The following is a 562,841-nucleotide window of genomic DNA, read 5'->3' as shown; positions in this document are numbered from 1 at the left end:
AAAAGTGTTTGTTTTAATTACAAATGACACTATGTAGAGAAGTTGACTGGTACAAATAATTCAATCATAAAAGGCTCATTTTTGTTTTGGGATATGTGGCTAAATGTCATTTATTCTATACTCCTTTGAAAATTTTTAATTAGAAAAATGCGATGTCTGCAAGGTATTACATTTTTAATCTCAAGTTTTATATTTAGTGATTCTCCCTCAAGACCTTATAAAACCACTTTAACCCTCAATGGGATAATATCTAGTACATTGTCATGGGAACTAACCTTATTAAATTACCATGTGTGAAATGCCTGTAACTCAAATAACAGCAGGTGCAAAATAAAGTAGCAGGCGGAATAGTGACAGTAATTTTTAACATCTACACCAGCTGGCAAAAATGACAGGTGCCTAATTCCTCAGTCTTTAAAAATAACTTTTGAGAAGCCTATGCAGCATAAGCAAATATTTTCAAGCTTAGTTTTTAGTTATCTTCAAGTTACCTTTCTGACAAAATGTAATACTATACACAAACTTTTGCTGAAAATTTGAAACTTAAAGAGTGAACAGGAACTTAATTTATTCTCTATGAACAAAATAAACTTATTATATTGGGGAAATAAAATTTAATTTTTAGATTTCACAGGAAAAATTCAAGAAACATTGTCTCACGTGTCCATGTGAAGAGACCCCTAAACAGGCATTGTGTGAGCAACATGGCTGTTTATTTCACCTGGGTGCAGGCAGGCCGAGTCCGAAAAAGGAGTCAGCAAAGGGTGGTGGATTATCATTAGTTCTTATACGTGTTGGGATAGGCGGTGGAGTTTCAAGCAATGTTTTGCAGGCAGGGGATGGATCTCACAAAGTACATTCTCAAAGGTGGGGAGAATTACAAAGAACCTTCTTAAGGATGGGGGAGATGACAAAGTACATTGATCAGTTAGGTTGGGGCAGAAATAAATCACAATGGTGGAATGTCCTCAGTTAAGGCTATTTTCACTTCTTTTGTGGATCTTCAGTTGCTTTAGGCCATCTGGATGTATATGTGCAGGTTACTGGGGATATGATGACTTCACTTGGGCTCAGAGACCTGACAAACATTATAAAGGAAAGAATTCATAATGTGTCTTTCTTGAATTCTATCTACACTTCTTTTCTCGTGGTGACAAATATAACTTGAAATTTAAGAGAACAGAGAAAAAATATCTTCATTTAAGTTCTAAGTCTAGAGGAAGTCCTGAATCTATACATATATTCTGTAAACCACCTCTATATTCCAAAAGGAAAGAGGAGATTAAGCAACAATTATTTGGAGTCCAAAGAATTATGCTCGCTTGAATTATCAAGATAACTGAAGCTAATGAAGAACAAAATGAAGAAATAAATTCAGAAATGATCTTAACTTTACAGTTCCATGAGTGAGCCCCAAGCTAAGAGAAGTCAGTGCAAAAGGGAAGGGTGATGAGGTTCCAAGGACCTGCTGGGAATCTTTTCAGAAATTTCACACCAAGATAGATTTTTTTTTTTAGTTGATCATTAATAATTGGTAAGAAAGAATGCTAGCTATACCTTGCGCTGGCCTTCATCTGCCAGCAATGTGATTATCCAGAGCTACTCTGCCTCCACCATAGCCATGCAAAACCAAAAGGCAGTACCATTCTCAGACAAGGGCAAATGTGGCTGATGCCCTGGATCTTATATTTTAGAGGGAGCCACTCCAGCCACATACCCACAAAGTCAAGGAATCTATGCAGAAATAGAGCATGCTGCTCCAGAGCTGGTGGCCCCGTTTCTAGACCACAATTTGAATTCCCAGGATTCCAGACTACCTTGCTTGAATGGCTGGCTTTAAGCTCTCTTCCAGGACATGGGTGGGATTCTTCTTAGGTCCATCCTCCTAAGGGAAGATTGCCACTAGTGTTTTCAATCCTAAGATCAAGATGTGCCAAAGCCAGCTGTTTTTTTGTTTTGTTTTGTTTAAAGTAAGGATGAGTTGCCTACAAGATCCCTGCAGTGCAGGATGGAGCTAAAGATGGGAAATGAAAGAGGTCAGGCCACTGTATCCTGGGGAAGATGAGCAAGGAGTTCAGAAGTTCTAACCTGGTCATCTAAGTTATTATAAAGCTGTATTTGTCAAGGGAAGACATAAGAGTATTTATTATTTAACAGTTTGATTGATAACAAATATTTAAATTTATGGTGTATATCTCTGTTTGTACTTTTGATAAAGGCCTAATAAATGTAGGGGTGGACCTTCTGGGAAGGAATAAAGTTCAGACTTTTCAGGGACAGATATTGAAATTGCCCAGAAATACTCAATTTCTTTCAATGTTTAAAAACTGATAGCAAATTCCTTAGTCAGTAATCATGCAGTTAGCAAGAGGAATCTTAGTAGCATGAAGGTTAGATTTTTCTTTCCATCCTTGAAAAGACAAAAAAGATTGTCCTTTCCTATTGTCTTCTTTCAACGTGTGCAAGAGAAAAAATCAACTTATCTCATAATAGTCTGTATAAGATGAGAATAAGTACAATGCTATTAGCATAGTAGTAAGTAATCAATAATGCTTGGTGGTACAATAAAAAAGTATAACTTTAATAAGTAAAAGTGTGTTTGGGGAAAAATATTTTTATACTTTTTAAAAACTATGTTAGAGGTTCAACACATGATATTTATGAAAGTATACTTCATGGTAATCATTGGATGACAATTGGTGAAATTCAGTTTGAACTATAATTCAGCAAAAATGTCTAAATGTCAAACATATTTTCTTCTGTTTACTTTTCCACCTTCATCTGTTAGACTTCTTGAGAGGAATCAATGCATGCTGTAAAGAGTGGATGATTCAGGGTCAGGCTTAGGTTTGAATTCTACTGCTATCACTTCTCAGCTGTTTGACCACAGGAAATTACTTGTAGTCAATTTCAAGGTCATCTGTTACAAAATGGAATTTAAAAAAGTTGTTTTGAGAATTAAAATAAATTAAGAATGTAAAGCAAGATGGCTTACTCGAAGACCCTAGCACTCATCCCCCTCATAAAGACAGCCAGAACAACAAATAAACTACATTTAGTGAAAACAACTGAGGGAGAGCACCCAAGTGCATCAGACAAGCAACAGAAATCCTGGTGAGCACAAAAACTCAGGACAGTCACATAGAAAACAGAAGGAAACACCAGGTTTCCACCACCCCATCCCCAACTGCGATCAGCTTGGAACCAGGAGCAACTTCCTACAGAAAGAAGGTAAAGTCTCAGGACCCCAACAACTCCCGTCAACACCTTGGACACCTACAGACCTCACAATTGGGGCCCCCTGCAGCCCTCACAGGCACTAAGCTCCACTGAGAGAGCCAACTGGAGTCCACATAGTTGTGTGCTCCCTCAGAGAAGAAGGTGACACTGTGCTCTATTCCCTATGGCTCAAGTAGCGACTGTGCTACACCATTTTGGAACTGGGACTATGACTGGAGTGTGTCTCGTCCGAGGGGTGAGTAGCTATGGCTCCACTTTATCCCTGAGGCAAAGCCACTACCAAGGCACCAGAGCCAGTGGCCCAACATCACTGAGCTGAGCTGTGCACAGCTCTTACATTCTTTCCCACTGGGGTCATTCGAGGTGGACCTGCTCCACCTACTCCTACCCCCAACCCCTACGGCCAGAGTTGAAGCAGTACCCTGTCTCCTGGTAAAACAGTATTTTGACCATTCAGAATGGTCATGCCTTCCCAGTGCTAAGGGTGAAGCAGTGCCTTGCATCCCACAAAACAGTACCTTGGCCACCCAGAGAGGACATTCACTAGTACCTAAGCTGAAGTGGTACTCCACATCCCAGGGAAATAGTGTTCAAACCACCCAGAACAGTCATGGCCTCCAGGCCTGCGCTGAAGCAGCACATCACCCCTCGGGAATAATTGCCCTGGCCATGTTGAGCATCTGTGCATCCTAGGGCTGAGATGACATAGTACCTCACATCACAGGGAAACAGAGCAGTGGCTTGGCCTATAGTGCAGTATGCCTCAGCCTAACAACTCTAATATCTTGTTTCTCTGGAGCTGGCCACCTAGAGTCTGAGATGCTGAGACACCTCTTTCCCTGTGAAGTGGAATCATTGCTGTGCTGGGTCCTTGTCCCCTGGGGACCCAAAAGACAACTTAGCTCTGCCATTCTGGGGTACTTGCTGCTGATGCTGCATCTGGCTTCATAGGGTCTGAGATACTGCCAAGCCCAACCATCCCAGGGTCATCTCTGAACCAACCTATTGGCTCAGGTGCCTAAATTTCAGTCATACCTTGCTCCGTGGGTACAAATCTCTAGACTACCCTTTCTTCCCCAGAGTTGGGCCAGCACTATGCCTTGCCCTCCAGGGGTAGAGTCATAGCTACAACCTGGCCCTCTGGGCCCAAGCTGCTACGGGGTTCCTAAGTCACAGATCCTGGCTCTGTGGACAACCTCCATTCAACTCTGTCACAGGGTACAAACATGCACCCCAAGACTCAGCTACTACAGTAGACTTGTAAGACCTTGAACCTAGGACCCTATCCCCACAGCCACTCTGAAAACCTGCACCTGGAACCTGATGCCACTACACCTGCCTGTAGGCTGTCTCAGACCTGATACCAAGATGGATTTCCTCAGTTATGTCTCCCCACTGTGGAGAAAATGAGAATAGGAGGTCTCCAAAAACCCTTGACACCTATGACATTAACAATTTATGCTATCACTGCCACTGCCACAAACCTCTACAGCCTAGGCCCCTGTGGCACTCACAGTTATTCCTGATATTGAATGCAACTGAAGCAGCTGCACGGAGACTGGACCACTGCACCTATCCAGAAACAATCACAATACCGTTCTCAACTGGTACAGTAAAACCCACCTACAGATGAAAGCTTTTCTTTATAAAAGTTACTCTAGAAAGTATGACTATATTGTGCTTGTTCCAAATTGTCAGAAGACAAAGAGAAAATTCCAAAAACATCAAGAGAAAAGCATCAAGTCACATATAAGGGAATCCCCATTACACTAACAGCAGATTTCTCCACAGAAATTTTACAGGCCAGGACAGAATGGGATGATATATTCAAAGTGCTGAAAGAAGAAAATTTCTAAACAAGAATATTATATCTAGTAAAGCTATCTTTCAGAAATGAGGAAGAAATAAAGTCTTTCTTAAGCAACTAATGAAGGAATTCATCAACATTAGACTGTCCTTACAAGAAGTGTTCAAGAATGTCCTACATCTGGAAGCAAACAATGATAATTATTATCATGAAAACATGCAAAAGTATGAAACTCACTGGTAGAGTAGATACACAAAGAATAAAGAGAAAAGAATCAAAGTTTGTCACTACAGAAAACCACCCAACGACAATGATAAACAATAAGAAAGGCAGAAACAATGGATATACAAAACAACCAGAAAACTAAATGACAAGACTAAGCCCTCACTTATCCATAATAACCTTGAATGTAAACAAATTAAATTTCCCACTTGAAAAACAGACTGGTTGACTGAATTACAAACATAACCCAACTATATGCTACCTACAAGAAATTCACTTTACCTGTAAAGACTGAGTTGAAAGTGAAGGGATGAAAAAAGGTATTCTATGCACACAGAAACCAAAAGCAAGCATGAGTAGCTATATTTATATTAGATAATATAGTTTACATCAAAAACTTCGGGGAAAAAAAGACAAAAAAGATCATTATATAATAAATGTTCAGCAAAAATAAATAAATAAATAAAAATTATAAATATATATGGACCCAACCCTGGAATATCCAGATACAAAAAGCAATTATTATTAGAGTTAAAGGGAGAGATAGATCCCAATACAATAATACTTAGAAACTTCAACTTCCTTCTCTCATCATTGGACAAATTATATATACAGAAATCAACAAATAAACATTGCATTTAAACTGCAGTTTAGACTAAATGGATCTATCAGACACTTAAAGAACATTTCACCCAATTGTTCAAAATATACATTCTTCTTTCCATCAGCACACAGAATATTTTCAAGGATAGACCACATTATACGACAGAGAACAAGTCTCAACAAATTTAAGAATTAAAATCATATCAATTATCTTTCCTGACCGCAATGGAATATAACTAGAAATCAACAAGTGAAACTTTCAAAATTGTACAGATACATGGAAATTAAACAACATGCTTCTAAATAACCCATGGGTCAATGAAGAATTTAAGAAGAAAATTTAAAATTTCTTGAGGCAAATGAAAATAGAAATACAACATACAAAAACTTATGAGATGCAGCAAAAGCAGTATTAAGAGGATGTTTATAGCAATAAGAACCAAATCGAAAAAGTACAAAGAAGACAGGCATGATGGCTCATGTTTATAATCCCAACACTTTGAGAGGCAAAGGCAGGAGGATCACTTGAGCTCAGGAGTTCAAGACCAGCCTGAGCAACACAGGGACACCTTGTCTCTACTCAAAATTTTAAAAATGCTAGCTGGGAGTGGTGGTGTGCACCTTTAGTCCCAGCTACTTGGAAGGCTGAGGTGGGAGGATCTCTTCAGCCTGAGAGATCAAGGCTGCAGTGAGCTATGATCATGCTGCTGCACTCCAGCCTGGGTTACAGAAAAGGTCCTGTCTCATAAGAAAAAAAAAAAAAAATACAAAGTTTTCAAATAAAAAAAAATCTAACAATGTGTCTCAAATAACTAAAAAAGAATAAACCAAACCCCAAATTAACAGAAGGAAAAAAATAACAAAGATCAGAGCAGAAATAAATGAAATTGAACCTAAAAAAAATACAAATTATCAATAATGTGAAGAGTTTATTTTTTGAAAAGATAAATGAAATCAACAACACATTAGCTGGAGTAAGGTAAAAATATAATTAGAAATGAAGGGAGAGTCTGGGTTCCAAGATGTCCAAATAGGAACAGCTCTGATCTGCAACTCCCAGTGCGATCGACACAGAAGATGGGTGATTTCTCCATTTCCAACTTAGGGACCTGGTTCATCTCACTGGGACTGGTTGAACAGTGGGTGCAGCTCACAAAGGGCAAGCTGAAGCCGAGTGGGAAATCACCTCACCCAGGAAGCACAAGGGGTCAGGGGATTTCCCTTTACTAGCCAAGGGAAGCTGTGACAGACTGTACCGGGAAAATCGGGACATTCCTGTCTTAATACTGTGTTTTTCCAATGGTCTTAGCAAACAGCACACCAGGAGAGTATATCCCGTGCCTGGCTCAGCAGGTCCCACACCCACAGAGCCTTGCTCACTGCTAGTGTGGCAGTCCAAGATTGAACTGTGAGGCAGCAGGCTGGCTGGGGGAGGGGCATCTGCCATTGCTGAGTCTTGAGTAGGTAAACAAAGCAGCCAGGAAGCTCAAACTGGGTGGAGTCCACCGCAGTCCAACGAGGCCTGCCTGCCTGCCTCTGTAGACCCCATCTCTGGAGGCAGGGCATAGCTGAACAAAAGGCAGCAGAAACTTCTGCAGACTTAAACGTCCCTGTCTGACAGCTCTGAAGAGAGAAGTGGTTCTCCCAGCACTGTGTTTGAGATCTGAGAACAGACAGACTGCCTCCTGAAGTGGGTCCCTGACCCCATGTAACCTAATTGGGAGACATTTCCCAGTAGAGGCCAACTGACACCTCATACAGCTGGGTGCCCCTCTGAGAGGAAGCTTCCAGAGGAAGGATCAGGCAGCAATATTTGCTGTTCTACAATATTTGCTGTTCTGCATCCTCTGCTGGTGATACCCAGGCAAACAGGGTCTGGAGTGGACCTCCAACAAATTCCAACAGACCTGCAGCTGAGGGATCTGACTCTTAGAAGGAAAACTAACAAACAGAAAGGAATAACATTAACAACAACAAAAAGGACATCCACACCAAAACCCCATCTGTAGGTCACCGTCATCAAAGACCAAAGGTAGATAAAACCACAAAGATGGGGAGAAACCCGAGGAGAAAAGCTGAAAATTCTAAAAACCAGAGCACCTCTTCTACTCCAAAGGATCGCAGCTCCTCGCCAGCAAGAGAACAAAGCTGGACAGAGAATGACTTTGACGAGTTGACAGAAGTAGGCTTCAGAAAGTCAGTAATAACAAACTTCTCTGAGCTAAAGGAAGATGTTCAAACCCATCGCAAGGAAGCTAAAAACCTTGAAAAAAGATTAGACAAATGGCTAACTAGAATAAACAGTGTAGAGAAGACCTTAAATGACCTGATGAGCTGAAAACCATGGCACAAGAACTATGTGATGCATGCAGAAGCTTCAGTAGCTGATTCGATCAAGTATAAGAAAGGGTATCAGTGATTGAAGACGAAATTAATGAAATGAAGCGAGAAGAGAGGTTTAGAGAAAAAGAGTAAAAAGAAATGAACAAAGCCTCCAAGAAATATGAGACTATGTGAAAAGACTACATCTATGTTCGATTGGTGTACCTTAAAGTGACGGGGAGAATGGAACCAAACTGGAAAACTCTCTTCAGTATATTATCCAGGAGAACTTCCACAACCTAGCAAGGGAGGCCAACATTCAGATTCAGGAAATACAGAGACCACCACAAAGATACTCCCCAAGAAGAGCAACCCCAAGACACGTAATTGTCAGATTCACCAAGGTTAAAATGAAGGAAAAAATGTTAAGGGGCAGCCAGAGAGAAAGGTCAGGTTACCCACAAAGGGAAGCCCATCAGACTAACAATATCTCTCAGCAGAAACTCTACAAGTCAGAAGAGAGTGGGGGCCAATATTCAACATTCTTAAAGAAAAGAATTTTCAACTCAGAATTTCATATCCAGCCAAACTAAGCTTCATAAGCTAAGGAGAGAAAAAAAATCCTTTACAAACAAGCAAATGCTGAGAGATTTTGTCTCCACCAGGCCTGCCTTACAAGAGCTCCTGAAGGAAGCACTAAACATGGAAAGGAACAACCGGTACCAGCCACTGCAAAAACATGCCAAATTGTAAAAACCATCGATGCTAGGAAGTAACTGCATCAACTAATGGGCAAAATAACCAGATAACTTCATAATGACAGGATCAAATTCACACATAAGAATATTAACCTTAAACGTAAATGGGCTAAATGCCCCAATTAAAAGACACAGACTAGCAAATTAGATAAAGAGTCAAGACCCATCAGTGTGCTGTTTCAGGAGACCCATCTCACACACAGAGACACACATAGGCTCAAAATGTGTGAGTAAAAAGAAAAAAAGGATGGAGGAAGATCTACCAAGCAAATGGAAAGCAAAGAAAAATGGGTTGTAACTCTAGTCTCTGATAAAACAGACTTTAAACCAACAAAGATCGAAAGAGACAAAGAAGACCATTACATATGATAAAGGGATCAATTCAACAAGAATAGCTAATCTATCCTAAATATATATGCACCCAATACAGGAGCACCCAGATTCATAAAGCAAGTTCTTAGAGACATACAAAGAAACAGACTCCCACACAATAATAATGAGAGATTTTTTAACACCCCACTGCCAATATTAGACAGATCAATGAGACAGAAGGTTAACAAGGATATCCAGGACTTGAACTCAGTGCTGCACCAAGCAGATCTAATAGACATCTGCAGACCTCTCCACCCCAAATCAAGAGAATATACATTCTTCTCAGCACCACATCGCACTTATTCCAAAATTGACCACATAGTTGGAAGTAAAGCACTCCTCAACTAATGTAAAAGAACAGAAATCACAACAAACTGTCTCTCAGACCACAGTGCAATCAAATTAGAACTCAGGATTAAGAAACTCACTCAAAACCGTACAACTACATGGAAACTAAACAACCTGCTCCTGAATGACTACTGGATAAATAACGAAATGAAGGCAGAAATAAAGATGTTCTTTGAAACCAATGAGAACAAAGACACAGTGTGTCAGAATCTCTGGGACACATTTAAAGCAGGGTGTGGAGAGAAATTTACAGCATTAAATGCCCACAAGAGAAAGCAGGAAAGATCTAAAATCAACACTCTAATATCATAATTAAAAGAACTAGAACAGCAAGAGCAAACAAATTCAAAAGTTAGTAGAAGACAAGAAATAACTAAGATTAGAGCAGAACTCAGAGATAAAAAAAAAAAACAACACCATCAAAAAAAAATATCAATGAATCCAGGAGCTCGTTTTCTTAGAAGATCAACAAAAGAGACCACTAACAAGACTAATAAAGAAGAAAAGAGAAAAGAATCAAATAGATGCAAAAAAAAAAAAATGATAAAGAGGATATCACCACTGATCCCACAGAAATACAAACTCCCATCACAGAATGCTACAAACACCTCTGCACAAATAAACTAGAAAATCTAGAAGAAATGGATAAATTCCTGGACACATATACTCTCCAGGACTGAACCAGGAAGACACTGAATCCCTGAATAGACCAATAACAGGCTCTGAAATTGAGGCAGTAATTAAGAGCTTACCAACCAAAAAATGTCCAGGACCAGATGGATGCACAGCCAAATTCTACCAGAGGTACAAAGAGGAGCTGGTACCATTCCTTCTGAAACTATTCCAATCAATAGAAGAAGGAATCCTCCATAACTCATTTTATGAGGCCAGCATCATCCTGATACCAAGATGTGGCAGAGACACAACAAAAAAAGAGAATTTTAGACCAATATCCCTGATGAACATCGATGCAAAAATTCTCAATAAAATACTGGCAAACCAAATCCAGCAGCACATCAAAATCTTATCCACCAAGATCAAGTCAACTTCATCCCTGGGATGCAAGGCTGGCTCAACATATGCAAATCAATAAACATAATCCATCACATAAACAGAACCAAAGACAAAAATCACATGATTATCTCAATAGATGCAGAAAAGGCCTTTAACAAAATTCAACAGCCCTTCGTGCAAAAAATTCAATAAACTAGGTATTGATGGGGTGTATCTTAAAATAATAAGAGCTATTTATGACAAGCCCACAGCCAATATCATACTGCATGGGCAAAATCTGGAAGCATTCCCTTTGAAAACTGGTACAAGACAGGGATGTCCTCTCTCACCACTGCTATTCAACATAGTGTTGGAAGTTCTGGCCAGGGCAATCAGGTAGGAGAAAGAAAGAAGGTTATTCAATTAGGAAAAGAGAAAGTCAAATTGTCCCTGTTTGCAGATGACATGAATGTATATTTAGAAAACCCCATCGTCTCAGCCCAAAATCTCTTTAAGCCCATAAGCAACTTCAGCAAAGTCTCAGGATACAAAATCAATATGCAAAAACCACAAGCCCTCCTATATACCAATAACAGACAAACAGCCAAATCATGAGTGAACTCCCACTCACAGTTGCTACAAAGAGAATAAAATACCTAGGAATCCAACTTACAAGGCATGTGAAGGACCCTTCAAGGAGAACTACAAACTACTGCTCAAAGAAACAAAAGAGAACACGAACAAATGGAAGAACATTGCATGCTCATGGATAGGAAGAAGAAATATCATGAAAATGGCCATACTGCCCAAGGTAATTTATAGATTCAATGCCATGCTCATCAAGCTACTAATGACTTTCTTCACAGAATAGGAAAAAACTACTTTAAAGTTCATATGGAACCCAAAAAGAGCCCACATTGCCAAGACAATCCTAAGCAAAAAGAACAAAGCTGGAGGCATCACGCTACCTGACTTCAAACTATACTACAAGGCTACAGTAACCAAAACAGCTTGGTACTGGTACCAAAACAGATATATAGACCAATGCAACAGAACAGAGGCCTCAGAAATAACACTACACATCTACAACCATCTGATCTTGCACAAACCTGACAAAAACAGGCAATGGAAAAAGGCCTCCCTATTTAATAAATGGTGCTGGAAAAACTGGCTAGCCATATATAGAAAGCTGAAACTGGATCCCTTCCTTACACCTTATGCAAAAATTAATTCAAGATGGGTTAAAGACTTAAATGTTAGACCTAAAACCATAAAAACCCTAGAAGAAAACCCAGGCAATACCATTCAGGATGTAGGCATGGGCAAGGGCTTCATGACTAAAACACCAAAAGCAATGGCAACAAAGGCCAAAATAGACGAATGGGATCTAATTAAACTAAAGAGCTTCTGCACAGCAAAAGAAACTGCCATCACAGTGAACAGGCAACCTACAGAATGGGAGAAAACTTTTGCTATCTACCCATCTGACAAAGGGCTAATATCCAGAATCTACAAAGAACTTAAATTTACAAGAAAAAAATCAAACAAGCCCATCAAAAAGTGTGTGAAGGATATGAACAGACACTTTTCAAAAGACAACATTTATGCAGCCAACAGACACACAAAAAAATGCTCATCATCACTGGTCATCAGAGAAATGCAAATCAAAACCACAATGAGATAATGTCTCATACCAGTTAGAATGGTGATCATTGAAAAGTAAGAAAACAATAGGTGCTGGAGAGGATGTGGAGAAATAAGAAGGCTTTTACACTGTTAGTGGGAGTATAAACTAGTTCCACCACTGTGGAAGACAGTGTGGTGATTACTCAAGGATCTAGAACTAGAAATACCATTTGACCCAGCAATCCCATTACTGGGTATATACCCAAAGGATTATAAATCATGCTACCATAAAGACATATGCACACATATGTTTACTGCAGCACTATTCACAATAGCAAAAACTTGGAACAAACCCAAATGTCCATCAAAGATAGACTATATAAAGAAAATGTAGCACATATACACCATGGAATACTATGCAGCCATAAAAAGGATGAGTTCATGTCCTTTGTAGGGACATGGATGAACCCTGAAACCATAATTCTGAGCAAACTGTCGCAAGGATGGAAAACCAAACCACCACATGTTCCTCACTCATAGGTGGGAATTGAACAATAAGAACACTTGGACACAGGGCGGGGAACATCACACACTGAGGCCTGTTGTGGGTGGGGAGATGGGGGAGAGATTGCATTAGGAGAAAGACCTAACATAAATGATGAATTAATGGGTGCAGCAAACCAACATGGCACATTTATACATATGTAACAAACCTGCACGTTGTGCACATGTACCCTAGAACTTAAAGTATAATAATAAAAAAAAAGTCAGGAATCAACAGATGCTGGAGAGGATGTAGAGAAATAGGAATGCTTTTACACTGTTGGTGGGAGTGTAAATTAGTTCAACCATTGTGGAGGACAGTGTCCGATTCCTCAACGATCTAGAACTAGAAATACCTTTTGACCCAGCAATCCCATTACTGGGTATATACCCAAAGATTTATAAATCATTCTATTATAAAGACATGTTTATTGCAGCTTGTTCACAATAGCAAAGACTTGGAACCAACCCAAATGCCCATCAATAATAGACTGGATAAAGAAAATGTGGCACATACACTGCATGGAATACTATGCAGCCATAAAAAAGGATGAGTTCATCACCTTTGCAGGGACATGGATGAAGTTGGAAACCACCATTCTCAACAAACTAACACAGGAACAGAAAACCAAACACTGCATGTTCTCACTCATAAGTGGGAGTTGAACAATTAGAACACATGGACACAGGGAGGGGAGCATCACACATCAGAGCCTGTTGGGGGGTCTGGGGGTAGGGGAGGGATAGCATTAGGAGCAATACCCAATGTAAGTAACAGGTTGATGGGTGCAGCAAACCACCATGGCACACGTATACCTATGTAACAAACCTGCACATTCTGCACATGTATCCCAGAACTTAAAAGTATAATAATTTAAAAGAAGGCAATACAAAAAAAAAAAAAAAGAAATGAGAAGGGAGACATTACAGCTGATACCACAGAAATATGGAAGATCATTAGAGACTATTACAAACAACTGTATGCCCACAAATTGGAAAACCTAGAGAAAATGGATAAATTCCTGGACATATGCAACCTACTAATGTTGAACCAAGAAAAAACCTGAACAGATCAATTATTAGTAACAAGATGGAATCTATAATAAAAAGTCTTCCATCAAAGAAAAGCCCAGGATCTAATCATTTCCATGCTGAATTCTATCAAAAATTTAAAGAGGGACTACGACCAATTCTCAAATTCTACCAAAAAATTGAAGAGGAGGGAATTCTTCCAAACTCATTCTATGATGTCAGCAGTACCCTGATACCAAAACCAGACAAGGACACAAGAAAAGAAAACTATAGATCAATATCCCTGATGAACGTGGATCCAAAAATTCTCAAAATACTAGCAAACAAATTTCACCAACACAATACAAAGATTATTCACCATGATCAAGTGGGACAGATCCACTTGAAAATACATACCATTTCAATAGATGCAGAAAAAAGCATTTGATCTAATTCAACATCCTTTCATGACAAAAATTCTCAACAAGTTAGGTATAGAAGAAACATACCTCAACAAAGTAAAGGCCATATATGGCCTTTAGTAAGTTTTATATGTCCAAACCTGCAGCCAATAACACACTGAAAAGGGAAATTTTTAAAGATTTTCCTCTAAGACTTGAAACAAGACAAGGATGCCCACATTCACCACTGTTATTCAACACAGTACTAGAAACCCCAGACAGAGAAATTAAGCAAGAGAAAGAAAGGACATCCAAATTAGAAAAGAGGAAGTCAAATTGTACCTGTTTGCAAACAATATAATCTTATATATATAAAGCCCTAAACGCTCCACTGTAGAACTGATTATGAATTCAGTAAAGTTGCAGGATACAAAAATCAACATGCAAAAATTAGTAGTGTTTCTATATATCAACAAAATAGAAAAAAGAAATCAAGAAAGCAATCCCATTTACAATAGCTACAGAAAACAATACCTAGAAATAAATTTAAGGAGGTGAAATGAAAGATTTCTACAAGGACAAGTATAAAACACTGATGAGAAAAGTTTTAAGAGGATAAAAAAAAATTGAAAGATATTCCAGTTCATGAATTAGAAGAATATTGTGGAAATGACCATACAACCAAAAGTGATCTATAGATTCAATGAAATCCTTGTCAATGACATTCTTCACAGAAACAGGAAAATAATTTTACATTTATGTGGATTCACAAAGACATCAAACAGCCAAGGCAATCCTAAGCAAAAATAACAAAGCTGGAGGCATCACAATATTAGATTTCAAAGTTATATTACACATATATATATATACACACACACACATGTATACACACACACACACACACAAAGCTATATTAGCCAAAATAGCACGCTATTGGAATAAAAACAGACCACCGGAACAGAATAGGAAACCCAGAAGTAAATCCACATATTTACAACCAATCGATTTTTTACAAAGGCACCAAGAAGATTCATTGAGGAAGGAACAGTCTGTTCAATAAATGATGCTGGGAAAACTGAATATTCATATGCAGAGGAATGAAACTAGACCCCTCTCTCTCACCATACATAAAACTCAACCCAAAATGGATTAAAGAAGACTTAAATGTCTATGAAAAACTAGAAGAAACATAGGGAAAATGCTTTAGGACACTGCAAAGATTTAACAGAGAAGACCTCAAAAGCACAGGCAACCAAAACAAAACTAGACAAATGGGATAATATCAAACTAAAAAGTTTCTGCACAGCAATAAATAAATAAATAAGGCTGGCACAGTGGCTCACGCCTGTAATTCCAGCACTTTGGGAGGCCAAGGTAGGCAGATCACAAGGTCCGGAGTTCAAGACCAGCCCGGCCAACATGGTAAAACACCATCTCTACTAAAAATACAAAAATTAGCCAGTCGCAGTGGCAGGCACCTGTAATCCCAGCTACTCAAGAGGCTGAGGCAGGAGAATCGCTTGAACCCATGAAGCAGAAGTTGCAGTGAGCCAAGATCGTGCCATTGCACTCTAGCCTGGGTGACAAGAGAAAGACTCCATCTCAAAAAAAAAAAAAAAAAAAAATTCAACAAAGACAATCTGCAGAATGGGAGAAAATATTTGCAATGTATTCATCTATCAAGAGCTTAATATCCAAAATATACAAAGAACTCAATAGCAAGATTAATTATAATCCAATTTTAAATAGGGCAAATGAGCTCAATCGACATCTCTAGAAAAAAGACATACAAATGGCCAAAAGGTATATGAAGAAAATGTTTCACATCACTAATTAACAGAGAAATGAAAATCAAAACCACGATGAGATTTATTTTACTCCAGTTAAAACAGCTTTTATTTTATTTTTGTCTTTTAAAAAAGACAGGGAATGATGGGTGCTAGAGAGGATATGGGGAAAGTGGAATTCTTGTACACTGTTGGTAGAAATGTAAATTAGGCCAGCCACTGTAGAAAACAGTATGAAAGTTTTTCAGAAAAACTAAAAATAGAACTACTACATGATCCAACAATACCATTACTGGGTATATAACTGATATGGTTTGGCTGTGCCCCTACCCAAATTTTATCTTGATTTGTAGCTCCTATAATTCCCATGTGTAATGGGAGGAACCTGGTAGGAGATAATTGAATCATGGGGGTGGGTTTTTCCTGTGCTGTTCCCATGACAGTGAATAAGTCTCATGAGATCTGATGGTTTCATAAAGGGCAGTTCCCCTGCACATGCTCTCTTGCCTGCCACCATGTAAGATGTTACTTTGCTCCTCCTTTTCCTTCCGCCATGATTGTGAGGCCTCCCTAGCCATGTGGAACTGTGAGTTCATTAAACCTCTTTCTCTTTATAAATTACCCAGCCTGAGGTATGTCTTTATTAGCAGCATAAGAACAGACTAATACAATTGCCAAAGGAAAGGAAATCAGTATATCAAAGGGATATCTGCACTTGCATATTTATCTCAGCACTATTTACAACAGCCAAGATATGGAATAAACCTAAGTGTCCATCAACAAATGGATAGAGAAAATGTGGTATATACACAGAATGGGATTTTAGCCATTCAAAAAAAAATTCTGTCATTCACAGCAACATGGATGAGCTTGGAGGACATCATGTTCAGTGAAACAAGCCAGGCACAGAAAGAGAAACACTGCATCTTCTCACTCATATGTGGAAGCTTTAAAAGTTGATCTCATAGAAGCAGAAAATAGAATAGTGGTTACTAGAGGTAGGGTAGGGCAGGGGTGCAGAAATAATCATAGGTTGGTTAACACATACTACAAAAATACAGCTAGACAGAAGGAATAAGTTCTTGTCTTCTATAGTACTATAGGGTGACTGTAACAATTTATCATATATTTTCAAGGAGCTAGAAGAGTGGATTTCGAATGTTCCCAACACAAAGAAATGATAAATGTTTGACATGATGGATATGCTAATTACTGATATGATCATTACTTTTTATGTACAAGTATCCAACTATCAACATTTTATCCCATAAATGTAATTAGGTTTCAGTTAAAATAATAATTTTAAAATGTGAATTATTTGGCATGTGGGAAGCACTCATATTTTTCTTTTTTTCTGGTACAGTCCTCTGGGTTTATGAATGTGTCACAGTACTGGTTATACTTTATTCATATATTACTCATGCAAAGATCAAGTTCAAACTACAGAGAAATCTAGTCGTTCAAACTAAGCCAGAAATACAGATGGAAATTAACAATGCCCTACCCCAAAACAATGTATTATAGAATTAGCAAGTTCCATTTAGTTTTTCTCCTGTTTTATCTCTCTGAGACATGTAGTATTATTTATCCACTCTCCTTAAAACACTCTGTTCCTTGGTTTATGAGCTCCTGGGATGCTACACTTTTGCTTTTTTCCCTAACTTTCTTGCTGCTTTCTCTGTTCATCTCTTAAATCTTTTTGCTGCTCAGGGTTCTGTCCTCAGCCCTCTTTTCTTCTCACACTATACACTCTTTCTGGGCAATCTCAATCTCTCTATGTCTTACATTCTCATCTATACATTCCTGATTCCAAATCTTTATCTTATACAAGGTAAAGTTTCTCTCATGAGCTTCAAGAGTGTGTATTCAACAACTTCCTGGACATGACCCACTGACATCTCAAAATCATCTTAAAATCAAATATCCAAAAGAGAACTCTCATAATTTCTTCCAACTAATTCACAATGTCATATTTGACTTTACCCTCTACCTCACCCCTGTTCCTCACACTCAATCAATAATTATCTCCTTAATATATTTTTAACCAGTCTAACTCTCTACTTTTTGATTGTCATTGCCTTTGTTCACACAATCATCAACCTCTTCCTGGATGATCACTGCAGCCTACTGTTTTGCAGCCTACTTTGACTCCCATCTTACTACCTTCATCCCCAACTCCATTATAACCTAGTCTCATCATTCAATCAGAATCATCTTTCTAAAATGTAGATCTAATGATGTCACTCTCCTGCTTTAATCACTTTAAGAGCACTATTGGTCCCAGGATAAGTTCCGGATACTCTCCACCCAGCTTGCAAAACTTCTAATGATTGATCTTTTTTTTAAAGTCTTGTTCTGTCACTAGGCTGGATGGAGTGCAGTGACATGATCTCGGCTCACTGCAATCTCCACCTCTGAGTTTGAGCGATTCCCCTGCCTCAGCCTCCCTAGTAGCTGGGATTACAGGTGTGCACCACCATGCCCGGCTAATTTTTTTTTTTTTTTTTTGTATTTTCGTAGAGATGGGGTTTCACTATGTTGGCCATGATGGTCCCGATCTCCTAACCTCATGATCTGCCCGCCTCAGCCTCCCAAAGTGCTAGGATTACAAGTGTGAGCCACCACACCTGGCCATGATTGATCTCTTCATATTCTCCAATTCCCATCTTTCACTATCCCTCACCTATTCTCACACTATACATGTTAACCATGCTGAATTCTTGACAGCTGCCCATACTCCCAACACTTGCTCATTTCTGGAAATTTTCAAATGCTGTAACTTATCTTCAAAGGTATTATACTTCCTCCTTCCACATCTTCATCTGACTAACACCTGCTTAGCCTTCACAGCTCAGCTAAAGTTCTAAAGTCCTGTAGCCTAGGACAAATTGGATACCTCCCCTCTATTTTTCTGTAACATTGTGTTCTAACCCACTATAGCATGTATTATCCTAGATTTTTACTGCCAGGACTTTTTATTATCTATATCCCTTATTAGATATTGAATATAAACATACAATATTAATAGATATGATTAAATTAAATGAGATGCTTGAAGACAGGCATTGAGTCTTGTTCACTGCTTTTCTGGTTTCTACTACTTTTCTTCCTTATTACACCTTTCAAGATAATATTATAGTTGATATTCAATTTTTCATGTCCCAGTAACTCAGCAATGAGAAAACAAAATGTTTACAAATGTTTTATTTCCATAGACAGTGAAACCACTCTTTTAGAAATTATTAATGATCAGGTCTCGGGAAGGGGAACATCACACACCGGGGCCTATCATGGGGAGGGGGGAGGGGGGAGGGATTGCATTGGGAGTTATACCTGATATAAATGACGAATTGATGGGTGCTGACGAGTTGATGGGTGCAGCACACCAACATGGCACAAGTATACATATGTAACAAACCTGCCTGTTATGCACATGTACCCTAGAACTTAAAGTATAATAATAAAAAAAAAAGTAAAGATATTTTTTCAGTTCTCAACCTCTCAGAAATTTTCAGTATGACCTCTTCAAATTCTCTTCTTTGGTCTCTGAGGAAAAGACTGTTTTCCGACTCCATTGCTCTGATTTCTCTTTCTCTGCTTTCCACATGTATTCTTCTTCCTCTGATGTTCCACATGTTCTGTCCTCTGTCCTCTATTCTCATTTGCCACCTTCTTATTCTCTTGCATTACAAATGTAATTCAATGCTGGCAACACTTATATCTGTGTCTTTACCCAGACCCATCTCCAGAGCACTAAATTCAGCTAACTGACCACTGGCAAACAGGTTTGTTGGACATCAAGAGGCATCTCAGTTTGCACACATCCAAAATCAAAGTAATTATCATCTCCAAAAATATGTTTTCTCTTCTTCTCTTACATTTCATATCCTACATCCACCTACTAGCCCGAGTCAGGAATTTGGGAATTACATTTAATATGTACTTCTCCCTCTCTCCACATCCATCCAATCATCAAAAACCTGATGATTCTACCCTGAAGGTTTTCTTCATTTTCACACTTACATAGTTAAACCTCCATCATCTTGCCATCAGACTACCAAAATAACCTATAAACTGGTCTCCTTATTTTCACTTTTACATCCGATCTTTCTAAATATTAAAACTATTTATGTTATTCTTCTAGTTTAAATATTTAATAACACCCTACTGCCTAGAAGTTAATGTCCAAAGGACTTCAATATGTACAAGGCCCTTTGGGAACTTTCTCAGTTTTATCTTCTCGTATTTCTTAATTATTCTTCCCAATCATGCTTAATGGTGTGGTGGTAGATAAGAGGATAGACTTGAGTTTAATATGTTCTAGCACATCCTAAATAGGCAAACTTCATTATTTCATATATTAAATAGAATATTTACAAAGTTCTGCTGTGAAGATTAAATGAGACAACATAGGTAAAGTGCCTGAAATATTGTAGTAGCTAAATAAATGAAAAGGTTGCTATTATTGCAATCATAACTTTTTGAACCAATAACAAAAACCATAAGATTATCTCAATAGATGCAGAAAAGGCCTTCAATAAATTTCAACATCGCTTCATGCAAAAAACTCTCAATAAACTAGGTACTGATGAAATGTATCTCAAAATAATAAAAGCTACATGGTAGATAGACAAAAGCTGGAAGCATTTCCTTTGAAAACTGGCACAAGACAAGGATGCCCTCTCTTACCACTCCTAGTCAACATAGTATTGGAAGTTCTGGCCAGGACAATCAGGCAAGAGAAATAAATAAAGGGTATTCAAACAAGAAGAGAGGAAGTCCAATTGTCTCTTCGTAGATGACATAATTGTGTATTTAGAAAACCCCATTTCCTCAACCCAAAAACTTCTTAGGCTGATAAGCAACTTTGGCAAAGTCCCAGGATACAAAATCAATGTGCAAAAATCACAAGCATTCCTATACACCAATAATAGGCAAGCAGAGTGCCACATCATGAGTGAACTCCCATTCACAATTGCTACAAAGAGAATAAAATACCTAGGAATCCAACTTACAAGGAATGTGAAGGACCTCTTCAAGGAGAACTACAAACCACTGCTCAAGGAAATAAGAGAGAACAAAAACAAGGAAAAAAATATTCCATGCTCATAGATAGGAAGAATCAATATCATGAAAATGGCCGGGGGGCGGAGCAAGATGGCCGAATAGGAACAACTCCAGTCTCCAACTCCCAGCGCGAGCGACACAGAAGACTGGTGATTTCTGCATTTTCAACTGAGGTACTGGGGTCATCTCACTAGGGAGTGCCGGACAATCGGTGCTGGTCAGCTGCTGCAGCCTGACCAGCGAGAGCTGAAGCAGGGCGAGGCATCGCCTCACCTGGAAGCGCAAGGGGGAAGGGGATCCGTTTTCCTAGCCAGGGGAACTGAGACACACAACACCTGGAAAATCGGGTAACTCCCACCCCAATACTGCGCTGTAAGCATACAGGCATTCCAGGAGAATATATCCCACACCTGGCCGGGAGGGTCCCACGCCCACGGAGCCTCCCTCACTGCTAACACAGCAGTCTGCCGCGATCTATCCGCAAGGCAGCAGCGAGGCTGGGGGAGGGGCGCCCGCCATTGCTGAGGCTTAAGTAGGTAAACAAAGCCGCTGGGAAGCTCGAACTGGGTGGAGCTCACAGCAGCTCAAGGAAGCCTGCCTGTCTCTGTAGTCTCCACCTCTGGGGACAGCGCACAGCTGAAGACCAACAGGGGAAGTAGCGGGAGCCGGTGCAGACGCGAACGACTCTGTCTGACAGCTTTGGGGAGAGCCGCGGATCTCCCAACGCGGAGGTTGAGATCTGAGAACGGACAGACTGCCTGCTCAGGTGTGTCCCTGACCCCTGAGTAGCCTAGCTGGGAGAAATCCCCCACTAGGGGCAGTCTGACACCCCACACCTCACAGGGTGGAGTACACCCCTGAGAGGACACTTCCAAAGGAAGAATCAGACAGGTACACTCGCTGTTCAGCAATATTCTATCTTCGGCAACCTCTGCTGCTGATACCCAGGCAAACAGGGTCTGGAGTGGACCTTAAGCAATCTCCAACAGACCAACAGAGAGTCCTTCTGACTGTCAGAAGGAAAACTATCAAACAGGAAGGACACCTATACCAAAACCCCATCAGTTCGTCACCACCATCAAAGACCAGAGACAGATAAAACCACAAAGATGGGGAAGAAGCAGGGCAGAAAAGCTGGAAATTCAAAAAATAAGAGCGCATCTCCCCCTGCAAAGGAGCGCAGCCCATCACCAGCAACGGATCAAAGCTGGTCAGAGAATGACTTGGACGAGAGAGAAGAAGGCTTCAGTCCATCAAACTTATCAGAGCTAAAGGAGGAATTACGTACCCAGCGCAAAGAAACTAAAAATCTTGAAAAAAGAGTGGAAGAATTGACAGCTAGACTAATTAATGCAGAGAAGATCATAAACGAAATGACAGAGATGAAAACCATGACACGAGAAATACGTGACAAATGCACAAGCTTCAGTAACCGACTCGATCAACTGGAAGAAAGAGTATCAGCGATTGAAGATCAAATGAATGAAATGAAGCGAGAAGAGAAACCAAAAGAAAAAAGAAGAAAAAGAAATGAGCAAAGCCTGCAAGAAGTATGGGATTACGTAAAAAGACCAAATCTACGTCTGATTGGGGTGCCTGAAAGTGAGGGGGAAAATGGAACCAAGTTGGAAAACACTCTTCAGGATATCATCCAGGAGAACTTCCCCAACCTAGTAGGGCAGGCCAACATTCAAATTCAGGAAATACAGAGAACGCCACAAAGATACTCCTCCAGAAGAGCAACTCCAAGACACATAATTGCCAGATTCACCAAAGTTGAAATGAAGGAAAAAATCTTAAGGGCAGCCAGAGAGAAAGGTCGGGTCACCCACAAAGGAAAGCCCATCAGACTAACAGCAGATCTCTCGGCAGAAACTCTACAAGCCAGAAGAGAGTGGGGGCCAATATTCAACGTTCTTAAAGAAAAGAATTTTAAACCCAGAATTTCATATCCAGCCAAACTAAGTTTCATAAGTGAAGGAGAAATAAAATCCTTTACAGATAAGCAAATGCTTAGAGATTTTGTCACCACCAGGCCTGCCTTACAAGAGACCCTGAAGGAAGCCCTAAACATGGAAAGGAACAACCGGTACCAGCCATCGCAAAAACTTGGCAAAATGTAAAGACCATCGAGGCTAGGAAGAAACTGCATCAACTAACGAGCAAAATAACCAGTTAATATCATAATGGCAGGATCAAGTTCACACATAACAATATTAACCTTAAATGTTAATGGACTAAATGCTCCAATTAAAAGACACAGACTGGCAAACTGGATAAAGAGTCAAGACCCATCAGTCTGCTGTATTCAGGAGACCCATCTCACATGCAGAGACATACATAGGCTCAAAATAAAGGGATGGAGGAAGATCTACCAAGCAAATGGAGAACAAAAAAAAGCAGGGGTTGCAATCCTAGTCTCTGATAAAACAGACTTTAAACCATCAAAGATCAAAAGAGACAAAGAAGGCCATTACATAATGGTAAAGGGATCAATTCAACAGGAAGAGCTAACTCTCCTAAATATATATGCACCCAATACAGGAGCACCCAGATTCATAAAGCAAGTCCTTAGAGACTTACAAAGAGACTTAGACTCCCATACAATAATAATGGGAGACTTCAACACTCCGCTGTCAACATTAGACAGATCAACGAGACAGAAAGTTAACAAGGATATCCAGGAATTGAACTCATCTCTGCACCAAGCGGACCTAATAGACATCTATAGAACTCTCCACCCCAAATCAACAGAATATACATTCTTCTCAGCACCACATCGCACTTATTCCAAAATTGACCACATAATTGGAAGTAAAGTACTCCTCAGCAAATGTAAAAGAACAGAAATTATAACAAACTGTCTCTCAGACCACAGTGCAATCAAACTAGAACTCAGGACTAAGAAACTCAATCAAAACCGCTCAACTACATGGAAACTGAACAACCTGCTCCTGAATGACTACTGGGTACATAACGAAATGAAAGCGGAAATAAAGATGTTCTTTGAAACCAATGAGAACAAAGATACAACATACCAGAATCTCTGGGACACATTTAAAGCAGTGTGTAGAGGGAAATTTATAGCACTAAATGCCCACAAGAGAAAGCAGGAAAGATCTAAAATTGACACTCTAACATCACAATTAAAAGAACTAGAGAGGCAAGAGCAATCACATTCAAAAGCTAGCAGAAGGCAAGAAATAACTAAGATCAGAGCAGAACTGAAGGAGATAGAGACACAAAAAACCCTCCAAAAAATCAATGAATCCAGGAGTTGGTTTTTGAAAAGATCAACAAAATTGACAGACCGCTAGCAAGGCTAATAAAGAAGAAAAGAGAGAGGAATCAAATAGATGCAATAAAAAATGATAAAGGGGATATCACCACTGACCCCACAGAAATACAAACTACCATCAGAGAATACTATAAACGCCTCTACGCAAATCAACTAGGAAATCTAGAAGAAATGGATAAATTCCTGGACACTTACACTCTCCCAAGGCTAAACCAGGAAGAAGTTGAATCCCTGAATAGACCAATAGCAGGCTCTGAAATTGAGGCAACAATTAATAGCCTACCCACCAAAAAAAGTCCAGGACCAGATGGATTCACAGCTGAATTCTACCAGAGGTACAAGGAGGAGCTGGTACCATTCCTTCTGAAACTATTCCAATCAATAGAAAAAGAGGGAATCCTCCCTAACTCATTTTATGAGGCCAACATCATCCTGATACCAAAGCCTGGCAGAGACACAACAAAAAAAGAGAATTTTAGACCAATATCCCTGATGAACATTGATGCAAAAATCCTCAATAAAATATTGGCAAACCGGATTCAGCAGCACATCAAAAAGCTTATCCACCATGATCAAGTGGGCTTCATCCCTGGGATGCAAGGCTGGTTCAACATTCGCAAATCAATAAACGTAATCCAGCATATAAACAGAACCAAAGACAAGAACCACATGATTGTCTCAATAGATGCAGAAAAGGCTTTTGACAAAATTCAACAGCCCTTCATGCTAAAAACGCTCAATAAATTCGGTATTGATGGAACGTACCTCAAAATAATAAGAGCTATTTATGACAAACCCACAGCTAATATCATACTGAATGGGCAAAAACTGGAAAAATTCCCTTTGAAAACTGGCACAAGACAGGGATGCCCTCTCTCACCACTCCTATTCAACATAGTGTTGGAAGTTCTGGCTAGGGCAATCAGGCAAGAGAAAGAAATCAAGGGTATCCAGTTAGGAAAAGAAGAAGTCAAATTGTCCCTGTTTGCAGATGACATGATTGTATATTTAGAAAACCCCATCGTCTCAGCCCAAAATCTCCTTAAGCTGATAAGCAACTTCAGCAAAGTCTCAGGATACAAAATTAATGTGCAAAAATCACAAGCATTCTTATACACCAGCAACAGACAAGCAGAGAGCCAAATCAGGAATGAACTTCCATTCACAATTGCCTCAAAGAGAATAAAGTACCTAGGAATCCAGCTTACAAGGGATGTAAAGGACCTCTTCAAGGAGAACTACAAACCACTGCTCAGTGAAATCAAAGAGGACACAAACAAATGGAAGAACATACCATGCTCATGGATAGGAAGAATCAATATCGTGAAAATGGCCATACTCCCCAAGGTTATTTATAGATTCAATGCCATCCCCATCAAGCTACCAATGACTTTCTTCACAGAATTGGAAAAAACTGCTTTAAAGTTCATATGGAACCAAAAAAGAGCCCGCATTGCCAAGACAATCCTAAGTCAAAAGGACAAAGCTGGAGGCGTCACGCTACCTGACTTCAAACTATACTACAAGGCTACAGTAACCAAAACAGCATGGTACTGGTACCAAAACAGAGATATAGACCAATGGAACAGAACAGAGTCCTCAGAAATAATACCGCACATCTACAGCCATCTGATCTTTGACAAACCTGAGAGAAACAAGAAATGGGGAAAGGATTCCCTATTTAATAAATGGTGCTGGGAAAATTGGCTAGCCATAAGTAGAAAGCTGAAACTGGATCCTTTCCTTACCCCTTATACGAAGATTAATTCAAGATGGATTAGAGACTTAAATGTTAGACCTAATACCATCAAAACCCTAGAAGAAAATCTAGGTAGTACCATTCAGGACATAGGCATGGGCAAGGACTTCATGTCTAAAACACCAAAAGCAACGGCAGCAAAAGCCAAAATTGACAAATGGGATCTAATTAAACTAAAGAGCTTTTGCACAGCAAAAGAAACTACCATCAGAGTGAACAGGCAACCTACAGAATGGGAGAAAATTTTTGCAACCTACTCATCTGACAAAGGGCTAATATCCAGAATCTACAAAGAACTCAAACAAATATACGAGAAAAAAACAAACAACCCCATCAAAAAGTGGGGAAAGGATATGAACAGACATTTCTCAAAAGAAGATATTCATACAGCCAACAGACACATGAAAAAATGCTCATCATCACTGGCCATCAGAGAAATGCAAATCAAAACCACAATGAGATACCATCTCACACCAGTTAGAATGGCAATCATTAAGAAGTCAGGAAACAACAGGTGTTGGAGAGGATGTGGAGAAATAGGAACACTTTTACACTGTTGGTGGGATTGTAAACTAGTTCAACCATTATGGAAAACAGTATGGCAATTCCTCAAGGATCTAGAACTAGATGTACCATATGACCCAGCCATCCCACTACTGGGTATATACCCAAAGGATTATAAATTAGTCTACTACAAAGACACATGCACACGTATGTTTATTGCGGCACTATTCACAATAGCAAAGACTTGGAATCAACCCAAATGTCCATCTGTGACAGACTGGATTAAGAAAATGTGGCACATATACACCATGGAATACTATGCAGCCATAAAAAAGGATGAGTTTGCGTCCTTTGTAGGGACATGGATGCAGCTGGAAACCATCATTCTTAGCAAACTATCACAAGAAGAGAAAACCAAACACCGCATGTTCTCACTCATAGGTGGGAACTGAACAATGAGATCACTTGGACTCGGGAAGGGGAACATCACACACTGGGGTCTATCATGGGGAGGGGGGAGGAGGGAGGGATTGCATTGGGGAGTTATACATGATATAAATGATGAATTGATGGGTGCTGACGAGTTGATGGGTGCAGCACACCAACATGGCATAAGTATACATATGTAACAAACCTGCACGTTATGCACATGTACCCTAGAACTTAAAGTATAATTAAAAAAAAAAAAAAAAAAAAAAAAAAAGAAAATGGCCATACTGCCCAAAGTATTCCCCCAAGCTACCATTGACTTTCTTTGCAGAATTAGAAAAACTATTTTAAATTTCATATGGAACCATAAAAAAGCCCATATAGCCAAGACAATGCTAAGCAAAAAGAACAAAGCTGGAGGCATCACACTACCTGACTTCAAACTATACTACAAGTCTACAGTAATCAAAACAGCTTGGTACTGGTACCAAAACAGATATATAGACCAATGGAACAGAACAGAGGCCTCAGAAATAACACCATACATGTACAACCATCTGATCTTCAACAAATCTGACAAAAAGAAGAAATAGGGAAAGTATCCCTATTTAATAAATGGGCTGGGAAAACTGGCTAGCCATATGCAGAAAACAGAAACTGGACCCCTCCTTTACATCTTATACAAAAATTAACTCAAGATGGATTAAAGACTTACATGTAAAACCCAAAACCATAAAAAACTAGAAGAAAACCTAGGCAATACCATTCCGGACATAGGCTTGGGCAAAGACTTCATGACTAAAACACAAAAAGCAATGGCAACAAAAGCCAAAATTGACAAATGGGATCTAATTAACCTAAAGAGCTTCTGCACAGCAAAAGAAACTACCATCAGAGTGAACAGGCAACCTACAGAATAGGAGAACATTTTTGCAATCTACTCATCTGACAAAGGTGTAATATCCAGAACCTACAAGGAACTTCAATGTACAAGAAGAAAACAACCCCATCAGAAAGTGGGCAAAGGATACAAACAGACACTTCTCAAAAGACGACATTTATGTGGCCAAAAAACATCAGAAAAACAAGCTCATTACTGGTCATTAGAGATATGCAAATCAAAACCACAATGAGATACCATCTCACACTAGTTAGAATGGCAATTATTAAAAAGTCAGGAAACAACAGATGCTGGAGAGGATGTGGAGAAACAGGAATACCTTTACACTGTTGGTGGGAGTGTAAATTAGTTCAATCATTGTGGAAGTCAGTGGTGATTCCTCAAGGATCTGGAACCAGAAATACCATTTGACTCAGCAATCCCATTACTGGGTATATACCCAAAGGATTATAAATCATTCTACTGTAAAGACACATGCCTATGTGTGTTTATTACAGCACTATTTACAATAGCAAAGACTTGGAACCAACCCAAATGCCCATTAATGATAGACTGGATAAAGAAAATGTGGCACATAACACCATGGAATACTATGCAGCCATAAAAAAGAATGAGTTTATGTCCTTTGCAGGACTTGAATCAAGCTTGAAGCCATCATCCTCAGCAAACTAACACAGGAACAGAAAAGCAAACATCTCATGTTCTCACTCATAAGTGGGAGTTGAACAACAAGAACATATGGGCACAGGGAGGGGAACATCACACACTGGGGCCTGTCGGGGGGTGGGGGACAAGGGGAGGGAAAACATTAGGACAAATACCTAATGCATGTGGGGCTTAAAACCTAGATGACAGGTTGATAAGTGCAACAAACCACCATGACAAATGTATACCTATGTAATTAACCTGCATGTACTGCACATGTACCCCAGAACTTAATGTTAAAAAAAAAAAAACATTCTTTGCACACAAAAAAAGAAATTGTTATAAAAATTTCTATTCAGAGAATGATTTGACATCTTGTAGGTATCATCTCATCAGTTGATCTTTCCTCACTTAAGTAGAGAAACCACTTAAAATAGGTAGAACACTATTTTAACCAGGATTATGTGACTGTGCCCAAGTTCAATAGAAAAGCATGTTGATTAGAATTGAAAGAATTGTGAATATTTTGACATCTGACATAAGATGGGGGGGAAACTAAGGGCATGCATGTCACTAAATTGCTGCTCCTGAGAATCTAGGGAATTCTCTTCATCAGTCTATTAATGTCAAATATTATAAGGACAACATTAAGCTTATCCACATTTTGAAATTATTCATCTGGTTCTGCTCAATTTACACATGTCAATGAATAAAACATTAAAAAACAGCAGCCCTTATCAATTTATACTCTGTTGCTGGGAAATAGATAATTAAATTAGTTATATAGGAAATTATAAAATAATAGTGCTATAGGAAAATATAAAGTAGGGGAGAGAGAATATGGAGTCCAAAAAGAAAGGGACAGCTAGGGGGAAAAAAGAGACCAGTGAAGAGCAAGTTGAGAAAGTTGAGAAGTTGAGAAAAAAATTGAAATAGGTTAACCCAGTTTATTTCACATGATCTTAATTCCAAAAACTGTTTCTTCTGCATACATAAGTAATTCAAAATCATTGGTATATTTCCTTACCAATATATAAGTTCAGAATCTCTGTCAAATTCATTAAGTTGAACATCATATAGAAAAATAAACTTACCAATATTTAATCTAGTAAAACTAGTGCATTTCTGCCATTGATTTTTGTCTCAATAATCCAAATTCAGGTTTCATTACTTTTGGTAAATAAAGTACAATAAAACTTTATGCTACAAAACATAACCACACATTCCAAAAGTGGAGAGACATACCTTGCTATTATTAATGATTATCTATAGACAAGTAAAATAATAAGGTTTTTGTTTGTTTGCATGTTTTCTTTATGTAGGCATTTTTGGCTTTTTTAAAATTTGCGGTGTATTACTTTTGCTGTTAACAAAAACAAAATAAAAGCTGTATTTAATCTTTAAAACTCAATGGAAAAGGAATTGGGTCAAAGGAAGATTCAGTGATGGCTGTTTTCTTTTTGTCGTTGTTTTGGGTTTTTTAAAATTGTTTTTTAGTACTTGCAATGACGACAACAAAAGAATGCAAGGAATTTTAGGTTCTTAAAAAACCTCAAATTAAATAAAAATTAAACAGATATTTAATGAAAAATAAAAATTAAATAGATATTTAATGAAAAATTCCACACAATTACCAAAGTTACCTGGTTTTTATTTAGTTGCTCACAGAGAAAAAATAAAAATAAAAAAACACAGCAATTTTCTCACATGATTTCAAAACACAGGAATGAAGGTATTTCTGTTAGGAATTACTTTGCAAGAACCCTTGAGTTTTCATTTACTTTGGGAAATATAGTGATATGGTTTGACTCTGTCCCCACCCAAATCTCATCTCAAATTGTAATCCCCAGCTGGGTACAGTGGCTCACACCTGTAATCCCAGCACTTTGGGAGGCCCAGATGGGTAGATCACGAGGTCAGGAGTCTGAGACTATCCTGGCCAACATAGTGAAACCCTGTCTCTACTAAAAAAAAAATACAAAAATTAGCCGGGCATGGTGACACATGCCTGTAGTCCCACCTACTCGGGAGGAGGCTGAGGCAAGAGAATCGCTTGAACCTGGGAGGCAGAGGTTCCAGTGAGCCGAGATCATGCCACTGCACTCCAGCCTGGTGACAGAGCAAGACTCTGTCTGGAAAAAAAAAAAAAAAAGGAATAAAAAGGAATCCCCATGTGTCAAGGGAAGGAATTGGTGAGAGGTGATTGGATCATGGGAGCAGTTTCCTCTATGCTGTTCTAGTGATAGTGACGGAGTTCTCAGGAGATCTGATGGTTCAAAAGTGGCATTTTCCCCTGCACTCTCTCTCTCCTGCCACCACGTAAGATGTGCCTTGCTTCCTTTTCACCTTCTACCATGATTATAAATTTCCTGAGGCTTCCCCAGCCATGTAGAACTGTAAGTCGATTAAACCTCTTTCCTCTATAAATTACCCAGTCTCAGGTAGTATCTTTATGGCAGTGTGAGAACAGACTAATACATGTACCTGGACAGTGTTCCTGGTTTACTGATTTCTTTGCTAAGCCTTTGCATTTGTAATGTGATGTGTGTACTATCCACGATGATGGTAAACCAAAGCAGCAGAGTTGGCTTTCAAGTAAAATCATTTGGTTTGCCTTTTGCCTTGGCAGTCAGGATGCTCAGAACCATTTTAATATATTTTATAATTCTCCCCATATAGTTATTTTTTATTTCCTCTACATCTTTTCATCTCAATTTTTACCTTTATTTTGAATTGTCCCATTGAAAATTCTTTTACTGTAAGTCATATGAAATCTGTTTGGAAATATTGGTGGTGTAAATTATAATAAGCATATTGTTAGACTACATGGCTTCATCTTTCTGGATATAAACTTTATTTACTACCCATGAAAATCAACTTCCTGGATCAAATAAAAAAGATAATAAAATGGATCATAAGGTTTCTGGACATCAAGCATTTTCCACCAAATAATGTTTCAACGAGTAATGTATAACTAAATCAGAAATACATTTAATTTCCCTTGAAATTTACATGGCTTTAGATTGAGCCTAGCACCTTATTTGCTGACTTTGCTAACCTAGATAAAAAGGGAATTAACTGAAGTTTTCTAAACCAACAAAATTATAGTTTTTCTGTTCTAACTGAAAAAGGTCAAAATTGAGAACTGTTATAATAACATAATAGAAAATATAAAGACCTGCAAGGAACTAATAATAAAATGAACTCCTTTATTGTGGGTTTCCTTACTTCGGTGACCAAACTTGCATATGAAAACTCCTTCACAATACCTGTATGTAACCATAATTGAAATTAAAATCCCATTCCATTCTTGACTACTGTGCCATCACAGCCTTCTGTGTGTTTTCTGTTGTACTATGCTAAGCTTAAATGCAAACCAAAGAGAATCTGTGCATAACACAAGCCTACCACCAGAATCCTGGACAGGCTCAGAAGTCAATCTTGTCATTTGATGAATTTCTGTCCCAACTTTATTAGAAAGATTGTGGAAAACAGGAAACAAAAGCATACACTAAAGACATTTTTCCCCAATGGCCACTTCTTGATTTTTAAAGAAACAAAAATTAAGTATTTACATTACATGATTTCCCTTCAAGAAACTCTTGCAGAACCAGAAAAAGTTGTCCTAAACCATGGGTTTCTTTCCAATTTCATGACATTGTAAATCTTGTAATAGTTATTTCTCTTTGCCATGATGGTTGCAACTCATTTCTAGCATCTATGCAAGACTCTGTAACATGAATTCCTGTGTATGAGTCTTTGAGGTTTAACTTTTGTACAATTTACTCTTTTGAACACTATTCAATAACATCCTTTAGCCATGTCTCATATACTAAATTAATCTTTTTAAACCTCCAGTCAAATGACTGTTTTCACCTCTCTTGGTGTCATTTCCTACAAAGTAACAGTTCATCTTTGGCCAGCAAAATTATCTGGGTTTGTGCAGTGAATTTACCCTACTGTTGTCTTTCCAGAATCATATTAATGTGATATTGAATTTTGTATATATCCTATAAAAAAGTTCAAAATTGAAAATTAAAGGTGTTTATGGTATGGATAAGAAGTAGATAGTCCATAAACAATGAAAAATAAAATGAGAAAGATAAAAATTAAGTACAATAAAGCATTAAATCTGCCCTAATACATACTCAATGTGTTGGTTGACTGGATATTCAATTATGAAATAAAAGAATACAACTTTAAAATGTGAAATACTGGAAATGTACTATCTAATACTTGAGATTAAAAGTCAAGGAAGATTCTCTTTAGTATAAGTCTTTGGGTCACTTTGCAATACTGTTTTTATAAACACATTATAGTAACTTTATCCCCCTTAATTCATCTAGTTTGCTTTTCTCTTTCGTGTACTACTGAGCTTACTAATGCTTTGATAAGTTTCCTCATCCTTTTTGGAATGAAGAGAAAGATACAATTTTCAGTTAAATGTTTATTGAACAAATGACAGCTCATTTACTGTTTCTTAAAGTACTGAGAAAAGTTACTTGCATTTGTTCTGCTCTTTGAGTACAGTGTTGTGATAGAAGGTTATGGACTAGAAAGCCAGAAAGATTTAGATAAAAAATTATAGGCAGGCCACTTAGTGCCACTGAATGTTTCCTTTTTTATAAAATACTACTTTCCCAGGTATGTGCATTAGGTGAAATAGCCTGCATTTGTCATAGATAGTAGTTATTCTGTGTTAGCTGCTATTCTGATGACCATGTGTAACTTACTGCTCTGTGTTATAAGTTTTGCTTCAGCTACTGTGTGTTCGTGTGTGTGTGTGTGTATCTACATACTGTATATATAGATATATAATAATATAAAACATCTGATTTCTCTGGTTAACTTTAATAAAGGAACTTACATATTTGTGGTTAATTCTCTCACAAAGACCCCTTTGGGATTTAATATAAAAGAAATTGGGAGTAAACTATTAATACTTTGACTCATGGAAATGATTTACCCACTGGTTAGGGAGTCACCTGGTTGTCTATCATTCTAAAAATACATAATACTATGTTGGCATGGATAAAATAATTTTGGGAAGGAAAATACAAGAATTGATCTCTTCACAAATACCTAGAAAGCCCTAAAAATCCGCCTACCTAAAGATAGGAGGCATGCCAGTTAGCCTCTAGTGACTCCCTGTGGCAGAGCCAATAAAGGAGCGCTGAGCTTGCTGGAGGAGCAGCAGGCAGTGCTGAGAACGTCATTATAAGGACTCAAGCGTTTGAAGTTGGGGAAGTGGAATGGGATTAACATGTTTCAAAAAGCAGGAAAAAGTGCTCCTCCTCCAAAGAAAAAGTCTCCATTTACTTTAATTACTGACACTGATCTCACCTTGCAAGCTCTAATTATGTAAAGCAAATGCTTTGGTGGTTTTCTTTTAATGGTGCTATTTTGGTACAGGACAACCATTAAATAATTTATAACTGGAGATGGTCTCTGTCAGCAAGACACCTCTAATCCAACGCATATTCCATCAGACAGAAAACAATGCCAACAAATGAAAGCATTTTTCACAATTTCCAATCTCCGTTTTCATTTAATTCTACCAAGCATGCTTGACTAATAAGACAAAGAAACATATTAGAATAGAACTGTTCTTGGGAATAGTATTGTGTATGGTTTCAAGAAATACTTTAGTGTGCTGCATGTAATATGGAGTCCAATCCCAAAGTTACTGAACTGCCTTCTAAGGAAGGTAGATCCAACTAATTTCAGGTTTTTATTTTTGGTGTTTGTTTTGTTGAGCACAAAGATAAGCATGACATGCAAATTTGGCCCACGTAATAGAACTGCATTAGTTCTATTATAACTTATATCGTCAGAGAGTGTGATAGAGATTGATGGAGGGTGTTGATAGGCAAGAGGGGCTTTCAAAGAGAGTCAGTCTAAAGGGGATTATGAAGCTATTTGCTATAGGATATATAATATAGAGACTCTTTTTGCTTTCTCTATGAAGTCTCCAGAAATTTCTAAATGACTTCCTCATATTACAAGTGGGTTCTTTCAGGACAGTGAAAGAGGCAGATGAGCTGGCAACAGACCTACGCTATGCCTAATGATAACACATACAAGTCTCAATTTTAACACATCCATATTAGAGTGTAGTGGTTAAGAGTGGATTATTGTATCTGCCTGGGTTTAAATCCAAATTCTACTTCTTACTAGTTCTATGAACTTGGGCATGTTACTTAACTTAAACTCAAGTCGAGATTCCTCAGCTGTAATATAGGAATAATAATGAGCACAACAATTTCTACCTAACAGAATTATGATATTTGAGATGGTTCACATGAGGCAGTTAGGATAGTGCTTAGCTGTCACTAGATATTGGTCATTGTTATCATTATAAGGACTACAGAAGATCCAAACTTTTACTTCCATACTTTTGTTCATTTTGTTTCATCCATCAGGTGTGCCCTTTTCCCTCTTCTCTATAGGGAGAAATCCATTTATCCTTCAATATTCAAGTTATTCATGCCCTTTTAGTTGAAGATCTCTGTAACCTACTCCTTCCCCACACCCAAAACATCTCTGTGCTTTTACAGCATTTATGTTGGCAGTGTGTTAGTTTCTGTTCTTCCCCAACATTTTGTGGCGCTTTATAGAACACATATTACATAGTTAACAACAATTGACAATGTAACCCAAAGGTAATGATTAATAAATCTTGGTCAACAGGAATGAACTGATTTACTAAAATAAACTTATTTACTTTTCTGATAGATAATCAGCATGGGGGAAAAATTTTGTCAAAATATTAGTGAGAATTGTTTTTTACTCTATCTCCTTTTCCCTCTTCTACCATCAGATATTTACGAGACATCTCTTATATGTCAAGTATTGGGTCTTGAATCCCAAGGTCAGTAAAATATAGTCTTATGCTTAAGGAGCTCACAGTCTGGATAGGGAAATAGACCCAGACATAAATAATTACAAGGTAAACTGAGTTTCAGGATGTTGTGGGATGTTTTGAGGTTTTGAGTGGTTTAAGAAATTCAGAAAAGTCTTCCTGAAAGATTTGCTGATAAATTTTAGAAAGGAGATTCTCATGGATGTTTATTTATAGAAAAATGCCAGATAAAGCAATTTTTATAATATGCTAGAGAGTATGTAAGTTCTCTAGAACCTGCAATTTTATATGGACAGGAAATTAAAGGCAGGGACTTGTTCAAGTTTGCAAGGCAAGATAAGGCTCAGTACTTGTACATTCTTACTTTGCTTAGGGTTCTCTTTAGCACATCCTTCTGTCTCTGTTATATGGCAATAGTTGTTGAGAGTCTATCTCATGACTAAACTAGTAACATGCTATTTTAGCTAAGATACAGATTCTTGTAAGGCAGAGACAATGTCTATAGAGGATATGGGGGATTTTGACCTTCCAATATCTGTTCCTTCTTCTTAACCATATCCTAATTTTCTTTGAGGAAATACCTCCACCCCCACTGCATTCACTCTTGGTGGGACAGTACACAGAGTTGCCTTCTCCTCTCCCACCAAAGGGGACTTGGGTCCTTCTCTACAGCTTTTCTCCTGTGGTCCAGATAAGATGTGAAGCATGATGTAGCAGTGAGAGTTCTCCCCAGAGAAATAGAGCCAATGGGAGATGTATACCTAGATACCTACACAGACAGATATACACACATTCATTTATCTATCTATCTCTATATGTAGGTAGGTAGGTAGATAGGTAGGTAGGTAGATAGGTAGGTAGGTAGATAGAGAAAGAGAGAAGTTAAGGAGTTGGTTCCTGCAATTGTGGAGACTAGCAAGTCTGAAATGCATAGGGCAAGCCAGGAGGCTGGAGATTTGAGTAAAAGTTGATGCTACAGTTTTGAGTCCAAAGGCTGGAAGTTTAGGCAGAATTTCTATGTTGTAGTCTGAAGGAAGAATTACCTCTTCCACAAGTGTCCTCATTTTTGCTCTTAAGACCTTCAACTTATTGGACAATTCTCACCCACATTACAGGGGTTAATCTGCTTTACTTAAAGGCAACCGATTATAAATGTAAATCACATCTAGAAAACACCTCTTCAGACACATCTAGACTAGTGTTTGACCAAACAACTGTTACCACAGTCTAGCCTAGTTGACACCTAAAGTTAACTATCACAGGTAAGCATGTGACCTCAATACTAACAGGAAAGTTTCTTCTAGTGTCTGAATTCTTCAGCAAAGTGATTCCATGACAGAATAAATTATTAGAGGACATTTGTTCTAGAGCAGCAGTCAGGTAAAAGTGTATCAGGGATAAATGTTCCAGGGATCATCTTCCTTTGGGAATCACCACAATTCTGTTTCAAGCCTGGTCCTCCAGACTTTCCTGTGACCTGGAAGCATCTCCATATTCCTCCATTAATTTTCATTTATCCTAAAGGAAGCCAATCAGATTGGATGGCTTGCAGGTCAAGAAACCTCCAATAGCAACTTTTTTTCTTCTTTTTTAGACTAGTCAAGTGCAATAGTAAAATGGGGGGAAAGAGCAGAACAAGGAATTTGATCTGTAACTGACTGTGACCAATCAACTGAGGTAACTCACTACCTTTGGACCAGCCTAGAAACTTTGAGTATTTGATTTTGGATGAGGCTTTGGTGTCACCAACATATCCAGCTTTTTTTTTTTTTTTTTTTTTTTTTTTTTAAAGAGATGGGGTCTCACCATGTCTACCAGGGTATCTCAAACTTTTGGTCCCAAGCAATCCTCCTGCCTTAGCCTTCCAAAGTGCTAGGATTACAGGTGTGAGCCATCATGCCTGACCGCTACTGTTTTAAAAATAAATAGTTCCAGGCTGGGCGCAGTGGCTCACGACTATAATCCCAACACCTTGGGAGACCACAGCGGGCAGATCACTAGGGCAGGAGTTTGAGACGAGTCTGGCCAACATGGTGAAACCCCATCTCTACTAAAAATACAAAAATTAGCTGGACATGGTGGTAGGTGCCTATAATCCCAGCTACTCGGGAGGCTGAGGCAGGAGAATCATTTGAACCCAGGAAGCAGAGGTTGCAGTGAGCCAAGATCACGCCATTGTACTCCAGCCTGGGTGACAGGGCAAGACTCTGCCTCAAAAAAGTAAATAAATAAATAAAAATAGTTCTAAATAATAACAGAAAAAGCTATAATGTTAATTCACTAAGCAGTTTACATACATTTGGTTGTTTACTCATGAAAATCACCCTATGAGCTACTAATACATAGTATTATTATTTCCATTTTAAATATAAGAAAGTCAAAGCTCAGGGAGATGAACTAACTTATTCAGCATCACACAACTAGGAAATAAAGCTGCAATACCCAGAAAGTCCAGGATGACTCCCACATTCATCCTCTAAACCACCTCAAATGTTTTCAGTTTTTTACATTGTAGCTCTTTTGTATGGAAAAATATTTTTATAAGATACATAAAATATCATTTATATATTTCTCATAAATATATATTATATATAGGTTCTCATATGGATACTCAAAAGGAATAATTGAGGAGAAAATAGAAAAAAAAAAACAAAAAACCACCAAGAGAGAATAAAGTATCCAGGGACTGGCAATAATAGGAAGACATTACTACCTCAGATCCCAAAAGAGAATGCTCCATCTTCTCTTGCTTCCCATATTTCAATTTGCTGCAAGTGTCTTCTGTTCACAAAATCCAACCAGAAGCCAAGAGGCAAGGGAGTGTAGGTATTAGAGTCTGTAAATATTAGATCTCCTGGCCACAGAGCAAAATAGGAAAGGTTAGAGAATGGATTCAGAGAGGCCCACAGAAACTAACTGGGGTACTTTCTTAATAGAATGCTAAACAATGTTTTCTTGAGAACTTACCATCATGATCCTCATCAAATCAACCTTCATTATGACCTCCTATTGTTAACACATATAGAAACCACAGAAACTTCCCTTCTCATGCACAGCATGGTGAGTATCCCACATCCTGCTGCATAGCATCGGAACACCTCTGCAGGACTTGCTATGCCATTATGAAACAGTTCAGCCAGCAGCAATAATTCCCAGTCTCCCAACATAAGTGAGTCTGTGTTGGAAAACGGAGGAGAGTTGTCAGGGTGCGTGCACCCTTCAATCCACTGATATCAAACCAAGTGATAGGACTGGCAAGAGAGCCACTCAAAGAACTAGGCACAGGCCCCTGAAGTTAGGAAATCTTAAGGTCTTCCATCTTAACTCCTGAAAATGTCTGAAGGGACTTAAAAGGCTCTGCCTAGAGATGCATGTAAGGCAGCAAAAGGAAGAGAAAAAGGGTGCATAGAAGGAAATTGTACTTCCTCCTGGGCAGGGCAAGAGGGCAGAGTTTTGCCTTGGGCCAGGTGAACCTGTGGAGGGAATCATCTGGGACCACTCTGAATCCTACTCCAGAGCACTGCCTGGAGGGCCTCTGAGACTCGAAAAGTGCCTGTGTCTGGTAGACTTGGAAGTTCGAGGTTGAGAGCTCAGTAGGATGAGCCAGAGGAGATGGCCATCCACAGGCATCAAATGTGCATTTCCCACAGCCAGAAGGAAACCACTGCTCTACCACACCACACCAGCCACTGAAAGTTGTTTTCCTTTTATCTGAATCCTCTCCCCAACCCACTCCCCAGACCTGTCCATCAAGGCTAAGAAAAAGCAGCTAGGGAGGAGGTCTGTGGGGAGTGAGGAAGATAGGAGAGGCTGAGCCCATTTCTCACTACAGCTGTCCAGGAGTGAGTTGGGGCTAAGGAGACATTTTGCACTGGATTTGGAGTTGTTAAAATAAGTTGGACATTTTAATTACTAAGATAAAATTTTTCTTTTGACTGAAAGTAACAGGAATGGATTTTGGTTTTTTGTTTTGTTTTTAGAGACAGAGTCTCTCGCTCAGGCTGGAAAGCAGCGGCACGATCATAGTTGACTGCAACCTCAAACTCCTGAGCTCAAGTGACCATCTTGCCTCAGTCCCCCAAGTAGCTCAGACCACAGGTTCATGCCACCATATCCAGCTATTTTTAAAAATTTTTTATAGAGACAAGGTCTTCCCATATTGCCCAGGCTAGTCTTGAATTCCTGGGCTCAAGCAATCCTCCCACTTCGGCCTCCCAAAGTGTTGGGATTGTAGGTGTGAGCCACTGCAGTGGGCCCATGAGTGTTTTTTATGGTGTAAGAGTAGAAACTTCACTGTAAATGTTGGAGGATTTTAACGAAGAGGGAAGATGTCAACAGAGAGCAGCTTAAGGGCATTAGTGAGGCTGAATAAAGCTGTTTCTTGGCTTCTACTCCCTCAAGTTCAGCCCACTCAAACAGTTATTTTGAAATACAAGTCCTTTTTATCTTGCCTCTTTCAAAAAAAAAAGGCAATGATGGCTGTGCAGCTATACCACTGTCTTTGTGCTGCATCATACCATCCTCTGCAGAATTATTAAATCAAATGTCAAAAGAACTTTTCTGGCCAGTTATGGTGGCTCACGCCTGAAATCCCAGCACTTTGGGAGGCCGAGGAAGGCAGATCACTTGAGGTCAGGAACTTGAGACCAGCCTGGCCAACATGGTGAAACCCCATCTCTACTAAAAATACAAAAATTAGCCAGGTGTGGTGGCACACGCCTGTAATCCCAACTACTCAGTTGGGCACGATCATAGTTGACTGCAACCTCAAACTCCTGAGCTCAAGTGACCATCTTGCCTCAGTCCCCCAAGTAGCTCAGACCACAGGTTCATGCCACCATATCCAGCTATTTTTAAAAATTTTTTATAGAGACAAGGTCTTCCCATATTGCCCAGGCTAGTCTTGAATTCCTGGGCTCAAGCAATCCTCCCACTTCGGCCTCCCAAAGTGTTGGGATTGTAGGTGTGAGCCAATCCTACAGCCAATCCTACAGCCTCTGAGGAGGCTGTAGGCCTCCTACAGCCTGAGGCACGAGAATCGCTTAAACCCAGGAGGCGGAGGCTGCAGTGAGCAGAGATTGCACCACTGCACTCCAGCCTGGGTGACAGAGTGAGACAGAGTGAGACTGCCTCCAAAATAAAAAATAAAAAAACCTTTTATAAGTGATTTTCTTAACTCCAAAAATGTCATTTTCTTCTTTTGACCAGTTAAATTCTAAAATCCATTATTTGTATAAACCTATGCAATGATCCTCACCCTAATTACCTCCTTGTCAACTTGCACCTGTTCAGCTTTTATTATTTATGGAGGATTATCTCTTTTTATATTAAAAAACATCCTTTTTATATTAAGAATTTATCATAGAACAATTTGGATGTAGGATGATTTGCTACTCTGAAAAAAAAGTAGCAAAAGCCAATCACATTTTATTTCACTTTTTTCTCAAAATCCTTTTAATATTTGACCTTAAACAAAATATGAAGGATGGGCTACATTAAGCAGTTGTGTAACCTGAGCTATTCTAGGCTTCCCCATATTGTGGAAACAGATGGGCTGACAATAACAGCAAAAAGCCAGATTTCACTAATGTTCCGTTTCCCATCCCCAAATTTATTGAGACAAGACATTCAGGCTCTTACATAGGACACTCACTCCCCTCACTCTGCTCCCAGCGTTTCCAAGAATCCCCAGACACTCATGCACATCCTTCCTACCAATCATACTGAGCACCCAATATGAGCCACCATGTGCCTTTGCTTGGTGGCACCTGCTGTATACTACCATATCTGCTGGGTACTTGCCATTTTCCACAGGCATCCATTGGTCACCAGAATATTTATTGGACACCCACAATTTGCCAATGTGCATGTGCTGCATTTGGCCATGTTCTTCAGGCACAACTATCTCCTACCCCTACTGAGCCACTGAAACCTCTTAAGATGTCAAAACAACAGTTTTCTGTTTAGAATAAAAGATAACGCCACTTTATCCTTACATTAAATTCTATTAAAGGGTCCCTACACAATGCTGCTGCTATGATCAATATTTACAGTTTCAAAGAAATTTGTCTCAGTTAAAGTACGATTTTGTACCATGCACGGGACACTATGTAAGGATACACAATTTGTGCCCAGATGAAGAGTTGAACAGGGCCTGTTAGCCAATGTACTGCTGGGTAAGCTATTGGTGAGAGGCTATACCTCCTTGAAAGATGAGACTTGCTTTCCACAAACGATGCATCATCTTGCTAAGCCAGAGTCTTGTGCTCCTGGGGCTGCATCTGCCCAAAGGGGGCATCTTATTCTGGTTTGCACAACAGTGCTACAAGGGGTGGCAGCAGGTTGGGGCACACACATTCATTTAGTGGGGCTGGGGTGGGGACCCAAACCAAGTGACAGCCACGATGTGGTATTTAGAATCATGCTTCTCTCTATTCACCCACCCCCAAGAACCAAGAACTAAGGCTTTCTTACTTCATCAAATATATCGTGCACATCCTCATCTTTTCTTAATAAATTTTCACAGAAGTCTCCTGGTCCTCCTTGCAAAGGAGCTTCTGAAAAGCTCTCTCACCTAATACACCAAATATGATCAAACATAGATTGTATCCCTTAGACTGAAGCTAGACTCCTATCATTAAATAGTTCTGTGCAGTGTCTAAATGCTTGATGTGCTTTTTCATGAAATCATTTCTGTAGTAATATTTTATATTTTGAGGAACACCTTGTTCCATAATCTGAAGTAAATTAACTATACTTCCAGGGTTTACATTCACCTTGGGCTGCACTGTCCTGCCCTTAAGATGTGCAAGTTTTCGATGGAATGATCATAGCAAACGTGGAGATTCAGCATGTTCCTGCACAGGTCTTTAAGCAACATTTGCAGACTTGAGAAGGACTTTTATTTAGTTAAACAAGCACTAAATTTAACATCAGAAGATGTGAGTTCTAATTCTATTATTTCCACTGGCTCTGGCCACAGTCCAATTTTCTAGGCCGCAAAACCAATTCCACTTATTTTACATGATTCTTATGAGTATCAAATCAAAAGAATTGAGGAATTAGAAAAGCACTGGACAAATGTAAGTCATCATTATCATCCGCTAGCCACAAAGACCTAGAAATATTTTTTATCATTAAAAACTCTATATAGTGGTGCCTATTTAAATGTGATATTTTAAAAACACAAACAGAAAATATATTTCTCCCCTTTATTTTATCACATTTTCAAGTACTTTTACTGCCAATTAAATTCCAAGGTATAATTACTCCTTTTATTAAAAATTATTTAACTTGCTAATGTCATCAATCATTTATATGCATACCTCCTCCCCCAACCTCATGATACATGTGGAAGGAGCACTGGACAGGGAATATGGAGCCCTGCACACATTTCTCACTGGCTGTTGAATTTGAGCAGGCTGTGTCTCTTCTAGTATTTCCTTCTGGATCCTATGATTTTAAGAATTTAAATAAACAGAAGCAATTTAACTATTGGAACACAGTCTTGCCTGCAGATAGAATACTACATTCCCTTAAGAAAACCTAGGTTATCGGCCGGGCGCGGTGGCTCAAGCCTGTAATCCCAGCACTTTGGGAGGCCGAGACGGGCGGATCACGAGGTCAGGAGATGGAGACCATCCTGCTAACACAGTGAAACCCCGTCTCTACTAAAAATACAAAAAACTAGCCGGGCGAGGTGGTGGGCGCCTGTAGTCCCAGCTACTCGGGAGGCTGAGGCGAGAGAATGGCGTAAACCCGGGAGGCGGAGCTTTCAGTGAGCCGAGATCCGGCCACTGCACTCCAGCCTGGGCGACAGAGCGAGACTCCGTCTCAAAAAAAAAAAAAAAGAAAACCTAGGTTATTTCCTAGTATCTGCTATAGGTGGTTAGTGAAACTAAAGAGATAGAAATTGTTCTGGAACAGAGGCACTTTGGTAGTTGGAAGAAGGCGGAGCATAAGCAGGCTGCTCTGAGAAACAAATAAGTTGACTGAAGTTAAATGTGCATTAGATGTGGTAATCAAGTCGGGTTCGTTACTGAAACACTGAAACAGAGAGGGCCACAGAAGAACTACAGACAGGCTAAGTGACAGAATACTCTTCTTTTACATCTACATTTTTAAAATCTTTGTCCCATTTACCTACTCAGGTGTGAAAGTAATTGCTTTTGCTTGTGTGTAAATCTTTTTGTATTTTTCTGATTATTAGCTCTGAACTTTCAAAGAGTCAAAGCAAAAATGAAAACAATGGACTGCATCACCATCACTGTTTTCTAAAAGGAAGTATTAGCAATTTGACTACATAGATATATTTAGTTTATGGAACCCATTTCTAAAGGAAATTACGTCAAGAATGTAGCTTTAAAAAAAGCTAACGGGTTAAGACAAATATGTGAACAGTATTAAAAGTAATTTCCTAGTCTGTTAACTGTCGGAAGGTCAATTGGAGTACCAGTCAATGGTGTCAAAGCATTAAAGACAGGAGAGGTTTCTTTGAGTCACTTTTAAATTTCATACTATTTTTCTTCCACAATTGACCATGGCGTTTTAAATTGATGCACAGATTGATTGCTGTGATTTTTGTTTTATTTCTTAGGGTATCTAGTAGGACTTTTTGAAACTTTATTTTTGTAAATTCACAAATTAAAAGAAAACATACAAGAAGTCCCATGAATCTTTCATCCTACCTCCCCCAATATGGACGTCTTGCGTAACTATTGTACAGTAACAAAAGCAAGAATTTGACATCAGTATTAATCCACGGAGCCTATTCAGATGTCACTAGTTACACATACACTCACTTGTACGCGTGTGTATATGTTTGTAGTCCTATGAAATTATATCATATATGTAGCTTTATGCAATTGCCACAATGAAAACATAGAAATATTGCATAACCCCAAGACTCCCTCTTGTTACCTTTTTATAGCCACACACTTCCTCTCAAATCCCTAACCCCTAATTTGTTCTCTATCTCTATAATTGTGTTATTTCAAGAACGTCATCTTATTTCAAGAATTTACATGAACACCTTGCACATGCATTTCTTGTATAAAAATTTAAATGTTAAAAAAAGAATTTCATAAAAACGAGCATTCATGATTGGCTTTTTTTGCATTCAGAACAATTTGCTCAAGGTCCATTCAAGTTGTGTTTATCAAACTGGGTTGTTAAAATCTAAAAAAAATCATTCTTCACATGTCTCATTTGAAAGTCAATCCATGAAACTCTAAATATTCATCCTCATTTGGTGTGAAAGAAAAACTGATTTACTTTTAAGTGAGACAAGTATTTTCGGTAGGATCTCCTACTATTCCTGCCTTAATACTGTTTCTTTGATCAGATAATTATGTTCAGAACATATGACTAACCACAAAAAAAAGATATTGTTCTTCTTCCATCGTTCTAGATTAACTGGTCCAATATATCTTAAATTATACTTCATTAGAGTGTTCTAATAAAATTATTACCAAAAATATGCTTCATAAGGAAAATAGAGATTACTTTATAAGTATTTCATCTCCAGTTAATGTAGCCATGATGGGCAGCAATATTCTTAAATTAGTTTATGGCAGAATAGATCATTGTTAATCTCTTTAAAGGAAAATGCCCCGAACAGTTAAAAAGGGCAGAGAAGAAATAAAAGTGCACCCTGAATCTCTTAAGTTCACTTCATCTTCTTACTTTAACTAAAGTATGGCCTTTCCCTGAGAACTGTTTTCTCTGCAAGTGAAAATGTCTTGCTTCCTATTTTACTGACAGAAGAAACTAGAATAGCCGCCATAAACTCTCTCCATCTCTCTACCCACCTACTTGCATTTCTACCCATACAGTCTGCCTTTCCTCCAGTTACTATGGAATAGCTGACTGCGACCACCTGGTTCACTTGTCCATCTTCTGCTTTCTCAAGAACATAACTTCTGCAATTCTGTCCCCCTCATCCCTCCAAGGAATTGTTAATTGTCCCTCTATTTGATCATTGCTATCAATATACATACTTGTGATATTGCCCATGTTTTAAGAAACCTTAATTCCACTTTCCCCTCTATCTCTTACCCCTGTTCTCTGCTCTCCCTTACAGTAACACTCCTTGAAAACATCTATTGTCTTCAATTCCTCTTTTTGAATCTACTGGGGTTTTATGCCCACCACTCCACCAAAACTGCTCTGATCCAAGCAATATTGTACTCCCGTTTTTTAATTGAATTCTCAGATCTAAACTTAATTGACCTGTCAGTTGCATTTGACAAAACTGATCACTCCCTCCTCCTTGAAATACTGTCTTCAGATCCCTACGCTCTCCTGGTTGTCCTCCTGTCTCCTGAAAGTTCTTTTGCTTTCCTGACTTCAACTATCTGGTTTTTTCTTCACTCACTTCCTAGGGGATCCCATTCAGTCTCATAACTTCAGGTACCCTTTATATGCTGACAACTCTCAAATTAATTCTGTAGCCTAGCTCTCTCCCTGAACTCCAGACTCACATAACAGTGTCTGGTCAACCTCTTCTTTTGGATGTTTCATAGTTATCTCAAGCATGAGATATCCAAAAATGAAATCCCGATTTGCTCTTCCAAAGCCTCCTCCTCAGTTTTTCTCCTTAGTGAAAAACCTTGAAATAATTCCTGATTCAGCAATTTCTCTCATTCCTCACATTCAATCTATTAACAAATCCTTCAACTCTAGCTGCAGAATAGGTGCAAGTTTTGACCATTCTGCATCTTCCTCTACTACCAGCGCTCTGGTTCTCAAGCTACCATAACTCAATTGGATTATAGCAACAGCTTTTAGATTCATCTTCCTACTTCTATCATCATCTGTCTCACAGTCCATCCTCCATAACACAGCCACAATTATTCTTTTAAAATTAAATCAGATTATCTCACTCCTCTGATCAAAACCCTCAGTGCATTTTCTGCTCACTCAGGGTAAAAGCCAAAGACCTTACAATGTTCTACAAGGTCTTACATTATCTAGCTCTCACTACATCTCTCATTTCATCCATTATTCCCCCTCTTTTACATTCTCTTCTTGCTACTCTAGTCTCGCCGCTTCTTGAACATGGTGAGTACACAAGGCCTTTAACCCTGTTATTTTCCTGCCTAGACAGCTTCTCCAAGTTACCCTCTTGGCTCCCTCCCTCAATACCTGAATCTCGGCTCAGATGTAACTTATCATTGACCCTAACCAGCAACTCATCTCATTCTGCTTCATTTATCTTTTTAGACTTTATCACTTTCAGATATGCCATTATTTGTTTATTTAATATCTTCACCACTACTACCACCACCAGCAGAATATAAGCTACATAAGAGCAGAGTCTTTGTATACAGCACCTTGAACAGTGCCTGGCACAAAGTAGGTAGTCAATAAGAATTCTTGGGAAATATTTCTGATACAAAATATAGTTATACTAATTATCTTTAAAAATGAAAACATGTTGTTCTTTTGAATTAGGTTTTTAATGGAAAGAGTTTTAAATCGTTTCTTAATTTTGAGCACCTGAAAGCTTTAAAATTACGTTTATTGATATTCAAGGAAACTTATTTTGGCATTACCCTCAAACCAAACAGTAAAAGATATTTACATCTCATATTTTTAAAATAATTTTTTATGAAACAATTTCGGGCTCACAGAAAAATTGCTAAGTAGTACAAAGAACTTCCATGTATCTTTCACTAAATTCACAACCATTTTTATATGATACAAGTACAATGTTTCCACATTTGCTCTATTGTCCTCTCTCATGTTGTAGGGTCCCCAGCTGATTCTGGCCAAAAATCATGAAGTGCCTTGGCCGCTCTGTGACCCAGTCATCTGCAGGCCTTTCCCAGCAGACTTGAACCAAAACTGGGGCCTTAAACATTCCCAGGTATCTAAGACATCGCCCAAAACACTGAAGCAAACTGTCCCTGCCCTGAGCCAAATTTCTTAAAATCTTTTTTTTTTTTTTTTTTTTTTTTTGAGACGGAGTCTCGCTCTGTCACCCGGGCTGGAGTGCTGTGGCCGGATCTCAGCTCACTGCAAGCTCCGCCTCCCGGGTTCACGCCTTTCTCCTGCCTCAGCCTCCCGAGTAGCTGGGACTACAGGCGCCGCTACCTCGCCCGGCTAGTTTTTTGTATTTTTTAGTAGAGACGGGGTTTCACTGTGTTAGCCAGGATGGTCTCGATCTCCTGACCTCGTGATCCGCCCGCCTCGGCCTCCCAAAGTGCTGGGATTACAGGCTTGAGCCACCGCGCCCGGCCAATGTCTTAAAATCTTAAACAAACTTCATACCCTGACACCCTCACTGGAGACACACTTAGCTAGAACACCTCTTTTCTCTGTCATGAGGATTGCTGCAGCACTCCGTAAGTAACTTCCCCTAATAAACGCTTTGGCCTGATCACCCTGGCATTTAGTGCTTCTTTCTGTGGAATCTCTACCAGCCCCAAATACATGCATATACAAGGGAGTAAGCTGCAGACATCAGGCCCTTTTATTCCTGAATATTTCAATGTAACACTGATTTCTTAATATCTACTAATTTCAAATGGAAATAAGTAATCTAAAATACCATTAGTGAAATATAAGCCCACAATACAATTCTTTCTGATTGCGTTAAGATTAAAATAATGCATATACTAAGTTCTTAGTTGCTTAATGAGTATGGTCTTTACTTTGTTCCTCTCATAAAAGGGCATAGAAACACCTAGTAGTATAACTTGGTGAGCTTGGGCAAAAAAATGACACGTCCTATAGAAAAAGTAGCTTGAATTGGAGCTATCAGTCTTGTGTATTAGTAATATTTCTACCAGAAAAATGAATGCAGATTGTATATGATTGTCATTCTGAACCCCTATTAACCTCAGCAGGGATAGCACCAGTTTTAAAAGGCCAAAGAAGAGACCCAGATCCAGCAAATAAGACATGGGGTTTCATTTGAGAGAACTCACATACCAGGGCAGTCCAACGGCAGCGGTCTGAACAGGAGAACCAGTCACTGCTTACCAAAAAAAAAAAAAAAAAGCACGCAATTTATATAGCACTTTCGGTTAGCAACCACTCCCACCAGCCAGCAACTTCCACGTGGCAATACTTATTTCTTCAGTTAAGTTATTGCTTTCAAGTGTGTCTATTATAAGGATCATTCTCAGGGTATGCTTAATTAAGTGATTGCTGTCACGTAAGTCTACCACACAGCGATAGAGGCAATAGATTATCGCAAAACTCTAGGAATAAAACAAACAAACAAGCCAATGCAACAACAAATCCTTATAGCAATTCCCAGGTAAAGGGGAGTATGTAGAGTGAAGAGAAAGGGGGGTGAAAATGGAGGAAGAATTTGAGCTGAACTGATAAGGGTGACTTGGGTTCCAATGAATAAGAAAAGGAGAGGAGGGGACTATCTTAAGAACCAGGCCAAGAGAAAGACCTAGAGACAAGAATGTGAAATGTGTGCTCCGGGAGCCACAAGGATACTAGTATGGTCAGAGTGGAAACGTACATGTAAGAGAACAGCAGAGAGACTTTAGGCAGAAGTGGCAGGGCCTGATTGTAGAGGACCCTGCGTTTTAGCCTATGGATTTTGAACCCAGTGAAAGTGTTTAAGCAGAGAAGTGAAATGAAACCACTGAAGTTATTTAAATGGAAAAGTAAAGATCTCAAAGTGAGGCTCTAAGAATCTTTTTAGAAAAATAAGAAATTGAAGAGGAACTCAATTGAGCCACTGTGCCCAGTCTAAACCTAGGAAACATTTTTAAAAAATAATTTATGTTCTTTCCTCCAAAAATTCTGATTTAAGAACTCTGGAAGAATATCACAATGATTCAGCTGTATTGAGCCATTGGGAAGACAAAATATAAAGGATTTGTTGAATGAATGAGAAGTCAGTTATCATTTTAAAATTTTAGGCCTAAATATCTAAAATGTAGTGATATTATAATAAATCAAGAACCTCCTTAGAGGGTAATCTTTATGAAAAAGGGGACCACGTCATCTTTATTTGCCAATGAATTCCTTGTGACTAGCACGGTGCTTGGTGGCTGGTGGTCTTTCAGCCAATATTTGTTGAAAATGTGAATGGATTAATTCAGGAGAATAAATGAAAAAATAGTTTAGGACAAAATAAATTTTTGAGAGCATGAAGAGATAATCAGCAGACCACTAGAAATACAGACTGAAAGTTGGGAGATTGTTAAACTGAACTGATCTAACCTCTAAGGGTATTAGAAGCATCAATCTAACATTGGAGGTTTTAAAAATATACTTAGCACTGGGGATTTAAAAAAAAGATACTGTTTTCACTTTCAAGATGCTAAATCCATATTAAGATTGCTTTTCTAGATGAAAGTGATAATTTGATGAGATTTTCAAAAAAGGTGAGCTGGAAAATATTAGCAGAACAAACAGATGTCAGAATGGAGAAGGTTAAGAAATGTGTGGGAAACTGAAGGCATGAAATATAAGTTATCCTTCGAATAAATTTGGAAATGAATGCAAAAATGGGGAAAAGGACAATTAATTTAAGAATCAAAGGAAAGTTATTGTCATTTGGGATATACAAAACTAATATTTTTTTCCAGCATAAAAGGAATTAGATACAGAAAGATTTGGTAATCACCTTCCTTTTTGCGACTTCTATGTTCTTTACATATTTCCTTTGTTGCCCAAATCATACCACAGTATAATTAGGTCTGTATTTCTGTTTCCCTTTCTTGACTCCTCCTTGACTATCTCATTCTCCTTTGTAGTCCTCGTATCTGGCACTTACGAGGTGTTCAATAGTTTGTTAAGCCTGAACTGAAAACTCAAAATGAGAGAGGATAATTGAAGGAACATGATCCTGAAAGAGGTAGGTATGTTTAACGTGGAGGAGAAAGCCTTGGGTAGAGGAGTGTGGTGGTGAAGATGCTTCAGGCTTTGACACAAGGAGAGAGAATTGGATCTGTAAAGCAGAGGCTCATTAGGAAATACAGTGGTAGAAAACTAAGACAATCCCATCAGATGAAGTTGATTTGCTAAAGTAGGGGGTTGTCTTCTGAAAGGTGTGGAAGGGAAGCTGAGGAGAATATTAAATTCACCTAGGAAACTTTTTATTTTTTTGAAATGGAGTCTCTCTCCGTGGTCCAGGCTAGAGTGCAGTAGCAAGATCCCAGCTCACTGCAATCTCTGCCTCCCAGTTCAAGTGATTCTCTTGCCTCATTCTCCCAAGTAGTTGGGATTACAGGCATGGGACACCACGCCCCAGCTAATTTTCTTTTTTCTTTTTCTTTTTCTTTTTTTTTAAGTAGAGACAGGGTTTTGCCACATTGGCCAGGCTGGCTGGTCTCGAACTCCTGACCTCAAATGATCTGCCCATCTCAGTTACCCAAAGTTCTGGTATTACAGTCATGAGCCACTGTGCCCAGCCTATACCTAGGAAACATTTTTTAAAAATAATTTATGTTCCTTCCTCCAGAAATTCTGATTTAAGAGCTCTGGAATGAGACCCTTGGCTTTGACATTTGTAAAACCCTTGGGTGTTACTAACATGGAGCCAGAGATAAGAATTGCTGGCTTGGTAGAACTTTAGTATTCAAATGCAAGTACTTAGCATCAATTACTCATACTGTCTAGATTCCAAAGAGAAAAAATGACAGTAGACCAGGAAATGTCACATCTACTAAGACAGTGAATGCGATCATTCTATGTGCTACTATACTTCGCTGACTCTCATCTCTGCTTCAGCTGGTATAAAAGAAGTTGTCAATTATGGTGCTGGTTTTTCTCTACAAGCTAACAGACTTCTGACAAGGTAAGTTATCCTTAATGATGTTTCTCTCTCTCAAGTTAGAGATTGGAACCCCTTTACTCATCTGAATGCAGTTTTTATTTTATGCAAGTTAAAATGCAAAACTTCATAAACATAACAGTCATGTTCCCGTTGAATACCAGATATCTCGTCGAGCAATAGAAAGATCTCAGTTTATTGATATTTTTAACACCATCGCAGTCACAAATAAGATCACTTCACATAATCCTGCTCTCTAAGTCTCTAACCACATCATCAATAAATGTAAGTGGGCCTGTATTTACTTAAACTGATTAGGGGAGATTGAACACAGAGTGTTAAGGATAATAATAATCTTTGGCAAAGAAAGGGAAACTAAATAAAACACTAGTCTGTTTAGCTCTTATATAAAAGTAGTAGTTGGTTAATATCCACAGTAAATAGAAACTTGCAACCTGCTCCTGGAAATTTTTATCTTTTACTTTGCTTCAATTATTTACTTAACAAACAACAAAAATTCTTCTGAAGCCACTCAGTGGTTAGCCTTCTTTGAAAATTAATACAAAACAAGTTTCTTTCACCCAAATTTAGTGTCAAGAATAATAGCTAACATTTTTTAGCTTTCTATTACTTGTCAGACACTGAGCTAAATGTGTTATTTCATTTAATCCTTGTAATGTCACCACAAGATAACAGCTATTATTATTATCCTAGCTTACAGAAGAGGAAATTGTCAGAAAAACTTGCCCACAGTCACAGATTCTGTAAATGGAAAAACCAGAATTAAACCCAAATCTTTCAGCAAGCACCGGGCGTGGTGGCTCATGCCTGTAATCCCAGCACTTTGGGAGCCCAAAGCAGGTGGAACACCTGAGGTCAGGAGTTCGAGACCAGCCTGACTAACATGGTGAAACGCCATCTCTACTAAAAATACAAAATTAGGTCGGGCACAGTGGCTCATGCCTACAATCCCAGCACTTTGCGAGCCTGAAGTGGGCAGATCACGAGGTCAGGAGATTGAGACCATCCTGGCTAACATGGTGAAACCCCGTCTCTACTAAAAATACAAAAAATTAGCCAGGCATGGTGGCGGGTGCCTGTAGTCCCAGCTACTCGGGAGGCTGAGGCGGGAGAATGGCGTGAACCCAGGAGGCGGAGCTTGCAGTGAGCCGAGACTGCACCACTGCATTCCAGCCTGGGCCACAGAGCGAGATCCATCTCAAAAAAAGAAAAAAAAAAGAAAGAAAAAGAAAAAAAAATACATACATATGGTGGCATATGTATGTAATCCTAGCTACTTGGGAGGCAGAGGCAGGAGAATCACTTGAACTGGGGAGGCAGAGGTTGCAGTGAGCTGAGATCATGCTATTGCACTACAGCCTGGGCAACAAGTGTGAAACTCTGTCTCGAATAAATAAATAAACAAATATTTCAGCAAAAGCTCAAGTACTTAACCACTGTGTTATATTATATATCAGAAATTAGAGCTGAAAGCAATTACATGTCTCCTAATTAAATCTGGGGTGTGGCAATTTCTCTGGACAGTCTTTTTATGTTCTCACAAACATCTTAAATTGAGAACTTACCTGTGTGAGAAGGGCTCCTGCTATTCTTTTGCACACAGCGAGAGAATGCTTATACTATGTGGGGTTTTGTTACTGATTCTTTTTAAGGAAAGTGTATGTTTCAGCCCACTTGCATAATAAGGTATTTATAGGAATTGGAGACAAAGGGTTGGAGTGGTCAATGCAAGTATATTGAAGGACAAAGGCTGTATAAAACTACATCAAGTGCCTGTACTGTTTAGATTTATGTTACTCTATTGCCATCTTCTGGTTTTATTATAAAATGCATTTTATAAATGTTGATCTGGTTTGTACAGATAGGGAAGAAATGTTTTCATAGCATTATATATCACAGAATGTGAACTTTGCATACCTTTGGACTAAGCTCTTTGCTTTATATATAATTTACTCATTTGTTAATTTATGTATTAAACAAATATTAATGAATCTAGGATTGAGCTGACTGCCTGTGGGAGGACAGCCAAGATGTAGCTCATTCCATAGGGAAAACCTAGAGCCTTAAGGAAAGTAAAATGTTTATTCAAAGTCATCCAGATGTTCCACAGACATATGGCAGCCAGAGTTTATCATTACACAAATATATATATATGTGTGTGTGTGTGTATTCCTTAAAGCTATATGAAGCACTTAATTCCTTCAGAATATATGACTCTTTGAACAGTCATGTAAAGTAATACAAGAATACAATATCCGTCCCTTGTCTACACCCTTCCACTCTTACACCCTGCCATTGTTCCCTTTGAACTTAATGTTCAGCATTATTGAAGGTTTGTAGTCAGCTGCACACAAATTGGAGAATGCTGTTCATTAAAACACTATAGCACTGATACAATTTCATAAACCCAAATGTATCTGTAGAACAGGGCAAATACAAAATCAGATGAAATTATCCTAAACTTTTAATGACTTAGAGTTGACATATCGATAGAAGAGGAGGCAGCAAACTGGTAACCCACTAACTGAAGCTAGCTAAATCCCACTTCGTTCAATCTGCATTGTGGATTTCTTTTCAATTACTTACAAACATTCAAATATTAGGGTATTTATGTAACAATCCTAGTTTTTTATTATGCTTGAAAAATTGAAAGATTTACAACTGGATGAGCACTGCTAAATGGTAACAAATGGGCTGGCGCTGAGTAGACTTTGTCCTCTGTGGATGGGGCCTGGATTCTCAGTTTGCCTTAGTCCCCACTGGATATCCTTATATAATCCATTTTTGTATTTAAAATTATTCTCTCTTTAATAGAATATTTCAAGCATAAAAAATTATACAATAATGTAACAACTACCTGAGTACTCACCACAAAGCTTATCAAATATAAGTTTACAAACACAAATGAAGCATTTTGTAAAACTCTCCTCTGATCCCATCCCTGCCCTCCCCATCATGAAGTAATTACTATTCTGATTTAGTTCTTATTATGTTGCAGGAAGTCAGGGACCCTGAATGGAGGGACTGGCTGAAACTGTGGCAGAAGAATATAAATTGTGAAGATTTCATGGACATATATTAGTTCCCAAAATCAATGCTCTTGTAATTTCTTATGCCTGTCTTTACTCTCTTAATCCTGTTAACTGTGTAAGCTGAGGATGTATGTCACCCTGTGATGATTGTGTTAATTGTACAAATTGTTTGTAAAGCATGTGTGTTTGAACAGTATGAAATCTGATTGTAAAACATGGGTGTTTGAACAATATGAAATCAGTGCATCTGAATAGGAGAAATATCGCTGAATTCTTTTCCCAGTAAGGAATAACCCTGGGGAAGGAATGCATTCCCAGGGGTAGGCCTATAGACGACCACTCTGGGAGTGTCTGTCTTACGCAGTTGAGAGAAGGGATGAAATATGCCCTGGTCTCCTGCAGTGCCCTCAGGCTTGCTAGGATTGGGAAATTCCAACCTGGTGAATTCTAGTCAGACCAGTTATCTGCTCTTGAACCCTGTTTCCTGTTAAGATGTTTATCAAGACAATGCATGCCCAGTGGGACATGGACCCTCATCAGTAATTCTAATTTCGCCCTGGCCTTGTAATCTTGTTCTGCCCTTGTGATCTTTTGTTGCCCTTTGAAGCATGTGATCTCTGTGACCTACGACTCCCTATTCATACACCCCTCCCCTTTTAAAATCCCTAATAAAAACTTGCTGGTTTTGCAGCTCAGGTGGGCATCATGGAACCTGCTAATATGTGATGTCACCCCCAGAGGCCCAGCAGTAAAATTTCTCTGTTTGTACTCTTTCTCTTTATTTCTCAGACTGGCCAACACTTAGGGAAAATAGAAAAGAACCTACGTTGAAATATGGAGGGCTGGTTCCCCTGATATTATTATTCATATGCATATTTTATATTTTGATGACAAATGTAAATATTCATAAATATAGTATACTATTTTTTAAACTTTTTATAATGATATGCTTTGGCTGTGTCCCCACCCATCTCATCTTGAATTGTAGCTCCCATAATTCCCATGTGTCATGGGAGGGACCCAGTGGGAGGTAACTGAATCATGGAGGTGGGTCTTCCCTGTGCTATTGTCCTGATAGTGAATAAGTTTCACAAAATCTAATGGTTTTATAAAGGGCAGTTTCCCTGCACACACCCTCTTGCCTGCCAACATGTAAGATGTGACTTTGCTCCTCTTTTGCCTTCCACCATGATTGTGAGGCCTCCCCAGTCATGAGGAACCATGAGTCAATTAAACTTCTTTCCTTTACAAATTACCCAGTCGCAGGTATATCTTTATTAGCAGCATGAGAACAGATTAATACATATAAAGAGTATCTTATTATAGAAAGTCTGTGCCCTGATTTTTTAACTTAGTGTCATATTTTGGTTTTATGTTTTTGCTTTTTGTTTTGAAACTGGGTCTTGCTCTGTCACCCAGGCTGGAGTGCAGTGGTACGATCTTGGCTCACTGCAAACTCTGCCTCCCAGGTTCAAACAATTCTCCTGCCTCAGCCTCCCCCATAGCTGGGATTACAGACACCCACCACCACACCTGGCTAATTTTTGTATTTTTAGTAGAGACAGGGTTTCACCATATTGGCCAGGTTGCTGTTGAACTCCTGACTTCAAGTGATCCACCCACCTTGGCCTCCCAAAGTACTGGGATTACAGGCATGGGCCACCACACCCAGCCAACTTAGTGTTATATTTTTCAGATTTATCCATATCACCATTTTTAATTCCAGTATAGTATTCTATTATAGACTATGACAGAATTTATTTATATATTCTGCCTACTAATAAAGAGTTAGGATATTTCTAATTTGTATATGATTACAAATAATTCTGCAATATACTTATAGATGTCCTTTTGTGGGCAGATGTGTTTTTTTCCTAGACTGATGGTTTCAAACAGTGTGTTTCAGAATCACATGGAGGGCTGGTTAAAACAAAGATGGGGGGTTCCACCCCCAGCTTTTCTAACTCAGTAGATCACAAACATTCAAATAATATATTCATTACAACACAAAGAGTTAATTTTGCTCTTTAATCTAAAAATATTTTGTATATATTTGGTCTTTTGTCATATTTGGATATTTTTCTTATTTTTTTCTAAACCTTTTCACTATGTAGAAGCAATTTTCCTATATCATTCTTTTGTTACCTAAGAAATTTTACACTTTTGTTCCAGTGACAATTTTAGAATGATGTCTTAATATAAAACCCATTGATCTTCTATTAACTCTCTCCTATGAGCAATGATAAAATTAGTCTGGTTTCATTACCTGCCGACTAATCTTTCTCTTTCACCATTCATTTTTGGTGAATAATATTCTTCTAGTTGTTTTCCTTTGTACTATTAAACGTGATTCCCTAATCAAAACTGCATGCAGTCCAACACTCATTCATGATAAGAATTCCCAGCAAACTTAGGAGTAGAAGAGAATTTTCTCCACTTGATAAAGAACACTTACAAAAAAAAACCTACAACTAACATTACACTTACTGTGATAATCTGAAAGCTTTCTTGCTAAGATCAGGAAGAAAGTAAGGATGTCCCTTCTCACCAGTCCTTGTCAACATTTATTGGAAGTCTTAGTTAATACAATAAGAGAAGAAAAAAATCAAAAGTATGTAAATCAGAAGGAAGAAATAAAGCAGCCTTTGTTCACAGATTATGTGGTTAATGTATAAAATCCAAAAGAATCGACAAAATGTCCTGAAACTAATAAGTGATTATAGCAAGATTATAGGATACAAGGTTAACGCACAAAAGTAAATTATTTTCCCATATAGTAAATTGTTTCCCTATATATGAACAATGCATAAGTGGAATTTGGAATTTAAAACATAATACCATTTACATTAGCACCCAAGAAATGAAGCACATGTGTACAAATCTAAAAAAATGTGCAAGATCTATATGAGGAAAAGTATAAAACTCTGATTTCTTTTTATCAAAGAACTAAATAAATGGACAGATATTCCATGATCATTGATAGAAAGACTATGACATTGTCAAAATGTCAGGTTTTCACAATTTGATCAATCGATTCAGCGCAATCCCAATCAAATTCTCAGTAAGTTATTTTGAGATATTAACTAATTGGACTATAAAATCTGCATGGAAAAGCAAAAGACCCAGAATAGCCAACACAGTATTGAAGGAGAAGAACGAAGTCAGAAGTTTGATACTACCTGACTTACTATTAAACTACAGTAATCAAGACAGTGAAAGAGTAGACAAACAGATCAATGAAATAGAACAGAGAATTCAGACCCACAAAAACAGTCAACTAATATTTGGCAAAGGAGCAAAGGCAATGCAATGAAGTGAAGATTCTCAACCAGTGGCGTTACAACAACTACACATCCACATTTTAAAAAATGAATCTAGAAACAGACTTTACACCCTTTACAAAAATTCAAAATAGATCATAGACAGAAATAGAAAATGGAAAGGAACAAAACTGCTAGAAGATGACATCAGAGAAAACCCAGATAACCTTGGTTATCACAATGACTTTTTAGATATAATGCCAAAGGCACAATCCATGAAAGAAACGACTAATAAGCTGGACTTCATTAAAATTTAAAACTTCTGCTCTGCAAAAGGCACAGACTGAGAAAAACACTTGCAAAAAGTGTATCTGATGAGGAACTGTTATCTAAAATATACAAACAATTCTTAAAACTCAGTAAGGAGAAACCAGGTTTAAAACCTGATTTAAAAATGGGCCAAAGACTTTAATAGATCCCTCACAAAAGAAGATAAGCAGATGGAAATAAGCAATGAAAAGATGTTCCACATATGTTATCAGGGAGATGTAAATTAAAACAACAATAAGATACTACTACCCACCGGGAATATTTTTGAATAAACAAAATCCAAAACTCTGACAACACCCAATGCTGACAAGAATGCAGAGCAACAGGAACTCTCATTTCTGATGGGAAAGTAAAAAGATACGGTTACCTTGGAAAACAGCTTGCTGGGTTCTTACAAAACTAAATATGCTCTTACCATATGATCAGCATTCACATTCCTCAGCAGTTATCCCCAATGAATTGAAAACTTATGTCCTACAAAAACCTATACCTGCATGTTTATAGAGGCTTTATTCCTAATTGCTGAAACTTGGAAGCAACCAAGATATTCTTTAGTAGGCGAACAGATAAATAAACAGTGGTACAACCAAACATGAAAGCTACATGCTGTATAAGTCCAATTATATGACATTCTGGAAAAGGCAAAACCATAGCAATAGTGAAAAGACCAGTGGTTGCTTTGTGATGAGCAAGGAGGAGGGAATGAATAGGCAGAGCACAGAGGATTTTTATTCTATTATTTAATTATTTTTATTAGGTATAATACTATAATGCTACACACATATTATTATACGTTTTTCAAAACCCATAGAATGTACAAACACCAAGAGTTGGCTGTAATGTAAACTATGGACTTTGGGTGGTAATGATGTGTCAATACAGGTTCATCATCTTAACAAATGTACCACTCTGGTGCATTGATGTTGATAGTGGGGAGGTATACCTGAGCAGGGCAGGGAACATATGGGAATTCCCTGTACTTTCTGCTCAATTTTGCTTTGAACCTAAAGCAGATAAAAAAAAATAAAGTCTATTTTAAAGATACAAAAACAAAACACACTGTATGTAGGCCTTCTGCCAGCAGTTCAGTTGCCAACCCATGTTTTATTTGTTTTTATTTATTTTGAGATAGAGTTTTGCTCTGTTGCCCAAGCTGGAGTGCAATGGTGTGATCTCAGCTCACTGCAACCTCCACCTCCCAGGTTCAAGTGATTCTTCTGCCTCAGCCTCCCCAGTAGCTGGGATTACAGGCACCTGCTACCACACACAGCTAATCTTTGTATTATTAGTAGAGACGGGGTTTCACCATGTTGGCCAGGCTGGTCTCAAACTCCTGATCTCACGTGATCTGCCCGCCTTGGCCTCCCAAAGTGCTGGGATTACAGGCGTGAGCTACCATGTCTGGTCTGCCAACCCATTTTTTTGTAAATAAATATTGCCTTTGCAATTCAGAGTGAGCCCCTCACCTTTAGAAAGTGTATTTTTTCCTGAACTTTCTGAAAACTGCTGCCACTGGTGCTTTAACCATCCTCTATGCTTTTCACTTTTTCCTGTAGGCTTCTGCTCAATTTCAGCTCTACTCACATCATTTCCCACGTATTTTTGCAAATGCAGGAGAAACTTTGTATATTTAAGGGTGAGTTCCTTACTTTCATGAAGCATATTTTTGTGACTTCTGCCCAGTAGCATCCTGCCCTTGGTGGTTGCAAAGGAGGGTTATGTCTTTTGCATTTTAGGAGAGGCTTTTCCACAAGCGGTTTCTTACATCCATCAATACTGGGCCGTCTCATTGTTCTATGTACTTTTTTTCCACTTCTTTTGAGGTTTTTATCAGTTCTTGGGTGCTTTGTGAAGACTGTATTTATGTTAAACTCTGTAAAATATTCTCATCTCCTAATTCAGGAGAATATTGAGCTTGTAAGTTGTTACAAATGGAGTTTATAAGTTGTAAGTTGTTAGAGTTGCTTTTTAAATAATGTTTATGAGTAGAAAGAGAAAGATGTTGACTCAGGTAGTTAGGTACATATCAAAAGCCTCCTATGAATGCAGAGGTTGTTTATTATACTTTATCTAGTATGTCTATATGTTTCATAATGGAAAGAGCAATAGATGTTATGCACTGGCCAGATTCCCCACTTTGGAAAGGTGGCCCTCATCCCCAGCTCTGGGAGTGTGGTGGGATGACAGCTCCAGCCCAACCTCCAGTGGCAGCCCACATTCAACACCAGGTTAATGCTGGTCTATAAAGGCCTAGCACTCTTGTCTCAATTCACAAATCTGAAGGGTTATCCTATCTTTAGAGCTCCCTGTGGGATTGGCTGAGTCCCTTGTTGCTACAATATTACAGTTTAATTCCTACTTCTGACTAATGCTGTTTTCTTTTATCCTTACAGATACTGATCCTAAGACTACTCCTCAATAAACTTTCTACAGGCACATTTCCATCTCAAAGTCTTCTCTAGGGACCCAGTCTAAGACCACAGGTTCAATGTGTGGACTAAAGAGGCAAATTCTAAAATAAGACTTTTGGAGCTGGATCACATGTCATCACTGGCAATAAGGATGCCATCACTGGAGGTAGAAAGAACATAAATATCCCCCACCAAGCTGTACCAATACAATTGTTAAGACTTTCATGAGCAGTAAGCTCAGGTGAGATGTAGATCAAAGGCAGTGCACTGAAAGGAACCAAATCTGAGGCATTTGAGAAATTCAGAGGAATAAGCAAATATTAGGCCTATGGTATTAGATGACCTTGGGGGATATATTAGTTTGCTAGAATCGCTTTCTCAAACTAGCACAAACAACAATAATTTACTGTCTCAGCTCTGAAGACTAGAAGTCTAAGATCAAAATGTCAGCAGGGTTGTTTCCATCTAAAAACTATGAGAGAACCTGTTCTATGCCTCTCACCTAGTTTCTGGTGGTTTTCCAGTAATGTTTGGTGTTTCCGGGCTTGCAGAAGCACCACCTTCATCTCTGCCTTCACTTGGCATGCTCCCCTCATCTCCAAATTTCTCCTTTTTTTATATGAATACAAATCATGTTGAATTAGGTCAAACACCAATAACCTTATCTTAACTTAGGTGATTACATATGCAATTACCTTATCTCTAAACACAGTCACAACCTGAGGTAGTGGGGTTTAGCACATAAACCTATGGGTTGGGCATGGTGGTTCACACCTGTAATCCCAGCACTTTGGGAGGCTGAGGCAGGCAGATCGTGAGGTCAGGAGTTCGAGATCAGCCTAGTCAACATGGTGAAACCTGTCTCTACTAAAAATACAAAAATTAGCCGGGCATGGTGGTGCATGCCTGTAATCCCAGCTACTCAGGAGGCTGAGGCTACTTGAACCTGGGAGGCAGAGGTTGCAGTGAGCCGAGATCGTGCCATTGCACTCCAGCCTGGGCAACAGAGTGAGACTCCACCCAAAAAAAAAAAAAGGAAGAAGGAAGGAAGGAAGGGAAAGTGAGAGAGAGAGAGAGAGAAAGAAAGAGAGAAAAGAGAGAGAGAGAGAAAGAAAAGAAAAGAGAGAGAGAGACAGAAAGGAAGGAAGGAAGGGAGAGAAAGAAGACATGAATTTTGGGGAACACAATTCAACTCATAACAAAGGTAAGGGAGAGATGTGTTAGGGAAAAAATGAGAGGACAGAAGCATATTAAATTTAATTTAATTCTCAATTAAAGCATAGATGTATAAACTAGGGACATTCTTGAAAACACGTAAAGAGATTCTCATCTCTCTCATTTCAGGCAGAGGAATGGCTGAGGATCATGCCTGGGATTTGATTTCAAAGATATCAGGGCTCCAGGGGAAATTGAATTCTCAATCTTGGCAAGTTTGAGGGTTCACTAATTGGAAAGTACTGAGACCCTAAAACATAGGATGAGGACTTTGGTTTGAGACAATCAAGAATCTCGAATCTCAGGTCCTCCTAAATCCTCAGGGTCTGCAGAGGTGGCCCACTCTTCCCTGTTAAAGACTAGTACTCGCTAATGACTCTCAGGTGAAGAGGCTCTGTCTTGAAAAGCAATATGTACCTCCTTCAAGATCTATTCTCATTCCCTCTTTTCTGGCCACAAGAACAATAACTCAGGTTGTCACAGTATAATCTGGTAGAGGAAGTGCTGAGCCTACTAATATAGGAATAGAATTCTATCCCAAATGAGCTGCAGGAACTAGCCAACATGTACTGGCAGGAGGGATGAGAGTATGTATGAGATTGGATCTTTACGGTGATGGACCAAGAAGAATTGAAAATAAAGTTAAATAAGGAGAGGTGGGCCAGGCATGGTGGCTCATGCCTATAATCCCAGCATTTTGGGAGGCCAAGGTGGGCAGATTACTTGAGGCCAGAAGTTCAAGACCAGCCTGGCCAACATGGCAAAACACCGTGTCTACTAAAAATACAAAAATTAGCCGGGCGTGGCAATACACACCTATAATCCCAACTCCTTGACAGGATGAGGCAAGAGAATTGCTTGAACCCAGAAGGCGGAGGTTACAGGGAGCCAAGAGCATGCATTTCGGCCTGGGCACAGAAAGAGGCTCTGTCTAAAAAAAATAATAAATAAATAAATAAGGAGAGGTTGTCAATATGGGAGCACTCTCCAATGGTACAAGATTTAACACCCAATAAAGGACTTCTGTAAATGGTAATATTATGTTGTAAGGATATTTTCAGACAGCATGGACAAAGCATTTGTCCACAGAAGTGAAATAGAAATGCTAGAACTCACATGACAGTGGGAAAAGGAATCAAAAGACCTTCAGAAGTTGACGTGCTAAAATGGACATATTATGTAAGTCTGAAAAACCCAATAGAGGAGTGTGTTGAAGGACACTCTGTCTGCAAAAATAATACATAAGTAGTTCTAAGAGAGGCATCAGCATCATTAAATTCACTGGTTTCTATCTCCCAGAGGCCATGGTTGACAGCTATTACAGAGCTGAGCTCTTTCATAGGAATTGAGATCATGGGCTCCTAGATTAATAGAGGCCAGATGGGAGCACTTACCAATAAGCAAGATGAGCACAAATATTGTAATAACCAGTAAGGTAGAAGGATTAACCAGAGGGACTTGACCTGCAAAGAGAGAGATCTATGGAGATAATTAATAGATCATAGCATAACCAGGAGCAAAACAGATGGGTAGCCAGCAAGGTATTGCTCAATCTATAAAATCTAAACAAAGCAAGACTGGACGATCAGGAGCTTGAGGGCAGTTGCTACAAGTAAAGTCACAGTGACCTCTTGCTCAATTTTCAGACATGAACTAGTTTTCAGACCCGGAATTCTCTTCAGACTGAAGAGAAACTGGAGAAACAATCCTGAAACACCACAGCAGAAGTACACAATGATAGTTCCCTCATCTTCCCAAAAGGATCTATGGCCATTTACTCAGATGACTGAGAACTGTTAACATACATACTAGAGACCCAAAGTATTATCATGGCACCCATGACAGTGTGGTAATATATGGAATCCAGAAAATAAGTGGAGTCCTAGCCCAGATTTGCTTCACGGTGGATCCACTAGGTCCATGGACACACCACTGGTCATTCCCTAAATGTACAATGGAAACAGACATACATGGACATTTTTCAGAACTCTCACATTTGTATCTTGGCCTATGATATAAGAGCTGTTATAGTGGGTATTGGAGTTTTCTAGGGATACTGTAACAAAGTATCACAAATTGAGTAGCTAAATAAGAGAAATTTACTGTCTCACAGTTCTGGAGCCCAGAAGTCTGAAATAGTGTCAACAGGGTTGGTTCCTTCTGAGGAATATGAGGGCAGAATCTGTTCTGAGCCTTCCTCCTTGGCTTGTAGTTGGCCATTGTTTTCCCTGTCACTTCACATCATCTTCCTTCTATATATGTCTGTCTCCAAATTTTCCCTTCTTATAAGGACACCAGTCATAGTGGATTATGAGTCTACTCTATTCTTAACTGATTGCATCTGAACAACACTCTTTCCAAATAAGAGTCAAGAAAGGAGCCAGGAGCCAAGAAACGGGAGCAACTTCTAGAAAAGAAAAAGACAAGGAAATGGATACTTCCCCAGAGGATCCAAAAGGAACACTTTGATTTTAGCCCAGTGGAACTGATTTCAGACAATAGTTGTCTGCATAAGTTCAATAACAGTTTTTTAAAAAACAGTTGGAGACATTATTTATTTTACCAAGGCTGAATCTAAAATAGCCTCTTTTTAAGTAAAGTTGCAGCAAAACCAACTCGAAAGGAGTCTATATAGCAATCAATTCTTGCTGCATTTTATGCAGACAATAAGGCAAAACTTAATAAGCCTAAAACTTCCCTTGCACACAAGTTGGCCCTGCTGTAATTTTCTCTTTAATAAAAAACAGTGGCTAAAAAAATTGTTTCAAGGGTAAAGTGTAACACTTAATACTAGATTTCAGTCTTTACTTTTTGAGTACAGATTAAATCATTATTTTTTGGCTATAATAATCCTCTAGAAAGTATCAGATGATAATTTTTCTTCATGTTTTTAGCTGATGCCCTAATGGAGTAGGTTCCTTTTTCAGACTCCTGATCTCCAGAACTGTAAGAAAATAAATTAGTGTTCTTATAAGACATCAAAATTGTGGCAATTTGTTACAGCAGCAATAGGAAGTCAATACAGGAAGACAGAATTCTTAAGAGGTGAATGCAGTAAACTAGCAGTTCTCAACTAGGACTCTGCCTTCCAGTCACTGATTCACAAAATCAGATGTGGGAGGAAGTATTTTAAAAATGTTCCTCAGATGACTCCAATATTCACTCACAGTTGGGTGAAAGCTTTCAGCAGGTAAATGAGAGATCAGAATTCAAAATTTCATGCAAGAAATGGGCCTTCTAAGCAAAAACTACACTTCATTACATCTGGCAATTATTTATGATTTTCTCAAGTTATTAAATCTCCCTACTAACTCAAACATTGTAACTAAATAGGTTGGGTACAAAGTCGTAATTGTCAAAAGTACAATTTTGTGAGTAGGTTTTTACCTTCTCACAAATTTACCACTTCATAAATTACAAATAGAGGCACTTTGCTAATATTCTTTAAGACTTTTCAGCATTTTACCTTCTGCACATGCCTAAAACTGTCACCGAATATTTTTTATGTTTTTTGTTTGATATTTAAGAAAAACAAAATCTCCATCTGTATAGGTCCCTCTACACTCTAACTTTGTATGTCTTAAAATCCTTAGGAATCATCTGTCATTTTTGTAATGGCTCACTTACCCATTTGTATCCACTCATCAAATATGTCTGAGTATTTAGCACACATAAGACTCCCCTTGCACATCCTTTGTACTTGTGGGGATACACAGACAAATAAGAGATAGTCCCCACCATCAAGAAACTATTTCATCTGTGCTTCATTAGCAGTTTGTAAATACCTCTATAACTGTGCCTTTTACATCAGCTTATAATGTCTATGCCCATTTCTCTCCCAAGACGGCAAGCTCTTGAGGGCAAAAACCAGGTCATATTCATCTTTGTATCTGTAGAACTCAATAAATGTGTGCTTCTGTGTGTGCCTGATTGACTGAATCAATCTGGATGGGGAATAAAGTAAACACACAAAAAATTCACTCTGCAAATTAAATTTTTAAGATGATCACATGAAAAATGTCACATTATATTCAGAGGATTTTACCAGATGCAGATGACAGATATGGCAGGGTCAAAGCCACATGGTCACCAAGCATTTCTTTCTCCTCCTGAGCATAAAAGAAGACTATATTCTTTAGACCCTTCACATCTAGATGGAGCCAAGGGAGTCCATGTGTGATCACATGATGAGTTATAGCCTATGGCACATAGGTCAAAAGAACATAGGCCACTTCCAGGCCTGGCCACTAAAGTCTCCCTTTGGATTTCAGATCTGCTCACTCTTGCTTTCTTGGCCTCAAGTCCAGGGGAAGAGATTCTCTTTCCAGCCTCAGAATTGAGTTTATTTTCAGAGGACATGATTAACATGTACAGCTCTAAAATAATCACAGTATGCAAGTCACAAACTTTCAGCTGTAAGAATATAGCAGCCCCATTATATCCGTTACCTTTTGCTGCAGTAATGCTGCATAACCCCAGATCACAGAAATTCAATGGACTACAGTGATAAGCATGTATTGCTCACATGCCTAAGTCTGCTGGGATTTTGCTAGGAAGGCTCTGGTTCTTCTCATTGCCTTCTCATGGCGTGGCGGGAACACAAAATAATAATCAGTAACATGCAGCTTCTTGAGGCCTTGGTTCACTTTCACCTAACTCTATTGGCCAAAGAAAATCAAATATGTTGGAGACATAAATTCCAACTTTATGGGAGGAACTCTGAAGGTATACACTAAAGAGTGTGGCACAGAGAAGGCTAAAGAACTGGAACTATTGATGCAGTCTATCACATCCATGGGTAGAGTGGGAGAGTAATGCTTCTCATGGAAAAAGTGGCTGCGGTTAATAGAAAATGTGTAAATAGGCTCTGTTTAGTAAGGCAACAGATGGTCGCTTCTGACTGACAGACTTCAGGAAAAAGCAGGGTATCAGGGTATCTGAAAATAGATGCTGTATTAGTTTCTCAGAGCTACTATAACAAATTACCATAAACTAGGAGTGGCTTAAAACAATAGAAATGTATTCTGTCACAGGTTGAGAGGCCAGAAATCTGAAATCAAAATGTCAACAGGGCAATTATTCCTCCACATTTTGCCTCTTCCAGCTTCTGGCTATAACAAATTAGCATAAACTAGGTGGCTTAAAACAATAGAAATTTATTCTGTCACAGGTTGAGAGGCCAGAAATCTGAAATCAAAGTGTCAACAGGACAATGATTCCTCCACATTTTGCCTCTTCCAGCTTCTGGTGGCCCCAGGCACTCCTTAGCTTGGGCATCAAAAGAAAAACTTGGAAATATAATGTCCCCCACCACCCAATATGGTTTGGCTTTGTGTCCCCACCAAAATCTTATCTCAAATTGTAATCCCCACATGTTGAGGGAGGGACCTGGTGGGAGGTGATTAGATCATGGGGGTGGTTCCCCCATGCTGTTCTCATGATAGTAAGGGAGTTCTCACGAGATCTGATGGTTTTAAAAGTGGCAGATTTTTCCTGCACTCTCACTTCTGTCCCTCCTGCCGCCATGTAAGACGTGCCTTGCTTCCCCTTCAGGTTTCACCATGATTGTAGATTTCCTGAGGCCTCCCCAGCCATGCAGAACAGTGAGTCAATTAAACCTCTTTCCTTTATAAATTACCCAGTCTCAGGTATTTTTTATAGCATGTGAAAATGGACTAATGCAATCCCCAGATTGGGAAGGAGCCTAGAGACTATAGAATGACTTGGGCAAGTCCAGCCTGATGAGTAGGTGAGTTTATTAGGAGTTACATACAGGGCATTCCTAGGTGGTAGCAGGGCAACTCTGGAGATGTGCCCCACACACCCCCTTACCCCCCCCATCTTCAAGCTGCTCTTAAGCTAATTTTCTGGCTTTTCTCCTCTGTGTGTTATGAGTGCTTTTCTTGGTACGTCCCCAGATACTCTCCCAAATGTTTGTGTTCTCAGGGACCCTTGCTCCTTGGCTGAACACCAAGACCTTGGCTTACCACCAAGTCTTCAGGGTTCAAGCAGTGGACGTACACCCTTAAGTAACCTGGTGGAGAACCCGTCACATTACACTTGGGGTTACAGACTCCGGTGTCTGTTACCATCTTCACATGGCTTTTTTCTCTGTGTTTCTCCTCTTCTCTTCCTGTACAGACACTTTTTATTAGATTTAGCATCTACCTGGTCAATCCAGGGTAAGATCTTTAACTTAATTTCATCTGTGAGACTCTTTTCCCAAATAAGTTCACATTCATAGGTACCAGGGTTAAGACTTGGACATATTTTTGGTGGGCCACAACTCAACACACTATAAATGCTATTATAAAAGGTCAGTAGAGGTAAAAGAAAAACTAACACAGAGTTTTTTTCTGGTAGTGGGAATGGACAGAAATGATGTCTGAAATATGTTAGAAGCAGAATCACTGGCATTTGGTGACTTCATGCAGAAGTGGAAGAAATTGGACCAAGAATTCAAGCCTAAGTGGTATAGAGAATAGTAGTACAATAACACGAACAGACTTGGGGAAGTCGCAGAGAAAAGGGAGTAAGGGAAATGGTAAGTTTGGCTTGCATATAGTGTCAATTGGTGACGATGAAAAAAAAATTTAAGCAGAAATGAGACAAATTGATAGCTGATTCTAAAGTACCAAAAACTTGATTTTGAATTCAGATTTTCAGAAGTTATATTTTGAATTTCATGTTGGGTCTGTATAGCCAACTGTTTGTCATACACATCACTTTTATTCCAGGTAAATGGCTCTTGAGAGTTTCTAGAAAAATCCTTAGTATTTTGTTTCTATTAATAGGAACAATTATGCTACCCCAGTAACAGAATTACCTCAAAGTGTTCAATATCATGTAATGTCTTTGGGATAACAGTAAGAAAATAGTAAGTTAAATTCTGGGTTCATGTCATGTTTATTTTGTAAGAGTCCAATTTCTTTTAAATGAGAAATTAGAGTATAGATTCTACTGAATAATTTCTATTAACTAGGATATTTTGTTAACCAGAATATTCCTATCTCATGACCATCAAGAAAAGTGATGATCTGATAATGCCTTTCTAAAGGTAGATGCCTTTAGTTATGGACAGCCTTCTGCATTTCACAGATAGAACTCTGAGCAGTTTCTTGCATCACAGATGTTCTTTTATCTCTTCTACAACCTCAATTATAGCCTGTTCTTTTTATTTCTGCCCTCAAAACAGTGGAGTCAAGTTGCTTCTAGAGAACTTAACCAGCACAACGAATCCAGAGAGATTTCAAAAAACACAGGCTCCTCACAGCGGGATGCACAAACAAGCTGAGACACTTACTAGCTATCTGAACTTAAGGGAAACCACTTATCGTTTCTGTGCTTCCATTTCTGCCTTTTATCTCTCACCAGATGTGTATATAAACCCAGATGCCTTGCTGATTAGCAAAGTAAATATCAGAAATATATTTTCATTGGTAAAATTAGTGACGTGTTCAATAACTTAATCATCAATCAGATCTCACTGGAATAGTAAGTGGTATTCAAGATACACGATTAAACTCAAATATTTCAGAAATGCATTCCATACTTGGCACCTCAAGCTTGATTCTCAAAGAATCCAGTGTCCATCCATTGGATTTCTGATGCCAACTATAAAAGTAATAGAATCTTGACTCTGGACTATTGTTGAACCTGCTTCAAGTCATTAGAGCACTAAAGAGGACAGAGAGCTGGGTTTTTATCTTATTCTATGAACTGTTGTGTACTTGCTTACAAATACATATTTAATACATGCCTATATAGGTGGCAGAATTTGGTCTGATATTGTTATTACAACCTATCATCAACTCAGCGTGTGGGGCAATAGACAACCCCACCGATCTCAAGCTTTTCCACAGTTAGTTCTATTTGCCAAAAAGATAAGAATCTCAGGGTTGTATGTGGTCAAATAAGCTCCCTTCACAACACTTGTTACTTTGAGAAAAACACTTGTTTGAATTAAATAAAAGTAATTAATTCCTACTTTCATAAATCCTAATGTAAGAGACCACGTATAGTACTCCCAAGTAATAACAATTTTGGATGAAGAGCTAATAATATTTGCTGCAATTTTATTAAGAGACTTTATTTGCCAGCAATGTAAATACACTATTTGTGATCAAAGATTAGTATAAACAAGTAGCATAAATTTTCTTGGCTTTTAAGAGTTAAGTAAAGAATGAAGATGTCAGAAGTCACCCCTTGACTGCCCTCCTATTTAAATTAGAAAATCTAGGGTCACAAGAATGAGGCACGAACTTAATAAAACAATGAGTTTTTCACCAGTATCCCCAGGGACCAGGAAAGTTATCCTCTGTAGTAGTAAGAAATTCAAAGGTATAGTGAAGAAATATAAACCTTATTTTTTCCCACTGTAATTCAATTATCAGACTCTAAGGATGTTTATAGTACAGCTCTAATTTTGCAATAGTACACTAGGAGAAAGTCAATCTGTAAAGCAAGTTTCTATGTCATTGGAACAGATCAAGGTCCAAAGTGTCTCTCTCTCTCCTTCTCTCTAATGTTCTTGCTTAATGGAATGCACTTTCAAATGAAATTTAAGCCTTGCTTTATGGATCACAAAGATATGTTGTTAAATATGCCAGATGATAAATACTTATAAATTGTTTATCAACTCTTAGACCATCACCCCAAGAAGAAAATGAGCTAAGATTTTCTTTTTTTTTTTTTTTTTTAGATTTTTGAAGATCTGTTTAGATAAAGAAGACTCACGAAGCATAATTCTGCTTAGTTATCAGGGATCAGAGAATATTGACGTTCATCCAGCTAATCCTCTTATTTTCTAAGTGAGTAAACAGAGCTTTAGCTGCAAAGGTGATTATCTCATCCAGAACTAGCTGGGTGAAAATTCACAAAGCAAATGTTATTGACTACCTATCAGTCTCTGAGTATGAAAACTATTTCCCTCTGAGTAATCAGAGACAATCCCTGAGATTTCTTGTTGCTCTTTTCTGTCTTGCAGACAGGCCTAGTGGTGGAGATTGGGAGGAGGTGGGATTTGCCCTCAATCTGTAGACTCCACCCAATCTGAGGCATGGACTGAGGCAACCAGCCAGCAGAGTCCAGGAAGCTGGCATAACCAGGCCTAACCAGGAAGGATGCAGTGTCTCTTCTGGCTTCTGCAATCTTTGGATCTGCCCTCTTTTATGAAGTTTGCCCTCGGATGGCAGGACTTACCACTCGCATCACAGCAGAAGCTCCCAAGAGATGTTTTTTCACCTATCCTTCTCTCTTTATGCCCGTACCTAGTATCAAAGTCTCTCATGTTTTCTTTCCTTCTTTTGCGCTTAAGAATCCCAAAATTCCTGGGGCTAGGAAGGCCTTGGGCTTGGATCTTCAGGCAGAAGTGGGCTGTTTTCACAACAATCTTTCAGAAAACAATGAAGTCTTTCTCACCCACTCAATATTTGGAGCTCCAGCTCCAATCCCAGACCATATGTTCTGAAAATTCCATCTTGAAAGAGAGGTAGTTGATGGGTCCGAGGTTTTATCCACCTAAAATATAAGAAGGTAAAAAAAATTATTAAGGATAGTAGTGTTTACTATGAGTGGGGTGTTTTACAAACATTTCTTTTATCCTTACAACAATCTTGTGAGGTATCTCCATTTCTCAGTTGAAAAATCTGAGATCTGAGATAAGCAACTCGCTCAGGATTACACTGATATTATCTGGTAGATTGAGCCCATTTACTCTCCCCCCTTTCTACCCCCACCCCAAAATTCCCTTCCTCACTCTCTCTCTCCCTTTGTCTTTTCCTCCCTGTTTCCGACTCTCATTTTCAAGCTCAAACTTCAAAATAATGAAAACAGTGGGTAATTAGCTTATGAATAGATACAGGCTTAGCTCCATTGCACTCTAAGCACCTGATTTATATTTATTTCCTTTTGTCTGTCTCCATAGACAAGTTCCACAGGGTTAACAAATACGCTTTGTTTGAGACCAGCCTGGCCAACATGGTAAAACCCTGTCGCTACTTAAAAAAAAAAAAAAAAAAAAAAAAAAAAAATTAGCCAGGTGTGGTGGCGGGCACCTATAATCCCAGCTACTCAGGAGGCTGAGGGAATGGAGAATTGCTTGGACCCGGCGGGTGGTGGTTGCAGAGAGCCAAGATGGTGCCACTTCACTCCAGCCTGGGCGAAAGAGCGAAACTCTGTCTAAAAAGAAAAAATGCTTTGTTCATTTCTGTTTATAGTATCTGGAAGATCGCCTAGCACATAGACAGGTAAAGGCTTTCAATAAATGTTTGCTGAATGAATCAATGGACAAGGAGATAGTGAAATAGAAAAGTCTGCAAATAGACCTAAATACATAAAGGAATACAAATGATAGAGGTTATATTTTAAATCAAAAATATGGATTATTGCAATGAACTGAATGTTTATGTCCCCCTGAAAATTCACATGTTGAGAAATCCTAACTCCCAATGATACAGAAGGGCTGGACTCCTGAGTAAACCCCACCCTTAAGTGTGAAAACTCAGCCCTAAGTGAAAACAACTGACCCTGTTTTTCTGCCCAAGTGTTGCCTTTTTGGCCTGCCCCTCCCTCTACTTTATGCCCATAAATTAGACTTCAGCTGGCAGGGCAACACAAGTGGCTGAGTGTCAATGATACAAGTGGCTGAGGGGCAAATAGAGAAACAACTGGGAGTCAGAGACTACAGATAGACATGACTAACGTCAGAGCTTGTGGCTTCAGAGAGGGGCCCAGTTGAAGACGGCTGGGCTTCAGGGAATGATCACCTTCCCATCCCCTTTCCAGTTTCCCTTTCCACTGAGAGCCAGCACCACTCAGTCAAGTCTTCCGCATTCATCACCGTTCAAACAGTTCATGTGATCTGATTCTTCCTGGGTGCCGGGCAGAACCCAGGTGCCGAGAGGGCAGGGCTGCCACCCTGACCCTCCACCGAGCTGGTTAGCAATTGGCCATCCTGGATGCAGAGCTGAAAGTCCATTGGTTGAACACGCTTGAATACCACTGCAGGGTTCACATGGAGCCTGCTCCCACCAGACAGAAATGCCCAGCGGATTCCAGCATTCGTTCACTCAAGTTTCCACATTTGTTCACTCGCACACTCTCTCCCACAAGGAGTGGCCAGCGATGGGTTGAATGACACGAACCACTCCAGTTCCTGCCTGCAAAGGGGGTCAAGAGCACTATCCCGTCTCACCAAGGGTATTAAAAGGTGGGGTTGGTCGGGCGCAGTGGCTCACGCCTGTAATCCCAGCACTTTGGGAGGCTAAGGTGGGCGGATCACCTGAGGTCGGGAGTTCGAGACCAGCCTGACCAACATGGAGGAACCCAGTCTCTACTAAAAATACAAAATTAACTGGGTGCATGCCTGTAATCCCAGCTACTCCAGAGGTTGAGGCAGGAGAATCGCTTGAATCCGAGATGTGGAGGTTGCGGTAGGCCAAGATCACGCCATTGCACTCCAGCCTGAGCGACAAGAGCGAAACTCAGTCTCAAAAAAAAAAAGGTGGCGTCCTTAGGAGGTAATTAGGTTATGAAAGCAGAGCCCTCATTATTGGGTTTAGTGTTCTTATAAAAGAGACCCCCAAAGAGATCCCTCTTCTCTTCAGTCATGTAAGGTTACAGTGAGAAGACTGCTTTCTATGAGAAAGTGGCCCCTCACTAGACATCAATCTTCCAGCACCTTGATCTCGGACTTCCCAGCTTCCAGAACTGTGTAAAATACATTTCAGTTGCTTAGAAGCCACCCAGTCTATGGTACTTTGTTATAGCAGCCCAAACCAATTAAGACAATTATTTAATAAATGGTGCTGGGGAAAATGGTTAATTATCAGGGGGAAAAAAGTATCAGTATGCCAAAATAAGTTTCAGACAGACCAAAAATTTACATATAAAAAAGATTTTATAAAAATTCTAAGACTATGTGAGAAATTTTTGGTGGTCACAGATGGTAGAATTCCTATCTGCTTTCACAAACCACTGCGGTTCTTTGTCAATTAATACTGTAGTATTGCACTCTGCTGTTGGAAATGTGGTATAGGTTTATGTGCATTAGGGATAAGAAGGGAGTCAGCTATTAGGTACAGATGTAAGGAGAAAGGGTGGTAATTGTTTGAACAGAGCAGATGCTTTCTCTTGATTGAAAGAAAGGAAGGATGGGCATATAGGTATATTTGAGAGAGGAGATGGGAAGTTGAAAGAGTTTGCAGCAAATTGAGATAAGCACAGGATGGCTAGTTTTGAAAGAAAATAAATAAAAGTCTTGAATTAAAAATGTGATTCATGGCCCACATAGTTTTAGTTCATAAACTGACACTCAACAATACTAACATTAAATTATAGATTAATTTGACTAAATATTTTCCCTTTGATAAAGATACCTATCAACCAAGGAATGTACTTTACAGAAGTAGTAACTTTCAGTTTCGTGTGGAATTTAAGCAAATACATTCAGATTTCTATGGAAATAATGTTAAACCTATGTACTCAAATAAAGCTGAAAGTGTTGTGTTTTGTTTTTCTCTGTCTGTTTGTTTTTGAGACAGGGTCTCACTCTGTCACCCAGGCTGGAGTGCAATGGTGCAATCTCGGCTCACAGCAGCCTTGACCTCCTGGGCTCAGGTGATCTTTGCACCTCAGCCTCCTGAGTAGCTGGGATTATAGGCATAGGCTACCAAGCCTGGCTAACTTTTTGTAGATACAGGGCTTTGCCATGTTTCCCAGAGCCTGGTCTAGAACTTCTGGACTCAAGCAATGCACCTGCCTTGGCCTCCCAAAGTGCTGGGATTATAGGAGTAAGCCACCGTGTCTGGCCTTAAAAGATTGTTAAATGGAGACCAGGTAGAGTTACTATGGCAAAGGACATGTATTGCCAGCAAAATCTTCCCATGAAGGCTTATCTTACCCTAAATACAAATCAGCTATGAAGAGGAATAATTCTGTATTACGCAAGCAAAACAGTTTAGCAATCATCCTTCTGACATTGTCCAAGATCTATATTACAGAATTACAGATGCTTAGATTTCTTTAGTCTAAGACTGTAATGCACTAAAACTTATGCAACACTTCTATACTTGATTAGATCAGTTTTGCTTTGCACCAGAGGACATAAATAATTTTTCTAATGAACTCTGTATACAATGACTATAAAAAAACAGGAGAGCCCTAGAAGATAAATTTTGTAACTCTTATTTTACTTTGAGCAATGATTTTTCCTTATAAATGCGTATGACTAATATTTTGGTCATATTATGTTATAGGTATGGCTCATAGAGAAGCAATTTAGAAGCAGATTAGGGTTTGAAGTTTGAAGTTTAAACAAATCCATTCTTAATCCTGACAATAAAATTTACTGTCAAAATTATGTTGGTTAGAGATACTTAAATAGCTTATCTATTTTTTTAAAGACAATGTTTCAAAACATAAAACAGTAATTAGTTTTGAGACCATTGTCCTCTATAAAGGAAAATAAAATATTTCAGACACATTTAACAAAACAGATGTCAATTTCAGTTTCTCAATATGTCATCAAAGTATTCTTCAAACCAAATATATAGGTATTTCTAATCATTCACTTTTTATACATTTATAAACAGGCAGGTACAGATACTGGCAGATACAGATGCAGATACAGGCAGTTATTTGGGTTAAAGAAGCTGGCATTTTCATGGGGTTTAGAAAGGACCATGTAGCCCATGACATTTACTACCAGGTATCAGAGGAAAAGCATAAGCAGTTCCTTTTCTTGAACATTTGCCTTCTAATTGAACAGGCATTGGAATACACAAAGTAGAGGGGTTTTTTTTTAAGGATTTGCTCTTTCTTTTGTGTACTACAAAACATGAGTATTTCTCAATGATGACAACAATAATCACCATTTATTGAATGTTTATTGTATTCCTGTCTTTGTGCCAACCATCTGACCTCCATTATCTGAAAAATCTTTCCAACAACCCTATGACATACATATTGTTATTCTTCATTTACAGGCGAGTAAATGGAGGTTGAGAGAATTTATGCTGTACCTACCAAATCCATGCCTCCTAGTAGTTGGCCTGTTCAAATCAACCTGTGTATAAAGGAGCCTTCAGAAAAGTCAGGCCATCCAGAATAGTCTCCAGACATTTGGCAAATTCCAGCTGAGCCTTGACCTTGCCCAACCTTCCTTTGCTTCTGCTTTAATTTTTGAGATAATCTCTTAACTTTGATGGACTTCTCGGCTCCACATTCATGAACTTTCCTGCTGTCTGACATGTGGCTCCATCACAGTACATAGTCATCTTTATAGCTAAATGACTATTAAAGCCTCCAAGTATTTGGACAACCTTTCTATATCTTAATTGTCTGAAATTTTATGATCTCCCTTGAAGAATGAATGCTCTAATCTCCAAAAGGTAGAAAAGATAAAAGTCTGACATTTCTAACAATTGCTTATCCTAGACCAGTACAGTTAGCCAAAATTATTACTCAGTTTTAGAAACTAGACAAAACTCTTTTGCACATTAACCTATTTGGTATTAGTTTTTAAAGTCCCCAGTGTTGATTATGAACTCTGGGTAAAAAGATACCAAGGGCAGCATTTTCTTAAATGGTATTAGTAAAGGGGGCTTTGACATTTTCTCTCTTGCTTTCTCTAGAATGGAAAGAACAAGCTATTGAAAGACATGAACAAAGTAGAGACTTAAAGCTAACATTGGTAACCCTTATTCAACCCTGGGATTTGGCCACAACACAAGACACACGCTGTCTTCCATTTTAAATCATCTTACACCAGTCTTATCTTCCTATCTTTATTTCAAACTCTTTGAAAGCAGGAATTTTATCGTGTACAATGTCATACCCTCAACATTAGGAGGAACTTAGTAAGTATTTATTGAAAAAGAGAATGAATAAATTAATTAATTAATACATTTTGCTCTCCTTAGCCTTGGGGACTTTTTAATCTCCTCCCACATCAAATCTAAATTCTTCAGTTTGACAGTCAATAGTAATAAAAAGACTAGCCAAAAATAATTGAATAATTACAATGAAGTCAACACCTATGCTGTACCTTTCACAAGCAATCAATACGCATAATCCCCACAATGACTATAGACAACTGGCAAAAGGCAGAACCAGAAGTCAAATCCAGGTAATCTCATACTTAAATCTGTGCACTAAACCCTATAGCACACTGCCTTACCTACCTACTGAACCTGATTTCCTACTTCTTTTCAATAAACACCTTCCAGTTAGACTCATTTCGTTATCGTCCTTCCTCTTTTCTTCCTCCCTATAATCCTTTCTTAATTTTTTTCTGCGCTCTTCTAGTGTCTTGCTTTTTCTCTCCATTCTGTTCATTCTTAAAGGTCCAAGTTCAACTACATCTGTTGAACAATTACTCTCGCCCTCATTGACATTTCAACTAATAAAAGCATGCCCTGTAGAACTCTCAGGTAAAAGATGTGAAATATCCCTCAAGGGAAACATAAATGGCTCAAAGGGTTCATGAAATCCTGGGTGATTTGCCTAAACTCTCTGGGTACTTTGCTTGACTTTTCGTTTCATTTAATACAGCTAATTCTACATTCATAAACATACTTGTTTTTTTTTTTTTTTTTTTTGAGACGGAGTCTTGCTCTGTCACCCGGGCTGGAGTGCTGTGGCCGGATCTCAGCTCACTGCAAGCTCCGCCTCCCGGGTTCACGCCATTCTCCTGCCTCAGCCTCCCGGGTAGCTGGGACTACAGGCGCCGCTACCTCGCCCGGCTAGTTTTTTTGTAGTTTTTTTAGTAGAGACGGGGTTTCAACGTGTTAGCCAGGATGGTCTCGATCTCCTGACCTCGTGATCCACCCGTCTCGGCCTCCCAAAGTGCTGGGATTACAGGCTTGAGCCACCGCGCCCGGCCAACATACTTGTTCTTATTTCACAAAAGGAAACATAGTAGACAAAAACTGATAAACATCGCGTTAACCAAATGTGATTCAAATTAACTTTGCCATTAATGGAACAAACTAGCATCAGAGTCACCTGTATTGAAAGGGACATCACATTATTTATATACTGTTGGGAAAAAAGCTAAGGGTTGGGAAGAAAACTGAGGCAGAGCTTGCATGACTGACATAATGTCCTCTGGAATGTGTCTAGACTTGCTGGCTCCTTGCTTCTAGCCCTCCTAGGCTCCTATTCCCATTTTCTCAAGTAGCAGAACATGTTTCATATAAATGCTAAACCATCACAGCTGTAGATCATGCACCTGCCCTTTTTGAGCCCCACATTCTCACCACCTGTTTCTCTGTTGGATTACCAATAAATAGCATGGGCTCCCAGAGCTTGGGGCCTTCACAGTCTCCACGATTGTGATGCCCCCCACCCCTCCACCCCTCCACCCCTCCACCCCTCCACCCCTCCACCCCTCCACCCCTCCACCCCTCCACCCCTCCACCCCTCCACCCCTCCACCCCTCCACCCCTCCACCCCACTATCCCACTATCCCACTATCCCACTATCCCACTATCCCACTATCCCACTATCCCACTATCCCACTATCCCACTTCTGTCTCTCAAACTGTCTTTTCTCAATCCTTTGACTCCGCCAGACTTCGTCACCCCTACAACCTGGTGTGGGGCCTGGCCACCCCAACATTCCTGGTTGCTCAACATGGTGTGGCAAAGACCCCCAGTGAAGGAACACCAGAGCATGTGAAAGTGGAGGATGCATCATCAAAGGACACCAGAGGATGTCTAAAAGAAGCTCGGTGGGAAAGCTGAGTGCTCAGAATAACCAGGGTAACAATGGGACAAAGTGAAAGCAGACATTCTGCTTATTTAAATTTCTTAAGGCATTTATTATGAAGAGGGGGAGTGAAAGTTAGTACTCAGAATTTGTTATCACTCTCTAGTGCAGTAAAGCAATTTTGCCCATGGTTCCCGGAACAAAGGACTATGGAATTGGATGAATGGGAGAGAATTGGCAGAGATTTTTTTAAAAAGCATGTAAAGATGGAGCAAAAATTCCAGTCTCGGTTTGGTCAATGTGGGCACTAATAAAAGTAGCTCTTGAGGCATTTCAAACAGATGATGAGGCAGATTCAGATGAGAAAGAGGAGGATGAGTGTAAAAAACTAAATTCAGATTCTGAATGTAAGGAACAGGAAATGGGAGAAATTAAAGAAAGGGATACTGAAAAAAGTATGTCGGCTCCATCTGCTGAACTAAGTGAAAGGTCAACTCTTCTCTCTCCCCTTAATGCGTGAGAAGATGGGTTAGCTACAAAACTTACTGCTCCTGTAGTTGCAACATTAAAACCTGGAGCAATTGGTGGTGCTATACAAAATTCTGTTCAAAAGGCTAGAACTGAGGGAGACCTTGAAGCATGGCAATTTCCCATAACTATAATCCAGCAGGGAGGACAGAATATAGCTAACTGGACTACCTTTCCTTTTAAGCTGTTAAAGGAATTCAAGCAAGCTATTGGTCAATATGGGCCAAATGCTCCTTTTGTGCAAACTTTATTAAAAAATGTTTCTCTTGATAATAGATTAATACCATATGATTGGGATACTTTAACAAAATCTGTTCTCACTCTATCTCAGTACTTGCAGTTTAAAACCTGGTGGGCTGACAAAGCTCAAATTCAGGCAAGGGAACACACACAAGCACAACCACCTGTACCTGTTTCCTTTGAACAGTTAATGGGAGTCAGACCTGATTGGGGTTGACTAGTAAATCAAGCAGTAATGGAGGATGTTGCCATTGCTCAGCTGTGCTCTGGATGCTTACGGGCATGGAAAAAGATAAATGCTACAGGGGAAAAATATCCTTCCTTCAGTTCTGTCCGACTGTGACCTGAGGAATCATATATTGATTTTATTGCTTGGCTCCAAGAGGCTGTGTGTAAAGCTATAACACACAGCTCAGGATGTTGTAATACAGCTTCTTGCATATGATAATGCTAATGCAGAGTGTCAAACTGCTATTAGACCCCTGAGAGGGAAGACTCATTTAGCTGAATATATTAAGGCTTGCGATGGCATTGGAGGTAACTTACATAAGGCTGCTCTTTAAGCTCAGGCTAGGGCTGGATTAAAAGTTAGAAAGAATATGCCCAATTTTTCAGGCTCTTGCTTCAATTGTGGGCAATTTGGACACACAAAAAAGGAATGGAGAAAAGGAAGCCAAAGGCGAAAGCTACTGCCTTCAAACAACAGAAAAACCCTGATGTATGCCCCCGTTGTGAAAACAGCAATCACTGGGCAAGTCAGTGTCGTTCTAAAATTAGCAAAGATGGACAACCTATCTCGGGAAATGGGAAGAGGGGCCTGCCTCTAACCCCTCAACAAACTGAGGCATATCTGGCACAGCCAGTGCCCTTACAAATGTGCAATTGTCCCCTGCCATAGCAGGCAGTACTGTCGTAGACCTCTGCAGCACAATTCCCATCTCCTTGCTTCCCAGAGAGCCACCAAAAAAGGTCCCTACGGGGGTTAGGGGACCCTTACCCTCAGGAACAGTTGGTTTATAACTTGGAAAGTCTAGTCTAAATTTGAAAGGTGTCACTCTGCATATGGGAATAATTGATTCTGATTATATCGGAGAAATTCAATTAGTCATTAGTTCCTCAACTCCGTGGTCTGCCTCCCCAGCAGAGAGAATTGCTCAGTTGTTGCTGTTACCTTACATAAAACTAGGAAGCAGCACAGTGAAAAGAACAGGAGGCTTTGGTAGTACTAATCCAGCAGGAAAGTCTGTATATTGGGTTAATCATGTGTCTGACAAAAGACCTATTTGCACAATAATTATTCAGGGAAAAGATTTTTGAAGGACTAGTTGACACTGGAGCTGATGTCTTATTGCCCCGGCATTGGCCCCATTGGAGCCATTATGGCCCCAGCATTGGCCTAAGCAAAAAGCATCCATTGATATTGTTGGAGGAGGAGCTGCCTTGGAAGTTTTTCAAAGTTTCTTGATTTTACCATGTCAAGGGCTGGATGGCCAGGAAGGGACAATTTAGGCTGTTATTATAGCTATTCCTGTTCATTTATGGAGTAGAGACTTATTGCAGCAATGGGATGCTGAAATATCTATTCCTATGGATCAATGTAGTAGTAATAGTAGACAAATGATGAGAAATATGGGATATTGCCCACGAAAAGGACTAGGAAAAGATAAAAATGGCCAATCGGAACCTTTAGAATTAAAAGGACAAATAGATCAGACCCGATTGGGGTGTCATTTTTAGAAGCAGCCATTGTTGAGCTTTCGGCTCCCATTCCTCTTGTTTGGCTAACTGCCAAACTGGTTTGGGTGGAGCAACGGCCACTGAAATAGGAAAACCTGGGGGCTTTAAAAGAACTGGTACAGAAACAGTTGCAAAAGGGTCATATAGAGCCTACTTTCTCCTCCTTGGAATTCTCCTGTATTTGTTATTAAGAAAAAATCAGGGAAATGGAGAATGTTGACAGATTTAAGGGCTGTTAATGCTGTAATTCAACCCATGGGAGTGCTACAACCAGGGTTACCTTACCCAACAGTGATCCAAAAATACTGGCCTCTCATAGTGATAGATCTAAAGGATTGCTTTGTTACCATTCCCTTAGCTGCCCAAGATTATGAAAAATTTGCTTTTACTGTTCCCTCCATAAATACTAAAGAACCAGCATACAGATACCATTGGAAAGTAGTACCAGAAGGCATGCTAAATAGCCCAACTATTTGCAAACTTATGTTGGGAAAGCTATTAAGCCAGTTAGAGAACAGTTTTAAAAATGTTATATTATCCATTACATGGATGATATTTTGTGTGCAGCTAAAACTAGGGAAGAATCGATGATGTGCTACCAACAGAACAAGCTGTGAATGTGGCAGTGTTGATTGTAGCCCCCAATAAAATCCAAACTTCCACTCCCTTTTAATATCTAGGAATGAAAGTAGAGCAAAGTGCTATTATGCCTCAAAAGGTTCAAATTCAAAGAGATAATAAAAACCTTAAATGGCTTTCAAAAATTATTAGGAGACAATAATTAGATTCATCCAACTTTAGGCATTCCTACCTATGCTATGTCTCACCTCTTTTCTACTTTACAAGGTGATTCTACCCTTAACAGTAAATGCTCCCTGTCCAAAGAAGCATTGGATGAACTTTCATTGAGGAAAAAATTCAGCAAGCACAAGTAGAATGAATTCATCTGATACAGTCCTTACAGTTTTTAGTTTTTCCTACTAAGCATTCACCTACAGGAGTTATAGTTCAACAGGGTGAACTGGTTGAGTGGCTCTTTCTACTTCACAATACAACCAAAACATTCACTATGTAGTTAGGTCAAATTGCTGTGCTAGTAGGACAAGTGAGGCTACACACAGCAAAGCTAATGGGATATGATCCAAATCAGATTATAGTTCTGTTGTGGGAAGTCAGGGACCCCAAACGGAGGGACTGGCTGAAGCCACAGCAGAAGAACATAAATTGTGCAGATTTCATGGACATTTATTAGTTCCCCAAATTAATACCTTTATAATTTCTTATGCCTGTCTTTACTGCAATCTCTGAACATAAATTGTGAAGATTTCATGGACATTTATCACTTCCCCAATCAATACTTTTATAACTTCCTATGCCAGTCTTTAATCTCTTAATCCTGTCATCTTCCTATGCTGAGGATGTATGTCACCTCAGGATCCTGTGATGATTGTGTTATCTGCAAAAATTGTAGAGCATGTGTGTTTGAACAATATGATATCGGGGCACCTAGGAAAGGACCAGGATAACAGCAATTTTCAGGGAACAAGGGAGATAACTATAAAGTCTGACTGCCTGCAGGGCCGGGTGGAACAGTCATATTTCTCTTCTTGCAAAAGCAAATAAGAAAAATATCACTGAATTATTTTTCTTAGCAAGGAACAGCCCTGGGAAAAGAATGCACTCCCGGGGGGGAGGCCTCTAAAATGGCCGCTCTCGGAGTGTCTGTCCCATGCAGTTGTAGATAAGGGATGAAATATGCCCTGGTCTCCTACAGTGCCCCCAGGCTTGTTAGGATTGGGAAATTCCAGCCTGATGAAATTCTAGTCAGACCGGTTCTCTGCTCTTGAATCCTGTCTCCTGTTATGATGTTTATCAATGACAATACATGCACAGCAGGACAGGGAACCTCATCAGTAATTCTAATTTCGCCCTGGCCTTGAGACCTTGCCCTGCCCATTTGCCTTGTGATATTTTATTGCCCTCGAAGCATGTGATCTCTGTGACCCACACCCTATTCGTACACCCCTCCCCTTTTGAAATCCATAATAAAAACTTGCTAGTTTTGTGGCTCAGGGGGCATCACGGAACCTGATGACATGTGATATCACCCCCAGAGACCCAGCTCTAAAATTTTTTTCTTTTGTACTCTTTCTCTTTATTTCTCAGACCGGCCAACACTTAGGGAAAATGGAAAAGAAATTAAAATATTTCTTTATTTTAATTATTAAAATTAGGGGCTGGTTCCCCCAATATCTGGTGCCCAACGTGGGGCTGCCTATTCTCCCAGGAACCAAATGGCCTCCATCTTAAAGTATGCTTACTAGGAAATACCCTGCCTTCCTTAGGAATAAATGCAACTTAAGGAAAAAAGTAAGAGAGCTGAAAAAGCTGGTGCCATTTGGGAAAAAAAAAGGGAAGGAATGAGATTTAACTGGTGCTCAAAGCTTCTCTGATACAAAATATTTGGTCATGTGTTCATAATTTGCTTGAAATTTCAAGCAAAGTGAAGATGGCAATAACAAAAGGAACTTCTTACAAGAGAAGAGAAAGACCCATAGAGCTCTGGAGTTTCGTTGGAACAAGACACTTCTGTTTTGCTTATATGCAGTTAAGTTTGTTAAGCCACATAGTTCTATTAACTAATCAACAAATTCAACAAGCCTATGTTAATTCTCAAGAATGGCAAGTTAATTTGGCAGGTTTTATTGGCATTCTTGATAATCATTATCCTAAATCTAAGATAGTTCAGTTTCTAAAATTAGCATCCTGGATATTTTCTTCTATTACTCAAAAAGCCCCTATTAAAGGGGCCATTACTGTTTTTACTGATGGATCTAGTAGTGGAAAAGCCTCATTTGCAGGACCTCAACAAGTTTTGCAAACTGACTTTGCTTCTGCTCAAAGGGCTGAATTTATGGCTGTGATAACAGTGTTAAAAACTTTTAAACAATCAGTAAACATTGTTTCTGATTCAGCCTATGTAGTGCAAGCCACACAAAATATTGAATTTGCCTTAATTCGAAATGTGACTGATGAACAACTTATTTTTTTTATTTCATTCTTTACCACAAGCAGTAAAACAAAGGCACTCACCTTTCTGTATCACTCATATGAGAGCACATACTGACCTCCCTGGACCTTTAAACTTAATCAAAGGGCAGATGCATTGGTGTCTGCAACTTTTGTTGATGCACAAACATTTCATTCTTTAACCCATCTTAATGCTGTACGCCTTAGAAAAAGACATGGTATATCATGGAAACAAGCTAAATTGTGCAACACTGTTCTGCCTGTCAAGTTCTGCATTAGCCACATCAAGAAAAAGGAGTTAACCCTAGAGGTTTATCTCCCAATTCCATCTGGCTGATGGATGTAACACATATTCCTGCTTTTGTAAAATTGTCTTTTGTTCATGCTTCAGTAGATACCTATTCAAATTTTATCTGGGCCACATGTCAAGTAGGGGAAGGTACAGCTCATGTTAAAAGACATCTTTTATCTTGCTTTTCTGTTATGGGAATTCCAGAAAAAATCAAGACTAATAATGGCCCAGGATACTATAGTAAAGCCATTGCTACATTTTTGCAGCAATGGAATATTGCCCATACTATGGGTATTCCATATAACTCCCAAGGAAAGGACAGGCAATAGTGGAAAGAGCTAATCATACTTTTAAAAACTCAAATACAAAAGCAGAAGGCAGGAGATCAGGAATATAAAACACCGCATATGCAACTGCATCTAGCTTTATTAACATTAATTTTTTTTAATTCGCAAAAAGATCAACCCATAACTGCAGACGAACAACACCTGACAGGGCAAAAGGAAAATAAAAAGATTGGACAAGATATATGGTGGAGGGATGCACATACAAAGAGCTAGGAAAAAGGAAAGATAATTATATGGGGAAGAGGATTTGCTTGTGTCTCTCCAGATGACAATCAGTTGCCTGTGGGGGTGCCCACCAAACATCTGAAGATCTATCATGAGCCACAGCATCTAGTAGACCCACCTGTACAGTGCGAATTGAAAGTTTGAAAAGACTATTTGCTTTCCCCGTGCCTTCTGTTAGAAGGGGCCTGTTTCTCATTATCAGTGGCCTCCTGGCTACAGTCACAAAAGTTTTTGCTTCTGTTTCAGTAGATTTACCAATGTGGGGGTGAGGGGTATGCTTATGTTTTTGCAGGAGATGAATGAACCATGTGGATGCCCTACTGTTCTGTACGACCACAGAACAGGAGACTGGAGGGACCCATGGATCCCAACTATGGACCAGGTTCCCCCAGTACAAGCCATGAGCCAGTTAAATCTGAATGCGAAGATGAAACAAACACAGACTGGAGTCACAATGCTTAATGGACCAATGCTTTCTGACTCAGCTCCTTTCTACCATGAATACAAGAGACCCTAATAGTTATGCACCCTATTCATCACCACTATTCAGCATGAGGAAGTTATAGAAGATGGATCTTTATCCTTCTGCAACCCCTAGGACTAAGGGTCTTGTAAAAGGGAAAGGGGAGATATATGGGAAGCATTCAAACCAGAGCAACTCTAGTAAGAATGATAGCTACTAATGATTATACTAATAATGATACCTTCTCTTTTACAAAAAAAGAGAAATGGGGCATGTTGGGAAAAAAGCTGAGGGTTGGGAAGAAAGCTGAGGCAGGGTTTGCATGACTGACATGTCTTCTGGAATGTGTCTAGACTTGCCTGGCTCCTTGCTTCTAGCCCTCCTAGGCTTCTATTCCCATTATCTCAAGTAGCAGAACATGTTCCATATAAATGCTATAAGGTCACAGCTATCGATCATGTGCTTGCCCTTTTGACCCTCATGTTCTCACCACTTGTTTCTCTGTTGGATTACCAATAAATAGCATGGGCTTCCAGAGCTCAGCCTTCACAGCCTCCATGATTGCAATGGCCCCTGGTCCCACTTCTCTCTCTCAAGCTGTCTTTTCTCAATCCTTTGACTCCGCCAGACTTCATCGCCCCCACGAGCTGGTATTGGGTCTGGCCACTCCAACAATATACCAATTCTGCCACTGAAAAACCTAAAAGCAGACCTGATGTGGTGGCTCACGCCTGTAATCCCAGGACTTTGGGAGGCTGACGTGAGAGGATTTTTGATCCAAGATTGGTTGAATCCTTGGATGTGGAACCTGTGGATTCTGAGGATGGACTGTACTTCCTCTAAAATTAGGAGACTTGGGGTATCTTACATGTATTTCCTAAGGACATTGACAGCAATTCTTAAAGTCTGTAGAAGAATCTTGCCTCTGTCATGTACATGGGCACCCCTGACCCTACTCACAGGCTAGAAACATGGCTACCAACATAATTTGATTTGAGGAGCATCACAAAGGCTGGGGTATCCAGTTATTTCCCCTGCAGTTCTGCTTCAGCACTGTTACTTGATCTGAAAAGTCACGACTAAAGTCAGTTATTTGCTTTGTTTGTTTGTTTTTGTTTGTATGTTTTTTGTTTTCAGACAGTCTTCTCTGTCACCCAGGATGGAATGCAGTGGCACCATCTCGGCTCACTGCAACCTCTGCCTCCAGGTGTCAAATGATTCTTGTTCCTCAGCCTCTGGAGTACCTGGGATTACAGGTGCATGCCACCACACCTGGCTAATTTTTGTGATTTTAGTAGAGACAGGGTTTCATCATGTTGGCCAGGCTGGTCTCGAATTCCTGACCTCAAGTGATCCGCCACCCCCCCAACCAACCACCCTTGGCCTCCCAAAGTGCTGGAATTACAGGTGTGAGTCATGGTGCCTAGCCTAAAGCCAGTATTTGAATTAGAAAAAACAAAAACACAAACAGAAAACCTGATTTTTTCCTAATTGATTATAAAAGGCCATTGTTAAAAGTGACCATCACCTGAAAAGACAGGGAAGGCTTGTGAGTATGTAAGTGGAGAAGAATAAAAACAGCTAACATTTTCTGAGTGTTATGTGCCAAGCCCAGTGCTGTGCATTTACATGAAATATCTTGTTAGTCACTGAAAGCAACTTTAGAAGTGGTCCACACTTCTCACACTTTAGTGTACATGAGTCATCTGTGAGACTTGTTAATAACACAGAATCCTCTACCTCATCAACGGGAATTCTGATTCAACAGGTGCTGTTGCTGATAGTGACTGTCAGAACATACTTAGGCGCACTAACGTGGTTTTTATTATCATCCTCATTTTTTTAGAGGCTCAGCAAGACCATGCAGGAGAAGAGTTCTGTGGTATAATATGAAATATATTTGGTCTTTGTTCCTGGTTCCTGTTACAGAGTTCGTAAAACTCTCGAAATTTCCTGAATGATAGGAATGTCTTTAGTTACTTATAATGAGCCCCAGTCCTAACACTTGAGTTTATGATAATGAGGTGACTTAGGGTGGGCCCCTAGCTAGCCCAGACTGAGGCTAGTCATCAGAAAATTAAGAGGTTAGAAGATTAGAGGGTTGGACTTTACAGCCTCACCCACCAATCTCCAGAAAAGCAGAGGAGGTGGACATTAAGCTCTCTAAAAACGAGATTTTATGAACTTGGAGGCTTTGCAGCCACCACTCCTCCCACCCCCACCCGATACCCTCCTTTATGCATCTCTTCCATATGACTGTTCCTGAGTTGGATCCCTTATAATAAACTGGCAAACATAGTAAAGTGTTTCCCTGAGTTCTGTGAGCCATCCTGGAAAATTATGGAACACACGGAGAAAGCATTGTGGGAACCCTAATTCATAGCTGGTCGGTCAGAAGTAGGGGGCACAACCTGGGACTTGCCATTGGCTTAAGTGGGGGTAATCTTGTGTAATGGAGCCTTTAGCTTGTGGAATCTGACACTACTCCAGGTAGGTGGCATCAGGATTGAATTTAATTGAATTATAGGATATCAAGTTGGTGTCCTCTGGAAAATTTCTTGTTATGTGGAGGAAAAAAATCCCACGTATTTTGGTCACTGAAGTGGAATGTATTGAGTATGAAGAGAGAGAAAAACAGTTTTGTATCCTCCTTTGCAGGTCCCTTATTGCCCCTACACTGGTAGGTTACTTGATCAGCTAATTATTAGCTTGAAAGACCAAGAGTTTTGTTAACAACTGTTGTGAAACCTCCATTCTTGTCTTTGTAGTTTAAGAGAATTTAAACAAGAGACAGGCAGCAAACGAGATTCAGCATAGAGGGATTTATTGCAAAGGAGAAAGAATATTCTGAGGGTTAGGTGCAGAATAGACAGTACACCCTGAGAGATGATTCAGAGAAGTCTTCTGGTGAGGATGAGACAAGGTTGACTGTTACTGGGGAAACTCCCTTTATGGGAGTCTTATGTGATTTTTCATAAAGGGGTGAGAAGTGTCATTAGTAAGCATGTTCTGGGTGGTCCTCTGGGTGCACATGTGCAGTAGCTTAACATGCTTGTTCATGCATCTCATGTCTTATTAGCATCTTAAATCTCCATTCCGGGGTGTGTTTTTTACTATTATAATAAGTAAAAGGGTCAGTCTGAGGACAGGTAAATCAAAAGGCTCATGCTCTCTACAGGGGACATTCTCCACTGGAGATAGTTTTGCTTGAATGAGCTTACTACAGTGCAAATGCAGGGGCTTCTTGTGTTGAAGTTTCGGTTGTCACAGCCACTGCTTTTAGAGGACATGGCTACTTCCTTTCCTACCTATCCTGCCTCTGTTTGGTCCCATGAGCCAGCATCCCCTGTTACACGCTACAGATGGTAGAGTAGGGATGGTAGGTCGTAAGTCCAGAATTCCAGCAAGACTGATGGAGGCTTGTGCTCGAGCCTCTGCCAACTAAAAATATTCACATTCTTCTAATTGTTTATAATATAATTAAATCTTTCTTTTTATTTATTTTATAAAGGTAGGGTCTCCCTGTGTTGCCCAAGCTGGTTTTGAACTTAGAACCTCAAACTATTCTCCTGCCTTGGCCTCCCAAAGTGCTGGGATTACAGGCATGAGCCGCCTGCCTGGTCAAACTTTTTTAAAACTTCCTCTTTGTGTTCTACATTCAGTTAGTTAGTTAGTTGATTTCCAAAGCAAAATGCCTCTTTTTCACTTCTACCATTTCAAGTCCATAGTAACTGTCCTTGATTAGTAAAATGGCCTTAACCTCTTGCTTTACTTCCTTTGAAATTCACTCTGCACATTCTTTAGAGTTCAAAAATCTTCAGGTATTTTCTATTACAAAAAAAAAATTTCAAGAGCTCAGACTTCACTGAAATGAAATGTAGATTATTAAACACCATTGGTGACTTAAGTGAAAAAGTAATAGCAAGATCTGAATTCAAGTCAAGTATTATTGGAAAACTGAACTAACGTGGCAGTTTTTATTTGCATATTACATATATTTTAATTTTTTTCAGCAGGTAGCCACTAATTTTTTTAAGAAAAAAATGAAAAGGGTACAATTCTTTAAAACCAGTATTTATATAGTTGCCTACTTTAAGTAAATCAATTTCCAACGTTACAAAATAAACTTCATGTACTTTTTTCTTTTTTTTTCCTGAGACAGAGTCTTGCTCTGTCGCCCAGGCTGGAGTGGATCTCGGCTCACTGCAAGCTCCGCCTCCCGGGTTCACGCCATTCTCCTGCCTCAGCCTCCCAAGTAGCTGGGACTACAGGCGCCCGCCACCACGCCCAGCTAATTTTTGGTATTTTTAGTAGAAACGGGGTTTCACTGTATTAGCCAGGGTGGTCTCGAACTCCTGACCTCGTCATCCACCCAGCTTGGCCTCCCAAAGTGCTGGGATTACAGGTGTGAGCCGCCGCACGGGCCAACTTCATGTACATTTTTATGATTAGGTATTTGGCGTATGTGGGGGCTCCAGAGCTTTCATCCGTTACTCAAAGCGCTTCAGGACCCTAAAAAGGCTCAGAGTTGCTTCGATAAACAAGAAAGAATGCTGCAAGCAAAGGCAGCAGTGTCGCTGTAAAATCCTATTGTTGACATATGAGAGGGCCGAGTTGCCTCGCTACCAGCCTGTGGCGTTGTTGGGGCTCCGGAAGGGCGCGCGGCGCCTTTATCAGGGCGTGTGCCAGTGTTTATTTGGGAGGACACCACACGTGGACGCTTCAGCCGACCGTCCTCCTTCCCGGGGGCCCTGCCCCGAGTCGCCGAGTAGCCGCAGAGTCGCCTCCGTCGCCCCGCCGCCTTTAGTGTTCTGGCCATGGCCGCGCGCCTTCTCCGAGGGTCCCTACCCTTCCTGGGCGGCCACTGTGCGGCGCGCCCGCTGCCCGCCGTGCGGTGAGTGGCAGCCGGGACTTCCGCGGCTGCAGGCCGGGAGGCTGTGGGGCGAGGCAGCAAGTCCCTCCTGTCGCTGGCTTGAGGCGGGGCGGTGCGCGCGCGGCTGGGAGTGCTCCCCAACTCCGGCGCGGTGCTAGAGCTGGCCTCGTTTCCCAGATCCCGCGGACTGGGTGCAACCAGCTTCGGGGCGGAGGAAAAAGGGGTGTCAGCCGTGCCGCCCAGACAACGGACCACCGAGGCCACGTCGGGGAAAGCCGAAAGATTTCTCCAGAAGCTCATTCCGGAGCCCCATTCCAGCCCGTCTAGTTCAGGGCCTGCAGTGGGACCCGGGAGCCTGCGTTTTGGGAGGAGGTGGTCACCCACTGGGCCCGGCTGCAGGAGCGCGGGATGCGATCTATGTCCCAGTTCGAGCTATGAACCCGTCGTTCCCCACGGCTTAGACTCGCCGCGCGGTAGTGAACTTGGGACCCGGACACAGTGCCCGGGCTGCGGCACGGACCAGAAATGTCCAGGGCAAGCTGGGATAGAAATGACTTGGCGAGGGTTCCATCAAACAAGGAAATTAGATTTAGATTTATCAACAAATCCTTTAAATACAGAGGATTAATGAAGAGAGAGTCTAAGGTCTAAGTGGCTCAGTGATTCTTAAGGTGGTGTTTATAATATGATCAAAAGTTTCAGATACCGTCTGATATATAAAATCTATTCACTGGGTAAACAAATTGAAAGCATGGAGAATTCATTATTTAATAAGGGTGAAGGAACTGGCAAATTTGCGAATGACAGCATTGGTGTAAGGTACTCTAATTTTCTTTGAGAGCTATGAAACAAAATGCCTACTCTTCTTCCTGGGGAGTTTTGGAAAGACTTCACTGAGAAGGTGACTTTTCTTTAGGATACATACTTAACTCTTACCTGGAACATTATATGACAGTGATCCTCAAACTTTTGTTTGTTTTATTTTATTTTATTTTATTTATTTTTGAGACGGAGTCTCACTCTGTCGCCCGGGCTGGAATGCAGTGGCGCGATCTCCACTCAGTGCTGCAACCTCTGCCTCCCGGGTTCAAGCGATTCTCTTGCCTTAGCTTTCCTGAGTAGCTGGGGCTACAGGCGCGCGCCACCAGGCCCGGCTAATTTTTGTTTTTTTTTTAAGTAGAGACGGGGATTTCACCATATTGACTAGGCTGGTCTTGAACTCCTGAGCTCATGATCTGCCTGCCTCAGCCTCCCAAAGTGCTGTCTCAAACTTTATCATAACAGGACTCCTTATGCTCTTAAACTTAGAGGACCTCAAAGGACTTTTGTTTATGTAGGTTATATCTATCTTATGTCGTTATCAAAAGGTGTCTACAAAACTGAGAAACTTTACAAATACTATTTTATTTAAAAGTTACAATAATCTCATTACATGTTAACATACATAACAGTTTTTATGAAAAATAACTTTTCCTAAACAGAAAAAAAGTAAAAGAGTGACATTGTTTTACATTTTTACAACTCCCTTAATGTCTGGCTTAGTAGAAGATAACCAGATAATTATATCCGCTTCTGTATTATCCATTGGCGTAAGTTTGATTGAAGCATGGCAAGAAAATCTACCCTCAAATAGAGAACACTGGAAAAAGGGAGACCTGAGAGACCCTCTGAATGGGCTGGGGAGGGGGGGGGCGCTACAGTTTTGTTGTAACAGCTTTTTGACCTTTAATGTGCAAAGGAATCACTTGGAAATCTTGTTAAAATACAGCTTCTGATTGGGTGGGTCTGGGATGAGACCTGAGATTGTGTCTTTAAAACCAGCTTCCAGGTGTGTGGAAGGTGCTGGTGGAGATTGTCTCCCTTTTAAAATGTAAAGGAGGCTTAAAAAAAATTATAGCCTAGCAAATAAGATTAGTTGCAGTTTATTGCCTTAGAGAAAAAAATGCCAATTTTTCCATTACAGATTTCTTCATCTTTAGATTAAGAAATACACGTTGCAATAAACTTGCTGCCAAGTGTTTTGATTTTCTTCCCTCTGCATATTCTCTCCTGACCACCTTTGACTGACCTGAAAGTCTTTATTGTTTTGGCATTTCTTTTCCTTTCCTGTGTCTTAATGTATTTTCCTTAAAAATATTGCAGATATTTCCTTAACACAGTATAGGCTATTCAATTTTAAGATCCAGTAAGACTGGGTTTTAAATTCTGGCTCTATTATTTACTCATTATGTTGACAAATGATTCGGTGTCTTACGGCCCCAGTTTCCTAATCTCAGCATAGTTTTTTCCTGAGGAAAACTCTCAAGTATGGAAAATCTATATGGACAAATACGTGCTTTATAGTTTTATCTCTACTAGCAAGAAAAAGGAGTCGATCATTTCCATTATAGGGATAAAGTAAATGTTAGTTTATTTGATGCAACAGGACAATGGTCAAGCTCCCCTGCATGTCTTGGTCCCCTGTTATCTCTTCTTCCTAGAATCTCTGATCTCATCTACTCTTCTCAGCCCACTCTGGCTACACTTGTCTTCTTGCTCTTTCTAGAACACATCCGACACGGTTCAGATATACAGCCTTTGCTCTAGTTGTTCTTTTGTCCTAAAATTCTTTTATTCTAGAGGTATGCCTGGCTAACTCTATCATCTTCAAGGGTTTGCTAAATCTCACCTTTCTGGTTTAAGCTACCCTGACTGCAGTATTTTTTTTTCTTTTTTTTTTTTCTTTTTTTTGTTTTGTTTTTAGTGACAAGGGTTCACTATGTTGCCCAGACTGGTTTCAAACTCCTCAGCTCAAGCAATCCTCATGCCTCAGCCTCCCAAAGTGCTGGGATTACAGGTGTGAGCCCCTAAGCCCAGCCTACTACATTATTTCATACAGCAACCTCTGTCTCTGCCTCCCCCCAGGCACGTACTCCTGATACCTTCTCTACTTTTCTTTTTCCATAATACGTATCACCTTCTATGGTATTATATAATTTGCTTATTTATTGTTTATTCAGTCTCCCTTTGTTAGAATGTAAGCTTAAAAGCCAAGATCTTTGTCCTCATCTTAGTCCTTTGTTCATTATTGTATCCCAAGTTACTAGAATAGTGCCTGGCACAGAATTGGCACTCAGTAAATATTTGCTAACTAAATGAATGAATAAGCCACTAAAAACATGATAATTAGGGAAACCTTAGAAATAGGTTGTAATAGCGACTGGGTGCAGTAGCTCATGCCTGTAGTCCCAGCCCTTTGGAGGCCAACATGGGTGTATCAATTGAGATCAGAAATTCAAAACCAACCTGGTCAACGTGGTGAAATTCTACTAAACATGGTGCAACTCTACTAAAAATACAAAAATTAGCTGGGTGTGGTGGCAGCGCCTGCAATCCCAGCTACTCCAGAGGCTGAGGTAGTAGAATGGCTTGAACCAGGAAAGCGAAGGTTGCAGTGAGCCAAGATTGTGCCACTGCATTTCAGCCTGGGCAACAGAGCCAGACTCTGTCTCAAAAAAAAAAAAAAAGGAAAGAAACATGTAATAGTAAAAAGAGTTATTTTTTTAAAAAATGCTTTAAGTCTACTTTAGATCTTTTCTGGATAAGGACTAGAAAAGAAAAGGCAGGGTCCAACTAAGGAAGAAATACACTAAATCGGAATTTAATGCGAAATAGAAAAAGCATCCTTTGGCAAGATTTGAATATATGGTAAGTTTTTTAGATGTGAACTTGAAAATGTACAAAATGATGCATAGATTTTCAAAATTTCTTTCGGGGGGGTACTTCAAGGGAAAAAAAGCTGAAGACCACTGAACTAAAGGAACTACAGAGCAGTCTCATTTTAAGCTCAGTGTGGGAGGGATAGGAGTAGGTCCTAAATCCATTTTACAGAATCTTTATCAGAGATTGATGAATATTTTTATCTCCACCCAGATTGGCTTTGTAATGTGGAAATTACATCAACACAGTTTGCATCTTACACACCTGCAATTTGAAATTGTGTGATTCTGGTTAAAATACTAATTTTGGAAGCTTTGCATTATTTTAAACATTGTACATGATATGAAAATTTATCAGTATTACTCTATTGTACTATTTGAACTTTACATAATGTAATCCATATGTCACGTGACAATACCGCATTTCACCTCAAGTCAGACCTGTGGTTAGTTCTAAGCATCATCTGCTTTAAGGATTTGGAGATGGAGACAGAGTTGAATAATGATAAGGTACTTCTTAATTCTAGCTACATGAGGTAGATCCCATCAAAAATGGTGGCACTCAAATTTGAACCCAGGTTTGTCATAATTCAAACTCTCTACTCGCCTCTCAAGTTTCTCTGTGAAAGAAATCCATGTTGTTCCGTGGTATTAATTTGGATATGAAGAGTAACAATTCACTTACTTTTCCTACTGCATATATTTTTTTAAGATGTTCTCATTCTGGAGGGGAAGAACGTCTAGAAACTCCTTCTGCTAAAAACTTAACAGATATAGGAATTCGAAGAATCTTTTCTTCAGAGCATGACGTTTTCCGGAAAAGTATAAGGAGGTTTTTCCAAGAAGAAGTGATTCCTCATCACTCAGAGTAAGTGGCACATTTTCCTCTAATGAAATGTACACTAGGGGTATGATAGGACCATTTCCTAGAATGCTATATATTACTATACAGAAAACATAGTATGTTCAGGGCTTTATTAACATTTTTACTGCTCTTCACCATAACACTATAAGATCCCAGGATTCTTGGAGCTTTTAAAATGAATTGTAAAATGTACTATACACAAATAAGAAAATTTGAAAATTTGCAACTTAGTCTAAGAGTAGTATTTTTGAAAACCATGGGTAAGTGGCAACAAAATACTAGTCAATTTCTTAGTCTTTCTTTTTCTGCTTCATGAATTAATTAAACTGTAAAAACACAAAAAGTCAGCATAATGCAAACCTTGGTAAGAATTGGTTAGCTCTGGATATTTCTTGATTAACTAATTACTACTATTTTATTGATCAGAAACTTATCATTTCTATTACAATAAGATTTTGCTTCATTTCCAAAATTCACTCAATGCCAGTACAGATGCTCCTTAATGTAGCAGGGGTTACAAGTTGAAAATATCATAAGTCAAAAATGCATTGTTATTATGCTAACACTGTTATTATGTTATAAAAACAAAAAAATTCTCAGCACAGTTATATTAGAAGCAGAAATTAGAAGATTAGTAGAAATGAAGAGAGAAATGGTTCAGGAACATCGTAGGTTTGTGAGGTTTTACACACCTAGCCTACTACACGCCATAGTTGAGGCCAGCCTACATTAAACATGCTCAAAACAATTACATAAACCTACAGTTAGGCAAAATCATCTAACACAATGTCCACTTTGTAATAAAGTATTAAATAGCTCATGTAGTGTATTAAATATTCTAATGAAAGTGAAAAACAAAATGGTTATATGGATACTTGAAGTAAGCATGTTTTTGACTGAATGTGTATTGCTTTTTCACCATCGTAAGTAAAAAAATTGTAAGTTGAACTGTCATAAGTCAGAGACATCTGTATTTTACAACACTTAGAATGGTTTTTAAATAGCATTAAAAGTAACTTCCATTAGGTTTTTACTAATACCTTCTTGGTAAGAATGATCAAAATAAGCTAAACTCAGAAGCCAGAAGCCATAACTAGTCTTTGGTGAAAAGCAACTAGCTTCTGTTTTGGGGGGTTTTGTTTGTTTGTTTGTGTGTGTATGTGTTTTTTAAGACATGGTCTCACTCTCTTGCGGAGATTGGAGTGCAGGGGCGTGATCATAGCTCACTGCAGCCTTGAACTTCTGGGCTCAAGGAATCCTCCTGCCTCAGCCTCCCAAAGTGCTGGGGTTACAGGTGTGAACCACTGCATCAGGCTTCAACTAGCTTCTTGTAGACAAGAGAGACATGGTACACTTGGCTCTGGTACAATCTCTTTTGTTTATTTCTTCACTGCTTTTCAATTTTATTCCAGAAAAAATCTTGCGAAGGCTTTGAAATAAAATAACAGGAGCTGACAAATTTTAAGTCAATAATAAAAATATTTCCAAAGCTACTTTAGGCAACAACTATATTCAAAACACACATGGTAATCCAACTCTTAAAATTTTTTGTAGTGTCTCTAATTACCTTCAATCAATATCTTCAAATACCCCATGTCTCACTATAATCCACTTAAAAATACAAAAATTCTCAGATATTTTTTCACTGTCTCCAGCTAGCCATCTGTTTCCTCATTCTGCCATTCTCATTTTTAAAGAAGAAAAGCTGAGGTTGCCTATCTTACACAAATGTCTAATGTTTTCAGAAGTTCATTTGATATAGAGCTATGGTGCAAGGTGCTTCTGCTCTCCTGTTCTTCCTATTTAAACTGTAATGAGGTTCCCTATTTTGTCAGCTTCTATATGCTTGTCCCATAAGGTCAGCACTTTAAGGAAATATGCCAAGGAGAATTGCCTTTTACAATACAGGTTAGGCAAATTCCCGTGACGACATGCCATAACTAAGCTTGCATGTAAGAGTACTAGCTAGCAAAACTACATCAATGAATATCAGTGGGTATAATTTTCAAGTCCAATAAATAGTCAAGACGGGGAAAGACAATGGCAAATACAAATAAGGGGAGAGTGCTGGGTACAGTGGCTCATACCTGTAATCCTAGCGCTTTGGGAGGCTAAGGTTTGAGGACTGCTTGAGGCCAAGAGTTCACGACCAGCCTGGGCAACATAATAAGACCCCATCTCTACAAAAGAAATTTTTTTTTTGGCCTTGTGGCATGTGCCTGAAGTCTCAGCTGCTCGAGAGGCTGAGGTGGGAAGATTGCTTGAACCCAGAATTTTGAGGCTGCAGTGATCCATGATTGTGCCACTGCACACCAACCTGGGTGACAGCCCTGTCTCAGAAAAAAAAAAAAAAAAAGGCAGAAAAAAGGAGGAAGAGAAGTGATCAAAGAGTCAGAGGCAAATAGAAGCATATGGCTAATGTAAATAATTACCTTAAATTAAGAATGCATTTCTGCACAAAATCATTCATAAGTTCAAAGTTGTAGCCATTTAAATAATATGAAAAAAATCTCTGATTTTAAAATATTCGTTATTTGCAGATGGGAGAAAGCTGGAGAAGTAAGTAGGGAGGTTTGGGAAAAAGCTGGAAAACAAGGACTGCTTGGTGTCAATATTGCAGAGCATCTTGGTGGAATTGGAGGGGATTTGTACTACGCAGCTGTTGTCTGGGAGGAGCAGTAAGTATGGAGACCTTTAAGGCTGAGCCTTGTTTTGTAAACACACCACTCAACTTCCTGAAATGACCAAAAAAAAAATGTTTTCTAATCTTGGAAGATTGAAAATTCAGTGTAAAATGTAAAAGACTATACCACTCATGCACTCTTACACATTTTTTAAATGTGGGATAATAAGAAAATCCTTTTAAGTTGCTGAAATAGGTGCTATTAAAAATTAAAGAGATCTTTTTTTTTTTCCTGCCAATGCTTACGGTTACTTTTCACCCTTAGAAAAGATATTTGAAAGAGAACAGCGGAGTAGAAAAATGTTTCCATCAAATATACTAGAATTTTAATATATAAGAGCAAATAAAGATTGCAGTTGAAAAATGGGCAAAGAATTTGAAGCAATAATTCATCAAAAAAGAAATACAAATAGGTTTTTTTAAATGAGAAAACTTCATCCTTACTAACAAATGCAAATTAAGCTTATCTGGAGGTATCATTTTGAGTATCTGTAAAATTAGTGAAAATGAAAAATCCTAATACCCAGGGCTGACAAGATTGCAGTGAAAGTGACACACTATTGGTGGCATTATAAATTAGAACAATAAATTTTGGGGGGGATTAAAAAGGTGAAAACATATTTAAAAAATATATTCCTGCTCTTTGACATAGAATGCCACTTTGGGGAATTCATTTTAAGGAAATAATTTAATAGGAAAAATAGATGCTGTGTTCAGAAATCATTGTCATGTTAGGTCACAGTTCTCCAAATGTTGAAGCAATCTAAATGTCCAGCAGTGGGAGAATGGATAAGTAAATTATGGTACATAAACAACTTGGAATATTTTGCAGCTATTTCAGATTAAAATCTACATAAGAAAAAATAGGATTTTGTTGTGTCATAGAATTCATTTTTAAATTTTAAATTTTTCTTTGTGTGTGTATGTGTGTCATACTTTTAAAAGAAAGTAGCAAAGTACACAATTCACTCCATGACTCCATGTCTTGTTTTGTTTTGTTTTTCTTTTTTTCGCTTTTTTATTTTTGTTCTTTTGTTTCTTTGTTTTACCAAGACTCCATCTTATTAGAATATACCCTCATGGCAAAGGTCATTAGAGGAATACAGTTATTATTCCACTGTGTTAGAGGAATACAACTGCAGGTGATTCATATTTTAAAATATTTTATCTCTCAATTAAATAAGTGTTCATTGAACTCTGTTTAGCACTGTTATTGTATTGAAACCAGAAATTTTAAAATTAGTAAAAAAAAAAAAAAAAAAAAGAGAACACACTCAGGAATGTCATAGGTTTGTGATGAGACAGGCCACTACCAAACAGTTTGATAGGACCTTTAATACGTTGTTGTTATAATAGTCATTTTTTAATTGTTATTTTATGCTCTAATTTTTCTTCTTTTTTCATTCTAAGAGCTTACTCAAATTGTTCGGGCCCAGGTTTTAGTGTTCATTCAGGTATTGTCATGCCCTATATTACAAACTATGGCTCAGAAGATCAGATTAAGCACTTTATTCCCCAGATGACTGCAGGCAAATGTATTGGTGCAATAGCAATGACAGAGCCTGGAGCTGGAAGGTAAGTTAATATTTAGTTGGCTTTGGATTCTTGGAAGCAGTGCCTTGACATTTTCTTAGTACTTGGTTAATACATAGACTGAGCTATGTGCTAGGAGGAATGCAAAGATGAACACAGGATAATTCATGACCTCAAGTAGGAAAATAACAATAAAGCAGATTATAATGTATGCTATGTTTGAGATATTAACACAGTTTTATGCAAAGAAAATGGTAGTGTATAAGTCGAATTTTCACCATAATGAATTTTACTTGTAGGGTGAGATTCACATGTAAATGTCAAGCAGTTTGTTACAAAGTTGTATCTGGAATTCTGGAGACAAGGATGGAGTAGCAATAGGTTTTAAAAGTCTTTCATTTATAAGAGTTGATACAATAGGAATGAATAAGATCATGCATTCAGTTATTTCCTGGTTATTTTGTAAATGTCTTCAGTGTGCCAGGTGATAGTAGTGAACAAAACAGATGTGGCCTCTGTGCTTAATGAAGAGAAAGGCAAGAAATAAGCAAGTATATATATTTGTAATTATAAATTATGATAAGTACTATGAAGGAAATGTACTGTGCTATAGACTAATGGTATGTTTGTGTTTGGTGGGATACAGAAAAACAAATTTAGATATGAATGCTAACAAAGGCCTATAAAAAGTGGTTGTATTTAAACTGAGATTTGACAAATGGGAAGGAACCAGTTTTGTAAGAATGGGGGAAAGAGCTTCCACAGAGTGGGACCTGATCCTCAAGAGGAAAAATGAAAGACAAAAAAGGGACAAAAGAGGAAAATCTGGGCATTATGTTTCATTTGGAACTGTACAAAAAAAGATGGAGCAAGAGAGACAGAAGGATTGAGAGTTTTAAAGAAATCCAGACATGAATAGGAAGAGAAGTCAGTTAGAAAGACTGTAGGAAAGGAGAAAGAAGTTAGTAATGTGAAGGCCACCATGATGTTGAGAATGGAGAAGAGGTTCTGGCAGACCTGATGATCCTTTGTGATTTCAGTAGGCTGGAGGGGCAGAAGTTACTTTTTATGAGAGTGAGGTGGTTGAGAAAACAGAGGCAGAGGACACAAAGTAATCTTTATCAGAGCTGAGTGGTAAACAGAAATGTAAAGAGAGGGCAGTGGTTTGAGGCAAACTGGTAGGGGAAATGATATATGTTAAAGACAGTAGCAACTTGTGGGTCAACAGAAAGTGAACAGTGCAAAGGAAGAACTTAAAATGCCAAAGAAATGGCAAGTGAAAATCCAGGAATTGTTTTTGCAGAAGTCAGGCCCTCCTTTTTTATTGTAAAATTTTCTTTTCCAACAGTGTTATTTATTTTTAAATATCTTAATATTCTATAGTGTGACTTGCAATATGTTTACATTGTATTTATCTTTTTAAGATATAAATCCCTAATTATAGGTCAATATTAACACTTAATTTTGTCAAAGATTAAAGGTTTCTGTTCACTTCTGTTGCCTAGAAGTGTGATCTAAACAAGTAGAAATTTAACCTTCTTCCTTAAAATTTGCTTTTAATTTCATTCTCTAAAATAACTACCTGGCTGACTGCCAATATTCAGATTGAGTTGTATTAGCTCTGTGGTTAGCATGTTCCACTTCCAGCTCATTGCATGTTAGCACTCACAAAGAGGCTATAGAATAAATGAGATCTTGATTTATCTCTAATTTATACATGCAAACAAAGGTTCATGTGATTTTTGATTTTGGTTTAAAGTCTCTGGCCTTATCTGTGGTTAAGTGTATATAATTAAGAAGGAAATCTAAGAATGAAGATGGAGAAAATAAGCAGATTTCTTTCTTTCTTTCTTTCTTTCTTTCTTTCTTCTTTCTTTCTTTCTTTCGAAAGTCATTGAAAGTCATGAGAGGATAGTAAATAAGTCAGGTATTTAGAGAGATGAGCAAAGAGTCCATGTGGGTAAGAGAATATAAGAACAGAGAAAAGCCACAGATGAAGAAGAGTAATAGAGTGTTGAGGAATTATGGAATTATGGTGTGAAATTGGCATGAAATAGGGAAAAACACATGGGAAGAAAAGATAGAAGATGGAATGTGGTTCATTTTGACTGCCCTCAGAGATGAATTGAGCACTGTCTGTATTTTTGGTTTGATTTGGCCTCCACAGAAAAAAAGGTTGCAATTGCTGAAAAACATCCAGAGTTTCACTGGCCCTTTCCCCTTCCATGGAGAAACACTTCATTATATATAATTATGTATCTTTGTATGTTGTATTACTTTAGCATTTTATAAATGCTTTCATATTGATTTTATTTTATTATTTTTTAAAGAAGTGGAGATGGGGTCTCGCTATGTTGCCCAGGCTGGTCTCAAACTCCTGGACTCAAGCAATCCTCCTGCCTCAGCCACTCCAAGTACTAAGATTATAGGTGTCAGCCACTGCACCTGACCTCATGTTAATTTTATTATATGGCTATTATAATGAGATATATGGAATATAAAGATATGATTTCTATATAAGAAGAAAACAGAAAATAATAAATGAAGTATTTTGACCAAGTTCATAGAACAAATTGTTGACAGCATTGGAGCCAGAGTGTTCTGACACCAGCTGTGTGATCTTGGGTAAAAATCTCTGAGCTTCAATGTCTCTATCAGTGAAATTGAGATAATGATACTTAAGAAGATTATTGTGAGAGTCTAAACTGTTGTCTTTACTAAGTAGTATACTTTTTCATTTTTAATATTTCATATATAACATTCAAAAACTTAGGAAAAATTTACAAACTGAACTATGCCATTACCTTTATTTCCTTTGATGTGTCCCTGTATAGGAAGATTTTTTTTTTTTTTGAGATAGAGTCTAGCTCTTGTCACCCAGGCTAGAGCTCCATGGTGCGATCTCGGCTCACTGCAACCTCCGCCTCCCAGGCTCAAGCTATTCTCCTGCCTCAGCCCCCGAAGTAGCTGGGATTACAGACACTTGCCACCACATCCAGCTAATTTTTGTATTTTTAGTAGAGACAGGGACTCATCAGGTTGGCCAGGCTGGTCTTGAACTCCTGACCTCAGGTGATTCGCCCACGTCAGCCTCCCAAAGCACTGGGATTACAAGCATGAGCCACCACGCCCAGCCTTAGAAGAATTGTTTTTTTTTTTTGAGACGGAGTGCCGCTCTGTCGCCCCGGCTAGAGTGCAGTGGCTGGATCTCAGCTCACTGCAAGCTCCGCCTCCCGGGGTTCACGCCATTCTCCTGCCTCAGCCTCCCGAGTAGCTGGGACCACAGGTGCCCGCCACCTCGCCCAGCTAGTTTTTTTTTTGTATTTTTTAGTAGAGACGGGGTTTCACCGTGTTAGCCAGGATGGTCTCGATCTACTGACCTCGTGATCCACCCGTCTCGGCCTCCCAAAGTGCTGGGATTACAGGCTTGAGCCACCGCGCCCGGCCAGAAGAATTGTTTTAATAAACTATGTACAGACATTAGTTACTGATACTTTATACATACTTATGATGAAAAATATGATGTTAGAATACAATAGTATTCAGGCCAGGCACAGTGGCTCATGCCTGTAATCCTAGCACTTTGAGAGGCCAAGGTAGTGGATCACCTGAGGTCAGGAGTTCAAGACCACCCTGGCCAACATAGCAGAACTCCGTCTCTACTAAAAATACAAAAATTGACTGGGTGTGAGTAGTGTGCACCTGTAATCCAGCTACTTGGGAGGCTGAGGCAGGAGAATTGCTTGAACCCAGGAGCTGGAGGTTGCAGTGAGCCGAGATCGTGCCACTGCACTTCAGCCTCAGTGACAAAGTGACACTCCATCTCAAAAAAAACAACAAAAAAGAATACAATAGCATTCAGCTTTAATGTTCACAATCTGCATCCACCCTTTTGATGGTAATCAGACTACAGATTGGTTCACATACCTGTGCCATTTAACCTATGTTTCAGATAGGTGGCTCTGTATTATACAATCTCTTTCTGAAACTTACTGTGATATTTGAAGTGATTAGATGTGTAATGGATAAGCCTTGAATTCGTGTGTTGGGGGTCCCCAAGACTACCCCCAGGTTCAAATGATTTGCTAAGAGGACTCGCAAGACTCAGCATATATTTTTTTTTTTTTTTTTTTTTTTTGAGGCGGAGTCTTGCTCTGTCGCCCGGACTGGAGTGCAGTGGCCGGATCTCAGCTCACTGCAAGCTCCGCCTCCCGGGTTTGCGCCATTCTCCCGCCTCAGCCTCCCGAGTAGCTGGGACTACAGGCGCCCGCCACCTCGCCCGGCTAGTTTTTGTATTTTTAGTAGAGACGGGGTTTCACTGTGTTAGCCAGGATGGTCTCGATCTCCTGACCTCGTGATCCGCCCGTCTCGGCCTCCCAAAGTGCTGGGATTACAGGCTTGAGCCACCGCGCCCGGCCGACTCAGCATATATTGTACCCATGGCTACAATTTATTATAGTAAAGGATACAAAGCAAAATCAGCCAAGAGAAAGTCTCATGGGCAAAGTCCCTAGAAAGCCAATAGCAGCTTCTAGGAGTTCTCTCCCAATGAGGTCATACAGGACATAATTCCTTCAGCAAGTTGTGACATGTGTGAAATGTTGTGTGCCAAGGTGTAGCTCATTAGAGACTTGGTGCCCAAGGATTTTATTAGAGGTCGGTCATATAGGCACCCTCTGCCTGGCATGTACCAAAAGTTCAGATCCCCAGAAGGAAAGCAGGTATTCAGCATAAGCCTAATTGTTTGCGCAAAGAGTTTATACAGTAAGCCACTCTTATGGGTACTGGGAATGGTGAGAACTCTCCTGAAATCCAGATTCTCAGATGCTAGCCACAGACAATGTTGTAACAGGCCTTTCTAAGGATAGCAGTCTCAGGCCTGCTATATTAATTCTTTTCTGTATACTTGGCATTTTAATAATATAGTTTAACAAGTGTTTATTGAGTGCCTGTTATGTACAAAGCAGCATGCTAGGCACAGAGCATGTAAATATGATCTTGATACACCACATGTTTTCAAAAAACTTGAGTCAGATAAGTGCAGTAGGTGGGAAGGATAATTCCTGTTTATTATAATTGTAATTCAAAGTCAATGCTCTAAGAGAGTATATTTGTTGCCTGATGGCATCTGTGACAAATTATCACAGACTTGGTGGCTTCAGACAATAGAAATTTATTCTCTTACAGTTCTGAAGGCTAGAAGTCCAGAATCAGCATTGCTGAGCCCAAATCAGGGTACCAGCAGGGCCACACTTCCTCCAGAGGTTATAGGGGAGGATCCACTCCTTTCCTCTTCTATCTCTTGATGTCTGTTGACATTCCTTGCCTTGTTGCCTCATCACTGCAGTCTTTGCCTTTGTGGTCACATTGTCTTCTCTTCTGTCTATGAAATCTCTCTTTACCGCTCTCTTATGAGGACATTTCTGATTGCATTTAGGGCTCATCTAGATCATTCATGATAATCTCTCTATCACAACATCCTTAAATTAATCACATCTGCAAGACTGTTTTTCCATGTAAGGTAGCACAGCCTCTAGGGTATAGGACCTGATATCTTTGGGATCATTATTCAGCCTAATACAGAGAGTGATTTAAAAAAAATGCAACTGGGTGCGGTGGCTCACGACTATAATCCCAACACTTTGGGAGGCCGAGGTGTGCGGATCACCTGAGGTCAGGAGTTCAAGACCAGCCTGGCCAACATGGTGAAACCACGTCTCTACTAATAACACAAAAAATTAGCCTTGGCATGGTGGCCTACACCTGTAATCCCAGATACTGAGGTGGCTGAGGCAGGAGAATCGCTTGAACCAGGAAGCCAGAGGTTGCAGTGAGCCGAGATTGTGTCATTGCACTCCAGCCTGGGCAACAAGAGGGAAACTCGGTCTCAAAAAAAAAAAAAAAAAATGCCGAGGGGCGTAAAATATAAACACCACTGTATTGCTCTGTTTTTGCGTTGCTATAAAAAAAACCTGAAACTGGGTAATTTATAAAGAAAAGAGGTTTAAGTGGCTCACAGTTCCACTGGCTATATAGGAAGCATAGCTGGGGAGGCCTCAGGAAAATTACAATCATTGCCAAAGGCATAGGGGAAGCAGACATGTCCTACACGGCCAGAGAAGGAGGAAGAGAGAGAAGAGGGATGTGCTACACACTTTTAAACAAGCAAATCTCGTGATAAGTAACTCACTATCACAAGAACAGCAAGGGGAAAGTCCATCCCTACGATCCAATCACCCCACCAGGCCCCCTCCTCCAACACTGAAGATCATAGTTGAACATGAGATTTGGGTGGGGACACAGAGCCAAACCATATCACGCACATAAAGAAGAATAATTGGAAAAATTACACAAGTAATGTGGACTATTTATATACTGTGCTGTTTATTGTAGGATATTTAGATTTTGGGACCTAAGTGTTTTAACAATAGGGGATTATTTTTTAAAATTATGGTAAATCCATGATGATGCTCTGTTCAGCTAATAAGAAGTCATTAGATATTGTTAACAGATCAAAATCATATTATATGGTTCCAGTTTTATAAAAATGCATATATATGTATAGTTATATCCATAGAAAAATATTGGAAAGATATACCTTTAAAATGTTCATTCCAGGAGATAAAATAGTTTTTAAAATTATTTTTCTCCTTTGGAATGCTGTCTATATTCTTAATATTTTCTTTAATAATATTTGCTTCTTTTATATTTAGAAAAATAATCTGTTCTACGCTTAGAGCAGGTTTGTTAGAAAAAAAATGGCATTTGAGACGTGCTCTTTTTTTTTTAAGACAAATTCTCAGTGTGTTACCCAGACTAGAGTGCAGTGGCATGATCATGCCTCACTGCGGCTTCAACTTCCCAGGCCCAAGTGATCCTCTCACTTCAGCCTCTGAAGTAGCTGAGACCACAGGCATGTGCCACCACACCCAACTAATTTTTTAACTTTTCGTAGAGATAGAGTCTAGCTTTGTTTCCCAGGCTGGTCTCAAACTCCTGGGCTCAAGCAGTCCTCCTGCCTCAGTCTCCCAAGGTGCTGGGATTATAAGCATGAGCCACCACGCCCTGCCTAATAGCTAAATTTTTATCAATAGAGATAGGGGAAGGAACCAAGGTGTTTAAAGGCAGCAAAGTACATGGTGACACGTAATCTCAGGGATACAGTGAGGCTTGAAATGTTATGTGAGTTCCATTGGGGTCTTGAATGTTAGTTGGGTTTCGTTATACTACTGTATAAAATCTGGCTAGTTTATATGATAAATCTTAATCATATATTCATTTGTGTAAGTGCTTTAGAATATAATAGATCAGCATGGTTTTTCAGTGCAATTGTGTGAACATTCTTAATATTCAGCAATTTTAAAATGGTGTAGCCAGTTTGAATAATCTACTTTACATACATACTTATATAATTTGCATAATTCAATTTTTATTATTTGATGAATTGTTTATCCTTTCTTTCAATTACAGTGACTTACAAGGAATAAAAACAAATGCTAAAAAGGATGGAAGTGATTGGATTCTCAACGGAAGCAAGGTGTGTAGAGAGGGACTTCTATAGCCCTTCTTTTCAGAGTCATGCCATGGGTAACAATGTCTCAGAGACAACTCATTAATTCTGTTAAATCTAGGGACTCATGCAGGAATTGAATTTACCTAAGTTGTTTTGGAGACATGCAAATTTACAACAAATATTACTTAAGATCTGTGGTAGCTTCTATGTTTCATTTTGCATGCCCCCTCACTAATATGGCAAAGGTTGTTTTAGCTTCCAAACAGCCCTTATCAAACCAGAAAAAGACAAGGTGAGGCTCACATTGCTCAAATGTGGGACAAATATTAATAATACTTAAACTTTATGTTGATAAAAGATTGGGGAGAAGGCTTTCTCATATAGATCAAGAAGAATTTCAAAAGATTCTAGGAGAAGGCCAGGCACAGTGGCTCACACCTGTAATCCCAGCACTTTGGGAGGCTGAAGCAAGAGATTGCTTGAGCCCAGAAGTTTGAGACCAGCCTAGGCAGCAAAGTGAGACCCTGTCTCTACAAAAGTAAAAATTAAAAAAATTAGCTGGGCATGGTGGTGTGCTCTTTGGTCCCAGTTACTCACTCGGGAGGCTGAAGAGGGAGAATCACTTGAGCCAAGGAGGTTGAGATAGAGTAAGACCCCCCCCTCAAAGAAAAGAAAAAAAAGATCCTAGGAGAAAAAGATATCAGTGATACAGTGATAGAATTTGAGAACCATTCAGTTCTACTAAATCAATCAACTCACTGATAGAAATGGAGAGTGCTTCCAATTAAGGTTACAAATGGGCTCAGGATCCCTGATATCAATGAGGGCAAATGCATTTGATATCACCGAGGACAAGTGATATTGCCCACCTAAAATAGTATCTGGTATATACTCAGTAAATATTTGTTGTTGACTGAGTGTTACGTGAAGGAAAGATGTTCATTTTATTTACTGTTATAAAACAGTCTTTCTGAAAATATGTGCCAAGGTCTGTTGAAGAATTAGTTTTTATATGTTTGTTTGGGCTAATAGCTCTGTATTTACAAAACTGAATCATTGGTGTTCTTCAAATATACTTTAATAAATATTTGTCTAAATAATTTATCCTAAGAATTATAATTAAACAGATGATAGCTCCAATATATAATCAGTTAACTCCTGGCATATAGAAGGCTTGTTTTGAAAGAGAGTGGGATATTTGGTTCGAAGTGAAATGGGGACCACATTCTCTTATACCTCTAGCTCTCTAAGCAGGCCTCATCTGCTCAGCCATAGTGTTTTGTGGGAACCACACAGGAAAAGTACCATTGACTCTGTTTCAAAAACTCTATTAGAAATAACAAAAAATTGAAAGCAAGTAAAAGTAAAGGAATGGGTAAGCAAATACAGTGCATCTGAACGAATGTGCAGCCATTAACATTAGCAACACAAAGTTTTTAACAGTACAGGAAATAATTATACATTAAGTGAAAAAACAGGATATAGAATGCAAGTACAGAAACATTTTTACTATATTAAAATTAAAAATATGAGAAAGGAAATTATGAATGATAGTTGTATTATATACTTATGGAGGATTATATTTTCCCTTTTCTTTAGAATTTTACATTCTCTATATAATATCTGCAATGAGTTTCTGTTATTTTATAAGCATTTAATATCCTCCCACCACCCCAAAATGTTGACCCTCGTTAGAGGTAATGTCAGCCCTATTCAAACTTTTGAGTGTCATAGTTAGGAAACAAACTGAGAAAACCCACTCCAAGGAAAATTCTCATATAACTCTGTGAGGAAGGGGGATCCACCATGGTGTTAAAATTCACATTAGGGCACACTGTTGTAGAAATGGTTCAGATTTTATTGATCCTTTGCTGTAATTACTTCCAATAAGACCTTCTGGAGAACACCACTTGATTTACCAAATTGAGCTCAGCGTATTAAAACGAATAGTTTTTGCCCAGTGAATTGCTCCTCCCTTCCTTTCCATTCCATTGTTTATTATCTGTAGTTAAAACATGTATGAGACCATTTTAGAGCATATCATAGATACTAATTCCTGGATGCTGTGTGATGCAAAACAAACAAAAAGCACTCATAGCATTTCAACTGTGGCAGATACACAGATGTTAGGAACTACACAGAAAGGTAGGAACTTGGTAGACTTTTAAGGTTTTTGAGCAAGGGAGTGGTGTAATGGAGCAATACTGTTGAAAAAATATTTTTGCCAAGATGTATAGAATTTTTTTTGAGGAACATCTTTTTCAAAATATATTTTTAAAACATCCTTTGGGGCCGGGCACAGTGGCTCAAGCCTGTAATCCCAGCACTTTGGGAGGCCGAGACGGGCGGATCACGAGGTCAGGAGATCGAGACCATCCTGGCTAACCTGGTGAAACCCCGTCTCTACTAAAAAATACAAAAACTAGCCGGGCGAGGTGGCGGGCGCCTGTAGTCCCAGCTACTCGGGAGGCTGAGGCAGGAGAATGGCGTAAACCCGGGAGGCGGAGCTTGCAGTGAGCTGAGATCCAGCCATTGCACTCCAGCCTGGGCGACAGAGCGAGACTCCGTCTCAAAAAAAAAAAAAAAAAAAAAAACATCCTTTGGCCTCCTCTGTGCCAAAAAGAATTCTAAGCACTTAAGATAGATATATGAATAGGAAATGGCTAGGAGCTCCTAGTAAGGAGGCATGTTGATGATCTTTTATTACTGTGTCACCTATAACCATACTGCCACCACTATCTTCATTTGCTGTTGTGTAGACAACACTAACATTATTTGCCCATTTTTCATTATTTGTATGTTTCAGTGCTGTGCATTTTAGGTGATGGGAGTAACCAACATCATTTTATACCCCTACTATTTCAAAGGGAGAGAGATTAAAAACAGATCATTTTGGTAAATTTGAGGTGTTGTAGGAATGCTTAACCCAGACTAGAGAATTTGAGACCTTTTGGCCAGTCTGATGTCTAAACCGTCCAGGATGAGTACAATTCATTGTAGCAGATTTGGGAAAGGGCCTTTCCCAAGTAGCAGAAACAAGATTTTCAAAGACTCAAAGGTCAGCAAGATCTCGCAATGTGATGGACAGCAAATAATTTAGTAGCTGACTCAAGAACAGGAAATTGGGGAGAGTGGGACAAGCAATAAGGCAGGTAAGGAGAGGTAAGCTAGTGCCAGTTTGTGATAAATTTTCTATTTCCTGCTAAGGGTTTTGAATTTACCCTGAAGCCTATTAGGAGCTATTCAAAAATGTTTAAGTGTAAAGGCAATATGATCAGATTGCATTTAGAAAAATCTCTCTGACATCATGATAAATGATACAGCTGTAGAGAGATCAGTTGTAGGAACTTAAGAAATGATGAGGGCTGGAAATAAGGTAATTACAATAGAATTGAAAGGAAGTAAATAAATTCCAAAAGTATTAAGATGGGTTAGAAAAAACTAGATGCTGAATTGAATATGAAGCAGGATGACAGTGTAATCTACTGAAGCATTCATTGAGATAGGGAAATAGGTTGATAATCAGGATTAGATAGGAGTAGTGGTGGGAAGGAATATGTCCCACCCATGAGTCGTCAAGTGGAAATGTCCAGAAGCAAGTACATATTCAGGTCCAGGTCCTATCAAGAAATGTGGCTTACCAGGAATTCGAGGCTGCAGTGAGCTATGATCACACCACTGCACTCCAGCCTGGGTGAGAGAGACCCTGTCTCTAAAAAAAAAAGAAAGGAAACATGGCATAGATAAATATTTGGAGTCATCAGCATGTACAGGGTGACTCAAGCCATGAAAATGATTGAGATGAACCAGGAAAGAGGCAGAATGAGAAGATAATTATTAATATTTGCTCGGAGTATATTTTGTTTTCTGAATCAATATCATCTGATAATCCCTCTCATTTGGCTTGTCATTTTTCCCTCCTTAATCATAGTTTCCTATTTAGGCCATTTTAAAGGAGGCAGGATATCAATTACAAAAATCAAAAATAGTCCTTTTCAAAAACTGATACATCTGAGAATAAATAATATAGCGCCATTTACAGCAGATTTTCTTTCTTTTTATTTTTCTTTTCTTTTTTTTTTCTAGAGACAGGGTCTCACTCTATCACCCAGTTTGGCGTGCAGTGGTACAATCATAACTCATTGCAACCTCAGACTCCTAGGCTCAAGCAATCCTCCTGCCTCAGCTTCCTAAGTAGCTTGGACTATATATAGGTACACACTACCACATCAGCTAATTTTTAATTTTTTTGTCTCTGCTATTTTGGCAAGGCTGGTCTTAACTCCTTAGCACAAATGATCCTCTTGCCTCAGCCTCCCAAAGTGCTGGGCTTCCAGGTGTAAGCCAGCAGACCCGGCCAGATTTTCTTTTCTTACCAGTTTCTTCCTTCTAAAATACAATTTATCATCATAATAGACAATTTGGTTTCATTTTTAAAGAACATAATAATCTCTGCTTATTATTATTGTGTATAATATTAATAGTGAAAAGAAGATCTATAGGTTTCATTCTTTGAAGTATTAAGTAATTTTTCCCCGATCCTTGATAACACCATGTGTGAATAATCAGCTCGGCAGATATTTGGGTAAGATACCAAGAGAGGTATCGAGCGTGTCTTGTCTGTTTTAGTTTTCTGGAATGTGCTTTCTCCCAATCATAACTTGCACATAGACTTGAATTATCATGGTGCATTACTAGTGTACTTGGGGTTTTACAGGTGTTCATCAGTAATGGGTGGTTAAGTGATGTTGTGATTGTAGTTGCGGTCACAAATCATGAAGCTGCTTCCCCTGCCCGTGGTATTAGCCTTTTTCTAGTGGAAAATGGAATGAAAGGATTTATCAAGGGACGAAAGCTACATAAAATGGGATTAAAAGCACAGGTGAGTGATAATGTAAATCATATTCAGATACTAATTGAGTTTACTATTAATCAGATAGGAGACTTATATAGAGGATTACATGTGGCACAATTTTATTTCCTACGCTGAATTCCTAAAATACGCTTTTCTGATGTGGTAATGAGATTTATTCCCATTTATACCTCTCTATCTCTTTCTGATGACCAGCAATAGAAATGAATCAAGGTATTTTGAATATCTGCTTTAGAAATGGCAGAATTAACTGCATGGTAACAAGCCATCTATTTGTAAAATGTATTAAAGAAAAATATGAAGTAAAAATAGAAAGTGTGACCAGGCACGGTGGCTCACACCTGTAATCCGAGCACTTTGGGAGGCTGAGGCCGGTGGATCACCTGAAGTCAGGAGTTTGAGACCAGCCTGGACAACGTGGTGAAACCCCGTCTCTACTAATAATAAAAAAATTAGCTGGGTGTGGTGGCAGGCGCCTGTAGTCCCAGCTACTCTGGAGGCTGAGGCAGGAGAATCACTTGAACCCAGGAGGTGGAGGTTGCAAGTGAGCCGAGATCACACCACTGTACTCCAGCCTGGGCGACAGAGTAAGACTCCCTCTCAAAAAAAAATAAATAAATAAAACAAACAAACAAAAAACCAGAAAATGTTCTTTCTATACATTACCGAAAACACATGTTTTGCTTAATATGTATTAGAAATCCTTAGTTCCAAGTACCTTAAGAACTGGACAATATTAGAGCTGGAATGATAGTGTGTTGCAGTAGGAAAGCCACAAGTTTTGGAATCAGATGGCTGTGAGTTCAAATCCCTGGTTTACCACTTACTAGTTATGTTCATTAACCACTCCAGCTTGGCTTCCAATTTGCTTTTTGTTTTTTTGCAAAAAATAATATTCACTCCAATATTCACTGGGTTATTGGAAGATTTAAATGAGATCACTCTCTACATTTATTGTATGGTCTTTTAGGATACTGCAGAACTATTCTTTGAAGATGTACGGTTGCCAGCTAGTGCCCTACTTGGAGAAGAGAATAAAGGCTTCTATTACATCATGAAAGAGCTTCCACAGGTCAGAAGTGTTTAAAGATTCCATCTTTTGACTAAATAATGAATTGGAATAGAATAATATAGAAACATGCTATTTCTATATTATGCATGCAGATTTATACATGCAAAACTTGTGAAATCATTTGAGTATTAAAGTTGTAATAAAAGTATGAGTTTTATAGGGTAGATAAGTAAATAACTGAACTCAGTAATATCCAATCAAAGCTTATAAAGTGAGTAGGAAAGCCTGGGCGCGGTGGCTCATGCCTGTAATCCCAGCACTTTGGGAGGCCAAGGCAGGCAGATCACAAGGTCAGGAGATCGAGACCATCCTGGCTAATACAGTGAAACCCCGTCTCTACTAAAGATACAAAAAAATTGGCTGGGCGAGGTGGCGGGCGCCTGTAGTCCCAGCTACTCGGGAGACTGAGGCAGGAGAATGGCATGAACCCAGGAGGCGGAACTTGCAATGAGCCGAGATCCCGCCACTGCACTCCAGCCTGGGCGACAGAGCGAGACTCCATCTCAAAAAAAAAAAGTGAGTAGGAAAAACAGATATTTCAGTTCTGTGATTCCTTCTTAGGATGATTTTAGCTTCTTAACTACAATTCAGAAACTTAGCTCTTTGTAAGGAAATGTCATGCAAAACATTTGATAGTTTGCCAGTTTTTAAATAATAACTGTGAATCAAAGGGAAAAGTGTAAAATTCAGACTGAAAAGTTTTAGCCACATAGGGTCAGTCCCTAAACAGCTATGGTTTTAAAGTATGGTTGACAAGTGATTATTGAGCCTCAGATGCCAGTGTAAGGGGGTACTCCTGCCTGGTGACTGCCATGAAAATCACCAGCATGATGGATTTAAACTAAGACTACTTTTACATTAATAGGTAGAATTTAACTTATGTGCTGTAAGATGTTTATTTCCACAGATCTATTGAGTCATACAGTGTGCAGAGATTAATAACTTGAAATAAGCAACTAGGAACTAGGGATTGTTTTTAACTCATATGTAAATAAAGAGAAGAAAAAATTAAATAAATTGCATATATATAATGAAGACAGTCATTCGTGGGCATGGTGTTATGCGCCTGTTGTCCCAGCTACTCGGGAGGCTGAGATGGGAGGATCACTTGAGCCCAGGAATTACAGGATGTAGTGAACTGTGATTGTGCAACTGTACTCCAGTTTTAGCAACAGAGTGAGACTTCAACCCTTAAAAAATTAAGATTTTTTAAAAAAGCAGTCATTCATAAAAATAAAGGATTTGCTTTAGAAAGTGACTAGAGATATGTCAAAAGAATCTCATAAATCTGTTTTCTTATAAAGAGTTAAGACATAAATTAATCTTTATGAGTTTATTATAAAGTTAATTTATAGGATTCATCTACATAAAATGGGATTAAAAGCTACAGGTGAGTGATAATGTAAATTGAAATTGTGTAATTTCAATTACACAATAATGTAATTGAAATTGTGTGAAAATCACTTGCATAAGACCTAATTTTTGTGTTATAGGAAAGGCTGTTAATTGCTGATATGGCAATTTCAGCTAGTGAGTTCATGTTTGAAGAAACCAGGAACTATGTTAAACAAAGAAAAGCTTTTGGCAAAACAGTTGCCCACCTACAGGTAAGCTTGTCATTGTGGTTTAGTATTAGATGATATCAATTTACTCATCTGGAATGGCCTGGGGTAAACAGAAGTTTGGGGTTATTTTCATGTAAGGTGATATTAGAAACCATGGAAGTGGATGAGATCACTAAGGGAGAGATAGTAGAGAGTAAGACAGGAAGTGATCTTAGGACACAGTCCTTGAGGAAGACTACAAGATTTAAAGGTAGAATTCATATTTGGAATTCATATTGTCTGAATAGGAGGAGCCTGTAAGATGACTGATAATGAATGAACAGTTAGAAAGTAGAAAGCAAATCAGGAGAACTTTGTCACAGAAGCTGGAAGGAAAGAGGATTTCATGGAGTAGGGAGTAGGATCAAATGCTGCTTAGGGGAAAAATAAGATGAAGAGCAAAGAGTGCTCATTGAATACAATGATATGGAGATTATTTAGTAAGAGCCATTAATGGAGGTGGAGGGTGACAGACCCGAGTGATGAGACAGAAATGATGAAGTGAAACAATACTGATGGTAAGCAGCTCTTTCTTGAGTTTGGCTGTGAATGGTAGTTGAGCGAAAGGGTGGTGTGGGAAGAGGGGAGGGGAAGGAGATTTGAGAGTCAAGGGAGATATTTGAGAGTTATTAATTTTTTGTCATTATTTTTAGGATGGGGATGTGGGTGCATAGTTTAATACCTACATATAAAGAAAGGATTTAATAAACGGGGAAAGTTTGTAGATAGGAAGGAAATAATCAACTGCATAAGGTCTTTGAGAAAGGGTGAGTTTGTGGATGCTGACACATGGAAAGATAGGCTTTCCCATCAACAGGAGGGGGATTCCTTCATTTGCACAGGAAGAAAGGAGCAAAGGACATCTATGAGTTCAGACAGATACATCACTCTGTTGGTAGAAAACCGCAAAAGTTATTTATAGAAGACTTCTCTTTCTGTAAATAACGTGGCCAGGCACAGCGACTCACGCCTGTAATCTCAGCACTTTGGGAAGCTGAGGCAGGCAGGATCACTGGAGGTCAGGAGTTCGAGACCAGCCTGGCCAACATGGTGAAACCCTGTCTCTACTAAAACTACAAAAATTAGCCAGACATGGTGGTGCACGCCTCTAATCCCAGCTACTTGGGAGGCTGAGGCAGGAGAATCACTTGAACCTGGGAGGTGGAGGTTGCAGTGAGCCGAGATCGTACCACTGCACTCCATCCAGCCTGGGCTACAGAGCAAGACGCCATCTCAAAAATAAACAAACAGATAAATAAATAAATAAATAACAATAGGGAAAGTTAGTCCTTGAAAGACAGGTGAGTGAAGGAGGCGTGGAGATGTTGGAGAAGGGTGAGGGAGGTACGAAATACCTTCTTGAGAATGAGAAACTGAACTACTTTCTGCTTTTTGTGTATCAATCAGCTTTATGATAAGAGTTTAGCTTCCCAGGTACAATCATAGAGAAAAGACAGATGATTGTGTTTACCTAGGGTTGAGTTTCCCCAGGAACTTGAGGGGTTTTGCAAAAGAACTCAGTATATGGTGGCCACAGTCACTAAATATGCTAATTAAATTTTAGACCCTATAGTTTCTTTTTAAAGTGAAGGAATAGTTTATAATTCCTTCATGCAGTCATCAAACGGGTGAAACATTTCACCAGCAAAAAACCTGGAGTTGGGATTTGACTTAAAAATTTTTCAGTAGAATGACTGTCTGAAAGGCTTTGTGAAGGGGAAGGTAGAAATGAAACAACTTGGTGGCTTTCCAGGACCAGCATTCTAGAAATTATGTTCAAGTGTGGTTTATGTCCTAACCCAGCTACTTGAATCTCTGTAGTCTAGGCATGTTCTCTCTCTCAAAAATAGTTTCCTATTTGTAAATTTATAAAATGTGTTTGATTTGCAAAATTGTAAAATCTTATGACTATAAATCTTTAAAATTTATAACGTTTGTAAATATTTATAAAATATTTTCCTATTTGTGAATATCAGAGATTGCCTCATAGCGTTGTTGTGAGGATTATGTTGTAAAAAAAACTGGGTTCCTGTCACATGACCAGGATAATTTAGGCACGCAGACACATTGTAGGTTGACTAGGGTAGGATTTATTAAATGAAAAGGAAAAAGGAACTCTCAGCAAAGCGAGACAAAGTCCTGCTAGGAGGTTTCCCACCTTACAGATTGAATCCTAGGTCAGCACACAGGAACAAGAGAAGCTAGGCTCCTCTCCTCTGCAAGGGTTGTGAACTTCCCAAGGCTCCACCCCATCTTCCCAGTGCACAGGTAGGCAATATTCAGAAAGGATCAGTTGGGAAAGGGCAGCCTTCATCTGGGACCAGCAGTCGGGGTTTTCAGCCTTTAGGCTGTTTAGGCTTGAAGGCAGGGTTTTGCCAGAGACCCTTGGCTGTCACCAGTCTCTATCAGTTAGATAGGGTAATATACATAAAGCACTTGAAATATTGCCTGGCAAAGTAAGCCCTCATTAAAAATTTGCTGTTACCCTTATTTTATTTCTTACATAATGCCTTGCTCCATTTTGTTTCAATATGGGAGAACTTTTTATCATCTACTTCCTCTTGCTCTTGATCTAGACCCTCTCTATGTCGTTTTGGGAACTATTTGCTACCTGTATTGTCATCAAATTAACTTTTTCCATCCTGAATAAAAGTATTTACATCCTAACTTTTCTTATTGACATAACAAACCTAAAACAGTTGTTCTGAATCTATAAAAATGAGGTACACATTCAATCAAGAAAACATTTAACAAAACAATATGACTTATCTAAATTGTGATTTCCTTAAGAGCAAGGATGTTATACTTTATATTCTCTTTCCTTTATGGATCACTGATTTACATGTATCAGTGGTTCTCAGTGAATGCCCTTTCCTCCAGGTGTTTAGAAGTGTCAGGAATGGGGTGGGGGTGGGTGTGCACAATTGGCTGGAGGTATAACTTGTATGGTGCCCTGGAGGACAGTGTTGTTCAATGTCCTATAATGCACATTTGGATTACAACTAATTGCGTCACTCCAAATATCAATAATTTCCCATTGGGAAACACTGACATTTATGATATATTACTTTTTGCTTCACCGAACATATATATATATATATATTGATTGCCTCTTAAGGTAATGTGTTCAACTGTAATTTGATGGATGTGACTCGCAAAACACATACTACGCGCCTGGCAATATGAAGGAAGTGTTACCACTTGATATCACTCTGATTTTCTCAACTGTCCCCAAAGTGGAATGAGTATCATTTGCTTCTGATATCCAACCACCACCACTTAAACATCAAAAATGTTTACTAAAACCCTTATACCAAGGCCAGGCGTAGTGGCTCACACCTGTAATCCCAGCATGTTGGGAGGCCTAGGCAGGCAGACTGCTTGAACGCAGGACTTTGAGACCAGCCTGGGCAACACTGCAAAACCTCATCTCTACAAAAGATACAAAAATTAACCAGGTGTGGTGGTGTGTGCCTGTAGTCCCAGCTACTCAGGAGGCTAAGGTGGGAGGATCGCTTGAGCCCTGGAGTCAAAAGGTTGCAGTGAGCTGAGATCGCACCATTGTACTCTAGCCTGAGTGACATAGCAAGACCCTGTCTCCCTGCTACCCACAAAAACAAATAAAAAAACAAAAATATACCTTTAGCCTTATTTTGGCTTCATACTGCATGACAAGGATGACTATAATATTACCCAGATTGCGTGAATGACTCAGAAAGCATGTAATTTGACATTTAACCATGAAGAAAATAGAAAAGTTGTCCATATTGTTTGTTATAGGGGAAAAAGATTTTTTTAAAATATACATTTATTGTATTTTAATAGCAAAAAATAAATAATTTTAATCATTCCTTTTCAAAGAAGTGTCATTTTATTGTTGCCTTCTTTCAAAGTTAGTTCCCTAAACTTTCAGTAGGTGGCAGTAGCATTCTACTTCCACAGGTCACATTATTGATAGCTAGTAGTAGTGTTTTCCAAGTAAGTGTATACGTTCTGGGATTTCTGAGATATATCTTGTGATCTTCCTATTTTATCTAAATAAATATATTTGAATAATATTTTCATATTTCAAGCTAGGAATATATTCAGAGACGATGAATAACCAATACTGTACATAGCTATACCTAGTATTCGAGAGCTGGGTACACTATGGTTCTAGTTATTCAATTGAAATAGAAGAGCTTTAAATGTTACAATATACTTGGCCACATGTCATTTTATAACTATATAACTATTCAGTTTCCATTCTCTTTGTTATCCTTGAATTTTGAACATTTTGGGGCTTTCTGACCAGTTGAAATGCATGTCACAAAATTTATTTTCTTTTTAGAACAGAAACCTACTATATGGATGTAGCAATAATTATTGGGCTTTTTAAAATCTATACTCTCCATAGTTTATGTCAGTCTTATGATTTTTCATGGAATAGACAATAAAACAGTAAAATCCAGATGTTAAATAGTAATGATGGATATTATTGCTTGACTGCTCCCTATCTGCCAGACACTGCTAAGTGAATTGCCTCATTCTTTCTCTTCACAAATCTATATCATAAGTATTTTAATTATTTTTATTTTACATTTAAGGAAATTGAGGTATAGAGAGGTTAAGTAACTTGCCCAAATTACACATATATTCTAATTCCAGAACCTACACTCTTCACTTATATACTGTTATGACTGCCCAGAAGTGCAAAGCAGATGAGCCTTTTTTCTTTTCCTATTTCCTTCACTCAGTGGACAATGAAGTGAAAATGGAATGTTTTTTCTAATCTAATGAGAGCTCTTGGTTAGTCATTTCCTATGTGGTATGTGTTCTTAATTCTAAGGGCATAAAGAATTAGGCAAAGGAATAGAGAGGAAAAAATATTAATACTTCTTCTTCACATGTCTCTAAAACGGGAGTATCCAGTTCTTAAGACCTTGAGCATGAGATTAATTAACTATCAAATAGCAAACCTAGTGTGTTTTATTTTATATTTTAACCACAATATATTAGAGCAACTGCTGCTGTTGTTTAAGGGAGTACTGGGCTAGATAACCTCTCCAAAGTGTTTTCCAGTTCCGTAATTTTATGATTCTAAGAATTCTGTCATTCAGAACTCTGAAAAAGACTATCCAGCCCACTCAGTAACTTCATAATAATTTTTTAATGCTAACTGTAGTATTATTTATTAACAAATATAAATGACTTAAAAATACTGCTATGAGCTTGTCAATCATTCACAAAGAGTACTTAGCTAATAATGTGTGGTCCAATTTTTAGTGCCTTTGATTAGAGGATGATTTCAGAAAGCATAATGCAGTGTCTGCAGTGAAAAAGAAAGACCAAATCTGTTTAGTAATGCTCAACCCAATGGCAAGAATACGTATTTAATCTTTTTATCCCCAGAGAGTAAATTATATACTCTTGGAGACATTATTCTCAGACCTCTGAACTTCACTGAATGCACTGATGCAAGAATTCTAAATCATTCCATTCTGGTTTGAAGTTTTACTTCAGCTTCTAGAAGTTTCCAGCATTTACATTTACAAAGGAACAACTCTTGTATGAGAGAATCAGGCTTAGATATCTTTACCCTTTCATATTGTAAAGACAGTGCATAAATTCCCAAATGTGGCATCACGTAGGCAAAAAAAAAAAAAAATTTTGAGACTTGTTGGATCCACTCTTATTTTCCAAATAAAGTGTCATGCATAGTGTCATTGAACTAAACTAGGAGTAGACTTAGAAACCATCTTCAGGGATTTTCATGGAATACTCATCCGTTTTTGATATATAGGTTATTTCCCTATTTTTTTCTTTCTTTTTCTTTTTTTTTTTTTTTTTTTTGTTCCATCTTTAGATTGTCTATGAGTAAACTTGAATGTGTGGGTTGGCAGTGGGAAACTTTGTGCTGATTAAAGGGTAGATATTTGACCTAAATAAATATATAATGAATAGAAGTGGAGATAGAAAAAGTAAGGGAAACAACAAGAGGGGAAGAAAGTTTTGATGTGGCCCAGCATGTTCAGAATTAGAGGCCAGAATACAGAGATGGAAGGAGTGGGGTGCCAGCCTTCCCACTGCTTAGTTTTGGAGTCATTCAATGCCAGTTACATTCTCTGTTTGTAGAACAGGGTAAAATAAAACCAAGGGAAAGACAGTTGGAGTGTTCATCAGCACAGTAGTTATGTTGATATACCTGTAAGGAATCTACCCCTCACAGCTTCTACTCCACGTGATACACCCTGGTCTTGGTTGGTCCTGGGTCTTTTTACACTCCCATTCTACTCTTTTCCAGAAATGGTAAGTATCAAAACTGTCCCAACCAACAATGACACTGAAAAAAATCAGTTTTATAATTTTAGAACTGCTGTAGCCAGCATTAAAAGCAGACCCTGCATCTTCTGAGAATCTGGCCCACCACCCTCCTTTGAGTACACAGCTGTGGCTTTGGACTTGACAGTGTGTGTTTAACTTCTAGTTTGAGTTTCACTGCACCACCTTTGCCGGTAACTTTCCATGTGTATGCTTTCTATAAGCCACAGTGAAGTTCTTACTCATTTAACGGCAGAATGATCAGAACTCTGTTTCTATCTGTATTTTCACAAAGAAGATAGGGCCAGCTGACCATATCTGGGCCTGGGACCTAAGAAATCAACTAGAATGGGGTATACTTTTGGAGGCTACCCAAAGTGGGAACCCAGTATTTCAAGTTCAAGCCAATTTCCTGAGGGAGGCTCAAGAGTCAGTGCCAGAGAGAACAGATATAAACTCCAAGTTCAGAGTGTGAGAGCCTAGAGTCAGGAATGAAATAAAGCTTGACTGAAGCAAGGACAGTCAGGAACAATTGACAATGGTCTAAATAGAATGCTTTCCAAAAATGCTAATGGGTTGTCCATGGCCAGCAGGAGGAGGTAGGTACATAGCTGTATTAACACTGATAATCCCAGACCATTCAGTCCAAGCTAGAGACTGCTAAACAAGCTATTGGGAGGTATGGGAGGTGTATTTATCCATTTTCATACTGCTATGAAGAAATACCTGAGACTGGGTAATTTTTTTTTTTAAAAAAGGAGGGTGTTTAAAAGACTCACAGTTCCACATAGTTGGGGAGGCCTCATAATCATGGTGGAAGGTGAAGGAGGAACAACAGCACATCTTACATGATGGCAGGCAAAAGAGTGTGTGCAGGGGAACTGCTCTTTATAAAACCATCAGATCTCATGAGACTTACTATCACAAAAACAGCATGGGACAAACCCGCCCTCATGATTCAATTATCTCCCACCAGGTCCCTCCCACAACATGTGGGGATTATGGGAGCTAAAATTCACGATGAGATTTGGGTGGGGACACAGCCAAACCATATCAAGAGGGATCATGTGAATGGATGAAAGAGGATGAGGGTACTGGACTTTGATTTCTTTAGTACTCTGATTTTATTATATTGATTTCTACAGATCTAGATTAAATACCGTGCAATATTAAATAATACCTTATAAATATTTTGATGTGTTTATGAACATATATAGAACCCCCTTATCCCTCCAGATGTTAAGAGCAGAGCAGGAAAATCTGCATACTTAATTTCATTAATAAAGAAAAATCTTCAAGGATTTAGTCTCTGGAGGAAAATACAATAGGTGTTTTCGACAGCTGTACCTAAATAACTGTACCACAAGATGGTGCTCACACATTAAAGTAATGCTGTTTTTCAAGAAGTTTGCCTCATCTAAATTTTAGAATCTGAAACAAGACATTTATGTTTTAAACTATTTGCACATCTTTTAGTACAAATTTCCTTAGCACTGAAATATAGTGAGTTTTAAATTTAAGCTGATTTGCTAACAAATGCCCTCTTTATGGAGGAAAAAAACAACAATTCCACTTTTGTTTGCCCTAAAGATCTTTTATTGTATAATTTCTGATATGTTAAGTGGGTTAAAGTTTATATTTCTCACTTTGGGAGGCCGAGGCGGGCGGATCACAAGGTCAGGAGATCGAGACCATCCTGGCTAACATGGTGAAACTCCGTCTCTACTAAAAATACAAAAAAAATTTAGCTGGGCGTGGTGGCGGGCGCCTGTAGTCCCAGCTAAATGGGAGGCTGAGGCAGGAGAATGACGTCAACCCAGAAGGCGGAGCTTGCAGTGAGCCGAGATCACGCCACTGCACTCCAGCCGGGGCGACAGAGCAAGACTCCGTCTCAAAAAAAAAAAAAAAAAGAAGTTTATATTTCTACCAGGCTCACTTTTTTCTTTTATTTCCTTTAAATTCAAGACAGTGCAACATAAATTAGCAGAATTAAAAACACATATATGTGTAACCAGAGCATTTGTGGACAACTGTCTCCAGCTGCATGAAGCAAAACGTTTGGACTCTGCCACTGCTTGCATGGCGAAATACTGGTATGCATGCTACAGTAATTAGAGTGTGGTGTGTGCTCAGACTGTGATGGAATTCTGCCAATTTTAAGCTCAACCTTGAGGGTCTTAAAGGAGGAAATCGGTGAAATGAAAAATAAAAGTAAGACTCAACTTAAAAAAAAAACGCTAAAATGTTCCATTAAGCATACGTATAATGTGCTAAAAATTATTCAGGTTGGTATTTAATTGTTTTATCCTAATAGGCAAGCAAAGTTAGTATTTAATTATTAACTTGCTATTGAAAATAAAATATTAAGAGTGGGATAATGAAGAGTGATATTGTTAGGATGATGAATTCGTTCATTCAAGTAATAGTTTAATTTCAAATTATCTGAAGAGCGACAGTATAGTGAGTATGAAAGGGAACAGTAAAACTTAGGAGTCTTGAGATAGAGTCCCAATTCTTTTATTAAATAACTGTAACTAAACTTAATTCCATCCAGGAAAATGTTTTTGTCATCTGTGAAATGGCTAAGTTGGACACGATTTTTCTATTTAAGGTGCTTTCCAAATGTAAGAAAAAATTCACGAAGAACTGGCTGTCCAATCAAAGTTTCACAGGCTCTATTAAGTGAAAGAAAAATAAAAATCCTGTTAAGTTTAGAAAGACTTCGATTTGAATTAAAGATTATTAGCAATGGTGTTAAAGATGAGTTGATTGAAAAAACATCCCTGTATGTCAGACTTTTGTATATTTTAAGATTTTGGAATATATGGTCTAAATCAGATTCTGGAAGTAGATTCAGTTTCTTGTTTTTAAAAACAAACATTCTCACATATCATTAGCCCAAGAGTAACCTAGATTAAATTCCTGTCATTATTCATTAACTTGTGTTCAGTTCAGTCACAAGTAGAACAAGGGAAATATTTTGTGCTTTATGTAATGATCCCATAATAATAAAATTGCCAGATTGAAAAGTAATGTGGAATTACTTTTCAGAAACTTGCACTTTTGAAGAGGCTTTTTATATTTACATTTACAACAAGTTCTTTGACTAGTGGCAAAAAGTGTAAAAAAAATTTACATATTTTTGGGAAAAGAAGTTCGGATAGCCATTGACCTTGTTATTTGAAAACCTCAGGTTTATACACATGCTGGTATTTCACATTGAAGCACAGGAGGCAGCTAGTTATAGCCCAGTAAATATTTCACAAAAATACTTGCCAAACATAAAAAAACTATCAAATTCCAACTATTATTGTCCCCAAAGTCTTGTCTATTAATAATTATATTGTTAATATATTGCTTAGAAATATCCTCACCTGTTGTATGGTTTGAGTTTAAAATTATTGTAAATTTAAAAAAGTATATATCTTTATTTTTGCTTTATGCTTCCCACCATTGAAAAATAAGTAGTGGGGTGCTGTACCTTGCCACTGTAGTAACTCCTACTGGAGAAGCTGAGGTGGGAGGATCCTTTGAGCCCAGGAGTTCAAGACTCTAATGAGCTATGATTGTGCCGCTGTACCCCAACCTGGGCCATAGAGTGAGTGAGACTCCATCACTAAAACAAACACACAAACAAACAAAAGAAAGAAAAGACAAATAAGTAGAAAAAAGTTTTGAACTAACATATTTTTATGTTAAGGTGAATAAAATCTCTATCATGAATTTTAATGATAGAATTGTGATATTATCAGAAAAGAATTTTTCTCAAGCACTGCATGTTTATATATACAAACATTATATATAATACTAATATACACACTTCAGGAATAATAATCTGTATGTCATTTTCTAATGTTTCCTATATGATAGCATATACTTTGTTAGTGTGCCCTCTCAGGTTTTCACTGTTATCTTCAATTTATTTCTGAAAAGTCAGAACCCTAAAAAATTGCTTTTTTATACTGAAATTCAGAATCATGATCTTCAAGTAGAAAGTGACATCATTGGAGAAAAAATGCATATTACAAGGTCAAAAAGAACTAGGTGGCTGAGTAATTTAGATCATATAGAGAATCCAAATAAATTAGAATATATTCAAGTTTTTACTGTAACTTTTTCTAGCCTGAAATAGCCAAAACCTAATCATCTGAGCTTTCTACCTTTTGTTTCTAGGCTAGCAAAAACCTAGCAAGAAAGGTAATTGATGAAAAAGGTATTCTTATATGAAAATTCTCTTGAAATTTATTTCATATGTAATTTTTATCATCTTCTTTGCTTGGCTAATATACTGTTCTAATCGCTTAATAAATGTGCACATTTCAACAATTGTAAATAATTAATTTTCTGGTTTTGAAGCACCTCGTGAAAATCCATTTCAAACATTTCTTTTCTGACTTTTATTTTGGTCATTTAGGGCATCTGAGTTACAAAATAGTGTGGCTTATGACTGTGTACAGCTCCATGGAGGTTGGGGATACATGTGGGAGTACCCAATTGCAAAGTAAGTATAGTTTTCTGATATACTCCTCTTTATGATGTGAAGAAAAAGGAAAATTTCTTTACTTTGTACATCAAATGTAGAGGGAAAGGAGGTGTGCAATCTTTTGAATTTTTCAGCTGAATACAGACAAAATGTTTTCAAGCAAATGGAAACAGCTTTTTTTTTTTTTATTTTTTATCAACTCCCTACTAGGATTTTATCTTTCTTAAAGTAAAGACACCAGTATACAAAAGCTTGATCCTTGGCTTTATTTGAATCATTATGTAGAAGGACAAATAGTATTTTCAAAAATTTTTTTAATTTTTAATTTTTAATTTTATTTTATTTTGAGACAGTTTCACTCTGTCACCCAGGTTGGAGTACAGTGGCATGATCTGGACTCACTGCAACATCTGCCTTCCAGGTTCAAATAATTCTTGTGCCTCAGTCTCCAGAGTAGCTGGAATTAACAGGTGCGTGCCATGACACCTGGCTAATTTTTTTGTATTTTTGGTAGAGGTGTGGTTTTGCCATGTTGGCCAGGCTGGTCTCAAATCCCTGGCCTCAAGTGATCCACCTGCCTTGGCCTCCCAAAGTGCTGGGATTACCGGCGTGAGCCACTGCGTCTGGCCAAATACTACTTTTTTTTAAAAACTGAAAAAAAGGCCGGGCGCGGTGGCTCAAGCCTATAATCCCAGCACTTTGGGAGGCCGAGACGGGCGGATCACGAGGTCAGGAGATCGAGACCATCCTGGCTAACACGGTGAAACCCCGTCTCTACTAAAAACTACAAAAAACTAGCCGGGCGAGGTGGCGGGTGCCTGTAGTCCCAGCTACTCGGGAGGCTGAGGCAGGAGAATGGCGTGAACCCGGGAGGCGGAGCTTGCAGTGAGCTGAGATCCGGCCACTGCACTCCAGCCTGGGTGACAGAGCGAGACTCCGTCTCAAAAAAAAAAAAAAAAACTGAAAAAAAAAAAAAAGCAATACAGAAAATTTAACTGGCCTATGAAAAGGATCTAAGTTGTCACATATCTTAAATATCTGATTATTTGTTTTGTTCTAAAAAATAAATTTAAAATCTTTATTTTTTCTAAATAGATTTTTTATTTCCTTCAAATTGAAAATAATCAAATATATCTTTTTATCATATATGAATATTCTTATCAGTTTGAAGCAGTACTAATTTATAAATAGGCAGTGTCCTCATCCATATTTTTTCCTCAATCTCCAGAATTTCCTTTTCTCTTAACATAGTATTTCACCTCAGAAGTCTCCCCATAGCTTTTCTCCTTATCACCTTAGAAAATATATTTTTCTTATTATTTAGCAATGATTTTGGTTTAGAAAAATTTTCCCAAGGAAATTTTTGGTTTATACAAAAAAGTACAATTTGTTCTGAATCTGAGAGTAAGAATGCTATAGACTTCTAAAAACGTTTTAAGATTTTTATCTTAATATAAAGTATCTAAAGGAAAAAATTATGAAACCCACATTCAAACTGACAGCCTAATGATTTCAAATTTATCTTTTTGAAAAGTATAATTGGAAACACTTAATATGCTTATAGTCCTTAGTGAGAAAAAATATTTTACTAAAATTACATTAAGAGCAGAAGCTATGTAGTGGCTCAATATTTGTGTGGTTTAGTTCACATTTAAGAAAGGCCTATTAGGTGGGGAGAAGGCAATCATCTAAATGGCTTAGGATTGGAGTGTGCCATAAGCCTTGGTCTCTGTTTTCTCGGAGACCAAGTTGATACCAAGCAAACATTGTAGCTTGATGGCTTATTTGAAATCTCTGGTTGATACCAAGTTGATACCAAGCAAACATTGTAGCTTGATGGCTTATTTGAAATCTCTGGTTTTAGTCTGAGACTTATATTCCCTTTAAGAAACAATAATAACCTTTCTTGGCCAGTTTGTTCAAAGATTGTATGAATTTCTAAACTAGACTTCTATTTCTCTTCCCATGTATCGCCTAATATCAAAAAAGCCACTTAGGCCAGGCGCGGTGGCTCACTCCTGCTATCCTAGCACTTTGGAAGGCCAAGGCGGGTGGATCACCTGAGGTCAGGAGTTCAATACCAGCCTGGGCAACATGGCGAAATACCATTTCTACTAAAAATACAAAAAAAATAGCTAGGCGTGGTGCGGGCGCCTGTAGTCCCAGCTACTCCGGAGGCACAAGAATTGCTTGAACCTGGGAGGTGGAGGTTGCAGTGAGTCGAGATTGTACCACTGCACTCCAGCCTGGGCGACAGAGTGAGACTCTGTCTCAAAAAAACAAACAAACAAAACAAAAAAAACACGTAGACACATTCGGCAATATGTGGATGTAATGTAGAGACTTTGACTTGATTAAAAAAAGTTATTCTAATTGTGTTTCTTATATCCCCCAGACTAAACTACATTAGTTTATATATATATGTTGCTGAGTGTTGGTTTCATAGATAAGAGGTGCTTTCTCTGCTTTTTTATTTTGTTTTTTTGTTTTTGTCTTTTTAAACAACTGGTCTTCAGCATGTGTGTTTATTTAAGTCTTACTCATTAGACTCGAGCCTGTGAGGAGTGAGATTTAAGCCTTGCCATTTGAAGATTTCTCTGCCATGCTAGGAAGAGCAGCCTTAGATGTAGAACTTCATTGCAGTGTGGTTAAACATTTCTGCTGCTGCCTTTCACTGTTAATTTTAGTTGATGACTAAATTTAATTAGTAACATATCAAAGGTCTACTAATCTCTGCTTTATCTACTCCATTGGAACTTCTTTAATGTAAAAAGAAGCCTAGCCTATTTAAAAATATATATATATCTAAACACAGTGCGATTGCTGAAGTAGGTTTACAATAGGTAAGTGCTCAAAATGCAGGTGCTAGATTTTGTAGAGAACAGCAAAATCTGTTCAGAAAAAAAGTTTGAAAATATAAATATCTCAAGCTTTTAAAGTTTTCAGCCAAAAGTTCTGAGATTCTAAATTTCCTTTGTAATACAGTAAATCATATCAGTAAATATTTACTGAGTGCCCATTTCTTTGTAAGGAACCCTGATGAATATGGAGAAGAGTAAGTCCAAAAATGGTATGTTCCTAGAGCTGGCACATTTAATTTGTCTTAAAAATCAAATTTAAACAAAACAAAACACCAAGATTATACTTGAGAAAAAAAAGAAAAAAGAAAAAAAGCCTTTGAGTGGGTCTACCAGGAAAGTCCAAAGTTCAATAACTAGCTCTAAGTTCTTTGGCCAATGAAAGTGTTGCGATATACAAAAAAAAAATTTGAAAAAGAGGCAGAATACCAACATCCTCATTCCAGCCTGCCAATGATGTGTTGTTAGTGATCATTAAACAGCAACCATTAATTAGGAAATGTATTAACTTCTCTCTACCTTAGTTCCTTTACCAGGAAAACAGTACTAACATTTATCCCTCCCCAATCCCAGAGCTGAGAGGATAAAGTGAGATGAGAAAAGACAAAAACAACTGCACAGTGGCATGATTGTTGTCATGACTATCAGAAATGAATTTCTGATGATATTTGTTTTTGGTTTTTTTTTCGGGGGGTGGGTATGGCAATGCACTCAGCCACTTTGTATTTTAACTCCACACATCACTGAAGTGACTATTAACCATTTCCAAAAACCAGGTTACTTGTTAACTTTCTGGGAAATAATATTTGCTAAAGCATCAGTTTATATTCCTAATAGTGATAGTAGTTGTGGGAATACTAGAAAATATGAATCTTTTTTCTTTCGTTTTCTATAAAACCAGTGGATTTCAACTTTTTTAGGAAATGTTAAAGATAAAAAGAAACTAAGACATTCTGTCCTTTTCCTAATCTAAAAGACTTTTTAAGAGTGTTATCATATGTGCTGAATTTTACAAAATTAAATCAGCTGATATATACTTACTATTTTTATTTTGAATTTGTAATCTCTTTAATCAAATTAATACAAAGCTATACATATTATTAATGTCTTAATAGTTTTTTTACTATTACTCCAATATAGGATGAATGCCATATTGAAAAAATTAGTAATTCGTGAAGGACTTTTATTGTTTGTACTTCATTAAATTAATAGTTTAAGAGTTACCTGGTAAGACAAAATTTACAGTTTCTAAAATATTTTATTTATTCATTCAATCATCTTCTGATTTATCCAGAGCTTATGTAGATGCCAGAGTTCAGCCAATCTATGGTGGTACAAATGAAATAATGAAGGAGCTGATTGCAAGAGAGATCGTCTTTGACAAGTAGACATCTGCCCACATCCTGGAATCCTATTACAGCTAATCTGGTTTTAAATCTGCTCAAGATAAAATGTAACTTAGAAAGCGAAGAACACTAAACATGTTTTTACCTGCTCTCTCTGTAGAGAAGGAAATAAAATATAAATATAAGATTAACACAGTGGAAGGACAAATCTTTGAAGCCAAAATTCTAGTTTTCCAATATAAGGTTTAACTTACAGTTTTTTATGTAGCCAAAGGTAAAAGATTTTCTGAATCTAGATGCCTAGGTATTTCATTTATCTCTAAAATTCTAAAAAGCATAAATTGTTCAAATCTTCAAACTGAGGCAGAAATAATTTTATGTCTTTATAATATGAAAACATTAATAAGATAGCACATTGACTTTTAAAGGGAAAAGTAAATATACTTAGAATGTAAACTCATTTCGGCTACCATTTGCTCCAAATTCCCTAGAACAGTGGTTTTTACCACTGTACTCCAACCAGCTGTTTTTAAGCAATGGAACTCTTTCTTCAAACAAAAGCTTATGCAGAACATCTCTGTGAAAAGCAGTGAGAACTGCTTTGATTGAAGCCGGAAGCCGTAATACCTTACTGCCTTGAAACCCCCAGGACTCAGCTAAGTATTTGCCTAACCCTGACCAGGGAATGCCTTGGTTCTGTCAATTGCTGACACCTGATAACACGGAATAATCCATCATTCTTTAATTTCAAGATATTGGTACGTTTTATAGGTATCAAAGCAATGGCTTTTTTCCAACAGTTAATGTGTTTAGTAACTTAATGATTACTTTATGTCTTCTATAAACCAAAATGTTAATACAATGATGACAAACAAAACTGACAAGATCACTAAAAAATAAGTGAATAAACAAATAAGTAGTAAAATAAGGTAAGAAGTAAATATGTAAAGGAGATAATTTCAAGCATAAGTGCAATGTAAATAATTAAGCATTTAAAATTCAAAAGTGAGGAAATGACATTTGATTTGAGACTTAAAAGTAATTACAAAAAATAAACCATTAATTTAAAGTGGCTTTAAAATGGAAATAGATGTATTCTTACTCAACTTAGAACACAAACATTTTGTTTGGTATTGTTGATATTAAACATTGTTTTTTAATACAACCATTACAGCTGGAGAGAGGAGAGGGAAGAAAAAATATTTTGATACCATTCTTTTTTTTTTATTTTTTTTTTATAATTTTTTTTTTAAAGATGGAGTCTCGCTTTATCATCCAGGCTGGAGTGCAATGGTGTGACCTCTGCTCACAGCAACCTCCGCCTCCCGGGTTCAAGCGATTCTCCTGCCTCAGCCTCCTGAGTAGCTGGGATTGCAGGCACATACCACCACACCTGGCTAATTTTTGTATTTTTACTAGAGACGGGGTTTCACCATGTTGGTCAGTGGTCTCGAACTCCTGGCCTCATGTTCTGCCTGCCTCAGCCTCCCAAAGTACTGTGATTACAGGTGTGAGCTACCACACCTGGCCTTTTTATTATACTTGAAGTTCTGGGATATATGTGCAGAACATGCAGGTTTGTTACATAGGTATACACACGCCATGGTGGTTTCCTGCACCCATCAACCTGTCATCTACATTAGGTATTTCTCCTAATGCTATCCCTCCCCTACCCGCCTATCTTCCACAGGCCCTGGTGTGTGATGTTCCCCTTCCTGTGTCCATGTGTTCTCATTTTTCAACTCCCACTTATGAATGAGAGCATGTGGTGTTTGGTTTTCTGTTTCTGTGTTAGTTTGCTGAGAATGATGGTTTCCAGCTTCATCCATATCCCTGCAAAGGACATGAACACATCCTTTTTTTATGGCTGCATAGTATTCCATGGTGTATATGTGCCACATTTTCTTTATCCAGTCTATCATTGATGGGCATTTGGGTTGGTTCCAAGTCTTTGCTATTGTGAACAGTGCTGCAATAAACATATGTGTGCATGTGTCTTTATAGTAGAGTGATTTATAATCCTTTGGGTATATACCCAGTAATGAGATTGCTGGGTCAAATGGTATTTCTGGTTCTAGATCCTTGAGGAATCGCCACACTATCTTCCACAATGGTCGAACTAATTTCCACCCCCACCAACAGTGTAAAATTGTTCCTATTTCTTGACATCCTCTCCAGCATCTATTGTTTTCTGACTTTTTAATGATTGGCATTCTAACTGGCATGAGATGGTATCTTATTGTGGTTTAGATTTGCATTTCTCTAATGACCAGTGATGATGAGCTTTTTTTCATATGTTCGTTGGCCACATAAATGTCTTCTTTTGAGAAGTGTCTCTTCATCTCCTTCACCCACTTTTTGTTGGAGTTGTTTTTTTCTTCTAAATTTGTTTAAGTTCCTTGTATACTCTGGATATTAGCCCTTTATCAGATGGATAGATTGCAAAAATGTTCTCCCATTCTGTTGGTTGCCTGTTCACACCGATAGTTTCTTTTGCTGTGCAGAAGCTCTTTAGTTTAATTATATTCCATTTGTCAACTTTGGCTTTGTTGCAATTGGTTTTGGTGTTTTAGTCATGAAATCTTGGCCCATGCCTATGTCCTGAATGGTATTGCCTAGGTTTTCTTCTAGGGTTTTTATGGTTTTTAGGTCTTACATTTAAGTCTTTAATCCATCTTGAGTTAATTTTTGTATAAGGTGTAAGGAGGGGGTCCAGTTTCAATTTTCTGCGTATGGCTAGCCAGTTTTCCCAACACTATTTATTAAATAGGGAATCATTTCCCCATTGCTTGTTTTTGTCAGGTTTGTCAAAGATCAGATGGTTGTAGATGTGTGGCATTATTTCTGAGGCCTCTGTTCTATTACATTGGTCTATATATCCATTTTGGTACCAGTACCATGCTGTTTTGGTTACTGTAGCCTTGTAGTATAGTTTGAAGTCAGGTAGCATGATGCCTCTAGCTTTGTTCTTTTAGCTCAAGATTTTCTTGGCTATGTGGTCTCTTTTTTGGTTCCATATGAAATTTAAAGTAGTTTTTTCTAATTCTGTGAAGAAAGTCAATGGTAGCTTGATGGGAATAGCATTGAATCTATAAATTACTTTGGGCACTATAGCCATTTTCACTATATTGATTCTTCCTATCCGTGAGCATGTAATGTTTTTCCATTTGTTTGTGTCCTCTCTGATTTCCTTGAGCAGCAGTTTGTACTTCTCCTTGAAGAGGTCCTTCACATCCCTTGTAAGCTGGATTCCTAGGTATTTTATTCTCTTTTTAGCAACTGTGAATGGGAGTTCACTCATGATTTGGCTGTTTGTCTATTACTGGTCTATAAGAATGCTTGTGGTTTTTGCACATTGATTTTGTATCCTGAGACTTTGCTGAAGTTACTTATCAGCTTAAGGAGATTTTTGGCTGAGATGATGGGGTTTTCCAAATATACAACCATGTCATCTGCAAACAGAGACAATTTGACTTCCTCTCTTACTGTTTGAATACCTATATTTCTTTCTCTTGCCTGACTGCCTGGGCCAGAACTTCCAATACTATGTTGAATAGGAGTGGTAAGAGAGGGCATCCTTGTCTTGTGCTGGTTTTCAAAGGGAGTGCTTCCAGTTTTTGCCCATTCAGTATGATACTGGCTATGGGTTTGTCATAAATAGCTCCTATTATTTTGAGATACATTCCATCAATACCTAGTTTATTGTGAAGGGGTGCTGATTTATATCGGAGGCCTTTTCTGCATCTGTTGAGATAGTCACGTGGTTTTTGTCATTGGTTCTGTTTATGTGATGGGTTAAGTTTATTCATTTGTGTATGTTGAACCAGCCTTGCATTCCAGGGATGAAGTCAACTTGATCATGGTGGATAAACTTTTCAGTGTGCTGCTGGATATGGTTTGCCAGTATTTTATTGAGGATTTTTGAATCGATGTTCATCAGGGATATTGGCCTGAAATTTTCTTTCTTTTTTCTTTTGTTGTGTCTCTGCCAGGTTTTGGTATCAGGGTGATGCTGGCCTCATGAAATGAGTTAGAGAGGAGTCTCTCTTTTTTTATTGTTTGGGATAGTTTCAGAAGGAATGGTACCAGCTCCTCTTTGTACCTCCAACAGAAGATGGCTGTGGATCCATCTGGTCCTGGGGGTTTTTTTTGGTTGGTAAGCTATTAATTCCTGCCTCAATTTCAGAGCCTATTATTGGTCTATTCAGGGATTGGACTTCTTCCTTGTTTAGTCTTGGGAGGGTGTATGTGTCCAGGAATTTATCTATTCTAGATTTTCTAATTTATTTGTGTAGAGGTGTTTATGGTATTCTCTGGTAGTAGTTTGTATTTTTGTGGAATCAGTGGTGATATCCACTTTATCAGTTTTTTATTGTGTCTTTTTTATTCTTCTCTCATTTCTTCTTTATTAGTCTGACTATAGGTCTATCTATTTTGTTAATCTTTTCAAAAAACCAGCCTCTGGATTCATTGATTTTTTTTTTTTTTTTTTTGAGAGAGAGTCTCGCTCTGTCACCCAGGCTGGAGTGCAGTGGCCAGATCTCAGCTCACTGCAAGCTCCGCCTCCCGGTTTTACACCATTCTCCTGCCTCAGCCTCCTCCCCTAACTGGGACTACAGGCGCCCGCCACCTTGCCCGGCTAGTTTTTTTTATTTTTTATTTTTTAGTAGAGACGGGGTTTCACCATGTTAGCCAGGATGGTCTCGATCTCCTGACCTCGTGATCCGCCCGTCTCGGCCTCCCAAAGTGCTGGGATTACAGGCTTGAGCCACCGCGCCCAGCCTATTCATTGATTTTTTGAAGGCTTTTTCATGTTTCTGACTCCTTCAGTTCTGCTCTGATCTTAGATATTTCTTGTCTTCTGGTAGCTTTTGAATTTGTTTGCTCTTGCTGTTCTAGTTCCTTTAATTGTGATGTTAGGGTGGTGATTTTAGATCTTTCCTGCTTTCTCCTGTGGGCATTTAGTGCTATTTGTTTCCCTCCAAATACTGCTTTAGCTGAGTCCCAGAGATTCTGGTATGTTGTCTCTTTGTTCTCATTCATTTCAAAGAACTTCTTGATTTCTGCCTTAATTTCGTTATTTACCCAGTAGTCATTCAGGAGTAGGTGGTGTTCAGTATCCATGTAGTTGTGCAGTTTTGAGTGAGTTTCTTAATCCTGAGTTCTAATTTGATTGTACTGTGGTCTGAGAGACTGTTGTGGTTTCTGTTATTTTGCATTTGCTGAGGAGTGTTTTACGTCCAATTATGTGGTCAATTTCAGAATAAGTGCAATGTGGTGCTGAGAAGAATGTATATTCTGTTGATTTGGGGTGGAGAGTTCTGTAGATGTCTATTAGGCTCACTTGGTCCACAGCTGAGTTCAAATCCTGAATATCTTCTTAATTTTCTGTCTCATTGATCTAATATTGACAGTGGGGTGTTAAAGTCTCCCACTATTATTGTGTGGGAGTCTAAGTCTCTTTGTAGGCCTCTAAGAACTTTCTTTATGAATCTGGGTGCTTCTGTATTGGGTGCATATATATTTAGGATAGTTAGCGTTTCTTGTTGCATTGATCCCTGTAATGCCCTCCTTTGTCTTTTTTGATCTTTGTTGGTTTAAAGTCTGTTTTAGAGAGACTAGGATTGCAACCCCTGATTTTTTTGGCTCTCCATTTGCTTGGTAGATATTCTGCCATCCCTTTTTCTTGAGCCTATGTGTGTTTTGCACATGAGATAGGTCTCCTGAATACAGTACACCAATGGGTCTTGACTGTTTATCCAATTTGCCAATCTGTATCTTTTAATTGGGGCATTTAGGCCATTTACATTTAAGGTTAATATTGTTATGTCTGAATTTGATTCTGTCATTATGAGGCTAGCTGGTTATTTTGCCCATTAGTTGATGCATTTTCTTCAGTGTCAATGGTCTTTACAATTTGGTACATTTTTGCAGTGGCTGGTACTGGTTTTTCCTTTCCATATTTAGTGCTTCCTTCAGGAGCTCTTGTAATGCAGGCCTGGTGGTGACAAAATCTCTCAGCATTTGCTTGTCGGTAATAGATTTTATTTCTCCTTTGTTTATGAAGCTTAGTTTGACTGGATATGAAATTCTGGGTGGAAAATTCTTTTCCTTAAAAATGTTGAATATTGGCCCCCATTCTTTTCTGGCTAGTAGCATTTCTGCAGAGAGATCTGCTGTTAATCTGATGGGCTTCCCTTTGTGGGTAAACCGACCTTTCTCTCTGGCTGCCCTTAACATTTTTTCATTCATTTCAACCTTGATGATTCTGATGATTATGTGTCTTGGGGTTGCTCTTCTTGAGAAGTATCTTTGTGGTGTTCTCTGTATTTTCTGAATTTGAATGTTGGCTTATCTTGCTAGGTTGGGGAAATTCTCCTGGATAATATCCTGAAGAGTATTTTCCAGCTTGGTTCTGTTCTCCCCATCATTTTCAGGTACACCAGTCAAATGTAGATTTGGTCCTTTCACATAGTCCCATATTTCTTGGAGGCTTTGTTCATTCCTTTTCATTCCTTTTTCGCTAATCTTGTCTTCATGCTTTATTTCATTAAGTTCATCTTTAATCTCTGATATCCTTTCTTCTGCTTGATTGATTTGGCTATTGATACTTGTGTATGCTTCACGAAGGTCTCCTGCTGTGTTTTTCAGCTCCATCAGGCTATTTATGATCTTCTCTAAACTGGTTATTCTAGTTAGCAATGCCTCTAACCTTTTTTTCAGATTCTTAGCTTCCTTGCATTGGGTTAGAACATGTTCCTTTAGCTCGGAGGAGTTTGTTATTACCCACCTTCTGAAGCCTACTTTTGTCAATTCGTAAAACTCATTCTCTGTCCAGTTTTGTTCCCTTGCTGGCAAGGAGTTGTGATCCTTTGGAGGAGAATTGGCATTCTGGTGTTTGGAATTTTCAGCCTTTTTGTGCTGGTTTTTCCTCATCTTCATGGATTTATCTGCCTTTGGTCTTTGATGTTGTTGTCCTTAGGATGGGTTTTCTGTGTGGATGTCCTTGTGTTGATGTTGATGCTATTCCTTTTCGTTTGTTAGTTTTCCTTCTAACAGACCCCTCTGCTGCAGGTCTTCTGGAGTTTGCTGGAGGTCCACTCCAGACCCTTTTGCCTGGGTATCACCAGCAGAGGGTGCAGCACAGCAAAGATTGCTGCCTGTTCCTTCCTCTGGAAGCTTTGTCCCAGAGGGGCACCCACCAGATACCAGCTGGCGCTCTCCTGTATGAGGTGTTTGTCGACCCCTGCTAGGGGGTTTCTCCCAGTCAGGAGGCAGGGGAGTCAGGTACCTACTTGAGGAGGCAGTCTGTCCCTTAGCAGAGCTTGAGCACTGTGCTAGGTGATTCGCTGTTCTCTTAAGAGCCAGCAGGCAGGCATATTTAAGTCTGCTGAAGCTGTGCCCACAGCCACCCCTTCCTCCAGGTGCTCTGTCACAGGTAGATGGGAGTTTTATCTATAAGCCCCTGACTGGGGCTGCTGCTTTTCTTTCAGAGATGCCCTGCCCAGAGAGGAGGAATCTAGGGAGGCAGTCTGGCTACAGCAGCTTTGCAGAGCTGCGGTTGGCTCTGCCCAGTTCAAACTTCCAGGTGGCTTTGTTTACACTGTGAGGGGAAAACCACCTACTCAAGCCTCAGTAATGGCAGATGCCCCTTCCCCCACCAAGCTCGAGCATCCCAGGTTGACTTCAGACTGCTGTGCCTGGAGCAAGAATTTCAAGCCAGTGGATCTTAGCTTGCTGGGCTCTGTGGGGGTGGGATCTGCTGAGCTAGACCACTTGGCTTCCTGGCTTCAGCCCCTTTTCCAGGGGGAGTGAATGGTTCTGTCTTGCTGGTGTTTCAGGCACCACTGGTGTATGAAAAAAAAAAAAAAACTCCTGCAGATAGCTCAGTGTCTGCCCAAATGGCTGCTCAGTTTTGTGCTTGAAACCCAGGGCCCCAGTGGTGTAGGCACCCGAGGGAATCTTCCGGTCTGTGGGTTGCAAAGACCGTGGGAAAAATGTAGTATCTGGGCCATAATGCACAGTTCCTCACAGTACAGTCCTCATGGCTTACCTTGGCTAAGGAAGGGAGTTCCCTGACCCCTTGCACTTCCTGGGTGAGGCAACACCCCAACCTGTTTCGGCTCATCCTCCGTGGGCTGCACCTGCTGTCTAATGAGTCCCAGTGAGATGAGTTGGGTACCTCAGTTGGAAATGCAGAAATCACCCTATACCTACACCATTCTTTTCTAGAACTATATAGCTTTGATTTGCTCTTAGGCAGAAGTTTGTATAGTTGCTAGCTTAGGATCTTTATCATATGCAAAGTGGATTAAAATAATTTTTTATTAGATTTTACTGTATTTGTGGCTTTCACTTTTCTCCTACTGCCAGAAAGTGATATAGGACTAGACGGACCCCTTCCACACTGCCCCACTTCACTGCAGCCTCTTTTCCTTCCATTCCCAATCTTGAAGAAAATTAGATTTTAGGAATGAAATATCTGTAGGTTAAAAAAGTAAATTAGCACAGTAGGAAAAGTCTATTGTGTAGAGATGGACAGAGTTAGGTTTGAATGACTACCATTTAGGAGCCACTCAACCTCCGGTATGTTGTTTACCTTCCCAGGATTTTGTCAGGTGCAAATGACAAAAGAAACCCAGTTGAAACCACCCTAGGCAAAAACTTAAGTTTAGTTGCTTAAAAGTATTGCAGAGCAGCTCATATAAAGGCCTACAGGAAATGGAGTTTCAAGGGCCTGATCCTGGAGCTGAGAACTCCCAGCATTTATGCTATATCCATTTATTTATACTTTTCTTTGCAAATTGGCCTAATGAACCCTGTAGAAGACCTTCATTATGAACCCTGTAAAAATGATCTTGTGCTGCTTCAGGCCTGCATCCATCATTGTAAGGTAGGGGAGAAATGGACTATGATTGACAGTTCCATCAGGAATATGTGGACTGGGAGAAGCAGTCTCTGAAGCAGTGTGGTATTATCAAAAGGAACAAAAAAGGCTACTGGGCAGACCTAAATCTCTCTCCTTCTCTTCCTCTTTCTCACACACACACGTGCACACATACATAGTGATTACATTCCTCTAGAGCTAGGAATAGGTTCTAGTAATTTATGTACAGCAGAAAGTGAAAAGATTTCTAAGGTAGGATATTTTTTTGCAATGATCTCTGGTATATTTTCTATTCTAAGCCAGTGGCTTTCTTTATCTTAACAGCTACAGTCTTGTTTTACACCCCCAAAAGAAGCATGTTTTGTATCATGGGCTTAAAGCTGAACCAAACAAAAAAAGAGAATTCACAATGTGCTTCTTAATCTTTCATTTGGTTTTTATTTCTTAAACAGCTTCTCTTTATGTTTTGCTTGTGTGGCTTTGATTGTTGTCCCCTAGGGAGGGAACTTATCATCTGTATCTCATGCGGTGCTGAGTGCTCAAGAAACGATAAATAATAATAATGCTCAAAAGAACAGCCTGGACCAACACAGCAAGAAAGAAACATTGTGTAAATATAAATGAGAGTTTAGAAGCCTGAGTAATTTTGTTTTTTGGCTAAGAGTTTTAGGATCATGATTGCTTTAAAATTACTCGACCTTTCTTTCTTTGATGGTGTCATTGAAAACTGTTTTGATTTGCTATTTTAAAATCTAACGCTTCAAATTTTTACTAATCTAGTAATTCTAGTAGTTTATTACTCAAGGTATAAGATTTCTAGCAAACTGTTTTTCTCATGTCAGTATTATTTTTGGCACACATAGCATTTATTTATTTGGAGTCACTGGAAAGATTTGACATTGAGATTGAAACCAACTGTAGGTCTAAGTCTGTTGCTTTACAATAAATGAGGAAAAGAAGTTCTACTATAGTTTTTAAAATGTCATTTTTAAGAAAAAACGTATGGAAAACGTAAAACTTACTAAAAAATAGAGTACAATATAATGAACCTCCAGCTTCAACATTTGCCAATCCCCCCCAGTTTTTTCCTCTCGTATTATAGGACAAATTCCAGACTTAATGTTACTTCACAAACACAAATGCATTTCAGAATATGTATCTAACAGGTGAAGATATTTTTACGTAACCACAAGGTTATTATCATACTTTAAAAAACTTAAATTTAACACGTAATTCCAAGTTCACATTAAATTTTCCTTGACTGCATCAAAAATGCCTTTTGTAGTTAGTTTATTGAAATCAGGATCTGAACAAGGTCCTCAAATTGTATTTGGTCTCTCTCTCCTTTTTAAAATAGCAGTCCTCCCTTTTCTCTTTTTCCTTTCTCTTTATACATTTTATTTTGAAAGTTAACATATAGCATATTTTCCCTTTTTTGGTATTCATACATAACAGTAAAATTGCCTTTTTTGGTTCTCTGAATTTTAGCTTTTATAGATTGATGTGATCACCACCACAATTAGGATATACAGAACAGTCTTATCATCCCCAAAAAACTCCCTCAACAGTCTTTTCACCTCAAAAAATTCTGCCCTTTATATTCATACCCTCTCCACACCTATTACTGTTGGCACTCACTGATCTAACTCTGTCTTTACAGTTTTGTCATTTTGAGATGGTCATATAAATGGAATCATATAGCATATTATCTTTCGAGAATGATTTATTTCTCTTAGCAAAATATATTTATGATCCATCCATGTTGCATGAGTCAATAACTTGTTCCTTTTTTGGTGCTAACTGTAGGCATGTACCACAGTTTATTCATTCACCTGTTTACAGACACATTGGTTAAGATTAAATCTTACCATCTTGTTAAGGTTAAATATCCAGGAGAGGACTTACTGTGTCACATGGTAAGTGTGTGTTTAAACTTGTAAGAAACTGTTTTTCCAAAGTGCCACTTTACTGACCAACTAGCAATGTAAGAGTTCCAGTTACTTTGAATCTTCTCCAGCACTTCGTTTTCTTAATTTTTGCCATTATAATAGGTGTGTAGAAGTATGTCACCATGGTTTTAATTTGAATTTATGTCTAATCATGCAGAATAATATATCATGTGCTTACTTGCCTTTCACATATTACCTTTCTTTTGCCCATTTTTTAATTGTGTTGTTTGTTTTCTTTATGTTGAGTTTTGAAAATTCTTTATATATTCTGGATACTGTCAAGTACAAGGCAAAGGTAGGCTAACAGATTCAGCTGCAAAAAACCAAGACCTTTTTAGACCCAGTTTATTGCTTACATAGAGAGTAAAAAGAAGAGTAGCTAAAGGAGCCAGCTCTTCATTACCTTTGTATAGGGAGATAGTGAAACAAAAGAAGGCAGATGACCACAGCAAGGATGATAGGATACCCTGTTGCTGAGGAGCCCATTCCATAATACTGCTAAGCAGTTTTTTTATAGCTGCATTTGTGCCTTAAGCGTAGCAAGACAGAAACCCTTGTACCTCATCAGAAACCATGAGATAATGACAAAGGGTCTTTGGCAGCCTTCTTGGTATAGAGGGAAGCCAGTAAGCAATGGCATGTAGCAGTACCTCACAAGCCCCCATGCTTTCCTATTCCAGGAGGATCACAAAGCATTCTGCCAAGATTCAGCTGCCATTCAAGCTGTGCCTATGTGGCCTATGCAAGGTTGTCAGCCGCTGCGGAGCTGTTCTTCTATAGATACAATTCTGTTGTTAGATACGTGGTTTGCAAATATTTTCTCACTGTAGCTAGTTCGTTCTCTTAACAGTTCATTTCTCAGAACAAAAGTTTTTAATTTTGATGAATTTCAGTTTACCATTTTTTTTTACTTCGTGGGTCATGAATTTGGTGTCATGTCTAAGAACTCTTTACCCAAACCCAAATCATAAGGTTTTCTTTCTATGTTTTCTTCTAAAAAGGTTATATTGTATGTTGTTCACTTAGATCTATATTCCCTTTAGTAACTTTTTAATAAAGCATGAAGTTTCATGTTAAGGCTCACTTTTTTTGCACATAAATGTCTAACTGTTCCAACATTACTTATTGAAAAGAGTATCTTTTTAGACTGGATAAAGAAAATGTGGTACATATACACCATGGAATACTATGCAATTATAAAAAAATGAAATGTCCATTGCATGTCCATTGGAAGGACATGGATGGATCTGGAGGCCATTATCCTTAGCAGACTAACTCAGGAACAGAAAACCAAATACTGCATGTTCTCACTTACAAGTGGTAGCTAAATGATGAGAAAACATGAACACATAAAGGGGAGCAACACACACTGGGGCCTTTTGGAGGATGGAGGGTGGGAGGAGGGAGAGGATCAGGGAAAACAACTAATGGGTACTAGGCTTAATACCTGACTGATGAAATAATCTGAACGCAAACCCCTGTGACACAAGTTTACCTATGTAACACACCTGCACTTGTACCCCTGAACTTAAAATATTTAAAAAGAAGAAGAAATAAAACTTTTTCGGGGCAATTTGTAAAAATAGCAAAAGAAATAAATGGCATCCACATTGGAAAGGAAGAATTATCCTTGTTTGTACATGATATGATCTTATGTTTGGAAAAACCTAGAGACTCCACCAAAAAAACTATTAACACTGATAAATAAATGCAGTAAGTTGCAGGTTACAAAATCAATATACAAAAATCAGTAGCATTTCTGTATGCCAACAGCATACAATCTAGAGAAGAAATCAAGAAAGTAAACCCATTTACAATAGCTACAAGTAAAATAAAATATTAACTTATCCACTTGATGAAGTTGTAGAATTGTTGAGAGGGACTCAGGAGAGTCACTTTAAAGGCCCTGTTTGCTTTCCTGCTCTTCTTTCTGCCCGCTGCCTGGGAAATGGATAGTTATGATTGGGGTTCCAGCAGCCATCTGGGACCAGGAGATTGCTTTGAAAATGGAAGCCAGGGCTGAGAATGGAAGAGATAAAATAATAGAAAGGAGCCTGGGTCTCTGGTGACTTTGTGGAGCTGTTATAACAGTTCTGGGATAATTAACCTGTGGGCTAATTTTACTGCATTTCATTGATTCTTAAGATGCACTATTTATGTATCATTAAAAAAAAAAACACTGCCAATCAAACTCATACAATACTTTCTTACTGCATGAACTGTGAAGTTATTCTGATCTCTGAAATGTTAAAGTATGGAAAAATGTCTTAGAATTAATAAAATATGTTAAAGGATTAACCCCTCTGTTTTAAAGCTATCATTATTTTGAGTTTTCTCATACATTATATACAGCCTATCTTCCTAGTTTTTAATTTTTCTGCCTGTCTACATTTTAGACTGAGAACTTCTTGTGGTTTCTTAGTCCACTTTCATTAGAGAGTTCCCATTTTAAGTATATTTTGATGAGTTTTGACAAATGCATGCACCCATTTGACTTCCACCATGGTCAAGATATAGAACTTTTTTGTCATCCTTTAATCCCATCCCAGTCAGTTCTCCCAACCTCAGCCCTAAGAAACTACTGATTTGTTTTCTGTCATTATTGATTAGATTTGTCTTTCTCTAGAGCTTTATATACATGGAATCATAGAATATTTATGATTTTGTCTGGCTTCTTTCAGCATACTGTTTGAGACTCATCCTTGTTGTTTTATATATCAGTAGTTTCTTCTTTTTATTTCTGAGTAGTATTCCATTATATAAATGTGCTGTAATTTATTTATCCCAGAGTGCAATGGCATGATCTCCGCTCACTGCACCCTCTGCCCCCTTGGGTTCAAGTGATTATCCTGCCTCAGCCTCCCAAGTAGCTGGGATTTATAGGCATGTACCACCATGCCCGGGTAATTTTGAATTTTTAGTAGAGACGGGATTTCACCATGTTGGTCAGGATGATCTGGAAATCCTGACTTCGGGTGATCTGCCCACCTCGGCCTCCCAAAGTGTTGGGATTACAGGTGTGAGTCACTGTGCCCAGCTCTTTATCCTTTCAAAGGTGATGGATCTTAGGGCTATTTCCAGTTTGAGGCTGTTGTGAATAAAAGTGCCATGGATATTCGTATACACAGGGAGTCATTTTGTTCCCCTGTAGTCATGGGCCAGTTCTGTTCTCTGTTGTACTTAGCCCTGGTTTGAAGATTCTTATAGGTCTTGCTACCTACCTCTACCCTTTGCTTGTCTATAGATACTGGTTAAAGCTAAATCTGTCCTGAGTAGGGATTATAATGTTTAACCCTTCTGCTTCTTCTGTTTCCCTTTCTTTTTTTTTTTTTTTTTTTTTTTTTTTGAGACGGAGTCTCACTGTGTGGCTCAGGCTGGAGTGCAGTGGGGCGATCTTGGCTCACTGCAAGCTCCGCCTCCCGGGTTCTCGCCATTCTCCTGCCTCAGCCTCCGAGTAGCTGGGACTACAGGCGCCCGCCACCACGCCCGGCTAGTTTTTTGTATTTTTAGTAGAGACGAGGTTTCACCGTGTTAGCCAGGATGGTCTCGATCTCCTGACCTCGTGATCCGCCCGCCTCGGCCTCCCAAAGTGCTGGGATTACAGGCGTGAGCCACCGCGCCCGGTCTTCTGTTTCCCTTTCTAAACCTGATCATACAAAAAGAATTAAATATACTGAAATATAACAGTGGGGGACAGTTTCTCAGGGCATAGAAATATAGAGAAATAAATAGTACAAGCTCCCATAGGACAGGACAGGACAGGACAGGACAGGACAGGACAGGACAGGACAGAACAGAACAGAACAGCTTTCTGTTCTGTGAGAGGTAGTGAGGAAAGAACTGTGGCTTTGGAGCCAGTCAGGTCTGTCTTCAAAATGGGCCATTTATTAGCGTAAGAATCTAGGAACACTAATCTCACTGAGTTTCATATATTTTTTTTTTTACCTGGAAAATGAATATAACATTCACTTTGCGGGATGTGAAAATTAATTTATCCAGTCAATAAATATGCGTTGAGAATCCACATGTGTCAGGCCCTGTCCTAGGCTCTGGGGATACAGCAATGAGCAAACCAGCAAAAGTGCCTGACTTCATGGAGCTTATGGTCTAATTTAGGGCGATAGACAACAAAAGTAAAAAAATCAAAATCTATGTTACATTAGATGGTGATAAGTGCTATGGAGAAAAAGTCACGAAGGGGGATAGAAAAGCCTCTTCTTGGTTGTGAGTTGCTTGAAATTAAAGATTGATCTTTCTCCTTTATCTCTAGCATTTATCACAGCGTCAGCTATACTAAGTGTTGCATGAATGTTTCTTGAGTGAAAGGAATGACTGAATAAAAACCAGTGTTGAAGAGAGAAGTTTATCTCATGAAATCATTGTAATACTGCTTACCTGGACATTTTTACAAGCTTCCAGATAGGTAATTATTATGTCAGCAAGAATGGTGCCCTTTACTTCTCCTTGTTCTTGCTGGATTTTAAAGTGTTCTATTCTTACCACTGTTATATTTTTTTCTTGGAAATCAGAATGCTTTTAATGTACCTTCTAAATAATATGTCCTTGATTTAAAAAAAATATTAGCTACATGCACTTTTCAGGCTGTTGCTGAGTAATACAGAAAATAATTTGACAAATGATTCAGTATGTCAATTTTTGTAATAAGGAGAACTGATATTCTATAGTGCCTGGAAAACTGGCATGTGTATGCTACATATAATAAAATCATGCTTTAGAACAATATTCAGTGTCAAGGGATAGTGTGCTTAATATGTAGCTAAATGGAATAAAAAACAGTATGCACAGTGTCATACATATAAAATACAGCAGGCTTTGCACATGATTGTGGTTTTCTTCTTTGTGCTTTCCTATATATTTTATATCAAACCCATATTATTTTGTTAATCATCTCTCCACATTCCTATTAAACTGAATATAAAAGGAATAGGGAAAATGTACATGTATGACAGCTTGATAGATTGAAATATTTATTTAAGGTCTGTAACATTTGGCAAGCAGCAGGGCTGACTGGAAGATAAAAGAATTAATCTGGAGTGGCCGGGTGCAGTGGCTCACACCTGTAATCCCAGCACTTTGGGAGGACAAGGTGGGCGGATCACCAGGTCAGGAGATCTAGAGCATCCTGGTTAACATGGTGAAACTCCGTCTCTACTACGAATACAAAAAAAAAAAAAAAAAAAAAAAAACCCAGGCATGGTGGAGGGCACCTGCAGTCCCAGCTACTCGGGAGGCTGAGGCAGGAGAAAAGCGTGAACCCGGGAGGCGGAGCTTGCAGTCAGCTGAGATGGCGCCACTACACTCCGGCCTGGGCGACAGTGTGAAACTCCATCTCAAAAAAAAAAAAAAAAAAAAAAGAATTAATCTAGAGTATTGGAAACAGCCTACCTCCCATGGCTATGTGATGATCAAATTAGAAAATATATGTAGAAATGCTGTATGAATTACTATTTGTGTAATTACAAAACTTAATACCTTTGTCATACCCTATAAGCTCCATGAGGACAGGGAATTTGTTTACTAATATATCTTTATTAGCCATCACAAAACATGTGTTCAATAAACATTTGACAAATATATATTTTGTTTGGTAACAAAAAATTATTTCACAGGAGAAAACTGTACCATCAAATGATTTGATGTCTCTACAGTTCCCTCAGGTTAAAATGTGAATTCCTGTCATTCAAGATTTACTCAATCTAGTTGACAGTGTACTTTTCTACCCCCCAAATATTCACAAAATATCTCCTCAAATCACCCAAGGACACTATCTCCTGAACTATTGATGCCTTCCTCCCCTCTCTATTTTAAACATCCAACTCAAATCCAGAATCTTCCTTTGATCTATCTTAACACATGCTTATTAGACGTCTCGAACTGTTAATTAAAAAAACAAAACTTTAAAAAATTCTTTATTCATTTTTGCATTTCTGTCCCCAGGGACTAGGACAGTCCTTTGAATATGGTAAATATCCAATAAATACTTGCTGATTTAATTATTTTTCACAACACATCATTAGCTTACAATTTTTATTACAATGAAAGTAAATCAATTTCCTAAAATTCTTCCCTTGCCCCATATTGAGGTGCAATTATTCAGTAATTTTTTAAAAATTATCTCCAATAAATGCAGCTGGTCATAAAAATTATTTCAGTAATATCACAAACTACTAGAAGAACCAGGAACAAGTAGCTAATTTTGCAATTCCAGTTATCTATGTTACGGATTACGCTTTGTTATGACTGCAGTTCCTTGGATTTCTCCCCTCTCCCGCCCCAGGGATCTTACCCAATTGATAAGGTTAAAATAATGGCAATCATCCTTCTGGCTTAAAAAGCCTATTGCTCTTCGTTCCTTAAATCATTTCATGCGTAAATTAGGTGCTTAGGAAAGGCTGTGATACAACATCCAAGAAGCTACATTTAGAGTTCAGTTTTAAAAAAAATCTAGTTCGTGGCTGGGGAAGTGCCCGGGTGCAGGTTTGTTTTGTGGTGAGTGGAGCGCGGGGCCAGGTGCGAGACGCTCAGAAGTGTTTTTGGGGGTCGCTGGCCAACTATCGCCACATAAACTCCGTTTATTTATTTGACAGTGTTACTACAGAGGAAAGTCCAGCGCCATTCAAACCAGATTTGTAGAGACTTAAAAATGCTTTCTCTGGTGTTTTTTTAAATCATAAAACCACCCTATTGGATCCAAGGCAAATTTGTCACCTACTTCAGGTGAGGTCAGAAAGAATTATGAGTGGATTTGAGCGCACGGCCCAAATAAAAGCAAACGCACGGAGACTTGCGGACTTGACAATTGTGAGAAATCTCTTAAAACTCGTCCTTGGAACGGCGGGCGAAAGCCGCAGACGCCCAGAGTAGTCGAGGCCCCGGCGCGGGCGGCAGGGAGTGAAGTCGACTGATTTTTCTCCAGCATTTTGTTTTCCTGTCACGGAGGCACAAAAATAGCAAACCAGGGGTGGAAAGTCTGCCGGCCGTGTTTTTTTTTTTTTTTTCCCTTTCCCCCGGGCTGGCACTGGGAAAGAGAAAGGAGGAAGCGGGAGATGCGTGGAACCCGCCCGAGGGAGCCGAGGTAAGCCCTGCACCAGAGTTAAGGGCGTTGTGCTGCCACTTCCAGAACACTCCGAGCCGCTTCCGCAGGCCCCACCCCCTGCCGGGGTTTCCCCGTCACCCGCTTTATTTGCATGGCGCTGCCCCTCCCCCGTTGCCATTGGCCGGCGCCAGGCCCCGCCCACTGATCCCAGACCGCAGCCGGGTTCCGTCCCCCCGAGCCGCACGGAGCTGCGGGCATCTGGCTGACTGTTAAACCGCGGCGGCAGCGGCGGCCGGGGCGGGAGCAGGGCGCGCTCTGGAGACGAGACAGCGGCGCCCCGGGTGGGGGAGGCGGGCGGGCAGCTAGAGATCACCTCAGCAGCCCCCACCACGGCCGGACCGAAGGTGCGGCGGCGGAGGGGAGCCAGGGCGCCCCAGCAGGCGAGTGGCCGGCGTCTCAGCGGCGGGATGACGGGGGTGGGTCTCCCCTCTTGGGGAAGGCGGCAGCGCGGGGAGGGGAGAAGACTGCCGGGTGGACTTGCGGGTCAGGCGACCGACCGGCAGCCCCTTCGCCCCCCGAATCCTCTGGGCTGCTGGACTCTGGTCTCGGCACGGGATCGCGCTCTAGGGCAGGGGTCCGACCACAGCCAAATTTAAACGGCTAAACCTAACAGCCTTGGCAGCTGGGGAGGGAAGGGGGTCTAGGGAGGGGTGGGGGCGGTCCTAGACGGCGGTCACGTGGGGGGGGGGTGGGGCTTGGCAGACCTCCCTTTTGTTTTGGCTGGCGCGTGCGCGGAAGGCAGAACACGTGGTTTCCTGGACCCGCCCCTTGCCTTTTCGGCTGAGCTTCACCCATTGCGGGTGTGGCGACAGGTTCTTTTGAGGCAGCTGTGAGGCGGAGCAGACTGGATTTGATGAGACCCCTGTTTTATTTATTTCACACTTTCAGGAAAACTTAGATTTGGGCTTTAGAGTTAGATGGGATAGAGCAGAATCTAGGGCATTATTGAGGGATGGTGCTTCAAGTTTGTGTCACTTCGGTGTGCTGAGGAAGGGACCGGTCTTGCTGGAAAAAGTGAGACTGCGTGGTGTTTGGTAGCAAGAAATACCAGGCGGTATCCTGGCCGTTTCAGAAACCGCAGGGAAAGAAAGAGCCTGGCTTTGCAGCCGGGAGGGCAGGCACTGGATGGACGTTCTTGTAATGTTTTCTTACATTTGGGAGAGTCCGTTTTTGTTTGCACTGTGGTAAGCACATTGCGTTTTTGATTCCCCAAACTTCAGGACAGTCATGTTCTGGCGACGTTTAAGAGACAAACTTCCTTCGTCTTTAGCCGGTTTGCTTAACTTCATCTGAGTTTGGGTCAGTAATATTTTAAAATATTGCTGCATGGGGCAGGTTTGTTAGCCACAAAACCCAAGTGAAATGTTTGTGAGCACTGAAGACAAAACTGCCAATTTCTGACTAGGAAAAAAGTGGCTCTAAAAATAATTCAGTATTGAGAAAGAGGCTTAGCAGTGAGTGGTCTCTGCCTTTCCCGTTCTTAATAACTAGCCATTTCTTTGGGTTAGTCACCTCTCTGATGTCAAATTTGTTTCCTTTTTGTAAAGTTTCATAATATGGTTTCTGTCTTAAGAGTTGTAAGAAAGAAGAAATCCCTTGGGTTAGGAAAAGTGATTCCTAATCTCTACCAATTGAAAGTAGTGTTATTTTTATAACAGAACTCCAAATTTTTAAAAGCCCGCATGTTGGGGAAATTAAACAATGAATTAGTCATGAAATAGAATATATTTGATCATCTTTAAAATCTGTTGTAACTATTATCTTTGGTTCTCCCTCAGTTTCCACCTACTTACTCAGATCAGTGTCAGCGTCTGCAACCATTTCCTCATGGTTTTAATCTACATAGATTATTCTCTCCCGCAAACTGGAGTAATTTGTTATGTGAAACTTCTTAATCCAGGCCAATTCTGTCACATTGACTTTTAACATTTACATTTTAATTTCGTTTCATGATGTGCATTTACAAATAGTAATTGATTATTTTGTTAAATATTATTTATTATAAAGTAACTTGGAAAACAGATGAGTGCAAATAAGAAAAATAAAAATATTTTGTACTTTATTTCTGTATGCATATATGTGTATTTTTCGTAAAACTGAGATCATATGGTATTTGCATTTAACTCAGACATTCCCATGTCATTAAATATTCTTTGAAAAAATATTTTTAATAGCTGCCTAACATTTCACCATGTAACTATCGTATTTTAAATTTTTTCTATTGGCACATATGTGAGATGTTTCAGGTTTTGCTAGTGTATATATCACTACAGACAATATCCTTTTACATAAATCTTTGAGATTTCCCCCCCTTAGATTTGTAGAAGAGAAATTACTGGGCCCAAGAGTCTGTTTTTGTTGTTTGTTTGTATGTGTGTTTTTTAAGGCCCTTGTGTCATCACCAAATTACTTTACAGAATGTGGTATTGATTTACACTGATCTAGTGGTTTGTGTGTGCCTCCCATTATGTTTTTGTTTATCACCTAGTATTAGGCTTTAAAACTAAAAACCTTGCTTTAATTTGCATTTAAAATTTTTCACTCTAATCTGTAATATATCTATTTTATTTTTTAAATTATTGTAAAGTGCTTGAGAGAAAAATGTATTTCATGTTTGACATGCATGGTCACTTAGTGGGTGCTCAATAAATACTTGCCAGTTGGTTAATATTTATCTTTTTTGTCTGTGGAAGATCAGGAAATTGTCTTTTGCTTTTTGTTTTACTCAGTTTACTAGTACATTGTTAGTAGTATACTATTATTGTTGGATTCATAACTTTTACTACTTTTTCATTCAGGTGTGGCGTCAGTGATCTGATCACAGTTGTCTACTAAAAGGTCAATTAACTTCTCATAGCCCAGCTGCTGCATTATCCGAGCGCTTCATCCAGTTTTGATGTCTTTATCATGATACCTTAGATTATTTAATTTCCTTTACTCATTCATCTGTCTTCTATGGAATGAACATAAAGTTTCACTGATCAATGTAGTTTCTCTTGTAGCTTTTACTGTGTTTGGCAAAAAACGATGCCTACTGTCTAAAGTTCCTTTATTATTGAGATTGTTCTTGGTATCTCACCTATTATTGCCGATAGCATCCGTTATGCCCTTTAATCTACCACGTAAATCTTATAAATACTACGTAATCCTTGTTTTCATGATGTTTTTCATGTATTCGGATAATCTCTCCATACCCTTATTTTGTCTATGTAGTATTAGATGGTAGTTGGAGGAGGCAGAGAACTGCTTTCTTCAGGTATAGAATTGTGCTTAGGGTTGTTTACTGATTGGGTTCATCAAGATACAAACAAAAGATTGGGGCTGCTTGCAACAGGAGTGACAGTTATTGGGCAATTAGGAACTAATTTACTAATTTTAAAGCATATCTCTTGTATCTCTATCCTTAAAGCTGATACTGCATTACAGTACTTTAATGGAATAATTTACATCATGATGACCCTGAATCATAAATACAATCTTACATTACTTTTAGCATGTTCCGTTTAGAAAGGCAAGGAAGATACATAATTTCCAGGAGATTTCTACCTTTCTTTTTCTTTTAAATGTTGTTTTATAGGGACTTTTCACTGAATTGTACTCCTTATTCCCTAATCGTGGGATAAACACCCAGCAAATGTTAATAAAAATGGTACTATTAAACTTGCCAGTAGATAGTCTATAATAAAAATCCAAAGACTATTCATAATGGAAATTTTAAATACTTAATGTTATTTTTAGGTTCCTAGAAACATTTCTTTATGGACATGAAAATTCAATAATATTGAGACTTTGTTAATATTTTAAAAATATTTATGAACTTTTTGTTTATATAATATTGAGGCTTTGTTTTCAGTCCAAGACAATTCTCAAGTGTGTTATTTTTATTTAAACAATTCTTTATTCGGCAGTAGGTCATTAATCAGTGTTTATTCATGTGAAGTTAAATTGAAGCCAAAGTATATAGACCGAGTAAATGTGATAGGGTACTTCTACATGTAGATTTTTGGATCCAAATTGATACAGAAAAAAAGGACTTCATTTATATTCCTATGAGTCATGCACTTACAAGTGAAAAGTAATAATTCTGCTTGAAGTATGATCTGTTTGATGTGTTATGTAGCCACCCAAGTGGCTTTATCTTTAATTAAATTCCTTTAGTCTTCAAAGAGATTTCCTTTTTAGGCATAGTTTTCAAAGTGGAAGAAGTTCTTGCTTATAAAACATCATTGAATATAAAGTATTAAGCTGACTGAATCCTAGTCATGCCAATTACTGCAATGTTTTCTGCAGTAAATTGAGAATTCTTATAAAGTGGCATGAAGAAATCTTGAAAACAACACTGTATTTTGTATTCCTACCTTCCATTAATTCCTGTATTTTTGAGGAATGAAACTGTACCAGTGTGAGGTCATTCTTTTTTTGTTTGTTTGTTTAATTGGACTTTTCCCTGCTACAATTCAGAAACTTTGAATCCTCCTGTATTTTTTATTTATTTATTTTTAAATTTTTGTAGAGACAGTGTCTCTCTGTCACCCAGGCTGGAATGCAGTGGCACGACTGCACACCTCTAGTCCCCTTACAGTGTAGTGATAATGTTTAAAAACTTCTCATATTTTGCTAAAAGAATTTGTCTTTTTTCTGCTCTTTCTTTCTGTGATTAGCCTAGGTTAGCTATATGAAACATTTAGGTTACAAGTGTGGAAATAATTTATTATTTGACCCTACTTCAGGGTTCTCCCCCCTCTCAAAATACTGTTGGTAGTCTTTTCACTTTATTGTAGTGTTAAGTATAAATCTGCTGTCTTTCTGATATTGTTTTCCTAGTTTGTTTCTTTGCTCTGCATTTAAGAGAGCTGGGATTATCCAGATTCTAGTTAAAAGAATAAATTTAATGTTCGGGGCAGATTTGGATAGTGTATTTTCCATGGCATATATGGAATGTATGTATGCATTCTAGAATATAAATCAGAATCTGGAGCAATATTTTTGGGGATAGGAATTCAGATTTGGCCTTTAATCTTTAATGTACATTCTCAGGAGGAAGAGTGGTTCTTATATAGATTAACAGTTTCAACTCTGAGCGTTGAGATTAGATTAGCGAATTTTTTATTTTTCTTTAGGAAGTTTGTCAAAAAGTATTTGAAATATGTGACCTATGTATTAATTTGTAAAGCTCTGATTATTAACTGTCTACACCAACTCAGCAACTATTGACTTGGTAATTATCTCACTGTGCACATGCACCTTTTGAGGATGATGGCATTTACTGTATTTCATGATGTCCAAGGGATCAGATTGCATTTAATTAATGCAAAATTTATAAATAGGTATGGTTTGTAAATCTTTAAAAATACAGATTAAGCTCCTAATGGAAAGTCTGGAGACAACAGGGCAAGACCTTTTATTTGTAGTACAGTAGTCCATCTTTATTTTTGGGGTATATGTTTCCAGATCCCCAGTGGTACCTGAAATCTCAGATAGTACTTAACCCTGTATATATTTTTTTGTAACCATACATACATATGATCCAGTTTAATTTATAAATTAGGCATAGTAAAAGATTAGCAACAACAGTAGTAGAACAATTGTAACTATACATAAAAGTTGTGTGAATGTGCTCTTCTTGCTCACTCTCAAAATATCTTACTGTACTGTATTCACCTGTTTTTGGACTGCAGTTGACCACAGGTTACTGGAGCCATGGAAGTGAAACTGCTGATGAGGGGAGACTATTGTAATACAATTTCAGAACAATTAATAGTAACTCATGCTTTCCTTAATTCACAATGAACGTTTTTGGATTAAATTGTAGACCCCAAATTAGAATTTTTGGTATAGATTTAATTTTATAGTCTACCCATTGTTTTTATCAGATTAATTTAATTTTATTTATAATAATTTCAGAGCAACCAATAGGAACTAATGCCTTAATTAACAGTGATTGTTCTTTTGATTAAATTGTAGTCTAAAAATGTTAATTTATGGTATAGATTTAACTTTACAATGCCCCCTTGTTTTTTATCAGATTGATTTTATTTATAACAAATTTAACCAAAAACCATTCTTCCTACTTTTAAAAAATATTTATTATTTAAAGACATAAGCTTTGTCTTGTCTTACTGAAATTCTCTCTGGTGTTTTTTAATAAGATACAAAAAAAACCAAAAAACGGAGATACACTGAGATTGGAATTGCTTACTGGAGGATTATTTACTTGATAGACTCTCTGTAATAGTTTTATAACAGACTAGTTTTTGTTTATTTGTTTTGTTTTGCCATCCATAACATTTCTGGGCTGCTGATGTGCTAAGGAAGTTTTCTTTTTTTTTTTTTTTTTTAAGTAAAATTGGAATGTAAGTTGAAAATTCTGTTGTAAAAACGTAAAAGTATCCCAGCACTTTGGGAAGCCAAGGCGGGTGGATCACGAGGTCAGGAGTTCGAGACCAGCCTGGCCAACATGGTGAAATTCCGTCTTTACTAAAGATACAAAAAATTAGCTGGGCATGGTGGCACGCATCTGTAATTGCAGCTACTTGGGAGGCTGGGGCAGGAGAATCACTTGAACCCAGGAGGCGGAGGTTGCAGTGAGCTGAGATTGTGCCATTGCACTCCAGCCTCGGTGGCGAGACTCCGTCTCAAATAAATAAATAAATAAATAAATAAATAAATAAATAAATAGATGTAAAATTTATACCCAAGAAACATAATTGGTTTTTGGATTATCTAGAACTGTTGCCTATTGACAGAATCGAGATTATGTATCTAGTTGCTCTCTTTGAAAGAGTACTGATATATTTTCATAACTTAAGTTTTGCTTCTTAAATTCTGTAAACTTGATATTTTAGTTTCTCTGTGTTTTGACAAAAAGTTTAATTCTTTCCAGTTTTCTTCCTTCTAGGTTCTTTGAACTTCTGCATCATTAGACTAAATTCTTTTAGAAAAGGGACCTATTGTGCCTAAGTATCCTGGGTGTATATGAAAGAAATAATCATCAAAGATGACGGTGGTGCCTAGAGTAATATAATAAAGTATTTTAGTAGTCATAAAGACATTTCTTAGATTTAGCAAGGATCCAAATACTCCTGCCCAGTTATGTGTGTAATTGGAAACCTAAATAATTAGAAACTGAATATTTATAGGAAGATCAAGGTGCTTTTTAGAAAGCTATTTGAGGATTTATTTTCCATAAACTTTCCATATAGCCTAGAATACTATAGGTGCCTGAAAATATTAAGCAATATATTTGGCCAAAAAATTGGGGGACTGAAATACAACAGTCGATAATTGATCCCTGGTTACAAGACTTGGCACAAATACAGAGGAATAGAAAATATCAAGATGTTTATGTATTGATTGCATGTTGACATATGATATTTTATATATAGGATGAAATTTAAATTTTTCATGTTTCTTTTAAAAATATGTCTAGTAGTAGCAAGTTTAAAATTACATGTGTAGCCACATCATATATCTATTGGACAGTTACATTCTATACAATTGTTTCCTAATTTTTTTGCCTTGAGACTCCTTCACAATAAAATATCTCATGAACCTTCTTCCTTGAAACTTTAAAATAATTTTACCATTTTGGGTGGTATTTATTTAAGAAATATTTATTATGAGCCTGCTGTGTGCCATAAACTATTCTAGAATACCATGACGAGTGAACACATAACACCTGCCTTCATGTAGCTTTTGATCTATTTGGGGAAAATATGTGATGAAGTAATTTCTAGTAAAATTTTTTAAATGGACTATTTGTTGTAAGAATACTATTGTATATAAATTTCAGCTAATATGATTTTATATAGTGCTTCATTTATTAAGTGATAGTTTGGTGTTCTCTGAGCTTCCTGGATATGTGGTTTGGTGTCTGACATTAATTTGGAGAAATTCTTAGTCATTATTGTTTCAAGTATTTTTTTCTTTTGTTTTTCTCTTCCCTTCTGGTATTCCCATTATGCATATGTTACACCATTTGTAATTGTCCCGCAGTTCTTAGTTGGATATTCTCTTCTTCCTCAACCCCCCTGCCATCTTTTTTCTCTTCCCTTTTTAGTTTTGGAGGTTTCATCTCTTCAAGCTTAGTGCTACTTTCTTCCACCACATTCAGTCTACTACTAAGCCCATCAAAGGCGTTATTTCTGTTGCAGTGTTTTTGATTTCTAGCATTTCATTTTTATTCTTTTTTAGAATTTCTATCTTTCTTCTTACATTACCTGTCATTTGTTGCATATTGGCTTTTTTTTTTCTATTAGAGGCCTGAGCATATTAATCATAGTTGTCTTAAATTCTTGGTCTGGTAATTCCAACATCCCTGCCGTATCTAATCTGGTTCTGATGCTTGCTGTTTCTTCAAACTATGTTGTTTGCCTTTTAGTATGCCTTGTAGTTTTCTCTTGAAAGCTGAACATGATGTGCTGAGTAAAAGGAACTCTAGTAAATAGGCTTTTAATAAGATGTAAGGGTAGAAAAGATGTTCTGTATGCCAATGGTAAGGTCTCTCTCTCAGTGAGCTTGTGCCCTGGGCTGTGAACTTCACTTGTGCTTCTTAGTTTTTCCTCCACTTAAGTAGGATAGAATGGCTAGAGGCTGCTGGAGTTGGATATTTGGTTGATATGTAACTTTTTAAAAGCAAGACTTCTCAATACATTCCTTAAAAAGTAATATTGGCTTTGCTGTCTTCACCTTGCTTGACCTCTTTAGCATTTGACAGAACCGACCACGTTATACACTTATAAAAACACGTTAATATCTTGATTTCATACACTTCTGGATTTCTTCCTATCTCACTGATGATCTTTTCAGTTTTCTTTTAGGGCTCTTCCTCTTTATAGCTCCCCCTCCTTTGCTCAAGTAAATGTTAGTAAACCCCCACGTTTTGTCCTGGGCTCCTTTCTCTTCTTTATATCCACTCCCTAGGGTAAATACTATTTATATGCCAGTGACTCTGCAAAATAATCTAATTATTGAATTCTTGCTTGAACTCCAGACTTGTTTTTATAGCTGTTTCCACTTGAATGTTTAATAGACACTTAAAAAGTAACATATCCAAAACAGAAATTTTTATGTTTTTCTTCTTCAACTCTCTTTCTCCCTGAGTCCGCCCCCTTTCAGAAAATAGCACAACTGACCTGACCACGCAGTCGCTCAGGCCAAAAACCTAGGAGTCATCCTTGATTCCTTCCTTTCCCTTAATTCCTGTTAAGTCTTTGTCAAACGTTGTTGACTGTCTTGAATTTAATTTTCAAATTTTTATTTATACATATATAAAATATATATACCTGAGCCACTGAATTTGGGGGTAATATATTACACAGTAATAAATAATGAATACACTTGGATATGAACACCAATTCTTCATATCTATTAGATATATACAATTAGTCTTGGATAAAAATATATGTATATATATATTTTTAAAAATAGAGACAGGGTCTCACCATATTGCGCAGGCTGGTCTCAAACTCCTGGGCTCAAGTGATCCCCCCGCCTTGGCCTTCCACCCTACTAGGATCACAGGCGTGAGCCACCATGCACACCCATCGTCTACCTCATAAATATATACACCTTCTTTGTACCCACAAAAATTATTTTTTTTTATTTTTTATTTTTTTTGAGACGGAGTCTCGCTCTGTCGCCCAGGCTGGAGTGCAGTGGCGCGATCCCAGCTCACTGCAAGCTCCGCCTCCCGGGTTTAAGCCATTCTCCTGCTGCAGCCTCCGGAGCAGCTGGGACCACAGGCGCCCGCCGCGGCGCCCGGCTTGTTTTTTGTGTTTTTTAGTAGAGACGGGGTTTCACCATATTAGCCAGTAAGGTCTCGATCTCCTGACCTCGTGATCCGCCCGTCTCGGCCTCCCAAAGTGCTGGGATTACAGGCTTGAGCCACCGCGCCCAGCCTGTACCCACAAAAATTAAAACAAATTTTTTAAAAGACTTGTTATGCTTTTCAAATCAGTATTCCTCCTTACTCATTTTGCCTTTAACAAATTGTCTATCTGTATAAATGAAATAATACCTAGAAAAAATAAAATTTAAAACTATATCATGGTCAAAACCACCATTCAGCGTTAATCTGCATGATAAACTCAGTGACTTTCAGTTATATGCACATCTGATTTCTACTAACTCTTGAACACATTATTTTCTGAATATATATGTCAGAGGTTCCCAGCAGTACTATTTTAAATAATTATTTAAAAAAGTTTAGTATTTAATTTTTAGGAAGTCCAGTTTAGCAGCTTTTTGTGAATAATGCTTTTGGTATCATATCTAAAAAAATATTTGCCTAAAGCAGTGTCACAAACATTTTTTCTAATTTTTTTTCTAGAAGTTGTACGGAGTCTCGCTCTGTCGACCAGGCTGGAGTCCAGTACCGCGATTTCCGCTCACTGCAAGCTCCGCCTCCCGGGTTCACGCCATTCTCCTGCCTCAGCCTCCTGTAGCTGGGACAACAGGCACCCGCCACTACGCCCGGCTAATTTTTTGTATTTTTTTTTAGTAGAGACGGGGTTTCACTGTGTTAGTCAGGATGGTCTCGATCTCCTGACCTAGTGATCCGGCTGCCTCGGCCTCCCAGATTGTTGGGATTACAGGCGTGAGCCACCGCGCCAGGCCAATAGGTCTGACCATTTTTATATAAGGTAGAAATATGTATTCAGTTTCCTTTTTTTTTTTTGCCTATGGATGTCCAGTTAGTCTAGAGTGATATGATTTAAGAAACAAGGCTTTCTACATTTAATTGCCTTGGTATCTTTGTCAAAATAATCAGGCCAGGCGCAGTGGCTCATGCCTGTAATCCCAGCACTTTGGGAGGCTGAGGTGGGCGGATCACCTGAGGTCAGGAGTTTAAGACCAGCCTGGCCAACATGGTGCAACCCCATCTCTACAAAAATACAAAAATTAGCCGGGCGTGATGGCGGCTACCTGTAATCCCAGCTACTCGGGAGGCTAAGGCGGGAGAATCACTTGAACCTGTGAGGCGGAGGGTGCAGCAAGCCGAGATCACTCCATTGCACTCCAGCCTGGGCGACAGTCTCAAAAAAAAAAAAATTGGCTATATGTGCGTGGGTCTGTTCCTGAACTCTGTTCTTTCCATTTGTGTGTTCATCCTTTTGCTAATGCCACACTGTCTTGGCTACTATAAATTGGAAAGTAGTGTGAATCCCTCAACTTTGTTCTTTTCCAACTTGTTTTGGCTATTCTGGTTCCTTTAACTTTCATATAAATCTTTGAATTAGCTTGTAGTTATCAGCAAAATGTCCTGCCAAGATTTTGTGCCTAAACTTGTAAATCAGTTTGAGAAGAATTCACATCATAACAATATTGAATAGTTTTATCTGTGAACATAGTGTAATGCACTATTTAGGTCTTGATATTTTTATGGGTGTTTTGTATTTTTCAGTATAAAGATCATGTGCATCATCTTTTATTTAGATTTATACCAAAGCATTTTTGCAGGTGTTGGAATTATGACTGTTTAAAAATTTCTATTTCTAGTTTTTCATTTCTAGCATATAGAAATATAAATGAGTTTTGTATGTCGACCTTGCGTTTGCTGCCTTATTAAATTCATTAGTCGAGGAGTTTGATTCCTTGGGATTTTCTATGTAGAAAATCATGTCATCTGTGAATAGAGATGATTTTACTTACTTTATAATCTGTACGCTTTTTATTTCTTTTTTTTTCTTGCCCTACAGTACTAACTAGGTCTTCCACTACAGTATTGAATATGAGTGGTGAGAAATGTCTACCTTGCCTCATTCCCAGTCTTACGGCAGAAACATTCAGTCTTTCAGCATTAATTATGATGTGAGCTATAGGCATTTGTGTAGATGCTTTTTATCAGATTAAATGAATTCCCTCTCCTTGCTCATTTGCTGAGTTTTTCTAATGAATGAATATTGAATTTTGTCAAATGCTTTTTCTCCATTTATTGACATCATATCATATGGTTTCTCTTTAGTCTTTTGATATGGTGAATTTTAGTTATTGTTTTCTTTTCTTTTTTTTTTTTTTTTTTTGAGAGAGTCTTGCTCTGTCGCCTAGGCTGGAGTGCAGCGGTGAGATCTCGGCTTACTAAGCAAGCTCTGCCTCCCAGGTTCACGCCATTCTCCTGCCTCAGCCTCCTGAGTAGCTGGGACTACTGGTGCCTGCCACCACACCTGGCTAATTTTTTGTATTTTTAGTAGAGATAGGGTTTCACCATGTTAGCCAGGATGGTCTCGATCTCCTGACCTTGTGATCCGCCCGCCTCGGCCTTCCAAAGTGCTGGGATTACAGGCGTGAGCCACTGTGCCCGGCCTATTGTTTTCTTTAATGTTGAACCAGCCTTGTATTGATGAAATAAGCCATACTTGAACATAGTATCCTTTCTATATATTTTTGTTTTGTACATTTAAAAAATAGTAATTGAAATAGGTGTTGTTACTACTTGTGAGTACCAGAATCCATTGAAATGCCTTTAAATATCATGATCAATTTCATTTATGGATTTAGTCAACAAATACATGATAATTACTGTGTGCCAGGCATTATTCTAGTGCTGGAGATTAGAACATTGAGTTCTTGCACTTAAACTACGTTCTTTCCTAGATTGTGATATAATGTCAGGTAGCTATGAAGAGCAATAAAGCAGTGTAAGGGAATGGAGAATCATGAACCAAGAGGCCTGAAGCTATTTTAAATATGTTGGTCAGGGAAGGACCCTAATGAGGTGACCTTAGAAGAGAAACCAATGAAGTGAGGGAGCCAGCCATCTTATTTGGAAAAAAATTTTTCAGGCTGAGAGAATAGCAAACACAAAGTCCCTGTGTCAGAGACTTGCTTGGTGTGTTTCAAATATAGCATAGAGGCCAGTGTTTCTGGAGTGTAGTAATTCATGGAAAGAGTTGTAGAAGGCAAAGTAGTCAGGAACCTGATAATACCAATTTTGTAGGCTGTAGTAAGGACAACTTTGGATTTTAAATATACTGGCAACCACTCATTTTCTCACCAGGTATTTGTTGGGCATCTTCTGTGTGTCAGATAGATTTGCATGTTGAGGATACAGTAGTTAATAAAACTGTTCAAAAATCCAAGCCTTTATAGAGCTTAGAAGTGTTAGTGGTAAGTGTAGTTGTTTATATAATATGAAGGTCATCAGAAGTGGTAGTTTAGAATATTCAGTTGGGAAACATTGTTATATAAAATGATTATATATCTAGATAATTTAAATAATTGGAAGAAATGTACTTATATTTTATGGTAAAACCATACTGAACATAATTTAATCTTTTTTATTTATAGGAGGCATAGCTATTTTCATTAGTTTCTTTTGGTTGCAAAGTAGAGAGACTTATTTAGGCTAGGTTAGGCTAGGTTTGGAAATCGCAGAATAAGAGCTATGATATGTCCAGGTCTTTCATAGACTAGAACTTAAAAGACTTCATATCCAAGTGTATTCATTATTTATTACTATGTAATATATTACCCCCAAATTTAGTGGCTTAAATTACATACTATTTCATAATTTCTGTGGGTTGAGAATCTAGGCATGTAAGCTTAGCTGGGTGCCTCTGGCTCAAGGTCTCCATAAGGCTGTTGTTAATCAAGGTATTGGCTAGAGCAACAGTCATCTCAAGGCATTACTGGGAAGGATCTGTTTCTCAGATCACTCACATTGCTGTTAGCAGGCCTCAGATTCTTTGCTTTATGTTGGTTGAAGACATCGTTTCTTTACCATGTTGGTCTTTCCAGTTCATAACATGGCAGCTGGCTTTCCTGAATAAGCGAGGTGGCCAGATGGAAGCCAGTCTCTTTGTAACCTAATCTCAGAAGTCATCTCATCACCTCTGCTACGTTTTCATTAAAAGTGAGTCACTAAATCCAGTCCTTATTCTAGGAGAGGATTAAACAAGGGCATGAACACTAAGAGGGTGGGGATTATTAAGGTCATTTTGGAAGCTACTTATCCTACCAGTAAGGCCTAGAAATCTCACCAGAGATTTTGTGTATATGTTTTTTTTCTAGTTCTCTACCATAAATGGGCCTTAGTCACTTTTAATCTTTGCATTTTTCCCCTTTCTCTTTTTGCTACGAATTGTATTTCTTAAATACTAATCTGCTTTTTTTTTTTTTTTTTGACAGGGTCTTGCTCTGTCACTCAAGCTGGAGTGCAGTGGCACTATCATTCTTTTTGTAGAGCCTGGATTTCACCATGTTGCCTAGGTTGGTCTCGAAGTCCTGGGCTCAAATGATCCACCTCTTTGGCCTCCCAAAGTGCTGGGATTATAGGCATGAGCCACTGTGCCCAGCCATGTGCATTTTTTTTTTTTTTTTCTGAGACAGTGTCTTGCTCTGTTGCTCAGGCTGAAGGGCAGTGGTATAATCACAGCTCACTGCAGCTTCAACGTCCAGGCTCAAGTGATCTTCCTGCCTTAGCCTCTCAAGTAGCTGGTACCACTGGCACATGTCACCATACCTAGGACATTTTTTAGTATTTGTAGAGAAGAGGTCTCCCTATGTCATCCAGGCTGATCTCGAACTCCTGGGCTCAAGCAATCCTTCACCTTGACTTCCCAAAGTGCTCAGATTACAGGCATGAGCAACTGCACCCACCCTTTTTTCTCTACTTGTTATATTTAGCTTTTCCGTATCTTTATCCAGGGACTAAGATGAATTCTCCTGCCTTGTGATATTTCACCTTCTGTCCCTGCTGCTAGCTAGTTTGATTATATTCATAGTACTCTGTTCAGATTTTTGAGAGGGACAGGTGTGTGGTGTGGGAGATAAAGTTTAGTATCTTTTGAATATTGCTGTAACATCAACAAGAACTGTGATTAAAGCAGTTTGCCTCAGAGAACAATGTAGACACAATACTATTGTGGGTGTTTATTGATTAGAAGATACAGGTCTTTGAGTTGGTCACAGAACAACTTGAATCTTGGAAGACAGTTCCTAATGCTAGCTTGTTTTAGAATTGTTTTTCTATTTCCATAAAAGAAGAGTATAAACTGAAAAAAAAAATCTTTTTTTCTTTTTTCTTTTTTCTTTTTTTTTCATTTAGGATAAATGGGAATCTATTTGCTTATTTTCAAGGCATTATATAAAAGTGTATAAATTTTGAGACATACTGAATTTGGGGAAAACTCATAGAAATTACATTTTTTGAGACATACAATAAAGTATACATAAAAAAGTCTATGATTTTTTTCACTCAGTATTAACAACTATTAACATTTTTTCATTTTGCATTTAGTCTTTTCCTTTCAAGTAGTAAGATTTTGTAAGTTAAAATGCAAATCCCCTTAAACTATTACTTTTAGTTCTGTTTTATGGAACCTAACTTGATGCAACTACTGGTACAAGTTTGGTAGATATTTTTCTGGTTCACTTTTTATTTTTGCAGACAGACGTGAATGTATACATATATATGGTAAGGTTTTGTGTTTGTATTATATTTATATGGTACTATACTATATGTATTTTACAGTGTTCTTTTTTCTTTTTAACTTGATATTGTTTTTAAGGTCTTTCCGTGTTGATGCTTTAAGTCATTCCTTTTTAACTGCAATATAATATTCCATTACATTTTTTAAAATCTATTTTGTTATTGTTAGACATCTAGATTGTTTTGAAAGGATGTTTTGCCATTACAAGCATTACTCTTTGGTACCTGTGACAAACACATTTTCTACATTGTGGTCAAATTACTGAACCAATTTATGATCCCGATAGATATGAGAAGTCTTACATCTCATGATATGTATGTGATGTTTTCAGAAAAAAAAATCTGTATCGGTTTGGTGATTAGAAGACTGGGCTCTTGTTTTGTTAATCTATATTCCCCTGATTACTAGTATGATTAAGTCTGTGTTTAGTGACCATTTGGATGTCGTCATCTGTGAAGTGCCTGACTGCTCTATCTTTTGCTCATTTGTAGCAATTCCTCCTATAATCTGGATACTAGTATTTGTCTGATATATATGTTGCAAATATTTTCTCCTACTCTGTCATTTTGCTAGTAACCCCCCTTTTTTTTTGTTAATAGACATTGTTGTGCTTTTATTTTCTTCTTGATCATTTTTGTTGGACTTTGTAAAGAATCAGCTTTTGGTTTTGTGTTTTTAAGTAGGAATAAAGGAAGTAGAGTTATAACTAGCATTTGGGAACAGAAACAGTGCGAGTGTGTACATTTAAATGACTATCAACTATTATGTGTTGAAACAAAAATTATGGCATATCAAGGTTACAAAATACCAGGTATCTTTAAAAGGTTATAATTGTTGATGATGTACAATTATTTTACTAACTATTCAGGCTTCATAATGTTTAATGGTACTGGGTTGCCTTTTTCTGTGAATCAATATATGGATTTATACTTTTGATAATATGCAATGAAATTTGTTTAATTATGGGATAAATCTTTAGCGGTTATCTGACACTGTCTCCACTATTTTCTAGGCAGGAGTAATGCCTTCTGGTGCATATTCATTTGTGAAAAGGGTAAAATTGCAGATATTTTTAGAGGAAACATTGCATTAGGCAAGTTTTTACTATTACATATTTTTAACAGCTATGAAGTTATATGTTTTTAGTTCTGTTCACTTAGGTTGTCTTCTTCTTTTTTTTTTTTTTTTGAGTCTCACTCTGTTGCACAGGCTGGAGTGCATTGGCGTGATCTCTGCTTACTTCAACCTCTGCCTCCCGGGTTCAAGCGATTCTCCTGCCTCAGCCTCCCAAGTAGCTGGGATTACAGTTGCCCACCACCATGCCTGGCTAATTTTTATGTTTTTAGTAGAGACAGAGTTTTGCCACGTTGGCCGTGCTGAACTCCAACTCCTGATCTCAGGTGATCCGCCCACCTCAGCCCCCCAGAGTACTGGGATTACAGGGGTGAGCCACCACATCCGGCCTCACTTAGGTCTTCTTACACATTATTTATTGTATTTTAATTCTTGCTATTAATACCGTTCAGGCTGTGATGTTTAAATTCAGGAATAGAACTTTAGAGCAGTTTATTATATTTTATAAAGATAAGTAATTCGTATTTTTGAGTGAAAGTGTGCAATTGAGTCACATTTTCAATTGCTATTATCAGATTCTAGGCTGGAATTTTTTTTCTTTTGACTGTAACTAAATGTTGTTAAAAAATGGAATTCTGAGATGTAATTACATCCACAAATACTTGTTGGACACCTATTGTGTACTAGCAATGTGTAGCTTTAATTGGAGCTTTAGCTATTAGGCCCCCAGTCAGAGGGAAGAATAGCTTAATCTTTGTTGAAATAATGTTGAGAGTTGGGAGATGAAGGAGGAGTTTTGTTCCTTCATGTTTTAATCAGAAATATCGAACATGTTGCCCTTAGAAAAAAGTATAAGCATAAAATTTTTTTCTAGATATTTGACCATTTATTTTTACATTATTTTAGGTTTCCAGTACTTATCTACAGGAATCGCCATGACCCCAGCTCTGAGGGAGGCAACAGCAAAGGGTATCGGCTTTTCATCTTTGCCAAGTACCATGGAGTCTGACAAGATGCTCTACATGGAAAGTCCAAGAACTGTAGATGAAAAGCTAAAGGGAGACACCTTTTCTCAGATGCTTGGATTTCCAACTCCCGAATCTACTCTTAATACTAATTTTGTGAATTTAAAACATTTTGGCTCCCCTCAGTCTTCAAAACATTACCAGACTGTTTTTTTAATGAGATCTAATTCTACATTAAATAAATACAATGAGAATTATAAACAAAAGAAATTAGGGGAGCCCAGTTGCAATAAGCTGAAAAACATACTCTATAATGGCAGCAACATTCAGCTCAGTAAAATCTGTCTTTCTCATTCTGAAGAGTTCATCAAAAAGGAATCTTTATCAGATACCACGAGCCAGTGCATGAAAGATGTACAGATTATTTTGGATTCAAATATAACCAAAGACACTAATGTAGATAAAGTACAACTACAGAACTGTAAATGGTATCAAGAGAATGCACTTTTGGATAAAGTTACTGATGCTGAGATTAAAAAGGGTTTATTGCACTGTGCTCAAAAGAAAATTGTAGCTGGCCACTCAAATGTGTCTATTAGTTCTTCAGCTGCTGAAACAGAGGAGGAAGTAAATGCTCGTTTACTTCATTGTGTAAGCAAACAGAAAATTTTACTTAGCCAGGCTAGAAGAACTCAGAAACATTTGCAGATGCTCCTGGCAAAGCATGTTGTTAAGCACTATGGTCAGCAGATGAAATTGTCTATGAAACACCAACTCCCCAAAATGAAGACGTTTCATGAACCTACCACAATTTTGGGTAACAGTTTACCTAAATGCACTGAAATTAAGCCAGAAGTTAACACATTGACTGCAGAGAATAAATTGTGGGATGATGCAAAAAATGGCTTTGCACGGTGTACAGCTGCGGAAATCCAAAGATTTGCGTTGTCTGCTACAGGGCTGTTGTCTCATGTTGAAGAGGGTTTGGATTCCGATGCAACTGATAGCAGCTCTGATGACGATTTGGATGAATATACCCTTAGAAAAAATATGGCAGTGTAAGTGCAAAATTATTATTAGACTATTTTCTGTTCCATATATAGCAGCAATTATGTTAGTTTCCAGGTATGTTGACAAGAAATGGATTTTCTAAAATCTTGATGCTATACTCTTTTTTTTTTTTAATTTTTATTTTTGAGATGGAGTCTCGCTCTGTCACCCAGGCTGGAGTGTAGTGGTGCAATCCTGCTCATGGCAACTTCCGCCTCCTGAGTTCAAACAATTCTCCTGCTTTAGCCTCCTGAGTAGCTGGGGTTACAGGTGTGTGCCACCATACCCAGCTAATTTTTGTATTTTTAGTAGAGGCAGGGTTTCACCATGTTGGTTAGGCTGGTCTCGAACTCCTGACCTTGTGATCCACTCGCCTCGGCCTCCCAAAGTGCTGGGATTACAGGTGTGAGCCACCACACCCAGCCACCATAATCTTTTATGTTATAAAACTTTTGGTGAATTTTTAAAATGTTTTATTTGTTAAATTATTGTATGTGAGTATATACATACTATTTAAAAATAACTTTACCAAACTAGGAAAAACCCATACAGGAATAATGAAATTATTGAGCTATAAATAAGCATTTTTTCTATTCTTGAATAGGCTGTGGACAAGGCCTAATCTTTGTTTAAGTGATCTAGTTAATATGTGTATCTAACTGAAAAACCTTAGTCCGTACATACGGAGCCCTCATTGTCTTTGGGAGCGTATCAGTTGAGAGCACATGTGTGTTGACTTACTACTTTTTTTCCTTAACTCTCTACTCGTTGTACTCATAGCTTTCAGAACTGGCCTTTACCAACTCAGTTTTTGCTAGCTTAGTATAACTAAAAGAAAACTATAATGTCAGCTGTAAGATATCTATTGAATGCTTATAATGTGCTAGACACTAAGATTCAGTTGTGAGCAACATGTTCACAACCTCTGCCTTTTGGGGCATGTACTTGGGAGACAGGTATCACGATATTAAAAAATAAAAAGCAGAGAAAAGTAGTTTCAATTGTCACACCATGATAACACTACAGACCAGCTCTGTCCAATAGAAACTTCTGAGATGATGGATCTTTTATATGTATGCTATCCAATAGGCACTAGCCTTATGTGGATATTAAACACTTAAGATTTGGCCAGTGATACTAAGGAAATGAGTTTTTTATTTTACTTAATTGACTAAATTTTAATTGAAATGTTCAGATAAAGCATAATTTTTAATCTAGTTTTCAGGGAATCTATTACTGTTCCCAAATTAATATAAATTACTGTTGGTATATATGGCATTTTGGGCGAAAGAAGTCTGTCACGCATGGATACATACAGGGGAACAACACTTACTGGGGCCTTTTAAAGGGTGCAGGGTGGGAGGAGGGAGAGGATCAGGAATAATTAACTAATGAGCATTAGGGTTAAAACCTGGGTGATGAAATAATCTGTATAACAAACCCACATGACACAAGTTTATCTATGTAACAAACCTGCACTTGTACCCCAAACTTAAAAGTTAAAAAAAAACTTTTTCAAATTCTCAAAAATAAATGAGAATTACAGAATTGGAAACCAAACACATTGATGTTTACTAAGAAATGGAAGGTCAGTATATTAGTTTTTATAGTGAGAAATAAAATATAAAGCAAAGTGGGCATTCTAGTCTTCTAGTGTTCTGATATCCTGTAGTTGAAATTTGTTTGCATGTGGAATTTATAGTAGTTAATAAGCACAGATTATTTTTCTGGCTGGCATTGTGCTAGTTATTTAACATACGATATCTCATTTAATTCTTTCGACAACCCTAGCAGGTAGTTGTTATCCTTATTTCACTTAAGAAGAAACAGACTCAGCATGGGTTAAGTAACTTACCCATGGTTAAAAAGCCAAGTAAGTGGCAGAAACAGGATTTTGCTCACATATATGACTCTAAACACATGCTTATTTTCTTGTAACATGCTGTTTTCTCAACATTGCATCACTGATACTTATAGCTACAAGAATTATTAGGTACATGTGTTCTGAAAGAAGTCTGAAAGTTTACCAATACTTTTGAAGTATTTAAATATAATTTAGTGGGCACATTCAGTAAATTAAGTATTTTTTGTTGTTGAGAAGAACTAATGGAACAATTTGTCTTTTTTAAGCTAGAAACAAGAATAAGAAACTTTTGGTCAGGGTGTGGTGGCTCACGCCTATAATCCCAGCACTTTGGGAGGCCCAGGTGGCCAGATTGCTTGAACCCAGAAGTTCGAGACCAGCCTGGGCAACGTAGCAAAACCTCATCTATACAAAAAATACAATATAAAAATTAGCCCAGCATGGTGGTGTGCGCCTGTAGTCCCAGCTACCTGGGAGGCTAAGGCAGGAGAATTGCTTGAACCCAGGAGTTGGAGGTTGCAGTGAGTCCATATCACCTCCTTGCACTCCAGTCTGTGTTACGGGAGTAAAACCCATATCAAAAAACGAAAGAAAATTTTGTTTTCTCAGACCGTTTTGAACTATAATGTTATTTTCATTAGTAGTCCCTTCATTGATTTCCTATAGTGCTTAGTCTGCCATACAATTTGTCATTAAATTGTGTTTTGTCCTATACAGTTTGCTAATATATCTGTTAGTCTTAACCAATCCCTATTAAGGGTAGATACCACACTTTTTACTTTCTGATAATTTCTTTTTTTCTTTTTCTTTTTCTCTTTTTTTTTTGAGATGGAGTTTCGCTCTTGTTGCCCAGGCTGGAGTGCAATGGCGCGATCTTGGCTCACCGCAACCTCCGCCTCCTGGGTTCAAGCGATTCTCCTGCTTCAGCCTCCCAAGTAGCTGGGATTACAGGCATGCACCACCATGCCCAGGTAATTTTGTATTTTTAGTAGAGATAAGATTTCTCCATGTTGGTCAGGCTGGTCTCAAGCTCCTGACCTTAGGTAATCCGCCGACCTTGGCCTCCCAAAGTGCTGGGATTACAGGCGTGAGCCACTGTGCCCGGCCAACTTTCTGATAATTTCTTACCAAAGGCATATAAATTTTTATTTTTCAAAACATTTTGAGATTTACATTTATTTCTTGAATTTAGTGAGGCAACACTAAGTTTAGACATTTGTGTAAAACATACACAGAAATGGTGAAATTCAAATGATAGAAAAACTTTTATTTACAAAATAATGTACCTCCTATTTTTCACCAACTCTGCCAGTTTATTAGGTAAACTGAAGGAAAGTAACCTGGAAAAAATTGGGTTCTGGTTTGAAAAGTTTATTTCTCCTACTCTCTTTCTTTTTCCCATATTCAGCTAGAGGGGATTCAGAGACTCTAGACATAAATTTTAAGAAAATAATGAATCTAAGAAATTTAATATCAGTTCATTAAGGTAGGATTCTGGCCTCTTGCATTATTGGCCTCTTGATATTATGATTAATGTCTTGGTTGTTAAAGACCCACCTGAATTTTTAGAGGTCAAATAAACTTTGCTTTAAGGTTAAACTCATCTGATCTATACAAATCAATACTACTAAATTTATGTAACAGCTCTTTATATTTTTTATATCACTGAATTATTTGATACTTTTTTTGTTTTTGTTTTTTGGGTTTTCTTTAATACTTGAAATCTATTCAACATTTCTTGATTTCATATATCTTCCCATACATTAAATACAAAATTTTGTTTTGAATATTTTTGCTAACACTAGTAGATTTCTTGTGGGAAAGACTGTACTCAACATTATATTAATTTTGAAGTTGACTAAATATTAAGAACAAATGACATAACTTTATTTGTATCTCTTGGTGTGAATATAAAAGCAGTTTCTGTTTTTTAAAGTTGGAATTAATCAGTTCTATCTCAGGTCATTAAATTCATATTTAAATATAAAATATCCTTATAAGTTTATTTTTGTTATTTTCTTCTCTACGTTTGTGAAGAGTTTTCAAATCTACATGAGTATTTTTAATGTATAAAGTTCAGAGTGAAACTTTAAACATAAAATACTAAGTAAACAGATGCATTTTGTGGTTCTAAATTTTTAAGTGAGTGCTAACACAAATTTTCATTGTCTTTATTGAATATGTTGATTTCTTAACTTAAATTATAAGATCCAGAGTGATAAATACTAAAGTTGACTTCAACTTAATTTTAAGCAGCTTGAGTGTTAGTACTACTCTTTCATCGTATAGCCTAGTATTGTCTTCTGTTTAATGATTGCTTGGTATTTGTTGAGTGAATGAATGACTATTTCTGTATTTGTATATGTAGTTGTAAAGACATAAACATTGAGGCTGGCAATCTGAAATTTCTCTCTTCTATATATGGTTTTTAAAAATTTCATTGTGGAGTTGCATTGTGTTTACTTAATGTTTTTTCCATTCCTTCCTTTGTTTCTAATATTAAACTGGCCACAGGATGTTTCTTGTACAGCATAGACCTTCCCATGAATGTTCAATGACTGAATAAATGAAATATACCAAAATATGAGCATTTAAAAGTAATGATTTTATTACAATATTCAATGTTTGCAATTTTTAAAGTTGATAAGTAAAATGCATTTATTTACCTTAAAAATTTTAGATTATATTAATATTATATGCCTTCTATTTTTCTTTGAGTCAGTAGCCCTAATAGGAAAAATTGATCAGGAAGTTAGCTGTGAAGGAATATAATTGTTTTAGAAAATTGGATACTATTCACATTAGTCATTACAATTACCTTTTTTTTTTTTAAATATATATTTGGCTTGACTTTTTTACTTTTCCTTCAAAAATGTAGTAGGCAATAAATTAGTTCATAATAATATTACTAATGGACTTTAATTCATAATGATGTTACTAATTGACTTTAATAGTAACTTTTGGTTGAGAGGCCAGTATGCATTCGAAGTAAAAGAAAGTCACTTTCCTTTGGAAAGCATAGTAGGGAGACTTTGTTTTTTGTAGGTTTAAGATATAGTCCTTCCATTGTAATATGAATGGATTTTTGCCTCCAATGTTCTTTTTATTTGTCCAGTAAGGTCCATGAGCACTGAACTGGTTAAATGTGAGAGGATGTGGGTGAGTCACTGACAAAAGTTGGCTGCGATTATGTTATTTCTCATCTGATGGTAGAACCATAGAATTCTAGCATTTCTTTTCTTTTTTTCCTGGGGAATGAGGATCAGTTACATTTTTCCAGGCTGCATTTTGGGGAAGCACAGATTTTGACACAGGCATGTTTTAATTTTCCAAGGGTTGTGGAAAATGAAGAAATAATGCTGCTTGTCTTATTCCAGGAAACTTACCAATATCTTCCAAATCACACAATTGTTTCAAATGTTGGGAAAAAAAAATCCCACTCTTTCCCTAAATTGGTCACCATATATTCAAATTTTCTTAAAGTTTTTACTTAGATATGTAAATAAGCAGACTTGATTAAGGGAATTCTTTTCAACAGATTTAGGCATTCACCAAAGAAGAAAGTGGAATTGTTGATGTTTAGTAAGAGCTGTTGGGAGACTCTTTCCAGATTAAAAAATAGAAAATAATTAATTTTTTGCAGACCCATAGAAATGAATACTCATGGTTTTGTTCTTGCTTTCCTGCTTTGCTAATGGAAAGGAAAAGAACTGAAAAGCAAGATGATCCAGTATTTCCCTTTGAGGAATTGGATAAATAGGAGTAGAAACTCAGTGCCAAGATTCAAAGGGCAAAGAGACTGATAACATTTCATTATTAATTGTAAACAAGAGTAACTTTGTATTTGTATAATGTGGAGTTTATAGGTTTTTTTTGTGTTTGTTATCTTTTTTTTTTTTTTTTTTTTTGAGACGGAGCCTCGCTCTGTCGCCCAGGCTGGAGTGCAGTGGCCGGATCTCAGCTCACTGCAAGCTCCGCCTCCCGGGTTTACGCCATTCTCCTGCCTCAGCCTCTGGAGTAGCTGGGACTACAGGTGCCCACCACCTCGCCCGGCTAGTTTTTTTGTATTTTTTAGTAGAGACGGGGTTTCACCATGTTAGCCAGGATGGTCTCGATCTCCTGACCTCGTGATCCGCCCGTCTCAGCCTCCCAAAGTGCTGGGATTACAGGCTTGAACCACCACGCCCGGCCTGTATTTGTTATCTTTTTTTATTCCCTGCATGTCTGACAGATGGGAGAAGTTGAATTTTGTTTTATTTTGTTTATAAGGAAAACAAAAAGTTGAGTGAATTCTAGGGAATTTGCAAATGATACTTAAATGAAAGAATCTTTTCCTTTCTGTGGGAGAAGTGGAAGGGAAGTAAAGGGCAGAAATTCAAAAGTGTAATTGTGAATGGACTAGTAGCTAAAAATGGGAAAGAAATATTTTATTTATTTTTGTTTTTATTTTTAGAGACAAGGTCTCAACTCTGTTGCCCAGGCTGGAGTACAGTGGCGTAGTCATAGCTCACTGCAGTCTGAACTCTTCAGCTCAAGGGATCCTCCTGCCTGAGTAGCTAGGACTACAGATGTGTGCCATCATGACTGGCTAAATATTAAAAATTTTTTTATAGAGACAAGGTTTAGCTATGTTGCCCAGGATGGTCTTGAATTCCTGGCCTTAAGCTGTCTTCCTGCCTTGGCCTCCCAAATTGCTGGTATCATAGCATGAGCTACCATGCCCAAGCAAGAAATATTGTCTACTGTGGCATGTGGACATCTTTGAGGGAAGTAGTACTTCAATTAAAATAAGCTCATTTGTTTTTAAAAAGGTTTTTTTTTTTTTTTTTTTTTTTTTTTTTTTTTTTGCAACGTGATGTTTAAAAGACTACATGTATACTAGATTTTCTCTCAGTGTTGCTAGTTAGTTAATGGCAAAGCTGGGATTTTCGCCTGGATCCTTTAACTCCCATTTAAGGCTGTACTTCTATATCTATAGACTTTAGCTGGCTTAGGCCAAAGTTAAATTGACTGAGTCATTTTCAACATCCACGTAATGAAAAGCAAAAAAAAGTGTTTTGTTTTCAAAGGAAAATTAAGATATTACTATAAAGTTGAAGTTTTTGATGAAATAAAGCATCAGATTGCTTGTATATATATGAATTTCTTTAAATCTTCCTATAAATCAGTGACTCACAATCCTCTCGTCTTCACCCCAACACATGTGAGGATGACCAAGTAAATAACTGTTTTGATTGCCTTGATTCTCACAGGCTGGGGAGAGGTGGAGAAACTCATCCTCTTGGACCATATTGCTTAGAAAAGTCTACAGGTGATCATAACATAATTTTCTTTGAGACTTCTATATAATATGTATCACTTAAATGTTCTATATACCTTTATTTAAAAATAAACCACCTTCATAGATGAAACAAAATGGCATTTATGTCCTGTATGGAGAAAGCAGACTAGTAAAGCCCGTTTGCAGAAGTTATACAAGTGTTAATTGTATTTGTCATCGGAAGTGATCACCTTTGTTTCCCTAATTTTGACAAGAAAGCATAGCTCAGCTGAGTTATATAAGCAAGATAGTCGAATAGGAGATACCAGTCTTCATTCCCAAACAAAAAACAAGAAGTATCTTTCCGTGATTGAAAGTAACCTTGGGAGGGCTCAAATGTTTAAGTACGAATCTGCAGCAACATAGTGGAGTGAACAAACAAACAAAAATCCGGAGGATAACTGCACAGAAAGGATAGCTGGGGAGACTGGCATACCTGAGACATCTGGAGATGGCTAGAAACAAAGAAGGGTGGGGGCTATCAGTATCAGGCACTTGGTGGGTGCTACCATAGTCACCACTGGCCACAACATCAGTATCTTTTGCCATTGAGGTGATCAACAGCCATCACCACTGTGGATCCCTAGAGAGGAAGATGTGGTTGCACCCCCTACCCCCACCACCGCCTCCAAGAAGGAGCTGCGTTTCCAGAATTGGGACCACCACCCTCCCAATCCTAACATGAGCCCCAGACTCTAGAGCTTCAACTGCCCCATGCATGCCCACACACCAGACCTTGGCTCCATGACCACATATCCACATTCCAGACTCTGTCCCACTGTGCACACTCTCACTTCAAACACAAGAGCCATCATGGCTGTAGACTAGCCTCAATCCAAGCCTTGGAGCCCAGGTTGCTTTGCTATGAACGTTGGCTCCATTGCCACTCTTTCAACATCTGTGCCTCTGACATCTGAGCCATCATCACATTGTACTAGCCTAATCCTTGGACCCCAGAACCTTTGTAATTCCCTGTATGCCCATGCCTCAGAAACAAGAACCACTGCCTTTATGGAATAATCTGTACCCTGGGCCCTGGAGCTGTGGTTTCTCTGTCTATGAAACTACTACTACCACAGTGAGTGAGTCCATGCCCCAGACCCCGGAAACACTGTGGCTCTGTGTGTGCTGCTGCTTTGGATCTCAGCCCCCTGGCAGCTCCAAAAGCAGTCACATCTTGCTAACATGAGAATGGGGGAAACTGCACTCTGGATATGGGTGCCATCTCAGCCCTAGACCCTGGGGCCGTGGTTCCTACACATGCCCATGCTCCAGAATCCAAATTGTTGGCTGTTTCATGGATGCCTCATACGAGATACCATTGCTGCCACCACTGCAAATGCACCTGCAAGTTAGACCCAGTGCCAAGAGGGATTCCACTGGCCACAACTTTCCTGGTAGGAGAAAAAGAGATCACGAGGACTGACCCCACCAGTCTTCATGACTGGAGCACCCAATAGCCCTTGCTGCTGCTGTAGACAGTGGCATGCTGAGGATCCCTGTGATCTTTGGCAGTGCTAACATCAGTTGATAGAGCTGTACAGAGATTATGCTGCTATGCCCTTAGTGGAGTCAGAAGTGTCACATTGCACCCAGCTGTTGTCCTCACACCCACTTGAAGTCGAGTTTTTTTCCCCACTGAAACCAGTATATGAAGTCAGAAGGAGGTGACTGCTTCATCAACTATGCAGACATTAATTCAAAGTAACAAGCAACATGAAAAGCCAAAGAAGCATAACACCACCAAAGAACATGATAATTTTGCAGGAACTAACCCTAAAGAAATAGAAGATCTATGAATATCTTGGCAGATAATTCAAAATGATTCTTTTAAGGTGGCTCAGTAAAATACCAGAGAACACAGAGGAGCAATTCAACAAAATCAGGAAAACAATACAGAAATAAAACGAGAAGTTTAACAGAATGATTGAAATTATTTAAAAAAAAAAAAGGTAACTAGGCAAAATTCTGGAGCTGAATATAAACTGAAGAAAGTGAAAAATGCAACAGCATCAGCAGCAGAATTGATCAAGCAGAATAAAGAATCTGTGAACTCAAATACAGGTTATTTGAAAATATCCAGTCAGAGAAGGAAAAATAATGAAAAGGAGTGAAGAAAGCCTGTGCAATTTATGGGAAATCCTCAAGAGAGCTAATGTTCACATTATAGCAATTAAGGAAGGAGAAGAGAGAAGGGGTAGAAAGTATTTGTAAAGATATAATGACTGAAAACATCACAAATCTAGGGAGAGATACCACATTGAGGTAAAGGAGGGTCAAAGGTCTCCAGTCATTTTCAAACCAAAGACCACATGTAGCATATTATCGTCAAACTCAAAAATCACAGACTATTGAAAATAGCAAGAGAAAATCTTCACATACAAGGGAGCCCTCAGGAAGTTATCTGCACATTTCTAAGCAGAAACTTTGTAAGCCCGGAAAGTGTGGGATGATATATTCAAAGTGTTGGGGGGGGGGGGGACCTGCCAACCAGGAACACTTTACCCAACAAAACTGTCCTTCAGAAAGGGAGAAAGATGACTTTCCCAGACAAACAAAATCTGAGAAAGTTCATCATCACTAGACCTGCCTTACAAGAAATGGTAAAGAGAATTCTTCAGGCTGAAAAAAACAGAATGCTAATTAGGAACATGAAAACATATGAAAGTGTAAAACTCACTGGTGATAGTGAGGAAATAGTCAATTCAGAATACTCTAATGTAATGGTGGTATATAAATCACTTACGTTTTTATAATTAAAAGACAAAGCTATTAAAAATAGCTACAATAATTTGTCATAGGATGTACAATATGAAAAGATGTAAATTGTGATATCAAAAGCTAGAATAGGAATAAAATTATAGAGATTTAGTATATGAAATTGAAGTTATTATCAGCTTGAAATAGACTCCTAATAACTATGAATTGTTCTCAAGCCTCATTGTAACCACAAAGCAAAAACCTATAGTAGATATACAAAAGATGAAGAGAAAGGAATCCAGGCATATAATTACAGAAAATCACCAAATCACAAAGGAAGACAGCAAGAGAGGAAGAAAGGAACAAAGAATCTGATTTAAAAAAAACAGGCCAGGTGCGGTGGCTCACTCCTGTAATCCTAGCACTTTGGAAGGCTGAGGCGGGCGGATCATGAGGTCAGGAGATCAAGACCATCCCAGCTCACACAGTGAAACCCCGTCTTTGCTAAAAATACAAAAAAATTAGCCGGGCATAGTGGCGGGCGCCTGTAGTCCCAGTTACTCTGGTGGCTGAGGCAGGAGAATGGCGTGAACCCAGGAGGTGGAGCTTGCAGTGAGCGGAGATTGCGCCACTGCATTCCAGCCTGGGCAACAGAGCCGGACTCTGTCTAACAACAACAACAAAAAATTTAAAAAAATTGTGAACACAAAGGCAATAATAAACCTTTACCTATCAACAATTGCCTTAGATATAAATGTATTAAATTATCCAATTTAAAAACATATTGTCAGTGAATGGATTTTTTTTAACACCCAGCTAGCTATATGTGCCCTGTAAGAGGCTCACTTCAAGTATAAGGACACACCCAGACGAAAAGTGAAGGAATAAAATATGGTATTCCATGCAAATGGAAACCGAAAGAGAGCAGGGGTGGCTACATGTATATCAGAAAAAATACACTTTAGGTCAAAACATGTAAAAAGAGACAAAAAGGTAAGTATATATTGATAAAGATGCCAGTTTGTTAAGAGGATAGTACAGTATAAACGTATGTAACCAATATCAAATAATCTAAATATATAAAGCAAATATTAATCGATCTGAAGGAAGAAATAGACTGCAATACAATAATAGTAGGAGACTTTAATACCCCACTTTGAACAATGAATAAATCATCCAGACAGAAAATCAAAAGGAAGCATTGGGCTGGAACTATAGTTTATGCCAAATGGACCTAACAGACATATATAGAATATTTCATCCAACATCATAAGACACATTGTTTTCAAGTGCATGTGGAACATTCTTCAGGATTGATCATATCTTAAGCCCCAGAACAAATCTTAACCAACATGATTGAAATCATATCAAGTATTTTTTCCAACCAAAATGGTATGAAATTAGAAATAAGTAACAGGAGGAATTTTGGAAAATTCACGAATATGTGGAAATTAAGCAAAATGTTTCTGAAAAGCCAGTGGATTAATGAGTAAATTTAAAGAGAAATTTTAAAATAGCTTGAGAGAAACGAAAATGGAAACACAGGGTACAAAACTATGGGATGCAGCAAAAGGAGTTCTAATAAGGAAATTTTGTAACAATAAACACCTACATTAAAAAAGTCATCTCAAACAACATTATACTTCAAGGAAGCAGAAAAGGAAGAACAAACTAATCCCAAAATTAGTACAAAGAAGGAAATAGATCAAAGCAGAAGATATTAGAAAAACAATAGAAAAGATCGATGAAACCAAGAATTGATTTTTTTGTAAAGATAAGCAGAATTGACAAACCTTAGCTACAGTAAGAAATGAAAAAAGACCCAAATATATAACATCAGAAATGAAAAAGAAGACATTACAGCTGATACCACAGAAATATAATGGATCATAAGAGACTATTACGGAACATATCTATGCCAACAAATTGCATAACCTATAAATGCATAAATTCCTAGACACATAGACTCTAACATGAATCATGAAGAAACAGAAAATTGGAACTAACCAATAGGAAATAAAGAAATGAAAACGTAATAAAGACCCCCGTCAAAGGAAAGCCCAGTACCCGATGACTTCAGTGTACTCAAAAAAAATTTAAAGAGGAGGGAATACTTTCAAACTCATTTTATGAGGCCAGCATTACTCTGATACCAAACCCAGAAAAGGACACTGTGAGAAAAAAACAAACAAACAAAAAAAAAAAACAAACAAAAGAAAAAGCAGATTATAGGCCAGTGTCCTTTGTGACTATCCTTGCCGAAATACTAACAAACTGAATTTAACTATACATTAAAAGGATCATTCACCACAGTCAAGTGGAATTTATTCCTGGGATGCAAGGATGGTTCCACATATACAAATCAATAAATAGGATACACCACATTGATAGAATGAAGGACAAAAAACATATTCTTATCTCAATACATTTGCAGCAAAAGGATTTGACAGAATTCAGACTTTCACCAAATTAGGTATTGAAGGAATGTACCTCTACCAATAAAGGCCATATATGATATGAATTGGGTTAACATTCAATTTAGTGGCAAAAACTTGAAACCTTTTCCTCTAAGACCATTTCAGTCTGCTTGGGCTGCTATAAGAAAATACCTTAGACTCAGTAACTTATTAACAACAGAATTTTTTTACAGTCTGGAGGCTGGGAAGTCCAAGACCAAATTGTCAGCAGATTCAGTGTCAGGTGAGGGCTTGTTCTTTACTTCATGTTGGCATCTTCTGCCTCTCTTCTTACATGGTGGACAGGGAAAAGAAGCTTCCTCAGGCCTTTTTTATAAGGGTATTAATCTCATGATAAAGGTGGAGCCTAATCACCTAATCGTTTCCAAAGGCCCAACCTCTTAAGGCCGCCACACTGGGAACTGGGTTTTAACACATGAATTTTGAGGACACAGTGTTCAGATCATACCACCTACTCTGACCATTCTATTCAAGATATACTGGAATTGCTAGATAGGTTCGTTAGGCATAAAAATAAATAAGAGAGAAAAAGAAAGGAAAGAAAAGAAGAAAGGAAGAAAAGAAAGACAAACGAGAAAGAAAGAAAAGGAAGAGGAAGGGAGGGAGGGAAGGAAGAAAGAAAAAGGAAGAAAAAGGAAAGAAGAGGAAGGGAGAAGGGAAAGAGAGGAAGAGAGAGGAAAGAAAAGAAAAAAGCATCCAAATCAGGGAAAGGAAGAAGTTAAATTTTCTTTGCAGATGACATCTTAGAGATAGAAAACTGTAAAGACCCCATCAAAACAATGTTAGAAATACATTAATTAGAGTTTCAGGATATAAAATCAATCTACAAAGATATGTATTATTTCTATACACTAATATTAAGCTGTCCAAAAGAAACCATCCTACTTAAAATGGTAAAATACTTAGGAATAAATTTAACCATAGTGGTGAAAGATCTGTACACCAACAACTAAACATTGATGAAAAAATGGAAAAAGAGACAAATGGAAAAACATCCTGTGTTCATGGATTGGAAGAATTGTTAAAATGTCCATACCACCCAAAGCGATCTACAAATTCTATATAATTACTATCAAAATTCCACTGGTATTTTCCATAGAAATGGGAAAAAAATTCTAAAATTTATGTAAAACCAAGCAAGACCCCACGAACCAAAGCAACCTTGAGCAAAAAGAACAAAGCTGGAGACACCTTATTACCTGACTTCAAAATACGTTAAGAAAACTATAATAATCAAAACAGCATGCTACTGGAATTAAAAGCACACATATACCTATGAAACAGAAGAGAGAGCCTAGAAATAAATCCATGCATTTATGGCCAATTATTCTTTAACCAAGATGCTATGAGCACACAATGAGGAAGGGATAGCCTTTTCAACAGTGTTGGGAAAATTGGTTATCTACATATCAGAGAATGAAATTGGACCCTTATCTTGCCCTGAATTCACACATCAACTTGAGGTGATGGAAGACTTCAACATAAGACCTGAAACTGTAAAACTACTAGAATAAAACAGAGAAAAAGCTTCTCGACATTGGTGTTGGCAAATATTTTTTGGATATGCACTCCAAAGCACAGGTAACAAAAGCAAAAGTAGACAAATGAAATTGCATCAAACTAAAAGAGTTTGACACAGCAAAAGAAACAGCAGAGTGAAGAGACAACCTATGAATGGGAGAAAATATTTGCAAACTATACATCTGAAAAGGGGGGATTTCCAAAGTACATATGGAAGTTAAACTACTCCATAGTTAGAAAACAAATAACCTGATTAAAAAATGGGCAAAGGGGCCAAGGAGGCGTAGGCTGGTGGATTGCTTGAGCTCAGGAATTTGAGACCAACTTGGGTAACATGTCAAAACCCCATCTTTACAAAGAAATACAAAAATAGCCAGGCATGGTGGTGTGCACCTGCAGTTCCAGCTACTCAGGAGACTGAGATGGGAAGATCACTTGAGCCCAGGAGGTTGAGGTTGCAGTGAGCCAAGATCGCGCCACTGCACTCCATCCTGGGTGACAGAGTGAGACCCTGAATAAAAAATAAAAAATAAAAAAAGTATACAAATGACCAAGACATAGCTGAGAAAGTGCTCAACATCACGAATCATCAGGGAAATACCAATTAAAACTACAATGAGATACCGTCTCACACCTATTAAAATGGGTATTACAAGAAAGACAAAGAATAACAAATGTTGGAGAGGATACAGATAAAAGGAAACTCTTGTACACTGTGGGAATGTAAATAAGCACAGATATTACAGAAAATGGTAAGGAGGTTTCTCTGGAAATTTAAAATAGAATTACCATATGACCCAATAATCCTACCTCTGAGTATATATCAAAAGGAAATTAAATCAGTATGTTGAATTGACACCTGCACTCTCATGTTAATACTCATTTACAGTGGCCAAAATATGCAATCAAACTGTGACCACTGACAGATGAATATATAAGGAAAATGTAGTGTGTGTAGGTGTGGATGTCAGGAGGAATAAGTTCTGGAGATTGTCAGCATGGTGACTGTAGTTAATAATAACATACTGTATTGAGTCCCTGACTTATGATGGCTCAACTTACAATTTTTCAACTTGAAGTTGAGTTTATTGAGACATAATTGAATGCATTTCTTTTCTTTTTGTTTTGTTTGGAGATGGAGTCTTGCTTTGTCACCCAGGCTGGAGTCCAGTGGTGCGATCTTGGCTCCCTGCAACCTCTACCTCCCAGGTTCAAGCAATTCTTCTGCTTCAGCCTCCCCAGTAGCTGGGATTACAGGCACCTGCCACCGCACCTGGCTAGTTTTTATATTTTTAGTAGAGACGGGGTTTCACCATGTTCTCCAGGCTGGTCTTGAACTCCTGACCTTAGGTGATCCACCTGCCTTGGCCTCCCAAAGTGCTGGGATTACAGGCATGAGCCACTGCGCCTGACCAATTCAATGCATTTTGACTTACAATATTTTCAATGTTCTTACCATAAAAAATGTTAAATGTTCCTACCATAGAAAAATGGTTATTTACCATTTTTATATGGTTAATAACCATTTTATATGGTTATTTATTAACCATATAAAATGGTTAATTAGCATGGTTTAATCTTATACAATGTGTACATATAGGACAGCATCATGTTAATATATAAATATGTACACCATAAATATGTAATATTTTTGTCATTTGAATCTTAATAAAGCTAAAAATGATTTTTAAAAAGCATGAATCCCAATGTTAAGCTTCCTTAGACAAATCTAAATACTACAAATATTGTTTGTTTCTAAAAGTTTTTTTACAGAATTCATATTAACTTTTTAAAATACTTCTATCTTTTATTTTAGATTTATGGGGTACATATGCAGGCTTGTTACATGTGTATATTCCATGATACTGAAGTTTGGGGTCTGATTGATCCCATCGTCCAGGTAGTGAGCATAATACACAACAGTTAGCTTTTCAACCCTTACCCACCCCCCTTCCTCTCCCCTCCATTAGTCCCTAGTGTCTATTGTTGCCATCTTTATGTCTATGTTTAATATTTAGCCCCCACTTATAAGTGAGAACATGCAGTATTTGGTTTTCTGTTACTGTGATTAGCACTGTTTTTAAAAATAAATTTTCATAGTTGTAAAAAAAAAAAATCACAACTCATGAAAATGTGTACTTTCGATGTAACATGCTTCTTGGATTCCAAAATGCACCTTTTTATCACATTTTAATGTTTCTAATAGTGAGATACACAGTTATGTACAATTTCTTTTTTTGAGTCAGGGTCTTGCTGTGTTGCCCAGGGTGGAGTGCAGTGGCACAATCACGGCTCACTGCAGCCTCAACCTCCTGGGCTCAAGTGATTTTTTCAACTCAGCTTCTATCTGGGACTACAGGTATGCACCACCATGCCTGGCTAATTTTTCTATTTTTTGTAGAGATAGGTTTTTGCTGTGCTGCTTAGTCTGGTCTCAAACTCCTTAGCTCAAATGATCTGCTTGCCTTGGCCTACCAAAGTGCTAGTATTACAGGCGTGAGCCACTGTGCCTGGCCAGATGTATACAATTAATATCATATTATTTTCCCACTTCAGGGAATTATGTTATGAAATTGATGGTATTTAAAATTTATGTCATCTTTAGCACTGAGGAAATGCAATATTTCAAATTTATGCATGTAAGCATCAGGATCATTTAAAATAACATTGCATAATATTAAGATTGTCAGAAATATTTTTCATTTAATGTCTAGTGATATTTTAAAAATGTAATGCGTTCTGTTACAGCATTTTAAAATGTAAATTTGTGTGTATATTTGGCATTTACGGGAATGATGTCAATATAATGTAGATTTTTACACACTTTGTGTGTATATCCACAATGTGGGTTGTTTCCAGATTACTTCAAACATACTAGTGTTTTGAAATGATGAAGATCAAGCTTTTCTCAACTAAAGAGGAATTCTTAGCAGTATCTGAAGATCTAAACAAAATGCTAAAAATCCTGTAGAAATATCTTCCTGTAGCTCAATAAGTTGCTGGTTTATTGGCTATATGTTTTTCTGTGTTTACTAACGTTAAAGATATTTTGCTTGTGTTAAAAAGAAATTGATTAATGAAAAATGCTGTCTCTAGAAGATATTTTTAATTTTTGTTAAACTGGTTTCTATTAGAACTAATGTCTTCAAGGATGCACATCAAAAAAAGAAGCATGAGACCCGGAATATAAAGCTTTAAATGTGGGCTGCTTTATTTTAGGTACAAATGCCAGTTTGGAAACTTTCAATTTTTATAATAATCATTATTGTTTTGTTAGGGCTCAGATTTAAAAGTTCCTTAGGTATTGTGTGGTCTGCCACTAACTATCTTCACAATAAGTCTAGCTGTTTTTATTTTGCAGAACATGAAGTTATACAGAAGCACCTATAATGTGTTAAGAGTAAGAATGCCTGTACTTGATTCTGGCTTGGTGGTAATCGTCTTTTTGATTAATAAAGGTAGTTTTAATTTTTATCCTGTTTCTTTTCAAGGCCCATTATAGTGTTTGGCAGGCCCATCGCTAGCTCATTTGTGTGCATTAGGAAAATATTTTCCTTCCACTGAGCAGATGTAGGTTTGTAATGGCAGGGTTTGGAATACAAAACTCTTGTTGGATTTTACTTGCCCCTTCATCCAGGCCCATGTACAGTTTAGTTTGAAAACACTACATGGTTGCCTGGCTTCCTGAACAAAAGTGACACATGCACATACTTACACATAATGCTCATTAAACAGTGAAATTGTTTCTTTAGCAAACAAATGTTTTGATTAGTTTAACATTTATTTACAGTATTTCCTTTTAAAAAATATGTCCTTATTTGTCAATGTTTGTTGTTACACAAAGATTTTACAAACATATTTAAGACTGTTTTACAGGCTATAACTTTCAAAATTCTTTCCATACAAGAGAAGAGGTGTGGTAGCGATAGAGTGCATAAATATTTCCCAATCTCTCCTTTTTTTTCTTTTTTTCTTTGGGGGGTGGGAGGATAGTTAATAAGAGAACAAGACTAAATTTGCCCATCCCTTGCATTAATTTCTTTTAATTAATACTGAAAATTTCAGTTTAGGCAGTTGACACTAGGTTCTGCCAGAGTTCTAGGCAGAATTGCATAAGATCTCAAGATGTGTTTACTCCATTTATTGTTCCTTTTTGGAACCCTTTTTAAGTTCCAATCTCAGATAGTACTGGGACATCCTCAACTGTACCTTTTAATGTGGTTTATTTTCATGCCAGAATTCCTAGAGGTCACAACTGTATAGTTATTTTTTTGTTTTTGTTTGTTGTTTGCTTCATGAATGTGTGCATATATGTGTCTATATTGTGTGTGTACAACTTGATGATAGAGTATGTAAGTTATTAACATATGTCAATAAGGCTCATCTTAAAGACAATGAACATTTTAAATGAGAGCTTGTTAACCCAAATCATCCTAATAGTATGAAATATTTTTGAGGGAGGAATATGTTATTTAAGGTATATGTTAAGCTGTTATAACAAGGAAAACTCAACATAAATATACAGAATTTATTTTTCTCTCATTTAACAGTCAAGAATTAGATATGCTTTACAGGATTTAGCAGAGACCTTTTGGCTTTGCTGTTCCTTAGGATGCTGCCCTTGCCTGCATTGTTGAGAGTCACTGGTACTTCATTTCATTTCCATATTCAGTCATTTTTAATGGCAAACCCAATCATTGATAATGGCCAGACCTAGAAGTTGTGCACATAATTTTGGCTCACGTTCTATTTTCAAGGACTTTGTTGTATAGTCAGACCTAACTGCAAGTAAGGCTGGGAAATAAGGTCTCTAAGCTGAGCTGCTGAGGGCTCAGCTGAAACCCAAGGAGCTCTATTATCCAAAAAGTATAGGAGGATGGATATTAGGGGAAAACAAGAAGTCTGTTCAGTTTGCCTCTTTGGCTACCCAAATGTCCATGTACCTCTTTCTCGTTCATAAAACATACCATCTTCTTAAGGATGATAACCCAAAGTCACATTCATTGGGTAAAGTCCTCTATATCAGGTTTGTATGTGGTTCATCTTGATGTGGTAACCAATGAACTAATAGACAAGTTTCCTAATTTTCTTGACCTCTTGCTTGTATGATGGTATAGGAACAAGGAAAATTCCCACTGGGAAAAAAAAGAATGGGCCATATATGATAGTTCCTATTCCTTACAATAATACACTTCTTGCTCTGGCGGTGGAGTAAGGTCTTGCTAGGACCTTAATTTTGCTTTCTGAGATAAGCTCCCTTGTCATTTGTCCTTCATAGTCCCTGACCTTGCTCTTTGGGAATTACTCTTTGTCCATGATTCTTTGTGACTGTATCTAACATGGATGTTAGTGTACTCTTATTGGAGACACCACTGCATTTTCACTCTGCTTTCTATTGGTGCAGATTTGGTTCCCAGGGATAGTCTCTGTTAGGCCTGTGGTGGTATTTTGCTAGTCGAGTTCCCTCTGAAATGCAGGTTTCCATTCTCTTTTCTTCCTGTCAGTTATATGTGAAAATATCACAGCCAAAGATCTCATTTGGTCATAGTTGTTAAACCTACACACTTACTAATTTACTAGTTATATTCCTTAGACTATCCACCTCTCCCTCAATTTGATAACTGCCTTAGTGTAATGGCTACTCTACACATGCTCTAACAAAGCTTTAAAGTAAGCTGAAGTTTAAGAAGTTGAACAGCAAGTAATATAATAACCTGTCAGAACAGAATTGATCACTCTTTAAGGAAGACCACAAAATCCACACATTCAACAACATAATATTCATAGTACCCTTAATATGTATATTTATATAAAACCTACTAGATGTGTGTGTATGTATGTGCATATGTGTGTATTCAACTATTAGGCATGCAAAGAAGCAGAGAAAAAGCATTAATGGAAACTGACCTGGAAATGATAGTGATCATGAAATTAGTTGGGAAAGAGCTTAAAATATCTATTGTAAATATGCTCAAGGACTTAAGAGGAAAATGTGAACATAATGAAATAAATCGAACATATAAAGAACCATTGAACTTTCTTTTTTTTTTTTTTTTTTTTTTTTTTTGAGACGGAGTCTTGCTCTGCCACCCGGGCTGGAGTGCAGTGGCCGGATCTCAGCTCACTGCAAGCTCCGCCTCCCGGGTTTACGCCATTCTCCTGCCTCAGCCTCCCAAGTAGCTGGGACTACAGGTGCCCGCCTCGTCGCCCGGCTAGTTTTTTGTATTTTTTTAGTAGAGACAGGGTTTCACCGTATTAGCCAGGATGGTCTCGATCTCCTGACCTTGTGATCCGCCCGTCTCGGCCTCCCAAAGTGCTGGGATTACAGGCTTGAGCCACCGCGCCCGGCCAGAACCATTGAACTTTCAAAAGCTAAAAATATCTGAAATGAAAACGACTTCAGCTAACAAGAGAATATTCAGAAGAAGTGGTTAATAAAAATCACTGCTGACTTCTCACTAGAAGGTATGTAAGCCAGAAAAATGGAATGATATATTTAAAATGCTGAAAGGTGGGAAAAAAATGTCGGTCTAAAATTCTCTGCCCAGTGAAATATTTTAAAAAACAGACACAAAATGACATTTCCAGATAAGTAAAAATAAAAGTTGTCAGTATACATGCACTAAAGAAATTTTAAAAGATCTTCAGGATGAAGGAAAATCATACTGGGTAAAAACTGAGATTTACATAAAGGAAAAAAGAAATGTTAAGAAATGGTAAATATGTGGGTCTGAAATATGTAGATTTTAAATCACACATGTCCACATAACTCGTGGATGAAGAAGTCACAAGAGAAGCTATAAAATGTTTTGAACTGAATAATATTAGAAACATGACATATCAAATTTGAGGGATGCAGGGACTAAATTATTGAAGCAGTGCTGTATGGCTGTACATGTTTGTATTAGGAAAGGAGAATAGTGTAGTCTGTGGTCTAAGTCTCCTACTTAAGAAGCAATAAAAATAATACTAAATTAAACCCAAAGCAAATAGAAGGAAAAGATGATAAAATATGGATATTCACAGATTATAAAACATAAAAACAATGGAGAGAATTATAAACTGCTAGCAAGATTATTTAGGAAAATACTAACAACAGGAAGAAGGAAAAATATCACTATAGGTGTTCCGGCATTGTAGAATAATTGGGGAATACAAACCATTCTCTGTATTCCCAAGCTCTGTATCTGTGTATCAACTAACTATGAATGGAAATAGTCAAGAAAAATATAAAATAATGCAATAATAAAAAATAAGAATTAAAAAGAGTATAACAACTGTTTGTATTAGGTATTATAAGCAATATTTACATTGTATTAGATATAAGCAATCTAGAAATCAAAGTATACAATAGAGTGTATGTAGCTTATATGCACATGTACGTCACTTTATGTAAGGGACTTGACCATTTCCACAGATTTTGGTATCCTCAGGGGATCGTGGAACCAATCCTCCATGGATTCTAAGGGATCACTGTATAATGAACAACTACATGCCAATAAATTCAACAATTTAAGCTAAATAGGCTAATCGCTTAAAAGACACAAATGACCAAACTGACACAATGAGAAATAGAAAACCTGAAAAACCTTGCATTAAAAAGAAAAATTAATAATTATAAACTTTCCCACATAGAAAACTTGTGACCCAGATGGCTTCACTGATTAATTTTATTGAAAGTCAAGGAATAAATCATTCCAGTCCTACATAAACTCCTTCAGAAAATCAAGGAGGAAGGAATACTTCTCATTTTATGAGGGTAGCATTAGCTTGATTCCAAAACCAAATATGACAAGAAAACAGCAGATCCATATCTTCTTTGACTATAGATGCAAAGAAAAATCCTAAATGAAGTAACAAATAGGGTCTAGCAAACTGTAAAAATTCATCATGACCAAATGAGTTCATACCAGGAGGTCAAAACAAAGATGTAAGTTTGTGATGTTGACAAGTAGTTAGTACCAAGAGAAATTACATTCAAAACCACTTAAGTTTAGATAGCTTGTACTTATTTCTTTTAGCAAGGTTAAGTGGTGGCTGAAAGTAAGCAAGGATGGGAATTGAAGTCGTAATGCTACCTTTCTGGGGAATGAGTGATCTCTCACTGACCAGTTGGTCTCCACTCACCAATGTCTTTGATCTTTACTAGAGACAGGGACCCCACATTATGGTCAGCATGTGGTGGTCTGGGATCAGTTTTGCACACTCCAGAAAGATTCAGGGAGTTAATGGCAGACCAGGCTTATATGCTAACTGAGGAGTTGGGACACTCTGAATATGCTGGTGCATTAGTTATATGCTAATTGGTTACACTGTAAGTTATGTAAACCATTAACATTGATTATATAAGTTGTTTACATAAAATGTTTGACTTTGGGGTATAACATGTTGATCTTGTTTGAGCAAGTTAGCCATATATTTATCTGTAACATCTTAATTATTAACAATCTTACTTTTTTTAGAAAAACATGTTTTCTAGGAAGGAAACATTTTTGTTTACCACTTATAAGCATAGCAAACATGTTTTATTCCTCTTATTAAAATGTAGGATAAGTTACCCTCTACAGAAAATTTATTTCAGGCTGGGCTTGCTGGCTCATGCCTGTAATCCCAGCACTTTGGGGGCTGAGGCGGGTAGATCACTTGAGGACAGGAGTTGAAGCCCAGCTTAGCCAATGTAGTGAAACCCTGTGTCTACTAAAAATACAAACAATTAGCTGGGTATGGTGGTACATACCTGTAATCTCAGCTACGCAGGAGGCTGAGGCACAAGAATCACTTGAACCTGGGAGGTGGAGGTTGCAGTGAGGAGAGATCGCACCACTGCACTCCAGCCAGGGCGACAGAGCAAAACTCTGTCTCAAAAAAAAAAGAAAATTTATTTCATATATCACAAAGCGTCCGATGTGATTTGGTTTACTTAAATTTAATCTGGTATTGCTATTTTTCTATATTAGTATAATTTAGTGTAGTATATGAACATAACAATGATTTTTGTAATCCTAACTTGAGTATCAGAATATCTTTACCAGAAATACAATAATATGAGTTCTGTGACATTTTTTCTGTTATATTTCATTATTCACTAATTATAAATATTACAGCCAAACCAAATTGCATATTATAGGGGAATTTTCCTACTGGAGCAAAACTTAATGTTTAAGATCATCTTTGATTGCCCTATGCTTGCTTCTAGGCCATACTTCTGCAAGTCCTATCAACTTTAAAATGAACCATGAATCCATCCTTTTATCTACATATCTTTGTCGCCCCTCCCCTTCCCAGTCAAAGCCATTTTTATATTCAGTGTTTTAGTCAGAATAGTCTATATTTAGTGTTACAAATTAGCATCCTAATCTTAGTGGTTTCACACAGCAGAGGTGTACTGCAGCTTACATAAAGTCCAGTGTGATCTAGGCTATTCTCTTCCTCCATTTTGTAGCTATATTATCTGCACTCGTGGTTTTGAAGATCCTCAGGTGAACTGGAAATGACAATGTCACTTTTGCTTACAGCCCATTTGGTCAGAACTAGTCAAATGGCTCCAACGTAAATGCATATGCCTGGGAAATGTAGGGTGGCACGTGAAATATTTGGAGATCACAATGATCTGTACCACACCCAGATTATTATAGGTAATATCTTAGTAGTTTTCCTTACTTTCTTTCATTTCCTACCAGAGTGCTTTCTCCACCTAGTAGCCAAAGTTCTTGGAAAACAAAAAAGATTGTTACCACCTTGCCAGTAGTTTCCACTTTGTTTTAAAATCCAAACATTTTATCCTCACCTGTGCAAAATACTACGTGCTAGGGCACTTGCCTTCTCTAATTTCATGATTGGCATTTAGTGTTGCTAACTGTTATCTATGAATAGTGTATTTTGAATAGGCATTTTATTTTGTCCACAGTTATGAAAATGTGATTTTTAAGTGTCAAATTTATGAAACCACAGTAATGACTATGAACAATAAATAATAATACCAAGAGAAATCGTCAATCATATGGTGTCTTTAATCACATTGTATGCAATTAGAATCCTTAAAAACAGCAACCTTTCAGAAACATTGATATAATGTAAAATCCTGTTATAGTGAATGAATTCTATATAGCAAAGCCATAATAATTGTGTTCTGTTTATCTGACAGCAAATGATCTCTTAGAATAAATATTTTCTCTGATTAAAAATTATTTAAAAGATTCCATTATGGTCCAGTGCATTTTAAAAAATTAATAAACTATTTTTTAGAGCAGTTTTAGGTTCACAGCAAAGCTGAGTGGGAAATACAAAGAGTTCCCACATATTCCCTGTTCCCACATACTACAAACTGCACAACCTTTCCCACTGTTAATATCCCACACCAGGGTGGTGTATTTGTTACAATTGATGAACCTATATTAACACATCATTGTCACCCAGAGGTCATTATTTACATTAGTCTTCACTCTTGGTGTTCTACAGTCAGTGGGTTTTGACAATAAATGAATTTTCAGATAAGTTTTTTATAAAGTTTATATGTTGTCATTAAGTCATTGTTCAGTTTCTGTCAGGTTTTTTTTTTTTTTTTTTTTTTTTTTTTTTGGCAATCTGCATCTCCTAATTAAATATCACACACATATACCACCCATAATCCCCAATAATTTTTCTCTAGCTGTAGTGCTCTTGCCAAATGACAGAGGTACTAGGAGGAGCTAGGAATCAACCCTTATTTTTAAATATGCATGAAAGAAAGGCTTTATATAAATTCTTTGTTATTTCTAGGTTGTGAATCCTAAGAATCAGATTTTTAATGAACTGTTTATCTTAACAAATATTTTAAGGTCTGTATATTTGGTATGCTTATTTGAAATGTAGCAGAGCATTTATATTTTTTATAATTTTTGATGGCTTTTAAAAAATGATTTAAGTAATTAGCTAATAATGATGCCTATTTTAGCAAATAAAAATTACTTATAGTAAAATTGAATATGTTGCAGTTTATTACATGGATTTAGATTTAGCACCATTCAAATGGATTGTCTGGTACTTGACATCTACTTACATATAAGTTTTATGTAACAGTTTTTACATGGTGTTTGCATTGTCATTCACGTTTCCTTTTCTTTGCTGATTTATTCCTGTTTAAGACCTTCTGCATTGATAAAGAATTGAGTAGCAGAGGAATTATCCTACTACAGGGTATGTAATATTGAATGAAAACAGGTGTTTGTGGGGTGGAAAGGTAAGAAAATTAAATCTTTTTCTTTGATAAGAAGTCAATCTGCCATTCTCTCTTCCTGTAATTACATGTTGTAGCAAGGAAATTTGCTTTTCTGATGGGAGTTAAGGAATTATTAAGCAGCGTCTGTGAAACTTGATTGCCTTTGTGCTTTGAGTAACAGTGTTTGTTTTGTTCACAGTAACTGTAGTACTGAATGGAAGTGGCTTGTAGACAGAGCACGAGTTGGCAGCCGATGGACTTGGCTTCAAGCCCAGATTTCAGACCTAGAATGCAAAATCCAACAACTAACAGACATTCACAGGCAAATTCGTGCCTCCAAGGTATTGTCTGTCTGTGTTCTTCTACTTTTGTTAAAAATTGTTAATGTTTTCATTCCTTCTCATTTCATCACAAAAATAATTGTTACAAGGTTTTATAAGAATGTAGCCAGTTTATGTCAAAATGTTTGGTATATTAGTTATTATAAATTGAAGCTATCTTTGTAATGCCTTTTTGTATTTAAGATCATTTTATCATACTTTTTGAGCAATTCAGAACTTCCTTATTGGATTCCAGTTAATGTAAGTGATAAACTTGTTTTCAAATTTCTAAATCATAAAATGCATATAACAAAAACCTTACCATCTTAACCATTTTTGAGTATATAGTTGTGTTATTAAATACATTTCTAATGTTATTCATGTGTCACTATCCATCTCCATAACTCTTTTTACCTTTTAGAACTGAAGCTCTATACCCATTAAATAATAACTACCCACTTTCCTCTCTCCTCAACCCCTGGCAACTATGTTTGTCTCTTATGATTTTGACTATTTTAAGTACCTCATATAAGCAGAATCATAACAGTTTTTGTCTTTTTGTGGCTAGCTTATTTCACTAGCATAATGTTCTCAAGTTTCATAAATATTGTAGCATATATTAGAATTTCTTTCCTTTTTAAGAGTAATAATTTATTGTATGTATATACCACATTTTGCTTATTCAGTCATCCGTTGATGGACACTTGGGTTACTTCTAGTTTTTAGCTATTGTGAGTATGCTATGAACATGGATATTAAAATATCTCTTTGAGACAGCTGTTTTCAATTCTTTGGGGTAAACACCCACAAGTGGAATTGCTGGATCATATGGTAACTCTAGTTTTAATTTTTTTGTAAATCTACCATACTGTTTTTTATAGTGGCTATACCAGTTAACATTTCCACCAGCAGTACACAAGGTTCAAATTTCTCCAGATTCTTGCTAACATTTATTTTCTGTTTATTTTATAGCAACCATCCTAATGAGTGTGAGATGGTATCTCATTTTACTTTTGATTTGCATTTGCCTAATGATTAGTGATGTTGAACATCATTTCATGTGTTACTGGCTTGGCTTTTGGATATCTTCTTTGGAGAAGTACTTATTCAAGTCCTTTGTCCATTTTTGAATGGGGTTGCTTGCTTGTTTTTTTTCTTATTGCATTTTAATTCTATATGTATATTAATTTCTTATCAGATATATGATTTATAAATATGTTTCCTATTCTGTGTGTTGCTTTTTTTTTTTTTTTTTTTTTTTTGAGGCAGAGTCTTGTTCTGTCACCCAGGATGGAGTGCAGTAGTGTGATCACTGCTCACTGCAGCCTTGACCTCCCGGGCTCAAGCAATCCTTCCACCTCAGACTCCCAAGTAGCTGAGACTAGAGGCTTGTGCCACCATGATTGGCTAGGTTTTTGATTTTTTGTAGAGATGGGATCTCCCTCTGTTGCCCAGGCTGGTCTTGAACTCTAGACTCAAATGATCCCCAAACCTCGGTCTCTCAAAAAGTGCTGGTATAACAAATGTGAGCTCCGGTGCTCAGCCTTGTTCATTGCATTTTTACTCTGTTGATATTACCTTTTCCTGCCCAAATTTTCAAAATTTTTCTGAAGTCCCATTTGTCTACTTTTTCTTTTATTACCTGTGCCTTTGATGTCATATCTAAGAAATCATTGCTAAATCTAATGTCATGAAGCACTTACCCTATATTTCTTCTTAGGGTTTTATAGTTTTAGGTTTTACATTGAGGTCTTTGATCTGTTTTGTGTTAATTTTTGTGTATGGTGTTAGGTAAGGGTCCAGTTTCATTTGTTTTCATTCAGATATTCAGTTTTACCTGGTTGAAAAGACTGTTTTTCCATTGAATGGCCTTGGATTGGAACCTTTGTCAAAAAACATTTGACCATATATGTTAGGATTTATTTCCGGGTTGTCTATTCTATCCCATCGGGATATAGGTCTGTCTTTATGCCATTACCACATGGGTTTTTTTGTTTTTGGTTTTTAATTTCTTTTCTTCTTTTTCTTTTTTAAATAGAGACAGAGTTTCCCTATATTCAAGACCAGGCTGGTCTTAAACTCCTGGGTTCAAGCCATCCTCTTCACCTCAGCCTCCTAAAGTGCTAGGATTATAGGCATGAGCCACCATGCCTGGCCAGTATCACATTGTTTTGATTTCTGTAGTTTTGTAGTAATTTTTGAAATCAGGACATGTGAGTCTTCCAGATTTGTTATTTGTTTATATATATTTTTGAGATAGAGTCTCAGTATGTTGCCAAGGCTGGAGTGCAATGGCATGACATCAGCTCATTTCAACCTCCACCTTCCAGGTTCAAGTGATTTTCATGCCTCAGCCTCCTGAGTAGCTGGGATTACAGGCATGCGCCACCATACCCAGCTAATTTTTGTATTTTTAGTAGAGATGGGATTTTGCCATGTTGGCCAGGCTAGTCTTGAACTCCTGGCCTCAAAGTGATCTGCCTGCCTCAGCCTCCCAAAGTGCTGGGATTACAGGCGTGAGCCACTGAGCCCAACTCTAGATTTGTTTTTTTGTTTGTTTGTTTGTTTTTGTTTTTGTTTTTTTGATATTGTGTTGGCTTTGAGGTCTCATGAGATTTTGTATGACCTTTAGGATAAGTTTTTTCTGTCTATAAAAAGAGTCGTGGAGATTTAGATAGGGATGCACTGAAACTCTAGATTGCTTTGAGTATTTTTGACATCTTAACAACATTAAGTCTTTCAATCCATGAATGTGGGTTGTGTTTCCATTTATTTATATCTTCTTTAATTTCTTTCAGCAATGTTTTGTAGTTTGTACAAGTCTATCAACTCCTTGGTTATTTATTATATTCTGAAGTGTTTTATTCTTTTTGATTCTCTTGTAAATATAATGGTTTTTGTGACTTTCTTTACAGATTGTTCATTGTTAGTATATAGAAATGCACCTGACTTCTGTGTGATCTGGCTACTTTGCTGAATTAATTTATTAATTCGAACATATTTTTGAAGGAATTTTTAGTGTTTTCTACATATGATTATATCATCTTAAAACAAATAATTTAACTTCTTCTTTTACAATTTGGATGCCATTTATTTCTTTTTCTTGCTTAATTGCTTTGTCTAGAACTTCCAATACTATGTTGAATAGAAGTGGTGAAAGTGAGCATTTTTGCCTTGTTCCTGATCTTAGAGGAGAAATGGTTCAGTCTTTAGCCCTTGAGTATGATATTCAGGAGGTTTTCATATGTGGCTTTTATTATGTTTAGGTAGTTTTCTTCGATTCCTACCTTGCTGACTGTTTTTATCATGAAAAGATGTACAATTTTTTCAAATGCCTTCTCTTCATCAATTAAAATGATGATAGGGTTTTCTTTCTCCTTCATTCTGTTAATGTTGTATATTACATTGATTAGTTAAAATACTGAACCATCCTTTCATTCTAAGAATAAATCTCACTTGGAATAAATCTCACTCGGTCATGGATTATTATCCTGTTAATATAGTGATGAATTTGGCTTCCTAATTTTTGGTTGATCACTTCTGTATCAGTCTGTACAAGGGATATTGATCTGTAGTTTATTTTCTTGTGGTGTCTTTGCCTGGCTTTGGCATCAGGATAATGGTGTCCCCACAGAATGAATTAAGAAGTGTTCCTTTCTCTTTGATTTTTTGGAAAAGTTTGAGAAGGATTGCTATTTGATCTTCTTTAAAAATTTGGTAGAATTCAGCATTGAAGTCATCAGATTCAGGGCTTTACTTTGTCAAGAGATTTTTGATTACTAATTTAATTTCCATACTAGTTATATAGGCCTATTCAAATTTTCTTTTCTTTTGAGATGGAGTTTCGCTCTTGTTGCCCAGGCTGGAATGCCATGGCACGATCTTGGCTCACTGCAACCTCTGCCTCCTGGGTTCAAGCAAGTCTCCTGCCTCAGCCCCCTGAGTAGCTGGGATTTCAGACATCCGCCACCACATCCAGCTAATTTTTGTATTTTTAGTAGAGACAGGGTTTCACCATGTTATCCAGGCTGGTCTCAAACTCTTCACCTCAGGTGTTCAACCTGCCTCAGCCTCCCTAAGTGCTGGCATTACAGGCGTGAGCCACCACACCCGACCCAAATTTTCTATTTCTTTGAGATTTAGTCTTGTTGTGTTGTGTTTCTAGGAATTTGTTCATGTAATCTAGGTTATTTAATTTGTTGGTGTACTATTATTAATAATACTCTCTTGTCATCCGTTTTATTTCTTTACATTCAGCAATAGCATCCCCAGCTTTATTTCTGATTTTAGTATTTTTAGTCTTTTTTCTTTGTTTTCTTAGTTCACCTAGCTAAAGGTTTGTCGATTTTGTTGATGCTTTCAAAGAACCAACTTGTAGTTTCAATAATTCTTCTAGTTTTTCTATCCTCATATTTGTTTTAGCTCTACTCTAATCTTTATTATTTCCTCTTGTCTGCTAGCTTTTGGTTTAGATTGTTCTTCTTTTTCTAGTTTCTTAATTTGTAAAATTAGGTTGTTAATTTGAGATCTTTTTTGTTTTTGTTTTTTAAATGTTAAGCATTTATAACTATAAACTCCCCCCTTAGCACTGCCTTCACTGCATCTCATAAATTTTGGTGTGTTTTGTTTTCGTTTTCATTCATTTTTAACTGTTTTCTAATTGTTCTTGTGATTTCTACTTTGATCTATTGGTTGTTTTAAAGTGTATTAATTTACACAAATGTGTGCATTTTCCAGTTTTCTGTTAATGATTTCTTCATTTCATTGTGGTTGGAAAAGATACTTTTTATATCTTTCTTTTTGTATCTGTTGAGATACAATATTTGGCCTAACATATGGTCCATCTGGGAAAATGCTCCATGTACACCTGAGAAAAATTTGTATGTGGTTGTTGTTGGGTAGAATGTTATTTAGATATCTGTTAAATCTATTTGGTTTATTATGTAGTTTGTCTGTTTCCTTACTTACCTTCCATCTAGTTGTTGTGTCCCTTAACAAGAGTGAGTTATAGAAGAATCCAACTATTATTGTAGAATTATTGATTTTTCTTTGCATTTCCATCAGTTTTTGCTTCATATGTTTTGATTGTCTCTTATTAGACGTGAAAATGTTGCCTGATGCATTAGAAACCAATACTATGACACTGAGTTTTTTGAAAGAAGAAAAGCTTTATGTTGCAAGTTGACTGACAAGGAGACTGGAGAGTCAAGCTCCAATACTGTCTCCTTGTCAGACAGATAGTTTGCAAATATTTTTTCCTATTCTGTGGGTTGTGTCTTCACTTTGTTGATTATTTCTTTTGCTATGCAGAGGCTTTTTAACATGATGTTTTTTTAACATGAGTTAACTTGATTTGTCCATTTTTTCTTTGGTTGCCTGTGCTTGTGGAGTATTACTTAAGAAATCTTTGCTCAGTCCAATGTCCCGGAGAGTTTTTCCAATGTTTTCTTTTAGTAGTTTCATAGTTTGAGGTCTTAGATTTAAGTCTTTAATATATTTTGATTTGATTTTTGTATATGGCAAGAAATGGGGGTCTAGTTTTATTCTTCTGCATCTGGATAGACAGTCTTTCCAGCACAATCCTTTTTCTCCACAATCTTGACAACATCTGTTATTTTTTGACTTTTTAATAGTAGCCATCTGACTGGAGTTAGATGGTATCTCATTGTGGTTTTGATTTGCATTTCTCTAATGATCAGTGATCAATGATGTTGAGCTTTTTTTCATATGATTGTTGGCCACGTGTATGTTGTCTATTGAAAAATGTCTTTTCATGTCCTTTGCCCACTTTTTTATGTGGTTATTTCTTGTAAATTTGTTTAAGTTCCTTTTAGAGGCTGAATATTAGACCTTTGTCAGATGCACAGTTTGCAAAAATTTTCTCCCATTCTTTAGATTGTTTGTTTACTCTGTCGATAGTTTTTTTCTCTGTGCAGAAACTCTCTAGTTAGTTTACATTTGTCAGTTTTTGCTTTTGTTGCAATTGCTTTTGGCATCTTTGTCATGAAATCTTTGCCTGCGCCTGTGTCCTGGATGGTATTGCTTAGGTTGTCTTCCAGCATTTTTATAATTTTGGGTTTTACATTTAAGGCTTTAATCCATCTTGAATTAATTTTTGTATGTGGTATAAAGAAGGGGTCCAGTTTCAATCTTTGCATATGGCTTGCCAGTTATCCCAGCACCACTGTTTTATTTTTATTTTTTTTCTTTGGAGACGGAGTCTCACTCTGTCACCCAGGCTGGAGTACAGTGGCGCAATCTTGGCTCACTGCAACCTCTGCCTTCCGGGTTCAGGCAATTCTTCTGCCTCAGCCTCCTGAGTAGCTGGGACTACAGGTGCACAGCACCATGCCTGGCTAATTTTTTTTTTTGTATTTTAGTAGAGATGGGATTTCACTGTGTTGCCCAGGCTGGTGTCGAACTCCTGAGCTCAGGCAATTCACCCACCTCAGCCTTCCAAAGTGCTAGGATTACAGGTGTGAGCCACCGTACCCAGCCAGTACCACTTACTGAATAGGGAATTCTTTCCCCAGTGCTTATTTTTTCCAGGTTTGTTGAAGATCAGACAGTTGTAGGTGTGTGGTCTCATTTCTGGGTTCTCTTTCCTATTTTATTGGTCCATGTGTCTTTCTTGTTCGAGTACCATGCTGTTTTGGTTTCAGTAGCCCTGTAAGTATAGTTTGAAGTTGGGTAGCCTGATGCAGATACTTTGTTCTTTGTGCTTAGGATTTCTTTGGCTATTCAGGGATGCCTTCTATTTCTTTTTCTTGTCTAATGCTCTTCCAGCATTATGTTGAATGACAGTGGTAAAAGTGGGCATCCTTGTTATGTTCTAGATTTCAGTTTTCTCTCCCATTCATTAAGATACTAGCTGTGGGTCTGTCATAGATGGCTTTTATCGTGTTGAGGTAAGTTCCTTTATACCCAATTTATTGAAGGTTTTTATCATGAAGGATGTTGAATTTTATTCAAAGCTTTTTCAGCATCAATTGAAAAGACCATACAGATTTTGTCCTTCGTTCCGTTGATATGATCTATCAGATTGATTAATTTGCGTATGTTGAACTATCTTTCCATGCCCGGGATGCATCCTACTTGATTATGACAAATGATATTTTTAATGTGTTGTTACTTGGTTTGTGCTAATTTTTTGTTAAGGACTTCCACATCAATGTAATCAGGGATATTTGGCTGTAGTTTTCTCTTTTTTTAAAATGTGGTTTTGGTTAGTTTTAATATCAGAGTAATACTGTCCTTGTAGAATGCGTTTGAAAGTATTTCCTTCCCCTCTATTTTTCAGACTAGTTAGAGTAGGATTGATGTTACTTCTTCTTTAAGTGTTTGGTAAAATTAATCAGTGAAGCCATTGGGTACAGGGCTTTTCTTTCTTTTTTCCTTTTTTTTCGAGATGGAGCCTTGCTCTGTCGCTAGGCTGGAGTGCAGTGGTGTGATCTCAGCTCACTGCAACCTCCGCCTCCCAGGTTCAAGAGGTTCTCCTGCCTCAGCCTCCCGAGTAGCTATGACTACAGTTGCACGCCACCATGCCCAGCTAATTTTTACATTTTTAGTAGAGACGGGGTTTCACCATGTTAGGGTTTCACCATGTTGGCCAGGACGGTCTTGATCTCTTGACCTCGTGATCTGCCTGCCTCGTCCTCCCTAAGTGTTGGGATTACAGGCATGAACCACTGCGCCCGGCTCTGGGCTTTTCTTTAATAGAGGACCTTTTTTTTTTTTTTTTCTCTTGAGACAGGGCCTTGCTCTGTTGTCCAACCTAGAGTGGAGTGGCACAATTTTGTTTCACTGCAGCCTCAACCTCCTCGGCTCAAGCAATCCTTCCACCTCAGCCTGTTTGGTAACTGGGACCACAGGCACACACCACCACATGTAGCTAAGTTTTGTATTTTCTGTAGAGATAGGGTTTTGCCATATACCCAGGCTGGACTCAAACTCCTGAGCTCAAGCAATCTCCCTGCCTTGACCTTCCAACGAGCTGGGATTACAGGTGTGAGCTACTATGCTTGGTATAATGGAAGACTTATTAGAGATTTAATCTCCTTACTCATTTTTGGTTTGTTAAAATTTTCTATATTTTCTTGTGTTTTTCTTTTTGTTTGTTTGTTTTTTGAGATGGAGTTTCTTGTTGCCCTGGCTGGAGTGCAATGGCACAATCTGAGCTCACAGTGCAACCTTCGCCTCCCGTTTCAAGTAATTCTCCTGCCTCAGCCTCCCGAGTAGCTGGGATTACTGGCATGTTACCACCACGCCTGGCTAATTTTGTATTTTTAATAGAGACAGGGTTTCTCCATGTTGGTCAGGCTAGTCTTGAACTCCTGACCTCAGGTGATCCACCCGCCTCGGCCTCCCAAAGTGCAGGGATTACAGGTGTAAGCCACTGCACCCACCCTTTTTTTTTTTTTTTTTTTTTTTTTTGAGACAGAGTTTCGCTCTGGTTGCCCAGGCTGGAGTACAATGGCGTGATCTCAACTCACTGCCACCTCTGCCTCCAGGGTTCAAGTGATTCTCCTGCCTCAGCCTCCTGAGTAACTGGGATTACAGGCATGCACCACCACACCTGGCTAATTTTTTGTTTTTTTTTTTTTTGAGACGGAGTCTCGCCCTGTCGCCCAGCCTGGAGTGCAGTGGTGCGATCTCGGCTCGCTGCAAGCTCCGCCTCCCGGGTTTACGCCATTCTCCTGCCTCAGCCTCCCGAGTAGCTGGGACTACAGGCGCCCGCCACCTCGCCTGGCTAGTTTTTCGTATTTTTAGTAGAGACGGGGTTTCACCATGTTAACCAGGATGGTCTCGATCTTCTGACTTCGTGATCTGCCCGTCTCAGCCTCCCAAAGTGCTGGGATTACAGGCTTGAGCCATCGTGCCCAGCCAAAATTTTCTATTTTTTCATAATGCAGTCTTGCTAGGCTATATGATTCAAGAGATTTGTTTATTGATTTTAGATTGTTCAACTTGTTGGTTTATACTTTTTCGTAATAGTCTCTTATAATCCTTAGTATTTCTGTTTTATCAGTTGTAATGTCTCCTTTTTTATTTCCAATTTTATTTGAATCTTCTCTATTTTTTTCTAAGTCTAGTGAAAAGTTCATCTTGAAGGATATATTTGCTGGATATACTATTCTAGGATAAAAGTTTTTTTTCTTTCAACACTTTAAATATGTCATGCCACTCACTCCTGACCTGTAAAGTTTCCCACTGAGAAGTCTGCTACCAGACATATTGGAGCTCCTTTGTATATTGTTTCTTTTCTTGCTGCTTTTTGAATCCTTCCTTTATTCCTTCCCTTTGGGAGTTTGATTATTAAAACTACTTGAGGTAGTTTTCTTTGGATTAAATTTTCTTGGTGCCCTATAACCTTCTTGTACTTGAATATTGATATCTTACTCTAGATTTGGGAAGTTCTTTGTTATTATCCATTTGAATATATTTTCTACGCTGATCTCTTTCTCTTCCTCCTCTTTAAGGCCAGTATCTTAGGTTTGCCCTTTTGAGGGTATTTTTTGGATCTGGTAGGTGTGCTTTATTATTTTTTATTCTTTTTTCCTTTGTCTCTTCTGATGGTATATTTTCACATATCCTGTCTTCAAGCTCACTAATTTTCTTCTTTTTGGTTAATCCTGTTGTTAAGAGACTGTATCTAGTGCAGTCTTCAGAATGTCAAGTGCATTTGTCAGCTCCAGAATTTCTGCTTGTTTCTTTTCAACTGTTTCAGTTTCTTTATTAAATTTATCTGATAGGATTCTGAATTCCTTCTCATGTTACCTTAGATTTCATTGAGCTTTCTCAAAACAGCTATTTTCAGTTCTCTGTCTGAAAGATCACATATCCCTGTCTCTCTGGCATTGGTCTTTGGTGCCCTATTTAGTCCATTTGATGATGCCATGTGTTCCTGGGTGTTCTTTATACTCATAGATCGATGTTCATCTGTGTCTGGACATTGAAAAGTTAGGTATTTATTAGTCTTTGCAGTGTACACTAATTTGTACCAGTGCTTCTTGAGAATGCTTTCCAGATATTCAAACAGGCTTGGGTGTTGTGATCTAAGTCATCGGTCACTGCAGTCATATCCCCAACTTTAGTAACGCTGCATCTTTTGTAGACCCATAGAGGTACTACCTCAGTAGTCTTGGGTAAGATCCAAAAGCATTCTCTGGATTACCAGTCAGAGACTCTTGTTCTCTTCCCTTACTTTCCCCCAGGGAAACATAGTCTCACCCTCTGTACTGAGCTGCTTGGAGCTAGGAGAGGCATGACACAAGGACCACTGGGACTGCACAGGGTCAGATCTGAAGACAGCACAGCACGGGTCTCACCTAAGGCCCACAATGACCAGTACCTGGCTATCGTCTGTGTCGCCTCAAGGCCCAAAGGTTCTACCATCAGCAGGTGGCAAATCCACTCAGGCTTGTATCCTTCCCTTAAGGGTGGCAAGTTCTCCCCAGCCCCAGGTGGGTCTAGAGATGCCATCTTGGGCCTCCACCTGGTGCTGTATTCTACTGCAGCTGAACTGACACCCAAGTCACAAGACAAAGTCCTCCCTACCCTTCCTTCCTCTTTCCTCAAGGAGAGCAGTCCCTCCCCGTGGCCACCACTGCCCCAGGACCACTGCAAGTACTGCCTCTCTATGGCCAGTGTTTACTAAAGGCCCAAGACTTCTTCATTCAGCTTTTGGTGAATGCTGCCAGTCCTGAGTCTCTCCCTTCAGGACAGTGGGTTCCCCTCTGGACCAGGGTAGGTCCAGAAATGCTTGGTGCTTTACCCCACTGTGGCCAAGCTGGTAACCAAGCTGACTTTTAGTTCTTACAAAGATGCTCTTTTATGTGGCTAGTGTTCAGTTTGGTGTTCCTATGTTGGGAGGTAGTGGGGGTACAATTGCTGGAGTCTTCTATTCAGCCATCTTGTTCTGCCTCCCCTCTCTCATGCTATTTTTATGGCAACATTTCTATTAGAATAGATTTGGGGGTAGATATTGGGATTAACAGGTGATTGGTAGAAGGAAAGGAGAGTTTTGGAAAGTTCTTGGGCATGTGCAGTTATCGTTTCATGCTAACTCATGGATTGCATCGGGGGAGTTAATATGAAACATGCAGTGGAAATTTAGGCTGTGATGTCAGTAAGGTCATTCTGTGCAGTTTTAACATTGTTAAAGTTTATTCTTGTTCTCACAAGGTTAGAGAGTTTTGGCGTCTTAGTGGGTTATGTCTTTAATTATCTGCTATCCTACAAACTCAAGAATTTTTGCTAGTTATTGACTTCTTACTCCTTGGGTTATACTTTGAGTTTCAGTATCTCAACAAGTTGTTTCTTTTCTTATCTGTTATCCCATAAACATAGGAATTTAGACTGATTTTCTTAACTCTTTGTGGCATGGTTTCATAAATGTTTATGATTGTTTTATCTTGTTATACTGAGTCTTATTAATATATAATGTCCTTATCTCTTGTAACTTTTTTTAATTTACAGTCTCTTTTGTCTGATATTGCATATGATTTTAAAAAATCCTTCCACTTTCAACTTATTTGTGTCATTGGACTTAAGTTGAATCTCTTGTAGACAGTATAGAGTTGGATTCTGTGTTTTTATCTATTCTAATTTCTGTGTTTTGGAGAGTTTAATCCATTTACACTTAATGTAATTACTAAGAAGGATAGACTTCTGTCATTTTACTATTTTCTATATATCTTATACCTTTTTTTGTTTTTCATTTCCTGAACTATTGTCTTCTGTTGTGTTTAGCTGATTTTTTTTGACCCTGAAATGTTTAAATTTCTTTCTTATTTCCTTTTGTATATATTTAGTAGATATTTTCTTTGTGGTTGCCCATGGGGATTATATTTAACCTCATAAAGTTATTACATTATAATTTTAATTTATTCCAGTTTAACTTTAGTAACATATAAAAACTCATTGCCTTTACAGCTTTGTTCCCACCTCTTTTGGTTGTTGATGTCACAAAATTATATCCTTATACTAATGTGTCCCAAAGCATAAATTAATAATTATTTTAAATATATTAGTTTCTTAAATTATGTAGAAAACAAAATGTGGAGTTACAAACCAAAGTTACCACAAGCGTAGCTTTGGAACTAATATTTTTTTTTAATGTACTAGTTATTTAAATCATGTAGAAAGCAAGGAGTTACAAACTGTTGTTACAATAATACTAGCTGTTATAATTATGAGTGTATTTAACTTCATTGAGATTTTTATTTCATCAACAGCTTTAAGTTACTATCTGAATCTAACCTTGCAGGACTTCCTTAAGTATTTTCTGCAGAGTAGGTCTAGTGGTAAATGACTCCCTCAGCTTTTGTTTACTTGAGAGTGTCTTAATTTTTTTTTTACCTTTGAAGGATTATTTTCCCAAATATAATAGGATTTTGGATTGGCCAGGATTTTTGTTGTTGTTGTTGTTATTTTGTTTGTTTTCTACTTTGAATATATTGACCTAACTGCCTTTGGACCTCCGAAGTTTATCATAAGAGGCTACTGATAGTATTATGGAGGATCCCTTGCCTATGCTTCTCTCTTGCCACTTTCAAGATTCTTTTTGTCATTCAATAGTTTGATTATAATGTTTATTTATAGTACTTTTAGATTCACCTTATTTGGAGCTCATTCAGCTTCTGATATTTGTAATCGTGTCTTTCATCATATTTGGGAAGTTTTTAGCCATAATTTCTTCAAATATTCTCTCTGCCTCTCTCTTCTTTTTCTGGAACTCCCACATTTATATGTTGGGCCACTTATTAGTGTTCCAACTGTCCCTTACACTTTGTTCACTTCTCTTTAATCTGTTTTCTTTTTATGCTTTACACTTGATTATTTTTACTGTCCTGGCTTCAAGTTCATTGGTGTTTTTCCTGCCTGTTCACATTTGCCTTTGAATACCTCTAGTAAATTTTTCATTTCAGTTATTATACTTTTCAGCTCTAGAATTTCTGTTTGGTTTCCTTTCAGGTTTTCTATCTCCATACTGATGTTTGCATTTTGTTCATAACATCTTTTTCTTGACTTTTTTCACATCCTTTTTTTAGCCTTTTGAGCATCTTTAAAACGGTTGTTTTAAAGTCTTGGTCTAATAGGTCTTCCATCCTGTTTTCAGGGACAATTTCTGTTTGTTTTTTTTTTTCTTTGAATGCTCCCTTTTTTCCTGTTTCATTGTATGCTTTTTGTTTGTTTGTTTTCGAAAACTGCACATTTGAATCTAATAATGTGTTAACTCTGGAAATCAGATTCTTTCTCTTTCTGCAGGACTTTTAAAATCATTTTTGTTTATTATTTTGATTCTCTCTGTTGTTGTTGGTTGTCGGTGTGGCAAGAATAAGCCTGAAGGGTATAGTTAAAATCTCATTTTTTTCTGAGTCTGCACTTTTTCTTGGAAATGCCCAGTTGCTTTCTAATTTTCCCCATTGATGCAGTTGTTTTAAAATGTCCTGCTTTTAATATCTGGCTCCCAAAAGGGGAAAAGAGAAAAATGAAGAGAGGATTTATTTGTTTTAAGGGTGCTGGCCCTTTAAATCCCCAGGAAGACCTTCAGCCAGAAGGGGAGGGAATTGCAATAAAAGGAGGGAGGTACTACAACAATGGTTGTTTGCCTCTTTGTCTGTACCTCTGTGATCAAAGGTTACAATCAGTGATCAGAACACAGATCCCTAATATTTGCAGAGCAGAGTCCTCTTCCTCTACCCTGGCTTATGCAGGCTGTATGTAGATTGCTTCCGAAATATATGAATGTTTCCCTGCCATGGGACTAGGAGTGGGGATTGGTAGCTGCTATTGTGCTAAGAGCTAAAATTGATAAAAATTAACTGCACGTTTACTGTCCAAACCTGCCCCTTGAACTTGCAAGTCTTCAGTAACTCCAGATTTTTGAAATAATGACATTAGACAGATTCTGCCAATGCAGGTGGTGTCTAGGTGGGGAGACAGATTCCTGGTGCTTCCTGTTCCAACACATAGAAGTGATAAATATTTGTGGTGATGGATATGCTAATTACCCTGATCTGATCACTATACATTATATGTATTGAAATATCATTATATATACCATAAATATGTACAATTATTATTTGTCAATTAAAAAATAAAGTAGAAATAAGAGACATGCATTGATAGGAGTTTTTGACATTTGGGTCTCTGGTCACTTAAACTTTGTGTCTTTGTACATCTCAGAATATATTCATTTTACCCTCACTCTTAAATGGTATTTTAGTTTGGTGTTAAATTTTAGTTTGACAGTTATTTTCCTTTAGCACTTTAAAGATTTGTTTTATTGTTTTGTTTGATACTGAGGAGTCTACTGTCAATGTGATTGTTTTTCTTTTTTGAGTACTGTCTTTTCTAACTGATAACTTTTAAGATGTTCTTGTTTAGTTGATGTTCTACATCCTTACTAACAGGTATCAAAGGATTGTCTTTATGTTGCTTGGTACTCAGAGTACACATTTTTAACTGTACAGTTCACTGAATTTTGACAAATATTTACTCTTGTAACCGTCATCATGATCATAATGTAGGACATTTCTATAACCTTCAAAAATTTCACTCCTTCCTCTTCGCAGTCAGACTCTTTCCTTCAGGCTCTTTTCTCTGGCAACCACTAATCTGTTTTCTCTTGCTATAGTTTTGCCTTTTCCAGCATTTCATGTAAGTCAAATAATAAAACATGTAATCTCTGTTTTGCTCTTCCACTTAGCATAATGCTTTTGAAGTTCATCTGTGTTGCCGTATGCATAAGTAATTTTTTCTTTTTTATTGTTGAGCAGTATTCCATTGTAGGGTTGTACTATATATAATTTGTTTATCTGTTTCCTAGGTCATGGGAATTTAGGTTGTTTTAGTTTTTGGCTATTATGAATAATGTTGCTGTATATATTCATGTATAAGTCTTTGTGTAGACATGTTTTTTTTTTTTTTTCAGAGTCCACGTTTGTTTGTTTTAATTTCTTTTATATTTTTGAGACAGGGTCTTGCTCTGTTGCCCAGCTTGGAGTGCAGTGGCATGATTACGGCTCACCGCAGCCTTGACCTCCCAGGCTCAAGCGATCCTCCCGCCTCAGCTTCCTGGGTAGCTGGGACTACAAGAATGCACCACCGCAGCTGGCTAATTTTTGTATATTTGGTGGGGGTGGGGTTTCGCCACGTTGCCCAGGCTGGTCTCGAACTCCTGGGCTCAAGCTATCCACCTGCCTCAGCCTCTTAAATTGCTGGGATTACAGGTATGAGCCACTGCAGCCAGCCCAGAGTCCATGTTTAGTCCAAGGTGTTACATCTTTCTTCAATTCTAGCATATTCTCTGCTACTATTATCCAAATAATGCATGTTTGTCAGTTTTTTTCTCTTCCATTTTTGTGAAATTCTCATAGGTTGAGAGGTTCAAACAAATTTTTCATGTCTCTTAAGCACTCTTTAATGTTTTAATCTCATTTGTCTCTCTGTACCACAAGGAATTCTTTACTGTCTTTTAATTTGCTAATTCTGTCTTTGACCATATTCTGCTTAGACTTTGTCCTGTATATTGGCTTTTATATTGGCTTTTACTTTGTGATAATGCTTTTTATTGATAATTTCTAATTAGGTCGTTTTCAAACCTGTTTAAAAACATGAATGAAAAGGAATAGGTTTCTAGAAATTGAAGGCCTTATGAAGTTAGCAAAACTGCCTCTCTCTGCACTTTATATGATAAGAGATAGGATTGAGAAAACCTTTGAATAATAAAGGACAAAAGTGATTTGGAGCTAAAGATCAAACTAAGGATACCATTCTCTGCAAAACCTTTGAGCTGGATAAAATTACACTCAGGGCAGTGGAGGAAGATTAAGAATGTGGATTTTCCATCAGAACTTAATAGCTTATGAGACCCCCCACAAGGAAGCAGAGAAAGAGGGACAGGAGGAAGGAATATATAGGTAGGTACAGGGGTTAGAGGGTGAAAGAAATATCCTTTGAGAATGCATCAGAGAACTGTGGGTGTGATTGTCAGTACATGGAACTGCCTGAAAACAGATAGATGGGAAGCCTTCTGAGTTTCTGAGTGAGTTGTACCAAAGAAATTATAAGCTTGACCTATAAAAAGCATTTTACTGGCCAAAACTTAAACCAGTCCTTAGGATGCCAACCTTCTATGAACAAGAAGCAGGTTAAGAGCTTTGCAGTTCCTAAAGAAGTCATAAACATTTACTGATATTGCCAAGGAAGGTAATAGAAAAGAAAGAAGCTTTATATTTATATTTTTATTACCAATATAAATTTTAAATTTATATTACCAAGGAAGGTAATATAAAAGAAAGAAGCTGGCTGATTCAGGAGCCATAGAGAACAGTGAATAGAAAGAATCCTTTAATAGGAAGCACAAATCAGGGCCTAATTAAGCCATGCCCCTAGGGTAAGAAGCTCCCACAATATTGGTCCAGCAGAGTGTTAACATTAATATAGACCAATAGCTGACATATATTTTTTGTTCTTTACCTTTCCAAGTGGGAATGTTCATTGTGGTCTGTTTTCCCAAAGAATCAACAATGCAAATGAGTTCTTATGCATTCTAAATACTGCTAAATATTTATTTGTAACTTTGTTTTTGTGGGAAACAGTATTCTATATGGTCATACTGTAGACATCCTGGAGATAATCTAATATTGAAGGTTGATAGGGATAGGCGTCGAAAGAAAAAGCTGAGAAGGGAAGGGATCAGAGTCCTTGAACCATGTAGTTTGCCTAGCCCCACCTTGGGGTCTGCACGTCCACAAAGTTTAATACATTTTAGGCTCCATCTATCATGAGTTTATGTTCTGGTAAGGGAGATAAGACATATAATCGTTTCAGTATATGTAATATATTCAGTAATACCTGTTTTTTAAAAATTATACTTCAAGTAGAATACATGTTTTTATAAGATATTTGGAGTGCCGTAGAGAGAATACTTATGGGTAAGAGGGTCAGAGGAAACATTAAGAGAAGAAAGTGACATCTCAGTATGACTTTGGGGGATGAATAGTAATTTTTTGATGAATCAGTGGAACTAGAGAAAGGCATTTTTTACAGGTTTGAAGGTATGAAACAACATGATCATTTTCAGGAATGACAAAGCAGTATGGTATTTAAAGGAGCAGAAAGTATGTGTTATACAAGAAGAGGAAAAGAAGCTAGGAAGTGATGAAGTATGTTTAACACCTTGTAGGAATTAGTGGTGTGGCATCTGTAGGAAGGTAGAAGAAGGACAGACATAAAACCTTAGGCTTACTAGTTCTGTGAGATTCGAGGGAACCACATTCACTAAGTGTTTCCTGATGAAAGTTTCATGTTACATTAGTTACTTTTTCTCATTGTTCACTGTTATCTTTACAGGAGCCTTCAGTTTTAGTAATTTCCCAGTCCTTTCAAGATCACCACATAATCTCTCTTCTTTGATCGTTTTCCTTAAAGGATATAATTTCACACCTGTTTTTTATAGCAAATAGAGTTCTAAGAATGAGTCAGGTGTAAAACAGTTTAGGTATTTCCAGGAAAGTGGGTTTGCAGTTAAATTGATGAATAAGATTTATATTTCAATCTAGACAGTCTGATTCATAATCCTTTAACTTGAGAAAGGCTATTTTAATATTCTCTATTTTCTAAGCAGTACTGTATACTTCTTGGTTAAACTTTTTTGAAAGTTTGATTGCATGTTTTATATAACATCTACTGGAATAAATTATTTTAAGGAAAGCCGTCTAAACTTCCCTGTAGTAATTTATATGGCCTTACCTTCTTCTTAATTCAGGATAAATGTGTATCTGGCCCTTTGTTCCCTTAATAATAGCATTATGTTTATTTTATGGAAAATGCCACAAAATTATGCTATTAGAATACAATGTTTTGGTTATTTTAGTAGTTTCTCATTACATTTATTAGGAATTAAAGTGTTTTGTTGTTTATTTATATGCAGCTTAGTTGAGAAGTTATTATGTAAGAAAAACATCACTTTCCTTGCTCTTACAGCTTCTTGAGTTATTGTAAGAAAAAAATTGAGAAGGATGGCCAGTACTGTCTTGAAACAGAACTTTCTGTTTAATGTATTTTAAATGTAAAAAAAAAAATTGTTCTCAGTTAAATTAGAGATAAAGGGAAATGAAAGAGATTGAGGGATGCTGTTTTGTAAATATCCTGTTTAAATAAGTGCTAGTTTGTGCCTTAAGTCAGAAAACACATGATTTGCCCCTTTACCAATTCTTCATATGGTCTAAACTTTGCTTAAATGTTTTGAGAAGAAAGCAGTTATTAGCAACATCCTTTGGTGGTTCTTGCGACAGCTTTGTCAACATATTACAGATTCCTGTATTTCCTCTTCTCCCCACTTCAAACTTTCTAATAAGACAACAGATTCTTCTCACACTCAGAAAAAAATTGAAATATTTTTCTTGGGAGAACACTGGCTATATCAAATGGTTTCTCTCAGATTTCTTTTGTTATCCTGCAGTAGGGGCTTCCACATTTTAAATTGTACCTTTTGTGTGTTTCAAATTTTTTATTTAAAGTTTTACTTAAAATTAACTTTGGTGAATTTATGTGAATAATAGAGATGTTGCTGAAGCAGTTTTTTTTTTCACACAGTATTTTCTCTGTGAAGACCCTGCGTTGTCAAGAGTTGTCTTCTCAGAAACAGTTGATTGGCTTTCATTTTATGCTAGAGTTTTCACTTGTTTCAGTTGTTGTAACTCATTTTTCTAAAAATATTTCATGTCTTTCTTATCTATGTTGTTTTACGTATGAGAATATCATTTTACTGATTTTTAAGAACAGAAACTCTCTGCTGTGTCCCCAGAGGATTAAATATTCAACCCTTTCCTCTCCATTCTTGGCAGTGGTGGATCAGAATGGGCCACTGTCCTCACACTCCAAGAGTTTTGTGCAGGGTAGTAGTTTATGGCAGAAGAAGCAGATTATGAAGTTGACTATGAAGGTCTCCCTGGTTGAATTCTAATTTTTTTTTTTTTTTTAAACAGAGTCTCTGTCACCCAGGCTGGAGTGCAGTGGTGCGATCTTGGCTCACTGCAACCTCTGCCTCCTGGGTTCAAGCAATTCTTTTGCCTCAGCCTCCCACGTAGCTGGGACCAAACGCGTGTGCCATGATGCCCGGCTAATTTTTGTACTTTTAGTAGAGACAGGGTTTTGCTATGTTGGCCAGGCTGGTGTTGAACTCCTGGCCTCAAGTGATTCACCTGCCTCAGCCTCCCAAAGTGCTGGGATTACAGGCGTAAACCACCATGCCCTGCCTCCCTGGTTGAATTTTAAAAATATAGTTCTATATTAAACTAACTATAGCAGGCTTTCTACTTAAAGAAAGGTAGTATTCTAAAGGTTTGGAAATAGAACTTTGAAATTCAGAATAGAATTTTCCCATAGATGCAGATTTATAAATATGGATTATGAAATCAGACTAATGTATACAGACTGAAATCAGACTAATCTATACAGACTGGCCCATAATATAAACTGGAATCAAACCAAAGACAACTTAAGTTAAATTGATAAGGTGGAAACTTGTGTTTCTTTTACATGCAGGTACTTGTGAAGAAACCTAGTGAGAGACTTGTAGAAATTTTGAATGGATACTCTGAAGAGTTTTTCAGATTGATGATACCATATCTATTATATCTAATTTAATTTTGAAAATACCAAACGAAATAAGAACTTTTGAGCATGTTTCTTCAGATTTCTTGACAGCCATATTTGTTCATTCTAAGAAAACAGTAATTGGGATCAAGTGGATCCCCTTCTCCTTGGAAAAGTCAGCATGTTAGCACTATTCAAAATATAGATTTTTTAAAAAGTGCATTTAGTACTTTTACAGAAAATGTTTCTACAAAATAATAAAATACACATATAATACCATAACTGAATATGTGCATTCTAAAGTTATATATTCTGTAAATTATATAGTGCAAACTAAAACTCATATATAACACATTATTACCTATAGGCAATTTCCATCTTATAAATAAGACTTACACATGATATAGATGGCCTACAGCAATCATTTAATTCATTCCATTTTTGAAATAATGAACACTAATATTAATATGTTAGTTATTTTTTATTACAAGAATATAGTATTTTAGCCACATGAGGAGTGTAATACTTTTCCAACTAGCCTATCAGAATTTATTAGCATTTTTCTAATATATAATATATATTTGAAAAATATATTTGAAAAAAATGTATATTTTTATTTGAAAAAATGTGTATTTTTGAAATATATTTTGTATATATTTTGAAAATATATATATTACATATATATTATATTTCAAATATATATTATATATTATTTTTCAAATATATATCTTATATGTGTAAAACCTGTGTGTATATATAATATATAATATATGTAATATCAGTATATATATAACAATATCTGTGTATGTTTAATATTATATTATACAGTATATATTACTGTATTATTTTCAGGAGGAAGGGTGGTAGAAGGGATAGGAAGGAAAGAAATTTTACAATGAGAACTGACTTAATGAAACCATGAAGATCATTCCTTTGCACTCCTTTTTTCTCTTTCTCTGTTGTCTCCACTGCCTCTGAGGAACCTAAAGTTGAGAACAGTTGGAGTGAGGAAGCTGGGGAATGGAGGAGAAAGCCGAGCAAACCAGTTGAGGAATAAGTATGTTTGTGAGTAGGAGGCAGGGAGTACAGAGACAACTTAATCCCTATTCATTCCCCTAGTTCCTTACATTTCAGAATATACCCCATCAAAGTTGAAAGCTTGTGTCTTTATTATTAACACAGCTACCCTGAAAGCAGTGGGAACTTTGGCCTAGAGAGTACTCTTTCTCAGTGGTACAATCCTATCCCTGGTTGCTGGCTGACAGCAACAGGGGCAGGGCTCCTTAGGGTGCTCTGAAAGGAGTTAGGATAGAGTTAGATTGTTGTTTGGATGTTTGTAAATTTGGTATTTTAATTTATAAAATTGGGAGTGCTCAAATGTAAGGCACAAATAGAAATGCTAGTGACCAAAATATCAGAAGATTCTATCAGGAAATATTCTGGATTTCAATCTGAAATGTCCATATTCTGTGTATAATACGCCTTTAATTTTATTTTAATGTCACGCTTTTAATGCCAATAATTAAAACCAATTAGAAGAAAACTGCACGTATTTAAGTTAAGAAAATATTTTACAAGTCCAGCCTATCAGCCATGTATGTTATTTTAGCTGCACATGTTTTAAACCAGCCAGTTCTTTACAGAGTTAAACTATACTTTCAAGTTTATATTTTCTGAATTCCAAGGGATAAGAGGAAGCATAGATTCAAGTGCATTGTAGCATTAAAGGTGGTTTAATAATCAGTTTGTTTTCATTTCAACTTTCTCATTGTTTTTTGTCTAGGGGATAGTGGTCCTAGAAGAATGTCAACTTCCAAAAGACATTTTGAAAAAACAAACGCAATTTGCAGACCAAGCAGCTTCACTAAACATTCTAGGGAATCCTCAGGTTCCCCAAGAGTGTCAAGATCCTGTACCGGAACAAGATTTTGAAATGTCACCAAGCAGCCCTACTTTACTTCTTCGAAACATCGAAAAACAGGTAAAGTCAAAGTAAGGATATCAGTGGTATGAAATGACTTTTCATCGATTTTATAAACTATTCAAATAAACATCATTATATGTGTATCTTCCTGGCATATGGGTTATTAAACTAGGCCATTTGGCATTAAATACAATTAAAATATTTGCCATATGACTAGTCTCCATTATAATACCAATATAATTAAAATTAAATATGATATGTAAAGTAATGGTATTGTTATGGCTATAGGATGATAATTTATTTTTACAGGGATTGGAAAATCTTTTTTCTAACAAAATTGTTTATCCTTGGATTTTTTTCAAGGAGAGAGAACAGTGGTACCAGTTAATACATCTTAATTGGTGTTTGACTAATTTATTGATCAAGATTTTTAGTGAAAGGTAATATTGGAATATGTATTTCTTCATAAAAAATGATTATGTAAATGGAAAGTCAAAAAAGCTCCTAACAATTACTTTGATTCCAAAACCTTCCTTGATATCTAAATTCTATTGTGGATAACTCCACAAGCTTAATTATTCTGGCCAGTATATCCTGTATCTGTCCTTGGAAATTGAACAATTTATTTTGATTTAGACGTTAGTGGCTCTTAAACAAACTCGGTTTCTAGGACTTTTTTACCTTAAGGCTGAGCCATTCTTCACCATAGTTGCATCATTACATTGTTTCTCTGGGAAATGATAAAGATTCATGCCTGCCTGCATCTGAGTTTTTCTGACATACCAGGAAATAACTAAATACAGGTTACTGTCTTGTTCCTAGTAAACCAAAATATGGTATAATTTCTTCCACCCTGTATTTGTTAAATTTATAATTGCCCAGAGTTTTTCCTAATTGGAATGTATAATCAAGGCACTTATGAATATTTTGTAATTTAGAAAGCTGTTTGGTAATTATCTGATGTCAAATTATAATGCACTTGACCATATAGGCAGTGATTTAAATTAGTTTTTGTTATATTTCTATATTCCCACTTTCCTCTTTCTTTTCCCTCCCCTCATTCAGTAGGATCAAGTTGTTTTGATCCTAGTTCAGTTTGATCCTAGTTGTTTCACATTCTAGAGTAATTTATTTGCTTACTCAGTCAAATCTACTTTCACCATCTTTAGGTCCCTACTTATTCATTGGAAATTGTAATCTGATTAAATTAATTCTAAGATATTTTCATTTCTAAAAGATTTCTTGTACTTTTTCCCTTCTCCTTGGTATCCCCAGTTTTTTTAGGTTGGACCTGAGATGACATCAGAACTGCCTAATTTGCGGATCCTAGTTCAAAATGAAATTGTGGAGCCCTTTGTTAAAAAGTTATGAATTTAAAGACAGTGACAGTAGAGCACTAAGCAAGCATAGCCCCCATCTGCGCTCAGCCTGGTGCACAGGTTGCATGCCCATGAAGCTGGCCCTGGGTAGCATTTTAGGTCTTATTGCTGATGAACTGTCAGGGGGCTTTGATAGTATAGGGAACGAAGAGTTGTGAGAGCAGTAATGGCTCCATGTAAGGAGAGCAGAAGGAAAAGATTCAGAAAGGGCAGCAGCAATTACTTGTAGAGGTTGTTAATAACTTGCCTATGAACAAGTCATTTGTTCTTGAAATGTGGTAATAATGATTTTTATAGGCCAAGTTTTAAAAGCTTAAGTTGCTTTTAAATACTTGTTGGCCGGGCATGGTAGCTCATGCCTGTAATCCCAGCACTTTGGGAGGCCAAGGTGGGCAGATCACTTGAACCCAAGAGTTTGAGACCAGGCTGGGCAACACAGGGAGACCCCGTCTCTACCAAAAATACGAAAATTAGCTGGCCTTGGTGGCACACACCTGTAGTCCCAGCTACTCAGAAGGCTGAGGTAGAAGGATCACTTGAGCCCAGGTGGCAGAGATTGCAGAAAGCCAGATGGCACCACTGCACTCTAACCTGGACGACAGAACTAGACACTATCTGAAGCAAACAAAAAAACTTGTTGCAGAAGATAGTCTAGGAGTGAGTTAAGTGGTAGGGATGGCAAGCCCATTATTATGCATGGTTTTCTTAGGATAATCTACTGATACATAACTGTTCACTCATAATCTTTCAACTTGACTAAAGTAGTTTTGTTAGAGTTGGAAGTTAAAATATAAAGGCAATATTGAGTTGTAGACCATCATTTAAAAAATAACATTGATTCATAGTATTAATACATGCTCACATTGTTAGATAATATATAGTTCATAAATTGAAAAGTATTAATACCTTATTTTTAGTACTTTAGGTCAGCTGTTCGCAGCATTTTTGGCATGAGGGACTGGTTTTGTGGAAGACAATTTTTCCACAGTGTGGGGGTGGGGGGATGGTTTTGAGATGAAACTGTTCCGCCTCAGATCATCAGGCATTAGAGTCTTATAAGGAGCAGCAACCTAGATCCCTTGCATGTGGACTTCACAATATGGTTCGAGCTCCTGTGAGAATCTAATGCTGTGGGTGGTCTGACAGGAGGCGGAGCTCAGGTGGTAACTCTTGCTGGCCCTCTGCCCACCTCCTGCTGTGCAGCCTGGTTTCTAACAGGCCATGGACAGGTACCCATCAGTAGCCTGGGAGTTGGGGACTTCTGCTTTAGGTGATTTAAAATGAATTTGCTACTGGTGTATTTACATTATAAATCTTGTTATGAGTAGCTTAGTGTTTTAACTTACAGTTGATTAGTTTTTGTTTTCAGAGTTCAAATTATGCTTCTCTTAATTTTACTTTTCTCATTCACATTTTCTCTGTGACTTTTCTATTCCCTGTATTGCCCATATGACTCAGGTATGCGAGATTTTGTTGGGCCAGAGTAGGCTGGTTCTTAGGGTAAAGATAGGGATTGTAATTTTCCCCTTCCTGGTCCATTATTCACATATATCCAACTAGCGACTTCCAGTGGCTTAAAAGATTTTAGATGATGTTTTTTGGAGGTAGAACAATCACAGGAGTGTTTTAGTGTTTCCAGTCAGAAGATATGAGATACTTCAGAATTTATTTGTGTGACTAAACTAATGATTACTTTCTAAATGGATGAAGAATCCATTTCTGTTGGTGATTTTAAAAATGAGCTTTAATCTAAAAACTGAGTAATAATTTTTAAAATGACATCATTAGGTGCATATTATCTTGAAAATAAATGATGAAAACATTTCAAGGTCTTTCTCATGAAAGACTTTTTGGAGGGATAAAATATTAGTCTTTATTATATTATTTAGTCTCATTTCTAATAGCATGTTATTAGTTTCATACAAATGAAGCATTCTAAACTAATTATTCCATATACCCCTTTATTTCACAATAGAGTATCTTGCAGTATTGAAAATGTTGAACTACGTCTGTATGTTTTAAAAAGTTAGTCAGTCACACTATATTAAGTAGGAAAACTAGGTTTTAAAAAACTGATGTAGCCTGATTTAATTAAAAGTATATGTGTGCATGTTGAATGTACACTCATGTTTACATATACTCAGGAAACTTAGTCTGGAGGGAGAAATATATACCTAAATGTTAGCTCTGGTTTTCTCTTTGAAGTATGATTACAGGTGACTCTCTTTTCATTTTTAAAATGTCTGTATATTTTCCAATTCTTCTATGATGAATTACGGGTGTAATGAAAATAGTTGTCATTCTTTTGTAGAAATGTACTATTTCTTTTTATGTGGCCTTTGCTTATTATAATTGTGATCGTTTGAGTATAATATTTATACATATTATAATAATTTAATATTTATTACATATATTTAAGTTTGGGACAAATGTCAGTGAAATCTTAGGTGCTAAAAAAAAACCCTGATATTTTTGAATTAGGAAAAATATTGAGAAACTGTGTGCTGTTAGATTTAGGCCTGAATTTGAATCCTAGTTCTGTTTCATACCAACTTTATAGCCCTTGATCAAGCTACTTAATCTTTTTTTCTTTGCTAGAATTTACTCATCTGTACTGGTATTAATAATAGTAATGTCAATACCTCTAATACTATCTTCTTTGCTGGTTAGTTGTAAAGATTAGAAATATTCTATGTGTGGTGCCTGATATAATGCCTGGCACATAGTAGGCACTTAATAAATTGTATTTGTGATTTTTAATTATTAATTTTCGTGCCTCAAGGGAAATATTATATAAAGGCTGTTAGCTGGGTTCAAATGTGTTAGATGATGGGATGGGTAGATGAAGGAACTATAATAAAAAAAGGATATGGAAAAGAATGCGTAATTAAAGTATAGATTTATTTGTAATAAATGGAAAAATCAGTTGTATAAATTGTCTTATCTAATAAAATGTTTACTGAAATAAAAATGTGTGTCATGAGACGTTAAGCGTTAATTGGCACTATACGTGTGAGCTTTTAACTCACATTTCTTGCTTAGCAGTAGTAAAAGGTTGACTGTTTCCTTGCAGAGTGCACAGTTGACTGAGATCATCAACAGTTTGATTGCCCCTCTCAACTTGTCCCCAACTTCATCACCCCTCTCTTCCAAATCCTGTAGCCATAAATGTCTGGCTAATGGCATTTGCAGGAGGTAGGTATCAATGGGATAGCTTAGCTTTTAAATTTGACTTTGCCTATTTTATCTTATTTTGATTTTGTTTTGACATTTTAAGTATTATAGCTACTTTTTAAAATACATTAGGGACTACTAGAGTACAATTAGTATACCATGGATACATTTTTTGATAATATTAAATTTACACAATTAAGGTAATGATAAATCTAGGAATGAGGGAGAAAGATTTCTGGGAAGTTTCATAATGTTTCTTAAAAAAAGAATAGCAGTGATAACATTTGCTGTAGAAGTACTGCCTTATTTACGATACCTTCCATTTTGTAGCTTTTGTATTCTTGAGCTCCATGCTGTCCTTGCAATGCATTTTGAAGAAAAAAGACCCTAGACATAGTTTAGGCATAGAAGATTGGTAGGTGTCACACATTAGATTCAGCTTAAGTTTTCATCATTTTGTATTTTAGCTTTATATAAGGTAAATTTTTATCTGACTATAATTAATAACTCCGATAATTATTAGCAATTTATCTGTGTTATATTAGCAAAAATTTATATTTTATGAATCCTAATCCTTTTTTGGGAACAGCATTTGTTCTACTTTATTTTGTTTCCTTTTCTCTTAGAACTTTTCCTTTTGAAGATAAAATTAGAAGACATACTAATAGAATATCATTTTATGTGTGCATTGTTTAATTTTTTTCAGGTAAAATTGGAATGTTGGCTTCTTTGCTTTGATTACCATAGAGAATTAAGTGTAATTTTATATTGGGAAATATTTGTATTAAAATTATATAATTTATTATTTTAATAACTTTCTAATATAGCATAAAATGAAAATTTATACCATGGTGAAAATTATGCTAAGTAGCCATCAAATTCTTTGTGAGATTAGTGGATATAAACAAAGTCTTAAAATAAAAAGCTGAGGTGGGCAGATTACGTGAGCTCAGGAGTTCGAGATCAGCCTGGCCAACGTGGAGAAACCCCGTCTCTACTAAAAATACAAAAAATTAGCCAGGTGTGGTGGTGCGCTCCTGTAGTCCCAGCTACTCAAGAGCCTGAGGCACAAGAATCACTTGAACCTGGGAGATGGAGGCTGCAGTGAGCCAAGATCGCGCTACTGCACTCCAGCCTGGGCAACAGAGCAAGACTCTGTTTCCAAAAAATAAATAAATAAATAATAATAAATAAAAAGCTGACATTTGATTTTTATTTCTAATTGGTTATTTTGAACATCTAATCTTTAATTTACTGTTTTATTTATGTTGAGTTATGTATCCATTGTTCTATCGTGGGAACAGTTCTATTGGTTTTGCTTTATTTTTTCTCGACTTTATATTCCTTCCTCATATCAGTGATAAAACATGTTGAAAGTAAAGATTCTCTCATATTGTATGGGATAACTATGATCTTTTCATTTATGAGAACATATCCTAATTAGGAAAGTCAGAATGTAGGTAAATGAATTTTAAGCTGACCCATAAAACACATCAAATTGGTGTGTAAGCATTATGATTCGGGGCTAATCCCATTTTAGATAATACTTTGTTTACCTAATCAAGTAGTACAGGGTTGCACACATAGTTACCTGTGTGTGTTCATGTGTTTGTGAATTTTCATTTTAATATACTTGACTGTATTTCTGGTCATTTGCAGAACATTGATTGCATAACTATTTATTGTATGCCACATAGTCAAAGTCCTAGGGACACAAATATGAAGACAGAAGTCTTCACTTGTGAATAACTGAGTCTGGTTGGTGAAACATGTAACTACTTAATAAAATACTATGTAATAAAAATGGTATTGTGTGTAGTTGTTTGAATACTGGCTTTTAATAACTGTTACACTTGAAAAAGATACCTCATAAAGATATGTAGATCCAAATGAAAGAAATGGAAAATTGGCCATGGTTACTAAATTACGTTTTTTTAATTATGTCTACTAGCAGTTGAAAGGTTTTTGTTGAAATCAGCTACTGAATACTGTCTTTCCTCATGTCAATTAGTTGTTGCTGCAGACTAATCGAAAAGATTTGCTTTTGAAAGTTTTAACAAGTTCAAAACCTATGAAAATGTTTTGATAGATTTAAAAGCAGATAAAAATTTTGTTTTTCATATTTCTGAAGTGTGCTGATATGTTTTAATTAATGACATTTTTGGTAACAATGAACTCTTTTTAAAATAGTTGCTACATAATGTGTATTTCAAAAAGCATTTATTTTCTCATTTTTTGTCAAAATATCATATTTTCCTTGCAGGAAAGGTATTTATTTTCTAACATTTGCTCGATAATGTAATACTTTATCTACTTTTTATCAAAGAGAAAGTGATCAAATTTAGAACAATTGAGAGTTATCTAAAATGCATAGTTTATCTTTAAGTTTAATAGTTCTTTATAAATGCTTTGTTACCAGATAACCAGCAAACTACCATGTAAGACAAAAGATTTTGGGGGATACTGCTGACTCCTGATTTCATTCAAATGTTTTGTAAAGATTCCACAAATTGTGATAATATGTATAAAAAAGTCTACAAATCTATTTAACCAGAAACATAGAAACTAGACTATATTGCAGATAAGAAGAATAATAACACTGAAGGAAAAGTAGCAAATTTTGAGGAAATGTGGTCTATTGTTTCATTTGCCAAAGAGAGTACTGAAAATATCTGTTGGTTTTGTCAGTAATGAGTTGAGACTTTGGCAAGAGAGACTTTGACAAGAGCAGGATGGAGAAAGAGGTAAGAATGAATTAATAAGAGAATTGGAGAAGAAGTGGAGAGAGGGAGTCAAGATTACCCTTCAAGGCCACTGATTTTAAAGACCATAATAAAAAGGACATACAAAGTCACAGAAAATATTTTTGTTTTTAAGATGGGGGAAATTTAAGCATCTTTATTAAAATAAAGGGAAAGGAAGGAGCCACAGGTGAGAAATGTAGAAACACCTTATCACAAAGTTATGGAGGGATCTTATTACAGAATATAATATGCCTGTTCTTTAAAAGTAGCATGAAATAATTAAGATAGGTGTGGATGCATTTGTTTCTAAGGTGATTATAGACTAGTTAAGAGTGGTAAAGGGAGCCTGAGGAGCTTTGACAAGCAAAACATTTTTCCTTTTCCCTTCTTCCTTCTCATTTTCTCTCCCCTCCTCTCCTGTCCCCTTCTTTATTTTTGGACCCTGAGTAACCACCCTTAGGAAAGGGTGTTAGTGGTTTATAAGAAGTTTTTTTTTTAATCCCTTAACTATAAATATGTTTATAATGAAAAGTACTTAATTGATGCTTATACAACTAGTTAAGAATTCAACTTTTAAAGTATTCTCTAATTGAACTTTTTATAAAATAAATACATAGTAGTGAAATTCTACAAATCTGAGTTTTTAAATATTATTCATGTTTGAGAATATTACTATAGATTTTTAAAATTAATTGGAGATACAATTTTATATTATAGCATTATATGAAATAGCTTTGATTCAAAGATCTCTGGATTGAAGTAATGTGAAATGTATCTCTATGAGCCTTTTGACACTGGGAGTAGAATATCAAATGAGGCCTAATTTTATTTCTTATGTCTTGCTATTTTCCAATACCTTTGTTATTTTTCCTTCACATAGTTCTGTATGAAGAAAATATCTTTCAGATTCAAAGGTTTATATGAGTAAGGGCTTAGTCTATTTAATGGTATTTCAGACTTGACAGTTAAACCACAAAGCACTTTCTGAAGACGTCCTTGTTAAGCGTATAAATACTTCTCAGAAGCATATAAATACTATTAATGTGTTTATGTATTTATAATAAATGGGTAGGTAAGAAAACTCATAAATATTTTTCAAAATTATAAAACATATGTAACAGAAACTTACCATTTTGACTATTTTTAAATGTAAGTTTAATGGCATTAAATACAATCAAAATGTTGTGTAATCATCACCACCATCCATCTTCAGAACTTTTTTTATCTTCTCAAACTGAAACTCTGTACCCACTAAACAATAACTTCCCATTCTTCTTTGCTCTCAGCTTCTGGCAACTCCAACTTTACCTTCTATATGAATTTGACTACTCTAGGTACCTTATAAGTGGATCACACAGTGTTTGTCCTTTTGTGACAAACTTATTTTACTTACCATAATATCAGAATTTATCTACGTTGTAGCCTGTGTGTCAAAATTCCCTTTTTAAGGCTGAATAGTGCTCTCTTTTTATATAGACAACATTTGATCTGTGGATAGATATTTGATTGCCTCTGTCTCTTGGCTATTATGAACAAGGCTGCTATTAACATGGATGAACAAATATCTGTTTGAGTCCCTGCTTTTAATTGTTTTGGGTACTCTAGAAGTGAAATTGCTGGATTATGTGATAATTCTGTTTTTAAATTTTGTTTATTTCAAAAATGAGAAATTAGCAAATGTTAATTGCCAAGCCAAAAGCTAAGAGAAAGCCAGAGCTCAAAAAGTAAGCAAAGCACAGCAGTCTGCTTTTTTTGAGGCTAAATTTAGAAAAAATTAAATCGAAGTTTTGATATATTTTGGGGGAAGGGAGGAGAGAAACTAAAACTAAATCCAGCAAAATCAAGCTGAAGTTTTAATAGATTAAAGATAAATCAGGCTGGTTGAGATGGCTGATGCCTGTAATCCCAGCACTTTGGGAGGCCAAAATGGGCAAATGGCTTGAGGCCAGGAGTTCAAGACTAGCCTGGCCAACGTGGCAAAACCCCGCCTCTACTAAAAATACAAAAATTAGCCAGATGTGGTGATGCATGCCTGTAGTCCCAGCTACTTGGGAGGCTGAGGCCGAGAATCTCTTGAATCCAGGAGGCAGAGGTTGCAGTGAGCCAAGATTGTGCCACTGCCCTTCAGCCTGGGTGACAGAGTGTCTCAAAATAAATAAATAAATAACCTAGGTCGAAGCCCTTGGCTCTGCCCATGGCAGGAAGATGAAATAAAATCCTTGTATTTAGTAGGGACCATTCTCTTTCAGGGGCTATGCCATTACAGTAAAGGTAAATTAGAAGTAAAACTGTTTCCCTTTCTCCACCACTAGGGACCATAGGGAGATTTGCCTTGGGGCTAAGCAGAGCAGAAGATTAAAAAAAAAAAAAAGCCTATCTTTGAGATGTTCTGATCATGGTGGAGACTTTTTACATGGATTTTTCAGTCCAAATTTGCATCAATGAGTGATCCAAGAGATCGCTAGTTTTAAATGGTTCTGGAATGGCAGAGGCAAATGCAGATTTCCTCTGGAGGAAGGCACCTTTTTTTTAGCCTTGGGAAATTCTCGTGAATAATTTGCCAAGGGCAGGGATTAACAAACAGTCAAATATAATCAAACATATAAGGAGACAGAGCAAGAAGAGTAAGAATAAGGAGCACATAACAGACAGCAGAAAAAGATCATAAAATTTTCAGATATTAGAATTATCAAACACTGATCACTTTAAAATGGTAGCCTGATTATAGAAATAAAAGATAGGCTTAAAATACCAGCAGGGAACAAACTATATCAAGTGACATAAGCATATTTGGAAAAAGGCTAAGTAAGATTTCTTAAAAATACTGAATATCATAACTAAGTGGTTTCTGCAGCAGACTGGACACAATTGAAGAGAGAATGTGTGACATAGAAGAAGTACCAGAAGAAAAGTTCCAAAATGTAGCAAAAGATATGAAACAATGGAAAATACAGAAGAGTCATTTTAAAATGTAGAGAATATAGTGAGAAGGCCTAATATGACACTTAGTTGGAGATGTGGAAGAAACACTAGAGAATGAAATAGAAGAAATATTTGAAGAGAGAGTGACTGAAAAATTACTTGAACTGATGAAAGACACCACATTCAGGAAGCCAAACACAGATTTTGGATCAGGACAACTAAAAAGAAATCTACCTCTGGACATAGAGGAAATGTGAAAAAACAAAGATAAATGCAGTGTCCAGAAGCAACCAGAAGTGGGAGAAAGACATAATCTTTCTCCCATAGAAACATAGACTGACAGCTGACTTCTCAATGGTAACAATAGGAGCCAGAGTACAGTGGAGTGGTACCATTAGTATGTTGAAAGAAAATAACCATTTACCTAGAAACTCTATACACAGAGAAATCATCTTTCAAATCTGAGTGTGAAGGACAAACATTTTGAGACATACCAAGGCTGAGAGAGTAGATTAGTAGACTAAACATAAAGGATATACTTTGGGTAGTAGTATATTATCTGGATGGAAAATTTGAGATGAAGAAGGGTTGAAGAACAGAATGGTAAGTAACCATATGGGCATGTGTAAGTGAACAGTAGTAAAATAAGTCTAGTGGGGCTAAAAAGAGTCTATAACAGCAACAACCTAGAGGTCAGAAGGAGGAAATGGATTCAAATTGTACTGAGGTGCTTGAATTATTCAGAATCTCAGTAAAAAGTACTGATTTGGCTTTCATTATTCCTAAATTAGGTATAATAGAAGAGCTTCACATAAGAGGGGCATTTCCTGAATGCTAATAGTGTTCTGTTTCTTGACCTTTGAGTGGTGGTTATGGGAAAGTGGAAGAGTAAGGGGAGTTATTGCTTCATATTTACAAGCTAAACATGAGATAAATGCTTTAAGTACTTATGCATATGTATCTTATATTTTGTATTTTTTAAAAGGTTAAGAAAAATAGGATATAAACTATATACTTCAAAAAGGATAAATAGAAAATAGTCACATAGGAAGTCACATTTGCCTTCATAGTTTTGAAAAAATACTTAAATGACATTGTTCATCCTAAACCTATGAACAAAATTTGACTAGTCCCACAGGAATGTGGTATTTAGTTTGTTGGTATGGAAACAAAGAACTAAATCTTGTTTCATGTTACCTTAAAATTTGGTGATGGGGACTGATCTAGTTGTTGAGTTTATAATCCTTACCCTTTATCTGTCAAATCTGTCTTAATCTCAGATGTCTGTTCTGTCTTTCCTGAAAAAAGTCATCTTACATACTTTTGGAAGGCAATGAAAAATGTCTAAAGGAAAGGACCGATAGCTACAGTTATTTTAATTGACCTCTGTGACCTGAAAAGCACTCTTAAATTTAGTTATGAATTTTGAGGTACACACCGAGCTGAAATGTGTAAATTAATACAAACATTAGATATTATAGTAGCAATATAAGAGGAAGTTGCAGAATGTTTATAGATACAGGTAAATAGGTATATTTAAAAATAACATGGCTGGGCATGGTGGCTCATGCCTGTAATCCCAAGACTTTGGGAGGCTGAGGCAGGAGAATGGCTTGAGCCCAGGAGTTTGACACCAGCCTGGACAATATAGTGAGACCCCATCTCTACAAAAATTTTTTAAAATTAGCTGGGCATGGTGGTGCACACCTGTAGTCCCAGCTATTTAGGAAGCTGAGGTGGGAGGATCTGTTGAGCCAGGACAGTTGAGGCTGTAGTGAGCCATGATCATGCCATTGCACTCCAGCCTTGGTGACAGAGTGAGACCCTATCTCAAAAAATCCCAAAAAACAACAAAGCAGGACATTTGGTAATTTACCGTGATAATATATACTTTGTTTTACATAATCTTAAAATTATTATGGTGCCTAAATACTTATATTCTCTGTTCCAAAAAATTTATAAAGTCTTAATCCACATTTGTCAATCACTCAGTGTCCCCTCTAATCCAATTTCTACAGTAATATTATCTTGAAGGGTAAATGCTGGGCCTGTTAAAATGTAGTATGCTACTCAACAGATCACTGACCAAGAGTTCAAATGTATGGCTTACAGTAAACATACCAGATATTGGGAAACAGTATATGGTTGTGTGAGAAGTAAATGAAATAGCATTTATAAAAACTCAGAACAAAACCTGGCATGTAAGAAACAGCCTAATAATGTTAGCCGTTGATATTTTAATGTGAGGACATAAAGTATATTAAACTCTTAGATATAGTCTTATTTATTTCTTATCTTAGATAGTATACTAGTCATTGATTCAGCTATTCTTACTCTTTAAAAACAAGTGCCTCAATGTGGACCTGAATTAGGGTAAGGATTTGGGGGCATTTGTAGGTATCCCTTTGCACACAACTGTGTAGATGGCACAGTAGGCCAGCTGTTACTAAAGACATTCATTATAGAGTTACTAGGAGGCACTGAGGCACGATCTATTTTTCCATCATCTCTTGGGAAGTTGTTTTCTTTCTTGCCTTTGGTCTACTTCATTTGTATGGGACTCTGTAACTAAATCAAGCTCTCTAAAAATCAGCATAAAAACACTGTTGGGTTTTATTCTCATACAAAATCTGTCTCCTCAAAAGACCATCTTGAGACTTTTAATCTCCCCTGCACCCCTCCCCCAAAAAAGATTTTAACTTTTTATTTTTAATCAGTTGTAATGTTTTTATAGTTTAGTGGCTTGAGGGCAAAGTAGTTATGAGAATACACAGCTTTTATGTATTTTGTTTGCTTTAGACATTTTGTGACCTTGGGCAGGTGTGTTAATTTTACACCTCACTTCTTTATTTTAAATTTAATGGAGCATATTTTCTAAAGTAGTTACTAGTGTTAATATTCTTCCATTTTAAATATTTATTTTAAAGAATTCTATTTTTTCAAACAATTACACTAAAAACATAAAGGTTCCAATCCAACCTGACGTATATATCTTTATAACATCACTGTTGTGCTCTTTTGTATGTAATAATTTTATGTTAGCCTAAATCGAGAATTGGTAAATATAGAGAAATTACTGTACTCAATGTGCCTTAATGACTTTAAACCCTACCCTAGAAACTGTATGGAAAGAGGTATCCATGGCAGTAAGAGGATTGTGGATTCCACTTAAGTTCCAAAACCTTTTTCAATTAAACTGGGAAAAATTGTTTAAAATGTCTTACACATTGCCTTTTTTGGGTGGTACTGAACTTAATTTTCTCCCCAAAATGTATCAGTCATTTAATGAGATTCTGCGTGAGAAATTTAGGACACCCATTTGTGAGGGTAGATTCCGTTTATCAGGGCAAACACAGATTGCAGGTAGCCCTGGAACTGAGGAATAGCTTTGATTTTTGGTAACATTTGCAAGTCCACAGCTTCCTGATCAACCTTACACTACTCTGTAATTTCATATGTCTCTTTTTTGGTGTTGAAAACCCCACCTTCCTGATGTCTGGGTTTCCACAGCTGCTGCTTCTTAAAGTAAGCATCAGTAAGATGTTTGGGGATTTCTATTGCTGAGAGCAATTTTTGTGGGGGTGGCGTTGGCAAATTTCTGGTGTGTTCCTTGTAGAGGAACTCAATTGAGGACTAGAGATCCAGTTACAAGTAACAAGCCAATGCCCACCTGCTTCAGGAAAACCACCTTCTTGCCTCTGTGGCGTCCAGTGAGGGTGATCAGAATGCTCCTGGGAGCTGGCTTGCAGTTTTCTCACATACTAACTGGCTTGCAGTTATTTGCTGTGGCTCAACAGCTTTCAAGGCACGTCTTCCCTAAGATAGTATCAAGGCAATTTGTGAAGTTTAACCATCTGGGTACCACTATTCTTGTCACCACCAACTGATTTTCTAATGGCTGCAAGAACCTTCTCCTTTCTGTTTTCGATCTTGGATTTAGTGGGTGAGTATTTCCTTTTATACATGTCTTTTCCTAGTATACATAGCAGATTGGGAATATCTGCCAATTCTTCTGACAAGGACAGGATTTCGGCCTTTGGATTTTTAGCCTTGAAGTTACCCCTTTTCACCTTGCCACTAGTGTCAGCCTTCTTGCCTTCAGGTTTCTTCTTAGTATCCGGCTTCTCAACTTTTTCACCTGCCATCTTGCAAGATGGGAAAGAGCTGAACTTAAGTTTTTTGATAACTCAGGTTCATCACCATGATCACATTCTCAGGGGCTACTGAGAGAAATAGCTGTATATCTATAAAACAATTCACTGAATAATCAACAAGTACCTACTGAATGACTTCTGTGTGCCAGGCATTTGGATTGGGTACCAGGTATATGGTAATGAACAAAACCAAATGGAATTTCTGTCCTTGTAATATAAAGTCTAGTTGTGAAAAAAAATGACACGACCTAAATGATTACACAAATGTATAATTTTAAACCTTGATCAAGTGCTATGAAGAAAATTTTCATTGTTAAGAATATTACTTTGGAATTAGATCACAGTTCAATCCCAAATTGACCAATTGGTAGTATTGTGATCCTGCACAGCAATCTGAATCACAGATAGAATGAGAACAGCCTGTTTTCTGGGTTGTGTTGTGAAGATCAAATGAGGTAACAAATGTGATATTATTTTGTTAATTTTTTACTTGCTTATTTGTCTTTCTGGACTTGAATGTAAGCTTCAGGAAAGTAAGAATTTTTTGATCTATCTTACTTAACTGTTATTTTCCTTAGCACTTGGATCAGAGAGTCACATCATGGGCATGAATTAACATTTGTTGAATGAATGAAATGTTCATGATTTTTTGCCTGTACTCAGCATTCATAAGGAATATTTTGTACTTAACATATTTTTTCTTCCCTATCATCAGATTGATATTCTATTTGTTGCTCAGATTGATATTCTATTTGTTGTCTCCTGTAGTTCTGCTTCTCTTCATAATTTGACTCTGGACTAGAAAATCAGATAACCAATGTGATAGATGACATAGATGTCTCTGTAATAAGAGACATTTAAAAAAATCTGCAAGTAAGAGAGAAGGCCTCTCTTCAAAGTAACAGGAGGATGGCCAGGCATGATGGCTCATGCCTGTTAATCCCAATAATTTGAGAGGCTGATGCAGGAGGATCACCAGGAGTTCAAATCCAGCTTGGGCAACATAGGAAGACTCCATCCCTACAAAAAAAAAAAAAGTGAGCCAGATGTGTTGATGCGTGGAGTCTCAGCTGCTTGGGATGCTGAGGTGGGAGGATTGCTTGGTCCCAGGAGGTCAGGGCTGCAGGGAGCCATGACCATGCCACTGCACTGCAGCCTAAGTGACAGAGCAAGACCCTGTCTCAAAAAAAAAAAGAAAAGAAAGAAACAGGAGTGAACTTTCATGCATAGACTTACTGAGTTCTCTTTTTGTTATTTAAAGGCCTTTAAAAAATTTCAGCTACGTTCTATATATATAGTTGATGTTGCCAGATAAGTAACCTCATAAATGAAATGTTACAGTTCTTCTAATAAAGCATGCTTATTATAGCTTTATATCACATTGTATCATAATTTTTGTATATAATTAGAAGACATTTAAATTTTTAATTTTTAAAGGTTAGCCTCATTCGGTTTGTTTACTAATTTTTGTGGATCATATAGAACTTCTGTTTGATATAATTATCTTAAGTATTTAAGTGTTCATACTTAAATATGAATTCTTCATAATTTAAGTATTAATTGTAATGATCTGTCCTCACAGTGCATTTAAAGTAAACTTACCTGGTTACTTATTTCCCAGGGCATGTTTGCACACTTGCTATTTATTGATTACTATTATCTTTTAATAACAATATCTCCTAGAAAAATATCAGAGTTTTTTTTTTTTTAGCTTTATTAATCTTGGCAGTATGGTCTCAGATGACTCACCAGGAACTGTGCAACTAAGAAGATTGAGTCTTTAAACAAATGAAGCATCACATTTTATTATCATAGGGATAGTTTTTGGTTTTCAGATCTCATACTCTAAAATGAAGATAAAATGTTATAAATTAATCCTTGTTTATCCCATGGGGTATTATCTTTCAGAAAGTGAATTCCTACTTGAAATAGTGTCTAGATTTTTGTCATTGTTTTGTTTTTGCTTTAATGAGTCCCAGAATATGACATGAAATTAAATTCCAATGAATTATTGCCATGCTATTTATTTCTACTAATAATAATTATCTTCTGTGAAATGCAACTATCCTTTCTTAACTGGATATCATAATTGAAAAACTGCAGTTAGGCTGGCAGACTAATTACATAAAAAGTAATTTTTTTACCCTCAATATTTTCAATAGTCACTTCTCAATTATGAGATAACATTGTTTGTTAGAAGTATATTCTAAGTTGATGTTTTCAGTATAATTTTGGATTCCTGTGAATGACAATATTATATATAATAATGATTAATATTTAATTATGATACATATTATATACATAGTTTACTTTTTCCTTTATACTCCTAATAATATAAGCCTAAAACCTAATCTTATATAAGAGAATATATTAACAAATTGTGGTACAACCACTAGATCTAATATCATGTAACTGTACAAAATTATGTATGTAGAAAATATATAATCGTATGGAAACATGCTTATATTGGAATGTTAAGTGGAAAAATCAGGACATTAAAATTGTAGTACAATATGATTTTATAGAAAAAAGATTTGAAGGGTATAAATGAAAACTATATTTCTGTTGAGAAGATGGGATTTTGAAAAATATTTTAGCTTTTATTCAAGTTTTTGGGTTTTTGTTTTCCTTAAAATATAAAATAGTAATTATCTGTAAGTGTCTCAGATCAGACAAATATTTGACAAACTTTATGTCTCAATTATCAGGTAGAAAAGTATGGCTATCATATTGGTTTCCTCATCTTTTTGCCTTTGTGTATTAAAAAGTCCCACTTCAAGTTAAGAGCCAGAGATAAGAATGACAGGTAGTTCTATAATAATTGGCCTTTTCTCCATCTACTTTTATTGTGGAAAACTTCAGACGTATAGAAAGCATAGTAAAGTGAACCCACATATTCTCAGCTTTAACAGTTTTCAAAATTTTGCTAATTCTTTTATTCCTTTTCCTGACACACTTTGTTTTTCTAGGCATTTGTAAAGCAGTTTCTAGTGATTGTTATTTTAACTGTAAATAGTTATTTATATTTCATTGATAAGCCTTTTAACATATTTACCACTTTATTATCAGATTTAATACTGTTAACCATAATTTGTTAGTTTTGAAATTCTCTATCCATATTCAAATTTCTGCAGTTGTCTCAAAATTATCTTTTTACGATTAATTTGTTAAAACCAGTATCCAAAGTCCATAAATTACATTTGGTTACTATGTCTCCTAAGTCTCTTATTTTCAAAAGCCATTTCAAAATGTATTAGACATCCTAATAAAAGAGAAAAAAAAGGCTGGGCCTGGTGGCTTATGCCTGTAATCTCAGAACTTTGGGAGAGAGGAGGGAGGAGGGAAGAAGAGGAGAAGAGGGGAGGAGGGAGGAGGAGTGAAGGGAAGAGGAGGGGAGGGAGGAGAGGAGGACAGGTGGGTGGATCATGAGGTGAAGAGATCGAGACCATCCTGGCCAACATGGTGAAACCGTGTCTCTACTAAAAAATACAAAAATTATCTGGGCATGGTGGCACACACCTGTAGTCCCAGCTACTTGGGGAGGAGAATCGCTTGAACCCGGGAGGCGGAGGTTGCAGTTATCCTAGATCATCACTGCACTCCAGCCTGGCGACAAAGCAAGACTGTGTCTCAAAAAAGAGAAAAGGAAAAAAAAAAAAAAAAAAGAAATCACTATATTGCTCAGAGTGTATTTTCTTGCCATCTTTTTAATATAGCCTTTTCATAGTTGAGATCTATTAGAAGTAATTTTAACCTTTTTCAGTTAATATTATATCTGAAGCTTTTTATACTTAAAATACATATTTCCCACTTTAGTCCCTACAATAAGATGCATCTCAAATTTTCTTTTTGAGATGGAGTCTCGCTGTTGTTGCCCAGACTGGAGTACAGTGGTGCGATCTCAGCTCACTGCATCCTCGGTCTCCTGGATTCAAGTGATTTCCCTGCTTCAGCTAGGATTACAGGTGCCTGCCATCACACCTGGCTAAATTTTGTATTTTTAGTAGAGACAGGATTTCACCATGCTGGCCAGGCTGGTCTCGAATTCCTGACCCCAGGAGATCTGCTTGCCTTGGCCTCCCAAAGTGCTGGGATTACAGGCATGAGCCACTGCACCCGGCCTTAATTTTCTTAGATACCACATCTTACTTGTAAAGAATGTCATTTTACAGTGTGTACTGCAACACATTTTCTTATTGTTAGAGTTGAAGAGACTTGCATTTTTGAGTAAGAGGTGTAGTTTCTCTACTTATTACCCGGAGTAAGGGAAATGGTCTAGACACTGTTTTCTCTATACCAGGCATGCCTGATCTTGATCTATATGATCATTGGAGAGAGGTATTTACTTTTGGCAATTGGAGGATAAGTAATGCTCTTATTAAGTTTAAGTCTTATTTTTTATTAGTTTCTTTCTTTTTTTTTCTTTTTGAGATGGAGTCTCGTTCTGTCGCCCAGGCTGGAGTGCAGTGGCACAATTTGGCTCACTGCAAGATCCGTCTCCCGGGTTCATGCCATTCTACTGCCTCAGCCTCCCAAGTAGCTGGGACTACAGATGCCCGCCACCTCACCTGGCTAATTTTTTTGTATGTTTAGTAGAGACGGGGTTTCACCATGATAGGATAGTCTCGATCTCTTAACCTTGTGATCCACCCAAATTTGATTACTGCCATCCTAAATGCCATTGGGTTATCTGAATATGTGATGCATTCGTATCTCCCAGTACTATCAAGGATAAAAGAGGTGATAAATTCAGATATTGGAAGGACTTTGTGTAGCAGGGAAAGTATGGAAAAAGTTGCTGTCTACCTCAGTTACAGTAGGTTGAATTCATCAAAGAACTTCCAACTGGAAAAGGAGAAACTTGAAATAGAGATTACAAGTCATGCAAACACGTTGATTCTTAAGTGCATGCGTTTATGGATATATTAGTTTCCTAGGGCCGCTGTAGTTTAAGCCACTAATTTGTGGCTTAAAATAACAGATGTTTCTTATGACACAGTTCTGGAGGCTAGAAGTTCAAAATTAAGGTGTCAAGACCATGCTCCCTGTGAAGGTTCTAGGGAATCCTTCTTTGCCTCTTCCTAGCTTCTAGTGGTTGCCTGCAGTCCTTGACTTTCCTTGTAGGACATACACACATCACTCCAAACTCTGCCTGTATCTTTACATGGTGTTCTTTCTTTGTGTGTCTCTTCTTGTAAGGAAATCACTGATTTGATTTAGAGCTCATCCTCATCCAGTGTGTCCTTATCTTAACTAATCACATTTGCAAAGTATTTCCAAATAATGTTACATTCTGAGATTCTGGGTAGACATGAACTTTGAGGAGACACTATACAACCCAGTATAGTGGGTGTGGGTATTTGTGTATATGTGTATGGGTGGAGGGGGGCACCTAGGAATGCACATTCTAATTATTTTATTCAGAGTTTATTTCTACTTAAGTAGTTTAATTTGAGAAAGATGTGAATGTGGAGGAAATGTTAGAAACCACTGACTTAAAACAATAGTTTCAAATTATATGTTGAATAAGTCCTTATTTGCTGCTATTCCTTGAACTTACTTTCCTTGGCTCCATAGTGTATTTTAAAGCAAAGGGCAGGACATATACAACGTGAAGTCGTAATATGGAAAGATGGAGGCCATTAGTTTAGCATGTGCTGGTATTGGTCTGTTTTTCCATAAAGTGTAAGTCTTCAGTTAATCATTGTCCTGGTATACAAGGGAAGTCTTTAGTTATGACCACCTTACTGTGAGTAATTCCTGGCTTTTGAGGATATCTTAAGGATATGGATCTTTCACACTCCTATGCTGAAGATTCTTGAATTTTCTTTTCCTGTACTTGACATTGAGTGCTGAATGTAGTTTAGTACACGTCTTTGATTCCAAATGTCTAAAACACTTTTATCACATACCATTAAGTAACAGCATTTTCCAAAGCAGTCATCTATCATGTTGTAATCTTTCTGATTGAATGGTAAATGCATCCTTAGAAATTATCAGCATTAAAGTATTTCATCAAACATGGAATATGCACTTTGGGAGGCCGAGGCAGAAGGATCGCTTGAGCCCAGGAGTTCCAAACCATCCAAGAAACTTGACAAGACTCTGTCTGTATGGAATGTAAAAAATTAGCTAGGCATGGTGGCATGCACCTGTAGTCCCAGCTACTTGGAGGCCTGAGGCAGGAGTATCACTTGAGCCAAGGAGGTTGACACCGCAGTGAGCTATGTTCATACCAGATGCACTCCAGCCTAGGAGACAGAATGAGATTCTGTCTGAAAAACAAAGAACCCTAACTTTTGTAAACCAAAGAGTCAGATTTAGAAGGAAACTTCAAGACAGTGTAAATATATATCTTTTTTTAAAGTTGTCTTGTAGCCTTCTATTTAGAGCTTTTTTGGGTCTTAAAATGTTCAACATTTACTCATTCACCAAACTATTAAGGTGTAGTATGTGTTATGCATATGCTGTACTAAACCTGGTTTATATGATAAACCTGATAACATATATGTATGTATAGTATTTCTTCATTCCCTCAACAAATAATCATTGTGTATCTGCTATATGCAAGGCATAATATCAGGAATTTCTGATGCAAGGATAAACAAAATAGACACAATCTCTGCACTACTGACAGTCTAAAGAGGAAGACAAGAGAGTCATCAGATAATCATGCAAATAAATATAAAATTATCACTATGAAAATGCTGGGAAGGAGAGGTGAACAGTGAGTGGTCACCTTCCAGAGCTCGTAGGGAATTTGACTTAGTCTTTGGAGGGAGACCATGCAGGAGCTCAAAGAAAACTTCCCCAAGAAACTGCCTTTGGAACTGAGTTAGATGATTATTGGAAATTATGTAGTGAAGAGGATGTGTGAAGATTCTAGGAAGCAAAAATAACATGTAGATCTTGTACAGTATGAAGTATGAATTATTTATAAAGAAAGGAAGCAGTGTGGTTGGAAATGTCAACCTAAGGAAAGAAAATGAGGCAAAATTAATAAAGAGACTTTATTTCGGTCAAGGTTGAGGACTGCAGCCTGGGAAACATTGGGAAGTGCCCCATTTGGCCTTTGTTACAAGCAGGGTTTTTTTTGTTTGTTTGTTTCTTTTTGAGACAGAGTCTTACTCTGTTGCCCAGGCTGGAGTGCAGTGGCACAGTCTTGGCTCACTGCAACCTTCACCTCCCGGGTTCACGTGATTCTCATGCCTCAGGCTCCCGAGTAACTGGGGCTGCAGGCGTGCACCACCACGCCTGACTGATTTTTGTATTTTTGGTACAGACAGGGTTTCACCATGTTGGCCAGGCTGGTCTCAAACTCCTGGCCTCAAGTGATCCACCTGCTTCAGCCTCCCAAAGTGCTGGGATTACAGGCATGAGCCACCGTGCCCAGCCACAAGCAGATTTTTAAAGGCAAAAAGGGACAAGGGACTTTGTCTAAGCCCACAAAAGGGGTTGATACAAATTTTTGTTTGACATGAATTCTTATTGGCTTACAAAAGTAACATTGATTATTGATTGGCTATATGTTGTTGAACTATAGTTTGTTAAGGTGTCTAGTGTATGGTATGTTATGGCTACTTGGTGTCAGTTAGTCTAGAGCCCACATAGCAAGTGACTTCAAGAGTTAAGTATTTAGCTCAAGCGGGGAGCAAGACACGACTGCTGTCACATTTTTGTTTGTTTATTTTTGTAGAGACAGAGTCTCGCTTTGTTGCCCAGGTTGGATTCAGACTTCTAGGCTCAAGAGATCCTCCTGCCTCAGCCTGCTGAGTAGCCGGGACTATAGGCATGCCATGTCACATTTTAATGCTTCTCTGGGCCTGGTAATTTAAAGGGACTTGCATTTCTCAGATTAAAGGCTTGTTTTCTTTCTCAGAACACAGAGAACAAGGGAAAGCATCATGCAAGATGAGGCAAGACCTATCAGGGCCTTTTAAAAGATTAAGGATTTAAGTCTTTCAAGAGCAATGGGAGGATGCTGGAAGATTTTAAGCAGTGTGTGTGTGTGTTTGTGTGGCAGAGTGGCAGGGCAGGTATGACAGGATCAGATTGTTCTTTCCAAATAATTGGTATAGAAGGGACTAGAGGGGATGGACAGTTCCAAAGTCCGTTCCTTGGGGAAGTTTTCTTTGAACTCCTGCATGGTCTCCCTCCAAAGACTAGATCAAATTCCCTGTGAGCTCTGAAAGGTGAGCACTCACTGTTCACCTCTCCTTCCTAGCATTTTCATAGTGATAATTTTTTATTTATTTGCATGATTATCTGATTCATCTCTGTCTTCCTCTCTAGACTGTCAGCACTGCAGAGACTGTGTCTATTGGACTAGATGGATGAGGGAGACCAGTTACAAGGTTATTGAGTAACCCTGGTACAAGATAGCTTGGATTAGGGAGGAGGCCAGGGAAATATAGAAAGGTATAAGCCTGAAACCCACTGTCACTCCTTCTCCATCCTCAATTATTTAATTCCTTTTCAGACCAAGTTATGTTATATGCCTGCAACCCAAAGGATCTAAACTATATCATTTGGAAGATTTTTATTATTCTCCAGCTTCTAGTTGGAAATCTGAAAAAAAAAAAGTAATTTATTGCTTCGCCTGGTTCTCTCCCACTTGTAAGCTTGCTCTTTCAGAAGTACAATGATAACTATATATATATATATAGTTTGAGACAGAGTCTTACTCTGTTGCCCAGGCTCCAGGGGCTCAATCTCAGCTCACTGCAACCTCTGCCTCCCAGGTTCAAGTGATTCTCCTACCTCAGCCTCCAGAGTAGCTAGGATTATAGGTATGTGCCACCAGGTCCGGCTAATTTTTCTATTTTTAGTAGAGACAGGGTTTAACTATGTTGGCCAGGCCAGTCTTGAACTCCTGACCTCAAGTGATCCACCCACCTTGGCCTCCCAAAGTCCTGGGATTACAGGTGTGAGCCACTGTGCCCAGCCAATAATTGTGTTTTGATAATTATTCTATAACAATATTTGATGGTGGCCTATTGCATCCTCAGTTTCTAGGGTTTCATAGGTACAGTTTAATCTCAGTGGGAACACTAAGCCTTATCATTTATTGAAATATTCTTTTTCTTCTGGACCTTCTCTTCTTCTTATTGTGACTTTAAAAAAATTTTTTAAAGACTGTCATTTAGCCAGGTGTTGTGGTGCACACCTGTAGTCCTAGCTACTCAGAAAGCTGAGAAAGGAGGATCCCTTGAGCCCAGGAGTTTGAGGCTGAAGTGAGCTATAATTGTACTACTGCCTTTCAGCCTGGGCAACAGAAGGAAACTCTGTCTGTAAAAAATAAAGAAAGATTTTAAAAAAGCAATAAACCTTATTTTTTTTGAAAAAGAATGTCGTGATGATGGTGTCTTATATTGATTTATTAATGATATCCTTGTCTTACAGATATCATTAAGTTCCTATTTTAGTCAATACTTAATTACCTGAATCATCATCTCCTAGGGAAAAAGCTTTAGATTACAGAGGCACAGGATCAGGCTTGTGTTGTCTTCCTCAAAATTTTCTCAGGATTTTCCTCATATTTTGCTTTCAGTGAGGTTCATTGATTGGACTGTCTCATTATTGTTAATGTGTGAAATAAGTGAATTTATCAGTGGTTTACAATAAACATTTACAATAACCTTCATTTATGGAAATGATTTTGTACTACATTAGCTTTGATGAGAATATGCAGTTTGCACATTGATTAGTAGTGAAATAAATGTATTTCACATCTTTAAATTTTCATGCATTCCTTCATTTATTTGAGGGTAGATGTTGATACTTTGCAAGAATCCTTATTAATTAGAAAGTGTTAGAATCTAAAGATAAATTGCCTGCAGTTGGGAACATAAGGAAAAGAATAAAACTGAACTTTTTTTTCTCTGATAATATGTCAGCGCCCTTAGAAATTTAAAAATTATATACTGTAATGCACCACATAATGATGTTTCTAGTCAACGAAGGACCACATATATAACAGTAGTCCCATAAGATTATAATGAAGCTGAAAAATTTCTATTCATCTGGTGACATTGTAACCATGATAATGTTGTAGAGCAATGCATTACTTTTTCTGTGTTTAGATACACTAATACATACCATGTCTATCATGTTACAGTTGCCTGCAGCATTCAGTATGGTAACATGTTTTACAGGTTTGTAGCCTATGGAGCAAGAGACTATACCATATAGTCTAGGTGTGTAGTAGGCTCTACCAACTAGGTGTGTGTAAGTACACTCAGTGGTGTTCACACAAATGCAAAATCACCTAATGACGCATTTCTCAGAAGGTATCCCCATTGCTAAGTGACACATGACTGTATAACATTTAGTGACACAAATAATAAGCTTTCCAATTATCTTTAAGCCAGCCTATGAGCCTCTAGCCAGTTCTGAAGTTGTGTCCTTTCATTTCATAAGATGTGGGCTCATCTTCTTTGGGCTAAGCCTTCTGTGGGGAGGGGAAAGCTGATATCTCATTAATAGCTAGAGTTGTAAATAGAAATAAAAGTTAAGTAGGTCTCAGACTCTGGAATAAGCTTTTAATTTTCCCTAGACACTTCCAGAGCAATGTCTTTTAAGAGCCAGTGTAAGTTCTGCCTAAAGGTGCTTCTGACTTGCTGGACAAAGAACCTCTTTTGGTGCTGGATCTACTCCTAACTTCCTGGATCCTACGTCTCCTGACTTAACTGCCTCTAATGCCAGCTACCTACTGAAATCTGTCTTCTTCTTGACCTTGACTCCCTTCTATGCTAGCCAGTTAGCCTGTTCAGTGCCTAACTTCATACTGGGTCTCCTGTATGCCTTCTGCTCCCCCTAGATATGACAGAAAATAAAATCTAGTTGTGAGATTGGGCCTGTTAATTTGAGAGAAGCATTATATCCTAAATCTTTCTTAGCCATCAACATGATGAAAGATTTTTAGAACCTTTTATTTTCCGAGACTTAAAGCATTCTTGCTAGCGCTCTCTGGAGACTTAATATTTTAAAAGTAAAATAGTTGTCATCAACTCTTTTTTTCTATACTGGTCTGGCCAGTAGTACATAATCAATTATGTATTTGTTGAATGTATGATAGTCACCAAATACCATGTTTAATTATTCTGTTTAGTGTTATCAACATAAGCCATTCAGACACCTTTATTTCTGGTTTCTCATTACTATGTAAAGCATTCTTGAATTATTTACTTTATCCACAAGCTAATATAATATTTTATAGTAGCCATAAATATGATTCAAACACAATACTGCTATAGAAAAACCATATTTTATATTTACTGGTAAACACCAATTCTACCAAATAGCATATTTAGAACTTACATATTGAACAGCAGTATCACATAATAGCAGATTCATTTGTTAATATTGGAATACTAAATTGACTAGCTTTTATCTACATAACTAAGGCTGAAATTGGTACCTTGTAGGGCCTGAAAAGCTTAATTATTGTATATATAATATAATAATGTAAATGAAGTTAAATTTATGTGGCAATGAGGGTTATCCTCTTGATGTTCTGATATTATAAAATATTTGAAATATTTAAATATGTTCAAAAATATATAAAGAATAAATATAAAATTATTATGCTCTTTTCATGTGTAGCTTAGGTGATCTGTTTCATTATTTTATAGTTTTTTCTGTAGCATTGGAAATTTTTTTTTAAATCCTAAAATATAGTAGGGTTACAGCTCTGTTTCAAAATTCACTGAAATGTTATTAATATATAGTGCTTATATAAGAGCAACTAATAGCCGGGCACACTGACTCATGGCTGTAATCCCAGCACTTTGGGAGGCCAAGGTGGGTGGATCACCTGAGGTCAGGAGTTCAAGAGCAGCCTGGCCAGCATGGTGAAACCCCATCTCTACTAAAATACAGAAACTAGCAGGCATGATGGCGGGTGCCTGTAATCCTAGCTACTTGGGAGGCTGAGACAGGAGAATCTCTTGAAACCAGGAGACGGTGGTTGCAGTGAGCCGAGATCGCACCACTGCACTCCAGCCTGGGGGACTGAGTGAGACTCCATCTCAAAAAAGAAAAAGAGAAACTGATAACGGAGTGATGACTTTAGCCCTTTTAAATACCTGTAATCTATGTATTTTCATCATACACAAAAAGAATTTTGTGTAGTTAAAACACTGTAATTGACATGAATTATTGATTTACAATGAGCAATTACGTCACACTAGTAAACTTGTGAGCATTTTCTAACTTATGGGATATTTGTTTTGCAGGAGAAAATAGATGTAAAAATGGTTTTCATGACTTGCATATGTAATTTCCCATTAATACAAAATATTTTACCAATTGTTAGCACAAAATTGGTTAAAATTAATACTCTTCTGTCATAATAGATCAAGGCAATTTACATTTAGTTTTCTTTGTCTTTTTTGTTTGTTTGTTTTGTTTTGTTTTATTCCCTTCCCATCCCCTAATTATTTCGTGGCATTTCAGTGCATCAGAGAACTTAGATGAGCTGTCTTCCTCCAGTAGCTGGTTACTTAACCAGAAGCACAGTAAGAAAAAGAGAAAAGACAGGACAAGACTGAAATCTTCATCCTTGACTTTCATGAGTACATCAGCCCGAACAAGGCCACTTCAGAGTTTCCACAAACGAAAACTCTACAGATTGAGCCCTACTTTTTACTGGACTCCACAGGTAAGGCTGCCTTTGGGAAGAAAACATGATCAAAGATTTACCATCAGCATATTTCATGTGTGAGAAGATGTAGATTGTTATTTAGAATAACACTTATTTTGAATAATTACATGTATAAAAAGTACAAATATAGTTTATAAATGATATAGTAGATGTTAATAATACTAAAGTGGGCTTTAGTAATTTTTTAAACATTGCAAGCAGTGTACTCTGAAACTTCTCACATCCCCAGTTAAAAAAAAAATCTATTATGCCTAAGCTAATTTGAGAGATAATGAAATGTCAAGATGATTTTTAAAATGTACTGGCAAAGATAAGAAGGTAAACACAAATGTACTACATATTTGTCTCATAAATATTTGCTCAGAAGAAGAAAATCTGCACAGCTTCAGTTATTTTGGAAGAAGTAACATTGCTTTCCTTTTTAGGTTTAATATTTACTAATTTTGTTGAGTGTTCCTTTTCCTTCTTCTAGAATATAAGCAATACAATTTTAGATGTTCATGCTTACAGTTTTTACAAATTAAGTATACTTCATTAGAAACATTCATTTTGAGAAACATATTTTTCATGTGTGAACAAAATAATGGGGATACTTCCGTTAGTGTACTTCTAAACCAGCTGTGATGAAAGGAAAAATAAGTTATCTCTAGTTCTTGCTGGATATGCTTCCCCCTCCACAATTATTTTAGATTTCTTAATATATCAAAGGAAAGAAATTATTGATACTACTATTTAATAGTTTCTGATTATCATTACATTATCTATTTAAATATGTTTGTATTAAAGATGCTTTGTTTTATTAGGAACCAATTGTAAACTCTTTTATCAGGGTCCAGTTATAAATAGAAATGTGGATTCTGACAAATTGGCTTTTATTAAAAGACTTTTCCTGCTGGGCATGGTGGCTCATGCCTGTAATCCCAGTACTTTAGGAGGCCAAGGCAGACGGATCACTTGAGGTCAAAAGTTCGAGCCCAGCCTGGCCAACATGGCGAAACCCCATCTCTACTAGAAATACAAAAATTAGCCCAGCGTGAAAAATACAAAAATTTGCCCAGTATGGTAGCGGGTGCCTGTAATCCCATCCACTGGGGAGGCTGAGGTAGTAAATCTGATTCCAAGCCCATGTTCTTTTTATAAACATTTATAGCAACAAGAATAAACCAAATCTTTTGTGGGCCTGAAATCAGTAAAGAGTATATTTCAGGGTTTGTAAGGTTAGAGGTATTAGGAAATATATAGAAAAGATGGGTTTTGAAAGATAAGCAGAGTTTTGAAGGTTATGGTGAAGAGAAAGGATTTTAAGTGAATAATTGGAACAAAGATGAAAAAAGTAATGGAGAATAGCAAATTCTGTTACCCTCAGCTTGTCTCCCATATTGTCAACCCAATAATTATTTACCTTTCTAAACTTAATTTAAATGTCATTTCTCTCAGGAAGCCTTCCTTGACGTCCCCAGAATGGTATATATATTATCATATATATATACTATACATATATATATTTTGTTTTAACCTTGCTAAGTTGGAATTTATTATACTATTTTATAATCATTTCTGACTTTTCAGAAAAAAGGTATGGTATGTTTTCAGAGAATAGGGGCTGTATCTTTTTATTTCCAGATCTACAGGGCCTTGAAGAGTACCTGTCTGATAGAATGTGCTCAATAAATAATCGTTTAATGTGTTAAAGAATTAATGAATTGGAACATAGGAAAATATTTAAAAGGCAATAGAGAATGGGAACTCAAAGTGTGTGTGTGTGTGTGTGTGTGTGTGTGTCCTAGATTTGCCTACTGCGATGGTCTAGAATGGTGATATTCCATATCCCATAGAACTTACTTTTTTTTTCTTTATGGAAAGTCTTGAGAAGCGTAGAACTTTATGTAATGATTCAAATGCTCTATAAATCTATACTGTCCAGTATCGTAGCTCCTAGACACATGTAGCTATTGAGCACATGAAACATGGCTTATGTAATTGAGGAACTGAGTTTTTTTTTTTTTTTTTTTCATTTTTTTTTTTTTTAGAAGTTTCACTATGTTGCCCAAGCTGGTTTTGAACTCCTGGGCTCAAGTGATCCTCCTGCCTTAGCCTCCCAAAGTGCTGGGATTACAGGTGTGAGCTACTGTGCCCATCCAGAATTTTTAATTTATTTTGTTTTTATTAATTTTAATTTAAGTAGCTACATGTGGGTAATGGCTACCAAATTGGACAGCACAGATCTAGACTCAGACTTATCCTGATAAGTAATCAGTATGTCCGGAACTCATATTATGTTTTCTAATACCATTTCCTACTAAAAGGAATCGGGGATTTCTGGAGAAATGGCTGGTCTCCAGGGCTGGGGAAGAAAAGGTATGATCATCTTGGAACATCGTAATATTAACAGAAAGCAAGGAAGTGTTTTAAAAAATGATAAAGGCCTGTTGAAAGAACATAGAAGCTAGCTTGACGAGGCCCCTACTGGCCAAATCTAGGACTATTTGCTATCAAAATAAATAAGGACAATATTGAACCACTGAAAAAATAGGAACTCATGAGTCCTTACTGATGATAGATAAATTGGTGAAAAGGAAGACTTTACCATATGCTAGGATGCTGATTAATAAATGTGGAATAAACAGTCAAATTAGAGAATCATTTTGCAATCATCATAGTAAAGATTGATTGGACAAGAATCATTAATGGGTATAAATCTGGGGTCAGGATTGAGGAGAGGTTTGATGAGGAACAAGATATTTGCATGATCTTAAAGCAGGTGTCGCCAGTCCCCAGGCCACAGACCAGTACTGGTCCGTGGCATGTTAGAAATGGACCACACAGCAGGAGGTGAGCAGCAGGTGAGCGAGCATTGCCGCCTGAGCTCTGCCTCCTGTCAGATCAGTGGCAGGAACACACGGGAACTCAAATCCTATTGTAAACTGTGCATCTGAGGCATGTAGGTTGTGTGCTCCTTAGGAGAATCTAAAGCTTCCTGATCTGAGGTGGAACAGTTTCATCCTGAAACCATCTCCCCATCTCCTACACCCCCAATCTCCTGTCTGTGGAAAAATTGCTTTACGTGAAACTGGTCCCTGTTGCCAAAAAAGTTGGGGACTGCTGTCTTAAAGTGCCTCCTGCCAGTTGCCAGGGGGCATATAGTAACTATATAGAGAGAAACAAACATACTTTGGCCTGAGTGATCAAAACTACTGTCACCTGTGAGAGAGGATATAATAACGCTGTATAGTATTCTGACCAGAAATGTATAACCTGAATTTAATCATGAGTAAATATCAGACAAAGCCAAAATCAGACATACAGTATTAAAAAACAACAACTGGCCAGTATTCTTTTAAAAATGTCAATGTCATGAAAGCCAGGAAAGGCTAAGGACTTGTTCTAGATTGAAAGAGACACTAAAAAGATACATGACAACTAAATGAATATGAGATTTAGAGCAGAATTCTTTTCAAGGGAAAAAATTACTGGGACAATTGAGGAAACTAGACTATTGATGGTAGATGAGACAAAATATTTTATTAACGTTGAATTCCCTGAATATTACTGTTTTTGCAGTTATGTAAGAAAATAGCCTTATTCTCTGAAATACACATTGAAATATTAAGGGTAAAGTGGCTAAGGCATCCATTGTATATAATAAATAAACTTCCCTTCTGGAATGGTACCAGCCATGTGCAACCAAAAAGAGAGGGGAGTGAAATATTTAAAAGATTTAAAAACAAAAGCAAATGCTGTAGTGGGCAGAACTGTGTCTCCCCCCCTCCGCCCGCCCCACACACACACACACACCCTGAAAGATATGTCTATGTCCTAACTCCTGGTTCCTAGGAATATAACTGTTACGGGTTGAACTGTGTCCCTAAGAACTTTTATATTAAAGTTCTAACAGCTAGCACCTCAGAATATGACCTAATTTGGAAATTTGGTCGTTAAAGATGTAATTAGTTAAGGTAATCAGAGTGGGCCCTAATCCAATATGACTGATGTCCTTATAAAAAAGGGTAATTTTGGTCGGGCATGGCAGCTCATGCCTATAATCTCAACACTTTGGGAGGCCAAGGCGAGTGGGTCACCTGAGGTCAGGAGTTTGCAACCAGCTTGGCCAACATGGCGAAATCCCGTCTCTACTAAAAAATACAAAAATTAGCCAGGCATCGTGGTTTGTGCCTGTAGTCCCAGCTACTCAGGAGGCTGAAGCATGAGAATCGCTTGAACCTGAGAGGTGGAGGTTGCAGCGAGCTGAGATCATACCACTGCACTCCAGCCTGGATGACAGAGTGAGACTCTGTCTCTAAATAATTTAAAAAATAAAAATAAAAAAGGGGGAATTTAGACACAGATGCATGCATACAGGGTGAATGCCACATAAACATGAAAGTTGAGGTCAGAATGACACTTCTACAAACCAAGAAACACCAAAGATTGGCAGCAAACACCAGAAGATAGAGGATACGCCTAACAGAGTCTTCGGCTTAGTCCTCAAAGGAAACCAATCCTGCTGACATCTTGATTTGACTTCTAACCTCCAGAACTGTTATTTAAGCCACTCAGTTGTGGTATTTTGTTAAAATACACCTAGCAAACTAATACAGTGGATGTTTTTGTTAGTAAGGTCTTTGTAGTTGCAATTAAGGATCTTGAGATGAGATCATTTTGAGTTTAGAATGGGTCCTAAATCCAGTGATTGTTGTCCTTGTAAGAGAAAGGAGAGGGCCAGGCGCGGTGGCTCTGCCTGTAATCCCAGCACTTCAGGAGGCCAAGGCGAGTGGATCACAAGGTCAGGAGACCAAGACCATCCTGGCTAACACAGTGAAACCCCATCTCTACTAAAAATACAAAAAATTAGCCAGGCGTTGTGGCGGGCGCTTGTAGTCCCAGCTACTCGGGAGGCCGAGGCAGGAGAATGACATGAACCCAGGAGGCAGAGCTTGCAGTGAGCCGAGATCGCGCCACTGCACTCCAGCCTGGGCGACCGAGTGAGACTCTGTCTCAAAAAAAAAAAAAGAAAAAAAAGAGAAAGAGATTTGAGACACAGAGAAGGCTATATGAAGGTGAAGGCAGAGATTTGAGTTATGCTTCCACAGATTAAAGAATGTCAGGCGCCAGGCCAGGCACTGTGGCTCACGCCTGTAATCTCAGCACTTTGGGAGGCTGAGGCGGGCAGATCATTTGAGGTCAGGAGTTCCAAACCAGCCTGACCAACATGATGAAACCCTGTCTCTACTAAAAATAAAAAAATTAGCCAGGTGTGGTGGCAGGTGCCTGTAATCCTAGCTACTCGGGAGGCTGAGACAGGAGAATTGCTTGAACCCGGAAAGCAGAGGTTACAGTAAGCAGGGATCCTACCACTGCACTCCAGCCTGGGTAACAGAGTGAGACTCTGTCTCAAAAAAAAAAAAAAAAAAAAAAAAGGAATGTCAGGGGCAAAAAATTAATTAATAATTTAAATTAAAATTAAGGTGTTGGCAGAAAAAGTAAAATTTAAATTTAATTTTGGAAGAAGAATGCCAGGAGCCACAGAAGCTGAATGAGTCAAGAAAGGATTCTCCCCTAGAGCCATCAGAGGGAGTGTAGCCCCACCAACACATCAATTTCAGACTTTTGTCCTTCACAACTATGAGAGAATTAATTTCTGTTGATTTAAATCACCCGTCTTATGGTAATTTATTATGGCAGCCCTAGGAAACTTTTATACAGAGTTTGGTGCCAGGAAGTAAGCTGCTGATGTAACAAATACTTAATGGTGGAAGTGGCTTTGGAACCGGGTAATGAGCAAAGGCTGGAAGAATTTTAAGGTGCATGATAGGGAAAAGCCTAGGTTTTGTGAGAGCTCAGAAGGAAATGAGGAAAATAAAAGACAAATCTGCTCTTATCTTAGAGAATACATATGTCATCATGAACAGAATTTGCTAGAATTCTGAGTGAATAACAGAATGAATGTTAAAGGTGCGTTTGGTGAAGTTTCAGAAGGAAATGAGGGACACGTTATTAGAAACTGGAGGGAAGGCTATCCTTGTTATATAGTGGCAGAAAACTTGGCTGAATTATATTCTACTGTGAGGTGGAAAACAGAACTTGTAAACCATTTACTTGGATATTTAGCTGAGGAAATTTTCATGTACAGTGTGGGATTTGTTATCTGGTTTCTCCTTGCTTCTTCTTGTAGAATATGAGAGGAAAGAGATAAAGTAAGTAAGGAGCTGTTAGGTTAAAAGCAACCAGAAATTGATGATTTGGAAAATTCTCAGGCTATTACAAAAAGTGATATAGCTTGCTCTGGGGATTACCCAGAGCAGAGACAAACTTTTGCTGGGAAGGTTAGGTATATAACTCATGGATCCAATCAATCATCTAAGCAGAAGCCAGGAACAGAGATAGGGTTATCCAGAAAGAATTTTGAGAGAACACTCCTGTCTTAATGCCATGGATTCCCTTGACATATGTGGGAATCCCACAAGGATTTTGAGAATTTTATACCAGAAGCAACACTACCAGCTTAAACCAAAAGGGGCAAAGACGAGATAAAATGAAAAAAGGTTATCAGACCCCCAAAATTTTACAGGCAGGAAATGCACTGATAGAACAACTCAGTTGCAAACACTTATTACCCACCAATAAAAAGGAAGGTAAATCAGACCTAAATGTGAAAGGAAAACAATAAAACTTCTAGAAGAAAACACAGGAGAATGTCTTCATGTCCTCGGGGTGGTTGACTTCTTAAACAGGATACAAATTTCACTAATCAGAAAAGATTGCTAATTTGGACTTTGTTAATTATGAATTAATTTTCATCAAAGACAGCATTAAGACAATACAGTACACACTGAGCAAAGACATCTGCATTGTCTGTGTGTATGTGTGTATATATTCAACATAGATTTTATATCCTGAATATATGTGTATATTTTAAAATGGCTAAAAAAACAAGAATAAAAGAGATAAACAACCTAATTAAAAATAGGCATAAACACAGTTACATACTTTAAAATAGTAAAGTGATAACTTTTGTTATATGTATTTTACCACAATAAAAATTTTTTTTAATAAAAAATATGCAGCCAGGCGCGATGGCTCACGCCTGTAATCCCAGCCTTTGGGAGACCGAGGCAGGTGGATCATGAGGTCAGGAGTTTGAGACCAGCCTGGCCAACATGGTGAAACCCCATCTCTACTAAAAATGCAAAAATTAGCCAGGTGTGGTGGCAGGCGCCTGTAATCTCAGCTACTTGGAAGGCTGAGGCAGGAAAATTGCTTGAACCCAAGAGGCGGAGGTTGCAGTGAGCTGAGATTGCACCACTGCACTCCAGCCTGGGCAACAGAGCAAGACTCCATCTCAAAATAAGTAAATAAATAAATAAAAGTAAAATTAAAATTAAAATTAAAATATGCATAAGACTTGAACAGATCTTTTGTAAAAGAGGATATCCAAATGGCCAATAAACATATGAAAATACGTTTAAAATCATTGCTTATCAAGGAAATGCAATTAATACTACATCTATTCTTTTTTGTTGTTGTTTTTTTTGGAGACAGGGTCTCACTCTTTCACCCAGGCTGAAGTGCAGTGAAGTGATCTCAGCTCACTGCAGCCTCAACCTCCAGGGCTCAAGCTCTCAAACATTCCTCCCACCTCAGTCTCTGGAGTAGCTGAGACGACTGGCACATGCCACCATGCCCGGCCAATTTTTCCTTTGTATTTTTTACAGATATGAGGTTTCGTCATATTGCCCAGACTGGTCTCAAACTTCTGAGCTCAAGTATCTGCCCACCTTGGCCTCTCAAAGTGCTGGGATTACAGGCATGTACCCCTGCACCCAGACTAACATACATGTATTCTTATAACCCAGCAATTCCACTCTTAGGAACTCACTCAGGAATAATGAATACATATACACACAAAGGCCCTCTGGAGAAAGAGAGCAATAGAATATATATAGATATATAAGAGAAGATTTATTATGGGAATTGGCTCACATGATTATGGAGACCAAGAAGTTTCATAATATGCTGTCTGCCAGCTTGAGAACTAGGAAAACCAGTGGTATAATTCAGTCCAAGGCCAGAGCCCTAGAACCAGGAGGAGGAGGATGCCTCATATTAAGTACTGGAGTCTAAAGGCCACAGATCCAGGAACACTGATGTCTGACTGAGGGCAGGAGAAGATGAATGTCCCAGCTTAAGAAGAAAGGGAATTTGCCCTTCCTCTGCCTTTTTGTTTTATTCGTGCTGTCATCAGATTAGGTGAGGGTGGTCTTTACTCAGTCTACTGATTCAAATGTTAATCTGTTTTGAAAACACCCTCACAGACACACCTAGAAATAATATTTTACCAGCTTTCTGGGCTTCCATTCACTTAGTCAACTTGACACATAAAATTAACCATCACAGGGCTCATAACGGCTTTACTCATTAAAGCCTCAAGCACAAAGCAATCTAAATGCCCACCAACAGAATTGTGGTATATTTATACAGCAATAAAAAGGATGGACTACTGATAAAACAACAAAGATGTATCTCCCAGACAATTATGTTGAGTGAAAGAAGAGAGAACAGGCCTGGTATGGTGGCCAATGCCTATAATCCCAACACTTTGGGAAGGCTGATGGGGGAGGATCACTTGAACCCAGGAGTTCAAGACCACCCTAGGCAACAAAGTGACACCCTGTCTGTACCAAAAAAAAAAAAAAAAAAAAAAAAAAATAGCCAGGTGTGGTGGTTAGGGCCTGTGGTCTCAGCCACACAGAAGGCTGAGGCAGGAACTTGCTTGAAGGAAGTTGAGGCTGCAGTGAAGCATATCTGTGCCACTGCACTCCAGTCGAGGTGACAGAGTCAGACCCTGTCTCAAACAAAACAAAACAAAACAAAACATACTCTGATAAATACAAATAAAACTTATGGTGATGATAGAAATGAGAACTGTAGGTACTTCAGTGGAGCATGGGGGAGAGTGTAGAAGTTGACCAGGAAAGGGCACAATCTAGGTTTTTGAATTGAAAATGTGTCATACCCTTGCTGATGGTTACCAGGGCATATACCTATGTAAAAATTCATTATGCTATATACCTTTGCCATAGAAGTGGGCATGTGCCCCATGCTGCACATTCAGAGTAGCCTATCCCTGTTGTTTTGGCCATCTATTGTTGCATAACAAACTATCCCCAAATGTAGTGATTTAAAATCATTTTCTATTATCTTTCATGATTCTGTGGATTACCTAAGTAGTTATTCTTCAGCTTTGCCTAGGGTCTCTCATATAGTTGTAGTAAGATTGTGACTGGGGTTAGCCATCTGGATGCTTGGATGGGCTGGAATAGCTGGGATTCTTTCACTCTCTGTGGCTCCCAGAAATGCAAATATAGAAGCTAGCAGTTCTTCTTAAGACTGAATCGTAGAACTAACACAGTGTTTTTCTGTTTAATTTATTAGTTAAAGTGACTCAGTGTAGGATTTAATATAGGAGGGACTATACAAGGGCAAGAATACTGGGAGTCATGGTTCATTAGGGCTATAATTGAAAACTACTACAGTCCATCCTCTGGTTCCCTCTTTCATATGTAAAAACCATTTAACCCCTTCTTCCAAGACTGCTGATATCTCAACCCATTATGGCATTAGGCTCAGGCTTGAAGTCTTGGAACTCATCATGAAGAATCATGTCCATGGCTGGGCGGAGTGGCTCAAATGCCTGTTATCCCAGCACTTTGGGAGGCTGAGGCGGGTGGATCACCTAAGGTCAGGAGTTTGAGACCAGCCTGGCCAACGTGGTGAAACCCTGACTCTTCTAAAAATACAAAAATTAGCCGGGCGTGGTGGTGCATGCCTGTAATCCCAGCTACTTGGGAGACTGAGGCAGGAGAATCCCTTGAACCTGGGAGGCAGGGGTTGCAGTTATTGGGAGAACCCCACCCCAATATTCAACATGTGTTCTTTTCTGTTTCCCTAAGTGTCAGCTGGTCTGAGAAATAAAGGGAAAGAGTGCAAAAGAGAGAAATTTTAAAGATGGGTGTCTGGGGGAGACATCACATGTCAGCAGGTTCTGTGATCTCCCTGAGCCGTAAAACCAGCAAGTTTTTATTAGCGATTTTCAAAAGGGGAGGGAGTGTATGAATAGGTTGTGGGTCACAAAGATCACATACTTCACAAGGTAATAAAATATCACAAAGCAAATGGCAGGGCAAGATCACAGGACCACAGGATGGGGTGAAATTAAAATTGCTAATGAAGTTTCAGGCACGCATTGTCATTGATAACATCTGGAGACAGGGTTTGAGAGCAGACAACCGGTCTGACCAAAATTTATTAGGTGGGAATTTCCTCATCCTAATAAGCCTGGGAACGCTACGGGAGACCAGGGCTTATTTTATCCCTTTGTCTCCGACCATAAAAGACAGCTGCCCCCAAAGCAGCCATTTTAGATGCCTACTCTCAGGGACACATTCTCTTTCTTAGGGATGTTCCTTGCTGAGAAAAATAATTCAGTGATATTTCTCCTATTTGCTTTTGAAAGAAGAGAAATATGGCTCTGTTCCACCCGGCTCACTGGCAGTCAGAGTTGAAGGTTATCTCCCTTGTTCCCTGAACATTGCTGTTATCCTGTTCTTTTTTCAAGGTGCCCAGATTTCATATTATTCAAGCACACCTGCTCTACAAACAGTTTGTGCAGTTAACGCAATCATCACAGGGCTCTGAGGTGACATACATCCTCCTCAGCTTACGAAGATGACGGGATTCAGATTAAAGTAAAGACAGGCATAGGAAATCACAAGGGTATTGACTGGGGAAGTGATAATTTTCCATGAAATCTTCACAATTTATGTTCAGAGATTGCAGTAAAGACAGGTGTAAGAAATTTTAAAAGTATTAATTTGGGGAACTAATAAATGTCCATGAAATCTTCACAATTTATGTTATTTTGCCATGGCTTCAGCCAGTCCCTCTGTTCAGGGTCCCTGACTTCCTGCAACAGCAGTGAGCCGAGATCGTGCCACTGCACTCTAGCCTGGATGACGGGCAAAACTGTATCAAAAAAAAAAAAAAAGAGTCATGTCCAGGCACCTCAATTGAGAGGCAGGCAAACCTTTCTGAGGTGTTAATAAAGGGTCTTACAGTCTCATCCTTACATCTTGACATTGAGGCCACAGTTTTACTGGCAGTTCCCTGGATTTGATCTTCTACTGTTACCGTATCTAACTGTGAGAACCTTTTAGTGTGTGGAGTAGCTGGAAATGAGAAACACTCTTATTTTTTAACTGGAAAGTACTGGCTGTATTTTCTCTAACTTCTGTTTGAAAATGTAACAGATGCTTTTTTCTTTTCTTTTTTTTTGGGGGGGACAGAATCATGCTCTGTCATCCAGGCTGGCATACAGTGGTGTGCGATCTTGGCTCACTGCAACCTCCACCTCCCAGGTCAAGTGTTTTTCCTGCCTCAGCCTCCCCAGTAGCTAGGATTACAGGCACCACCACCACACCGGGCTAATTTTTGTATTTTTAGTAGAGACGCGGTTTCACCATGTTGGCCAGGCTGGTCTCGAACTCCTAACCTCAAGTGATCCACCTACCCAAAGTGCTGGGATTATAGGCATAAGCCACCATGCTTGGCCTAACAGCTTCTTTTTAAGATCATCCTACACCATCCATACTTTATCATAGGCAATTAAACGAAACTATTTGGCCCTTTGCACATTCTGCCTAGAAACCTTAGCTAACTCTATGAGTTCATAATGTACTCCTTTTATACTCTACATTTTTGTAAGGAAGTGTTACACTAATTTTTTTTATTATTATTTTTGGTGGGGGAGGGATGAGGTCTCACTCTGTCACACAGCCTGGAGTATAGTGGTACGATCATAGCTCACTGCAGCCTTGACCTCCCAGACTTAAGCAGTCCTCCCACCTCAGCCTCCCAAGTAGCTGGTACAAGCATGTATTACCACACCCAACTAATTTTTAATATTTTGTAGAGACAAGGTCTCTCTATGTTGCCTAGGCTTCTCTGGAACTCCTGGGCTCAAAAAATGATCCTCCTGCATTAGCCTCCCAAAGTGCTAGGATTACAGGCATGAGCCACTGCCCCAGCCTAATTTTTCTACTAGAGCAATAAGATGCAAGAGATAGAGGTATATTGATAGGCATAATTATTTAGAATAATTATTTGCAGAGGTTATGATTCCTTTGCTAGACAGGATTAATAAAAAGCATAAATTGTTATGCATTTTTTTACTTGACTTTGCTCATTTTACAACACTAATGATAATGTCAAATAATAATAGCTAATATTCATTAAGCAAGTATGTGTCAGGCATCATTTTAATTTCTGTATTAGTCCATATTCATGCCACTGATAAAGACATCCCTGAAACTCGGTAATTTATACAGGAAAAAGGATTTAATGTACTTACAATTCTACATGGCTGGGGACACCTTGCAATCATGGTGGAAGGCAAGGAGGAGCAAGTCATGTCTTACATAGATGGCAGTAGGCAGATAGAGAGAGAACTTGTGCAGGGGAACTCCTCTTTTTAAAACTATCATATCTCGTGAGACTTACTCACTATCACAAGAACAGCAAGGGAAAGCCTTGCCCCCATGATTCAATTACCTCCCACCGATCCCTCCCACAACATGTGGGAATTCAAGATGAGATTTGAGTGAGGACACAGCCAAACCATATTATTCCACCCCGATCCCTCCCAAATCTCATGTCCTCACATTTCAAAACCAATCATGCCTTCCCAACAGTCCCCCAGAGTTTTAACTCATTTCAGCATTAACTCAGAAGTCCACAGTCCAAAGTCTCATTCGAAATAAGGCAAGTCCCTTTCGCCTGTGAGCCTGTAAAATCAAAAGCAGGTTGGTTACTTCCTAGATACAATGAGGGTACAGTAATTGGGTAAATATGGCCATTCCAAATGGGAGAAATTGGCCCAAAAAAGGGGGGCTACAGGCCCCATACAAGTCCAAAATCCAGCAGGGCAGTCAAATATTAAAGCTCCAAAATGATCTCTATGACTCCGTGTCTCACACCTAGGTCACACTGATGCAAGAGGTGAGCTCCCGTGGCCGTGGGCTCCTGTGGCTTTGCAGAGTATAGCCCCCTCCTGGCTGCTTTCACAGTCTGGCATTGAGTGTCTGTGGCTTTTCCAGGTACACAGTACAAGCTGTCTGTAGATCTACCATTCTGGAGTCTGAAGGAGAGTGGCCATCTTCTCACAGCTCCACTAGATGGTGCCCCAGTAGGGGCTATTTATGGGGGCTCTGACCCCACATTTCCCTTCTGCACTCCCCTAGCAGAGGTTCCCCATGAGCACCCCACTCCTGCAGCAAATTTCTGCCTGGATATCCAGGTGTTTCCATACATCTTCTGAAATCTAGACAGAGGTCCCAAACCTCTTGACTTCTGTGCACTTGCAGGCTCAACACCACGTGGAAACTGCCAAGGTTTGGGCTTGCACCCTCTGAAGCCACAGCCTGAGCTCTACATTGACTCCTTTCAGCTATGGCTGGCAGCTGGGACACAGGGCACCAAGTTCCTAGGCTGCACACAGCACAGCGACCCTGGGCCCAGCCCATAAAATCACTTTTTCTTCCTAGCCAGTGATGGGAGAGGGCTGCTATGAAGACCTCTGACATGCAGTGGAGACATCTTCCCCATTGTCTTGGGAATTAACATTTGGCCCCTCATTACTTACTCATCTTTCTGCAGCCAGCTTGAATTTCTCCTCAGAAAACAGGATTTTTCTATTGTATTGTCAGGCTGCAAAGTTTCCAAACTTTTTTGCTGTTTCCCTTTTAAAACTGAATGCCTTTAACAGCACCCAAGTCACCTCTTGAATGCTTTGCTGGTTAGAAATTTCTTCCGCCAGATACCCTAAATCATCTCTCTCAAGTTCAAAGTTCTACAGATCTCTAGGGCAGGGACAAAATGCCACCAGTCTCTTTGCTAAAACATAATGAGTCACCTTTGCTCCAGTTCCCAACAAGTTCCTTATCTCCATCTGAGACTACCTAAGCCTGGATTTCATTGTCCATATTATTATTAGTATTTTGGTCAAAGTCATTCAACAAATCTCTAGGGAGTTCCAAACTTTCCCACATTTTTCTGTTTTCTGAGCCTTCCAAGCTGTTCCAGTCTCCCAGTTCCAAAGGCGCTTCCACATTTTTGGGTATCTTCTCAGCAGCGCTCCACTCTATTGGTGCGAATTTACTGTATTAGTCCGTTTTCATGATGCTGATAAAAACATACCCGAGACTAGGAGGAAAAGAGACTTAATAGAGTTACGGTTCCATGTGGCTGGTGATGCCTCTCAATCACGGCACAAGGTGAAAGGCGTATCTCACATGGCGGCAGACAAGAGAAGACAGCTTGTACAGGGTCTCTTTTTAAAACCATCAGATCTCATGAGACTTACTATCACAAGAACAGCACAGGAAGGACCCACCCCCGTGATTCGATTACCTCTCCCCAGTCCCTCCCACAACACATGGGAATTCAAGATGAGATTTGGGTGGGGACACAACTAAACCATATCAACTTCTAAATGCTTTAAATATATTTTTAATTTGATATTCATACCCCATTTTACTTAGAGAAACCGAAGTACAAAGTGGAATGAGAAGATACACATATTTAGCGCTATTTAAATGAATATGAATACAGATGTGGTCGTTTTAAGTGTTAATGCCGAATCTTAACACTACTTGTTTCATAAGCTTGATTTCTACATCTGATTTGAATCTTTTATGAGTTTTTCAGACTGTTTCTTTCTATGACTAGCCCATATAATCAATTGTTAAAACGTCACATAGTTTCTAAGGCTGTTTAAGAATGTTTGGCTGTCTTATTCTAAGAGAATCACATCTTTTGCTGTCTAAGCCAGTTTATTCATTACTGGTACACTTTAGTTTATGCTTGGAGAATCTATGCTTTTTTTGTGCTTGATAATGTTGCTTAATCTACCTAAAATATAGATGTATCTTTAGACCCAGAAAATACACTGGTAGGCATAGCTAGATGTGAACATGTTCTTCAGAATAATACTCTAATATAATTCTTAAAATATAAATGTGGCTAATAGCATTCTTTAAAATTTCACTTGCAATTTTGCACTTGCATAGGAGACAGATAAAAGATCTGCACTTGCATAGGAGACAGATAAAAGATCACAGACGAACAAATTAAAATAGGAATAGTTCTGCCTTATTTCATAAAGGTTATAATATTCATTAATTTTACTTCAATTTATACATGTTTAGCCCATCACAGGCTAGGAAGAAAAGTGATTTTGCAATCAATAATTTAAAAATGTTTATCTGATCATAATATGCTTCTTCAGCTCCTTCTTGATAGTATTTACACCCAGTTACCATGCAACCCTAGGCCCTATACTGTTGATGTCTCAGCCGTAGATAACAGAAGGCACCCTGATTAACTCCTGGCAAAGAAAGTTCTCTTTCCCACTGGGAAAAGTGAACACAGGCCTCTGGCATCCAAGGTTAGAATTCCTAATACCATTTCTATAGAAGCAGATTGTAGGTGATTGGACATACAAATTGTTTATATAGGAAGCTAACAGTTACAATAATTATATTTTGAGTTAGGGCAGTCTACTTATTGTATTATAAGATTTTAGTTAATAAACCTAAATGTTTGAGCAAGGATAAGTCAAGAAGTGTATTCAGTAACTTAGATCAGAGGTTATTTTATATGAAATTAATAAAAGTAGAGATGGTTGGTTGAAAGTAGGGAAAAGCCCAGAGTTTTATTTGGTCATGCTCCCAATCACCTTCCTCCATACTGGGGGTGGGGAGTAGCAGTGGTGATTACTTCTTCTCTATTAATACTTGCAGCCCTTGAGCAATAATAAATCAATATGATGTAAATATCAGAAACATGACCTGGAAGGAAGTTTTAAATAAATGAAACTTTATTTGCAGGACCCTCACTCACTTATATTATCCCCCTCATGGTGGTTCCCACCCCTCTGGTATCTAGTGATGTTATGTATGCTTCCTGTTTGCTCATGGTATTCTTTAAATTACCCAACTCTTTTCTTTTCCTCTTATTTCTGTACAAATATAACTGGACTGTTTTGTCACTAGTTGACCTGCTAATCTCTGGTAAGCTGTTTACCAATGATACTGTTACTCTGAAGAATGCTATTTGCATATTGAGATGCTGGTCTTGCAGAAGTAGTAAATTAAATTCAAAATGGTCACATTATTAGATTATGGAATGTTGGGTGGGAAACTATTTTGAGCAGGATAATTTTTTCATTTTTTATGAATTTTAGCATGTAATTCACAAGCCATTTCATATTTATGAAAACAGCTGTAGTGACCTAACATGTATAAATTGAAGTAAAATTAATGAATATTATAACCTTTATGAAATAAGGCAGAACTATTCCTATTTTAATTTGTTCATCTGTGATCTTTTATCTGTCTCCTATGGCAGATTTGCAGTAGTGTTTGTAGTCTGTATCATCGTTATTTCATAGATTCTCAAATCATAATGCCGAGTGGTTTAATAAGATAATCCAGTGGTATGAATTAAGGTATATATAATAATTTCATTTGAAAGTTTCATTTCCTTTTTAAAATGTGAATGATTAGGTTTGTAAACTATGTGAATGCAGGCCACTTTTTTGAACAAATAATAGAAGATTTTAAAGAAAAATAAAGATATCATCTCATAGAAATTTAAATTCTTACTGGAAGCTGGGCATGATAGCTCAGGCCTGTAATCCTAGCATTTTGGGAGGCTGAGGTGGGTGGATCACCTGAGGTCAGGAATTCGAGACCAACCTGGCTAACTTGGTGAAACCCCGTTTCTACTAAAAATACAAAAAATTAGCCAGGCATGGTGACACACGCCTGTAATCCCAGCTACTCGGGAGGCTGAGGCAGGAGAATCGCTTGAACCCAGGAAGTGGAGGTTGCAGTCAGCCGAGATCATGCCATTACACTCCAGCTATCTCAAAAAAAAAAAAAAAAGTTACTTAAGTAGTATTTTTATGCTGCTGGGAAGCCAACTCTTTCTTTGGTGCCACACCTACTGCAGCATCTGCTTTAGAAAATGGGAATTATCTTAGTTGAGGATTTCCTTACCTTGCTGTAACAATTCTGTACTCCAGGGACTTCTATGGGTTGACTTGGAGATACAAATTTATAGCATGTATATTTCTGTGAGAAAATATGCTTTATATAATTGTAGATAAATTTGAAAGGTACCAAATTAAAAAGAGTCTAAAAGTTACTTTTTGTAGGGAAGCAGCACATTTTGGTGGTTTCATACATAAGTTCTAGAAGACACACTGGATTGCAGTCCTTGTTCTACTTCTTAATAGTGTGTAGTACTGTGCAAATTACTTACTACTTTGTTTTCCTCATCCATAAAAATAGGGCTACCTTCATATGGCTACATTCAGCTGGAGGGCCAGCTGTGCTGGAGGAAGTGGGACTCACTTGCTTTTCTGGCAGGTGATGCTAGCTGTTGGTTGGGGCAACTCAGTTCTCATTGTGGCCTCTCATGCTGCATTAGCTAGAATGGCTTCCTTCCATGGCACCTCAGGACAGAGCTCCAATATGACAAGGAGGAAGTTACATGCCTCTTGAAGCCTAGGCTCCAGATCTTTTTTTTTTTTTTTTGAGACAGAGTCTCGCTCTGTCACCTAGGCTGGAGTGCAGTGGCGTGGTCTCAGCTCACTGCAAGCTCCACCTCCTGGGTTCATGCCATTCTCCTGCCTCAGCCTCCTGAGTAGCTGGGACTACAGGTGCCTGCCGCCACGCCTGGCTAATGTTTTTGTATTTTTAGTAGAGACAGGGATTCACTGTGTTAGCCGGGATGGTCTCGATCTGACCTCGTGATCCACCTGTCTCAGCCTGCCAAAGTGCTGGGATTACAGGCGTGAGCCACCGCGCCCAGCCCTTTTGTTTTTTTGAGAAAGACTCTCACTTTCTCTCCGAGGCTGGAGTGCAGTGTCAACAATTTCAGCTCACTGCAACCTCTGCCTCCAGGGTTCAAGTGATTCTCATGCCTCAGCCTCTCGAGTAGCTGGGATTGCAGGCGGGTGCCACCATGCCCAGCTAATTTTTGTATTTTTAGTTGAGATGTGATTTTACCATGTTGGCCAGGCTGGTCTTGAATTCCTGGCCTCAAGTGATCTGCCCACCTTGGCCTCAAAGAATACTGGGATTACAGGTGTGAAATACCACATCCAGCCCAACAGATCTTAAACAACATAATTTCCACTGCAATCTATAGGACAAAGCAAGTGACTTGGTCAGCCTAGATTCAAAGGGATGGAGAAATAGGGGCATACATACAGGGATGGAAGAAATTTGTGACCTTAATATTAAACAATCTTTGCCTTGGCCTCTGCTTTGGGACACAAGGACAACTCGCTGAATCAGCAATGAAGAAAAAAAAAGGCTACCTTCTGGAGGTGTGTTGATATTAAATAAGAAAATACATTTGAAAGATACTTAGCTCAGCCCTGGCATGATGGCTCATGCCTGTAATCCAAGCTTTGGGAGGCTGAGGCAGGCAGATCACTTGAGGTTAGGAGTTCAAGACTAGCCTGGCCAACATGGTGAAACTGTCTCTACTAAAAATATAAAAATTAGCTGGACATGGTGGCGCATGCCTGTAATCCCAGCTACTTGGGAGGCTGAGACACAAGAATTGCTTGAACCAGGGATGCAGAGACTGCAGTGAACTGAGATTGCACCACTGCACTCCAGCCTGGGTGACACAGCAAGGCTGTCTCAAAACAAAAAAAAAAAGCTATTTAGCTCAGTGCCTGGCATATAAATCCTCATCAAATGTGAATGATGTTGATGATGATAATGATTCAATGATTGGCACAACATCAGGGAATCAGTGATGGTTTTGGTGTGGAGGAGTGAAATGATAAAAGTATTACTTTTGAAAGATTAATTTGGTTCCTTGGACAGTACAATTTGCAGTGGGTGGAGAATGGAGGAACAGAAATTAGCTAAGAGAGGCTGTGCGCAATGGCTAGGTGAAGGTTCCCAAACCTCAGTTCTTGACTTCTGCACAGGTTCAACACCACATGCTCAACACCACATATAAGCTGCCAAGGCTTGGGGCTTGCACCCTCTGAAGTAATGGCCTGAGCTGCACCTTGGCTCCTTTTAGCCATGGCTGGAACTGAAGCAGCTGGGATGCAGGCACCATGTCCCAAGGCTGCAATGAGCAGGGTGGCCCTGGGCCCAGCCCACAAAACCATTTTTCCTCCTAGGTCTCCAGGCCTGTGATGGGAGGGGCTGCCGTAAATGTTGCTGACATGCCATGGAAACATTTTCCCCATTGTCTTGGTGATTAACATTCTGTTCCTTGTTACTTACGCAAATTTCTGCAGCAGGCTTGAATTTTTTTCTGGTAAATGGGTTGTTCTTTTCTACTGCATTGTCAGGCTGCAAATTTTCCAAACTTTTATGCTCCGTTTCCTCTTGAATGCTTTGTCACTTAAAAATCTTTTCCACCGGATACTCGAAATCATCTTTCTCAAGTTCAAAGTTCCACAGATCTCTAGGGCAGGGGTAAATGCTGCCAGTCTCTTTTCTAACACAGGGCAAGAATCACCTTTATTCCAGTTCCCAACAAGTTCCTCATCTCCATCTGAGATCACCTCAGCCTGGACTTCACTGTCCATATCTCTATCAGCATTTTCATGAAAGTCATTCAGCAATTCTCTGGGAAGTTCCAGACTTTCCCACATGTACCTGTCTTGTGAGCCTCCAAGCCTCTAGGAAGTTCCAAACTTACCCACATTTTTCTGTTCTCTTCTGGGCCCTCTAAACTGTTCCAGTCTGTTCTGTTACCCAGTTCCAAAGTTGCTTCTACATTTTCCAGTATCCTGATAGCAGCACCTCACTCTTTGCGGTACCAATTTACTGTGTTAGTCCGTTCTCACGCTGATGTAAGGACATATCCAAGACTGGGTTTTTTAAAAAGGAAAGAGGTTTGATTCACAGTTCAGCATGGATGGGGAGGCTTCAGGAAACTTACATTCATGGAAGAAGGGGAAGCAAACATGTACTTCTTCACATGGTGGCAGGAAGAAGTACCGAGCAAAGGGGAAAAAGCCCCTTATAAAACCATCTCATGAGAACTCACTATCACAAGAACAGCAGCATGGGGGTAACCACCCCTATGATTCAATTGCCTCCCACTGGGTCCCTCCCATGACATGTGGGGATTATGGGAACTACAATTCAAGATGAGATTTGAGTGGGGACACAGCCAAACCATATTACTGATATATAGAAAAGAAATACAACTGATTTTTATGTATTGATTTTGTACTCTGCAATTTTTCTGAATTCATTTAATAGCTGTAGTAACTTTGTTCTTCGGGGTTTTCTATATCTAGGAACATGTCATCTACAAATAGGAAGTATTTTCTTTCTTTCTTCTTTGTCTTTCTCCTTTTTTGTCTTTCCCTTTCCCATTTCCCTTCCTTTCCCCCTTCCCTTCTTTTCCCCCTTCCCTTCCTTTCCCTTTCCCCTCCTCTTCCCCTTTCCTACCCTTCCTTCTTCCCTTTTTATTTCTTTTTCTTGCCTAATTGCTTTGGCTAGAACTTCTAGTGCAATGTTGAATATCAGTACCAGATCTTAGAGGGAGAGCTTTTAGTCCTCACCACTGAGTATGATATAAACTGTGAGTTTTTCATGCCCTTTATCATGTTGAGGAAGTTCAGTCTACATGTTTGTGAGTATGTCTCTTAGAATCCCAGAAGTTGAATTGCTGGGACAAAGAGTATGTACATTTATACATTTTAATTTTTTTTTTTGCCAAATTGCCGTCAATAGAATTGAACCAAATTACATTCCCACCAGCAATACATGAGACTGCCTGTTTGCCAACATATGTATAACACAGTAAATTATTAAAATTTTGGGCTTTTTTGCCAATGCAATAGGTAGAAAATGGTGTTATAGTCTAGTTTCAATTTTTTTTTTTTTTTGAGACGGAGTCTTGCTCTGTCACACAGACTGGAGTACCATGGTGCGATCTCGGCTCACTGCAAGCTTTGCCTCCCTAGTTCACACCATTCTCCTGCCTTAGACTCCTGAATAGCTGGGACTACAGGCACCTGCCACCATGCCTGGCTAATTTTTTGTTTTTTTTTTTTTTTTTTTTTTTTTTGTAGAGATGGGGTTTCACCTTGTTAGCCAGGATGGTCTCAATCTCCTGACCTCATGATCCACCCACCTCGGCCTCCCAAAGTGCTGGGATTACAGGAGTGAGCCATCATGCCTGGCCATCTAGTTTCAATTTACATTTATTTTAATATGAGTTAGATTGACCATTCTTTGCATATGTTTAAGAGCCATTATATTTTCTTTCATTTATATAATATAAACTGATTATATCATTTGCTCATTTTTCTGTTGAGGATTTGTTGCCTTTTTCATATGGATTTGTAGGAGCTCTTTATCTATATTAGGAAAATTGTATTTTATTATATTTTTTTCTGATATATACATACATATTAAGGAAATTTGCCCTTTGTTTTTTATGACTTTTTTTCACAGTCTTTTCTCTTTAATAAATGTTTTCTTTCTATGCAGAAGTTATTTTTTTTTAATGTGATCAACATTTTCATTATACTTTTTGGGTTTTGAGTCAGAATTCAAAATTTTTCTTGAGTTACAAAATAATTATCTTGTATTTTTTTTCTGTTTATTTGTGTTGATATGAATCTTGGTTTGTTTCCCACGCTGAAGTGCAATGGTGTGATCTCGGCTCACTGTAGCCTTCACCTCCCAGGTTCAAGCAATTCTCCTGCCTCAGCCCCCCAAGTAGCTGAGATTACAGGTGCCTGCCAAAACGTCTAGCTTATTTTTGTATTTTTAGTAGAGACGAGGTCTCACCATGTTGGCCAGGCTGGTCTTGAACTCCTGATCTCAAATGATCTGGCCACCTCAGCCTCCCAAAGTTGGGATGTTGGGATTACAGGCATGAGCCACCACGTCTGGCCCGTTTGTTGATTATTTTATTGCCCAATGTTAATTGTTCGGGAGAAGTTTGGAAGGACTAAACAGTCCATTGTAATCCAAATGATACTTCACCTATGACCAAAGAAAATGAACCATTATCTTCCCTTCAGGCCTTTAAATAAACTTGAAGTTACCTGATAAAAAGCATTAAACACATTGCATTTAAATGGCTATAGTTCTTAATATGCTCTCATTCATGCTGCCCTTTCATATTGATGAGCATAAGGTTAGTTAGCATCTGCTTAACATCAATGAGACTTGAGAGATGCAGAATTCCACTAGGTTACGCCTGCCAGGTTGACAAGTCCCATTCATATATGCAAAGCCGACGTATACAAAATTTAATTGTCTTTCCATTTAGGAAGGACTCCTATTGAGGAAACAAACCCTCATGTACAATAGCAGAGGCATATACAACTATTTAGAATAACCTACTTACTATGTCTTTCCTTCTCTCTTTTCTTCCTTCCCTCCTCCTGTCTTCTAGTAAAGAAATATTAAGTACCTACTGTGTGCCACACAGTGCCTAGGCATTGGAGATATTGTGGTGAGCATGATAGAAAGGGTTCCTACCTTCACAGAGCTTATATTTAATTGAGGGAAAAAGTGTAAATGTTAACTAATGCTGTGCTTTGGGGAAAAAAATAGAACTAAAGTAAGGAGATAGAAAATTCTAGGAGAAAGGAGTTTATTTCAGATAGGAGAGTCATAAGTACTTTCTAGAATAACTGACGTTTGCTTAGATACTTGATTGAAGTGAGGAGGGAACACACCACACAGAGATCTAGAGTTAAAGCATTTCCAGTATTTCTGAGTCATTAAACATATGAGGAAAAGCCATCAGCAAGAAGGAGAATATAGCTGACCTTGGAAGAAATTAATAATTCAAAGAACAGAAAATAACTTCCACGGCAGCTTGTTGTACTAAAGAAACAATCATGAAACAAAACAAAAAAAAAAAGTGCCTTTAGAAATTTAAAATAAGGCCTGGTGTGGTGGCTTAGGCCTGTAACCCCAGCACTTTGGGAGGCTGAGGTAGGAGGATCTCTTAAGCCCAGGAATTAAAACCAGCCTAGGCCACATAATGAGATACTGTCTCTACAGAAAATTTAAAAATGATCCAGGTATGGTGGTGTCCACCTCTAGTCCCAGCCACTCTGGAGGATAAGGTGGGAGGACTGCTTGAGCCAGGCAGTGGAGGCTGCAGTGAGCCTTGATAGATCGTGCCACTACACTCCACCCTGGATGACAGCAATACCTTGTCTCAAAAAAAAAAAAAAAAAAAAAAAGGAAGTATGAAAGAAATTTAAAATAAAATAGCTAGAATTAAAATTTTAGCATAAGAACTAGAAAATAGAGTCAAATAAATCTCCCAGAACACAATAAAAATTATACATGACTATTTCCACAGCTAAAATGAAGGCATGAAGTCTACAGTTTGATAAGGCCCACAAACTTTTGAGCATTGTGAATTAAATAAACAGCCCACACTTAAACAGATTCTCATGAAATTTCTGAATATCTAGAACATAAGATGTTAAAGCTTCTGAAGGGAAAACAGCTAACAAAAGCAAATTATGACCTATAATGGGTAGGAATGAAACTGCGTTTGAAATTCTCATTAATGACTCCAGATGCTAGATGAAAATAGAAAATTGTCTTTAAAGTTCTGAAGGAAAATTTTTTTGATTGTAGGGGTGAAATAAAACTGTCATTATTTTTACATGAAGCAATTTCATAGAAAATCCAATAGAATCAAAAAATTATTAGAACTATTTTTCCACATTAGTAATAACCAGTTAAAAATATATTAAAAAACAAGTTACATTCCCAAAAGCATACTGTCAATTTTCTAAGAATTGACTGTATATATATGACTACTATGGAAACAAATATAAAGCTTTTATATAAGATATAAAGACTTAAAAGTGGGAGACATTCGGTTTCCTGAATTTAAGGTAATCTTAGTCAAAATACCAGCTGTCTATTTTGGAAACTTAACATTCAAAAGTGAAGATGGACAAATAAAGGTCCATGAAGAGAAGGGGAGGAGGGTGGACAGGATTACCAGATACTCTTACAGTAATACAGTATGTGGGAACTAGCTCAAGTATAAACAAATGGGCCCAGAATGAGTTCTCCATAGCAATACTATTAATGTAATTTAAATATTAAAATACGTTAAAGGCTCAAGTGATCCTCCTGCCATGGAGTGTTCATCATGTACATTCCATGCACACTTGAAAAGAGTGTATGGGCTGGATATGGTGGCTCATTCTTGTAATCCCAGCACTTTGGGCTGGGATCAGGAGTTTCAGACCAGCCTGGGAAACACGGGGAAACCCTCTCTCTACAGAAAAATACAAAAATTACCTGGGCATGGTGGTGTGCACCTATAGTCCCAGCTATTCGGGAAGCTGAGGTGGAAGGATCACTTGAGCCCTGGAGTGGAGTGTGGCACAATCACAGTTCCCTGCAGCCTCAACCTCCTGGGCTCAAGTGATCCTGCACCTCTGCCTCCCAAGTACCTAGGACTATAGGTGTGTGCCACTGTGCCCAGCTAATTTTTTTTTTTTTTTTTTTTTTCTGTAGAGAGGGTCTCACTATGTTGCCCCAGGCTGGTATTGAACTCCTTGGGCTCAAGCTATCCTCCTGCTGTGGCCTCTCAAAATGCTGGGATTATAGGTGTGAGCCACTGCACCTGTCACTCTTTAAAGTTTTAGGCATCCACTATAAGGGAGACTACTATATTTATATAGCTGCTTCAGCAGTCTACTGGCTAGCGCTTGAGTGGTATGTCTGCTCTATACTTTTGCTTTTTACCTATTACTTTTTTAAAGTGGTTTTCTTGTGGATGTTATATATTTGGGTGTGGCTTTTTTTATCCAATCTGAAGTTTCTGCCTTTTAATTAGAAGTGCTTAGACCATTTATACTTGATGTAATTTTGATAGGGTTGGGTTTAAATTGATCATCTTGCCATTTGTTTTTTATTTTTCCCATGTTTTGTGTTCTTCTCTTATGCTTTTTTTCCACCCCCTGGAATTAATTGTTTTTAAATTTGTCTGGTGTTGTTTCACTCTATGCATACATAGATTATTATTTAGGAAAAGATTAAAAGATACCCTATGAGGATTTCTGGAGCCTTTCTCTGCTTCTTTTCTGGCATTCTATTCTGCAAATTACAGCTGCCTTGTTCTTCCCCAACTCAAATATCTGTCTCTGCCAGTCAGCTAGACTGCTACTTCCTACCTGAGCCACCTTGTTTGTGCCAAAGTCTGGGAATATACCACCATGCAACAAACTGGTAGATACACAGGATTGCCTCATTTGTTGTTCATTTCCCAGAGATACCACTCATGTGTTGCCTATGGTCCAAGTTCTGAAAACAGTTGTTTGATATCAGTCCTATAGCTGTTCTTCATGGGCAGAAATGAAAATGCCTTTTCTACTGTCAAAACTGATTTTTTAATAGCAACTCCAATTGTAGCTATTGCTTAATATCTTTTCTCCACAAGTTTGAAAGTGTCTGTGATCATCTCTTGTCACACATTGCATTCCTTGAGAAGCACTATAATGTCTAGTTTCTTATTTTAGCTTCTGATTTCCTACTATTGTATGCCAGCCAACAAAATCATTTTATCGAAAGAAAATTTTTCTTTTAAAGATAGGGTCTCACTATGTTGCCCATATTGGACTCAAACTCCTGCGCTCTAGTGATCCTCCCAGCCTCCCTGAAACAATTTTTTAAAGGTCAGAGTGACCTTTCAGTTGCTAGGTCCAATTCTGCACTTCTGACTCCAGTAATATGGTAGGAACGTTACCGTAGAAAAACCTCCAGGTACCACAAAATAGAATGTAAAATATAAAGAATATTTTGTACAATACAGAAATCATCTGGTTAAAAAAAAAATGCTCAGAATAAGAGAAAGGGAGAAGAAAGAGAAGTGTGGTGGGGCGGGGGGGGCAGAAGAGAAACATACTAAGAATCCAGAGAAAGAAGTGACACATTGAAGTCTGAAGCTTTCTTATGAGTATTTTCCAATTAAACTCCATAGAAGTTTTTATTTGATATTCCTGAGAGTGACTGGAGGCAAAAACCTGGAAGATGTGAGGAATCATTTTAGAAATTCTGCATAAAGCCAAGAGTCTCCAATGGCAGGCTATAGACTTTGTGAATGGGTGAACCAGAACTCAGATCTACTGCACAGAGATGCAGAGAATTTGCTTTTCTTAGCCTTGGGCTGTGGTTGAAAAGGGAAAATACAGTGGCTATGTAGAATTTAAAAGAAGAAGTCAGGCCTCTTTTGTTTTTGAAGTTTGAAATCATGCTACTCAAGTGTTTTTGTTTTTGTTTTAAAGATAAGAATTGGGTTTTAAAATAGGTTAGAACAGTAGTTCTAGATGACTGGCTCAGACAATAGACATCCTTTCTAGGGGAATAAACTCTCAACAGAAGCTTCCAAATATCCCATGAACAAAGTTTCAACAAAAATGAATTCCCAATAAGAAAAAAAAAAAAAAATCACAGAACACACAACACTAGGGCCACATGAGAGTCAGAAGAAATGAACAAACAAAAAACCATACACATATGTGTTAATATATGCATGCAAATGTATGAATATATAAAATCTCTTAAAATGTTTGTGTATATGTATGTGTATATACACATATACACAAACATTTTAGAGATATTGTATAAATATGTATACATATATATACACACATATACACACACATATTCCTACAAAATAACTTGAAATATTAGAATTATCCTATACAAAATGTAAAAATAAGTAATTTTTTCAAGGAAAATACATCAGAAAATTGCTAGTATGATTAAAAAGTGTATAGACAGAGCTAAAGAGAGAATTGAGTTGAAAGATTGAGCTCAATAAAATTACACAAAAGAGAGCACAGAGAGAAATCATAAATGGACATATGAAAAAAGAATTAATAAAAATAAAGGTTAGAGGAGAAAGTCTAACTTAGGTCTCCAGAAGCTGGCTTCTGCATGCAACCACTATTACCCTGAAGCTCTGGCAGGAAGTTTCAGATTTGATGCAAATGCCAGTAATGATAGTTATGGGGGATGCTTTTGGTGATGTTTTAGGAGGCGTGAAGCACATGGCCAGTTTTCACTTCAGAGCATTTTTGACCAATGTTTTCCTCAGAACATTTGCTGAATACTGAGGCTGCACAGAGCAGGATGCTTAAAACATAAATGGCAAAAGTCCCCTGTAAGCAGGGTGGCATTGTTCAGTATACTCTTAAGATTAGAGGTCTGGATGACTGGGGATAATTCTATAAAATAAATATTCGGTTGAAAACTTTTGAGTGGCAAATCATATTTATGAATCATACTAGGGCTGCAACCTAGATTAAACTACTCATACTCTCAGATTAAGGAGAGAAGTCTCTATTTTATCCAGCTAATAGTGGGGAGAGAGAACCCCCACTAGAGAAAGATCACATCTTTTGGAACCTATGTGGTTTTTAAAACACACCATCTGTCATTCAATCAAAGATTAGTAGGCATGGTGAAAAGAACTACATGACCAAAATTCAAAAGGAAAACAGACAATAGAGACAGATACTCAAGTGAGTCTGATACTAGATTTAGCTGGCAAAAACTTTTAAATGATTATTTAAAAGGAATGCCTTTAAATGCATTTTATTTAGAGAATGCCTAAATAATCCTGAACACAGTGTTAGTAGAAATACGGACATTAAAGCCACTCTGATAAAACCTCAGATGGAAATGAGGAACATGTTATTGGAAACTAGAGGAAAAGTGCTCCTTGTTATAAAGTGGTAAAGAGCTTGGCTAAATTGTGTTCATATAATTCATATGTTTAAAAAAAATAGAGAACAGGTAGAAGAAAACACATGATTTCACCAGATAATTAGAATCCTTTTTTAAAAAAAGAATTATATAAACATTCTCAAACTGAAAATACAACATGAGGAATTAATGCCTCACCAGATAAATTTAACTACAAATTAGGTGGAGCAGAAGATAAAATTAGTGTACTGAAAGACTAATTAATAGAAAACACTAAAATGGAAGCACAGAGATAAAGAAAAAATACAGAAAAATAGAGAAATGTATGACTAGATTAAAAAACATCCATATATGTTATTGGAGCCTAGAAAAAAGGAGAAAGAATAAGGCAGAAGTAACATTTGAAAAATAATAATATCCCTCAAATAAAGGTCATCTACCCATAAACTCAAGAAGTTCTGTGAACCTCCAAGAGAACAAATGCATGGAAATTACATCAAGGCATATGTGATGGTTAATTTTATGTGTCAATTTGACTGGGATAAGGGATGGTCAGATAGGTAGTAAAACAGTATTTCTGTGTGTGTATGTGAGGGTGTTTCCAGAGGAGATTAGCATTTGAATTTTTAGGCTAAATAAAGATTATCTTCATCAATGCAAGTGACCACGATTCAATCTATTGAGGGGATGACTAGAACAAAAAGGTGGAGAAAGGCTGAATTTGCCATCTCTACTTGAGCTGGTGTATCTTCTCCTGCCCTTGGACATTGGCACTCCTGGTTCTCAGGCCTTTGGACTTGATTGGTCATTGGTCTCCTGATTTTCAGGCATTTGAACTCAGACTGGGATTTACACCATTAGCTCCTCTGATTCTCAGGCCTTTCGATTCCGAGTTGCACTATCAGTTTTCCTGCAGATGGCAGATGATGGGACTTCTTGACCTACATAATTGTATGTGCCAATTCCTATCATAAATTTTTTTCTTTCTCTCAGTTCTGTTTTTCTGGAAAGTCATGACTAACACAGATTTTGGTACTGAGAAGTGGGAGTGCTGCTGTAATGAATGCCTGAAAATGTGGAAGTAGCTTTGGAACTGGGTAATGGATAGAGGCTGGAAGAGTTTTGAGGTGCATGCTAGAAACACCCGTATTGTTGTGACCAGATCTTTAAAAGTGATTCTAATGAGGGCTCAGAAAGAAAAGAGGAGCACTTTGGAGAAAGCCTCCATCTTCTTAGAGAATGCCTAAATAATCCTGAACAGAATGTTGGTAGACATATGGATATTAAGGCCATTCAGATAAAACCTCAGATAGAAATGAGGAACATGTTACTGGAAACTCGAGGAAAAGTAATCCTTGTTATAAAGTGGCAAAGAGCTTGGCGAAATTGTATTCATGTTCTAGTGTTTTGTGGAAGGTAGAAATTGCAAGCGATGAAATTGGTTATTTGGCTGAAAAAAATCTCTTAGAAAACTGCTGAAGGACTGACCTGGTTCCTCCTTCTGACCGCTTATGATAGAATGCCAGAAGAAATGACTACAAGAGGAATTGTTGATCAAAAAGGAAGCAGAACTTAAAGATTTGGAAAAGTCTTAGCCTATTCATATCATAAAGAAAGAGAAAGCCAGCTTTGGAGAAAACACTAAGGGTGTGGCCAAGGGGCCTTTTGATAGAGATTAGTATGGATCAGCCCTCTCTGCAGAAGCCAGGAGATACTCTCCAAGACAACGGAAGACAATAGAAGAATGACCCTGAAGGCAATATAGAGATAATGGAGGCTGCCCCTCCCAGCATAGGACCAGAGTGCAAAGTCCCTTGGGGCAAAGAAGTTTCAAATATGGAGCCACCTGAGCCTGAGACCTCAGCATGCACTGCCCAATAGAACCTTACATTATGGGTTCTGCTCCCCACCACTGGCTTCTCTAGTGTGGCTCTGGTGGGCCTGGTATAGTGTAGGCTGTGATGGCCAACCCTGTAGGCGGCACAGGTGGTAGATTTTGGTGGCATCTACAGTCTCTGCCAACACTTAGGGAGCCATGGCTTAGGCTATGCATGGTAAAGCCACTGGTGCATGATTCTAGCCTAGGAGAGCCACAGGCCCCTGACCCCAAGTTAGCTTCAATGACAGAGGCAGAATAACTACCTGGAAGAGCCACAAACTTGGGACTCCAGCCAATAGCTGTGGAGATGGGACCATAACCTACTGAGTCTGGAAGGCAGAGCATCAAGCAGAAGGTTATTCTGGAACCTTCAGGTTTAATGGAATTTTTCCCTGTTGGGTTGGTTTGCTCAGAACCTGTCATTTCTTTCTTCTTTCCTATTCCTTTATTTTGGAATAGGAGTATCTATCCTATGCCTTTCCCACCATGGTATTTTGGAAGCACATAACATGTTGGTTTTAGAGGTTCACAGTTGGAAAGCAATCTGCCTCAGGATGAATTGTATACCTTGAGTCTCACCCATATCTGATTTAGATGGTATTAGGTGAGATTCTGGACTTTGGATTTTTCAGTTGAGGCTGGAATGAGTTAAGATTTTTGGGCTGCTGGGATGGAATGAAATATTCCGCATGTGAGAAGGACGTGTATTTTGGGGGGCTTGGGTGCAGTGCTATAGACTGAATGTGTCTCCCCCAAAACTCATATGTAGAAACCTAATTTCCAATGTGATGTTATTTGGATAGGGCCTTTGGGAAGTTATTAGGTCATGAAGTCATTAATGGAATTAGTGCCCTTATAAAAGAAACCCCAGAAAGCTCTTCCTTCCATCATGTGAGGTTACAGCCATCTATCAGTGAGAAAGTAGACCCTTGTCAGACACTAAATCTGCCAGCACTTTGATCTAGTACTTTTTAGTCCCCAGAACTGTGAGAAGTCAATTTCTATTATTTACCTAGTCTATGGTATTTTGTTATAGCAGTCTGAATGGACCAAGACAGAACTCTTATGGTAAGCCTGCTAAAAAAAGTAAAGACACACAGAAAATATTAAAAGCAGCCAGAGCAAAAAAGGCACATTACTTTCAAATGGGGGCAATAAAAAAACCTATAGCTAACTAATCACCAGAAATAATGAGAACCAGAAGAATGAAAGTATCCGTAAAGTACTGGAAAAAAAAAAAAAAGCCAACCCAGAATTCTGTATCCACAAAAATATTAAAAATGGTAAGATGAAAATGTTTCATACAAGTAAAAACTGAGAGAATTCGGAGAAAGCAAACCTATACTATGATAATAGCAAAGGGAGAATATGATCCCACATGGAAGTAGGGAATTGTACGAAGGCGCTACAAGCAATGAGACAACATAAATATATGGGTGTTATGCATGAATGTTGATGATACAAACAATAATAGCAGTATATTGTGGGGTCATAAATATATGTAGAATTAAAATGCCTAACAATGATAATGCAAAAACAGGAGAGTAAATGGAGTTCTAAAGTCCTAGTATTTTCAGGGAAATGGTAAAAGGAATAATTTGTATTATACTGTAAAGCCAACTGGCTAAGGATGCACATTGTAATCTCTATGGAAACCACTAAAATAAAGTAAAAGAATGAATAAAAATTAAGAGATGGGAAACATTTAAGAAAATATTTGATTAATCTTAAAGCAAAGTAGGAATCAATGAAATATAAAACATGCATACAATATAGAAAGTGAACAAGTCCAGTTACTGGCTCGTTGAAGAGGTTAACAAACTTGATAAACTCCTAGCAGGATTCTTCAAGAATAATCTTACTTTGGTTTGACATTTTAAAACTCGGTTAATGTGGCCGGGTGGGGTGACTCACGCCTGTAATCCCCAGCACTTTGTGAGACTGAGGCAGGCTGGATCACTTGAGGTCAGGAGTTCGAGACCAGCCTGGCCAACTGGTGAAGCCCTGTCTCCACTAAAAATACAAAAAGTAACTGGGCACGGTGGTGTGTGCCTGTAATCCCAGCTACTCAGGAGGCTGAGACAGGAGAATCACTTGAACCCGGGAGGCAGAGGTTGCAGTGAGCCAAAATCCTGCCACTGCACTCTAGTCTGAGCAACAGAGCGAGACTCTGTCTCAAAAAAAAATAAATAAATAAAAAATAAAATATGTTAATGCAATTTGTCACTTTGATAAAGTCATGTTATCATTTTATTAGGTTCAGAAAAAGCATATGATTAAATTCAACATTAACACATTTTTTTTCAAGTTCTTTTGGCAAGCTAGGAATATATTCTGATAACCATACCCCCCAAAAAAAACAAAACCCTGCAATTCATATCATTCTTATTCTGATAAATTAAAAGCATTCCCATTACCATCAGGAACAAAACACAGATGTCTCCTTTGATCATTTTTATTCATTATTAAATTGGTGAACCCATCCAGCATGGTTGGAACTCTCTAAAAATAAAACTAGTAGGATCGAAAGAAAAAATATTACAGTTATTTCCAGCTAGTATGTTTAGATAATCAAAGACTAGAAGAAGCTATATATTATTAGAAAAAGAAAGTTTATAGCAAAGTTGTAGAATACTTCAATATATAAAAGTTAATTGTATTTTTAAATCCCTTTTATGATTGAATAAATAAATATTAAAGTTAATTAGGAATACATCTAGCAAAATATTTGTAAAACTTTTGTAGAATTGGAAAATTTTATTTAAAGATAACCTAAATAAATGTAGAGATATGCCATTATTTATGGATGCTTTGGCTGTGATATTCTAATATGGTTTTTCCTTGCAGACTTTGCCTTCAAAAGAAACATTTTTAAACACTACCCAAATGCCTTGCCTGCAATCAGCTTCAACTTGGAGTAGCTATGAACGCAATTCAGAGTCTTACCTATTAAGAGACCATGTATCAGAGTTAGATTCCTCTTTCCATTCTGTTCTATCATTGCCATCAGGTAAGCCTCCTTGTAACAATTTCTAAGTAACGATATTTTCTATACTGAAATCTAATCCTCTAGATACAGAGAATCTAATATAATCTTATCAATTTTTTTCAGTAGATATTAGAACTAAGCAATGCCTTGATAACTAAATTTGTTATAGAGGAATTAATCTAGTCACATGCACTGTTAATGTTCTATCTGTGTAAGCTGATTCTTTAACTCCTTCTAAACGAACTTGATTTACTTTGGGAAATTACTAGGTTTTTTTCTTGTTAAATTTTGAGCATTTTATTGGTAACACAGCTGCGCTGTTGAAATGTTTCTGAGTAACGGTAATTCAGTGTTCTTTTTCTTTTTCTTTTTTTTTTTTTTTTTTTTTGAGACGGAGTCTTGCTCTGTCGCCCAGGCTGGAGTGCAGTGGCCGGATCTCAGCTCACTGCAAGCTCCGTCTCCCGGGTTTACGCCATTCTCCTGCCTCAGCCTCCCGAGTAGCTGGGACTACAGGCGCCCGCCACCTCGCCCGGCTAGTTTTTTGTATTTTTAGTAGAGACGGGGTTTCACCGTGTTAGCCAGGATGGTCTCAATCTCCTGACCTCGTGATCCGCCCGTCTCAGCCTCCCAAAGTGCTGGGATTACAGGCTTGAGCCACCGCGCCCGGCTCAGTGTTCTTTTTCTAACATACTGTTATACATGGAGGTTTCCCTGCCATAAAATATTTCTCCATTTATAATCTGCATTGAATTTCTCAATGCAGAGGGAAAACTGCATACCTATAAGTATAGTCAACCTCAAGAGTATCTGTATTCTGTAACTGAGTAAATGAGCCTTATACATCCTTACATCTCTAAAGTGTTTGTTTATTTATTTATTTATTTATTTTGGGACAGGGTCTTGCTACTGTTACCCAGGCTGGAGTACAGTGGTATGATCATAGCTTACTGCAGCCTTGACCTCCTGGGCTCAAGCAATCCTCCCACCTCAGCCTCCCAAGTAGCTGGAACTACTTGGGTGCATAACACCACACCAGCTAATTTTTTAATTTTTTTGTAGAGATGGGGTCTCACTATATTGCCCAGGCTGGTCTTGAACTTCTAGCCTCAAGTGATCCTCCCACCTCAACCTCCCAAAAATGCTAGGATTACTCTAGGTGGTTTTCAATTTTCAGTTCTTGATTTTTGTGGAACCTTTTACACTCTTGTCTATATTGGAACTAAAGTAAATATTTAGGGGAGAAAGAAAATATCCCTCACATTGGTTATCTCAGGTTCTTCTCTTTATTGGGGGATATCTCAACTTGGCTTTTGTTCCATTTTCTGCTTATAGTTCTAATGGTCTTTTAAATTCTCAAAATCAAGGGACTGATCCTATTTGTAAAGCTCTGTGTTTTGAACCTGTCCCCCTGCCCTGAATCTCAATTTAGTTTTTATCAGTAGTAGAGTGACTTCTTAGCTACACCATTACCTTGATTTAAGTTTCTAACAAGAACTATTTCTTTCTATATTTAAGGAAACCTTAATAATATGATGAAATAATCCATATAACAATAATAATGTAGCTAATATTTAGTATTAGCACATACTGAGCCGTGTATATATTAAGCACATTACATTTTCTTGTTTAATTCTCACAACTCCATGAGAATAGGTATCTTTGTTCTGCTCATCTTACATATGAGAAAACTAAGCTTCATGATATTACTCATCCAAGATTACTTGGCTAATAAATGATGAGCCAGGATTTGAGGTAGTCATTCTCCAGAACCAAACTCCTCACCATTACTTTACTGCCTGTTTTCTTATTAGCAAATATATTTCTCTGATGACATAACCCTGAGAGCTGGTATAAATACTCTTTATCCTAAGACTCTTATGCCCCCTCTAATAAGATTAGATTGTTTATCTACTATTTCGTTATATCCATTCCTTCTTACATTCAATAAAAATCTCAATACCTACTATATGTAAGTACTAAATAAATGCTAGGAGTATAAATACAAATAAATCCCTCAAGGTACTTGCATTCCAGTTTAAAACAACTGAAAGGTACACTAATAAGTACAATAAAAGGCAATGAAAGATTTTTACAAAAGCTGACAGGTCACGTGTGGGTATTAAGAAAGGAATATAGACGGAACAACGACCTTTTCTTGTTAGATCATGTTTTCGCACAAATCACGAACAGTGGTAGAATTGGTGATACTCTCCTTGTAATACTGCTTTGGAGAAACAAATGCAACAAACTTATGTTTAGGTAATTGGAAAATATCAGAATCCTGAAATGTTTAAGGAGCATTTTAAAGGAGAATATTTAATTTTTATTCCCATTTTCATTTTGTCATCTAATTTTCATATGATCATAATACCAAGATTCAAACTCATCTTACATCTGTCCCTTGGAACAAATTCCATGATGATACTCATGAACTAATTTTTGTTTTGCATATTTTTCCACACTTGAGTATGGATCTGCCACTAAGATACATCATTTGAAGAAGAGAGAATTTTTTTCTGTTTAAAATCCAGACCCAGCCAGGTGGGCACAGTGGTTCATGCCTGTAATCCCAACCCTTTGGGAGGCTGAGGTGGGAGGATTGCTTGAGCTCAAGAATTCAAGACCAGACTGGGAACACAGTAAGACTTTGTCTCTAAAGAAAAAAAAATTTTTTAATTAGCCAGGCATGGAGGTGTGCACCTGTAGTCTCAGCTACTTGAGAGGCTGAGGTGGGAGGACTGCTTGAGCCCAGGAGGTTGAGAATGTAGTGGGCCAGAATCATGCTACCGCACTCCAGCCTGGGCAACAGAGCCAGCACCTGTCTCAAGAATAAAACAAATAAAAAAATCCAGGCCCTTCCTGGGTCTATGTTCATTTATGTATTCAAATTAGTGTCCTTACAGTACCTTCTTTCAATAGCCAAATTTTCATTATTAACTGAGTTATAAAATACGTTCTCAAGGAAAAGTTAAGTGTCTCTTAATAAATACTTTTTAAGATGATTTTGTTTTTTCATTCTTGGTTGAAAGAAAAAACCTTTAGTAAATGTGAAGCATAACTACTACATTGCTTAACTCCTCTTTGGTTGTGAGAGTACAGAATACAAACATAGTGAATTGAAAGTCTCCAAGCCTCTATTTAGAAACAAAACTAGGTTGTCAACAGGTTTTAATCTTTATAAAAGTAGATTCATTGTGATATATAATATAGTAAAATAAGGGAATGTGAACTTTGATGTTTTCATAAAAGGTTGCATCTGACTTATAGTGGTTTTCTCCCAAGAAGTTAAAAGTATGTAATTTTTCGGAAATTTCATTATTTCAAATGCGAAGTTTGTAGGGATGGGATGGGAATGGATTTAGCGGGTGTAGGTTTTCTTAAAGACTTCTTGGGTATATTTGTTTCCATTCATCTGTGAATAGTATTTATTAATATTTAGAAGTACTGTTCATCTTATGTACTATTTCAGGAAGCTCATGAAGTTGTTTCTCTGTTAGCTTTTTAATTTGTTGATTAAGTGCACCTAACCAGTAATTTCTAAAATACTGCTACCACATGCTTGGAAAGAGTATTTTGTCAATTCTGATAGTTGTTACATTTCAAACTTTTGCTTATTTTCTTAAGCTTATGTGCTATTTGCAGAAAGAAAGCAATTTTAATGTTACAATCTGTAATCCTAGTATTACAAAGAGTGGTATATTGAAAATACCTTTTTTACTTTATTTTTCCAGATGTGCCTCTTCATTTTCACTTTGAAACACTGTTAAAAAGGACTGAAATAAAAGGCAATCTTGCTGAAAATAAATTTGTAGATGAATATATCATATCTCCATCACCTGGTATGTCACATTTACAGTTCTTGTACTTTATATGCCTTTTTATGTCTTTATACTTACTATTTTTGCATTCTAAGGAAATAAAATTTAACAAAAGAATAAATGAAAATCCTTAATTTTTAATACTCACTTTTTACAAATCATGTACACATAAAATACAAGAACAATCTTAACATGATATGTGCAATACCTATTGAATGATAATTATGAACTATTACTGATAAATATAATAAAAATTTAAATAAATATGGAGAAACAGTATTTCTGTATGGTAAGATCAATAAAGATATAAATTCTTCCTAATAGTTCATATGATTAATGTAATATAACTTGAAGTTCTCACAGAATTTGTTTAACTTAAAATAATTCTAAAGCACAATGGGAAGACTAAACAGGGGAAAATATAAAAGGAATTACTATAAAAGTTTAGAGAAAATCTAGCCAACCCACAAATGGAAACATAACAAAAATCTATAATAATGTAGATTCTATTTTGCTCCTATTTAAGAAAATAGATCAATGAAGTAAACTCTATAGTTGATTATATATCAGGGAAGAATTGTATATCAGTGGGAAAGTGAAGAACCATTGGTTCTCATGTAGAGAACCAATAACATTTCTCATGGAGAAAATATTACTGTTAGTCTTTCCCAGTAGAATTCTTTTACATAGTCATTTAATGCTATTAATCAGAATAATTTCTAGTTAATTCCAAGACTTGTACTTAAAACGTTAAAACTACAAAATAAAACTTGTAATTATAACGAAATTATAACGAAATGTTTATGAGTTCTGTGAATGTGGGTGAATTCTATGCTTGGAAGCAATTAGAAGAAAGAAAACAACATATTTTGATTATTCACAAAGTTAAAATCTAAACATCAGGAAAGTCTTATAAATTTAATATAAATTATTTCTATATGAAATAATCTACCTCAAAAACTCAAGTCAAATGAATACCTGTTAGAACTGGGGTCTTATTATAAAATAAATTTATAAAAATCAACAGCTTTTATAAGTACCAATAGTAACTAGATAGCCTATGTAAAGGAATAAAATATGTTAGACACATTGACAATGAAAATATAAAGTATTTTTCATCAAACTTAACAAGTACCTACATGAGGACTACTTCAAAAGTTTAGTGAGAAACATGAGGACATTCCTAGATGGAGAGAAATATCCTCTTCCTGTCAGAAGACAGTATCATAACTGAAGTTGTCAATTTTCCCCAAATTAATCTACAAGTAGAATATAATCCTAATCAGAATCAGAGGTATTATTGGAACAAAGTTATTCTGAATTTTATCTCAGACAGAAAATGTTGAATAGCCAATTAAATGTTTAGAAGATTAATAGCAGGACTATGAAGTTATAATCATGAAAACATGGTTCTGATAGAAGGCAGATCAAGGGAGCTTAAAAAAGTCTAGAGACAGAAGTTGGTATTTCCTACTATGTTGAAAAAATGACTTAGTCAATAAATAATGATGACAACAACAACAAATTCTTATGAAGCATCATTTATATGTCAGCACTGGTTGAAGGGCTTTATATTACTTATTTAAGTCTGTATAACTCTGTGAGGTAGGTATTATTATTCTCTTTGACTAATCTTCCCCAAATTACAGTTGAGTAATAGAAGAGCCAGAATTCAAACCCAAGCAGTCTGGCTTGGAGCTATGCTCTATATAACCAAGTTTCCTTTGTAATCAAAGGCATTATATAATGACTCTTTGGAAGAATTAAAAAGTGAGATCACTAACTCACAAAGTGCATTAAAACAAATTTAAGTTGGATGGACATTAAAATACATTTCAGATGGATTAAAACGTTCAATGTTAAAAATGAATGTCTTAAAAGAATAACAAGAAAAAGTGTACTTGATGATAATGAAAATAATAATATTAACTGAGCTTATAGTCAGACACTATGCGAAAGTTTACTACTTTTGCCTATAACATTAATGATTTTAAACATAATCATCAAGTTTGGCACAACTGTAGTAAAAATAGCGCCCTCAAATATCTTGGATAGTAAGAATTGATACAAGCCTTTTGGGGAGCTCTGTGAAATGCATTACAAGGCCTTTAAACTATGTATTTTTTTATAAGTTCAGTGTGGCTTAAAAACTCCCTTGTTTACTTTTGCACCTATTCCCCATAAATGTTTACTGACTGTTAACCCTATATTCTGACCCAATTATTCCATTTCCAAGAATCTAGTCTAATCCTAAATATGAAACCTTTATTCACAACTATATTCATCTTCTCATGTTTTTGTGATAATGAAAAATTAGCGACAACTTGAAGAGCACAATAGGGATATGGTTAAATATACTACAGTGGAATATACAGCCTTAAAAAATATCTTAAAAGTTCATATAAGGATGGAAACATACTCATCAAAGAATGTTGTGATATAAGAGGATGAAAATATTTTACTTCTGTGTCTGGTACAATTATAGCCATGTAGAAATATTTATTCTTATATCAACCAAATGCAATGTGTGGACCTTACTGAGATTGATTTGAATAAACCTGCTGTTTATATACACACACATAATTTTTGAAATGAGAAATTTGAACATGGACCAGCTGTTAGATATTAATGAATTATTGTTAATTTTGCTACTTGTAATAATGCATTGTGGTTACATAAACCCAGATGCACTTTTTCAGTTTGTTAGAGATTCACACTAACATATATGTAGATGAAAAGATATGTCTGGGATTTGCTTTTGAATACTCTAGCAAAAATGTTGGTGGGAGAGATGAAACAAGATTCATTGTAAGTTGTTCACTGCTGAGACTGAAGGATAGGTATATGGGAGTTCATTATTCTAGTTTCCTTTTGTGTTTACCTGAAATTTTTCCACAGCAAAAATTAAAGAGAAAAAAGATGAAGGCACCAAGGATGAAAAACAATTATCTATGCTAAGGGGAAAAAGCCTAAAATACAGAAAAATATAAGTAATATGTGCAGTTACCTTTTAATGATGCGAGTTCACTTGTTGGAATTTGTCCTAAGACTAGATTTTTTCAAAAGGGAAAAAAATGTATCCATGAAGATGATTATTTTAAGAATGTCTTTAATAGCATTATCATTATGATGATAAGTATCATGGTCAACAGCTAGGAAATAGCTAAAGAACATTGTTTCTAATCAGAGGAATGTTATACAGCCATCTGAAAAAATAAGAGTGATAAAAATATAAGTATACATCTAATTAAAATTATGATTTCATATTTGATATACATATGAAATATAAAACATGTATTATTGACTGAAAGAGTATTCAAATATGAAAATATATGCTATTAGAGATTAATTATGTTTCTTTTAATGTTGTTCTACTATTTGATTTAAAAAAATAAGGCAGGTCGGGCATGGTGGCCCACACCTGTAATCCCAGCACTTAGGGAGGCTGAGGCAGGAGGATCACTTGGGCCCAGAGTTCAAGACCAGCCTCGGAAATATAGTGAAATCTCATCTCCACAAAAAATACAAAAATTAGCTGGGCATGGTGGTGTGCACCTGTGGTCCTAGCTACTTGGGAGGCTGAGGCAGGAGGATGACTCAAGCCTGGGAGGTTGAGGCTCCCACTGAGCCATAATTACACCACTGCACCCCAGGATGGGTGACAAAGTGAGACCCTGTTTCTAAAAAAATAAAAAACAAAAAATAAGGCAGTTAAACGTGTTAGGCACACAATTAAGGGGAATGCATGAATAATGTAATGAGAAATTTCATCCTATATATCTGTCTTAAATAGCTGGTCATTAATTTTTCTTTTGCTGTTAGTGATTAGAGTTCAGAATTTATTAAGCACTTAGTGCCAGGCAGACTATTAAGTGCTGAAGAATCAAAGGTGAATTACAGGAAGTCAAAATTGTAATGGAGGAAGACACAAATAACTGTTATATAGTATAATGGGGATAAACACATTTGAAGGCTGAGTGTGGTGGCTCATGCTTGTAATGAGAGGCTGAGGTAGGGGGATTGCTTAAGCCCAGGAGTTCAAGAACAGCCTGGGCAACATGGCAAAACCCTGTCTACAAAAAATATAAAAATTAGGCAGGGCATGGTGGTGCATGCCTGTAGTACCAGTGACTTAGGAGGCTAAGGCAGGATTGCTTGAGCCCAGGAACTCGAGGCTGCAATGAGCAATGATCACACCACTGCACTCCAGCTTGGGTGACAGAGTGAGACTCTATCTTAAAAAGAAATTATGTAAGATATAAATAAGAAGGAGTATGTAACTCTGCTTAGAAGGCAGAAAAAGAGAGGTTAAGGGAGATGAGAAATGGGCAAGGAGAGGAACTCTAGAAAGATGGTGATGCCAAGTGCAGCTTCAACTACTGAATTGGAATTTACAGAGAAAGAAGGATGAAGTGTTCCCGATTAGTGCTTCTCAAACTTTAAAATGTAAACAAGTTACTTTGGGGATATTGTTAGAATGCAGATTTTGATTTAATAAATCTGGAATGGGACCTGAAATTCTGCATTTCTAACGAGGTCCCAAGTGATTCAGATGCTGTTGGTCCATACTGAGTAACAAGTCTTTAAAGAACAAAAACAAACATATGTCTTGTCATGGAGAAATGACACAGTATGATATATTCAAATATCTATAAATAAGGACAGGTGCAGTGGCTCATGCCTGTAATCCTACCACTTTGGGAGGCTGAGGCGGGTGGATCACCTGAGATCAGGAGTTTAAGACCAGCCTGGGCAACATAGTGAAACCCCATCTGTACTAAAAATACAAAGACTAGCCAAGGGTGGTGGTGCACGCCTGTGGTCCCAGCTACTTGGGGGGGCTGAGGCATGAGAATCACTTGAACTCAGGAGACGGAGGTGCAGTGAGCTGAGATGGCACCATTGCACTCCGGCCTGGGCAGCAGAGCAAGACTTGATCTCAAAACAAACAACAAATATCTATAAATAACTTGGCATTCCGGTAGGGCAAATTGCGTGAAGGCAGTAGACAGATCTTTGCTTGGATTTATCCTGTATGGTCCATTAGATTTGGCAGTTTACAATGGAATTGCTGATTTCAGGCAACAAGCAGAGAAAAGCCAAACTGTAGTGGGATGAAGAGTGAATGATGACTAGTTTAATCATGAGGAGTATGAGACAAAACCAATTTAAGAGTTTATACTTATCAAAATATTCAAAGTTATGAAAGTTATGGAAGACAGTGGAACTGTTTCAGATATAAGACCTTAATGAGATCTGACAACTGCAATGCCATCTGCAATGAATAGTTGAAATCATCTGTAAATAACATTATAGAGATATTGGTGAAATCTGAATAAAGTCTATAGATTAGCTAATGGCACTGAACTGCATGGCTACATAAGAAAATGTCCTGTTTTCAGAAATACATTGATGTTTTTAGGGCTAAAGGGGCATCATGTCAGCAACTAAATTTCATTTGTGGTCTGAAAGAAGGAGGTAAAGCAAATGTGATACGATGTTAACATTTGGGGGATTTCAGAAAAGGGTATACAGAAATTCTATTTCAAGTTTTCTGTAATTCTAAAATTATGTCTCAGATAGATGGAAGAGGAGGAACAATAGCACCATAACCCACACAAGCCAGCCAGAAACATAAAGCTCAGTTTTTGTCACCTACACTTCCTCCTGTCTAAACCAATTGCCAAGTTGTCAATATGATGTGTTTCCTTTCTTGCCTTCGACTACTCTCACAGTCCACCATGATCTCTTATCTATACTTCTGAAATGGACTTTTAATCCATGTTTCCCCTCTAATCACTGTAGGCGGTGATCTCTTCAAAATGCAAATCTAATGTCACACCTGCTCCCCACACCATCCCGTTAAAACATTCGAGAAGGAATATTCTTAACACCTTAAAGCCCTATCTACATAGACTGGCCCCTCCCTCATGATTCTTTCTCACCATGCTTCCTTACTCTACACTACATAGCTGTTCAGTTCCCAAATTTGTCCTGTTCCCTTGGGCCATTGTACATGCTATTCTCCTCCTTCCCCTAGCTATCAGCTATTTCTGTTCATATTTAAAATCTATGACTTCGTCTGGGGAAGCCTTTCCCAGAGCTCTTACTAGTACTCTCATACATTCTCAGTAACATCATGTAGTTTCACAACTGAAATGCATATTTTTCTATCACGTTACGATTGCATTCCTTGAAATAACACCTGTAAACTACAAGGGCTGCTACAAATCCTAGTTTTGCTTACCTAGGGCTTAGAATAGTGCTTGCCATGTAGTTGGATCTCTGTAAAGTTGTTGGATGAATAAAAGGGAAGGAAGTAAAGACACGATATATGAGAAATGCTATCAAAGTGTGATCTTAGGATGAACCCCAAGAGAGGATTGGGAGAGCAAGAACTGAAAGGCTGGGAGGTTTATCAATAGAACAGGTGAAGAGGATGTGTAGAATTGTCATACATTTCCTACTGTTTCAAGGGTCCATGAAAATCTTACAAGACAATAATGAATTAGAAGGAAAATGATAAATGTGAAGAAAACATTTGAATACAATTTAATTTAAAAATCAACTTCTGTGAAAGTTAAGATTCCTTCACAAAGTTTGATGTTTTCAGAAGAGTGGAGAATTGCTTGTAGAAAATAAGAGAAACGTTAATTGTCTACAGTTTGCTTAAATGCTACAGCAAAATGTTATTAAAAGAATGGACACTTTTAATACCTACATACATTTTAACATATACATTTTAAAATCCACCTCTCACAATTCTAGTTACCATTTTAGTAAGTTTAGATTACTCCTGCCATGCTGTTTTCTTGTATTAGTAACTTTCAGGGTATCATCATCTGTGATGCACTTACGATTTAACTTTCATTTGCTGTTTGACATTCAGGTGCATCATTGAAATCTTAGGGTGTAATATTGATTCTAGAAAACACTTTATCCTTTCTTCAACTATTCCCTCCTTTTCATTCTCTCTAGTCTCATCTGTTACCCCATTCTGGTCTTTTTCCCTCCATATTTTCTATCACTCTATTCCATCAAGATATGGAATTCCTCTTCCAGACCTTGATTTTGATTTTCAGCTTGATTTTGTTACTTAGCCTAGTGATGATTTTAACATTTGAACAATTATATTTTCTCTTTCTGACACTTCTCCAGAGGGGCTCTTACCTGTTTCTGTTGGCAATATTAACTGTTGAAATTGAGTTGCTAATATGTATTCCATGAATGCTCCATTATTTCTTGAGATGGTTCTTCCACTTGTGGTTTGTACCTGTTTTTTGATTTAGTGTTGGTATTCAGATTTTTGGAGTTTTCTATACTCATCATTGAAGCTGTGATACTCAGTTAAAACTGTTCTACCACTGCTGTTTATGGGACACTTCGGATGGGAAGGGAATTTATACTACATTTGAAATTTTCACACCAATTTGGGGATGGGCCGGGCATTTCAAAGCGGGGCACTTTGGCATTGCTTTATCTCTCCAACCATTCATTTATCTGCCTAAAGCTGATTTTGTTAGTCTGACTGAGATATTGACATGTGCAGTCAATATCCAGATAGTTGTCCTGCTTCCAATTTTCCTTTCTTGTGAGTCTAGACCACCTTTGGTGGCATCGCACCTCTTTGTGGCAGTACTTCACTGTGTGCTTCTGCTCTGGGTTTCCTCTTCAAATTCCATACAGTATTAGTCTTTCAGATTCCTCAGAAATTCTGCCTTAGAAGTTCCACTTTTTGCTTGCAAATATGGATTTATATGTGCATATCTGTGCATATACCTATGTAAAAAGTATTTGTCTATCATATTTAGGGTCATTTGCCATCTTGAAACCAGACACTCCTTGTCAGCTGGTAGGCCATGCCCTTTTATTTCAATAGTGTGAGTTTGGCACTTCAGCTTACATATTTCTTTTTCCACTCCTTTCCACATCTCCAAACCTTTCAAAAAAGGAAGCCAATTTGGTTATTAGACCAAGGCTGGAAATAAGGGGGTTCAGATATACAATCATGGTAACGCTAACATTGACTGAACACTTATCACATCAGATGCTTTTACTTACCGCTACAGGAATAAACTCAAGTAATCATTATAAACCCAAGGTCGCTATTATTCCTATTTTACAGATGATGCAACTAAGGCATCAGAGATGTTAAATGATTCAGGTTCTTGCTCGCACAGTCTAGTCTGACCATGTTGAATCTTACTTGGTCCCAAATGATTTCCAGATTTAGGGTAAGCAAGAACTTAAAGATTCTGACAATCATCAGGATTTATGTATCTGAGCCAATCCTCATTCTATAAAGTTTCTGTAATTTGGAAGACTTTGAGAACAGATCATCTTCCCTTTTCATTCCCCTCAAAAAAATGAAGAAAATACAAGAAACTGGAAATTCCTGGGGATGTTTTTAGTTGGAGTTGTCTGTCTTGGTATTTAAGGTTATATTTATCTGTAATTTTGAAATGGTATCTTAAAATTCTGCAGTTACAAATAAAAACAGATTAACATGTTCACTGTGTTAAGGAACTAAAACCTAAAATTTCCTTTTCATTTGTTTTAGTACATAGTACTTCTCTGAATCAATGGAGAAATGGATATTCACCTATACGTAAGCCCGAAATAAGGTCAGAATCTTCTGCCCAACTGTTACAGGGAAGAAAGAAAAGACATTTGAGTGAAACAGCATTAGGTAGGTTAAAGTGAGGATATAAGCAGTAGTGATGTTAAAAATAAAAAATTCTGATTTTAAAATAACCTGTCTCATGGGAGTTTATAATCCAGAACAGCCACTAATTACATAAAACATCTATGACTCTACAAACATGAAAGAGCATATCCGTAGTTAATTTAGAATTATTTGTGGACTGGTATCTACCCACTTTATGGCAATTATTTCCCTCCTATTTCCCTGACTAGTTGTCTTCTACCAATCACTCCCTGGATGGGATTTAATCTTCAAAGTTGTGTTCTAGGCTCAAAATAGGCTAGTGTAAAGTTGCCTTACAGAAACTGTTAACCATTTATGGTACCTACTGTGGAGATGTTGATGCACTGCAGATTCCTCAGGATTTTGAGAAAGTGAACAAGCCTCAAGTGAAATGCTAAACTACCTTGTTCAATTCTCCTTACGAGCCTGTAGAGTTCCAAGATGATCAAGAGATACCTTTGGAAACTAGAACTCTTCTAGTAATACAAAGGGATTCATTTTGGAGATCTGGGACAAGACAGTTGCCACAGTTAATTGCAAATGATAAAAAATAAAAATTAACTGGCAAGATAAATCAGAAACTAATTACACCCAAGATGTACTAATTATACAGAATGGATTTAATCTGTTTATCTCTGGTGTCTTCAGATATCCCACGATAAAAGACCTACCTAGTCACTACCTGATAACTACCTGATCAGCTACAGTGTAGCAAAAAGTAAACACATTCCCACACATGTTCAGAGCTGGTTTAATTACGCTCTTTAGTGTCTCACTCTAAGAACAACCAAGTATCACCTAGCTTTTGAGGCAACTTTCATATATACATACCAAAACATAACTAAGCTTTAAAAAAAAAATCTAATAAGATGCAACATGAAGTATACATTACCTAAGGTATAAAATGTTTCTCTTAAATTGACTGATACTTTAGCTCTAACTTCAAGTTTGATGTACATACAGGAATAAAACAAAGAAATGTCATACTACACAGAAATAACTAGATAATTCCAAAAGGATAGGACATCTGGTCCAGCCTGTCACGTCAATGTAATGAAAAATGATTTACTCTAGACTATAAGAAACCTAGGAGACAATGGCCAATTTTAATATGTAGATCCTTATCTGAAGAAACTAGCTATAAAGGACGTTTGTTAACAAACGGAGAAATGTAAATATGGACTGGGTATTAGATTTTATATTATACAGGAAAATATTCTCATTTTAAAAGATCTGTACTAAAATAAGGGCAATAAGTAAATGCATACATATATATATTTACTGTACACACACACACAACAGGGAACCAAAACAGGGAAAAAAAGGAACTTGGAAAAAATACAGAAAATACTAATAGAAGTAAACTTCTAATCGGTATCCTGAGAGAAATGAGAAATTTCATCTACGAAACAAGAACAGGATGCTATTTTAAAAAAGAGTACTAGAGAACAAGTACTTTTGGAAATATGTAGTTTAATAGCAGAATTTTTTTCAAAAAATTAAGAGTGTTCAGAAGACCAAGGACAGACACCTCACAGAAACTAGAATAAAAAGTCAAATATGAAAAATGAGACTAGATAAGAAAACTAAGATAGTTCTGGTGGTTCAACCACAAATAGGAGTCACAGGAAACAAGAATAAAGGGATGAGATGAAGGATTATTCAGGGAACAATATGGAATATATTGGAAAAAACTGCCAAAACCCCAGAAAATGGAGATAACTTATGGCATGACTGTAAGACTCCTCTTTTTTCATTTCCTTTTTTTGTTTTCTAATACACGAATTAAAAAAACAAAAACAAAAAAAACAAGGAATCAATCACCTGTCATCTAATTAGGAAAGTAATTCTAATTATACCTATTAGTCATGTTTAATGTGTGACATTCAATGGCTCTTTCCATGGCAGGAGAAAGAATTAAACTTGAAGAATCTGATTTTCAACACACAGAATCAGGATCCCATAGCAATTTTACAGCTGTTTCTAATGTCAACGTTTTATCAAGAATCCAGAATTCATCATCACGAGTAGGTTTTTCTCTATGTTGAACTCTAAAATTGCTTTAAAAATAAAAACACCTGATTTTGAAAATAATTTATATTTTGCTAATCTATAACAGCCTTATTTACTAGCACATATTAACAGACATAACTATCTTGTTAGAAAATAAATTTGATTTATACAACTATGAAGCTAAAAGTTCATTAATATTTGGTTATAGCTTCTTTTTATGTGTTAAAAATTTAGATTATTATGACCATCTCTATTCCTTAACATATGAAGCTAAATAAAATCTTACTAATGAGAATTCAGGACTTGTCTTGTTCTTATCCTGCTTTTGTGGTTATCTGGCCAGGGTACAGAGAGGTCAAAAGGTGGGAGTGTTTAGAAATGAACAGTCTGAAGCTCAGGAACCAGGAACGCATAAATGAAGAGTATACTGAAGGGCTGACCAAAAATATTTCACTGCCTTTCCTAATAAAAAGTGGGTTACTGATCATTTCATTGACATTTAGGGTGATGTATGTTAGTCTTTTCTGATAAAGAGTTTTGCATTTAAGACTTTTTTTTATGGTCTTAAAAATAAGCTTGTATGCTTGCACACATAAATACATTACACATCTACCAAGAGATTGTTCTGATTTACAAAATACAGAAATATTTTCTTACTTGGTTTTCTTAACATGTTTTAGACTTTATAACAATGTATTTACAAAAATTATGTAATGTATACTGCCATATTTATATAACTGATGAAAGGAGGGTATCATTACAAGTAACTAGACAGTACTATAAATCTACTGTAATCCTGCTTTGCAGAATACTGCACGACGGAGATTGAGAAGTGAGAGCTCTTATGACATAGATAACATTGTGATTCCCATGTCATTAGTAGCCCCAGCTAAATTAGAGAAACTCCAATATAAGGAAATACTTACTCCAAGGTACGTATACTCACATCTTCATATTTTTCCTTCTTCCTTCCTTCCTTAATAAACTTAAATTTTCAAAGTGAAGTTCGAATTTTAATTAAAGGAGGATTCTTCTCCCAGTTCTTTCATAGCCATGGAGGGGAAACGGTGAGAAAAAAAAAATTACTCATGCCTTTAGAAAAAGTGTTATATAGTATCACAGTTTATTTCTGAGTTTTTATTAAGATTTGGGAATTCCTAGACTACTTTAGCATTCTTAGTCTTTATTATTCAGTGTCATTTAGTTATCTACTATGTATATGACACTAAAAGGCACTTTAGTGACATAAAAGCTATAGCAACAAATAATCCTTGCCCTTAAAGATACAGGTGTGACATAAGTTGCAAAGAGTTCTGCCTTTTCATGGGGTATTCACATTGTAAGACAGTAATACCTGTGACCAAAAAAAAAAAAAAAAAACTGTGATGTATTGCCAAGTCAGCAATAAACACATTCAAAAGATGAGTGGGAATGTCTGGGAAGTCACCCATGAAGGAATGGGAAGGTGGAGAGGGTATTTACATAGCGATACCACAACAAAGGCACAGGACAAGTGTGTAAGGTTTAGCCAGATACTGTTTTGTGCAGGTTGATAATGGGAGGCTAAAAACAAAGTTAGGTCCAGATCGTGGAGGTCCCTGAATGCCATATGCAGATCTGCTCCCTACTGGCAGTAAAGTTAGCCCAACTTTTTAGAAATGATGAGTGCAGTTTCTTAAGAATATAAATATGACACCAGGAAGTAGAGACAGAAAAGGTTGCAAACACAGACAGGTGGGTGACAATTTCAATTAATTGTTATACATCTCTATTCTAATTTCATAATTTCTTTTATTCATAATTACCTTGAGGTATCAAGAACTCTAATATTCTATAAGAGTTCTACTATGAGAACTCCTATAATCTGTGGATACTTGTTGCATAAGTAATGAATAACATTTGTGGCTATGATGTTCTATAGCAAAAATATACTTCAACTTGCAATGGTAGGCTGGAACTAGCTGGCTGAGTAGACAGTTAAATATAGAAGACTTCTGTGAGCCAGTTATTAAACTACTGATGACTCAAAAGGGGCTATGGTAGGTATTTTCACACCAAAGAAACTGGCAAACATACAAACCAGGGTTTTTTTCCTTCTGTTACTTTTTGGCCAGGCCAGGTTTATCAACATACCACTAACTTCAGTCAGTACATAATTATTATGTATAAAATGCAGCTATACAGAACAGACTATTCACCATAAAGCCAAAAGTCAAGTCTCATTTTCTCTTTTATCCTTTACTCAATAATACAAATATTTTTCTTTTAAAAAAATTATTAAACAACAATTTGAACCATGGAAGTGCCAAGGAAAGAAAATACTAATACATTTTGCTGTGCTTAGAGTATAAAATTGCCACATTTAGATAAATAACAGCTGTTTAAAATTGGTTTTTATCTTCAACAGCTGGAGGATGGTTGTTCTTCAGCCTTTGGATGAATATAATTTAGGTGAAGAAGAGGTAAGCTGCCTTTCATTTAATGGGATAATTATACATTATGTATAATGAAACCTGCTTACTTTGACATTCAGGGAACTAAAGGAATATATAAACCCTTTAACTTACACTGATTTTTTTTTCTTTTCACTTATGAAAAGGAAATTCTTTTAAAAGAATATTCGAAAAATGTTTTGTGCAAATTTGACTACCAGCATTATACACAAATACACAATTTAAAAAGCCAAAAAAAAAAATAGCATTTGAGTTTTTGAGATACTGAATTTACATGAATATCCACATTCATTGTCAGTATTGTATTTTTCTGCATGAGATTAGTCTCACTCATTATTTTAAAGTTTAAATGCCATTTTCAGAATCTTAGGACCAATTTGCTCTTCAGTTTGGAAAATTTTGGACTTTAAAAAAGTAACATGGTATATACGTCATGTAATACCTGTAGAGTCTAGGGTGTAAGAGGAATCAGACATTAATGTTTCTGTAGTGAAATATTCATAGTTGAGTTGGATAAACACTAAAAATAGCCTCACATCATTACAGATCAGGCTATGTCACCAAATGAATTCTGAAAAATTTGTTTTTGCAGATTTTTGGATTTTGGAATTGCAGGTAAGGGGTTGTGAATATGTATGGATAAAATTTTATCAAGATAAGATTATAGGGAAAAATACTTTATAACCAAACTAATTCCAAAGTGATGGTCTCTAGAAGACACTGTTGAAGACACTTAGTTTCTGTCAAGTAACAATCTTTCTATGTCCAGTGGTCATGTTTTTCAACTACCAAAATTTACCTTTTAATGCCCTTTCCTCTTCTAATGTATTCTTCCTCATTTCTCAATGATCCTAGCCAAGAAACCCAAATTCTTAAATACCATAACCAAGGTAGTACTCCAGGTTCGAAACCTAGATAAGTCATTCATTAAATTAATTCTGATTTAAGCTAGTTTTATACTTTTCTTTGATATTAACATCTTAGAATAGTGTGTCCTCCACAATCCATAAAAGCTCTTGAATGAACAATAAGACTACTGGTACTAAGCTATGGCAAACGGAAAGCACTATGAACTCATCTGTAGTCTACCAAAGTCTTCAAATATGAACCAATAGTAAACAAGTATTTTTAAGTTTTTTGAGGTGGGAGGATCGCTTGAGCCCAGAAGTTCGAGGCTGCAGTGAGCTATGATTGCACGACTGCACTCACTACAGCCTGGGCAACAGAGACCCGTGTCTAAAAATAACAATAATAAAATAATTTTAAAACATTTTTGACTCCCCTTTTATAGGAATTTGAAGTTCATCTGATAACATTTGTTCTCTCAACTTACAGAGATAGCATTTTAGTTTGCTTCCTACTGTTTTCTACATGAGAAACTCTTTGAAAACTTGAAACTCGATCTTGTATTTCTTTTTTGGGACCAGCGTCTTACCCTGTCACCCAGGCTGGAGTGCAGTGTCACGATCTTGGCTCACTGCAACCTCCGCCTTCTGGGTTCAGGCAGTTCTCTGCCTCAGCCTCCCAAGTAGCTGTGATTTCAGGCACCCATCACCACGCCCAACTAATTTTTGTATTTTTAGTAGAGACAGGGTTTCACCATCTTGGCCAGGTTGGTCTTGAACTCCTGACCTTGTGATCCACCCACTTTGGCCTCCCAAAGTTCTAGGATTACAGGCGTGAGCCACCGTGCCCAGCCTGATCTTACATTTCAAAATGTTTCTGATTAAAGCAAAAATATTTATTTCTAATTCCAGATAGAAGATCTTTCTGATGAAGTCTTCTCCCTAAGGCACAAAAAATATGAAGAGAGAGAGCAAGCCAGGTGGTCACTATGGGAGCAAAGCAAGTGGCACAGAAGAAACAGCAGGCAGGTTATAAATTTAAAACCCCAAACCATAGAATTCATGTGAAATGAACAAAACCTCTCCATGAGTTTTCGGTGAGACCACTAAAAAGGAAACCATGATGTTGTAACATCAGCTATTTGTGCACCAGAAGTAAAATACTACACAGAATGAGCTTGTATTCAAAATATATTTGAGCTAATTCTATAATGATGAAATGAGTTTCTGTATTTCACTGTTTCTTACGTTGTCAGCCTCAGGAATAGATTTAACTAACAAATAATGTGAAAATTCTCTGTATATATGAAGTAGTTCATTTCAATCTACTTTAATAATGGACCTCACACTGGGGACTGGAGTTTAGGTAATCCATTTTAACATCACTACTTCCAAAATATGTTTTTCTTTAAAAAATAAAAAATTTCTCAAGAAACCTGTTTAGTCTAAAATGCAAAAAAGCCTAAAATACTTTTAGAAACACAAATGAGCTTTGAGGGAAGGGGAAGTAAATCAGACATAATTATTATGTGAGAAAATACCTGCTATTTTATATTTATTATATATTTGATCATTTTTAAAAGATCCAAAACTCAAAAAGCAAGATTGTGTGAAGTCTGGTAGTCGTTTTAGTTAAGGAGTATCTTTTGTTTAATTAGTCAGACAAAAGACAAAAACAAACCAAATAAACAACAAGAACACCCCTCCCCCTATTGTAATTCAGTAAAATATTTCATAAAGTACTATTTCATCCTCTGAGTACGAAAGTAATAAATAGCACCAGAGGAATTTTTAAAAATCTTTGGGCAAAACTGTTTAAAGTTACCAAGTTAACTTGACTCAGTGATACCTTGGTTGTCCATAAATTTTGAGGTCCAAGACCTCAAAAAATAACGAATAATTGTGTTTTCCTGATTTTCTTGCTAGAGCTTACAGTAAAAATGTTGAAGGACATGACTTGCTTTTGAAAGAATACCCTAATAACTTTAGTAGCAGTCAGCAATGTGCTGCTGCAAGTCCTCCTGAGCTTCCTTCAGAGAACCAGGATCTGTGTGCATATGGCTTACCTTCTTTAAAGCAAAGCCAAGAAACCAAGGTAAGTGCAATATATATGATTAAACTTCCCATTTCTTGCCTTTTAACTACTTGTTTGTAGAAACTACTTGAAAAAATTAATTTTCTTTATTACATCATTACATAACAAATTCAATAAGATAGTTAGGTAGAGAAGATCTGTATTCCAGCATTTTATGTCCACTACTAACTACAGTCACTTTGTGTAACAAGTCAATGTGAACTTCCAAGTACTCATTCATCTATTAGAGAATGGAGGTACTATCAAAGTTTCATTACAAAACAAACCTGATTAATGAAGAATAGCACCTGCTATATGGCCAAAGTTAGCTGCTATTTCTTTCTCCTCATATCTTAAGATTTTTACATGCCTCACCCCAGACCCAGTTCCTACCTTAAAGGTACTGCTTTCTAACACTGCATCCGTAAAATTCTTACACCTTTCTTCATAAATAGACACTGAAAAAGAACTAGATCTAGAATGGAATGGAGATTACAGAATTAATAGGCAAGTTGCAGAAAGCTCAGGAAAGAAAAAGTTAATAGGTACCTTTAATAATGAAAATGAAGACATTGTAGAAGTATATCAAACCTGAGAACACTTTCCCAAAGTGCTCTTAGGTTGGAAATGAAGACCACTGCCTGTGGCAGCATTTCCTCTTCTTGGCAGAGGCAAAGTAAAGAAATAAATACCAAAAGTCACTCAAGAATTCTCAGTATATTCCCTTTTGAGTTGCTATTTAAGTTGAAATGAAAATTTGTACATTTATGTGCTAAAAGAACAGAACAATAATTATTACAATATAGACATGTACAGATTACTTGTTAGATGAATTTAAACAAAACAAATTAGTTGAAACTTAACTGAAAATGTTTCCCCTTTCAGTCTTTGTGGTGGGAACGACGGGCTTTTCCACTGAAGGGTGAAGACATGGCAGCCTTATTATGTGAAGATGAAAAAAAGGATCAGGTTGAATGGTCAAGCACAGCTTTCCATGGTGAAATCTTCGGTACCAGTGTACCAGAGAATGGCCACCATCCAAAAAAGCAGTCAGATGGAATGGAAGAATACAAAACCTTTGATCTAGAACTTACTAATGTTAAAAAAAATAGGTGACAGGGAACAGGTTAAGAAAACTATGTAAATGTAGGAAAGATGGGAGGAAATAAAGCACTGTTCAGGATCCCCCATCCCCTCCAGAATAAGCGCATGTTCTGCATGTATTAATCTTTTATGCTGTTTATGAAACAGGCAAGATAAGTCTGTTTTTCCTTCTGGAACCACCAGGGTAACCAGGTTTTCATCTACATACAAGTGGTAGTCATTTGTGTTTATCATGCAACTTACAAACACCAAGATATTAATTGCTGTAACTTGATGTCAAATCACCTTACTGGGTAATTTTTAAGACTATGTACCCACACCATACATATATACACATATATACACATACATACAAACCTGTGCGCCAAGTGACAGCTATTTTTTTATATACATGGTAATTCATTAAAATTGCCTTAATAATATATTAGAATATACAAATATGTGTGTATAAAACATACACACACACATCCCCCTATGTAGTTTCTGAAACACTGGCAATGACCCACTCCCCTTGGAAATGCATGTATGAACTACCCTATGAAACATAAGCTGCAGTATAGATAAAACACAGGTTTCCACTGATAAAAGACATCTGAACATCCTGAATATAGAGATTAAGTTTTTTGTTGTTTTTTTGTTCAACATGTTTAACCAACAGTAGAAGTTATTTACAGAAATTTATATACCAGATAACACAAAACTCCTTTATTCAAAATCATTGATACCTTTGGACACAGGCTACTTTCTGTTTACTCCTAACAAAATAAAGCAAGCAAATTTGAGTTAAATATTGGTGCAGTTTAATACTATCACATCTCTGAAAACTCAATTTGAGTTTTACCAATTAATGTGTCTCATGAAGACACCAATTTAAAATGAGCCACAAACAGTGAAGTCCTATCAGTATAAAATTTGAAAAAAAAAAAAAGATTGTATTTCTAGATTAGCAAGAAATTAGTAATTCTGGCTGATTTCTATTTCTAGCTAATTTGGTCATTCTTTGCCATAGCTTACTCTATTCAAATAAACATATATTCTTGCTTGCATCCTAGATTGGGAATTAAACATTTTCAAAAAACAAAGCTTCAATATTTGGATACTAAAGAGTATATATGAAAGAAAATTCCTTTTGAAGCTATAAAACCATTTTTTCTATGTGAAAGTTGAGAACAATTTATATACATCACTTTTTGTCATGTAAAAAGGTTATTCAAGTTGTACTACCCACATAACTGAAAATATTGGCCATTTGGCCTAATCTGTGAGATTTGACACTAAGTTTTTGTTAGAGATTGGAAATTATACTAGTCCTTTTAAGGGGTAAAAAAATCTAAATTCAATACTGACAAACTTTGCTTGTAGTTTTACTGTACATTTATTTTTAAAGAAAAATAAAACAAAAGCCAGACAAACCCAAGTTGTCCAGGCAGATGAACTCAAATCTTTGTCACATCTGATATTATAATCTTCTATATGTTTTTTAATTAAAGTTATTTCTATATACCTTGTGTTGCTTGTTATTAAATGCGACCTATTCGTGGCACAAAGCTTTCCTAAGCTGAAATTAAAAACAAACATTAACAAATTTTTACCTTGTAATGCAGGAAGAAACCCAAGCAAGCTCTAGTCTAAGCTTAACTGTTAGCATTCTTACTTTTTGAACCTTATTTCTCAAAACTTATAGTAGCCTCAAGAAGTCTATTGATACTGGTCCTGATATTTCTTGCCATATTTATAACACAGCAAGAGTATTTACAGGAATGAAATAGCTGACACATATTTTTAGACTCTCTATAATTCAGAACAGTTATAAATATTTAGTTTATGGATTGACTCTGCATCCTGTCATCTTTTCGCCTACCTGATCTTTCTTGGAATAAAATAATATATCCTTGGGGTCAAGATCCATAGTTCCAGAATATTCTCAGCCATCTGGTTCTGCTACAGTGTAAAATTAGACTGGAAATAAGACAATGTTAAGTAAAAAGCTTTTTACCTAACCGACCTCCCAAGGGCTCCATCTGTAAAAGTACAGACCAGAAATTCTACCACTTCCCAGATCCTTTCAGGGTACCATCCTACTACTGAGCATTAATTTCTTCATTTTTTAAATGGGGACAAAATATCTGCTTTATTATTGCCACTTACTTATAGAGGTGATTTACAGATTTAATGAGAATATATCAAAGTACTTTATAACTCACGAAATATAAACTTATATAATGCTATCTACTTTGTATTGAGCATATTCTAAATTCTGGGACTAGTACTGGAAACTTTAGGTATACAGTGTTACCTCTTAATTCTCAACACAACCCCACAGTTGTTATAATTACATTTAATGTATAAATGAGTTAGGAGAAACGCAAAAAAGATTAGGTGATTTGTTAAAGGTCCAGCTAGAAAGGGGCGGTCAGAATTCAACCCAATATTACTTCCAGAGGTTTTACTTTTTCCCTTCTACTCAGAGCTAACACAACAGCATTATTTAACGTCCTTAAGAATGGTGGGGAGGAATCACTGAATAACCTGCTTTGACAAAACACCCTGAAAAAATCTATGCTTGTATTTTAGAACCCCTGGGTTTCATACATTGTTTTTATAGTTTTCACACATCAAGTGTAAGGTTAAAAGTGATAGATTTTAAGAACCAAGAATATGGTATGCCATCCCACCCAAACTTATAAACAAATCACAAATAACATGAAATAGAAAAAAACCATAAAGACTTCCTTTGCTTTTGGAAAACAGCTGAGAAACAACAAAATTCTTTTCAGAAGTACAGACAAAATTTGTTTTTGTAGTGTAGTCAATATGCCCTCCTTAAGCATTAAGACACTTTTCTGTTTGTAACCTTAATACAGCCGTATTTTTACTCTTTATAAAAATCAAGTCTCTCAATAAAAACAGTATCTTACTCACTAATCATTAAGCTGCATTACTAAAAATGTAGTTATACACACCAATTTCTAACCTCTTAGAATATTCTGCACAATCAGTTTTAATCACTGGAATGAATAACTGCTCAAAAAAGCAGTGCAGCTTCAATTGCATTATGATTTGGTAGTCAATATTCCTGTTTTCCAGTAAAAGAGAGATTTCATGAACAGAAACATTGGGCTCCTTATGGTTTCATCGATCAAGAGAACGTTTCTGAGCAGCTTCTGAGCAAACATTTCTTAATAGGTTGATCACAGATCTGGGGTCTTCACTCCTCATAATAGCACTGCCAGACACAATCATGTTAGCTCCTGCCTGGAAGAAGTAAACAGTTAGGTTATGCCTCAGAGGAAAATGGAGAAAAACCTAAAACAGAATTCCTGGACTAGAGTGTCTACCCTTGCATCTGTCAACATTTCAATCATATGAGAGCCACTTTGAGATTAAGCAGATTTAAGCAATCTAGTTCAATAAGAAAAACTTAAAATGTTCACAAATGAGGATGTGAGATTATTTTTAAATGTGTCTAAGAAATCATTGACCTTTCTGGTAAACCAACTCTTAATAATCTACATGGTATCTTTACTACTCTTTAGATAAGGTTTAAAAGCCTTTACTCCTCAAGCCCACTAAGGTTTTTCCCAATATGCACCAATGCTTCTATTAGTTACTAAAAAAAAAAAAAAAAAAAAAAAAAAAACTTTTATTCTTAATTTGTGAGTGTTCCTGAAAGGACAATTATTGCTAAAATGTGAAATTATCCATAAACTACGGCAAAATTAAAGTGATTGCTCATTTTTATGTCAAAAAATGGAATGAATGTCTCTCTTTATACTTAAGTCATTGCATTCCAGAATGGTTTTGAAGTGGCTTTAAAAAAGTTTTTAACATATGTTTAAATATGGAAGCAAAGAAATGAAAAAAGAAAAGCTAAAAAATTGGGTCCAAATTTAACTCTGAGCTTCCTAGGATTTGATTTGAGGATGGAAACCCAATCTGTTTTGTGATTCGCTGCTAGAACAAAGAGGGAGAAGTGGGAGAACCACAGGCTGAGGAAAATTTTTCCAGACAGTGTCACTTTATGTATGAGCATTTCTAACAATATTCCTCATAGAAATTATAAAGGTGAGTTTTATAGGGTTAACACTGCAAATATCTCTTCAGTTAACCCATTTATGCCTAGTGTTCCATTACTGGAATGCTAAGCTTGTGGGAGTTCTTCATATCCTGCTGTTTAAGATCATCACCAAGGTCTGATTTTTCACAAAAAAATTTGGCAACCTCTGGCATAAAAGCAGGAGTAGTATATTGGCAAAGCACAGTTTGTACAAAGCAATTCCACAAGCAGTCAAAAGGATATGAGCTCAGTCATCATCTGCCCAGCCCCTCCTGCATAAGTATTTACTACTGTCAAGCTTTTGATGGGTCTATATCAAGCAGAAAAGTGTGACAGTTATACAAGAACCTGGAAGTAGATACACCACACTGTGAAAGAAAAGCAGGTCATGTGAGTTTTATTTTAATCACTTGTGGTGCTACCAGGAGGGCTGGCATCCTCAGGAGCCTGACTATGCTAGATTAGCTATCTGAAAAAAAAGTTAAAAAAAAGTTTTTATTTGTATACAGATAGCCAAAGAGGTATACAGAGACAGCCAAAGGGGTATCAGGCCTAAATTTTAATCAAAAATGGTTCTAGCAAGTTCTTACAAGGAACAACTAAGTAATATATAGGTTCTAAAGAATAATGTAATAATTAGGTCAATTAGATTTCTCTACTTTCATCCCCCTTGGAGAGGAGGTATCTTTTAATTCCCTATTTTGGAAAAATTTCTCACTTCCAAGGCCCTGGAACTTAATGATCTTCCAAAGGGCTGAAATTCAACATATTATTTTTTAAAAAAGAACTTTCTTCAGCCTTCCTGAGACAACCAGGATTTACTATTTAACAATTTATGTGATTTTAGAATATCCACTTATGGGCCAGCCTCAGTGGCTCACATCTGTAATCCCAACACTTTGGGAGGCCGAGGCAGGCAGATCACTTGAGGTCAGGAGTTCGAGACCAGCCTGGCCAACATGGTGAAACGCTGTCTCTACTAAAAATAAAAAAAATTAGCCAGGCACAGTGGCAGGTACCTGTAATCCCAGCTACTCAGGAGGCTGAGGCAGGATCGCTTGAACCCTGGAGGCAGAGATTGCAGTGAGCAGAGATCACACGACTGCACTCCAACCTGGGCCACAAAGACAGACCGTCTCAGAAAAAGAAAAAAAAAAAAAAAATTCACTTATGCTGTTTATTTTCCTAGTTGCACATGTGAACAAAAAATACTTTTCCAAGAAAGAAAGTCAACTTAGGAACCATAGAGGGAATCGCTGGCCCATGAGACAATGTCCTGGAGACATACTTGACAGGAAATTGGTCTAGTCAGAGTTGAAGAGCAATCTCACCTCTGCACACTTATGGACAGTGTCAGGACCTACTCCACCATCGACCTCTATATCCAAAGATGGGAACTGGGTCCTCAACCAGTGAACCTAGATATATACATGAGGAATAAGTAACTCCTAAAGTGGATATGTTGGTGGGGGTGGGGGGGTAGACAACCAAATAAACAAAAAAATCCAACAGCCAAAATTAGCAATTAAAACTCCCAACTGTCTCACACAATAACTATACCAATACAACATATTACTGGGGAATACTTGGTTTTTAATAGCAGGCTTTGTTCTATTTGGCAAACAGCAATCTGTAATGTCTTTACAGAGACTGTGTGTCATGGAAAGAAGAGAGACAAATCCTCAATAGTCAATGACAACTTCCAAGAGATTTAAAAGTTACAGAGATAACAATTTCAAAAGAAAATTTCAAGACTCCTAGGCGTGGTGACTGACGCCTCTAATCCCAGCACTTTGGCAGACCAAGCCTGGAGGATAGCTTAAGCCCAGGAGTTCAAGACCAGCCTGGGTACACAGTGAGACCTCCCCTCTATTAAAATATGTAAGAATTAGCTGGGCATGGTGGTGTGCACCTGTAGTCCCAGCTACTCAGGGTGCTGAGGCAGGAGGATCTCTTGAGTCCACGAGGTCGAGGCTGCAATGAACCCTAATTGCATCACTGCATTCCAGCCCAGGTGACAGAGCAAGACTTTGTCTCAAAGAAAGAGAAAATTTCAAGATAAAGATGTAATACTTCTCTGATTTCCAAATCAGAAATCTATTACAGCATCTATTATATACTGTATTAGAATGATCTGGAAGCATCCCCATCTCCCCCCTTCAGAACACGTTATGCCTAAATATATAAGCCTTTCAATAAATGCTTACTGAATGAACACACGGTAACAGCCTCACCCCAAAATCAAATACTTCTTTTACCTTTGGCATCATATCTTCCATGAATTTCTGCCCTCCAAACCCCGGTTCCACCGTCATAACCAAGGCCATATCTATTTGATTAGCCCATGGTGCCAAATACTCAACTGAGGTTCCTGGTTTGATGGCAAGGCCAACCTGTAACAGACACAAATATGCTATATCACACTGACATTTACAATTCCCTCTGTATTACATTATTGTGGCATAGCAGGCCCAGTAGAAATATCTGTTCTTATTTTTCAAAAGTTAACAAGACTATTAAATGTAAGTATTTCCAACAAGCAGTAGCTTTCAGAAAATATTAGTGGAATATATAAATGCTATTTGACAAAGAAGTTAAATCCTGGCATCATAGCTGAAGAACAGCTGCTTAAGTAGGCAATGGACCCTGACTGTGCCACTGCAATTCAGCCTGGACGACAGAGCAAGACTCTGTCTCAAAAAAAGAGAAAATTTCCTGTTTCCAGCAAATCTTCCCAACTGAGAGTGAATGTTACAAAACACTCATCACTGGTTTCTTACCTTCATTCCATTCTCCCGAATATCTTTAATCAAAGCCCCTGGGTTCTCAGTAGCCTCGAGATGAAAGGTGTACTGATTGGCTCCTGCTACAGCCATTGGCTTTACCCACTGTTCTGGCTTGGACACCATCATGTGCATGTCTAGAAAGAAAAGACACTTCAAAATATTACTGAAAAATACCTGGTTCATGCTATTGGAAGCCAATCTGTATGCAGTTTTTGCCACTTCGGATATGAACTCTTTGGGCATCACACAAATCATTATTTCCATAGTTATAATTCAGTATAGGTAGTTTCCTCTTATTTTGAAGACAAGGATTTATTTAAATTCATTTACAAAAACCCTTTTCCCACAAAAACCATACAGTGCTGTATATAAAAAGTTAACATCTAAAAATCAGGAAATCTAGGTCCAGGTCCAGGAAATGCCACTCTACGAAACTTAAAGAATATGTCATATTATCCGTACAGACTAGTTTCCTCTAGGAAGATTAAGTGATTCTTTTCATTTCTTCTTTCAATTTATTGAGCAATTACTGTACTATTAATTATTCTAGGTCCTAGGGTTAGAGCAAAAACACGAAACTCTCCTGTCACAGGGATTACATTCTTAATGGGACAAACAATAAACAAAATAAGGAAGTAAAATGCACACTAGGTAGGCAGTTAATATGGCTGGTGTGCCTGGGGAAGGAGATACACCAGTCAGAGGTCAGGGAAGCACGTGGTGAGGAAAAACCCTATGGCATTCTGCAGGCCATTGGGAGAAACCACCACAGTGAAGTGACAAGATACTATCCACCGAGGAAGCTACGATAGCAATAACCCAGGTGAAAAATGATGGCAGCAATTCAGGATGGATGTGTTCTGAAATAAGAGCAAAGACAGCTGTGGATGGATGAGATGTGGAGGGCGAGAAGATCCTCCATGGATAGACAGATGAGAGGAAAATAAAATGGCATCAAGGATTTTGGACTTATTAACTAGAAGAATGGAACTGCCATTAATTGAGAGGCAAAAGACTACAAGAACAAATTTAGGGGGAAGGATATGTTGACTAAAAGAAACCTGATATTCATCCTAATGCTAAAGCTTGATCCATATAAACATATAAGGTGAAAATGGGCATGGCATGCTTAAAGATCTTGACTTAAAACATAATGCATTTCATGAGAAGGAGAGGATAGCTTAAAACAAGCTAAACCAAGAAATAACACTGTGAAGAATCCTGTGTTTGATAAATGGTAGTGAGGAGAGGTTTTGAGTTTTTTATTTTGCTAGAGGAAGCACATTTCTGATACAGCCAAGCTATACTTAAGAAAAAAAAATTCTAACATTCCAGAACAATTATGAAATACAGCAAAGCCTTTAAAAAAAAAGTCAGAAAAAGAGAGTATAAAGCTTGACGAATAAAGTCAAGATTAACATTTGTATTTCTAATCCACCAAAAGTAATTGTATGAGAACTTTTTTTTTTTTTGTTTAAAATAGAGAAGAAGTTTCGCTTAACTCCTGGCCACAAGTGATCCTCTCATGTTGGCTTCCCAAAGTGCAGGGATCATAGGCATGGGCCACCACACCCGGCCTAAATTAGAACATATTTTAACAGGTAAAACTTTATTTTTTAAAAAAGGTATTAAATCTGGTGTTTCTTATTCTTTGAATTATAAACAAGGAAAATTCAAGCTGGTTGAAAATACCTACTCTATTCATTCCGTAAGTTACCAGACTGCTAGCTATGTCATCCTTACTCAATCTCTAACATCCAGTAACCACTAGCAACCCTCAATGGAGAATTTCTATGGTGTTCAGGGAGTCAGTAGTTCAGCAAATCTGTGTACAGTTAACATTAGATCAGCAATTCTCAAACATTCTATTATCATTCTATTATCTATTACAATCATAATCTATTATTCATAAAATTGGTCAACAATATGCTGATTAAAAAGAATCTAAGTGCTATTAAATTCTAAGTTACATTAAAAAAAAATTCACTATATATGGCTAGGTGTGGTGGCTCAAGCCTGTAATCCTAGCACTTTGGGAGGCCAAGGCAAGTGGATTGCTTGAGCCCAGGAGTTCACACTCTTAAAAATTAATAAGGACCCCAAGAAACTTCTGTTGATATGGGTTATATTTATAGATATTTAATGTATAAGAAATTGAAACTAAGACATTTTAAAGCATGTAATTTTTGGCAGGTACGGTGGCTCACACCTATAATCTTAGGAGGCTGAGGAGGGAGGATGGCTTGAGCCCAGTTTGAGACCATCCTGGGCAACGTAGTAAGACTCCTTCTCAACAACAACAGAATAATTAGCTAGGCATGGTAGTGTGATCCTGCAGTCCCAGCTAGTAGAGGGGAGGAGTGAGGTGGGAGGGCTGCTTGAGCCCAGGAAGACTGAGGCTTCAATGAGGTATGAAGGCTACAACTGCACTCTAGCCTGGGCGACAGAGCAAGACTGTCTCAAAAAAGATAACTCTATTACACATTAATTAAGAGTGGTATTGTTTGTTTTACATGTTTGCAAGTCTTCGGTGTCTGGCTTAATAGAAGACACCTATATTCTCACATCTGTTTCGTATCCAATCTGTTGTAACACAGATGTTCTATGACTTACAATGGGGTTACATCCCAATTAACTCATCCTGAATTGAAAATACTGTTATGTCTAACTGCATTTAATATACCTAACATACCAAACGTCATAGCTTAGCCTAGCCTACCTTAAATGTGCTGAGTGGTCATTTTATAAAGGTGAGCTGCAATGTGCACTCTGTAAACCCTATCAATAAGCTTTTCAATCTTTGGTACATTAAAACCCATTGTTTGTCTTGTATTTTGAATGGGTATTAAGTACTGATTTACTGAGTTACACACATCTTACAAATAGTGACAGATTTCATTCCATAGTACCCCAAAATTACATTTGTTAAAATAACTACAGATCTCATCAGAAAAGCTTGTTAACTGTTGGGACGCTATCAAATCCACAGTGGTAAGATACACAAGTTCTTCAAAATTCTAATTTTGGGAACAAAAACTGACAAGGTATCTTTCCTTGAAGACTCAGCCTCATTAACTTTTTTAAAAAGTCATTAAAATAGCCAGGTCTGAAAAACCATAGTTCATCTGTCAGTTGCTCTTTCAAAAAAACATAGTGTTCTGGAGGAAAGCAGCTAGTTCAGATCATACCTCTATGGTACAAGTAGTTTTCCTTGAGAAAACCATTATGTTCCAATATGCAGCAATGCAGCACAAGTGCTTTATAAGCACTTCCTACTTTGTCACACAAAATGTTAAAAAGGCATGTATTCAAGGACCAAGATTTATTAATTTGTACTGCTTCATCAAGGATATTTATTGCAAATGCATGATGATGAATATAACAATTCCTGATATAGTCCCTGCCTTGAGTTGGTTAAGGCACAAGCAAACTAACTCATCAATGTTTTTGTACCATCAGTAGAAATAATGGCAAATAATTTCCTAGTGTTATGAAAATAGTTTTGATATACTCTCACGGATGACCTGCAAGGGTCTTAAGGAATTGTGTGAGTCCTTATACAAAGTACTTGAGGATCATTGATTTAGACAATAACAGGAACAGACTTTTCCCTATCACTTTATTTCTTAGACATTTATTTCTACTCAATATGAAAACTGAAGAGTTAAGAATGTTAGCGTTACATATACAACACAACATGTAATCTTGGTCCTAGAATACATTCATGTATCAATTATCCAACAACCAAAATCCAAGAATTAAACAAATGTTTCTTAATATAAAAAACAAAGGTAGCTGGGCCCAGTGACTTACACCTACAATCACAACACTTTGGGAGGCCAAAGCAGGAGGATGGCTTAAGCCCAAGTGTTCAAGATCAGCCTGGGCAATACAGGGAGATCCCATCTTTACAAAAAGTAAAAAAATAAAAATAAAAATAAAAATAGCCAGGTGTGGTGGCACACACCTGTAGTCCTAGCTATAGTTGCGGCGGGAGGACTGCTTGAGCCCAGGAGTTCAAGGATGCAGCGAGCTATGATTGTATCACTGTACTCCTGCCTGGGTAATAGACGGAGTCTGTCTCTTAAAGCAACAACAACAACAACAACAGAAAGCCAAAAACCAAAAAACAAGGGTCATAAAACCCAAACATTAAAGTAAATGGAGTTCATTTATCTTTCAGACAAAATTCTAGAAATATTAATTAGCAAGTTTATCAACAAATTAAAAACAACAAGAAAAAGCAGATTGTGTGTGGTGGCAGCAACACAGGATTGTTAAAAGGAAAGGCACTGACAGGAAATGATATAGACAAGAGTATGGTGTGACAATGGGAGCCCAAATAAAAGGGAGCAAAAAGGAAAAAAAAAGAAAGCATTAAAAAAATTCACACAAGAAAGCCAGAAGTGAGGATTCTGGCCATTGATTGTACAGTGGAAGCAAACAATGCTATGTATTTCATCCACCTCTCATGGTCATGAGAACAACCTTAATTCATAGGAAAAGTCATGGTATCTGCTATATAAGCTAACTGTGGCTTAAGAAAAAGTTTAGATAATCAGAGGACTATATCCCATTATCTGGAAATTTCAAAATGGTGAACATATTGGTGGAACATTGTTTCCTCATGCCACATAAATGAGGTAATAATGTACATTTTCTTTGGTGTACTCAAAGTAGATGGATCCTATGCAGAGGCTGAAGACTGTATCCAACTGAATTTTCTGTGATATTGGAAACGTCCCATAGCTGCACTGCACAATATGTGACTGCTGAAGACTTGCAATGCGATTAATGTGAATAAGAAACTGAATTTTTAAGTTTATGTAATTTAATTAAAAAAAAAAAATTTTTTTTTGACATGTAGTCTCACACTGTCACTCAGGCTGGAGTGCAGTGGAATGATCTCAGCTCACTACAATCTCCACCTCCCAGGTTCAAGAGCTTCTCATGCCTCAGCCTCCTGAGTAGCTGGGATTACAGGAGTGCGCCACCATGCCTGGCTAATTTTTGTATTTTTAGTAGAGACGGGGTTTCACCATGTTGGCCATTCTGGTCATGAACTTAAGTTTATTTAATTTTAGTAGCTACATGTGGCTTATGACTACCATAGTGAACAGCACAGAGTCCTTCATAAAACTGGTCAACAATATGCTGATTAAAAAGAATCTAAGTTCTACTAAATTCTAAGTTACATTTAAAAAACTATTTAGGCTAGGCGTGGTGGCTCAAGTCTGTAATCTTAGCATTTTGGGAGGCCAAGGCAGGTGGATTGCTTGAGCCCAGGAGTTTGAGACTAGCCTGGGCAACATGGCAAAACTCAGTCTCTTTTTTTAAAAAAAGAAAAAAAATAAATAACACTACTTAAAAAAAGTGTACAATTTCTCATGTTTAAGAGATCTGACAGGTGAGACATTGCTAACTTAATATAAATCACTTGTAGGCCACTAAGTAATCTTAAAAATCTTAATTTACATTGTACTATGACATTGGAGTGAATATTTAGGCACCACTTGTAGAAAGCTCCAATTTGCACAAAACAAATGGCTTCTGGACCATAAATCAACTGATTCATAAACTCATTTAACAATTACACTGAGCCCTGATCATGTCTATGCTTAGCTTGAGGAAAACCACAGTAAATAAAGTGGATTCAATCCCTGCCCTCAGAGTTTACAGTCTAATAAAAGTCATCGCAGATCAAAGGAAGTTCTCAGAGGAAAATCAACAGGTGATAAGATAATTGGATAAAGGTTAACTTGGGAGAGGGCGCTCAAAAAGGCCTCTCTGAGGAACTGACAAATGACTTGAGGCCCAAAGATGTGGCAGCCAGCCAAGCTACTACCTTTCCACGCAGATGAGCCAAGGCCCAGAGGCAGGAAGAAGTTTGGCTTGTTACTGGAGTCAGGCCAATGAAGACCCAGCATAGGGAAGTTGGGGAAAGGGTGCCAGATGAACTTGGAAGTTAAAAAAATCAACCATCCAGTTTTCCTTTACTTGAGCAACACATCCAGCTTCAGATGGTATAACACCCACTTACCAAAGAAAGGGTCCTGGCCTAGCTGCTTTCGAAGGCTTTCTACCACAGGGTGACCAAAGGTGATGTTGGGAACAAAATGCCTACAAGACAAACAAAATCTACTCTGAAAATGTTTTCAATTCAGTTTCTGTATCTCTCTCAATATGAATTCTGACACGGGTTGAGGGGATTGTGTGCAATGTTTTTCAATTTAATACTTAATCATCAGTATTAAATAATACTAAAAATACTGGGTCATTTTGGTTTTACTAGGTAATGTCTTGACATTTCAACAAATCATGTCACATATATTTTCATAATGATTTGACTCTGTAATTCATAACCCATGACAGGTAGAAATGGAGAGATGACAAAATCAGAAACCCTCAGGCTTTATGACTTGCCCAAGTCACACACTAGTTAGTAAGTTCTGGACTCTTAACATTGATCTGAATCCTAGTCTGTCTCAGGAGGCCTGTGGCTACTTCTAATCACTTCTATCACAGGGCATTAAATGACAGTTTCTTTGAACTTTCTTAAAGATGACTAATAAAGAAACGTGATGTGTTTATTAATAATGACCACCTTTCACTGAGGGTTTACTACATGCCAAGCATTGTAACTTACTTCACTTCATCTTCACGACAGCCTTATAGAGTAGATGCTATTATTATCCCCTTTGAAGAGCACAAGATAAATAAAATCCTTAAGTAACTCAGTTAATAATTTGTGAAGTGGATTCAAATTAAGTCTACCAGCTGGGTGCAGTGGCTCATTCCTGTAACCCCAATACTTTAGGAGGCTGAGGCAGGCAGATCACTTGAGGTCAGGAGTTCAAACCAGCCTGGCCAACGTAGTGAAACCCTGTCTCTACTAAAAATACAAAAATTAGCTGGGAGTGGTGGCATGCACCTGTAATCCCAGCTACTCAGCAGGCTGAGGCAGGAGAATCGTTTGAACCTGGAAGACGGAGAGTGCAGTGAGCCAAGATTGTGCCACTGTATTCCAGCCTGGGCGACAAAGCGAGACTTATCTCAAAAACAAAAACAAAAACAAATCAAGTCTACCAGACCCACGGTACTTATCCTTTACCTTACTCCAGTTAATCTTTTTGTTCTATCACTAGTTCACTTAAATATTTAACAAAACCAGGGCCAGGCACAGTGGCTCACACCTGTAATCCCAGCACTTTGGGAGAATGAGGTGGGCGGATCACAAGGGCAGGTGTTCAAGACCAGCCTGGCCAACATGGTGAAACTCCATCTCTACTAAAAATATAAAAATTTGCTGGGCATGGTGGCGTGCATCTGTAATCCCAGACACTCGGGAGGCTGAGGCAGGAGAATCGCTTGTACCCAGGAGGTGGAGATTGCAGTGAGCCGAGATTGCGCCACTGCGTTCCAGCCTGGGCAACAGAACAAGACTCCATCTCAAAAAATAAAAAATAAAAACAATAATAATAATAATAAAATCTCCTATATGCAAGTACCATACTAGGTGCTTCAGAATACTATTTTGTAAAGAAATATGCTCCAGTTCCTGTTTTTCCTAGGAGCTTACCATCTCACTGGCAAGAGATGACAGAGATTGACAGCTAATGACTCACCAGAATTCACAACCCTACTGCTATCGTATAGTTGTCAGTGGGATATCAACTGAGTCAAACCTTCTTTCTCATGCCTAGTTCCCTTTACATTCAAGCGACCCATGTGACTTTACATCCCAGTTCCCAGTTCCCTTTACATCTAAGTGGCTTATGTGACTAACTCTCACCACCGGACTGTGAGTACAAGTAATGTGTGTCACTGCAGAGTCCGGTAGGTTAAGGAGAATTCCTTTCCTATTGCCACTTTACCTTTCTGCCAACAAAGCCCTTACAGAATGGAAGAGACACAGAATGGAAGAACACTCACACTGAACTCTTACATGAAGGAGAAACTAGAACTAAGCTACTGAAATCTGGGCTTTGTTAAAGCAGCAGGTATTATCCTATATGAGGATTACAAGAAAAGCTATACAATAACAGGCAGGTAACATGTCATTATAGACAAAATATACATAAAATAAGAGCAAGTATTAGAGAACATTAAGAAAGAAGTTCATGAGATTTACAAAATAGGATTTATAAACATGGGAAAAGAAACAAACCCTGAAAATGAAGCAAAAGCAGAAACAAGCAAGTTATAGTCAAAGACGTGGAGAGTGGTATTGACCAACTTTGGCCAGTGTAAAAAAAAAGATGGGAGGTGGGTAGTAGCACATTAAAGGCATCAAAGGCCAAGCTCATTGTCTGGATTTTTGTCCTGCTGGAAATATGAAGTAAGATCTTAGAGCAAGAAATATTAATAAATAAGACAGAATGGGAAAAACATTACAAGACAGTGGGTAGTTGCAACTGCCACTTGGTAAGCGGCAAGGAACACTAAGAATGACAAGACAGGCAAAACTGATCGGATCTGTTAAATGATTAGGTGTGTGGGAGGGGAGTTAAAATACAAACTATGTTTAAGGTCTTACAGTTAAGATGACAGGTAGAATGAGTGTTAATAAAAACCAAACTTATACATGAACCACACACAATTCTAAAGACTTTCTATATATTAAATCATTAAAACCTCACAACAACCCTATGAGGTGGGTACTTTTATTAACTGTATTTTACAGATGAGGAACAGAGGCCCAAGGTCACACAACCAGTAAGCACTGGGGGCAGGAGTTACACATAGGCACCATGGCTACCAAGTCCAGGCTCTTAACTACTATGCTCATCTGTCCCTATAACAACAACTAACAAAACAAACGGGGAACAAGTCTAGCGGAGAAGAGACTGAAGAGAGAGAGGTAAGGATTCAGGACACATCGGAGAGGGACAGGTAAGGTGGAGGGGTACAGACACTTTCACTCATTACACCTTGGTCTTTGGAGGTTTAATTTCTATCATTAAAAAAGTGATTCTACCATTTGCCTGAGCAATGATTGTCAGGGCTGTGGATAAGATGTTATGTGTTTACTTAAAACTTGAAATAAGGGTCAAAGAAGCAGGCAGTAAGGCCTATTGAATGTTTTACAACTCTGGAATTAAAGATCTGAATTTCACATACTGTTCTTTTATTATGCTGTGTAGTCTGGGAAATAGTTTTGTTGTCTTAACAGTAGGTTTCATTTATCATGAAAATAAAAGCATAACATCCACCTCTTGAGTAAACACGAGAACCAAAAAAAAAAAAAATACACTTCTACTTTTTTGGGAAAACCTAAACAAAACGTATAAAAATACTATCCCCACAGTTATGTGACTTAATTTGTGCTTTTGAAAATCAATTAAATGCTAGGTTCACAAAGTATACTGGAAGAACAAAAATGCAACAGTAGTCTCAAAAAAACCCAAAGGCTATGCTGAGCCATAACAAAAAAGGGCTACAATCCTAAGCATGAAGTCAGGGTGTCCCAAATTTACCAAACAGTAACGATGAGAGCAGTTCTAATGTATTTACAGTCTCTACCTCAGCCTACTGACTCCAAAGAGGACCAGGAATCTGACTTTTTAACAAATGCCAGAGGGAGTTAACAGACCAGCTTGGAAAACACTTAATTATTTCACTTTAATGGAGAGAAACTTCATTAAAAATTATGCTTCATCATTATCTTATTCTGCCTCTTTTTCCTTTATTTTCTGGAGTCAGTTAACTGTGAAAGAAATAAAATACAATAAAAAGGTATTCCTTTCTCCCAGGGACTCACTGGAATTACACTATAATTTTTTGTAATACAACCAAACAATTTGCTCTCTCACATTCCATCATCACTCCTAAGCTTTACTTACATAATTCTAACACAATCTACTGCAGACAGATCAAGCCATTTACCCTATCTCCTAACAAGGCAAAGATGGTAAGAGGAGGATTAGAGTCGCTATAAAAGGTACAGGACTGTAACTAGAAAACAATCTTCCTGTGAATCAGGAATCACAAACTCAAATGCTGCTGGGGGTTAGTAGATAACATCAAAGAGCAAAACAGAGCAGATAGGGAAAGGCGTCAAATGAAGTACATTCCGGGTGACTAAAGGTGACGCTGCCCCTGTCAGCTCCAGCGCGTGTCACCTTGTAAGACTGAGGACCCAGTGCTGGAAGTCTTTGTTTTTTTGTTTGTTTTTTTCCCCCAAAAGTGAGAAATGCAGCGAAAGTCAGAAATGTGAAATCGTCCCAGTTTTAAATCCTGGTAGCTAATTTAGAAGTTAGTTTGCTAATTTAGAAATTCTTTGCTCTGTTCCCATGGTTAGGATGAACACATTCTAGTCACTGTCCTGTCATGATGTATTTTTGTGTTTTCTAGTTTTTTTTTTCCCCAGAGAATCCATTTGTCCTTTGTTTCACATATCCAATCATGCCAGTGCTCCATCTTCCACAGTACTCCCCAAACCGGTTTCTGACTTTCTAAATGAAGAAATTCAGTTGTAATCAGGGGAGAAATTGGAGGTCTTGGTGGGGAGGAGACTAGAAAACAACAAGCACATCCAAAGTGTAATGTTGGATGAGATTTTTAAAAGGGGCCAGGAAAAAAAACCACGAAGGCAGTCCTGGGAGGGAAGGGACATTGTGGCTGCACTTTCATAGCCCTAGCCTAGTAGACACCACAGCACATCACGTAGGGGCCCTGGCACCAGCTCTGCCAGCCTCTGCTGAATCTGGTGAGACATCAGGGAAGAAGCTGAACCTCCCTACACTGGTTTCCTTCTTTGCAAAAGGGGAATAAAAACAGCTCTTAACTCAGAAAGTAGAGAAGATTAAAAGAGAAATAATTAAAAATTGTGTATGCAGAATTCAGTTTTTCCAAACCAAAGTACCTCCTGCCAAAGGGAAAGAGCAATAAATAAAAAACAAATACTTATTTTTTATTTTTTTGTTTCCAAAACTCTGATCCATAGTAAATACTTTATCTTATTGAGCTCAGTCTGCCATAGAGCTGTGAGGGGACAAAAGTGACTCCTGAGAGACTCCTCCTATTATGATTAAGTCATTCATTCATTCAGCCAATGATAACTAAGCTCCTTATGGTGCTTTTCCAGCAAAGAACACATAGGTGAGCAAAAAGAAAAAAAACTTGGCTTTCAGGAAGCTTATAGGGGAGCAGGAGAGACATGAAATAAGTTAACAACAATAAGTATACAGTTAACAAAAATAAGTATACAAATTATTAGTTGCTTTTTTGAGGCCAAAGAATGTCTTAATCATTCCCTGTAAGCCTAGGACCCACAGGAAGCATTTAATTTGAGACAACACAAGTTGCTGCATTGCTTCCAACCCTGGCTCCACTATTTTCTAGTTACGAGACCACTGTCAGATGATTTAACCTCTCTGTGCCCAACTCCTCGCTGTCAAATGCTGGTGGTAATAACATCAATTTCAAACGGCTGGGTGAGTTAATTCACACACAAAAAACGCCAGAACAGAAATAGTCAAGTGCTCATAAACACTGCTATTATGGTTATCATTAATCCTGACTGGTGAACTGAAACAATTACTTTCACCAACCATTAACTTACTCAAACACAGTTTAATTAAAACCAAATTGCTTTCTGTGTCAAACAGATTCACAAATATATATGTAGCTTATTCCATCCTGGGACCCTTCAGGTGTTTACTCTGGCATAAAAATGTAGCTACTTATCTTTGAGGTACACACTCAGGATATTACCTGTGACAGTTTAAGGCTTTCAAACAAAGGTGTCAAAAATGAAGTAAATAAGTACAATTACATATAATGGCCAACTAAAGGCCAACCTTTGTGAGAGATAATATTTACTAAACTTCTTACACATTTGGACTATTCTTAGTACTCTACGGTCAAAGTTCTGTCATTATCAGTTGGGTGGACTCCTAAGGTAACTGGGTAAAATGCAAAAGAGAAACAATACATTTAACCACATAGAGCAATGGAAGATAAAACTCTTCAAAGTCAGATTAACATTAAAAAGAAAAGGAAATCATCACCTTTTGAAAATAACACCAATTTGCAAATTGAATGAGGAAACACAGAGTTTTTACCTATTTAAAATAAATTTATTTTTCCATCCCCACTCAAGATATGATTTTTATAGTCAGTTAACAGTGGGGCTCAGAGAACTACTTCGCAAACCCAGGAAGGGCGAAGCTGCAAGTCTGTCACAATCTTCTGTAATCTTGAGGGAGTCTTACTATTTTCTGTGGGGTTGTTTCCTCATTCTATCACCAACTTCAGAAACTAATATCCTGATTCCAAACAATATTATGTGCTGTATCTACAGTGCTTAAAAATTACTTACAAAAAACTGACCTCCCTGAAGAGCAGGGTGCCTGAAGAGAAAATAGGAAATCAGACTTTTAATAATGATGTAACTAACAATTACAGAGAACTTAATATACGCCAGGCACTGTAAACCTTACATGTACTCGCTCATTTCATCTTCCAAAGATGCCTAAGCGGTAGGTTCTATTAGTAGTTCCATTTTTCAAATTATGAAACTGAAGCTCAATGAGGTTAGTGGCTTGTCCAAGGTAACCCAGCAAGTGGCAGAACTCGGGAACCTCGCTGCAGGTGCCAACTTTAATCGTTACAGAAGTCTGTCTCCCCAGCTTTGCCACTAACTAGCTACATGAGCTTGGGCAAGTCATGCTTCTCCCCTTGGGCCTCAGTTTCTATAGCTGAAAGTGAAGAAACGTCCTAAAGATTTAGGTCGCTTCCGGGTCCTAAGTGATGGAAGACTACACGTTACGTGGGGGGGAGGGGAGGAATTGAGGTTTGGGATCCGGCCGCAACCCAGGACGCCGCGACAGTTCTGCTCCTGCCAGAGCCTCCAGGGTTCCTACCCAACTCCCCTTCTAGCATCGCGTTCAGAGTGAGGCGCTCGGTGGCACAGGGACGCGGTACATCCAACAGGCACTCAATAAAGGTGCGCTGATCCCGCCCCCCGCGCGGCAAGCCCGACCGGAGCCCGGAGGAGTTACCCGTCCATTACATCCAGGTGCAGATAATCGGCCCCAGAGTCTAGCATCCGGAGGCACTCGGCCCCTAAATTGGCCAGGTCGCTGTTGAGGATGGAAGGGCCAATCTTGCAGCCCGACGCCATACCGCTGGCTCCCCAAAGCAAGTTACCCCACGAGTACCCCGGCAAGACTAGAGCGTCACTCCGATTGGGCGGTCAGTTTTTGCCCCGCCCCTTCTCCGTACAGGCTTCCGGACTGTACCGGAAGCAGCGATTCTGCGGTGAGGAAGTTCCGCTTCCTCCTGGCGTGAGGCGGTCCCTGCCGTCCGCCTGGGGCGGGGCGTGACACATGGGTGTTGTCTTCCTAGTTCTGACCTTCTTATGCGGTTTGGATTTTAAAGTCCTCGCAGTACTCAAGGAGTTTCTTAACTTTTTTTCGCTTTGCTTCCCCTGCAGTTCCTTCTCCTCGGCTCTTGACTTCACATCACTTTTTGTTTCTCCACCCTTTGCATATGCGTTCCTTTCCTCTCCAGCGCCTATGCTGGCCCTTTAAAACAACAATTAAAAACCTTCTTCCCTCGTATTTCTCTTAGAGCTCTTCTTTTGAGCTGGAGGAACCCTGGCTCTGCCAGATACTAGCTGGATGACCTGGCAAGTCACTTCTTACTTAAGTTTTCTCATCTGTAAAGACAGTGCCCAGCTTTAGGGTTGTATTAAATGAGTGAAGCCAGGTAATGCGTGCAGCAGGATGCCTGGTGCTCAGTACAAAATGGTAGTTATTATTACCCTCTTTTTCTGCCTCTGCACTTCCTCCTTCTTGTCTTTTTTGTTTTTCCCTCTGTTGAGGCTCAGAAAATAATAGCCCAAAGTGAAGGCCTCAGACGCAAGTGTTTCTCTGACTTCCTTTCCTGCTGTCTTCTCAATCTCATTCTCCCAGGAGGCAGGTCATAGAAACTAGAGCCCCTCTTCCCTAAGAAGAGTCATTGAAACCAGAACCCCCTTTTCCTGAAGCCAGCCATAAAACCCAAAAGCATTACTCTAACTTTCCTCCACCTTTCTGTGTAAAAACTGGCCAAAAATTATTTGACCTACCTCAATTGTAGGTTATAAAACTCCTCTTCTAGAGAAGGTTCTATCCCATATCCAGGAGAAGGGAATGCTGCACAGAGAGGCCAGGACTCCAAAGTAGACCGGCCAAGGCCGGGTCAGACTATTAGCATTAGATCGCCTATTTTGTCCAATCGTATTTCTACATGGCTGTCCATACTTTGTTGAACCTAAGTATAAAAATGGTAATCACCCCTGTACCTTTGGGTCTTCATTCTGAAGACTCCAGTGTCAGGTAAAACTATGATCAAATAAGTTGTTATGCCTTTTATCCTGCTAATCTTCTTTTTGTCAGTGATGTTCAGGAAACCTTTGGAGGGTGAAGGGGAAGTTTTCCCTTGACCCCTACACCTCTCCAGTGCTCATTCACAAATTGTGATAGGTTTGTGTGCTGTTCACAGTTCAGAAATGGATAAGAGTATCCTGATGCTAAATGTGCCTAGGGTCAGAAAGAGAGACAGAAGTAAAACCACATGAGGGGGAAAAAATGGACTTAGCAAGAGCAATCGTTAAGGGGTCAGAATAGAGCACTTTGTACTCTGTATAAAAGACGGAAGTGGTAACTTGGACCACGTGGTGTTTCTGGCCACGTTGTGAGGACAACCAGATCTTTAACAATCCCACTGGGAAATCTACCAGTTACTCCAGTAGGTCAAAGCCTGGGCAGAGAAGTTTATTTTTATTTTGAAAGGTAGATTTAGAAAGCATGAGTAGAGTAGAGCTCAGTTTGTTGGGAGGGGTGACAGGGAGTGTATTGGAGGTGTCTAACTGGATGGTGACCTCAGGCCAGACTGGGGAGGTTGAGGATGGACAGCAAGGCATTAACAAAGGCACACCCCAGGGATCCAAAATGAACATCTTCCTGAATGAGTCAACCTATTCCCTACATTAAGAAATGAAACAGGCATCTTAAATGTTTTTAGATGTATTTTATTATATGTGCATACCTAAACACAGAAGTCTTAATATCTTTCATAAATATCTTTCATAAACATTTCAGTATTTATTCATATGTATTTTTTCCATGTTCTTTGGTCATTCAATGCTCATAATAGACTTTATAGTTATCTGAGGGAAGTCGGCTGTGTAGTCAATCTTTTGTTTTAACCTATAAAATGGCTAATACAGGATTTTCATCCTGTGGTCACAGTGACTATTCAAAGATTTATGGAGGTAAATTGATCGGTAATCCTAAATGATCATAAAATAATATAAGTAAATTTGTCTTAAGCTTTTCCAAATACATTCTGCCCTCAACTTGTTTTTATTCTCCTGAGTGTCAAACCAAAATTTGTTTCTAAAATGCTGCAGTTGAAACCCACTAAAGTAAAAGAAATGGGACTTTTTACTCCCTAGCAAGACAAGGTCATGGAATTGGAAGTGTGAGGTCATAGGGCAACAGCATGACTTGGTGTGATAGCAGCAAATTCTGGAGACTGCTCTATTAAAGTATCCTTTATAACTTGAGGAAGGATTATTTAATTCATGTTTTGGACTACAATTCTATTCATTTATGACCCTTTCTTCCCTGTATTCTCATCTTCGATACTCTCAGAGGTGGGCAGCAGAGTGGAGAAAGTTCTTTGTTGACTAAAGGAATATAATGCTAAAGAAGAGAGGAGCTATCACCTTAAGGTACTCTTGGAGGCTTGAAAGAGCAAACCAGTTACTCCCAGCCTGTGCAACAAGCCCTAACCAGATAACTAGTACCACAGATTTTTCCACCAGCACTGCCATGCCCATTTATGCCTTTTGATTTTGACACTGTAGCTCTCAGTGCCTTGTCTTAATGCACTCAATAACTCAGTTTCTTTTTCAGAAAAATGACACAGCTTATCTAATAGAAATCTAGAAAGCAGCAAATACTGAAAAATAAAAGTAAAATGTTTTGCTATAAGAGATCCTATATCCAGGATTTAAACTGTTTTAATTGGATCTGAGTCATACTATCATGGATAACACATGGTTTATTCCAAAGTCTCTCAAAAGTTAATTTCAGAAGAAGCAACTTCTTTGTTGAGTCTAATTTTTCTACATGGGAAGTGGGTACCTTTTTTGTTTTTCCTCTGAATAAGATAAATATCATTAAGCATCATGGCTTTTTTTTTTTTTTTGAGACAGAGTCTCGCTCTGTCACCCAGGCTGGAGTGCAGTGGCCGGATCTCAGCTCACTGCTAGCTCCGCCGCCCGGGTTTACGCCATTCTCCTGCCTCAGCCTCCCGAGTAGCTGGGACCACAGGCGCCCGCCACCTCGCCCGGCTAGTTTTTTTTGTATTTTTTAGTAGAGACGAGGTTTCACCATATTAGCCAGGATGGTCTCAATCTCCTGACCTCGTGATCCACCCGTCTCGGCCTCCCAAAGTGCTGGGATTACAGGCTTGAGCCACCGCGCCCGGCCAGCATCATGGCTTAAAAGAAATGATCTACTATTACCAACACCGTATTTATCATATGTAGTAATTAGCTTTTAGTCATGTACTTAATAATATTTTGAATATTTATCTTGAACTTTTTTCTAATCTTCCCCAACTTTTTTTTAATAGTTATTCCTTTCAAACTCCAGGTAACAGTATTCCTGAGAATACATCTTGTGACAGTTTTATGCACATACATATAGATACTTTAGTCATTACACATAAACATTCAACACATTACATTCAACACATTTAAGGGCACCTTAAATGGAACAGATGCACACATCTGCAAAATTTCAGTAGTCCCAGTATGAAAACATTCCTACTCTGTAAGGCCCTGTTTCTCAGAGTGGAGGCTTTTTTGCAAGATACAACATTGCTTAGCTTATTGAAAGTTTCTAATAGACTTCCACACACAAGAGTGAAGGAGTCAGGCTAAAAGGCAGACAGACCAGCATAATCATGTCCAAAACAGCCCGATAGTTTTTAAATACATATAAAGGTATTTATGATACTTGTTGGATATTTAACAATCTTCTTTGACTTCTTTGCTATTTAAATATTTCATACAATTATACATAGATAATTTGAATCAAGAAACTGGAACAAAGCACACACATACATAGAGACGCACAATAGCCCAGACACTTGTAATTACCAAACATAAGGCCTCTAATGCTAATTGAGCAGCATAATTTTTAACAGGTGAAATATATCAGCTTGGAATCATAAAACCACTTAACATTTATATTCCTGCACTTGAGAATTATTTCAGCATTAACTGTAAATAACATGAAAATATTGTAAAACATAAAAGAGGTCATTTACTGCCTCCATTTTCTGAATTGTTAGATTTGAAATTTTTAGTTTTGTTCTTATATCTTTAACTCATGGATATCTTTCATTCTCTTACTGAATAGGACCATAACCCCATATTATATTTGAAATTATAAACCACAATATAAACAATGCCTATTTAATAAGTGATTCTAACAAAAAATAATTTTCCTTTATGATTAAGGTGGGTTTAGTAGGTATCTTCTTTATATACGTATACATTTCACAGCCAACACACTCAAAGTTTAAGCATACAGAATGTGTTTTAAATTCATTGCAGGGTAATCAAAGTCTATATTTAACTTCATCTTGAGGACTAAAACACATACACACACGCACGCACACATACACCACCATACCAATTTAAGTATGTATATGAGTTTGTATATGCTTAGTTATTAGGTAACAGTTTTCTAATGTAAACTGCTAAAATTTTGAAATTCAATTGTGAACCACATGATGCACAGCCCTGCTATAGGATCAGTAACACACTAGGTGTTGGCCTCACAAGCCTTCTAAGTGTTACACTTTTCTTGAAGTAACTGAACTTCAAGTTAAAGGCCTATTTGTAAAATATATAAACTGGAGGTGTCTATGAAGAAATTGCTTACTTTATACGTTTTTCCTTATAAACTTAGATGTTCCAAGTATCATAAGAATATTGTTTCTATTAAGAAAATGTTATTTTATTAAACCGATTCTAACAACACTAACCTTAATATTTGAAAATATGCCCTCCAGGGCAGGCACAGGATACTGTAAGGAAAAGTATTACTAATCACATTTTCCAGTATCTTCTAATCTTGGTATTGATGTAGTCAGGGCTAGGAATAGGAATACCATCTCTTTTAAGTGATTATATTTACATTTGGTTTTTATAATTGTATAGGCTGTTCAGGTTCTTAACTCAGAATTATTTCTGATGATTTCTAGAATATTCTCTAATATTCTAATGTGATATATTATGAAATGGGATGATCTTATGCCATTTGCATTTTGATTTACAACAGGCAATGAAAATGGTAGTTGAAAAATAAATATCTAAAAGTCCACAGCTCTCTATATAGTATTTTTTTCTTCATCTAAATGGCTGTATTGTTAATCAAAACAAAAATGGCTGCAGGCTTATTTGTTATTTAGTCTCCCCAAAGTAATATTTTTCTTATTTCTTTAATGTAAATTGCTACTTATATAGCCAACCTGAATTAATATTTTTAAAACTATAAAAATAAATATTTGCATGAGATGTATAATGTGAGTAATCTCAAAAAATTGCATTCTATTTTTAGATCCTATTATTAATATTTCTCTGAAAGCAGTGCTGAATAGTATATATTTTTAACTGCTGAAGGCTTCTTGAATCATAAACAATGTACAGTGAAATGGCTCTTTCCCCTTATTCCTCCCTGGTTTTATGATTTTTGCACAACTAAATCCTTTTAGCCATTGACTTTTAAGATGTTTATGAAACATGTGTATTGGCAGCAAAACCTATTCAGATTTGTGCCACCCATTAAAAGTAAAGTGCTATTTTGTAATTAATCTTTTTCAAGCAAAAGTATTGAACTTGTAGTAGAGAGATCACGTTCATGTCTTCTCTATACCTGCAGAGCTTACAAGATACAGAATTAAACATGAGACTCATCTAAGACTGCATCCGTTTTCCCCAGCTCAGTGGGAGTAAAGGTGAACTGGCTAGACAGTAGTGGGTTCTCCATGCCATTTTCCTCACTGATGTGAAGGACAGTGTCTCCATGCTGTAGGAGGCTGGATGTCTCAAGGCCTGTGAAGTCATCAGGGTCAGAGAGTTGGGTAGAAAGTGGACTGTGTGCAGTAGCACCTTGTGCTTCTGTGTCCTCCTTCTTTTCTCCTTCTTCAGTGGGGAAGTTCTCACTCTGTGATCGAAAGGATCATAACATTATGGAAAGATAGGATGGGTACCAGAGAAGAACATCAAAAAATGTTGTTGTCTAGTGGTAATGGGAAAAGGAATCAGATGGCTAGTCCCAGTTCCAGCCTTTGTAATAGGTAGGATATTATGTAAGCCCTTCCATCTTTTTAACCCTCAGTTTTTGAACCTGGAGCATGAGCACAATTTTTTGTCTTGCTTATCTTGTAGACTGTGAGGATCAAATGAGATAATAAAGCTTAGTGTTAAAATGTTTTCTAACCATTAAAGACTATACAAATGTATACAGTAACAATGCCCTTTAGTTTTCCTTAAATACCACACGAGAAGAATGTAAAAGTCTAAGAATTCATTTATAAAAATGAAAAAAAAAAATATACCAAAACAAGAAAAATATCAGCGGGAAAAATAGCAAAACAATGAGGAAAAAGATTAAAACGAAAAGTTCATTTCATCTTATAGGACATAGAGGTTCTATATTTAAAGGCTTTATCTAAACTGGTAACTTTATTTTTTTTAATTGAACTATCTTTCAGCTATCCTTTATCTGAAATGCTTGGAACCACAAGTGCTTTGGATTCTGATTTTGGAATATTTGCATTATATACTTACCTGGTTGAGCATCCTTAATCCAAAAATCTGAAATCCAAAATGCTCCAATAAGCATTTTCTTCGAGCATGAACTTCGAATGTTATATCAGCACTTAAAAAGTTTCAAATTTTGGAGCATTTCAGGTTTCAGATTTTTGTATTATGGATGCTCAACCTGTATAAACTTGTTGTAAATAGCTGTTTTAGCTGCAAAGTATTTTCTCTTAGGTTTTTCATTAAGTAAAAATACCAAGGCTTTCCTTGGTCCTTCTTAAGTAGATATATTCCTGGCTACACTTTATATAGATTTTCTCTTTCATGATGGCAAGAGCAGTATCTGTTTGGATAACAAAGCATTGCAGACCTGGACTTAATTATATGGAATAAATGTGCATATCCAAGTGGCTGCTAGAAGTAAGTACACAGGGAGCAAGCCTTGCCTGTTCCTCTAGTGCCCTCACCTGCTTGGGAGACAGGCTGTGGAGATCCGCAACAACTATGGCGGGAGAAGATGTAAGGACTGGTTCGTCCATTGCTTCTGGTTTCCTAGATGGGGCTGGGCTGCAGCCCTGTAGTTGGCCTGTTGCAGGAAGTGCATCTGTTCGGGCAGCTGCTGGCTCTGGCTGAGCTTCAATGAAGGTCACAGATCGTTTCTGATCCGCTGCAGGTAGAAGTGAAACAGTAAATTGGGGAGAAGTTGGCAGAAATGAACTGTCAATGCTTAACAGTTGATTGTAACCAGTGTTTCCTGGGGATTTTTTTTTTTAATAAAAACATTGCTGGTTTATTAATAAATGAGAGCATGTTTGAACATTTTGCGCATGTTTGATTTTATCTTCTTACAAAGAGTAAGACTTAGGTAGAAAAAACATTTTCACATAAATGGCCTAAAATGACATTTGTATAGAGCGTTAGTTGAAGTTGATCATTCCTCATAACAACAGCCAACAGTCCCTATTATTCATCATAGCTTTACCTTCAATGACACATATAGCAAGCCCAGTTCTTGGCTTCAGTAAAGAAACCACATCCTTTTATAGTCAAATTTCCCAGTATCAATGGTTTACCTTGGGCTCTTTCATTTTTTCTAGGTTCATGGGGTAGAGACAGGGATTGGGGATGGCAAGAAGAAAAAAAAGACACTATAGTTTTCTGGGAAACTCCTTCCCTTCTGTTAGCACCTCCCCAAAGGTGTGCTTATCTCCATCAGCTTGGTTTTTGTAAGCCTTCCTGGCTGAGTTGCATGGCATCATGTCAATGGTATAGTCAGAAGGGACACAGGAGGCCTCACCAGTCGGCTTCGTTTTAGGTTGAATGCTCCTGCGAGTGGTTGACAGCCGAGCCCCATGGCGATTTCTGGGTTCAGTCTGAGTTTTCTGACGTGACAGTAGAGGACGTCTTAGCTAAAGAGAATAGGCAGAATAAAACTTACAAGAGGGTCTAACGACTTAGGAGGAAATTGTTTGTTTCTTTATTTATATGTTTCTGTGAATTCTTATGGTTGTTCCTTATATTTATAGCTGATAAATTTATTTCTGCATATTTAACTATAAGTATTTTCTTCTGACATCCCCTTTAGCTAGTTCATCTCCCAATTATTACTCCTTTATATATGCCAAGAACATTGACTAACACAATTTAGATCATAAACTTGAGAATTTCAGTAATTTTAGGATGCAAAATGAATAACTATTGCTTACTGATTAACCTTTGCTCATTGCTCATTTAAAACTTATAGTTGAACATATGCTTTCAAAGGGGAGGTTTATTTTTAAAACCTCAGATGCTGGCCAAGTGCCTGGTACCTCAATCAATAATGGGAAGCTCCTGTGGAAGCAACAGTGATAAGCCGCTTTCAGATTTTTATTTAGCAAGTGATGTAAAAGAACTCCATCTAAGGAAATCTGTAAAGATGATCTTTACTTCAGTTTGCTTTAAATTAAATAATCTTGAAATGAGAAAGAAAGGACTTGTTTTTCTTTGCCTTTATGCAGAAACAGGCCTTAACTATATAACAAATCTTCCTCTATCAGTAAGTTTGGCTGGTAAAGAAGGTTTCTGGGTAAGGAACAAACAGAATTATAGCCCCACTTACTTTACCACATAATCAGCTTTGCTAATGAGAACATTCAGAGCTAAAAGAGAAGATGGAAACACTTGGCTTGCCTAAGTACTTACCATGTTTTAAAGTTGCTCTGTGCTGCTTATTTTCGGTAGGGTGAATGCAAAATGTAAATTTTTTAAAAAATACATTGTTTTATTTAGTTAGTTTTTAAGAGACAGAGTCTTACTATGTTGCCCAGGCTGGACTCTAACTCCTGGGCTCAAGCAATCCTCCCACATCAGCCTCCCCAGTAACTGGGATTCCGGGCACACCCAGCAGCAAAATATCTTAATATAAATGGACTTTAAAAATCACACAGAGCTTCCAATTCATAGGATGGTTCTCTTGTGCTTTAAGGGTCTACTTACCTGCCTCAGGCCCCTCTTCCTCCCCAGCGGCTGCTGAACAAGGAGGTTCTGTTGACCAGGTTCACTCTGTATACTTGCCACCCTGCCAAGCATCAACAGTGTTAGTGTACCCCAGAGAGAGTACAGGAGACTGTCCTCTGGTGGGTGTTAGCCAAAACCACTTGTATGATACAGTCACTTCAAAGATACCATTATCTTTGAAGGATGGTTGGGAGAGTCCCTGGGATGGGCGTTTTCAAAGATTTGGGAGGGAGGACAAGGCCTGTAGCCCCAAGCTGCCAAAATTGAGATTCTGTTTTCAATCACTGATGCCATATCTATCATTCAGAAAACATTGGTTTGATCACACCCCTGGTTTGGAAGCCACCAAAAGGTATAAGATGTCATATTCTAATCTCAATTTTTTTTTCCAAGGGGAAGGGAAACGGTGGTGACAAACAAACACAAACAACTCTATCACATGGATGGGAACACCTTTTTAAAATTTCAATTTAAATGAAAATAAGATGGACAAATATCGAACACATCAGACACAGAATTTATTTGGGTGAAGGGGCACATTCAACACATGTTTGCAGCCTGAAGTCTCTGTGACTACCGAGTAAATGAATAGTCACATGGGTAAACAAATTTTTTTAAAAAATGGTTTTAGATTTAAAAGGCTGGCAAAGTATAGCTATAGTTAAGCTATCATTACAACTCAGGAGCTTTAAAATCGAGTAACTGCACTCAAACATACCATGCAGTTTATAAAAGCAACAACCTGCTCCCCCCAAATTTACTGTGTATGTGTGTCTTTTGTATGCAAAAATGACTGGAAATAGTTGCTCTTTTAGTGTTGAGTGAAGCTGAAAATACTGACATGGGCCCATGGTCCTTTTTCATTCTGCATGCATGTATAAAAGGTATTTATAATGGGAGTGGGGGTGAAGAAAAGAAGTATCCTGTGCCCCAGAGAATATTACAATTCTGTGGATGATGCCAATGTGATTCTTTGGTTAATGGTTAATTAATTTCTGCTTTGCCTTTGCAAAAGGAGAGTTATCTACAGATAGTTTGTAAGAGTATAATATTCCACAGAGGAATCCAGAGTCAGCAACTGTCCAGGGAAAAGAAAGACTATATCTGTTCATTTCCATTTTTTTTCTTTTTTGAAGAGCTACTTAAATACCCAGCTGCAGTAGTAAGGAGAGAAATTGGTGGCAAGACAGGCAATCAGATGTTTCCCCTTTTGTGTTAATAATTGGTTAATCATCACAAAGTTGACACAGTCACATTTGTCATTTTTTAAAAGTCTTACGTTTCCACTAAAAAATCAATGTGATTCCCAAATAGGGTTTATCACAGTTTTTATGAAATAAGGATGTAATTACACCATTTGGGGTTCACCATAACAAAATTCATAAAGGGTACCAAAACAGGTGCTTTTTAAACTTTCTCGTTCTCCTGAATGTCAACTTCAAAAAGATCAATGTGCATTATCCTTACACTTATATAATGTTGAAACAGATATGACCTTTCCATGAAGATAGAAAATTACCCCAGAGGAACAATGCAATAAATTCTGATAAGCAATCCAGACTAAGTTGCTGGCATGTTTGAAATGACATCTCCTTATTAATTATACACGTTAACGTGTCTGTTAAGTTGGAAAGAGTATTCAAGAACCATATGCACAAAAGTAGAAACAAGTTTCTCCTAATACTAAGCAAAGCTTTCATTGGAATGGATTCTTCATTGACATCTAAATGTTACCTCAGTTCCCTTGGCCATTAAGAGGAGGTTAATACTTACCAACTACCTCCCATTAAGGTAGAGAAAAGAAGTTAGTTGATGTACAATGGTGTGAACATGAAAAGTGATGTACATAGCATGCTTTCTTGTTTTACATTTGATGTTGTAATGAGTTTATTGCTTCTAGAATACTAAAAGGAAGCAGGTAATAAAATGTTTTGAAAATAATAGGGCAGAGAAAATGAAATCGAGGCAGTCCACTTGTCTCATTTTTATTCAGGAATCTGTGATTGTGAGAAAAAAATGGTGTAAGAAAAGAAAAGAAATTCACGTTACTTAGGGAGTGTTAAATGTCAAAACATAATGGTAATTTCATGATGATTATTCCAGGAGAGGATCATAAGCACTGAAATTTTCTCTATGGATAGAGAGGCTTGTATCTAAGAGATGTATCAAGTTTATAGCTTTAGTATTTAGCTGTTCTGTAAATGACATAGCATTTCATCATGGAATGCACCCATCAAAGATGAAATTACAAAATATATCCTTGGAAATATCCCAGCTTATGAATTATACTCACTCTAAAAATGTGATTGCTAACATGTTTATATTTGGAATACTGAAGGCTGGCTTAACTCTGTACAGTTAGGAATAAGCATCCAAAAAAGTTCACAACGATAATTTATACAGATCATGTTTCTTTTTCTGGGGTTTATATCAAATTGAAGTTGCATATAAAAAGTTTCAATTTAGCTTCTCTCCACATCATGTAATATTTCAGTCATCTGCAGGATTTGTGATATATGACTATAAGATGTGCAATACTAGAATGAACCAGGAGAAGACTAAGGGGTTTTCACTAAGCACCTCTCTATGTTATGTCCAATTTTTATTTAAATTGTTTGAAACAGTCCCATCATAGTCCCTACCTACTACAACTGCAGTAATCAAAATTATTTTTCCCTTTAGGGAAATACAAGGTTTTTTTTTGTTTTTTTTTTTTTTTTGAGACGGAGTCTCACTCTGCCACCCAGGCTGGAGTGGAGTGGCGCGATCTCGGCTCACTGCAAGCTCCGCCTCCCGGGTTCACGCCATTCTCCTGTCTTAGCCTCCCCAGTAGCTGGGACTACAGGCGCCCGCCACTACACCCAGCTAATTTTTTTTGTATTTTTGGTAGAGACGGGGTTTCACTGTGTTAGCCAGGATGGTCTCGATCTCCTGACTTCGTGATCCGCCCGCCTCGGCCTCCCGAAGTGCTGGGATTACAGGCGTGAGCCACCGCGCCGGGCCTTAGGGAAATACAATGTTATATTTGATAATCAAATTTTAAAATATTATATTGTATTTTATGGTCACAAAATATCATACTCCAATAGACAACTGAATCCTTTCAGACACGTGAAATATTTATTTCAGGCTCTGAAAAGTTGAGACTATCTGCCGAAATATGCCAGACTAGTGGGACAACTTCTTAAAACTGTCCAACAGAGAAAACTGGTTTCCTAAATTTTTCTTTTTTTTTTTTGAAACAGAGTCTTGCTCTGTTGCCCAGGCTGGAGTGCAGTGGTGCTATCTTGGCTCACTGCATCTTCCACCTCCTGCATTCAAGCAATTTTCATGCCTCAGCCTCCTAAGAAGCTGAGATTACAGACGTGTGCTACCACACCTAATTTTTTTTTTTTTTTTTTTTTGTATTTTTAGTAGAGACAGGGTTTCACCTTGTTGCCCAGGCTGGTCTCAAACTCCTGGCCTCAAGCAATCTTCCTGCCTCAGCCTCCCAAAGTGCTGGAATTACAGGCATAAGCCATGGTGCCCAGCCAGGTTTCCTAAAATTTTTAATCTTGGGAATGAGATATGACTGATTTCCACAGTTTTGGCCAGGTAATAGGGTGGAACAATAAGGATATAAGCAAATAAAGTTTTCTAAATTGAAGCTAACATCTTACAATATATTTAGGAGTAAATTATCTCTTATATTTTTGAGTCCATGAAAAATATCACTATGGCAAACCATATAATCTAGGTCTTAGAGAAGTAAATGCAACTGGGGTTCAGCAGAACTGTTGTGACCAATATTATCTACAAAAACCAAAAGCATCTTTTTTGAAATGTAAGGAAGTAATTTATAAGCTAGGGAAGGAAATTCAGAGAATGTTAGGAAGACAAATCTGACATAGATGACCTCTTCTCTCCTATATCAGTATAATGCCCTGGATTGCAGTATATAAATATGTATGCTTCTCCTAATGGAATATATACCTAATACTATGGAGGTATATAGTGCATAAAGCATATATTTTATAAAGTATATCTTTTATGCACTATATACACTTTATCCTTTATAAAGGATGCACTTTATAAATAAGGTATAAAGGATAGGTAAACAAGGGCCATTCACTAATGCAATAAAAATTCATATCACTCATTTCAAAATTATAAAAAAATTATAGATTGAAATATATTTCCCATAAATTAAAAATTTAAGTAGAAGCACTAGGTGAGACCAGCACAGGGAAAATTGAATTCATATTTTCATTGCTTTTATCTGTGCTTTTGGTTTCAATTTTAACATGATTAGAGAAATTTAGAGGTGGCACAAAAGACATGCAGCATCATCGTTTACCCTGAGTGATTGCCTTGTGACAGGAATGCATGAAGCCAGCCCTTCATGGGAGCAATAAGGCATCTGTAGAGAGCAGGGAAATACACAGTAAAATAAATCCTACTCCCCCTTTTCTCAATAAAAGATTATTGTTTAAAATTTACTTAACCTCAGCAACATCTGAGAAACTGTATCTTAAGTGCCACATAATTTAGAGATTACAGGCTAAAACCACATTGAAAGAGGGAATAATCTGGATCTTAGATATACTGTGAGAACTGAATTAGCAATGGCAAAGTAGATATCTGTGTATCACAACACATTTTCTTAGTCATTAATTCTCAGCTACTTAAAAAGGTTTTTTTTGTTTGTTTGTTTTTTTGGTTTTTTGTACTTTAAGAGTTCTTGCCAAGTTTTTATGCTTCGAAAGTGTGTATAATCATGAGATGGGTTCCACTATAGAGGTTATTTTTCTTTCTTTTCACCTAGACTACATAGTCTTGTTTAAATGTTTTTATTTTTCACTGTGATTAAAAGTATCCTTGCAAAATCAAATAGCATTATAACCTTTTTTTTTTTTTTTTTAAATTAAGAGTTGACTGTCAATTCCTGCCTTTCAAAATGTTCTAACATGTCTAACCAAAATCTAATTCTTTGCTGTAAACATCTGGCCATAAGTTCTTGAATAGCTTCTGTATGTCTCTATTCTTCTGGAGAGAAAACATGTCCATGGATATGTGTGTATGTTTCATGGTAGAGACAGAGAAGGAACATCTACAGTGAATTTCTGTATCTCTAAGAGCAACACTCTCTAGAGAAGAGAATTCTCCCATGGAATATTATTTCAGTTTATTAATTTCCAATACAAAGAATCTTTTCTGCAGAGCATAGCTGTTTCTAATAGGCTATTTCTGGGGATGAATCTAAAAGAAACCAGTTGGTACATTTAAAAAAAATCCTAGAAGCAATTTTCGAAAGGTATGGAAAATTTTTATTGATTTCCACCTATTTATCAGGTTATCTAGGTCTCTTCCTCATTTAGCCCACTCCATCCAACTTACCCCTTTTGTCTAAAACAAATGTACTTTCAAAACCAAATTCTCATGCAAGTTTGGTAAAATGTTATAAGAGGGTGAGAGCAGCAGAGTTTATTATTTTCCTGATATTCTCTAAGCTTTAAGGCCAGATTTTCATTAGGACTACTTGGGTGTATTTTAGGTCCTCAGTGTTGGAGTGTATGCTAAGTGTAATTACGTGGTTAATGCCTTACTACTTCAGGATTTAAAGAGTCTGCAGCTTAAAGGAAGTTCATGACAAAAATAAGAAAATCTGGAAGTAAAAGTATATCTCCTATTTTATAAACCAACCTCCTAGTAAATGCCAAAAGTTCCTCTCCTCCAAAGAGAACCTGGTGACATGATGTAGTTCAAGAGATACAATTTACAGGGTATGGCAAAAGTGGATGTGCTACTGGTTGGTAGAAAGCCTCTGTGCTATTAGAATTATTTCAGAAGCCAAAGTGAATGCCTCATCTTCCCATTTCTTAATGACCACAACTGGGTCTGGGTGACTCACACCCAGAACTAAAACACAATGGTCACAGAAAACAATGGATCAACAGTGGATGATGTAAGACAGTCATCAAAGTACTACCATGACTGACTAATTCAGTTGTAGGCAAATCAATAGCTTCGGCTCTGAACCAGTCTCACCTAGCAAAAACTTTGTGTTTATTTCCATTGACACTGGAACCAGGACACACTGAATTGGTTTAGAAAACTACAAATAGGTCCTTTGAAACCTGAGCCTACCAGAGAGGGCCAAATACTTGGGAGAGTTCATAAAAATAATCTCAAACTCCTGCCTTCTTTCACCAACCCTGTACTAGTCCTTACTCATCAAGAGTAGAATTTGGCCTAATTAGAAAAGCCCCAGCACAAAGCTAGCTAAGCGTAAGTCTGATTTAATACTCTCTACTCTCAGTAGGACACTGAAATTGTCTTCTAATCAAGGTTCCCATCCCACATGTAATTTTAAACATTAAATACCTGCTTTCTTTGAAAGCAATGACCATCCTTGCTAGACTTGGTTCAGATCTCTTCCAACACCGTGAACAAAAAAGGGAAGTCCTCTTGAGGACCGTTTTGTTTCTCAACTTCCTCCTTGCCCCCAAAGCTCCTGCTAATGGAATTAAGTCTTCACTCTGCAGCACTTCCACATTTACCACCAATAAGAGACTGATCTGTCAAGGCGAGGGCTGGCAAACACGAATGTCATGAATTATGGGTCTGGTTAAAAAAAAAAATACACCCGATGATGGACTAAATTTCCCATTTTCAATTGCAAAAGAAAATGTGAAATCTGAACAAGATGCAAAGAAAACAAAAGACAACCTTTCACAGGAACAGCCTCTCAACATTTCCTCATCTTTGTGATAAAGCAATAAACATGGATGTATTGTACTCACTATATAGTGCAAACCTGAAAGGGAATGTTATCTCTTGAGATGGCACAAAGATACTCTAAGGATGAACAAGAAGTCTCACCCCTAATGAGGATTAGTTGAGAGGTGTGAATCAACAGCACAAGATTAGGAATGTTTGACGTGGTTTATCTGAGTGTTAAAGGTGCAGTCCCCTTTTCTGAAGCTTTAAACCAGTAGCCAAGACATTATATTATTTGCATCATAAGACTTCTCTTACTTACCAAGAAATGTTTGTGTCTGACATTTCATGCAAGCTTTGGAGTCACCTTTGTGCTAGAACAGACATTCTTTATATAAGTGTTGCTGGAACAAGCTACTATAGAAGTCTGCCCAATAGCATGCATCAAAGAGAAGGAATTATAGTATATAAATTGTATCCACATTACTATTATTTTATAACATCATTGTCTGTTTTCTTACCATCCATGGTATTAGTTAAAAGACCTGTCTTGATTTAATAAGGGGCTTCTTGATGATGGGCCTCTGAAAAACAATTCTCAATAAATATCAGTGTGGGAAGGAATAATTAGATGGGATAAATTTAACATTTGGCATACCAAACTTTTTAGACATCCATGGGAAACGCCCCATAAAGAATTCTATAAATTTCTTTAAAGTAAGCTTTTCAGGCTTACTTCATTGAGATTGAGCTCTGAAGCTGAAAATGAAGGAGGGTTTGCTACACCTTTGACTTCCAGGCTCATATGTTCATGAACAACAAAGGGCAAGGAATGGAAATAGATATTAAGACGGGGCGAGAAGAGACAGAGAAGACAGAGAGACAGAGAAGACAGGGAACAGCTAGTTTCCCAGCACAGACACCAATAGACAGGTAGCATTGACACTGTACCTAGAGAGGCTGCCCTCGGCGGCCAGGCCCTGGGAGTCATCGAGGACATTAGGCTCACTGCAGGAGGGGTAGGGAGATGAAGCATTTAGGGAAAGAAAATGAAAAAAAAGAAAAAAGAAAAAAGGCATGCAATTTTCTGCTTCCAAGAACCAAAAATAAATAGATTTAACAGAACAAGGAAGGAAAAGGAGACAGTCAACCATTTCACCTTGTGCTGGGTTTGTCAAGACATAGGACTCAAGGCAATGGGGAAGGAAGGGCTTTGGATGGATACAACTCTCAGAGGAGTAACCTATTTATTGGTCAAGAGTTAAAATGAACTCCAAATGGGCCCATAGGCTCTGAAACACATTGCAGAATGAATCTGTAGAAGATGAAACTATCACTTCCTTTGGTAACCATTTGACTAGGTGGTGATTATTTTTAACCTGTCTTATGTACATGGTGTTTCATTGACCAGGACCCTGCTTCTTTCTTGTGCATTCTAATGTTAGCACACAGAAACCACTTACCATGAACTGCCATAACCAAGCTCTTGGAACTGATGCCATTAAGAAAAGCAAAGAAAGAACACAACTTTCCCTGCTAATTTTGCAGTGAAAATGCAAGTAAACAAACAGAAGGAAGATATCTTGGAAAATTCACATGGAACTCGCATTTACCTCCTTACTCTCCATCCTCTAGTGACTGAATTGTAAATGCCAAAAGAAGAAACCTGTCAGGTTGGTGAGAGAATAATTAAATTGTTTATCGATTGATATGTATGTAGCTGAACTGAGATTTGTGAACAGAAACTGTCATGCTTTATCTGTCCTTCCTTCAGCACCTCGCATTGAGCTAAGCATCTGTGAGGCACTCAATAAATACTTGTTAAATTGGAGAGAACTAAACCATTTAGAAAACTGGAGTGCCTGGCCCCAAAGAATTGAGGCTCACCTAAAAGCACACCATAAAAACAGCCTCTGTCCCTAGGAAGAGACTCACTTCTCTTATGTACAGACACAGTATTATTACCTTCGCTAGTCTTCCAAAATATGAATGAAGCCCAAACTATTTAACTATATTATTTTTTCTTGATTTCTAGAAAACAAGAAAATGTACAATCAAGATATGTATGATAGGACAAATTTTCTCCCTGCAATCAACTTGACCCCTTAATGAATATGTAAAAAGGAAATTGATGGCCTGGTTATTTTAGGTAAATAACAACAAACAACCTCTATGAAATTTCTACAATTCTATAATTTAAATAAAACTTTCAAATAATTGATTTTTTAAAATAGTCTTCATAGAACCATTCACATTGCTAGCAATTAAAAACACACTGATAGCTACCAATGTTAGCTGCTTGTGTGGCTTTATATCTTTTTTTGGACATGTTATTGTTTGGCTTTGATTTTGTTCACACTTTTTGTTTATAAGACTTTCTTTTCAAAGGAAAATTGCCAAATAGTAGGTAAAACAATTTCTTACAATGATACAAACCTTTACATAGCATTAATCTTTGTAATAATTAAATGGTACTTACATAAAACATTGCCTTCTTAAAAAGTACACAACTTGCTTATTAATGATTTATCATTTTACCCTATTCTTTGATACTCTCCAAACTTGGCCTTTATTTCACAAATTTTATTTCATCTGTGTAGTCCATGAACCATTTGCTAAAGGATTTGGGTACAGGATAATTATTCCTACACATAAACTGGTTTTATGTGAACATCACAATATGCCCTGAATTTTATTATTTTCCATGTGTGAATTGTACTACAATGAATCTATAGGTATTAAAAATAAGCAACACACTAAAATCACATAAGGTCAATTCCTTGAAAAACTCAGTCCTGAAGTGAAAATATCATCGGTTCCAAAACATTTATCTACTGAAGATAAATGTTTTGACTCACGTCAGATCATTTTCATTATACTTTTATTGTATATACATATCTTGGATTTTTTTTTACTTACATTCTTAAAAGACAGGACACACAAATAAAATATTCAAAGGGGTTTTGTCATGGAATCACAGAACTATAGATGGAGAAGTTACCTTAAAGGTCATTTTAGCAAACCTCTTCATTTTACGAAGGGAAGAACTGGATTACAGTTAAATGGCCTGCCCGAGGTCACACGCAGCGGCACAGATCCTTTTCTGCTTGGTTAAGCGTCACTACCTATAACTGAATCCTAATAATATATCAGAAGCCTAAACTTTACCAAATACATAAAGATGGTCCTAACTCTTGCCAAGTACCCATCATTAGCTTAGCTAATGATAAATCTGAAATACAAGAATGTCATTTGACAACAGAAAGAAAACCATGTGTCTATGGAAAATTTTTAAGGAGAGACAATACTTGGATGAGAAACTGGGATCCCTTCTACTAGTTTGGCTTAGAAAACTGCAAAGTGTTGCCTGCAGGAACCTAGCGGACAAATCCTTTGTGGCATGATCTGTCTAAAAGCATTACCATTGCTGGCTTCTCTTTCGGTTTTTGTAGAATAACAGGAGTGTATTTTCAGAATTTATAACTTTGCCCCCAAATGCAGAGTATAATATAACCATAGCTCTTTACCTCTGGCTGGGTAGCATGCCCACCTCAGCCTGAGGTGCAGACATGCTGGAGACATGGCTGGAGAATCGCCTCCTTCCGATGGCACTCAGGAGGTAAGCTTCTTGTTCACTTACCACGCTGGGCATGCTTATAGAGTCATCTAAAAGGGGCAAAGCAATAGAGTGTTACAAAAACTATGACACTGATCAGAAAAACCCAACCAAAACTGTACTTGGGTTCTGTCCTTGGCTTGTATACAACTTACGGCTGTCTGTAAAGCGAAATTATCACTGATCCCTTCATACAGATAAAAAAAGCTTAGACCTTTGGGGGTAATAATAATTCTTCACATCTATACATCTCCCACCCTTCTCCACTAGAACATCCTTCATGAAATAAATGTAAATTTTTACAAGTAGGCTATTTGTGAAAGTCAACAGGCATCAGCAAATTTAAGATTTGAGAAAAGCTAGCACATAATTTTTTAAAAACATTCCATAAATACTTCAGGGGACTTTGTTACTGAATGAGTCAAATACATTTCCTTGACATTCAAAAACTGCATTCAGTACAGTTACTAATTTCTAGACTGCTGAGGGAAAGACAATTTCAGATATTTTTAGGAAAAATATTTGAAAGCTATAAAATTAAGAAATAAATGCTTATTTTAACTAAATTTTTAAAATTTAAGTATGTGATCTTGTTTTCTACATAGAAGCAGATGTTTCTTTTTTGGTTTTGGTTTGTTTTTTGTTTTTGAGACACAGACTCGCTCTGTTGCCCAGGCTGGAGGGCACTGGCTCTATTTTGGCTCACTGCAACCTCCGCTTCCCAGGTTCAAGTGGTTCCCATGCCTCAGCCTCCAGAGTAGCTGGGACTAATGGCGCACAACACCACGCTTGGCTAGTTTTTTTATTTTTAGTAGAGATGGGGTTTCATCATGTTGGCCAGGCTAGTCTCGAACTCCTGACATCAGGTGATCCACACGCCTCAGTCTCCCAAAGTGCTGGGATTACAGGTGTGAGCCACTGTGCCCAGCCAGAAGCAGAAATTAATGTACTCAAATTCATATGAAAATTAGCTTTAGCACAGTATTTACGACAAAGTGACCTAATTCTAAAAGAGCTAATGTTGTTTGTTGATGAACACTAACATTCTTTGATAAACATATTGAGTTTTGGAGAACGTGTGCTACCATATAAGATCATCTGATACTATTTATTTAAAATACCAAAGTAATCATATTTCTCATTGAACTTATTTCTTTTTTTTTTTTTTTTTTTTTTGAGGCGGAGTCTCGCTCTGTCGCCCAGACTGGAGTGCAGTGGCGCAATCTCGGCTCACTGCAAGCTCCGCCTCCCGGGTTCACGCCATTCTCCTGCCTCAGCCTCCCGAGTAGCTGGGACTACAGGCGCCTGCCACCTCACCCGGCTAGTTTTTTGTATTTTTAGTAGAGACGGGGTTTCACCATGTTAGCCAGGATGGTCTTGATCTCCTGACCTCGTGATCCGCCTGTCTCGGCCTCCCATGAACTTATTTCAAATCAAACCATGAATATAAAAAGTGCTAGCAATTTTAATTTGCTATATAATCACTGACTTACAATTGATTCTTGTTATAGAATGATATTTTTTTTTTACATGTGTCCACAGGGAAGAGAATAAACAAATGTGCCTTAAAAATATAAAAAAAGTGGTAGGATAGATTGAGCTTTTCTACAAAGGCCTTTCCCAAATCCTATTGATTATTCCCCCTTATTTGTACTCACATATCACTTAACACTTATGTCCCCAGTATTTGTTTGGTGATTAATCATGTGCTGTCTTCCACTAACTCTTTTGTTCAGTGTTCTTTTTTGTAAATGTCTCTCATCTCCTCTACATAACTATATCTATTATAAGGTCTTAGAAAGCAGAGAACGTATCTTTCTCATACTTCCTTCTTCCTTATCTTATACCTGATAGGCCTTAATACAAGTCTGATTATTGAATGTAAGGAAGTTTAATTCAAAACAATGAACTGGTTTTCATACCTCTCCCTGTTTAAATTAATACACACCCATATCACAAAGACACGATACCATTTGTTAGCAATCTTGCTTTCATTGGGATCGTTGTGATGTCTGTGATCAGAGATATAAGCAAAAAATTGCATGGCTCCCCAATCCGCCTGCTGCCTCATCAGTATGTTAGTGTTGGCTTTTGGCCAGTGATATCCCTGTTTAAGTCTTACTTACTTTTCTTCCCTTGCTCCTTCCTACGGCTTAGGTCATCCATTATTTATAAGGTTACCTGCAAAATATATTTAGCTCTACAAAAATAGGTGATATCATTTCCTATAATTAATAAGAATTGCTGGGAGAGGCTACTTCAAGCATTAAAGAAAAAATTGATTTTCTTTAAGTTTTACCCATACTTAATGGATATTTAAACTGCTGATCCTTTTCTCTTTCATGGTGTTTTCTCAGTCAAGATTTCCCTAATTACAACTTTAGCTGTATTTTCATGAGCAGTCACCAGGGTGATTTAGACACAAATGTGTCTATAGGCCAGCCGCAGGACAACATGATTTTTCCTTTGATCAATGCTGAAGCTAAATCTGCAAATATTACTGGTAAGTACTGACAAAGCATTTATTTTTTCTCTTCTCTTACATTCCCAACTGTCGTAGCATATTAAAACACTTTCATTCATCTTAATTAAAATTCTAACCTCAACTCTCATTTCTTCTATTTAATTTAGTTCAGAGTAGAGCTTTTTGTTGTTGTTTGGTATGGAGAGCCTCTGAGTGAAGATCTAAACTTTGTTCTCATTCATATGGCATTGACAACACAACTTTGCTATAAACGTTATATCAGAGTATCTTAACATACAAGTGGAAAATAATTTATGCAATTTCAAGACTCCTGAAATGACAGTAGCATTTAATGGAATCTTTCACCCTAATTTTACTTTTTATAACCTCCTATGAAGCATATACATGTAGTATTTCTCCTCATGTCATAACACCAAATCTCTAGCACATGCCTTAGAAGTGTCTGGGCTGACCTAGTCACTGGGGACTCTCTTAACTCAAATTTGGAGTACTTTCCCTCAAGACAGCCTGCTGGTTTACATACTGGCTGGCAGAGCCAACTGGTCTTTTCTGAGTCCTAGGCATATACATGGCTCACTTTTCCTTGCCTAATGATGTCATTTAGGTGCCGATCAACCCTCTAAGCAAGATGTCCAGGGAAAATGAGAGTAAGTGCTTTTCTTGGTTAGTTATCCACAATTTAAATGGGAGTTAGTGGAAAAAGTTGACTATACAGGTTTAAAGAAACTTTAGGAGTCACTAACGATTTACTTTTTTCCTGAATTCTTTTTAAATGACCAAAGGATATCAAGAAATGTATAGAAAAACAGGCATTAGGAGTCATGGAATCAGTCATTTTCCCTAGAACTCCTTCTGTAAAAATGACTGGGGGATCAGAAGTGGAAAAGGTCAGAGGGCAGTAATCCTTCCCAAGCCCCTGCTCCTATGGCCAAGCCGTGTCTTCCACCCAGATTCTTGGGAATGACCTACTTTCCTCATCTTCCTCATCAGTCCGACTCAGGGTGTCCTGCGAAGCTTGCTGGGATGGCTCACTATCCTGCTCCCAGACAGTGCCCGTGCCTGTGTTAGAGCGGGACATGGTGGCCAAGCTCAGGCGGTAAGCAGAGGTGGAGGTGCCCACGGTACTGATGGATGTCTTGCCTTGGTAGGCTAGAGGATTCGAGAGACCAAAGGAAATGCATGGTGAGAATCTTAAATGTCCGCTTCAAAGTCCTCCCTGATCACTTGTAATTTTTAGGAAAGGTTTGTTAAATAATGTGTCCCAGACAAATGATCTTTATAACAAAGTTGCAAGTGAAAGTGGGGAATTTTTATTTTAAAGAATCAATATTGGCCACTGATATAATTAAATAGTTCCCTTGCCAGAGCATAACATCTGTAACAATATTAAATGCTTTGACATTGTTGCCTTTCTTATTGGTTTTCTATTTTATTTTCCAGGGTTGGTAGGATGCAAATTAACTTTGACCTGAATTGTAACTTCCAACTTGGCAATTTTTACTAAGAAATATATCTTATCTGACACAAACATATCAAAGTAATAAATAAGTTGTCTGATGTGAACCCCACCATCAGAATGCATAATCAAAACTGTTCTCATTCTCATTTTCTGGAAATTACAACCTATAAAATACCCCTCATTTCTATGTCAGGTTATTTTATTACAAAGTAAAATATTTGAATGATAATGTGTAAACTTCACCAGGATTATACTTGTCATTTTTTTGTTTTTACCACATTGTCTGCAAAGAACAATAAAAGCTTTCAAAAGAAAAGAAATAACCCTTCCCTCCCACAAAAAAGAAAACCTATCACATGTTACATTTTACTTGTGGATAATGACTGCCCTCTAATGGCAAATAATGATTTATGTTCCTCCCTCAGTAATCTGAGGATATAAGAAAGAAAGCAATGTAGTCTCAAAGAATATCTGTAGAATAATGCAAAATAATGTAAAGAAAGTACCTCCTAGTTAGCCAGCTCTGAGGGAATCAATCCTTCCCCTTCCGATGTGTGAAAAGTTAAAGTTAAAGGCTTTATAAATCAATCATACCGATCTGGTTGAAAAATCCCTTTACAATAATCATTTTCTATGCAATAGTAGTAAGTTATTTACTTGTAAATTATTTACCTATTTTCTACTGTGTCTGTTTCCTCATTCTTTACAGGGACTTTCAATTATACACCTTGAAGGTATTTGTATAGCTTAAAGGAAATAATCTACCATTAAATAGAAGTTCAATAAATGAATGTCCCCCTTCTCTTTTTCAAAAAGGAAATAAAGATAATAATTTAAACCATTTTTTTCTCCAATTAAATATTCAAGAAAGAGATTAACTACTAAAATGAAGATTAAAAAATATATAGAAAAGGAAGAAAACTAAATTCTTATGATATCCTTTTAATTTCTATTTCGTTACTGACAAAAGAGGAAGTCAAATCTAGTAGTGGTCAGATGGCTAACTTATTAGAAATCGTCAAATCTAGTAGTGTACCAAAATGGCTAACGTATTCATAGTTCCAAAAAGTGTGGTGACCTGGATGGAGGGATTCTTTGTAGGCTGTGAGTTCCATTAGTCAAAACAAATTCACAACACTCTCAGGCACACTCACCCGATCCACTATGAACTGCCTCTTTCAGAATTTTTAGTTCACTGTTGAACTCAGCAATGAGCGAGCTCTTACACAAAGGGCGTGGTATGAAGCGCCGCTCCAGCTGGTCAGCAATATGCTGGCGGGCAGAAAGCTCTTCATGATTCTCTGCTGGTTGGGCCAGCAGCTGAAAGGAAGGCATAACATTCTCAGGGCCTCAATTTTCCATCAGTAAAATGGGCTAATTGCTGTACCCATTGTTGCGAGGAATAAATAAGGTAATGCATGTGATGTTCCTAGAATGGCACTTTACACAGGAAGTGCTTAATAATTACATTGTTTTAAATCACTACCCTAAGAAATTGGGGCATGGAAAGAACAAACATAGATGGGTACTGGGGGTCTTGGAGGAAAAACATACGTTAAGTATCCTATGTTTTTCATATGTTTATTTAAAATCAGATCTCAGTCATGCCACTGAAGATAGAAGATTCTCCAAACTATTCCACTGGACCAATCTTTTGGGTGGGTAGAGTGGGGGATGATTAGTAGGGAGTGGGCAAAGTTTTACAGACTCCAATAAAGCTCTTACTGTGAAGGCATTTCTAGTGTGAAATTTTATCCTCTGGAATATATTTTTGGGTGATTTTCTCATCAAGCATGGTATTAACCGGCCCTAATAACTGGCAACGGTAGGTACTATGAGCACTCCTGCCATATTCCTGCCTCAGTAGAGAGCCACACATTTATTCGAGCTTGCCACTTTCAGGAGGAGAAGCACACACCACACCTTGCACTGGATGAAAGGGCGCAAAAGCACAAAGATGGGTATTCGGGTCCGCACGATGAAGTCGAGGAAGTCCCAAAGGGCCAGGCCTCCCACCTTCCGCAGAGCCATTTCCTTCACCTGGAGGCTCAGCCAGTACCACTGGCTTCCGAGCTGCCTCTCAAAGCAGACGAGAATCACCTTCAGCGCTTCACACCGGGAAAAGAGAAAAGTGAACCTGTGGACCTGTGCTTCAGAGGAACCCAACCTACATCCAGAGCCCTTTTTGCACCTTTAGAAATTTTCTAAATTTCTAAACTCTCTCCATGTTTCTAAAAACTTCATATGTATTCCCGAGCAAGAGTATTCTGAACATTGAAACAAAAACGTGTATGTTAAGTGTTTTGATTCTGATGAAGAGTACCTAAGTATCTTTCTTAAGTGCATCTTAAGAACTACTATTTTGGAAAATATAGAGCAATGTGGTCCACTGAATTGAAAGGAAAATATTTTATAAATACGATGTGTGGCTAATGTTTTACCTTCCAAAAGGTTTGTCATAATAACTTCATGGTAATACGGACATATCACTCACATTCTTAGCTAAAATATGGATCTTAAAAATCTTTTCCTTTTTTCTTTTAACCATAAAAATAAATATTTGTGTTACTAAAAGTAAAATAAAACCATGAAGAAGTGCACAAAGTTAAAAAAATTAAGTCCTTTTCCTTCCTAGTTCCCTTCCTGACCCCACACTAAACTGCTCCTCAGAGGTAACCAGTAAATGCGTTCAGTGTATCTTTCCAAAAATAAAAAACACCTCCTTCCTTCATTGCACCCTATGTCTATTACTAAACCCTACTAGATTTATTTGTCTGCATCTCTTTCCTCTCAGATTCTGGCAGCCCTTCACAATCTACATTTATTTTTATTTTTCAGGAAGCAGATATCCCAAACCATGTCAGGACAACCCAGAGTATTGTGAAGACGTCAAAGATGATGACGGGAGCTCCCTCTGCCACTACAGCTTGTACCATGGAGTCTGCCATGGGGCAGTCAAGTGACCTGAGCCTTCTGGACCATTCTTAACGCCCATCAATCTCAGCACCTAAACAATGTGTATACTAAACACATTTTGATTCTAATTTGGAAAACACAAAAATCTTTCTTAAGGGCATTCAGTGACTAAATGCACAAAGAAATCCAATTCTCTAAAATTCTCAAGAGTCACATATGCCTTTACCATCTTTAGGATGTTTCCAGGAAAGAACCATGCCATGTAATACAGTGAGAGATTGCAAGATTCTTTCTTACCTGTATTCCTCCTCAAAATCTCACTTTTCACAGCAATTGCTCATCTCAATTCTTTTCCCTCAACTAAACAAACAAACAAACAAAAAACAACACTCCTCTTTCTCTACCCTAATTCTGATGATGTTTTCACTGTTACTAAGCCTGTTGGCTCTCTGCCACTCTACTTTCCACCTAAACTTCCATCAGCCTAACACACAGCAGTGTATAAAAGGGGCTCAAGAACAGAGACTCATTCTAGCTTTGTCACTTATTAAGATATATGCCTTCAGGCAAGTTATTCAACCTTTCTGGGCCCCAGGCTCTTCACTCCTAAAATGAGAATAACACTAACTTCTTAGAGTTATTGAGAGGATGAGAGGATTCTATGTGGTAATAGTGTAAAGCACAGAAAACTGCTTGGTGCACAGTAAGTGCTCAAAATAAATGTAAAAACAAACTTAAAATACAGGTTCAGTAGCCTGGCCATGTAACAAAGTAAAAAGAACTCTTCACTGAAAAGGCAGACAGTGGAGAGGATGGCAGCTCATCAAGTGTCTTCTCATATCCTTCCTGTACATGGTAAACCTCTTTTCTCCATCATCCTCTGTGCAATCCTAAACTTCATGTAGGGCTCTATGATAGAGCCTAGATTTGAATTCTACTTTTGTATGCTTTGGCCAACTGAGCATCCATATGGTTTGGTCCTGGGTACATGCATTCCTTGTGTCTTTTTCTTCTTTTTAATTTTCATTGTCAATCCCCTCATTTTCAAACACATCCCATTATAATGCAGTTCAAACATCCCCCATACTCCAAACTCCAAGGACTCATTTTCATCAGTGTGTTTGTATTCATCTTATACTTCCCACCAATATCTGCTTTGGTGAATTGAAAAATGTCAGGCAACACTTTCTCATTTTGAAATTCCCCACTGCCAGTGCCCCTTGTTCTCAGTGCTATGGCAAGAGTAGTCTTTTCCTGTTGGCCCAGTTCATTCAGGGCCAAAGGGTGGCTTTCCATTGCTCCATGGGTCAGGACCAGGTTAAAGGCAGCATGGGATAATGGGAAAGTAGGAGTCAAAGAGGGAAAGGGATTGGGAAGCCTATGGGAGCAGGACTGGATTGGCCTCACTAGAGTAATGATCAAGGTGGAGATTAAAGACATTTTAAGGGAGGAAAAATAGCTAGTAGGGGGCATAACATATTGCAAAGTCACCAAATCTTGCTGCACAGGATGTAGACTACCCAACTCCAGAACCCCATTTATATAGGTGACAGACCAATAAGCCCCACGTGTTGTGCAATGCTGTGTCTTTGTATACTAGACTGAGTTTAGATCTCATAGCAGCTACTGAATCTCACTAGTGAACTTGTACTTAATCAGCATGGAAGAATCTTTACTGCAGATGCCTTCCTTACAAACCCAGACACTCTTATATAAAACAGCCAAGTAATTTAGGCATGGCAGATGTGAAACCACGTTGTTTTTTGGCATATGTTTACTGAAGGAAACCAGACTCTTTTGCAAGGGTAATGTTTCTTGTTCAAGTGGCTTCTTTAAATACATTCTGGATTGAGGTTTCTTTAAATATATTCTGGTTTAAGGTCTCTCCAAATTCTTTCTGAGTTAAGTTGGAACTTACCTAAGTACATCTATTTATTTATCTATCTAGCTATCTACACATATGTTTTCACATATATATACATACACATGCACAAACAGAGAGATAGAGAAAGTACCAACCCAAGTATGCTGCTTGGCTGGTGGACTCAGCCAGCCCTTCCCTGCGCAAGTCTTTCCCTGCATCCCCAGGGGTGGAGCAGTGGGCTGGGGAGCTCTCTAACATGAAATTCTTGCTCCTAGATGTGCTGATGATCCGCGGTGGCAGGAGCACATTGATGACCGTCTGCAGCAGCAGCTGCACCTCAGGCTGCTCCAGCCAGGGACTATCTGAGGGGCAGAATTTGGAAGAGGGAAGTGGAAAGAAAAACATCACAAGGTAGACTGTCCACATTAGATACAGAAAAACTCAGCTCTTTCCAAGTCCAAACTACAACACCCTAGAAATTCAGGTGTTTCCCATCAAGTACAGCTTCACCAATGGACAGAAACAGTGTTCCTGGCATCTGAGTATTTTCTCCATAGTGGGTACCCAAAACCTTGTGGTCTTAGCCAAATGTCTTGCTTACCATTTCAATCTCCTTTCTTTTTGCGAATACTCATGATGCACTGTACTTACATTTGAGATAAACTTTTTCTAAAAGAATCCCTCTACCCCTAAGAAGAAAGAGTAATGAAAATACATTGGAATTTAATGACAGTGGCAGGATTTCTGCTAAACTCAGTGTCCTGTAGATTGTACAAGTTTGTTCACCTGTCAATTCTTACTCAATGAATACCATTTTCTCAACTGAATTGAACCACTGTTCCCTGATTTTTGCTGTACTGAAATGTCTTTAAATAGGATGTATCTTCTAAGAAGTACAGCAGAGAAACTCTGGTCCCAGGTAGCTAAACTGAAAAGAAAGAAAAACTCTTATTCCCTGAGATGACCCTATTTAAATCATTCAGATTGACTTCAGTGATAGCCTTCATGGGAACAGGAAAAAGAAATAACAGCCTGACATTTAAGAAAACACAACGACAATGATAAATTTCCTTTAGTTAAATTAATCAGACCTTTGCTTCCAGATCCTACTGTGAGCACAAATGGGATGAGCAGATTTAAAAGCATCCCCTCCCTTCGCTCTTGATTGGTGAATGGGGAGATCACATGGCTTAAAGGAAAATCTTCTTTTAAAGCCTGTGCAGCAATAATAGAAAAAAAGATTAATTGACCACCACACCCATTTAGTATGTTTGTTTTTACACAGTATGATGGAGACGGTGACTCCCTGCTGGCTGCTCCTGTAAACTATGAGTTCAATTGTCATCTGCAGAGCATACAAGCTTCACCCAAAACTGATACTTTACCATTGTCTTGATATAATTGAGAGCTATATACCTAAAAAGATAGTAACATCTTGAATATTAAATGAAAAATTAAAATACTTATGGTCAGGTACAAAAACAACTTCATGTCCCCATTAATTTTCTCTATTTTTCTACCAATAAATATTTTAACAACAAAGGAGAAGGAAGAAAATCAGAACTTCTCACTTGCTCCATTTTGGAGTTATTCCTCTGGCACCTGCCATGAAAGGCCTTCTTCAAGCCAGGAAACAATATGCAATATAGAAAGAAATATGTGATCTTTGTACACAAGCTATTAAAGTGTATCACTTTAAGGATGTCACTCTTCTGCACAGTAGCCATAGCTCTTACTTGATCTCTTTTCTATCATCTACCCATTCTCTGGTTGATGAGCCATCAAGCTTGGTTGTCAAACAATGGATGGGTCAGTTATCCACTTACATCAGTTGTGTACTTTCCATTGATTATAGAGCTTTCCAGTGATTTTTCATTCTCTAAAACTGGGTGACACACAGAAATAAGAGAGTTGGGATTCTGCAGTTCTGTTTTTTTTTTTTTTTTTTTTGCCTTGGGAATGATTATTTTAATTTTAAGAAATAAATTAAGGGGGAGAATTTTCTTTAAAAAAGCACACATAATATTCAACCCACAATCATTAAAGAAAATTAAGATATTCAAAGTCTAGCGATAACATTTGAAAGAATTTTACATTGCAATTCTTTCTGAAAATAATTTAAAACCAGACTGTGAATATTACTGCCTCTTTTAATTAACAATTGTGAGCTGATTATCTGTGAACCATTATTTTGCACACATTTTAAATGACTGAAGTGGTTCCTGAAGTTGTGGCAGGACTAAATGACTCTGCTATATTTGAGATCTCAAGAAGAATTACAGAAGCACAACTTAGGGCCAAGCTCAGGGCTGAAGCTCCAAATCTATAAAAGTTTGGAGATGTTTACACTTTTGTTTCACAGATTTTGCCCAGCCTTTGCAGAAAAAAACGAGAACACCATGATCTGGTGCCTCAACCAGCAACTTAATGAGCGTGACAAACAGGTAAGGCAGTCACACCTGTATCTGCAACGCTACAAGCCGGACAACAGCTGTGCTGAAGGGTAGAGGTGGTGAGAGATAAGGGCTGAGATGAAGAAGGGGTAATCCATCAGCAACACTGGAAGGTCCTACCACTCCCATGACCTGAAATACAAACAGAGCACATGACCAGCCTTGACTATTGCAACTTCATGCAACTGTAGTAAGGGAGTCTCAATGATGATGATAATAAAAATAATAAATTGAAGGTTGGGCATGTTACTTTCAATCATTTCTTTCTTGATGCCTTCTGAAGGCATGTAATGTCTGGAGTCAGATCGAACATTACACTGAATTCAGCCAAGGTTTTGTAGAATGTTGTTTATAGTTAACTATGTAAATAATGAGAGATGAATCAAAAAGCTATTCTAATCAGGAGATTGGACACTTACTTGTGAATTCAAAGGAATGCAGTCAACATTCCTTGATGGAGCAAATACTGACAACAATGATGATGGCAACAGCTCTATTTGCACTAGGCATTCCAACTACAGAGTTATTGCTCAGCTAGTGAAGCAGCAGGTCCTATTTAATGAGATGCTCTAACATGGTTTCCATACATTTTACAAGACCTTGTCAGGACCAGACTCTAGATATTACATAAACAATTAAAAAATTTTTTTTTCTTCACATAAATCCTAGACTGGCCAACTCATAGTGTCATTTTGCACCATAAAAGAAAAAAATCCTCTTTGCATTTTAAGTTCCCCCATCCCAGACTACCTCAACTTCTAGCCAATTGTGCAGGCTCCACCACCCCACTCTCCAACTGGCAGCCCTCAACTCTCAGCGCAACTTGAAGAGGTGAATTGTCAAAGTAGTGCATGGGAAGCAGCACACCAAAATCCCTTCTGTGTAGGGATGGGTTCCTGGATCTCCCCACACACCACCTTGAAATGTACCTCACTATTTTCAGTGTCACCTGAGCCATCTGTTTTCATGGGCAGATAGGGGCGCAAAGTGGTTGACCTGTAAATCTTCAATTCAGAGAAGTCAATAGCAGAGTTACATTGTGCAAAGTTTCATAAGATTGCCACTTGGCTACTCACCAGATTGACACAGACATTGATCAGTGACCTAAGGTGAGGCAGGAAGGATATGATTGGCTGCCTCTGAAGTGTCAAACAAACCCCTTCAATCAAATTGCTGGCAGGCTCCCACTCAACCTGTCGCCTGGAATACAATATAGGTGCCATTAGCGGCTTGGCTCCCTTCTGGAGAGTCTGAAACAAGTGAATGAGACAGTGATTCTGACGCCATCTAAGACAGGATGTGTCTCTGGGATGAAGTTTACCCATATTGTTCCAAAAGCACAGAGCACACTGGGAGGGGAAGAAGATACTGAAAACGTAGCAGAGGCAGGCCTGCCCCATTCGACTAAATCTATTGAAGAAAAAACAAAGATGATGAACGGGTTGCATTTTAATTTCCCTGGTTTTAGCTTTGATAGAGGGTCCTACGACTACCATTGTAGAAAACTGATCACAGGGGTAATTACTCCCAATAAAACTAATCTGACCCCAGCTACATTTCTGAAACCTGTTTATCAGACTACACATGCCCATCAGTTTTTATACCAGACTACCACTGATTTGATTTATATAGCTTAACTCCTGCCAAGAAGATCACATTAGAAGAAAATAGTTTACTTAAACAATATTCTTTCTTGGCCTCCCAAGAAATGATATGTATTTTTTGGCTACTTTTTATGGTAGTATAAATGGTGTTACTGTATACATAACCCAATTAAATGAATACAGAATTTTCTGTAATAAAAGTAAATCCATTTCATAATTATCCTAGTACTGAAAGATTCATCCCTATGGCCCCAAAATAAACAACTTGGGCTTTACTGATATTAACAGTATTTCCTTATATTTTTCTGGCAATATTTTCTAAGCTTATATTTCCTAGCAAAATGGGATCTGCAACGACAAATGGAAACATATCCATAAATGAGGCTGTGTGACATCTCCGACACTGAAGGTAATGTGCAGATCAGGTTCAGCCAACATTTATTGTGTTGAACTGAGATCACCTAATGAATTTAAATCCAAGCCAACTCTATATTCATAGCATATCTCTCAAGAAAACTGCCTACAACTGACCAACACCGTGTACTAATCCAGAAATCTACTTTTGGGAAGCATGATGTTCTTTATAGTGGGCTTAATTGTATGAGAAATGGGTCATTTTTGGAGATGTTTAACATCTTTAGATACGAAGTATTTAAGAAAGGAATTTATTTCAACACACCCTTGTGAGACAGTTATAAATCTTTGATAAGCCATTTGCTGATAGACACAAATGTTCTATTGGGATCACTACAGAAACAGTGTTTTAAAACAGGCATTTCCATGCCATTGAAATACATAACCTTGAAATAATGTATAGGCAGTCATCGCCACGGTATAAAAGAATATAAAAACAAATAATCAATTATTATAATAAAAATTTTCAATTTGCTTTAATGACTCCTGAAGGCTGGATTAGTGTGGAGGAGATGATGGACTAATATCTGAAAAATTCTGATGAATTGAACATTAAGTGCTATAAATTCTTGGGAGGGAGTTGCACTGATTTTTGGGTTTAGTTTAAAAGGACAGAAAATGTTCTCACTAACCCAAACTTGAAATTTCTGAGTAAGTGGGTTTACCAGTATTAACCTGTTGAACTATCTGCTCACTATCACTATAGTTTCCAAACTCGGTTCACATCTCTGACTGGTTCAAAAACATCTGCTAATATGTAGGCTACCAATGAATATTTCCCAGGTCACTGAACAAAGATCAAGTGTTAATAGTGTTCATTAGCACCACACTGAATTAGGTTAAAAAGTGAAAATTAGGTGTTTGTTTTCAATCCTGCGAATTTTTAAGCTGCTGCGTGGCGATTATTGTAAAGCTTGGAATTTCTCTAAACTGGTACCTAAATATGTTAACTAACTACGTTAAATATAGTATTTTGAACATAAAATTCATTTTCTTTTCTCATTAGTTATTTCATTTATAACGCCTACCCTCCCTTATTTTAAAAGGGATTAAAGGGTACTAATTGAAATTTTTATTTGTGTCAGATGGGGAGCGTGACAGCTAAGAAATGGATAGATTTTTCAAGATAAGCACATATACTTTTAAAGAAAATGTTATTTTTCTCAAAATGTAGGCTTTGCTACTTAGGCATTCATAGACCCTGTTAACCATGTACATATACCAAAGAAAACTTTCAAGTCATTCATTCAACTCCAGAATGATCCACCATCTTAAAAAATGAGAAATCTTAACTTTGACATTTGTGATAGCAACAGCTAACTAGGAGGCATTCTCACCTCAAAGTAGGCATCTTATGAATTTTGTTGAACATTCTATCCAATCTTTTTAAAATGAGGATGAGGGCCGGCCTCACTGCCTCAGCTGTCCAGTCGGTAATGGGTAGCATCTCCATGATGTAGCGCCGAAGCCCACGACTCTCCATTGTCTGAGTGTCATATGGTGCCAGCTTCAGAAGGGAGTGTGCAATTTCTGCCAACCTAAAATATATACATGCATATATATGAATATATAAAATAAGCGTAGAATTACACAATGGGAATTTTTCTACACAGCATCATATTAATCACCCCTTCCAGACCACCTACTCCCTGAACTAAGAACATTCTTCCCAACATCCTCTATCCCTCTGCTCTCCCATATACCGGAACAGTGATACCTACACATCCATATTAATAGAGAATCATAGAATGTTTCAGAAACGACATGTAAAGAGCATCTGATAAAGAAACTACAATCCAGAGATTAAGGATAGGCCAAATATATTTAGGGAATGTCACTTCTGAGGATGTACATGTATATTATATATATGACATATATGCATATAAAAGAGAACCTAACTTTAATGAACAATAAAATCACTACTATCAAATGTCCTTGGAAATTTCACAGCTTCAGAACTCCCTCAGTACCCATAGTCAAGGTCAAAGCCACCTAATAAAAAATGCTCCTGGTTTTTGTTGCAACCCAAGGAGTTCTTCAGGCTCCATTTCCATTCCTCTCCTTTAAAGCCTCCTCCTCTCTGTTGGTCTTATACATGGATCCTTTCTCTCTGTTGAGATTCTTTATATAATAGACCCAGTTGTACTGTCTGAATGACATTGGTTTTGGTCATCTTCTTCTTAGAAATCTACTTCTTAGATTTCCCAACTCGGTTCCATACAGAAACTGCCAGAGGGAAAGTTGTGCTTCCCTCAGGGTTGGCCAACGCTTGTAGTCACCAGACCCAAGTGTTGATGTTCTAAGTGTTAGATTTTCTGAAGGAGAATTGGCCAAATAGATTAATTGGGCAAATAAAGTTTCTAGTAAATGTAACAGTTAACGAAATAATCTTCAGAACTAGATATGGATTACCAATTTCCAAATAATAGATAATACAAATATAAAGATGTACATAGCCTTAAAGCCAACTTAATTTAATTTTGTATGAAGGAGAAAGTATTTAAACACTTTACAGTGGCTCCTGATAAAATATATTGAGTAGATCCAGAATGTGTACAAGATAATATTAAGAGGTAATGTATACTCATTAATAAAAATATCTTACAACATGCTGTATGATTTGAGCTTGATTTTTTTTTCCTCAAAAAAAGCTTATATTCTAAAAAATACACCTAAGACACAGTGGCTGAAATGTTCATATTCTTTGTCAAGATACTGAAAATTCATTTGAATACAAATTTCTTCAGGAAGGGTAATACATTAAGTTACTACCACCCATTATTTGAATCTTTGGCTTCAATCAGTACATGCTGAGTTAGTCAGGCAAAGGATTCTATGGAACTGGAATGTAGGACAGAGGATTCCTGATGGAGGAGGGGAGCAGAGAGGCATAATGTTACCTAGGAATGCATGTGTGGATGGCATCAGCAGGAGCAGCCATACCATACATGGACATTTTTCAGGATTGTTACTAAAGAGAGGAGGAGATTTGAGATAAACGGAAAAATAACGTTTGTTTGTTTGTTTGTTTTGACAAGTTTGTACTGGAAAAGCTCTGAAAATAATCTTCCCTGAGTCATGGAATCTTAGGGTTGAAAAAGCTCATAATAGTCATAATATCCTGTAGGCAGTCAGGTTCACACTGGCACCTCTTATTTATTTTTATTTTTATTTTTTTTAAACACAGATTAAAAGGAAAATGAAAAAAATATAATTTCCCAGGACTTCCAATAATCTCATAAATAAGAACTTCTGACTGGGCGTGGTGGCTCACGCCTGTAATCCTAGCACTTTGGGAGGCCGAGGCCGGTGGATCATGAGGTCAGGAGTTCAAGACCAACCTGGCCAAGATGGTGAAACCCTGTCTCTACTAAAAATACAAAAATTAGCTGGGCGTGGTGGTGGGTGCCCATAATCCCAACTACTTGGGAGGCTGAGGAGATTGTGCCACTGCACTCTAGCCTGGGTGACAGAGCAAGACTCCATCTAAAAAAAAAAAAGAACTTCTAAGGTCTGGGCCCAGAAATCTGTATATTTTTAACTTTTATTTTGGAAAATCTCAAACATATAAAAAGGTAGAGAGATGAGCATATAGTAAGCCCCCAATATACCCATCACTCAACCTCAGTCTCCCAGGTAGCTGGGACTACAGGTGCACAGCTCCATGCCCCGCTTATTTTTATAGTTTTTGTAGAGATGGGGTTTTGCTATGTTAACCAGGCTGGTTTTGAGCTCCTGGATTCAAGCAATCTGCCTGCCTTAGCCTCCCAAAAGTGCTGGGATTACAAGTGTGAGCCACTGTACTCGGCCTACAGTGACTCTTGTTTTACTTATACCCTCAAACACTCCCCCTTTCCCCACCCTAGACTATTTTAAAGTAAATCCCAAGCATCATATCATTTACCCAGACATATTTCAGTATGTGTCTCCAAATTATGGACTCAAGAAAAATTAAACACAACACAATATGACATTTAACAAATTAAAAATAATTCTTCTTTTTGAAAAATTCCAAATATCCAGTCAGTTTTCAATATTCACACACTATCTCATACTTTTTTTTTTTTTTTTTTTAGAAATTAGGAAAAAATAAGGCTCATAAATTTCAATTTGTTGATGTCTTTAAGTCTCTTTTAATATGTAGATTTCCCCCTCCTCTGTACTTTTTTGCTATCTTGACTTTTTTTTTTGAGACGGAGTCTCACTCTGTTGCTAGGCTGGAGTTCAGTGGTGCGATCTCGGCTCACTGCAACCTCTGCCTCCCAGGTACAAGTGATTCTCCTGCCTCAGCCTCCTGAGTAGCTGGGACTACAGGTTCGTGCCACCACGCCCAGCTAATTTTTGTATTTTTAGTAGAGACGAAGGTTTCACTATATTGGCCAGGATGGTCTTGATCTCTTGACCTCGTGATCTGCCCACCTCGGCCTCCCAAAGTGCTGGGATTACAGGCGTGAACCACCGCGCCTGGCCTTATCTTGTTATTTATTAAAGAAATTCTCTGTAGCAACACTCTGAATTTTGCTGATTGAATCTCCACGGTGTAATTTAATCTATCCTACTGCCTTTGTATTTAATTCAATTGGAAGTTAAATCCAGGGCCTACATCTGCAGACTCAGTTTTGATTTTTTGGCAAGAGTACTTAGCAGGTGGTGGGTGTGGTGTGTACTTCTGCCAGGAGGTACAGGATTCCTAGTTGTCACTCGTTTTATGATATTAGCTGTTCTTAGTCACTGCACAGATCCACTGATGCATTAGGAGTAGTGCAGTGGTAATATCATATAATTCTTTATCTCACATATTAACTATAGCATTGTAATAAAGAGAAATGGTGATTACTCCAAGAGAACAAAAGACTGAATAACTGTTTGAAAGGATCTAGAGGGTAAGAGCTTCTCAGTTGATTTTGATAGACATCCTGGTTTACAAATCACAGCCAAGGCCATTACCTCTCTAATTATTTAGATTGTTCTACAATTGCTTTATGTGACTAGCTCCATGGATAGAAAATTCACTACTGTACAAGGCAACTTATTTCATCTTTGGAGGTCCACACTGTGAGAGGTTACTTTCATGTTAGGCCTCAAAATTCCCTTTAATTTCTTCCTACTAGGCTTAATTCTGAAAGCATAAATCCAATCCATCTTCTCCATCATGACCCTTCATTATCAAGAAATAGTTATTGTCTCCTAATTCCCACTGTCTTCTCTCCAAACTGAACATATTCACATTGTCCTGGAATTGTGTGTGAATGTGAGTGCTTTAAAGAAATCATTTTAAACGCTTATACATTCTTTCGTTTATCTCTTTCTCATGAATTTGATATACAGAAAATAATTCTTTACTTCTCAGGTTATTTGTGTGACAAATAAGAGTATATCTATATGCACTTATTTCTTTTCTCTTATTATTTTAAAGATAACATTGAGAAGTGCTTGTGAAATAATCAATCTGTCTATTTTAAGTTTCCAAAGAATACTTAAAGCTGAATTTAAGCGCCATTTTATGGATTACTACCTGAATTTCTCTAATTCCTGGTCACGTGACAAAATAAATTTGTTTTGCACATAAAACAAAATTTCCCTTTCCCACAGTCTTTGCTGTACTATCACATGCATAATCAAAACACTTTCCTATGGTTCTTTCCCAGTGGGAACACAAGAGATTTTCCCATTGAGAGGGTGAGGGAGAGAGGAAAAGAGAAAGAAAGAAAATGAGAGAGATAGAGACTGCACATGAGAGAGAGAGAGAGAGAGAGAGAGAGAGAGAGAGAGAATTTGCAGATTCTGTTATCCAGCTGCTTTGGCAGCACTAGGTTGGACAAATGAAGCAATACATTTCTGTAGGGCAGAGACTCTATCTAATCAAGAATATTTTCGTCAAGAGCCTTGTAATCAACCATACATTCTGCAAATTCAGAAGTACAGATTGCCTTAGCAATGCTTCTTAACTTGTTGGTTTGATTCGAATTATTTCGGCAAACATTTGTATTTTTTATATCATCCCATTTCTCTTTCTCTTTTTAAAAATCAACTTTTCATCCTTGGGTTACATTATCTATTCTTATAATTTAAGAACGATTTAATACTACCCTCAATTCACAAATTTATATATTAAGCTCTGACTTCTACATATATTCAAGGGCGCACTTAATTTATAAGAGGAGACTTAATTACATCCTTTGCTTAGTGTAAGTTCAAAGCATCTGGATCCGCCCCTACTCAGCAACACAGAATATCTCTATTTGGTCAGAGACTATGGCAGGCCTGTCTTTTTCAAAAGCTTGTTGTGAGAAATGGCATTAATAAAGGCATTTAGTCTAAACATTTCCTGGGCAATAAAAATGTTGCCCTCCTATCGACCCAGGCCATGGAATAGCTGTGCTCTTGAATGACATTATCCTGGCTTCAGATCAATTGCTTTTGCTGAACTGCATTATGACATTGTGCCAACTTTATATACTAACAGGCATCCAGCCATGTACAACCAGCACTTTATCTACTATAGGGATGTTGTTGAGGACTCTGTTCTTACCACTCTTTCCTTTTAACAAACACCAACCAGGAGACTGTTGAAGCTCAGAAGGCAATACCCCAAAATGAAGACCTCAGAACTTAAAGTGTTTCACTGATCTTCTCCTGCCCTCCTCTCTGTGGCCTCTCATTCTTTTCCAAGGCTAGCCATGGAAACTGGAGACCCTTTTCCTCAAAGCAGGTCATTGAAACCAGAACCCTTTTTCCTGAAGCCAGCCATAAAACTTAAAGATATTACACTAATTTTCCCCTATCTTTCTGTGTAAAAACTAACCATACAGAAACTGTCTGACCCATCTTGTTTGACTGTAGGTCATAAGAACGCCCCCTTTCCAGAAAGGGTCTTGCCCCATTCCCAGAAGGAAGGAATGCTAACCAGAAAGGCCAAAAAGAATCTAAAAACACAGGCCATGCTGGATTTCCTCACTTGGTCTAATGAGATCATACACTTTTTGTCCAATCATATTTATTCAAGGCTATCCATACTTTGTTAAACAAAAATGGAGAGCTTCCTCTGTATTTTTGGGTCTTCATCCTGAAGGCTCCTGTGTCAGGTAAAACTATGATCAAATACATTTTCATGCTTTTTGATTATGATCTGCCTTTTATCAGTTGATTTTCAGCAAACCTTCAGAGAGTCAAGGGGAAGATTTCCCTTGGCCCCTACAAGATTTTTCTTGTTCTTCGTATTTTAAAAAAGTATTGTTTCACCAAGCAACTGTTTTGTTTTTAACTTATTTATATTATGATTTTGTAATTAATCTTTTTTTCACTCATTGCTTTGATAACTAAGAAAGTCAAATTTATGGTTCATGAATAAAATCTAATATGATCTTATATTGATTTCCTGTGCTAATATTATCATAAAGATAATTAACTCCTTGAAAATCTTTCACATTATCCTGACTCTATAATTTGTATATACTCTCCCTTCATATATTTGCTGAGTTGCCTCAAATCCTTTACATAATACTACATAAATGCCTATGCGATTATAGTACTTGCAACTTTGTATTACAGTTATTTTCTTATGTGCCTCTTGCATTGAGCCGTGATAATCTTGAAGACTAGGACCTTAGTTTACATCCCCAGTGTTTAACATAGTATTTGGACCATTCTCATTAGCATTAGTATCTATTGTGTCCAGATCAGTGCCAGGCACGGAGCTAAATCATTTCTAGTTCATTTAACCTTTAATAGGTATTGGCCTCTAGAGGGAGCTCCAGGCCTCTCTTGCTGTCCCCTCCCTCCAAATGCCCTAAGGAAGACCGTCAGGTTATGGGACAGTCACTGTCTCATAGTCTCTCTCTCTCTCTCTCTCTCTCTCTCTCTCTCTCTCTCTCTCTCTCTCTCTCACACACACACACACACACACACACACACACACACACACACACACATCCATCTTTTAGGAATATTTTTCCCTTTCTCTCACAAAATGGCCATTGGTCATAGTGATTTTCTGACTCTGGGAATGTGATGTTTCTCTGTTCACAGAATCGCTTAGGTCAGCTAGAGAAGACCAGTGGAAAAGGAAGTGGAGGGGCTTAATAGATCCCTAGGTTGCTATGACAGCAGGACCTTAACACTCCAAATGTCCCTCCCCTTTCTCTGAAGTCTCCCTTCTAGGAGCTGAACTTTTCAGTGTGAAATAAGCTCTTCCTCATTACTGCACAGCAGGGAGTGTGAACTCCAATGAGGCTCTGGGGTTCTCCAGGGCAGTGCTGGGTGTGTGTCTGCAATTCAAAGAATGTGAAATTACACTGGAAGAAAAAGAACCTGCGTTCACTATACATTTCTGTCTTCTCATTTTCCTTCATTGAGTACTTCCTAAATTAAAAAAAAGGCAATAACCAGGAAACTGTGAGTTTTGCCAAATTGCAACATTATTTGGAAGTGGCTGGACCTAACTCTACCTTAACCTTTATAGATACATTAAACTTTCCAAGTGAATCTTTTGATATCCATGACATTTTCTTTGAAGGGATTTTCATCACCCTTAACAAACGATTACAAATCTGAATAGAAGGTCTTCTGGAATCACGTTCCTTTTGAAACACAAATACAGCCATTAGCATGAATTTCAAGTGAAATAGCAACTCTGTAGGAAGATGAAATATGAGTGCACAGGGATGCAATTCTGGGGCCTTTCCCTAGCACAGTAAGAGCAAAACATGTAAATGACAACTGGCCTCATCTGGTTCAGAATTCTTACCAGGACACATTTTTTTAACGGTTGGAAGGCTGTTTATATAAAGGGGATATATATAAACAAGTTGGCTGAGATAAAACTGCTTACTTCCCTGCAGGGTTCATTACAGGCTTTTTAGGGACCCTAGAAGCAGAAAGCAGTTGTACATTCCTCATGTAAAATAACAGAGAAGAAACAATCAATTCTTGTGAAAAATTAGAATCTGGGCAGTAAATACTTTTCTAAGATTTCAGGTGATAAAATTTCCCTTTCTCTTTTATTGAGAAGCGAACATATAAACTATGCTTTTCTGTCTTAAGAACATTTTCCCCTTGTCCACCCTAAGATCCTGTTTGATGGACTTAATGCACACTTGACCAGAGGGTTCTGTATCATGTGTACCTAAGTCACAGGAAACAAATCTTTCTATCTTAAGTGTTTTTCCTGGAGGACGCCCACTCTCAACCCAACACACACATTCAGACATGTGGGCCAAGCTGTGTTCACACTTGTGGCAGGGAAAGCGAGGCCAGTACCTCATGTGAGACTTCACATCCAGCAATTCCAGGGCAGTGACCCGAGGCTCCCCAGCCAGATTTTGCAAGATCTTCAGCCGCGGCCCACAGTGCTTATAGAACTCTGTGCAAATATTCAGTAAGGACTCCCGGGGTCTTCTGAACTCTTCCCGAGCAATTCGTTCATCCAGTTCCTCTCTGGGAAGGCCTTGCCCTTCCTCCAGTAAATGAAGGTTTTCCCTGGGAAATTGTAAAAGATTAACTAGGGGTCTCAAAATGTATTCACGTGGCAGTTGTGAGAAGAGGGTATCACACTGAAGAAAAATATAAGAATCCTAATGAGTTAATGAATCAGTAGGATGAGGCCAAGGAGAACCTCATCCGAAGGATAAAGAAAACTTCTCAGCCTAGAAGAGATTGTCATCCCAAATTGTATTAAAGCTACTTTTTGGGGTTTACCCGGAAATAGTATGTTATTCGTCAAACGAAATCTAACAGAGCCATAAACCAGTTTAAAAGGCAATCATCTCAAGATGTCAGAATTGGTATGAAATTAGAGCAAGTTTTTCTGTACCTGATAAAGTGCAGTTTGGCTCCTTGTTCCTGGTACCTGGGAGTTAGAGAAACAGTCTACATAACTATTAGAGCAAGAACGGGGTCCTTTGGTTGGGGCTTCTTATAGACTTCTTCATAGGACAAGTCCTTGAAGCTATATATTTTGATAAGCTCACAAATATACATATATTACTCCTAAAGTATAAAAGCTTTATCTTTCATTTGGCTACCACATATACTGCAATTACAGCTGCTACAAAAGCTGTTTTATTGTTGTGTGATTTGGGTAAAGACAACTATTATAAAAATATATACAAACTCATGAATATAGCCAAATGAGATTAATTTTTGGACATTTTGAAATTTAAGTTATAGTTTTAATACCATGTGCTCTGTCTTAAGTGATGGGAAGGAGAATCATGGCTGACTTCCTTTCAGTTCTGGAGATTTACTGCTTTGTGATTCATGGATATTAAGACTTTAGAAGCCCTCTTTCTTCTTTAGAAGCCCTCATTTAACCCAGTGAGCCTAGAGAAGTCCCTAAATATCATTTAAACTACAGCATATCATTTTCCCTTAATATAGGAAATTGAGGCATGAGTTAACCATCGCACCAGGCAATTTATAGCTGAATTTGGAATTTATTTTTGTTTTATTTTTAATATGAATATATATGATGAGCAGGGAATTAACTTTACATGAATAATGATACACACTTAAAAATAGGCTTCAGAGAGAGTGAAAATTTATTGAATTTCTCCTTATGATTTCCAGCCAACTACTTCATACTGGGAAAAGAGAACTTTTTCTTAAGCTGATTTTTGGTTTGCCCTATCTTACATCTTCCTTGTAGGAGGAAACTAATTAGGCTTTTTGTGTATTTCAGAATATTTAAAGCTAACACAGATGGAATGAAACGGGTAAAATATTAACTAGTATAGCCAGTAGCTGAGTTACACCAAAACAAGAGAAGGCGGTTAAGTTAACAACCATGAAAAGCATCATCTGAGGGCATATGTCAAAGTTTGGATGAAATGTCTGCAGAAAATCTGTCCAGATGAAGGTAAGTTGACTCTTAGTGCCCTGGGAATGAGAAACCACCTCCTGATTATTATTGTTTATTTGCCTTTTGTTGAAGGCAAATGAAACAACACTGGACTAGTTCAAAGACCACCCAGGAGGCAGAGAACATCTAGCAGGCTCAAGCAAACAAAACAGCACAAATGCCTATTTATGAAGTTGGTTTAGATTTCTCTGGCAATTTCAAAAGAAGCCTTGGTATTTTCTTGTAACTCTAAACTCTCACCTTCTTTTCTTTTCCTTGGAGGTTTTCACACTCAATATTGACTATTTTCAGGATTCCTTTCATTTGCAACAGCTGACATTCGGGTTGTATGAAATTGAGAGACCACAGAAGAATAAGGGCCAGTGAATTACCTGGTGTTCACCCCAGACGACATGGTGTGATTGGCTGTGGTGGTTCCCTTATGACCTTGGTCACACCTGCTCATCTGTGGGGCTGTCATGGGCCTGAAACAATGACAGTAATCACCACAGCAAAATAATAACAACAACAGAAGTGGAAACATTTATTAAATCCTCAAGTTACTGAAGCACACATAAGTTTTAAGTTAGTTTTAGAGTCTTCAAAAGACAGGCTGTCTAGCTTTGGCTTTTCTGTTTGTTCTGAGAGGCACTTTAAAGGAACATTGATTCCCAGGGGTTTATAAGCTCATCATGATTTAATTTCTTCCACTTCTTGGTTCTGAGTAATAAACTAATCAAAATGACTCTTCCAACAAAACATTTATGAAATATCTACTTAGAAATATCTTCTAAGTCTGTACCAGTTGAGAGTTAAGAGCTCATTCTTCAGTTTTACTGGGTAGTTCACCACTCTAGATGATAAGTGAAAGGCAAGGATGTATGTACCACTTTGGCCACCTACACTACAACTACATTATCTACATTAACTACACCTACATTATCGACTACTCTATTTTTTCTGAGAAACTATCAAAGAATAAAAGAATTCTCCTAGTCACATCACACCTAACGCTACCCAGGAAAGTGAGTAAATTAGTATATATTGTAAGTCAGTAATTTAGATGGTTAGTAATAGATTTGAATTGTCTCATTTTATATCTGCCGGATTTACTTTAAATAATAGGTAAAATTTGCCTCTGTATTGGCATCTAGGACGAAAAAGGCATAATGTAGTTTTTTAAAGCAACTGCTTTTATGAAATCATCAAGGCTTGCTTCTTTGTTGTTTACTTTCTGTCTGCTGGGGATGGCTAGAAAGTAAGATTTAACAATCACACCAGATCTCCTTGTCCTGTGCCTGTTGTGATAGACACAATTTAGAGATGGCTCCCAATATCTTTGCCCCTTGGTGTTACTCTAGTGATTATGTTACATTATATGGCCAAAAGGGGGCGTGTCTGCATAGGCCTAATCTAATCATACCAATCCTTCAAAAGCAGAGAGTCTTCTCTGGCTGGGGGCAGAGAGATTTGAAGCATAAGAATTCAAGGTGCTATTGCTGGCTGGAAGGTAGAGTGAGAATGTGAGAAGAAATGCAGGTGCCTTCTCAATGCAGAGTGGGGCCTGGCTGACAGCCAGCCAGGAAATGGGACCTCAGACCTAAAGCTGCATGGAACGAGACTCCGCCAAAAAATTGAATGAGCTTGGAAGTGCATTCTTCCCCAGTGCCTTCAAATAAAAGTTCAGACTAGCTGACAACTTGACTTCCACCTTGAGAAACCCTGAGCAGAGAATCCAGCTGAGCCTGCCTGGACTCCTGGCCTACACAACTGTGAGACAATAAATGGGTTTTGCTTAAAGGCTGTAAGTTTGTAGTAACATGTTATACAACAGTTAAAACTAATGCACTTGCGATATATTTATGTAATACTACCTATATAATTGTTAAATTTCTTTTGTCATGAGATTAAAAAAACTAGGAATGTGGAGAAATTAGGGGATTCTTATCTTCTTTTTGTAAATACAGTGAAGCCAATTTTGGTTTGAGTAACTACTACCAACGAATGAGGCTAGTCTTCTCTGCCAAAAGAATATTAAATGCACTGGAATATTTAAAGCCACAGAATTTTAAATGCCAGAGCTCCATCCATAACTCTTTGTGACATTTTGAGTAAGTCAGTTTTGGATAAGTTAATTGACTTATCCTTATAAAAAAGTATAGAAATGAGGAAAGTTTTAACATTATGTAATATGAGGAGAAATAGGCTGACCATGGTGGCTCACACCTGTAATCCCAGCACTCTGGGAGGCCAAGGTGGGCGGATCACTTGAGGCCAGCAGTTCAAGACCAGGCTGGCCAACATGGGGAAACCCCGTCTCTACTAAAAATACAAAAATTATCCGGGCGTGTTGGCACATGCCTATAATCCCAGCTTTTTGGGGGGGCTGAGGCATGAGAATTGCTTAAACCTGGGAGGCGGAGGGTGCAGTGAGCCAAGATCATGCCAGTGAACTCCAGCCTGGGTGACAGAGTGAGTCTCTCTCTTTCTCTCTCTCTCTGTCTATAGATAGATAGATAGATAGATAGATAGATAGATAGATAGATAGAGATATATAGATATAGATAACTATATATTTGTATTTATACATATAGATATAGATATATAATAGAAATACAGTGGCACTTGGGAACTACTGACTGCTTTTCTTTCCTCTAGTTGTAGGAAAAAGCTAGTTACATAACCAGATGGGTACAGAAGGAAGAGTGCAAGTCTTTCCTTCCTCTTTAGGATATTCTTCTGGGACTTTCATGAAACCATCAGCAATAGCATAGAAAACTATCTCTCCTTGGAGGAGGCAATTTGTTATGGCTTTCTGCGCCAACTCTTCCCATTTCCTTAGATTAGGTGCATATGAACATTTCAGGATGATAGTCTATAGAAGGCTTTTGGGCAATATTCTGCTTGTCTAGTTTGGCAATGTAGCTCATGATTAGAAACTAAACATCTGTTGATGTTAATGAATTACAATCCCACTCCCTGTCTTTCTTGCTGATGCATGCTGAACAAGTCCTTCTTGGACTAAAGGGCTTCCCCCTTATCAACACAGCAAGATGGGGCTGGGGGAGTTGGTGCCTTTTGGTGGAGGCATAGACAATTTCACACTAAGGATCTGGAACTTTAGATTGGACACACAGCATGGCAGAATGGAATGGAGGAGCAAAGGTAAAAGGTTTCCCCATCCCTATCCTGGGGAAGGATAATTCCTGGCAGCTAATTTAGATGGGAATGGAGCAGGAAAGCCCATCATATGTGTAGTGTCCTGCATCCACCTTCCCCACTCAGATTTTATTATTTTTGTCTCATCCAGGCTCCCTGCCTGCCCCTTTCCTGCCATATGGCAGTTTAGTGACTCTGCTTCTGTACCCAAGCATCTTGCGACAGGACTAACTGCTTGAACTTTGTTTAGGGCTGAACTTTGGTGCCAATTTATCTTACCTTTCCCAAATTTCTCAACTCCCAGCATTGTTTAGTTCTGTCCCACAGAGAATCTATTAATTCTAATGGTAGGACAACATTCTGCTGTTTATATTGGTTATGTAGTTTCTGAAATTATAGTTAAAAAACACAACACTTCACAAACAGTAAAATAATAAAAGAATACTTAGTTGGAATTGTAGGCATTCCATGTCTCATAAAATAATATAATAACTAATAAAAATGTAGATTACCTCTTTAAATTCACTAAATTGGCCCTCTTACACAAGACGTGTCTACCACTGGGTTATAACTGCTGGAGAAGCTCAGCAAGCTATATGCAAATGTGTGTTTAGCAATGATAGTAAGAACATTATTACTATTATTACTACTACTACTAATCAGAGTGCTTAACATTATTTATTCAAAAAACTCAGGAACTGTTCACAATTATAAGGCATAAAGGGCTGAGTTTAGGAGATATCTGTAAATAAAGATTGGGTTTTAGATTTTTACCCATCACATTTTTTTTTCCCCCAGTGGATACATATGATGTAAGGCTGCAGCTATTTCTGCCAATGGGATTACCTGGTGAGGACCTCTACACTGTATAAAAGGGCCTGTAGGGACGTCGCAAGAGCAGCAGTGGCCGCAATCTCCTCCCGGGCAGCAGGTACTGTCTCCACCTGTGATGTCTGCCTCTTTAGCTTTTGTAGGTAACATGGTACTAAGGCTTCCAAGACCATCAGCATCTGAAGACTTTAAGCGGCAGAAAGAAAACCGAGTCACCTTTTACATTCTACTTTTGTTGGTTGTGTCACATTTAGGAGCATAGAACAATGAAAAGCATCTAGAGATATAATGAATTCTAAGCCCCCTTGCCACTCCTAATCAAAAGCAGTTAAAGCTGCTGGAAGTGTTGACCAACAATTATTAATTCACTAACCACCTGCTAAAAGGCGATGAATTTGCCTTAAGGAAACATGTGATCTAGTCGGGGTAATTAGCCATATATACAGATAAACGGTTGAAAGAATAACAGAATGATAATAGGTGGAGCTATATAGTCCATCTAGAGAAACAGGCTTCAGAACAAAACTTCAATTCAGGAGTTTGCTGAGAGTGATTTTCCAGCTGCAACAATTTTGAGACAACATACAACTCTTTCATGTGAGGCTGGCTTCCTAAGCTTAAGGAATTAAATAGCAAAAAATGTTGGAAACAGCCATTATGATGAGGTCTGACAATGCCTGCTTACCAACGTGAGTGAACACCACTCACTGGATAGGGCCCACACTCAATTTAGTATTGGGGTGTCAGAAACACCTTGAAGGGGAAATGGAGATTAAGTAGTTATTATGCAAAGTGGGTTTTCCCCTCTAAAGTTGTAAAGTGTATAACACCACCAATATAATTTTTTTTTTTTTTTTGAGACAAAGTCTCACTCTGTCAGTCGCCCAGACTGCAGTGCAGTGGCATGATTTCGGCTCACTGCAACCTGTGCCTGGGTTCAAGTGATTCTCCTGCCTCAGCCTCCCCAGTAGCTGGGATTATAGGTATGCACTATGGTCCCCGGATAATTTTTGTATTTTTGGTAGAGACAGGGTTTCACCATGTTGGCCACGCTGGTCTCAAACTGTTGGCCTCAAGCAATCTTCCTGCCTTGGCCTCCCAAAGATCTGGGATTACAGGCATGAACCACCGCACCCAGCCATCTTTTGTTTAGAGATTCCCCAATTATGTTAAAGTTTACAAATTGTGGGTTCTAGAAAACAGCAGGGATCAGTTGATATCCCAGAGAATCTGAAATCAAGTTTCTTTGATCCAATCTTTTCCCTACAGATACCAATGAGTTTTTGCTATGCTCTTTAAAATACTGAATACTGGTTTCTGGTAATATAATTTTGCCTATAATGTGTGCTCTACAAGCAGGATATGGCAATTATCAGAATTTGAATGGGTATGGAGAAAGAGCTATGATACTTTTTTGAGTTCTCCTATTTTTTGGCAACTTAAAAAAGGAGGCAAGAAGTCGGTTCTGCTTTCTGTAATAATAAAAAGTACCTTTCTGCAGACTAATTGTCTTACTAGAAAGGGTGGACAAAATTTTTAAAACATATTGAAGGTATCAGGTAGAGCTAAGGCTAGCAGATATCTTTTGCAGGTACCGGACTTCTGGGGGAAAGAAAGCTTCTTCAGTTCATCCAGACACTGTGCAGCACTCTTTTTTTCTAGGCATTTTGCTAGTTTGTAAATTGCTTAGGGCCAAAAGGCTAAGGAAAAATCCAGGCAGAAATGTCAGCTAAGAGCTATGAAGCTAAGCAGAATTTTCAGTAGCCTCATAATGGCGAAGAAATATATATTGGAGCTCAGGGACTTCCAAAGAGGAGTCTAGGATACAGGAAGGCTGTATCCTAGGAGTGTGAAATAAATAGAACAGCCCTTACAAAGACTGAAACCCAACTTTAAATCAAATGAATCACAGACTGAATTAAAATGATCTGCCCTACCACAATTCCTAGTCAGAGAGTAAAATGAATCATTTTTGGAGGAAGATAACATCGGGTAGATCCTCAAAGCATTTCCAACTTTTTAAAATGCAATACTCAGTAGTCAAAATTACCCAGTCCTGCTAAAACCAAATGATCAAAATCCAAGGAAAGGAACAGACAATACAAACAGAGCCACAAGTGATCTATGTATTAAAGTTATCAGAGACAGATTTTTATAAAATAATGATTAAAATGTTAAATAAGAGAAATAACAAAATGGATAATTTCATCAAAATTCTGAAATCTATTAAAAAAGTGGAAATTCTACAACTGAAGACTGAAATATTTGAAATTAAAAGCCTGAAAGATAAGTGTTAATGATAGATTAGATACAGGAAGAGATGAGTGTGAACTGTAATAAAGGACAATGGAAAACATCAAGACAGAAGAACAGAGGGGAGAAATGATAGAAAACACAGGAAAGAACATAAGAGACATATACAGAGTACAGGGTTAAGGAGGAAAAAATATATATATACATAAATGGAGAGGGCAGAGAAAATGCGATAAAGGTAATATTTGAAGAGTTATTTGTCAAATTTTCTAAAATTGTTGAAAGCTATCAAGCTTTATATTCAGGAAACACTATGAACCCCAAGAAGTATAAATACAAAGAAAAATCACAACTAGGCACACCACAGTCAAACTGCTTAAAACCCAAGGCAAACAGAAAATGTTAAAAGTAGCCAGAGAAAAAGACACATTAGGGTGGGGCACGGTGGCTCACGCCTGTAATCCCAACACTTTGGGAGGCTGAGGTGGGCAGATCACGAGGTCAGGAGTTTGGGATCAGTCTGGCCAACATGGTGAAACCTCGTCTCTACTAAAAATATAAAAATTTAGCAGGGTGTGGTGGTGCATGACTGCAGTCCCAGCTACTTGGGAGGCTGAGGCACCAGAATCACTTGAATCCAGGAGGCGGAGGTTGTGGTGAGCTGAGATCCTGCCACTGCACTCCAGCCTGGGCGACAGAGCAAGATTCCATCTCAAAAGAGGAAAAAACAAAAAGAAAAAAAGAAAAGGACACATTAAATTCAAATGTGCAATAAGATCTAATGCTGATTTTTCAACAGATATAAGTCAGTAGAAAATGGAATATCTTCTTTTTTATTTTATTAGTTAATTAATTTATTTTTTGAGGCAAGGTCTTGCTCTGTTGACCAGGTTGGAATGCAGTGGTGCAATCTCAGCTCACTGCAGCCTTATCCTGGGCTCAAGCAATCCTTCCACCTTAGCCTCTTGAGTAGCTGGGACCATAGACATGCACCACCATGTCCCGCTCATTTTTGTATTTTTTATAGAGATGGAGTTTTGCCACGTTGCCCAGGTTGATCTCAAATTCCCAAACTCATGCACTCTGCCTGCTTTGGCCTCCCAATGTGCTGGGATTACAGGCATGAGCCACCGCACCTGGCCTGAATATTTTCTTTAAATTAAAAAAAAAAAAAAAAAAAAAAAAAAAATGCCTGCCGGGCCCGGTGGCTCATGCCTGTAATCCCAGCACTTTGGGAGGCCGAGATGGGTGGATCACCTGAGGTCAGGAGTTCGAGACCAACCTGACCAACATGGAGAAACTGTCTCTCTACTAAAAATACAAAATTAGCTGAGTGTGGTGGCACATGCCTGTAATCCCAGCTACTCAGGGGGCTGAGGCAGGAGAATCGCTTGAATCTGGGAGGTGGAGGTTGCGGTGAGCCAAGATTGCGCCGTTGCACTCTAGCCTGGGCAACAAGAACAAAAACTCCATCAAAAAACAAAACCAAAAAAAAAAAAAAGTCAAAGGTAGAAAATAATAAAGATAAAAAAGGAAAGAAAAGGCAGACAATAAAACTACAATAGCAAAAATCAACAAAGCCCCAAATACTGATTATTTGTAAAGGGAAAGCTATTGATAAACTCCTGGAAAGAATAATAATAAAATAAGGGAGGGAGCAAACATTCCCAGTATTAGAAATAAAAAAGTGAACACAATAAAAACCCCATAGTTGTTAAAAGTTAAAAAAGAGAGAATATCAGGAACAAATTTATGCCAATAAATTCAGGTACTTAAATTAAATAGAAAAATTCTTAGAAAAATGTGACTTACCAAAGCCACCACCAGGATAAACAATCTTAATTTTAAAATGTTCCACAAGAAACGACATTACTTACAGTTTTGTGTATAAATTCTACTCAATATTTTGGAAAGACAAAATGCTCATCTGAGGCAGGCACAGTTGCTCTTCCTATAATCCCAGCACTTTGGGAGGCTGAGGTGGGAGGAGCACCAGGCTGGGCAACACAGTAAGACTTTCTTTATCTCTCAAAAAATCAAAAAAATTAGCAGGGTGTGAAGGCACCCACCTGTAACGCCTGGTACTTGGAAGGCTGAGGTGGGAGGATTGCTCGAGCCTGGGAGATCAAGGCTGCAGTGGGCCATGATCGTGATACTAAACTCCAACCTTGGCAACAGAATGAGACTCTGTTTCAAAAATTAAAAAAACCTAATCCATACCAAATTTCTACAGAGAATAGGAATTTAAAAAAAAAGGAGTGGGGGGTTGGGCGCGGTGGCTCATGCCTGTAATCCCAGCACTTTGGGAGGCCTAGGCGGGCGGATCACCTGAGGTCAGGAGTTTGAGACCAGCCTGGTCAACACGGTGAAACCCCCTGTCTACTAAAAATACAAAAATTAGCTAGGTGTGGTGGCAGCCGCTTATAATCCCAGCTACTTGGGAGGCTGAGGCAGGAGAATTGCTTGAACCCAAGAGGCAGATGTTGCAGTGAGCCAAGATTGTGCCATTGCACTCCAGCCTGGGCAACAAGAGCGAGACTCTGTCTCAAAAATAAAAGAAAATAAAAAGGGGGGGGGGCGTTGGGGGAGACACTTTCCAATTTATTTTATGAGTCCAGCTTAATCTTAATATCCTTGATACTACAGCCTATAGTATAGTCAGGCTATAGTATTATTACAAGGACTTTATAATAATGGAGGGTTACAAATAAACCTGCTAAAATTTTACCAGTGGGTAGTTAATAAAGTAGTAGCTAAGCAAGACATCCTTTTTGTTTAAGCACTTGTAACTTTTTTAAGTATCCAGAATTGGTTTATCTTGAATAACATAGAACTACCTAGAATATCTCTTCTACTCCTAACTTCCCTGTGATCCTAGCAATAAAATTCATTAGAAAATACCTTTTTAAAAAATAAAAATTACAGATATAGCTCTCATTAACATAGTTGTAAAAATGCTAAAAAAATTGCAAACCAAATCTGGCAATTCTGAAAAATGATAATTATAATATACAATCCAAATACAGTTTATTTTTAAGGAGGCAGGAAAGTTTTAATTTTGAAAATAAATCAGTGTAACCTATAACACTTAGAAAATAAAGAATATGAATCATATAATCATCTCTATAAATAGGAACATTTAGTAATATTCATTGTCCATCAATAAGAAAACTCAACTAGGAACAGAAGACAGATTCCTTAATAATTAATTTCTTAATGAGTAATAAAATTACTTCCTTAATCTTTACTGGTATTATTACAACAAAATCCTTTAGCAAATATTATTCTTAGTGATGAAATATTGGAAATCCCCTCCATACCCCGAGATCAGAAATGAGACAAAGATCCCACCATCATCACCATCATCACTTATTTTTATTTTTATTTTTTGAGACGGAGTCTCACTCTGTCGCCCAGGCTGGAGTGCAGTGGTGCGATCTCGGTTCACTGCAAGCTCCGCCTTCCGGGTTCACGTCACTCTCCTGCCTCAGCCTCCCAAGTAGCTGGGACTATAGGCACCCGCCACCACGCCTAGCTAATTTTTTGTATTTTTTAGTAAAGACGGGGTTTCATCGTGTTAGCTAGGATGGTCTTGATCTCCTGACTTCGTGATCCGCCCACCTTGGCTTCCCAAAGTGCTGGGATTACAGGCATGAGCCACCGCGCCCAGCCTCCATCATCGCTTCTATTCCATTTTGTATTAAGGTTCTAGCCAGTGCATTAAGGACAGAGAAAGGAATAACGTGTACAAATAAGAATTTGAAAGGATAAAATATAACTCTCATGATTTGCAGATAACATAATTAATTAAATAGAAAACACTAAGAAATCACACATAAAAAATAAAAAATACTGATAACTTCATTTGAAAATGGGCAGAAGACTTCAGTAGGCACTTTGCAGAAACAGATGTCCAAATTTCAATAAACATTTATCTGAAAAGCTTCCAAACCTTTTAATTTGCAAGAGGAAAATGGAAATTAAAATGATAATGAATGTCACTACAACTCAAATAAAAAGACAGAAGATAACAAGTGTTGATGAGGCCATAAAGTACTAGAACATTTACATACTGTTGGTGGGAATGAAAATTGAAACCACTTTTTGGTAGTATCTACTAAAGCAAAAAATACTCATATTCTATGACTTAGCCTAGCATTTCCATCCATAGAAATGCATACATATTTGTGTACAAATGTTTTTGTGTACAAAAACATTCATTGTAGCATTATTTATAATACCTTCAAACCAGATACAACACAAATGCCTGATAACAAGAGAAGAAATAAATAAATTGTAGCATAGTCATACAATGAACTATTATAAGTGAATGAAAAAGAATCAACTGCTGTTACATACATTTATATGAACGAATCTCATGAAATAATACTGAATCACAGAAGTCAGCCATTAAAGAGTAGCTACTATACTATTTCAGTTAAAAAGATTTCAGAAATAGGTAAAACTGATTTATCATATTAGAAATCAGGATAGTAGTGCCTCTATCTGATTTTTCTATCCAAGTGGTAGGTAGATGTGATAACATTATGAACACTTATGGAACTGTAAAATTGTGATTTTTAAATGTTTTATGTGAATGTTTCACTTAAATAAAACACTTTTTAAAAAAAAATTAAGTGCAACAGAGACTTGCTATTTATTACAAATGTTGAAGTCCTGTAAGTATGTTACTTATTCCCATGAGAGACATCCCAGGGAAACACTGCTTAAGAAACCCTGACCTTACTGAGACATCAAGGTGTCATCTGGTTTAAACTGACAGAATGGAAAATTAGGGAGGATTTAAAAAAATTCTAATTTAACTTAACAATATTAGACTGGCCTTCAACTCACAATGAAAAGCGAATTTGTGAACTCTCATACCTTTTGACTTCAATGTGTTTGAATTTTAACGTGAAAGATAATTTTATGACTTAATGGAAATTTGGGAAAATTTGAAATGGAGAATTTTTTAGTCAAACTTAGGTGTTCCCTATGTTGTGGGAATTTTAATATTGGAGAATCTATATGCATTTTATTATTGTAGTATCTCAATTGCAGTATCTCTGACATATCCAGTTAACAATGTAGCTGGACACACTTGGAATGGAAAATAGAGCAGAGAGAAGATGTTTATAATCGTCTATAGAATGGATTTGGAGTTAACTTAATGCAGGATTCGATCCATTCTGGAACTTTTTCTAGATCTATAGTATTACAGGAAGAGCAGGAAAGTGGGAGTAGGACCATCCTGCAGCTTTGCTCTCCTGAGGGCCACAGCCACATCGGTGCCTGACCACAGGCATACTGTTTTTCTCCCCATTGCTCAAGAAGACAAAAATTCGAGAATTTTGGGGAAAACATTTCTTACTCATTCTTCATGTTTTCTTCCAGTAAAAAAGAGTTCAATTAATATAAATCCTGGCTCTTCTTGGCCCTTATTCATTCTCTTATGGGAGAGAGAAACAGGCTGAAGGTGCAGGGAAAATGTATAAAGATATATTCGGCATAATCAGCCTGGCTCCTTCCTTCTTCCTGGAAGAGCCTGTCAACAGAGTACAACTTTTAATAGATCAGATTTAAATCTCAGACCAGAGCCAACAACTTTGAATTGGGATGATTCACTCTTCATGTGAGTCTTTTGAATTCTCTGCACTTGGCAAAATGAAAGCAAGATTGATATTCTTGCCCCTTGTGTTACAGAAATTCTTATTGCCCCTTGAAAGGAGTTTTCTTAAATAAATATGTTATGACATTTTGTTTGCTACTAATTTATATTACTTGTGAGGAAAAATATTTTCTAACAAGACTAAATACCTTAGCATCTGCACAAGATCCAAATTAAGGGATTTCAAATGAATGAAGATTTACTATTGTTTTCCAGAACCTATGCTATGTTTCCTAAACTTAGTTTGTTTCTTCTTTTCTTTTTTCTCTTTTTTTCTTTTTTTTTTTTTCTGACAGTCTTATTCTGTTGCCTAGGCTAGAGTGCAGAGGTACAATCACAGCTCACTGCAACCTTGACCTCCCTGGATTAAGTAATCCTTCTGCCTCAGCCTCCCAAAAAGTTGGGACTACAGGTGTGCACCACCACACCTGGCTAATTTTTAATTTTTTTAATTTTTTGTAGATACAGAGTCTCACTATGTTGCCCAGACTAGCCTTGAACTCCTGGGCTAAAGGAATCTTCTTGCCCCAGCCTTCCAAAGTGCTGGGATTATAGGTGTGAGCCACCACATCTGGCCTAAATTTGCGTTGTGAAAGTTTACTTGTCAGAATGTTACAGACTGATATTAATCAGCATAACCTTTGTATTCATTCAATTTTATCTTCTTTGCCGTATTTACTTATGACAAGGCACAGAATAAAGGGCTGCAGATACCTTCTGAATGATTCGGGAGCATATGCCACCACGGTGACACAGAGCTTAATGGCTTCACTGATAGAAAATGTCAGATCTTCGTTTCCATAGCAGAAATCTGAAGGAACAAAAAGCAAAGGCACACCATCAGAGTGGATTCAGCAGGAGATAAAGAAGCACCTATTACTCCTAATGTTATAATTCCAGTACATACTGTAGCTTTTTCTTGTTAAATTTTATTCCTACACTGTGAAAACTACTAATTTCTTCATCTAAAGGGAATGAAATTCTGTTTTCTAGTTTTGAACAATCCGATGTAAAATAAAAGTACTTTTTTGGTGTGTTTAAGAAGATCTCAGATAATAGAAGACACTGAAGGGCATTTAAATTGTCTAAGGTTGAGGCTTTATCCTTGAGTTGTCTCTGGTTTTACACATTCCATGATAATAAAAGACCATTTTGAAGGGTTATTCACTTAAGAGTTACCCAAGATAACCCAACTTTCTGAAAACTGCAGTGCTAGAGCAGTGGTCTACTGAGCATCATTTTAATATAGTTTTCATGGCAGGTAATTTCCTACTTTTTAGGATTCATAAGAAATTTAAGAAAAAAAAATGTACTCATTCAATTTCTACTACTGTTCCATTTATTTTTGCTACTTTGATTTAGCTATATATATACACACATATAAGTATATGTATATGTGTGTATAATATATATATATATATTTATATTTAACAACTGCAATGAGAGAAAGAATGTCGAAGCAAGTTTTGCTTTTACCTAATGACTTAAGAGGCTTCTCAGCTTTGACCAGCTCTAAGATGTCTAATATGTCGGTGGTCTCTCCCTCTAGGGACTGCAGCAAGTCAAACAGGCACTGAGCTGACACACCTTTGCTGGGCCCATTATTGGCAGCATCCTGATAAAGAAAAACAATTTTAGTTTATTGACTCCCACCACAGTACAACTATAGCTTGACAGGAATTCAAATTTTATAAATGCTATTACCAGTAACAACTACAACATCTACCTGGAATTCAGTTTACATAATTCTGCATCCAGCAATGCTGTGATTTTGGAGTGGTACACCTGACTTTTAAGGGATCTATCAAATTCTAATCTAGAACAAGAGAGATATTTGTAAAAGCTCATAAAAATACAGCAATACATGAACTTCCAAAAAGTTCATATCAATGATTCCTTTAATCGAAGATGGTAGAACTAAGGAAATTTCTATAATTGATTGGCTGAATACTACAAATATGTTTGAGGAACATATGCTTATTTTAACTAACAACCCTGGGAATTTCACAGGTCTTCTTTGATCATGTATCTCCACAGGGAGATACTTACAATTTCAAATCTATTTAAAATGGCTTCAAATAATTCATTGAAACAACAAATCCTTATGAAGTTCTTCTGTGTCCGGCACCACGCTACGCACTGAAGTTATAGAAAACCAAAACCAAAATGCAAATAAAACAACAATACAACAATAACTAAAACCAAACGAGCAAAGACAAAAACATACAAAAGTCTTGCTTTCATGAAGATTAAATTCTGTTGGTTGAGTGTGGTAGAAATTCATGTTAATGAAACAAATACATATAATGTGATATGGTGGTGAAATCTCTGAAGAAAAAGAAAAACAAAGCAAGGTAGGTGGTAGAGAGTGACAAAAAGGAATGAAAATTGGCAAACCTTCCTTTTACCATTTTCTATTTTCCATCTCTTTTATGAATTGAATATTTAAAAAACTGTAGAGTTGGTCTATTTATGTGTTAGGAGCTGAGATGAAAGCTGAAGAGGACTGTTGAAGAGAAATGATATGCTTGTTGAAAGAAAACTTATTTATGGTATGCATGTCTCATTGGTTAAAGAAAGAGAGCTGAGAGACTGAATATACAAGCTGTCAATGACTAGATCATATATAAAAATAGAACTTTGACCCACAACCTGCAGCAACCTTCTCAGGAAACCAACCCATTGTCTACAATAACCAGCCCAGGAAGCCAGCCTAAGTCAGGCTTGTAGGAAGTCAGGCTACTAGCTCCAGTGGTGATCAAACAATAACCTCTGTAACAATTGACCCAAAGTAACCAGGACTTGCATAATAACTGAGAACTTTCGTAATTTTTGTCCCTGCTTCCAACTTAGGACCAACCAGAGAAAGCCCAATATACACCTCTAACCCATCATTTATAAGATGCCCCACTTCTAGTTAGTTCACTTGTAGCTTCCCCAGGCCAATAGCTCCAATCAGGACATACCTGAAGCTTCCCCTTTTTTTCAGTATACAGCTTTCCCACTCCTCTGCCTACCTTTGTATCTCTGCCAAAACACAAGTGATGGTAGCCAACTCCTTTGCCATAGTAAGCTCTAATAAATAACGTTGTTTTTCTAATCTTGTTGGTCTTCATTTTTTTTCCCACAGAGCTTACTCACAGGAAATTCCAGGAGAGGGGCCACACTAGCAAACAGCTGGAGCACAAAGGGCTTCCGGTGTAGAATATAGAACTGGTGACAGGCAAATTCGATGGCTTGACGCAGCTGGGGATTGCTTTCATAGTCAGAGTACACCTATGGAGAAATGCCAGATATTCAAAAAATGCCGTAATAAAGTATCAAAGTTGTATTCGCTTTTAAAACTCATGGTCATAGGAAGCTTGGAGGGAAATAGCTAACTTCGTAAACTGGTAGAGAGGAATGTAAAATGGTATAAACTTTCTCTAGATAAATTTAGTAATACACCTCAAAATGCTAAAAATCTAAACATACGTCTTTTCCAGGAAGTTTGTGACTAGGAATTTATCTCAAGGAAAGGACTAGACACTTGTATAAGCATGTATATATAAGAATGCCTGCTGCAAGACTGGTTGTAACAGTGGAAAACTTGAAACAAATTATTCATAAATATCACTTGCTTAAGTGAATTATGGTATATACAAACCATAGTATACTGTGTAGTAATTTTAAAAATGCTGTAAGGCTAAATGTAGCTATATAAAATGCCTACGATATTCCTAGTGCTATACGAAAAAACTAGGTTACAAACTTGAAAATATATAATTCTGTGGTGTGTGTGTGTGTGTGTGTGTGTGTGTGTGTGTAGGAAAGAGTGCTAGGATTTGGAAGTATAAACAATGATTACCTGACAGAAAGGATTTTAAGTGGTCCTTATTTTTGCTTTAAACTTTCTTCATCTTTTCAATTTTGTAATGAACGTTCTTGCTTTTGGTAATCAGTAAAAAAATACTTACTAAAAAAAATAGAGAAAATTGCAACTATCTAAAAATGGGGAAGAGAGTCATTTTGTGACGAATCCCTGGGGGGATTTCGTCACAAAAGAAGATAATAACTCCATCATTAAAAAGTTTCAGTATTGATCTAGTTGAACAGCTAGATATGAGCAGTACTCATGTTAATTTTCTGGTTAGGAGAGGACGTTCTGGGCACCTGCAGCATGGTGGGGAGAATCCACTGGTAGCCGCTGAGAGAGAAGAGGTGGTTGAAGTGCACCGCGGTATTGATGACGGTGGCAGCATACTGCCTGAGCAGGGCACTGTCTTCTGGGTGGAGGATCAGAGCCCCGTTAAAAACATTGAGGAAAAGCATGATTTCATCACCCCATGGAAACTCGCTCGGCATGCCCAGGAACATTTCCTCCAGGAGCTGGATCCACAAGCTTTTCTGAAGAGTGTCGAGGCCAAACAGTTCCTTTCCAGCTGTGAGAACATGAAACAGCAGAGACAGAATTAGCCCCACACCAATCCTGTCAGCCTAGGAGGTGATCAAACCCAAGGCGCTGCTGTTCTCCGTTTATTCCAGCTCCAGGATGTGAAGATCTACTGCTGAAATGTTTTGCAGCACAATATTACTGGGCTTAATACAGCACTTCCTGTTTCTCCGTGGACTTTCATCATCACCTCTTAACTAACTGTGGGTAAGGCAGAGCAGGCATTGGCAGCGTTTTACTGCTAAATAAGCTGTCAGTTGGAGAAAAATAAATTATTAAGGTTGAAAATGGCAGGGATGGGACTACTGCTTGGTCTTTTAATTAATGGTCAGAGGCTACAGCTCTATCTACTCCTGCTGAAGCTGAAGCTTTTTTTTTTTTTTTTTTTTTTTGGAGATGGAGTCTCACTCTGTCACCCAGTGTGGAGTGCAGTGGCGCAAATCTTGGCTCACTGCAACCTCCATCTCCTGGGTTCATGTGATTCTCATGCTTCAGATCCCTGAGTAGCTGGGATTACAGGCGCCCGCCACCATACCCAGCTAATTTATTTTTTTGTATTTTTAGTAGACACAGGGTTTCGCCATGTTGGCCAGGCTAGTCTCGAACTCCTGACCACAAGTGATCTGCCCGCCTGGGCCTCCCAAAGGCCTGGGATTACAGGCATGAGTCACTTTGCCCAGCCTGTCTGAACCTTCTGGATGAGGGCGATAAAGCATAGGGATGCTAATTTAATTGTCTCAGATTAATAACCGAGTAACAGAGTGAGGCTCCAAAGTGGGTCTCTTTCTGTGTCTATGTCTCTTTCTCTCAATTGAGGCATTATTTAGAGTAAAGTGCACAGATTTTAAATGTGGAGTTCATTGAATTTTGACAAAAATAGGCACTATGCACTCATGTAAGCAACATTCAATCAACATACAGACAATTTTCATCACCCTTCTGCCCCTTTCCAGGAAATTCATTTCCTCCAAATCCAGAGGCAACCACCATTCTGATTTCTGTCATTCCAGATGAGTTTTGCCTCTTTTTGAACTTCACACAAATACCTGGTCCTTGTTTAGTCAAGTATTCTCCTACCCTAACAACACCATCCTACCCACGCTTCAACTGCTGATGATTAGCTTAGAGCAGTGGTTCTCAAAATTTGGTGCTTGGGATAGCAGCATTAGCATCACCTGAGAACTTATTAGAAATGCAAACTCTTGGGCCCCATCCTGAAACCTGGAGGTGGAGGGCGGGGCCCAGAAATCTGTGTTTCAACAAGTCCTCCAGGGGTCTCTTGTGCACACTCAGGTCTGAGAACCACTGGTTTTACAGTACCCTCTGCTGATTCAGATGCTCTCCATTTGAGAACAAAACAAGTGCGTTAAAAAAAGCCCCAGAGAGTCAGTGTTTCTTTGTTTGATACCTTGAGGATCACTGAAGAGTGAAAACTCAGCATCAATAGCACTTCGAGGGAATGAGGGCAGGCGGAGGAGGTCTTCCTGAAGCATGGAGACATGGGACTGTTTGTGGGCTGTGGGGATCTTCTGGGTTAGGGAGATGAGAAACAATACCCGCCCTACTTCTTCCAGCTTCCGGGTGAACACCTGGAGAAAATAAAAGCAGGAGCAGACAAAAAGGAGGATTAGAAACTCCAGATTTATAGAGTGAAGAAATTGAAGGAAAAACCTTTAATGGCAAACTGGGTCGATAAAGTGGGAAAAGGGGAAAAGTGAAATGAGGGAGACATGTGTTTTTTTTCCTTTATCAGAAGAAAGAGCAAACAATACTTAATTGCCTTTCACTTCCTTCTGCCTGCTTTACAGAAGGAAATGTAGGAAATGTTCCTTACGGAGTTTTAGGCTGGAGAGGAGCATAAGGCAAGCATTGTCAAGAATAGTTCAATATTAAATAGAGCCCATTTGTTTGGATGCTATAATATGGAAGACCTTCACTAACAGGGAGCCCGTCAGTCAGTTCCAATTGCTTCTACCATTGCCACCAATGCCTTAAGCTGTTTCCTGGGAGTTCCGGGTTTGTCTTTTAAAAAAACAAAGACTGGTGTGAGATCCAGGAAAAACCTATCTTGGGACAGAAGCTCATGGGTCCTTGATTGGTGCTTCGAGTTTAAAGGGCATACACATGGGGCTCTTGGTTCTCAGGTCCTTTTCTCTTGATGATTAGGAAGTTTATATGCAGTGAGTAGCTACTGAGGAAACTTCTGAGCCAGACTCAGAGGCCTCCATATTATAATCTCCCTGAGGAACTTAGAAGTCTAAAGGCTCTAACTTGAAGTGTACATCAGAGCAAGAACTCCATTTGATGGCATTCTTTGACAACTTGTTCTTAAACATGATGAACACACACACACACGGAGACAGAGAGAGAGACTAGGGAAGCACCATTATTGATTAGGGTTTTAATTATCTTATCCTAAAATCATGGGCTGGGGTAATTTGGGGAGAATTGTTTTAGAAATTGTTTATATTTAAGATCTAACAGTTTTGCCCAACATCTCAGACCTTGCAACACATTCAGTATTTTCTTTCTTTTAAATAGAATGTAGGTAGTTAATGGTAGCCATATTTTTAATTACTTAAGTGGTCTAATTCTATGCCATTCTCACTCATTTCTTTTTTTTTTTTTTTTTTTTTTTTTTTGTTGAGACGGAGTCTCGCTCTGTCGCCCAGGCTGGAGTGCAGTGGCCGGATCTCAGCTCACTGCAAGCTCCGCCTCCCGGGTTTACGCCATTCTCCTGCCTCAGCCTCCGGAGTAGCTGGGACCACAGGTGCCCGCCACCTCGCCCGGCTAGTTTTTTTTTGTATTTTTAGTAGAGATGGGGTTTCACCGTGTTAGCCAGGATGGTCTCGATCTCCTGACCTCGTGATCCGCCCGTCTCGGCCTCCCAAAGTGCTGGGATTACAGGCTTGAGCCACCGCGCCCGGCCCTCACTCATTTCATGAAGATATTTTTGGATATTTTGATGCCAAATTATCCTTGATATGTACAGAAAATTGAAATGATCAAGTATCCTGAAATTCTTTAAAGATTTTATTTAAACAATGAATGCAATAAATATGCAATATTAAAATTGTATCATTTTTAGAATTGTGTACTAAAGCTGTATTTTGCATGCAGAATAGTGACTTTCCTTAAGCTCAAAGTCTGATCTGAGATTAGATGTGAATATTATTCTGTTCTTCAACCTTAAACTTAAGTACAGCTACTAGACTATATCTCTTCCTGTTTCAAGATAAATTAATAACATGCCCAAGGTCAGATCCCTGGTCAGAGGCAGAACTGGGATGAAGTCCAAATCTTTGAACTTTAGTTTAATGCTTTTTTTTTTCAGGCATACTAGAGTGACCCCTTTTACTTTGTAGCCAGCTAGTGTAAACCACTGGGATAACTTACATAACTACATTATGTGTATTTCCAATCCAATTTTATAGAATGTGAAATGAAATTCTACATTTAGAAAATAATAGGTAAATAAATTAGAATATTTCTATTATTTATACTCAATAATTCATCATTACACTACTCCAAGTGAGTGTTTCTTAACACCTTTAAGCAATGATCCAATTTGTAAATCTTATACTATTTGGGGGAACAATTTATTGAGTAAGGGCCAACTATGGTCTCCAGAGAGGGTCATAATGGAATCATAGAATCTCAAAGTTGGCAATATATGAACAGATATCTACTCCAACAACATGACAAAACCATGGAATAAAACTGACGTGGTCAGACACCTGTTTCTGAATGAGTTCCTGTCCCTTCTCTGGATGCATATGTACAAGGTTCAGCTGGGGAGATACCGACCTCCGGAAAGGATAAATATCTCGAACATAGGTCTGTGTGGATTACACAAAGAGAAAAAAAAAAAGAGTTCAAAAGATTAAACATTTATTCTCATTTCTTCTTTACCCAAAGGTCTAAGTACTAGGATGCTATGCCAGGAAAAAAGCAGCTAAAGGCAATGTACTAAACAACACTTTGGAAGATCACTGTAAAGTGATGTCAGCAAGCATCCTGAGGCCCCTTCTGCTCATTTAATCAGGTCAGCATGGTCATGTTTAACATGGTAGAACAGAGATGCAAAACAGCATTCAAATTCCAAATAGACACACACAGGTATTATATGGGCAAGGCAATTTTTCATGTAATAATGATCAATAACTAAGTGTCTTGTCTAGCTTATCTCATTTAACGATTACAAATGCTCTAGCATGGATACCATTATCATTACCTTCATTTTACACAAAAGAAAACCGAAGGGTAGAAAGGTGAAGTTGCCAGTCGAAAGCCCCACTGATAGTAAGATGGTGTGACCCAGGTGGTAATACTATTACCTTCTAAACAGCGATGCCTCCCTGATTATGAGCCACCCTCAGGTAGGCATGATAAGTCTTTGGCACAACTCAACAGGGATGTCATTACTGGTGTCTCACCTTATTGTAGTGAATAAGGTTCCATCGTTTATCCATAAGAAAATAATGTGTTGACTGGGATTCTGGGATGTTAAAAAACTCCAGACACTCCTAGAACAATAGCAACAAATTTTACTAAACGTTTACCAGGAAGATATTATGTCCTAGGTAGTAAGCTGACAGATACAAATTTCGAAAAAACAAGGTAACCTCTTACGAGGATTATATATATATTGATGTCTTACATAAATTGTATACATTAGATATGTGTGTGTCTTATATAAACTGTATGCACTAGATATGTGTGTGTGTATATGTGTATACACACACACACATACACACACACACACACACACACCATGGCTGCATATATACCCACACAGTGTTATCCAAAGAATGGTACCATAAAGACTGATAATGTGATATAAACCATCTGCTCTCATAGTGTCCAAGATGTACAATTATAAATCAGACTGAGTGATGGACTGTGGAGGAACAGTGGCACCTACTGGTCTCAGCATCAGGAAGAAAGTGTGTTTAGAGAAACATTTAGGAATAATATAAAACTATCATGCATTGTGCACATTATATAGTATATACTAGGTATAGATAACTTGTATAACCTGAACCAGTATCTCAGTACTGTTGAAAATGAAACTGAGACAAGAGAAGTCCTATCACTTGATTTAGGTCACACTGGTTGTGGTGAAGGCAGCGTTTGAATGTACTCTGTTTGCCTTCCTGCTATCCCACCATTCATCATGAGTATAGAAATGGAGTAGTTGTTGAAGTTGGGCCTTAGAAATTCTCTGGAGATGTCTGAGTGAAGCCAAAAGGAGCAGTAATGACCCGTTCCACTGAAATAAGATGCACGAGTTTGGAAAAGTTGATTTTTTTTCCAGAGGTCTCTTCTACTTACATCTTGGTCCAGAACTGTGTTCCTGAAAATCAGATTACTGACAGTTTACTGACTAAAGTCAGTAGAAGTGGGGAAAATTATGGAAGGAAATAGCAAAAGGGAATAATAGTGGGGCAGATTTTAGAAGAGTAAAGAAATGCATACATCCATTGAAAGACAGAAAAATGCCATTTTATTCTAAAATGACTCTTCAATGAGGTGGCCATAGCATTGTCCTTAAAAAAATTATTTCTGTTAAAAGTCATTCCTACCTTCAACAGGGCTTCAAATTGAGTGTCTTCATGGACTGGTAACTGGGTTGGGATATCGCACTCATTCTGTCCATGAACTACCAAGGTTTTAGTACCTACGAAAGATAAAAAGAACAATAAACTGACTTTTGCTATAGGAAAATTTGCATTTTAAAGCATAAAGCATTAAAATATTAACAATAATCTCATGCTTTTACTGTTAATTACAATACTTAATTCATAGTTACATATTTTTTAATTTATTTTTAATCTGGAAGTTTAATATTAATACATATATATTTTAAATATATTCACTTATTAAAAGTGATAGGTATGGAGTTCTCAATACTTTTTAAAAAGTTTTATTTTTAGTAGAGACAGGGTTTCGCCATGTTGCCCACGCTGGTCTCAAACTGCTGACCTCAAGCAATTCACCAGCCTCAGCCTCCCAAAGTGCGGGGATTACAGGAGTGAACCACCGCGCTCGGCCAAGTTCCCAATACTTCTACCTGTCTTTTACATGCATAATTGTATTTAAATCTCACAGCAACCCCATGATGTGGGTATTATGATTTTTATCTTACAAATGAGGAAAAAGAGAAATGGAATAACTTAAGAGACATATTTATTTAGTGGAAGAGTTAGACTTCAAACCTCAAGCATTGCAACAAGTAATACATCCCTGTTTTCTAGTGAGGTGACCAGGCAATAAAGGTTAAGAAAATATAGACAGAGATATTAGCAAAACCAAAACAAGTACTTGAAATGTAGCTTAAAACTACATTTTCTGTATTCTTCTTGACTGATTGAGACAATATTTATTCTACTTCATTCATTAATTACAAATCTTTGTGAACATTATGATATACATTGACTTTTAGTGAGTTGTCTTTAAGTATGTTAAAAATAGGAGTTTCTTCGCTATAATAAAAACTGATCACTTTTTTTGGATAATCTACAGAACGTATACATACACAATTATCATTTATTGAATGTTTATCATAAGCCAGGTATGGCAGCAAGTATTTCACATATCTCAACTCATTTATTCCTCACAATCGTGAAGTATGAATTATATCCCTATTTTATACACAAGGAAAGAAAGCTTTGAGAAATGATGTACTTCTTCACAGTTAATACTAGTTACGTGACTAATAAATGACAGTGCTATGATTTAAACACAGGCTTCTTTGCTGCAAGAACCTGTGTTCTCATCTCTACATAATTCTGTCTTTCACTTTTATTTCAATACATGTATCATTTCAAATTTTCTTAGTCACTGCACAAGGATAAAGGGATTGTCAAAATCTTTGTCTTAAGGCAAAACAAGCTATCTGAAGTGAAAAGGAACCATATCTTGAGTTTACATCACGCTTCATGTTCTTTTGTAATGCTCCTTCTTCCTGCTTTCCCCTTTTCCAATTTTTCATAAAGCCTTCTCTCATGGAGTTTACAAAGAACTGGAGTCCATGCCATACAAACAATATTATTCTCCTTGCACTGCCAAAAATTCACTCAAAAAAGCTTTCAGTTCAGCTGGCTCTCTGCGATAGACTTAAATAAATCTTCAACCTTGGCAGCCCTTCAAGGACTGATTCATGCGGATCTCAGTTCTGAGTCTCCCTTTTCAGCTGGCAACCGCTGACTTTTTAAAGGGTCTATTGTATTTCCTCTGATTATATTAAACAAAAATTCTTTGAAGCACTCAATACTGGGGGCTAGGACTCTGAAAATTTTCTCATGAATGAACGAGCCTCTTAGTCTTTCAAAGGACTATTTATAATTTTTTTTTTTAAGTTATGTTACTAAAAAGTACTAGTGGCTTACCTGGCATTGAAGCGGTCACCAGGAGCTTCACCTCGCACTGCTCCTTCTTCATTGTCTGCTTGAGATCCTTGAAGAAGAGGCCCTCCACGTAACCCACCACCTCCCACAGGAACGTCAGGGTGGCTGAAATGGCATCCATCCCCCACTCGCAGGGAGTCCGCACAAAGTACATGATTAATCCTACCTAGAAGTCAGGATAAGAAGAATTCACAAAGCCACAATAATCCTGAGCTCACATTCTCATTTCCTTAGCTTTTCTTGTTTTAAACTTGATCTTCTGTGCCTTCGTATTCTCCGTTCAAATGCTTCTGTAACACTTTCAACGTTACCAGGAGAGGGCATAACTGGAAAACTGACCACACAGGCTGCTGCACATTTTCATATATCACTAAAATGGCGAATTCTTAAGAAAAAAGCAGACCATTCCCCCCGCCCCCCACCCAGGTATCATGTCACTTGGTAGCTAGGTACTTAGGCCATCCAAAATTCATCTGTATACGAAGTTTGCCCAAGCACTATTAGCAGCTTGGATTATGTCTAATAGTCTCAAAGCTAAGAGCACTCTGCTTGGCTGAGTTGGTGAACTTCAACATTTTTGTGTGTCTTTTTGTTTTTTTTTAAATTTAGGGGTACATGTGCAGGTTTGTTACATAGGTAAATATGTCATGAGGTTTGTTGTGCACATTATTTTACCAGCTGGGTTGTTTGCATATCTTCTAATATAATTTTGAAAAACTGTGTGCCCTTTTGCACCTTTTAAAGTTGACATCTAACATGCCTCATTCGAAATTTATTTTTTATTAATAGGAGGTAGAATATGTTCAGCATTCTATACATTGAAATAAGATGAGGATTGACTATAATTGGAATACTTGATGAAATAAGTTTCAATTATCTTATTCAATAATGTGCAAATATTCAGAAAGAAATAGTGTAAATTTTTTTTTTCTTGTGTGTTTTAGCCACTGTTTCTTCAAAAATTTTGTAGTCCTGGAAAACTTTCTAGTTATGTTGAAAGAATCAGAGTTGCAAACCTAATTTGTTTTGATGTTCTAAATGCTGGACACCCTAAGGAGGGCCAACTCTCACCCTTAATAGAAATTTATAAAACACAGGACCAGAGAGAAAGTCCTATGGGTTAAAGTGCATTGATCAATCAGAAAAGTCAATTTCTTAAAACTATTAATAACATAGAATTCAGATTCTTTCTCCAACCTACATGCCTGTCAGTGCAGCCTGGTAATCTCTGGGATGATGGGGTGGGTCTTCCTTGTGTGCGCTAGAATAATGGTTGAGATGGCAGATTTACTCAACAAGTGTTAGTGCGTATCTGTAAGTTGAGCATTTGGAGATTTTTTTAAATCATTTGGAGATTTGGAGCATTTGGAGATTCTTTTAAAACTATCTGGGCATCAAGCTCTTTTAAAAATATTTTTGTTGCGGAGCTAAAGGATGGAGGAGAGCAAGCATTTCTCCTATTCAGTGACCTGGGGGAAGAGGCAGGTATACGGACAAGCGAAAGAAACACTGAAAGCACTCTCGCCTCCAGTTCCTGTTTGGGCTCTTTCCATACCAACCTGGATGCACTGTAAATTTATCAGGGCACGCACTTAAACTAAGGGAGGCCCTAACATTTCGCTTTCCAAATCCACCTTTGGTTTTTGTATGGTGTAGACAGAACCCAGAAGTAGTGGATGTTTGGCTGGAAAGCTTTCCAGATAGAACGGCCATAGGCTGTTACTGAGCGGGTTGCTGTAGCTAGTGGACTTCCTATGTTATAGCCATATGGGACACATGGCAAGAACTCAGGGGGTCTAAAGCACCGAAAGAAGCTGAGGGGAGGTTGAGTCTCCCGGCAAACACTTCCAGTAGCAGGCAGGCTTTGAGTGATAGTAGCCATGGGCTTGAGTTTGTGCCCATCCAGCAACCAGCCAAAGAACATGGTCTCACAAACGAACGACCCAGATAAAATGCAAGGGGTAAGATGTGGAACAAAGGTCTTTTTTCTCCCCAACTCCACATAGCTATAGAGACAAAAGCAGTGGGAAGGAGAGAGAATTCCTAGAGACTATGCATTTTTATCCAAGAGAGACTGAAAACCACCAAAAAGTACTGTTTATGTTTTGGTACCGGTCTGAACTTAAATCTGGATTGGACATTTATTCATATTTTTTCCCTTGGCAACCAGCAAGTAGACACTCAGGAGGAAGGTGACCAAATTAGTCTTAGACAAGAGAAAGGAATTACAAATGTTCTCTGCACATGGGGGTTGTGGTGTGAGTTAAATTTATCACCCTGCTAGGGATGCATATGCATATGGATAACTGAAGGAGTATGCCCAGCACAGACACTAATTTGGCTATTGGTCTGCCTGGATTAAGGGGCAGTTTCAAGGAGTAGTCATCAGGTTCTAATCCCCAAACTGCATATTCATTTGGGGTTTACAAAAAGAACGTGAAGAAATTGGTCTCTGAGGATCAGGAAAGAACAGCCAGGGCAGTTAAAACTGTCACAGACAGTTGCCATGAAAAAATACATACACAGAAACTTTCCATCTAGGACAACAGTTGCATCTGTGTGTGTGTGTGTGTGTGTGTTGTGTGTGTGTGTTGAAACACAGATAGGAAAAGAGGAAAAAATACTAAAAGAACACATGTTTTCTCAACAGAAAACCAAAATAAAGAACAAACATAAGGAAGTTAGATATTGCTAAAGGAAGACAGAGAGGAAACTGACATTTATATTGACCGCCCTCCATATGCCAAAGAGTATGCCAGGCAGGGGCTTCCCTACACAGAAAGTATAGGGAAGCGTAGGTGAATTTAGTTGACCAGAATTCGCCTTTAGTGATGTAATTAATGGAAATTTATTGAAAAAAAAATCTCCTAAGACCTTTTCATCATGGTGCTGCTTCATAATTGGAAATGAACATTTATAACTCACCAAATAGTTGAATAGGATGTGAGATGTCTGAGCAGGAAAGTCTCCAATATTCAAGAGAAGTTTGCGCAGCATGTACATTAACTCATCCTGAAAGAAGAACGGAATTTTTAATGTTTCCTTCAGCTGCCATGCTGTAGAAAATAAAATTAACTTCTTGAAAATTCGGGATTGGGGGAGGGATTTTTCTTACTTTTGCCCACATATTGATTTTAATTATGTTCAAGATTTTCATATAGCATAGGTGATACTTGTTAAGTAGTATTTAAACCATCTGGAACACCTTTCTCCTAGGAGCTAACACATAAAAATCACTGAGCAGTAAACGACTTTGTCCTTTTTAAATTGACACTGTGTGTGTAGGTCACAGGCAAGTCACAGGAAAGTTGTATATTTAGTTAACTCTATTGGCCATGGTAGCCTGATATGATGGGAATGTGAGGAGGACCTATGTTGAAAAATTATTAAACAAATCAGGTTTTTGTGAACTTCCTAATTCTGCTTTCTAGATTTTGAGTCAAAGAGAAAGGGAGACGTTACGAGAGGATAGATTGAAATGTCTGTAATTAACATTACCTTTCAGAAACTAAACTTAACCTTCCAGTGAATATGACTGTAGCATATAAATGAACAAATAATTTTTAATCATCGCTGTATTTTGCCATTGCTTGAAAAACTACTTTTATTTGGCATGATCTTCTTACAGGGTGGTCTGACAAATCAGGATTTTGGTTAATGAAAAATTTTAACATATTCTAATAATCATACCTGTATCAGATTGCCAAGCAATCAGAATTCAATGAAGGTACTCAATAGTAAGAACATTATACTTAATTTAATCTTGCAGTATTTTAGGATCCTCACTAGCAATGTAACATACATATATAGAAACATGAGTTAATGGAGAAATTAAAAAGAAAACAGCAATTAAGTATTGCTCATCATTATCATTATTTAAAAAGTACTTATTGGCTGTGTATTGGAGGGCACTGAGTTGCATGCACTGCACTATAAAGTTCTTTGCATGATTTTAACAGTGTTCACACTTGTAGCCACAGAGCTACACTAAAAAGGAAGAGGAATTTACTTGTCTATTGCTGATGGTCAGTTTTTCCAGAAAATGTCGAAGAACTGTTGATGGATCTTCAATTAGACAGTTCCATAAGACTTGTTGAGCCACAGCACTCACTTCAGAAGAGAAAGAAAGTTGAACATTTGTCTTAAATGGAGATAAGTCTGTGAGATAAAGTATTCGACAATTTACAAGCTTTAGTCTCTCCTTTTTGCCTTAAAAAGGCTCTGTGAACTCTTTTCTCTTTTGAAAGGTAGGTATTTGTTCTCTTCGTTGTTGTCTCTGAACATTTTCATATGTAAAGAACAGGTTACCAAAAAGTGTAGGAGTTGTCTTCTGGTATCAGCAATGCTTTTGCAAAGAATATCTCTGTGAATATATGCAATTGTCTTTGTTGTGGAAATCACCCCAATAATAGCAGTAGTAAGCACTTATTAAATTGCAGTCATATTTTATTGTTTATTTTATGGAGAAACTGTGAAGGACTATTTGGTTTTTGAAAATATGTTTTGGTTTAGAATGCATATGAATTAGGGATTTTTTTTTTCTGTCCACATGAATACTTCAAACAGTACCTCCTTCAGCAAGATAAAGTAGTTGAGCCAGTAACAATTAGGTTCTCACTTCTAATGAGGAAGTCTTAAGAATAAATAATTAATCCTAATGAGAAAGAAAGTGCTATTTCCATGGGGAAAGTGGTCAGGCTAAGATTGTCTAGAAGTGCCCAGACTAAGAAAGCAGATGGGTAAAAAAGAGGGCCAGTAAACACCGAATGGTCTTTAGTTTGAACGTGTTTCCCAAATCCATTGGTTTTCAAAAGTAGGAATACAGAATTTAGCATAAATTTATTTCAAATAAATGATACCAATTTTTGATTCAGAAACAAAACATGCAATTAAAGTTAAAGGACATATAAATAATATTAACAAAAATATAAATCCAGAGCTGTAGCTTTCATGTGTCTCTATAACTAATTAAAATAGGTGTGAGTTTTTCTCAGGTTGAAATTGATTGCAAAAATACCTTTACATGTGAAATAAGCCAGGCACAGAAAAATAAATACTGCATGTTTTCACTCTTTGTAGAAGCTAAATAAGTTGATCTCTCAGAAGTAGAGAGTAGAACAGTGCTAACTAGAGGCTAGGAAGGGGAGGCAGGAGGGAGGCATCGGAAAGGTTGCTCAATGGATAAGAAATTACAGCTAGATAGCAGGAATAAGTTCCAGCGTTCTTTAGCACTGGAGGGTGACTATAGGTAACAGTAATTTATTCTATATTCTCAAATAGCTAGAAGAGAGAATTGTGAGTGTTCCTAACACAAAGAAATGCTATTTGAGGTGAAGGATATGCTAATTACCATGATTTGATCATTACACATTGTATACAGGTATTGAAATATCACTGTACCCCATAAATATGTACAATTACTATGTATCAATTAAAACTTTAAAATGTTCATATTATTTTTATTTTCATTGCTTAAGTAAGGCAGTTTCATGCTTAAAACATGAAAAATACAAAAAAATGCAAAGAGAAAAATAAGACTGGGAAGTCCACTCACCACAGAAACAATTATTAACAGTTTGGAGTACGTCCTTTCACATACATGAAACATATACTTACATGCATTATTTTATTTTATTTTTTTGAGATGGAGTCTCGCTCTGTTGCCCAGGCTGAAGTGCAGTGGTGCGATTTCGGCTCACTGCAATCTCCACCTTCCAGGTTCAAGCAGTTCACCTGCCTCAGCCTCATGAGTAGCTGGGATTACAGGCATGTGCCACCGCGCTTGGCTAGTTTTTGTATTTTTAGCAGAGACAGGGTTTTGCCATGTTGGCCAGGCTGGTCTCGAACTCCTGGTCTCAAGCGATTCACCTGCCTGGGCCTCCCAAAGTTCTGGGATTACAAGCATGAGCCACCATTCCCACTCTACTTACATGTATTTTAAAATAGTACTATATATAGAAAATATTCGTTGGTATTTGGTTTTTTACTTAGCAATATATTAACACTTTTTATATTAATATTCATCTAGAATGCAATTCCAGTGTTCACTGAATGTTATCATATGGAGGTACTATGATTAACTATGATTAGGGATTTATAGTCTTTCTCAATTATTTTTTAATTTTAAATAATGATCAATGTACAACGTCCTTTATATAGCCCTCATGAATGTCAGGAAATTGCTAGAAGCCAGATCTGTGTCAAAAGTTTTTCACACTTTTAAGGTTTTTGATACATATCATGAAACTCTGTTATAGAATGCTTGTACAGAGTTTTATACTTCATCAGCAAAGTATGAGGATGCTCTTTCCCTTGCTTTTTCGCCAGCAATAGATATTTTCATTTAAAATAATCTTTGCCAACTTTGTAGCCGAAATGTAAGATTTAGTTATTGTTTTAAACAACAATGTTGTTTCCAGGTGTTACTGGCCATTGGATTGCCTGCTTATATCCTTTGCCCATTTTTCTAATGGGGTTTTTAAAAATTATGAATGAGTTATAAGAGCTTTTCTAAATGTAACGTTAAGAAATTAATCTTTGTCGTCACAAATCATGTTTTCCCTTAGTTTATTGTTTCATTTTGCAATTATTCTTTTTAGGTAGTTAGTACATCTGGAAAGGTAATCACATAAGAGAGATGGTATTAGTGGTGTCAAGTTAATAGCTAAAAGTGACTGTTTGATTTCTATGTGGCCAAATTAGTGTTCTGTTCTCTGGTCACAAACAATGCTCCTGGACCCAACTACCTATTTTAAATGCAATTTTTTTGGCCATAAAAGTAGAGGGAGAAGGAAGTGGAGAGAGTGATAGTGTTAGCACAGTATGTTGCAAATCTGTAATTATACGCATAAAACAGATAATGTGTTTAAGAGCAACCTACTGTCTTCTATTAGATAAACAGCTTAAGAATATCACTGATGATCCAACTGTTCAAAACTGTACCTGCTACTCCATCTTCCCGCACCTCACCATCCTCCATCAGATGAACAATGGGAAGTACTGCTGCACAGATGCATGCTGGGAACACTGCTTGTGGCGGCTGAGGCACATGGTGGTTTGGCGTGTGTTCAGTGGTATGTTCCTCATCTAAAATGGAACACAAAATCAGGGTGTTTTTCTCAGTAATGTAATTCTTTGTTGTTATTGTTGCTTTGAGACAGAGTCTCACTCTGTCACCCAGGCTGGAGTGCAGTGGCATGATCACCGCTCACTGCAGCCTCGACTTCTTGGGCTCAAGAGATCCTCCTGTCTCAGCCTCCAGAGTAGCTGGGACCATACAGGTGTGCCACCACATGTAATTTTTTTATTTTTTGTAGAGATGAGTCCTCACTATGTTGCCCAGGTCAGTCTTGAACTCCTGGGCTCAAGCAATCCTCCCACCTGCACCTCCCAAAGTACTGAAATTACAGGCATAAGCCACTGCATCTGGCCTCAGTAATGTAATTTTAATGCAGTATTTCTCAGTTCAAGGCCTACTTATTTAACAGCATAATCCTACCAATGAGAAAATGCCAACATTTTAAAAAAGATGACATTACACAAAGTGTGTCTTCATTTTATAACAAACAAAAAAAACCAGCCCACTTTCCAAGTACCACTATTCTTGTTTGGTAGAGAAGCAAAGCACAGACATTCTGGGACATGTGGATCAGCTCACAATGTTAAATCAATGAAGATAAAATTCTAAGCAGAGACTAAGACATTTTTCATAGATGCAACTGGTTGTGTGCATGTGAGTGTGTGCAAGATGGTAAGCAGTAATATAGGGTAGAAGAAAACACACACGCATTTAGGATAAGAATGATATAGCCCACTCATATTGTTTTCATCCTCATTGATAAATACAACAACAAATTAATAATAAATATAATTGCACATAGGAATAAAGGAAAAAGTTTAGATTTAGTAGGCGAGGAAGGTAGAAAAGGTATTTAACAGCTTATTAATATGAAAATACACATGTCATTTTTCTAAAGCACTAAAGAACTGTGAGTGTTTGATTCTCATATTAAAACTTACATGACTATTTGGGATTTTAGAAGGCCTATGGACTAGAGGGGAAGAGACTTATACTGTCATTCTCAGTTCTGGCTTTGAGAGGTGAAGCCAGCTGAACTTCTGGGTTGGATGGGGACTTAGAGAACTTTTGTGTCTAGCTAAAGGATTGTAAATGCACCAATCAGCACTCTGTACAATTGCACCAATCAGCACTCTGTGTCTAGCTAAAGGATTGTAAACATACCAATCAGCACTCTGTAAAATCGCACCAATCAGCACTCTGTGTCTAGCTAAAGGATTGTAAATGCACCAATCAGCACTCTGTAAAATGGACCAATCAGCACTCTGTAAAATGGACCAATCAGTGCTCTGTAAAATGGACCAATGGATGTGGGTGGGGCCAAATAAGGGAATAAAAGCTGGAATAAAGTAAAATAAGGGAATAAAAGCTGGCCACCTGAGCCAGCAGCGGCAACCCACTGGGGTCCCCTTCCACACTGTGGAAGCTTTGTTCTTTCACTCTTCCCAATAAATCTTGCTGCTGCTCACTCTTCGAGTCTGCACTACCTTTATGAGCTGTACTCACTGTGAAGGTCTGCGGCTTCATTCTTGAAGTCAGCAAGACCAAGAACCCACCAGAAGGAATAAATTCCAGACACAGCCTCACAGTAGATGCATATGGAAATCTTTAAAAATGTATATAGATATAGTGGGCCAAGCACTTCTAGAACAGTGGAGTATAGATCCCTGAAATCTGTTCCTCCATAAAAACAATGAGAACACTGTGAAATACACTTTTTTTTCGGAGCTTTCAAAATTAACCAAAAGCTTGGAACTATTTGAGGAGCATGTATTAAAAAAACAAAAAAAAAAAGGAAAAAGAAAGGTAAACTCTCGGTAAGACCAGTAGTATTTCTGGCATTTTAACTTTCCCTACTCATCTCTCCCTCTTCCTAGGTCCTTAGGAACCTTGAAAATTGACAACCTTGCAACCATTGTAGCTGTGAAAACCAGCAGCCTAGTAGCCACAGGATGGGCAGAGCAGTTTTGGGGCTCCCTAAAAGCCTCAACACCAGAGAATTGTCACTACTTGACCTATCTAGAACCCCATGGAAAATCCTTATTCACAGGATTTGTCTTTATTTAGCTTGACTCAAAGCTTACTTAGTGCAAATAGCTTTATCCCCAGGGCATTTACAAAAAAAAGAGAAAAAATCAGCAACAATTACTTAACATCGTAGCTGTCTGAGGTGTTCATAACAGTTGGGAGAAGCTGGAGACTGACAAAAAACTTAAAAGGGAAATCTAGGGAATGAGATTTATAGGGGGCTTGCAAATCACTGACATATTCCTGGGTATCTAGATGGCTGTACATATGTACAAGGTTGTGCACATGCCCAGGAAAGACCTGAGAAATTCCTGATCTCTCATGTTTGGCTAACCTTGAAGCTCTACACAAACAGAAAGTATGAAAATGAAGGCTAAGGCAGAGTTTTAAACTACTGGAACACTGAAGATGTGCCTCAACACATCCAAAGTGGTCCTCAGTAAAGGTTGGAAGACCTGGAAGACTTATTAGTTCGAGGCACTTAAAATCTCTTTCTAATCATTACCTGACCACTAATGCAACGCAGTGGGGATTTCAGCACTCATACTCAACAAAGCTTAGGGACTTTACAAAATTAGTCAAGGAAAGTTACTAAACAAACAAATGGCAACACAATAGCAACAAAAAACCCTCATGAGGAAAGGGGGACATTTGATTTGCAGAGTTGCCACATTATATAATTTAAATTGTCCATTTTTCACTAAAAGTTATGAGACATATAAGAAACCAGGAAAATATTGCCTATATACAGAAATAAAAGCAGTCAACATAAACTAACCCTGAGGAAGCTTAAATGTTGGACTTACTAGACAAAGATTTTGTCAGCTATTATAAATATGTTTTATATTAATATAATGTTATACATTTTATATAAAACATATCATCTTATAAAGTTATAAGATAAAGGTATAAATAAAACTATGTCTTTCACATGGCATATCTTATATATTAAAATGGCAGACATAAATCTTACCTTATCCAAAACTGCAATAAATGTAAACTGACTAAATAAACAAAAGGCAAAATTAGCAGAATGGATAAAAACAAACATGAATCAACTGTTATGTTCTAAGAGACATAAGTTAGTTTTAAAGACACAAATAAGATGAAAGAAAAGGATGAAAGAAGATATGCCATACAGACAGCAATAAAAAATGATGTGGAGTATCTATGTTAACATTAGAAAAAGTATACTGTAAGTGAAAAATTTTTACCACAGGCAAAACAGAGCATGTTATAATGATAAAATAATCAATCAGAAAGACATAACAATTATACAAATATCTGCATATCAAGATTTCATGGTATTGAGAGAAGGACTGACATACAGATCAATAAAACAGAAATGAAAGACCGTAAATATACTACTACATTCATGTTCAATTGATTTTTGACAAAGGTGCCAAGAAAATTCAAGGGAGAATAGTCTTTTATATAAATAGTGCTGGGACAACTAGCTATCTAAATGCAAAATTCTAACTCATAACATAACAAATATTAACTCAAAGTTGATCACACACCTGAATATAAATGCTAAAACTCTTAGGAGAAAACATAGGAGTAAATCTTTGCGACCTTGGATTAGACAATTGTTTCTTAGATGTGATACTAAAAGCACAAATGACAAAAGAAAAAACACACACATTGGACTTAACTAAAATAAAAAACTTGTGTGCCTCAAAGTTACCTTTAAGAAAGTAAAAAAGACACTTGCTTCTCAGCCTTTTGGCTAAGATCAAGTGAAGAAAGTAGAAAGACAAACTACGAAATGGGAGAAAATATTTGCAAATCATATATCTGATAAGTGACTTATATACAGAATGTATAAATAGTTCTTATAATTTAACAGTTAAAAGACAAATTGCTGGGCCAGGCGCGGTGGCTCAAGCCTGTAATCCCAGCACTTTGGGAGGCTGAGGCGGGTGGATTACGAGGTCAGGAGATTGAGACCATCCTGGCTAACACGGTGAAACCCCATCTCTACTAAAAGTACAAAAAAATTAGCCAGGTGTGGTGGCGGGTGCCTGTAGTCCCAGCTACTTGGGAGGCTGAGGCAGGAGAATGGTGTGAACCCAGGCAGCGGAGTTTGCAGTGAGCCGAGATTGCGCCGCTGCACACTAGCCTGGGCGACAGAGCGAGACTCCGTCTCAAAAAAAAAAAAAAAAAAAAAAAAAAAGACAAATTGCCCAATTTAAAGTGGACAAAAGATCGAATGAACACTTTCATAAAGAAGATACACATATGGTCAATAAGCACATGAAAAGATGCTCCATATTGTTTGTCATTAGGGAGGTGCAAATAAAAATCACATTGAGTTACCACTTTACACCCACAGGGATGGTTAAAATTAAAACAAAAACAAAAACTAGGGACACACACTGAAATCAGTTGAGGAGGTTTTAAAAACATTGATGGGTCTTACCCTCAGAGATTTTGATTTGGTCTTAGGTATGGTTGGAACTTTTTTGTAAGCTTCTCAGTTGGCTGTAATATACAGCTAGGTGGAAAACTATTAACTATCTAGAATAATGTATTCTGAACCCTCAGCAATATGATTACATGCAATGTAATTAAAATAGAGCCAACTTAAAAATGACATTGCTGAGGTGAATCAACAATTTTTTTTAAAGAATGCCATGCTAATTTTTTTAGAATGTCAAGTCATGAGACAAGTTATTTAATGAAGACAGTGTAATCAAGTGAGATAATGATATTAACTAGGAAGTGTTTCAAACCACGTAAGTCAGGAGAAATAAAACGTATGCATGAGGACACACCTTCAGCACTGACGGCTGAACGCACTGACCAGACTGACCCGCGGCGGAAGGAATAATTCCTGTGGGAAGTGCTGGAGGTGCAGGATGGACTCACAGACAGTCGACGGGATGCCAGATTGGTGACTTCTTCTACTGGCAAACAAAATGGGGAATGTGAACTTTGGCTTTATAACAAAACAGTTATCATTATCACATTGCTCTTGTATCACAAATGCTTACTGCTCCCAGTAAGCTTAAATAATGTTGAGTGTACTTAGAAAAGGAAAAATAAAAATTAAAAAAGCTCTACAGAGGAAAGACAGAAAATATCCCCTGAAGTTTTTACAAAAGCAGGGCAGAGAATCACTCAATTCAGAATGATTAATTAATCATTTTTTGATACCAACTGACAAACTGCACTTGTGAAGGTTGAAAGATGGGTTGTATTCACTTTAATACACCTATTGGATTCAGCAGTTCCTCGAGTCATTTATTTAATGTAACTAATGTCCACCTCTGCAAATGGCTAACTCTAAACTTCAGAAAGTTTGGTTAGTGTCAGGAAGTGAGAGAGAGATGGAAGGGGGCATATCACCTCATGTCACATAAAATTGTCAATGTTAATTTCAGAGCACGTTATTTCCCTGAGACTCAGCCCCCCCAAGAAGTCCTGTGTGCAGAGGGCACCTTCTTCTTCCGGCTCTGAGCTGGGCGTGCATGTGGGCTCATAGCAAGCCTCCTGGGTGATGGGGATGGCGGTGATGAGGCTGGCTTCTCGACCAAGACGTTTCTTTTCTTCCTCCTGCTGCAAGTTCTTTAAGATGTGTTCCGCCCTTTGATGGGAGCGGGACACAGCCCGGGCTGAAAAGGATTTCTGTGGAGACAGAAAGGCAAGTTCACTTAATAGCAATTCTTCTGCAAGGTCACAGGCATAAAGAGTGTTCGAATGAATCACACAAATGTAGTAGTTTGTCCTCAGGAAATGTTAGGATACCCATGATCCAGTTTCAAGGATATTTGTCTTTTTACCAAATTTCCAAGCTGCGTATAGTTAAGCTATTTTTTTTTTTCATTCAATCAGAATGATTCTTCAAGAACATCTATAATTTCTGGAAAGAATCCTATTTCATCTTAGGATTTGGGGGGATATCAATGATTTCCTGTTTAAATATTAAGATCAAATAAAATTTATAAGGACTCTATTTCTTTCTAGAATTTTTTGATCTGTTTTTAAAAGGACATATATTTTAGGCTGGATGTGGTAGCTCACGTCTGTAATCCTAGCACTTTGGAAGGCTGAGGTGGGTGAATTACTTGAGGTGAGGAGTTCGAGACCAGCCTGGGGAACATGGTGAAACCCCGTCTCTACTAAAAATACAAAAATTAGCTGGGCATGGTGGCACATGCCTGTAATCCCAGCCGCTCAGAAGGCTGAGGCATGAGAACTGCTTGAACACAGGAGGTGGAGATCACACTACTGCACTCCAGCCTGGGCAACAGAGTGAGACCCTGTCTCAAAAAAAAAAAAAAAAAAAAGAGGGACATTTATTTCATAAGGTTAATAAAATTGAAAGTCAGAACCATGGAAAGGAGGAAGAAAGAGATCTCTCATATAAGCCAGTTAGTTATATGGCTTATTTCATTTCTGTAGCTCAAGTATCTGTCACACTATAAACACTTAACAATATTTGTAGAAACAAAGTTATGGAATGAAAATTATGAGAGCTGATAGTGTTACTAAGGTTGAATATAAAATCTGACTCTAACAGTAGCTAAGGCATACTGGAAAAATATTAAGAAAAACTCACTCCTCCATAGATGAAGGATCAGGAACAATGAAGAAAAGAAGATTCACTGTAAAACAGCTATTCTATTCATGTCTTAATCATGACGCTTGTGCCCAGACAAGCTCCAAGAGCTCTAAGAGCTTTGAAGACAGAGTCAGTGGTCTCTGAGCAGAGAAATGATCACTGGAGTTCTTCTCTAACCTCTTGAAGTAATGTTTATACACAATGGCAATTCCACATCTCTTTGTTGGCTTATAGTTACACGGTGTTTAAGAGACAGGCAGGGGATGTTGATCACTCTTCTACAGGGCTGCATTTGTAGACAATCCCTTTATGGAGGATCTTAACGTAAGACTAAAGGTTTCCTATGTTGAATGACAGAGTAGCAATTGAGAGCATTTTTATTTTACTTTTTATTTTTTATTTTTTTGAGATGGAGTTTCGCTCTTGTCGCCCAGACTGGAGTGCAATGGCACAACCTCAGCTCACTGCAACCTCCACCTCCTGGGTTCAAGCAATTCTCCTGTCTCAGCCTCCCAAGTAGCTGGGATTACAAGTACCCGCCACCATGCCCAGCTAATTTTTGTATTTTTAATACAATCCATTTTCAGAGCCAGGTATCTAAGCTAGTTTATTATATTAAGGCATAAGGTAAGAACTGTGGAATGAGAAAGATAACTGGATATAAAATCAAGGGACTTGATTTCAAATCTGCAGTGAGCTTGGGATACAGACTGTGGCTGGCTCAGATGAACCCATCACCTCTTCAGGAGAAAAATCAAAGATCTTTATGTTAGTGGTTCAGATGCTGAAATTACTGCCCATGTGGGAGAAGAACCAGGTGTGTATTTCCCTTCGACAAGGTACCATCAGATATGAAGGTAGAATTAAAATAAAATAGGCATACTGTGATGGGAAAGAGTTTAAAAAACAGTTCTCCAAAGAAAGCTACAAATGCCTAGAAATGCTATGAGTAATATGGAAAGATGTTCAAACTAATTTCCTATATTCAACTAACCTTTTCAAAGAAGTGTAAATAAAATAAACAGTAAGTTGTTTTTGGCCAAAGTAGCAATTAAAATAATAACACTAGTTAATAAGATACTTTTCAATTCTACTCTAGAAGGACAAAGTGATATGACTTTTCTGGGGATATTTTGTGAGAAGCATCAAAAACCTTTAACGGTTATTATTTTATTATTGCCATAAATCCCATAGGAATTTATGCAAGGAAATAATGATAGATTTGTGCAAAGAGGTGTTCTTTTTTCTATTTTTGCTTTATTTTCCAAATTTTCTACATTACTCTTGTAATTTAGAAAAATACTATTAAACAGGTGAAAAAGGCATATTTTGAAGATCAGTGTTTTCAAAAGGTGCATATTCTTGTTTTTTGTCTATAAATGGACTGTGTTCTAAATCTGACCATTTATGAGTTATAGTTAAGAGCAGGGGTCTCAGAGTGATCAGTCTGTGATGATGATACTGATGATCGACAAAATGAAGAATAAACTAAGGTTCAAACAAGGAAATAGCTGCCAACTCTCTTCTTTTTCTTATTTTTTCAGGGCTAATGTCGTTAACTTGGCTTACATATTATTGGTTAAATGAGTATGTTCGTTATGTAATAAACAGAGGCAAAAGGGCTACCTTTGGCCAAGAAATCAACGCCTAATGCTTTTAGTAGCTTTAAAAGGTGGTTTCTGCTTTGATTACAAAACAAGACTTTTTTTTTTTTAGATCTGCAAGTGCTCACTACTGGATATTATTCCCTCTATTATATTCACAAGGAGAAAGACTTTTTGTGCTAAGTTTCTGTGTTATCATTACATTCTTATGATGAGAATGAACAAATTACCGCAAACATGAATTGTTCTCTTTTACATGTACACCATGGAACCTGGAGATATTGAAATGTGTGTTACTCACAGACTGGTCTTCATTAATGGGGTCCTGGACACTCCCGCTGCACTGAGGAACCCAGGGAGGGTCAAACATTGGGACAGATGGCATTCCAAGTACCGGCGAGGGAAGGGTGAAATTGATACTGGGAGGAGGAATCTGTTAGTTGACATCAGAAAAATTAGGTGAGAGGGAATATAAGCTAGAATGAGACTGAAGTATAATAATGACACAATCTGTCTTAGGAAGTGTTAAGGATCCAAGTGACTTCGCACAGAATGTGCAAGAATTTTAGAAAAGGGCTATTTGCCAAGATTTTCTGTTACAGAGCACAGGATGAACCTGTCTGGGCCTCAGTTTACTAATTCATTAAAGGCTTTCAATCAAATGATCTCTATTTGAGTTTATCACCCATCCTCCAAAACATACCTGTAAGTTTATATATAGCAAAATGATTAGAAGATAATTCCCCAGACTTTCATATGCTTACCTCTGGGAATGCTGGTGAGATTTTGAGGTTTACAGAGACTTGATTTTCTTACTCTATATTCTTCTGTGTTTTAATTTTTTAACAGTAGGAATACATTCATGTATGTTAGGTTTACTTATATAATCAGAGAGAAAATATTAGAATATCTTTGGCCACACACTGTGACTCTGAGGTTCAAGGGTTTAAATAAACCATGGTTTGGGTTTGCTAATGTAACTCCTCTGTGAGAAGTATCCCTCACCTTAAAAATCTGCTGTGCTCCTTCCTCCATCCGGGGCCAGACCTGGTAGCGAAACCTCCAGAGCGTGTGGAACTTGAGGACAGCATTCAGCCTCTGCACGGTCTCTGGGTGGTGGAACTCTGACATCAGCATGTCGGATACGGCCTCAGGCACCTTCACTGCACACAGCAGGAACATGGCAGCTGGAGACAGTCAATATTTCATCAGCTATGCTTTTAAAATGCTGCTTAGTTCCCGGGGTTGGGGAGAAGTGGAAACTGCTTCTATCTTGTGAAAATGACTCCTGAGCTATATGGAGCTCGGCTACCAGCACTGGCAAAAGCAAACCTTTGTACCACCCACAGGCTTCCAATAGCTGGTGCGAGGGCAGCAACAACATGACATTTCAGTGGAATCACTCACGCTAAGCAAAGTTTCCTTTGACTCACAGTGAAAAGCGAATGCCAGAGGAAGCAAATGAAATAAGAAAAGTACATCTTGAAGCATGATTTTTAGGAGATGGCTAGAGTCATCTCTTAGTAACCCAAGGACAATAAATAAAGTTATCCTTTAAAAACTACCTCAGTTATATTGGCTACATTTTAAAAATTCCACATCATAGACTCTATTAGAAACATATATCCTTCCCAGAGATAGAAGAGGTTGAGAAGCCAAAAGAGATTTAATGAGTCATAATACCATGAAAATTTTTTGTGAAAAGCCAAATATCAGTAAGTGAAAGGCCAAGTTCCATGATAAGTTATAAAGCTAATGAATAATGAGCTTTATAAATAAACTTTATAATACAGATAGAGGAGCCAGTGGCAGTTATAAAAACATGATCTACATGATTATGTCATGAATCTCTCATGTTCTCTTTCACAGAGCGTAACAATGTGCTTAGGCAGCTGTGTCAGAAGCAGTGGGGTTAAATCCTAGTAGTTCTGATACTTCCCTGCCAAAAGATCTTGGGCAATCCTCTTAACTTCTCTTTGCTTCCAATTTTCTTTATTGGTAAACCTCCCAGAAGAACAATAGTGATAATGATAATACTAATACCTTTTAGAACAATAATAATACTAATACCTGCTTCCAAAGTTGTTTTTAGAAGAAAATAAAAGAATATATAAGAAAGTGTTTTGTGTAAAGTACAACACATTTCTAAAGCATGTTGTTTTTTAAAAATAGAGACAATATAGCTGTAATGGGAAGGGCATCTATCTCTGCAGTCAGAAAATCTGGGTTTGCTGTCCTTGCCCTTTGAGCTGTGCGAACTTAGATACGTCCTTTCAATTCTCTGACTCAAGTTGGTTCATCTATAGAATGGTTTACCAATAAGATAATGAATATGATCCAGTTCTATAACAAATGCAAGTTATTGTAATCACTATCTTTTGATAATACTTTTCTTTACCCTACTAGGTGCTTAAATCTCCACTCTTTCTCCTTTCTTTGCTTTTCTTTAAAATGTACTCTACCCTGCCTCAATTTTTAAACACTAGGCTCATTCTTTAAGTCACTGCAGAGTTCCATCTTAATCTCATGAAAAAGTTTTCTTGTAATGCTCACGAATCCTCAGATCCAAAGGTATTTTTATAGCAATTGTTTCCTTTCAGTTTTTAATACCTTCATAACAATATCCTTGAAGAACTATTTTCCTTTGCTTCCACAGCTTGAGATTATTTGAGTTGTGTAATTTTCTCATCACTTTTTCTAGCTGGGCTTCTTCCTTTGGTCCTCTAGACGTGGAGAAGACCAGTGGCTTAGTGGGCATTCCTCATCTCTTTCTTCTCTACTGACCCTCTCCCAGAGAGCCCATCTACTCTCATTATTTCAGCTGTCATGTATATCAACTTGTTCCCCAAGTTTACCTCTAACTTTGGCCTTCCTCTTTAGTTTCAGTGTCATGTCACCAACCACATATTACCAACTCTCCTTCATCTAAAAATTACTATTTCTTTTTGAAAAAATTTAAAAAATTTATTTTACAAATATGTACATAATATTTGTACACATAGAGTACATGTGGTAATTTCATTATATGCACAGATTGTAATGATCAAGTCAGAGTATTTAAAATATCCACCACCTTGAGTATTTACTGTTTCCATGTGTTGGAAACATTTCAAGTCCTGTCTTCTAGCTATTTTGAAATATACAATACTTTGTTGTTAATGATAGTCACACTACTGATAGTCACACTAGTATGCTTTTGAACATTAGGACTTATTCCTAACTGTACGTTTGTACCCATTAGCCAACTTCTCTTCATCCTTCCTCTACAACAAAACACTATTTTTAAAACCAAAGTATTCCACATATTGCTGCAGTATCAAACTTAGTAACAATTCACACTCTGTATACAAGATTGCTCTATGGCTCAGAAACCACGACTGGTTTTTCACAATTCAGTGCAAGGTCCACAGTCATAAGCCTGATATTCAAAGCCGATTACAAGCTGAGTCCCACTCACCTTTCTAATATTATGCACCCGTGACCCCTCTACAAAAGCCATGCTAGTCTTCAGTCTCCTCAGGCTTTCCAAAAAGCCCAGTGCACTTCCACATTCACCCAGTTTTGCACCCACCATTTTCCCCGCCTGGCTAACTTCTAGGTTTTCTTTAAAGCCCAGCCCACCTGTTTATATTTTCCATTGAAGTTTCCATGACTATCCCACATTTGGGAAGTGTGCCATTCCCTGAACTCCCATAGCGCTCTCTGAGAAGCAAAAACCTAAGCTTTAATGTGAACAAAGATATTTTACCAAGATATTTATTGCAGTGTGGTATAAAAGAGCAAAGGGCTGGACTCCACCTAAATTTTCATCAATAGGTCTTGGTTAAATAAATTATGATATGTCTATTCATTCAGTGGAATATTTTTTAGCCATTAAAAAGAGGTAAAACTATAAACTGATATTTAAAAACAGTCTCCTAGATATAAATGAAAAAATTCAAAGTGCACTTACAGCATGTCCCATTTGCATGAAAAACAAAACATGCAACATATAACTTACATATATACGTACATATATGTGTGTGAGTGTATGTGTGTGTGTGTATATATATCTACACATAGTTTACCCTAGAAGGATTCCTGAGAAACTTAAAAATTGTTGCCTCTGGGGAAAGGAATGGCAGGGGAAGGGGCAAGGGGACTGGGGAATGGGGAGAGCGGAGCGGGTCATAGGAGAGAGGGCAATACTTTTAACTTCATACAATTTTGTATTACTTGAATTTTTATCATGTGTATTTTGAAATTAAAATAACCACATACAAATTTAGGGATCTGTACAAAAAGTAGAAAAGTGAAGAATACACATTTTGCCTCTACCACTATCTAACTATGTGGCCTTGGACAAATCACTTAAATTTTAACACATTTGCTTCGATATTACCTTTTGGACACAACATTACTCACATAAGATTTGATAAAGTTAATTATGGTAGTGCATGTTAAATCTAGGAGAGGACACAAAAAATAATTTTGTCTCTTGTGAAATACAGTGAAAGTGCAGGATCTGGGGAAAATCATTCTCTATAATTTGGTAACACCCTGAGAGAAACATATGCTTTGGTGCAGACCATATGGTGAAATTGGAAGGGAGCACACAAACCCTGGGTCTACCTTCCTATAGCACACAGCTCTAGAGTCTACAGTTACAGCAACTGCCATTAACTTGACCTAGGAGCAAAAATAGAATGAAAGCGCCTCTCTGTTATTTAAACACTTGGATCAGTAATGGCAGTGATAGCAGGCGCAGGGTTCCAGGTGGTCTTTATTTACCTGCTGCCCCTGCCATGTGCTCATCCATGCTGAGCAGGAGCTCCCAGGCAGCTGGCTGGATGTCTCCATACATCTCCTCTGTCAGAATTGGTGCTGCCTTGATTAACAGAGATAAGGGAGCAGGCGACAAGCTCATCACCTGGGAAAAGATGGAAATCATGTTTAAAAATTTTTTAAGACAGTGAATACTGCACTTCTCTTGAAACTTAAAAGCCACTTCCCCTCTCTCTGCTTGCCTAAAATGACCTTAAAATACTTTCTAAAATGGGAGCATATTTAGCTGACAGCGCATATGATAAGCTTTATACCTTATGAACTGAAGCATAATTAGAAAAAAAAAACACTAATTTTATGATGTTTTCACCAAAAAATTGCTTTGCAACCATCAAGGAGTAAACCATAGATTGAGTACAACCCTACGAGAAAAGAAAGAACCCAGGAAATACATCTTTGTGTTAAAAGTCTTGATAGATTTTTAAAGGCTCCTCTTTTCATTCCTAATAGTAGATTTCCACTGAAAACTATAAGCAGCCTGTAACTCATGAAAAAGCCCATTTGGAAAGTTAACTGAGCCAGTGTGAACATGCGTGACATTTCCCTTCGCAATACACTGGTTATTGCCCCAGATTAACCCACAAAATCCTATTTAATCCATTATTTCTGACAATTTAGGTTCCAGACAAGTCATCATCATTTCACATTCCAGGAAAATATAAACAGTTTTTTGTGGGGGGGGGGAAGATAATGATTTAGCATTTATGTTGTAATAATAACATAACAATGTGTCAAGCACTGGATAAGTTGGTACATGTACCATTTTATTTAATCCATGCAGTAATTCCTTGGGACAGGTCTAGTGTTGTAACCCCCATTTTATAAACAAGGTGACTAAGACCAAGAGAAATTAAATAACTTGCCCAAGGTCCCAGAGCCAGAGCAGCAGACATGGGATATGAACCCTGACTGTCTCATTCCAAAACCCGTAAGTGTCACTGTTACACACACGTGGGAAGTTAGCTCTCCTGCACTGAGGACAGTGGGGAGAGCTGTGGTTCGAACCAAAGTTCCCAAGCCTTGCCTGTGGAAGCTGGTTATCTAGCAAGAAGAGATTTTTTTTCTTGCACACTTGGTGGCACTCTTGCTCACCAACTGAAGGGGCTTTATGCCAACACTGTACCAACTGACGCTGTATGTCCCAAACATTAGTAATTAGGCTGTCTGGAGTCCCCTCCCTTTTAAAAGTTCCATGAATCCTTCTGATCCAGGTGCCAATACCTGAAGTCTGATGTACTTCAGCATTCCGGAATCTTTTTTTCCTTCCAGATTGGCATCTGAAACTCTCTTCTTTAGAGAAGGTGTCCTCAGGCATGACTTATCTGAGCACTGAAAAGAACAGGGATATGTAAAGAAGAGTGGTGTGTTTTCTAAAAACCCAACAGTGCTGTATGTCTCCGCAGTTCTCCAGGCAACCATCTTCTAGTGGAAGGGATAATTAAAGGCCTTTTGATGGGTCTACATGTTCTAAAATTTATAAAAGTAGTTTATTTATAAAAGCAGTTAATTTTATAATAAAAAAAATAGCTTAGAGATATTGAGTAAGGAAGTCCTCTTTGACCTTTGAGGAAACTGGGATCCGGAGAGGTGGAGAACTTGACTGAATTACAAAGCTAGTTATTAGCAGAAAAGGGAAAGGACAAGGACCTCCCCATTTCCATTTCAGGGCTAATTATATTTCATCAAGAAAAACACAAATCTTTTAAAATATTAAATGAGACAAAATCCACTCTATCCAATAGTCCCTTCACAGGGTTAGATGCTACAAGTTGAATGACTTGGTCATAAAAGAGAGAAAATATTTCACAGAGAAGTGTTAGGAAGTTAAAGGTCAAATACAGGACTCGTCAAGGAAGTATGAGTTCATAGTATCCATTATCAAGGACCTAGTTGTACAGGTAAAATGATTTCTTTTCAAAAACCATACTCTTCTGTAAGAGGCAACAGCTCTTCTTAGAAATTGTCTCCTCAACCAGGTGATTCACCTACATAAGAATGGATAAGACAATTTCTTCCTCTAATTCCCTCAATGCCAAGAGATGGATTGAACAGTGCAGCTGGGAGAAGGATTGAACCTAACGAAGGCAGGCTTATTTATCCTGAACCCCGATTCTTCCTATTTTTGCACTCCAGGCTGTGCAAAGAGGGAATGGTTCTCCTCACATGGAATAAATGCTCATTTGTTTTTCCAGAGCCATGTCAATGAAACACTTCTCCCTCTAGCCAAGGAAAAAAAAACTGAACTTCTTAAGAATTTTTGAACAGAGCTTCATAGTGTTATGGATAAAGATATTTTGAAAGAAAAGGCAAATCTAAAAGTGCATGAATATTCCAAGAAAGTCTTTCAAAACTCTGACAAAAAGACCCAAGAAAATGCATCTATTATGTGACAAGTATAGAATCAACTTTTAAAATGAATCTACTTGAAAACAAGTGCATCAGAGCTCCTGCTGTGCTTTCTAAAGGAAAAATCATGGAGGTGCAGACGTGGGAACACATATTATTTGGAGAGATAACTATTGCTTTGCTTTTTTCCCCGTGAATGTGAATGCAATATATAGCATAAATAGCATGCCCATTTTATATAATTTGAAAACTGTTCTAAAATCATATATAGCAATAGTTTTCCGTACTGATGTACAGGCGTATCTGACCCTTGCAAAAGAGTCAAGATACTAAAAACTGGTATCTCTCTGTTTTATTCTTTATACTTATAAAATAATAAATGTACATTGGAGCATATCTGGAAAAGAAAGAAAAATTATGAAGAAAACAAAAGTCTCAGTAATTTCTGATGTGGTTTAGCTGTGTCCCCGCCCAAATCTCATCAGTTCCCATAATCCCCATGTGCCATGGAAGAAACCCGGTGGGAAGTAATTGGATCATGGGGGTGTTTCCTCCTCTACTGTTTTTGTGATAATGAGTGTGTCTCATGAAAGTTGATGATGTTTTGTTTTGTTTTTGTTTTTGTTTGTTTGTTTGTTTTTGAGATGGAGTCTTGCTTTGTCGACCAGGCCGGAGTGCAGTGGCATGATCTCGGCTCACTGCAACCTCTGCCTCCTGAGTTCAAGCAATTCTCCTGCCTCAGCCTCCTGAGTAGCTGGGACTCCAGGCACCACCATCACACCTGGCTAATTTTTGTATTTTTAGAGATGGGGTTTCACCATATTGGCCTGGCTGGTGTCGAACTCCTGACCTTGTGATCTGCCCGCCTCAGCCTCCCAAAGTGCTGGGATTACAGGAGTGAGCCACCATGCCCATCTGAGCTGATGATTTTATAAGCTTCTGGCATTCCCCCTGCTTGCACTCATTCTCTCTCCTGCTGCCCTGTGAAGGGCTGCCTTCCACCATGATTGTTAAGTTTCCTGAGGCCTTCCCAGCCATGAGGAACTGTGAGTCAATTAAGCCTCTTTCCATTATAAATTACCCAGACTAGGGTATTTCTTCATAGCAGCATGAGAACAGACTAATACAATCCACAACCCAATGATAGCCATTACTAGTTTCCTTTCAGCCTTTTCCCCCATGCATCTTAGCACAACTGTGATGATGCTATGTGTGGCACATAATTTTAAATGATTCATTTTACTATGATTTTATAATGAGTATTTTTTCATTACAATTATTTAAAAATATAATTCTTAAAATTTGCAAATATTTTACCACTTTCTCTTTTGGTTGGACATTTTGTCTCCAGGAATTCTTTTGAACAATACTTCTTGATTAAATTACAGGAATTTTAACCAGGTAGATACAGGAAAATAGCACACACACACACACACACACACACAAATACACACACAAAGATGAGCATTTATATTTGTCCCTGATACTCTGTGCTTCTGCCTACCAGGAACAGAAAGTATAAGTCAAGTTCCTCAAGTATTTAATATCCTACCGTGTTGTCTTAGGAAGCATGGTGTGTTCTGGTGGCCTCATGATACTTAGGGTGCTTGTTTTAGTGGAAAAGGAAGGAAGCTGGAAGGGCTTTCACATCAAGGCGATATGCTGGTAACTCTTTTTTAATGACTTGATTAGAAGATAGATATCACAGAGATGGGGGTACATGTGTGATGGGTACTTGGGTACACTCTTGTAAAGGTCTTAAAGTCCCTCTATTGGTGTGACTCCTAACTCAGACTACTGGAAGGAGTAGGAGACTAGTTCCAAAGGCATCTGCCAGTGGTCCTTTGAAAAGTTAGAGATTTCACTGGACTATAAGATGCACCTAGTGGTTGAAATGACACATCAAGCAGGGATCTGTAGAGAAACTCAAGACTAGCAATCCAAGACCAAAGGACAGAATAGAGATAAATTCTGGAAACAATAGTGACAAATTCTGTCCTTTGGTCTTGGGTTGCTAGTCTTGAGTTTCTCTACAGTTCCCTGCTTGATGTGTCATTTCAACCACTATGTGCATCTTGCAGTTCAGTGAAATCTCAAATTCTTCAAAGGACCACTAGTAGATGCCTCTATTAGCAATAAATAGAGATTAGTGATAAATTCTGTCCTTTGGTGTTGATAAATTAGTGATGAATTCCTCTACTCAGTCATTGTTGAGGTGGTTCTACCGGAGGGAGCTGTGTTCAGTGGGAGGCAGTTATGCAGCCTCATGATCTATCAGGGATACTTGGGAATCCTTGCTATGGGATAGTGTAAAACTTGGACCAATGCCATTTTTTCCTATGTATCTGTCTTAGAAAAATCCATCCTAGTTGACTCTGTGACTCCTCTCCGCACCCTGACCACTTTTGATTAGATTACCAATGCAAAACCAATTTTTTGACTGGCTAAGGATTTATCACTTGTGGTGGTTGGCCTAAAAGAGGAGGAGATGGCCCCCTCAAATTCCTGTCCTAGGGAATTAAGAGGAACAGAGTCTGAATCATTTAGTGATGGTTGCTGTGCAGAAAAATAATGATGCCATCTTGAAATTTTCAGTCTACATAAAAGATGAATACAGCAACAGGAGCGGCCAGGGGATAGAATGTTAGTGCAGATGGAGACGATGCAGAAAGAAGCTGAGATGAAAGACTATGTTCACCCTGAAATGGACAGCAGCTTTGGTTCTCATTGCCCTGAGGCTTAGCTGATTCTTTTTCTGTCCCTAGTTTCATGAGATTCTACTGTATCCTTTGAAGAATCTCCCTAATTGTTTGAACAAGCTCAATCTTTTGTTCCTTACAACAAGGCTATTGACTAGAGAGGAATAATAATGGTTTTAAATAAAATCTTGCCTATTCTCTGGATAATTCAAGAACATTTTTTGATTTAACCATATGCCAGGAACTAGACTAACTTCTGGAGTAGGTACCTGCACTCCTAGAGAAGTGTAGGAAAGACAGATGACAAACAAGTAAACAAATGAAAAGTCAAGATAAATAGAAAAGGAAATGCATGCATGAAGGAGGACTCAGTGTAGAAATAACAAAGTATTTATATATTTCTTCTTTTTTTTAATTCTAAAATAATTGTAACACTATAACAAAGTGTTTAAAATTTGGGGAAATTGAAGTCAGCCTACTGGGCTCTCTGAGAAAGGAATTTCCTCATGTTTCTGGGAAGAAGGTTATGCCAACAGAAATGCAATATTTCCCAAAAGGTAACCTAGACTCTTTGTGCCTCATACACCTTTAACACATGAATTACGTAAGTTATGGTGGACAGTCATCCTGGCCCATTAAATTAAGACCCAGGGCCTGGTCCTGGCCTTACAATAATGTTGTTCATAGATAGCTTTAGGAAAAATGTTGGTTCTGCAGGAAGTCAGTTGACCTCTTGACATTGGCACTGGAGTTTGCTTTATGGAATTTACCCACACTGTGTCCTTTATTTTTGTGAGCATGTATCACAATTTGTTCCCCTCTCCTTTTTGGTTGAAAGGCAAAAAAATTAATCTGCTCCTTTTTTAAATTAGCAAGCATTAATTAAATATTTACTTATAACATAGCTTTGGACAAAGTACAGACATAGAGGAAAAATCTCAGAATTCGTTGGTAAAGGTGATATATACATGTAGAATGACAGTTTATTTTTTTAAAACCCTCAAGTTTGGAAGTACACTAAAATAGACTAACAGATTGTACAGTCCCTGAGCGTTGAAATGTAGATTAGCAAATCGATCAGAATTAGATGGGTTACAAAATGTACTAGCTGCCACAAATATACTCTGCCATAAAAAACCAATTAAAAAGAAAACAGGAATGAAATACCAATTGCTCATAAGACACAATTCTAATCAGAATACTGCTTTTACTCTTGCTTTATTGCCTACGCTGTTTTCATTTCTCATCTGGGAATGTGGGCATTGTTCATTTATCTGGCAGATTCACAACAGGCAAATGAAAAGTGCCATGACAGAAAGCAAAGAGCTTGTGGAGGAGGCTAGCATTTTCGAAATAAAATGTTTATCACAGAGGAGTCAATTCATCTTTTCAGCTCTCTACCTGAATGACTAATTTCAAAGTGTTAAAGTTAGAAGCCACTTATTCATGCCTTACTTTCCCTTTCCTTTTCAGAAATGTAAGCAATAGCAGAAAGTTGGTAAGTCTTTTCTACTGCTTCAGGCCAGTGGCCTGGTTGAGGCAGAGTGGAGGGCACTCATGAAACACCCTAGGACTATAGCTCTACTCACTCACTTAATATTAATGACCACTCTATTATTATATAAGTGAGTACTCTGTCAGGTTATCATGCAGGATACAAAATGTGAAAGACTTCCTCAGTTCTCAAAAAGCTTATTAAGTGGAAGAACATGCCACTGCTCACAGGATAAAATGAAAGCCTTCCCACCATCCCACAAAGTCTGGTCTCGAGCTGCCTGTGCAGCTTCATCATGCACCACAGTTCTCTGTGCTCCAGTCATGGCCCTTCATACTCACCTCTTCTCTCTGGTTGGAAAATCTGTATCCAGTTAACATCTATCCATCCTTTAGTCAAAGCTCACCTGTCACTTTATTGGAAAGGCTGTCTTTTATTTTTCCCTACAAGACCAAAGCCTCATTCATAAGCTCTCTCAGCATGGGGTAGCTGTCCATTATTTCACTTATTGCAGATGTAATTTTACATCACTTTGGGAAGTTTATTTGATCAATGTCTGTCTTGGACTAGATTATGTGCAGTATATGAGAGTACAAACTGTATTTTTTTTTTTTTTTGTCCATTATTGTACCCAGTGCAAAGTCTGGGCTCAGTATGATCTACACGTTCTTTAAAAGTTTGTTGAATAGATGAATGGCTGGCTGGCTGGATGGATGGCTGGATGGATGATTGAAAGAATGAGAAAACATGAGTAAAATACCACTATAATTTAGTTGAAGAAGGAAGTAAGGAAAATAACATTAAGTGTCCATCTGCAGTAGGCCCTGTGCTTAACACTTGAAGACTCAAAAAAGGTTTCATGGAGGAGATGGCATTTGAGTTGGATCAAAGAATGTTTGGGTTGGGCTATGTTAGATTAGAGGCCCAGTTCCAGCAAAAAACATAGCAGTAAGAAATTCCGAAGTGTTGGCCGGGCGCGGTGGCTCAAGCCTGTAATCCCAGCACTTTGGGAGGCCGGGACGGGTGGATCACGAGGTCAGGAGATTGAGACCATCCTGGCTAACATGGTGAAACCCCATCTCTACTAAAAAATACAAAAAACTAGCCGGGCGAGGTGGCGGGTGCCTGTAGTCCCAGCTACTCGGGAGGCTGAGGCAGGAGAATGGCGTGAACCCGGGAGGCGGAGCTTGCAGTGAGCTGAGATCCGGCCACTGCACTCCAGCCTGGGCGACAGAGCGAGACTCCCTCTCAAAAAAAAAAAAAAAAAAAAAAGAAATTCTGAAGTGTTTATGGAGAACAATGATCAATAATTTAGGCTCATGTATTTTTGAAACTTTCAACGTATATGGTTTTAACCTAAAGCTAAGGGAGTTTTTTATAGTAACAAAGAATTTACATAAATAAAAATAGATTTTCTTTAAATGCAGTGTCATTTACATTTGAAATATATATATGATTTATATACATATACATGTATGCACACACAAACATATTTACTTCTTTTCTTTTTATGTCATTATTTAGTAGTTTATTTGTACTCCACACTGGTCTACTCTCCACCTTCATTCCCCTCAGAATTTGTATTATTTGAATAACATGAAATGCAAGAGAGTCTAGTTTAAAAAGCCCTGATTCTGATGTTTCATATTTCTAAGGTTAAAGTCTAGCTAAATACATTATAGATATAAACTGTGAATAATCCCAACTTTCTGAGCCCCCACAGTTGAAAAACCTGTAAAATGGGGATAAAATAACTCTTGCAATGGTTTTTAAGAATCAAAAGGCACTTGCCAATGAAATGTACTTACTTTATACCCTCATACATACATTTAGAAAAAATACTAAAAGATCACACTCCATAGGATGAACTTGCACACTTACAAGGTATATCAGATATGTAATTTTAAGAGTATTTTGTATTATTAAAAATTTCTTCAATGAACATGTATTGCTTTCATAATAAAAAAGTTGTAATTAAAAAAAGCCCTTAGTGAGTGCTAAGGTACAAAAAACTGCTACACAACTCTACTGTGGATTTTTGTTGTTATTGCTCATATCCTCTCATTGTTTGATGTATATATTATTGCTTACCCCCTCCCCAATCCAAACCTGGTTTGCAAATTCCTTAGAAAGATTTTCTGCTTCTAGGTTTTATTTTTTCTTACCAGAATATCTAGCCTAATACTGTGCCAACAGAGGGCACATAATAAATGCCTGCTGAAATGAATAGGTGTTATATAAAAATCTCTTTGCAAAACCACTTGGGAAAAGCAGCTGCAGGGGCGGCCCCAACATTCAGTCAGGCATCTTGGCTGTGATGCCTGTTCAGGGGCAGGTGGAAAATTCAGGCCTTCCCTGGCAGGAGCACAGCAGCCCTGGTCACTGTCTTCATCTCCTGCCAGCTCAGCTGCTCAGGGTAGTTTTCAGAAAAGGGCAGCTGAATACTTGAAAAATGTAATAGTTTCTTGAAGGAATCTCCTTTAGTCTGATTTGACCTAGATGACTCTTTTACTTGGCTGGGAATAGTGGGCCCATTTATGCATATTTTTTAGTATATAGTTGTGTTAGTTTCCTGTTGCTGCTGTAACAAGTGACCACAATCTTCATAGCTTAAAATGACACAAATTTATTATCTTAACAATTCTGGAGGGCAGAATTCTAAAACAGATTGGCAGGGCTGTGATTGCTTCTGAAGGTTCTAGGAGATAATCCATTTCCTTGTCTTCTCTAGCTTCTAGAGGCTGCCAGCAATCCTTGGCTCATGGCCCTGCATCGCACTGACCTCTGCTTTTCTCACGACATTTCCTTCTCTGCCTCTGACCCTCCTGACTCCTTTTTCCACTTATAAGGACCCTTATGATGACACCTGAGCACAGCTGGATAATTTAGGACAAGCTGCCCATTGTAAAATTTTCAATCACATCTGCAAAATCTCTTCTGCCATGTGAAGATATTCACAATTTCTAGAGATTAGGATGTGAGTATCTCTGTGGGAGAGGCATTATTCTACCTACCACAGTAACTTGTTCATCATCATCATCATCCCTATGCATTCATATTTATTTACAGACAAAACCTGAGGAAAGATTCCATGTTTACTCATGGACAAAAAGACAAAACATTTGTCTTTCTTGTACATATCTTCTGCTTTTGTTTAGATGCACACAGACCTGATTGTTACAATTGCATTTGCTTGAAATTTCTTATTTCCAGAGTAGAAATTGTTAGGACATCATGTTCCCTAGTATTGGAATATCACTCAGTGGTCGTTTACTTACTTCTTTCTGTTTCTTGCCCCGGAGAGCCACATTGCTGATGTTGCTGCTTTCCCTCAGGGAGTCCACACTGTCTCCATAGAGCAGCTTAATGGCTCTGACCAGTCGGGCACAGGAGCGGCTGTGGTGCAGGTAGCAGTGGGGATGGCAGTAGTCAACGTGAGTGCAGATGAAACTCTGCTGATTGCACAGCAAGATCATCACCTGGAATACAAACATTCCTGAGACTCAGCCAGGCAACCCGGGTACAGACAAACTGAACATATATATGGGGTGGAAGCTGGGAAGTCAGAATGTCAGCTTCCCTGGATGTGTCTTGAAATCGCAATGATCCAATAATTCCCAAAGGAGAACAGAAGTTCTTTATTCACTTAATCTTTTCTTCTCCCTCCATTCCTACTTGATAGAAGGATCTCTTTGAAACATTAAAAGATTAATAGGTCTTCGAAAACTTAAAACAATTATTGTGGAGTGTATGGTTTCCAAATATTCTCAAATGGAGATTCTGAACTTAAAACTAATTTTTTTTTTCCAGTTCTTATGTTGGGAAAGGAACCAGACGGAAGGGCACGGACTGGTGAGAAATTCTGTCCCAGAGGATCTGGCTGGCCTTTGACAGCTGTGGGACACCTTTAATGCCAGCCCACCCACGTGGAACTTGAAAACATTTCCACTTCTTCTCCTCTGGCCAATAATCTTCAACTAGAACTTGAACCTTACTGTACAGTCTCATTTCCACTCTCTGCAAAGTGCTATTTTTCCTCTGGCTTTTAGAACATTCTAGCTCTTCTCTTGTAGCTAAATCCAAATCAAATCCTCACATCTCCTATAATTCTCCCATTAAAATTACAGAAAGAAATTCAGTTGATTTAAAAGATATGGGTTATTTTAAGATAAAGAATAAAGGTCCTTGCATTTAGAACTTCTTAAGGAGCTTTTCTTAAAAGGCAATAGCATACACAGAGCCACAAGATGAGTCAATATTGTGCACAGTATCTTCTGAATGCTTCCATCCTTCATGAATCTATAATAGTTCCCACCTTGACAACTAACTGGTGAGGGACTGTGTGCCATATTGAACACAAAGAGAGCACAAAACAAGATGATGTGGGCAAGGCCAATACATTGATTGCAGCCACGTGAGAGATCCTAAAGCAGAGGACCTAACTAAGCCGTGCCAGCATTCCTGACCCATAAAAACTATAAGATAATAAATGTGTATTGTTTTAAGCCACTAAGTTTGTGGTAATTTGTATGCAGTACTAGAAAATTAATACATTCCCCCTCTAACCATGTGTATATATATATATAGTATATGTATATATATTGTGTGTGTGTGTATATACATATATACACACACACAATTTCCTGCAGGAAGTCCACACTGTCCACACACACATATATATGTTATATAATATATATATTATACACACACACACACACCCCCCCACACACACAAGTCAGTTCTCCATATCCATGGTTTCTGTATCCGTGGATTCAACCAACTGCAGATCAAAAATATTCCAAAATATCTCCCCCAAAATTGTGTTTTTACTAAATATATGCACAGACATTTTTGGGAATCATTATCAATACAGTATAATAACTACTTACATGGAATTTACATTGTATTAGGTATTATAAGTAATCTGGAGGTGATTTGGAGTATGTGGGAGGATGTGCATAGTTTATATGCAAATACTATACCATTTTATATCAGGGGCTTGCTCATCTGTATATCCTGGCATTCATGGGAGGCCCTGGAACTAATTCCCATGGATATCAAGGGATGACTATACACACACACACACACATATACAGGCATACCTTGGAGATATTGCGAGTTCAGTTCCAGACCACCATAATAAAGCAAATGTTGCACTTAAGTGAGTCACACAACTTTTTCTATTTCCCAGTGCATATAAAAGTCATATCTACACTATACCATAGTCTATTAGGTGTGCAATAGCATCATGTCTGAAAAACCAATGTACATACCTTAATTAAAAATTCTTTATTGCTAAAATATGCTAACAATCACTTGAGCCTTTGGCAAGTTGTAATTTTTTTTTTTTTTTTTTGCTGGTGGAGGGTCTTGATATTGAGAGCTGCTGACTGATGAGAGAGATAAGTGGTTGCTGAAGGTTGGGGTGGTTGTGGCAATTTCTTAAATTAGACAGTGAAGAAGTTTGGCCCATTAATTGACTGTTCTTTTCATGAAAGGTTTTTCTCTAGCATGTGATACTGTTTGATAGCATTTTACTCACAGTAGAACTTCTTTCAAAATTGCGATCAACCCTCTACAACCCTGCTGCTGCCTTATCAACTTAATTTATGTAATATTCTAAATTCTCTGTTGTCACTGCAATAACGTTCATAACATCTTTACCAGGAGTAGATTCCATCTCAAGAAATTACTTTCTTTGCTCATCTATAGAGGTACTTCCTCACCCATTCAGGTTTTATCACGAGATTGCAGCAATTTAGTCACATCTTCAGGCTCTACTTCTAATTCTAGTTCTCTTGCTAGTTCCACCTTATCTGCAGTTACTTCCTCCACTGAAGTCTTGAATTCCTCAAAGTCATCCATTAAGGATGGCATCAACTACTTCCAAATTCCTGTTAATGTCTGTATTTGATCTCCTCTTGTGAATCACAAATGTTCTTAATGACATCCAGAATGGTGAGTCATTTCCAGAAGCTTTCAATTTATTTTGCCAAGATCCATCACAGGAATCCCTATCACTGTCTGTGGCAGCTATACCCCTGCAAAATGTACTTTTTTTTTTTTTTTGAGACAGAGTCTCACTCTGTTGCCCAGGTTGGAGTGCAGTGGCACAATCTCAGCTTACTGCAAGCTCCGCCTCCTGGGTTCACGCCATTCTCCTGCCTCAGCCTCCGGAGTAGCTGGGACTACAGGCACCCGCCACCATGCCCAGCTGACTTTTTTTTTTTGTATTTTTAGTAGAGATGGGGTTTCACCGTGTTAGCCAGGATGGTCTTGATCTCCTGACCTCGTGACCCGCCTGTCTCAGCCTCCCAAAGTGCTGGGATTACAGGCGTGAAACACCGCACCCGGCCACAAAATGTACTTCTTAAATCATAAGACTTGAAAGTCAAAATAACTCCTGATCTGTGGGCTGCAGAATGGATGTTGCGTTAGCAGGCATGAAAACAACATTAATCTTCTTGCATACTTCCATCAGAGCTCTTGAGTGACCAGCTACATTGTCAATAAGCAGTAATCTTTTGAAAGAAATCTTTTTTTTTTTTTTTTTCCCCTGAACAGTAGATCTCAACAGTGGACTTCACATGCTCAGGAAACCATGCTGTGCAACAGATGGGCTGTCATCCAGGCTTTATTTTTCCATTTATAGAGCTCAGGAAGAGTAAATTTAGCATAATTCTTAAGGGCTCTAGAATTTTAGAATGGCAAATGAGCACTGACTGAAACTTCAAGCTGCCAGATGCATTAACCCCTAATAAGAGAATCAACCTGTTCTTTTAAGTTTTGAAGCCAGGTATTGACTTCTCTCTAGCTACGAAAATCCCAGATGGCATTTTCTTCCAACAAAAGGCTCTTCTACATTAAATATCGTTTTATAGTATAGCCATCTTCATCAATGATCCTGGTTAGATCTTCTGCATAACTTGCTGCAACTTCTACATCAGTACTTGCTGCTTCACCTTGCACTTTTATGTTATGGAGGTGGCTTCTTTCTTTCAACCTCATGAAGCAACCTCTGTTAACTTCAGACTTTTCTTCTACAGCTTCTTCACCTTTCTCAGCCCTCACAGAACTGAAAAGAGTTAAAACCTTTCTCTCAATTGGGCTTTGGGTTTACGAGAATATTGTGACTGGTTTGATCTTCTGTCCAGACCACTAAAACTTCCTCCATGTCAGCAATTACACTGTTTCACTTTCTTATTGTTCGTGTGTTCACCGGAGTAGCACTTTTGATTTCCTTCAAGAACTTGTCCTTTGAAATCACAACTTTGGCTGTTTGGTACAAGAGGCCTAACTTTGAGCAGATCTTGGCTTTCAACATGCCTTCCTCACTAAGCTTAGTAATTTCTAGCATTTGATTTAAAGTGAGAGACATACAACTCTTCCTTCACTTAAACACTTAGAGGGCATTGTAGGGTTATCAATCAGCCTAATTTCAATGCTGCTGTGTCTCAGGGAATAGGGAGACCCTAGAAGAGGGAGAGAGACAAGAAGCAGCTGGTCTATAGAGCAATGAGAACACACATTTATTGATTAAGTTCAACATCAATATGGGTGTAGTTCATGGTGTCCGAAAACAATGACAATAATATCATCAAGGATCACCGATCACAGATCACCATAAAATTGATAATCATGAAAAAGCCTGAAATATTGTGAGAACTACCAAAATGTGCCACAGAGACACAAAGTGGGCACATGCTCTTAGAAAAACAGCACCAACACACTTGCTCAATGCAGGGTTGCCACAAACCTATAGTCTGTAAAAAATGCGACATCTACAAAGCACAGTAGAGTGAAGTACAATAAAATGAGGCATACCTGTATACACACAGACATGATACACAAATATACATATTTGAATGCATAGGACAGTGAGGCAGTCAGGATGAAGGGTATGATGTGGAGAGAAAGGATATTCGCTGAGGTGGGGACAATATGAGGACACACCACATTTTCCTTGAGGCATTTGCTACATCTTAGGCACAAGTGGCCAAGAAGCTAGGCAGAGCCTTAGGCAATCTCATGGGGGCTAGGAGGTAAAAATTAGAATTTAGAATTACCAAAGAAGGGAGAAACTGAATAGTCTAGATCCTGTAGAGAAATGAGGTCCAAGTAAGTCAGACTGACACTGGGTGACAGTTTTCCCTTCTAGGCATTGACTGATTGAGCAGCTAAGAAGAGAAGCAAAGACCAGGTGACAAACAGAGTAGAGACTCTGGCAATTTCATTGTGATGGGGAAACAAAAATTGTAGTTCCTGACTCATCAAGAATGAGAGGCCCTGTGACACACCCCAGACTCTCACTGGGAGTCTTGGACATCTTCATATTAAAAGATGTGCATAGGGGGTGTGGAAGGACAGGCTAGAAATAGTCCAAGTCCAGCTAGTGTAGTCCCTGGACTGGACTGAAGTGATCTGCTTCTTTGTTGTCTGCCAGAGGACAGGGTGAATCCTCTCTGGAAAGAAAAAACATCAACTAGAGCTTCCGTGCTTTTTTTAAATTAGTAAACTTTATGTTTTAGAGCAGTTTTGGCTTCACATCAGAATTGAGCAGAAAGTACAGGGAGTTCCCACATATACACTGTCCACATACACGACAACCTCTCCTACTATCAACATTTTGCTTCACAGTGGTACATTTATTATAATCAATGAACTTATATTGACACAGCATTACCACCCAAAGTCAACAGTTTACATTAGGGTCCATGTTTTGCTTTGTACATTCTATGAATTTTAACAAAAGTATAATGACATGTATCTACCACTGCACCTCTATAATTTTTTTTATACACCATGTTTAGTCAATATAATTACAACATAATTTTAAGAGCAGGACCAAGAAGAGTAAAGAAAATAGATTCATATATTGAAGTTATTAGCTATGGACCTGATCAAAATTTCTGCACTCCCATGTTTGTTGTGGCACTGTTCACAATAACTAATACTTGGAAGCAACCAAAATGTCCATCAGCAGATGAATGAACAAAGAAAACGTGGTATATATACACAATGGAGTACTACTCAGCCATAAAAAAGAATGAGATCCTGTCATTTGCAACAACATGGATAGAACTAGAGATCATTATGTTAAGTGAATAAGCCAGGCACAGAAAGACAAACATCACATGTTCTCACTTATTTGTGGGATCCAAAAATCAAAACAATCGAACTCATGGACATAGAGAGTAGAAGGATGGCTACCAGAGGCAGGCAAGGGTAACAGAGGGTTGAGGGAGAGGTGGGGAAAGTTAATGAGTACAAAAAATAGAATGAGTAAGACTTACTATTTGATAGCACAATAGGATGACTATAGTCAATAATAACTGTACATTTCAAAATAACTAAAAGAATGTAATTGGATTGTCTGTAACAAAAAGGATAAATGCTTGAGGAGATGGATACCCCATTCTTCTTGATGTGATTATTTCACATTACATGCCTGTATCAAAACACCTCATGTAGCCCACAAATATACACACCTACTATGTACCCACAAAAATTAAGAATAATTTTTTTTTAAAAAAATCTGTGATCAATTACGAATACATCACAACGGAAATTTTAAAATATTTTAACTGGATGATAATGAACATATATCAAAGCTTGTATGATGCAGCTAAAACTGTTTCTAGATAATATTTATAGCTTTAAATTCATATGTTAGCAAAGTGGTTGCAAATCAATTATCTGAGTATCTGTGTTAAGAAGTTAAGGAAAAAAAAACAAATTAAACTCAAAGAAAAGTAGAAGAAAGTAATAAAGATACCAGAAAATATTAGTAAAACAAAAATTCAACATTCTAAAAATGACAAAATGAAAATCTGGTTCTGGTTCTTTCAAAAGACAAAATAGACAAACTCTTAGAAAGACACTACTAATAAAAGAAGAGAAGACAATCCTCCAACATCAAAAACAATAAATATAAATCACTGTAGATCCTAGAGAATTTAAAATACTCTTAAGAGAATATTTTAAACAATCTTTTTGTTAATAAATTTGAATATTCATATTAAATGAAAAAAACTCAGCAAAAAATATTAGTTTACCTGAATTGCTCCCAGAAGAAATATAAAATCTAAATGGTCTTAGCTGTATTACATAAATTGAATTTGTAATTTAAAACTCTCCCATAAAGAAATTTTTAGGTTTAAAAGGTGTGATCAGTGATTTCTTCCAAATATTTAAAGAAGAAACAGCACTGCTCTTACACAACGCTTCCAGAGGTGTTTATTTATGGAACACTACACACAAAACTAAAAGGCATTATTGAAAGACATTTAAAGAGGCTCTAAATAAATGGAGAAACAGACATTAGTGGAGTGACCATTTTAAACTTTGGAAGATTCAATATCATAAAGATATGATTTATTTAAATTCATCTATGTATTACACTCAAGGCTGCTTTGGAAGTTTTTTTTTTTTAATTATTTAAAATAGGGTGATTCTAAATGAATGTGAATCTAGCCAAGAATAGACCAGGCCATTGTGAAGAAGAAGAACAACAAAATTGGAGGACCTACATTTATATGAGGAAAAGGAACCAGACACAACAGAGTAGTAGTATATGATGCCAATTACATGTATTTCAAAAACAGACAAAATGAATCTATGGCGTTAGAAGGTAGAACGGTGGTTACTGTCAGGGGAGAGTAGCGTCTGGTAGAAGACCTGTGTAGGATTTCTTAGGTGTTGATAATGTTTTCTCAACCTGGCAGTGGTTACACAGGTGTATTTACTTCATAAAAATGTACTGAGCTGTATACATAGGTTTTGTATGCTTTTCAGTGGGTAGGTTAGAGTTCAATAAAAAGTTTACTTTAAAACACAGCTGCCTCAGAGATTCTCAAATCAGTCAATTCTGGGGACTGCTTCCATAGTGAAGGTGAGCCACCACATACCCAAGGACCATTACACACCAGCTAGAGCTCATCTGACTGTCCCAGGAAGTCAGATTAAAATTAGGGTGAACGGTGACCCCAGTGATGATCCTGGGGATACCCTACCACTTATATAACCGAGCTTACATTTCCTTACCATTCTCCTTACTTTTTTTTTTTTTTTTTTTTTTCGAGATGGGGTCTTGCTCTGTCCCCCAGTCTGGAGTGCAGTGGCACGATCTCGGCTCACTGCAAGCTCCGCCTCCCAGGTTCATGCCATTCTCCTGCCTCAGCCTCCCAAGTAGCTGGGACTACAGGTGCCTGCCACCACGCCTGGCTAATTTTTTGTATTTTTAGTAGAGACGGGGTTTCACCGTGTTAGCCAGGATGGTCTCGATCTCCTGACCTTGTGATCTGCCCGCCTCGGCCTCCCAAAGTGCTGGGATTATGAACCACCGCGCCCGGCCCCTTTCTCCTTAACTTCTTTCTTCATGCTCAGCTCGAGTCTTGAACTCCACCCCATGCCCACAGTTTCCTAGGGATCACCTCCTGCCTGTGCCCTCTGGCTCACCCTTGGACACAAGGCATTCACCATCTTAGAGTGTCCTTGCCCCAGTTTAAAATTTGATCTAATACATACCAAGAGCAACACCATGACCTTTCTCAGAATTCGCAGTAACCGGTATAAAACTGATGGTGACACCTACGCTGTGTCACTCAGGTCATACTGACCACCAAACTGGCCTCATGATTTTCCCTTTCTTATGGTGACCCACAAGCCAGCCATAACAAAAAAAGCTTGGTCTGAGTTAAGCTTAAGATGAGTACAGTTCAGCAGAATACCAATCCTAGAGAGTGTTGAGATATTCAGCTAAAACATAAGCCCCTGCTTTTTCTTCGAGGCTAGATTGGATTGATGATTTAGTATAATCTCTTGTCCTCCCTCCTCGGATCTTTCCCAGGGTCTAAAGAAATTGATCTCAGGGCTCTTTCTGAGATTCCTACTTACATGAAGCCATGACATGTTTCTGTGGTAATTCTCCTCCGCGCCGGCATTACTCATTCCCTCTGGCTCAATGCTGGGCTCGCTTGCACTCCAAGGACTCCCTTCTTCAAAAAAAAAAAAAAAATACCAAGAAAGGTTTCAGTGTTCGGTCTTCCTGGAGAGCATGTTGGTATGGTACAGTTGCCCATGCTTCTGAATCCAAGGGCAGACTACCATGGCCCAGTGGGTTACAGGGCATAGCACTGACTTGGAGGAATATTAACAGGAGCTGTCCCCTTCATCACCAGCTGAACTGGCAATTTCAAAGACATTTATGATCTCTGTTATGGTGGCTTCCATTTTGAGAGATGGGAGCAGAGAAAAAAAACAGAGTCAAGTCCTTGAATTGCTGAGATGAGCCAGTTATTGATTGAGTGTGCCCAAATCCATTCCAGACTGACCAGACCTTGCAGGTATATTTAAGGAGGGACAGCAACTAACCTGCCTCACAGTGACTGCTGTCTCCATTGTTCTGTGACTGCAGCTAGTGCTATTACTCTAGCCACCAGGCTTTGCTACCAGAGCTATGTCAAAGATGGGCAGGTACCTATGAAAAACTAAGGGAATTTGGAAGCAATTATGTCCAACTGTGGACAGCCCTTGTGTCCAAACTCCTCTCTATGGCAAAGTATAAAGGAGATATCTCTCAAGAATTCCCTACTTGGTACACTACATAACAAAGCTTTCCCCTCAAATCTACAAACTTTTATGGATCTTTTTAATTACAAAACAATGTCTTCAACCTGGCTATTTTGACTCAATTGGTCAGGATAAATAGATCAATTTAAATAATTAATTGCAATAATTTTGCCCCAAATTAACTGATGATAATGCTCTAGCTTCAGACTTATAACAAAAGAAGTCATACATACTTTTTAAAAAATGTCTCCTTAGGAAATAAGCTGAATCTTAAGTAATGCATAAATCAGCTATTTTCAAAGGCGAGGGTGGGTGGATACAGAAGCATTTTCTATTTTAAACCTTCTTTGATGAAATATACTCAGCTTTTATTTCAGCAGACTTGATCGATAATTTATCCACACTTCTTGCTGACTTTTGAAACTACTTACCTAGTAAGGAGAGCTTTCTATTTTGCCTTGCATACAGAGACTGAATGGCAAAGTGAATGTGCTTCAACTTTTACCTAATATTTAATGTTAGGCAGCTGGTGAGTTCTATTTTCATGCCTACTGTATCTTTTGCTTGTCTATTAAGATACTAATTAGGGCCCATATTTTGGGCTGCTGTATTTTGGTGTTTGGAATTTCTTTAGAGCCTACAATGACCATCTATAACTCTCAGGCTTTGACTGTATATTAAGTTCATTCTCAGGTGTTTGACACATTGTATGGTCATCTTCTAATTTATCTTTACAGCATCCTTGCATTGTAGGCAAGAATTTTTCTCACTGTGTAGTCAAAGAAAACAAATCCCTAAGAAGCTAAATGACTTGTTGAGGATCACTCATTGTCAGGTCTAGACTATCTTAACTCTCTGATATTTTGGTTGTTCATATTGTTAAATAGAGACTTTAAAATATAGAGAATCTTTAGGTATCCCTCCCCAAGAGAATTACTACATTTGACATTGAAGGTTCTGATCAAAAGAATGAATACACAAGTATCTGAATTTCAAAGACTGTCCTTGTCATTACAGTGTTTTCTTTCTCTAACGTATACTCCACATCCTTGCTGCTCAAAGTGTGGTCCTTGAATCAGCAGCATCGGCTCCACGAGAAAGCTTGTTAAACATGTAGAATCTCAGATCCCCACCCCAGATCTGCTGAATCAGAATCTGCATTTTAACAAGCCTCTCCAGTGACGTGTATGCACATCAAGGCTTCAGCTGCCTTGCTCTAGCAAGGGTAGTATGGTTTTCAGGCTGAATAGCTTGTCTACCCTATGGCTCTGCCCTCCATCTATTTATGTGTGAGAAAATGGACTTAGCTTGTTTCAGGACTTGGGCCCTGTCTTCCTACCCCCCACGTCCCTGCACACCCCACTCCTCTATGTTACCTAGGTCAGTGACAGTGTCCCTGCTCTGGGACAGCTGCAGCTCCTCAGCCTCAGACTCTGAGTCCTGCCGTGATAACTTGCTGCTCTTTAAGCTGCCGACCCGGCGAATGCTGGACAAGGAACCCCCCTTCTTCACCTGGAAACTGCGGGTTCCTTTAATCTGGAGCAGACGAGAACCTCCTATCCTGATCTTCCTGCTGGGAACTGTATTAAAAGAATAAAATAGGGCTTTTTCCCCCTTAGTGTTCCCCAGCCAGTGTTATATCCATCTCTCCCCAACTTGTCCCTGATCAGCCGCCTCTGCTGGCCTGGATGAGCACTCTGAACAAGGAACTTCTCCCAAGCCCCCAGTCCTGCAGGACCCACCAGGAAGGGCTGGTGCAGCTTCTTTCTTGGACACAAAGCTCATCAGAACTGGGAACGACCTGCTCTCTTTCTGGCCCGGGTTTCACAAGCATGAGTGTGCCTTTGGGGCAGCATCAACTAGGACTATTAGTACACTTGTATCACAAGATTCCTTGATTCAAGAGAACCACAAACCATTTGTTTTTGCTTTCCTTTCAAAATGGGACTTACAGACTTCTGTAAGCTGTCACATAAACCCCTTCATTTTGGAATACCTCATTCAGAAATAAGAACCAAAGGTGCTTCTCTCTGCAATAGTCAGCAGTGGCTTCCACTCTGCTCCTCAGAAAAGGCACTAAACAATCTGTTTTCACTGGGGTGCTTCGGGTGAGCATGAGTGTGAAATGGCTCTATTTTCAATGTACCTAATGATTTCCTACTATCCTCCTCTCAGTCAAAAGGCTGGGTGAAATGTGATTCCAAATGGTGCAAACCCCTGAGCCAATCTTATAACAGTCTATGCATACCAAGAAGAATATGCATTATTCATCTTTAGTCTTCTGGAAGAAATAGTAATTAGTGAGGAAAATAAAAGAGTAAAAGAAATGCATTTAAACTTGGAGCCTATCTTTATTTAAATCAACAGTATCCTTATTTCCCATAGTCATATACATACCTTCCTTTTCTTTTGAAGATTTGGTGTTGTCAAACATTGATTTTATAAGGGTTGGATAAAGTAAGTTTTAGGGCTTAAAGTCCATTATCAGGAAGGAGCCAGTTTTATAAGCTTAGCTTCTTAAGACATGAACAAGATTTCTTACTAATTGTTTAAGGCACAGTTACTAATATTTTAAAAGTACCAATCAGAAAGTTTGCATGTTAGTTTCAGGTTTCTCATTCATGAGAGAGTTAATATGTGACTGTGATAGAACTTGTATAACTAAAATGTTAGCTAAATGTATGCTTTTAACGCCATTTAAAGGAGGTCAGAAGACTTTCTCCTGAACAATGTGAAAGTTCTGATTTACTGTTGTGATGGAGAAAGAATAAAATTATCACCATGCAGCTGGTAAAGGCCCCATGGAGCTCCCTGAACACATCTGAGTAGAATTTCACATCTGGATGGAATTTCTTGCAGCACAGTTAGACAAATCCCACAAAGATTATGAACCATAATGCTGCATTTTAATTATGGCACAAAGCACACACTATATTTTTCAATATTATTTTTATGTTTAGTTGAGACTTTATCACCTATCTGAAATACGTTTGAAACAGAATATAATTAAAATTTTTTAATGACTACAAGTGCAATTTCATGTCTAAGTAGATTCGGAAGTACAGAAAATATTAAACAGATAATTCTTAGATTTTTACAGAGGTACACACTAATATTCTTTGCCCAATTTTATGACACTTTTTGGCCTACACATGCAGCAAAATAAACCCAAATTAATGTAATCAGAAAGAAATTTAATTTTGAGAGCTTGTTCCACCAAAAAGGATAGTTGGAGATATCCTATAGCACTGAAAAATTACAGTTCAGAATTGTGGCATTGGTTATTTACAAGGGGCACAGCAGTTAGAATTTATATTTGGTATTGTACATGAAAAACATCAGTTGAGATTGTGCAGCATTGAATTGTAGCATTTATCTCCATGACAACAAGAACTAGTACAAAAGTGAAACAAATCCATCTAAATTGGATAAAACATCTTTGGCCTTTTCTTTCACCTCACATTGTATCAATTAGCAAGTCCTGTTGGCTGTATATCTCAAAATATAGGATTTTGATAGCTCCATCCCCTTTTCCCTGGACTAATGTAACTACCTAACTGCTTCACCTTTCCCTCTACTCCATAGATTGAGTCATCTTTTAAATGCATAAATCATAAATACACACCTTATATCACATTTCTGGTAAAACCTACCAACAACTCTGACGCACTTAAAATGGAATTAAATTTCTAACCACATCTACCAGACCCTGTTTGCCCTTTGCATTACATTTCTGACCCATCTCCTACTATTCTAAATAATTATTTCACTTGAATTTTTCCTGGTAGAATCTGAATTGTCCTCAGGGTGTTTATTTCAAGAACTGGCATTTTCAGGTTTTATAAAACCAAATGGTATAAAATTTTAAAAACTGTAATTAGCAGTGTCTCTATTGTCTTCATTTTCACATAGGCTTCAGTAGCTGACAGCTTGTCAAATGGATTAAGGAATATTTAGGAATCTTTGGGAAGATTTTTGCCAACTGATTAAGGACATTTTATGGAGATACATATATAATAGCTCCAGTTTTCCATTCTTTATTAAACAACTTTCATATATTAACATAACCATTCTGTGAGTAGAAAAAATATTGAGCATTTGAGTGTTGAAATATTAAAGCCAATTTACATAAATAATAATCATCAAAGTGTTCTTAAAATTAATCAGATATTTTATTTTATAAAATGATATAAAATTTACTCTGCTGAAGTTTAATCATGTAATATTAGTAATTATCTACTATCTTACATACAATTAGCATAATAACTTTGAATGACAAAAGACTGCCTTCTAAATTAAAATCTCTTTGGGATATGTTTAAAAGAGAGAAGCTTCTCATCACATGCAGAATAATTGTCTGAAGTAAGTAACATTTGAAAAAAATACTGATTTGAAACTTCTTCATCCTCAAAAATTGCTCAAGATTTGACTTATCCTTCCTGCAACATGGCCTCTTTGGGCCATAAATTCAATAGAATATGATATATGATTACCTGTATTTTAAGAATGTCATGACATTTTGATCTTGAACTATTCAAACTTTTCCCAATGTATATCTATTCCCTTTTAAATATTTTGTGTTTTCTCTATACAGGGCTATTCCTTCTAGGAATCATTCAGTCGTTGTTATCCAAAATTTATTGACTCATTGTCTGTAGGATGCTAGAAAACACTTCAACACATAAAATAATCTTTGACTCTTCTAGCAAATGTGCAGATGTTCTTTTAACTGAAATTCATGGAAGGGCAATGGAATTTTTAAAATGGCAAAATCAAATAGTGAAGTTGTTAGTTTAAAGGAGGCCCTAGAGGGCAACTTAAAACTTTGCAATCTTTAGTTCATAGTTAGGATTTTCTATGTGGGTTCTAATCTAGATGCTCACGATGTATATTTAAAAACCCAACAATAGCTATTTATTGTGTACCTACAATTCACCAGGTATTAAGTTTACACTTCACTTGCATCATCTTATTAAAAGTTTTCAACATCACAATGCAGTAGGTGTTAACCCAGTTTTACAGAAAAGAGAACTGTGTCTTAGAAGGTAAATAACTTGGACAAGGCCACATAGTGAGTTACTATATTTTACCCATTTTAAGTTATTCACATTTTAACATATCTGGAAATCAGTATTTGACATGCAAGAGATGACATCTTATGATCACTTGCGCCAGGTAGCAGTTGTGACACCTTTGTTATTGCTTGTCTGTGTGAAAAATGTAAAACACAAGCAAAAAGATAAACAGAAAGAGTGACAGTATCTTTTAACCCTAAGGAACAAAGTGATAGTGAGGGGTAGGTGGGTGTGTGAGGTGGTAAGTCAGATGTGTTTAGCAACGTTCCTGAAGAGCGACTAAAGGTGGGCTAACTTCATATGGGTGCAAGTTGGCTTAAGTAATTAGCACAAAAAGCTTTACTTCTTTTGTGAATCCGTCTAAGAAACGATGCATCACTAACATTGTGATGGCACAGAGGACATTATCATATATAGAAACATAGACATTAGATAACTGTGAGTTGAAAAGTAATTAAGAGATTTAAACTCTGAGTTGACGATGGTTTACAAAAACTTTAACCAGTTTATTTTATTTATATAGATAGATAGATAGATAGATAGATAGATAGATAGATAGATAGATAGATAGATAGATAGGATTGCACAAGAATGATATATAGTGATAATAATAATAATAAACAACATCTAATTAGGTCTGAAAGTCCTTTTTCAATAAGAATAAAAGACAAGCAGCTGGGTGTGGTGGCTCATACCTTTAATTCCAACACTTTGGGAGGCCAAGGCGGGTGGATCACCTGAGGTCAGGAGTTTGAGACCAGCCTGGCCAACATGGTGAAACCTTGTCTCTACTAACAATATAAAAATTAAGAAAATGTGGCACATATACACCATGGAACACTATGCAGCCATAAAAAAGGATGAGATCATGTTCTTTGCAGGGCCATGGATGAAGCTGGAAACCGTCATTCTCAGCAAACTAACACAGGAACAGAAAACCAAACACTGCAAGTTCTCACTCATAAGTGAGAGTTGAGCAATGAGAAACATGAACATAGGGAGGGGAACATCACTCACCAGGCCCTGCCACGGGGTGGGAGGCTAGGGGAGGGATAGCATTAGGAGAAACACCTAATGTAGATGACAGGTTGATGGGTGCAGCAAACCAGCATGACACGTGTATACCTATGAAACAAACCTGCACGTTCTGCACGTGTATCCCAGAACTTAAAGTATTAAAAAAAGACTTACGGACAGAGGGACAAAAACATGCAAGACCAAATTAGGCCAAGGTGTGTATGTGCATGCAAGTGGGTGAATTTAAGTTAATTATAATGGAAATGATATGTACAGATGGAAAATACTGAACTATTTTTAAAATACCACTGTCTAGAAAACATTCTTAGCCAGGCCAAAAGAAATTCTGTAAACGCTGTAACACTTTTTTCTTAAATAACATGGTTCCATAAATAACTTTTCTAGGTCATTCTTATCTACTGAAAAAATTACAAGCAACCTGTAGGCTGACTATATTACTAGAAGACTTATAAGGTAGTCTCCCATTTAAAAAATCAAATATAAAACCTTCACATCTGGTTAATATCTGGTCTATTGCATGGTTATAGAACTTGTTCTAATGTGCATTTAGCAATGCAGAAAGACCGTAGCTGTTCTTTCTCTCTTCATAGTTTCATAAAAATGATTAAATAAGCCTAGTGCTTTATTAATTGATGAGATTAGCCCTACAAATGTTTAGCAGAGGTGTAGTTTTTAAAACGAGATTCTGTTTACCAAATTAGTTTTACATTAAGTAATGGTCCCCAAGAATTTGGTACGAATGGATGCCATTGATGTTAAGATAATTGAGAAATATAATATTATTTTTTCTCTTTTTATTATGTTTTACATTTTAACAAAAGCATATTAGGAAATTTTTAAAAAATACAAAAATTAGCCGGACGTGGTGGTGGGCACCTGTAATCCCAGCTACTCGGGAGGCTGAGGAGAATCACTTGAACCCAGGAGGCGGAAGTTGCAGTGAGCCGAGATTGTGCCACTGCACTCCAGCCTGGGGGACAGAGTGAGACTCTGTCTCAAAAACAAACAAAAAAACAATAAAAGACAAGCTAAGTGATAAGAGAGTATTATGTAAAAGTTCAATTGGGAGTATTTTTCTTTTCTTATTGGTAAATAAAATAAGGGTTCATCTTACAGCTTTAATGGAATAAGGAGAGTTTCTGAGCTGGAATTGGAAGCCAGGCTTCTCTGACTGCCGAGACCAACTTTTAACAAGCATGATTTTCCATCATAAAGCCTACATAGTCAGTACTGTAGGGAGTTAACAATTTGGGGACATAATTTTGTAGTTTAGACCCCAGTGCAAATATCCTATGAGAAACCCTGAAACATGAAGGAGTCTTTGTGTTTCCATACCTTTCTTCTCCTCGACTCCTGCATCTGATTTGAGAGTGTGGCTGCTGCTGTGGAGAGAATCTTTTGAGTCTTCGTTTTCGTCCAGGACCCCAGCAAAACTGATCTTCCTCTCATATCTGTGCCGATCCAACTCGGGATCCAAACGAAGTCTGCAGCTCTCTAAGTCCTAAAATGCCAGTGAGGAGCACATGAGTACTGGCATCTCCCCAGCACTGCTTTGCTCTTACGGCAAGCCTCCCTCCATTTTGAATTATACGCAACTGCGCTTAAACAGCCAGATTCTTTATCTGATGCTAATTTTAGATTGTGACCATGCAAAGCTATTCTTGACTTTAAAAATAAATAAAATATTTCCTAATTCATAGTATTTTTCCCCTTTTCCTCACATGCTTTACCTTCCAAAAGCATAGGCCTTGATCCAAATCCACAACTATCTTCCTTACCTTCTAACTCTTTGTCCACAGTTTTGGCTGCATCTTTGGCCTTTATCTTTTATTTAAAAATCATGCATCAAGCATGGATATGTTAGGTACTGAAGGATAAATAAGGAATTTTTTTAAATCTCTAAAGGAGCTCAGAATCCCAAGATAGAAACTAAGAAGGCAAACAAGTGATAAATTTTAAGACTGAGAGTAGGAGCTTAGAAATCAGGCTCGGAACCGTGCTCGACAGAATAATAGCTCCCCAAAGATGCCCTAATCCCTGACACCTGTGAATATGTTGCCTCACATGGCAACAAGGATTTTGTAGATGTGATTAAGGCTGAGAACCTTAAGATTGGGAGATTATTCTGGGCTAGCTAAATGGGCCCAATCACAAATCCTTAAAAGTGGAGAGCCTTTCCAGGCTGCAGTCAGCGGAAGCTGTGGCTATGAAAGGAAGATGAGAGAGATACCATGTTTCTAGCTATAAAGATGGGGGGCCAGGCGCGGTGGCTCACGCCTGTAATCCCAGCACTTTGGGAGTCCGAGGCAGGCGAATCACGAGGTCAGGAGATAGAGACTATCCTGGCTCCAACGGTGAAACCCCATCTCTACTGAAAGTACAAAAACTTAGCTGGGTGCGGTGGCACACGCCTGTAGTCCCAGCTACTCGGGAGGCTGAGGCAGGAGAATGGCGCGAACCCGGGAGGCGGAGCTTACAGTGTGCCGAGATCGCGCCACTACTCTCACGCCTGGGCGACACAGCAAGACTCCATCTCAAAAAAAAAAAAAAAAAAAAAAAAAGGAGGAGAGGAGGTAGATTGTGGATTGTAAAATTTGCTTAAATGGTAACACATAGATTGTTTACGTAATGATTGCTCTGGGAGAGTGCCATAAGTCTTATGTGAACCGAGAAAGGAAAAAAATGAGTTAGTCCAGTTCCTCAACTCCAGCTGGATGATGCCTATGATGACAGAACCACTGGAAACGTGGTGCCCCTTAGGGAACTAGGAGTGAAGGAAAATTGGCTCCAAGGTGTGCCCCGTGCCACACACTCTGTGAACGCGCCTGGTTCTTGGGTAGTATTTATATTTATATCATTGGTTAAACAAATCAGGCCCTCATGGTACACCACACGAGTGTATATGCATGCACACACATGCATGCACACACACACTCATGGTCTTATTTCTGTCTATCCATAATCTACAGGAAATGCTACAGAAATAACAATGTACGTTTGGGGATGTTTAGACACTAAATACTGGAGTACTTTCAACCATAACTTAAATGAGAACACTCATTAAGAAGCAAATTTCTATACAGATTTATGAGCAGTTGGTATAAAAAATTTGTTGGTGAGTTCTGGAAAATATTAGCCATAAAACTCCTCATATTTTCAGAGTAAAGGAAGCTAAAAGCTCCTAGATATTCCCAGTATAATTGATAATGATCAATGAAACACTGTATCCAGTAGGACAACCTTCACTGATTTCTAGATCAACTTTGGAGTTATTATTATTTGTAATGAGGAAAAGAGTATTTCTTTTTATGTTTCAAAATCCCTTGGTTGAATTTTTAAAATTATGTGATACACTAGCCATGGAACATTTAAGAAAACTGTGAATCTTGGAAACCCAGACACACGCCTGGCCTCTCCAAGTAACCTGATTATTAACATGCATGCTTTAACTTACCACCAGAGGCTCAGTGCGAGGTCTGGGCAGGCAAGAAAAGGTCTCTCGCAGGAAGGTGGTAATCTCCAGAAGAAGTTGACATGCTGCCATCTTCAAGGCAAAGGGGCAACCGCATTTAGAGGGGTTCACAGTACCTGTGAAATGAAAGTGTTCTTTCATAAGGAGACGAATCAACAAAAAATACAGAAATGCATAGTTTGATGGACATAGCTACAATGTGTAAAATCAAATTGCATATGAGAATGTTACCTATGTATATCCAACATCCAATTACATATGAAGACTTCATCTATATCTATGTAAGTTCAATTTACCTATTCCCTTTAGCATGATTTATGCACTACCATAAGCATCTCTCTTCCTCCATTTTGCAAATTCTACAGAATGCTTCAGTATTAAAATATTGAACAAGCAGAACTAAATTATTTTCCTTAAAGCATCATAGAGTAACAAAATGCAGCTCGAACTAAACTAGAATAGCTTTTAATGAAAACAGAAATGGGAAGTAATCTCGCAAGATTTCTACGCTGCTATTCAATCAGATTTAGACTATGTATATGGCAGTGAACTAGATTTGGAGCTACAAAAATTCTGCCAGCTCATTTTATGAGGGATGTCTGTCTTGCTGTTCTGAGGGCAGTGAAGTTGTTTCAGCTGTAGTTCAAATGTGTTTCTGCAACACAGACAAGACAAACTTACTGGATCACACATATCATACAGTTTGTGCAAGCTAGCCTGTCAAATTAAGGCATAGCTATACTAGAAATGTACAAATATTCTCTTTTGCTCTGAAGAATATTGACCTTTGAATTAGTAAAGCATTGTATCCACTAGAAGCCAACTAATAGTTTTTGCTCTAAAGATAGATAATGGCCACGGTAACACCATAGTGATTTTTCAAATTCTCAGAGTTAGTTCTCAGATATGTGTCATCACAACCAATGACACAGGATGATGCAGAAATATATTGATTATTTAAATGTTCAGAAAAAATCAAAGCCATGTAGAATTCCTTCTCTTATAAAAGAAAGGAAATGGTTGTCTATTTTAAATGAATCAAGTCATCAAGCAATCACAATATCATTACATATGAACAGTCCTAAAAATATCTCTAAAATGTTTCCTGGATGTTAAGCTTTCTTAATTGAATAGAATACAAACTTCATGATTTCATTCGAAAATAGGTGGAAATTATGGTCTTTCTGTAGATATTTAAGCTATTGTTTTCTCAGGAAAACCATTTTCTCTCCCGAGTTAATTTGTTGCTGGGGACTTTGCCTGTCATCAAGAATGGAAAAGACAAGCTTCTGTAGAATTTCCAGCCTGAAAGTTGCTTGCACCACAATTAGCCTTTAAATGCAAGATGAGCTGTGTATTGACGTGAAAGTGGAAGTAAAAATCAGACATATCAATCTTATATATGCCTTATAGGGGCTATTTGACTAAATATTGTCTGGATATGCAACACTTTTAAAAAAATAATTGAACAGCAGACATTCAGTATAGACTTTTGGGTCTGTCTTTTCACTCCTAAGGTTATCATCCAGGCTTTTCTTACCAGTCCTGCAGACAATGAGCTTAGTCTTAGTCTAGGCTCTTTCATGGCTATCATAATAAATATCCTGTTTTAATAAACAAGGATTGAGTTCTACCTAGTCTCAACAAAAAGCTAATATTCTAGGCATAACATACTGGTAAACGACACTTATGCAGTCTAATGGGGATTCAAGTTGTTTTTGGCCTATAAGGATGCATGCGTTTAATGTTGCTTCAGCTTCTCTCTGTTCTGAACGGCCCCCTGGAAGTTCCAGGGTGGTTTAGAATGCCCTCTGGCTAGACGGGTCTTATGGTGGGCCTTCCCTAGGTTCTGTGATTGCTGGATAAACCTCATTCTAAGATAGTTTAGGCTATTGTAGATATTTTTGGGGCCAACCTTCATTATTAGGCTGAAAGACTGACATAATAATTTGGTGTTTTGTCAATGGCTACGTCAAGAAGATTTGCTCTGATTTGATAAGGTCTTAGAAGGGGCAACATGATTAAAAAATGCAAAAAAAAAAAAAAAAAAAACTTTGGAAGGAATGTGGAAGGGAAGATCATAAGAGTTTTCTTTGATTATTATTCAGTCCTGCCTAATGTTACACTCCATCTATTCTTTTACATTTCATGACTGCAACGATGCAGTAGGTCTGAATCACCTAATGAAGGACAACTCTTAACATGTAGTCAGGGAACTTGAATTTCAAACCACAGGGGAAGGTCAGAAGGAAGATATCTCAATACGTTCACCATATAAAGATACGAATTCCATAACTATAACTGGAATTTTGTATTCCATAAAAGGCAGTGGTACATATATACAAAAGCTTGTATGGTATAGAACACATGTATGCACAAAATGATGTTGAAGAAGAATATAATAGGAATCCTTTTGTCTCTACTTGTCTATGATGAGTTTCAATTCCAAATTTAATAAATAGGTACAGTACAGCCGACATTCATAGTTCTAGCAACCTCTGAATATTTTAATATTTCAGTGTCATGTTAAATACTATAATATACTTGTTTAAAATTTTCAGTATTTTACTGATTTGGAAAATATTTCATATTCAATTTTATTTTGTCTGATTTTGTTTCCTGGAGCAACAACAACAACAACAAAAACACACAAAAAACACAAAAGAAACACAAAACCTGAAAAAATCTCTTCTAGGACAGTAAATTTTCCACAACTGTAGTCTCTCAGAGATGTTTTCTCAGAGAAGTCTAATACCAATATTTGTGTAATAGCAAGAGTCAAAGACGAAAAAGTAATAAATGTTCCATCTTGCCTGCACCTCCTTGCCCCTGTCTGTCTGCTCTTTCTGGTTCTTGCCTTGTCTCTGTGTGGCTTTATGCACATACATGCACAGGGAAAAGGGGATAAGGCGCAGTGGGAAGACATGGGGAGGTGGTAAGAATATGAAGGAGAAAAGAGAAGTATTAAGTGCTCCTAAAGCAGAGGTTCTTACAAGCAGGGGTTCTTGTAGTAAAGGGAGTCTCCTTACTGTCATCTAAAAAGTCTTCCTCCTCATCCTCCTTTCTAAGTCTCCTCTTGGTCTCCTCATCGTAAATGAGACCCAGAAGGTTGGCTGGGCTCTCACTTTCCCCATGGCACAGCTCATTCAATCGGACGCCAATTGCCTACAATGGGAAGGAAAACAATGAAACAGCACAAACTAAGTCAAACTCTAAAATAGGCTCTCACATTACACCAGACATAAGTAACCAATTAATGAGAATTATTTCCAGCATGAGCCTCTTCTGTATGCTACAGTGTTGTTTCCACCATATTTGCCAGTATGGAAACCAGAAATGGAAGAAATGACTATCCCCAAGGTCATTCAGTTTAAAGATTTGTAAAAACTAGGATGACACCTTTGTATCTTTGTACAAAAGTTTTTCTGAAAATATTTCCATTTACTCAAAGGTTATTTATTTTACAGATATGATAAAAGGGAGTACACAGTTGCTTTTAATGGAGGATTTTGTTGCAGTAAAACATCAGAACGCACAGTTCCTCAGAGTGCTTCTGATTATGCTATTTTTAATGAGAATGTCACTGTCACGCTAATGAGTTTAGAAGTTGGCCAGAATTCTGTTGCTGATTTTTTTTCTGTATGTCATTATATATGTACTTATTGGCTTCTTTTATAGACTTTGTTCCTCTTTCCATAATACTCTATGAATTAGTAAGAAATGCTAAGTTTTCTTTTGGTAGGCTGCCCAACAACATTAGAAATATGACTTTTAATAACTCAGCACATGGACAATATTGGTTTTTACATGGTATTCTTAGAACTAACATCCTTGCTATCTGTTATTGAATCATCAGGCACTACTGTCTGGTTTATCAAAGGAATTTTCCACAAGAAGAGACAAAAAACACTATCTCCATCTAATTTATTTTATTTCCAATTATATAGTGCATGCAACAATGAAAGAGATGCAGGCTCAGGAGTGAGAGAAAAAGTTAAACAGATCACTGAACTTGGGGTTTGACAGTTTGGACACTCTCTGTTTAAGTAAGAGCAAAATTCCAGCTAACTTTCTTCTTTCTTTCTGTATCATACTTTGCAAATATTTAGAAAAGTTACTAAATTCTCAGCAAGTAAGAAAATACACTTACTACTGAAAACCAACATGCTCAAGCTCTCTAAGTGAAGATTATCCTCATAACTCTTTAAATGAAAAGACATTTTTGAATGTTGTGGATATCTGGAAACAAAAAGGTCTCCCTAAACTCTGGAATTAAGTGAGGAGCTAAAAACCAGGAAGCAAAAACCATACCAAGGAGAAAGCAGTATAGAAAGCAGTATGTGGGATTCTAAAATTTTAGCTGCTAACTGGGTAAGTTTTAAGCAAACAAAACAAATTGTAAAAACAAAACCACCACCACAACAAAAAGCCTTATCCTATTTTGGAGATCCTCTGTTAAGGAGGAGACATGCAGTTATGAGTCTGGAATGGAGCCAACAAACTAAATAGTGAGACTCAAAGAGGAAAAATGTCTACATTGACCATTCCAGGACGTTGTAACTAAGCAACTTAAATTAAATCCACCGTTTATAAAGCTTAAAGGGCTGCTCAAAAAATGAACTTTTCTGGTATAATATTATACGTCTAAATAACAATTTATATCTCTATTTCTCATCCAAAGCTAGAAAAATGCCTCAGGGCTATGTTTTTTCGTCTCTTCCTTCATTCATCAAATATTTATTAAGTGAGGTAATTTGTTAGGTATTAAATAGAACATAAAGTTGAGTAAGTTGTTATAGTACACTAGTACCTTTGTTTAATGTGTCCTGGTAAATTATAAGCCCACATAGGAAAGATTACTATTTGGCAAATAGGAAAGTTAGAAGGGCTGGGAGGTTTGCCCAAGGTTGCTCAGCAGGATTCAAATATAGGATGTCTGACTATCTATGCCTGTGTTCTTTCTTTCTTTCTCTCAATGAGCTTATAGTCTATTGAGGGATGTAATAACATAACAAAACAACTAATTAAGTGGCTAAAGATACTGGAAACACTTTATTAGCTCATAAGATAGATTAAATTCATTTCAGAGAGGGAGAGGGTCGGGGAGCTGTGGGACTGGAAAACTACATTTTGGGTACAACGTGCACTACTCGGGTGATGGATGCATTAAAATCTCAGAATTCACTGCTGTAAAATTAATCCATCTATGTGGTCAAAAACTGCTTGTATCCCAAAAGTCATTGAAATAAAAAAAATAAAGAAATAAAGATAAAATTTAGTTCAGAGAACCACAGAAAATCTCACAGAAGGTCTCAAAGTTTGTAGCCTTTGACAAATTGGTGTTTTGACTGATGGAGAATGGGGAGAGTAGACATTCGAGGATACGGTCCTGAAAGATGTATGTTCATGGAAATGCAACATGTGCTCAGAGACTGCCAGAGGGGCCACTTAATTGAAGTTCAATTTTGTGAGAGGAAATAATGTACAGAAAGGCTGAAAAGGTAGATTTGGATCAGATCCTACAGTTCTTGAAGTTGAACTTCATTTTACATTCTTGAGAAAGATGAAAGGTAGTTTCTGAGTGGGGGAAGTAACCTGATCTCTCATTCCAGGGACATTGTACTAGCTACCCAGGAATGCTGAGACAAGTATGGACTCTGCTTTCAAAAATTCATGTCAGAACCTATTATTATTGAACATATATTAGGAGGAAAGTATTTAAATACATATTCTTTGGGTACATTGACTCATTTGAGTTATTAACCCATAATCTTGGAATGGTTTGAGTGAAAGTCATGGAGAGGGCAGTGATGCCAGGCTAAGCAGTTTGGGTTTTATCCCGAGGGAAAAGGAGGGCCACTGAAAGCATTTTAAGTGAATCAGAAACACACTCTAATTTGCATTGCAGCCTAATCACTCTGGGAGCAGTTTGGAGAATGAATTAGAGGGGGCAAATCTGGAGGCTGGGAGATCAGAATGAATGTCATATCTTGGGTGGGCTGGGCTATAGGAAGAACTTTTCACTGACAGTGTGTAGGATGCATTAAATGAGAGGAGACTGTGAGGAGAAGACCAAATAGGAAAAAAGTTTAATCATCCAGATGAGAAGTCATGGAATCTGACCTAAGGGGTTTCAGTGACACGAAAGAGGTGGGATCAATGGCGGGGAGATGGGGATATGCTCAAAGGTTGGCATCTCAGATGACGGTGGTGCCAATAAGAATAGAAAGCTCAGAAGGGTTGTAGGTGGCAATGTGTTTACTTGAGGAGAAGGGTTTTATTTTGGAAGATTGAGTTCTAGGATATTAACTGAATGTTTCCAAAGTGCAGCTGGCAATGTGGGCCTGGGATCTGAAAATTGCTATGGTTAGGGAAGTCTGTACTTACGGGTTATAGTTGGAAATATAAAAATAAATGTAACCCTAAAGTAAGTTATATAGGAAGAAATTAAAAGAAATCCTGGAGAATATCTGTTTATGAGGAGAGAGGAGACAGAGGACTAGGAAAGGACACAGAGAATTAGGCACAGAGATGCAAGGAAACTCTGGAGCATAATGGTTTCAAAAAGACAAAGGTATGTGCAGTTGGCAGTGTCAAATGCTGCAAGAAAGTCAGAAGACACTTCTCCTGAAAACACCTGTTTGTGAAATCTCTTGGTCACAATCTCCCTATAAACCTGAAACTCTCAAATGCGCAGCACTTCGTGGTTTTCTCCTCCTGTAGGAAGCCAATGGGATTATCAATTGTGACTGCTGCTTCAGAGAAGCCTCTCAATAAGACCTTCCTTGAATGAGATAGGTAATAAATGGGGGGCTGAAACATCTCTCCACATTAAAGAGATTATTGGTGCCTCTATGTATCTCATGATATGCATTTCATTGACACTGCTTGACTTGTATAAACTCTTGTGCTGTTAAAACTAAATTAAATGCAGGATAAGTACAATGGAATCACATAATAACTTAGCTCAATTATTTACAAAAATAGATATTACATAGGAGAAAGTGTGTCTTCTCATCTATATAATGTGCAATAGAAGCCTGAAAAGGGCAGTGCTAAGTCTTGATCATCGACATTAGCATTAATGAAGTGTTCTACTCCATCGTATCATATGTATATATAAATATATATATACACACACATATATATACATATATATATACACACACACACTCATGTATCCTTTTAAACAGGATGTCTTTATATAGGAAAGAAAATCCAAAGAACAGCAAATGAAGTAAAGACTGATACACTTATAGAAAGACTGCACATATACTGAATACAATTCATGCCTTTTGAATAACTCAGGCACTTCACAAAAAAGATGTGAGTAAAACTGGAGGAAGAATACCCTTAGCTGGTAGGCACATTGGTAGACACATTCAGCTGAATTATTAATCGAAATTATAACAGTTATTCCAAGTAATCTTTAAGAAAAGAGGAATATATGGAACCTCTTTATGTGTGTTTATGTTCAGCTCTGTCTAAACTTAGCAGAAACAACTTGGTCCTCTTGAATTTCTTTTTATTCGTCACCTTTTTTCCTTCTATGGTAAAGAAGTTGGAGTTATTTTAAGGGTCTTTTTTGTTAGAATTCCTAAAGAAGTTTCATTCATTCACTTTTAAATTTATTCACTTATTCATATGCATACATACATATGTGTGTATGTGTGTGTGCAATTTCCAAAAGCTTTCAGACAACTTAAAGGAGGCACATCAACAAAAGAGAAAATTTCATTAAGAAATTAGAAAAAATTATGTCCTACAAAACATAAATTAGAATAGAATCCAAAATAAGGGTGTATTTTACAATTATAACAACAACTATCAAAAAGACAATTCTTGATGAATACAGCAACTAGAAGCAAGGCTTTGAAATCTAATCTGGGAGATGGAATATTGGTTCCTCTACTTACTATTAATATACATGTAAACTTTGGTAGGTTGTTTGACCTGTATAAACTTCAGTTTTCTTAACTGTGAAACAGAGAGAGTAATTTCTGACCTCATAGATTTATTGGGACGATTAAATGAGTTGTTTATTTTTCCCCAAAGGGTTCCCTTCAGTACCTGGTACATATCAAACACTCAACAAATTGTCTTCAAAACCAACACAACCAATCAAAAAATGACTCCACTTCACTCAAGCATCCTAATTGTTATAGAAGAAAACCGAAAGCTCACGTCTCCCCATTGGTAGAAGAGCTTGGCCGCATTCCACTGCAGCTTCTGGTTTCGCTTGTTGCCCACAATGGGAGAGCGTCCCCGGGAAAGGCCTTTCTTGGTGATGTTCACATGGTGCCCTTTCATCCACTCTGGCCAGTTGCCACGGTTGCAGCGGTGAACAAAACGAGCACATTCCAGGAACAAGGCTGCTCTGGCCACCACAGGGGCTTCCTGAGGAGGGTTGTTCAGGAAAGAATAATGTACGATTAATGAACAATAACTTTAAATTGGTCTTAAAGGGAATGACTGTGTACTTTTAGTTTATTTTCCTCTTCATGTTTTGATTTAGTTTGACTATATTTCCTAGGGTTATGTCTGTACAGCCAAGACAGTAGTGAGAAATCTGGAAAGTCAAATCCCTGAAGAAAATGTGGCTCTTGAAGAATTAGACATTTTAAGTAGGTTTCTGTGTTGCTTTCTCCTTCTTCTCAAGAATCTCAAGTAATTACATGTCTCCAACTTTGTATATTTAAGGGTGGCAGTGATTTGAGTGTAAAGTGAAAGAGCTTTTAGTGAGGTCTTAAATATGAACCTTTTTTTGCACCCTAAAATTTTACATGAAGCAAACAAATATTCCATTTCTAGAATTAGTCTTATTTTAACCAAGGGCATCAGAAGTAATTTTGTACCAGCAATAGTCTTTTGTCTATAACCATCCATATGCTCCAAAGAGGTAAAATTGCTTCTGCACATTTTGGCTATAAAAAAAAGGAGTTCAAGACCAACCTGGCCAACATGATGAAACCTCATCTCTACTAAAAATACAAAAAATTAGCCAGGCGTGGTGGAGTGCACCTGTAGTCCCAGCTACACAGGAGGCTGAGGCTTGAACCCGGGAGGTGGAAGTTGCGGTTAGCCAACATCGTGCCACTGCACTCCAGCCTGGGAGACAGAGTGAGGCTCCATCTCAAAAAACAAAAAAGAAAAGGAAGCTCAGTCTTGTTGAGTTAGTTTTTTTTTTTTTTTTTCCTTTTGTCATAAATAACCGCCTGGATTATACTTAAATAGGCATGGTTTTCATTGAAAATATTTGATAAAGAGGAGATTAATTGATAAATGATAGAGCATTTCTTCAGAAAAATATCACTCCACCTTGTCATGTCAAGATGTGCTTGAAAAAAAAGGAAAAAAGAAGAAACATCTTTTAGTTGATATCCAGAATCTGGTAAGAATCAAATACTCTACTGAAATCTTTGAAAGTTTTTTTTTTTTTTTTTTAAGTTAGGGAAAGAAGTAATGAGAAGTTTTCCATAGAAGGTCAATAGATCATAAGAAAATATGTATCAACTACTCATGTGTATTTTGACTTGTGTCAGTTTTTTAAAAAATACATCACAATATTATTTATCATTTTAGGGTTACTCCGTAACCACAGATTTTCAAATTGAAATAAATTTTAATAACCATTGTAAGCAGTAGTATTCTTAACAATGTATCCATAAAGTTAAAATAGAGGCTAATACAGAGTGTCAATTACATGTCAGTTAACTTTTAGAATTATAATATACAACATCCCTGTGATCTATGAATAATGTCCCTCATTTAGGATTTTTAAAAATGAGGTATAATTTTTCACTATCATATAGCATGAAAGGGGTGAATATAGGAACATAGGATTCAACCCAGATCTCACTGATGCCGGTCCTATGCTAGTTTCTCTTTGGCATTTACATTGTCTTAATTTATACTCCCATAAATCTTAGTAAAAGATAATTTCTAGAGTGCAAGTAGAAATTAACTATTAATATTTAAAGTGGGACATTAGTTCCATGTACTATTGTTTTCAAAAACGTAAATACATAAACATATCATTTCCCCATTTGAGATCTATTACAGGCTCCATCCACCTCAACCATAAAACAAAGATATCCAAGCTTTGTGATTTGGGTCATCTCCTTTTCTATGCCCATCCCAAGTGCTTTATGATCCAATTATGTCAACTTAGTTGCTGTCTCCCAAATATGACATCTTCTACCATTCCACATGTTGTCTCATGGCTTGCAGAGCCTTGAAACTCCTTTTCTACCCAGAAAATTCCCATTTTTAAGATTCAGGATTCAGTTAATTACCTCCTCTGAGAAGCCTTCTTAAATCCCTTCCCTGGTCAGGCAGAGCTGGTTACTTTACATTTTTGGGTACCAAAGTATCCCAAACACACTGGATGATTCAAGTAAGTTAGTTCCTTAAGCCTTTCTTCATGGTATATGTCTTAAATGCAGCCATCAAAAATTACAATGAAAATATATTTATGTAGGTACTTAATTTTACAAAGAATATTATGTATTGCTACAACATGAAAAATTAACCTATGTGAAAGACAGAATGCAAGATGAACACTAATGGTGAGAATCTATCCTTAACAAAAGCTGGATACTAATGATGAGAGTCTATCTCATCAACTGCATGGGGTCAAGACTAGGAAGCAGGTCACAGGGATAGAAAAACTTGAGATTGCAAGGAGTCAGATGACCTTCTGCATTAAACCCAATAGTATTGCAGTGCCATACCATATAGACTAAATATCTATATTCTTTCTTGTATTAGGTATTCATTTCACTAAACAGTTCAGATATGCAAATCTGTGTCTGGTAAAGGTTGGAACATTTGTCTCTAAAACAGAATGTCAGTTTAGAGGTCAGGCAAGTGATGCAAGTTTATTCTTAGCCTGTCACAATATGACACATTCCCAATATAAAGCAATGTGGATTCAAAGCTTAATGACAGGAAGACATAAGTAACACTGCTGAAATAGCATTATATTGTGAACCCTGGCTCCTTCAGGATTAACAAGGGTGAAACTTAACGTGGACAGTATGTATGGGGTAGAAGATCATTTTATTGCCTCTAAGTGTTAGATGGCAACTGAGAGGATTAACAATAGATGAATGAACAATCTAAATAGTGATATGTGAGGCTTCCTATATAGATTAGTTTGCCTACTTTAGATAAAATAATTCTTAAAAAATATTGCTTAAAAATTATTTTAGCTGCTTAAGAAGCCCAAGGCATTTTTGAATCTAAACCAACTTCAATTCTCCTGCTCTCAAAAACTTCTCATGATAAAACTGAGATATTATGAGTTACAGGCTGTGGGAAATTCGAATCCAAGTTTGGAAATGAAATTGAAATTAACATAAAAATAATTCTCATTAACTATATGGTAAAATATTAAGGGGGAGGTTGGTTATTGTCTGATGAATTTTATGCATGTAAATAGCCAAACCCATTAATGTTTGGAAATGTCACTGTTTGCATCAAGGAAGATGACAGAGTCATTCAAATATTGCCTTTTTATTACAATCATTATTAGCCTAGTGGATGATGGTAGTCTTAGAAATTCTATATTCAAGATGGCAGTAAATAATACTAATTTATGGGGCATTTTAGTATATATATTACTATACTGAAAATTGAGGGTGGTGCTAAGGTTCAAAGCCAAGGGCACTGATGTCCATGATCATTAGTCAGCAGCAGCTAATTAAGTTTGCTGAATTTGCAATGTGTGTGCAACAGCATTCAAGGAATTCTGGTGTGAGTGTGGCTATGAGGAATCATTTTCATTCAGTTACTTTTAAAATGTAGTTTAGAAAGTATTGATTTCAGGGGCAGGGTTATGGAATACCTTGGACAAAGGATTCCTCCTGAGCATAAAGGAAAGTCAGTTTTCCCTCTTTTGATGGAGCTTACCTCTTATGGCTCAGTGCAATCTGAAGAAGCAGCAAAAGATGGAGGCATGACATAATGGATAGGGATGGATTCACATCACAGAGAAAAACAGCACAAATGGAGAAAAATGAATCGGAAGAATGCTGCATAGCTGAAAAGAACCACAGAGTATCAGAGGCACAGTTACAGGTGAACATCTAAACAAAATTTGACACCATTGGCATACCACAGAGAATTTGCTGGTGGTCCTAAAAGAAAAGTAAGCGTATTTAAATTTCTTCTTTCTTATTAACATGTCTGCCCAGATCTCTTTTTATGCTCCATAATATCACAGAAAGGCTTCTATTCCATTATATTATAACTTTGTAGTTTCCAGACAAGCAAGAATCGATTTTAACTGAGAAGGCAAAATATTAGATTGAACCTATGAAATTTCTAAATTTGAAGGTCAGAAATAGTCATATCAGCAATTTCATATAGTTCAATCTTGTATGAGGTGTTCTCTGCATGGGTTACAGGCTAGTGCAGTTGAAATTACAAAAAGTTAATGAATGTCAATGCACAGCATGGGGGTCTCTAACAGTCTCCAGCTAGAAAATGTCAAGAGTCTGGCTACTTTCCTTGACTTCTTTGCCATTTTTTCCTTGAATTTTATAAGATCATTATGTATATTGAATACTTCCTTTATGGAAGTGAGGCAGAGAATTGAGATACTAATTTCGACAGCTGTGCTTTATTTTGCCTGCGGACCTAAAAAATATTGTTGCCAAGATATGATGGTTAATTGAAGCTTATAATTGCAATACATTTCTTTCTCTGGAGAACTATATCTGAGCTTATGATGTGCAAAGAAACCTTGACTGCTCCTGAAAACTCATATAACACTGGATAGAAACTGTTTTTAAAGACTAAATATTTTATGTGGGTCCCTAGGGAATTACATATTTTTTTTATTGCCTTACAAAATAAAATATAAAGCTGTTGCTGGTGCAGGATACCTGTTTATCTACAACCAATGGGAATCAGCAGTTATTTTGGGTCTTAGTAAGCATTGGAAAGTTCTTTGCTAGGGGACATATACTTCTGAGTCAGTATTTATTACTTAGTTTGTATTGAATTATCTGCCTGACTTGGATCAATAAATAACTGACCCGCTAGCTAACAGGCTGCCTCCATCCCTGCCCATTTCTACAGTAGCTGTGGGTAGGCTGAAGACCAACATTACAGGTTAGCACAAGATCTGGAAGGCTAGTCATTTTAGCACTTACTCAGATCATGCTAATATTTGGGGTATTTTAAAAACCAAATGAGGACTTCTGTTTCTGACAATATGATGAATTAAGAGTGAAGAATTCATTTGACTTAGAACACCTGAAATGGTGGGTAAAATATCAAAAAATGTCTATTTTTATTTTGCTTTTATTTCTAAAGTGAGATTGAAGACAACTGGAAAGTAGAAATTACAAGAAAGTGCAATTCTGGAGGTGAGGGTAGGGATAAACTAGATAGAAATATTTGTCCTGAAGGTTTCTGCTGACTGTAGAAAGACCAGATGGGTTTCCAATGGGCTACAAGTTAAAAGTTGGCACAAGTGGGTTGGTGGTCAGATCATGTACTCATCTGACATAAAGCCAGGATCTCAGGTAGGAGCCACCCACAGTGGATGAATAAGAAAAAAATCTGCCCCCAAAAAGTTGGTTTGCCTGACAAGGTTTGGCTCTGGGTAGGACAGAGGAGGGAAATAAAAGGAAAAAGTCTTTCATGAGAATGCTTAACAAAATCCCACATTCTCGTACAAGTTTGGTGCACCAGGAATGGGCTAATTCCATTTCCCCCCCAACCCCCAAAAACAATTTTTAAAAATGTTCTTAGATTGATAATGTTTCCAGGTGTCTGATTCATAAAACAAGTTCTTAGAGACCTACAAAGAGACTTAGACTCCCAAACAATAATAGTGGGAGACTTTAACACACCACTGTCAATATTAGACAGATCAATGAGACAGAAAATTAACAAGGATATTCAGGACTTGAACTCAGCTCTGGACCAAGCAGACCTAATAGACACCTACAGAACTCTCCATCCCAAATCAACAGAATATACATTCTTCTCAGCACTACATAGCAAGAGGTTCTTTGAAACCAGCAAGAACTAAGAGACGATATACCAGAATCTCTGGGACACAGCTAAAGCAGTGTTAAGAGGGACATTTATAGCACTAAATGCCTACATCAGAAAGCTAGGAAGATCTCAAATCAACACTTTAACATCACAATGAAAAGAGTTAGAGAGACAAGAAGAAATTAATCCAAAAGTTAGCAGAAGAAAAGAAATAAGTAAAGTCAGAGAATAATTGAAGGCGATAAAGACACGAAAAATGCTCCAAAAAAAATCAGTGAATCCAGGAGCTGGTGTTTTGAAAAAATAAGCAAAATAGATCACTGGCTAGACTAATAAAGAAGAAGAAGACAGAAGAATCAAATAGACACAATACAAAATGATAAAGGGGATATCACCACTGACCCCACAGAAATACAAACTACCATCAGAGAATACTATAAACCCCTCTATGCAAATAAACTAGAAAATCTAGAAGAAATGGATACATTCCTGGACTAACACACCCTCCCAAGACTAAACCACGAAGAAGTTGAATCCCTGTATAGAACGATAACAAGTTCTGAAATTGTAGCAGTATTAATAGCCTACCAACCAAAAAAAGCCCAGGACCAGTTGGATTCACAGCTGAATTCTACCAGAAATACAAAGAGGAGCTGGTACCATTTCTTCTGAAACTATTCCAAAAAATTGAGAAGGAGGGACTTCTCCCTAACTCATTTTATGAAGCCAGCATCATCCTGATACCAAAACCTGGAAGAGACAATATAAAAAGAATGTGCCTGATGAACATCAGTGCGAAAATCCTCAATAAAATACTGGCAAACCAAAGCCAGCAGCACATCAAAAAACTTATCCATCACGATCAAGTCTGCTTCATCCCTGGGATGCAAGGCTGGTTAAACATACACAAATCAATAAATGTAATCCATCACATAAGCAGAACCAAAGACCAAAACCACATGATTATCTCAACAGACGCAGAAAAGGCCTTTGATAAAATTCATCATCCCTTTATGTTAGAAACTCTCAATAAACTAGGTATTGAAGGAACACATCTCAAAATAATAAGAGTTATCGATGACAAACCCACAGCCAATGTCATATTTAATGGGCAAAAGCTGGAAGCATTCCCTTTGAAAACCAGTACAAGACAGGGATGCCCTCTCTCACCACTCCTAGCTAACACAGAAATTCTGGCCAGGGCAATCAGGCAAATAAAGAAATAAGGGGTATTAGGCCGGGCGCGGTGGCTCAAGCCTGTAATCCCAGCACTTTGGGAGGCTGAGACGGGTGGATCACGAGGTCAGGAGATCGAGACCATCCTGGCGAACACGGTGAAACTCCGTCTTTACTAAAAAATACAAAAAACTAGCCAGGCGAGATGGCGGGCGCCTGTACTCCCAGCTACTCGGGAGGCTGAGCCAGGAGAATGGTGTGAACCTGGGAGGCGGAGCTTGCAGTGAGCTGAGATCCGGCCACTGCACTCCAGTCTGGGAGACAGAGCGAGACTCCGTCTCAAAAAAATAAATAAATAAATAAAAATTTAATAAAAGAAATAAGGGGTATTAAAATAGGAAAAGAGGAAGTCAACTTGTCTTTGTTTGACGACATGATTTTATATATAGAAAACACCATCAACTCAGCACCAAAACTCCTTAAACTGACAAGCTATTTCAGTAAAGTCTCAGGATAGAAAATCAATGTGCAAAAATCACAAACATTCCTTTAGAGCAATGATAGTCAAGCGGAGAGCCAAATCATGAATGAACTCCCATTCACAATCACTACAAAGAGAATAAAATACCTAGGAATACAGCTAACAAGGGATGTGAAGGACCTCTTCAAGGAGAACTACAAACCACTGCTCAAGGAAATAAGAGAGGACACAAACAAATGGAAAAACATTCTAGCCTCATGCACAGGAAGAATCAATGTCGTGAAAATGGCCATACTGCCCAAAATGATTTATAGATTCAGTGCTATTCCCATCAAATGACCATTGACATTCTTCACAGAATTAGAAAAACTATTCTAAATTTTATATGGAATCAAAGGAGACCCCATACAGCCAAGACAATCCTAAGCAAAAAGAACAAAACTGGAGGCATCATGCTACCTGACTTCAAACTACAAGGCTGACTGACTTCAAACTACAAAGCTACAATAACCAAAACAGCATGGTACTGGTACTAAAACAGACTTATAGACCAATGGAGCAGAGCAGAGACCTCGGAAATAACAACACACATCTACAACCATATAATCTTCGACAAACCTGCTGAAAACAAGCAACGGGTAAAGGATTTCCTATTCAGTAAATGGTGCTGGGAAAACTGGCTAGCCATATGCAGAAAACTGAAACTGGACCCCTTCCTTACACCTTACACAAAAATTAACTCAAGATGGATTAAAGACTTAAATGTAAAACCCCAAACCATAAAAACTCTAGAAGAAAATCTAGGCAATACCATTCAGGACACAGGCTTCATGACAAAAAAATACTTCATGACAAAAATGCCAAAAGCAATTGCAATGAAAGCAAAAATTGACAAATGGGATCTAATTAAACTAAAGAGCTTCTGCACAGCAAAAGAAACTATCATCAGAGTGAACAAGCCACCTACAGAATGGGAGAAAACTTTTGCAATCTACCCAGTTGACAAAGGTCTAATTTTCAGAATTTACAAGGAACTTAAACAAATTTACAGGAAAAAAACAACCCCATCAAAAAGTGAGAAAAGAATATGAACAGACACTTCTCAAAAGGAGACACTATACAGGCAACAAACATGAAATAAAGCTCAACATCACTGATCATCAGAGAAATGCAAATCAAAACCACAATGAGATACCATCTCATGCTGGTCAGAGTGGAGATTATTAAAAAGTCAGGAAACAATAGATGCTGGCAAGGCTGTGGAGAAATAGGAACACTTTTACACTATTGATGGGAATGTAAATTAGTTCAACAATTGTGGAAGACAGTAAGGCGATTCCTCAAGGATCTAGAACCAGAAATATCATTTGACCCAGGATTCAAATTACTGGGTATATACCCAAAGGAATATAAATCATTCTACTATAAAGACACATGCACACGTATATTTATTGCAGCACTATTTACAATAGCAAAGACATGGAACCAACCCAAATGCCCATCACTGATAGATTGGATAAAGAAAATGTGGTACATATACACCACGGAATAGTATATAGCCATAAAAAATGAGATAATGTCCTTTGCAGGTATATAGATGAAGCTGGAAGCCATCATCCTCAGCAAACTAACACTGAACAGATAATCAAACACTGCACATTCTCACTTATAAGTGGGAGTTGAACAATGAAGACACATGGGCACAGAGAGGTAAGCAGCACACACCAGAGCCTGCTGGGGGATGGGGGGTGAGGGGAGGAAACTTAGAGGATGAGTCAATAGGTGCAGCAAACCACCATGGCACACATATACCTATGTAACACACCTGTATGTTCTGCACATGTATCCCTTTTTTTTAAAGAAAAAAATTAAAAAAAGAAATTCGTTGATTTTAGACTTTTAGTTAAATATGTATGTGATTTCTATAAACACAAAAGGAATATAATAATCTACAAACTAGTAAGGGAAAATGACTTTTAAAATGTGAAACTATACCAAAGCAAGAGAAATAAACCCTAACACAATCTAAAAGAAGGCATGAAATTGAAACAAACACACACACGCACACACAACGACATAACAAAAAGTACAATAAATAAGCAAAAATGACAGAAGTGAATCTATATACATCAGGAATCACAATCTGTACAAATAGAGTAAATTTTCTAGAAAAAATTGTTTAAATGGTGAACAAAATTAAATACAATCTTTCTTTCCTCCTTCCTTCCTTCCTTCCTTCCTTCCTTCCTTCCTTCCTTCCTTCCTTCCTTCCTTCCTTCCTTCCTTTCCTCCTTCCTTCCTTCCTTCCTCTCTCTCTCTCAAGTGATCTGCCCACCTTGGCCTCCCAAAGTGCTGTGATTACAGGTGTGAGCCACCATGCCGAGCCCAAATATTTCCTTTTAATAAGACATACACCTAAGTAACAAACAGAAAAGTTGAAAGCAAAGGACTGACAAAAAGACATGCCAGGCCAATACTAACCTAATGAAATTGTTGTAGCTATATTAGCATTGTAGAAAAACATATCTTAAGGTAGAAAGTATTACTAAAAATCAGCATGCCACTTGATGATAATAAAAGGTTCAAATCATTAGAAACTTGTCATATATCTAGATCTGTTTGCTTCCATATAAATAGAACAAAAAATGTCATCACTGTAAATGTAAATGAACACATTTGCCATCATTGTGAGGGATTTCAGCACAACTAACAGTAATTCACAGATCAAACAGTGATAAAACCATAAGGATATAGATTCAAATAACCCAATTAACAAGTTTTATCATATGTATAGCAATCACTGTGTTCTACAACTGGAGAATACAAATTCTTTTTGACAACACATGGAACATTTATAAAAACTGATAATATTCTAGGTCATAAAGGAAGTCTAAATTAGTTCTAAAGAATCAGTAACTTAGAAATTAATAACACAAATTGATTTCTAACAAAACCCTGGATTTTATAAATTAAAACACACACACATCTAGATACCTATGAGTCAAAAAGAAAACAATTAAAGAAATTAGAAAATACTTAAAAGTAAATTAAAACAAAAATACTGCTTATCAAAATTTATGGTATGCAGTTAAAGTAGTACTTAGAGGAAAATTAATAGCTAAGTTCTTAGTTTACAACAGAGAAAAGAATATCAATGAACTAAGTAATCAACTTAGCCAAAGAATAATGCAATTAGCCCAAAGCATGAGAGAAAATAATAAAAATAAGAGCAAGCATTAATAAATTACAGAACAAACATACAATAGAAAGATTAAAAAAGAATAATGAAATAGACAAATGACTGGTACATCTTGTTAAAAAAACTGGAAACAATTTTAGAAATAAAAATAGATAACTACAGATACTGCAAGGATTACAACTATTAAGAATGTATTCTAATTAATTTTATGCCAACAAACCTTAAAATATAGATTAAATTGATAAACTACTGAAAAAAATAAAATTACTTATACTATCACAGGAAGAAATAGAACTTTTGAATAATCATTTCAGATCTGAATTTCAATCATCTCTAAATATATCCGTGGACTCAAGGCAATTCCAAGAATAAATCAAAGGATTTTTCATGGACTCTGATAAGCTAATTATAAAATTCATGGGAAAGAATGAAGAGCCACGACTAGCCTAAGTGATGTTTAAAGTTCTAACTATTAATACAGAGTAGGTTGACTCAGGATACATAGAAAATGGAACAAAACAAAACCCAGGCCAGGCGCGGTGGCTCACGCCTGTAATCCCAGAACTTTGGGGGTCAAGGTGGAGGGATCACCTAAGGTCAGGAGTTCTCGACCAGCCTGACCAACATGGTGAAACCCCGTCTCTACTAAAAATACAAAAATTAACTGGGCGTGATGGTGGGTGCCTGTAGTCCCAGCTACTTGGGAGGCTTAGACAGGAGAATTACTTGAACCCAGGAGGTGGAGGTTGCAGTGAGCTGAGATCACGCCACTGAACTCAAGCCTGGGCAACAAAGCAAGCCTCCATCTCAAAAACAAACAAACAAACAAACAAAAACCCCCAGAATTACATCATGCTTGTAAGGACACTTGACATTTGATTAAGATGGAAATGCACATCTGAGAAGAATGCATTAACTAGTCAACATATTGTGCTAGGATAGTTATTTTTCCACAGGAATGAAAGAAAATAAAGAAAATGAATTCCTATCTTATACTATTCACATAGAACATTTTCATTAAAGGCTTAACTGTGAAAGTTAATCTTTAATACTTTTAGAGAAAAATATAAGAATGTCTTTGCTACCTTGGAATTTCAAGACAGAAGTGTTAGTCATGAAGGATAATTTTTATGAATTATATTAAATTAAAATTTCCCTTCATTACAATATACGAAAAAAATTGAAGATGAAAACAAGTTGAACACTGGAAGATGATGCAATGCAAAGAAGAGAAAAAATATTAATATTGACATCACCTATAATCTTCTAAAAATTAGCAATAAAAGATAAATAATCTTCCAATAAGAGAATGAACAAAAGACACAAATGAAATCTTTTACCAAAGCAGAAACAGAAATGGTAAATAAACTGATGACAAGACTTCTCAAGCTTTAGGTTAAAATATAGATTACAGGTTATTACTTTAAAGCACCACATTGTTAAAAATAAAAATGTTGGGCAATACAGTGTTGGCAAGAACACAGAGAAACAGGAGTTTTCGTTATACCGTTGGCACTTATTTGGAATTTTTGCAACTACTTTGAAATACAATTTGGTATCATGTAGTAAAAGTGTGAGTCAATAATTTTACTCATAGGTTTATTTAGGAAACTATATATGAATCGAGACCCATACACAAAAATACTTATAAAGATATTGCTAAAATTAGCCAGAATTTTGAAAAAATTAAAATGTCCACCTAACATAGAGTGGATATATAAATTGTGGTATGTTCAAACAAATGAATACCATTCATGAGTAAACATTAACATATTAACACTAAATGCATTGACAAGGAGGAACTCAAACACAATGTTAAACAAATAAGAAAACGGATAGCATGACTTCCTATAAATTAATTTCAAAACCAGACAAAACAAAGCAAAACAAAACAAAATAATATGTTCTCTAAAGACACACACCAATGTGATAAAATAAGTAAAGCACAAGAAAGATATTAAAATAAAGTTCAGAAGAAGAGTGTCTTCTCAGCGGTAAGGGTGTGTGATTAGGTAAGGGAACACAGAAACTGGAAATGTTTTATTTGTGTCATGGATATGTGACTTTTAGATTTTTTTCTTTAAATTCTATCTATTTATGATACATATTCATTTTGTTTCATTTTATTTTATTTTATAAGTTCTGGGGTACATGCCCGGGATGTACAGGTTTGTTACATAGGTAAACTTGTGCCATGGTGGCTTGCTACACCTATCAACTCATCACCTAGGTACTAAGTCCAGCATGCATTAGCTATTTGTCCTGATGCTCTCCCTTCCCCTGACCCGCTAACCCTGCTGACAGGCCCCAATGTGTGTTGTTCCCATGTGTCCATGTGTACATACGTTCTCATTGTTCAGCTCCCATTTATGAATGAGAACATGTGGTGTTTGGTTTTCTGTTCCTGCATTAGTTTGCTGAGGAAAATGGCTTCCAGCTCCATTCATGTCCCTGCAAAAGACACGATCTCATTCCTTTTTATGGCTGCATAGTATTCCATGTTATATATGTACCACATTTTCTTTATCCAGTCTATTATTGATGGGCATTTGGGTTGATTCCATATCTTTGCTATTGTAAATAGTGCTGTAATAAACATACATGTGCATGTGTTTTTATAGTAGAATGACTTATAGTCCTTTGGGTATATATGTAGTAATGGGATTGCGGGGTCAAATGGTATTTCTGATTCTAGGTCTTTAAGGAATCACCACACTGTCTTCCACAATAGTTGAACTAATTTGCATTCCCACCAACAATGTAAAAGCATTCCTATTTCTCTGCAGCCTCACCAGCATCTGTTGTTCCTTGACTTTTTAATAATCACCATTTTGACTGGCGTGAGATGGTATCTCACTGTAGTTTTGATTTTTATTTCTCTGATGATCAGTGACGTTGAGCTTTTTTTCATATGTTTGTTGGCCACATAAATGTTTTCTTTTTTTGTTTTGTTTTGTTTTGTTTTTTGAGACGGAATCTCACCGTGTCACCCAGGCTGGAGTGCAGTGGAGTGATCTCAGCTCACTGCAAGCTCCGCCTCCTGGATTCACACCATTCTCCTGCCTCAGCCTCCCAAATAGCTGGGACCACAGGTGTTTGCCACCACACCCCACTAATTTTTTGTATTTTTTAGTAGAGACAGGGTTTCACCATGTTAGCCAGGATGGTCTCAATCTCCTGACCTCGTGATCTGCCTACCTTGACCTCCCAAAGTGCTGGGATTACAGGCATGAACCACTGCCCCTGGCCTAAATGTTTTCTTTTGAGAAGGGTCCATTTATGTCCTTTGCCCACTTTTTAATGTTTTTTTTTTTCTTGTAAATTTGTTTAAGTTCCTTGTAGATTCTGGATATTAGACTTTTGTCATATGGATAGACTGCAAAAATTTTCTCCCGTTCGGTAGGTTGTCTGTTCATTCTGATGATAGTTTCTTTTGCTGTATTTCATTTTTAAAATCTATACTCTCGGCCGGGCGCGGTGGCTCAAGCCTGTAATCCCAGCACTTTGGGAGGCCGAGACGGGCGGATCACGAGGTCAGGAGATCGAGACCATCCTGGCGAACACGGTGAAACCCCGTCTCTACTAAAAATACAAAAACTAGCCGGGCGAGGTGGCGGGCGCCTGTAGTCCCAGCTACTTGGGAGGCTGAGGCAGGAGAATGGCGTAAACCCGGGAGGCGGAGCTTGCAGTGAGCTGAGATCCGGCCACTGCACTCCAGTCTGGGCGACAGAGCGAGACTCCACCTCAAAAAAAAAAAAAAAAACTATACTCTCATGTCCATTGCAGCACCATTCGCAATAGCCAAGACATAGATTCAACTCAAGTATCGATCAACAGGTGAATGAATAAAGAAAATACAGCACATTCAGGCAGTTCCAAGATGGTCAAATAGCAACAGCTCCAGTCTACAACTCCCAGCGTGAGCAACGCAGAAGATGGGTGATTTCTGCATTTCCAACTGAGGTACCGGGTTCATCTCACTGGGGCGTGTGGGACAGTGGGTACCGAACAGTGGGTGCAGCCCACTGAGCATGAGTCGAAGCAGGGCGAGGCATCGCCTCACCTGGGAAGCTCAAGTGGTCAGGCAATTCCCTTTCCTAGCCAAGGGAAGCTGTGACAGACAACACCTGGAAAATTGGGTCACTCCCACCCTAATACTGTACTTTTCCAATGGTCTCAGCAAACAGCATAACAGAACATTATATCCTGCACCTGGCTCAGAGGGTTGCATGGCCACAGAGCCTCACTCATTGATAGCACAGCAGTCTGAGATTGAACTGCAAGGGGGCAGTGAAGCTGGGGGAGGGGCGCTTGCCATTGCTGAGGCTTGAGTAGGTAAACAAGGAAGCCAGGAAACTCGAACTGGGTGGAGCCCACCACAACTCAAGGAGGCCTGCTTGCCTCTGTAGACTCCACCTCTGGGTGCAGGGTATAGCCAAACAAAAGGCAGCAGAAACCTCTGCAGACTTAAATGTCCCTGTCTGACAGCTTTGAAGAGAGTAGTGGTTTTCCCAGCATGGAGTTTGAGATCTGAGAACGGAAAGACTGCCTCCTCAAGTGGGTCCCTGACCCCCAAGTAGCCTAACTGGGAGGTACCCCTCAGTAGGGGCAGACTGACACCTCACATGGCTGGGTACCCCTCTGAGACGAAGTTTCCAGAGGAATGATCAGGCAGCAACATTTGCTGTTCAGCAATATTCACTGTTCTGCAGCCTCCGCTGCTGATAACCAGGCAAACAGGGTCTAGAGTGGACCTCCAGAAACTCCAACAGACCTGCAGCTGAGGGTCCTGACTGTTAGAAGGAAAACTAACAAGCAGAAAGGACATCCACACCAAAACCCCAACTGTACGTCACCATCATCAAAGACCAAAGGTAGATAAAACCACAAAGATGGGGAAAAAAACAAAGCAGAAGAGCTGAAAATTCTAAAATTCAGAGCGCCTCTCCCCCTCCAAAGGAATACAGCTCCTTGACAGCAACAGAACAAAGCTGGATGGAGAATGACTTTGATGAGTTGAGAGAAGAAGGCTTCAGACGATCAAACTTCTCCAAGCTAAAGGAGGAAGTTCGAACCCACCGCAAAGAAGCTAAAAACCTTGAAAAACGATTAGACAAATGGCTAACTAGAATAAGCAGTGTAGAGAAGTCCTTAAATGACCTGATGGAGCTGAAAACCATGGCATGAGAACTACGTGATGAATGCACAAGCTTCAGTACCGATTCGATCAACTGGAAGAAAGGGTATCAGTGATTGAAGATCAAATGAATGAAATGAAGCGAGAAGAGAAGTTTAGAGAAAAAAGAATAAAAAGAAATGAACAAAGCCTCCAAGAAAGATGGGACTATGTGAAAAGACCAAATCTACGTCTGATTGGTGTATCTGAAAGTGACAGGGACAATGGAACCAAGTTGGAAGACACTCTGCAGGACACTATGCAAGAGAACTTCCCCAACCTAGCAATGCAGGCCAACATTAAAATTCAGGAAATACAGAGAACACCACAAAGAAACTCCTTGAGAATAGCAACTCCAAGATACATAATTATCAGATTCACCAAAGTTGAAATAAAGGAAAAAAGGTTAAGGGCAGCCAGAGAGAAAGGTTGGGTTGCACACAAAGGGAAGCCAATCAGACTAACAGTGGCTCTCTCAACAGAAACTCTACAAGTCAGAAGAGAATGGGGGCCAATATTCAACATTCTTAAAGAAAAGAATTTTCAACCCAGAATTTCATATCAAGCTAAACTAAGCTTCATAAATTAAGGAGAAATAAAATCCTTTACAGACAAGCAAATGCTGAGAGATTTTGTCATCACCAGGCCTGCCCTGCAAGAGATCGTGAAGGAAGCACTAAACATGGAAAGGAAAAACCGCTACCAGCCACTGCAAAAACATGGCAAATTGTAAAGACCATCGATGTGAGGAAGAATGTACATCAACTAACGAGAAAAATAACCAGCTAACATCATAATGACAGGATCAAATTCACACATAAAAATATTAACCTTAAATGTAAATGGGCTAAATGCTACAAATAAAAGACACAGACTGGCAAATTGGATAAAGAGTCAAGACTCATCAGTGTGCTGTATTCAGGAGACCCATCTCATGTGCAGAGACACGCAGAGGCTCAAAATAAAGGGATGGAGGAAGATCTACCAAGCAAATGGATAACAAAAAAAGGCAGAGGTTGCAATCCTAGTCTCTGATAAAACAGACTTTAAACCAACAAAATGGCCTTCTTTGTCAAAAGAGACAAAGAAGGCCATTACATAATGGTAAAGGGATCAATTCAACAGGAAGAGCTAACTATCCTAAATATACATGCACCCAATACAGGAGCAAGGAGATTCATAAAGCAAGTCCTTAGAGACCTACAAAGAGACTTAGACTCCCATACAATAATGATGGGAGATTTTAACACCCCACTGTCAACATTAGACAGATCAACAAGACAGAAAGTTAACAAGGATATCCAGGAATTGAACTCAGCTCTGCACCAAGTGGACCTAATAGACATATACAGAACTCTCCACCCCAAATCAACAGAATATACTTTCTTCTCAGCACCACATCACACTTATTCCAAAATTGACCACATAGTTGGAAGTAAAGCACTCCTCAGCAAATGTAAAAGAACAGAAATTATAACAAACTATCTCTCAGACCACAGTGCAATCAAACTAGAACTCAGGATTAAGAAACTCAAAACCGCTCAATTACATGGAATCTGAACAACCTGCTCCTGAATGACGACTGGGTACATAATGAAATGAAGGCAGAAATAAAGATGTTCTTTGAAACAAATGAGAACAAAGACACAACATAGCAGAATCTCTGGGACACATTTAAAGCAGTGTGTAGAGGGAAATTTATAGCACTAAATGCCCACAGGAGAAAGCAGGAAAGATCTCAAACTGACACCCTATCATCACAATTAAAAGAACTAGAGAAGCAAGAACAAACACATTCAAAAGCTAGCAGGAGGCAAGAAATAACTAAATCAGAGCAGAACTGAAGGAGATAGAGACACAAAAATCCCTTCAAAAAATCAATGCACCCAGGAGCTGGTTTATTGAAATGATCAACAAAATTGATAGACCGCTAGCAAGGCTAATAAAGAAGAAAAGAGAGAAGAATCAGAAAGATGCAATAAAAATGATAAAGGGGATATCACCACTGACCCCACAGAAATACAAACTACCATCAGAGAATACTACAAACACCTCTACGCAAATAAACTAGAAAATTGGCCGGGCGCGGTGGCTCAAGCCTGTAATCCCAGCACTTTGGGAGGCCGAGACGGGCGGATCACGAGGTCAGGAGATCGAGACCATCATGGCTAACACGATGAAACCCCGTCTCTACTAAAAAATACAAAAAGCTAGCCGGGCGAGGTGACGGGCGCCTGTAGTCCCAGCTACTCGGGAGGCTGAGGCAGGAGAATGGCGGAAACCCGGAGGTGGAGCTTGCAGTGAGCTGAGATCCGGCCACTGCACTCCAGCCCAGGCAACAGAGCGAGACTCCGTCGCAAAAAATATAAATAAATAAAATAAAAATAAACTAGAAAATCTAGAAGAAATGGATAAATTCCTGGACGCATACTCCCTCCCAAGACTAAACCAGGAAGAAGTTGAATCCCTGAATAGCCCAATAACAGGCTCTGAAATTGAGGCAATAATTAATAGCCTACCAACCAAACAAAAGTCCAGGACCAGACCAGGACTCACAGCTGAATTCTACCAGAGGTACAAGGAGGAGCTGGTACCATTCCTTCTGAAACTATTGCAATCAATAGAAAAAGAGGGACTCCTCCCTAACTCATTTTATGAGGCCAGCATCATCCTGATATCAAAGCCTGGCAGAGAAACAACAAAAAAAGAGAATTTTAGACCAATATCCCTGATGAACATTGATGCAAAAATCCTCAGTAAAATACTGGCAAACCAAATCCAGCAGCACATCAAAAAGCTTATCCACCGTGACCAAGTGGGCTTCATCCCTGGGATGCAAGGCTGGTTCAACATATGCAAATCAATGAATGTAATCCAGCATATAAACAGAACCAAAGACAAAAACCATATGATTATCTCAATAGATGCAGAAAAGGCCTTTGACAAAATTCAACAGCCCTTCATGCTGATAAATTAGGTATTGATGGAACGTATCTCAAAATAATAAGAGCTATTTATGGCAAACCCACAGCCAATATCACACTGAATGAGCAAAAACTGGAAACATTCCCTTTGAAAAGTGGCACAAGACAGGGATGCCCTCTCTCACCACTCCTATTCAACACAATGTTGGAAGTTCTAGCCAGGGCAATCAGGCAGGAGAAAGAAATAAAGGGTATTCAATTAGGAAAAGTGGAAGTCAAATTGTCCGTATTTGCAGATGACATGACTGTATATTTAGAAAACCCCATCGCCTCAGCCCAAAATCTCCTTAAGCTGATAAGCAACTTCAACAAAGTCTCAGGATACAAAATCGATGTTCAAAAATCACAAGCATTCTTATACACCAATAACAGACAAACAGAGTGAACTCCCACTCACAATTGCTTCAAAGAGAATAAAATACCTAGGAATCCAACTTACTAGGGGTGTGACAGACCTCTTCAGGGAGAACTACAAACCACACTTCAATGAAATAAAATAAGACACGAACAAATGGAAGAACATTCCAAGCTCATGGATAGGAAGAATCAGTATCGTGAAAATGGCCATACTGCCCAAGGTAATTTATAGATTTAATGCCATACCCATCAAGCTACCAAAGATTTTCTTCACAGAATTGGAAAAAACTACTTTAAAGTTCAAATGGAACCAAAAAAGAGCCCACATTGTCAAGTCAACCCTAAGTCAAAAGAACAAAGCTGGAGGCATCACGCTACCTGACTTTAAACTATACTACGAGGCTTCAGTAACCAAAAGAGCATGGTACTGGTGCCAAACAGAGATATAGACCAATGGAACAGAACAGAACCCTCAGAAATAATACCACACATCTACAACCATCTGATCTTTGACAAACCTGACAAAAACAAGAAATGGGGAAAGAGTTCCCTATTTAATAAATGGTGCTGGGAAAACTGGCTTGCCATATGTAGAAAGCTGAAACTGGATCCCTTCCTTACACCTTATACAAAAATTAATTCAAGATGGATTAAAGACTTAAATGTTAGACCTAAAACCATAAAAACCCTAGAAGAAAACCTAGACAATACCATTCAGGACATAGGCATGGTCAAGGACTTCATGTCTAAAACACCAAAAGCAATGGCAACAAAAGCCAAAACTGACAAATGAGATCTAATTAAACTAAAGAGCTTCTGCACAGCAAAAGAAACTACCATCAGAGTGAACAGGCAACCTACAGAATGGGAGAAAATTTTTGCAATCTACTCATCTGACAAAGGGCTAATATCCAGATTCTACAAAGAACTCAAACAAATTTACACACAAAAAAAGAAAAAAAACCAACCCCATCAAAAAGTGGGCAAAGGATATGAGCAGACACTTCTCAAAAGAAGACATTTATGCAGCCAACAGACACATGAAAAAATGCTCATCATCACTGGCCATCAGAGAAATGCAAATCAAAACCACAATGAGATACCATCTCACACCAGTTAGAATGGCGATCACTAAAAAGTCAGGAAACATCAGGTGCTGGAGAGGATGTGAAGAAATGGGAACACTTTTACACTGTTGGTGGGACTGTAAACTAATTCAACCATTGTGGAAGACAGTGTGGCGATTCCTCAAGGATCTAGAACTAGAAATACCATTTGACCTAGCCATCCTATTACTGGGTATATACCCAAAGGATTATAAATCATGCTGCTATAAAGACACATGCACACGTATGTTTATTGCGGCACTATTCACAATAGCAAAGACTTGGGACCAACCCAAATGTCCATCAATGATAGACTGGATTAAGAAAATGTGGCACATATATACCACGGAATACTATGCAGTCATAAAAAATGATGATTCACGTCCTTTTTAGGGACGTGGATGAAGCTGGAAACCATCATTCTCAGCAAACTATCGCAAGGACAAAAAACCAAACACCACATGTTCTCACTCATAAGTGGAAATTGAACAATGAGAACACTTGGACACAGGAAGGGGAACATCACACACCTGTCGTGGGGTGGGGGGAGAGGGGAAGGATAGCATTAGGAAATATACCTAATGTAAATGACGAGTTAATGGGTGCAGCACACCAACATGGCACATGTATACATGTGTAACAAACCTGCACGTTGTGTACATGTACCCTAAAACTTAAAGTATAATAAAAAAATTATTTTATTGTAAAAATAAAAAGAAAACGTGGCACATACAACATTCATTACCACTAGATTAAGAGGATAATTTGATAGTTTAGTTTTGTTATTACTAAATTATTTCTAATTTTCTTATGATTCAAAAGAGAATCATAAGATATTTCCTTTCATGCATTCCTGTCTCCTTGAAAGGACCTAATTTGCATTGATTATTAAATATATTGGATGTTAAGCCCCAATATGAATTATACTTCATGCAATAAGCCTGGAAGTAAGTGTGAATTAGACCTATGGTAACTGAAGGTCTTTTCCTAGGAGAGTCCCATTTTATGTCTGTTTTCCTCACATAATTATTGAAAACTCTTTCACTCTTGAAAGTGTCCTATTTTGAAAAAGAATTATATATTCACTTCTTCTAAAGCTGTCTATTTATGGGGCTAAACAATTTAACATTAGATTTCCTCCATCCACAGACTAGGGAGAATTCTATGATCTTATGGATAGTCTTATATTTATGGAATTGTTCTTAAAGCAAACTGGCATTATTATTAGTGTTTTTCATGCTAATAAATTACCAGTAAATTAGAAATCACTGCTTGTGCATGTTACAAATTCACCTGGATAAATAAGGATAGACTATTTCACTTGAAAAATAAAGGAAATGGAAATACTTTTTGCTTGAACTGTTTAATTTTTCTTTTTATTTTTGTTTTAGTTTTGTATTTGTAGATTATATAAACCTAGAGATGAAATGAATCCTTTCTAAAACATGTCTTTTAAAAAATGCCTTACAGTTGCATCTGCTAAATTAACCCTAAAGAGAAAGATTATGAGAAAAAGCTGTGTTGGACTTAAAATTGAATCAATTATCCCTACATTTAGTGGTCGTAGCAATAATAAAAGTAGTATTGTTTAGAACCAACAGAAAAACAGGTCAGCAAAACTTTGAACACTAACATTTCCAGTATTTATTCCGTCTAATAATACTTTTTAATTCTGAAGAAAATTACAATCTTAAAAAATCACATTTAAATTCTATTATTAAGGACATAAAACAATGAAACTATTGTAACATAAAAATTATGTCAAAATGCAAAAATTATATTTAAGCTGCACTTAAAAATAAATATAACAAAGCAAAACAATAAAAGAGAGGTTGGAGAAAATGCAGGATTGAAATATGATGATAAATTGAGCACATTTATTTTTCCCCTCCTCCTCCAAATTCTATTTGATGAAATGGTGGAATCTATAATATGTTTCTATCTATCTCTATATATCTATATCTATCTGTATCTGTATCTGTGCCTATATCTAGATCCACATCTGTTCCTCATTTACATATCTACCTAGCATATCTACATCTGTGTTTATTTCTATGTTTATATCTATTTATATTATATACATATATCTACATGAAACCACAATACATTGGAAAACACATAAAACATACTTAAAAACTAGGCATTCGTGAAAGATTGGAAGCAGGTGAATCAGATATTGGATGAAACCAAATATAGAGGAAACAAAAGCTAAAAATACCTTTAGCAGAAAACATCAGTGAAAGTTAGCATAACCCTGAGGAACTCCTAACCCATATCAATAGGTACGAGCAATTGCAGTTGTCACATCTGTACAAATGACAGTAAACACCAAATGCTACTTTGATTCAAGCACATACAACATGGAGCTGCGTTACTTTCCTCTCAGTCTGTCAGAATTCACCAGCCCCTTTAGTTCCTTCACTTTCCATAGCTGAGAAACTGATTGTAAGAGTGTCCTTATTTGGGGTTCATCTCTTGGCTTAATCCTTTTGCTCTCATACCAACAAATAAGATAATGAATGTGAAGGTGCTTTATAAACCATCAAGCATAATGAAAATGTTACGATTATTATTCTCTACCAACACCTCTGCCAACCACCACCACCACCATCATCACCTATGCCTTTTATCCAACCAATCATGTCTACCCAGATTCTCTCTCTTTTTGCCTCATAATGGAAACTACTGAGCTCCTTTAACCCTTGATTGATTCTGACCTCTGGAATTTTGACCTCTGAATGCTACACACAGCTTGACCTTGACCTCGAATCAAAGACTGTCAGGTATGAAAGGAACTCCTACTACCCACATACTGCTTGATCCTCCTGTACATTCACCCCCACTGGATCCAGTCTAGTGACAAAGACCTCAGTATTTCCAGACGCAGGCTACTCAATCAGTGGACATGTATGTTAATCAGAAAATGCCTCTTTACTTGATGGCTCAAAAGACACTGCTTATAAGCTCCAGTGCTCCTTCATTTTCTTTCTTACCATGAGACTTAGGAGATCGAGAAGGCCAAGCAGGGCCAGAATAGCTTCCACAGGAAAGGAAGAAAGAAGAATCTAGTGGTGTGGTAACCATCTAGTTATAGCCTTATTTTGGTGAAGTTAAAAAGAAATTTAAGTTTTCTACATGATCCAGCCCAATTTAATGGTAGAAGTCAAGCCTCAGTCAGAAACAGAGTGTACTTAGAGCTGGGAACTCTGGTATGACATCATATCACAAACTCTAAGCAGTATAGCAGTTGGATATCAGATAGGTATAAAATCGTTTGATGAGAGGGAATGAAGTCCTGATACCCAAGATACCTGATTATCAAACTGTTCATCAATATTCTTCTTAAAATAACCCCCATAAAGCCAGTATTAATTTGTTTTATTGGGATTATTTTTTAAATCTCTAAGTGTGTTGCTCTCTTTATGACAAGGCTTTTGTTTCTCCCATGTTCATATATCTTACATAAAGTCTAAAAGCTTTCCATGTAGGAAGTAATTATGACAGGTTTCCTTCTGTTTCTATACCACCAATGAATATTTATAAAGTAATTTCCATTACTTAATGAAAGAGTCTCTTTTTGACAGTGATCATGCATTCATTGAGGTTGAATTCTCAATATTTTTGGGTTCATGGGTGGGTTTTGGGGGACTCCATAAACTTTCTAATATTATAAATTAAATTTTGTCTATAAATGTACTTTTCTTGAGAGAATTTCCATAACTTTATCCAATTTTGAAAGAATCTATGTCCCTAAATGTTAAGAGTCACCAGTTTAGAGAAGTGAATGTGTGGTATGAATCTTTAAGGTTGAAAATCTTACATTTTTCTATTATTAATTCATCATGTGTTCATATGATAAGGAGCACTTTTAAGGATTCAAATGCTTTGTGATCATTAAAAGTCATTCACAATCTTTTTTATTATAGGAGGCCATATACATTTAAGCACATTTTCAGTATGTCAAAGAGATACCCATTCTGATTTATTCAAATCATCTTTTTTTACAGTGATAGCATATGGCATTGCTAAAAGAGTCCTGAATGGAAGCAGAAGAATCTGCTCTGATGCCAGTTTTTGCAACAACTAATTCATGTGACCTTGAGCAAACTCACCTCAGCTCTTGGGGCTTTTGTTCCCTCATATGGAAAACAAGCAAATGAAAAGTCCACTTCATAGAGCCCCTAACATGGCATGATCCATATTTATGCAGAAATTTCAGCTCAGGACCTCTGAAAGAATGCGAGGCCTAGACCTTTCCAGTGAATGAAGGACAATCTGTCAACTCTCATCAGGTGCTTATGTTACTTTATAAATGGTCAAGTATAATGAAAATTACTTGACCTGTTATTACTATTATTATCCTCTACTATTATTCCATCATTTTCCAATTTCTACAGCAAGCTGTGCCTATATATTTCACTCAGTTTTTCAACAAGTTGAAATAAGATGACTTGTTACAATTGTCCTTAATTTCATTAGTCAGTTACCTGAACATTCTGACGCCTCACTTGTCTAAAAATTTTCCAAAAGTAGCTGTGACTTTAGGATTGAGACAACGATGGACATGATAGTACCCTTGGAGCACTTCAGCTTCAACCATCTGTAAAGTGGCAAATATTACTGTGTATTGAATAATTGTTCAATCAGCTTCTGTCACCTTCACTTTCCTAACCACATTTAAGCTATTGGGTATAAAATACGGAATTTATTATTGTTGCATGCTTTAAAGTAAGTGGTCTCACATAATATTTTAATAAGAGAGTCAGTATGGTAGAATACAAAATAGAAGGGCTTGGAAGATAGACCCAGGTTCCAATCTGGCTCCATCCTTTGCTGACTTAGTAGCCCTGCCTATTAATCGGTCTTTCTGCGCTTCAGTTTTTCCCTTTGGCAACAGGGTGGGCATACAATAAATACCAACCATTCATTAATCAACCTTAGAATGCTGTAGACTAAGACGTCTGGAAAAAAGATCACTATACAAACACAATCTTCATTGGAAAAAGTGAAAAATAGGTGCAGTCCTCCAGTTGAGTTTTGTTGTGTTATCATTAACAGAACGATGCCTGGCACATACGAATCCCTCAGAAGACATTTGCTGAGTTAATTAATTATTATATGGTGAGTATCTTATAACTCACATTGACTCTGGGCTTTTTAATACCACCACCCTTTCCATTTGGTGTATTTGGTATGTAAAGAGCTACTAACTCTTCCTGCCTGACTATATACAGTCCAAAATTACTTACTACTCACAGAGGAGTTGAGGAGTGCTCCACTCACCATCACTGCTCTCATTATCACCCAGTTAGTCCAATAATTCCTTCTGTTCCCTAATCAAATCCTGCTGCTTACACCACTACTGACCCTGCATGTGGTGTTTGATATTTTCTACTCATATCAGCACTTTCAAATCATTGCCAACCTGAGGGTTATAAAGTAGGAATCTTGGATATTTTAATAGGCATTTCTTTTACTTTTTTTTAAACTTGTAAATTAACAGAGCATTTCTTAAGTTCAAGTAAGATGAGGTATAGTTAACTGACTATTAGTATTTTTGGTGACTGGCTGTTCATACACTTTTCCATTGTTTAAGAGTTTGATTGTTTGTTCTTTTCTAATGAATTTGTTGCATTTATTTATTTCAATCTGCTCCTTAGGGAACAGAGCAAGATGTGATTAAGACAAACCATGCATGACTCAAAAGAGTGACAGCTAAGCTTCCACTGTCCCACCTAGAAAACAAGGGATTGGCTCCTTGCCTTGTTAAGCTCTCCTGCTTTAGGCAGACATCTCACTGTACTTTGATTGTTTAATTGCCACAAACCTCAGCTCTCCTGGAGACCTGTGATTCTCTACATTTTACAGTCACCATGGCACATATCAATACACATTGAACATGCTGCAATTTTTAAAAAAATCTCAAAGGTCGCTACCCAATAATGAGAAACTGACTGAAAAAAACATCTTTTTTTTTTTTTTTTTTTTTTTTTTTTGAGACAGAGTCTTGCTCTGTCACCCAGACTGAAGTGCAGTGGTGCGATCTTGGCTCACTGCAAGCTCCGCCTCCCGGGTTCACGCCATTCTCCTACCTCAGCCTCCCGAGTAGCTGGGACTACAGGCACCCACCACCTCACCCGGCTAATTTTTTGTATTTTTAATAGAGACCGGGTTTCACCGTGTTAGCCAGGATGGTCTCGATCTCCTGATCTCGTGATCTGCCCACCTCAGCCTCCCAAAGTGCTGGGATTGCAGGCATGAGCCACCACACCCAGCCTGAAAAAATCTTATATAATGGAAAGCAATCATTTTGGATGATTGTAAGTGGTACTAATGTTTCAGCCTTAAGTGAAGCCACATACCTTGCTGGTCACTAAATATCCTGAGAGCAAAAGCTGCAAATGTCACAGAGAAATTTTATGAATTACATTATAAGGTTTGTATTATTTTCCAAAGTAAAATACGAGTGACCACTGGTCACTCATTTGTGTGTCATAAAACGTGAAAAAAAAGATCATTTATTGGCAGGCTTAAAGTTTTTTGTTCTAATAAAAATCTATTTCAGTTTGTCTTTTTAAAAGGTTAAAATAAAATACTTTTATTTATTGATGTTTACTTGGTATTTTGTACCATGTTTATGCAGCATATGAAGACTTTATAAATAAAGATAAATAAATTGAGAGGCTGAGTTCAAAATTCACATGTGGGCCTAATTTACCTGACAAAAACACTTTCTAACCAAGATCTACTTCATACTCTTTAATCCCTTACATGTGTATAATACCATACAATGTTCAACGTGCTTTTGTGCAATTCATTTCAATTGATCCTTGCTTCATATTTTTCCTCCAATTGATGGATAATGAAAACAAGGCTTGGTGAGTTCAAAGGACTAATACATGGCAGACATAGGACCAATAATATAATAATAATGGCCCACTTTATTGTGTAGTTCCTATATTTCAGGCACTGTGACGAGGGCTTTATATCTAATACCTCGTTTAGTTTTCACACTAGCCCTAGAAGGTAGCTATAGTATTGTTATTGCTCTTACACTCATTTTACAGAGGTTCAGGTGGTAAATGTCAGAGTGATTTTAACTCAGTCAGTCTGACTCCAGAGCCCTCACATATTTAGACAGTCTATTTCCAAGGGCATATTAATTAGGATGTTTCTCCCTTTCTTTTCTCTCACCTCACCATCTTTCTTCCCCCTTTTATCACTAATTCTGAAAAAGCAAACAAATCACTAAATCAGCAAACAAATCACTAATTCTGAAAAGCAAACAGGAGGATTACAATTGGGGATTCATGCTTACCTCTGTTAATAGTATTACTTGGGATGCGGGGTAGGGTGGGAAAATTCTTTCACCAACTTACTAGATCCAAGGCGGCTGCTAGGATGGAGGCATCAGGAATGGTCCCTGGCTCACAGCAGTTCAAGAGAAATTGGAAGCGTTTCATGCCTTGTCGGATTGCTCCAAGATTCACCACGTTTTTGCTTTTTCCACCATCTTGGTTGGGAGAGAGATGATCATCAAAACTGTGGCAACCTATAGGAGTGGTGCCATGGTGGAGGAACGAAAGAGAGAGAATGTAATGGATCACAGGTTTAAAAAGAGTTTCAAAGATACAACAGTGTGTTTACTACAGTGTTGGCCAGAAAACTTTCTCCTTCACTCCACTTCCTTGCTCTCTACCCTAATGTTTGATTTAAACACATCCTGACTTTTGGGAATCTGGTAACATGTGATATATGAAAATGTAAGATTTTACCTAAATATTTAAATATAGTGTTTGATCATTTTACTTGCAGGTCTTCTTTTGAATACTAGCAAGAGCTTTTGGTGTATTTAAAATTATTCTTCCTGTAATCAACAACTTGTTTTTATGGAAGTTGCAGTCACTGTGCAATTTCCAATCTGTTACAACAAATTGATACAGCATTGGTACAGCATTGCATATAATGTGTACATTGTGTACAGCATGCTGTACAAATTGGTACATTTTGGTGTGGTGAAAGCATTGTAATGAAAGGAAAAACCTTTTATCAGTTACAGTGCAAAGAATCACTGGCTACTGGAGGTCCAGAATTAGGGTTACCACTCTAACAATTTGCATTCATAGTAGATAAAAGGGGGTGTTTACAGTTATGGGCCTGGGTTTACCATGACAGTGCACCACACGCAAGGATGTCAGCCACCATATCCACTAATGGAAAAATGCGGGAACCTACTCTATCAGGGAACACATCATTTGGAAGCAGTTTAAGTCTGGGACACAGATTCACTTAGACTTTATTATCACCAGATTTAAAAATTATGGCAAGGCATAAAAATAATTACCAGCCTTGGTCTACAACTTTCACAGTAACTCAAACATATTGACCTATGTCAGTATGAAATAACATGATGTCTGGGATTTGTTTTACAATACATTTAAAAGAGCATGAAAGATAGATGAAGCAAATATGGCAATTTCTAAAGTATTTTTGCCAGTGGGTGGTGAATATTTTGGATCCATTGAACCATTCTCTTTACTTTTTGCCTATTTTCATAAGCTCAAAAATGGCTCAGAAGATAAAATATCATTAGTGAAATTTCCTATATTTCATTCTTTATGGGTATGTTTCTTTTTCAGATACAAATATTCCAAATTCAAAAATTCAAAATTCAATACCTTCAGTGTTTTTTTGCCAGTTAGTATAGCATTTTTTTATCATATGCAAAAAGAACTACCATGAGAAGAATTTGATGGTGGAAAAAATTCAAAAGACAAAATCTCAAATGATACAAAGAAGAGAAGCTATAGATGAGGAACAAACAATTCCAGGAGAGCCCTGTTTTCAGGCAGCTCCCTTTCAAAATGCTACTCTATTTCCTCACCAGACATCACCAAAGTTACTAGAACAGGTATATTCCTGTTATTTTTTATAACTATATGTCACTTCATTAATCATTTATATATACCCCTTTAATAGTATATAAAGTATACTAATATGTATACCAAAGGATTCTCATCTGTTAAAAAGTATAAACAGTCCCTTAAACTTTGAATTGAAGAGACATCCCAAATAATAAGATTTTTCTTTTTTGTGAATCCAGTTGTTTTATTATTTGTTACTATAATTAAGATTTAAAATACATCAGATAATAACTACCTAAAATTTGCAATGGAATTAATACATAAGACCAGATAGATGATCAATGAAGTTATTCTTATTTATCAAATTTATTAAGAACAGTTGCCATCATTTTATTTAAGGAAGCATTAAGAATATGTATTTCACAGTTCTCTTCAACTTTTATTTGACAAGATTACTAATTTCAAAAGACTTGTATTCAATATTGCTAAAAGAAGTGCCATTTTAATTGCAAGAATTTCAAAAATAATGCAGTTAAGGAACGTAAGTAAAATAATGAAGACAGAAATCATCAAAACACTCACTGACAGCAAGAACCTATATTCTTTGCTTCACAGAATAATATATATTTATTACAGGTGAGAAGATAAGCAGAATCCTATAAGCACAGGACGTAAGTCATGTTATTAATAAAAGCTAATTATAATGGAAATTTTCCATTGTATTTATATAGCATTAATAGATAATAATATATTTTTGATGTAATTTTGGTACTGTTTTGAGCACTTAGTAGATACCAAGTACTATATGAAATGTTTTATAATTAATTTTCTTTATTTTTTGCAATAGCCCTGTAAGATAAGTTTTTACAAATGATTTTAAAAGAGAATGTATTTTTGGGATGTATGGGTCTGTTGGCGAGGAGAGAGTGGTGGACAGAGACAGAGAGATAAAGAAGGAACAGGTGAAGGAACAGGTTAAGCAGCCCAATCTGTTTATACAATGGACAGTTATAAAGGCAAGATTTAAATCCAGATCTACTGACGACAAACCTGCACTCTTACCACTATGCCACAATGTAATCTCTAAAATACCAAATGTTTATATGAAAGAAGTTCAGACTTTTATACTCTGCTGAAGGTAGTGATCATGTTAGAAAAACTTAATGTGAGAAATAATTCCTCATTGTACATGTTATATTTCTTGGGTTTTCGCCTGTATCTTTAATGATAAACTGATGATAAAATTGTATCCTGCTGGCATTCCATATTGTACTACTAAAAGAAATGTCAAAAAGTAATTTGGCTGCAAAATGTACTTTTTATCAATTTTTTATAGCAATACACTAGGATGTAAGAATGCCTCTTGGCTTCCTTAGACATAATGATTACTTTTTTAGCCTCAGTATATTTTAGTTGCATTTGTTTAATATCTATTTTTTATGTTGAAGTGTATATTGAGGTGTAATTATAATTCTATTTACATAGAATGCATTTTTATAAGCTTTTAAATCCAAGAAGGGATGTATAAAAATATCCTACTTGTTTTTTAATATTATTTTTAATTGGCAAATCATTATCATATACATTTATGGGTACGAAGTTGCAGACATATAAAATCTAGTATTTCTTTAAGTAGCATTTCCCATTGTGTTGATGGCACAGCTGAGAACATAGAAGATATGCAGTAAACGTGTTGATTAGTTGAAAAAATTTGTTTTAATTAAACACCTTCCCTCAAATAGAGACAACATGATTTTTAAAATGAATTAATTTCAGTGAATATGAAAACACAAAAGAAAAAGATAGCTGATTTCTGAATGTAATTTCAATTCTATTTCACGTTCACCAGATACAGTTTTCATTTATTGAATAACTTTTAAATTTTAAAGAAATTCTATTGGCATTTCATTTCAAATCACTGAAGTTGAAGTAATGCATTTAAACCGAGGGTAAGAAGGTTTGATGTTTGTTCTCTTTAACAACTTTAAAGAAAGAAACAAATTCTGTAATTAAGAGAACTTAGATGAGAAAAGACAACACATCTATCATGGTTGGGTACAAATCATTTATACACATAGATCGCAAAAGAAAGAAAGAAAAAGAAGGAAAGAAGGGAAGAAAGAAAAGAAAGAAAGAAGGGAGAGAGCAAGAAAGAAAGCAAGAGAAAGAAAAGAGAAGGAAAGAAAGGAAGGAAGGAGAAAAGGAAGTAAGGAAAAAAGCAGGCTCAAAAATAGAATGATGTTTGCACGATTAAGGGAAGTAGTTGTTGCAAAATACGATGTACTTAGATTAGCAGATAATGTTGTTTAAGCTGGAGATTCTCATTTTCTGCAAGCAATTCCAAAGGAATCATCTCACAGCATATGTTTTATAATTTTTAACAAGCAAGAGAACATAGGCAAAGAATAGTGATATATAAGCTATATTCTCTTGCCAGCCCAAAGCACATACAATATTCCAGATAACAATCTCAAATACTATGGCTTTGTTTTCTAGACATGCAAAAATAAACTGCCAATATTTCAGGTATTGTTGACACAAACTCATTGTAGAATCTGGCTCTATGAATATTCCATATCAGATCTTTTGAATCTGTGAATGGAATACAAAGAATATACGAAGCAATGGCTAAAATCCACAGGAATCATGGTAAGAAAAACACAAAGTCCAGAATGAACTAATGTTTGTAAGAAATGCTAATGATAACATGTTTGGAACATGAATAAGAAGAGAATGTAAGAGAATTAGAAGGAGAATGTAAACAAGTCAATTACGCTTTTATCTTTTCCACCAAGAAGAAAAATCTACAAATGGGGAAGTATAGTGCTGTAATCAGTTAGGTCAGCTATAAGGAAATGCCATAGACTGGGTGACTTAAAACAACAAACATTTATTTCTCACGGTTCTGAAGTCTGGAAGTCTGAGATCAGGGTGTCCTCATGGTCAGGTTCTTGGTGATGGCTCTCTTCCTGATTATGTCCTCACGTGGCTTTTCCTTGGTGTATGCATGCAGAGAGACCTTATGTCTCCTCTTTTTTCTTTTTTTTTTTTTAATAAGGGCATTAAAATCCCATCACAAGTGGCCCCCTTATGATCTTATCTAAACCTAATCACCTCCCAAAGCCTCCACCTCTAAATGCTATCACTTTGGGGATTAGAACTTTGAGACAAATTTTTTGGGGATATACACATTCAGTTCACAGTAGACAGAAAAAGTTCACTTAAGAAGAAATATTTGGGCAGGCATGGTGGTTCGTGCCTGTAATCCCAGCACTTTGGGAAGCTGAGGTAGGAGGACCACTTGAGGCCAAGAGTTCAAGACCAGCCTGGGCAACATAGCAAGACACCCCACCCCCCACCCATCTCTACAAAAAATGTAAAACAAATTTAGTGGGGCATGGTGGTGCATGTCCATAATCCTAGCTATTTGCAAGGTTGAGGCAGGAGTATCATTTGAGCCTGGGAGTTTGAGGCTGCGGTGAACTATGATTGTACCATTGCACTCCAGCATGGGTGACAGGGGAAGACCCTGTCTCAAAAAGAAAGAAGGAAGAAAGGAAAGAAAGAAAGAGAGGAAAGAAAGAAAAGAAAGAAAGAGAGAGAGAAAGAGAAGAAAGAAGGGAGGATGGGAGGAAGGGAGGGAGGAAGGGAAGGAGAAAGGGAGGGAGGGAGAGGGAGGGAGGGAGGAGGAAGGAAGGAAGGAAGGAAGGAAGGAAGGAAGGAAGGAAGGAAGGAAGGAAGGAAGGAAGGAAGGAAGGAAGGAAGGAAGGAAGGGAGGAAGGAATTTTGAAAAAAGAAGAAATATTCACCAAATGTGAGAGACCCTACATTCTTTGAGTTTAAGCCTCAGTTATACTTTAGTGCATAAAGAGAACTTAAAGATGTGATTGCAGCTCCAGTCAAATGACATCCAGTTAGCATGACACATACCTGGAGAACACACTTTAGCTCCACACTTCATTCTCAAAAAAGCACAACAAAAATTTATTTATAATACTGATGTCTGAACATGAGACATATTGTCTCCAAAATATTGTGAGGAGTGGAAAGAGTGTAAAAGGATTGAAAATTATGAATGTCCTGGTTATTAGGAAGATTCTTAAAACCACAGAGACTAATAAACTTGATGTTTGCCCTATCCAAATTCTATAAGACATAATTAAATAGATAGGAACATTTTCAAAAGAGAAGTAATCATAGGAGTCACTGTAACTTCATTATGCTGAACTAAGTCACGTTCTTTTTGATAGAGTTGTAAGGATATCATAGGCATGTTCTGGAAAATTCTGATGATGTTTCTGTAGTGATATGGGAAAGTTCTCTGATCACTAGAAAATTACGTGCATGGTTCACTAAAAATCTGTACCCACAAATTATTAATTAATCAAAGTCAAGTAGAAGTATTCTTAGAGTTATATCTTTGCATTTGTCCTGTTCAGAAATAGTATGAACAACTTGGACTGAGAACAGGGAAATGTGCATGTCTTTGCAGACAGATCTTTATTGTACAAAGAAGAAAAGACAGAGTTCGATTTAGTTTTGATTCTCTTTCCATTCATTTGCTTATTTATTTATATTTTAATCTCAAATATTATGGATTATAAAGAGTGGAAAGAGTATAAGAGGATTGAAAATGGATACTTCTCAAAATTATGGATTCTGTCTCTTAATTTCCTTCCTGGGGAAGTGACTTAACTACCTCCTAAATTAATGCAATAATAAATTTTCATCATTTTTGCAATGAAGAACAAATAATGGCTACATCAAAATATACCATGATATTCATCCATGCGAAAAAAAGCTAGCAAAAAATTAATCAATACAAACCAATTACGTAATGTGAAAATAGAAAATGTAATATTAAATTGTGTTCATATACTTCCTGTGGTCCTCAAGCTTAATAGTTACACTATCCACTATACTAATTAATTTTAAATATGGCATACTGCATTCCATCCTAAGTTCCACATTTTGTAAAAAAGCATATCATCTAACTAAAATACATAATAAAAAGGAATCAGAATGGTGACGGATCTAGAGACACTTCCACATAAAGAAAAGTAAAGAAATCAAAGTTAAACAACTAAACAGCTAGCAGCAGTGAGATCAAAAGAGAGAACATAAAATGGATAACATATGGAGCTTGCATGGTATGTGTGTGTGAGAGTGTATGTGATGTGTATGTGTGTGCATCTTGGTACAGACGTCATAACTAGGACAAATGAAGCAAATTTGTGGATAAGTATGTCTTCAGAATGTAAAGAAAAATTCTCTAATAATTAAGGCTGTCTTGCTCTGGAACAGGTTGCTTTGTAAAGTTATAAACTCCCCCTCAGTGAAAGTGTGCAGAGGGTGGCTGGCCACCTGTCAGGGATATACTGAGCAGAATTTGTAAGTAGATAGGTGGGTGGATAAAAGGATCTCTGGCAGTTTTGTAAAGTTCTCAGATTTTAATAAAGGATAGAACAGCAGAAGAGACTGGATCTTACTCTTTGCAAACCCAGTGCCCATCACAGAGTGAGGAACATAGTAAGGCTTCCATAAATGTCTGTTGAATCAAATTGCAAAAAGAGAAGCTATAGATAGTGATAGAAGGCATGTATGAGAAAGAAATGAATGAAAAACCAATGAAAATAAAAAAATGGAACACTTAATCTAATCAAGTTTTTGTTCTGTTTGATGAAAGTTGAATAGAATTCTTAGGATGCATGACATTTACCAAGACGCTTGAAGAAATTCTCCTCTTCATCTCTTCCATTTTCCATTCCACTTCCTGGCCCACCTTCAGAAAGCTTCACAGCACTGGTGAATTTGACCTGAAAAAAAAAAAAAAAAAAAAAGAAAGAAAGTAGAGAGATAACAAGATTCAAAGGTAAATCTTTGTGGTTAGATCAATCCTTGACTTGAAAATGAGTTGTTTACTCATTTTTATATGATTACTTTGTTATTCTGGGTTCCACATCTGGTTAGTTTAGTCATCAGTATAGTTCATTCCCATGTGCCAAAAAAGACATCACTGTAACTACAAGAAGGAACCAGGTCCCAGATAACTAAAGCTAAATAATCTGGTGCTATAAAAATAATCGAGATATTCTTAGAGTTTAAATCTGGTAAAGTCCAAACTGAAATGAATGAGTAGCAAGACATAGTCATTCTTTACAAATACCGCCATTGAGAATCAGACCAAAGTGAAAGATAGCCAGAGAGAATACTTTAAATCTCTGAAATAATCAGTATAAATTAATTTATAGAGTGCATTATAATGAAAATGTAATCACATGTTTCTCTTTCTAAGAATTAAAATATGTTCTTCATCTTGCTTTTAGTACTCAAAATTTTTCGCACAGCAAGGAAGCTATGGGCCACACAAACTCAAATATTTGACTTATGCTTTTTTAGCAAATAGAAGGTAAGGAAGGAATGATACATATATTTTCCAAATATCCAATAGTCTTGCACATTATTTGTATAATTTCAAAATATCACTTTTAAAACAGACTAGATAAAAGAAAATGGTTTGGCTGGGCACGGTGGCTCACGCCTGTAATCCTAGCACTTTGGGAGGTTGAGGCACGCGGATCACGAGGTCAAGAGATCGAGACCATCCTGGTCAACATGGTGAAACCCCGTCTCTACTAAAAATACAAAAATTAGCTGAGTATGGTGGCACACACTAGCAGCAGCTACTTGGGAGGGTGAGGCAGGAGAATCGCTTGAACCCGGGAGGTGGAGGTTGCAGTGAGCCAAGATCACCTATTGCACTCCAGCCTGGCGACAGATAGAGTCTCTGTCAAAAAGAAAACAAAAACAAAAACAACAGCAACAACAACAAAAAACCCACAACAAACAAAACAAAACAAAAACCCTGGTTTTAGTGAGATTAGAAAACACAAGAATGTAAGCAAATAATTTGTATACATATAAGGAAACACAACTCTTACATATGCTGAAAATTAGGCATACAAATGACCAGGCCATGGAGCATCCACAGAGAAGACTCTTGGAAGAAATCTTACGCTACTCCAATGCTTCACAGTATTACAAAGGAGGAGTGTAGTGAAAACAGTCATCCTGAGTTTTTTTCTTCTTTTCAATACAGAAAATGGTTCATATGGTGCCAAAAGTAGTGGAGAAAGAATGGATTATGTGTGTCTTAATATGTAAAAGGAATCACTATAAAATTACCAGATTCTTGGATAGGAGTTTGAAATGTCAGTCATTTCACAGGTGTGTCAAAAGTTAAAAACGGCTGGGAAAAATGTCTATATACATCTCCATATCTGCATTATAATTTTACATAATTTTTGACTACACTTTTCCTTTTTCCTTTCCTATGATAGCCTACTACTTAAACATTTTAGTTTCCATTGCTTATCTAAGTTTCCAAAGTTAGTTCACCTGGAGAGTTTCTTCAGCTTTTCCTTATTTGGTTCCTGCAGGTGTTTGCTATTTCTCAGCCTTCACATGTTTCTATCAGCGACTTCAACATTCACTTACACAAGTTATGTCCTGTTTACCTTGGAGCTTTGTCTGATGAAAGAGAGTCGGTCCACAGAGCTAATGTCTAGGAGGTCCTCCACACCATCTGCCAGGCCTGAGAGGGATGATCTTTTCAGCCAGTTCCCTATTTAATAGTTAAATCATTTAGATCAATGTAGCATTTTCTACCCAATCAATTAAACAGAAATATCAACAAAAGCCCAACAAGCGATGAAAGTTACACGACTTGGTACAAATAGAAAAACAAAGTGTTTTCAATGTACACGCTTTGAATAAAAATGTTCAGTGTTAGACTATAAAATTACATGAGCATGTGGGGCCAGGACAAAAAGAATCTGGGTTGAGATGAAACCATCATCTCTCCAGCTTCACATCTCTCATTAAAGATAGTGAATTTTACCTCCTAAATATTTCTCAAATGTGTTCATTTATCTCTGCCTACATGGCCACTACCCAGTTCAAGCTTCCATTTACTTATACCTAACCTACTAGCTAATTTTCCATCTGGTTTCCCTTATCTACTCATGCTCCCTCCAGTATGATTTCCATGCAGTGATGTTTTGGAAAAAGTTTACGTGCTTGAGTTATTCTCCTGTTCAACATCCCATCTTGGCTATCCAGGGATCTAGAATGAGAAGTCAACCTGACCTGTCCTCTATCATTCTACTATAGTCATACAGCCACTTGTCCCCTTGTTTCAGTTCCTTCACTTCCCTCCGGCCTCCTAATATCTTTGCATATAATGGCTACCTGGAGTGCTCTCGTTCCTTCTCCCAAGTATCCTGGAGATCTTAATACCACTATCACTAGGAAGCCTTCCCTGATTTCTGCCTCCTCCCCCACATTTGGGTCAGGTCTCATTGTTGCATGCTTTCATAGAACTATGTATATTCCTTCATAAAATTCATAGTTTGCAGTTATACTTAGTTGTATGATTATCTGCTTTAATTACTGGGGCTCCTACTATACTGCAAGTTTAGCAAAGTTGGGAGGCTGTGTGTATTTGCTGGCTATTTAATGCTTGATGGCTAGTGTAGTGACTGCGCACAGAAGAGGCATATACTAGGGCATTAAAAAATACATGTGGAAAAAAATAAATGAATGAATGAATGAAGTCAGTTTAGGTCTTATGATGTGAAGATCTTCTTTTTCAGCCCTACTATGCATTACTGAATTGATCTGAGGACATGGTTGGTAATAAGATAATCCATAAACAAATACAGACATACTTTTACCTATGGGGAGTTTAAGCTTCTTCCGGAGGGAAATTCTGCGGGATCGTGAGCGGGCACGTCGGTCAGAGGTGGTCCCTGAGTGGGCAGTGGTGCATTCTGAAGTGTCCTGCTCAGACTGGCTGCTGGTGTCACTTGCTGCACTCTGGGACTTGAACATCTTACGCCAGAAATCTTTCCGCCCCAGGTTGGCTCCTTGCATTTGCTCATCACTGTAAGCAAGCAGAGGATAGGGTTAAACTTCTGACAACACTTGAGAAATTCTCCTAAATTTCTTTCAACTTCCTGTCAATGATATTTAGGCAAATCATGCAAAACGATCTTTGATGGACTGAAATGTGGGAAGAGTGGGCATTGAAGTGGGAGGAAAGAGATCAAGGTTGACCTTCTGAGCTCTTCCCGAAAATAGTCATGTCTCAGCTATAACTTGAGGTGGTCGGTTTTTTTCAACTTTAATAAAAACATTAAATATTGCTTCAGGTATTCATCTGCAAGTGTGAGTCATAATACCAGAAGCACTTACAATTTCAGTAAATATTTAACTTTTTTTTTTTTAAGACAGAGTCTTGCTCTATCGCCCGGGCTGGAGTGCGGTGGCACAATCTCGGCTCACTGCAACCTCCGCCTCCTGGATTCAAGTGATTCTCCTGCCTCAGCCTCCTGAGTAGCTGGGACTGCAGGCACCCACCACCACGCCCAGCTAATTTTTTGTATTTTTAGTACAGATGGGATTTCACTGTGTTAGCCAGGATGGTCTCGATCTCCTGACCTCATGATTCCCCCCGCCTCAGCCTCCCAAAGTGCTGGGATTACAGGCGTGAGCCACCATGCCCGGCCAATATTTAACTTTTTATTAGAGACCCCTGAGGTTTGTGCAGTACTGTTCCTCATTCCCCACCCATCACCCCAGTATAGTATCATACTTGAACACCAAATAAACTTACAAAAAATAGTTAAATGAATGGAATGCCATCACACCATACCCAGGAAATGCATCATCCTACAACCAGTAAGTGAAGGAAACTTAGGTAGGGCTTGAAAGTAAAAAATAAGTACAACTCAGTAGGGCAAACAGGAACACCTGCAAGGGGATTTTTGATTAGGGCATTCCACAATAGGAGAAAGACCAGTGGTCAATAACATGCAGAATTTAATCTCACGAGAAATTAAAAAACAGGTAGCTGAAGTAAGATCTTTATTTTTACTCAATAAATTAGCAATGATTAAGAGAGTTCATGGGGCGGGGGCGGTGGTGGGGAGGAGAGAAAGCAATAGTTACTATCATACTCCCAGTGGGGAGGTAAAATGATCCAACCTTTCTTTAAAGTAATTTGGCAATACGTTATCCGATGCTTATATCACTGCCCTTAACAGAGAAATTCAATTTCCAGAAAGTAATCGCATGGAAATTATGGGACAACATACTAAGATGTAGGTACTAGAAGGTCAAATACTCACTGAGTTATTATTGGTCAACTTAAAAAAGGAGGAAACAATCTAAATGTTCAACACCAGGAAAACAGTCGAATAGATTATGGGATTTCCATATGGTGGTATACTCTGTAGTCATTATACTTTTTTTTAGAGGACTATTAATATGAAAAATGTTCACTATATACTGCAAAGTGAAAAGGCAACAATCAAATGGTTTTAAAATAACATCATCAGGTTAATTGAGAAAGAAAATACACAAGTGACCACGTGTCTGAGTGTGGTTTTGTGTGCACACATGCTCAAAAATGTCTCCAACATAATACACAAAGAGTTTACAGAGGTTATCTCTAGTTGGTGGTATTTCCGTTTTTAAACTACTTTCCTTTTATGTTTTTCTGTGTTTTCTACATTTGTCAGCTTGAGCAACATATATTACTCCAGTAATTTGGAAAGGAAAAGGTATAGAAAATACATAATGAAACTTATTTATGGGGTTTTACACATTGATTTTCTTACAAGCTTTGGGGCTGAATCAACCCTGTACAGCAATTCTTTTCTACAGATATTTATATGGGTATCCAGAATTTCTTAAAATCTCATCAGAGTACTAAATATTTTTAAATTCTTTTTTTAAAAATAGGGCATTCTGTTTACCAAATATGGTATGAATTTAAATTAGTTTTCTAAAATTTGATTTCTCAGTTACTTTTTATCAAACAATCACAGGGTATGAAGCATTTCTGACTTTTGGTAAATGCATGGCATAATGATATGTGTATGACTATGTGGTCTGGCTATAAAAATATCTGGGGAGGTTATAATTTCTCAGTTTCCTCAATAAAATGTTACATTGGCTTTGTCCAATGGTGTGTATCAATATTGAGTTTTAGAGAAATGAGTACATAAAACTGCTTTAATATGACTCAGGGAATGTGACTATTATTTAAGAAGGAAGAAGACACAGGACCACAAGGGGAGAGAAGGAAACAGAAAGAGAAGCTAGAGGAGGAGCCAGTGTCATCTGAAGTAACCACCCATCTTTCTCCAGTGCTAACTAGGGGACATTTGACATGGTTACCTTTTGGGCCTATTGGGATCATGAAAATTTCCATGTTTGACATTTTATGACATCACTCTAAGTGGAAATATTTATGTAGAGGCATATTAAAACATGTATCTTCACATAAGAAGAAAGAATAGATGTGCTAAGTGCTAAGAAATTAGGTGGTATTTACAGAACACTGAACAAAGAGAATATTTTGGAATCTAGAAAACTTAATAACCTAGAAATATACAGTCGATGGCTTTATTTTTTCAATCCAATTTGCCTAGTTGATCATTCTCATTGATCAGATTACCTCAATAGTTGCTGGTGTTATCTGAAAAGAAAATCATCTCTTCTTTTTTGGGCAGACTTTCTGTGTATAAAGCCTTTTAACTAGTCTCATGGCTATTCAGTCACAGAACTTTGTCTTTCACTTTAATTTTTTTTTCCTTAGAGCTTCTGTTTGATTTTTTACCATGTCCTTAAAGGTTACCTTAAAGGGAAAACTAAAACTGAATTTTAAGAAAGGAAGATTAAGAAAACAAAAGCTTAATAATAATCTGACACTTTTATCCTTTCATTGATTGATTGAATCATTCATTCATTCAATCATGAACTATAGATTAAGTGCCTACTATGAGCAAGCCCAGTCTCCACACTGGGGCTATAGCCATATGCAAAAACTCACATGTTCCGTGAATCCATGGACTTGATCTACTTGAACACTAAATAAACACAAAACTGTGTTTATCACAAATTTGTGTTTACTACAAAATCTCTAAGATTTTGAAGTGCTCCAGGAACTGCATGGGCATTTTTTCTTTGAAGATTTTGTTCACTTGCTATAGATTACTAAGGTCCTATCTGATGGCTGTTTGCTTCTCACTTTGATTTCCCTGACTGTGAAGAAAGGATACCATAAAACCTAGAATATACTGTAGGATCCCTAGAAGAAAAATCACTTAATATTGACTAAGGTTTTGGGAAGCAGAATGGTATACCTTAAACGAAGTACATGTTTTCACTCCACTTGTGGATTAGTAGTTCTCAGAAAGAGAAAAAATACAAATAAAACTTGCATAGAACTAGGCTGTACAATTAGTGTCCTACAGTAACCCTTATATTTTCCGGGGACACTAATTTAAAGATTTTTTTTAATTTTTCCATTACGAAAAGTGTAGATTAACTGATGTCAGAGGACACTGGAATAGATCTCAAGAGAGGACCAAGGTACAATGGGGTACAGTCTATGCTTCACTAAACGTGAGCATTGGAGAAGTTTTTGTTACTTCTTTTGAGAAAAGCTTCATTAAGTATATTGACAGCCATTCATGCATTTAATTTTTTAAAAAAGTATAAGTGATTTTAAGCAAGAAACTGGAGGACACTCCCAGCCCACCTGGTATATATACCATTTTTCAAGGTGTATCTTCAGTAGTGTGCATGAAAAGCAGAAGCGAGGGAGAGACTGGAGATGGGAAATGTAGTTAGGGAGGCTTCTCATAGGTACAGACTGGTTATTTGTGATTTGGCCTGGAGAGGTTAGTGGCATTGGGAATGAAATGTAAAGGGTAGAAACAAGGCAAAGTTCAAAGGAGATGAAAAACAAAGAAATAGCAGTTTGGAAAACAGAAATTCTTTCAGAGTGAAGTGCATAGCCCTCTGCAATGGAGATAAAGCCAACACTACTTACTGCTCTGGAGTCTGTGAGGGGCGACCAGACATGAAGCTGCGACATTCCTCAGGTGCAGAGGATACCTGGCCTTTATCCACAATGCTTCCCGCCTCTGACCTATGCAAATGGTGCATTCCAACAATTACAGCAGAGCAGGATAGCAACTGTTAATATTTCATGCACTTCATAAACAAAAACATTCTGTTGTAGACAACTTTGCCGCTTGTGAACTTTATGTCACCAGGAATCTATGTTGTTTAGAATTTATACCACACCATTAACTCATGACTTAGCAGCCTTTTGCTTCACAATATCACCATTATTGCAAACAGAGTCATTAACTGCAAGCAGGATTTTAAGTTTAGGAGTTTATTTTAATTTTTAGGTAGGAGTTAATATACAATAGGCATAAAATAAATATGTTTACTAGAAGGAAAAACAACAGGCTATTACTTAGCCATTTGTCTTTTGCCACATTTAGAATAGAATTTACTGAACAGGATCATATGGTATCAGTAATTGCTTTTCCTTTCTGAATAAAAGTGTAAATTATGTACAGAAGAGACTAAAACAGGTAGCATTTTACCATTTAATTAAGAGCTATGACGTGAAGTTCAAGTATATGAAAATTCAAGAACAACTGAGCTCTAATTCATATTACAGGCGGCATTTATTTGACAGTGAATTCATTCACTTTCTAAGCTGCAGCTGCAGCACACCAGTGAAACCACTTATGCAAGAGAATTTTATCATTCCTATACTGAAGTTTCACCACAGGAGCCACACAGACAGTAGTACAACAGCAGATTCTATTCTACTGACATAAGGCAAACACTCATACTCAGAGAGTTCAAGCTTCCAACCTTTTACTGCCTGCAGGCTTAGATTCCTGTTCATTCTCCTCCACCTTTTTCCCTGGTGCTAACTTCTCCGCACTATCAAGCAAAGCGCTGAGGGCCACTCTCCTGAAGACATTCCCGTGAGCCTCTTTGATAAACTGGACCAGCTGACGAATGTCACAATACAGTCCCTGTTTGGAGGCAAGAAGGAAGTTGGGGAAAGAAAGATAGCTGTGCGATTAAATAGTTTTTCCAGGTAGAGAGGAAGAAAGTAATTCCTTAGGCTTAGATGAGCATTGGAATCATTAAGACAGGACAGTTTACTACTGGTGAAGCTGGTGATACACTCCCTCTACAATGTTCCTATAGAAGAACATTACCAAGGCCTTTGCTGGTCATCCTTGGTATGAAAAAGGATGGTTATCACGCTTCATTCAGAAAGTTGGCTGCATCATTAGAAATACATTAATTTACATTTTAAACCATTGGATTCCCAAGCTTTAATTTTCTCTTTTAATTATAACTTCTGAAGAGATGCCTGCAAAGAAAAAGGTAGTCAAAAATTTGTTTACATGAGAGATTTTGGTCCCTGTTCAGCTTCTCCAAATTTTCTGCACCATTGTGATAAAATATATTAAGTCCTTTAGACACTTCTACCAAAGACAGATTATTCAACAGATGATGCGTTTCGCTGGACAGATTTAGCAAATTACATATATGTTGTAGCCCATTTGAACATGAACTTGACTACAAACTCAAGGTGATGCAGGGCTATTAAAACCAATATATTGGTGAATCAATATTTTAAAACATATGCTGGACTTTTACTTGAGAAATTAAGCTTTGCATCCAGCATTTCTCCTCTCTCTCTCTGCTCATTAAGAAGGCAGTTACTGTATTTTTTTGCCTTAGGAAAAGTTCATGGCAAGGCAGAATGCAGAAGCCTAAAGAACACTTACCTCGATAGTTTTGGTTTTCAAAACCTAAGACCACTGGGACAATTATGTCCATAAGTTTTAGGAAAGTAGAAGGTAGGACCCTTGGGGAAAACATGGATGAAGAACCCTTTGGGTTCGGTGGGAAGCAGGGCCCTGTGCCCCTCACTCTGCTCTGCAGTAGTTCCTCTAGGAATGGGGCAAGACTCCAAAAAGGAAAGATTCCAAACTCACCAGAGGGTGCACAGCCCTAAGCACATAGCGAAGAGTACTATATGAAATCAGAGGTGTAGACTAATAATTGAGACCTGTGGAACCTCCCCAGGCTCTAGATGCTACCTAAGACTTGGGGGTCTTTACACAACACTGTGAAGTGGGAAACCCCTAGAATGACAGAAGTTTGATGTCCCACTGTTCTTACGGGATGGGAGTTCAAAGTCAAACTTAAGAAGATTCCTTTTTTAAAAAATTAAGAAATACAGTATTATCCCAGCACTTTGGGAGGCCGAGACGGGTGGATCACGAGGTCAGGAGATCGAGACCATCCTGGCTAATACGGTGAAACCCCGTCTCTACTAAAAGAAAATACAAAAAACAGCGGCGACGAGGGGGCCTGTATTTCTACGAGGCTGAGACAGAGAATTCGTAAAGCGGGCTGCAAAAGAACTGCACTGTGGCGACAGAGCGAGATCCGTCTCAAAAAAAAAAAAAAAAGAAATACAGTATTTTTCTATACATGAGTGTCGTAAAAAAAAAGATGTATAAGCAGTCATGTATATCATAATCAACCTGTTAAATTACTTTTGCTATGACCAAATTGCATGCATGGATGGTACCTGTGTTACACTCAAGCTCCAAGAAACTTGCTGGGTTGGCTTTGGCTGTCAGCAAAGTTCAATTCCTTTAGTTTGGGATTTTATCTTGTTTATCTCAAGTTAAATGAATTGTTTCAATAGTTATAATAGCTTAAAATAATTCCCTTGATTTGGGTACATTAGCTGATAGGGTCCACATGTGCAAATGGGCTGATTTTTACATAGGAGTCATAATATTTAACAGACTGGTAGGATAGAGAAATGCTACTTTGCCTCCCAAAGATACCTGAATTCACCTGTTCATGTCAGGTTTTTCAGTCCTAATCTACATTTTAGTATCCCAAACCACAATCTTCTTGGTGGTAATTAAGCACTAGCCTTTTAATTTTTTTATTTCTATAGGTTTTGGGGAATAGATGGTATTTGGTTACACGAGTAAGTTCGTTACTGGTGATTTGTGAGATTTTAGTGCACCCATCCCCCAAGCAGTAAAAACTGAACTAGATTTGTAGTCTTTTACCCCTCAACTCCTTCCCACCCTCCCCCTGAATCCCCAAAGCCTACTGTGTCATTCTTATGCCTTTAGTGCTAGCCTTTTATAACCTGGTTCTTCCCTATCCTATTGTGACTTTAGTGGTTTAATTAACAGTCTTTCAAGACAAGTAGCTAAAAGATTACAGACAGTGCTTAATAAAAGAAAACAAAATCAATTTCAGCAACATATTTGCATTAATATTTAAAGTAAATATGGTTTCAAATAATGCTTGGGATAACATTCTTCAGTATTTTATGAGTCAACAAACTGTGCTCTAGAACCTTCTTTCTAAAGGGCTCAACATACTTCACAATTATTTCACCAAACACTCCATAACCTTTGAGATGGGAGAGGAAAATAGGTTAATTTACAAATAGGATAATGAGTAACAAGGAGAAGAAAAGTGTTGTTATGGCTCCATTATGACTTACTGGTGACACTAGGGAAAATAGATATTTAAACTTTAAGGTGTAGACTTTTAGATTTCAACTTCTCTTACTCATGGCCATGACAATGACTACTTTTCTCAGGGCAGAGACTGAGACCTCCTGTGGGAAGAGAGGAGAGCTTCTCACCAGATTCTCAGGGCTGTGCAATTCATGTGTGGTTGAAGCGCAGCGTGTGATGAGGGATTTAAACATGGCGCTGACGATAATGCCTTCCACATTTTGGGCTGTGGATTTGTTGTCCACTGTGGTGAAGTTATTTCCAAACCCAGCCTTGTCTGAAATGCAAAGGCACAAATTAAAGACAATGTTTCCTTTAAGCTACACAATGGGTAGGAGTAAGGCAGTGCTTGACACCCAGGAATTAGTGAAGTGCTACATGAAATACAGAAACAAGGAATTAAAAGATGACCCTGGTTTAATAATCTATAGGCAGACCTGGAAATGAATTAATCACAGTCTCCTTCAGAGCCTTTACTATGATACAACCAATTGCATTTCCAGAATGGTGTTGTTGATAAATCTTAGCAAAGGAAAGGAAACCAACTCTTAACTTTAGGAAAGACTTTTAGGCTCAGAGTAGTTTTTAAATAGGTGATTACTTACAAAAAAAAAAAAAGCTCCTAAATGACCCATCAATGGAGAGTTCATTTTCAAGCTTTCTGGTGGTGAGAAATGTTACTTTCTCAATGGAAATTGTTCAGTCTGTCTGAAGTGGAATAAGGTGGGGCCAACCAGGTAGCTGGCAAGGGAGAAGGAAGAGTCAGGCGGGAGCCCTGCAGGGAAGCTCACATAGGCCCTGGGAAAGACAGAGTCCTGCCAAGAATTTCAGAGTTCTTCCAGAGATTTCTTGGGCAGGTGGAGAGGGGAAATCTCCCACCTTTCTCAGAGCCACCTCCTTCTTGCTCACACACGTGTGAAATGCCCGTGAATGGAAGCCTTCGACCTCCATGGCATTTTATGCCCGTTTTTCACAGAAAACTGGATCTTTCATAGGCAACACGTAAGTATCCAGTGCCCGTGCCAGAGGATTTCTCATGGCCTGTGAACCACCATTGAAATGTGACGAAGAGTATGGGCAGCTCCAAGATTCACCAGATGGGGACCTATGTCTGCCTGGCTGATTCACTGTGATCCACTCCCACGTCTCAAGCAACGCAGGAGGAATTTATCACCTTAAAGTAATATACTTTATTACCAACCTCTCACTGTCTATGCCAATTGACAGGGGATGATCTCTAGATTTCACATTGCTGAAGGATTTCTTTTAGTCTATGCTTATAATTTCTGTCTCAAATAGTTTAAAAAGGAGAAAAAAATCATTTGTAATCAAGAATTTCTCTTGCATTGTCTCAACTACCATGCTAATTTATTGTCTTTTTAATTTATATTGTGTTTGGTTTAAAACAACTCTGCTAATAGATTGTTTTAGGGGGTTCTGTAGAGGAGCAATATTTTATTTTAATATGAAACCAAACAATATTCCTGGGTTACAACCAGGAAAACTGCTTCTAAATCTAGCAAATATATTTTCATTATAAACTAATCAACTACCATCATACATTTGTTATATAAACAATAAAAGCCTATACTACAATGCTATCCTTCCCAAATGCTAATTAAAATGTGTATTTTGAATAAAATAAAACTGAGGCTTCATGCATTATTTTCATTGCATTGCTGCATTTGCATTCACATTGGACTGGCGGTCTTTGGTTTACTATAAATGCAAGTGACATTTATTGGTCTCCCCCTGTAACTTAGGTCTTCATACTAGAGTTTTCTGAAAACCATTAAGTTGTAAAATAGCTTGTAGGTTTATCTCTGGATCCATTTGCCTTTTTAAAAAAATTAAGTACGTGTGTGTCAAAATTGTGTTACTACTATGTTTACTGCAATCAAAAGGTTTGTCTCCCATACTACTCTGTGAAAAAATTGTCAAGCACTGTGCCACTATAATGCCTGTACGTTATAGACACTCACTTCACATCTGTTGAACTAATGAATATGTTCACTGCCTCAGAGACCATACAACAGAAGGTTATATGAGAGAGAGGAGTCCCATAAGGGGTAGTATAAACATTGAGGGGCTAGATGAGAACTCCACAAGCTTTACCAAACTTTCATTTACTGTGGTAAGGTGTCCTCAGAGAGCCTCCAAAATGTGTCATCAGAGATAATGTGCAAGCTTTTCTTGTTTATACGCTATACACACACCCACACACATGCATGGACACAAACATATCTTTTCCTCTAAATTCTACCTCCACAAATTTAGTGTCCCCTTGAAACACTACCTGCTTCACCTCACAACGACTTCTCCTAGAACTTCGGTGCAGCTTTACTTACTGTCAGTGACTGGCTCCATACAAAATCCTAGCAAAGCATGCAAGAAGTCCACTACATTATTGAGAGAGTCCTTGTTCACATAGTCCCTCATGGTTTGTCGGAACTGCATCTTATCTAGCTTGTATAGCTTAGTGAGGCAGTTCTGGGCCTGCAATGAAGGAAGAAAAGTGAAAAAGTCACAAGTACCAGCTTAAGCTATGGATACTGGTAATCTGAGACAGAAGCCTTCAGAAGGCAAGGGTTTCCAACCATCCCCACTGGCCGGTGACAGGCAACTCTGCTAGCCCCTCTTGTCTGAGTAAGATGTGAGCAGAGACAGACTGAGAAGTCTGAGGGTGTTTACATTGAGAACAACTGCTCCATAGGAAAAACCTCAAAGCTCAAAACTAAGGTCTAATGCTGGTCCCAGAAATATTTCAGTATTTTCACCAAGATCGAGATTTTAAGATCTTAATGATAAAAACCTCAAAGTTTGAAATTTAGGTAAGTGATAGAATTGACAAGCCATGTTTAGAAAACCTCAAAGGCTTTGTGCAATGGGAAGATGTGTGCCACACTACATCTGAATAAAAGAGATAGAAGAATGTCTATACAATGGAATGAAATGGGGCAATGACCGAAGTCTCTGGGTTGAGGGGAAAAGGGATAAGGATCAAGAAAGAAGGGGTGGCTTAGTGAGGGCCACCTTAATTACGGATGGAGAACTTTGGACAACCAGGCACAGGCACTGAAGTCAGATTAGGGAAAGCAATTTCTGAGAATTGGGATTTTATTAGTGCCCTTAAGTGTGGTCCAGAAGAAAATTTAGTTCTATCATCATTTTGACAAATCAAGGCCCAGGAAAAAGTCTTGGAAATTTTGAGAGAGAAAAAAAAGATTATAAAAGACTGAAATTTGGAATTAGCAATAGGCTTCTTGGTATAACCTTGTTATAATCTCTCCATCTGCATTGCAAAGTCAGAAGGATTGATATGTTTTTCACTTTTCCTTTATTATGTTCTAGATTTGAAATTAGGTATTTTTATTCCCAGGGAGTTTACAAGTTTCCAGATAATGAACAAACTCATTTTTTATTGCAAAATAAATGCTGCTAGCTATAAAATGAAGTTTGCAAAGCACTTAGGTAAAATATATTTTGCATGAAGAGGTATTTAATTGTCATTCCATAAAGAATTTGTGAAGATGTTTATTGTAGCATTTATAAAGCTCTTTAAAACCCTGAGTTGGCAGGCCCTGAAGTACAAATTATTCTGTGTTTTCTACAAAATACACCAAAAAAGGCATAATTTCAGATCTTCTCTTTAGAGGATATTAAAATGTTTGTATGGTCTGTATGAGTTCAGTCAGAAGTTTAAGCAAGCATAAGAATATCAGACTTCAAATACTTAAATTCTGAAAGAATATCCTGAATTTCTTCAAAAGATATAAAACTTTTAAGAAATGAATTCCTTTTCAATAATTGGGGACTACCAGCTAATGATTAGATTAATACTCTAAGATACGTTGAGGCATCATATGATGAAATTGCTGGGCACTTTGAAGAATATCGTTAGAATAACCTTCTGTTTCTTGGAAGAAAAAAGGCTAGGGAGAGGACCTTGTCTGGTAAAGGTGAGAAATATTCTTAGTATCTTAAAAGCTAAGTAGTTTCTGAAAGGCCAATGGTAGAGAAATCTGAAAATATTTAGCTTCTGGAACTGGACATTTCTCAAGGAAAATTTCCCAAATTTCTATCTTTTGGACAATGTGTTTGCTGAACATAAATAAGCAAATATAATATCAATAATGAGCATTTAACAGAATAAGATAATAGAGGAATTGTCCCATAAGTCAAATCAATTAGACAGGTAGAACACTGGCTGGATGTCCTCATAGGAAGTGTTCAGGGGAGGAAAGTATGATGAACTACGTGATAACAACAACTCCTCAAATGGCTTCTGATCCAACTCACCCTGCTTTCTGTGAATCCAGAAAGACAGATTTTGGATATCAGAGCCAGTTTATACTTCCAACTAAAGCACGACACTTTTTATTATGTTTATTTATTATGTTTTAGTGTTTCATGTCATGAAATTGGTCTTCTGCATGGAGAGTAATGTGGTTTATTTGTCTTTGAAGGCATTTATTCATACTATAATAGAATTTAAAATCAAAGATAAAAAATCATATACACATGTGCAAAGATGGGGAAGATGCCAGCTTTCTATAGCCTTATTAATTATTATTTTCCATTTTTGGCCTCAAAATCTAGATCTTGGTCAAAATTTTCAAGTTTCAAAATTTAGAAGCTAATAGTGCAAATATAACCCCCATATACACATAATAAATGAAAATAACACAACATAACATAATATAAAAGAGCAAAACAGAAAAGGATAGATAGATGCATAGATGAGAGATGATACATTAAGCAAGAAAGTCAGCATGCTAATATTGTGTGAACATTTCATGACAAAACCTAATATCAAGGAAAAACGGGCTGGCATTAGATTTTGACATGATCCTAAAACTCTGCCAAGATATACCAAAGGATTTCCAGGACTCAAATTTGCATCAAACTCTCATTTTTAAGAGAATATTTTCTTATGATTTTAATTCAAACATACATATGAAGCAACCATCCCAGCTCAGACTGTGGAAGTAGGTTATTGTTCAAATTGAAAAAGAAAATTAACAGTCAGCAGAGGCAAATAAAAATGAGCTGGAAGACCATTTCCAGTACAGAATTACGTTTGGCACACACAAATGCAGAGTTTCAGGTTTCACACAGTTGACAAGGACATGATCTCAAATATTCAGAAAGCAAGGTTCATTCTCAAATAAAGCAGCCAGAAAATGACTGGCTACTTTTACAGTCCTGTTTTGTCCCAATAAGGGCCATTTTCCATGTCTTAGGAAGGACAACAAACCAGGTCCTAAAACTTTGACCCCTTTCTCCAATATGCAATATGCTTCTACAGTACGCTGGCAGATGATTAAAAAGTCATTTGTTACAGGCCATCAAAAGCTTGCTAAATAGTGTTCATCTGCGCAAAAGTTCTTTCAAGCTGCAATTCACACATTCCAATTATATATACTTTCACTAATTGGGATTTGGTCTGCCCTAGGCAGGAAGCAGAAATGTTTTCCCAATTAAACTTTCCTAAGCCTGGGTTTTAGATATCTTGAGATATCTCATGAGAATCTCCTCACACCAAAACAGCATTAATTACCCCTACAAAATATAATATTTTTCAGGGAACACTGACCCTCATTGTCAAAGGACTCATTCTTAAACAGAAGGGAAGGAAGAGGGAGAGGAAATGGAGTCTACTTTAATTCTCTTACATTCTCTCGGAATACCTGGTGTCTCAGACGGTCTCCAGAGAGCCCTCGATGTCCTTCTCCACAACCATAGGCACATCCCAAAGACTTCACTATTTTGATGAGCATTGTTAGAGCAAGCCTATGGTTGCTTACAGGTGTACTTTCATCCTGGTACCCACGAGTAAGAAAGAAAGAAAAGTCTGTTTACTTTGTCACTGAGGTCCTTTCACTAAGATTCTATTGTATGATTAAATCAAGTTTATATGTTTTACAGGGAGCACCTGCAATTCGGAAAACAGAATTGTAATGGGCTCAACAAACACGCTCCATTTTCTAAAATTTAGCATATGATTTAAAAGAAAAAATATCTATGTATTTTGAACACCCCCTGTTGCTAGAGAATATCAGTAGAGACCTCTTTGTTAGAAGACATGCTTTTTATATCCTTGACTGCTGTCAGACAACCACCTAAAGAGAGACAGTGAAGACTATCAGTGATGAAAGCAATTAAGTTTTATTAGAAACTATCCTCATCGGTAGGCTTCTCATACACCAGGCAAGGATTACTGCCAAGTTTCTGGAACTGATCAAAGTCTGGAACTTTGAAATTTCATGGTAACTTCTGACATTTTTGAGGGCTTTTTTTTTCTAATTGTATACTTTACTGTATTATAATACACATGCACAAGCAAAGTGAGAATACACAGAACTTTATAAACACTTTCAGCTTGATTCTTCCCTTGAGGATAAATAGGAAGACTCCCTGAGACAAGTCATGAGAATTGATATCATCCTCTCTTTTGCCCAATTTAATCTTTGTTGTTAGTGGAGAACATGGCTTCCATAAAAGGAACTTCCTTGGATTATTTCCAAAGAAGTATAAGGAAGCAGTTGCCAAGGAATGATGCAGAGCCCAGTGTGGAAGAGTCACTTTCTTTAGGAAGCTGCAGCCTGTCTCAGTCCTTCTACCACATTCTATCATCAGCATGTACACCATAAACCTGGATTCCAGCACTTGGTCCTTAACTGCACGTGATGTTAGATAAGTTAACTAATCTCTTTGTGTTTTTGTTTCCTTACCTATGAATTAAGGATTCTAATAGCTGCCTTTCCTACTTCATAGGTTTACAATGCAGAGCAAATTAAATAATGGATGAGAATTGTTTTGCAAATTATAAGGGACTTTTCCATAGCCACATGATTGGGTTGACGCATAAACTTTAGAACCAGATATAAGTACTCAAACGTGCGTGTGGTATGGAAGGAATAGGGGTTTATCTATACATTAGCATGGGCTTTACTATGATAAGGTTGACTTTCTCCTTCCCTAATGTTATCCAGTTGGTCCCCCTTTTCTTATCTGTAAGCTTCTGTAGTGGAGGTGGTACTGAACTCCAGATATTCCCCTTGGCACTGCAGCATTCATTCTCTGAGCTGTTCCAAGTTCTGATGGCTGACTGCCCTCAGATGAGTGCCTCTGAAGGCCACAGCTAGAGAGCTGCCTCACCCAACATTATACTCTCTTCCTGGAGGCAGTCTACCTCTAATGACTGGACAGGGCCATAAAGGGACCCCAGATGTGTTTGCTAAAAAGGTCTCTTTGCATCACCTGGGGACTACTTAAAGAGCCATCCCAGCTTCAGAACTCTCTGTGATTAGCTTAGGCCTCTATTACAACTACACTGCAGTTCAATTTCTCCCTATGCCCCATCCTGCTTCTTCATATCTAACAGAAGTTAATCCTGTGAGGACACTCCCGTAAATTGCCCGCACACATGTCTTCATGTTGGAGTCTGTTTCCAGGGAGCCCTACTTCAGACAGCTTAGAAGGTTGCAAATAGAAGACTCAAACGTATCAACAGAACTGTATGTATATACGTTGACTATCCTTATTCAAAATGCTTAGACTAGAAATATTTTGGATTTCAGATTTTTTCAGATTTTGGAATATTTGCATATATATAATGAGATGGGAATAGGACTCAAGTCTAAACACAAAATTCATTTATGCTTCACATAGGCCTTATATACACAAGCTGAAGATAATTTTGTAAAATTTAATAATTTTGTGCATGAAATAAAGTTTTGACTGCATTTTATCTGTGACTTGTCACATGAGGTCAGGTATGGAGTTTTCTACTTGTGGCTTTATGTTGGAGCTCAAAAAGTTTCAGATCTTGGAGCATTTTAGATTTCAGATTTTTGGATTTTTAGTTTGAATTCTGATTTTAGTTTCAACATTTACTAACTATATAACCTTGGACAAACTACTTAACCTACCTGTGACTTACAAAATCGGAATCATAATATCTGTTTCATAGAGTTGTGAGAATTTGAGTCAAAACATGAAAGACACATAATAGCAAAACTAATTATTATTAATGATTAATAATAGCAAAACTAATTATTAATTAAAAATAATATTATTTTAATGAATGATATTAATATCATTTTAATATTAATATTATTTTAATAAATAACATTAATTAAAAATAATAATAAAAGTGTGGGGCACTGCTTTCCTCTGGAGCACCTTTATGCAAATTAGAAAAGGCACCCCTCTAGGTGGAGAATTAGAAGATGAGCCCTCTGAATGGATGCAATCCTTTGGTGAGTGGTTCCAAAAGCGGAGGTTGGACTGGATTTCAATCCTCACTGGCCTCCTTAGTCAAGGGACTTTGTGTACGGGGCTCTGTACAGGCTACAAAGCCTTACGCAGCAGTGCCTCAGAAAAGGTCATCCTGAGCAAGGGCTTATTTGGAAGACTGATTTACACATATTTTAAAATTATTACAAGCTCCTTTAAAAATTTTCTAGCTCTAAAAGCTCTTTGTAAATATCCATTCAGGTTTTTATTTCTTTAGACCTTCAGATGTCCTTGGGATTCAGATTGCTTTCATAGGAGACATTCAGAAAGACGTAGCAACTTACAGGCAAAAAAACTGAAGATATTAAATAACATTCCAAGCACTCAGTACAAGTTGTGGCAAATATAGAAATGGAGATTAGATCTTCCTTTCTGTCTTAATAAATTCCTATGCTTCTGTTATTATTAAGTTGCAAAATTAGATAAAACTTCTGATTCCACTGAAGATAACAGATGGGTTTGGGGCAGAACAGACCTTTGTGAATCACAAACAGAAGGCACTTGACCCACCATCAGGTTTTATTTTATAAACTATTTGTACTAAAAAGAATATTATTTTGGGAACTAACTATGAAACATATATATCTTGGTGGCTGTATTGGAGACCACATAATCTGACTTTAAAAATCCCATACTGATGAAAAGTGATAACTTTGGTCAGAATAACATCTATTACATCAAGCTATAGATTCTAGATAATATATAGGTTCTAAATAGTCAAGGTACTTGTAGGTTTTCAATAAACATGTGGTTAAAATGCCACTTGGATAAAATTTCAAAACTAATAAAGGAAAAGCACAAACGAAAACGAAACACTAATTATGAACCTCAGAGATCCTTAGCATACATACAAAACCTCATCAGTTTAGTCGGAACATCTAAGCTTTGCTGATAAAAGCTTATCAATATTTCATAATATTCTCTTTTTTTCTTTTTAATTTCCCTTGAATATTATAATGGGCAAAATACCATTTCTAATTTCTTTGTCGAGACAGAGTTGATAGGTAAAGAACGGAAATTCGGTAGAAATCTCACCAGTTTCTGTGTTAGTAAATTTGGTTCTTATAACTTGTATTTGTTTGCTAATTCCTAAGTAATTGATCACTGAATGATTCTTTAGATCTTAGCATCTCCAATCAAATCTCTTGTGATCTGTACCGTTATTTAGATAATTTTCATTTACAGTCAGATCTGAGGTTCCTCGCATTGTCCTCAGTGATGGATAAGGTGCTAAGGTATTGGGAAACTTAAAAACCAATAAAGTTTATTAGAATTGCCTTATGATTAATATGATTAAGGCAGGAGAAGAAAATCCTAAAGAAATGGTTCAACAACCAAGATTATCGGAGCAAGAATATTTGGATCAGAGTCCATGAATATTGGGAAGACAGGAGTAAACAACAAAATGAAGAAACCAGATGATAAATGCATATTAAACATGTGTCAAGTGGGACTCGAAAGAAATGAGGAAGAAATTGTGAAAGAGGAAGTAGTATTGCAACGCTTGCTCAGATGTGAAAATCTGATCGCATGTAAGAAAAATGGACAATTTATAGTTTATACAATATATATCTAGAGGGTATATATCTAGAACTCTACACAGTATAACTTCACATGTGTAAACACTTGACATGATGTGTACAGTATTTGTTAGAGATTAAAATCTCATGTTGATTTCAATTTCTGAATATCATTTTCTAGCTAAAACCACAAATTGAGATTAGTGTAAGTTATATGAATTTAAGCTGTAGTAATTTGTATTTAAAATTAAAGAAGAAAACCAATTATTGATGTTAAGAAATCATATACCAGATGTTGACAAGGCAGAGGGAATTAAATTTAGGAACAATTAATAATAGAAAGACTAAAGCCACCAGGATGTGCCACATTGAGACATGAGAGGACTGAGTGAGACTAAGAGAGTTATTCCCACTTCAAACCAACACCAACTAATCAAGCAAAATTCTTCCCTTGCTTTCTCCTTAACTGTGGTTGAAGCTGGCTGCCATAAATGTGTTACTTAAAAGAAAAAACTTTGTATTGAGGAAAAATTATACTGCTTGTTATGGGCTGAATATTTGTGCATTCACAAAATTTACATGTTGAAGCTGTAACCCCTCAAACTGATGGTATTTGAAGATGAGTCTTTGGGAGGTAATTAGGGTTAAGTGAGGTCATGATGGTGAGGCCTGGTCTAGTGGGATTGGGCCCATATAAGAAGAGACACAAGAAAGCTTTTTTTTTTTTTTTTTGAGACGGAGTCTCGCTCTGTCACCCAGGCTGGAGTGCAGTGGCCAGATCTCAGCTCACTACAAGCTCTGCCTCCCGGGTTCACGCCATTCTCCTGCCTCAGCCTCCCAAGTAGCTGGGACTACAGGCGCCGCCACCTCGCCCGGCTAGTTTTTGTATTTTTAGTAGAGACGGGGTTTCACTGTGTTAGCCAGGATGGTCTCGATCTCCTGACCTTGTGATCCGCCCGTCTCGGCCTCCCAAAGTGCTGGGATTACAGGCTTGAGCCACCGCGCCCGGCCAAGAAAGCTCTTTTGCTCTCTCTCTTTTGCTTTCTCTGTATGCACAAAGAAGAGGCCATGTGAGCACACAATAAGACAGTGGTCACCTCTAAAGCAAGAGAAGAAGCTTCAGAATAAAATTAAACCTGACAGCACTTGGACTTCCCAGCCTCCAGAACCATAAGAAAGAAATTTCTACTGTTTAAGTCACTCAGTCTATGGTATTTTGTTATGGCAGCTTGAGAAAACTAAGACATTCCTCAATTAGGTCAGAGTCTAAAAGTTTTGAGAAAGGTTATACTTGATGTCAGACTGACAATTATGGCAATATAGCATAACTGAAATGTTCTCTTGCAGAAATAACATGACTAGAGAATTAGCTCTAACACTGCTTGGATTGCAATAGATATTGGATTTAGAGTACAGTTTCATCTAACTGTTTCTACTAATGCCTACTGAGAACCTAATGAAGAGATTTCTCCACTCTCCACTTTTTTGCTCTAGTGACTAGGTGCTGTTCAGCAAGCAACAAACTGCTGGCAAGCAAGCTTTAGAAAGAAATTAGGATGACATTTCATGAGGACACATAAGGCGGTTCAGTCATACCTTCTCTTGGTTCTTCTCATTCTTCTCATAAGGGCCGCCTCCACCTCCTCCACCTCCTCCTCCATCACCTCCTCCGCCTCCTCCATCTCCACCTCCTCCTTCTTCTCCTCCACCATCTCCAGCTCCACTAACAGCAGGGCCTCCAAATCCACAGGTGGAACTTCCAGATACTCCTTTGAATTGGAAAGCTCCCTCACTTGGTCTCTTTTCCAAAGTCTCATTTTCCTTGTTTTCACTCTTCTTTCTATTCTTTTCTACACAGGGCACCACACCAAGTTGAAGCAAGCATTCCACAATGTTTAGCGCCACGTCACAGATACGAGAGCTGATGTCATGATTAAGGACAAGATAAACAGCCTTCAGAACTACCTGAGGAAGACAATATAAACACGGCATGATTAAGTTACCTGCACTCCCTCTTCCTAAAGAGATTTGGTTATTATGTTTAATCCATTTCCTTAGGCTAGTCTATGAAATTGGGTAGCAATAATTTAGACAATTGTCAAATTTTCCTATAAAAGTTGCCATGGAATCTTGTGTATTTTCTTAATAGAGAGTATAAGTCACCCAAAGTATTAAAAATATATACATCTATTATCTCATATAAACTTTCCAAAACATGCTATGATATCAACAATTAATGAGGATATTGAAGCATAGTGAGTTAATGGGAGAGTAATTATTTGTCCAAATGGAAATTTGTTCTATTGATTTTTTAAAATAAAAGTGTTTTAATCCCCTGCTTTTCATTCATTACTAATAATGGATAAAGAACAGTGATTTCCTTTTGCTTGTTCATGACTGTATCATTATTCATACTTCATTTAAAGTACAAAATATTTGCATGTTTAAATTATGTTCCTTTATTGGTTTTAATACTGTAAATTATTTGCTAAGCCAGGATTCCTAATGTGCAATAAAAATTTTGTGAAATATAATTGTAAAATATAACAACCCCTTCATTTGCTAATAACTATACTCAAGACAGACACTCTTGAGACTGCAAGCTTAAATCTTTTAAGAACTTTTATTCATTTTCTTCTGGCTACACAGGAGGTTTGTAGTCCTGTTGAAATCAAAATAAAATAAGTGAATAATTTTTTGCCCTCATTCTAGACAAAAGAGACTTATTAAACACACACATGTATGTGTATTTATACATGTATATTCAGGATTCACTAACGGTTTTGGATTATAAAAATATTCTGAGATCTGATCAAATGTAATGCAATGCTTGAAAAAAAAGTAAGGTGCACCTATGATGGTTGACACACTGGTGAATTTTTTCAATGGGTGGCTTTTTCATTTCAGGGTTTGATAATTTCTAAGAATCTATATGCCCATTTTATATAATGTTGCAAAAATGCACCAAATAATTAATATCTGTCTAACTTTGGTAAGAAAAATTCTTGCTTCTTACAGAAAGATCAAGCATTCCATTCTTGTGGACAAAGTTATTGGTCCCATCAATATGTTCTGTGTCCTCTAGGTAGCTGTAGTTTATGCAGGAGTCTGTAAGGCTTCGAGGTAGGTTAGCACATGCCAGAGGTTCATGTGGCATCTCCGGGATAGGCACCTGGTTGCAGAGTTTCCTCATGTGCTCATTGAAAAAGTCTGCGTAGCCTACGTTAAATGACGCCAAAGTGGTATTGAAGGTCGCAACTGTGATAGTGGAGATCTGAGATCGCACTAATAAAATGAAAGCAATGTCTTAGTTCTTCCTACATTAACCTACAATATCAGTTAGACATTTATACTATTACTTCAATCATGACCACAATAACAGCTGAGTTTTTGAAAATATTTAACTTATAGTCTCAAAGTTATTCTCAACTCTCATGGGACTACTGAAGCTACTAAGGCCATATGATGTGTGGAAAATATTAAAGGTTGTAGAAAAATGTGAATTATAACTAGCTTCCTTAAGGTTGAGATTAGGATTTAACTTCTGCTAACACTGACTTAGTTTAGTTGATCAGAATAGATGAATTTTACCCACTGTTAGATGATAGATCATACTGATATAAACTATTTGTTTATAGCATTTTTATCTAGTATATTAAGGAACAACAAACATGAATAATTTTTTTCTCCTTTGGCTAAAAGTAACTGAATATAAATTTGTCATGGTAACTAACAGATGTCATTGAATACTTGAAATACAGTGCAGATCAAAGAGGGACTAAATTTATGCTTCCATGAGAACATAAGAAAAAAATCAATTATTCTGTTAAAAGTACAGAATGTGAACCTGTCTTGGATTACACCCAGAGACACATGTTTGTTCCACATAAAACACACAAGAACTTATCTAAAATAGAAGCTGTCTGGAAAAAAAAAAATTGGTGGCCTTGGAAGGCAGTGACTTTCCTCCTGCTGAAGGTATACAAGCCCTTCAGAGGGATCTCATAGACGTGATTGAAGCACCGAATCTAGATGTCTTCCAAGGTCTCTTTCAGCCCTGTGGGTCTATGATCTTTTGAAAACAAATATGAATGGCTTGTCCTTGCTATCCCTCTGAGAGGTATGGTGTTTACAGTGTGGTGTTAAATAGTTCTTGCTACTAAGGATATGCTAAGAATGGCTAACAAGTAAATTACCAAGCAATACAGCACAAGAATGCCAGTTTTCAGAAAACACAGGAAGTGGACTACAATGGGAAAGTAACATGGTGTAAGGACAGAAAACAAGAAAAGAAATCTGAACTTCTGCCCGTAGGCCTCACCTCCTACCCACCTTCCTTGACGGTGTTTTCTCCATGGCTGTTGGAGGGGTCCGGCAGGTCGCTTACCAGGGTGTGATGGGAGTGGGAATGCCTGGCGCTCAGACTCTCCATCTCAGTGGCTGCATCTGAACTGCCTCGCCGGGTCAATTTCCCTGGGATGAATAAGAGCACCCCACAAGAGAGTTTTAAAATCTGAAAGGTTTTCTGCCAAGATATTGTCTTTCCCAAGGACAGCAGGGAGAGTGCGGGGCAGTTAGGAAAAGTGTGAAACACAGACAACAAAGCAAGAACTGAACTTGCCATGGGATATTCAGGGTCAGGATGATTGATGAAGCTGCCTGTGATAAAGGTCAGCCCCAATCTCAGCCAAATGTCAGAAAACATCTGTTGCGGCCCAGCTAGCTGTCAGCTCCCAACTTTAAACTGGCCTATTTAATATGCAATCCAGAAAGGAAAAAAAAAGATATATATATATATATATATATATATATCTTTGCTGCTTTTTTGAAAAAATAAAATCCAAGTTTAATAAACATCTGCTGTCTAGATTCACAATGGAAATCAATGCACAGAGCACCCTAAGACCATGTTTCTTTGTCTAGAACGATACAAGAAATAAGATTGTTACCTGTCTAATTTCACAGAACTCTTGCATAATTACTTCAATTATCTGGATTTATTTGGCTGTGAAAACACAGCATTATTTTGGTACTGGAGAACCTGCATTTGAGCCCCAAATTTCTTGGCTGAACTGTTCAAGAAAGATTCAAATTTGCCCAGGAGCCCTAGATCCAGTTCTAAATAGGCCACTTAAACTCTGCCCTATTTTGGAAGGCCTCGTGGTCACCTAAAATGGTGGTTTGCCAGCCTCCTTTCTCAATTCCTCGCCTGTCTTCTCCCAGCCCAGAGAAACTTCCAAAGGAGAATGCGCTGCGCGTGGGGGACACATCCAGGTGGTCCTCGTGAAGCAAGAAGGGCACTCCCATTCTCCGTGGCCTCCTCTTGCCTGTGTGGTGGAATGGAATGGAGCCTTTCCTCTCTCGGTCTTCTTTGCGGCTCTTGAACTACAGTGATGAAAGGTGTAGAATTAGGGACAGGGCAAAGAAAACGTTACAATCTGCTTCCCAAGGGGCTCCATGATCTGCAATAAAATATAAGAAATGTTCCAGGAAGAGGAGACCCAGAAAGTCACTGAACATCATCCAATAGAAATTGGAGAAATTTCACATTAAAAGAGTCAAAGAAACCAAGTAAAAGGTCACTTATTCCATGGGTCTTTCTCCTGGGTTGGGTTAGACTAGTGGTTTGCAAAGTGTGGTCCCTGGACCAGCAGCATCAGAATCACTTGGGAACTTATTAGAAATGCAAATTCTCAGACATATTGTATCAGACCCTCAGCAGCTGAGGTCCAGCAATGTGTGTTTTAACAGGCCTGGTAGGTAATTCTGATGCACACTAAAGTTTGCAAATCACACGGTTAGAGTCACTACTTGAACCAGCCTGTATTTTTCTGTTCCATTTTTCATGATAGTGATCCATTGTTCCAGTTAGCCAACTTTAAATGTGTGCCACTGTTCGTAATTTCTCCTCATTTTGCAGGTAAGAAATTGACCCTTAGAAATTTTAGGTAGTTTGCCCAAGATTGAGTCCAAACTCAAAAGTAGGTCTTCTAGTTAAATACTTCATATTTTTCTGCCATTACTCTGCCTCTCTTTTTTGTAAGTATATGGAGATAAACAGCAAATAATATGTGTAGACCTATGTATATGTGTATATATAGTGGTTTGCTTTCTCTTTTCCAAAACTGTTAGTTTAATAACAGAAACTAACTAATAAAGAGTCAAAGAAGATACAGACCATACATTGCCACAAACTCATTATTCCTACCAAACAAGTTCAAAACCAAGTGCAACTAAAAGTTTAGAACTGCTAGGGAAGCTTTTAAAATATAACAATTCCTTAGCCTACCTTCAGCAATTCTGGCTTAATTGGTCTGGGATTGAGCCTGAAGATTTTTTAAAGCTCCTTAAAAATTATCATATGCAGCCAGTAATGAAAACTACTTTTTCCTTTCAAATAATCAATGTTTTAAGAAAATTGATGGCCATTGTCTTTCGTTGCATCATTAACAAAGGCAGGAAACTGCTTACTTAGCAACACTTTCAGCTCATAATAGGTCAATATCGTGTTATTTGTTCTTCGTCGGCATAATTAAAGTAACAGTTTTGGAAAAGAGAAAGCAAACCACTATATATATACATATACATAGGTCTACACATATTATTTTCTGTTTATCTCAGTATACTTACAAAAAAGAGGCAGAGTAATGGCAGAAAAATATGAAGTATTTAACTAGAAGACCTACTTTTGAGTTTGGACTCAATCTTGGGCAAGCTACCTAAAATTTCTAAGGGTCAATTTCTTACCTGCAAATGAAGAGAATAAGGATGTCATTGGATTAAATGAGAACTATTTATATAAAGTGCTTGATAAAAATGAGTTGAACCATACAAATGAAAGTTACCATCAATGTTACCACAATTATTTCCACCACCACACTGCTTTACACTGCTTTATGCATATGATCAGGATTGAGCTTCACGACAACCCTGTGGAGCATTTAGAATAGGAAGTTCACTCATACACACAGAGGGACTTGCACAGGGGTATGCTGCAAGTCAGTGTTACATCTAGGAGCTGACTTCGGTTCCTAAGGTCCCTTTCCCACCCCACTCCATACCGCAGTATGATCAGAAACATCTCATGTCCCACTGACATTTTTTATTTACCAAAATATCAAAGAGCATAAGCATTTCTACTCACCTTTTTAAAAATATTCATGCCCAGGTCTGAAGAAAGATCTGGGACTGCAGACCTACGCAGATTGGTCAGTGAAACCTTGGAAAAGGCCTCAGAGCTAAGAGATTTTTCCTCCTCATTACACTTCATGGTGAGATCCTTAATAAAGGAAGACAATGATCAAGGACTTAGGACTTTACATCCAAATACTTGTCTTATTGAAATGTCACATTTTTAATAGGGATGCGCTACTGCTTTGATACCTTTGAACAATTGAACTTGTATGTCTGGACTTCTGGAATCCAAATTCTGCTAGTGAGAATATGTATTTCATATTAATTGTAATTCCTGTTTGGAGTTTTCGGCAGTGAGGTCATGTAGCCCCAGATCTAGAATGCTAAGAAAATAGAGAGAAGATGGATCTCTCTCTCTCTCTCTCTCTTTTTTTTTTTTTTTAATTAAAAAGAGTGTTTTTTTTCCATTGAATGATTCAGTAAAGCAGATATCCACCTAGGCAGAATATCTACTACTAAACAGATTGTATTTCTTTTTAACTCTGCTATTGCTCACATTTGTTTTCAGAAATATGCAGAAACAAATTTCAGACTCAGCCAATTCACATTTAAGTAAATCCAAACAACTGGGACACACTACAAGTCACATTTTTCTCTATATTTTCAACACCTGGTGTTGATGAGAAAGAGGGCAAGAACAAGTGTTCAAGCTGATAGTAGGTCATTCATTTATCAAAAAGCAATTGTCATGAAGATATCACCATATCAGTACACATTCAGTTTACTTCTCCAAACATTTATAATAAATAGCAAGACTATCAAAATGCAGTATTCCTAATGATGACATTAAGACACTAAAAAATGTTGAGTTATGCAAAAGAGGTTACATCATGTTTAGTAAAATCCTATGTCACAGATTTTATGATATTGGTAATCAACAGATTAAATGTCAGAACTCTGTTAATTACTACTTTGATTATTCATTAGACCCAATTTTCCACTATTCTAGATAAACAAAGACTTATACTAAATTAGCATGTGTAAGAGGTGCACTTCTTCAAATGATTAAGTGCTAAAGGGCAGCAAAGGGTCAAGCATGCAAGATGGAAGGGAAAAGATAATAGCAACAGTGTAACCCACCAACCAAAAAGTCAGCACTAGAGTACATAAGAGCTGGATGCACAGAGAAAAAAGGAATCCATTATGGCAAAGTTGCTGGTTTGAATGACAACGAACTGAGTTTTTCTTACTTGCGTTTTGTGGGTGTTCACTAGTGAGGGAGCTGCCGCCACCATGGAGCTACTCCTGGGTCTGGGCAGGAGAGGAATATCTGGCTCTGGAGGCTTTTCTGGCTTCTCTTCCAACATATGTCGCAGCCTTTGTAGATAGTACATCAGAGACCACTGAGTGCCTTCCTCAGACCAATGGGGCTGAAGTAGGCAGCGCAGAACAGCAACGTCAAAGTAGGTGGCATAGCGGGACCTTTGGCATGGAGGTATCACAAGAGAGGCCCTGTTCCCAATGGCAGAAAGAAGATAATTATACTGGCAATCAAGCTTTCAGAGGGGCAGCACAGCATGGCTTATAGCTCTACTTTTCTCATTTGTTTAGTTATTCATTTACTTGTTTCTTATGTGGTTTACTCTAATATCCTTCCAACTGGTCTCTCTCATTCCATTTTCACTAAACATCTCCTGAAAGTAGAGATATTGAGAGAATTTTGAAGGATGGATAGGAATTAGCCAGGCAAAGTTGAGGTTTGGGCAGGAGGGAGGATTGGCATTTCTGTCAGAGGGAACATTGCTTACAAAGGGATGAATTTTTAAAATCATGAGTTTGATTACCTAAGTAATTGGTGAGTAATCTGGGTGATGGACAATGATGAGAGGGAGAGCTATAGAAATAGATGAGGTTCAGATTACAATGCTTCCTTTATGCTAAGATCAGGTATGACTTTTACCCCGATAGAAATAGAAATGATATTTGCCTTGCCTATTTCATTGAGCTATTTTAATTTCAGTTTTGAAAATACTACGTAAAATAACTAAAGAAAAGCTACAAAATGATAAGAAACAGAAGTTTTTCTATGAAGAAAATAAATAAAATAATTTTGAGAATTCTAAAGTTATATATCCTTGCAAGAGAGCAAGACTAATTTTTTTAAAATCTCAAGTTCCTGGGATTCTATTATTCAATTTAAACACATAATATATTCACTACCTAGTGTTCAATTTAATTCTACTACAGAGTAGTTTTAAGAAATTACTCAGATTAATACATCATCCTATGTATCTTAGGTGCAACAAATTGAAAATTTGTGTCCCAAAAAATTCAGATTTAAAGGTAAGTTTAACTTCCTCACCTTGAAGAACATATGGTCTGGTGAGAAAGACAGGAAATAAATAAGAAAATATAAACTTAGAACTTCTGGGATCCAAGATGGTATCCTAAATCTAAAATCTAAACTTAAGTCCCAAGCAAAATTTCCTTCTGATTTAGGTGATGCAAAAGAGAGATGTTTGTACCCTCCCATAAACTAGCAAATGATGCTACCCAAACACAAAGTGCTCTCACAAAAGACGCAGCCACGGAGAGTGAGTAGGGATTTTCCTAAACTTCTTAGGCTCATATTTTTTTTAATTAAAAAGTCTACGGCTCACTAGTAGTTCAACAAAATAATTCCATAGGACACAGCTACTATTTTAACCTATTAACTAGAATAAAAACTATGGAGTAAGGACTTGGATGTTTGGTGAAACTTTTGTCTCACTTGATACGTTTGTTATGAGTCATTGATAAAATACATTTCTGACTGTGGGTTTCAGTAAAAAGTTCAAAAATACAAACCCAAACCATATCTGTGCCTTGCAAATTATTTTTACAGCTTTTCCACTTCCCTATTGAAGCACATACCATACTTTATTATTGTTTTTCTCTTGTTAATAGCATTGTCTGATGGGTTGAGGTGCAATTGCCTACGTACACAATGGTTTTGAATTTCAAAGCTATCTTACAATCTAATATTCTTGAATATTTTGACAAGTAGGAAATAAATATAAATTGAAGTATAAACACAAGAGTGAATTGGCAGTTATATGAAAAGAAGCCTTCTACAATCCCTAAATTCCCATACGTGCTATGCCAGAGTTTATCCTTTTTCCAGAGACCTAGAATATTCTTTGGACATCAGTTTTGTGACAACTTTTAATCTATCATAAAGTCTCATAGAATCTCCTTCCAACCACTTCTCATCAGTTCCACAGACACCACCCTAATCCTAGCCACTAACATCTCTCTCTCATCAGGCTTAATGCAATTACTTCCTACTAATCTACTAGCTTCTCCTCTTATTCCTCCACTCCCTGGCTCAAACCCTTTCAATACATTATTCAATCCCCTTAGAATAAAATGCAAGCTCCCTTACAGCAGTGAACCAGGCCTGAACAGTCTGGCTGGGTTTACCACTCCAAACTCATTCTCTGTTATGCTTGCCCTGGTGTGCCAGTTATTGATTTACTGCCTCTCAGCCCCAAATACATTTTTTGGTAAAAAGTCCTGTTTTAATATTTTCTCAAATTGTCCAGTATGCCACTTGTTTACTCCTGAGACCCTGAGTGCCACTTCTTTACTCCTGTGATCCAGTTTGAAGGAAACTAAAAACCTTTTCATTTCTACCCATTTCCTAAAAGGCTTTCACTGCTCTTCCCTTCCCCCACCCATCCTATTTCTCCTTAAAGATTCATGACACAACCCACTCCTCTCAGCCTATCATTTATACCTCAGATGATAGGATTTCTTTCCCCCCACCCCCATGCTGTAATCTTGGATTTATAAACAAAAGACAAAGTATAGGGTTGGCTGGCTACCAGCTGGGTAATTTTAGGTCCTCAAGGCTTTGTGACAATCATTTGGTTTATTATAAGAGCCTGTGAAACTGTTGTTTTCTTGACTAGGCTGCTATGGTTAAGACAGTTATTACTAGTTCAACCAAATTATTTCCTCCCCACTGGAATAGCTGGCAGTTATACTTCACCCGTTACCCTCTGCCCCACACTTTAAAGTCCCCAAATGTTTCTAGTTAGTAAAATTAGATCAGGGAGTTCCATAAATTACTTCAAATCCCTAGAGCAGTGCTCCACACAAGATGACCATGAACCACATTCATGAGAATCCTTCCTTCCAAGAAGGATACGAAGGAGGGAGGTTGTTAAAAATGCAGGCACCAGGTCTTGCCCAACTTCCTAAACCAGAATTTCAGAGGACATGGTCCTGGAATCTTTATTTTAAACAACATTCTCAGGTACTCTTTGAATACTTTTTTTAAAAAATACATAAATTGCTTTATTGGATATCAATAAACAGCACACATAACTATACAAAACATTTCCTTGATACAAAATGTGTGAAATATAAGTACCAATGCACCTTTAAAAATGTAAACATCTTCCTCCCAGGCCTACCTGTTGGGATCCCAAAATAGTTTTGGGAGATACATCGGGCAGACCAGAGCACCCCACTTAGGCCACCGACAAGTGACAACCATTACTCACAGTCCCTTTTGAGACATTGTTAAATTGCCTGGGAAACAGGTGCCAACCACGCCAAACAGGAAGCTGAAATGGCTGTCCGGGCTCAGGGCATCTCAGGCTCTAGACACGTCCTGGTGTCAGTCACCGCCTTCAAAGGCCCCGTGGCTGAAGCTGGGGGTGGATTATTGCATAGTCACACCTAGTGGAGAGTGGCCTGAGGAATCCTTCGAGGAGGGAGTGGGGAGGGTCCCCTGACTGGGGTGGATACTTCCCAGTCAGTCTGTCAGCTCTTGTCCTGTAGCTGAAACAGCTGCATCCAAACAGTTCTGAATACACAAACACATGCAGAAAAGCCAATTCAAGAATGCCCCCGAGCTGGGGCTGCCAGCTGCCCTCCCACCAGCCATCCACAGACATGGCCACGGGAAGGCCTCTTTCAGAGTCCACTGAGGGATCCAGGCAGAGGAAACAGAACCAGAAAATGGTTTTCATCAAAGTCTCGTGCGACTGATGCATCCAGAAATGGGGGCGCTCAAGAGGGAATTCTGTGGCATGAGGACATGGTGTCCTCCTTCCTTCTGAAGCTTGGGGAGGTTGTTGGTTGGCGCGGGATGGGGTGTCAGGTATGGAGAGGAAGTGGGAGCCTCTAGGGTCAGCAGGAGCCCCCTGAGCAGCCCGACTCTTGGTGCTTGTGGAGCAGGGCCATTCGGGAGAAGGTTCTAGTGCACGCCTGGCACTGATACTTCTTGATGTCCAAGTGGGTCTGGAGGTGGGCCCGCAGGTTGGAGCGGTCGGCGAAGGCACGGCTGCAGTGGGGACAGGAGAAGGGCTTCTCACCGGTGTGGGTCCGGACATGGCCCCGCAGCAGCCAGGGTCTGGAGAAGGCCTTCCCGCAGGTTCCGCAGACGAAGGGCAGCGTGTGGCTTCGGATGTGTCTCTTGAGGACACCCAGGCTGACGCATTCCTTATTGCAGTATTGGCAGTTGAAGGCTTTTTGAAACTGGGAATCTTTGGCCTCAGAGACCTGGGCCAGCTGCTTGGGCACTTGGCCCAAGCCTGGGGAGGTGGCATCGGCCTCCGCCTCCAAGGAAGAAGCTGAAGTGGAGGAGAAAGACGAAGGAGCCTGTGAGGGTGGGCTGGGGGACTGGGAGCCTTTCCCGCTGTCCTCATCTGACAGCGAGGTCAATTCTGCCACCTTGGGACTCCCCTGGGAGAGTCCCAGTTGGAGGGAGGCCCTGGAAGTTGGTTGGGCTTGGAGCGCCAGGAAAGCGTCCCAGATGAGTGCTGGCGGCGAAGCAGAGGGGTTAAGGATCTCCGAACGTGGGATGGCTGCCAGCAGGTGGGCCCGGTGGTAGGGCTGCTGGAAGGTAAACTCTGGATTAGAGTCCGGTAGTTCGCTGTAGTTAGGCTTCCGATCAGGGTCAGAGGGCCTCCTGACGAGGAAAGAGCGCGGCATGGTGGCCGAGGCACCGGGGTCGCTGAGTAGCACAGATATAGTGCAGGCGACCCACTCGCTAAGCGGAGTTTTGGAGCAATGAGCGCAGCTGCCCCGCCAAGTCCCTTAAGTACTCCAGAGGCGAGCAGGGCGGAACCTTTCCGGCCACGCCTTTTTATCACTTTCGCGCCAATTGGAGGCGCGCCTCCGCCGAAGGCCGCGCTCTGGGCCGGGCCTGGCTGGGCTCGCACCCGAGCAGCCCGTGCCCTCCTTAAATACTTTTTTTTTTTTTTCAGTGGCGCAGTCTCGGCTCACTACAACCTCCCCTTCCGGGTTCCAGCGATTCTCCTGCCTCAGTCTCCTGAGTAGCTGAGATTACAGGTGCCCGCCACCATGCCTAGCTAACTTTTGTATTTTTAGTAGAGATGAGGTTTCTCCATGTTGGCCAGGCTAGTCTCGAACTCCTGACTTCAGGTGACCCACCCGCCTCGGCCTCCCAAAGTGCTAGGATTACAGGCGTAAGGCACTGCGCCCCGCCTTGAATACTCTTAATAATCCTATAGGGAGGTGCTGTAACTGAGAAGATGTGCTGACGGTGTTGTCCCTGAGGGCAATAGATGACTAAATTGGTATCTTTCTCTATATACAGAATTTATTGACTGAAAGTAATTAACAATTGTACTGTTGAGTCCCATAAGCATTAACTATTTTCTAACAGGGCATGTTAGTTCAGCAAATGATGGGCTGCAGAACAGCAAGAATCCAACAACGTAAGGTTGTGATCAGAGAGTAGAAACGTATCCGTATCTTATGTAATCAAAATTTGTTAAGTAAAATCACATTTCAATTGCTTGATATTGAAAGATACTCCATTTGAAAATATTAATAAATTAATAAGACGTTTGGTAGCAAATATTTGAATACCTCGCTTTAAGGTGTTATTCAGTCACTAGTTTATTTGACTTAATGTGTGAGCTGTGCTGCACTTAATATTCAATAAAAAGCAAGAACTATCAATAAATATTTTTATTTCATTTAAGACAGCATTATCAGGTACGATCAAAGTATCACCATCCAATAAAAGTCATTTTAATTAACCAGCAGACTAACATGTGAGAAATACATTTTCACAAGTGGATAAAAATGACGTGAAGGAGGCCGGGCGAGGGGGCTGCTGCCTGTAATCCCAGCACTTTGGGAGGCCAAGGCAGGCAGATCACGAGGTCAGGAGATTGAGACCATCGTGGCTATCACGGTGAAACCCTGACTCTACTGAAAATACAAAAAATAGCCAGGCATGGTGGCAGGCACCTCTAGTCCCAGTTACTTGGGAGGCTGAGGCAGGAGAATGGTGTGAACCTGGGAGATGGAGCTTGCAGTGAGCTGAGATAGTGCCACTGCACTCCAGCCTGGGCAACAGAGCAAGACTCCGTCTCAAAAAAAAAAAAAAAAAAATTGACATGAGGGAAGCTTCTTAGATCATGTGATAGAAAAGTTATTTTCAACTCTAATATTCTCTGAATCTAAAAGTTATTTCCTGGAAAAAAATTTAAAATGAAAATGTTATAAAAGAATATGAACACAACTTTTCTTCTAAATGATATATGTAAAAATAATGAAGAAAAGCACATATATAAAAAGTTAATAATGTTTATAGCTACCTGATGGCTCATGGATGATTTTCACTTATTTTAAAAATATTTTATATATTTACATTTTTTTCTGTAATTGATTCTATACAAAAATTACATGCATAGAATAAACAACATATTATGACAGAAAAGAATTTCAAAACTGGCAAGAATTTCTTTAGTCTATTTTCCAAGCAACTATGGCTTTGGAAAGTCAAGTTACGGTTAATTAGGGTTGAGATCTGATAGCAGAAAGTATTGAAGGCAGATAAGCACTTGGGAAATACCAATCTATGGAAGCAAAGAACTGTCAGTCTTGACTCTATGCAGTATTTACTGAAGGATAAATTAACTCTCTGCATATAGTAATTAAAGATGAAATCTAACATTAATTTAAAAACTAGCTACCTGTTTACTTATTGTAGAGTGCAGAGAAGACTGATGTGTAGTTCATTCAAGTTCAGAGCAAAAGAGATAATGAATTGTATTTGATACAAGCAGACAGCTTTTGTTACTAGGATATTTGCATTGCTTTGTTATTAAAGTTCTCTTCTTTACTGATCAATACATGAGCTCTTCCAATAAAGACACATTAACATTTGTATTTTCTGAAAGTTCTACTTTGTGCATCGTTTCCATGGCAACCAACCACTACAGCTGGGCAGAGAGAAAAAACCTAACTCATTTTTCCAAAGTGCCGCTGATTCATGTCTAATTAACACACATGAGTGTATGTTGCTGTGGGTGACTATGCACATATATGTGTCAGAGAGTGCATATATATATATATATAGTGCTTGAGTGTAGACATATCAGAGAATAAGAAAAAAATGTTCACAAATAGTAGTCTTAAACATAGCTGGCTTTGTTTTTACTGGCAAATCAGAATGGAACCATTAACACTTGATTTTGACAGAGAAAAGAAACATCATTTACTGTCTATATGTCTATATTTCTAAATTTCTATGCTTACTATGGATGAGAAAAATTATGTAAGAAATATTAGCTAATGAATACTTTTATGACCTCAGGATTTTACACTGATCTTGGTTTTTATATGTTTGAAAGTCAGACAGAGGCATAGTGTTTGAAGTAAAAGATTACTTACTCTTATTTGAAATTAAGTTAAACTTTTTGGAATTTGTATAAAATACAATTAGTGGAGGAGGAATGCTCAAGAATCGAAGTGAAAAAAATACGTACAGAAATAGCCATAAACATTTTAATATATTAAATGATGGTGACATTATCATTATTATAGCCAGCCTCCAACATAGCGCCCAGTGATCCCTGCCTCCTGGTATTCACATTTTAGTGTGGTCCCCTCCCACACTGCACTAAAGTTAGTTGGTGTGATCCAAAGAGTGTAGCAGAAGTGATGGCATGCCATTTCAGAGATTAGGTTATAAAAGATTAGGTTATAGAAGATGAGGTTATGAAAGATTAGGTTATAAAAGCGTCCATTTTGGATGCTCCCTTTCTTTCTTGAATAATTTGTTTTGGGGAAACCAGCTTCTATGTTACGAGCAGCCCTATGGAGAGACACAGATTGTGAGGAATTATGTCCTCTGGCCAACGGCCGTCTGAGTGAGCTTGAAAGCAAAGCCTCCAAACCAGTCAAGCCTTCAGATTCTGCAGGCCTGGCCAACAGCTTGAGAGACTCTGCGCCACAATCACTCAACTAAGCTGTTTCAGCATTCATGATCCTCAGAAACTATGCAAAAAAATAAATGTCCTTTGTTTTAAACTGCTAGGATTTGGGATAATTTGTTATATAGAAATTGACAACTAATACAGATTTTGGAACCGAGATAAAACCCTAATTTTGAAAATGGTTTCTTAACAAGAAGTAAGGGGTGTACTACTGGGAAATGGAGAAGGAGAATCCTTGTTATGTATTAACAGAAAGTTGCTTAGCTGTGATGTGGAAAGTTAAAAAATAAGTGCCTAACCAACTGGGTGATCTAACAAAGGAGACTTCCAAATAAAGTGTTGAAGGTGCCTTCTAATTTCTTCTTGCTGCTTATAGTAAGTTGAGGGAGAAAAGTTATGAACTAAAGGAAGAACTGTTAAAGACTAATGAGCTGGAACTTGATTTTGAAAAATCTCAGCTTCTCCAGATGGCAAATAATGCTATAATTAAATGGCTTCCAATAAAATATCAGATATAAAGAACTTTTGGAAAAATGTGGTCTAAAGATGAAGCCAAGGGTGGGAGTTGTACAGTCGTTTCTTAAGGCTTCAGAATGATCCTAGACCATACCCAAGAATGCCGTTCCATTAGATCAAAGGCCCTCTCAGAGCTTGCAGTGAGCCAAGACCGCGCCACTGCACTCCAGCCTGGGCGACAGAGCCAGACTCCGTCTCAAAAAAAAAAAAAAAAGGGGGGGCCGGAGCAAGATGGCCGAATAGGAACAGCTCCAGTCTCCAACTCCCAGCGCGAGCGACACAGAAGACCGGTGATTTCTGCATTTTCAACTGAGGTACTGGGGTCATCTCACTAGGGAGTGCCGGACAATCGGTGCTGGTCAGCTGCTGCAGCCTGACCAGCGAGAGCTGAAGCAGGGCGAGGCATCGCCTCACCTGGAAGCGCAAGGGGGAAGGGGATCCGTTTTCCTAGCCAGGGGAACTGAGACACACAACACCTGGAAAATCGGGTAACTCCCACCCCAATACTGCGCTGTAAGCATACAGGCATTCCAGGAGAATATATCCCACACCTGGCCGGGAGGGTCCCACGCCCACGAAGCCTCCCTCACTGCTAACACAGCAGTCTGCCGCGATCTATCGGCAAGGCAGCAGCGAGGCTGGGGGAGGGGCGCCCGCCATTGCTGAGGCTTAAGTAGGTAAACAAAGCCGCTGGGAAGCTCGAACTGGGTGGAGCTCACAGCAGCTCAAGGAAGCCTGCCTGTCTCTGTAGTCTCCACCTCTGGGGACAGCGCACAGCTGAAGACCAACAGGGGAAGTAGCGGGAGCCGGTGCAGACGCGAACGACTCTGTCTGACAGCTTTGGGGAAAGCCGCGGATCTCCCAACACGGAGGTTGAGATCTGAGAACGGACAGACTGCCTGCTCAGGTGTGTCCCTGACCCCTGAGTAGCCTAGCTGGGAGAAATCCCCCACTAGGGGCAGTCTGACACCCCACACCTCACAGGGTGGAGTACACCCCTGAGAGGACACTTCCAAAGGAAGAATCAGACAGGTACACTCGCTGTTCAGCAATATTCTATCTTCGGCAACCTCTGCTGCTGATACCCAGGCAAACAGGGTCTGGAGTGGACCTCAAGCAATCTCCAACAGACCAACAGAGAGTCCTTCTGACTGTCAGAAGGAAAACTATCAAACAGGAAGGACACCTATACCAAAACCCCATCAGTACGTCACCACCATCAAAGACCAGAGACAGATAAAACCACAAAGATGGGGAAGAAGCAGGGCAGAAAAGCTGGAAATTCAAAAAATAAGAGCGCATCTCCCCCTGCAAAGGAGCGCAGCCCATCACCAGCAACGGATCAAAGCTGGTCAGAGAATGACTTGGACGAGAGGAGAGAAGAAGGCTTCAGTCCATCAAACTTATCAGAGCTAAAGGAGGAATTACGTACCCAGCGCAAAGAAACTAAAAATCTTGAAAAAAGAGTGGAAGAATTGACAGCTAGACTCATTAATGCAGAGAAGATCATAAACGAAATGACAGAGATGAAAACCATGACACGAGAAATACGTGACAAATGCACAAGCTTCAGTAACCGACTCGATCAACTGGAAGAAAGAGTATCAGCGATTGAAGATCAAATGAATGAAATGAAGCGAGAAGAGAAACCAAAAGAAAAAAGAAGAAAAAGAAATGAGCAAAGCCTGCAAGAAGTATGGGATTACGTAAAAAGACCAAATCTACGTCTGATTGGGGTGCCTGAAAGTGAGGGGGAAAATGGAACCAAGTTGGAAAACACTCTTCAGGATATCATCCAGGAGAACTTCCCCAACCTAGTAGGGCAGGCCAACATTCAAATTCAGGAAATACAGAGAACGCCACAAAGATACTCCTCAGAAGAGCAACTCCAAGACACATAATTGCCAGATTCACCAAAGTTGAAATGAAGGAAAAAATCTTAAGGGCAGCCAGAGAGAAAGGTCGGGTCACCCACAAAGGGAAGCCCATCAGACTAACAGCAGATCTCTCGGCAGAAACTCTACAAGCCAGAAGAGAGTGGGGGCCAATATTCAACGTTCTTAAAGAAAAGAATTTTAAACCCAGAATTTCATATCCAGCCAAACTAAGTTTCATAAGTGAAGGAGAAATAAAATCCTTTACAGATAAGCAAATGCTTAGAGATTTTGTCACCACCAGGCCTGCCTTACAAGAGACCCTGAAGGAAGCCCTAAACATGGAAAGGAACAACCGGTACCAGCCATCGCAAAAACATGGCAAAATGTAAAGACCATCGAGGCTAGGAAGAAACTGCATCAACTAACGAGCAAAATAACCAGTTAATATCATAATGGCAGGATCAAGTTCACACATAACAATATTAACCTTAAATGTTAATGGACTAAATGCTCCAATTAAAAGACACAGACTGGCAAACTGGATAAAGAGTCAAGACCCATCAGTCTGCTGTATTCAGGAGACCCATCTCACATGCAGAGACATACATAGGCTCAAAATAAAGGGATGGAGGAAGATCTACCAAGCAAATGGAGAACAAAAAAAAGCAGGGGTTGCAATCCTAGTCTCTGATAAAACAGACTTTAAACCATCAAAGATCAAAAGAGACAAAGAAGGCCATTACATAATGGTAAAGGGATCAATTCAACACGAAGAGCTAACTCTCCTAAATATATATGCACCCAATAAAGGAGCACCCAGATTCATAAAGCAAGTCCTTAGAGACTTACAAAGAGACTTAGACTCCCATACAATAATAATGGGAGACTTCAACACTCCGCTGTCAACATTAGACAGATCAACGAGACAGAAAGTTAACAAGGATATCCAGGAATTGAACTCATCTCTGCACCAAGCGGACCTAATAGACATCTATAGAACTCTCCACCCCAAATCAACAGAATATACATTCTTCTCAGCACCACATCACACTTATTCCAAAATTGACCACATAATTGGAAGTAAAGTACTCCTCAGCAAATGTAAAAGAACAGAAATTATAACAAACTGTCTCTCAGACCACAGTGCAATCAAACTAGAACTCAGGACTAAGAAACTCAATCAAAACCGCTCAACTACATGGAAACTGAACAACCTGCTCCTGAATGACTACTGGGTACATAACGAAATGAAAGCGGAAATAAAGATGTTCTTTGAAACCAATGAGAACAAAGATACAACATACCAGAATCTCTGGGACACATTTAAAGCAGTGTGTAGAGGGAAATTTATAGCACTAAATGCCCACAAGAGAAAACAGGAAAGATCTAAAATTGACACTCTAACATCACAATTAAAAGAACTAGAGAGGCAAGAGCAATCACATTCAAAAGCTAGCAGAAGGCAAGAAATAACTAAGATCAGAGCAGAACTGAAGGAGATAGAGACACAAAAAACCCTCCAAAAAATCAATGAATCCAGGAGTTGGTTTTTTGAAAAGATCAACAAAATTGACAGACCACTAGCAAGGCTAATAAAGAAAAAAAGAGAGAGGAATCAAATCGATGCAATAAAAAATGATAAAGGGGATATCACCACTGACCCCACAGAAATACAAACTACCATCAGAGAATACTATAAACGCCTCTACGCAAATCAACTAGAAAATCTAGAAGAAATGGATAATTTCCTGGACACTTACACTCTCCCAAGGCTAAACCAGGAAGAAGTTGAATCCCTGAATAGACCAATAGCAGGCTCTGAAATTGAGGCAACAATTAATAGCCTACCCACCAAAAAAAGTCCAGGACCAGATGGATTCACAGCTGAATTCTACCAGAGGTACAAGGAGGAGCTGGTACCATTCCTTCTGAAACTATTCCAATCAATAGAAAAAGAGGGAATCCTCCCTAACTCATTTTATGAGGCCAACATCATCCTGATACCAAAGCCTGGCAGAGACACAACAAAAAAAGAGAATTTTAGACCAATATCCCTGATGAACATTGATGCAAAAATCCTCAATAAAATACTGGCAAACCGGATTCAGCAGCACATCAAAAAGCTTATCCACCATGATCAAGTGGGCTTCATCCCTGGGATGCAAGGCTGGTTCAACATTCGCAAATCAATAAACGTAATCCAGCATATAAACAGAACCAAAGACAAGAACCACATGATCATCTCAATAGATGCAGAAAAGGCTTTTGACAAAATTCAACAGCCCTTCATGCTAAAAACGCTCAATAAATTCGGTATTGATGGAACGTACCTCAAAATAATAAGAGCTATTTATGACAAACCCACAGCTAATATCATACTGAATGGGCAAAAACTGGAAAAATTCCCTTTGAAAACTGGCACAAGACAGGGATGCCCTCTCTCACCACTCCTATTCAACATAGTGTTGGAAGTTCTGGCTAGGGCAATCAGGCAAGAGAAAGAAATCAAGGGTATCCAGTTAGGAAAAGAAGAAGTCAAATTGTCCCTGTTTGCAGATGACATGATTGTATATTTAGAAAACCCCATCGTCTCAGCCCAAAATCTCCTTAAGCTGATAAGCAACTTCAGCAAAGTCTCAGGATACAAAATTAATGTGCAAAAATCACAAGCATTCTTATACACCAGCAACAGACAAGCAGAGAGCCAAATCAGGAATGAACTTCCATTCACAATTGCTTCAAAGAGAATAAAATACCTAGGAATCCAGCTTACAAGGGATGTAAAGGACCTCTTCAAGGAGAACTACAAACCACTGCTCAGTGAAATCAAAGAGGACACAAACAAATGGAAGAACATACCATGCTCATGGATAGGAAGAATCAATATCGTGAAAATGGCCATACTCCCCAAGGTTATTTATAGATTCAATGCCATCCCCATCAAGCTACCAATGAGTTTCTTCACAGAATTGGAAAAAACTGCTTTAAAGTTCATATGGAACCAAAAAAGAGCCCGCATTGCCAAGACAATCCTAAGTCAAAAGGACAAAGCTGGAGGCGTCACGCTACCTGACTTCAAACTATACTACAAGGCTACAGTAACCAAAACAGCATGGTACTGGTACCAAAACAGAGATATAGACCAATGGAACAGAACAGAGTCCTCAGAAATAATACCGCACATCTACAGCCATCTGATCTTTGACAAACCTGAGAGAAACAAGAAATGGGGAAAGGATTCCCTATTTAATAAATGGTGCTGGGAAAATTGGCTAGCCATAAGTAGAAAGCTGAAACTGGATCCTTTCCTTACCCCTTATACGAAGATTAATTCAAGATGGATTAGAGACTTAAATGTTAGACCTAATACCATAAAAACCCTAGAAGAAAATCTACGTAGTACCATTCAGGACATAGGCATGGTCAAGGACTTCATGTCTAAAACACCAAAAGCAACGGCAGCAAAAGCCAAAATTGACAAATGGGATCTAATTAAACTAAAGAGCTTTTGCACAGCATAAGAAACTACCATCAGAGTGAACAGGCAACCTACAGAATGGGAGAAAATTTTTGCAACCTACTCATCTGACAAAGGGCTAATATCCAGAATCTACAAAGAACTCAAACAAATATACGAGAAAAAAACAAACAACCCCATCAAAAAGTGGGGAAAGGATATGAACAGACATTTCTCAAAAGAAGATATTCATACAGCCAACAGACACATGAAAAAATGCTCATCATCACTGGCCATCAGAGAAATGCAAATCAAAACCACAATGAGATACCATCTCACACCAGTTAGAATGGCAATCATTAAGAAGTCAGGAAACAACAGGTGTTGGAGAGGATGTGGAGAAATAGGAACACTTTTACACTGTTGGTGGGATTGTAAACTAGTTCAACCATTATGGAAAACAGTATGGCAATTCCTCAAGGATCTAGAACTAGATGTACCATATGACCCAGCCATCCCACTACTGGGTATATACCCAAAGGATTATAAATTAGTCTACTACAAAGACACATGCACACGTATGTTTATTGCGGCACTATTCACAATAGCAAAGACTTGGAATCAACCCAAATGTCCATCTGTGACAGACTGGATTAAGAAAATGTGGCACATATACACCATGGAATACTATGCAGCCATAAAAAAGGATGAGTTTGCGTCCTTTGTAGGGACATGGATGCAGCTGGAAACCATCATTCTTAGCAAACTATCACAAGAAGAGAAAACCAAACACCGCATGTTCTCACTCATAGGTGGGAACTGAACAATGAGATCACTTGGACTCGGGAAGGGGAACATCACACACTGGGGTCTATCATGGGGAGGGGGGAGGGGGGAGGAGGGAGGGATTGCATTGGGGAGTTATACATGATATAAATGATGAATTGATGGGTGCTGACGAGTTGATGGGTGCAGCACACCAACATGGCATAAGTATACATATGTAACAAACCTGCACGTTATGCACATGTACCCTAGAACTTAAAGTATAATAAAAAAAAAAAAAAAAAAAAAGCCCTCTAAATTAAACGTTAAGAGTGTGATTCAAATCCAAATAGTTATCACTTCTTTTACATATATATCATACATATATAACTTTTAAGAAACTTAAGTGCCCTTAAGTTTCTTAGAGGTTCAACAGAAGCACAAAATAGAAATGAGATTATCTCAAAGAGATTTGTAGATGTGGATTTTTTCCATTCTAGTGGACTGTAAAAATATTCACAGTGAACCCACAACGTTTTTTTTTTTGTTTTTTTTTTTTATACTTTAAGTTCTAGGGTACATGTGCATAATGTGCAGGTTTGTTACATATGTATACTTGTGCCATGTTGGTGTGCTGCACCCATCAACTCGTCTGCACCCATCAATTCATCATTTATATCAGGTACAACTCCCAATGCAATCTCTCCCCCCTCCCTCCTCCCCATGATAGGCCCCGGTGTGTGATGTTCCCCTTCCCGAGTCCAAGTGATCTCATTGTTCAGTTCCCACCTATGAGTGAGAACATGCGGTGTTTGGTTTTCTCTTCTTGTGATAGTTTGCTAAGAATGATGGTTTCCAGCTGCATCCATGTCCCTACAAAGGATGCAAACTCATCCTTTTTTATGGCTGCATAGTATTAAAAATAATTATATCAGCAAAAACACTTCCAGAGACAGTACAAGAGGAAAAAAGAGGCTATTAGACTCCCAAAACTTTACTGGCAGGACGCAAGCTGAGGAAACTACTCAGGTGTAAACACATGCTATCTTTTTTGAAAAAGGAAAGCTGATTTGGAAGATAGAATTAATAGCCCAGAGGGTGGAGCCAAGAGCCATGGGCAAGAATAGCACTGAGTTTTAATCAAGGACCTTCCAACATTTTTCCACCTTAATTTCAAAGCTAATAAGGACCAGTGTCTCTCATTTTCTCTCTTTGAATAGACATGTTCAGAGCAGGTATCCTATGCCTATTTTACCATTGTATATTGGGCGTGTTTGGTGCAGATAACTGTATCTCCTTAGTCCACAAGTATTTTAAATCACTTTGGTAACATCTCATAGGTAATAGATGAGTAGGAAGTAATGATTAATGTAGAAATACTTGTTTGGAAGCAGTTGTAGAAATCTAAGTAAAGGCTGGGTATGGCGGCTCACATCTGTAATCCCAGCACTGTGAAAGGCTGAGACAGGAGGATCACTTGAGGCCAGGAGTTCAAGACCAGTCTGGGCAACATAGAAAGACCATGTTTCTACAAAAAAAAAATGTTTTTAAAAATAGTGGGACTTGGTGGTGCACATTATCTACTTGGGAGGCTGTGGCAGGAGGATTGTTTAAGCCTAGGAGTCTGAGGTTACAGTGAGCTATGATCATGCCATTGCACTCCAGTCTGAGTGACAGAGTGAGACCCTATCCCTAAAAAGTTAAATGAAAAAAAGAAATCCAAGTGAGACATGATAAGGATATGAACTAAGCCAGTGACTATGAGGTTGGAGAAAAAAAGATTTGACAGACATTAAGAAGGCAGAATGTAAAGGACTTGGTGTGGAGTGAACCTCACATTTTTTACTAGAATATCTAGGCCAATAGTGGTGGCATATACTGACATAGAAATAAATGAGTATATGAATATTTAAATAATACAATAAATGTAAAGACTTTAGCACAATTTTGCACACATAGATATCCAAAAAGGTAGTTCTTATTGTTATTCTCTTAGTCTGTGTCCTAAGTAACTACCTTTCCCCAAATCTGATTTAATTATGTCACTGATAACTTTGTTGTCATCAAATAAAATGAAACCCTTGTGGAGGTGGTGGTGGTCATAATGCTTACTTTTAAATCAGTGGAAGGCTAATATGGGAAGAGTTTGTACATCTTCAAAAGCACTGTGTAGCCAGATTTTAGGAGAGACACGCTTGATTCCCATCTGATGGTGTTCACACCCTTTATCATCTTCTCTTGAGTGTAGGCAGGACCTGTGACTTATTTATGACCAATAAAATATGGAAAAGGCAAAGGGATGTTACTCCCATAATTAGGTTACCTTATATGACAAAGGTAATGAGACATCACTCCTGTGGTTATGTCATATTATAAACACTGTATTAGCAGACTGGAATTAAAGAGGATTTCTCTCCCTCGCTGGTTTTCAACAAATCAGCTGCCATATTTTGAGTTAGCTTATGAAGAGGGCCACATGGAAAATAACCATGGGCAGGCTTCAGAAACTAAGACCAGTCACCAGCCAATATCCAGCAAGAAAATAAGGATCTTAGTCCTAGAACTGCAAGGAAATGAATTCTGTCAACAACCAGAGAGAAACCATAAGTGGATATTTCCCCAGTTAAGCTTGTGAGGCAACTGCAGTCCATGCCAACACCTTGAAGCAGAGAACCCAACTAAGTTGGGCCTGGGTTTTTTCCTACAATTGAAAGATAATAAATGTGTGCAGTTTCATTTACTAAGCTTGTTGTAATTTGTTATACAGCAGTAAAAACAAATGCAAAAATCATAGAAACTACAGAAAAGCAAATTTTGGTCACCTATAAGAACATTCCACTAAATAGAGCTACCTAAAAATAAAACAAGCTTCATAAGGGAGCACTAAGTTGATCATTGCTTAAAGTTGTTAGTACATCAGCTAAGTTATAGGAGACTGGATTGGCTATCCTCACAGAGTTCCTTTCCTATTACTTCTAATATTTTTGACTTTCAAATTTTTGTTTTAAGCTGATGGATAATATTACATATTTATGAAGTACAATGTGATGTTTTAATATATGTTTATATTGTGGCATGATTAACTCAAACTAAGTTACAGATTCATCATCATCTCACATACGATTTTGTGGTAAAAATATTTAAAACCTGCTCTTTCAGTAACTTTGAAATACACAATGCTTTATTGTTTATTATAGTCACCACTCTGTGCACCAGATCACTAAAGCTTCTTCTTCTCATCTAACTGAAATTTTATACCCTTTGATCAACATCTCCCTTTCCCCACCCATCCCTCCTCCCAGCTTCTGAAACTACCATTCTACTCTACTTCTGTGAGTTCAACACTTTTTAAGATTTCATGTATAATTTTAAATGCTTATCACCATGGACCTGGGACAGTGAATCAGTGGATAAATACAAACAACCCTGTTTATACAACCAAAATTGATATCAAAGTTGCATATTCTCTACCAGCAGAAGATTATTCAACTGGGCCACTTGCTTTTAAGATCCAAAGAAAGACACAAAGACATATACATTATTTATATATTATTTTTTAAAGTATAAGATAGTAGTAATTTGGTTAAAAATTGTGTTAATATGACTGTGCTTTCAACAATTCTAAGAAATCTTTCAAAAACAATGCACCCATGTAGCCTGATTCCAGTGCCAGTTGGAGGTAGATCATTTAAAAATTATCAAAGCCAGATACTAGGAGGAAATATCTGTGAACCCTTTTTTTTTTTTTTTTTTTTTGATAAAGGACCGGTATCCAGAATATACAAAACATTCTTAAAAATTTAATAATAAGACAACTCAGTTAAAAAGGGGCAAAATATTTGAATAGACATTTCATCAAAGAAGATATTCAAATAGCTAATAATCACATGAAAATATATTTATCATTACTCATTAGGGAAAAGTAAATTAAAACCACAATTGGATCCCACTTCATAATCACTAGAATGGCTATAATAAGAAAGATAGACAATAACAAGTGTTTTTGAGGATATAAAGGAATACACCCTCATATATCGCTAGAGGGAATGTAAAATGGTACAGCCATTTTGGAAAACAGGTTGGTAATTTCTTAAAAAATTAAACCTGAATGTGCCATGCACCCCGCCAATTCTACTCATAGGTATCTACCAACGGAATTGAACACCTATGTCCACGGAAAAATTCATAAGTGCTCACTTTTAGCAGCATCATTCATAACAGATAAAAAGTGGATATAACCCAAATATCTATCGACAGATGAGTGGATAAAAAATAAGATAGATCCATAAAATATAATATTATTTAAAAACAATATGGGCCAAAATGACTGACTAGAAGCCGTGGTGCTCAGAGGCTCCCATTGAAAAAAAACCGTAATAAGCGTGTGAATCCTTCACTGGAAACCAAGGTATCCAGGCTCTCTCATCAAAATTGACTAGAAGGTTGGCATCACTCATGGAAAGAAGGAAGAACAGTGTGGTGCAGCAGCCCACCTGAGAGCCACATGGGGAAGTTCCAGAACTCCCTCCCCGCAGCCAAGGGAGGCGGTGAGTGAACTTGCTACCCAGCCAGGGAGACAGTGCTTTTTCCGTGTAACTGTGTAACACACGGATCTGAAGATCCCATTCACGAACCCATGCCACTGGGGCCTGAGCGTCCTAACCCCAGAACACTCAGATACAGCCTCTCAGCTGGAATCTGCTTAAGTCTATGGAACTCCTGGGGAGAGGGGCAACCAGCACAGCTGTGGCAGCCTGCTGTCTAAGCCATTTGAGTTCCTTGCAGGAGGGGCAGCAGCCAGCACTTGGACTTGCAAATGCCTAACACACTAAGCTGCCTGAGCAGGGAAAGGGAGGCACCCATTTCTGTAGCTCCAGGCTGTGCTTTTTCCCTGCTGCAGCCAGGGTGGCTGGACGGCTTGGTCCCAAGACTTGTCCCCATAGCCTAACACACTGGCTGTGGCAGTCTGCAGCCAAGAGTGCCTCTTCAGAGGCACTAAACCTGACCCATCCATCCTCATTGGGTGGGGGTTCCCTGCAGGATCTCCAATAATTCTAGACAGAGGCTCAAGGACAGAATTCAGATCTCCCTAGGCAGAAAAGCCCCTAGGGGGAGTGGTGGCCACAGTCTCTGTGGACCAGCAGATTTAGCCTCTCCTCCTGGTAGTTCTGAGAAATCTGGGAATTCCAGAAGAGTGAGTTTCTCCCCAGTGAAACACACCCTCTCCACCAAGGGACAAAGTCCTTTGTTAAAGAGGTCCTGCACCCTGTGCCATCCAACTGGGTGGGATCCTCCAACAGGATTTTCAGACATCCTGTACAGGAGCGATCCTATTGGCATCATGTTGGTACCCCTTGAGGTCAGAGGTCCCAGAAGAAGAAGCAGGCACCCATCTTTGCTGCTCTCTAGGCTCTTTGAATGACATTTCCAGGCACGGAAGCAAATCAGATGAACAGAGCCTGAAGTGAACCCCCAGCAAACTGCAGCAGCCCTACAGAAGAGGGACGGGAACGGACTATTGAAGAAGAAAAAGAAACAAGCAGAAAGCAACAACAGCATCAACAAGAACAACAACAAAAACCCCATCCAAGGGTCAGCAGCCTCAAAGACGGAAACTAGACAAACTCACGAAGATGAGAAAGAATCAACCAAAAAATGCTGAAAACCCAAAAAGCCAGAGTGCCTCGTCTCCTCCAAATGATCACAACATCTCTCCATCAAGGGCACAGAACTGGATGGAGGATCAAATGGTTGAATTGACAGAAGTAGGCTTCAGAAGATGGGTAATAAAAAAATACACTGAGCTAAAGGAGCATGTTCTAATGCAATGCAAAGAAGCAAAGAACCTTGATAAAAGGTTGGAGGAATTGCTAACTAGAATAACCACTTTAGAGAGGAACATAAACAACCTGATGGAACTCAAAAACACAAAATGAGAACCTCATGAAGCACACACAAGTATCAACAGCCGAATCGACAAAGTGGAAGAAATGATATCAGAGTTTGAAGACTACCTTACTGAAATAAGACATGCAGACAAGAATAGAGAAAAAAGAATGAAAAGGAATGAACAAAGCCTCCAAGAAATGCGAGACTTCATAAAAAGACTGAACTTAATGATTGATTGGAGTACCAGAAGGAGATGGGGAGAATGGAAACAAGCTGGAAAACATACTTCGGGATACTATCCAGGAGAACTTCCCCAACCTAGCAAGAGAGGCCAACATGCAAATTCAGGAAATGCAGAGAACACCATTAAGATCTTCCATGAGAAGATCAACCCCAAGACACATCATCAGATACCCCAAGGTCAAAATGAAGGAAAAACTGTTGAGGGCAGCCAGAGAGAAAGGCCAGTTCACCTACAAAGGGAGGCCCATCAGACTAACAGCGGACCTCTCAGTAGAAACCCTACAAGACAGAAGAGATCAGGGCAAATACTCGACATTCTTAAAAGAATTTTCAACCCCAAATTTCATATCCAGCCAAACTAAGCATAATAAGCGAAGAAGAAATAAAATCTTTTCCAGACAAGCAAATGCTGAGGGATTTAGTTACCACCAGGCCTGACCTGCAAGAGCTCCTGAGAGAAGCACTAAATATGGAAAGGAAAAACCGGTACCAGCCACTGAAAAAACACACCAAAATATAAAAATCAATGACACTACAAAGAAACTGCATCAACTAATGTGCAAAATAAACAAGTACCATCACGATCACAAGATCAAATTCACACATAACAATACGAACCTTAAATGTAAATGGGCTATATGCCCCAATTAAAAGACACAGACTGGCAAATTGGATAAGAAGTCAAGACCCACATCTGTGTTGTATTCAAGAGACCCATCCCACATGCAAGACACACATAGGCTCAAAATACAGGGTTGGAGGAAAATTTACTAAGCAAATGGAAAGTAAAAAATAAATAAATAAATAAAAATTTTTTAAAAAAAAAAAAGCAGGAGTTGGCCAGGCATGGTGGATCACACCTGTAATCCCAGCACTTTGGGAGGTCAAGGTGGGCAGATCACAAGGTTTGGAGTTCAAGACCAGCCTGGCCAACATGGTGAAACCCCGTCTCTACTAAAAATACAAAAATTAGTCAGGCATGGTGGGGGGCACCTGTAATCACAGCTACTTGGGAGGCTGAGGCAGGAGAATTGCTTGAATCCAAAAGTCAGAGATTGCAGTGAGCCGAGATTATGCCACCGCACTCCAGCCTGGACAACAGAGGAAGATTCTGTCAAAGAAAGAAAAAAAAAAGCAGGGGTTGCAATCCTAATCTCTGACAAAACAGACTTTAAACCAACAAAGGTCAACAAAGCCAAAGAAGGGCATTACATAATGGTAAAAGGAACAATTCAACAGGTAGAGCTATTTTAAATACATATGCACCCAATACAGGAGCACCCCAGATTCATAAAACAAGTTCTTAGAGACTTACAAAGAGACTTAGACTCCCAAACAATAACAGTGGGAGACTTTAACACCCCAATGTCAGTATTAGACAGATCAATGAGATAGAAAATTAACAAGGATATTCAGGGCTTGAACTAAACTCTAAATCAAGTGGACCTAGTAGACGTCTACGGAACTCTCTACCCCAAATCAACAGAATATACATTCTTCTCAGTGCCACATGGCACTCATTCTAAAATCAACTACATAATTAGAAGTAAAATACTCCCCAGCAAATGCAATAGAAATGAAATCATAACAAACAGTCTCACAGACCACAGTGTAATCAAATTAGGAATTGGGATTAAGAAACTCACTCACAACCACATGATTTCATGAAAACTGAACATTGAAAATTGCTCCTGAATGACTCCTGGGTAAATAATGAAATTAAGGCAGAAATCAAGAAGTTATTTGAAACCAATGAGAACAAAGAGACAACGTACCAGAATCTCTGGGACACAGCTAAAGCAGTGTTAAGAGGGAAATTTATAGCACTAAATATCCACTTCAGAAAGCTAAAAAGATCTCAAATCGACATGCTAACATCACAATTAAAAGTGCTAGAAAGGCAAGAACAAACTAATCCAAAAGCTAGCAGAAGACAAGAAATAACTAAGATCAGGGAAGAACTGAAGGAGATAAGGACATGAAAAACTCTCCAAAAGAAATTGATAAATCCAGGAGCTTTTTTTTTTTAATTAACAAAACAAATAGATCACTAACTAGACTAATAAAGAAGAAGAGAGATAAGAATCAAATAGACACAGTAAAAAATGATAAAGGGGATATCACCAATGACCCCACAGAAATGCAAACTACCATCAGAGAATACTGTAAACACATCTATGCAAATAAATTAGAAAATACAGAAGAAAGGGATAAATTCCTGGATGCATATACCCTACCAAGACTAAACCAGGAAGAAGCTGAATCCCTGAATAGGCCAATAACAATCTCTGAAATTGAGGCAGTAATTAATAGCCTACCAACCAAAAAAAGCCCAGGACCAGATGGATTCACAGCTGAATTCTGCCAGAAATACAAAGAAGAGCTGGTACCATTCTTTCTGAAATTATTCCAAACAATTAAAAAGGAGGGATTCCTCCCTAACTCATTTTATGAAGCCAGCATCATCCTGATACCAATACCAGGAAGAGACACAACAACAACAAAAAATATCAGGCCAATATCCCTGATGAACATTGATGCAAAAATCCTCAATAAAATACTGGCAAACCAAATCCAGCAGCACATCAAAAAAGGTATCCACCATGACCAAGTTGGCTTCATCCCTGGAAAGCAAGGTTGGTTCAACATATGCAAATCAATAAACATAATTTATCACATAAACAGAACTAAAGACAAAAAGCACGTGATTATCTGAATAGCCACAGAAAAGACCTTTGATAAAACCCAACATCCCTTCATGTTAAAAATTCTCAATACCTAGGTATTAATGGAATATGTGTCAAAATAATAAGAGCTGTTTATGACAAACCCATAGCCAATATCCTATTGAATGGGCAAAAGCTGGAAGCATTCTCTTTGAAAACCGGTACAAGATAAGGATGCCCTCTCTCACCACTCCTATTCAACATAGTATTGGAAGTTACAGCCAGGGCAATAAGGCAAGAGAAAGAAATAAAGGATATTAAAATAGGAAGACAGGAAGTCAAGTTGTCTCAAATTTATAGACAACATGATTGTTATGTAGAAAACCCCGTCATCTCAGCCCGAAAACTTCTTGAACTGATAAGCAACTTCAGCAAAGTCTCAGTTTACAAAATCAATGTGCAAAAATGACAAGCATTCCTTTACACCAACAATAGGCAAGCAGAGAGTCAAATCATGAATGAACTCCCATTCACAATTGCTACAAAGATAATAAAATACCTAGAAATACAGCTAACAAGGGATGTGAAGGACCTTTTCAAGGAGAACTACAAACCACTGCTCAGGGAAATAAAAGAGGACACAAACAAGTGGAAAAACATTCCATCCTCCTGAATAGGAAGAATCGATATCATGAAAATGGCCATACTACCTAAAGTAATTTATAGATTCAATGCTATTCCCATCAAACTACCATTGACGTTCTTCACAGAATTAGAAAAAAAAAAAAAACTTAATTTATTTTTTTAAAATAAAATAATGAGTTTACAATAAATTAAATTTAAAATTTATTTTAAATTTTATATGGTATCAAAGAAGCATCAAAGGAGACCCGTATAGCCAAGACAATCTTGTGCAAAAACAACAAAGCTGGAGGCATCACACTACCTGACTTCAAACTATACTACAAGGTTACAGTAACCAAAAGAGCATGGAACAAAACAGACATATAGAGCAATGGAGCAGAACAGAGACCTCAGAAATAACATCACATATCTACAACCATCTGATCTTCAACAAACCTTATAAAAACAAGCTGTGGGGAAAGGATCTCCTATTTAGTAAATAGTGCTGGCAAAACTGGCTAGCCAAATGTAGAAAACTGCAACTGGACTCCTTTCTTGTACCTTATACAAAAATTAACTCAAGATTGATTAAAGACTTAAATGTAAAACCCAAAACCATAAAAACCCTAGAAGAAAACCTAGGCAGTACCATTTGGGACACACGCATGGGCAACTAATTCATGACTAAAATGCCAAAAGCAATTGCAACAAAAGCCAATATTGACAAATGGGATCTAATTAAACTAAAGGGCTTCTGCATAGCCAAAGAAACTATCATCAGAGTGAACAGGCAACCTACAGAATGGGAGAAAATTTTTCCAGTCAATCCACCTAACAAAAGTCTAATATCCAGAATTTACAAGGAAGTTAAACATATTTACAAGAAAAAAAAAAAACAAACAAGTCCATCAAAAAGTGGGCAAAGGGCCGGGCGCGGTGGCTCAAGCCTGTAATCCCAGCACTTTGGGAGGCCGAGACGGGTGGATCGCGAGGTCAGGAGATCGAGACCAACCTAGCTAACACGGCGAAACCCCGTCTCTACTAAAAAATACAAAAAACTAGCCGGGCGAGTTGGCGGGCGCCTGTAGTCCCAGCTACTTGGGAGGCTGAGGCAGGAGAATGGTGTAAACCCGAGAGGCGGAGCTTGCAGTGAGCTGAGATCCGGCCACTGCACTCCAGCCTGGGCGACAGCGCGAGACTCTGTCTCAAAAAAAAAAAAAAAAAAAAAAAAAAAGTGGGCAAAGGATATGAACAGACATTTCTCAAAAGAAGACATTTACACAGCTGACAATCATATGAAAAAAAGCTCAACATCACTGATCATCATCAGAGAAATGCAAATCAAAACCACAATGAGATACCATATCATGCCAGTCAGAAAGGCAATTATCAAAAAGTCAGGAAACAATAGATGCTGGTGAGGCTGTGGAGAAATAGGAATGCTTTTACACTGTTGGTAAGAATGTAAATTAGTTTGACCATTGTGGAAGATAGCATGGTGATTCCTCAAAGATCTAGAACCAGAAATACCATTTGACCAAGCAATCCCATTACTGGGTATATACCCAGAGGAAGATAAAGACACATGCACATATATGTTTATTGCAGCACTATTTACAATAGCAAAGACATGGAACTAACCCAAATGCCCATCAATGATAGACTGGATAAAGAAAATGTGGTACATATATACCATAGAATACTATGCAGCCATAAAAAGGAAAGAGATCATATGCTTTGCAGAGACATGGATGAAGCTGGAAGCCATCATCCTCAGCAAACTAACACAGGAACAGAAAACCAAACACCACATGTTCTCATTCATAAGTGGGAGTTGAACATTGAGAACACATGGACACAGAGGAGGAACAACACACACCAGGGCCTGTTGTGGGATTGGGGATGAGGTGAGGGAACTTAGGGGACAGGTCAACAGGTGCAGCAAACCATCATGGCACTCATATAGCTATGTAACAAACCTGCACATTCTGCACATGTGTCTGGTTTTTTATTTTTTTATTTTTTAGAAGAAATAAAGAAAAAAAAGAATAGTATTTAACAATAGAAAGGAATGAATTACTAATACATGCTATAATGTGGGTAAATCTCAAAAACGTTATGCTAAGTGAAAGAAGCCAGATTCAAAAGGCCACAGAATGTATGAATCCATTTATATGAAATGTCTAGAAATGCAATCCAATAGAAATAAAAAGTATATTAGTAGTTACCTGGGGCTGGGTGTGGGAATGGGAGTGACACCAGGGATGGGCACAAGGGACATTTTTGGGTGATGAAAATGTTCTTAAATTGTAGTGGTAGTTGCACGATTCTGTAAATTTACTAAAAGTCAGTAAACTGTATATTAGTTTGTTTTCATGCTGTTGATAAAGAAATATCTGAAACTGGGAATACAAAGAGGTTTAATTGGACTTACAGTTCCACATGGCTGGGGAGGCCTCAGAATCATGGCAGGATGTGAAAGGCACTTCTTACATGGTGGCAGCAAGAGAAAAATGAAGAAGCAGCAAAAGCGGAAACCACTGATAAACCCATCAGATCTCGTGAGACTTATTCACTGAGACTTATTATGAGAATAGCATGGGAAAAACCGGCCCTCATGATTCGATTATCTCCCCATGGGTCTCTCCCACAATATATGGGAATTCTGGGAGATACAATTCAAGTTGAGATTTAGTGGGGACACAGCCAAACCATATAATTCCACCCCTGGCCCCTCTGAGTCTCATGTCCTCACATTTCAAAAACAACCATGCCTTCCCAATAGTCCCCCAGAGTCTTAACTCATTTCAGCATTAACCCAAAAGTCCACAGTCCAAAGTCTCATCTGAGACAAGGCAAGTCCCTTCCATTTATGAGCCTATAAAATCAAAAGCAAGTTAGTTACTTCCTCGATACAATGGAGGTACAGGTATTGGGTAAATATAGCCATTTCAAATGGGAGAAATTGGCCAAAACAAAGGGGCTACAGGGGGCATGCAAGTCCAAAGTCCAGCGGGACTGTCAAACTTCAAAGCTCCAAAATGATCTCCTTTAACTCCAGGCCTCACATCCAGGTTATGCTGATGCAAGAGGTGGGTTCCCATGGTCTTGGGTAGCTACACCCCTGTGGCTTTGCAGGGTACAGCCTCCCTCCTGGCTGCTTTCACAGGCTGGTATTGAGTGTCTGTGGCTTTTTCAGGCGCATGATCCAAGCTGTCAGTGGATCTACCATTCTGGGGTCTGGAGGACGGTGGCCCTCTTCTCACAGCTCCACCTGGCAGCACTCCACTAGGGACTCTGTGTGGGGCCTCTCACCCCACATTTCCCTTCCACACTGTGCTAGCAGAGGTTCTCCATGACGGCCCTGGACCTGCAGCAAACTTTCACCTGGGCATCCAGGTGTTTCTGTATATCTTCTGAAATCTAGATGGAGGTTCCCAAACCTCAATTCTTGACTTCTGTGCACCTGCAGGCTCAATACCATATGGAAGCTGCCAAGACTTAGGGCTTCCACCCTCTGAAGTCACATCTTGAGCTCACATTGGCCCCTTTCAGCCACAGCTGGAGCAGCTGGGACCCACGGCACCAGGTTCCTCGGCTGCACACAGCACGAGAACCCTGGGCCCAGCCCACGCGACTACTTTTTCCTCCTGGGCCTCTGGGCCTGTGATAGGAGGGGCTGCTGTGAAGGTCTCTGACATAACTTGGAGACATTTTCCGCATGGTCTTGGGGATTAACATTAGGCTCCTTGCTCCTTACTTATGCAAATTTCTGCAGTTGGCTTGAATTTCTCCCCATAAAATGGGTTTTTCTTTTCTGTTGCATAGTCAAGTTGCACATTTTCTGAACTTTTATGCTCTGTTTCCCTTTTAAAACTGAATGCCTTTTACAGTACCCAAGTCACCTCTTGAATGCTTTGCTGCTGAGAAATTTCTTCCACCAGATAGCCTAAATCATCTCTCTCAAGTTCAAAGTTCCATAAATCTCTAGGGCAGGGGCAAAATGCCACCAGTCTCTGCTAAAACATAACAAGAGTCACTTTTGCTCCAGTGCCCTACAAGTTCCTCGTCTCCATCTGAGACCACCTCAGCCTGGTTTTATTGTCTATGTCGCTATCAGCATTTTGGGCAAAGCCATTCAACAAGTCTCTAGGAAGTTCCAAACTTTCCCACATTTCCCTGTCTTCTTCTGAGCCCTTCAAACTGTTCCATCTCCACCTGTTACCCAGTTCCAAAGTTGCTTCCACATTTTTGGGTATCTTTTCAGCAATGCCCCACTCTACTGGTACTAATTTACTATATTAGTTTGTTTTCATGCTGCTGATAAATACCCAAAACTGGGAACATAAATAGGTTTAATTGGAGTTACCGTTCCACATGATTGGAAAGGCCTCAGAATCATGGTGGGAGGTGAAAGGCACTTCTTACATAGTGGTGGCAAAAGAAAAATGAAGAAGAGGCAAAAACGGAAACCCCTGATAAACCTATCAGATCTCGTGAGACTTACTCACTATCATGAGAACAGCATGGGAAAGACCAGCCCCCATGATTCGATTACCTCCCCCTGGGTCCCTCCCACAACACATGGGAATTCTGGGAGATACAATTCAAGTTGAGATTTAGTGGGGCACAGCCAAACCATATCAAACTGTAAACTTAAAATAGGTTAATTTTATAGTATATAAGTTACATCTCAATAAAACTAGTCTTAAAAATGTTCCTTTTTAAAATACTATACATTACTAGGCTATAATTTTATTTGAAAGTAGGGATATACAAATGGTCCTAGGAGCTCTTGCCCCATAGGTGGAGTGTCAAACCTCATGACTCCAGGTGTCCGTAATTTCAACAGGGAACAAGAATAAATAGACTATTTCTTGTTTCTGGGGAAGGTGTTTGTAAGCAAATTCACTATGTACACCAAATAACAGGGGTAGGGTTAGAATATTTACAAAGAATAGACTTTTAAATTCCTATGTAATTTAGAAGCACTAATTTTAATACAAGGATCTAGCGGTATAAAATATCCTTATACATTAAAACAGATCCTTTAACATCTCTGCAACATAATCTTCTGATAAAATCATTTGAGTTCTGCACTTAAACATTTTAACTAATATCTAATTCAGACAGCTCATTAAATTAGAAGCTTCTTTCCACTTTTGCCCTAGTTTGTTTAAAAGGGAGCCATTCATAGCATATTTCTACAATTATTAATTATACCTTGACCAAGAATATGTATACACATATTATGCAAATACATATTGTAAGGAACAGAGGCTATAAAAGTAGTTAAAAATGCATATTTGATTTTTGGTGACCAGTGACACATTTTGTCCCTAACATTGCAATCAGGTACCTGGAATGTGATGGGCCTCTTTCCTGGGAAGTTTGGGAAGACAGACTTCCATCAAAGGAGTTTCCTCGGTGGCAGCCTGAAATGGTGGCCTTGGGTGAGATGGAATCTGACTGGAATGTTTCACAAACCACCTGGAGTCCCTTTTGGAGGTAGAGATAGCAGATTAGGTTTTGTTTTTATGTTGTTGTTGTTTTTTTTGTTTTCCCTGTAGCTGTATCCTCTAGAATTAGCTACCATACTACAACATGGTTCCATATATGGGTTTTTTTCACCATAGTTAATTATGATATTATGGGTCAAGGGATTTTGATTTTGTCTCAGAGAGAATAGAAACAGACTTCTAGGGATCACCTGTGTCATTTCAAGCATCAGGCAAAGTAATTTCATATATTTTGTTTCATTTTGTTCTTAATTATTTTCTTTTTCATCTCCATACCCAGTATGTACAGGAGAGTTACACATCAAGAATTCATCATACTAAGGTGAACTGAATGGAAGCATGAGGCTAAAATAGAAGCACTAGGTTAGTAGGAGCTAATCAAATTGAAGCCAGAACATGAGAACAGAAGTGCAAGGTTAACTTTTTTCTTCATTCATCAGTGGAGAGATGCAATATAGTTTCCTAATCAGACACAATGACCTTTATTCTGATTTATAAGTACACATTCAGCAGTTCTGTTACCAGGTAGCTTATTTTAATTACATTTAGCTGATAAATGTAATTCTGCCCAGGTAATGTGAGGTATTTTTCCATAGATACTATAGGTGAAATTCTTTACTAAAGTATAAAGACCCTCAACAATCTATCTGGAAGGTTAGCCCTTACAATTTTAACTTTTACACACCAAAATAAGGCATTATTCAACCATGATGGTCAGAGAGACAAATACAGCTAGAAATTCCATGAATTAAGTCTTCTGAACTTGACCATAAAATTCTTTAGCATAAGCATACTATCTGTGCCTCATGTTAGGTGATTTGAGAGATTTAAAAAATTAGATGAATCTGACCCTTAAACTCATGAGCTTACAGTTATGTCTCAAGACAGGTAAGTATAGGTCAGAGAAACATGTCCAATATAAATATAATGCAAGCCACAAACAGCCACATATCTGATTTTAAATTCTGTAGAGGCCACATTAAAAACAGTGAAAATGAACAGGTGAAATTGTTTTTAATAATATATTCTTTTTGACCCCTAATTATCATTTCAACATAGAATCAATACAAAAATTATTAAGATGTTTACTATTTTTTTTTTTTAAGACAGGGTCTCGCTTACCCAATTCAGAGTGCAGTGGTGTGATCATAACTCATTGCAACCTCCATGTCCCAGGTTTGGGTGATCCTCTCCACTTAGATTCCCAAGTAGCTGGGACTACAGGCGTGTGCCACTACGCCCCGCTAATTTTTCTATTTTTAGTAGAGACACAGTTTTGCCATATTGCCCAGGCTGGTCTCAAACTCCTGGTCTCAAGCTATCTGCCTGCCTAAGCCTCCTAAAGTGCTGGAATTACAGGTATGAGCCACTGCGCCAAGTCTACACTCTATTTTATACTACATTTTCAAAATCTGCTGTACATTCTACACTCTCAATTCAGACTAGCTGTATTTCAAGTGTTCAATAGCCACACGGGCCTAGAGGCTATCATATTGGACAGTGTAGGCTTAGACTAATTGTTTGGTCCTTAAAAGGATAAAATTTAAATGAAGGAAAGAGAAGATTCTAGTTAGAGGAAACAATCTGAGCAAGGATTTGGAGGCTAAAATGAGCAGGCACTGTAAGTTAGAGATAATAGATAACTGACTGAAGGGATAATCAGAGACAGGGTTACTTAACAAAGGTGGTGCCAAGTGGTGGGAGGCACAAAAAAACAGGGAGAGGAATTTGGTCTTGCAGCGACAGTCAATAGGATCCACTATAGGTTCCTAAGGAGAAAGGGACATGATAAAAGGATGGCACTTGCATAAAATGCCTTACGTGGAATGATGAGTTAATAAATAAATGATATATGAGGAAATTAGTCAGTAACTATTAGTGGTATTTATGCAAAGAAGAACAGTCTAGAAGTAGAAAATTCAATTAGGTAGGTTCAACTGCAATTTAGTTATGAGGGCCTGGATTTAGAGGATAGCAGTGGACATAAAGAATAAAGAAAACATCTGAGCAACATAAAGAAAAGAAGACAATATGACTTAGCAGGAAATCAAATCAAGAGGATTAAGTATAACATAATATGAGATGTATATATTTCATTGTATCTAATATGTCATGCATTTAGAAGACACACCATTATTTTATGTAACGTTAAGAAAAAAATACCCTATTAATTAAACTAGGACATTTCACTTCTATCATTGGGGACTTTTAATTTTATACTTGTTGAAAGAGCTATTTTACATTTATTTAGGCACAGCTGTTTTATTATATTTCCACCCTGTGTATATGTAAAAGGAAAGTATAAGTGAAATAAATTGGGGTAGGTATTCCTAAAACTACTTCACATTTAAAATTTTCAACCCTGAATTGTTAATATTTGAGTTTTTCCAAAGAATAACCTCCTCTATATCAAAAGTATTATCTCTTGAAATACTTCTCCACTATTCCCTCTGACATATGCTTATAATCCACTGACCCTGATGATGCAAATTTAGATGCTGGAAATGACCAAATTCATGCTGCACAAGAATTACAACCATATCAAGACAGCTACCAGTAGGGAGATTATAAAAGGCCAAAGATTGTCAAGAATACTCAATTTCAAATATGTTAAATGTGAAAAATATATACATCTTACAGCATATAAATCACAGTGTCTGTACTTAGTAATTGCTCAGTAAATGGTAGATGTAATAGGACTCCAAAATTTCCAGGTTGGAGGGTAAAAAGAGTGATAATCTTCCTGGCAGTAGTAGCAGTTGGAAAGAGGATCCAATTTTGATGGAAGGCAGCAAGTTTCACTTTGCACATGTTGAATTGAAAGTCAAAGCAGTTCATTTAATGCCACAAGTTAATGGTAGTATTGATTTCTATGTAGCTTTCAATTACTCTGGCCTTCATTTGTTTCTTTTCTTGATCAAACATGACAAATTTGCACTGAATTTATTCTGCATCTTATATCATATTTTGCATCTTCTGTTTTATGTGGGTTAGTCTTGACCCCTCATTAAACTTTAAGATTCCTTAAGGGGTAGGACTATCTTATAACTCCTTCCAACTCCCTCTTCCTGACCTCCGGCAGCATTATTCTACCTACATTAGAGTTACTTAACAAACATTAGAGGATTTAATAATTGAGAACAAGGTGATATGTTATTTAATCTGGGATGTAATGATAACTAACATTGAGTGTTACATGTAAGCCACTGAGATAAAGCACAACTCATTACACACTAAGCACTGAGATAAAATACTAGTCGTATATTGTCTTGTTTCCACACCTCCACGCTTTGGGGAGTTACAGAAAATTAATTTTCATACACAACTGATAAAAAACCTGAGGCTGTTAAAAGTTGCACATTCAGAAAGGAGGAGTGGCTTTGAGCCTGGTAGTACGATTCTAGAACTCATGTCTTTACCTTCACACTACACTATGTCCAAGGACTTACTGGCTCCCTTCTTATGATTATAATAAACTAACCTCTAAGTGTCTTGCATCTTGATTTGGCGATTCACAGGTCTGGTTTTGACTGTTGATAGGAGAACTTCTCTTAGCTGAAAAGATGGAAGAAGTTCCATCGTTTTATAAGGTTATAAGTTCTTTTTATTTCATAAGTGCATTTCATTTTCAAATAGAAAAGCTATTTTAATAGAACACTATTACTTTAAAAGAAGACATTAATGCATATTGTAAGAGAAATTCAAATAACCAATTCAAAAATCTTAGCATTTTTTTGGTTATCAATGTAAATATTCATCTCTTCAGTCTGACTCAGTAAGTTAAGGTGCTAAAAAGTGGCAATACTAAAAATATCAATAATAGTTAACACCTACTCAGCACCTTATATATACAAAGTTCTCTAAGCATTTTACATATACAGTCATGCATCACTTAAGGACGAAGATACTTTCTGAGAAATGTGTTGTTAGGCAATTTCATCATTGTCCAAACATCATAGAGTTTACTTACACAAACCTAGGTGGTATAGCCACCCACACATCTAGGCTATATTACATAGCCTAGCACTTCTAGGCTGCAAACCTGTATGGTACATTACTGTATTGAATCCTGTAGGCAATCATAACACAATGGCATTTGTGTATCTAAACATAGAAAATATACAGTAAAAATACGGTATAAAAGATAACAAATTATACACCTATATAGAGCACTTACCATGAACGGAGCTTGCAAGAATGGGTGTTGCTCTGGGTGAGTCAGTGAGTGAGTAGTGAGTGAATATGAAGGCTTTGCTAAATTTATTTTTAAAAAGTTTTTATTCTTTAATAATAAATTAACTTTAGCTTACTATAACTTTTTTACTTTATAAACTTTTTAGTTTTTTAAACTTTTTGACTCTTTTGTAATAATACTAAGCTTAAAATAAATACATCATACAGCTGCACAAAAATATTTAATTTCTTTCTAACTATTCTATAAGCTTTTTAATATAGTCATATATTTATAAATTTATATATTTATTTTACTTTTATTTATATATTTTTTATCTTTTATACTTTTAATATATTTTATAGTATATATTGCTACATATACTAGCATGTAGTATGTATAGTATGTATTAAAAAGTACAAAAGTATATTTTATGGTTTTTATATACTTATTTTATACTCTTACATATTTATTTGACTTAAAAAAAAATTTTTTTTTTGAGACGGAGTTTTGCTCTTGTTGCCCAGGCTGGAGTGCAATGGCGTGATCTCGGCTCAATGCAACCTCCACCTCCCAGGTTCAAGCAATTCTCCTGCCTCAGCCTTCTCAAATAGCTAGGATTATAGGTATGCACCACCAAGCCCGGCTAATTTTGTATTTTTAGTACAGATGGGGTTTTTCCGTGTGGGTCAGGCTGGTCTCGAACTCCTGACCTCAGGTGATCCACCCACCTCAGCCTCCCAAAGTGCTGGGATTACAGGTGTGAGCCACTGCGCCCGGCCAACTTTTTTGTTTTAAAACAAGTACAGCGACTGCTTACTCACTATGTGCCAGGCATCCTCATTTTTGGTTAAGAACAAGACACAAACACACATATTAGCCTAGGCCTACCCGGCATCAAGATCATCTGTATCACTGTCTTCCACCTTCATGTCTTTTCCCAAAGGAAGCTCTTCAGGGGCAATAACACACATGGAATTGTCATCTTTTATGATAACAATGCCTTCTTCTGGAACATCTCCTAAAAGACCTGCCTAAGATTGTTTTACAGTTAACTTTTTTAAAATAATAAAAATGGATAGTAGGAGTAGAAGAAATATACTCTAAAATAACAATTAAAAGTATGGTATAGTAAATACATAAACCAGTTATATAGTTGTCAGTTATTATTATAAAGTATTATGTGCTGCATATAATTGTATGGGCTATACTTTTATAAAACAGGCAGTGCAGTAGGTTTGTTTAAACCAGCATCACCACAAATACATGAGTAATGCCTTGCACTGTGTTACCATGGCTATGAAACCACTAGGTGACAGGAGTTTTTCACCTCCATTATGATTTTATGGGACCACTGTCGTACACACAGTCATTGACCAAAACGTTGTTATGTGGAACAAAACTATAACTCATTTAACCCTTAAAATAACTCAACAATACTACCATATTATTATCCCAATTTTACAGGGGAAGAAACTAAGATACAGTGAGTTAAACTTGCCCAAGGTCACTTGACCCTTGCATGAAGGTTATAGCCCAGACTGACTTTAGAGTCCGTGCTTTAACTATTACATTAAGCTGTCCTGGAGGTAAAATTCAAATCAGTTACATCTTTACCTGAGGACCAGGAACAGCGGGAAACTAAGATGGCAATGTCTCATTCAAACTGTGAGTAAACTGGTGCTGAGAAGGAAGGTGATTTATCAAGGTCACCACGTGCCATTGCTTTTTCTTCTGGCCATGCTGTCTAAGCTGAGTCTAATTTCCCCTCAGATGCTGGGTACTGCTTCAAGTCCACAGGCATCAGGCAAAGGGAAAAGAAACCCACTGTGAATATCATCCAGCAACAAAAGGAGGGTGAGGTAAATAGCCCAAGTACTTCCATGAAGGGACATGGTTTCTTAGTAGTTTTTATATATGTGTTAAATTATAGCTTATATATCAATAAAAAGATTGTTTATTATCTGCACAAAACCCTTATGAATAAAGCAAATTATATATGTGTGTGTGTGTGGTGTATTTTAAAAATATATATGTATGTATATATATGCTTCTGTAGATTTTCCACACAATTTATTTCTTTTTAAATTTCATTATTAATGCTAAAAATAGAGTTGAGAATAGAAGACTAGAATTTATTAAGCACTTACTATAAAGCAGGCACTTAATGCACTCTCATTTACTTCTTACTAAAAAGCCCTATAAGGTGGCATCATCACCTCAATTTTACATACATGGAAGTGCTTAGTAAAGTTAGGTTATATAAATAGTAAGAGATAGATTTAGAGATTTAGAGATAGATAGTGTGAGCCTGCCATGCACTTTTCAATCTATCATGTTGTGTTCTTTCTACAATTGAACAATGGGACTATGTCATTAGACAATTCCTAAAGAGAAATGCTTAGATAGCAATACAACACTAAGATGATTTTTGTTAAGGAGCCTCTATTCCATTTACCATGATGATGATGATAACATAATAATGATAATAATAATAATCGCAGCTGCCACTTACTATGTGCCAGACATTCTTCTAAGCAGTTTTACATATATTAGCTCCATTCCTCGTAACAATCTTGTAAGTAGTATTAATATGATATTTACATTCTCAGTTTACAGATGAGGAAGCTGAGGCGCAGGAAGTCTAAATGAATTGCCCAAAGTCCATGCTCTTGATTCAGAGTAGTTTTTCCTCATGTGAATAAGCCCTATATCAGGACACTTAAACAACTCCATGGAGATATTTGCTTCTTTTTGACTTCTTAGAGGCAAATTATCCCATCACTCTAACTACTACGTGTGAGGGAATCTGCTAAAACTATCCCACTGAGTGTCCAAGTTACAAACCTGTAATGATGTTCCTGATGGGCTTCACCAGTGCAGTGAAGCCAGAGACTTCAGGCTGTCTGTGTTCCCACATGGGCTGCCATATGACAAGCCCACTGGCCAGACGGAAGGTGAGGTCAGATTCCTAGGGGGGAAGAGAAGATCTATGTCCAATAACTGACATGTAACAACTGCTTAAAGGGACCAATCAATGCAAGCATTAATATCATTCATAAGGTTATTTTCAGAGTGGATTTATCTGCCAAACCTTCTCTCATCAGTCAGATGAATGTTTCTAGAGTAAACCAATGACCCAAAGTTATCACTGCAATTACTATGAAAATCCCAGTTGTCTGCTTTATCCAAAACTAATGACCAATCAAAACATAGCTTTGGGCAAAGCATGGAATACACAAACTATAGTTTTGTGTTTGTAGTGGTTGAAACTTGTTTATTTCAAGAGTCTTGGCAGATCTCTTCACTTTGGTTATTATTATCATTCCTCTTAATTATTTAGTTGTCCTTATTTCTCCCTCATAAGGCAAAATACTCAGATACTGGCTATTTTGACATTCTATTATCCAGTCCATCTCTTTTCTTACATTTTAGGGAATTAGGCACATATAATTTGACCTTTCATAGTGTATTATTTTGTAATGTTGTCTTCTTAATAACCTTTAATTTCTTGAGGGCAAGGATAAATCAAGCATCCTCCTTCCCTCTCAGCCTTGAGCATCATCACAATGTTTAACATAGCATTTGGAACTGGGTACACAACAGATACTCAATAAATACTTGCTGAATAGGGCTGACTTTATAACCCATACTCACTCAATTTATCTGTGATTCAAAGTATCTTTCAAGAGCATATCATCTGCTATCATATTGTATAAGTACAAATATGTGACATTCTGAGATTATATCTTAAACACCTCAGTCTCTCAAAACAATGTAAAGATAGAAGTAGAGAATGTGATCACAGATTAACGAATACATCTGAGACCCAGGAACTCACTTACAGCAGTGATTTGCAACCCCAGCTTGCATATTATAATCACCAGGGGAGCTTTCAAATCTAAGAGGCCTAGGTATCACTTACCTCTCCTACCCAGACCCATTAAATTAGAATCCTGTGAGATTTTCTAATATCCCCCTGATGACTTTCACACATAGCTGGGGTTGAAAACCATTGAGATTGAAGGAAAAGAACTCAGAAGCAACTGGAAAAATAGAAAAAGAAAAGCAACTCTGTGCCTAGTAAAAAGAAACCTAAAGGCTAGCCTGGGATTCTGTCACCACTTGGCAACAGAGCCACACAGTTCCCACAATGGGAAAGTCTCTAGAATTCCCTGTGGAAGTATTAGAAAAGCACATAAAGCATTTGGTTAAATTCATTCTGCATATATTCTGTAAATATTTATAGAACACCTACCACATACCCGGTACTATTCTAGGTTTTAAATACAACAGGGAACAAGGCATACAAAAATCTCTGTTCATAGTGTAGAGAGGAAGTGAAGGGCTGTCTCAGACAAAGTGTTGTCATTTTAGACCAGAGAATCAGGTGAAGCCTTATTGAGAAAGTGACATCTGAGTAAAGTTCTGAATGAAATGAAGGAGCTGTCATGTAGCTATCTCCAGGAAAAGTATTCCATGAAAGAGGATCAGCAAACACAAAGGCCCTAAATGTGCCTAGTGTGTTCAGAAATAGCCAAGAGATTGTGTGCCCAGAGTCAAGTGAATGTGAGAAAAGTAGAAAAAAAAATGGAGAAGTCATTGAGTGCCAGATAATATACTGCCTGATAGGTATTGATAAGGACTTTAGCAATTACTAAGATGGGAAGCCACTGGAAGGTTTCAAGTAGCAGAGTGACATGATTGGATGTATACTTTAATAGGTTCACTCAGGCTGTTGAAAATAGTTTGAGAAAGGGCAACAGTGAAAGAAGAGACTATTTTGGAAGCTATTGTTATCATCTAGGTGAAAGATATTAGACAGGGGTACTAATAGAGGGCAAAATGATAAGTGGTAGATTCTCAATGCATTTTGAAGATACAACTTACAGAAATTGCTTTGTCTGGATGTGGAGTGTGAGAGAAAAAGATGCCAAGGATTTTTGGCTTTGCAATTAAGAAAGATACGTAAGATGAAGTAGGAGCAGGTTTGGGGATTTCAGAAGCCTAGTTTTAGACATGTTAAGTTTGAGATCTCTGTTAAACATTAAGCTAGAGGTACCAAGTAAGCAGTCAGACAGACAGCTGTGAAGTTAAGAGGAGAGTAACCCAAATTCCCTTGGAATGGACATGACGAAGTCTGCATGGTATTGTATGTAGAAACAGGAAATTAACATTAAGCAAATCTTACTAGATTTGTCTCCACAAATACAGGAAACGAAACCTCAATTGACCTTGTTTTAATGATTTATTAGTTTCTGAGCTCAGTCCTTTTCCATGTTTCTCATGAGAAATCTTAACACAAGTAAAATTCCAGTGGAAACTGCAGCAGGGAGTGATCTCTCTTGTGCTGAAATCCTGGGCTTTAACATCTAATCTATTAGCATGACACAGCACTCACTGATGGTCATGGCCATTATTTTGTTTTACTTGATACATCTCCAAGTAGATTGTATATTTCTTGAATACAAGTTGAGATCTCCTTCTTCTGTGCATTTCCTCGAACATCAATACAATACCAAACTAATATGTTCATCAATTGAACTTGTTTTACCTTCTCCAAATAAATCCAATCACTCTTCGGACCTGAATGCCTGTAGCACCTGTGGCCTTCTCTTGTGTTGGTATCTTCCTTTGTAAGTCTTCCTAACTTGGATGAATGTATAAACTCTGGGCCTCTAATGTCTCTTCTAGAGTTTCTTTTAATGGAACACACAATGCTATGTATACATACACAAGCAGAAACTCAACAACTGGAGAGGACACTCTTTATCATCCAAACAGTTGTGAAGCAGGTAGTCTAGAAGGTCCTGAGAAAAGCCAGAAATGTAAGCACATGTAGAGGTAATATCCCCACATTTCAGATACTTTTCTTGCTTTCACTGAGAACCTGTTTCCATGATGTTATAAAGCAATTCTGAATGTATTTACTAGTAGCTTAGAGAGATTTAAAGAAACAACTATTATTTTAAGTTCCATTTTAAAGTTGTTTACTTTACACATATGGATTTTGTTAAAATCCCCTGAAGGGCTTACTTTTTGTTTTATTTCTTGCTGTTTCTCCAGTACATTCAACAGTAGTTAGCATATAGCAGGCACTTGATAAGTATTTGTTGAAAAAATAAGTGAACATGACAAAATCATGACAACGTTGATACCATATTTAAAGAAGATGCCTTAGTTTAACAAACATTCATCATTTTTCACTGATAAAATTAAATTTGATCTAAAATTAATAATATATTTCACAGGATTTTCAGACTATGAATTTTATATAAACTATTTGAGCTAATTATAAATTAAAAGAATATAAAATATGCATTGAATAATACACTGTATTGCAAAAGCATTAGTCATTTATATTAGGTTTATTTACAAATTAGTGAACTAATTTATTCACTTAATATTATTTAAATACCTATTAAACACAGATACTATGTTAGTTATCATGGGTGCAATGATAATTCCTACAGACCATTTAGAATCTAATGGGGGAGAGAGCCACATAAAGAGATGATAATAAACAAAGTATAAAAATAAACCTCTACCTAGAATATTATGGAAGTAGAGAAAGAGGGAAAGATGGATCTCAAATGAAGTCCTAAAGGATAAGCAGGAGTTTTCTAGAAAGAGAAGTGAGGTATGAGGGCATTCCAGTCAGCAAGACCAACAAGAGAAAAGATCTGAAAAAAAGTATGCTATGTTCTTGGGGAGACTTCAAACATCTGGAGTTCACAGACAGGAGAAGTAGTCAGACAGGTCATAGAGGGCCCAGTTTACCAGACTAAGAAGCTGGAGCTGTACTCTCTGTATGATGAGAAATCACCGAATTATTTTAAGTATGTTGGTGATATTGTCTACATTTTTGATAGGTCACCTTGGTGTTGAGGTTAGATTTTATGAGACAAGCCAGGAGACTGAATCTAGTAAGAAAGTGGTCCAAGTAAACAGTCCATGTAAGATATGATAAAAGCTTGGCTTAAGGTAGTTAAGTAGGAATGAAAAATATGTAATAAATTTGGGAAATATTTAGGAGAACAAATGAGTAGGACTCTGCAATTAGTGGAATGTGCAAGTAAGGATGAGGGATAGTGAAAGGTAGTTTGAGTTTTTGTGAATACATCCATTATCTAAAATATAGAATCTCGGGACGGGGCTCATTACAGGTGAAGTTTGAATTTCCCATGGATTATCTGTTTGGAAAAGTCATTTGACAATTTAGTCTAACAGGCAAAGATAGGAGCCTGGATTTGAAATGTATAATTAGGTGACCTCAGCATGCAGGGCACACATGGTAAATGAAGCTGAAGGAAGTCTTCCTAGGAGAAAGGAGAGTGAAAAGAACAAAGTGTGAAGAATGCACCTCTGGGGAACCCCAATGTTAAAGGCGCAGACAAAAAAGATGAGCTCTCAATAGAGATAGAGCAGACAGAGTCAGAGATGCAAGAAGAACCAGAAGGGTGTGGTGTCATCACGCGAACTGAAAGAAAAGGGCATGACGGTAGTTTCAAATGCAGCTGAGGTTTAATGAAATGAGGGCTGCAAATAGAGATTAGATTCAACAACTCAGAGGTTGTTCATGACCTGAGTGAAAAAAAAAGAAAACAAAAAAATCCTCTGGTATAGAAACCTAAAAAACTGTAGTTTTATAGAAAATCAGATGGGATTGGGTTTGAATTCCATCTTGGTTACTCACAATCTTTCCTATTATCTCTGTGGACCTCAATTTCCCTTCTGGTAAAATGGAGAAAAGATATACACATCCCTGTGGGTAGTTGTAAAAATTAGAAATGATAGTGAAAATATTCTGTCACGTAACAGAGGCAAATAGAAGCAAGAATAAGAGATTGAAGAGTAAATAAATGGGAGGTGAGGATATGGAGGCATGGGTTCATGCTTTGATTAAATTTTGGCCTCCCATGCCTCCTACAGGACCATGTCTTATACAAGCCCCATCCTGCAACACTAAGTGCTGAGTGGGAACCTGAGGAGGAAAATCAAGGAAAGGACTGACAAGCGGGGCAGCGCAGCACACTGGGTTTAGAGACCACGGTGTTGCAGAAACATTAGTCTGGATGGTTGTGTGGTTTCCCCAGCAGCATGCAGATTTCTGGGTAGGGATAGAAAATGTGAATTTTGGTCTTGATCTGGAGTTGGAGTCATGAAAGGCAACTACAAAGAAGCATAGGGATAAAAGGATGTTAATGATGCTGGTGAGGGGAAGTTTACATGGGTAGGGAAAGACGACAGGCTCCAACAGAGCCTGATAACGGCAGGCAAATGAAAGATGTAAGGCAGTGGCTCTCAGTCAGGACCAATTCCCTTCCACACACCCATCTGTGAACATTTGGCAACATTTGGAGTCATCTGTGGTTGGCACAACTCAGGGGCAATAGGGTGTTACTGGCATCTAATGGATGGAGGCCAGAGACTCTACTAAATATCCTACAATGCACTGAACAGTGTCCCACAACAAAGAATTATCTGGCCCCAAATGCCAACAGTGCCAAGGCCGAGAAATCCTGATCTAGAGATTGTACATTCCCCAACAACTTGAAAAAAACAGATATCTCTCAAGCAGAAAAGGCCTTATGGCAAAAATTATCAAATGAATACTTTTTATTCTCTACAGCATCAAGAACAATGCTTTCCTCACGGCAATGACAAAATGATGAAACTATAATGATAATATAATAATATAAAAATGATAAAAATGTTAATACCACCAATAATTGTTTATGTATATCAACCACTGTGTCGTATTTTGTATGAATTGTCTTACTCCTTTATAAATGCTCCATTCCCAAGCTATAAGTTAAACATGAGGATCTTCAGCCAGCTTTTCCAATTATTTGGGTAGTCTCTCCTGAAAGGAGACCTTGCTTCTTTTCTACTAATAATACATAATACCAGCAGCAATAAAATACCAACACTAAAGACAACTAACATTTGTTAATGGCTTTCTTTGTATCAGGTTGAATACTATAACTTGTTCAATCTTCACAATGCCGTATAAATTTATTCTTAGGTCCAATTCATACTTGAGAAAACGGAGGTTTATATAAATTATTTGCACAATCTCCTATAGAGCGCAGCAGGCACTGGATTCAAATACAGGCTTATCTGTTTCCAAAACTTAGACTCCCATCCATGTCTTAAAAATAAAATTACAGCCACCCTGGGCACTCCTATATTCCCACATTTTTCCAGGTGATATTTGTCAACATATAAACATCTTTTTGGGGCTACTTTTTAAGAAGACTTCTTTCCTGTCCTTTCCATTTTAACGGCTTCATTTCTAAATATGCTGTTTTTAGCAGTTGGATCAGCTTCTGATAATGACAAGTCTACTCAGTGTGTCAGTCATTAAATATTTATTGAGAGCCTCATATATGACAGACACTATTTGAGACACTAGAGATACAGTTGTCATCAGGAAAGGCAGACTCCCTTCACTCAAGGATCTCTGTTCAGTGAGGCTGAAGGGCGACAAACATGCAGACAAATACATAAATAATTCCAGCTTCTGGTAAGTGCTAACAAGGAAAAAAATGTAGGATAGCTTGCTAGTTGCTCGAGAGTAGCCAGGAAAGTACTTTCTGAAGTGTTGCCATTTGAGTTGTGAGTAAACTAATGACAAGTACATGGCCATGTGAAAATCTGAGTGTAGAAGGTAGGGTCAGTGTTTCAAGTTGAAAAAAACAGTGCAAGGATCTGAACACAAAAATGCACTTGTCAAGTTTGAGCGTGAGCCTCCCACTAGCCTGAAGGTGGTTAGTGAATGAGAGAAAGGCCAGTGAGATAGAGGGAGTTGAGGCCCAGGAGGTGCACAGGGGTGGGTCCTGCAGGGCTCACAGGCCAGGTGGACAGTCTCCATTAAAGCAGAGCTTCTTACTAAGTATCACCTGTATAAAATACTTTAAAATGGAAAGCTAGAGATTTTAAAATGGCAGTTTAATTTAACTTGACACCTAAAGAGTTTAGTATGTTTGATGGGCAATGCGGTCAGTGTATGTGTTGCATTTTGGGAATTTATAGGTAGTTTCAAATCTATTTCTCCTGGCAATGGGGAGAGTTAACGGAAAGTGAATTTTTTAGGAAACTAAAAATGAATGAAAATACTCTCTAGTCTGTTCCCTTTATGGTGACTGTTAATGTTCAGAACCACCTTCATAAATACATTGCTAAGTTGAACCACAGTTAACTTGATCCATTTACTGGATTATAATATTCTATTAAAGAGTAGATGAACATATCAATTCTTATCTTAGCACTTAAGTGAAATTTGTTAATTTATTCATTCACAGAAGTAACAAATAGTTCTTGATTTCTTTTCACACGTTGGAACTGCAGTGTGTGTCTTACATACACTCACCCTGTGTTAGAGCAACTGAGGGGTTAAGTAATATCAACAAAATCACACAGCTAAAAAGTGGTGGCACAGTGATTTCAAATTATATTGTCTCCTCCAAGTGGACATGATTGTATTTTGAGATGACTGGCTTCCATGTAATCCTATGTTTTGTATTTTAAGCATTTAAAAATATTTTAAAAAGCAATTCTTAGGCTATACCCAACTGTCTAAAAGTCTATAGAACATAACAAGTTAAAACTTACTTTTTTCGTTTTGAGACAGTCTCGCTTTGTCATCCAGGCTGGAGTGCGGTGGCATGTTCTAGGTTCACTGCAGCCTGTGCCTCCCAGGTTCAAGAGATTCTCCTGCCTCAGCCTCCTGAGTAGCTGGGGCCACAGGTGTGCACCACTACGCCTGGCTAATTTTTGTATTTTTAGTAGAGATGGAGTTTTGCCATGTTGGCCAGGCTGGCCTGGAACTCCTGACCTCAAGTGATGCACCTGCCTCCACCTCCCAAAGTTCTAGGATTACAGGAGTGAGCCACTGCACCCCACTAAAATTTAGACACTATATTATAAGAGAGGTAGTTACAAGGTGCTATAAAAATGCAAAGGAAGTAGTAATGAAGTCTAGATGGTGAGGTCTAAGGAATAGCTTCATGTTAAAGATGACATTTAAGTTGCAGTTTGAACACTATGACAGGAATAGAGGGGCAAAAGCAGAGTACAGCAATCAGCAAGGGCATATTCAGGGAATGGCTGCCATGGTTTCAAATGCTGGATCATGAGGTGGCCAGTAGGGACCAATAGTCTATAAATCAAGAAAGCAATTTAAACCCTACGTCATAGTTTATCTTTTATTTTTTGTTTAATATGTTGGGCATTATTGTGAGGCAGAGGGAGAACCACTGAAGATTTTTTAAGTAGGTAAAAGCTATGTGGAAATTTGTGTTTTTGGAGCAATGTTCAGTAGTTTAGCACAGAAATAAAGTTCTCCATGCCTTGACTTGCTGTAAGGTCATATAAAGACATGCCCAACCAAATATGGAAGTATCATTTGAAGTCTACCCTCACCACATCTCCACCCACTCCAGCTCTAACTCTGGGTTTCTGCTTACCTTGATCCTGTGTACCAGGGGAGCAAACAGAAACACGAAGAGCTCCACGGTAGCCATGGAGTTCTGGAAGATCTTTCTTCGGTTGTTCTCTTCTTCATCATTAGAGCTTCTTTGGCAAGGCTGCCCTGGAGAACCCTGGTTTTCAACCTGGTGGATGAAAGCACTGCTGCTTCCACCCCAGCTGGAGCCTCGGTCTGTACCCCCAAATCGCTCATTGTTGCAGTCCTGGGGGGCCTCCAGAAGCATCCAGTGTAGAGTGTGAAGGAGCTTTGTCTCAGCAACACCCAATTTATCCTGGTGGCCTGCATGGGACAATTACACAGGCAGGTTAAGGCAAACTCTGTGACCAGAGCAATAGGTTTCAACATTGGGTCTGGGAAGAATATCCCTGCTTTCTCTACACTTCTTACAACCACTGCTAGCAGGGTTCATTCTTGTTTTTTGGACTCCCCTACTGGCTGTAATCTCTGCAGAATGATATGCTACCATGGGGGCAGAAACTGCTGAATCACTTTTCTTCAGTTAAGTACCCAAATATATTTCCAAATAGGCAGCATAGTGGTTAAAAATATAGGCTCTGAAGATAAAAGCGATCCTGGTTTAGACAATGTGACCTAGAAAGGTCCCTCTACGAAGTAATATTTGAGCAGAGGCTCAAACAAGGGGAGGAAATGGGATGGAGAAGAGTATGTACACTAACATGGGGTACATGGGTAGGACACATTGCCAGATGAGAATAGCAATCTGTAAAATATTCTAAAAAATAGTTCTTATGCACATGTGCACACATACTCACACACAGTACCACAAAGTTGGAAAATGTCTGAGGCAAATATGCCCAGTTCATGAGAGTGGTTGCTTTAGGAACTGAGAGAACAAAAAGGATGACCTTGGCTAGGACTCATCTTGGGCAGGTGAAGGTCTTAGTTTACCTCTAATATTTTAATTTTGTTGATGTTGTTGTTTGTTTGTTTTTGAGACAGAGTCTCACTTTGTCGCCTAGGCTGGAATGCAGTGGTGTGATCCCAGCTAACTGCAACCTCCACCTCCCAGATTCAAGTGATTCTCCTGCCTCAGCCTCTCGAGTAGCTGGGATTACAGGTGTGCACCACCACACCTGGCTAATTTGTAGTTTTAGTAGAGATGAGGTTTCACCATGTTGACCAGGCTGGTCTTGAACTCCCAACCTCAGGTGATCCGCCTGCCTCGGCCTCCCAAAGTGGTGGGATTACAGGTATGAGCCACCACATCTAGCAGATTTTAATGTTTAAGAGGAGAAAATATTCATATATTACTTGTAAAATTAAAAAATTAAAAACAAGACTGCCAGTTTCTTTATTGGTAAAACGAAAATAATGATAGTACAAGTGTGAGGAGGATTTTGTGATAATTAAATGAGATAATGTATGCACAGTGCTTGAGAAAACAGATACTACTCAATACAGGTTACTATGATGAGTGTTGAACACAAAGGGCAATGACATGCAATAAAGAAGTAATGCAGGGCACCAACCTAGCTTGTTTCGGTTTGAAAGCAGGGTTGCAGTGCAGTGGAGGACATGAGGCAAAGCAGCTTGCACCAGTTCCCATCTGGAAATGCTCTGAATGGCTTCAGAGAGAGCTGGAGAGAGGCCATGCAGCTTGTTTTCTACCAACACTCGCTCAAAGGACTGTAAATTCAAAAACAAAAACAATAAGAAAAGCCAAAATCCAAAACCATGTAAACTAAGAAACTGAAGATTCTGATTAGTGAAAAAATGAACAGCAAGGTACACTACCCCTTAAAAGGTGCAAATTACTGGACCAAATTCTTTAGGGAGAACTCATTGCATTTTCTTGTATATGTTGATGTGCAATGGGTCAGTAATAATTTTCTGTTATCTACCCATTTGTAGGCTTTTGAGCCAAAGTAAATGGCTTGAATTAACAAACGATTTTTATTTCTGTTAAAGTAAGCTTCCTCTAACAAATAGGAACAAAACATTTAACCTCATGAGATTTTTGGATGTATATTTTATAAAATGTTGCTGAGTCATCCAAAAGGCTGTCACAACTGCAGACCAAAATGAGTTTTTTTGTCAAAGTGTCTTGAGAAATAGAATTTATGTCAATTTCTTCAACTGGTGTTAACTAAGATACAACTTTTTCAAGGATTCTGATTTTGGAATCCCTGATTTATCTCATGGCTTAGCAATGACCTGGCACAGAACACTCTCTACCTAATGCCTGGAACAATAAAAGATACTTAATATATCTGTGGAATAAAGAAAGAAAGGAAGGGAGAGCAGGAAGGAGGGAGGGAGGAGGAAAATAAGCCATCTTTACTTTGCTGGTTATTAAACTTCCTATCCTTGCCAGAGATACTCAGAGAGTATCAGAGAGTGTAGCACTCCAGAACAAGTAACAACTCTGACCTACTCAATTATTTTTTTTTCTTTTGAGGGAGGAGAGAATATCACTGTAAGATATTGGAGAAAATGTAGTTACCAAATATTAGAATAAATTTAATAAACGTTTGACTTGCAAGAACATGATTTGCACTTGATGCCCCAGTCAAGAAAATTATATAAATGTTCTATATAATAATCACAATACAAGTAACAAGTGTTCAAACTGTATTACTAGAATTATTACGATACCTATGAGAAAGACAGGTATCCTAATATGGCTTACTACAGAGATTTCCAAAGAAAACTTTTTACTTTTTGATTCAAAAAAAGAAAAATAAAACATTCACCTTTATAATGAAGGGCACACTGAGGTTTTGGCAAAGAGTATAATGAGAGATGTAATATTTTGCTTTAAGAAACTAGATAAAGGCCTTTAGATACATTGGTGATACAAATACAAATATTATAAAATTCACCAGTCCTCAGGTATCTAAGCATTAAGTAAAGGGTGTGTATATTACAGACTAAAAGATTATAAAGAATCTATACACTCTAATGACTATACTGTAGAGGATGAGTTATGCATTTCATAATCTCAGAGTGTTCTGGGTAATATCAGTTTCTCCTTAAGTGTCACTAATACAACTTTTAATATTTTTTTAAACTTGGGAAATTGTTTTCTATATTGAGATCTATGTATCTCTATCCCTATCTATCTATCCATTAATTTAACTTACTATTTGATATTGTGTGACTACATTAAAAATGTCAGAAATATTTGTGCCAAGAACAGAGAAAAGTCAGGATTATTTTAAGCTAGTATAATTGTCAGCATGGTTAAGAAAGTCTGAGATTTCAAGTGTCAAATTACTCCACAAGCTAAGTTCAACAACAAATTCCATTAAAAGGTCCTTATAGGAAAGTTATATTTTAAAAAAATGTGTTTGTGACAACATTGAAAGACAGGAGATGTAACAAAACAAATTCCTACGTTGAGTGGGCAGGTATGTGTTTAACTTTCCAGTCGGCTTCCATCAGAATTTTTTGCCCTAACACATCTCAGAGCTCCTTACCACAAGGTCATCCACATAGCTATTTGTAAATATGCATGGCAATATCCAAATTGGTAGATTCCCATTTTTAGGTTATAATATATGCAATGTAAAGACTTTTAGGTAAGCTCCAAATATTAATGAAGGCTGTGAAAAGTCCATTTCAATTTTGCTTCATGATTTCATGTCTTATTTTCTCAATTTGTAAAATGAGAATTTATGGGGATATAAGATTCCCTTAGAATCTCAGGACAAATGCATTTTATTTTGTATAAATATTAGCAGTATTATTTTCACAGTTATTTTATATTATTCATTTTTAGAACTGGAGAACATATGCAAGACATAAAAGTGCAGAGATGCATATATTTTGTTCAAGTAGTTCTTTCACAAGTACTCTATCATATGAACTTCCACTGTAAGTATCAGTTTTGTTAATTAAGGATTCGACTTCACACTTGCAGGGGGCAAAAAAACCCTCCACCACCTGGTTCTCTGTTGTCTCCCTGCCTTCTCTTCTACCACTGGATCCCTCCCCACCCTTTCACTTATTCCCCAGTAGGTGCTAATTTCCTTTAACATGTTTCCTCTGCTCTTCCCTCAGCTGTCCTTCCCTCTCTTCCCCTTGTGTCTTTGGCCAAGGTTCACATTAATAGATAGATAAGCCTTATCTATCTATTGCTTACAAAACTCCCCTCCCTAGTGCTACCTAGTATCTCTTTTTGCTTAATTTTTCTCCACAGTGCTTACCACCATCTGGCTTACTATGTATATACTTATTTGTTTGTGGCTTGTCCCCTTTCTACTAGGATGTAAACACTCTATTTGTTTTTATCATTGCTCTGTTCCAGCACAGAGAATTGTGCCTGGCACACAGTGGGTGATCAATAATATTTGCCAAGTGAATTAATATATATAGTCCATTTGATTTAAAACCTGTCTTTGGGTTCAAACCACCACACAGAATAGGGAAATAATTATTAAATGGTGAAAATCACATACCACACAAGAAGCTTCATATTGCTTCCCCAGTTTGGGCCTCAAAAATGCACTGAAAAATTAATAGATATCTGTTAATAAACATAAGTAAAATTATTATTAAAGCATCCTTGTGACATATTTTTCAATGAATAAGACAGGGTGCTATGAAATTCAAATTTCATGCTTCCTTATAGCTTTTTAATGAGCAGGTGTTGAACAGCTGATGACATTTTCTTTTACGCGTGTAATTGCATATATGAAAGAGAAGTGGATCTCGGTTTTTGGTATCCACTCTTATTCTGAAGACTTTTAAGATTTTAAATCGTCAGTGGTCAGAAGTGGTGCATTACTTACGTGTACAGCCATAATAAAAACTGAAAATTGAACACGGCTTGTGGGTCACGATTTCTAGAATCTAATTTCTTACCTGATAAATCTCTAAAATAACAATAAAAAAAACCTTTTATGTTTATTGGAATAGGTGTGAGGCCTTTCCAGGGTTAGGGGGGAGGGTCCCTTATCACAGATCCTCAGGAGCTTTAACTGGGGAGATTAATCTGAGCAAAATGGTTAACAAGTGGGCATAGCAGATATTCGCCAAACAGGAGCTGGAAAAACAACAGGTCACCGGGCTAGAATTACAGCAGGAGACGGAGGAGCACAACCAGTCATAATTATCTTTCCTAGTTCCCCGCCCCCTCTTCCCAGGCTCTCTGCCCTCCCACCCCTTAAAATAATGTATACATTTATTCGACAACTGCCAATCTGCTTGTCGTCAAACTTCACTGAAATATATATATATACATATTTTAATGCGTGTTTTTAAGCGGGTGCAGAGGGCTTGTTTTCCAGCCCCAGAGAGGGAGCTGCAGGCTGTGGCGCGGCCTCAGCAGTGGCGGCGGCGGCGGCGGCGACCCGGGCGGCCCCGGGAGCGCCCCCAGCCCAGGGCGGCCCGCGGCGCGCCCTCTGCGCCCCTCACCTGGTTTGCCGCCACAGGAAGGTCTGGATGGGCAGGGGGATGCCACGGCCGCCGTCCTGCTCCTGGCCCTCGGAGCTCTTCCTCTTCACCATGATGGTGGCTCCCGGGAGTCCTACTGCAGGACCCAGCTCTGTCTCCTCGCTAGCCGCCGCCGCCGCCTCCTCCCGTTGCTCCCCCCAACTCTCATCCCCTCCTTCCCCGAGGCAGAGCCGGCTCTCTCCGCCCTGATCCCCCTTGCCTCTCCCCTCCCCCCACCCCTCCCCGCGCGTGGAACATGGCTGCGGGAGGAGGGGAGGGCTGGAGGAGCCGCGGAGCGAGGAGGGGGGCGCTCGGAGCAGCCGTCCGCCTCGCCGCCCCCGCACCCGCTCCCTGCTTTCAGCACCTCCCACTGTGGACAGCGGCCCGCGCCGGGCTGCACTGCCGGAGAAGCGAATCCGGGGCAGCTTGAGCCTCAGGGGTATGGCCCAAGAAGTCCGCGCTCCGCATCGCAGGCGCTGGTCCCCTGCGTGGCCTCTTCAGCCCCTAGAATTCGGCTTTCCCCGCTCCGAGCTGCACTCAGGAGTGTCCCCTGTCCTGCTTTCCAACCTCAGCATCCAAACTGTCACCGTCTGGGTAGGAGGAGCTTTGGGGAACCGCAGAGCAGTCACTAACCCTGGCATCATTCTCACCTCCAGCAAGGAGGTCAGGAGTCCAGGGTTTAGCCAGAGGAATACATGAAAATTATTAAAAGTGTAAACCAGGAAGGGGAGGCAAGCTTGGCAAGTGAGAGGAAGCTTGAAAGATCTCAGATGTGAGAAGTTATTTTTATATGATAACCACAAGAAATAAACCTTGTTTGTTTTCTTAAAGCAGGAATACAAAGTTCCCAAAGTAACCAGTTGAGGATATCAGTTAATTGCAAATTGAGGAAGAACATTTGAATCATGCTGTGAGGAAATGTGGTTTATTACAGTCCATTAAATGCAATTGGGTGATCCTGTTCGCCCACAGTGATAGCTACCATTTTCCTTCCGTTGTAATAGTCAAAAGCCTATATGTTTTATATATATATATATATATATATATAAAATATTTGGATTGTTGCTAGATATATTATTTAGTAGTAAAACAAGTAGGCCGGGGAGGAGGGTGAGGTGGGGTGAAGCAATCGGAATAGTAACTACCTGCAATTCCTCCTCCTCCTCCTCCTCCTCCTCCTCCTTCCTCCTCCTCCTTCTCCCCTTCCTTCTTCCTCCTCCTCCTCCTCTTCTCCTCCTTCTCTTTCTCCTTCTCCTTCTTCTTTCTTCTTCTTCGACAGAATCTCACTTTTCAACTAGGCTGTAGTGCAGAGGTGCGATCACGACTCACTGCAGCCTTGACCTCCCAGGCTCAAGAGATCCTCTCAGCTCAGTCTCACCAACAGTTGGGACTACAAGTGTGCACCACTACTCCCAGCTAATCTTCTATTTTTGTAGAGATGGGAGGTCACACTATGTTGCCCAGGCTAGTCTCAAACTCCTGGGCTCAAGCAATCCTCTCACCTTGGCCTCTCAAAGTTCTGGGATTACAGGTGTGAGCCACCATGCCTGGCCTCATCTTTTAGAGCAAAGATATTTGTGTAATCGATGAAGTGAAGAATTAGACTCCAGGTCCTAATCTCAACAGATGTAATATTTCATATATAATTAACAACATAGTATATATTGATATTTTTCACCATAGAAATAAATTCTTCATTTACTTTCTTGAAGATATCTTTTATTATGAATCTCAAAAATATGGATCTGATGATCTCAAATATGGATCTTGAAACAAAGAAAGATTCTAAGTATAGTTTATTCAAGGCATATTTGTTGAGTGCAATTTATATACTCATATAGCTATATGGAATTACATGGACCCTTGCTCACAAGGAAGTCTGAATATTAAGAGAAGACAGACATGAAAAGAGAAAAGAATCATGAGAGATATGAATGCAGATTCAGTTATGAACAAAGGGTCAAGGCAAAAATTATGTGTAGGAATCAGATGGAGACTTTCTATGACAGGCTAGAAAGTTTGCCTAGAAGACCTTTAAGCAGAGAAGTAGAAACTTCATATCCATTTAAGTGTGAATGACATGACAGGAATGTAGGGATTGTTTGAAACAGGCAAGACTTGTGTTAAGGAACACCAGTATGGAGATTAGAGAAATGTTTTATGAGATCCTGAACCCTGATCATAATAGCAACTACAGACAAGGGGGTGAGTTTGAAGAATATTGCAGAGGTAGAATTAATAGGACGTGATGACCAAGTGGGTGTAGGAAAAGAAAAATAGCACATTGGTCAAGAGCTTAGGTTTTGAGCCAGACAGTTTTGGCTCTAGCCCTACCATTGACTAAATATAATATCCTGGGAAAGTGAAAAAACTCTGCTACAATTTTCAAAGAATATCTTCCCCCATAGAGATGTTGTGAGGATTGAATGTTAATACTTGTAAATGATGAAGACACATGGACACATAGAAGGGAACAACACACACTGGTGGCTTTCAAAGGGTGGAAGCTGGGAGTAGGGAGAGGATCAGGAAAAATAACTAATGGGTACTAGACTGAATACCTGAGTGATGACATACATAAGTCCATACAACAAACCCCCATGATACAAGTTTATGTAACAAACCTGTACATGTACCCCTGAACTTAAAATAAAAATTTTAAAAAAGAATTTAAGAGAGTCTCAGATCTATACTAAGCTTTCAATAAATATCAGCAAAAGCTCCAAGTTTTCTGTTTTGAGCAACTGAGTAAGTGGTGATCTCGTTCAAAGAGAAAGAGTTGACAAGAAGAATCGTGTTCTTATTTTATGTGTGCATACAATGGCATTCATGAGTCTTCCTTGAGTCTTTTTTGGAAATCTGAAATGGAGATAGCTAGAAAATTTGTGTGGAATTTAAAAGAGTTAATTGGGTAGAAGAGAATGATTTTTTAGTTAACATTGTATAAAAAGTAGTTAAAACCTTGGAAGTATATACAATAATCCAGGCAAATAAATGGAAAGAGAAAAGAAAGGCCCCATTTGGAAGTGTAGGGGACATCAACTTTATTGTCACAAAAAATGCTGTTGATGGATGACAGGATAGAATAGGATAGTGGGATAGGCTGAGTTCTAAGATGGCCCCCAAGATTCCCATGTCCTGTTATATGCACACGCCTTCCTCCAATTACTCAAACAAATGGTAACCTAGGTCCTGCTGGGAAATGATTTATATGACTCTTCTTGAGTTTTTAAATATTAATAATATTATTAATAGACTTTATTTCTTAGGGCAGCTTTGCAGTATATAAATACTCTTTTTCCTCTAGCCATAGTCTGTTCTGTTATTAACAGTTTTGCACTGGTGTGGTATGCTTGTTATTATTAATAAAGCAATATTGATGCATTATTATTAACTAAAGTCCATAGTTTATGTTAGAGTTGACTCTTTGTAATATATAATTCTATACATTTTGCCAAATAATGTAATCCATCATCAAGGTATCATAGTTTCACTGCCCTAAAAGTCTGTTATGCTCCATCAAGTCGCCCCTTTCCCTGTCTCTTTCCCTGCTTCTGGCCACCACTGATCTTTTTACTGTCTTAAGAGTTTTTGCCATTTCCAGAATATCATATAATTGGAATCATATTGGATGTAGCTTTTTCAGACAGGCTTCTTCACTGAGCAACATGCATTTCAGTTTCCTCTATGTTTTTTGGTAGCTTAATAGCTCATTTATTTTTATTGCTGAATAATATTCCATTATATGTATATGTCACAGTTTATTTATCCATTCACCTATTGAAGGACATCTCAGCTGCTTCCAATTTTTGGCAATTATGAATAAAGCTACTACAGGTGTTCATGTGCAGGTTTTTGTGTGAATGTGAGTTTTCAACTCATTTGGTTAAATACCTGGTAGCATAATAGCTGAATTGTAGGCTAAGACTATGAGAAACTTTGTAGAAAATGCCAAAATATCTTCCAAATGGCTCTACCACATATTTTTTAAGAGACTGGGACATATTTATGGGCCAGAAATAGAGGGCCATTAAAAAAAGGAATGCTAAGAATAATTCAGAGAGGGAAATAATTAACAAACAAGACTCTGAAAGAGACTACATTTTAGGCATAGTTGGATTGATCATCCTTGGCTGCAGGAATAGTTCCTACAATGGGAAGTTAAAAAGTAATAATGGTAGAGGCTAAGTTAGCAGGAAAAGGGGAAGGATGAGAATAGGAGAGTTCAGGCTTAATATCCTACATAAACTGTAAAGGAATTGCCAAGGTAATTTTCTAAGAGTGAGATTGGAAGGCAGAGGAGTAGGGCATTTTTCAGAAAAATATTAATAGATAATGTACAGATAATTTACATTGAATATTTTTTATATGTCAAGGTCTGTTTTAAGCACATCAATCGATTAAAACAATATTTAAAGAGGAGAAAACTGAGACATAGCAAGGTTTTATAACCTGCTTGAGGTTATACAATAAATGAAGGAAACTGGGAAGTCTGACTTCAAAGCTCTCTTCCTACTTTCTACCGTAATACTGCATATTGTTAGTTGTGAGGGTTTGGACAAAGTGCTGTAAGTCATGTGAATGAAAACTGCTCAAGGACATAGGAAAGAATTACTCCATTGATGGTAAAAAATAAAGAAGAGCTAACGTCCCCTTCCATTCCCAAATTCCCTTGAGGCAGTGAGTCTTGCGGGAAAATCTATAATAATAAGCATTGTCAATATCAGATTTTAAAATAACTTTTCAGTGAAGAATCAATGTTACCATTGTGGTTTACTTTTCATGTACCCACTGAAAACCCCCAAATATTTCATGTGTGAAGAAAAAACCTGTCCTATCTAAATACTTTATCTACACTGCCTTCTGTCATACGTCGGTAAGCACTATTGGAGGAAAGTTAAGAACTGAATTTGTGTGGTAAATTACACCACCACAGTCAATGAACCAGCTCTATGGTAATCACTACATGTTATTACCATCTCACTGTGCAAGACATTGGATTGGATGTGGATCTTTCCCAGTGATGGTGCCCAGTGAAGTAGTGACCTTGAGCCAGGAGAGAAAACTGGTTACTGGACCTTAGGAAGCATGTGAAAGGAAACTCTAAGATCCAGACAGGTGTAACTAAAGATATGTCAGCCCTCAAGGTTATCTTCGTTTTTTAACGGAAGGGCACACTTTCATAGTGACCAGATTCCAAGTTGCCAGATGTGTATAAAAATATTCTTGGCAGATAGGCTGAACAGAGGAGAACTCTGGCTGGGTTTTGGAAAATATTGCTACAGTAGGCAGAATCTGGAATGCTTTGTAAGTACATGAAAGCTACTAACAATATTAACAGTCATAGTAGTTAATAAAAGCAGTTTTTGAAAAAAGCCTACCATTACTATAACTCTGTGGCAATCCATTAGAAGTTGAAGCCGAAGTATGATTGCTGTATCATGCATCAGTCAGGAGTGTATGATGATTACTCTATGGCAACCCATTAGAAGTTGAAGGTGAAGCATGATTACAAAGGGCACACTTACCTTGGGGTCATTCCTACTATGTGGAAGTGGATACATCCCATGTGTCTTGTTCATCCTTAGCCCAAATAGTTGATCTGTTCAAAGACGACAGTCTTAGTAATATCTCAGTGCCAGAATAAAGCTGCAAAGCCCGTGGCCTATACTCATGTAAGCTCTGTACACCAGCTGATAAGGCTTTCCATGCTCTGATGTCATTTCATACATCTCTTTCTGCTCCATTTTGCTCTATACACATTGGCTTCTTGAGGACATTGTATTGCATTTTTTCTTTCATATCTTCATGTGGCTTAGCACCAGTCTAATTATAACTTCTTCACCTCATATGAGGCTATTTCTTAATTTGCCTGAAATAGTCCAACCTATCATGTTCCAGAAATGTTCTATTACATTCTTCTGTGTTTTACTTCATAAAATTCATCATTCTCTGAATATATCATATTTATTTGTTTTAAAGTTTGCTATGTTAAGCCTAGAGAATAGCATAATAGTCTGTAAGGTAACCAGGAATAAGTCTAACAAAATTATTTAATACCTTTGTGGAAAAAATACAATAAATTCTTTAAAGGTATAAAGACTTGCAAAAATGAGGAAGACTCATTTTAATACAGACATATTTTGATATTCTTTAAATCTTTTTTTGTGATTTTTAATGCAACCTTAAAAAGCTGTTCTTAAAATTCAGATAGGAAAGTACAGAATCAAAAATGGCTAAGATAGGTTTGAAAACGAAGAAACTAGTTGATGAATTATAATGCTGTATAGTAATTAAGACAATGTGACAATAACATAGGAATAGAAAATTAACGTGTAGAAAAGAATAAAATGTTCAACAATGAAATCTAAGAAAATCACGTGACACAGTGGGATGTGTTGTCTCTATTGAGAAAAAAAAATAAGATTTCTATGTGAAACTGTACCAAATAATAAGTTTAACATGAGTTAGAGACCTAAATTTGAAAAGTAAAACTTAATTTTAAACATAAATAGATTATTTAAACTCCTGGTTTCTTATAAATTGAGTTTTTCTTGTAAAAGACTAAAAAAAGTTAAAGCTACATAAGAAATACAGATCTTTTAAAATATTAAGTAGTCTTTACAATGAAAGACCCATAATAAATAAAAATAGATATTCTATACAGGGAAAAGATATTTGCAATACATTCAATCGACAGAGAACTAGGACCCAGAATATATTAAGAATTATTGCAAAATCAAAAAGCAAAGACAAAAAGTGAAAAAAATGAGAAATGGTAACATGCTCATATCTCATCAGTAGCCTCAATAATAATCAGTGTGTTCAGTAATAATCTGGGAATGGGAAATAAAACCAACAATTTCACTATTTTCCAATTCCTCAAAATTAAATGAGTTTTAAAAGACTCATACCGAGTTTTGCTAAGAATTTGTAGAAGTGCTAATAAGGATTTACTTTATAAAATCATTTGGAAACAAATTTTAAAATATCTAGTAAAATTGCAACATTTGCATACTTCAATCTAACAATTCTCTTTCTAAGTAGCCCCTGGAGGACTTACCACATGCACACACAAAAAAAGAAGAACAATAATTGTTCATTACACGAATATTTTAGTAGTGAATTCTAGGGATCCTATGCATATTCATATACAAGAGAATACATAAATTATCTGTAACATATTCATACAATAACATAATATTTAACATTTAACACATATGAATTAGAGCTCCATATAGCTACACAGGGAAATTTCCAAAATACAGTGTTGAGTGAACTGTCATCCTGTCTTAATATTGCAATCCAATGCACTTACATTTTTTTTCACTTGACTTGTGAAATGATCTTATGGTAAAATAATAATTATTTTAGTTTAAAATATGCAAAACAATGCTATATATTTTAGGTATATATAGGCATAATAATTTAATAAAAACATGTTTAGACATTATCTTGGTCCAAGCTTCTCAAGAAGCAGGACCTGAAACACTGGCCTATGTGTTAGTTCTTATTGGTGAGTACAATCTAAGGGGGCAGGAGTGAAGAAAAGCAGAAGAAGTGGGAAAGAAGGCATAGCTAATAGGATGGTGCATTACCAGACTGAGTACTACTTGATATCAAATGCAATTGATTACTTGATCTGGAGACTACCTTCTAGGAGCCCACTTTTGGAACTACTGCTTCTTAGGAGAGTTTGTCTACAGAAGAAAAGGAGAAGAGTTCTTTCTGGAGGTACATTTTGCTTTATGGGGTGTTAGCTCCTCCACACTGCCTAGACACATATGTGTGGGCTCAGAGAGGGTACTACAGCATCTCATGTCTTAGCATCAATATAGGGAATTTCTGGGTCACTAGTTGACAGTAGGTAGCAGGGGCATTAGGCAAGATGAAGTTGGCAAGAGTCAGCTTAGCATTAATCTCTGTAGAGGTGACTGCAGCTGAAAGAAGTGGTGACTGGCTCCAGAGACAGGTGAGGCCAAAAGGATCTGAAACGGCACATAAATTCAGAGATGACAACATCCATTTCAAGATACTTAAGATAAATGACCCTGGAGCCTGACTACCTGGGTTCAGATATCAGCATTGCTGCCCACAAGTCATGTAACGTTGGGAATTCCATTTAATATCAATGGGAATCAATTTCCTCATCCAAGAAATGGGAATAAGAGTAGCTATTTTGTAAGGTTGTTATGAGGATTAGAGTTAATCTATTTTTTGGTTACCATTGTTTCATAACAAATCATTCATCTAAATCTTAGCAGCATAAAACAATCATTTTGTGGTGCTCACGATTTATGGGTCAGGAATTTGGGAAATCTCAGCAAGACGTTCTCATTTAGAGTCTCTCCTGCGATTTCAGTAAGATGTGGCTGGGGCTGTTGTTATTTTGAAGACTTGAATGGACCATGTACAGCAGATGAATCACTCACATGCTGACAGTTGATGATGGCTGACAACTGGGAGCTCAACTCGGACTGTCCACTGCAGTGAATACACAGGGCCTCTCCTTAGTGTCAGTCTCAGGGTTGTTTGACATTTTACAGCTCACTTCACTCAGAGTGAACATCCCAAGAGAACCAGAAGGAAGTTGCACAGTCTTTTCTTATCTAGTTTCAAAAGTCACATAGCAACATTTCTGCTGCAGTTTATTGGTTATAAGCAAGTCGCTAAGGTGGCTCCAGAGTCAAGAGGAAGGGATATAAACCTCAAATCTCAATGAGGAGGAGTATCAAAGAAATTTTGGAAAGTTTTAAAATTACTACAATGTAGATAAAGCACTTGGAACAGTGCCTGTTCTACTATATCATTAGTAACATTCTTTTCACATGATGACATAGGCTTTTAGCCTTTCAAATGAACTCTTCTGTAGCTCAGTCTTCTTTTTCATCTTGTCTTAATATTGCAATCCAATGCACTTACATTTTTTTTCACTTGACTTCTTATTAGGGCTTATTAGTCAACACATCCCTGAAGCACAGGGTTAAGTGACTCAGCATCACACACTGAAGCCTGCACAGTACAGAGGTAGATGCTAGTTCCTGACACCATTTTAGGATTCACATATTTGAAATCATAAAACATGAATGGTCAGTTCTTTAATTGGCCAGATATCCGTTTTAACTTTAATTTCAGAGGCTTCACCGAAAAAAGTTATACCGGTTCTCTGATTCCTATCAATTGTCTCACAGTCTGTTTCAGGAGTACAAAATCTTATTCTTCTACAGAGATTTAAGAAGGCGGAAAGAAATGTATATATTGTACTTCAGGTAGACTTCAATATCTTAAAACCTCCTTAATTTGTTTCTTGTTTTATAGACAATCACATCTTTCAGTGTTTAATTGTATAAAAGGTTTGTGGTGCTGGAAGCCATATTTTTTGAGTCACCCAGTATTCATTTTCCTTTGACACAAATATGGTTTGAAACATTTTTAATCCTGTTTCTCATATGATGATGATGAAGATGTTCAAGCTTTCATTTCATATTATGTCATAATGGAGAAGGCTTCATTTTATTAAGGTGAAAAATGCTGAACTGCCCTTTAGAAAACAACATATCAATTTAATTTTTCCCTGAAGTATAGACAAAAATTTTTGAAAACCTTCTTTATACTACCACTTATTAAAAAATACTGCAATTCATGTTTTCCTAGCTTCCAAACCATTTCTTCAGAGGAGCCAATATATAAAAAATTAAATAGTTTATTTTAAAAAGTGTATTCTTGTAAAATGTGGAAATGCAACATTTGCACTTAAATATTCTATTGACATTTTTCTATTCATGAAATGTTTGTTTGTGTGTGACTGATTGGAAATTTCAGAAATACCTTAATTGGTGAAGAGAGGCTATAATGCTTAAGCTGCCTTGTGAAATAGGAAGAGAAGATCTTGCTGAAGCGCTTCCTCCTTGCTGCTGCTCTTGTCTCTCTATTCCTCATTCTTCACTTGTGCTCTCTTCCAGAATAGCAGCTTCTGTCCATGACTCAGCCATAGGACAGCAGTGCTGACCTCAGACCTTGACCTCTCCCTAGTATAGAGAAATTTCTCATTCCACAGTGAATATGACTATTACTTTTTGTACCCACAAGTGTATCCAGGAGCCTGCTTCCAGAAAACCCAACAGTATAATCATGGGAAGCACTTTCTCCCCAAAGGAGGGGAAACTGATCTGCAGAAGCATTTGCAATTTGATTTTAAATATCATCAAACTCTGAAAGTTAGTGTTTCCTCTTTTAAAGAGGCAAGCAATATCTATTAATAGAACCAAGGAACGAATTGAGGGCACCTGGCATTGAAAGTGAATAACAGTAGTGATTATGATTGGGCAGTATTACTAACACAAGTAAATATTAATTGGTTTGGAATACTTTAATTTTCTTTATTTTCAGCATTATCCTTCCAATTGATGAAACCAAGATCTCATAAGCTTTCCTAAGTCCCTCTGTGAAATGACATTTCACGTGGCACCTCTGAGTTACCAATATACCAAGACCCATCTCTTTTTCTGTTTCATGATTCAAAGTGGTGTGCACCTGGATCAATATTATTTTATGTCATTGAGAACTAAGCCACAAATCAATCTTCATGTTGAATAACTAGGTATCTAGAAGAGGTTGGGTAGGCTTCTCAAAACTAATGGTTCAAAATTCTAGTTATTAGAATCTTACCAGAGGAATTTAAAAAGTATGAACATCTGAGTTCTAGCCCAGATCAATTAAATCAGATTTTTTGATGGGAGGGCAAGCTTCTGAATATTTTTCCAAAGCTCTGCAGATGATTCTAATGTGCAAACAGAATGAACCATGGCATCCTAAATCCAACTGAATCCAAAATAAATGTGCAGTAGAAAAAGCAGGTAAGTAGCCCCACCCAAAGATGAAGGCTGAATATGTTAAAGGAACAAAATGTTAATTATCTGATTTTTATTATTTTAGTATAGAAAACATGGCTACATAAAAAATTGAAAGATAGAAGTAAACAATCCTAACTGTTGTATAAAAAGGATTAGCCAAGAAAGTGGAGTTTTTTTTTTTTTTTTTTCACTAGGAAAAGCAGAAAAAACATGCCATCAAAGTACAGTCTACATATTTCTACCATTAAGCCTTTAATTAACATTTGAACATGGAACAGGACTAACACAAAGTATGTATCATAGTGTGTAATAGTCCGTGTTCTTTGAATCCTTTGAGAAGTAATTCAAAA

At 37.8% G+C, this 562,841-nt stretch overlaps 4 protein-coding genes and 1 pseudogene across 16 annotated transcripts; 2 read left to right on the top strand and 3 right to left on the bottom strand.

Moving 5' to 3' along the window:
* Positions 1-89,702: 89,702 nt before the first annotated feature.
* ACADL (acyl-CoA dehydrogenase long chain) lies at positions 89,703-140,534 on the top strand. Of its 3 annotated transcripts, none has more exons than XM_030916624.1 (11): positions 89,703-89,982; positions 94,372-94,527; positions 97,065-97,202; positions 98,618-98,782; positions 106,211-106,277; positions 110,971-111,135; positions 112,097-112,198; positions 113,692-113,805; positions 122,068-122,195; positions 124,517-124,603; positions 140,306-140,534. In XM_030916624.1, the coding sequence occupies exons 1-11, from the start codon at positions 89,906-89,908 to the stop codon at positions 140,403-140,405; spliced, it is 1,299 nt and encodes a 432-aa protein (XP_030772484.1). In that variant the 5' UTR covers positions 89,703-89,905; the 3' UTR covers positions 140,406-140,534. The 3 variants fall into 3 exon arrangements, with proteins under 3 accessions (XP_030772484.1, XP_010353224.1, XP_030772485.1); XM_010354922.2 differs by lacking the exon at positions 140,306-140,534 and adding an exon at positions 128,738-129,794; XM_030916625.1 differs by lacking the exon at positions 110,971-111,135.
* Positions 140,535-146,923: 6,389 nt separating this feature from the next.
* Positions 146,924-293,545, top strand: KANSL1L (KAT8 regulatory NSL complex subunit 1 like). Of its 5 annotated transcripts, none has more exons than XM_010354925.2 (15): positions 146,924-147,122; positions 164,154-165,270; positions 190,541-190,682; positions 212,053-212,250; positions 216,646-216,767; positions 239,023-239,227; positions 271,778-271,940; positions 275,651-275,758; positions 284,298-284,426; positions 286,353-286,471; positions 287,265-287,389; positions 288,865-288,919; positions 290,668-290,780; positions 291,682-291,850; positions 292,715-293,545. In XM_010354925.2, the coding sequence occupies exons 2-15, from the start codon at positions 164,183-164,185 to the stop codon at positions 292,943-292,945; spliced, it is 2,967 nt and encodes a 988-aa protein (XP_010353227.1). In that variant the 5' UTR covers positions 146,924-147,122; positions 164,154-164,182; the 3' UTR covers positions 292,946-293,545. The 5 variants fall into 5 exon arrangements, with proteins under 5 accessions (XP_010353227.1, XP_010353230.1, XP_030771902.1 ...); XM_030916042.1 differs by lacking the exon at positions 146,924-147,122 and adding an exon at positions 147,138-147,158; XM_030916041.1 differs by lacking the exon at positions 146,924-147,122 and adding an exon at positions 147,495-147,926.
* RPE (ribulose-5-phosphate-3-epimerase) lies at positions 291,286-313,001 on the bottom strand. 5 transcript variants are annotated; one of them, XM_030916043.1, is made up of 7 exons: positions 312,781-312,951; positions 305,817-305,896; positions 299,771-299,910; positions 299,632-299,678; positions 299,249-299,390; positions 298,322-298,408; positions 291,286-296,188 (listed from the first exon to the last, which is right to left on the bottom strand). In XM_030916043.1, exons 1-7 carry the CDS (start codon positions 312,900-312,902, stop codon positions 296,066-296,068), a joined length of 741 nt encoding a protein of 246 aa, XP_030771903.1. In that variant the 5' UTR covers positions 312,903-312,951; the 3' UTR covers positions 291,286-296,065. The 5 variants fall into 5 exon arrangements, with proteins under 5 accessions (XP_030771903.1, XP_010353231.1, XP_010353232.1 ...); XM_010354929.2 differs by lacking the exon at positions 299,632-299,678 and having other exon boundaries at positions 293,619-296,188; positions 299,249-299,383; positions 312,781-313,001; XM_010354930.2 differs by lacking the exon at positions 299,632-299,678 and having other exon boundaries at positions 293,619-296,188; positions 299,249-299,383; positions 312,792-313,001.
* Positions 313,002-318,744: 5,743 nt separating this feature from the next.
* Positions 318,745-551,712, bottom strand: UNC80 (unc-80 homolog, NALCN channel complex subunit). Of its 3 annotated transcripts, XM_030916516.1 has the most exons (65): positions 551,621-551,712; positions 550,663-550,711; positions 547,732-547,888; positions 546,219-546,520; positions 537,595-537,718; positions 534,058-534,131; positions 530,417-530,556; positions 501,023-501,284; positions 499,783-499,917; positions 497,807-498,023; positions 496,971-497,111; positions 495,655-495,923; positions 494,235-494,603; positions 488,493-488,639; positions 485,166-485,313; positions 482,946-483,094; positions 480,110-480,276; positions 479,265-479,363; positions 475,096-475,304; positions 473,878-473,984; positions 472,080-472,176; positions 464,876-465,048; positions 437,189-437,401; positions 432,034-432,169; positions 428,987-429,120; positions 426,868-427,033; positions 420,796-420,999; positions 418,745-418,845; positions 410,128-410,328; positions 401,531-401,638; positions 400,256-400,394; positions 396,491-396,672; positions 395,787-395,918; positions 392,758-392,944; positions 392,092-392,223; positions 387,151-387,294; positions 384,218-384,318; positions 383,134-383,220; positions 380,191-380,374; positions 378,385-378,479; positions 377,236-377,325; positions 376,537-376,638; positions 374,208-374,388; positions 372,520-372,788; positions 371,509-371,643; positions 369,844-369,982; positions 369,082-369,178; positions 360,462-360,632; positions 356,849-356,941; positions 355,431-355,466; positions 354,878-355,096; positions 346,957-347,157; positions 344,678-344,801; positions 343,608-343,733; positions 342,240-342,363; positions 341,304-341,510; positions 338,292-338,476; positions 337,523-337,688; positions 335,879-336,058; positions 332,336-332,474; positions 329,760-329,816; positions 322,089-322,170; positions 320,908-321,019; positions 320,078-320,277; positions 318,745-319,011 (listed from the first exon to the last, which is right to left on the bottom strand). In XM_030916516.1, exons 1-65 carry the CDS (start codon positions 551,710-551,712, stop codon positions 318,745-318,747), a joined length of 9,975 nt encoding a protein of 3,324 aa, XP_030772376.1. The 3 variants fall into 3 exon arrangements, with proteins under 3 accessions (XP_030772376.1, XP_010353236.1, XP_010353237.1); XM_010354934.2 differs by lacking the exon at positions 420,796-420,999 and having other exon boundaries at positions 475,090-475,304; XM_010354935.2 differs by lacking the exons at positions 329,760-329,816; positions 420,796-420,999 and having other exon boundaries at positions 475,090-475,304; positions 488,508-488,639.
* On the bottom strand, positions 504,954-505,757 carry LOC104655504 (annotated as a pseudogene).
* Positions 551,713-562,841: the final 11,129 nt, after the last annotated feature.

The sequence above is a fragment of the Rhinopithecus roxellana genome, chromosome 14 (genome assembly GCF_007565055.1).
Source record: "Rhinopithecus roxellana isolate Shanxi Qingling chromosome 14, ASM756505v1, whole genome shotgun sequence".
NCBI lineage: Eukaryota > Metazoa > Chordata > Mammalia > Primates > Cercopithecidae > Rhinopithecus > Rhinopithecus roxellana.
This window is presented reverse-complemented; position numbering and strand designations above follow the sequence as displayed.

Excerpts from the sequence above, each read along its gene's own strand:
- ACADL (XM_030916624.1), top strand. The coding sequence starts at position 89,906 with ATGGCCGCGCGCCTTCTCCGAGGGTCCCTACCCTTCCTGGGCGGCCAC. Across the intron at positions 111,136-112,096 it reads AAATGGGATTAAAAGCACAG|GATACTGCAGAACTATTCTT; the intron begins GTGAGTGATAAT and ends ATGGTCTTTTAG. Across the intron at positions 112,199-113,691 it reads TCATGAAAGAGCTTCCACAG|GAAAGGCTGTTAATTGCTGA; the intron begins GTCAGAAGTGTT and ends TTTGTGTTATAG.
- UNC80 (XM_030916516.1), bottom strand. The coding sequence starts at position 551,712 with ATGGTGAAGAGGAAGAGCTCCGAGGGCCAGGAGCAGGACGGCGGCCGT. Across the intron at positions 495,924-496,970 it reads AGAAAACACCGTCAAGGAAG|TGCGATCTCAGATCTCCACT; the intron begins GTGGGTAGGAGG and ends TCATTTTATTAG. Across the intron at positions 429,121-432,033 it reads GGAAGACTTTTTAGATGACA|GTACTGTGAACCCCTCTAAA; the intron begins GTAAGGAGACTC and ends TTCATTTCACAG.
- RPE (XM_030916043.1), bottom strand. The coding sequence starts at position 312,902 with ATGGCGTCGGGCTGCAAGATTGGCCCTTCCATCCTCAACAGCGACCTG. Across the intron at positions 298,409-299,248 it reads TGGAAGATATGATGCCAAAG|GTTCACTGGTTGAGGACCCA; the intron begins GTAAAAGAAGTA and ends GTATATATCTAG. Across the intron at positions 296,189-298,321 it reads CTGTCCATAAGTGTGCAGAG|GCAGGAGCTAACATGATTGT; the intron begins GTGAGATTGCTC and ends TACTTCTTCCAG.
- KANSL1L (XM_010354925.2), top strand. The coding sequence starts at position 164,183 with ATGACCCCAGCTCTGAGGGAGGCAACAGCAAAGGGTATCGGCTTTTCA. Across the intron at positions 165,271-190,540 it reads CTTAGAAAAAATATGGCAGT|TAACTGTAGTACTGAATGGA; the intron begins GTAAGTGCAAAA and ends TTTTGTTCACAG. Across the intron at positions 239,228-271,777 it reads CTTTTTACTGGACTCCACAG|ACTTTGCCTTCAAAAGAAAC; the intron begins GTAAGGCTGCCT and ends TTTTCCTTGCAG.